Here is a 576,716-nt window from a genome sequence, read left to right on the forward strand (position 1 = left end):
ATGGGTTGCAGATAGAACAGTTTTGATCCATAGGATTTTAATTAGCTGATCTTTGGAAGCAGGTCTCCAGGCCTTTCTTCCTCGTCTGTCTTAGTCTGGAATCTCCACCAAAACCTATTCAGCATCATAACAACATGCAAGGCTCCACTGACAGACAAGTGATGGCTGCGCATGAGGTGCATTGGCCGGGAATCATATCTGGGCTTCCTGCATGGAAGGCAAGAATTCTAACACTGAACCACCAATGTTGTCGTTATTGGTTGCTGTCGAGTCCTTTCCGACTCATCGCTACCCCATGTACAACAGAATGAAACACTGCCCAGTCCTATACCGTCCTCACAGTCATTGCTGTGCTTGTGCCCATCATTTGCAGCCACTGTTTCAATCCAACCTGATGAGAGCCTTCCTCTTTTCCACTGACCCTCTACACTACCAAGCATGATATACTTCTCTAGGCAATGGTCCCTCCCAACAACAAGTGCAATGTATGTGAGACGAAGCTCCCCATTCTTGCTTCTAAGTGGCATTCCAAATCTACTTCTTCCAAGACAGGTTTGTTTGTTCTTCTGGCAGCCCATGGCATATTCAATATTCTTCACCAACACCATAGTTCAAAAGCATCAATTCTTCTTCAGTTTTCCTTTCACGTGCATATGAGGTGATTGAAAATACCACGGCATGGGTCAGGCTCACCTTAGTCCTCAAAGTGACATCTTTGCTTTTTAACAACAGGTCTTTTGCAGCATTTTCCCAATGCAATATGTCACTTGATTCCTTGACTGCTGCATCTATGGACTTTGATTGTGGATGCAAGGAAAATGAAATCCTTGACAACTTCAGTCTTCTCTGTTTATCATAATATTGCTTATTGGTTCAGTTGTGAGGGCTTTTGCTTTCTTTATGTTGAGGTGTAATCCATACTGAAGGCTGTGGTCTTTGATCTTATCAGTAAGTACTTCAAGTCCTCTTCACTTTCAGGAAGCAAGGTTGTGTCATCTGCATAACGCAAGTTGTAAATGAGTCTTTCTCCAATCCTGATACCACATTCTTCTTCATATAGTCCAGTTTCTTGGGTTATTTGCTCAGCATGCAGATTGAATAAATATGGTGAAAGGATACAACCCTGACACACACCTTTCCTGAGGTTAAACCACGTAGTATCCCCTTGGAAACCCTGGTAGTGTATTGGTTAAGAGCTACGTCTGCTAACCAAAAGGTCACCAGTTCAAATCTACCAGGTGCTCCTTGGAAACCCTATAGGGCAATTCTACCCTGCCCTTTAGGTTTGCTATGAATCAGAATTAACTCGATGGCAACGGGTTTGGTTTTGGTTTCAGTATCCCCTTGTTCTGTTTGAACAATTGTTTCTTTGTCTATGTACAGGTTCTGCATAAGCACAATTAAGTGTTCTAGAATTCCCATTCTTTGCAATGTTATCCATAATTTGTCATGATTCACGCAGTCGAATGCCTTTGCATAGACAGTAAAACATAGGTGAATATCTTTCTGGTATTCCCTGCTTTCAGCCAAGATGCATTGGACATCAGCAATAATATCCCTCATTCCACAACCAATGTCCCCTAAAATCCTACTCCTTCTTAAAAACACAGTGTAAATCTCTTTCTTGGTGAAGGTTTTGTTAATACCCAGCTGAAATTATTTTTTTCTCTTTTCCAAATTTCTAGAGCATTCTCTGTTTACAAAAGAGTTTTCTCAATCAGAGAACTGTTAATATTTGGGAAGGGAAAACTCTTCCTTTTACCACTGCCCTGCACAATAGAGGACATTTAGCCTCATCAGCCTCTGCCCACTAATTCTAGCAGCACCTCCCAGTCAAGATGACAACCCAAAACATCTCAGAATATTTTCAAATGCTCTCTAGGAAGGCAATACTGCCTGTCCTTGGGACCCACTGGCCTATACCACTCATTTATCAATCAGCACACACAACTGGGCTATAAGTCTGTAAAGGACAAGGATTACACATTTACATTACATACTACATACATACATATTCCTTACTACACACATATCCTAAACTATGACTAACACAGAGCAACAGAAATTAAAAGCTGAATGAATTATAATATCCCAATATGAGTCAGTGAAAAAAGCACTGGGTTTGTAGCATTAAGAACGTTACTTGGCCTTTTCGAGTGACTGGTCCATCATCTGTAAAATGGGAGTATAATGTGACAACACTTGCACAGAACTTTTCACAGTTCCTGGTACAAACTGTGTGCAAAGTACATGCTAAGTTTCTTCCCTTCCTTCCTTCCCTCATTCCCTTTCTCCCATTTCCTGTTTTCCTTTCTGTTCTTTCTCATCATACAAACAAATACTCTTTTGTAATCATTAAGCTGGAGAAGAGAGGAAATGGGCCACCCAGGATCATCTATCATCCACAAGACCCAAATAGTGGATTCTGAATTAGGTTACATAGTACGGGGCATTTACTGCAAGACGATGCTCCAGGAGAATTTCTTTCCCCTAAACCAAATTAGTTACTTAACTTGCTTCTATTCATAAAGCTAAACTCCTTACACCATTGGGTTGGGCAAAGCATAACTGAAGATTGTGAATAAGCATTAGTTCTCATGAGAGAAATGTATGTTTTATTTATATGAGTCACAGACACCATGGGGAATCTGACGAGAAAGAGAAAGAAAACCACACTTTTATGATAACTGCTGGGGGGTGGGAAACACAGTAGCTTGGGATGAATGATGCCTATGACCAGAAATTACCCAAGAACACTCACTCCAGACAAAGACTTCCATCTGGTACATTCAATGACCACATCTTCTGATCCAGCTTCCACAGAAAGTCAAGGAAAGTGGCCTGGGACACAATCCTCATGTCCTGAAATCTCAGGTTTCTGGAAGTAGTGGATGTGGTTGAGGGGACTCTAGATGGGGGCATAGAGGATCTACTTTACACTCACATGAGTGTCAGTGTGATGGGAAGCTTACAATCTTACATCCCTTTGTCCCAGTGGGGACAGTTCCATATTTTCTGATATGACGTACATACTGGAAGAAGTGCACATAAATCATTATCATAACTCAGAGAGGAAACGATTATCATCTCCATTTTACAGATGAGGAAAACTGTAGTTTAAAGAGGTCAAGTAACTTGCCCAAGTTCATAATGCTGATTTATTGAAATAGCCTTGTTTGTGGTGTTATGCCCTTTCTACATCCTGTAAAAGGTAACAGTTATTCCTAAGGCAATCCTTGCAAAATTTGCAATTAGATTATGAATTAGGATACAGAAATGAAAAGGAAGAACCAGGATTTTTTTTTTTTTTTTTTGGCATAAATGGATTATGCTAGAATATTTCCAGAATTTAGTAAGAGTTGCTTCAAGTTCTACTTTGACACAAAATATTCATTTTAGTTTAATTTCAAAATCTCATCAGAGGCGTCTTGCTGCTGAAAATCAGTTACCCAGTGTACTAAGTGATAAATAAATATTCGCCTAGTTCTGGTGTGCATGGAGAAAATGTGACAATCATAGAAAAAAATTGAACCCAGAACTTCTAAAAAACTCCCCAAGACCATGGTTTCAGGGGACATATAAGTTAATTGGCATAATAAAATCTATTAAGAAATCATTCTGCATCCCACTTTGGAGAGTGGCATCTGGAGTCTTAAAAGTTAGCGAACAGCCATCTAAGATGCATCAATTGGTCTCAACACACCTGGAGCAAAGGAGAATGAAGAACACCAAAGACACAAGGTAACTATGAGCCCAAGAGACAGAAAGAGCCACATACACCAGAGACTACATCAGTCTGAGACCGGAAGAACTAGATGGTGCCCGGCTACAATCGATGACTGCCCTGACAGGGAACACAACAGAGAACCCCTGAGGGAGCAGGAGATCAGTGGGATGCAGACCCCAAATTCTCATAAAAAGACCAGACTTAATGGTCTGACTGAGACTAGAAGGACCCCAGAGGTCATGGTCCCCAGACCTTCTGTTAGCCCAAGACAGGAGTCATTCCCAAAGCCAACTCTCCAGACACAGAATGGACTGGACAATGGGATAGAAAATGAAACTGGTGAAGAATTAGCTTCTTGGATCAAGTAGACACATGAGACTATGTTGGCTTCTCCTGTTTAGAGGGGAAATCAGAGGGCAGAGGGGGTTAGAAGCTGGCTCAATGGACACAAAAAGGAGAGAGTAGAAGAAAGGAGTGTGCTGTCTCATTAGGGGAAGAGCAATTAGGAGTATATAAAAATATATAGCAAGGTGTATATAAATTTTATATGAGAGACTGACTTGATTTGTAAACTTTCGCTTAAAGCACAAAAAAAAAAAAAAAACTCCCCCAAGAATGTATTTGCCCTCTTTAATGGGATTTTCATTGTGTAAGGACTCCTCATCTGAGAGTTAGGAAACATGGATTCTACCTCTAAAATGAATGAAGACATCTGTCTTGGAAGAAGTACAACTAGAATGCTCCTGAAAAGCAAGGATGGCAAGACTATGTCTCACATACTAAGGAAGTGTTAACAGGAGGGATCAGTCCCTGGAAAAGGACATCACGCTTGGTAAAGTAGAGGGCCAGTGAAAAAGAGGAAGACCGTCAATGAGATGGATTCACACAGTGGCTGAAACAATGGGCTTAAGTACAACGACGATTGTGAGGATGAAACAGGACCAGCAGTGTTTCATTCGGTTGTACGTAGGGTCACTATGAGTTGGAACCAACTCCATGGCACCTAACAACAACAACGACCACCTCTAAAATAGCATTCCAGTTCTTTTCTACATAACACTCCTTTTAATTAAATTCACTTCTTTCTGAAGTATATTCAATAAGTCTGTGAGTAGTACATACTTCAGTTTTTGTCCAAAAATGTCTTTATTTCATCTTTACCATTAAATTATATTATCACACCGAAGCAAACAAACAATAAAAACCTATTGCAGTCAAGTCGATTCTGACTCATAGACACCCTATAGGACAGGTAGAATTGCCCCATAAGGTTTCCAAGAAGTGGCTGGTGGGTTCAAACTGCCAACCTCCATTAACCACTACACTACCAGGCTCCAATATTATCATAGTGTGTGGAATTCTAACATGACTGTTATTTTCTCTCCACAGTTTGAAGATATTTTCCCATTATTCTGTTCCATTGTGGTAATAAGAAGTCTCTGTTAGTCTAGTGTTTTTACATTTCTAGATAATTTGTCTTTTCCCTCTAATTATTGTTAGGATTCTTCTCTTTGGTAGTCCTACAGTTTCATTACAATGTGTGTGTGTGTGAGCACGTGTTGTTATTTACCTTGAATTACATTCTTTAAGCTGTAGTTCTTCAATCTCAGGATTTATGAGTACCTTTAATTATGGAAAATAATCAAACATAATGTCTTTAAATTTTCCTCTTTCTGATTCTCTATGTGGTCTCCTTTGAGAATTCCTACTTGACAAATGTTGACGCTTCTGTCTTCCATACTTCTTAACATCTCCATTTTTCTTGTATTTTCTTCTCTTCGTGGTGCTTTCTAGGTGATTTCCTCTGCTCCATCTTTCAATTTGCTAATTCTCTTATCATCAATATCTGTTGTTTCACCTATCTATTGAGGGCTTAATTTCCATGACCATCTATCTCTTTCATTTCGGGTAGTATAAACACCAAACCAAACCAAACCCAATGCCATTGAGTTGATTCCAACTCATAATGACCCTATAGGGCAGGGTAGAACTGCCCCATAGAGTTTCCAAGGAGTGCCTGGCGGATTCGAACTGCTGACCCTTTGGTTAGTAGCTGTAGCACTTAATCATTACGCCACCAGGGTTTCCAGTATAAACACAACTGTCTATTGTTTTAAGGTCCAGTTTTTTCATTATATTTATGTCCTTTCCTTGATTCCTTTAATTAATACTAGCTCGTGTACAGTCTTGTATATAAGCTATTTTCCTTTGCCAGGATTGGTGGGAGTGTAGACTGGCTGTGTGAGGGGTACTGTGTGAGATGTATTTGGAAATGATGTAGCTGGAAAGGTAATTTAGGCCAGGTTATGATTGGCTCTAAAAGTCAAAGTAAGCTATTTTAAGTGGGGTGTTATTAACAAGATTTCTGTAAGAGACTGATATGACCAACTTTGCCTGTTAGATAAAGTTCTCTCACAATAGTAGGTCACTTGGCTCTGAGAAAGTAGAGACAGGATTCCAGGAGGCTCTTCAGGTTCCAAAAAAGATTTGTTTCTGGTAGTGTCACTGAGGAAAGAATGTGAAAGACATTGTATAATTTTCTCAGTTTTGATCTTCCTCAGAGAAAAAGAACGATTCATCACCCAGATTAAAAAAAAAGAAGAGTTAAAATATATTTGAAATATTTCCTAAGCCATTATTTTTTTATTTCTCCAAGTTATACATATCCCCAAATCTGTTTATTTTTTCCTTAAACTCATTTTACGTTCGTGTTTGTCTCATTTTTACAAAACCATTTTAAAGGCACTGTGTTGACTGAACAAAAAGAATTGAACCTCAGGTTTTACATAAAATTGCTCCAGTTGTTAATAAACAGGGAGTTTCCATTTCTAGAATTCTGTCTCCTCTCTTTTCCTCCAGATCAGCTCAAGATAAAACTTGAGGTAAGGACCAAGTCCTAATTTTACTTAAAAAAGAAAAGAGTATTTCCCATCCCTGTGTCAAGGGGAGTTTTTGACCTCAGCTGGCTACTGGGGATCATTTGCCATATGTAAATCCTAAGGCATTTCCCAGCTCTACCTTCCCACTCAGTCCCTCTGGCTGTCCCCAGTCCTCTCTGACTCAGGACGGGGAGGGATGGGGAGGAAGTGCTGGTGCTCTGTCTGGCTACTTAGGTAGGAGGCAAATTAAATGTGTACATGCTACATGACAGGAAGTATTGGCCAAGATTAGACCCAAAATGAACTCTGTGAGTTAAAGATTCCTTTTCAGAAACAGCCCTTTGTGATGATTGGAATAATTTGTTTTTGGCAAAACTCTTTTTTTTTTTTTAAGAGGGTGAGAAGAAATAGGGTGTGGGAAAAGCTTTGGGAATCTTGCAAGACCTCTTGGACACGGACTATGTGTTACAAAACACATTTTTGATGAGTTAAGTGTCAACCAATCAAAAAAAAAAAAAAAAAAACAGATTGTCTTTCCCATGTTGGTTTCAAAACGCACCAGGAGAAGTGCCATTGCTGAATATGGCTTGCTAAACTCAGTCATTTTAAAAAGAATGTCAAAGAGTCAACATAGAGGACAGAGCTGAGTTTGCTGGTTCCTTTTTAGCAGGGTATCACTGTAACCTCCTGGGAGGAAAAAAAATGAACAAGACCAAATCAAAGGTAGCTTCAACTGTCAGTGAAAGGTGGTCCAGAATAAAAATTTAAAAGGAGAGAGACATTAGTTTTAAGCCAAAATTTATTCTCTTTGTCATTGAAAAGTCATTCAAAGAAACATTTCGTACAACTTTTGACAGGCAATGATCTGGATGCTGGATATCCCAGACGTAGTCATTCCTTGCCCTCAAATACCACTAAAAGTCTCTCTGGAGGCGTAGCCTTTCAAGCAGATAATTACAATACATTGTGATTTTGTACAATTCATGGGAGCAAAAAAGGAATGCTAATTCTGGTGAAACTGGGGAACGTCTCACAGAATCATTGGCTATGTTGGCTTTGCAGTACATTACGAAAGATGCTCAGGTATTCCAGGAAAAAGAAACAGCATATGCAAAGACTTGAAGTCATGAAGGAACACGGTGATCACCATTAAGGAAGGCAAAGTTTGTGCAAGCTGAAGAAGAGGCTAGAGACAAAGGTTAGGTCAAATTGGAATAGTTCCTACATGGCATGCTAAACAGTTACTTGACCCCATGATGAAATGCAATATTTACTTAAATAGGGGATTCCACTTCTAGCTTAAATCTCTAGTTGTTCAACAGAGATATATGCTTTATTTTCATGTAAACAACAACCATGGTATTAGGATGCTGTTGCTATATCTATAAGGGAAAAAGAGCACTGCCCTCTACGTCTAACAGGATTAAAACTAGAGCACACCATAGAAGGACAGAAAGATTGAAAAAAAAAAGGGGGGGGGAGGGGGAGTCCAGCTCAGAAACGTGGAGGATAATATAAATACTTGACAGATGCCTCAAAGGATTTCCATAAAAAATAATAAAAGAAATGGTAGGAAAGAAGCAATTTTAAAGAGAATTTTACAGAAATGAGGAATAACAAAGTCCTTAGCTTGAAACCCCAGTGTTTAGCTTGAAAGTAGATTGCAAATACTCAGAAGGATAATAAAGATGAATTTATACCCAGAAGTAGCAATATCATTATAGCATATTAGATAAAAATAAAATAAAAAGAAAATTTTTAAAAGCTGAAGGCTGATAAAAAGAAATTACTTAGAAAGGGAGAGAAATTAGGCAGCAGGCTTCTTAGAGATATCTTCAAAAAGAAAGGGGAAAACAACTATCAAACTCAGAATTCATACCCAGCTAAACTACAGTTTGAGAGTGGGGATGGGAGAAATAATGGCACCTTCAGTCTTGTAAAGACTGTGAAAGTTTACCACCCATGGAGTTTCCCAAAAGAACTACTGGGCAATGTTCAGAAAGAAGAAAAGAGATGTAGAAAGAAATTTAACAAAAAATGGCAATAACAGAAATGATGTATTTTCTTTTCACATTTTTTTTTGTTTTTTATTTTGGGTTTTTTTGTTTATTTTGTTATTGATGTTAATTTATTATGGCTACCCTGGCGGCATAGTGGTTAAGAGCTACATCTGCTAATAAAACAGGTCATCCGTTCTAATCCACCAGGCGCTCCTTGGAAACTCTATGGGGCAGTACTACTCTGTCCTATAGGGTTGCTATGAGTCAGAATCGACTCGACGGCAATGGATTTGGGTTTTTTTTTTTTTTTTTGTAATATATTTTAATTGAAAAATTCTAACAATTTAAATGACAAAATTAAACTCTAAACAATGAGACTGGAATACAGGAGGTCAATGTGTATGAAGGTACTTGTAGTAGTACTAAGAGCGTACTAGGGTACTACTTGTAGTAGTACTAGGGGGGAGAACAATAATATTGAAAAACTTTAGAGTTTGTTAGAAAAAATGTATAGTTACATGTTTACATTAGAATTTTAAAGTAAGCCCTAGAAAGAATAAAAAATATAATCTACATATCTTAAACAGAAAGAGTGGAAAAAAATTTTTTTTGGTTCCTCAGAACTAACCCATTATGGAGTTATAGTGATCATAAATTTGTTTCTAACCAAAAATCCTCAAACTAGAATTAGAAATTTAGAAATCCCAAATTGATAAAAGTAGGAGATACTGACAAGTCAACAAAGAATTTAATACAACTAAATCAGAAAATTGATAGTTCATGCTCAAATCACTAGTAAGGAGAGAGAAACCTTGAGCGATTATATTTAATGAATTTCAGAAATCTAATAGCCTTTATTAATCTAATATAGAACCCTATATTCAACAAATATAGAATGTGTTTTTTCAACGCTTGGAACCAGGTGCTCCTTGGAAACTCTGTGGGGCAGTACTACTCTGTCCTATAGGGTCGCTATGAGTCCTTCATGACTTCATGCCTCAGGACATTCCTTTTTCTATACATATGTTTTCTCCTATTCTTCACTCAAATATACTCTCTATGACTTATGTGTTCCTTGTTATCTATTGAAGAGTCATTGAACCACTCAGATGGTGTCTGCTGTGTCTATGATTTGAGACTGATGTGGCTCCTGGGAGCGGCCCAACTTGACCAATGTCTTCCTTTAAATTCTTTGAACAGTCATTAGTAGAAGATTGAGTCACACTGAAGTGAAGTGAAGTTTGTGGCCTTGAGTTCAGAGGTACTCACGTTAGTTTCCTAAACAGGAAAGTGTCTGTCTGAATCCCTGCCTGCCTTTGGAATAAGACTTACAGCCTAAGAGTTATTTGTGCTATTTAGAAGTCTTCCTGAAAGATAATGTAAGGAATGCAGTGAAATAAACCCAAAAATGATGGACATTCACCAGTGCCCTTTAATGTCATCACTACTTCTGAGAACCTTAGCCTTTTATGGTCTTTCCCAAAGGGAATATAATTAAGTTATCGTAATAGGTCAGGGTAAATGTGTCCTTTGACCCAAGTCCATCACTCTAGGCTTCCATTACTGGGCTGGGATGCTTCCTGTTTTTACTTTCCCAGTGACGTGGAAAAATTAATATGCTGCCCTTCAAAAGTGACAATGAGACTACAGTCTTACTATAGGCTGCCATGGTAAGAGGTTTTCATGGTGTCAAAACACCCACTTACATCCCTACATTCCTTCACAATCTACCAATCCCTTTCCCAAACTCCTTTCATCTGATATTACCCAAAATCTTACAATGCAGGCAAGAGGGGTACTAGTACCTCTATTTAAAAAATTTGAGACTAAGGGAATTAAAAGTGACATACAGAATTTCACATGATATTGAGGAGACCAAAGGACTAAAACTGACATCTTCTAACTCAAATTTTACTGGCTATCACTCTCTTCTTGGTCTCTGACATAACTTGTAAGAAGGGTCAACAGGGGTAGAAACGTAATGTGCACTATTGCTCAGCAACATAAATTTAATTATGCCAAGTTGGCCTAATGACAATTAAATATACCTAAAGTATACTTTCATCTAACAGTATAAACTGCGGAGCAAGACAGCTTGGGCTCAAATTGTCTCCAGCACAGTTAACCCCTTGGTTGCTAACTGAAAATTTGGCAGTTCAAGCCTGCCCAGCAGCTATGCAGGAAAAAGACCTGGCGATCTTTCCTGTAAAGATTACATCCTAGGAAATCCTATGGGACAGTTCTACTCTGTCACTTGGGGTTGCTATGGGTCAGAATCAACTCGAAGGCAATCAACAACACACAGTTTAAGCTGTGTGCCTTTGAGCAAGTTACTTTACTTCTGTGTACCTCTGTTGTAGCTGTAAAATGGGGAACTTTATGTACATCATAAGGTTGTAGTGCGGTTCACCAAGTGACTAACACATCTAAAGTGCATAGAATAGTGCCTGGCATGTAATAAATGCTCTGTAAGAGTTTCCCATTGTTGGTGTTATTACAGCACTAGGGCTGTTTGGCTCAGGGAAGGGGCTTAGTATTTAACTGTTGTAATCTAAACACTCCAAAAATGCCATGATATAAAGTTAGCTTAAAGAGAAATACTTCCTTCCTTGATGAGGTTGAGAAGATTGTTTAGTTGTAACAATAAAGGCCAGATGGATTTGCAGAGACTAAAGGAGTAGAGAGACACACAGAGTGTTCTAATAGTTGTATTCCCAGAAGTGGAAAAATAGCCGCCGCTGTCCTTATTAGGTCTTTCTCCCATCTCTGTAGCCTACTCACTAATATCGGCCCTCCTTGACTCCATGTGGAGTCCTGGTGGTGCAGTGATTAAGAGCTTGGCTGCTAACCAGAAGGTTAGCAGTTCAAATCCTCCTTGGAAACTCTATGGGGCAGTTCTGCTTGATTCCATAGGGTCACTATGAGTCAGAATTGACTTGATAGCAACAGGTTTGGGTTTTTTTGGTTTCACCTTCACATGCATTACTACCACATGCATGGATTGGTAATGAAAAAGAATGAACTTGAGTCCATGAAGTGCTGAGAGTCCAATTCTGATGATGACAGAAGTCAACAATCACGCCACCGTGGCACAGATTTTCTCACTCTTTTCTTTTCTATCGCCTGATTCACTTCAGCCCAGGATATTTGCTGGTTCAAAGGCAAAACTCAAGTGCTCACAATGCACAAAAATGTTAGGGACAAGCCAAATACAGCCAATAGGAAACTGGATAGTTTGAACTTTCTCCATTGGCTGGGAACGATTTAAAATACCAAACATCTCTTTCTGATCTTTCATTGTCTTTGCTCCTCTTTTTAGGTTGAACTCCTTCCCACAGGCCCCTGACTTCACCACTGCTCTGATGGTCAACCTGCTCCTCCAGCTGAAACCACTTCTTGCCATTGGCTTGCAATTAGGCTTTGAGGGAGCTGGACGGGCCCTTTGTTCCTTGGGCACTGTGAACAATTCTTGTGATTTCTGATCAGAGAACTTCCTGCCCTCCAGCCACCTCCTACCTTAACTTTATGCTGTTCCTCTCCTAGGAAATGTGCTGTTTGGTGTCATTAACAGGCTCTGGACATTGGGTTTCTATACCTGACTTTCTCTGCCCTTCCTTTAAGAGCTCATTTCTTTGGTCTGGGACTCTAACCATTCACATTGTATTCACTCTACATTTCTCATTTGTACAATCCTCTCCTGGTCCATGCTGGAGATCACACATCTATCTAGCCTTATGTCAGCAAGGCCTAGTTCATCATCAAATCCTCTAGAAACACGTCATCCTGACCAAGTCAGCCAGCTTCTACTGTAAAAAGTTACCATTGCTTTTCTCCATGATAGGCAAAATAATAAGATGCCATGTTTACACAAGAAGCCCTGGTGACACAACGGTTAAGCACTCAGATGCTAACTGAAAGGTCTGTAGTTTGAACCCACCAGCTGCTCTGCAGGGGAATATACCTGGCTGTCTGTTCCTGTAAAGACTGTAGCCTAGGAAACACTGTGGGGTAGTTCTACTCTGCCCTATAGGGTCGTTATGAGTTCGAATGGATGGCACACAACAATGACAACATATTTACATAATTAAAGAAAAATTAGTCAGTGGTCAAGGGATTGTTTTCCCCTCGCTTTGTAGCCTAGTTTTGAGTAAGGCATCATCACTGGCTGCCCGTGGAGTACGGAGAAGTGGCTAGTAACTTGCACTTCTTTCCTCATCCAAGGTATGTACCATTTGGGGATATAAATAACATTTCTAATGTCTCTGGAGCCCTGGTGGCACAGTGGTTAAGAGCCCGGCTGCTAACCTAAAGGTCTACAGTTCAAATCACCAGCTGCTCCTTGGAAACCCTACCGTGCAGTTCTATTCTGTGCTATAGGGTCAATGTGCATCAGAATAGACTCAATGGCAACAGGTTTAATGTCTCTGAGAACTATAACCATACATTTTTAAGCCTCATTTTCTAAGTAAAATATAATCTATGGCAGGCAAATTAAAGTATATTTGAATTAAACATCAAATTTCAGGCTGGTACTTCCTTAAAGTAGATATATTGAGGAAAAATGGAAGCTCCATCATACTTATAAATAGGTACCATATTTTCTCTGATTAATCTTATATTTAGTTAGATCTCTTGTTCAGAGTCTGTGAGTGGTGCAAATGGTTAATATGTTGACTACTAACAGAAAGATTGGTGGTTCGGGCCCATTCGGAGGCTCTTCACAAGAAATGCCTGGTGATTTGCTTCTGAAAAATCAGGCATTGAAAACACTGTGGAGCACAGTTCTACTTTGACACTCATGGGGTCGCCATGAGTTCAAGTCAACTCGACAGCAACTGGGTTTGTTGTTTTGATTTTCTTTTTCAAACCAGGAACTAAACTTTACGGAGAGTCTAGTCTCACTCTCTGTTACAAATGCATCAAAATTTGCTTCTCTTTTAGCCCATTGCCCACTCTAGATTTGCCTTACCTCTGCTTGGGAAACATCTCCCCGACTTTCCCAGTCTGGTCATAAGTGTCGTTGTTGTTGTTGTTGTTGTTGTTGTTGTTGTTGTTGTTGTTAGCTGCCATTGAGTCAGTCCCCTACTCATGGCAACTCCATTCACAGTGGGATCTGACCAGTGAGATCCAAAGGGTTTTCACTGGTTGATTTTTTTTAGATCACCAGGTCTTTCTTCCTTAGTCTGGAAGCTCTTTTGCAACCTGTTCAGCATCATAACAACACACAAGTTTTGACTGACAGATGGGTGGTGGTTGTGCCTGAGGAGCACTGGCCAGGAATTGTACCTAGGCCTCTCATACAGAGGGCAAAAATTCTACTGCTGGACCACCACTACCACCCATAATGAAGGTATTCACCTTTTCTCTGTATTTCCACATCAGCCTATACATATATATATATATAGTTTGTTTTCTTCCAAGCCTTCTAACCCCAAGAGGCTTCTTTCCGGGGCACCTGCACCCACATTCTGATTCCCCAGTCCCTTCACCCCAGTATTAATTTCACAGGACTTCAGACCCAAGTCTTGGTCCACTGGGATTTTCGCATTGCGATATATTCAGCTGTCAGTGTTATCGTGTTTGACAGGTTTATTAACAACAGCTTTTAGATGCTGAGTTAAAGTTTACATAACTGAAACACTCAACAGATTAAAAGCTAGAATGGAAAACTCATTGGAACAATAACCATCCTCATCCCACTTGCACAGAGACATAATACACAGAACTAGAACAGGGTAACAGGATGTGAGGCACTGTGAGGGTGTGTACGTCAGGATCCCTGACGGAGATAACTTCTCCCAATCACTGGTGCCTGGAATCCTGCTGGGAGAGACAGACATCTATGAATTAGGTTTAGTTTACCCAGAATGAGTAACAGAGTCAGCTAATATGCTTTATTTAATATAAATTATTTTATCAGATCCTTTCTGGTTTAATAACAACTGAGAATATTTCCACAAACAAGGTCAAATAATAGGAAGACTTGCAAAGGAACGGAGAAATGGGTGAGGCCCAGTGGAACCCCAAACAGTGGGGAGAGCCCAAAGAGTCTGGAGCACCCATGGCTTCCTAACCATTGGTTTGAGACCAGTTCTGGATAACTGGAGGTTCTGCGCTCCAGCAGGTGATTCTGACCTTCACTGAATACTTTGGGCTTTAAATGTTATACATCCATGAGTTAAACTTCGAATACAGCCCCAACACCTAAGCCTGCCATGAGAACAATCATCTCCCAGATCCTTAAAAGCGCCCTGTTCAGGTCATGGATCATACCCTTTGCCTATCCAGCCACAGGTCAATGGTGATTGGGGGAGTAGGAGGCTATAAAAAAAACCAAGCTATATACTTGACCAAGTACACCCATCCCAGCTACAAGAATTACTTTGAGTCTCTGATATTTGCCACAAGGACTCGTCCTTGTCAGAAGTGTTCTGCTAACGAGAAGTAAGAGATAGATAGATCCCAAAGCATAATAGCTACCTCTTTGTTAGAGCTTTAGCTGTGTAACTTTGGGCAAGCTATGCCTCATTTTTCATCAATAAAATGTAAATAATAGTAGTTTTTACTGACTAGATAATAATAGAAAATTTAAAGTAACAATACTTTTATAGAATGGAGTTATACAATATTTACGGAATAGATAATAATAGCTGCCATCGAGTCAGCCCCCAACTCACAATGGAATCAGACTCTTGTGATCCATAGCATTTTCTTTGGCTGATTTTTGGATGTAAGTCTCCAGGCCTTTCTTCCTGATCCATCTTAGTCTGGAAGCTCCACTGAAACCTGTTCAGCGTCATAGCAACACTCAGGCCTCTGCAGACAGACAAGTGGTAGCTGTATTTGAGGTGCATTGGCTGGAAATCAAACCAAAGACTTCTGCACGAAGGCGAGAGTTCAACCACTGAATCCCCACTGTCCTCAATAATGGTAGTACTTATGGTTAAATTATGACAGCCTCAGTTTCTCATCTGCAAAACAGGAATAATAGCACTTATCGTATAGGGTTGTGAGGATTAAATGAGACACTGTGTATAAAGTACTGAGCACAGTGCCTGGAAAGCAGCAAGTTTTCAGTAAATGTTAGCTATTACTAGGACTATATCTACAGAATCTTTCTAATATTTTGGGTTTAAGAAGAACTAAATTGGGCAGCAAGTAAAAGAACCCACCCAGAATCTGGGTCTTTAGTCATGATCAGAGCCCCGAGTTCATTCAGAAATATTCTGAATGCAGTCACAAGAGCACAAAGGCCCTCACTCAGTAGCCATGTGGAGTGGCTGCAGGCAGAAGCAGAGTCGCGTGAGCAGCGAGGAGGAATGGGAGAGATCGTTGTATTTCGGGGAAACTCATCTCTGACATTTTTCAGCTCAAGCAGAGCTGTGAGCAAATCCTTCCTAGCGGAAGGGAGGGAAAACCTGCATCAGCTGGAGACTCAGGGCTAAGAGGTGCGCAACTTTCTGTTTCCCTGGTGAGTGCCTCAGAAAACATTCTGTTGGGAACTAAAAAATTTCCCAATCATTGTCACCCTCCAAACTCTGAGAGCTGGATGGGGTGAGTCAGGGAGCTGGGCTGGAGATGGCAGACTGGCAGAGGCACACAGGCTTCTCCTAACTTTCTCAGTAACTTAAGGAGACCAGTGACCTTCACATCCTGACTCTGCCTCTGTGAGTAAGGAGTTGTGGCACCTTACGCTCAGAGACTCAAAGCATCCTAAAACCATAAGGTATTTCATGAGGGTCAATGACTAAACCATTCAGGGGAAACGAATTTCTCTTTTCTTGGCAAAAACTCTCCTGGAATAGCATCCCACTCTGATGATTCATCCCAAGATGTAACTACTTAGTTAACTCAAATAGTTTAGTTTTGACCTCTCTGTTGCCCTTGACAACACAGGCATGGACTCCATCTGGGAAACCCTCTTCATCTGGCCTCTAAGGAGTCCCTGCATGGTGCAAAGGGCTACTGTTATGGATTGAATCATGTCCCCCCAAAATATGTGTTGTAAATTCTAACCTCTATGCCTGTGGTTATAATCCCATTAGAAATGGGTGGTCTTTTTATGTTAATGAGGCATGATTAGCATACAGTGTGTTTTTAGTCAATCTCTTTTGAGATATAAAGAGATTAAACAAATGAGCAGGGAGAAATGGGGTAAGATAGATGCCAAGACACATGGAGATCTCCAAGGAATCAGGAAGCAGAAGCTGAAGAGACTGCTATAGCAGCAATACCACAAGTACATGGCTTTAACAAAGAGAAGTTTTCCTCTCACAGTCCAGTAGGCCAGAAGTCCGAATTCAGCTCAGCATGCTGGCTCCAGGGGAAGGTTTCCCTCTCTGTCAGCTCTGGAGGGAGGTCCTTGTCATCAGTCTTCCCTTCATCTGGGAGCATCTCAGTGCAGGAACCTCAGGTCCAAAGAACGTGCTCTGCTCCCAGCACTGCTTTCTTGGTGGTATGAAGTCCCCATGTCTCTCAGCTCACTTCTTTCTTTTATATCTCAAAAGAGATTGGCTTAAGATACTATCTAATCTTGTAGATCTCATCAACATAACTGCTGCTAATCCATCTTATTACATCATAGTGATAGGATTTACAACACATAGGGAAATCACATCAGATGACAAAATGGTAGACAATTATACAAGGGAATCATGACCTAGCCAAGCTGACAGATATTTTGGGGGGACACAATTCAATCCATGACAATTTTCCTCCAAAGCCAACAGAGAGAGAAAGGCTTCCCTTCAAGCTGGTGCTCTGAATTCAGACTTCCAGCCTCCTAAACTGTGAGAAAATAAATTTCTGTTTGTTAAAGCTATCCACTCGTGATATTTCTGCTATAATAGCACTAGATAACTAAGACAGCTACTAACCAAAAGATTGGAGGTGGAGTCCACCTAGAGGCACCTTACAAGAAAAGTCTAGTGATCTATCCCCAAAATCGGCTACTGAAAACTCTATGGAGCACACTTCTACTCTGACACACATGGGGTCACTGTAAGTCTGAGTCAACTCAATGACAACTGGTTCCTGGCACTATTCTTTTGTGATTTGCTTTCTCTTTCTCTCACTCCACAGCCCCTAGTGGATCCCCTTCTCTACTTCTAAAACATTTGGAGTTTCAGAATTTCACAGTTGATCTTTTCTACTTTTGAATTTTGACTGGGAACTTTGAATTTGTCTTGAAAGAAGTACAGCCAGAATGCTCCTTAGAAGCAAGAATGGCGAGACTATGTCCCACATAACTTGGACATGTTATTAGGAGGAATCCATCCCTAGAGAAGGACATCATGCTTGGTAAAGTAGAGGGTAAGTGAAAAAGAGGAAGACTCTCAATGAGATGGATTGACACAGTGGCTGCAACAATGGGCTCAAGCGTAATGATTATGAGGATGGTGCAGGACCGGGCAGTGTTTCGTTCTGTTGTGCATAGAGTTGTTATGAGTCAGAACCGACTCAAGGGCACCTAACAACAACAACGACAAGCAACCACTAACCTACTTTCTCTCTCTACATATTGGCCCATTTTGGACATTTCCTGTAAATGAAATCTTATAGTATGCAACTAGCTTCTTTCACTTAGCATATGTTTTCAAAGATCATCCATGTTATACCACCTACCGGTATTTCATTTTTTTTAATCACCAAATAATATTCCATTTTGTGAATACACTGCATTTTGTTTATCAGTTGATGGACATTTGGGTTACCCCCACTTCTGACAATATCAAATCTAAAGTAAACTCCTGCTTCTTTAGACCCTCTCCTAAATCACCCAACTAAAGTCCAAATACTGTAATAGGTTCTTTATAACATTTTCTGACTGAGACATCCCACAGTTCTCCACAGAATATGTTCTTCCTAGCAGAAATGAGTAATAAACCCAACTTCTTGGTGGTCTTTCACTAGAGGATATTGACATATGAATGCCAGGTTAAGGATCTATGCTCCAGAATCTACATTCATGGCCTGAATTTTGTCACTTACGTTCTTGGTTTCAACAATCAACAAAAAGTTGTTAGCTCCTAAATGAGTATACTCAGGCCTCATACTTCTCACTACTTACTAGGCACATCTACCATGATGACCTGTAGGCACTTCAAATTCACATAAAGTCTTTACCCTAAATTTCATTCTCCTATAACTCTTATTTTGATTAAGGACACCACAATCAAGCATACTTAATAAACAAAAAATCAGGTGGTCACACCACGCATCTAATCACTCAGCTCCTGAATCTACTCATGTCATCATTTGCACGGAAGTTGCCTTAATTCAGGCCAAGCTTTTAACTAACCACTGTAACACCAGGTTTCCTCAGAAGCAAAGTCAGTTCAATCATTATAATGAACAGTGAGATGGATACAGAGATGGATACTGGAGGATGACAGTGGACTACCAAAAACTCAACCAATTGTAGCTGCAGTGGCAGATGTGATATCTTTACTAGACCAGATTAATACAATCTCAGGTACTCATTTACAACTGTTGATCTAGGCACAAACAGGGATGAGGGCACAAGTAAATTACATAGGCAGGTGGCCCAGGCTCTCAGGTCTTCCAGTGCTGTTGTACCTGAATCTCTTCCTCAGCCTTTATGACTGATAGAGGAGGTAACAGGCCAAGTTTAGTTCACTAATGGGTTGGCTAAGTATGTCAGTACAAGCTGACAGAGAGCTGTTCTGAAATACAGCCTGACTCAGGTGATGGTCCTGAAGGTCAATAGTGAAGAGGAATCCTCCCAATGGACAGTGTCTGGGTAGGGCATCTGGTCATTGACATTGTGTGGAAAACAAAGTGGTCTGAGGTAAGAATATATATGGACTCATGGGAAGCAGTGAACGACTTCGCTGTTGTTCATGGCTCTGGAAGTAAAAAGATTGTAAGATTGGTAATAAGGAAGAGGCATGTGGAAGAAGTATGTGGATAAGCCTGTAGTGTGGGCACAAAATATGAAGACCTTTTTATCATATTTTAATGTCTACCATAAAGAAACCACCACAGCAAATAACAAAAGTAAACAGAATGTCCAAAAGAATTAACATCAGGTAGCCCAGATCTGGTGCAATGGGCTCATGAAATGTGTGTTCATAGCAGCAGAGAAGGAGGCTATGCATGGGTCCCACAGCTATGTTTCCATTCACCAAGGCTGATTAGCTACTGCTGATGCTATACATCCAATCTGCCAGCAATAGACACCAATCCTGAACCATTGCATATGGCACTATCTTTCAAGGTGATCTATTCCCTAACTGATGGAAAGTTGATTACACTAGACCATTTCCACCCGTGAAGGGGAAGAGATTTATCATGATTGGAAGCAACATATATTACGGATACAAGTTTGCCTTTCCTGACTGCAGGGTCTCACCCAGCACCACTACGCAATGGCTTACAGAATATTTCATCTCCAAACATGGGATACTACATAATGCTGGTTCAGATCAAGGAGGTGTGACAAACAAGGTGTGTTGGAGGGGGTTAGGTCATAGGTCCATAGGATACACTGGTCCTATGACATATACCCCAGAAGCTGCCAACATCATACAGCAATAGAATGACCTGTGGAAACCTCAGCTATGGTGTCATCTTGGAGATGATGCCCTGTGAGGATGGGACATGATTAACTAGGTGCAGCGTACATGCTAAATCATATATAGTGTGCTATTCCCAATAAACATAATACGTGAATCCAAGAACCAATAGGTGGAAATAAGCATGATCCTGCTTACCATCATTCCCATTCATCCATTTGGGGAATATGTGCTTCTCATTCCTGAAATTATAGGCTGGGTGGCACAAATTGTTAAGTACTCAGCTACTAACTGAAAGATTGCTGACTGAGTCCACTCAAAAAATAAAATAAAATAAAAAATTTTTTTTTCCGCTCAAGGCCACCTTAATTCACTATTTAAAGGCATTCAACTGTGTGGATCACAACAAATTATGGATAACATTGCAAAGAATAGGAATTCCGAAACAGTTAATTGTTCTCAGGAGGGAACTCTACATTCTACAAGAGGCAGTCCTTTGAACAGAACAAGGGGCTACTTTGTCATGGTTTAAAGTCAGGAAAGATTTGCATCAGGGCTGTATCCTTTCACCACACTGGTGGCACAATGGCTAAAGCTTGGCTGCTAACTAAAAGGTCAGTAGTTCAAATCCACCAGTTGCTCCTTGGAAACCCTAAGGGGCAGTTCTATTCTGTTTTGTAGAGTCTCTATGAGTCAGAATCAACTCAATGGCAACGGGTTTGGGTTTGGTTTTATGCTGAACAAATAATCAGAGAAGCTGGACTATATGAAGAAGAATGCAACATCAAGATTGGAGGAAGACTCCTCGACAACCTGCGATATGCATGTGACACAACCTTGCTTGCTGAAAGTGAAGAGGACTTGAAGAACTTACTGATGAAGATCAAAATCGGCACCCTTCAGTATGGATTACACCTCAACATAAAGAAAACAAAGTCCTCACAACTGGACCAATAAGCAACACCATGTTAAACGGAGAAAATATTGAAGTTGTCGAAGATTTCATTTTACTTGAATCCACAATCAACACACATGGAAGCAGCAGTCAAGAAATCAAACAACATATTGCATTGGGCAAATCTGCTGCAAAAGACCTCTTTTAAGTGTTGAAAAGTAAAGATTTCACTTTGAGGACTAAGGTGTGGCTGACACAGACCATGATATTTTCAATTGCTTAATACGCATGTGAAAGCTGGGCAATGAATAAGGAAGATGAAAGAAGAATTGATGCCTTTGAATTATGGCGTCGGCAACAAATATTGAATATAACACTGGCTGCCAAAAGAATGAACAAATCTATCTTGGAAGAAGTACAGCCAGGAAGCTCCTTAGAAGCAAGGATGGCAAGACTATGCCCCACATACTTTGGACGTGTTATCAGGAAGGAGCAGTTCCTGAAGAAGGGCATCATGCTTGGTAAAGTATAGGGTCAGTGAAAAAGAGGAAGACCGTTGATGAGATTGAAACAACTGCCACAATGGACTCAACCATAGCACCGCTGGTGAGGATGGTGCAGGACCCGGCAGTGTTTTGTTCTGTTGTACATAAGGCTGCTGTGAGTCAGAACCTACTTGATGGCACCTAACAATAACAACAACAGGGCCACCTTAGAAGAAAAGCCTGGTGGTCCACTTCTGATAAATCGGCCATTGAAAACCTATAGAGTGCGGTTCTGCTCTGACACACATGGAGTCGCCATGAGCCAGAATCGAATCAACGGCAACTGGTACACATCTACAAGAGCGGGGTCATAAGGAATATTGCATGGGTCCCATTAAACTTTAAGCTATATCTGAAGCCAGGTAACTTTAGTCTCCTTGCATCAAGGGTACAGTGGTCAAGGAAAGAACTCATCATACTTGCAGGTGTAATTGACCCTGATCATCAGGAAGAGGTAGGACTGCTATTACCAAATGAGGCCAAGAAAGAGATTTGGCACCAAATGACCCATTGAGACATCTCTCAGAACTCTACAGCCTGATTTAATAAGAAACAGACAAGTTTAACAGCCATGCCTGAGAGTGTCGTGATAACTAGGGACTCAGATCTCTCAGGGGTGGGAGACTGTTTCACCCACCAGTAAGCCACAAGGCCAGCACAGGTGCTAGCAAGGAGGGGCATCATCTAGCATAGGTGGTGGAGGAAAGAAATGATGGGTATAGTTGCAGCCTCAAGACTGAAGTGTTGGGGGATATAGCTACATCCACTAACGTTCTTCCTTTTGTAAGTTTCCTCAGGAAAGAGGACAAATCACGAACCAGGAACATCTGTTTGTAGGTGGCACGAACTCACTGTATGAATGGACCTGAGCAGCACAAGGGAAAGACAGTAATAGATGCTGTGCTGCGCTTACAGAATTCTGCTTCTAGTCTAAAGCACTCAATCTCCCTCTCTGGGAGTGTTGGGGAGTGGAGATTCAGGTCCCTTTCCTAAATTGTCCTTAGCCAAAGGAAACTACCTCTCCAAAGGCTAGGCCCTCTCCCTGTGGGCAGCCTCCATCCAATGACTAGCCTTTGTGGGAGTACAAGGACCCAGCTCCGTTGCCTCAACTGGGACAACTCCCAGGGGCCATCCCAGCTCCAGAGCTCCCTGTAGGCCTCTGTTGCAACTGTATTGCAGCCCACCGTCTCCCTCTGCCCAATCCTGCTTCTCTCATCCTTTACCAGAGTTCATCCCAGAGAATTCCCCACTAAAACGTTTGCATGAAAAACTCAGGGTCTTGGAGTCTGTTTTCTGGGGAACTCAACCTTGCCAGCAAATGGGTAAATAAATATTAAAAAAAAAAAAAAAAACAACAGATAATGAAGGCCACCTAGCTGAACTGCCTCATTTTCAAGGAAGGAAACTGAGGTTCAGAGAAACTAAAACGTTAAAGGTAAGTCACATGGTTAGTGATTTCAAAAGGAGGAGGACTAGAACCCTAATTTCATGACTCTCAGTTCATTGCTTCTACTCTTTTTCTGCAATTCTTTTTTTCTCCCTCTGTGGGGTTGTCTGAGGAATAAATTTGCAAATAGGGTCGGAAAACACCAAAACTAGTCATTGGCACTGACTATTGGAGAAGAACACTTGTGAAAAAACCCAAAGACCCCTGGGAAGGAGGTTTCTAAGGCTAGACTGAAAAACATCTGCCCTGCAGCATGCAAGTCATGGGAGAGGTTCCCGGAAGGTAACTCTGACTCCTCCTGGACCTTCTGAGGCAGCAAAGTGCAATGAAAGCTTGTGGACACCAGGTGGCAGTGTGTGACCACATTTCCCATTCTGCTCCTCTCTTCGAAATCTCAAAGCAGTTTTTTCCAAGAAAGCAGGTCTCCACTTACTGCATCGGTTCTATGTCACAAGTCTTTGCCACTTCTCTAGAAAGAGCTTCATTTGAGTAATGAAACTGAACTTAGTGACATAAGCGCCTACAACAGCTGTAGTCTGAAGCAATTCTTAGTGGCGGGAAAAAGCTTTCATTTGCTGCCCAGACTTACTCTAGAGGTGTAAAATCAGAGTCACAGATATTTATCTAACCGTCCACGGGTGGAGGGACGCCTGGCTTCTGTCAGCAGTGGCACCGAGTCCTCATCCTGTGTCCTGTCCAGGACAGCTATCAAGTTCCTGTTACATCTTTCTCTTTCCTTTTACCTCATGTTGTTGTCGTTAGTTGCTGTGGACAAGGCTCTAACTCACGGTGACCTTACATATAACAGAATGAAACCTTGCCCAGTCCTGCGCTATCTCCTAAAAAAAAAACCCCTACAAGCAAATAATTTTGTTGTAGGAAATCAACCAAGGCAATGAGATATTAATTCTGAGTTTAAATGCCCAGTCACAGGGTTCAAATCCCCAAATTCCAGCAAATCTGGGATGTTTTCATTTATGTTCTCCTCTCCTCATCCTCAGCATCCGTCTCACTCAAGCTTATTATCCTCATTGTTGAGACAAGGTCTAAGGTTTCCAAGAAAGATATGACTCAACACAGGTACTGGTTGGAATAACGCTTTAGTCACGCAGAGAAGAGACAGACAATGATCAGGTCCATGTACGGGTGTCAGTGTGTCTCGTTCTGTAGCCAACGCAGGGGTGAAGGTCTGCATGTCCCCTTCTTCCACTCTGAAGGTGGAGGGCCCAGCTCCCTCCCCACAGGGAACAGATACAGCAGTGGGTTTGACCATGTACCATATGATGCGCACGATTAAGCAGTACAAAGGAGCTTGACTGCTCATCCAGAACAAGAAAGGCATTTCCCTGACAGAGAAAAAGAAGAAAACTGAGCAGAGGGAGGCTCAGTATCCAGCCTGCCTTATCAGGGAATGCTCTAGATCCCAGGCTCTGATTATGAGGTCCGGGAGAGGGTCAGAAAGTGGTGTGATAGAGGGCTCTCCCAACACCCATCCTCCTGGGTTTGGTAGCCTTCCTCTCTCAGACTTTGCCCCAAGCTTGATATGCTCACTCTCCTCTCCTGTCCTTGGCCTTTACTGTTTCACCTCATCTGCCTCTCACCCACAGATCCAGATCCTCCTGCACCAGCAGCTCAGTTGAAGAGACTCTCCCCAGGCTGAGTGTGTAACTCCCTGCATGGGCTCTGCTCCCAGACCACAGTTTGCATCCACCTTAGCTCTGTCACCTACCAGGTGGATAACCTTGGTCACTTGCCTTAATCCCTCTTGCCTTCTGCTTTTTGAATCTTTAACATCCTCACCCCTGGGCTTCCTCCGATGCATGTATGGGACAAGCCCTGGGTATGTGGTCATCACCAGGACCTGCCCATGTTCTTACTTTTGGTAGGGCAGGGTTATGTGCTCAGGCCATACTGACCTTAGGTGTCACCTACATCAATCTTAGAAAAGACGGCCTGGACATGAATTTAGGAATCACAGCCCAAATGCTTTAAGTAGTCACATGGAATAAGGGGAAAGAGGACTTTGTTAAGGAGTCTGGAGTGGACAGTGGAAGAAACAGCAAATATCTCATTTGATCCTTACAACCCCTTGGCAAGGTATATATCACCCCATTTTACAGTTGAGGAAACAGGGGCTCACACAAGGTTAAATAACATGGGCAAAGCCACTTGTGACACGAGGGCTGGTGATTCGAACACACGTGTGTGGTTTCAAAGGTCATGCTCATCCCATGGAGTCCCCACACAACTCCTCACACCCCTGCTCTCACAGAGGGGCACCTGAGCATTTTGTGCCTTCCAAAACAAAGGGAACCAGAGTTTTTTTTAAAAAAAGAAAAAAAAAAACAAATCACAAGTACGCGACCCATCTGTCAGTGTGTCGTACCGTGGTAGTTTGTGTGCCGGAAGCCATGCCACTGCTGTGTCAAATACCAGCAGAGTCACCCATGGTGGAAAGGTTTCCCCAGAGCTTCCAGACTAAGACAGACTAGGAATAAAGGCCTGGTGATCTACTTCCTAAAATCAGCCAAGGAAAACTCTATGGATCATAACAGAAAATATACTTGGGCACTCTAGGAAATACTGGATTTGTTCCCTTCAGCCACGCGGGCAGCCAGGGGCAGAAGGAACAGAAAAGAGTGTGACAGCTGTCTTGCCTAAAGTAACTGGATGGCAGAATAAGGTTTTTCTGCTTCTGACCTGGGTGCAGTCAGGGGTAGGGCTGATGTCTCCTACACAACCACCTCTCCACCCCAAGGAAACCTGGGGATCCCCACCGCGTTCATATTCAGTGAAAGCACAAAGACATTGTCCTTGGTTCGGATAAAAGAAAGCCACAACGGTAGCAACACAGAAGTTCCTTTCCTCTTTAACAGTTTCATATTGATTCTAAAATATAGAATTCCAAGCATATTTGGAACTGTTTAAGCCTTTTGTTTGTTTGTTTTCTGGGTTTAAGCTCCATCTCCAAAGATATTATTATAGCCCAGAATCCAATTCCTACATTACACTTTTTAAAAGGGAAATGTTTCCCATGACTTACTTCTGAATTGGATCCACTTGGTTCTTTCCCCATCAGCCAAGACAGCAGCAGTGAAGGCTGGTTTGAACAGGCATGGAGCGAACCAGGCAGAGTTGGAGTAGGTGGGAACTGGGCTTTGGTAATTTACTGCCTCTACCACAGGGTGGCAGTAGCAGCACATTTTCAGTTATACCCTCAGAAAAGGCTATTAAATGCAATGCAAGCTGGCTGTCCATGGGCCTGGGGTGAACGACATAGTTTAGAGGGTGAGAAGAGCATGTACTGGAGGGAAAGTAGTCACAGTCAGACCCTGTAAATTGTGTGTGATGGCTGAGGGTTCTGGAATAGGCCTAGCCCTCCTTTCCCTCACAGACATGGGGAACTGAGAAAGAAGTGGAGGATCAAGAATTTGTCTCTTTGGTGAAGGGTAAGACATTACATAACGCTGGGGAAGCCAGCACAGCTTGACCAAGGCAAGGTCATGGAAGCTCCATTAAAAAAAAATAGATACATCCAAACTTCCTGAGGAACGAAATTGCTGGGCTGAGGCTTGGGACCATGGTCTCGGGGGACATCTAGCTCAACTGGTATAACATAGTTTATAAAGAAAATGTTCTACATCCTACTTTGGTGAGTAAAGTCTGGGATCTTAAAAGCTTGTGAGCAGCCATCTAAGATACTCCACTGGTCTCACCCTATCTGGAACAAGGGAGAACAAAGAAAACCAAAGACACAAGGGAAAGATTAGTACAAAGGACTAATGGACCATAATTACCACAACCTAGATTGAGTCCAGCACAATTAGATGGTTCCCAGCCACCACCACTGACTGCTCTGACAGGGATCACAATAGAGGGTCCTGGACAGAGCTGGAGATAAATATAGGACAAAATTCTAACTCACACACACACACATATATACACACACACAAACAGACTTACTGTTCTGACAGAAACTGGAGAAACCCTGAAAGCATGGCCCGCGGATGCCCTTTTAATTCAGTAGTGAAGTCACTCCTGAGGTTCACCCTTCAGACAAAAAATAGGCAAGTCCATAAAACAAAACAAGACTAAATGGCACACCAGCCCAGGGGCAAGGATAAGAAGGCAGGAGGGAACAGAAAAGCTGGTAATGGGGAACCCAAGGTCGAGAAGGGGAGAGTGTTGACATGTCGTGGGGTTGGTAACCAATGTCACTAAACGATGTATATTAATTGTTTAATGAGAAAACAGTTTACTGTGTAAACCTTCATCTAAAACACAATTAAAAAAAAAAAAGAGAGAGGGATTGGGAATTTGTCTCTTACAAACACTTTGCAACTGACCCTGCATTTGGACTGAGAACTCCACATGATCAGATCTGTTCTCACGGTATGCGGGACTTCCTTGCTCACAGAAGCTATAACTTCTAGACTGGGCATTGCTGACTTCCTCTGCCTTTCTCCATCTCCTTCTAAAATACTCTCCAAAACACACACTCCCTTGCTTACCTGCTATCTCCCTCCAGTTCTGGTAGTCCAGGATAAAGCCCAAATTTCTTCATTGGATGTTTGAGAAAGTCAACCAGAAATGACCAAAACCAGTTTGGAGCAGCCCCAAGTACTTCCACCTGTAAACCTTACTTAACTGGTATTTTCCAAACCCATACTGTCTTGAGACGTCATCATGGTAAAGCCAAGAACACTTGTACTTATTATAAATGAAAAAAAAGACACATGGCCCAATCACAAACTTGCCACACTTTAACAGGGCCGGCTTTTGCTTAAATGACAACTTTCCAGAACTGGTCCCTTTTTTCCAACTAACTTCTGCAAAGATTCTATAAAAAGAGATTGCTATCTGTCTTGAATTAAAGTCCTTGGTATCTATTTTTGAGTGCCAGGCATCCTTGCTTCATCAATTTGGTTTACTCCCAAATAAAATCTTTGTTAAAATTTTTTACAACTCGACTGCAGAATCTGTCATTTAACAGAGGCCTGTACATGTACCTGGAGGCCTGGTGGCAGAGTGGTTAATTGCTCCCCTACTAACCAAAAGGTTGGGAGTTTGAATCCTACCAGCTGCTCCTTGAAAATCCCATGGGGCAGTTCTACTCTGTCCTACAGGGTTGCTGTAAGTCTGGAATCAACTAGATAGCAACAGGTTTGGTTTTTTGGTTTTGGCACACATTACCACTTGAGTCTTCGCTCCTACCCTTCCCTTCTATACACTCCTTCTCCAGCCAAATTTGCCTCTTTCCTACCCCTACCCACTATGGTCCACTTGTGCATCTCACACCATTTCCTTTGTCTTCCTGCCCGTCCTCTGGAAGGGCACCACCCAGCACCATATGGGACTCATATCCTTGGACCCCTTCCCTGAGGTCTGAAGCACCTGGTGCACACTAACACAGTACAGGTGTTAATTGATCGCTTTCTCACAATGACTCAGCAAGTTCCGCACCACGGTCATTCATTTTACAGATGACAACACTGAGGCAAAAAACGTTAACTTGTCCAAGGTCCTACAGCTAAACCCATACATTTGCTGCCTCTGTGTAAACTCAGAGAGTGACTTTGCCAATCAGCGACACATTAAGACCACCTCGATTCCCTAAAAAGGAAACATGAAGATGTAGACCCACCCAGAGGAGGATTGAAATTCTAGCTTTGCCGCTTGCTGGTGACGTGATCAGGTGAATTTATCTCTCTCTGTTTCTTCATTTTTAAAATGGTGGAACAGCAACAATAACAGGGGTGTTGTGGGCATTAGACAGAAAATATACAAAACGTCTGATTTGTAACAGATTCCATGGACACTCTACCTCACTGAATCCCCTGTAGCCAGGAAATCAGTATCACTCAGTCTGTAAACACAGATAAAGGCAGCCAAATCCCTACAGTTTCATGAGCTTTCTAAATAAACAGCTGTTACTCAGAACCATGTGGCTAGAGACATTCAAACCATGGAGACTTGTGGGACGAAAACTTACAAAAAAATATTAGATAGGGCCCTTCTTTGGCAATAAAGCCTGAGTGCATTATTGCCCTCTCCGGACCAGAGAGCACCTTCTTTCTGAGAGGTCCCACTTCCCCTCAGCCTGTCAGTGGGTGGCCTGATTTTAGGGTGTGTCCCAGCTCACAGTGACCCCTGACTCCCAACTTGACCCCCCTCCTATCCCAGGCATAAGGAAGGACTTCCAGGATCCCTGTTGGCATGATGTGGCCCCAAGATGATTGGAACATCTGACCTGGATGAGCCATTGCAAGAGAACCCTTCCCCAGGAATTTTGGAAACAGGCTGACCCCATGCACAAAGGAACGCAACTCCTCCCAGGCCAGCGTCAACCCAGGGTCAGTTGCATCAGAACCGCTGTGATCCATGGGGGTTTTGTTGGCTGGTTTTTCAGAAGTAGATCACCAGGCCTTTCTTCCTAGTCCATCTTAACCTGAAAGCTCCACTGAAGCCTGTTCATCATCACAGCAACACGCCAGCCTCCACAGACAGAAGGGTGGAGGCTGTACTTGAGGTGCACTGACCAGGAAAACCTGGCTCTCCCACATGGGAGGTGAGATTTCTACCACTGAACCACCAAATGCCCTCTCTTTTCTGTTATTTGCCACCAAAGAAGTCCTAGCTACTACATCGATCTACCTGAGATCTGGAGGCTAAACACGCTGTGACCAAAATTGCTGATGCTGGTGACCTCGTCGACAGCCTCACAGTGTGCTCCAACCTCTGCAAATTCACCTTTAGGAGAAAAGAGAACTCCTCCCGCCATTGGTCCACGTGAAGACAGGTAGAGAATGGAATAGCACTGGTGATACACCTCTGACAAAAAAGAAGTCCCCTACACATCCCATCCGTTGATGAGCCAAGCTTCTCTCTGAGCAAGCTAAAACCTGCTGACTCATGGGAGCACCACTATCTGGATGAATCGGGTCACCTCAAGCTACCCAAAACTCATGCTGGATCTACAACTGAGACCTTACAAAACTGCAGGCTCCCAGGGCCTCAGGCAGCTTCTCCAGGCCCCTGCAGCCTCCTCTGAAGTCTGGGAAGACCCTTGCCCTCCAGCCTCTTCTGGCAACTGGCTCTCAGCACGTAGCTCAGGACTCACTTCTTCAGGCCATCTTCCTAGGTATCGCCACCCTTCAGCTGGGAAAAGCGCCCATCTCCAGCACCCTGTGCGTTCTGCTCCCACAATACTCCTCATCCTCTCCTGGAATCATGGCATGATTTCTGTCTTTCCACCTAGACTGTGTGATCTTTAAGACAGGGTTATGCCTTCTTTCCTTTTAGACACAGTATGTCAATAAGTACTCAAAAAGTATCTGCCAAACTCTTTCCTCTTTAAAATGGCAACCAGCAGCCCATTTCTTAGCATTTCTGTTCGTCCAGGTCCTTCTGTTCCTTCAGGGTAGACATAACGTCTCTAACTTCCTTTTTCCTCACTGTCTCATGCATCCACTTTAGTTTTTTTTTTTTAATAAATTCTCTTGGTTTTACAAGTTTAGAGTAAATCTCTTCTGGAACCTATACAGCAAACAAACTCATTGCCGTTGAGTCAATTCCGACTCATAGCGACCCTATAGGACAGAGTAGAACTGCCCCATAGGTTTCCAAAGAGCAGCTGGTGGATTGGAACTGACCTTTTGATTAGCAGCCAAGCTCTTAACCACTGTGCCACCAAAGCCCCAAAAAGGAAAATGGAAATCATGGATATCTCTGTTGTTTAATTAACCTCACAGAATTCTCACAGAGAGCTCTCAATCTTTTTGGAATAAGTTCAAGATTGAAGAAGGAAACAACATTTTCAAAATCATGGTCCGGCTTCTAGTTCTTGATTCTCTTGCTTGATGGTCCCTGGCATCCCCAAGGCATACAATACAGCATAAAGCAAACTCAAACAGGACATTTCAACAGGCCAGTGTGATCCTGTGGTTTCAGTATAAGGGACAAGGGCCATTTTCAGGCAGCTGATTAGACAAAGCAACGCTGACATGTAGACTTTGTTGTAACATCAAGAAAGCACTAGGGAGGCAGGGGGTTCCTGGATGGGGTGCAATGAAGGATGGCTGAGGGTGGTGGTGAGTCCAACATGTACAGTGAGACTCAGATGAACGGTAGGATATGGGTGAGGCAGGATGGACAAGGATATCTATTGTACCTATCGATCCCTCACTTTAAAGTTTGAAAGTATGTTTTTAGGCCATTTCAAACTATCTCCATTACAAAGTGGCCTGTGAAAATACCCCACGCCCCACCAAGGCTCCTCAGACCGCCCCTTCTACTCAGTCTCCTAAATCCCTTTGACCTTCTGCAACAAGGCTTACAGCTACAATTAGAGGGTGATATTGGGGGGAACCAGGGATCACTCCAATACACCATTCTAGGTGATTTATATTTCAAGGAGCCCTCCAGCCATAATTACCCCCATAGCATTGACCTCAAACTGCCTGGTCCTTACATCCCCTTTCCTCCCGATAGGGACAAGACCCAGCGGCGCACACCTGGTGGAGCCAAGAAATAGACCGAGACCAACCAAAAAGCATCCGCTGCGGACTAGGTGACTTCCGGTTGTCTCAGGAAGTTGATCTCAGAAAATGGGCCGACGGACGCTTCCGCCAGTACCACTTTTAACAGGATGGAAAACCTCATCCCCTTCTCTCTCCCTGCCACTGTGATTGTGAACCAAGGGACAGATGGCGCTTGTCAGTCTGGCTATGATGGCAGAGCACCTTAATACTGCATAACCCAGCCTCTCCTGCTGATACTATCCCTAACACTTACTAAACCTCTTTCATTTTGCAGTTGTGTTTTCACGCATCAACACATGACCTGCTGCAAGGAGATGAGGTTCAGAAAGGTTAGGCAGCTGTGGCAGGATTATACTTGCTCAGCAGTAAACACTAACATTCGTTAATGCTTCTCAAGCCCTTGTGCACTTGAGGAACTGGGATACATGCTTTATGTGGATTATTCATTTTATCTTCACAAGAAGCCCATGGCATAAGTTTATTTGTCATCTGAACTCATCCCTGTCTTCTGGGAACTCAGGGACCAAACAACTTGTATTGGTTTCCTAGAGCTAATGTAACAAATTACCACAAAATGGTGGCTTAAAACAACAGAAATTTATTTTGTCACAGTTCTGGAGGTTAGGAGCCAAATTCAGGGTATGGGCCATGTTGATTCCTTCTGAGGGTTCTGAGGGAGAATCTTCCTAGCTTCTGGTGATGGTCAGCAATCCATGGCATTCCTTGGCTCATAGATGCATCTTCACATGGCCCTCCCTTCTCTGGCTCTCTGAGTCCTCTTTTATAAGGACACCACTCAGATGGTGGACCACCCTAATCCAGTATGACTTCCTGTTCATCTAAACTGATAACATTTTCAAAGACCCTATTTCCAAACAGGTCACACTCACAAATATCTGGGATCAGGACTTCAGAATGAGCTCTCTGGGGAACAAAATTCAACTCACAATAGCACTGTAACAGGCTGGAGAGTTCAACCTGGTCTCCAGGTTCAAAGCTGTGCTCCTTCAACTCCACCCTTAATTCATGTGCCTCTTTTTTTTTAATTGTGCTTTGAGTGAAGGTTTACAATTCAAGTCAGTTTCTCATACAAAACCTTATACACACATTGTTATGTGACCCTAGTTGTTCTCCCTACAAGGTGACAGCACACTGTTCCTCTTCACCCTGTATTTCCCATGTCCATTCAACCAGCTCCTGTCCCCCTCTACCTTCTCATCTCACCTCAGGACAGGAGCTGCCCACGTAGTCTCGTGTCTACTTGAGCTAAGACGTACACTCCTCACCAGTGTCATTTTATGTCTCACAGTCCAGTCTAATCTTTGTCTGAAGAGTTGGCTTTGGGAATGGTTTTTGTTTTGGGCTAACAAAGAGTCTGGAGGCTATGACTGCCGGAGTCTCTCCAGTCTCGGTCAGACCATTAAGTCTGGTTTTTTACTAGAATTTGAGGTCTGCATCCCACTTTTCTCCTGCTCCCTCAGGATTTCTCTGTTGTGTTCCCTGGCAGGGCAGTCGCTGGTGATAGCTGGGTACCATCTAGCTCTTCTGGTCTCGGGCTGATGGAGTCTCTCGTTTATGTGGCCCTTTCTGTCTCTTGGGCTCGTATTTTCTTTCTGGTTTTGGTCACACATTTTAGTTATCCCACATTTTACCAGTAGCCACCATGCACTTAACTGCTTTTGCCTTCCTCTTTTGTATCATTTACTGTGTGTGAAAATGGTTACTATTTTATGTTAAACACACTCAAGGAAAGAAATAGCATGGCCAGCCCACAGCCAGGAGGTAGGAAGATCTTGGCACAGAAGTAAGGCTCCAATGCTGTGATTCCCTGTCACCGTTGCCCAAATCCACCTGTTTTAAAGGCATGGAAAAATATTCATCATTAAATGTTACAGACACAGTGTTACCAGTAGTTATTTCTGGGTGATTGGGCAACAGGTGGCTTCTGTTTTCTTCTGTTATTTTCCTTTATTTTCTACAAAGACTGTATACTAATTTTATAGTGAGAAAATAAATGTTATTTGGTGGGATAAAGCACTTAAGCAAAAAGCCTCAGAGGAAATACACCAAACTATGAAGAGTGGCTGTCTTTGCATAGTAGGACTGTGACATGTTTCTAATCACCAGACTTGCCACTGGCTCATAGCCTTGAATTCTGTATAAGATGATTTATTTTGAACTCTAAACACACGAAAGCATCTCAACAACACAATTTGTGATAAAATAATTGTTTAAAAAAAAATGATCACCTGTTTTCAAAACCACTCCACTGAAATATTTGCAGAATAATTTGCTGTGGTATTCTGTGTGGCTAAAAATGGGCTGTCTTTGCAGCTCAGTCCTCACAGCAGCGAGAGGTGGAGTGGGTCCTGAGGAACTGCGCAGCAGGAAGCAAACACTGAACCAGCTGCACAATATGCATTGTACACATGTATTTGTATGTATTAAGTCAAAATTGCTGTCAAGTCAATTCTGACTCATGGCAACTCCATGTGTTTCAGAGTAGAAGTGACTCCATAGAGTTTTCAAGGCTGTGCTCATTTGAAGATAAACCACCAGGCCTTTCTCCCTGAGTAGATTCAAACCACCAACCTTTGGGTTAGCAGCCAAGCATATTTACCATTTATACCACCTAGGGATTCTGTGTATGTGTATATATGATTCTAAAATGTCTTAAAAAAAAAAAAAAGATCACTGTACTCTTTTGCATCTTTGGGATTAAGCAAACTAAATTCTAGAACTACTCTTTATCAAGAATAGATAAGATCTTGGATGTATAGGTAAAATACCAGCTACGGAATTTACTCCTTTGGATTCCCATCTGTAGGTCCGAGCAAAGACATCTTTGTAGTGTTCAGTCCCACCTCTTAGAACGCTGACCCAGGGGCAGCATGTCTGTCTGCCTTGTGCCTCAGGAGGACGAACACACAAGCAGGCAGACTGGCTGGTGAGGAGGGCCCTAAATGTATCCTGTTGTAAGGGCCGGTGCTCAGTGCTTGTGGAAGCCCTCTGTCTCCTGCTACTGCGGGTCTCTCTCCGGCACCTCAGTCATGTGGAATCACTGCCAGGGCAAGAGAAAAGAAGTTAACAACAATAAAATCTTTCATGGAGCACTTACTGCCTGGCTCTCATGCAGGTCTTTTTTACAGCAGCTCTGGTGGGGGTAGGTACTACCATTAAGCTCATTTTTGCAGATGGGAATACTGAGGGGCAGAAGAGTATGTGAATTGCATCACCAGTGAGTGGGGAAGGGGCTGGCACTCCCACCAGAAGGACCAGCTCTTAATCCCAGGCTCATCTTGCTCCTATCAATTCTCCTTTCTCAGTTCTGGCCACGATTTAAAGGTGAAGCCCCCTTTGCTTTATCCTCTTTGCATCCCTCCTTGAAGGGGAAGCCCTGTGACCAAGTAAACCTTGAATTCTAGTGCACATGACTGGTAAGGATGGATTAAAAGAGCTTGTTTTCAAAAACCTTCCTTTTGGCTGAATGTGGAATCCACTTGATTTATGAGAGCCTCAAAGTGTATTTCAAACAAGTTGGACTCATCACCATGTTGGAAGCTGCTGGGTGTTCAGTTGGAACATTAGGAAGTGATATTAAATCATCTAAAACTGCACAGCAAGTAAAAAAAGCCTGGGTCAAGGCAACCTAAGGAAAGGTTATTTCTTGACCTTATGTCTTATAGGTCAGTGAAATGTTCTGTTCTTTTCCCACCTACCTTGAAGGCTTATGCTAGAGTGTTGTTTGTTATTGTCCTGAAGATGGGGCAGAGGAGGTGAGAATGGGTCACAGATGTCACCTCAATCTAAGTGACATATTTTTCTAAGCTTGGTGGACCAGGGCAGAGCTTGAATGGATTCTTGAGTTCTTGTCCTTTGCGTGTACTTCAAAGGGAATATTTGTCATGTTTTGTGACTTCATCTTTGGAAGGCCATGGGTCAAACGGGAGGTGTTTGTGGGGCCTGGGCTCACTAAGCAGTATGTTTTTTAAGAGTAGCAAGAATAAGCATGGCTGCCCAATGATCTGTGGCTTATCACCACACTGGGGAGCCCCAGATGACCAAGGTCTCTTATTCAAAGGAGACTACTTATTCAGCTACAACACACACACACACTGGGCTTTTTGTTTTGTTTGTCCAAGTTACTCTTCCTTGCCTACCAAGTTTGCTGCCTATTCAAACTTTATCTAATTATCTGGACAATGTATCTGGGTATATTTCAGATAAATGTTTGGGGCATCCTCAAGGGAAGATGCATGCATTTCCTGCCCTGACTTAACAGGGGTACAAGCCATAGACCTCTCATCTCGGTAGTAAGTGAAACAGCCCAGCTCCTTTTCTTCTTCCCCCAGAGCCCTGGCTTGCCTCCAGCTCCATGCCTCAGCAGGGGAGGAGGACAAGGGAGGTAGCTGGCTGCTCGTCTACGTCCAAACAGCAACGGAATTCCTTGGCCTGGCTGTTCCAGTAATCCCCTGCCAGCTGGCTGCCTCCCTTTCCTCTGGGAACTCAGTGAATCACACCTCCGCAGCACTTGGCTTTTGCAAGCCCTGAAGGGCTGGAAGCTGGTGTCTGCCAGCTCCGTGGAGCTGCAGCCCAACTCCTGAGCATGGATCATATCGGGACCCTGGAATTTCTGAGCGCATGAGTCCTCCCAGCTGCAAGGGAAGAACACTCATGCGTCTGGAGGCACGGCAGTATTCACAAAACGGGCTGGGCCGCAGGCACTGCAAGCTCCTTCTCTTCCACTGGCTAATCAGGGGGCCCTCGCAGGAACCCCTGGGTGGTACATTCAATGCACTTGACTGCTAACTGAGAGGTTGAAGGTTCTAGACCACCCAGAGGCGCCTTGGAAAAATCAGCCATTGAAAACCCTTTGGAGCACAGTTCTGTTCTGACGCCCACGGAATCACCATGAGTCGGAACGGACGAAATGGCAACTGGTTAATTTGAGTGACTAGAGAGTCTTTTCTTTAGATATGGCATGACCAGTGGTGTCACTAAGGGGGTGCCGAGAGTGCGGACCGCACCCCCTGACACTGTCCGAGATGCTGACACCAAAATGACCTCAGGGCTCGCGGTGGTGGCAGTAGCAGCAGCGGTGGCAGGAGGTGAGCCGGTGGTGCTGGGGGCAGGGGCCGCCAAGGCAGTGGTGTCACTACGGATGGTGTCACCCATCACCCAGTGGGGTGACTTGTCACCGACTCCTCCCCCCATCACCCATCCATCCTTCCCCATCACCCACCAGTCACGGTGCTGCAGCTTAGGGCAGAGAGGAGGGTCTCCGCCTTGGCCAATGGCAGAAGAGCTGCTGGGAGCTGTGGGGACGGGGCTGGGAGGCGCGGTGCTCGGCCCAGCCAGGGAGCAGGGCGGGGCTGGCCGCTCAGCCCGCCGGGTGGGGGAGATTCTCTGGCTGGCCCCACCCACCCCAGCCGCGGCGGGGTGGGAGGGGAGTGGCCCGGTGAGTTACTGCACTGGGCAACACTCGCCCGAGTGACACCACTGGGCGTGAGGGAGAAGCCCCATAAGACAGACCCAGCACAGGAGGGGTAAGATCAGTCCACGCGCTTGCCCGGACCCCAGCTTGGGAAAGGCTTCACCCAGTCATCGTCCGGCCTCTATTCCAAGGAGAGGGGGCCCTTCTGAGCCTTTGCTGCTGCTATTTACCAGCTTGTTAGCCAGCTAGTCAGGCCACCCTTCAATGCAGTCACTCACTCTCAAGCTGGAAGGCTCCGGTAGGAGAAGGGAAGCTGAAGGTGAGAGGAAGGTGTGAACTGAGACATGCAGAGTGAGGCAGGTGGGAATAGACGTAAGAGTGAGCAAGTTAGTCTATTACTTTATTAAAATGTCCCTGCGTGACACAAATGGTTAATACGCTTGGCTGCTAACTGAAAGGTTAGTGGTTCCAGTGCACTCCGAGGCACCTCAGAAGAAAGGTCTGGTGACCTATTTTTGAAAAATCAGCCAGTGAAAACCCCATGGAGCACATTTCTACTCTGATACAGGTGGGGTCGTCATGAACCAGAGCTGACTCCAAGGCAGCTGGCTTGGTTTTTTTTTGTATTAAAATATTCTTGTAACCTCAAGAGTATGGCCTTGGACACCCTTTTAACTCAGTACTGAAGTCACTCCACGGAAACCATGGTGGCATCGTGGTTAAGAGCTATGGCTGCTAACCAAAAGGTCAGCAGTTTGAATCCACCAGGTGCTCCTTGGAAACCCTATGGGGCAGTTCTACTCTGACGTATAGGGTCGCTATGAGTCAGAATCTACTTGACGGTAATGGGTTGGTTTGGTTTTGGGTTTTGAAGTCACTCCTGAGGTTCACCCTTCAGCCAAAGATTAGACAGGCCCATAAAGCAAAACAAGACTAAATGGGCATACCAGCCTAATAGCAAGGACAAGAAGCCAGGAGAGGACAGGAAAGCTGGTAATGGGGAACCCAAGATGGAGAAGGGGTGAGTGTTGACATGTCGTGGGGTTGGCAACCAACGTCACAAAACAATGTGTATTGTTTAATGAGAAACTAATTTGCTCTGTAAACCTTCATCTAAATACATACATATATGTGTGTGTGTGTATATATATATATATATATATATATATATATATATATATATATATATATACACTCAGTGCTGTTGAGTAGATTCCGACTCACAGCGACCCTATAGGACAGAGTAGAACTGCACCATAGAGTTTCCAAGAAGCACCTGGTGGATTTGAACTGCCGACCCTTTGGTTAGCAGTCATAGCACTTAATCACTATGCCAGAGTTAAGTTTCCATATATATATATATATTCTTTTAATAGGAACAAAAAGAACCCATGTACACTGCTAATCAGGAATTCCACACAAAACAGCATGCTTGCTTGGTGAAGAGCCCATGAAGACAGGTGGTATCTATCAGTCCAAGTTTTCCCCGATGTCCCCAATACCGTGGTCCTGCTCTGCCTTTGCAGCATCTGGGCTAGAACCCCACCTCCTGGAAGCTGGGAAGAAACTGGGTAAGGAGGAATGGAGTGTTTCTTTGTCCACTGCGGCCCCACTCTTATGCTCCCCTTGTACAGAGAGGCAGGGCTGTTGCAGAAGCAGGAAGAGATGGTGCTTGGGAGGGCACAGGAGCAGACCAGCTTTGGCCCTCATCTGCCCCTTCCTGTCAGGCTATTCCTCAGCATTCCCCGTCCACGTGGCACCCACCATCACTAACAAAAATACTTGTAAAAATGATTTTCCCTGGTAAGGATGAAAATAATCTCCCACCTAAGTCTTGACCCCAGCAAATTCGAATCCACATCCTGGTAAAACTTGGTGTTGTTGTGTGCCATTGAGTCGTTCTGACTCATAATCAGTAAGAACTTAGCAGCGAGTATTTCCTCGTGTTCTCTTCCTGCTTTGGGGTGTGCCCATATCTTTCAATCCCTTCCTCACTTTCTGCTCATTCTAAAGGCCTGGTTCAAGTTCAGTGACTTTCCTGACACATTGCCACACTATTCTGTCTTCACAGGTCTAACACAGCTTTGAATTCCCTCCGTTTCTTGACCTCCTGTGCCCGTTCCCAACATATCTGTCTAAACCTGCACTCATCCCTCCTGCCTTTCTCAGGAAAGGTGTCCAGTCTCATGTACCATTTAGTTCTGACGCACTTGACGCACTTTCTATCTTCCGCCTTTTTCCTGTTGGCTAATCAATGCTGCCAAGCCTCTTGCGTTAGGAATGAAGGAAGGAAGGAAAGGAGGAATGGAAGAAATGGAGCGACCACAAGAAAACAATCCAACCTTTCCACTTCTCCTTGCACTATCTCTTCCCTTTCCTTTGGAAATAATGCATTTCATCCATTCCAAGATGTAAATTTTTTCCATTCTGGTAAAACCACTGAAATTGTAATGTGTTTTACAGGGAATATAAGAGTCCTAGTGGGAACAGAGAGTCACATGTGTCTTACTCTTGATGGCATCTTGGATATGACGAACTGTGGCATGCTACTGGACAAGGGCCACTAAATTCCCCTTTGTATTATGTATCATTTAATCCCCCACCATTGCCGTCTGGTTCCTGTCCCCAGCCGCATCACTGAAGAATGTTTCTCTGAGGTCACCAGAACCTCTTCACTATCAAAACAGGTATTTTCCATCCATGTCTTACTCCATGTTGTTTTTGGCAATACTGTACTTCTGAAGTTCACCTACCTGTTTCTAGAACATTCTTCTGCTTTTCCTACCTCCCTGTCCTCTCCTGTGCTCTTCCTCAGGCATGCCCTCGCAGCCTTGGGGCCTTAAGATCCAGTGTCCCTCAGGCTTTGTTTCTCAGTTCTCTTCTCATTCTACACTCCTGCCAGGTGATCACACGTGTACCCTTTGCTTCAACTGTCACCTGTATGCCAAAGGCTCCCGGGACTGAGTCTGTAGCTTGAATCTCTCTTCAGGACACCTCTACTTGCATTTTCATTTCATAACCTGGGGGTTCTCAGTTGGAAGTGATTTTGCCACTCAGGGGACATTTGACAATGTCTGGAGACATTCCTGGTTGTCATAACTGGAGGGGGCTGTCATACAATGAGTATCAACCAGAAATGTTGCTAAACGTCCTTCAATGCATAGGACAACCGCACAACAAAGAATTATCAATAGCACCAAAGCTGTGAAACCCTGTCATAGGCCCTTCAAATGGATAACACTCCAAACTGAACTTTCTCTTGAACATCTTCTATTAGATAGCATTGTGTTCTGTGTTTATATGCCTGTCCCTCCTATTGCATTGGAAGCTTATAGACACACTGGACTTCAGTCATCTTCTCATCTTCAGTGCCTGTATAGGAATCTGAATGAAGTATTAGATGTCTGGGCAGCGTTTGTTGGGTTAAAGCAGTATGGAATTCTTGTGCCCAACCTATTTCCCCATTTTAAGTTCTCTGACGGCAGGGCCCATCATAGTCTGCCATTGGGCTTTGAGGAAGGATGGAAGCAGTGTGAGGAGTGGAAGATTCAGACAGGTTAGAACATTTCTAGAACCCAAGATCCATGCCTCTTCTGGGTGGGTATGGAATAATGCCTGTGGCTGTGCAGTGTTGTGGGTAATAAAAAAAAAATCCTAAAAAAAATTTAGATTCTATTACTAACTCTAAAAATTCCAAGAGGTACAACTAGGTAGAGAGGGCATAAACAGGGTCTATGTTGATAAAATAATATTTTTTTAAAAAAGCTAATATTAAAGGAAAGATGAACCCAGATTGTGTTTGGAATAGTAAATATATTATACAGTCAAACCAAAGGTGGAAAACAGCCAAGAAAACAAATAGAAAACCCCTGGAGTCAAAAAGGATGAATAAGACATTTTAGCAGTGGGTTTATTTTTCCATCAAATCTCTAGCCTTCTCTTATTATATTATTGTTTGGGTAATACGGAGTGTCTTTGAACTCCCAAAATTATTTAAAATAAATGTTGATGAAATACCAAATAGATTGCAGCCCTGCCATTTTACCTCAAGCCCTGCTTCTGGTTCCTTCATGGGAGGCATTTTATTTTAAAGTGAGATGTGAAACATCTCCTTGAAGGCGCCCACAGCCTGTGCTTGGTATATAGCCTCCTCCCTGGGGCCATCTTGTTTCCTACTTTTCCTACTAGCCTCGCTACTTTTGTTTATTTTGACTTGCTACATGGCATGCATCTTGGTAAGATGACACCTTTTAAAGCAAGAAAATGTATAAATACTTATTTTTCCTTATTTTTTTCTGACTAATTTTGAACACCTTGTGTAAGGGATCTAGTTATGAGAGCAAAGATGTTTGGATTTATGGGAGGAAATTCTCCCCTGTGAATCAGGAAAGCATGGAACATTCCTGTGAGGGGGTGTTATGGATTAAGTTGTGTCCCCCTAAATTACGTGTTGGAATACTAAACCCTCACCCTGTGGACGTAAATAAGTTTTCTTTGGTATGTCAATGAGGATATAACAGTGTAGAGTGTCTTAAACCTAAGGACTTTCAAGACATAAAAAGAGCAGACTGGAAGCAGAGAGAAGCACAGAACGGGGGAAGGATAGATGCCATGTGGAGATTACCAAGAAATCCTGGAATGCTGGGGCCAGAGAAGTGGGGACAAGTATCTTCCTCCAGAACTAAGTGAAAGAGCTGATGCCCTAAATTTGGGCATCTGGCCTCCTCAACTATGAGAAAACAAATTTCTGTTCAGTAAAGCCACCCACTTGCAGTATTTCTGTTACAGCAGCAGTAGGAAACTAATACAATTGGGGAAGCCCTGCCAGAGGCAGGCGAGGAGACACTACCCGCAGGGTGCAAGGCCTCCTGGGGACCTGAGGTACCTGTTTTTTTTTTTTGCGGGGGGTGTCCATCCTTGTATCCCCAAGATACTGCAGCCAGGACCCACCTGACCTCCCCAGCAACAACCACTACCCTCAGCTGGTGACTCAAAAGCTACCTGCTGCTACTCAGACATAGAAAAGGGAAACTTTTTTTTTTCTTTTTTTTATGATGGTCTGGAGAATAATACTGCAAACTGAGAATCAAAAACACAGAAGGGATGCCTGAAGCTATCAAAAACCACATAAACATAGGCTTCTATCACGGCAGATTTTTTGTTAGCTTGTGTTAAAGTGGTGGTGCAGTGGTTAAAGCGATTGACTGCTAACCAAAAGGTCAGTGTGAACCACCAGCGGCTCTGTGGGAGAAAGATGCAGCGGTCTGCTTCCAGAGAGATTTACAGCCTTGGACACCCTATGGGGACACTATGAGTGGGAACTGGCTTGTCAGCAGCAGGTTTGGGATTTTAGCGTTAAAGCAGGAGGCCTGGTGGTACAGTGGTTAAGCGCTCAGCTGCGAACTGGAAGGTCAGTGGTTCAAACCCATCAGCCACTCCGTGGGAAAAAGATGTGGCAGTCTGCTTCCCTAAAGGTTTACAGCCTTGGAAACCCTATGGAGTTGTTCTACTCTGTCACGTAGGCTCGCCACGAGTCAGAATTCAACTTGACGGCAGTGGGTCTGGTTTTGGTATTTTGGTGTTAAGGTGAGGAGCCCTGGTGGCATAATGGCTAACTGCTCAGTCGCTAACTGAAAGATTGGGGTTAGTGCCCACCAGTGGCTCCACAGGAGAAAAGACCCGTGATCTCCTGTAAAGATTACAGCCTAGGAAATCTTATGGAGCAGTTCTACTCTGCCATATAGGGTCACTATGAGTCGGGATCGACTCAATGGCACACAACATTGGCAGTGTTACAGTACCTTTGAAATTATCTTGGAAATAATATGTAAAAAAGGAATCCCTGGGTAGTGCAAATAGTTGATGCGCTTGGCTGCTAATCATAATGTTAGAGGTTCAAGTCCACACAGAGTCACCTCAGAAGAAAGGCTTTGGGATCTACTTCTAAAAAATCAGCCACTAAAATCCCTACAAGCACAGCTGTGCTCTGACACAAATGGGGTCGTCATGAGTTGGAATCCACTTGAAGGCAACTGGTAAACTATTAGTCATTAAACTGTTTTTATGTCCTCCCTCGTAAAAGTTTGGCGAAGGGATGAAATATGTAAAACAACAGTGGCTGCAATTTTCCTGCCTACTGTCTGTATATCCTCCCAGTGCCACTGGTGGTATCTATCTGATTTTCCACTCTACCCATGAGGAACCTTTGTCTTGGAGCAGAAGTCCATTCAGCTTGTATGTGGAGGGTTCCTTTCCATTCATCTATGAATTAAATAAGGTCCCTGGAGAGAGCAAATGGGTCAGACTTGACTACTAACCTAAAGGTTGGTGGTTCGAACCCACCCAGTGGCATCACATAGGAAACACCTGGTGATCTGCTTCTCTTAAGATAACAGCCAGCAGAGCCCTATGGAGAAGCTCTACTCTGTAACACATGGGGCTGCCACGGATTTGGCTCGGTGGCAACTGGTTTGTTTTTTCTTGATGAATTAAATGAGAGACAATAAAATTTTCAGTACAAAGAGTTTTCTTTTATTGACATTGTAAGAAACATTTTTTTTTTTTCTTTGTTACAAAAGGACTAAGTGGTTTTGAAAGCAAAAGTCGAGTTCATCTGTTGGCTGGGCTGCGCCCCTAGGCTTGAGGCAGGTGCCAAAGCCTCCTAGCAAGCTGCAGGCTGATCCAAGGAGGCCCCGGGGCCCGTTATGTCCGAACGCTACTCCTATAATACTTAAATGTATTTACATGTGTTTCTTTTAAAAAAGGATTACACATTTTATTTTTTAAAAATCTAAAAAAGGTGAAAAAAATGAACTTGTATTTTATCTTACATGTTTTCAGGATACACAACAGTCACTTTTCAGAAGAGAACATCCTCCCATCAGTTCAAAACAACACAGGAACACCAGAAGGTTACAAGACAGCTCAGACTCAATGGCAATCGTGTGCTCTCTGACCAGTGAGCCGCCACGGTATTGGAGCTCGGGTTTGGCAACATCAATTGGTCCCTCGCATTGACAAGATAAACATAAAATAAGGCACATACATCGCAAGAATCGAAACACTGTGGCTCGAGAGGACACGCTGATGTGTGAGGAACAGTGGTCAGTCTAATTAGTCTTTTTAAAAAAGCAAACAAAAATGGTTTTCAAAAATAACACATATGATGCAGACGCTGACCAGGAGCGCCATGTGTGAGCCTGCATTAAAGAGTGAGATGGTGACACCAATGAGCTGGCGCCATCTTCTTGAACACGTAGGTCTGAGAAGGACAGAGAAGGTAGAGAGAGGCTGGGGGTGGGTCCATGATATTAGATGCCAAGTACCAAGGTTCAAGTCCACCCAGACGTGCCTCAGAAGAAAGGCCTGGTGATCTAGTCCCCCAAAAATAGCAATTGAAAACTCCATGGAACACAGTTCTACTTTGAGACACAAGGGATCACCATGAGTCAGGGCAGACTGGAAGACAGTTGGTGGTGGTGGAACAGAGCTCCAATGTCCAGACAGGATACTTCGAAGTGGCCTCAAAAGACCTGCCTCCCACTGAACTCCATCACAACAGATCATTGGAATCCTGGAAAAGTACACTTTCTTCTCCCCTTCCTCCTCTCCTCCATCCTTGTGAAATTACCATATTGGGAAATGCCAAATACTGAGCTAACGCATATGTGCCTCCTGTAAACGTACAGGCAGTAGCAAGGAAAACAAGTATGCAGAGAGACAGCAAAGAACAGGGGCCACCCAGAGAACAGCCTGAAACTAAGTTCGCCACGCAGAAGCACAACTGACCGAGGGGCTAGTTGGAATTTGGTGTCCATCCTTCTCTAAGGAACGAAAGGTGACACGGGAGATTATGGTCACTAGGGAATGCAGGACATGTCCAAATGCAGGAAAGGGGTTGGGCTAAACCATAAGAGTATGTGAAATATAACAAGGCATCTGGAGAAGGAGATTCCTGCAACTAAACATGAGAAAAATGGGCTGGACCTAACATTCTATTATCTATCACTTTATTTCACTTGATTCTGTCTCCCTAATACTAATTTAAAATGGGAGGAATAAAGGGGAAAAGCCATACATAGAATTATGAATTACTTTGGATCAATCCAAGTCTAGGCGTTAATGGGACAGAATACATACAGCAGGTGATCTGAGGTGTTAATATCTTATTTCAATAGTTTACATACTTGAAAAAATAATAGGCTGGATAATCCATGTACTTTTTGTACACACATAGTATGTCTTTTATGTGTATCAACTGCACATGGGGAATAGCTGTGTTTTTCTTTTTAATCTTAAATGTTTTAATCCAAAACAAAAATACAGATACCAGTCCACATTATGGATGAACTGCATATAACTTTTAACTTCTTAAACAGATGCCGTATTTAACAGACAGGATATTAAAAAAGGCATCCACGCAGCTGCTAAACACCCTCCCTTGTGCTTTCAAATGCTCAAAATGGTTGAAGCAATTTATTCCAAATGTCACTGTATATGAGCTTTTTCTTTCATAACTAAGTTTTTACAAATCCCTTAAAACAAACCAAAATCAAAAACCATTGCCATCGAGTCGATTTCAACTCATAGTGACCCTATAGGACAGAGTAGAACTACCCCATAGAGTTTCCAAAGGAGTGCCTGGGGGCTTAAGATAGAAATATTCCTTCACTATCATGGAAATGAACATGTTAAAGATACAGCTGGTTATGGGGTTGTTTAAATACCTATATACTTAGAACTACATACAACCAATTCTCAGTTATCTATGATAACGGGAAAAAGATGGGCCTAATCAACGAATTCAGCAAACCCACAAGAAGCCCTCAAACTAATTCTACCCGATAGCTTCAGTCTACATTCTCCTAACTTCTTATCAGAAGAGAAAAAAGCAGCAATGTATTTGAGTATCGCCAACAGTAACTTCCTCTCACTGCAGCACTAAATGCCGTTGGAGGACATTCAAGAAGACTGAGGGAGGAGAGGCATACTAGATAACTGAGAACTGACTGTAACTGACACACCCCTCCCCCGCAAAGCACACTTATGGACACGCAGAATTTAAAACCCAAACTGGGAGGAAACGATTTCATTTGCAAGAGTTCCAAATTTCCATGTGGGAGCCACAGTGGAAAGCATGCCCTGAACTGAATTAGGGGTAGGGAGCATGTTAAAAATCTGTCATCTAGGCTACGGTGTACCCACAAAGGATCTTAACTCACTAGCCATATTCTTGTGCCCAATGTGGGGTGGGGGTGGAAGAGTTGAGCGTATGTAAAAGAAAATTTTAAAAGCTGGACATGAAGCCCCATGGTCACAAGCGCCCCAACTCCTATTTCCTTTGAGTGACAGAAAAGCTTGTCAAATCCTTTCATTTGACCTCTCTTCTAAAAGAAAGAAGACCATGCGTGTGACACGTTTACACTGGTTTACTAAAAACGGGGGCAGGCTTACAGCTGGAAAAAAAAGGGGGTGGTTCGAGAGTATAACAATACTGATTCAAAACTGAAATGGAAGACAGTTTCTCCCTAGAATACTTTAGGGTTTTTCAGAGTCCTTTTCCATAAAAGGAATATACTTGAAACACATCCCAATTAGGTGAGATGAGATTGCTAAAACACAGAAAACCAAACCCGTGGCCGTCGAGTCGATTCGGACTCATAGCGACCCTATAGGACAGAGTGGAACTGCCCCACAGGGTTTCCAAGGCTGTAATCTTTATGGAAGCAGACTGCCATGTCTTTCTCCCTCAAAGCGGCTGGTGGGTTCGAACCGCTGACCTTTTGGTTAGCAGCCAAGCACTTTAAACACTGCGCCACCAGGGCTCCTTCTAAAACACATACAGAACTAAAAAAAAAAAAAAAAAAAGCCAACAACAAAAAAAACGAAGTCCATTTCATCTTTTAACCTCCTACAGTTTTACACATGTGTGCTGTCCTTTTCCTAATGCCTACTGCATAACTGCAAGGAATTTGCTTTCTTCCGCGAGGGATGTCAGCAAAGAGCTCATGTCCCCGATGGCCATGTTGGTGGTGCTCACGGACAGCGCGGGGAAGGGGTGGGCCGCTCGCGGAGTCGTGAGGCGGGAGGAGCTATGGGAAAGGTTCTGAAGGATGCTTGGGCTCAGGGCTCCTGACAGCAGGCTGGCATGGTCTCCGTCATCAATGATGGCATCAAAATCAATCTGTACCCCCTCCAGGTCATGGCTGTCGAGGCTGTCCACTGTGCTTGTCACCTGGTTAGCACCTGGGGAAAGTAACTCGGAGTTTTCAGCACTGGCCCCCTGCAGCAGGCAGGTGGCTTCCGACATGAAGGAGCCAGCTTTCGCGTCTTGCTGACTGAAGCCCATGGTTTGGTCATAGAACTGACCAGAGTAATTCTGTATATTCGCACAGAGCTGCTGGGGCGGCCCCTGCACTTCCATCTTGATGCCGTTCACCCTGCAGGTCTGACTTGGGTCACTGAGCTGTCCCTGCTGCAGAGCAAGGCTCCCCCTGGGCCCTGCCTGGCGCCGGATGCCCCCATAGCTGGTGCACTGCTGGTAGCCCCTGCTCACTGCCATGCTGGGGGGCTGCATGCCAAGACTGTGGGGCCCCGGCAGACAATTCTCTGGCCCTGGATAGATGCTGATTTGTGAGGTAGCACTTACCTGCCCCAGCATCCCCTGGCTGGGGCGGCCCCCCGCTTGGTGGTGCATGCTGTCACCGAGGAGCGCAGCAGTGAGGTACCCCTGTGCCACCAGCTCTTGGTTCTGCATGCCAGTCACTGTGCTGCCAGCTGACTCACTGGGTGCCATGGACATGCCAAAATCCACCTGGCTCCCGTTCCCTTGCACAGTGTCGCTTTTCAGCTTTGATCCTTGAATCCCAGCACCGCAGGCACCATCGAGTGCGCTGGGGGTGACCGGCTGTCTGTTGAGACAGCTCCCGTACTGCGGGGCCTTGTAGGGCTGTTCATGGAAGGCGTTTCCATTGGTGCCGGTGCTGCCACTGCCATGGAGGACCAAGTGCTCCAGGCCACCGTAGGAGCTGCCATTCTCCCCGAGGGTCGCGTATCCCCCAGCTGGGCTAGCCCCATTCCTGAACGGATTCTGCTGGTGGACGACCATACTGTTGTATAATCCAAAGGCTCGAGCCTGCTGCAGGGTGGCACGCTGGCCACATTTCAGCTTCGAGGAGGTCAGGTCGGCGCTTCCAGAGCTGACTTCGTTCCACTGGATGGGCAGGTCTGTTTTGCTGGCATCTGCACAGGGCTGCTCGAGAGCCCGGTACGGCTGGCCCATGTGGCTGTCCGGCAGCGCAGGTGGGTCGAATTCGCTGTGCCCGCTTCCCAGGCCGGACCCGTTGGGCACTTTGCTGTCATCCAGGATGCTGCTCTGGAAGTGCTGCTCATACCCTGCTTGGTTTTGAGAATTCAAATACTGCACCACATCGTCCGGCAGGAGGTCCTCGTCATTCAAGTTTGCATCTGCTTCCACGGTCAGGGACTCCAGGGTGACGTTCTCACTGATGCTCGGAGGACAGGGAGACGAGCAGAAGTTACGGAACTGGCCGCCCTCAGGCCGTGTATAATTCTGAAGCACTAAGTTACGCTTTTCCACCGATGGAGGCAACACAGGATTGAAGCTGTTGAGGCTGTTGAAACGCTGAACTCTGGGCAGAGAAAGGTTCTCTGAGACTGTCCTCACGGGGTCACTTGCTCTTCTAGCACTGTTTCCCAGTGCCTCTCGCGGCAGCAGATGGCGCCGGCCATAATTGTGAGTGCCCCCATCGCTGCATCTTCGGGGAGGGTTGACAGGGGGCAGGGACACCCCAGACTCTCTGCCGTCCCCGAGCAGGGCCATCCTTGTCTTCAGGCTCATCCTCTCCATGTTGGGCAGGGGCGTGGGCGGGGGGCCCCCGGTGGCCGCGGCGTACTTGGCTTTCAGGCGGTACTGCTGGGCAGGGGTGAGGCTGAGCAGGCTGGGCAGCCCATCGCACTGGCTGGCCTCGCTGGACCTGCGCGAGGCGTCCGTGGAGATGGGGTCATAGGAATCAGCCACACTCACATTCTGCGGTCGCCCCTCAGCCTGGGATGCCTCACTGGATCTCCGGCTGGAAAAGCAGGGCGAGATGCCCGAGGACCGACGGCTGCTCAGGTAGGCGGAGCTGATGGTGCTGGTGCTGCTGTCCCTCCTATTGAGCATGTTCAGCATGGTGATGTCCACCCCAGACAGGTCGCTTCTGTTTGGGAGAAGAGTCAGGGACCCACTCAAGTTGCAGCTGTTATTGGACTGTGTGCCTGGAGAGACAGAGAAGAACATGGTAAAGATGAAATCATTTCAAGGACAACTTAAACCAGTGGTCTGCAAACTTTTACTCCAAAGACCAGGCAGTAAATATTTTCGGTTTCGTGGGCCACATAGTCTCTAACACAACAAATGGCTCCACTCTGCAGTGTAGCAGGAAAACTGCCATAGAAAATATATAAATTAACAGGCATGGCTGGGTTCTAATAAAACTTTATTTACAAAATAGGCGACAAGCCATATTTGGCCCGTGGCCTTAGTTTGTCAACCCCTGGCTTCAATAAAACAGTAACAAGTCCTTCAGTTCAGTTACGCTAATCTATAGTCACAGTACCAGGACAAAATGAAGACTCTCAGGATGCATACACAATGCTCCATTTGCACCCAACTCCACAGACCAAAGGTATTCCAGGAGTTTCATATCTACACTCAGGGCTTCCTATTTATTCCACATCCTATGAACACATCAGAGTTGGTGGGGCAGGATGGTTCACTCTTAAGATATGTTCCAAGTACTCACTATCATCTCAGAAGAAAAACTGACTTGGGGGCTGACAACAGGAAAGGACACTTGTCTTTGCTTGAACTGGGCAAACATCAGTCAAAGTGGCTGCAGACCTCCTGGTTTTAGATAGGAAACCCAAGACAGAGTGCTAACCACAGGCGCCTCTGCTGCTGGGATTATCTGACCCTGCTCTATTATTTATGGTTTCACAATCTGAATAGGAGTCACAGTCTTATTTTTTGTTTCCATATTATCCCAGCACTACCTGTTTTTAAAATACAGACCCTTCAGAAAGACAACTTGAATGGGTTCAACCCATTAGCATGTTACAGTTACGGCTGAATCCTAGGGCTAGTAGAGAAACGAGCAAACATAAAACCAATGGCCCAGTTCCTGTCCTACTGCTAGGGCCATATTGGAAAGAACAGAAACAAAACAAAGCAAAACCCATGGGTGTGGTCAGCTGTGGAACTCACCGTTTCCTATGAGAGGAGAGACCGCAGGGGCTTTGGGGGGTAGAATGGGGTTCAGTCGTGGAAGCATCCCATTAACTTGTTTTAGCCTTTCCAATTTCACGTGCTCCATCCATTTGGTCCCTGTGGCATTTCTCCTGGCTTGCAAAGCGAGGGCTGTGGTTGCGGTGGAAATGGTCGAGTCCATGACTGGGGTTTCATCGACAGCACCGAGGTCTGCTACACTACCTCCATCGGTCAGATGAAGCTCGAGCCCACTGTTGGAATAGTTGCTGATGGGGGACTGTTGGCTGCTGCATGAAGACTGACCACCAGGGCTTGGCTGAGATGTCTGCTGGGGTCAAGAGGAAAGGAAAGCAATGTCACCAGGACGAGTAAGGAAAAGGGAGGTGAGAATGCAGGCTCATGCATTATCAAGACCTTCAGGATTATCTCTCAGCTGAATAAGAGGGAAAACTATGTCGGAGTGAATGGAGGTGGCTCCTCTTGACCAAAAGGATGGACGGGCCACCAAGCTGACATGTAGTAGAAGCCAATGACCAGTAGAGGATGCTAGATGAAGTTGGACAGGCATGATATCAGCAATGGAATCCTGACAAAAATGCCAACTCTGCAAATAGACTTTGTAGGTTCAAATCCCACCTCCACAACTTTATTCTTTGGCCAAATTAGCCGCTCTAAACCTCAGTTTCCTTATTGATAAAATGGGAACGACTTACAGGGATTATTGTGGGGATTACAGGAGAAGCCCTGAGAACACACAAAGTATAAAATGACCCAGGTTAATAATAACTGGCTCTGAGGGCATCAGCAGTTGTTATCATCCTAGGTCGTTTTATTCTTTGGGTTCATTTCACTCAGCTAAAACATAAACGTAAGATATGCTCCATGACTCTGCATATTACCTCCTCTCCAAAGAGGGCCCCTCCAAACTACTCAGGGCTCATTATCCAAATTCTTTGTAACTGTATTTTTCTGCTGTTTAGAACCTCACCGAGGTTGCGGGTGAAGGCAGGGCATAAAGGTAAAACTTCAACTGCTTAGCTTCTGCTAAAGCCAGATGGGAAAAAAGGCTACAAATCTCAGCTATCATGAGTCTGTGGGGTGATCTTACCACTCCCCCTTACTCTGTCCCCTCTTATTTCACGAGGACAATTGGGAAATGCCCCCTCCTCCACACCCCTCAAGCAAGTGGATTCTATAAGACAATCCTGCAATTAAATGGGAGCTTAATTAGTCCTGTGATTCTCAATCGGGAGCAGTACTCCCCAACAAAGGGCTTGGAAACAGGGAGGAGTTAGAGGGACTGGCTGTCCCAGTGTATGGAGAATACAACTGACTTTTAGTGGGACGGAGTCAATATGAAATGGCCTGCAATGAACAGGACGGCCCACGCAACATACTCATTCTTCCTAAAATTCCAGTAATGAACAGTCCAATCTTTTTCATTCAGACAAGAAAAGTGATGTTCAGAGAAGTTCAGTGTTGCCCAAAGTCATAAAGTGCAACCAGCGTAGACCCTAACCAGCCTAACTGCCCAGTGCTACTTCCGCTCCTCTGTAACACCTTCTCCAGTGTTGCCGTAAAAACTGGGGCCACTGACAGCAGTCAGAGGAGAAAATTTTCCTGGGAGAGAGAAATGCACACACCCAATCAGACCACTGCAGTCTAAAGTGGCATGCGAAGTGCTGTCAGGATCAGGGGTTTGGAGACAGAGCCCCTCAGTGGAGCCCATGGCGTTATTTCTGCTAATGCAGTACCCACGCCTAAGCACATGAACAAGGAGAGCACCGTCTCTCTGCTAGGTGAGTGCCACATGACACAGTAAGTTCGTCCTGGGCAACCAAGCAGAGCAGAATATAGAAACTGATCATGATGACATAAAGCATTGCTCAATTGTTGGCCTCAGCAGAGTCCTGGGGTGCCAGACCGTTTACACCTTCCTGAAGTTCTTGGAGCACTAAGGCTTTGGTTGACGTCTACCCTGCATATGAAGCTGTGTGTATGTATACACACACACTTCCATACATTTAAGAAGGCACACAGACACACTTACAAAATTGCTTCAATGAGCTTGGACGTTTAAATATACGTTAATCATTAATAACTTATATATTCAGGAAGCCTTGTGTGGCATAGTGGTTAAGAGCTCGGCTGCTAATCAAAAGGTCGGCAGTTTAGATCCGCCAGCCACTCCTTGGAAACCCTATGGGGCAGTTCTTCTATGTCCTATAGGGTTGCTATGAGTCAGAATCGACTGATGGCACGTAACAACAATATATTCAGATTCTCCTCAAAGAAGGTGGTGCAAGTCCAGTCTGAGAATGAATTTGCACTAGTAAACACGATGATGAAACAGTCTTTGAGAACATCTGCTTGGTTGGCCACAGTGCGATGTATTATGGAAACCTAGACACATAGAACAATGACTTTCACCTTCTAACATTTTCCACATGCAGAATGTTCAAAAACATTGCTTTTATGTTTGAGACGTATCTGAGGAATGTGCACCACCAAAGTGATCACAAAGCCACAAAAACTCAAGAAAGATGAGAGAAAACAAAATGAAATGTTCAAGAGAAAACAAAAAAGGCAGAGAAGCCAAAATTCCCTCACCTTATTACCCACTGTCCTTAGGAAGTGAGAACAAGACATTTAGGAGCATTAGACAGAAGAGACATTGGGTTAACAAGAAAAAAAGAAGAAAAAATTTAATTTACAGCATGATGATCAAAGCAAGACAAGTTTTTAAAAAAGACAAATGTAAATCTGATGTGCACTTTAGTAAACGTCTATAAAGATATAATTATATTCATACCTGTCTGTTTATACACATGTAATAGCCTATTATGGAAATTTGATTAATTTATTAACTCCACTAGGTCTCAATTTCCTCACTTGTAAAATATGGGACCTAACCTTGATCTCTACAATCTCTTCCAGCCCTAAGTTTCTATGATTTTATTATTTTATAAAATATTTCTCATCTTGGTTCATCTCCAATGTCACTAAACTGAATATATATTTCTATTTCTACCAATTATCTTTTTAAAAAATAGTTGTTTCTATATTAACTCAATTGGAGAGCAATGACAAAGTTTCCTGAACCAGGGATGTACATTAAAGTATGAAAAGACTCTAGGTTATTTAAAAAAAAAAAAAAGGTTATTAGGATGCCTTAAAAAAATAATTCATTCTCTTTTGTTGACATCATCCAAAAAAGAAAAAAAACCCACTGCCATAGAGTCAATTCTGACTTATAGCAACCCTATAGGACAGAGCACAACTGCCCCATAAGGTTTCCAAAGAGCAGCTGGTGGATTTGAACTGCCGACCTTCTGGTTAGCAGTCATGCTCTTAACTACTGTGCCACCAGGGCTTCAACAATCTAGGACACCACAAATTCACTTAAACACTTGAGGATAAACTTTTGAACGTTCTGCACAATTATTACACGGGTGGACTTTATTGTAGGAAATGGATATATGCTCCCCTCAAAAACTGTGTATAAAACACAGTTTGTTAACTCATTTCTTTAAAAGTCCAGGGAATAATCTCACACACACACACAACACACACACACATATATGGAGCCCTGGTGGTGCACTAGTTAATGGCTTAGCTGCTAACCAAAAGGTCAGCAGTTCGAATCTACCAGTTGCTCCTTGGAAACCTTATACGGTCACTACAAGTTGGAATCGACTCAACAACTTCCGTAAAGATTCACAGCCTTGGGAACCCTATGCAGTAGTATTTTCTAAGAAGTCATCTTGCCATTTCCTCCCCGCTTCAAATGCTGCCCATCACTGGCATATCTTACTCTTTTTACCCTCCCTCATCCCTCTGTACTACTGTGCGTCCCACCTGTGCCTAAGGACTCTGGCTAAGCTGCACCAGGACCTGGCATGCTTCCCTGGGTAATGCTCCTTCCTGTCTATGTGCGGAACTTCTGTGCTCCGTGACCTCCTCCGCCTCCCCCCTCACTCCCGCTGTGTGTACGCAGTTACTTTGCTCTTTTGAATGTTCTTTACACACACTTGCGTTCAAGCCCTTATCAGGCTGAGTTGTAATTACTTGTTTTGGGGTCTGTCTATCCCCCTAGACTGTGACATCCCAAAGAACAGAGGCCATGTGTCATTATCTTGGGGCCACCAGAACAAAGAAGACAAAAAACATATTAATGGAAAGACTAAACAATTTTTCTATGTGACAGGCGCTCTGAAAATATGGACGGATGTGTCTTTCTTCCTACCACTAAGTGGTACGGTTCCAGGTAGACTTTAAAAATCAGAGGAAATGCTGAAACTCTTTTCTGAGCTGACTTATTCTATGAAGATCAGCTTAGAGAAAGCAATCCAAGTTACTGAGCTCATGGCCTCCTTAAGTCAGATACAGCCTGATGCAGTAAGGATGCAGGAAGTCTAGGCCCCGAAAGTGTGACCCCTCTTCTAAATTCCCCTAGGATAGCTTCAGGAAAACCAGAAGGAAAGCGAATGGCATACCATGGGCTTCTCAGCCTTGACTGTCTTCACTTGGAGGCATTCTTCTCGCTTTGAGGTAGTGTTGCTGAGGTCCTTCTGCTCACCAAGGGCTCCCTGAGTCGGCCGGCTGGGTGACCTGGCCTGGGAATGGCTGCCAAAGTCTCGTGGTGGTGGGGGCCGAGGGTGTATGTCTCCACGCTGCTTCTTGGTGACGTGAGCCTCTGGGCCATGCACTGTCTTCACGTGTTTCCGGAGGGAGCTCGGGTCTGTGTAGCGCTTAGTGCAGCCTGGGATCTTGCACACGTAAGGTTTCTGCCGAATGCCCCCGAAGGAAATAACAGACTGTTACTGAAATGATTATGCCCCAACCCAACAGCCCTTTGTGGTGGCTCACTGTATTTTTAATTCTTTCAAAGCTACTTCCCAAAGCTTAGAGGTGTTGAAATACCTCCAGGAACTAAGAGTCTCATAAAGCCCATTTGAACATTGGTCAGCGTTCACAGAAACTAATATTAATAGATGATTATTTTAGAGAGAACTCAGAGTGAGCTAAAAACATATAAACTGCCTTTATGTCCATGGAAACACTGCTCCTTTCAGAAGCAGGTAGTATCACGGCGCCATGGTAGATGTGCAACAGATATTTGATGATGATGTTGATAATGGTGATGATAATGACAGAAGAAGGCTTAACAGGTACCCATAATCTAATCAGAAGAATGCTGTATACATTTCAGGAGAGATGGCAGAAAGACATTTCACATGGATGTCCTGGCTCTCCAATCTAGTATCACTCTGCCCCTTTGAAAGTGTGCTCTTCACATGCAGATGTCATAAAGACGGCCCATATGCTCTCTCCTCTTAGATATCACTAAAATATGAGCCTTGGGGAGCATTAGTGCGTGGGGATGCTCAAATATCTAGCGCCCTCCTGGTCACCACAGTTGTAGAGCCCTACTTATACCACCCATGACTGGAGACAAAGATTTCTGGTTTGTATTTTTTTCCTAATGCCATAAATTATTGCATGATAATTTCATTTCCTATGTAGGTCAAGGGCAAGTCTATAGACAGACTTATAAAAAAGTCTGTGGATACTCATAGTTGAGTATTTATTAAATTCACAGAATTGCTGGCATTTATTCATGACCAGCATCATAATTGTGACCTCATTTACTCACCTTGAAATATACCCACAGATACCTGTATGAGTACATATTTATACCTATGTATACCCGAAGACGAGCTATTAGGTAAGCAACAGTCACAAAAAGCATGATTAGTATAATGTCTCTATTATATCAAAAAAGATGCCCAGCCTTTCAGAATGTATGTGTCTAAAAGATGCTTTTTTCACTAAAAGCCCAAGAATGGACTGAGTGCTTCCTAAAATGATGAAAGGCCATAATGCATTGAGGCAAAGATTCCTAAATTATCCTGAGAGACTGCACCTCCAAACTTGAGATTCCTTCGGGTAGAATTGATTCCCATTAACTATGAATTACTTCTATTCAGGAGCTCCTGTGATTTGAGGCATATATATTTAGTGAAATGAGCACATCAAATTCTATGCATTAGGGACAGAAGAATGGTTCTGGCGATTAGCGCTATTACCTTATAGTGTTCTGATACTGGCCTTACACTTGTTCACTGCATGGCAGTGACAGGGTGCTCCATCAGCTCCATCACATGTGCAGATGGGGAAGAGACGGAGCAAGGAGCTAGGCCAGCATTCCATGCTTGAAGGGCTACTCTGTCTATAAACGCACGCACGTGTACATTACGGGGCAGCCTAGAAAGTCTACAAATATTTGCCAGTGCCTATGTTTCCAGGAAAAACAACACATGTAAGTACATGCGTGCCCATATGCCCCTATGAATAAGTAGATACATTAATACATCATCTACCTACAGAATTTCACAAGAACAGTTAGGTTCTAGAAATTTATGCTTAACAACCCATTAACTCAATTACATAGCTTGGCTCTCACATTTTGCTGCCATCAATGAATGAAATGAAATATAATTGTAGGATAAGGTAAATACTGTCAGATGTACTGAGTCACCCACTTTTCATGCTCTGGATATTCAACTTCCCACTACCCATCTTTCAGTTTGTTTTACTGCAGGGGCTTGTACATTGCTATGATGCCGGAAGCTATGACAACCAGTATTTCAAATCATAGCAGGGTCACCCATGGTGAACAAGTTTCAGCAGAGCTTCCAGACTAAGACAGACTAGGGAGAAGGGCCTAGCCACCTACTTCTGAAAATGGGCCAATGACAACACAATGGATCACAACAGAATACTGTCTAGTATAATGCTGGAGGATGAGCTTCGAAATACAGTGGCTGGAACAATGGACTCAAGCATACCAATGATCATGAAGATGGCGCAGGGCTGGGCAACATTTCATTCTGCTGTCCATGGGGTTGCCATGAGTCAGAGCTAACTTGACCCGACCTAACAACAACATACTCGGCTTTTGGTATTAATACCGCTTTGACTCACTGTACCGAGAGGTACTTTGTGAAACTTTTTCTACTGACTTTGTAGAGTGTATCAAAATAAGTTGTTCAATAAACCTTTCATGACACCTACAATGTGCAACACTCTGTGAACACAAAGCTGCGTATGATAGGGTTTAACCTCAAGAAATACAAATCTGGTAAGAAAAATAAGGCACTCATGTAATTACAATATGAAGCATAGATGCTATGTAATAATGTGGACACGGGGATTGTTTTCAGTGAAGGTGATCATGGGAGGCTAGTGTTTTCAAGATTCTGTGTCTGTAAAATAAGCACAATGTCGAGCTCACCGGGTTATGGTAAATGCTAAATAAGACAATGTTCTTAAAGCGCTTACCACGGCACAGGGCACATGGCAAGCACTCATCAAATGGTGCTTTTATTGGGAGGGAGCATTTCAATTGGGTCTTGAAAGAAGGATAAGATTCTGAGAGGTGAAACTGAGGGCAAGAGTATGCTAAAAATAAGAAGTGCAACTATGGCAAAATAAAAGAATCAGACACAAAAAATGGAGTGTGGCATCTTTCAAAAAATGTCTCCGAAACAGTGATCAATGCTAGGAGACTCTAGGTAACTTTGAGTTTCTTTATTCCACAATGCCTTTTTCAAAAGAGTTTGTATGTGTGAATTGGGGTGTGAGTTTATGTGTGCACATGCTTTTTAGAGGGTGGGCCTAATCCAGTTAGAGGTAGTTTTGCTCGATCAGCGTAAACGAAAGGAAACACAGTGTAAGCCATCTTTGCCACTTTAAAGCCAAATGGCCATTGAACTGAAGGGCTCACTTTATTTTTACCAGACGCCTTCACCCCACTATCGATCTGAAGATCACAAGCAGGCTTTGCCTGCATCTGGCACAGTCAGACAACAGCCATTCCAAAATCTTGCACATGCAAAATTTTTCCTCCCTAGCTGAAGCAAAGTGATGACATTTTGTAGGGCAAAACTAGACCTCTTGTTAAGAAATTGCTGGTTACCCTATTTCTACCCAAAAGGTGGAGAGCCTTTTTGCTAATTACCCTGATTTGCTCAAGAGAAGGCTTCACAGAGGTATCAGAATTTGAGCAAGACCTTCAAGAAGAAGCTCACATTCTGCAAGCATTCAGGCACTGAAATGTAAGGAAATTAAATTTGAAATCATTTTCATTCTTATGCTTCCCTGCAATTTGGCATAACGACATAAAAAACAGCAACATGGCAGGAACCATCCATGACCACGAAGCTTTACTCAATATATTATTTTAAATAATTGCCTAGAAACCATTCTGGGTTCCTGAGACTGTCTTCCAAGATTCTTTGGAATTTAGGATGTCTGGAAATCATATTTAGCCAAAGCTAGCTGCTCCATGAAGGTCTTTTTTGATATAGTGCATTTGAAGATACCACACCTGGAGAAAGTTAATAAAAGTGGCTATCTTAGCAGTGAGCTGTCAGCTGTCAACACTTTGCTTCTGAATCCATCTGTAGTGCTTAAAGGGTCATCCTTTGCACGCAGTCATGCTATTCAGGGCAGAGCAACTGGATTGGATTCTGAATTAAAGCACTCCTCCTGTTTGACCAGTAGGTGGCAGTTCCCAACAAAGGGAAACTAAGTTCACCAGGGGTTTTTGGAAGTTCCCTTTACATCCGCATTACTTTCCAGACCAGCCTCATTTTTGGCCTTACCCCTGAAACACAGAGCCCTCACCTGCAGTTTCAGGATTTATTCATGCTGGAAAAGGCCAAGAGAAAATCAAACCAAACATGTCCCCGCCTACCTGTCTATATTCCCCGTGAGGGTCCTTTGTTCCCACCCAAGAGCTCTTTCACGGCGGAGCCTTACCTCGTTGGAATGTGTTCTGTTTTGGTGCTTGGCGCGATCTGAGGCGTTGGAGAACGCTTTGTTGCAGCCCTCGTGCTCACAGACGTATGGTTTCTCTCCAGTGTGCGATCTCAAGTGGGTTTTCAAGTTTTCTAGTCTCGAGTAGGCCTTTGTACAACCTTCAAACTGAGGACAACAGGTAAATTGGGGTTACTCCACACAATAACAGATTATGCTTAACACCCCTGGAAAGATGATGAAAAACTGACGTTCTGAGGGTCGGCAGCTTTTCAAAGCCAAATAACACAAGTCCACTGAAGTCTGCATTTATTGGGATTCAGATGTGGCTCAATGCAGTTCAAGATAAAGCACTTTCAGCGCTGGTAGAAGTCCTGAAGTTTTGTTTTTTGTTTTTTTTTTAAATAGACCGCTCACCGCGGACAATGGGTTTCATTATCTGCTCATTGATCTCCTCGAATTCCCAGATTTCAGATTCAGCATGAAGTTCATTAATATGGCTTTGTGTCTATACAAAGACATGGAATTTGATCATGTTTGTAAAGAGCCTTTAAGATGTAAAGTACCAGGGCTAAGCAATGCCCAGTGTACCTCTGTAGGCACTTCCGTGGAGGACAGCTTAACTTTGCAGAAACCCCAGTCTGCAATAAGCAGTCTATAATATTCCATGGGGACCAGAGAGAAAAAAAGCAAGAGGGAAATGCTAAAACCACCTACAGAGATGGCCTTTTTAAAAAGACAACTCAAACTTTTTAAGTAGGAAGCTGGCACTTGTTGTGCCTTCCGAGTTCTTCGGTTCCATCAGCAATGTGCAGGGTGGCTGTGTCCTCATTTCTGGTGCCAGCAGGTGAGTCCTAGCTGCTGCCTGCCTGCTGTCCCCTCCTCAAAACTGTGCTGTCCAATTCGGTAGCTACTAGCCACATGGGGCTATTTACATTTAAATTGAAACTAATTAAAATTAAATTAAATGTAAGAAATTAGTTCCTTGGTTGTACTAGCCATATTTCAAGTACTCAAGAGTCACACGTGGCCAGTAGCTACCAGGTTGGGTGGCGCAGATATAAAGACTTCTATCATCCCCGAAAGTTATTCTGATAGCATTCTCCAGAAGGCCTACCACTCTTCGGCTCCTGTCCCCTCCATTTCTGAAACCTTTCTTAAAACTCAGACGACGTTCCAGCCCTCCCCCTCCACCCTCTACCATTTAACCATACCTGCCCTGAGCTGGAGTCATCAGCATGGACAACCCTTAAAGATGTTGAAGGACTGACCCACAGTGTGAATCCTGATGCCCACTTGGGTGAGCTGACACCCTGAATCTGCTACCTACTGCCCACTTGGGTACTCACAGTGCATTTGTGAGGCTTCTCCCCCGTGTGTCTTCTCATATGCACTACCAACATATACTGGGCTTTGAAGGGCTTCTGCTCCCTTGAGCAATCCAGCCACCGGCACACGAATTCCTTCTTCTCACCATGGATATGGTCATTATTTATATGCTGGGGTTTGGAAAAACAGAAAGACAAAGTAGAAATGCATTACTCCTTTCTGAAGGCAAGAGAAGGAAGTGCAAAAAATGCCTGATCTTAAGCTCGAAAAACTACATGTTAAATTTACCATATTATATAGATTTTTCATTTTAGGTAGTATGTTTCAAAGGCAACATTGATGGTTCAGTGGTAAAGTTCTCGCTTTCCATGTGGGAAACCTGGGTTCAATTCCTGGCTAACGCACTTCACGCACAGCCACCATCCGTCTGTCAGGGGAGGCTTTCTATGATGTTAGGATGCTGAACGAGTTTCAGCAAAGCTTCCAGACTAAGACGGACTTGCAAGAAAGGCTTGGCAATCTACTTCTAAAAATCAGCCAATGAAAACCCTATGGATCATAAAGGTTTAATCCACAACAGTTGATCATGGGCATGGTGAAGGGCCAGGCGGCATTTCATTCCGTTGTACATGGGGTTCCTGTAAATTGGGGGTCAACTGCAAGGCAGCTAACAACAACTAATATGGGTGGCACTATTTGGAGGAACCTTGAAAATGTATTGCATCGGGCATCTGAAGAGCAATAATTCAACACGCTTGAGTTATTTTACTAGCCAGTTGTGAAATGCCGTAAGCCACTTTTATCCTTTCTGGGCCTCCACTGTCTCCATCTGCCGAGTGGTGGTCAAGGCTAAAAGCCTGCAGAGGTGCTCTTCAGTTTTAAAGGTGTTTAGGTACTGGGTTAGCGCCTAGGTTCAGACTTACACAGACAAAACACACATGCATGAACATGCATGCATACAATTCTATAAGAAGCAAGAAAAACCAGCGGAGACACTTTTTCAAACCTAACTTTAGCTCATGGTAGTGGGAGCTCTTCTTGAATGAAAGTCACAGAGAAAAGAACTAGGTACAGAATAAAAGGACTACGTGATCTTCAGCAAATTCTTTAGTCTCACAGCATTTAGTTTTCTTCGTGTATAAAATAAAGAGTATGGATTAGCTAGATTCTAAGGTCCTTCTGACTCTAAAATTCTATTAATTCCGTTTTTTAATGAAGATGAGTGTCCCAAAATTGCTCATCAATGCAAACTTCTGGAATCATTTTTATATAATTCCTTGGATTAACATTAATACACCAAGTGCCCTAAAGTTAGGGGACACGAAAAACCTATAGGAGTTCCAGAGGAAATGATGCTTCTTTGCTGGGATCAAAATTAAGGTTAATTTCTATAAATGGCACATATGACTTAAGTGTCTTATTATGGATCACTGATGAAATTTGTGACCTAGGCTGATCCTGTTGTTTTTCATTCCCTGCTCACTCACAGTTTATTAGCCTTGATTTACGGCTTGGAGCCAGGATGGTGCAAATAGTTTACACACTCACTGCTAACCTAAAGGCTGGAGGTACGAGTCCATCCAGAGGCACCTTGGAAGAAAGGCCTGGCGATCTACTTCTGAAAAATCAGCCACGGAAAACCCTAAGGGAGCACATTCCTACTCTGACGCACATGGGGTCGCCATGCGTCCGAGTCAACTCGACAGCAACTAATAGGTAGTAATTTAAGGCTTACACAAGTATTTTCTCAAATACCAACAGAAATACATCATTAAAAAATATGTGCAATAAGAAAGCTATGCTTCAGTCCCATGCGGTCTCTCAGGGGCCGAGAGTGACACTCCACCACCACCATCAGCAGTTCCCAATTACTCCACTAGGTGGCTTACTACTTTAGGGGAAAAACTAAACTTTTTTTTCACGCTGTTTCTAGAGTTTAAAACTGAATGAGAGCAGAGAAAGGAAATCATTATCCTTATTCACTCCCCTTCCCTTGAGCAGTTTCCGGAAAGCTTGAAGAGCAGAAAATAGAGTCAGTGGTAAGTCCTAGTGCACAAGAAGACAACCATGATCCTCTCAGAAATCCTGAAAACAAGGAAACCAAAAGGAGCTCTGGTGGCACAGTGGTTAAGTGTCTGGCTGTTAACCAAAATGTTGGCAGTCGGAATCCACCAGCTGCTCCTTGGAACCCCTATGATGCAGTTCTACTCTGTGCTGTAGGGTCACCCTGGGTTGGAATCGACTTGATGGCAACAGCTTTGGTTGGATTTTAGAGTCACAAGGGTAGAGGGAGGGAGGGAGGGAGAGGAGGAAGCGGAGAAGAGGAAGGACAAGTTAAAATTGGGAAACCAAATTACCATTTGTGGTGAACTGGTTCCTTGAGGCCAGTAACCACATCTCTTTAGTCTCATATTCTCAGCAACTAACGGTGTTGCTGGTACACTGCAGGCCCTTGGTAAAGAACTGAATTGATTTGACTAATGTGGCAAACCACACTACTGCAGGCAAAAGAAATTCTACTTTATGCTTTTGCTTATCTTAACTTCATTTTACTTAGCAACCCATACAACGTGAACTCAACGTAAAGGCATTTGATTCCTTTAAAATAATGTACTATCAAGAATTCAAAAGGGTTTGAAGATATCCAGACACAAACCCTAGCTTGCTGGTGAAATAAAAGGTCTACACTGCCATCGCGACACTTCATTCTCTCCCTCGTATTTACAAGTACGAGCTGAGTGCTGCTCCACGCCAGGCCTTGTGCCGGGGAATAAGACAGACATGATTGCTGCCCTAAGGAAATTAAAGCCTACTGGGGGGAAATAGGTAATTACATAAATTACTATACAATTATAGTTGTGATAAGTGTTATGAAGGAAAATAACAGGGTTTTATGAAAACCTGTAACAAGGGGTCCTAAATCAACGCGGAGCATCAGAGATCAGGTTAATAGCCTCAAATGAAATGCACTGAAAGGAGGACCTGAAGGATGAGTGGGGCCCCACCATGTGTGTCTAGGTGTGCATGGGTGGAGGTGAGGGTCGGGGGTAGAGGGATACATTGCAGAGAGATGAAACAGGAGGGCCTGTGGCAGGACAAAAATTGGGGCCTTGGAGGCACAGGGCAAGGATCAGGAGTGGCAGGAGGAAAATGGTCAGGCAGACACAGGTGTCACTGTCACCACTACTGTTTGACATGGTAAGGCCTGGGTTTTCTATGGATCCAGTGGGCACCACTGAAGCAGCTGAGCTAAGCCTAGCTTGCCAGGACCGCCTAAAAAAACTGAAATCGAACCAGTTGCCAGTGAGTCAGTTCCTTCTCATGGTGCCCCATGTGTGTCGGAGTAGAACTGTGCTCCACAGGATTTTCAATGGCGGCTGTGATCTTTCAAAAGTAGATCTCCAGGCCTTTCTCGTGAGGCATCTATGGGTGGATTCAAACCTCCAACCTTTTGGTTAGTAGCCAACTGCTTCAATGTTTGCACCACCCAGGGACTCCCCCCTAAAATGCAGTCATGGGGTCTGGTCTCAGCAGTAGGGACGTGGGGTGTGCCCCTAGAGAGAACTCTCATACACGCCAGGAGAGACCCTGCCCCTAGGAAGAGGGCATCAGGGCCAATCGGTGTTAGTCAGGGAAGCAAACAGGGACAGCCAATGAGGAAAGTCTCCAACGGAAGCTCTAACTGAAACCAGAGATGCTTGTCTCTCCTTTCCCTGCTTCCCCTTCCGACCCACTGCAGGAGCTACACCCAAGAAGGGTGCAGAGGGCTCCCTGAAGTGAGGATGACAAAGGAAGAGTTAAGAGACCACACAGGGCTCCTGTCTCAGCCCTGCCAGCTCCCTTCAGCTGTGTGCCTAGCTGGTGAAGTGGAGGGGAAGGCTTTGGATTGGATATAAGATCAGTGGCTGAAGCTAGATGGACTTTAGTAACCCACAGTGACTAGGGGTTATGGAATCTGCTTATGATTATGTTGGGTGATCTGCTACTTAGCAGAGAAGGGAGAATTGGCAAAGAGTTGATAAGGGCAGGGACTGGAAAAATCAAAGTCACTTCGTTTTTATACCTTGCCATGTTCATCTAGCTTTGCCTCTGGGATGATGTCTGAAAGTTCAAGCAGAGGATATCCAGAGCAGATCAGCCAGCACCACCACCCTAGTACAGCCTCCACGTGGGGAGAGAGGGGAAGGCACTTGCGCTCACCAGCTAAAGCAACTTCAGTTACAGAAAGGATAGCATCTTGGGAATCTCTTCTTTCTGCCCCATCAGAGTGAACCTGGGTCCCATCTACTACGCTTTTTTAATTTCCTGAGTTCCAACTTGGATTGAGACCATAAGTTACATTTCTTTCACAGGAGATTCTACAACCTAGGTGGGCAGGGACCTGTTCTACCTTATCTTTACAGGCCAGCTGCTGAGCACAAGGCATAATCAGTAACCATAAAGAAATACGGAGACAATGAAATTTAAATTTCCTATAATTTTTATGTGTAATGAAACATTATTCTTTAAAATATGTATTTTTTTCAACCATTTAACACTGTCAAAACCATTCCTAGCTCATGGGCTGTACAAAAACAAGTGGCGGGGCTGACTTGGCCCGTGGGCTGTAGTTTGCTAACCCTGAACTTTCTCTGTCAGGTTAACTCTCAAGCCTGAGAACGTAAAATTAGAAGCAGGTGCCAGAGAAAATAAAAGGCATAGGAAGGGATAGAAATCAGGCCCCTGGACTAAAATGGGGGCCCAAAAGCGGACAGAGTCAGGCAAGACAAACTTTACCGCTGGCATGACTTTCCAGGCCTGGGTTGAGGAAGCAGACATTCTTTTCTCATCAAAACCCAGAGCAGCTAAGAGTAACGCACAATGAATTCCTAACACTCAACGGCAGATCCATGTGAAGTTGGCCTGAGAGTCAATAGGCGTGTGTTTATTTGTGGTTTCAGTAAAAACTTGACATTGTAGCAGTAAAAACGTTCATCAAATACATAAATAATTTAATTGGACGGAAAATAATGCATGATTAAATTCCAAACTAATCCAACACAAAGACATGCAATTTGCCAGAGGCCCAAGCACCAGAAAGAGATAGATGGTGTAAATTAAGACATCGTATGCCAACTCTCCCAGGGCAGCCATGCGAATTTTCCTTGTTTGGATAGACAGGGATTCTGGGACCAATCTCTCCAAAAGGCTGAGTCCACCCACTCAGCTTCCCAAGGAGTCCATTTGTTCCGTTTTCCAGTAGGGATTGTAAGTCTTTGCATCAGGGAACTAATAGCCAACAAAACAAACCTCTCAGAAGCCCATGGCAGAGCTACAAAGTTGATAGTTCACAACTGTAATCATGTCTGTAGCAAAATGAACCTGGACACAATGTTCCTAACTCTTCCACTTTCCATGGAGTTCTGGGAACTCAGAGAAGGCGGGAGAAGTCACTCTACTTAGCTTCCAAATGGAGGAGGGGGAAAGCGCTTATTTCTTTTAAGGGGTTCTCTTTTTGGAAGGCCAGCACTTAATGCCAACCAAGGACGTATGAGTGCTGCAGGAACAAAAGACAGAAAGGAAAATAGGGGTAAAGAAGCTCTTCTCTAATTAGCAGCAAAATGGAAGTCCACAATGGACTTCACAGAGCTAATCAGGGCCCTTTCTTTTTAAAAAATTTTTTTATTGTGCTTTAGGTGAAAGGAAACCCTGGTGGCATAGTGGTTAAGAGCTATGGCTGCTAACCAAAAGGTCGGCAGTTCGAATCCACCAGGTTGCTCCTTGGAAACTCTATGGGGCAGTTTTACTCTGTCATATAGGCTCGCTATGAGTTGGAATCCACTCGATGGCAGGTTTGTTTTTTGGTTTAAGTGAAAGTTGACAGAGCAAATTAGTTTCCTATTTGTGGGACATAAAGTGCTCCATGACATTGGTTGCATTCCCTATAGTGTGTCAGCACTCGCCCCATTTCCACCCTGACTTCCCCTTTTCCTTTCATCTGGTTTTTCTACCCTTTGTTATAGACTGAACTGTGTTCCCCAAAGGTGTGTTATCAATTTGGTTAGGTCATGATTCCCAGTATTATGTGATTGTCCACCATTTTGTCGTCTGATGTGATTTTCCTGTGTGTTGTCAGTGCTACCTACCTCTATGCTGTTAACGAGGCAGGATTACAGGCACTTACACTAAGGAGTCCGGACTCAGTCTATCAGATTAGGTTGTATTTCGCGTCAATCTCTTTTGAGATATAAAAAGACAGCAGCAAGCAGAGAGACAGGGTGACCTACTACCACAAGAATGAAGAACCAGGAGGCGAGTATGTCCTTCAGACATGGGGTCCCTGTGCTGAGAAGCTCCCAGACCAGGGGAAGACTGTTGGCAAGGACCTTCCCCCAGAGCCAAAAGAGAGACAAAGCCTTCCCCTGGAGCTGGCACCCTGAATTCAGACTTCTAGCCTCCTAGGCTGAGAACAAATTTTTTTGTCAAAGTCATCCACTTGTGGTATTTCTGTCACGGCAGCCCTAGATAACCGAGACACCCTTCCTGCCTTCTCATCTTTGCTTTTGGGCAAATGTTGCCCTTTTCGTCTTGTATAATTTACTGTTCTAAGGAACACGGTCCTCTCAGGTTTTAGTATTATTTTATTGGCCTGTCTATTGTTTGGCTGAAAGATGGTCTTCAGGAATGGCTTCATTTTCAGGTCAGAAGGGTGTCCTTAGGGCCATAGTCTCGGCGGTTCCCCCAGACACTGTCAGACCCGTAAGTCTAGTCTTTTTTCTGAATGTGATTTTTTTGTTCTACATTTTTCTCCTGCTCTGTCAGGGACCCTCTGTCGTGATCTCAGTCAGAGTGGTCCATAGTGATAGCCTGGCACCACCTAGTTCTTCCGGTCTTAAGGTCGTGTTCAGGGCCCTTTCTTTTGCTTCATTATTTCACTATGACTTGAGATCAGAAAGCTCTTCCTGGGTCTCTCCCACACACTTCAGATGAAACTCACGCATGCGGTTAATCAAACCTGAGCGCTCACAGTTTTCCAAATAAACCTACTATTCAAGCGTTTCATAAACCTTGGAAGCTCACTCCTGCTGTCTTCCATCAGCCTCTCGTTCAGCCAGATTCTCCACCGGTTCCCACCCAGAAATCACAGGAGTTCTCCAGATGGGTAAGTATCCCCATGCTGAGTGACTTCCTCAGAGGAGGTGCTGAGGCACCGTTCCAATGCGAGGCCACGGAAAATCTGTGTATCCCTGCTCAAACTCTGGCTTGGTGATACATTCACCAATAGACAAACACCTTGCTGATTCACAAGTCTGTTCACTCTTTAAATTAGCCAACTCCATAACATCAAGAAGGGAAATGCCTCCCACTGTTGTAATGAAAATGTTACCGCTACGCACACCTAAAAACAATGAAGGCAGGAAATGTAACACTTCAGACTCTCCAAAATTTCATATTGCTCCCCTGTGCGTATACATTACACGCTAGTCTTTCTGTCATTATCTACTATTTCTCAAATAACAAAGGGACTTTTTCACCAACTTAAAAGGCTTCTACAAAGTATGTTGCCAAGTTTTTCACAGTACAAGGTATACGGAAAAGCAGGATGGTCTTCAATATAATAGTGTAAAGTATAAATGATCTCTCTCTCACACACAAAAATCCACAGATACACACATACATGTTATTATCGCCTTAATGGAAAAGCTGGGGCCCCTGGGTGGGGAGCCCAGAGTTAGCATGCTCAGCTACTAGCCAAAAGGTTGGTGGTTCAAGTCCTCCCAGAGGCACCTCAAAAGAAAGGCCTGGCAATCTACTCCTAAAATGTCACAGCCATCGGAAATCCTACGGAGCAGATCTAACTCTGACACATGTGATTGCCATGGATGGGCGTTGATTTGATGCAGCTTGTTTTTCAATAGAAAAGCCAACAAGGGTTTGGAAAGTACCACATATCATATGTGAATATGCAAGAAAGTGGAACTAACTGCTTTATGATGCTTGAACTTCACTTAGTTCACTGGGGAGTCCCTGGCTGAAGGCTGGAGGTCCTTATTCTACTCTCACTTTACTTCTGATTCACCCCTTTGCTACATTTCTCTGCAGCCTGGCCCACTAACTTGGTACTCTTTGATAACACGATGGTATTAGGAAAAGCAAGGAATAAGACCGAAACATTTCCTTCTCGGAATTTCAAACTGGAAATCTGATATTTTCTGAATCTTTTCACATTGCTTCTAGGTTAGCTCAGAAATAATGCTTGAGTTAATTAATACGTTTAACAGAATTAATCTGAAACTTCTAAAGATCTGCTGAGGAAAATACTAAGAAAACTTTATACTTCAGCATAAGATGGGATATAAAAAATAATGAATAATTATTAATCCAAATTTTAAGACAGCTCAATTTTCAATTTGCTTCTTGAATTTCTGTTTATAAATGCGATTTTCTGTTGACTTTGTAGTCCAGAGATATTTCTGAAAGGGAGAGCGTGGGAAAATGACTTAGAATCTTGTAAAAATGACATTATATTATAACTGATTTGGATACGAAAAAGACAGAAGTAGAAATCCCAATAGCAATTCCACTCCTAGGAATATATTCTAGAGAAATAAGAGCTGTCACACGAACAGACATATGCACACTGATGTTCACTGCAGCACTATTCACAATAGCAAAAAGATGGAAACAACCTAAGTGCCCATCAACAGATGAATGGATAAACAAATTATGGTTCATACACACAATGGAATACTATGCAATGATAAAGAACAATGATGAATCTGCCAAACATCTCACCATATGGATGAATCTGGAGGGCATTATGCTGAGTGAAGTAGGTCAATCACAAAAGGATAAATAATGTGTAAGACCACTATTATAAGAATTCAAGAAAACATTTACACACAGGAAAAAATTCTTTGATGGTTACGAGGGTGGGAAGAGAGGGGGAGGGGAAATCATTAACTAGATAGTAGACAAGTGTCAACTCTGATGAAGGGAAAGACGACGCACAATACAGAGGAAGTCAGAACAACTTGACCAAGGCAAAGGATAGAAGTTTCCTAAACACATCCAACAATTTGACAGACCAAGTTGCTGGGGCTGAGGGCTGGGGACCACAGTCTCGAGGGACATCTAGGTCAACTGGCATAGCACAGCTCATAAAGAAAATGTTCTACATCTTACTTTGGTGAGTAGCGTCTGGGGCCTTAAAAGGTTGTGAGAGGCCATCTAAGATACATCTATTGGTTCCCATCCCGTCTGGAGCAAAGGAGAATGAAGAAAACCAACTATGCCAGAAAAGTACTAACCCCAAAGGACCACATCAACCAGAACCTCCACTAGCCTGAGCCCAAAAAACTAAATGGTGCCTGGCTACTATCACTGACCGCTCAAACAGGGATCGCAACAGAGAGTTCTGGACAGAGCGGGAGAAAAGTGTAGAACAAAACTCAAATTCATGAAAAAAGATCAGACTTATTGGCCTGACAGAGACTGGAGGGACCCTTGCGACTACGGTGCCCAGATATTATGCTAACTTAGAACTGAAACCACTGCCAAAGCCTACTCGTCAGGCAAAGATTAGACAGGCCTATAAAATAAATAATAACACGTGAGGAACATGCTTCTTAGGTCATTCAAGCATATGAGACCAAATGGGTAACTCCTGCTCAAAGGCCAGACAAAAAGGAAGGAAGGGACAGAAAAACTGGAGAAATGGACATGGGGAGCCCCTGGGTGGAAAGGGGGAGAGTGCTGTCAGGTTGTGGGGATTACAACCAATGTCACAAAACAATATGTGCACAAATTTTTCAATGAGAAACTAACTTGAGCTGTAAACTTTCACCTAAAGCACAATTTTAAAAAAGGGTATCTATAAATAATGGCTATAAACAACAGAAATAAGTTTAAGACTACTGAATACAGTAAAAGATATTGTCAGGTTAAAGAAAAAAAAAAAGGATTTCGGATAGACATGAAAATGCTTTGTTAGAAAAAAATTCTCTATCAAGAATCCCCCAAAACTTTCCACCTGAAATAAGACACCTAACTGTGTTTTGTGCATTATTTGATACATGCAACATTTTTGAAAGGTTTTATAACTGTCACACTGTGAATTATATTAAAGACACTTTGTGATTAGATTCCTAAAGCCTTTTCTAGCAGATAGAAAAGAGCATGAACCACGGACTATCACAGCTGAAAGGGGCCTTATATATCAAAATGCATTTTAATTTTAGATAAATAAAATAATTTGTTTTGCTGGCACCCATCAATCTTCCCAACAGAGTATTTAAAAAGCTGTAACAGCTTGCTGGTGAAGGGATTCTCCTGGAGACTTCACAAAATGACTCTTTTCATTCCCGCTGGTTAATAAATATATCAAAGTATCTTTCAGTATTCTGATATAACTATAAATATACAAAGAAAAACATCAAAAGGACTTAAGACACTGGGTACAAAACAGTATTCTCTTCATAAAAATAAACATTTTCCTGTTTCCAATTTGTGAATTTTAAAAATTAAGGGTAAGATGAAACAAAAATACCCTTCTTAGTTAAAAATAAATAAGTGGATTCCATCAGTTTTTCAAATTGTTTGTAAATGCCAATATGTTACATAACTGTTTTCTTTTATATGCAAGAAAGACAAAGTTCTCTAAGAAAGTAAGTGTCTTGTCTGGATAAAAGGTTTCACAATACTGGGTTTAGAGAAAGGAAATTAACTTAAATTCCACTGTTGTGGCCACTGTGGATGTTGAATGCCTTCCAACCTAGGGGGCTCATCTTGCAGCACCGTACTGGACAATATCCTTTTGTGATCCATAGGTTTTCACTGGCTGGTTTTCTAGAGTGGATCATTAGCTCTTTCTTCCTAGTCTGTCTTAGTCTGGAAACCTGTCCGCTCTGGGTGGCCCTGCTGGTACTTGTAGCATTCAAGCCACCACATTAAGCAAACTGACAGACGGGTGGTAGATTTTAGAGTTAGACATTGTGAATTTATAACTGCTAATTCATCGGAATGCTGCTGACAACAGATGTGGAGGCCTGGACTGTCTCCTCCTCTTGGACCTCTACTTTTCACTAGTCGGAGAAGAACACTAGAACATTTTTTTCTGTTGCTGTCTCTCTCTCCTTCCCTCTTCCTTCTTTTCTCCCTTTTTTCTCTTCCTCCTTTCTCTCTCCTTCTCTCCTCCCCCCTTCCTTCCTTTTAGCCTGTCTTTCTTGGCCTTCTTATCCTTTCTCATTCCCTTGTCCCCATCACACCACACCATCTCATATTCATCACCCACTGAGAATTCTCAAGGACAAAGACGACTGCAGCTATTTTAGATGAAAATTTAAAGAAGCAAACTCAATACTACTAGAATGGACATAGAAGAAAACCTCTCTAAGCCTTTTTTCACTTATGGAATGATAAACTGTGTGTACCCAAAAGCCAAACAAATATGTGAAAAGAGAAAGATACAATTACATAGATATTTCCAGCATCTCAAGTTCCCATATCTCCTCCAGATATTTCTTCATCCAGATACAGAAGATAAACGGAATTCTGTCATACCAGACTGTGTAAGGATTATTAAGGTATGTTACTCTATTAGCAGCTCCTCATGGAGGTTTGCATTCTAAAAGTTGTTCTTGAGACTTGAATATCATATAGGAATTAATTTGGTTTTGCTTTCTTTGGAATGAAGTACTGATACATGCTACATGGATTAACCCTGAAAGCATTATGCTAAGTGAAAGAAGCCAGTCATAAAAGACCACATATTCTATGATTCCACTTTTTTCCAGAAGAGGAAATCTATAGACAGAAAGTAGATTAGTGGTTGCCTAGAAACCCTGGTGGGGTAGCGGTCAAGTACTATGACTGCTAACAAAGGGTCGGCAGTTTGAATCCACCAGGAGCTCTTTGGAAACTGTATGGGACAGTTCTACTCTGTCCTAGAGGGTTGCTATGAGTCAGAATCAACTCAACGCCACTGGGTTTGATTTTTGGTTTTTTAGGGATTGGAGTGGGAGGGTGATAAACTGGGATGTGATGGCTATTAAGTATGGGATTTTTTTAATGGGGTTCACCCCATAAAATGTTCTAAAATTAGACTGCAATGATGATTGTACAACTCCATGAGTATACTGAAAACCACTGAACTGTACACTTTAAATGGTGAATTGTATGGTTTTACTGGGTTTGGGTATGGTATGTGAATTATATCTCAATAAAGCGGTTCCCAAAACAAAAGAAAAACTTAAACTATACTGGTAGCTGGACTCTAGAACAGAGGAGAGAGAGAGAGACACTGTGTGTGTGTGTGTGTGTGTGTGTGTGTATCCTTAGACAGAGGAGGCGTGGGACCTAGGCAAATGATTTTTCATAGGGTTTCTGATTTTAGCTCTAGCCTTCTTCAAAGAGGGAGATGCGGTAAAAGCCCCACCTGCCTTTTCCTCATAGGCTTCTAGACTGAGAAGATTGGCAAGTCCAGGGGTTCCAGGAAAGGTGGCGATAAATTGCAACCTCTCCAAAGATCAAACGAATTAGTCACTCAAATGTATGGACCATTCCCATGAATCCAATGTATCTGGAAAGACTTGTCTTCCATAAGGACTGCGTATATCTCCACATAAGAGATTTCAAAAGCTAAATTGTGTCCCAGAGTATTAAAATCCTTCCACCATCTGATTGTGGATTTCTGCCACAAACAGGAAGGAGAGTTAACGGGTAGTTTCTCTGTATAGTAATAACACTAACTAGTATCAGCAGTTACACTCTTCAATTTCTTTTCAAAATTCTTTCTTTTGTTATAAAATTTTAAAATGAAGGCTTCACTTTTAATTTTAAAGTACTTAATACTTAGACACACACACACAATGCTTAGTCCTGAGACCACTAAACCAGTAGCCTTCGAGTTGATCTGACTCATGGTGACCTCACGTGTGCCAGAGTAGAACCATGCACCATAGGGTTTTCAAAGGCTGATTTTTGGGAAGTAGATTGCCAGGACTTTCTTCCCAGGTGCCTCTGGGTGGTCTCAAACTTCCAATGTTTTTTGGTTAGCAGCCAAGCACACTCATCATTTGACTCCAGCCCCAAAAAGGGAAGACTTATTTTTTCAAAGTTTGCATGAATACAAAGGTAGATACAATTTTTTCCTGTTTGAAATACAAGGTATTAAGCAATCCATTGTCAAGAAGTACACAAAATATTAGCATTTAATTACATCTTAATTTTTATGATCGTGACAACCCACATGGTCTAAGCATATGATACTGTTCTTTGTAAGGGACTGAACATACAGTCTGATTATAAGAAAATTCAAATTTTAAGAATAAGATGCATTTGAATTAACAGTGAGACTCCACTTTTAATAGGTGGTCTCTGTCCCCACTGCCCGTTTTAAAATGATCATGCTCCCTCCACGTTGCATGTTGTTTTATAATTTTGACCATCATGCCAGTGATGATCACGTACTTGTTAAAATAATAACAGGCACAATAAAATATATTTAGATTTCAATTGATAATCTATTTTTTAATATTTGAAGAAGAGTCAAGAGTTTTTTAGATGGCATCTTTTGAAGATGTAGGGTGGAAAAGGGATTCTGGTACCAGCCATGGTCCTAATCACATCCCTGGTCATGACTCCCCAAAGGTCTCCTGCCTATCGCATTGCTAAGGGAGGGTGCTGCATGAAAAGCGAAGGGAGAGCCTTCCTCTCGCCGTGGAAAAGAGGTAAGGTGCAAGTGTACCTGTGCATACGGGTGTGTGGGGGGGTGGTGGTGACTGCTGATAACAAACACAGGCAAATCTCAAGAACTACTGGAAGAAAAGAAAGAGGCAGGCAAGCAGGCAAAATTATCCACTTGGAAATCTGCCCACAATCCCCACTGAGCTGACTCATTCATTCACTATTAACTCAATGCTTAGTTATGAATTGACAGTTACTGTGCTAAACACCACAGGAGAAACTGAATAGACATGTCCATTGGAGCTTATCCAGGATTGGCTGGAGGTATGCAGAAAGGAATACTGTTTAAAAGCTTGCATCCACACCATGATCACCTCTGCAATAAAAAAGTGAGATATTCAGAAGAACGCTCAACTCTCCCCTCCCTACCCACAACCCCCCCGCCACCCGTCCCAGGACACGTCCCCACATCATAGAAAACTAGCAGCCCCATTACCCCGAGCTTTTTCAGGTTTGTCTTTCTAAACCAGGATGGAGACTTGGACATCTCTGCTTTAGCAAGGTTTTCAACATTGAAAAGCATTATCTCTACCATTTCTTCAATCAACTCTTATTCACCATCCTGGAGTACAGTGTGCCTTTTAAACATCTTAATCTCCTATTTCTGGTACCTCTAAATAAAAGTATTATTTCCTACATATGATATGGGCATATGCTAACTATTCCTGTATCTAGATTATAATTTTCTTTATTAAAATGTTAGAAGAAGGCATAGAGCTTATGGAAAGAACACAGGCCCAGATATTAGGATACAGAGATCCATTCATTTGTATAATGTGAGCAAAAAGAGTATAAGCAAGAAACGGACCCTGTCTCTGAGAAGATGACAGTCTAAATGGGGCAAACAGGAAACAAGTAGTTAAGACAAAATGGGACATGTACTAACAAAAGTGAAGACAAGGAAGGCTTCACAGGCAGGGTGACAGCTGAATCCAGAAGGACAGACGAGGGGAGCTAGGCACAGACCGAAGTACATCCTCGAGGGAGGGAATGGAGCTACAGAGGCCCAGGGCCATGAAAGAGCATGCATTGTTGGGAAACGATGCCTGGCTGAGTGTAAGGTGCGAGAGTGTGTGTATGCGCTGGGACGGGTGAGGGGTTGAGGCGAGGGGAAACAGTGTAACAGCATGGGTGTTACAGAGATGGGCTGGGGCAAAACTATGAGGGGAACAGAATGTTCTAGGGCACCTAGACCACAGAGAACCAAGAACAGGGCAGTGATCAGCTTTGTGACAATAAAGGTAACCCTCATAGAGTCATGAGGGGTCTCTGGTTGGTGCAAATGGTTATGCACTTGACTACCTGCCAAAAGGTTAGCAGTTCAAACCAACCAGGGGTGCCTCGGAAGACAGGCCTGGTGATCTAATTCTAAAACATCACAGCCTTGAAAACCCTACGGAGCAGTTCTATTCTGCACACATGGGGTTGTCATGAGTAGGAATTCACTCGACGGCAACTAACAACAGCAGTAGAGTCATGGATAAAGTGGGGAACTACTGGGCAGCGAGCTCACTGAGGGGGCGGCTGCAGACAATCAACAGAGAGCTGTGGCCCTGAACAAAGGCAGGAGCCTGGGGATGAAGAGAAGGAGCTCGATCTGAGAGACATTCTGGAGTAATTTGTGAACAGTGAATGAGAGACAGGAGTAATAGTTGATAAGGAAGTTTCCAGCCGGAGAGCTGCGAAACAATGACAACACTGGAGGTCAAGCAGACACAGGGGTGAAGATTGTGTTTCTGTTTGGGACAAGACATATCGGAGGTGATTAGAGGGCATCTCTGTAGAGAGGTCTACAGAGAGACAAGGTTAGACATAAAGATTTAAGAATCAAAGAAAGATTAAAGATAAAAGGGAGAGGTGGGCCCCTTCCTTACCCCTTATTACCTTTGGTAACCCCAAACACAGCTCCATAGACCTTTAAGGATTTCATAAAACTCAATCTGAAAACTCCTGACCCGTGGAGATAATGCAGAGCATATAGAAGGGCCACAACCAAGAACTGTGGGAGACCAGCTTCCAAGAGGTAGGGAAGGAAAAAAGAAGGAGAGAACAAAGGAGATGGAAAAAATAGGGGGACACTGGGACATATTATCATGTTGGGTGTATTTGGAGGACCCTTAGGTGGACTGTCAGCAGAAGAAGATAAGACAATGCAGAGTTAAGTTCTCTGCCAGTGGTAGTTCCCTTATTCTGACAGGTTTTGGGCATCAGATAGGAAAGAGAGAAAATGTCTCGCAACATGACAGAGTGTAAGATTAAGAAGGGAATCCAGCCGATTTGTAACTTCCATGCTGAGAGCAGCTAAGGAACTGAAGACAAAAATCAACAGTACTCAAGTTTTAAGTTGTTGGCTGTTTTGGAACCCCATTCGTTTCCCTGAAGCCAGTACCAGTTGCCTTTGAGTCAACTCTGAGTCGCAGCAACCCCTTGTGTCGGGGTAGAACTGTTCTCCACGGGGTTTTCAATGGCTGACTCTTCGGAAGTGGCTCACCAAGCCTTTCTTCCAGGTCATCTCTGGGTAGACTCAAATCTTCAACCTTTTGGTTAGTGGCCGAGCATATTAACCCCTTGCACCATCCAAGGACTCCTTATTTTCCCTTAGGCTGTCTGTAAAATGTAGTTATGAGTAGCAGCCTTGCTTGTGGAGATCTGAAAGGCTGGAGAAGTAAAGACCACAGCCGTATTTTATAGAGTGGAGGAAGCAGAGTCTTCCCCAGAACTGAGAGAAGAGTGTGATGGACCGCTCAGCGAGAAAGGAGGAGGGAACAGAGGTGATCCGAGGAACTTAGGCCTGGGAATCCATGGAGATCCTGGAGGGCTCCTCACTTCCGAAAGCACACACATCAGGAGGATGAATAATCAGGAGGATGAGTAGAGTCAGTGCCTTGAAAGCATACTAAAGGAAAATGTCATTCCAGAGGATGGAAAACTTAAGAGCACTCAGGTGATAGGGAGACACCTGAGTGACATCTAGGATGGCATCACTTAGGCAAAGATTATTTCACCTCCTCTAGGTCCTTGTTCAAATGTCACCTCCTTAATGAGACCTACCCTGATCGCCCCACTTTCCAGGTTATCTCCCTGTCCCTGAACTCTCTCTCCCCCTACTTCATCCCCACCCCATGACCTTTGTTAGTTTAACACACAAGCTAATTTACTCATTATTGTTGTTAGCTGCCATCCAGTTGGCCCTGATTCATGGTGACCCCATGCACAACAGAAAGAAATGCTGCCCGGTCCTGTACCAACCCCTCGGTTGGTTACGGATTGGACTGTTTTGGGTTTTCATGGGCTGATTTTTGGAAGACCACCAGGTTTTTCTTCCTAGTCTCAGTGTGGAAGGTCTGCTGAAATCTGTTTAGCATCATAGCAACATGCAAGCCTCCACTGACAGATGGGTGGTGGCTGTGCATGAGGCTCACCGGCTGGGAATCAAATCTGGGTCTCCTGCACGGAGGCAAGAATTCTACCACTGAACCATAGGTTATTGATTTACTGTCTGCCTTCCCCCAGTAGAATATAAGTTCCACACAGATGGGATTTTTATAGGTTTTGTTCCATGATGTATTCCAAGTGCCTAGAGCAGTAGCCAGCATACAGGAGAAGCTCAATAAGTACTTGTTGGAGAAATGAAGGCTCCGTTCCACGTGTAATTGGAAATACCAAGTTTAAAGCTGATGTGGTCCCAGGTCTCAGAGTGCTCACAATCTGCTGCCTGCAGTAGATTTGTGTTTTGAGAACCAGAAGCCACAGGAAAGGAAGCAATTTCCTGCGATTGCTCTGCTTCCAAGAATCTGATAAACCTCAGCATCCCATATGCCTTTAGGGTCCACCGAGGAGGCCCCCTTTTACATTTCAATTGCAGATTGAAGTTCTGAGTTAGTAATAGTTCGAGGACGTTATCTTAGTTGGTTTCCATAATTTACTAAAGGAATTCTAAAATTTATTTTTGCTCACCCTGTCAATTTTGACAGAACTTTAGAGTAAGGGCTCTGGCTTTTAAATAGTTATCCTAACTTTCAGTATTATGTTCTACGGGCCGTGGAAAGCATGTAATCTTATGTTTTATGATTGATTTCTCTTGAAATCAGTCAGGAATGGTTCTGATGAAGGAAAGAAAATAAGCTACGTTACCTCTGTGATTAAGCTACATTCTGTCTCCCAGGAATTCTGCCCCTTGGCCATTTTTGTTGTTGTTGTTGCTAGTTTAAACCCAGATTTCTTCCCAGTGCAATGCTGTTTCCTCTTTAATCTGCTTGTGGAAATCTCATTAATGTAATGGAAATTTTGCCTACTACCATGACTAAAGAACAGGGAAGTAAGGTTGGTCATATAGAGTTTCAACTGGAGAATTGGAGAAGTAGATAATCAAAGGAACTTTACACAGAGATACAGGTTTAAACTTGGCAATTAAAAGGAGAAAAAAAGAAAAAAAGGTGTGTGAGGAATGATCTGTGGACCTTCCAAAACAGAGCTGAGAAGACAGCCCTTTTTGCACAGAGTATCACCCTATATGTGGCAAAGGCACTCCTGGGGGAGGGTGACTTTTTTTTTAAATTTGAGCCATTTCTGCATTTCTCTCTCTCTCTCTCTTTTTTTTACTTTGCCTTTTACCTCCCCACCAAAATAATAATCTAATTGTTCAAGAAGTGCTAATCGATTCCTGAAAAATATGTTTTAAATTTGGGCCTTGAGCCCATAAAACATATTTTTATAAGCACATTTTCCTAGGAAAATTTGGCCAGTATATATTTAAAAAGTCTCATTTATGTCTTTCATTTGACCCTTCAAGCACATGTCTTTAACATATATGTGGCTTTCATAATAGTCTCCACATTGCATACGAACAGAATTATTAAAATAGCGTGATTATAATACCACAGCAACTGGTTAAAAGTTTATGCATTTTAACACTCTACAGGGAAAAAATAGTGAAGGCACTTGAAAAACAAACCAGAGACTGAAGCTAATTGAAACTCAATGTTTGGTCCAAATTTTGTCACCTGAGTATTTAAAGTACAAGAATACTATTAGTTATTTTATTTAAATTAACTACAAAATGACTTGTATGTGTCTCATTTTTCAGATAACACAACCACAACACAAGCATCAAGAGAATATTTGTTTAAGAAAGAGTCAAGATGGACACTCCGGTTCCCTCAGGCTTTATCTAGGTCCTTCCTCCCCTTGAATGGATGTGAATCAGTCATACGGGGCCACGGCAGCGTCCGGCCACTGTTATAATAATTCCTGCTTTGCCTTTTCTCTCATTCGTTTCCAGGGGTCTGGCTTGTAGGCTGTAAGCATTGTGATTTTGCTCACGCCAGCTCCTCTGCCTGGCCTCTCCAATTGGCTAATTCCTCATAATTTACCTCCCGTGGGATGGTTTCCCTGATATTCAGAAACTTAGCCAATAGTGCACCACGAGTCTGCGGCACAGATAGGAACAGAATCTAGAGCTAAGCTATCTACCTACCACATGGATGCAACTGAGGAAACAAAAAGTGGTGTTCGAGATCAAGAAAAAATCTGCTTATTTGCCAGAGATACAGAGCCAAAGCTCTTCCCCACCTTGAAAAAAAAAGAAGGAAAGAAAATACATGCATTTATGCGTGCACTGACAGACACAGACACACACATAGACACACACACACACACACAATGTGTTGCTTGTACTTCCAAAGTATTCCAAGACCCTAGACTCTGGGGCACTATCAAAGCCAATAACCAATAATATTAAAAGGGTTAAATAATTATCTTTGGTTGGCAATGGTCTTGACCTCTGGTAATTGGTAGTCTGAAAAGAGATATCACACCGAGGGAAAATTCCTTTAGTTCAAATGGTAAATTTGCTGTTTTTGGATTCCAGGGCCTGTAGTAAAGCTCCCAGGAGGGATGGGCTATGAGTAACGTGTGTTAACACTTCATGCATCTGACAGACAGAACACTGCTGTTTTTAGAAAATTTCTCTTCAGTAGCTACAGCAAAAAAAAAAAAAAAAAAAAACTGCCATTGAGTCCACTGCGACTCATAGTGACCCTATAGAACAGAGTAGAACTGCCCCACAGGGTTTCCAAGGAGCACCTGGTAGAATCAAACTGCTGACCTTTTGGTCAGCAGCCACAGCGTAGCTAAGCACTCGAATTACATATACACACATTCACACCAACTGTAATTACTTTTTATTTCTGTCTTGGACTGGTATTTTAACAATAATCTGGGTAACTTTCCTAACTTATTATTTAAAATCATCAGTCAGAAAAATGATTTTTTTTTTTTTTTGCCCTCCAAAACCATATGTGAGAGAAAGCCTCTCTTCTGGGAGCCTTGACCAATTCACTTTTCCAGTAGACTTCAGTGAGCAACAGTTTAAACATAACTAACCTGTACCTTTAAAATGCTCGACACAGAGAATTCCCCATGGGTTAGTCAACTGCTGGCTCATATACAAAGAAAATACTGTTTTTTGCTCTGAAGAGCTTTCTGTATCAATTTAAACACAGTGAGACAGACACAATATCCCAGAGAGAGGAAAACCTACCTTATTACATTCCTGACCCAAGAGAAGGGATTTGCCCTTAGGATGTAAAAAGAATCCATGGGGGAGTAGGAGGGAAAGTTATCTAATCCCAAACATAAAAACAGTTCATAACACAGCATGGCAATGCTTTTAATCGCTGACATAATTGTAATATGTATATATAATATGATTCAAGGGAGGTAAATGCAGCTTGCTTTTCAGCCTTCAAGGGTTTCTCCCGTATTCTACTTTTGGTCTTCTGGCTTTTATACATGCTTTGGGAGTTTTCAGGGGGCGGTAAGGCAATATTATAAGGATTCTTGCTCAGTAAGATCACATCTTGTTCTGATTTGATTTGATGCGTCTGTATGTGGCAAGTGTGGTAACCGAAACTTTTAGCTCTGTAAATGCAGTGTTTTACAGCTCTTCCTTGATTTCCTGTGCAAGTCCGTGCGGCCGTAAAACGATGGGTAGAAGAATTGGAATTTTTATTTCTTCATATTGGAAGCTGCTAGGAAGGCCACTCCTGTCATCTCGGCTGTGAGTGGTGTGTGGATGGACGTTACCATTTTCTGTCACAGCTACATATAAAAAAAAAAAAAATTTTTTTTTTTTTTTAAAATAACAGGGTTCTAAGTCTTGTTTTGTTTTGTTTTCCTCTAATATTTCTATATACAATATAATCTAAGTCTGAAGTGCCATCTCCCAGGAAAGAGTTGGATCTTGCCTTACTGGTTGATAAGGAAATTTGATATTTTGAGTTCAGCTTTTTTTTTCTTTTTACATTATTTATGGCAAGAATTTTACAACATCCTTAAAAGCTGCTATGTGGTGCTGGACTTGGCCAGCTTTGTAGCCTGACATTTTTACACTAGGCTTGCCCGTGTCCAAGGACGTCGTCAACTTTCACATTTTATGAAAGGAAATGCTATTGACCATTACTGGCAGAACCAAAAAACGTGCTAGATCTCAGAGCATCTGAGCCGCTATTTCTGTTTGCATTCATGTGACTGGATGAGCAAAAGAGATGGCAGTGTAAAACGTAACAAAAATTTTAAAAAGAAAGGCTAAAAGAGCGAAAGAAGGAAAAAGCTGGTGTTCTTACTGAACGTAACATTCAAATCCCTCCGATGGTACTGCCTCCTTTGCCTTCTGGTTGGGTTTATTTTGCATGGACGTGACTTTTACCCTGTCTAGACTCTGCTTCCAGAGTAGCGGGCAGTATCTCATTCATCTTGGTACCCCACAGCCTTCTCTGTGACTGCATACAGCAGGTGCTTAGGATACGGGTGCTTGGAGGAAAAATGCAGATACATGAAGTCATCCAATCATCTCTGTCCACTCAAATTTCACTGTAGCTGGAGTGAGGCTGTTCATCCACCAAGATACACTAAAGAGATTTTTAAAATCTAACTTTAAATCTGACGACTGTCTTGCTATACTTTATAGGAGGGAAGCTGATGTTTTAAGGGAGAGGCCATTTCCTACACAGAGTCCTTTTTTTTTTTTTTTTTTTTTTAAAGAGGGGAAAGGTCTAGGAATTTCTTTTTCTTTCAGATGTTGTCATTAAGCGGGCTCCACCAGGTGACTCTAGGGTAATGCTTGGAAAGAGGATGTAAATGATAGAAGTGGTCATTAGGGATGTAGAGGGGCCAAGGGCTGACTTCATTTATTTTATAAGTAAATGGTGACGGCTGAAATAATCAATATATGGCACCTCTTCTAAGTTAGCCACACCACAGGCTCAAATCTCAAGCGTGTGACAGGGAACACTATGTTTTCTTTATGCGTATTTAAGAAAATACTCTTTTAGTCTGCTGCTTATCTGAACTGTCCAGAAAGCCTGTAAAAACTACTCAGAAGGTGCCCGAGACTAGCAAAACCAAGGGCTTCTCACTCTAGCAGGACGTGAGTTATGTCAAACAAACTGGTAATGAAGCATTACTGGGTCTTTATTTCATTGCACTAAGTTACAGAATTTTCCCTTCTTTAATGCCTTGAAAATAAATTTCATTTCTGACTTACAACACCTCTCATCAGACCATGAGGTACAAAAAGCATTACTCTTAGCAAGAAAGTAGAATAACGAATGAATTACAGCATTTCAATAAAGCACTTAATTTTATTGGCAGAGCCTCTGTATGGGGTTAACATAATACCGGCTCCATACAAATTATACTCACATAGCTGACGTAATGGTCAAACTCCATTACATTACTCACCAAATTAACCACCAACTTTGGACATCAACAGCCAAATCAGTACCCTTCTGTGAAATAAAGCTTTGAAATGAATATTAACATCTTCAATTATTTTCTTTCTTTCTCTTCTGCCAAAAAGTATTATTTTTCACAACAATCTACATGAATGTTGTCCCATTTCCTTTCTTGTATTTCTTCCCACAGAGTTTCAGCTTCTGGGGTACAACGGGCACATGGGTTTAAATCTTGTTTGAGAATATCCAAGGTTTCTACATTTAGCATTGGATTACTTGAAAAATTTGAAGTTTACTTAGTATGTGCCATGGGTTGAATTGTGTCCACCAAAAATATGTGTCAACTTGGCTAGGGCATGATTCCCAGCATTGTGTGGTTGTCTTCCATTTTTGTGATCTGTTGTAATTATCCTCCATTTTGTGAAGTGTTATAAATCCTAACCTTTATGTGTTAATGAAACAGGATCAGTATGGAGTGTATCTTGAGTCTCAGGCTCATAAGAGTTACACCCTATCTTAATTCACACCCTTTTTCAAGTTAAACCCTTTCTTAAGTCACACCTTTTATCTCATAAGAGATAAAAAGAGAGAGAAGCAAGCAGAAAGGACAGGGACCTCACTTCCACCAAGAAAGAAGAGCCAGGAGCAGAGTGCCTCCTTTGGATCCAAGATCCCTGCTTTTGGAACCTCACAGACCCGGGGAAAATCGATGCCAAGACACATGGAGATCTTCAAGGAATGCTAGGCCCACAGACGCTGAAAGGAGACAAGGATCTTCCCCCCAGAACTGACAGAGAGAGAAAGCCTTCCCCTAGAACTGGTACCCTGAATTCAGATTTCTAGCCTCCTCAACTGTGAGAGAATAAATTTCTGTTTGTTAAAGACATCCACTTGAAGTGTTTCTGTTATAACAGCACTAGATAACTAAGAATTTAAAATGTTATTCAGATAAATGGAGTTTCTTGTTAAGAGAGAGTAGCATACAATTTTTTTTACTTTTCATTGGACATAATTGCATGATAGGAAGTTACTCTACTCTCAATAAATGTCTGACTTCAAATGGTGAAAACTATTAAGAAACAAACAGAACCAACTGGGTTAACATGGGAATATAAGAAAATGACCAGAACACCTGCTTCCATCTTGTATGCAAAACAACAAATTACTTGCAAAGCACTGATAACTCAGACCATAGCCTAATGTCACTAAACAAAGCATCATAATCTTGAATTAAGTATGCTACCCTTTAGACATATCTTCTGAACCAGACCACACAAGTGCCTGTAAATGTAGTGAAAAGTTTTGATTGATCTTATTGGGTTCCATTGACTCTGGGTTACTGAGGCTGCGCTGAGCACAGTATTAGGCAAATGCCTCCCACAGCTGACTTAAAGCCATTCGGCGTGGTTCTTCCTGCCCTCATCAACTGCTCTCTTTTAGGTTCTTTAAACATTATATCTCCAAGCAATCAGCATCAATGGTTCTCAGACTACCTGTGGTAGACCATTCTGCCTCTCTCCTCCCCATCTCTTGCCGACTCATGTGGCCCTACTGCAGGTGATGAGTGCACAGCTGGGACTTCGTGTCACTCTCCCTGTGAATTTGACACCACCCAAACTGGTCTATACTCTGTTCAAGGAGATGAGTCCACAGATCACACCCTTGGATGTCGTGGCAATGCCAACTTTATAGTATAAACATTTCTAAACACTTACTTTCTAGTCTGAGTCCATGGGCCACACTCTGAGTCACACAGCTCTGCAGAACCAGAAGAAAGGGGGTGTCAGCAACACACTGGGTAGATCACAAAGTGCCTCATTTCAGAGCCAGCTGTGGAAACGAGGCAAAGAACTTTGAAAGCCATGAATCCAGGGGGTACACCCCATGGCACCCTAAATGAGACCAGGGGAGAACTAAAGATGGTGTCTCACCTAGACAGGTAGAAGGAACATTCCACCACAGTCCCACAGAGCTAGCTGTAAGTCTGCCGAATGCAAAAATTATTAGGACTGAGCCAAGCACACTTCTCTGTTCTCACTGTTAAATAAAGAAAGCACTGTGCAGAACAGCAGGTAATCAAGCTACCTTTGATGTAAGAAAAAAAAGGTGAGGATATAAAAATTTGGATATTGTTACGATGCTAGAAGCTCTGCCCTTGGTATTTCAAATACCAGCAGGGTCACCCATAGTAGACAGGTTTCAGTGAAGTTTGCAGACTAAGATAGACTAAGAAGAAAGGCCTGCCAATCTATTTCCAAAAATCAACCAATGAAAACCCTGTGGATCACAACAGAATACTGTCCGATGTACTTGCTTTGGACACATCATCAGGAGAGACCAGTCGCTAGAAGAGGACATCCTATTCATTGACGTATAAGACCGGCGTGGGTGAGGGAGACCCTTAGTGAGATGGACTGGTACAGCAGCTGCATGCTGGCAATCATGGGGATGACACGGGACTGAACAATGTTCAGAGATGATTCAACGACAGATAACAACAGAAATGTATACTTGTTTACATACACATAAAGAAGCCCAGAAAGATACAGAAATTAAGAAACTAAGTAGTTATTTGTAGAGGGAGGTGAGAACTGGGCAGAGGGGGACATAGAAAAGATAAGACTTTTCAACAAATAACTTTTACCACTTTCTGGCTTTTTTTAGCCATATGAATGTATCCCAACTCAAAAATATAGAAACAGTATAAAATAAATCAGAAAATTAATAAACTGATTAAAAAAAAACTAAAAAATTCACTCGTGTGCTGAAATGAAAAATCTGCTATCATCAAATGGACTAATAGCACAACTTACAGACAGTTGCCAAAAACAAGCACCACCACGAGGGGCCCCTGAACATTTTTCTCTTGCTGACCAAAAGGGAACGTACTGCTTAAGGCTCACAGTAAAAGCAGAGCTTCAAAAATAATGTGTTGAAAAACAAATACCTGTTTGCTGTCTCTAAATAAAATACAAGAAGTCACCATGTCCGCAAAAAAAGAGTACTCAAGTGGAGAACAGGAGGTAGAAGCTGAGAAGAACAGGAAGGTGGTTTACACATATACCAACATATCTACAGTCTACACTGGGGGCGGCAGGGAGCTGAATGGAAACTGGAAAAATCGAACTGAAGGTGTGTGGTATGAACATATACATGCCCTGAAAGAAGAAAGTAGAATAAAGATAGCAGTGATAAAAGATCAGCATTAAACTTTCTTAGGCTCAAAAAGAAACCTAGATATATTTCAGCACTCTTAAGTGGAAGTATCCATCCAAAGGGACAAATCAAAGTTAATATAATTTTACCACACACTAATTAGAAATAAAGGAGCCCTGATTAAGCACTTGGCTGTCAACCAACGGGTGGGCCATTTGTACTGACCAGTCACTCCTCAGGAGAAAAGAGCTGGCGATCTGCTCCCCAAAAGATTACAGCCTAGAAAACTCTATGAGGGCAATTCCACTCTATCTCGTAGGGTCACTATAAGATGTAATCAGCTTGACAGCACCCAAGAGCAACAACAATAACAAATAAATCCTAATTAAACTGAAGACGTTTGGCAAGAAGAGAAAGAGCAGGGAAAGAAACAAGAAAATGCTAAGTTACTTGTCTGGCAAAATAATGTGGGTGGGTGTTTTTGGTATTTGTTCTTCAGCAACTAGAAATTATGTATTTAGCTGTGTGTTTGTAAACGTATAGGCAAACACACTAATATTTAAACACTATGTTTACTTTCAAATTGACCATGATAAAAATAAAGAAAATATGGCAAGACACACACACACAGAAGAATTAAGAGAGCATCAAACAACTCACAGGGAGTAAATGTGACTCAACCTACCCACTACAGAGTCTCTCGGGGGATGATCAACAAACACAACTATAAACTTCACAAGGGAGCAACTGAAAAATTATAGAGAATTCTAAAGGAATAAACAGGTAGGAATGGTATCAGTGATAGCAATTTTGATATTAGACAAATTAGAATTTAGGACAATAAGATTAAGGGGAATAAAACCAAAAAAACCAAACCTTTGCCATCAGGTTGATTCTGACTCATAGAGACCCTATAGGACAGAGTAGAGCTACTTCACAGGGTTTCCAAGGAGTGGCCGGTGGATTCAAACTGCCCACTTTTGGTTGGTGGCTAAGCTCTTAACCACTATGCCACCAGGGCTCATTAAGTGTAATTAATGTCACTTAAAAATGGCAATTTGTTGGTTATATAGATAAATGTATTACTATGATAAAAAAATTTTTAAAGTATATCAATAAAGGAAAGCAACACTTCTCCATACTAAGTAACAAAGGATCAAAATACATAAAGCAACACTGTTACAATCATGAAAATGTACTAGAAATATAATAACATGATATCTAATATACTAGTACTTCTTTATGGTAGAATAAGTAGACAAAGAAATAAAGAGTATTTAAATAACATAATTAGAAACGTTGAATTACTAGATAAAAAAAAAATTTTGTATTTATTTCCTTAGACTCTCTATTTACTAGATAAAAAAAAATTTTGTATTTATTTCCTGAGATTCTCTATTTTTACTTGTCCATAGAATATTTAAAGAAATAGATATCGCACCATGAAAATAACCTCAATAAAGTATTACAAAGATATTGTACACACCAAACTCTCTCTATTGACAAAATAAAATTATAAAGTAATAACTGCTGTTATAGCTATTGAATAAACTATAAAAATATAACTGCACACAATTTTCAAATACAAAAAGAAGACTCAATTTATTACAGTGTCAAAGCTGAGCTAACATCTCTAAGAGCATTTATTATTGAAAAAAAGGAAAATTAAGCATTTTACTCTAGAAGTTACCAAAAGAGAGCAAAAACAAGCCCAAGGGAAGCTTAATAGAGGAAAAAAAAGACATAGATTAAAACTTAAACACAGTAGAAAAGGTAACTAATTCCAGGAACTAATTATTGGAAAAAATAAAATAAGAAACAAGTGACATACCTAAATGCAAAAAACGGTGAGAAACAAAAATGACAGAAAAAATAAGGTGATACAATAAAGCATACAGGGGACATTTACAGCAGAGTGTAATAACTATAGCTTGATAACAGTAAAGCTGAAAATCTTAATAAAACGGATAATTTTCTGGGAAAATAAAAATAACTCAAATTAACTCAAGAAGTAAAACCCAAATATGTTCTAAATGATAAAACAAATAAAAAAGTTGTTAAAAAAAAGTTTACTTTGAAAAGACTCTAGACCCAAATAACTTTATGGGTGTGGTATTTCAAATATCCAGGGATGATGACTATGTCAAGCACTCTGGAAACCAAAAAGATGGAAATGACTTAAAACATTAAAAAAAGAAGAAGAAAAAAAAAATCTAGCATGACTCTGATACCAAACCAGCACGCACACACAAACACACACGGGAGATAAATCTGTCAGAAAAAAAAGTGGAAATTATCAATAAAATAGGACAAATTAAATCTAGCAACATATCAAAAACAAGTAAATAAATAACCCACCCGGCATATTCTAGGAATACAGGGATGGTTTAATACAAAGAAATAATATTATACTACTTGGTAATCTCTTTAGGTGACAAAAAGTTAATAAATTATAGCCATTTGAGATAAAATTCTTAGAAATCTAGAAATAGAAGGGTATTTCTTTCACATGCCAATTATCCATCTTAAATCAACAGTCAACATAATATATAAAAGTTAAACATCAGACATTCCCATTTAAACCAGGTACAAGACATTGAAATGGCTACCAAAAGAATTATCTAACACTATTCCAGTGTAATGAGACAGATATAAAATATGTATCTATAGAAAGAAAATAAAATTATTATAGCAGATAAAAACAAACCCACTGCCGTTGATTCCAATGCATAGCTATACTTGCAGATATGAGTGTATTATCCAAATACCCAATATAATAAAATATAGAACCATATAAACATCAAGCGGATTCTGGAGGTTGATTGCACAAAAATAAAAACAAGATGGGGGAGGCATCTAGGTCAATTGGCATAACACATTTCAGAGAGAAAATGTTCTACACCCTACTTTGGTCTAGGGTCTTAAAAGCTTTTGAGCAGCCACCTAAGACACATCTATTGATCCCATCATGTTCGGAGCAAAGGAGAATGAAGAAAACCAAGGATAATGAGGAAAATATTAGTTCAAAGGGCTAAAGGACCACATGAACCACAGCCTCCACCAGCCTGAACCCAGAAAAACTAGCTGGTGCCTGACTACCACCACAGACCACTCTGACAGGGATCACAACAGAGAGTCCCAGACAGAGCATGAGAAGAACATAGAACAAAATTGAAATTCACAAAAAAGACCAGACTTACTGTCTGACAGAGACTGGAGGAGCCCCTGAGACTATGGCCCCCAGCCACCCTGCTAACTCAGAACTGAAGCCATTCCCAAAGCCCACTTTTCAGCCAAAGATTAGACAGGCCTATAAAACAAACAATAACACACATGAGGAATGTGCTTCTTAGTTCAATCAAGTATACAACACCAAAGGGGTAACTCCTGCCCAAAAGCAAGACGAGAAGGCAGGGAAGGACAGGAAAACTGGACAAATGGACATGGGGATCCTGGAGTGGAAAGGAGAGTGTTGTCACATTGCAGGGACTGCAATCAATGTCACAAAATAAATTGTGCATAAATTTTTGAATGAGAAACTAACTTGCTCTGTAAGCTCTCACCTAAAGCACAATAAAAATTATAAATAACAATAAAATAGACAAAAACAAGAAAAAAACAATACCTTTCAATTAATAGCAACAACCAGTTGAGGGAAAATACATAGGGAAAACAATGGCATGCATAGGAATAAGCATAAAAAGAATCTGACACAGTCATAAGAAGAGAAATATCACACATGAAAGCTGAAAAATGAAAAATTATACTCCACTGCTACAAGGGAAAACTGAATTTTGAGAGGATGTGGATTCTTTTCAAGTCAAGCATTCAACATAATTCCAAGTGAAATCCCAATGGTATACTCTTCTTAACTGAGTCAAAAATCATTCTAAAGTTAAACTGTTGAAGTTGTTTTGCTTTAAAGATTATATCTGAAGGAAACAATCCAAATTAGGAACAAAGAATCTTACAAAAAATTATTGGTTATTTATGATAGTGAGAAAACGTTGAGGGAAGACATAAATGTCAAACAATGATTAAGCAAACTAGGGTATATCCACATAATGAAAGCAAAATACAAAATATAAATTCACATACCAACACCCTCAGTGTATTTGTAACTGCTTAAAAAGACATTAAGAAGGGAGAAAATATGGCAAAGTTTTCATAAAAGCTGCCTCTGGGTTTTGCTGATTTTGAAGGCATTATGGATTATTTCTGTTTGGTTCTTTACAGTTATCTCAACTTTAATGTAGCCCCCGTTGTTTCAGAAATGCTCATTAAAGATGAGCTGCTATCTAGTCAATTCCGACTCATGGCGACCCTATGTGTGTCAGAGTAGAACTCTCCTCCGTAGGGTTTTCAAGGGCTGATTTTTCGGAAGGAGCTCACCAGAGCGTTCTTCCCTGGTGCTCCTGAGTGGACTCGAACCATCAACCTTTTGGTTAGCAGCCAATCGAGTTAACCGTTTGTACTAACGAAGGGCTTCCCATTATGCAATGCTTTAGTGAGTGTGATTCTTCCTGTAGGAACTTTAAAGTCAATTTTAAGAAAGAACAGATGGATGAATCAATGAATGAACAGATAACAAAGTGCTTAACTGATAAAACAGTAACGTGATGAATGCAATTAATGTCACTGATATGTACATATAAAAGTATTGAAAGGCAATTTTTTTTTTTTTTAATATATATAAAAACCCACTGCCGTCGAGTTGATTCTGACTCATAGTGACCCTATAGGACAGAGGAGAACTGCCCCATAGGGTTTCCAAAGAGCAGCTGGTGGATTCCAGCTCCCAATGTTTTGGTTAGCAGCCGTAGCTCTTAACCACTGCACCACAATTAGACATAAAGTATTCTTTACCCTGAATTCGAAGATAAACATACACTTTTGTAGCCACTGTTAAGGAGAAAATTAAGAATCAGTTATTCATTCATCAGTCATCAATATATACAGAACATCTACTACCTGTATATGTTAATGCTTGTCCTGGTCCTCGCAATACAGCAATGAATAGATAAACTTTTTAATATTATGGCACTTACAGCCTTGTGGTGGAAGACAGTCAATACATACAAAGATTAAAAAAAAAAAAAAGTAATTTTTTAGACTGTGAGATATGTAAAAAAGTTACCAAGCAGGATGGAGAGAGGTGATGGGGGGCATATGTATCAGACTGGCTGGGGGAGGCCTCTCACATATGATGAGAACTTCAGAGGAGGAGACCTGGAGGAAGGCGCGTGGGTTTTGCAAGAAGACTGTAACCTTGGTGTCTGAGTAACAGGAAAGAGGCCCACAGGGCAAGAAAGGATATGCAAGGAAAACAGTATTTGGTTTGTCAAAATTAACAGGAAAGGCCATTATATGCTACATTAATTGTGTATGTTTAATTACCCCCCCAAAACCCTCTTAAATTTTACGCTGCATGGCAATTAAAAAGTTTGGAAAAAAACTACCAGCATGTTAGAACCAATAGACTCTTTCGAGTTTAAATGCAGCTATACAGGCCAACAGCAGTGTATAGCATTTTATGAGTACAGACAAAGCACTTAATCCCAAGAGCCAAATTATACGTCTGAAAAAATCACAAGTATGATAGAATAAAGATTTCAACACAGGTAGGGTGCTTGGAAAACAAAATAAATGTTGAAGACCTAAACCCCTGGCACCTCTGTAATGTACTGTATTCCCTGCGTTCACAAGCCCCTAACTGGACAAACGATCACCTGCCTGCACTGCACTGGTTATTTCTGTCTCACACACACACACACACACACACACACACACACACACACACACCCCAGCAGACTCCCAGGAGAAGAGTATAAATTCCACAAGAGCCCTGGGCTGGCGCGCCAAGAGTGACCAATGGCTCCCGGAGTGCTGAACTCTATGTTCACTCAGAACCATGTCTGGGATTGGCCGTCTCTAAGTCCTGATGGACTCTGCAGGCAGTGAGGTGGGTGCCACCTTTTGTACACCTGGCAAGGAGCTGACACCTGTCCCCCTAAAGAGAAAACGGAATGCTCACCACTGGAGGTCTCCATTAGCCTGTTGTCAGACACCGTCCAACTTGGTTCTGTCACAACATAACCAAACCACTGCTTAAGGTGGGAAGGAAAGGGGATGGAGGGAAAGAACATTTATTTTACTAACCCCTCATCTTCCTGTTTAATTTCTCCTTCCTTCTTTTACTCATCTCTGCCTCTCCAATGTCCAAAGATAGAGCCCAGTCAATGTGAAGAGCTGAGGAAGGGAGGGGGGATTAGACAGTTCTTCGGGGCTCTGGAAGAAAGGGCTGGTGATCTATTTCTGAAAAATCAGCCTCTGAAAATTCTGTGGGACGCACTTCTACTCTGATACTCTGACACACATGAGGTCACCGTAAGTCAGAGTCCATTCAATGTCTACTGGCTTACATGGCAGGGCAGGGGTGTGTGTGAAAGGAACTCAAATTACTTGTCCTCTTCTCAAAGGCCTGAGGTCAACATGGCTTCCACAGCTGACGTAAAGACCTAATTCTTAGAACCAAACCAAATGTATGTTTCTACCACCAAAAAATCTAGTTGTTTTACCACTTATCCCTAATCTGAATGTACAGTCTACCAATGATAATAAAATGAGCTTATTTAGAAGATTACGGAGGGGGTGGATCCTAAATTAGAGTACATATCCCCCCGTACTTACAGAAGCATATAAGGAAAACCACAGCACTATGTAAAACACTGCCCCGAACAAATCTCTCCCAGGTTGGTTATGCTTTGACCTTGGAAGGGGCACCCTGCTACCAGTGATTCTCACACCATAGAGATCTATCAGGTCAGTTGTTCTCAGGATTTTGTATGCACAGGAATCAACCAGGGAGCTTGTTAGAAATGGAGATTCCCAAACCTCTCTCCCCCACCACACGCACCCCCCAGGTAGGGCTCAGGAAGGGCAGTGATTCTGACACAGGTGGTCTTCAGGCCACATTTAGATTACCCGTTGCCGTCGAGTTGATTCCGACTCATAGCGACCCTATAGGACAGAGGAAAGCTGCCCCATAGAGTTTCCAAGGGGCAACTGGTGGATTCAAGCTGCCAACCTTTTGGTTAGCAGCCATAGGTCTTAACCACTGTAACACCAGGGTTTCCACATTTAGATTACACCTGGTCTAACCACTATGGAGTGAGGCAGTAGTGGTTCAGTAGTAGAATTCTTGCCTTCTGCGAGAGAGACCCAGGTTCCGTTCCTGGCTGATACATCTTGTGTGGAACCTTGAGCATTGCTGTAATCCTGAACAGGTTTCAATGGAGTTTCCAGACTAAGATGAGCTATGAAGCAAAGCCTGGTGATCAACTTCCGAAAATCAGCCAGTGAAAACCCAATGGATCACAGTGGTCTGACCTGTAATCGATCATGGGAATGGTGTAGGACTGGACAATTTTATTCTGTTTCAGGGGGCCAACTCAACGGTAGCTAAAAACAACCATCACTAAGCAGCAAATGAGCTCCACCCATGAAGAAGAGGACCCCGGAAAGACTCAGAGGGGAGAAAAAGTCTACCTATTTACAAGGTTTTACCAGGGAAGAAGGAAAGATGTAACCCATCCAGCAAGATGAAAACACAGGATAGATCACAGACTTTGTCCTAGAAAGGACCTGAGGGAACCAGTGGAACCCAGGATTCTCTGAGCAGCTCTGCCATTATATTTGAGCAAGAAAGGCCCCTGCCTGGACCCACTGCTTTATGGAGGCTTTTCTCAAGTGGCAGTCACTGACAAATAGAGCTTACATGTGATGGTAAACTAACTCAGTACACTATTCCAAAGGAAATGATTACTTCAAGTACACTACACAGACGAGCCCCAAGATCTCAGGGAGACTTTACTGACAGATAGGTAAAGGGATACGACCAAGTAAGCAACTCTAAGTACATTTTATAAAGTACTTTATTAGTACTTAAAGAACCACCACTTGTCTGTTTGTGTACTGTGGCGGCTTGCTTGCTACTGTGATGCTGGAAGGTATGCCATCAGTATTTCAAATACCAATGACCAAATACCAGTGGGCCAGCAACTAAAAACAAGAACAAAGTAAAGGATCATTCGTTTTTATTTGGTTCCTCCTTTTTATTAATTTCTCAGTTCCCACATTTCTTATCATGCTCAGGAATTGCTGGTGACAAAGGGACCCCGAAGGTAGACATAATAATGCTGTCAGGTCTTTCCTCAGCATACGAAGGGTTGATGTGCTCGGGGGGTATCAGATAAGGACCCCCCAAATGCTTTTAGTTCAGCTTTGGCTCTCTCAGAATGAAACGTTGGTTCTTATCCCATGATTCACAAATGAAAGGAGGAAAGTGAAGAGCCAGTGAGCTATGAGCAAGTACTACACAGGTGTTTGAGCTCGCCCAGAATGTGAGGCAATAAAGTGAAATGAAGTACCAAGGTGATGAGGCTTTGTAAGAGAAAGAGTGAGAAAGAGATAGAGAAGGAGAGAAAAGGAGATGAGCTCAACAACAGCCACATGTTGCTACTCAACAGAGACAATGAGAAAGAGTTCAACAAAGTCAAAACTTTATTACGTATTCTCTTACTGTGTTTGAAATAAATACAAAAACTCTAAGAAGGATTGCAGTCTGGGGAAAAAATAGTGATGCTTAAACTCTGAATAACTTCAAGTTGTGGAAGACTCAGGCCACATATTCACAGTCCAAATCAAACAGAGAATTAGGACATTTGCTGAGGAAAAATTTCTTGTCTGAGATTGAAAAAGCATTGTACTAAGAGCCACGGCTACTAACCAAAAGGTCTGCAGGTTGAATCCACCGGGCGCACCTTGGAAACTCTATGGGGTAGTTCTACTCTGCTCTGTAGGGTCACTGTGAGTCGGAACTGACTCAACAGCAGCAGGTTCTGGGTTTTTATTGAACTCTGAAGGATACTGCACTAACGCTTTTATCTGGCAGTATCTCAGAAAAACAAGTTGATGATTTACAAAAAAAAAAAAACCATCCAGAGACAGCACACAAAACATTGATTTGTAAAGAAAATTCGAAGGGAAATTTCCATATATAATAATTACAGTAGGATTGTTAATTTGCTGTCAAATCAACCCCAACTCCTGGCAGCCTTATGTGTAACAGAAACGTTGGTGGATCCTGCGCCATCTGCAGCAGGATTGTTGTTACTGTCATTGTGTTAAGTATCGTCCAGTTGGTTCCGACTCATAGAGACCCTACAGGAGAGAGAACTGCCCCACAGGGTTCCTAAGGATCAACCGGTGGGTTTTAACTGCCGACCTTTTGATTAGCAGCCAAGCTCTTAATCACTATGCCACCAGGGCCCTGTGCAGTAGGACTAAACCAAACCAAAACCCGTTACCGTCAGGTCGATTCTGGCTCATAGCGACCCTACAGGACAAAGTAGAACCGCCCCATACGGTTTCCAAGGAGCATCTGGTGGATTCGAACAGCCAATCTTTTGGTCAGCAGCTGTAGCTCTTAACCACTATGCCAACAGGGTTTCCGCAGTAGGACTAGTCACATCAAACAAAATGAGAAAATACCAAACATCCAGAAAGTTTCTTCTGGATTAGAGGTGACGCTGGCATATAAGGGAAAGCACTAGCCTCACAGCACCCAAATTGTATGCCCAAATTTGTTACCCGAGGAACGCAGAAGTTCTGCTTTTCACATGGTATGTCTATCTAATTCACTTTACTAATTAGTAATATGCTACATAATCAACAATTCGAAAATAAGAAAGGAAAAGCTTGAACTGGATAGAGAGGAGTCACTATTAAAACTGTCCCTGAGTGGCAACAATGGTTTACACTTGACTACTAACATAAAGGTTGGTGGTTCAAATCCACCCAGCAGTGCCACAGGAAAGAGGCCTGGTGATCTGTTTTGATAAAGATTACAGGCAAGAAAACCCTACTACTGTAACACACAGGATCTAAAACTGGGATATTTCATTAATCTTCCTAGGAACAAATGTCAACTTAATGCTGCTCTGAACACAGATACATAACTCATTTGTAAGAAACATCTGCAGTAAGAAAGAATTTCAAATTGAGACTGTCAGGTTTGCGGGAGACTGAGAGTTCATCTCATCCAGCAACTCAACTGATGCACTGAATTACCTCTATGATACCTCAACCCAGTAGTGTCCAATTTAAGCACCTGACGGTCCAGCCTGGGAGCTCCCTCTTCCCTGGGGAGAGTATTCTCATCAGCTGTCATTGTTAAATCAGTTTTCTTTATATCAAGTCTAAATCTCTCCCTATGGTTTCCACATATCGCGGTCATCCAGAACAAGTCAAACCAGTCATCCACAAGACAGCCAACATACCCTCAAATATTTGAAGGCAGTCATTATGCCTTCCAGCCCTCTCTGCCCATCCCTAGCCCCCAAATCCTCTCTTTTGTTTCTATCAACTACTCCTAACAAGGCACATTTGGACCTTTTTCTATCTGATTCAATGACTCCAAGTCAGTGTATCTTTAGACTATGAAGTGCTATGCTCAGCACGTGGTTCTAGTAGTGGTGGTCTGGTTCTGGTTCTGTAGTTGAGGATCCACATTAGCTAGTTTTGGTAGCAAATTTCGGTAGGCCTAGTAATTGTGAACTCATTGATAATGAAAGGCCCAAGGTTATTATCATAATTTCCAATTTCCTTGGAGCTATTTCAGGCTTTTTGGTTTGTCAGGATCTTTGATGACCCTGATTCACTCATTACCTGGATGTGAAAAGTCCTCATAAACAACTTTGACGAAAACTGTACTCCATAACTTCATCCTGAAAACAAAAAACTATTAAGCAAAACAGGGCTGGGGGCCAAACCCAGAAGCATGCTTCTAGAAGGAGCTCTCTTGGCAGATGTCAAGCCATTAAGCCACACCCTTATCATCCACCCAACTACTCCATCTCCTAACTGCCATTTAACACAACCATGCTTCTCAGTCTTGGCCAGAGCTGCTTATTAAATGTTTTGCTTAAGTCCCAACACATCCTATTTACTGCATTTTCCTGACCAACCAGTTCAATGATATTGTCAAAGAAAATGTCAGCCTGGACTAGCATGATGTTTTACTTGGGTCCCAGAAGGTCCTAGAGAGTATCATTTGATCTTGCAGTAGAAAATAACCTGTGAACAATAAAAACATGTTTTTCCCCAAAAGTGACTCAAAACCCTCCACCTGTAATTTCCAGAATTCACCTTCTTCCTGCCCCCTTTGACAATAGGGGTCACTCACCACCTTCAATTTCCCAGCACCTTACTCATATTTTATGGTTCCTCAAACACCAATGATAGTGGCTCAGGGTTACATTTGTAAGGAATCTCTGCCCTTTGGGATAGGAGAATCTCAAGAGATTTTGCCAGTCAACTGGCTTCTAACGCCCTTTACCAATCAATGATCCTAGTCCCCTTTCTTTTGGAAAGGCATTCTTCTTTGTTTGCCTGCTGCACTCTGTTCTAGATGCGAAGACCCAGAAGACAGTTTCAGAAGCTCTGTCTTCTCCAAGTGTTGCTTCCAGCTTGAAGTTTAATATTATCAACAATACACATCCTCTCAAAAGCAAAAGTCAAGTGGATGTTTTGGATGGGTTCATGACTTGTGGCTTAAGTCAAGATGTGTAGCTCTAGATGGGTGTCTGATTTCTACCTGTGTTTTGATAAAAAGTCTTAAGTTTTAATGGACAGTTACAGTCAATGGTATGCAACTTGCAATAAATACATGGGGGAAAATTCTGTCTGAAAAGGGTATATACTACGTGATTCCAACTACATGGCATTTTGGAAAAGGGGAAACTATAGAGACAATAAAAAAATAGTTGTCAGGCACTGGGGGGTGGTGTTAGAAGGGAGGGATGAATACGTGGAGCACAGGGCATTTTTAGGGCAGTGAAAGTATTCTGTAGTATACTGTAATGGTGGGCACATGAATTCTACATGTGTTAAAACCCATAGAACTATACAAACCAAAGAATGAACCCTAATGTAAACTATGTAACTTTCCACAATAATGATGGATCAATACTCACTCATCAGTTTTAACAAATGCACCCCATTAATACAAGATGTCAACAAAGACAGGAGGGGGTATATGGGAGCTTCCTGTACTTTCTACTCAATTATTCAAGTCTATTAATTAACAAACAAACAAACAAGCTTTACCTTACAAGAGTGAAAGGAAGAGACAGACAGTAAGTGTGTGGCGTGGGGGGGAGGTGCAGAATGCATACAATTACTAGCTAAGAAAGTCAAAAGGCCAAACCTTCATTATGTGCACCAAGCAGCCATTTAAAACATGATCTGTGTATGAGTGAACTCATTAATCAGTAACAAAGCCATTCACTGAAGAGTTAATGGCCTTATAGAAGTCTCTTAACCTTTCTGCACTTCAACTAGTGGTTAAAGAAAAAAAACAAAAAGACAGACAGTGGATTAGGTAATTTTTAAGAGTTCACAATTAGAAGCGATCACAGCAGGAACGGCCAGCTAGGGACTCACAGCCCAGCTGCTGTGAGATTATGTTCATTCCTACTGCACGGAGCATTAACTGCTGTGTCCTTAATCATCGGAATCACTGCTTAGAAATAAAATCTGGTCAACCTGTCAGTCCAATTGGTGTATTTTTCTAAGCCCACCTGACCTAATGCTTTCAATGTTGTCTATGCCTTGGTACGAACCAGCCCTGCCCTGTCTGGAGGAATGTGGTTAACTGTGGGTATACGGAGCGAGATGCAGAATGATGCCTGTGTGTGACGCCAGGAAGCCCTGGGGAGAGAAGCAGGCGGAGTGCCAGCCTGAGCCTTGGCCAGGGGAGGAGGGCATGTGGCATCAACAGAAGCCAGGAGGGGACGTTCTAGAGAGGGCAGAATCATGAGGACCTCTAGGAGGTTAGCAAGGTTGAGGTAGACCCCTGAGAAGGCAGAGCCTGTACTAGACAGCATAAAACCTGCTCTAACTTCGGTGGATCCTCAATAAGCCAGATATAAAATTACCATATGACCTTAGCAATTCTACTCTTAGGGATATACCCAAAAGAATTGAAAACGGTGTTCAAACAAAAATTTACACACAAATGTTCACAACAACACTAGTCACAACAGCCAGAAGATGGACACAACCCAAATGCTCATCAATGCATGAAAGGATGAACAAAACGTGATATGTGTACAAAATGGAACATTATTCAGCCATAAAAGGGAATGAGATTCTGTTACAACATAATGAACCTTGAAAACATCATGCTGAGTGAAAAAAGCCAGTTGTATGGTTCCATTTATATGAAATATCCAGAATAGGCAAATTCATAGAGACAGAAAACAGATTAGAGGTTGCCTTGGGCTGGGGGAAATGAGACCTGGTTGCACAATGATTGAGTGCTCAGTTGTTAACCAAAAGGTTAGCGGTTCGAACCTACTGATCACTCTACAGGAGAAAGAAATGGCAGTCTGCTTCTGTGAAGGTTACAAACTTGGAAACCGTATGGGGCAGTTCTACTATCTCTTACAGAGTTGCTATGAGTCAGAATCAACTTGATGGCAACTTTTTTTTTTTTAAGGGTTGTGGAGTAGGGAACGGGGAGAGACTGTTTAATGAGTACAAGGTCTTCTTTTGGGGTGATTAAAATGTTCTGGAAGTAGATTGAGGAGGCAGTTGCCCAACACTGTGAATGTATTATATGCCACTAAAGTGTGCACTTGACAAGGGTTAAAATGACAACATCAAATGCTGGTGAGGATGTGGAGCAACAGGAACTCTTATTCATTGCTGGTGGGAATGCAAGATGGTACAGTCACTCTGGCAGTTTCTTACAAAGCTAAACGTAGGCTTATCATTCATTCAATTCAGCACTGAGCTCCTAAATTTTTCCTCTAATGAGCCGGAACATATGTCCACACAAAAACCTGCACACAAATGTTTATGAGAGCTTTATCCGTAATTGCTAAAAATCAGAAACAACCAAGATGTCCCTCAACTGGTGAATGTTTAAACCGTGTTGCATTCATACAATGAAGTATTATTCAGCAATAAAAAGAAATGAGCTATCAAGCGATGAAAAGACATGGAGAAATCTTAAATGCGTATTACTAAGTGAAAGATGCCAGTCCGAAAAAGCTACACGTGGTATGGTTCCAACTATACTGACGTTCTGGAAAAGGTAAAACTATAGGGGCAGTAAAAAGATCAGTGGTTGCCAGGGGCCCAGGGGGATGGGAAAGGGATGAGTAGGTAGACAGGATACTCTAAGGGCAGGGAAGCTATTCTGTAAGACCCTGTAATGCTGGATACATGACATTAGGTATCTGTCAAACCCATAGGCCTGTACAACGCAAAAAGTGAATCCTAATGTAAACTATGTTGTTTTTAGGTGCTGTTGAGTTGATTCCAACTCATAGTGATGCTACAGAACAGAGTAGAACTACCCCACAGGGTTTCTAAGGAGTAGCTGGTGGATTCAAACTGCCAGCCTTTTGGCTAGCAGCCAAGCTCTTAATCACTGGGCCACCAGGGCACCAAAGGTAAACTATAGACTTGAGTTGATAGTAACATATGAATAATGGTTTGACAACTGCAACAAGTGTACCACCTTAATGCAAGAGGTTCATAATAAGAGACAGAGCACACAGAAGGGAGAGAGTGTATATGGAAACTCTCTGTACTATCTGCTCAACTGTTGTATAAACCTAGAACTGCTCTAAAAAAATAAAGTGCATCAAAATGGTTAAAATGGTAAATTTTATGTGTATCTCTCTCTCTCTCTCTCTCTCTCTCACACACACACACACACATACACAGTAAAAAAAAAAAAAAAAACCTCCTGGTCATTGGATAAGCTGTCCAGGGCCCAGACCAGGGCTGTCCCTTCCTCCTTCGTCTAGCCGGGTGTACACACTCAGCTCGCCTGTGCCTTCCTGCCTCTAAGCAGAAAGGATAAACCTAATGAGCCCAAGTGTCAGCACAATATAAATTACAGCGAGGAAAAAAAAAGAAACAACTTGATGCATGGCTGAGGATCTAAAAGAGGAATGTCCACCATTGTTTGTGATTATGGATCACATCACAATCTAATACCAATTTTTATTTAATCAATAATTTCCATGCTGAACAGACAGCCCTGTTACAGAGAATCGACAAGCAGGTACTGATAGCGACAAGCCTCATTATTAATCTTTCCTCTCTTGGCTTATCAGCCAAACTACTGTAAAAGGGACCGCCAAGATGGATTTTAGAAGCCACCTTTCTCCTTTTTCCCCCCTCCCTTTTCTTTTTTCCTCTCCCGTAACGGTTCATGTACTGTGCACTCTGCGTTTATTTGCATAACCTGGGGTTTGAGTGGCACGAAAAGGCAGTTTGCATTAAGCAATTTCACAAATCAGTGGGACCTGAACCATTGCTCAGCGTTAGCCATTACAGGCTAATAAATCATACTTTCTCTTTGAGTTGTCAATTGCTAAAAAGCTTTGTACAAATGTTGGCATCTGTAATTCCACAAGGGCTTTTCATCTTGAAATAAGATGCTCTGCACTGATAACAAGAATAATCCCCCTCTTGATCAAAAAACAGAAGAAGAAAAAAAGAAATCTGCATTTTACCAATTAAAGCTGCTGCCAGAAGCCAAATGGCTCTGCACTGAGGCCGCAGTAAAGTTTATCTCTGTGGAACACAAGGAGGAGTGCGGTGAGGGCTCTGTTTCATTTTCAGCTTGACTACTTTATCTTGCGGTAGGAACTGTGCCATCTCTTGCCACGTCATACAGGAGAGGAAGGTGCGAGAACTTTCGCGACCTCCAGGAAAAGTCACCAGAAAGAACTCCCCAGGAACCAGGGCTCTCCCGGCTGTCCTGGAGAGTCCTCTTGGTAATGTGGGAAACAATTTTTAAACATTCGTCTGGTGGTGCACCATTTAAGCTTGGCTGCTAACCAGAAGGTCAGCAGTTCGAGCCCACCTACCAGCCCTGTGGGAGAAGACCTGGAGATCTGCTACCGTAAAGATTACAGCCTTGGGAACCCCAAAGGGCAGTTCTACTCTGCTCTATAGGGTCACTAGGAGTCAGAATTGACTCAATAGCACACAGCAACAGGTTCTTAGCCAACAACTCCGGAAACTTCTGACTTGTCTTTTAACTCCATCCAGAACATCCACATTAGCTGCCCAAACTGTGACTCTGAAACATTTTCAAAATATCCTCCAACTTTTTAAAAAAATAATTTTCACTGCACAGCCTCACTTCTGGCCCTGCCTCACCCCACAGACTGCCCTCTTCAATACATCATACCCATGGCTTCTGCAGCTTCCTAAAGCTCAGCCCGACCTTTCTACAAGTCAGGCTGGTTCAAGCCATCCCTCTCATCTTTGCTCCACACGGAAGAGAAGGCAAACGCCTAGTCTAGCAATCATACCACTCTGATGTGGTGCTTCTGGACTCTGTAATCTTACCATCCATGACTCTTTTGCCTTCCAGACACGTTTCCAGACATACTTCCACGCACAGTGTAGCCCAAAAGCATAAAATGCATCCCTTTGTAATTATATTTCTAATCCAAAGACATGTCAAAACCCTAGGCTTTTACTGTATTAGCCACTATCATAGGTAAAATTCCTCCATACATCCTGCATCCTCCATGTTAACTTCTTGCTGATGTCTCCACAGAGTCTACACTGCATTCCCAACACCTTCCTGCACTGGTCTTCACCTGCCTAAATTCACCTGTCCATGCAAGACCCTGTTCAAATCCAGTCTCCAAGTGGCCTTCTCTCACTCCTTCATCAGCACCTTCACCTTGCCTTGGCTTCCCACTGCCCTGCTTGCACATTTATTGTCTTCCTAGCCGCCTGCTCGGTATCTTCATGACAGCCTGCCCTTCATGGTCCCCTCATACAAAGGCATAGGCAGAAAAGATGTATATCAGGTCTTTTCTCCCCACTGCCCCATCCCTAACCCCAAAGCCACAGGTCTGACATGCATGATTCCGATGAGCTTCTAGGCACTATGCCTGCAATCTGGGTGGTGACCAGTAGGTGGTGATGATGTATTATATCTGGGCGATTCAGACTAGACTGGGGGTTATGGCGACATAGGTAAGAGCTCACAGCCATACAAACAAATTAGTGCTATGCTCACTTTTCTGTTCTGGTAATGAAAAGTTTCTTTAATCTCTCCATTCTTCAATGAATTGAGTGTATTAGTGTTACTTCACCCTGGATTCTATACATGTGAATGTTTCAGAGTTTACAAAGCACTTCCAATTCGTATAAGCACACAAACAAAAACTAAATTACAAAACTCTTTGAGGAAAATGGGATGGGTATTATTACCTCCATTTTACAGATGATAAGCCAAGGATCAAAGGAGTGGAGTGACTTACTCAAAGTCACAAAGGCGGCTTTTGACAGATCCAAGAAAAAGACAGATCCACACACACCGTCAACGCTTCTTCCACATTGCTGTTCACTGGTCAGTGGTTGGGGGGCACTAATTTTAAGGACCTGAACTACGGAGTCTTTTGAGGATATGCCATTCACACATCTCTTCTCTTGCTAATACGAACCGTTGTAGAAAACAAAAAAACAAATTCATTCACGTCAGTACTTGGCTAATCCCAGAATGTGAATGTCCCTAAAGCCTCTAAAAGTGCTTGCATTAGAAAACTCCCTTGCGTTCCTGGATACGTCAAAGCAGCAGCTTGATCTTGAAGCCTGCCTGCCACAATCTCAGAAGTCTTCTGTTGTTCACTATAGTGCCCTTGGTGTGACTTCCCTAGGGCTGCATCGCACGCGCGGCACGCACACACACACACCCCTGAAACAGTCAAACCGTGATGGAGTCTTTCCACCAAGAAAAAGGGATTAGTTGGAGAAAAATTTCCTTTAACAAAAATATACTTCTGTTTTTATTTTATTTTTTTCCCTCACACTGCAAAAGGAAAGATTTAGGGTACCAGTTATGAACTGGGGCAATTCTGCCCGCAGGGACATTTGGCAATGTCTAGAAACATTTTTGTTATCACAGCTGGAGGGGAGGCTGCTACTGGTATTTAGTAGGTAGAGCCCAGAGATGCTGCTAAACATCTGACAATGCACAGGACAGCTGCCTGTAACGAAGAACTATTTGTCCCAATAGCTTTCAGAAGAACGTCAGAACACCAAAACACATTAACAGGGGGAGACTGAATCTCAACATATCACAAGTGAGGAGGGACCTAGAATCAAAGGAATGGACTCAGTGACCTTTCTAGTCCTTCTCTCTTAGGGTTTCAGACTGGGTGATAGGGTACATCTTCATTTAAGGATCAATTTTATGCTGACACTCCAACCCAAACACTGCCTGAGTACTCACCGAACCCACGTTTTTAAAGGTGACATGCATGGACATAAACCAGCTGCCGTCAAGTCAACACTGACTTGGGGAGACCACGTGTGCGTCAGAGTAGGACTGTTCCATAGGGTTTTCAGTGGCCGTGATCTTTTGGAATTAGATTGCCAGGTCTTTCTTCCAAGGCACCTCTGTGTAGATTCAAACTGCCAACCTTTCAGTTATCAGCCAAGCACTTAAGCATTTGTGCCACCTAGGGACTCCTATGTGTGGACACAGCAGCCTAGAAATACCTTTACGTTTTTTCACTGCTTTTTTTCACAATTGTTAACTACCATACTGAGTATAATTTTTCTTACTTAATTCCCCCAAATGTTTTGCAAGGTAAATACTATTATCATCCTTATTTCATAGATGTAGAAAACAAAGCTCAGAGAGGAGATGTGACGTGTTCAAAATGGAGAACCAGGTCTTGAACCCAGGTCTGTCGGCTTTAAAACACAGCTCTTTGCCACCACATCGTACAGCTACATGACAACGGCAGGGAGCAAAGGTTTTCTTTCAGCGCTCTTTTTCTTACTGCCTCCTGCTCCCCCGCCCCAAATCATACTTCAAAATTTGACGGGCATGATTGTCTTTCAGCATTCTTCACACACCCCCCAGTCTTCTGGGCCCCTGCAATCTCAACCAGTTAGGACTTCATTATTTTCTTAAGAGCTCGACTGCTAACCAAAAGGTCAGCTGTTAGAATCGACCAGCCATTCTACTCTGTCCTACAGGGTCTCTATGCGTCGGAATTGACTCGACAGCAATGGTGTTTTTATTGTTCACTATAGATCCCTGGGTGCGGAAACCCTGACGGTGTAGTGGTTAAGTGTTTGGCTGCTAAGCAAAAGGTCAGCAGTTCGAATTCACCAGGCACTCTATGGAAACCCTATGGGGCAGTCCTACTCTGTCCTATAGGGTCACTATCAGTAGGAATTGACTTGATGGCAACAGGTTTGGTTTCTTGGTTTTATAGGTCCCTGAGTGGCACAAACGGTTCGTGCTCAGCTAGTAACTGAAAGGTTGAACCAACCTAGTGGTGCCGTGGAAGAAAAATCTTGGTGATCTGCTTCCATAAAGATTACAGTCAAGAAAACTCTTTACTTTGTAACACATGGGGTTGCCAGGAGTCGGAATCAACTCAACTACATTGAACAAAAACAACTGTTCACTATGCTTCTATGTCTACTTGTCACCACTTCCAATTAGAATGAATACTCCTGGAGGGTCTAAGTCAGGCTTTAAGGTCAGCACTGAGACTCCCCCTTGGCTTGGAGGGCACCTGCCAGGGCTCAGCATGTGCCTGTTGGTAAACAGTTGTGAAGTCGATGGGTGATTTGCCAATGCCAGTGCGTATTTATTTTCATGAATGAGAGGAGATATGAGGTCAGCAATGTCTGAAACAGGCAAGTATATTTAAATTGTGCATTTTTGCCCAAAGCGACCATCACTTCTCTGTATAACATCAATCCATACAGAATATTCCAGAGGATTTGTTATTGGCAGAACCCAGAATCTCACAAAAAGAATCAGTAGAGCCAATTGAAAAGCTTTTGATGGGTAAATTCTCTCCAAATGGGAGACTCAGTTACCCTGAGGAGAAGTCTGATGAAATATTTCCGGGGCACAATGGCTAAACAAATCTGAGACAGTAACTACTGTATTCTCTGTACCAGTATTCGAAATACTGACTTGTCATTTTTCATTCAATGGCTCAGGCACGTTAATAAAGTGGAAAGTTTAACAATTATTCAAATAATTAGTATGTTGGCATTTTAGTTGCTATTGAGTTTATCCTGACTCATGGAGACCCCATACGTGCAGGGTACAATTGCTCCACAGAGTTTTCAAGGCTGTGACCTTTTGGAAGCAGATCGCCAGGCCTGTCTTCTGAGGCGCCTCTGGATAGGTTCAAACTGCCAATCTTTAAGCTAGTAGTTGAGCGCTTAATTGTTTGTACCACCCAGGGATGCCATAATTAGCACCCCCTAAAAAAAATAATTATTATCCTTGATGGCATCTGAGCTACAGGGTTGGAAAACACGCTAGGAAAGAGACGGAATATACGGGTCTCCACCTAAACTGTACCTGGGCAGCCACTGGACTCCTACACCCATCCCCTAGCCCCCTCCCTGGGGCTGAAACGGGAGGATGAGCTCAGCACAACATCCATGACAGCTATCAGCCAATATGTTGTTTCCGGTGATGAAACCTATTTGCCATCCCTATCCTTAAAACCTAAAATACCAAACTCGTTGCTGTCGAGTCAATTCCGACTCATTTAGCAACCCGATAGGACATAGCAGAACTGCCCCATAGAGCTTCCAAGGAGCGCCTGGTAGATTTGAACTGCCGACCTTTTGGTTAGCAGATGTGGCTCTTAACCACTACAACACCAGGGTTTCCTAAAAAATCCTAAGGACTATTCAATTCAAACCTTCACTTCTTTTTAATAAACCTGAGGTACAAGGAGGTGATACAGACCCACACTGGGGAAAAGAATGGGGTCTCCTAGCTTCAGCCAAGTGTACTTCCCAGTTGAGCAACAATTAATAGAAATAGGCCTCAGAGAAAACAGGACTGAAGGCTAAGGACCACAGTCTTGGGAGGCATTTAGGTCAACTGGTGTAACATAGTTCATTCTACTGTGGTAGATAGCATCTGGGGACTCAGAAGCTTTCGAGTGGCCATCTAAGATACAACTATTGGTCTCTTCCCGTCTGAAGCAAAGGAGAGTGAAGAAAACCAAAGACGCAAGGAAACAATTAGTCTAGTGGACTAATGGCCCACACGGACCACAGCCTCCACTAGACTGAAACCCGAAGAACTAAATGGTGCTCGGCTACCACTACCGACGGCTCTGACCAGGAACACGATAAAAGGTCCCAGTTAGAGTGGGTGAAAAATGTAGAACAAAATGCAAACTCATAAGAAAGGCCAAACTTACTGGTCTGATAGAGACTGGAGGAACCCCTAAGACTATGGCCCTAAGCCATCCTTCAAACATGGAACTGAACCTACTCCCAGAGGTCAACTTTCAGCCTATAAAACAAACAATAACAACCATGAGGCATGTGCTCCTTAGAACAGCCAACGATACAAGACCCAGTGGGCAACATTTGCCCAAAAGCAACAATGAGAAGGCAGGGAGGGGCAGGGAAACTGGACGAATGGACATGGGGAGACCAGGGTGGAAATGGGGAGAGTGCTGACACAGTGTGGGGATTACAACAATATGTGTACGAATTATGGTATAGGAAACTAATTTACCATGGAAACTTTCACCTAAAGCACAATAAAATGCTTTAAAAAAAAAAAAAGCAACAAGCCTCAGACACACAGAAGCTACCATAAACCAACAGGCCATTCCCCTCTCCTCCCCCACTCAGCCCTGAGAAACACAAATCCACAAAACAAAGAGAGGCAAAATAACCTACTTGGACCTTCCTCTGTTTCTCATTAGGTCCACCAGGCCGACCACATGGGATCTCTGTTTGGCCTTGGACACCAGGGACAGCATTTATTTTCACGGCTGTTTCACAGTATGATAAGTGAGAAAATAACGTTTTGAAGGGTCAAATGGTTCCAAGGAGGTCTTCCCAAGTGTCAGGGCAGAGACAGGGCTGCCACTCAGAACCCCGGCTGCCCCTGGAGGGCTCTAACTGTTGGACCACACAGCCGTACAGGCCACACATTCTGTGTCTAATCTCCTGAGCCTCTCTTTATGGGAACAATTTCTTTAGGTGCAATTTAGTCGGCAAGTCTCAAAAGAATGTGACCCCTCTGGCAGATTGTCAGAGGCTGGCTTTGAAGTCTGTAGTTCTTCGTCTAAATTTTACACGCAATATTTCCAAATAATTAAAGTAACTAAATTAACCAGCAACTCCACGTAGGGAAAATAAGATCAGAATCTCTACTCATTCGTTTTTGGGATTATGTGCCCACAAACCTAATTTTTGCCTCATATCTGACACCCCTATCACATCTTAAACTCAGTGTTCTCTTAGGTAACGTTATACAATGCAACTTTAGCATGGGGATCAAAATTAGATAGGAAACATTTAAAATGCAAATGTAGGATCATAGTATTAATATGAAAATAACATCTGCACATCCTAACTCTGCCTTGTGCTCCTAGGGCTACATCAATTCTTCACAAATTAGACGTGCTTTCTTTCTATGTCTCCGTGATATTAAAAAGAAAGCCCTTCATTTTCATGCTGCCAGTGACAGCAAAGGTGATTATAACTGTATTCTTCTGATAAAGGAAACTTCAGCATAATTTTAGAGATCAAAATTTGCAGCATATGAAAGCATTTTAAATCCAAGTAGGTGGTTAATTACTGTATAAAAAGGTGCGTTTTTGACACCATGCTTAAGAGACACAAATTCAGGATTATAAAGACTTAAATGCTTCCCCTGTCCCCGAACCTGGGTGCTAATATGAACATATCTCAACTGCTATGTCCCCAATTCAAGCCCACTTGTAGGAGACACTGTATCCTTCCTTCAATCTAATTACCAAGGCATGTCTGTGGGGCCATTCTGCTGGGGTAGGAGTGAGCAATAAAACTGTTTAAAAAGTCGTTTGACTTTTTAAAGACTTTTGGCAAGAGTAGTATACATGTTATTTCTTAAATAGCCCGTGCTTAGATTGGTAAAATAGAGGCTAAGGAGTTGGCAGCCATACAGCAAATAGGAGCTCATTACATATGGCGATTACACTATTTTTATTCTTTTGCCTCCCAGTAGTGAGGTTTTAAGGAGCCCTGGTGGTATACAAAGGGTCTGCAGTTCGAATCCACCAGGCGCTCCTTGGAAACTCTATGGGGCAGTTCTACTCTGTCCTATAGGGTTGCTATGAGTCGGAATCAACTTGATGGCACTGGGTTTTGGGTGGTACAGTGGTTAAAGCGCTTGGCTGCTAACTGAAAGGTCAGCAATTCCAGCCCACCAGCCACTCCATAGGAGAAAGATGTGGCAGTCTGCTTCCATAAAGGTTACAGCCTTGGAAACCCTATGAGGCAGTTCTACTTGGTCTATAGGGTCGTTATGAGTCGGAATCAACTGGAAGGCAGTGGGCTTGGTTTTGGGTGAGTAATGAGGTTTTGAAGCACAACTAGCTACTCAGTAGTGGTGACTCCACACTGAAACACACAGGAATAACAAAGATAGTTCATTCTTCGCATGTATTTCTTTTCGTCTTTTCAAAAAGCCTCTCAAAACATAGGTGGTAGACACATTATCATTTAGAAATGAGGAGTGCAGTTTACAGAGAACCTGAGACTAACTTGTGTTGCATATTGTGCGTATCCCAGAAGTCTCCATTAGAAGAGAATCAAAGATGAACTTAATTCTAGCACAAAATAAATGTAGGAGGGAACACAACCTCAGAAAGGATTGGGAGAATCTCCTACGTGGGAAGCCAGGCTACTAGAAAGAATTTGAATTGTTTTATATAATAACAAAAGCTAACTCTCTCCCCACCCCCAAAAAACCAAAACTTTGAGAAACAAGTTTGAATTTATGATTCACATCTCTATATAATAAAACACACAGCAAAAAGGGTCTAATTCATTAAGAATTGAAGGAAAAACATGGACTTCTCAACTTATTTTGAGATGCTAGAACACATGTATTCCAGATGGCAAGAGAAGGAGAAAACGAGTGCATCTTGGCAAATCAATAATACATTCAGTCAATCGAATGGACTTTAGTTTTTATACTACAGAACCCTCTTACCTCTCCTGTTCCCTTCTATTTTAACTGATAACAGAGAAAATGACAAACTACAAAAAATAAAACTGGTTAACAAAAATATACATTTATCTTCTTTGCTTCTGGGCATCGAAGTAAATCTATGACAAGTTTAATACTAACTTGAGAGTGACTAAGCCCAATTATAATTATCTTGCTGGGAAGAGAAATTAATTAAATACCCCAGTGACAAAGACCTCGAGAGCCAAGCTAGAATAAACACACCATTGGAGAAGGACAGAGGCTTGAAATAAATAAAGGAGAAGAGAAGGAAAAGGCAGTATTTAGTCCATCTGTTCAGACAGTAATGGGACAAGGTAATCTTTTCAAGAGTACATGGAGTGCATTACGCTGGAAATGAGACTACCTGGCGGGCAAATTCAGCCAAGTTCCTAATTCTCTTCTTTAACTTTGTGATTTGCTAATGTGAAACACATGTCTCCCTTTTGCACCAAGTTCAAATAACTCTAGAATTCCAACTGTGCAGCTTCGGCGACTGAACCAGAACAAGGGGAGAAGTTGTCAGGATTTAAGAGCTTTCAGCAAAGCCCTTCAGTTGCAGCCAGCACCCTATTCCACAGAAGGATATCAATTATAGATAGTGACTTGCTTTAGCAGGCAGTCGGGACTGTCAGACACTAGATAGACAACCATGAAGAATCATGAATCTTTCTATTAACTGTAAGAAGAGGAAAGAGAATGGGACATGGCTATAAATAAGGCCGAGTATCAGCATGGTTTAACGCCTTGCCTCTTGGTTGTATGTAGCATGAAAATTGAACTAATTCACAGAACGTCCTCTCTCCAGGGGGAGTCCCAGGAACCAAAACTGTCAGTGCTTCCCTCTGAACCCAAAAACTCGGTTTTTGCCACTGATATTTTTTTCCTATTGCCATCAAACTAATTAAGTGGATGTGCAAGTAGTTATTCCTCCGATAGACAAAAAAAATAAAGCACTGATTCTATACCAGGCCACTAGTAATGCTACTGGATACGTCCATGAGCGTGAAGGTACCTGTATGTCAGGCAAAGCTCAATCAATTTAAATGCATGAGTTTGGAATTCCCACACTTCAGACACTGAGTAAAAATGTAAGAAATAAGTTGTGTAAGCTACTCATAAAACCCACTGCCACTGAATTGATTCTGACCCATAGTGACCCTAAAGGACAGAAAAGAACAGCCCCATGGGATTTTTAATCTTTAAGGAAGCCGACTGCCACATCTTTCTCCCTCAGAGCGGCTGGTGTGCTGTAACAACCACTCTCTGGTTAGTAGCTGAGCACTTCACCACCACGCCACCAGGGCTCCAATGTAAACTAGGTTATTTATGCTGGCGTAAGTTACAATTTTTAATTCGCTTAATTAAGTTTACTTACTCATGTGATTTATCTCAAGTTAAAGTTAATACCATAAAGGTAATATATTAGATTTTCTCATAATTCCGAAAGGAATTTTTTCTAGCTGATTTTGAATAATAATAAAAAAAAGATTCCACTGTACATATCTGTGAATTTACATTTTCTAAAGACAGTTTTAATAAAACGGAGTGTAGATTGTTCAGTTTAAGCAGCTTTACTTTAAACTTACACAGCTCTATCAACAAATCGTCACTACCTAAAATCTTTTTGTCACTGAGGCAAATACTTGCATTATTCACTGTCTTTTACAAGCTTCCGTATCACTTAGGCAAGGAAAGGGTTAGGTTTCCACCACACCTCCAAAAACATGTTACCTCAAACCTGGCCTCTACCCAGGAACACAGCTCGTTTTAAACACTGACTTAGCTCTTATTTCCGTTCCTTCACGTCTGATAATGGCTAACCCATAATCACAGCACTTTTTGGAAACTGCAATGACTTATCCACTGAAAACTATTTCCAGTGGAAATAATTCATGCCCAGCTTACTATTACTCAAAAAGGAATTCACGAGCTTGCATCATCTCTCAGAAGGACACTTTTAAAAGCAAGCAGGCAGCCAACATCCTTCTCCTTGGTGGCAGCTTTTATATAAGCACGTCTCTTCATTTACGTCACTCACTCATTACGTCGCTGAGGATATTCCCAGTATGCTTCACTCTTTGGGAATATTTCCCCATATAAAAAGAAGAATTCCAAATCCTCCTCCCTTAGTATAGTAATGTCTTTGTGGTTTCCGTTAAAAGTCAGCAAGAATAAAGAGCCATTAAGTCAGTCTTGGCTTAAAAGTAACACTTGTATCAAATTAAAGAGAAAGAATCAAATTAAGTTCATGGAAAAAATCTGGAAATATACCTTAATTAAAAGCATTTGCCTGCCTCATTTCTTGTTATGCAGAGCAATCTATAATTCTTCCTATACAATTACAAGGAGACATGATTAAAAAAGAAATTGGGGTGGGGGCGGGGTGGAAGCCCTGCTAATGTCATGTTATATCCTCCAAACATTCTGTATATATTGGGTTTCAAAACCTGGCCAACAGTATATTTAACACTACACTGAAACTACAGTGTGTGGAACACATTACATAGGATGGGCCAAGGTGCAGAAGACACACTTCAAAAAGCTCATGCTTGTGGTTGCCAGGGGGAAAGGGGAAGGATGAACAGGTGACACCCAGGACATTTTTAGGGCAGTGAAGCTATTCTGTATGACACTGTAAGGGTGGACACAGCAACCTTATGTTTGTCAAAACTCACAGGCCTGCATTGTTGGTTAGTAATAATGCATCAGAATTGGTTCATCACCTGTAACAAATATACCACAGAAATGCTAAAAGATGTTAAAAGGAGGAACTGTGTGCAGGGGGCAGAGGGGACACATGGGAGCCCTCTTTACCTTCTGTAAGGAAAAGAGAACGGATTGTGTGTATGTGTCTGAGAGAGAGAGAGAGGCAAATCACAGTAGGCCCTGCTCTGTCAGATTTGCTGTCATATTAAAAGCTTCTGAAACTGCTCCGCTTTGTGGACCAATCTTAATGCATTCACAGGACCCAGTGCTTCTGCAGAGAGGATGAAGGAGCCCTGTATCTTTTTATTCTTGATTATTTCAATGCCCTTCCCTCTCAGTTACTCCTGGTCGTATTTGCCAGGGATGGAGACTCCACGAGCCACCAAAGACGGCCAAGTGCCAGGAAGCACTGAGGAAGGACACAATGCTAATCAGTACAGAGGTGTGCTGCACCTTCAGTTACTGTGCTATGTTATTTGAAACAATACGCATACGAACCTGGGATCGTAAGAGAAGGTGTAGTTCTCAATCGGACCCCAGTGCCGTTTTCAAAAACACAGCATTAACCACATGTGAAAATACACATAACTTTTTTCCATGAAGCTATTAGCCTCACAATGGTTGGCCTCAAGTCAAGAAATTGTGCTTAATGGTTCACCCCAAACACCCATCTCTCATCACACACAGTACTAATTGCTGCAGAAAATAATGGGCGATTCTTCGGCTTTGAGGATTTGGGAGAGGAAGGCACAATGAAAAAGAGGAATTCCCCAAGCCTACGTTTTTTTCTACTGCTACTGGGCCTTGGAAGGAGGAATCAAACTTGGTTAGAAGGTTAATAATAATTCATGTCCAGCTTACTATTACTCAATAACCATCAAAGTCGCTAACTCAAAATAGTGTTTTCGAGCTTACAGGATCAGAGTCATTACACCCTCTATTGAAGAGTTTATTGAATTTTACACTTAGCTTTAGCTGACTGAACAGGTCAAGCACTGTGGCTCGGAGTTTTCTTTATTCTCAGAAAGTCATAAAGCGCTCTCCCGTTTGCGACGCTGCTGGCAAAGGAACTTGACTCAGCACAGGGTCAGGGAAGCCGACCTCCCTGGAAAAGATCACAGAGTTGAAAGCCCAGGCCGTGAACAGCATTCACTTACGTGCACCAGCTGCTCTTGGGTGTCAAACTCCCTGGTGCAGCCTTCCCAGTGGCAGTTGGTCTCATAGATTACTTCAGGCTCCTGCTTGCTTTCATCTTTGTCCCCTTCCTCCTTCACTAGGGTTGTTCCTTCTGGCTGTTCCTAAGAGGCAGGGCGTCAGGGAAAAGGAGGAGAGAGGGAAGAAAATCAGACACAGGGGACCAAAGGTGATGACTTCTGGTAGCAAAGGCGAGAGGAGTAAGCAAAAACATGATTTAGAATAGTCTTCCTCTCAGTGCAATTTACCAGCAAAAATAAAACAGAGCCCACGTCTACCTACTGGGTTTTCTGAATCAAAAAAGCAAAACACATGGAATCATTTGTGTGCATTTTTTTTTCAGAGACTGCCCAAACACCCCTTCTGAGATGTCTAACTTGTCATATAAAACAATGCTCCAAATACCATAACAATGATTAAAAAGCTCAAGCCACAGGCTAAAACAGAGACATGTACACCCATGTTCACTGCAGCGCTATTCACTATAGCCAAAAGGTGACAACAACCTAAATACCCATCAAGAGATGAATGGATAAACAAGATGTGGTATATACATACAATGGAATACCACTTAGTAGGAGAAACGAAGTCTTGATACATGCTACAATATGCAATGGAGCTAGAAGACACTATGTTGAGTGAAAGAAATCAGTCACAGAAGGATGACTATTGTGTGAACTCACTTTATATAAAGACAAGAAAAGGTAAATATATAGAGATCAAAATTTATTAGTGGTTCAACAGGTAACGGGTACCACTGGTGGGAGAGAAAGGGGGTTAAAGGCAATGGAAATACCATGTTGATTAAGGGTAGGGTTGCACAGCCAATTATTGTAGTTACTGTCAATAAGTTGTACACCTGTAAAAGGTTGAACTGGCAAAAGTTGTGTGGTAGATATATTTGTGATAATGAGAAACAAAAAAAGAGCTGCTAAGGGTGATTATACATAATAACCAAACATCTCACAGGATTTTGCTTCTTGGTTTGGAGGTTTAGGGTCATGATTTCATGGGGCATCCTCATTAATTAGCCTAATAACATGTTTAGTTCCTCTGTTCTACCTCCTAGTTCAATGCATAATGCCTGGTGTCTTAAAAACTTGCAAGCGGCCATCCAAGGCACAACAATTGGTCTCTATTCGCCTGGAGCAAAGAGGAAGGAGAGGAGTCAGGAATAGGAGGAGATATGGAATATGTGGCTAATTGCGTCCGTGAACAACTACCTCCTTTGCATGAGACCAGAAGAACTGGGTGGTGCTTGGCTACCATTATGGAACATTTTGATCAAAGATTCCATAGAAGAATCCTAATCAAAAGGGGGGAAACACAGAACAGAATTTCAAATTCTCATGGACTCCAGACTTGTAGTCATGAAGGTTGGATGAACCCCTGAAATTACTGCCCTGAGATAATCTTTAAACTTTAAATCAAAAATATCCCCTGAAGTCTTTGTAAAACCAAACAACAGTCTAGCTTAACTAGTAAAAAATGTCTGTCTTGAGCACTACGCTCTTTTAAGAACTATCTGTATGGGATCAAACTAACAGCAAATTGAAAGATTAGATAGGAACCTTAGGGGGCAGTTAATTTATGTAAAGGGGGAAGAACAACTTAGAAAAGGAAGGTGAGAATGGTTGCATAACTTGAAGAATGTAATCAGTGTCACTAAATGGTGCATGTAGAAACTGTTGAATTGGTGTATGTTTTGCTGTGAATATTCCCAACAACAACAAAATAAAATCATACTTTAAAAACAGAAAAGTTGAGGCACAACTTTGTTGCCCTAAATACAAACCTTAGAATAAACTAAAATTTTATCCAAAGACAAACAAAAAATACGTAAGAAAAGCAATGGTATTAGATTATGTAGTCTTTACCCAAAGTTCTCTAGATAGTTCAAATGGTTTGTGTTCAACTGCTAACCCCAAGGATGGTGGTTCAAACCCACCTAGCGGCATAGTGGAATAAAAGGCCTGGTGATATGCCTCTGTAAAGATTACAGCCAAGAAAATCCCATGGAGCATTTCTACTCTGTAATACACAGGGGGGCCACGAGTCAGGATCCATTCAGTGGAAACTAACAACAATCTTTACCCAAAGTATAGTCAGGTACCTCTATTTTGGTTGGTAGTTTTATTCTTTTCAGTACATTAATTTGTTTATCCTCATATTTGGTAACCTAGGGAACTGGTTTACCAGCACTTCTAATTCTGCTTTCCCTGTTGTTGGAGGCTATGAGGGGCACCTTGCAGATTTTACAGGGATATGCTTTCAAGTTCAACTCTGATCTCCAAGGGTATGCTTGCCCAAGGCCTGAGAAATCACAGTGTCTAAAACTCAGTCCTTTCTAGTCCTCTATGGGTCAGAATTGACTCAATGGCAAAGGGTTTGGGGTTTTGTTTGGTTTGTTTATGGCAACTTCACAGGAATGAAAATATGAAAATTTCCGGAATTTTTGAAGATAATCTGATGTGTAGATTGAGGTCTTAATCCTGGGCTAGACGATAAAACCGCAGACAAGCATTTAGGTGTAATCAGCAAGGTAGCTGACTAGCAAAATACAAGAGGAATGAAGGATCTCAGAACCCACGACACCTGTTTATTCCATCCTCCAAGTCCTTGCTAAAAAGGGAATTTGAGTTGAAGCAGCCTGGCGATAGCAAAGTCCAGGCTCTGTGGGCATCCAGAATTTTGTCCAACTTCCCTTTCTGTGAATTAACATTTATGGAGCTACTTCCTGTATCCAGTTACAACCCTAAAGATGGTATTTGGGGCACAATCTACCGATGTTTAAACTGAGAGTTGAGTGACTAAAAGAATCCAAACGAAATTTCAAATATCTTTCATTCATATTTTGGGTATGGAACCAGAATTTAACGTAGCCTTAAAAAAAAAAAAAATTTTTTTTTTTTTTTTTTTTACAGTTACGTGAGTTGTACCTTGATCCTTCCTGGCTCTTCTGGAGAGTGGACAATGGCAAGGTAAGAACATGATCACTGGAGGAACATCACTAGTTCAGAACCAGATCTGGCTTGGGGCCAGGAGCTTAGTAATTCACCCCAAAATCAGGGATAAGGACTGAAATAGCTTGATCACATCAACAGTCAGTCACAAACTAACCCAACCATTTATTTACTCTTTTTTTTTTTTTTTATGAGCTACAGTTGCCTTTCCCCCTTAGCTGCCTAAACTGTTGACGACGTAGAACTCACATTAACAGTTGCCATGGAGTCAATTTCGACTCATAGTGACCCCATGTTTGTCAAGAGTAGAACTGTGCTGCAGAGGGTTTTCAGTGGGTAATTTTTTGGAAGCAGATCACCAGGCCTTTCTTCCAAGGACTCTCCAGGTGGACTCGAACTTCCAGCCTTCCAGTTAGCAACCAAGTATGTCAGCTGTATGCACAATCCAGGGACTCCAATGCATCACACACCTTCCCGCGTTTTTGTATTTGTTTCTGAGCTAGAGAAGCAAATTAAGTGAGGCTCTATAACTGGCCTTTTGTCAATTGCCAAGGTCAAGGCCACCAACACAATGCAACAGGAAATGGTGTAATGAGAAGGCAGCAGGTCCGGGAGGGAGCAGGCCCTACCTGGTGCCCTACCTGCTGACTCCGCGCACCCGGGCTGGGGAGTGCTTCATCGGGTTTGATCTTGGACCTCTTGTTGTGCATAGGGTCACCAGTGCTGCTCACGGCCGACTCACTTGTGGGCTTGTGCTGCTGGTCACAGTTCCAGGGCCAGAGAGAAAAATTAAGCTCTGATCAATGAGTGGTACCATAATTAAAACATGCAACTCAGGACAAGCAGCCTCATTTGGCAGTAGAGAGATGACTCTGATAAGACTCCAAGGCCACAGCTGTGGAATTCAAAAAATGTGTTCAAGGCCAGCAAATACATGAGGTAGCTCCTTGTTTTTAACTCATGAGTATTAACTTCCCGTACCTTTTAAAGGTGAGAAGAACAATGCTGGGGACCTAAGCTTTAATAAGTTCCAACAGTGTTTTTCAAAGGAATGAAGTTGGCAAAGGGGTACAAAACCAACATGCACTGTTTGCCAAGTTCTTTAATTAGAGCATCCGGGGTCTTCCCTCAGCATTATCAGTGTGGTGGTCAGAACAGAGGGCACAGCACAATTTTATTCCTACACTCTTGTATTACAGGAGCCCAAGCATCCCCTTGGATCTAGCAGAGGGAGTGCAGGGTGGCAAGATGAGAGCGATCTGAGTATTTCCTGTCCACTACACTGTATTTAGACTGAATGTGGGTCACAGTCAGCACCTGGTCAGAAGTGGCGTCCCATTGGGGAGCCATAATAAAATGACTCTGATGGGAGAAGCTACTGTTTAATAAGGACCATATACACAAAGTGTTCATCACAACTAAAGAATACACCCGTGGGTTAGAAAACAGGCTCCCACTCTGGATGCTGTGAGAGTACTCAGGTACTGTAGTTATTAATGGGTAGCTATTTTTTTTTTTTTTTTTATGGTGGTATGGCTCTCCCCTATGATCACCAATATCACGCTATTTTGTTTCTTCCTCCTTCCTGGAAAGTGATGTGATGCCTTGTGCAGAGGCAGCCACCTTGTGAATAAGAGGTAGAAAGACAGAAAGAGCCTGAGTCCCTGGAGGCATCTTTGGACAACTTAACAAACGCTAGCAACTGCCTCTAGCCAAACTTCTTCCTATGTGATGAAAATAAGCCTCTATTTGTTTCAGCCACTATTAGTCTAAATTGAGCTGTCTCTCTCACCTGTGAGGACTCTGAAGGGCCAGAGCTGACCTGGACAGGGTTCAGAACAGTAGGGATCCCTGGAATAGGCCTCTGTGTTGGAAAAGTTGGGGCAGGGTGGATGAGCGGAGGGCTATGTCCAAAGGCTGAGCCCAAGGTTTGCTGTCGACTTAGAATTTGTTGATGCATATGGAGAGACACAGGTGCAGAAGGGTAGGTGAAGCTCAAGGCAGGGCTACAAGTGGGGAGATAAAAAAAAAAAAAAAGACCATCATTCACACTGTACCCAAGATCATATCAAGTCTGTTTGTTTAAATGAGAAGCTCAAAATGATTACTGTCAAACCTCTTGAAAACTTCCAAGAGAAAGATGAGATGCACACACATAGACCTGAGAAATGACTCTGCAAAACTGGAATAAAAGGCAACCGTTCAATAACAACTATTTATTGCAATAACAAACTTTATGAAAAAAAAAGAGACCAGGGACCTGATGCTTTATAGGACTTTTATTGGCTCTGCAGTTCCACATGCTCCTGTGCATGGAGCGGTTCCTTTAATCTCGGCTCGCACCGCGCGTGCTCATATGTCTCCAGATCTTATTACAAGAGGAAAGAAAATCAATTGGTTAAATGTGTTTTGAACACCATGCTTGTCATATCACTCATTTGTTTGTAAAGATGGAAAGCTTGGTTCATCCAGAATGCCACCTAAAGAATTTCCATCAGTGCCGTCTGGTTACAGAAGCTGATGGATTAACCTCTCCCCGCTGAAATCGGTGATCAATGTGCTTCGATGGCAGAATATTCCAATGGGAGGGCACAGCTCCCTCTTCCAGTTAAACGGCATTAAATGTCTATTACAGCCCATTATGCATGCTAATGTCTGTCACCACTTCATTACGCCACAGAAGTTCCCAGGCTACACTAAGTTCTGAGGAAGTGGCGATATTACTGAAAAGCTGCCCGGCTAGTAGGCAGCGCCAATTGTTCTTTGTGCCAACATAGTTTAGGAATCAAATCCTCTTAGAAGAACGAAGGGCTCTTGAGGAATTTGCCAATGGCTTAAAAATGCATGAAGAACTATGACTGCGTTCATGGAAATTTCTTAAAAAATAATCAGCAAGAAAAAAATACATTAAAAGAATTAGTTTCTTGTAATGTCAAAGGTAGACCGCGTGCAAATTTCCAATCTGATGTGTTAATTACTATTGCTGTTAAGCACATTAACTGAGAATATTATCATTACAGTAACAAAATTCGAGCCATTTCAACAATTTTAAGTAATAATTACAAGGATATGCTCCATTCATTAACGTGACTCCACATTTTGCCTATCGGACCACAATCCACAAAAGGCGGCTTCCATGGGATTACATTACAATTATTCCTACAGAGAAACTTGCATTACAATAGCTTGCCCATTTAAGACTGAATGATATTAAGAATACCAAGGAGAATTTCTCGGGCTTGGAGGACCTCTCCTTTCATTTTGCATTGTATTTCTTTAATAAAGGAAAGCAGAAACAGGGTGAAAACAGTCACTGTTCACAGTAAGTTAGGGAGAATCAGTAATAATATTCCGTTTCTGCAGCGCTCTAGTTTCTGCCAGTGTTCCTGTAAGCAACCATGAATGATTACAGCAAGACTTAGTACCTAGCCAGTTTGGATGATTGATAGGGCATTAATCAAAAGATGCATATCTGCCTCAGAATTTGTTCACAAGCTTTCTTCTAATAGCTGATTTCATGTTCACTGAGCTCTATGCCAGTTTGTCCAATTTATTTTTCAGTGTACAAGCCATTCATCAAAAAACACAATGATTTAACAACCTCTCCCCTTCCTTTTGGTGAATGAGTATTAGTAAGTGTAACTACCTTATTCTATTCATTAAAACAAAACAAAACCCACTACACGTATAATTACCATGTCACGGAGACTTTGCGGGAACCTCCATGCCCCCTTCTGGAGTCCCATGAACCCACACTCATCTGTAGGGCTTGGGAAGGGGGCTGCTGAGGTCATTTACACTTCTAATGGGGAGATACAACATTTGAGGGTTCAAAGACTCAGAACGTAATTAAGAATTAAGACCATCAAGGAAAACTTTTCAGAAAGCAGTAGAGTGTCCTGGGTTTTATATATAAGCAATTTACAAGTGTTAATAGCCAGAGGATAGGTACATTCTGTCTTTTTAAAAAAGACGTAGAAAAGAAGGCAAAAGGAGGATCAGGGGAGGGATGAACAGGGGGAGCACAGGGGCATTTTTAGGGCAATGCAGCATTAACTGTAGGATACTGTACTGATGGACGCATGATACTAGGCATTTGTCAAAACTTACAAGACTGCACAGAGAGAACCCTAACGTACTATGCACGCTAGTTAATAACCATGCATCAGCATTCGTTCATCAACTGTACCAAACACAAGGTGGTAACAGAAGGAGAAACTGTCTGCAGGCAGGTTAAAAGGTATTTATGACCTCTCTGTACTTTCTGTGCAATTTTTCCACAAACCTAAAGCGGCTCTAAAGAGTAACATCTACTTTTCAAAACGAGGTTTAGCATTCCTCACAGCAGTTCCTCAGTACATAATTTTCCTTATTCTCAAAGGTGCATTCTCCCTGAATTTAGCTAGCACACGAAAGGTTGTGAAGGCTTTCAACACATTTTCGTAACTTCCCCTTTCGGTGCTGTTTTTTTCACTGGTTAAACCAGGTGATGGGAATAAACATTCTCTAAAATCTACATTGACTACTAGGCTCCAGGGGACAAGAGAGGATACAGGGTGGGAGAGTGATTTTCAGCGTTCACTGCTTACTAGTAAGGAGCCAGTCACAGAAATGCCTTCTTCTCTGCATGCAAAGACTTGGGAGAGGATGTGGTCCCCTATGGGCCTTGTCTCAGCCCAGAAGAGCTGGCCTTGGCCCTTTTGCTTCAGTTGGCTTTTGCAGGGTGCTGCAGGAAGGAGGGCTGCTCAGCTCTGGTTTACAAAGCCGACTCTGATATGTGATGACGCAAGCAGAACGTTCTTGGTTCTGCCAGGCTTCAGCGACCCGACTGAGCAGCCAGGGCTTCTCCTGCTCTCAGGAAACCACCTGAGAGTGCTTGGACCAATTTTTCTAAGGATGCAGCAGGTGGTGGGTGATGACTACGCATTAGACATCAAGAACAATAGAAACCATGCCCTCTCTATGAAGACTATGCCTCCCGTGTGCAATCTCACACTCTTTGGGCAAGATAAATGTATAAAGAGAACCTCCTAAGAAGTCCCTAGATGGTGCAAATGGTTAACGTGCTTGGCTGTTAAACAAAAGGCTGGAAGTTGGAATTCACTTAGACATGCCTCAAAAGAAAGGCCTGATGATCTACTTCCAAAAAAAAAAAAATCAACCATTGAAAACCCTATGGAGCACAGATCTACCCTGATACACATGGGGTGACTATGAGTAGAAACAGACTGATGGCAACTGGTTAAGGGATTTTTGGTGAGAAATGAGAGAACAGAGCCACCACTTCCTATTCACTAAACCTAAGTGGAGATGGGCCAGGCATCCTAAAACACTCTTGCCTCTCAGGGCAGCACAAGTCACTCTGTGTCTGTGGACCTGGCTCCACCCTCTTCCTGGAGCTTCTGCTTCCAGAGCTCAGCATGCTGGCTGCCTCTCATCATTCAGGTCCCCAATTAAATGTCACTTTCTCAGAGAGGTCTTCTCACACCAATGCTCCCATCTCAGTGAGCCCCCCACATCTCCTCTCTCAACCATTCTCTCTGAGATTATATTCTCTCTCCCTCCAGAATGTGAGCTCCCGGTGAGGTAAGCACTGGTCTGTCTTTTTCACTACTAACCCCCGGGTACCCAGAACCTGGCCTAGCACATAGTAAGTACTCAACATTGAATCCTTCCTCAACTTATCAGTTACCTATGGCTTCTGTAACAAGTTACCACAAACTTAGTGACATGACATCATACACATTTATTAGCTTACAGCTCTGGAGGTCAGAGGTATAAAATGGGTTAGCAGAGCCGGATCCTTCTGGAGACTCCAGGATAGAATCTGTTTCTTGCCTCTTCTAGCTGCTAGAGGCTGCCCACATTCCTTGGCTGGTGGCCCCATATTACTCCATTCTCTGCTTCTGTTGTCACATTTCCTTCTCTGGCTCTAACTCTGAATTCCTTGCCTCCCTTCTGATAATATAGGACCCACTTCATAATCTAGGATAATCTCCCCATTTCAAGTCAAGATCCTTAACCTAATCACATCTGTAAAGTCTCTCTTGCCATGTAAGGTAACATATTTCCAGGTTCCAGGGATTAGGATGTGGACATCTTTGGGGGTCAGTAATCTGCCTAAACCCAAAACCAAACCCATTGTCATTGAGTTGAATACAACCCAAAGCAACCCAAGAGGACAGAGTAGAACTACCCCATAGGGTTTCCAAGTCTGTAAATTTTTATGAAAACAGAGTGCCACATCTTTCTCCTAAGGAGTGGCTGTGGATTTGAACCTCCGACCTTTTGATGAGCAGCCAAGCACTTAACCACTGTGCCACCAGGGCTCCCTCTATACCACTCTCAAAACAGTCACTTCAAAGAAAAATGTTTTCCTCTGGAAACTATAATTTAAAGGTGTTTCTATAAAACAGTATTCCTTAAGCAAAGTTAGTATCATATCTTCCCACAGAACTTTAGCAGCTGAGGACTTGGCTGTTTACAGATATCAGAAAATTCTACCTTTAGAGGTCCTGGAAAAAAAAAAAAAAGAACTTAAATGGTTCCATTCCTCATGTATTCACTCCATAATTTACTAGCAAAAAAAAAAAAAAAACAACACCAAACCCACTGCCGTCGAGTTGATTCCAACTCAGAGCAACCCTACAGGACAGAGTAGAACTGCTCCCTAGGGTTTCCGAGGAGCTACTGGTGGATTCCAACTGCCGACGTTTTTGCTTAGAAGCCGAACTCTTAATCTCTGACCCACCAGGGCTCCTAATTTCCTAGAAATATGAAATATTAATACCATTGAACATCTTTATAAATCTCTGTATCTCTTCTGAAGAACTACACAGTCTATAGTCTGAAACTGGGACATTTACGCTTACCTGAGCTTTCTTGGGTGGTGCAAATGGTTAAGCACTCAACTACTAACAAAAAGGTTGTAGGTTCGAACCTACCCAGAGGCACATTGGAAGAAAGGCCTGACAGTCTGCTTCCAAAAGGTCACAACCTTGAAAACCCTACAGAGTACAGTTCTACTCTGCACACATGAGATTGCCATGAGTCAGTATTGAATGAACAGCAACTAGTTTGGTCTTTGGTTTGAGCTTTCTTAGCTTGAGTATGGCCTACACATTTCTGTTCATCCTTTTCTTTCTTATGGGTGATCTAAAAAGAGGTTAACTTGCATTACTGAAGAAGAACAAAGTGGGAGGCCTCACACTAGCTGATTTTAGAACCTATTATATATACCCCCACGGTAGTCAAAACAGCCTGGGACTGGTACAACAACAGATATGTAGACCAACATAGAGCAAAACTGAGAATCCAGATGTAAATTCATCCACCTATGAGCAGCTCATATTTGACAAAGGCCCACAGTCCGTTAATGGGGAAAACACAGTCTCTTTAACAAATGGTGCTGGCATAACTGGATACCCATATGCACAAAAATGAAACAAGATCTGTACCCACACCATGCACAAAAACTAACTCAAAATGGATCAAAGGCCTAAATATAAAATCTAAAATGATAAAGATCATGGAAGAAAAAATAGCAACAATGCTAAGAGCCCTAATACATAGTATAAACAGAATACAAAACATTACTAACAATGCAGAAGAGAAACTAGTTAACTGAGAGCTCCTAAAAATCAAAAACTTAGGCTCATCAAAAGACTTCATCAAAAGAATAAAAAGACAACCTACAGATTGGGAAAAAAATTTTGGCTATGACAAATCAGATCTGCGTCTAATCTCTAAAACCTCAACAACAAAAAAGACAAATAACCCAATTAAAAAATGGGCAAAGGATATGAAAAGACACTTCACCAAAGAAGACATTCAGGCAGCTACCAGATATGAGGAAACGCTTATGATCATTAGCCATTAGAGAAATACAAACGAAAACTACAATGAGATACCATCTCACCCCAACAAGGCTAGCACTAACCCAAAAAACACAAAATAATAAGCTTTGGAGAGGTTGTAGAGAGACTGGAACACTTATACACTGCTGGTGGGAATATAAAATGGTACAACCACTTTGGAAATTTGTTTTGCACTTCCTTAAAAAGCTAGAAAAAGAAGTACCATATGATCCAGCAATCCCACTTCTTAGAATATATCCTAGAGAAATAAGAGCCAATCACACAAATAGATACATGCATACCCACATTCATTGCAGCACTGTTCACGATAGCTAAAAGATGGCAACAAACAAGGTGTCCATCATCGGATGGATGTATAATTCACACAATGGAAGACTAGCAACGATAAAGAACAACGATGAATCTGTGAAACATCTTATAACATGGATGAATCTGGAAGGCATTATGCTGAATGAAATTAGTCACAAAAGGGTAAATATTGCATGAGACCACTATTATAACAACTCAAGAAAAGTTTTAAACAGAAGAAAACATTCTTTGATGGTTATGAGGGTGGAAAGGAAGGGAGAAGCGGTATTCACCACTTAGACAGTAAATGAGAATTATCTTAGGTGAAGGGAAGAACAATACACAATACCGGTGAAGTCAGCACAATTGGACTAAACCAAAAGCTAAGAAGTTTCCTGAATACAAATAAACACTTCGAGGGATGGAGTAGCAGGGGCAGCGGTCTAGGGACCATGGTTTCAAGGGACATCTAGGTCAACCAGCATAACAAAGTTTATTAAGAAAATGTTCTGTATCCCACTTCAGTGAACGACATCTGGGGTCTTAAAAACTAGCGAGTGGTCATCTAAGATGCATCAATTGCTCCCAAACCATCTGGAGCAAAGGAGAATGAAGAACACCAAAGACACAAGGAAAATAATAACCCAAGGGACAGAAAGGGCCACATAAACCAGAGACTCCATCAGCCTGAGACCAGAAGAACTAGATGGTGCCTGGCTACCACCAACGACTGCCCTGACAGGGAACACAACAGAGAGTCCCTGATGGAGCAGGAGAAAATTTGGGTGCAGAACTCAAATTCTAGTAAAAAGACCAGACTTAATGGTCTCACTGAGACTGGAGGGACCCCAGAAGGCATGGCCCCCAGACTCTCTCTTAGCCCAGAAATGAAACCTTTCCCAAAGCCAACTCTTCAGACAAAGATTAGACTGGACCATATGGCGTAGCGGTTAAGTGCTACGGCTGCTAACCAAAGGGTTGGCAGTTCAAATCCGCCAGGTGCTCCTTGGAAACTCTATGGTGCAGTTCTACTCTGTCCTGTAGGGTCGCTATGAGTCGGAATCGACTCGACGGCACTGGGTTACTGGGTTGGTTATGAGACATAAGATGATACTTGTAAAAAGACTGCTTCTAAGTTCAAGCAGATACATGAGACTAAATAGGCAGCTCCAATCTGGAGGCGAGATGAGAAGGCATAAAGGGACAGGAGCTGGTTGAATGGACAAGGGAAATCCGAGATGGAAAGGAGGAGTGTGCACTCACGTTACAGGGAGAGCAACTAGGGTCACGTAACAATGTGTGTATAAATTTCTGTATGAGAAACTAACTTGAACTGTAAACTTTCACTTAAAGCACAATAAAAATTTATAAAATAAATAAAAAGAGGTTAACTTTACTTTCAGATTTTTTAATTCTCTTCATTCAACATTTAATAAACTGCAATTTAAAAAACTGTTTTTATTGCTTTCATTTCCTTTCATGACTACATAAAACAAAAAAACTAAACCAATTAATTGCCATCAAGTCAATTATAATTCATAGTGACCCTACAGGACAGGGTAGAACTGCCCCACAGGGTTTTCAAGGGTATAAATCTACGGAAGCAGACTGCCACATCTTTCTCCTGTGGGACAGCTGGTGGGTTCAAATCGCTGACCTTTAACCTAGCAACCGAGTGTTTAACCACTGTCCCACCAGGCCTCCTTGACTACATAAAAAATGGGGTAATTTTTAAAAAACCAAACATTGGTAAGAGTAAGACGCACAACTGTTAATCTATACTGAAGTCAATATGGTGAGTAAGGAAGATCTTCCCAAGTCGTGTGCTAATGGGGTCATAAGCTTCCAGAGATAATGATCCTCCCTCCTTGGACAGCCAGAGGTCCAAGGAAGGTAAGTGTTATGGGGGAAAAGAAAAAGGTATGCAAGTCTGAGGAATATGGGGTGAAACAATCACAGAACTTTCCAGAACTCTCATTATGCACATATGCATTCTGAAAGTTCGCCCCAGGACACAGTTGGGAGCAGTGCTGGGTAGAGCTTCTTGAGAGTGGTGAGTGGACTGAGGAACACCCTTCTAGGACAACAGTTATAAAGCCAGAATAAATTAATGTAAACATCAATTTGCCCTTTATTTTTCTAAACAGCAGAAAATGAAAAAAGATGTGGGTTTTAGATACCTGACCATAACATTTGTGGCGTCTTCACCCACCAAATATAATTTCTATCCATCACGCTAGATTTGTGCCTACTGTACTTTCTGTTTTATGGAATACCTCTGTTAGAGTGGCAGTTCACCGCATGCGGTAAGTCACGCGCAGAATTCTGAGCAGGTCAAAACGAAGATAACTCTTCCCGCTCAGCTCCACCTTGATGTTCAGCTCTGAGCTGAGCTGAAAGTGATCAGCAAGCTGCTGTCCAAGTGGGAAGCAGTTCTGTTTCTCAAAGATTTTAAAACACACTTTGCAAAGCCTGAGTCTCTAAAAAGGTTTGGATGTATTTATTGCCTATTAAAAATCAGAGGTAAAATTCTGTCAATATTCGTACAAAGTGTGACCGAATTTGGCAATTCCAGCAGGGCTTCTTTCTTCATAGCGCAGCAAATAGCATCCCACTTACCCCAAAGTTCTCTGCCTGGGAATCTTAAAATTATCCCCAATTCAGCTACAAACTGGGGTATAAGTAGATAGGAAGGATTTTAATCAACTAAGGCAAACGTCAGAAAACCGGCATGCTACAACTCTACTTTCTGCGCATCCCATTTGTATTTCCAAAGAATAAAATAATTATTTGTAACCAGGAAGTTACACATTAATTATAGCCAGTGCATTTTAATACATCAATACATTCATATAATAATTATCTAATTAGAATAAATCTTCGAAATTCATAATCATGTTTGATTTTCACAACAAACATTACTTTTTCACACCCGGAAGTGCTGGGAATCAGTATTTGCACAGAGACCCTTGTGATCAATCTGTAAATCAAATTCATATTTAATTCCTGGAATGATATATCAGAGGGGCCACTGAAAGTTCACATTCTAGAAAATCATTCATTAAACATTCATTCAACCCTACTGTACATATGGGCATTTCAAATTCATTAATATTCAAGTCAAATGGAGAAAACCCAATTAAAATAGCACGAGAAAAACCCGTAATATGTTTTAAAAATGCTTCAGGAATTCTGTATCTGGTGGGGGTAAGAAGGTGGGGATATGCTGGGTTTACTCAAGAATGGTGGTACAAGAAAAGAAAGCTGCATCACTCGGCTTGCTGCAGTCCTTTACACTGAGAAGAGAACTATTTACAAACAAAAAAGGGGGGGGGGGATGGAGAAAAATTGAAGAATAATAAGATGGGAAGTGGCTGGATAATTCAGCACGGCACACTAACAGGAAAAGCTTCTGTTTTGTTTGTTTAGTGACTTTAATCCACATGGCATTTTGACCCTTTCCTAAAATAACAGTGTTTCCTAAGAATTGCCATGGAATATCTCCCCCTGGGCTAAGCAGAGCACTGGGTCCCTCTGTGCCAGCGTACAACATATATGAGGGAAGGGCCAGGTACAATGCATGTAGCTGAGCAGCACTCTACTCATCATATCTGCCTCCACAGAAAGATTCATCGACTTCCAGAGTCATCTATGGAATGCCCCCAGGGTCTGGAATGCTCTGTGATTATCACAGGACTAAACCACACCAGGCCCTGGTGTGGGTGGCAATGGGGAAGGCCTCAATCACAAAGACGCCAGCTCTTGAGCGTTCCATGGAATCACATGTAGAGTAAAGAACATGAGCCATCTGAGAATTCTTCGGAAAGGTCCTGTTTTAAATATGAAATCAATTCCAGCTATCTACTGGCCACCTATAAACACTTATTTTTTCAATTGCCCTGGTGTTAAATGTTGTTAAGACTTTCATATTCAGACGCTTGCATGATGCTATGATGATGTGTTATTTCAGGTAAGGGCAATGGATTAAGAAACTGAACGCTGACATAAATCCAGTTTTCCATGCTGAAGAACCAGATGACAATATTTACTTTCCAGTATCCCTTGTCCCTTTCTTCTCCCAGGAAACTGGAATTGGAGGTAAAATAGGTCAATGCTGAGTTGGAGGTAACAACATGTTGAGTTGACTCACCATCTGAGAAACTGGTTTCAAGAGAGGACAAAGAGGAATGGGGAGAAAGGCATTCTAATCAAAACCAAACTTTGTGGCTACTTTGTGGCTGATTTACTAATAAGGTCACCCAATTTCTGGTTATAGCTGTGGAATTTACCACACAACAGCTGTGATTCAAAGTTAAGAGCAATTATCTTCTAGTTTTGCATAGAATGGGCCAACAGCTATCATTATTTGCATGTGTGTGGATACAGGGATATATGTGTCTGTGCTTGTTTCTACTTGAGAGTAAAAAATAAACTTTCCACTTCCATCCATAACAGCTCCCAGGGCAAGTCTACTGGAGAAGCCAGCCCAGCCTCAGAAGAGAGGGCACCCAAATAAATGAAGACTCACACAGTCACAAAGCGAATAAATACTGTAACATTTGCATAAATAATGCATTAGACAAAAATATATTAAGCCTTGTATTATGAACGTGTTCTAAAAGCTAAAAAAAAAAAAAAACTACTTGCCATTAAGCATCCAAGCAGATAAAGGCTTTCATGAACACAAATACAGTGCCAAACTCTCCAGTGAAATGTGGCTTGAAGTACCCACACTGTGTAATCAGTCAATGATGTAGACATGGTTAGACAAATCAATTAATATAAGCACAATTTTTAAAGCATCATCAGGTATTATTACCATTTCTCCATTATAAATAGCATTTCCTGCCAATTCTTTTAGTCATGCCTTCATTTGAGAATTTGTGGGAGAGAAGGAGTGCGGTCTGGTGGACAAAAATAGGAATTTTGGAAGTAGGCCCACCAGGCTGAATTTGTGGTTCTGCCACTTTACTAGTTGAGTGCCTCTGATTCAGTCCACTAACCTTTCTAAGCAGTAGGTTCCTCATCTGTAAAATGATACAACCTCACTGGGAACCTCCAAGGCTTCTGCTATCAGATTACTGGTCCACCATACTCACGCACAATCTAGCCCTTGCCTGTCTCCAACTTTCTGCCTTGCTAAGCTTCCCTTTATTCACTGTTACCTGGTGCCCTGGTTGGCTGACAGTTCCTCAAACACCTCTACTCTTTCCATCTCATGGCCTTTGTCTGCTCATTATATTTCTTAGAAAGTTGTCGAAAGCTCCCCCATAGTGGCTTGTCATCTTCCTCTGGATCTCAGCTTCCTGATCAGCCAGTCCGAATTAGGCCATCTCTCTGCTATTGTTTCATAGCACTGACTGGAATCCTGACCTACCCATTTGTTCATTCATTCATTCATTTATTGATACTGGTTGAGATTTTTCATTCCATGAGCAAGTCAGTTCCATAAAAGCCAGGGTCATGTCTGTCTCATTCATTATTGTAGGCCCCATGCCCAGCACGCTGACAAGTAGATAGTTCAATATTTAGCTAAATATTTTGGGGAATGAATGAATAATAGATTAAATGAAGCACTATGTTAAACCTACTACCACATCTGGGAGCAAACAAGAACTACCCACCTTTTTGAATTAGTAATAGTTTCACTGATAGTGGGGGAAGAGAAGGTCATCTAATAATTTTTCGAAGATAGAACTGGAGAACTATAAAGACACTGTGAATGTGGCACTGTATTCATCTACTCTCCAATGTCTCCCAACTCAAGTTTGCCTTGTTTCTCCAACATAAACAAGATCTTTACACACGGCAACAGCGCAGTGCCAAGGCGTTGTGGAGGCCAAGCTGGTTTCTACCTGGCCTCCGGCAGCCTCAATAGGCTTACCAGATCCATCTTACTCTGGGGTCTTACTGTGGCAGAGGGTGACACTGAACATAGCAGAAAACACAGGCTGCTCTCGGTACCAGACTGAGTCTGTCAGTGATGGCAATGGAAAAACCCACACTGACTTGTGAAGTTACAGCTCACTCCACCCAACTCCCAGGGTGATATGGAAGGTGAAATGTCATTTTCATTGAGATTTTTTTCCTGGCCACACCAGGCCTAAAACTACTAAGAATATGAAAACTTCTTTATTTTAGCCATGAAATGGAAGTGAGAAAGCTATAATGGGTGGGTTAGAAATGAGTGGGTTACTCATTTATTTAGATTTTCCTAAAGACTACAAAAAGATGAGGGTCATATTAAATACCTTTTCTTCCAGTGGTTCAATGGTTAAGAAGATGGTATCAGTAAAGGTATTTTTCATCCAATGCTGTTAATCTGGTATTCATAACATTAGCTTTAATTATAGAGAGTAGGGGTTACAGGCTGTATTGGATAAATGTGAATCATCTAATCTTAGATGGACGTCTTTGGGTAATGGAGAAGTTAAAATTTCTTGAGAAATTTAGTATTATTGCACAACATACTTCCATGAGTAAGTTATTTACTTTCTTGAATTATAAATATTAGTTATGAGATTAAAAAAGACTTCTAATGAACATCTGAACAGTCTGTTCAAAAAAGTTTGACACTCTCAAGTACTATGTTTTAATGTCAGTGGAGTTTTGTGAGTAAACATTTGTCTTATATGGTATTATTAAAGCAGCCTGGTCTAATAAACAAACACATAAACACAAGAACTATACACAAACTTAAGACTGGCACTTGCTATTTTCAGTCCCTTTATTTTGTATCCATATTTCTGTCTGTGTGCATCTAACATACTATCTGTACAGATCGTAACTTTCTGAAAGCCAGAATTATTCATCTACCACAATTCTAATTACTCATCAAAAGGATCCTTAATTTATTTGTCCAAGAAACATTTGTTGAGTGATATCACTCACCACAGGTGTTCTAGGGATGGGCAATGCAGTGGAGAACACAGAGCACACAGCCCTTGACCTTCTGGAGCTGGCTTTATAGTGGAGGGAAATGGAGATAGCAAACTACGAAAGTGACAATAAGGGAATTTCAAATAGTGTAAAATGCTATTATCAGCCTCTTTGAAAATAACATTTTGATCAGGACTGTGGTGAAATGAATTCCTTTATGTGGCCTTTTGCCTTGGTTCCTCGGAAAAACAGCTTGAGAAATTTTTCCCTAAGCCTAAGGAGTTACCTTTACCCTCAGTTTTCTACCCTAGAGTGTTTGTTGCTTTTGTCCAGGTTGATGTACATTTACTGGGTAAGTTGTAAACAATTTGGTTTTGATATTCTCTGCCTGACCCCAGGCTGCAGCCTGATCTATGATAGGTATGTATCTTGCAGGGAGTCTTTAACCAAAAGACTATGCAAATGAGGTGAGTTATAGCCCAGCTGCGCCTACTATCCAAATGAATTGTCTGTAGCCTATCAAGAGGGGAATGGTCAGTTCGTGACCTCAGTGGGAGGGCCATGTCTTGAAATTGACAACGAGGAATTGACAAGATATAAATACCCAGCCACACATAGGTTTTTCAGACAGAAAGAAGCAAAAGGAGCAGCAGGAAAAAGCAGAGAGAAAGAAGAGGCAAGAAACCTGCTAAAGAGCTATAATGCTGATCAAGGCCTGTAAGGAGCCCAGAGGCCAAGCCGGCAGCAACAGGCCTGGGACAGACCCAGCAGCAGCCCTGGCAGTGACAGACAGCAGGGCCAAGAGGAGCTGAGAGAGCTGTTCTGCACTAAGAAGGAAGACTTTGCTACATGCTTTCTGGTCCTGGTCCTGAGTTGTACCCTGCTCCTTAATAAACCACTTAATTTTAAGTATGGTCTGTGAGTTCTGTATAGCCATTGTAACGGATTATTGAACGTAGAAAAGAAGGGAGCCATGGGAGAGAGAGCTGTTGTCAGAACTGGTAAAAAAAGGTCGGAGAGTGGGGATATGTTTGGCCTCCAACTCAAAGGGATCAGCCTTGGGCAGATCTTGATTCGCATCATCCTCCCTGAAGTTAGACATGTTCAGGTGAAGCTATTACTACCACTCCCACCATTTTACAGGACATCACTGTAAAGGAGATAGCAATGGCATTTTTTAGGAAACTGAACAAACGTCTTTAAACACTGAATGACATCTTTACAAACTTAAACATCATAGTTACTTTATGCACTGCCAATGTTTTTTTGTTGTTAGCTGCTGTCGAATGGGCCCCATGGACAACTGAAAGAAACACTGCAAACCACGTCCATGTTGGGTTGCAGACTCGGCCACTGTGATCCATAGGGTTGTCACTGGCTCATTTTCAGAAGTAGATCACCAGACCCTTCTTCCCAGTTCATCTCAGTCTGGAAGCTCCACTGGAACCTGTTCAGCACCCCAGCAACACCCAAGCCCCCCTGGTGGATGGGTGGTGGATGTGCTTGAAGCTCACTGGCCAGGAATGGAACGTGGGTCTCCTGCACGGAAAGGGAGGATTCTACCACTGAACAACCGATGCTTGGCATGCAGTGGAATTTAAAGACACCTCAAGTCCACACTCTCCCTTGTATCTTCCACCCTTTTCAGACATCGTCCCGCTTCTTTCCTTTCCTCGTTCATATACTGGTTCTATCACTTACTGATTATTCCTGAGGTTAGTTTTCAGATGGCATAAAATGAAACTCAGAACACAGGAAAGCAAAGCAGTTAACGTTTGTCCAGCGAAAGGACTGGCAAATGACACCTGTGATAATAATTAGTATTATATGGCAAGCTGATCTAATCTCGGGCTATCTGTATTACCTTCTACGCATTAACAACTACCTGTGAGTTGGAATCGACAGCAGTGGTTTGGTTTTGGTTTTGGTTCCTATCCTAACATACAGCAAGTGTGTATTAAGGAACAGAAGACCACACCGTAAGAGGGAAGATGTCATGGAAAGGAGCCAAAGGCAAGAAAGAAAATAAATCATGGACCTGGGTCATGGGATTGTAACAGGGTTTCCTCAGACCTCACTTGTCTTTAAAGTGACTCTCTTCTGATTCTAATGAGAATGAAGGGGTGTGTCATATCTCCTTGGAAGCAAGGGGTAAAAGATCATTTCAAGTCACGATATATACAGCTTCGCAAGTAGCAGAGAAGATGATTAGCTTAGATTACCTGGGTAAAGGTGAGAAATTAAGAAGTCCTCAGTGAAAATGCTGAGGTAATAATACGTAAAGACGGCATGGTGACCATTTTGTGTACCATATTCTAATCTAAGCCCTTTAGATGCTGTAGAATATCAAGGCAGCTGGAAAGGCAGCAAGACTGAAGAAAAATTGAGAGGCAACAGAAATGGTGTTCACAAAAGATTGTGTGTTCTCAACCACATTTCTACTACTTAGATGTTACAACTTCTAGTCAAGCTACATAATAGTTCAATAATTTCAGCAAAACGAGATACAGTAAATGGCAGTCCATGACCCCAGGAATATTTATCAGAAAGAGTGTGGGGACAGCCAGGCCAGGGTTCTGTGACTGGCACACTTCCTCCAAGCCAGATTTGGGTGACAATGGCTTAGTATGGCCATGCCCCTGGGATCTCTTCACCTGAATGGACTCTCCGGGGTTATTTCTTCTGAAACTTCACCCACAGTTTGGGATTGTCATCTTGCTATTACAGATTCATGCCAATTTAATAAAAAACGACCTTTGCCTATACAGTGAGTATCTTATTACCTGTATTTTACAAATGTCAAGACTGAACTTCAGAGAGCCTAAGGGTAAGTTAAGACTTGCACAGCTGGTTGGTGGCAAAGCTGGAATCTGACTATAGTCCTGTCCAACTCCAAACCTATTTGTAACTGCTATTGTCTTGTGCCATCACATTGATTCCAACTCATGGAGACAACATGTGTCACAGAGTAGAACTTTTTCTTGGTTGTAATCTTTACAGAAGCAGATTGTTAGGCCTTTCCTTCCGTGGTGCTGCCAGGTGGGTCTGAACTGCCTACCTTTTGGTTACCAGCTGAGCGCAAACCATTAGCACCACCAGGGACCTTACTACAGTGGCTAATTTTTAAGCATACCCCAACACCCCTCTCTATGTATGACTGCTATCATGCAAGCAGTTATTTGCTTTATCGCGGGAGCGAAGAAGCATGGCAGGAAATGGCATCATATTGAAAATGGTATGTAAAATATTTAAAGACTAACTTGGCTGCCAAGGAACATCACTGATAGCTGAACAAGAAAAGAATTAAAACTTTAATGGAAAGTCTTAAGAAAAATGCAATGGTATTTATTGTTTCTAGTAAATCTGGGTATGTTACCACTGCTTATACTTTTATTTTCTGGACTGTTGGTGTTTTCATTAATATGAATATCCATCAGGAAGACCCATCAACTAGTAACTAAAGCCACCGCCCACTCAGAGAAACAAGCAAACGAATAATAACTCTCAGTTATTAAAAACAAGGGTAGTGAAAACAGCCTTAGTATTTCGTTTTCAGGAAGCCACCAGTGATTTGTAAACTACAGTTCAAAAAGATTGCTAGTTACTGAATTCTTAAATTATTGGTGAAAAACTTAGGGACAATGAGAGCTACAGTTTATAATAAAAGTTGTTTAATTAATCAATTAGAATTACTACCTAAATCTATGTCTAAAATAATCATTTAAAGTCTGTTCAAAAACATAAATGATTAGAAGATAAATGTGTAAAAATACCTAAAACTCATAAATTGACTTACTTTTATTCCCTACTTATTGACATCAGCTCATGTTTGATGGTTAACAGTGAGAAATATTTTATATCAAGCATACTGACAAAAGTCTGTTTGCACCTTCACAGGCAAGTACAGCCTTCATTTAAGGAAGTGTCAAAATGCTTGCACTGTACAGCAAAGGAGTGTGGTCAAGAGATCTTTCACTGCCCTGGCAGGGAAGACAATAGAAAATCCCCAGTGGAGCAGGCAGGAGAACAGTGGGACGCAGACCTCAAACTCTCATAAAAAGATCAGACTTAATGGTCTGACTGAGACTAGAAAGACCCCGGAGGTCATGGTCCCCAGACCTTCTGTTAGCCAAAGACTGGAACCATTCTCGAGGCCAACTCTCCAGACAGGGATTGGACTGGACTACAAGACAGAAAATAATACTGGTGAGGAGCGGGCTTCTTGGATCAAGTAGACACATGAGACTATCTGGGAGGCTCCATCTGGAGGGGAGATGAGAAGGCAGAGGGGGACAGAAGCTAGCTGAATGGACACGGGAAATACAGGGTGGAGAGGAAGAGTGTGCCATCTCTAGGGGGAGAGCAGCTAGGAGTACAAATCAAGGAGTGTATAAGTTTTTGAACGAGAGACTGACTTCATTTGTAAACTTTCACTCAAAGCACAATAAATTAAAACAGAAATAGAGATCCTTCAAATTAAGCTAAAAAGATTTAATAGGAAAACAAAGGAAGTAGTCTTTTGCCAGATTTCCTCTGATAACTATGCCTACAAATGTCACCTGCATTTATTTTCCATTAGGAAAACGCTCTGCTATCAGTCTTTTACATATTCCCTGCCAATGCACTCCTTTCTGCTGGAAGTAGCAGTTGCGGGACAAGACGTAAGGTGTAACTGGTCTTTTTATTTCTGCTCCTGTTCTGTGCATGTGCTATGTGTCACACCACCAGGTATGGAGTCAGTTTTCCTTTCCAGAGAGCTATTATTAGGGAGAGAAGGATAAAAAGATTTGCCATACTCACTTTCTCTAAGAAGTGGACTTCAGCATAAAGGAATAACTGCTATTTCTGTATATGGGCTACCAACTAAAGCCTGCTCCCCGACCCCCCCCCCCCCACAAAAAAATCTGGTTTTTTTTTGCACAGTAATGGGCTTTGCAATTGCCATAATGATACTGGACTTGCATCCCAGTTCAGGAACGTGTCAGGTTGTTTTATTCTTCCTTATAGTCAATCCTGCAAATACACGCCTGAACAGGTACAGATGAACGCTGACATTTTATTAGAGAAACACATCATGGACTCAGGAGGATACATACCTGATTGCGCTTGCAGATAAGTGACCATAGGAGCCACTGGCTGAAGAGCTGCTACGGGAATTATTGAGAATCGTGACCAAGGAGTTGGGAGATGTCCTTATCATGGTCTGAAGGTCAAAGCTATGATCGGACAGTGGTGATATGGACAGGGTACGCTTCCGGCTCGGCCTGGCTGACAGCCTGGGGCTGGGGAATCTCGCGCCTGTTATATAAACACAACAGAACCTCATTACCTCCAGTTGTACTCGCCACCCGTTATTTATTGCTCCTCGCCTGTGCGGAAGAAGTGAAGGATAAGAAGCCAGCAAGTTGCCGTGACGAGCACCTCTCTTCCTATTTGTGATCTGCTCGCGATAATTGAGGAAATTAGGGAGAAATATTTATCTTCCAGGGGCTCACCTCGGGGAGCTCTGTTTATTAATGTGCAGGCAAAATGATAAATTGCTAAACAAAAGGGAAAGACTTTTATGTGTTATCCCTCTCATTGCTAGTGATTTATGAATCTGACGGCTGCTTAGATATTCCCATCATTAATTCACCACAAGCGACAAAGACAGTGGTTCCCACAGTTACACAACAACCCCCACTCCCCACCCCCAACAACGTGCACCATTTTAAGGCAATGAGCCAAAGGAATAAAAATGAAGTATTCTAAAATGGAAAATTCACCTTATTTATGCCCTCATTTCCCCATGATTTGTGTAGTTATCCAATCCACAGTATACTGAAAGCTTTACTAAAACAACTTACAAGTAATTACTTTAAATCAGTAGTTCTCAATCAGGGATGACTCGCCCCCCCACTGCCCCACCCCCCAGTATTTGACATCTGGAGGCATTTTTGGTTGTCACAACTCAGGAGGTGCTACAGGCATCTAGTGGGGAGAGCCAGGGATGCTGCCAAACATCCTACAAGGTAGAAGACAGACCTTCCCTCTCTACCCCCACGTGCCACACAACAAATACATATCTGGGCCAAAAAGTGCTGAGACTGAGAAACCCTGCCCTAAATTTCCGATAATCTAAAAGCATAAATTCCAAAAAACATTTAAAATCTTGAACATTACTTTCAGATTTTCCAAGATGGGAGCAAAAGTCCCGCAAGCTTGGTGATGAGATTCAATGCGCCTCTAAGGCATTTTATTCTCCTCTGGAGTTTGCTTCTCCAGTCAGAACTAGTGGCGGATAATGCTTTTGTGAGAATTTTTAGCCTCCAGTAAAGCTTCACTAATGGAGCTCTAATCTGGAGGTTAGAAATTCGCACTCAGGCGTGTGACGGACAACAGGCTGCCATCGTTTTTTACCTGAAGCGTTAGAAATTAAATGTCCATTTGCATGTGATTTGGGAGATATTAGAGACTTTAAGTTGAGGTGTAGGGATGAATGTGGCCCACAGGTCTGATCCTGCCTTTTCTAAGGTCACATTTACATTACAGAGTCATCAAGCTAAAGTTTAATGAAAGAATTAGAACCAAATTCTACCAGGTAAGAAGAAAATGGAGGCTTTCTACTTCATAGCAGGGGTACACCTGCTCACAGGGCCAGGGCGATTTCATGGCACCCAGAAAACTGAAAGAAAAGGTAAGCCTTCTGGACAGAGAAAAGATCAGGCATTTGGTCTCTAGAAAATTCACAGGGAATACTTCTCTTAAGAAGAAATGGGCTTTAATCCAAGATAACCACTCAGCATGCTTTGGTAATTTAGGAAAATGGAATAGAAGAGTGTGGTATATTATCATGGTTAACAAAAAATAAACCACAAATTGGAACTTGCTTAGTACCCTCCAGTGCAAAACCAATGTGAACGACAGGTGTGGTACCTACTCAGATTTTTCTTTCAGGCATCTTCACAATGGTCTCCTTCATTTAGAAGTTGCACTACCACTTGATTTAGGGAGTATTAGTACAAAAATACCAGGCCCTACTACGTGCATATCATTTAGTGTTTAAATCAGTATTTACCTGTATGACACCTGCCTTATAAACATTCATATTTCACATTTACTTGCTACGAGAGCTTGATCTCCTCAAAGAGGTTTTTCAGTCAAGAAATACATTCTACTTCCAAACAATCCAGAAACAAACCATATTTATTGTCGACGTCCACAGAATCCCAGGCGGTAAACTTTTTCAATGAGACTCGGTGACCACTGCAGAGTTCTAAATAACAGGACGCTCAAGGCAGAGCTGACCCCCTGGAACATCTATTTTTAAATCACTAACTAACAGTGACTCAGGACATAAGGAGGCCATTTGATGCTACAAAACACTTTAGACCCCACATCATCCAAAGACAGAGTCCAATGGCCTCCAAGACTTTGCTGGTGTTTAAGTCAGTTTCCACCAACACAGACAGTGTGGCTTCCAGGGCCCCCATCCCTAGGATGCTCCTTATAGGCATCACTTGCTCTTATGTCCTTTAAGGTCACTATAGACCCAAACGGTACAATCAGAGCAATAAATCAGCCTTTTTCATTCTAATATGCTATCTGTAAACACTCTCCCTCACAGCTGACTGAAATCCATATACGCCCACTGATGACATATTTAAAAGTCTTATGTTCATCTGAATCTAGTTAATCTCAGTTTCTACCATTACCGAACCCTGAAGACCTGTAACAATGGATCCGAGTGATCACCTCATCCCATCTCGGAACTGCCACTGCAGGTGTGAATCCAAAACGTTAGTGTTGTTAGCTGCCATCAAGGCAGCCTCCAAATTGTGGTGGCTCCATGCACAATGGGACAAAATGCTACCCAGTCCTGCACTGTTCCCACGGTCAGTTGCAGATCGAACCACTGTGCTCCATAGGCTTTTCACTGGCTGACTTTTGGGGGTAGATTATAGGGCCTTTCTTCTCAGTCAACCTTAGCCTTGGAGCTCCGCTAAAACCTGTTCACCGTCACGAAACACCCAATCTTCCACTGACAGTCAGACATGGACTGTGCATGAGGGGCACTGGCTGGGAATCATCTCCTATGATTTAAATTCTGAGTAATCATCCCTTATGTTCTAACTCTATGTTATTTCAATTATTTAGAGGGAAGGAATATAATACTTTCAACAATTTCCAACTTCGAAAACGCTCATTCTAGCCCCCTAATAATCAAGGAGATTTCACGGAAGGCAGCATTTTAGGACAGTGATTTGGGATCCTCTTTGAAAGCAGTTGCTGAGCATAAGCTGAGCATTTTCAAAACAGCTGGAATAGAAGTGGCTCAACCAAGAGAAAGCAAGGTCCACATAAACCAGAGGCTCCATCAGCCTGAGACTGGAAGAACTAGATGGTGCCCGGCTACCACCAATGACTGCCCTGACAGGGAACACAACGGAGAATCCCTGACAGAGCAGGAGGAAAGTGGGATGCAGACCTCAAATGCTCCTAATAAGACCAGACTTAATGGTCTGACTGAGACTAAAGGGACCCCAGAGTTCATGGCCCCTGGACTCCCTGGTAGCCCAAAACGAAAACTATTCCCAAAGCCAACTTTTCAGACAAAGATTAGACTGACCATAAGACATAAAATGATGCTGGTGAGGAGTGAGCTTCTTAGCTCCAGTAGACACATGAGACTATGTACGCAGCCCCTGTCTGGAGGTGAGATGAGAAGGCAGAGGGGGATAGAAGCTGACTGAATAGACACAGGAAATACAGGGTGGAGAGAAGGAGTGTGCTGTCACATTATAGGGAGAGAAACTAGGGTCACATAACAATGTGTATGTAAGTTTTTATATGAGAAACTGACTTGAATTATAAACTTTCACTTAAAGCACAATAAAAATAATGAGAGAAGACCACAAAATATAGAGTTGCAGAATAAATACTGTTTGTGTTGATTTGTCAAAAAAAAAAAAAAAAAAAAAAGCTGCTCAATTCTTTACTGATCAGACTGCTTCATTCTTAAATATGAACCAGAGCACTCTTCTTGCTCCAAAAGAGATGCCTCCAATCTGGCTTTCTGCTAATCGTTTTGTTTCCCTATTCTAATAAAAAATTCTGACAAAGAAAAAGGAGGTTTCTTTTTTATGTGATGAATGATAGGACATCTACATTCCTACTTAATGACTATCAATTCACCATATACTCAGGCAAATTAAAATGCCTTTAATTAGTTTTTACAAAGTAAAAGGGTAGCTTCATCCTTTATTTAGATAAAAACCGCCACTGCCTGACTAGATGCATTTTCATCAAACAGTGAAGGTAACGTGGGCTGACCTTCCAAGGATTCTCTCTTATTTGAATTCTGTTATTCCCAGATTTTTAAATAACTAATCTGCATAATAACACCTCAACAATCCCTAATTGAAATGTGGTTATGATGAATCTGAAATGTAAGCTTTCTACTCTACAAAGCCAAACAACAACCTCCTGAAGAAGATGTTACACATTTCTTTACTGGGTGTGTGGTAACCATCTCCCCAGTGACAACAAATACAGGCCTATGGCCCCATACACTGAGGCAAAGACAGTTAGTCCATGGTAGTAAAGAGACTGAAACTAGCGGGGTGGAGTCAATTCTGACTCATGGTGATTATCATGGATTGAACTATGTTCCCCCTAAAATGTGTGTATCAACTTGCTTAGGCTATGATTCCCAGTATTGTGTGGCTGTCCTCCATTTTGTGATTGTAATTTTATGCTGAGAGGATTAGGGTGGGATTGTAACACCACCCTTACTCAGGTCACCTCCCTCATCCAAGGTAAAGGGAGTTTCCCTGGAGTGTGCCCTGCACCACCTTTTATTTCTCAAGAGATAAAAGGAAAGGGAAACAAGCAGAGTTGGGGACCTCATACTACCAGGAAAGAAGCACCAGGAGCAGCGTGTCTTTTAGACCCAGGGTTCCTGAGCAGAAAAGCTCCTGGTGCTGGGGAAGACTGATGAGAAAGACCTTTCTCCAGAGCCAGCAGACGGAGAAAGCCTTCCCCTGGAGCCAATGCTCTGAATTTGGACTTGTAACCAACTAGACTGTAAGAAAATTAATTTCCCTTTGTTAAAGCCATCCACTTGTGGTATTTCTGTTATAGCAGCACTAGGTGACCAAGAAACTGATCCCATGTGTGTCAGAGTAGAGCTATGTTCTGTAGGGTTTTCAGTGACTGATTTTTCAGAAGGAAACTATCAGGTATTTCTTCTGAGGCTTGAACCTCTAACCCTTTGGCTAACAGCTGAGTATGTGAAAGGTTTATACCACTTAGGGACTCCAATGAGACTAAGGCTGTAGATTTACTAACCACTGGCAAAGAGCTGGAGCCCTGGTGGTGCACTGGTTAAGAACTCAGCTACTAACCAAAAGGTCAGCAGTTCGAATCTACCAGTCACTCCCTGAAAACCCTATGGGGCAGTTCTACTTTGTCCTGTAGGGTCGCTATGAGTTGGAATAGACTCAATGGCAAAGGGTACGGGCCAGAGATAGAGCCACTGGGTAGTGCAAACAGTTAATATGCTCAAATCCACCCAAAGGCGCCTCAGAAAAAAAAGGCCTGGTGGTCTACTTCCAAAAAAATCGGTCACTGAAAACCCTAAGGAGCACAGTTTTCTTCTGACACACGTGGGTCATCATGAGTTGGGACTGACTTAACGTCAAGAGGTGGTGGTAGCCAGAGAACTCACAAATGCATATCCTTTGTCACAAGAGGAATCCCAACAGAATGCAGATGGAAAAGCGTAAGTTCGTAGCCGCTACTAGAAAGCACAAACAAAACTGAAGGCATAAGCCCTACTCATGTTGTTAGAACAGTCTAACAGCAGTGGGCTTTCACTGCGCCATGGCGTGGATGATGCTTTCAACTCACTTCCTGGCACCTTGTAAACAGATGTCTACTTAAAGAATCTGAGCAAATGAGGACTCTTGCATGCTCTGGGAAGTGATAACCATAGGCTAAATTGTCTCTATGTCTAGATAAGTGACCCAAAGGAACCACCATAATCCTTGCTGTTGGCAGCTGCCATGGAGTCAGTCCCTGATTCAGGGTGACCCCATGCACGATGTAACAGAACACTGCTTGGTCCTGCACCATCTCCATGATCAGTTGCAGATTAGGTCATTGAGATCCACGGGATTTTCACTGGCTGATTTTCTCAAGCAGATTTCCAGACTTTTCTTCCTAGCTCATCTTAGTCTAGAAGCATCATAGCAACACACAAGCTTCCACTGACAGAGGGGTGGTGGCTGTGCATAAAGTGCATTGACCGGGAATGAACCTGGGTCTCTGGCATGGAAAGCAGGAATTCTATCCACTGAATGTAAGCCTTGAGGGACCCAAAACGAAGTGATAGTGCCTCAAATAACTCCATTTTCTGTCACTGCTACATACTAAGATGAAAGTAGACCTTTCTGATTTGGAAACTTTCATTTTGTTTTGCTCTTTACCCCTGGATGTAATTATTGACTCTCTCATGTACTCAGCAGCCATAAAAGGTCTTAGTGAAAATACCATTTTTTATATAAAGAAAACATGTGAGGCAAAATATATCATTTAACGTAAATAATATTAAAACCAAGTATAGGCCTTTTTTAAAAATTAATTTTAAACTAATTAATAGTAAATCAACATATCAAATCCATTCCCTTCTTTTGTTATTAAGACAATAGGGCAGGACAGTTGTTTCACCAATTCATTTATAGCTGCCAAATGACAATCACCTATACCTTCTAGCTCACCAGCAGTAACCTTGAGCTAAACAGGGACTCCCAGGATGGACAAACCTGTGGCAACTTCAGAGAAAGCGAAGGGGACTTTACCAGAGCACCAAGTATCGGTGGTTCGTTCTCTGGTTTATAGACAATCACCTCATTGCTGGATCTTCCTTCGGTTTTGTGAAATAGCATCTGGCACCCCCACAGACTGGAGAAAACCACCCCTCACTTACTATCCATTGCATGGAGATACTCCATGTGGATGGCCCCGGCCCCGGCGGTGGCGGCTGATGGAATGATGTCTGCGTAGGGGCTGCGCTGGCCCGTCAGCAGAGCCATCTGGTGATAGTATTCCGCTGGGCTGACTCCAGCATGGGGGGCTGGAAAAGGAGACAAAACGGGTACAGTTACTAGTTGGAGCAAGGTCAAGGGGAAGTTTTTTTTGAGATACTCAAAGTCCACTTGTTGTACAGCCACATTTGCACTTTCTTTTACGGCTCATCAGAGCAAAGAACCTTTAATTCTGATTGTGCTTTCACTGAAGCCTACTGGATAGCTTTTAGCTGAAAACAGAAGTAGAGGAAAGCGATGGAAAAAAAAATAGAATACATTACAAGATTTTTCATGTTCGCTTAAAGAAACCATTGAGAATTCAAAATGATTAACGTGTATACAGGTACATAAGTCATTCCTATATTTGCCCCTCTCTTCCAGTAAAATTTTTTTTTTCCAGTAAAATACTTTATCAAGTCACTGTATGCTCACATTTCTTACAAAAGTAGACAACTTGAACAACTCTGGTATCTTTCCAGACATACTGAAGATACTTCCCTAAGCTTCCTGAAAACAGTCTCTGAGTTAACTCTCAATGACATGAGGGGCCTGGCTTAGAACCAGGGCTTCATCAGGTTTATTTCGGTTTGAACTCCAGCTGAGAAGCTTCATTTCCACCCCAGATACACTGAATCAGAATCTACATTTTAACATGATTCCCAGGTGATTCTTACATATAATTTCCTGGGAACTTGTCAGAAATGCAAATTCTTAGCAGGGGTTCAAACTCAAACTAACAGGTTCCAAGCCCTATTTAGAACTGGAAAAAGGCAGCAAAGCTTTAATAACATGCAGCTGAATGATAAGCTGCAACTGGGTGTTCTGTAATTTAAGAGCTGCTTTTTTCTTTGATTCCCATTACAAAATCAAAAAGAAAATATACTTAGTAATCGGAGCAATTTATTGGCAAGAGTCAGTTTATAAAAGTGAGATAATAATTGGTTTCCACCTGCCAATGTGTACACAGAAGCAGGCAACATATTATAGCAATTCTGAGGGTGGCCTCCAGAATCAGGAAGATCTAGGTTCAAATCCCAGTTCTACCACTTACCAGCTTCATAAAGTTGTTGGGAGAAATAAATGACATAATGCACATAAAGTGCTTGTTGTTTCTGTTGTGTGCCACTGAGTTGATTCTGACTCCCAGTGGCCCTACAGGAAAGAGAACTGCCCCCTAGGGTTTCCTAGGCTACAAATCTTTTCCAGAGTAGATCACCTGGTCTTCCCTCCTGCAGAGCTGCTGGTGGGTTCAAAGTGCTGATCTTTTGCTTCGCAGCCAAGTGCTTAACCACTGCGCCACCAGGGCTCCTTCATAAAGTGCTTAGCACATAATATACAATCAGTAGAAGTTCACCTTATGCAGAAACGTAGACATTTTAGCAATTGGGCTATGTATGTTTTACATTAATGCCATATACTTTTTAACAAGCATATGGGATAACAATACAGAAAAAGAAATCTTAGACTCAAAGAAATATTAGTGACATTAACTTTATTTGATTAGGTATTAATTGTAAGGCAGGAAAGGGAAGCCAGATAATCAGAGAATGTTTTATTCAGTTATCTTCCAAAGCTATTGAAGGGAGATGACCAGCAGGCTTTTCGGTAGAAAGGTACCACTTTCCACCGGCCCAACTGTCAGCCAGGCGTAATTCCAAGCCATTACTACTAGCCTCCCCATCCCTCTCTCCCTGCCTGTTCATCGTTGCCTCTCTGTTAACCACCTTCATGTACTCCCAATCCCTCCTTGATACAGCACTCCATTTCCCCCATCGCAAAGTCAAAGCAGAAGAATCTAGCTTAGTTTTAGTTTTAAAAGGTGAATCTTGTCCAAATGACAAAACTTATTCTTTAGGTACAAGTATATTCACTGCTCCGAATTGGAAGACAAAAATGAGCCAGCAGCTGTTGCTTGGGGGCAGCTATTCCTGGAAACTCCATTCAGTCGCTGCTTACTGAGACACTTCACACAGCTTCCCACCACACCAACTAGCTGTAGAAGGATTTATGTGGAGAACATGGACAGTGCACCAAGCTCACATCAAACGCACTGCCCAGTGAAACAAAGTGCTTTGAAACAAGCAGCAGTCATATGCCATCTGTTGCACAGAACTCACAACCCACTATCTACAATTAATAAGGCTTATGCAATAAAAAATACTGAACTTCAATTCAGGTTCCGGCAGTTTGAGAAAATGAATTTCTGTATGTGCCGGAGATGGGAAATAAGGTATTTCCTGAATCAAAAGAATGGTTTATAACCTGACAGTCTGGGAATACACAGCTCCACGTAGGAAGAGCCATGTGAAAAGGAATTAAGTGGGAGCCTGATAGAACCGACTGGAATTTGATCGTTGAGATCCTAAAATGAGTATCTCATACTATAGAATTAAAGTCTAGGTTCGCTTCCTTTTCCTACCACATCCCACTCCTAGCCTGCATCTGGCACAAGTCTGACCCTCCGTATTTTCTAAGACCTTGCTACTTAGGGTGGGGCTCAGCACTGGTATTTCCTAGAGCTTCTCAGATGTGGGAAATCTTGGGTCCCACCTAGACCCAGCAGAGGCAGAATCACATTTTGACAGGACCCAGGCGATTCATATGCACAGTATGTCTGAGAAGCACTGCTCTTATTTGAAAAAACCAAACTCACTGCAATCAAGTCATTTTCGACTCATAGCATCCCTATAGGCAGAGCAGAACTGCACCATAGAGGTTCCAAGGAGCACCTGGTGGATTCGAACTGCCGACCTTCTGGTTAGCAGCTGTAGCTCTTAACTACTATGCCACCAGGGTTTCCACTACTCTACCAGACACATAAAACGTGCATAAAGAAAGAACGCAATCCTAAATTTGTCTGGTCTGGAAGTCTGACCATTCACGTGGCAGAGCTTTCCACAAATAAGGAAGGAGACTAATTGCATACATATATATGCACATATATATATATATATATATATATATAAATAAATGTGCATCACATACAGAGAAGAGTATTCATCAGAAGTCGAACAAAATACTAGGCTTACACATGCACACTGTGTGAACGGTGACAGGACAAGTCCAAATACACGTGGAGCAGCAGAATAGAAGAGCAAGGATGGTGGAGACAATGAGATCTGGCCAAGTCCCCTCCTCTAGCCATGGGACAACCAGTTTGCAAGTTACTTGGCTCCTCTACACATTGTTATCCACATCTGAAAATGGAGGTAATAACACTAACCTTATCCAACTAACCAACCATTGCTGTTGAGTTGACTCTGACTCATGGTGACCCCATGTGTGTCAGATTAGATGCTACATACAGTTTTCAATGGCTGGTTTTTCGGAAGTAGATCACCAGATCTCTGGGTGGACTCGAACTTCTAACCTTTCGGTTAGCAGTTCAGCACATTAACCATTTGCACCACCCAGGGACTCCCACCAACCTCATGTTGTTTTTAGCTTCGGTCAAGTTGGCCCCTGACTCATGAAGAACCAATGTGTTATAGAGCAGAACTGCTTCATAGGATTGCCTTGGCTGTAATCTTCATGGAAGCAGATCACCAGATCTTTTCTTCTGCAGTGCCACTGGGTGGGTGTGAACTGCCAACCTTTCAGTTGGCAGCTGAGTGCGTTAACGGTTTGTACTACCCAGGGACTTCACCAACCTCACAGAGAAGCTGCAGTGCTGAAATGAAATAATGCATTTACAGCACACAGAGTATGTGGCAGACACTCATTACACACTAGATCAACTTTATACAATGTCCCAGGTGAGGTGGGCAGTGCAAGAGGAGGCGATACAATCTCTGGAAATAGAACTGGCCTGAGACTTACCGTCAGTGGGGCTCAGCCCCCGGGCTGCTGAGATCACAGACAGGGACGGGCTGCTGTGCAGGGACCGGATGTAGTCCATGTAAGGGTTAATGTAGGGATGTGGTGGAGTGAAGGGGGACTCAGAGGCTGCAGTGGGGTTCCGGTGCGGGGAGATCCTGATGAAGGGGAGGTCCGAGTACGTTGGGCTACTAGATAAGGCAGAAGGCCTGGGTAAAAAGAAAACCAGACACGAAAGGTATGCATGAGACAGATATCATCATAAGCAGAGGCTCTCTGAAAGAAAATAAGGTTTTAAAGAAACCCAAGATACCTTGGGAGAAAAAAACAAAAATCAGGCATATCCATTTCCAGTATTATTATGTTAAAATCATGGTGACATAATGCAGGTAGAATGCTACTATGCAATTACTCGGGCAAAGAGAATTGACCATGCAACTATGAATATAGGAAAATGAAGGTCAGCCTTCGGCTTCCCTCATGAGAAAAGATTCCAAAAAAACAGGCATTTGGGCTTAAGGTGGTTGCTGCCATTATATTTTCCATTTGGCACTGATATTTAATGAGTCACCATTTAAAGCTTACCTCTTACTATCATGGCGCTGTACTTAATAAGAAAGAAAGAATGGAATCCGAAATTTGTCTGGTCTGGAAGTTTGATCGTTTACATGGCAGAGCTTTCCACAAATAAGGAAGCAGAGTAATGGCAAAGGTCTGTAAGAAACGTGAAGACAGACACTACCCATTCACGTGCTTTAATGCCGAGGGTCTGGCGGTTGTGAGTAAAACCAGTTTTACAGATCTCAGTGTCACTGTTTGGAAGGTGGCTGCTTCTCTCTGTGAGGCAGCACGTGGAATCAGCTTTCTGCTCGCTCTAGCTTTTCATGTGGCATCCTGATTAGCCAGGTTCAGTGAGCAATCAGTAGTTAAGTACTCTGGGGTTAGAAAGTCAGAAAAGACTGCAGTTTTGATCAAGCTAATGCCTTGGTTATAATGAGCTAAGGCTAGAATGTAATCTTTGGGCTAATGAAAAATAGTCTTAAAAAACACCTTGCTACGACACTCTGATCTGCTCTTGGGGATTTCTTCCTAACCCAAAATCCCCGGGGACAGCCAATTCTAGAATGGTCAGTCCGTGTAGCCACCTCAGCGCCTTGTGTGATTTGTGTGGCTAATCCAGTGAACTGGCTGGGACGGGCGAGCTACTTGTGCTCTCCATTTTCCTCATTCACGGAGGGAACGGCCATAAAAAGGAGCAGCCCTGATAGAGACAGATCTACAGAGAGAAGCAAATTCCTCTTATGCCACTGGCTTAGGAGAGGAATGAAAAGGCAGGAGAACACATTTTCTTCCGCTGCCCCTCCCAGAGCAAACTGGCGCTGACGGCCAGGCCTCTGGCCCCCATCACCCTGTCAGAATTTAATCTTGGTAGAAGCCAGCTCCACTAAGTGCACAGCTCAGGCCCTGAAATAAATGAAACCAAAGATGAGATAATGAATTTTCTCTCAGTAGAAAATAAAAGAGGTTGAAATATAGGGGTAGAGGATTTTCTCACTTGCTCCTTTCTTGTCTTCAATTCTGAACTAAAAAAAGAGAAAAAAAAAAGTCTTTTTTTATTTTTAATTCAAATGCTACTTCCGGTCAAGTAAAAATAAAAATCCAGAGTTTTCTAAATTGCCATGTGGGAAGAGTAAGAAGTTGCCAATAGAAAATAGCTGTTTTCTTTTCAAAACAACCTGAGGCTTTCATATCCCTCCAAAAGTAATAAAATTGCTTATATTTAAATAGAAATCAGCCTAGCCTATTAATTTATCCAATTTCAGCTCTTTACACAAACAAGTGAGCTCTGTGCTGACGGTGAAATCATTGCTATGATCCATTTAAACATGTCTGTTACATTAGAGGGCACAGAGGATGTTTGAATTCATTAATCCATTTTCTACCAGAAAGGAAAATCAATCTTTCCAATAGGATTCAAAAGTAATTATTACAAAACACAAACTTATCATGCAGATACGCTTAGAGACCAGCACAACAGAAATGAAGAGAAGTAGACATTTCAAGAAATCTCAGCAATGACACCTCTTAGAAAAGCTTCTGGGGCCAGAGACCCAGGTTTGATTCCTGGCCGATGCACCTCATGTCCAGCCCCCACCTCTCTGTTACTGGGGGTCTGCTCGTTGCTATGATGCTGAACAGGTTCCAGCAGAGCTTCCAGGCTAAGATAAACTTAGGAAGAAAGGCCTGGCGATCTACTTTCAAACATCTTCCAACGAGAGCCCTATGGATCACAACAGTCTGATCTTACTGTGCATGGGGTCACCATGAGTCCAGGGCCGACTCAACAGCAGTTAATAACAGGACGACAAACTTCCAGGGTCCATGAGAAACTGAGATTGAAAAATATGAATGAAAAAGCACTGAAAACAATGTCACTTCTTGTTGATTTTGTCCCTTTCAGGAAATATCCAAGCCTATTATTTTTCAAAAGTCCAGAGTTGAGAAGAGTAGTAAGAATATTCCTAGAGGCCCAGATTCTATTTTAAAGAGTCATGCATGTGAAAAACTAACAAGCACCTAGAAAAACATGAAAATTATAGAGCTGGGCTTGGATGGCCTCCAGTTCCAAAAAAGCCAAGGAAGCTAGATCAGGCCGACACTCTTGCAGAAACAGTTTAAGTCTGATGTCAGCATCCGCGCTTTAACTTTAATCTGAACTATTCCTCCAAAGGAATCCCTGGCTGCTGTAAACAGTTCATGCACTGAAAGGTTGGTGGTTCAAGTCCGCCCAGGGGTGTCTCGGAAAAAAGGCCTGGCGATCTACTTCTGAAAAATTAAACATCGAAAACCCTGTGGAGCACAGTTCTACTCTGACACACATGCGGTTACCATGAATCAGAGGATTTTTTTGTTTGTTTGTTTTATTTTTAATTTCCCTTAAAAGAAATATGATAACTATTAAGAGTGCTTTTACTGATGAAAAAAGCAAGACCTGTTCATATCTTCTCTGACAGGACACTAAGGCTCGATTTCTCTTCTACACGCTAGTAAGAAGCAACATCAGAAAAGGAGGTTCCTCCAGGATTTGAAGACAAAGTCAGGAAAATTCACCGCCTTGGAGCCCTGGTGTCGCAATGGTTAAAAGCTCGGCTGCTAAGCAAAAGGTCACTAGTTCGAATCCACCAGGCAGCTCCTTGGAAACCCTAAGAGGCAGTTCTACTCTGTCCTATAGAGTCGCTATGAGTCAGAATCAACTTGACAGCAACGGATTTTTTATCATTAACGTGATCAGTCATACTTGTGCTTATCCCTTCTAGAGAGATGATGCCAAGGAAATACAGGAAGACTTATTTTCAAACAGAGAAGCTGGGACATATAGTCTGTAGATCTGAATGCAAATGAGAAAATCTCTAATTAACTGGCCTGAAGAAACAAACCATGTAGTAATCAAGGCCACCCACCCCAGTATGTGAATAGGAAAATGTTTACCAAGAGGTGAAGCACACCATCACGGCAGCGATACAAGGAACAGGCATGGGTCTGGCAGGGGACCCATGTAGCCTGAGTCCAGCTGTATGACCTCAGCCACTGCACCCACACTCTCCTTTTCCTTAAAGGTCCAGTGGGGAAAATACCTCCCTCCCAGGGTGTCTTGAGGAGTTAATGTTAGTAAATCCTTGTGCACAGAACCTTCATTGTTGTTAGCTGCTCTCAGGAGTGCGCTCCTGACTCATGGTGACCCCGTGCACATCGGAATGATACATTACTGGGTCTTGCGCCATCCCCGTGGTTAGCTGAGGATTGGATCATTGTGATGCATAGGGTTTTCACTAGCTAATTTTCAGAAGTAGATAGCCAGGCCTTTCTTTCTAGTCCATCTTAGTCCAGAAGCTCTGCTAAAATCTGTTTAGTATCATAGCAATACGCCACCCTTCACTGACAGCCCACGGGCATGAGGTACATCGGCTAGAAATCGAATCCAGGTCTCCTACAAGGAAGGTGAGAATTTATATAAATACACACACACAATTACATAGACATATAAAATCACGTGATATATATCAGACTCTGCGAATATATTCTACCATTATACATACATATCTAAGGATATGCACATATTTGTTCTTGTTGTTGTTAGGTGCCATCGAGTTGGTTCTGACTCATAGCAACCCTATGCACAGCAGAACGAAACACTACCCTGTCCTGAGCCATCCTTACAATCATTATTACGCTTGAGCTCATTGTTGCAGTCACTGTGTCAATCCACCTTATTGAGGTTCTTCCTCTTCCACTGACCCTGTACTCTGCCAAGCTTGATGTCCTTCTCCAGGGACTGATCCCTCCTGACAACATGTCCAAAGTATGTAAGACACAGTTTTGCCATCCTTGACTCTAAGGAGCATTCTGGCTGTACAGATTTGTTCATTCTTTTGGCAGTCCATGGTATATTCAATATTCTTTGCCAATACCACAATTCAAAGGCATCAATTCTTCTTCAGTCTTCCTTATTCATTGTCCAGCTTTCACATGCATATGATGCGACTGAAAATACCATGGCTTGGGTCCGGTGCACCTTAAGTCTTCAGGGTGACATCTTTGCTCTTCAACACTTTGAAGAGGTCCTTTGCAGCAGATTTACCCAATGCAATGCGTCCTTTGATTTCCTGACTGTGCTTCCATGGGTGTTGATTGTGGATCCAAGTACAATGAAATCCTTGACAATTTCAATCTTTTCTCCTCTTATCATGATATTGCTCACTGGTCCAGTTGTGAGGATTTTTGTTTTCTTTATGTTGAGGTACAATCCATACTGAAGGCTGTGGTCTTTGATCTTCATTAGTAAGTGCTTCAAGTTCTCTTCACTTTCAGCAAGCAAGGTTGTGTCATCTGTGTAATGCAGGTTGTTAATGAGTCTTCCTCCAATCCTGATGCCCCATTCTTCTTCATATAGTCCAGCTTCTCGGATTATTTGCTCAGCATATGGATTGAATAGGTATGGTGACCCTGACGCACACCTTTCCTGACTTTAAACCAATCAGTATCCCCTTGTTCTGTCCGAACAACTGCCTCTTGATCTATGTAAAGGTTCCTCATGAGCACAATTAAGTGTTCTGGAATTCCCATTCTTCGCAATGTTATCCATAGTTTGTTATGACCCACACAGTCGAATGTCTTTGCATAGTCAGTAAAACACAGGTAAACATCCTTCTGGTATCCTCTGCTTTCAGCCAGGATCCATCTGACATCAGCAATGATATCCCTGGTTCCATGTCCTCTTCTGAAACCGGCTTGAATTTCTGGCAGTTCCCTGTCGATATACTGCTGCAGCCATTTGTGAATGATCTTCAGCAAAATTTTGCTTGCATGTGATATTAATGATATTGTTCTATAATTTCCGCACTTGGTTGGATCACCTTTCTTGGGAATAGGCATAAATATGGATCTCTTCCAGTTAGTTGGCCAGGAAGCTGCCTTCCATATTTCTTGGCAAAGACGAGTGAGCACCTCCAGCGCTGCTGCATCTATTTGTTGAAACATCTCAAAGGTGATATTCCATCAATTCCCGGAGCCTTGTTTTTCGCCATTGCCTTCAGAGCAGCTGAGACTTCTTCCTTCAGTACCATCGGTTCCTGATGCACATATTAGGAGTAGCAAGTTCAGCACAGTATGTGATTTCCAGACATTGAAATATCAGGAACTTCTCATCCAAACAAATCTTACGGCTTTGTGCCCCTACCCTGACGGTGCCTCCAACATACGTTCTTGATTTCCCAAAACCACCCTTAGTAAAATCATTAAACCACATGAGGTAGTTAAGAACATGAACTCAGTAATTAAATGCAAGGACTTTGAAGGAATGAGGTGTGAACTCAGGCTCTGTCAGTTACTCTGCCACTTAAGCATCAGTTTCCTTCCACATAAAATTAGAATGATAACAGGTCCCCCCAGGGCTGCTGTGGGGGCTGGGAGGCACATGAGTCAAGGGACAACTGGTGCCTGAGCACACTGAGAACTCAGGAAACTGTGGTGGTGGCTGATGTTCTTGTCAGAATCAGCCAACAAAACATCTTTCTATCTGATTTGAAACTCAGCAAACAAGCATTGGAATGGCAATTTAGCCTTCTGGCAGATACTGGTGTTTCAGTTTCTCTCTCAAAGTTGATTAAGTTATTAATTCTGTTTCCACATCAGGCTCTTGTGAGCTGGACTAACCCGAGTCATTTCTCTAGTGCTGAAGCCTAACAAAATTGAGTTTCTAAACCAACAAAGGTGAGCATTCAACCTTGAACTACAATGACTCCAGCAGGTACCTGACCTGAATAGAAATACACACAAACCACAGTCTTTATATAAAGTTGCTTTTAACATTACCTAAGAAAGAGGCTTAAATTATTGGCAGCCAAATCATATCAGATATTTTGTTTTTAGCCATAAAGCAACTCTGAGAGGGAAGGTTAAGCTCCTTAGATTTAATAGGCAGATGAGTTTTCACTTCTGTATTGAAGAGCCACTCAAGATTAGGACCAGAGGGATGAAATCAATTAAAGGGGGTATAAAGTGTGGGGAAGGCAGCCACAAAATTTGCCACATAAATGATATATGCTATTTTACAATCTGTCACAAACTTGACCTGATAAATATTTGTTAAGTCTATTAAAAATGTTTACTTTCATTGGAGGATTAAAGCAACAGGAAAAAAATCATCGGTGTCTCTTTCATGGTTTACATTTTTAGTAAATGTGCACAAAAAATGAATTGAAGATTACTGTTGGCCTCCCATCCTTTTCTCTGTCTTTGTGGCTCTCTGTTCTCCCCAGGCCTCTTCCGGGACTGTATGTATCTGCCTCAATCATTGAAGGTGAGCGCCAACCATGGAGAGGAAAATTAAAACAACAAACAAACATTCCGGGAAGATCATTGAAACTTACAGCTGGTCCAAGAACAGCAATTTCATGCTATTTATGTTGCAGGAAAAGAATATAGAGATATGACTGTGACTCTCACAACTACAGTCAGTTGTCTGGGCTGCCAGGGCTCCATTTAACATCTGCATCTTGCTCATGTACTCAAGGAGCCCTAGTGGCACAGTGGTTACGTGTTTGGCTGCTAACCAAAAGGCTGGCAGTTTGAATCCACCAACCACTCCTTGGAAATCCTATGGAACAGTTCTACTCTGTCCTATAGGGTTACTATGGTTCCAGCATTCCCACCCCAGAATAATGTCCCCTCTATTGCATCCCACCATTTGTCTCTCCAAGGTCATGATAATCTAAAGTCATTTTGTTTTCCATATTACTCATTGGATAAAGTACAATTTCAGATGAGAAAAAAAGTAGGGGTTACTTTGATGTTCTCCCTAAAAGACAATAAAGCAACATAAAGGTTTTTGTTGCTGCTGTTGTTGTTTGTGAAAACAATTTGAATTCAGATTAATTTTTTTATAAGGTCATGAATAGAGTAGAGGAGTCTTATTAGAGCACTTTTTAACAGCATACTATAATAAACTTAAAAACAAAAACACATATTGCAGAGAATAACTGGACTTCTTAGCCCGAATGAAATATTATTATATCATCTAATTTGTTACTGCCTTTTCATCTATCTTATTGGGTTACTAAAATGCCAAGATAAAAATCGCAGTGTTTAATCACTTGCATTACCCATTAATTTACCCATTACGAGACCATTAAACAAGGTTTATATGCCGGATTATTGCAATTCGATTTCACATTGCTCCGAACACTGGAAATACCACTTGCATCTCTGCAAGACTGCTCCAACTACCAGAAGACTGAAGTATGTTGATCTCTGGAACAACAAGTTTATTTTTTGTTTTCTTTTTTACATAGCAAGCAAATACTCTTCCTGATATTCAAGCAATGGCCTAATAGAGAGCAAAGACCAGCTACCCCTTATAATACATTTTTAACCAATAAATTAGTTATTCAATAAGCACAAAGTTTGAATGAATCAAAATCTGTAACAAAAATTTTGCTTTCCATATAGCAAAGGAAACAAATAATATGGCCAGGACAAACATACTAGATGCTATCTGGAATTCGCACATTTTAAGACTTGCCTGTCTGTCTGTTTTACGTCAGCTTCCAGAAAACCTCCTTCCCAGAATCATCATGTGACCCTGAAAAGCACAGGTGGTTGGGCTGGTTACTTTCCATTGGCCACGCCCCCTCCATCAGCCTGCACCCTCTCTCTGCATGGCCTCCCCTGGCTGTGTGTCTTTAAGGTCTGAATCAGCCGGCTCTCCCTTCCACAGTGTTCTGCTAATGGGAAGCACTGGTGGAGCTGGCAGGGACTTCCCCTCTGCTAGCTGTGGTTCCCTAATGACTGTGTTCCTCCACTCAAGCAAGCTGCTCCTGATGTGAGACCCCTATTCTTAGGCTCTAGCCCTCACCGGATTACTTTTCCCTGTGTTTGCACTTTCAGGTTAGGAGTGAAAGACCCTTCCAACATTTGCTAGTCCCTGGGGGCTTTATGAGGACCCCTGATGGCACAGAGGTTAAATGCACTTAGCTGCTAACTGAAAGGTCAACAGTTCGAACCCACCAGCTATTTCCTGGGAGAAAGATGTAACCATCTGCTCCAGTAAAGATTTACATCCTTGGAAACCCTATGGGCAGTTCTACTCTGTCCTACAGGGTCGCTGTGAGTCAGAAGCGACTTCAAGGTGGGGGGTTTTGTTTTGTTTTATTTTTTAGTTTTGAGGGCTTTACTGGGTGGTGCAAAGGGTTAAGTGCTTGGCTACTAACCTAAAGGTAGGAAGTACAGGTTTACCCAGTAGCGAGCGTCAAAGAGTATATTTTATTGAGAAACCATTTACTAAGAACCCACTCTAATTCTAGGCACTTAGGGAAATTTCAAGAAACAATACATGGTCAGTCATATAGCCTGCGTTCTCTAAGAGTTGAGAGTCAAACAGAGTGAAAGGCACATACACAAAGATAAGCAAAAATACAAGAAGTATATCAATGAGTGTTACAGATGAAGTAGTATAGCCAAAATGCAGAACAGGAGGCTTCTGAGAAGAGTTTGGTCATGAAAAATATGGAACATGAACCAGACTACAAAAAGTAGAAATGATGTGGATAAAAGCAGCCACTGAAGGTGGAGGTTAGAATATTGCTTAATTATATATTAATGCTAAAGTTATGGATATTTTCTTATACAAAAAATTTAAGGGCTAAGACTGATTTCTTTAGGACCAAAAAAAGAGAATTGTTTTAATGGTGAAATCATTTTGGGAGATTCTTGAAAACGGCTTTCTTAATTTTATTTTCTTAAAACACTTATTTATGTCTGAGTGTAAAAGGAGTTTATATCCACTAATGGAAAATTTCAGGAGCCCAGAGGTTAAGAGCTCGGCTGCTAACCAAAAGGTCAGCAGTTCGACTACTTTAGGTGAAGGGAAAGACAACACACAATACAGGGGAGGTCAGCACAACTGAACTAAACCAAAAGCAGTTTCCTAATATGCTTTGAAGGCCAGCGTAGCAGGGGCAGGGGTCTGGGGACCATGGTTTCAGGGGACATCTAAGTCAATTGCCATAATAAAATCTATTAAGAAAACATTCTGCATCCCACTTTGAAGAGTGGCATCTGGGGTCTTAAACGCTAGCAAGCAGCCATCTAAGATGCATCAATGAGTCTCAACCCACCTGGATCAAAGCAGAATAAAGAACACCAAGGTCACAAGGTAATTATGAGCCCAAGAGACAGAAAGGGCGACATGAACCAGAGACTACATCATCCTGAGACCAGAAGGACTAGATGGTGCCCAGCTACAACCAATGACTGCCCTGACAGGGAACACAACAGAGAATGCCTGAGGGAGCAGGAGAGCAGGGGGATGCAGACCCCAAATTCTCATAAAAAGACCAGACTTAATGGTCTGACTGAGACTAAAGGGACCCCAGTGGTCGTGGCCCCCAGACCTTCTGTTGGCCCAGGACAGGAAACATTCCCGAAGCCAACTCTTCAGACATGGATTAGACTGGACAATGGGTTGGAGGTGGATGCTGGTGAGGAGAGAGCTTCTTGGTTCAGGTGGACACTTGAGACTATGCTGGTTATCTCCTGCCTGGAGGGGAGATGAGAGGGTAGAGGGGGTTAGAAGCTGGCGAAATGGATATGAAAAGAGAGAGTGGAGGGAGGAAGTGGGCTGTCTCGTTGGGGGGACAGTAATTGGGTATATGTAGCAGGGTGTATATAAGTTTTTGTGTGAGAGACTGATTTGATTTGTAAACTTTCACTACAAAAATTATTAAAAAAAAAAAAAAAGGTTAGCACTTCGAATCTATCAACTGTTCCTTGAAAACCCTAATGGGCAGTTCTACTCTGCCTTATAGGGTCGCTATGAGTTGGAACCAACTTGAGGGCACCCAACAACAACAACAGCAAAGGAAAATTTAAGAGATTACAAAAAAAAATATCTATTCCCATATCCAAGTTATCTAGATCTAACCAATGCCAAAATTTTAACATATTTAGTCCCATAGCTTTTTCAAGCACTATTCACTTCTTACACAGTCAAAATGAAAATAATATATTTTGAATTATATTTTCACCCTCAATATTATAAGGTGTTTCTAATATACTTCAACAGTTTATAAACATTGTATATAATTACAGTACAAATTTGAACCATAATGAGTTACCATTAAACATCCACTAGAATTCAAAAGGTTCCAAGTGCCAAGTGTTGACAGGGATTTGGAGCATGGGAAGCTCTCCAACAACGTGAACATAAGCTGGGGCAGCCACTGTGGAAAACAACTGGATATTACCTACTTGAATAGGTACATACCCTATGATCCAGCAATTCCTTTCCTTGGTATATACTCCTCAATCATACGTGTACCTGTGCCATACTGTACTGGACTATTTGTAGCAGTACTATTCATTCAGTTTAAAATGGGAAATCAAACGTCTATCTACAGCAGAATGGAAAAAGAATTCATACAATGGAATACTGAACAGCCATGAAAATGAACTAAACTATATTCAGTAATATGAATAATCTCACAAACATAATACTGAGTAAAAGAAGCCCAGCACAAGAGAATATAATACACTGTGTGATCCCATTTATATAAAGTTCAATAACAAACACAAGTAAAGCTTAGTGTTGGGAGAGTCAGGGTTAATGTTTACCTTTGGGCAGGTGGGGGAATGAATAAAGAGGGCTTCTGGGTTCCAGCAATGTTCTAGGTGTATAGTTAGTGGTTGGATGTTTTCAATCTGCAAAAATTCATCATAATTCATTGAGATGTATGTGTACGCTTTCTGTACTTTTCTGTATTATTACCAATTTTTAAAAGGACACGCACATGTTATGTCCACAAAATGTAGCAGCATTTTCCATAGTGATTTCAAACATTTCTATTAAATTTAGAAGATCAAGTAGATGTACACTTGTATTTTGGAAAATTAACAACATACTGATGCTTAAAAAATACCATAAATAATAAACAAAAAGTCTAGTGGACACAGTGGCCTAATTCAAAGTAAACTATGGAAGGAAGTTTCTGTACATCAATTTGGGGAGGTGGAAGAGGTACTGCTAAGCCAATGCGAGGATCTTCCTGTGCAGAGGTCAAGAAAATTCACAATACCATGGCCTCCCAACAGTAGAACAAAGTTACATAAATACTAATGAGAGCAACTGTCTACAGCCAAAATTGATTTTATTCCTTCCTGAGAACACTGCTAAGAATATTCTGCCAAACTGTGTCTCTATTCTGTACTATAAATAAATATAACTCTAGATTAATCGCTCCTTGGAAACCCTATGGGGCAGTTCTACTCTGTCCTATAGGGTCGTTAGGAGTCGGAATTGACTCGACGGCACTGGGTTTGGTTTTTTTGCTTTAGATTAATAGATTAAGATTTCAAAAAAAGCCAAAAGGCTTCAACCCATAATATGGGTCTTCCTCTGCCACGAATAATCTTTATTTATTAAAGAAAGCAAATTCGAGTCTCTAACACTTTAGAGACACAATCGGGAAGACAATATTTCTGATCTCAATGGCAGTTAATAAACCACTTCCTAAGTGAGTTTTCAATGTTTTAGCTCCATAAATGCAGATTATCTTCAAAATCATTATTTCTAGCAACCTCTTGTATTGTCCAAATGGAATACAAATACTCCACACAAAGGTACCCTTCTTTTTGCAAAGTGTAATTCATAAAAGAGAAGTTTTCTTTTTCCTCTTACCCCACTTTTATAGAAAAATAAAACAATTAAAAAAAATAGTTGTACGTACTTCGTTAGAATATGTTACACTCTCCTTTACAAAGTTCATAAAGATAAGAAAAGAGCTGTTATCCAGTTGTGATTTTTTTTTACCTACCCGCAATGTCTTGAGGATAAAGGGACAGAGCACTGCTCTCTGATGGGTCAGATTCTGGGGCCATGTCTTCTAGAGTGTTTCCAAACAAGACTGCACAACAAAGCACACAGACCTTGTTCTTTGCTTTCTTCCTTCCATGAGATTCCCTTTCAACAGCCACCTTTTGTCTTTGGATCCAACAGAGGAACAATATAGCCTCTCCTTCTGATTCTCCTGCTCCATTTTTTTTCCCTTTGCCTGGGAGTGTGCATTTAGTTGGCTCTTCTATATACATCGGAAACCCTGGTGGCGTAGCAGTTGAGTGCTGTGGCTGCTAACCAGAAGTCAGCAGTTCAAATCTGCCAGGCGCTCCTTGGAAACAGTCTACGGGGTAGTTCTACTCTGTCCTATAGGGTCGCTATGAGTCAGAATCGACTCGATGGCACTGGGTTTGGTTTGGTTTTATATACATCAGAATTGGAGGATCTTGTACTTAGATCTGAGTGTTCAGTGAACTAGGCCTTCCAAAGCCTGCTTTGCTCTAAGACTATTTAGGCCCAGCTCGGGAAAGATGCAGCACCATACTATTTAACTTTTAACAAGAACGTGCACATGAAACATTTAACCTGGTGCCTGCCACATGGTGAGTTCTCAGTAAATACTGGCCCCTTGAGCGACACCCTCATCACTGCTGCTGCTAGCACTCTGAGGTTGCTTAAGATCAAAGTCACCTTGCCTTCTTTGCTTCCTCCTGTATTTATTTACCTCGAGGACCCCATAGGCAGTGAGCTGCCAGAGAACCAGGGTATGTTCTGCTATTTTGACACCCATGGTGTCATCTAGAACCACTCCCATCTCACCTCTTCTAACAAAACAAACAGATTAAGTGACTTCATTTGACCTTAGTAAAACTGATGGGATATTTTCCCACATAGTAAATTCAGTGGCATGGTTATTCTGTAGTTTTAGCTCAACAACTTCAACGCCAGGACAAAAGAGAGAGAGAGAAAGCGAGGGAGAGAGAAACAAAAATTTTAAACGAGTCTGATTTCTCTGACATTCCTATCAATTTTGCACTCATTCTACAGATTCTACTTTCTAAAATTTGATGAACTGCCAATTCCACCCCAAAAGCAGCACTGAAATTTGCAGAATAACATCCTTTTTCAAAAAAAAAAAAAAAAGCACATAGCAAAGTAGAAAGCTGTTGAAACACAACAGTGTGGAAAGAGTGACTCATCAAATGACTACTAGGTCCCATCTAAAATGAACCAAGTATATCTAGAAAACTCCAGTATTAGTGTAAAAGTGCTATATTTTCTAATAAGGTAGAATTTTATCAACCATGACTTGCTTTTGTAAGAACTTTTGAGTGTGGGCTGTGATAACCACCACCTGTAAGGAAAAATGACCCTAAAGAACATACAAGAGATTCAATTAGACTTATTGATTTAATAAGCTAAACAAACAAGTCTGTGCCTGTACCATTTATCTGAATATTCCAACAATGTAAGGTAAATAGATATTAAAAATCTCAGGAGTCCCCAAGCCAGGATCTGTTATTTAAATGAGAAGGCTCGCAGCAAGCAGCTTCAGAGATTGAGTGGAAATAATTAATTAGAAACATGCAGTTGGATTCCAACAGTTTAATCTCTGCTTCCTGTTGAGTCAGCTTGCAGGTGTGCCATGGAGGATACTTATACCAAATTCGGGGTGTGTTTGGAGTTCTGAGCCAAGCAGAGTGCAGGACCTCTGCTCTGTTTTAATTTATATTTTCTAAATGTTACTTCATTTTTTTTTTTTTTTTTTAATGTTACTTCAGGAACCAGACAGAATAAATCCTTTATCAACAGAAGTCTGAAAGGCTGAGCTTACGCTTGTCTTCTGAAAGGTAGCGTGGACTTTTTCTATACTACAATCATCATCATAATCCTTATTTTTGTTATTATGTATCATCTACTGAGTAGAGTGTTTTCTAGAAGTGCCTGGCCATGGCCACTTAGCTGCTAGCCAAAAAGTCAGAGGTTGTCGTCCATACGAAGATGCTTTGGAAGAAAGGCCTGGAGATCTTTCTCCAAACACCAGTTACTGCAAACCCTGTGGAGCACAGTCCTACTCTGACACACATGGGGTCACCACAACTCAGAACTGACTCAATGGCAACAGGTAAAGAGGGTTTTCTTTGTTGTTCCTTCTTACGATGATTCTTGGTAAGACAGAGCTTACTTAAACTTTTCCTCATTCTTTAATCATCTTTAAGTGATAATAGGGATTTCTGACAAGGGATTATTATTAATTATATAAATAGCCCTCCTACAGAATATTGAAGATACCATGGATTGCAAAAAAAGCAAACAAATCTGTCTTAGAAGAAGTACAACCAGAATGCTCCTTAGAAACAAGGATGGCGAGACTGTCTCACATACTTAGGACATGTTGTCAGGAGGGCCTAGTCCCTGGAAAAGGATATCATGCTTGGTAAAGTGGAGGGTCAGAGAAAAAGAGGAAGACCCTCAATGAGATGGATTGACACAGTGGCTGCAACAATGGGCTCAGGCATAACAGTGATTGTGAGGATGGCGCCGGACCAGGCGGTGTTTCATTCTGTTGTACATAGGGTTGCTAGGAGTTGGAACCCAAGTGACAGCACCTAACAACAACAGAATAAAATCCTCAAGATTTGCTAGAGGCTTCTGACCCAACAGAGGCCCTTTTTGAAGCAGTTTTCCTTTGTGTGTAACTGGAAGTAGATCTTGTAGCACCCTACTACATGATGTTGACTTGGATTTCATATACTAGTCACAGTTCTTAATATTCCAGAATTTTCTCTCCTTCGAGGGTGTCAAACATTTAAAAATAAATTAAATACAGGAACAATGTGCATCTAATGCCCCAGGGAACAACCTGTCTGTATTCTTCAATAGAAATATTAACTTCCACATACAGAGATAATTTTCCTAGGGTTCTTGCTGCCATGGCTTCAGAGAGCTTTACCCACGACATTGAGAATATCATCTCAGAAGGTTGAAAATAAGTCCGGCCGCTTGAAAAGTAGCCACGAAGTCAGCTACTGTGGTCCCTCCTACTACAAATGCAGGGCAGAGTTAACTGATTGGAAGTGTCTATATCATATGTAGGAATTGTTCTTTCACATGACCTTCGGAAAACATGTGCATGGGACCACGGATTTACTGGAAACAGCTTTGGGGGCTTTACTTTTCTCATTTGTAAATGGAGAAGATTTGGACTCGATGATCTCCGTTCCCCTCACCAGGCTCAAGGTCCCTTTTGCTCCCCAAATCCATAACTTTGATGATTGAACTCATCTGTTCCTTGTCCGCCATTGACTTGCTTTTGCAATTAATGTTATGAAGTCTGTTCCTTGAATAAACTTTTGTTTAAAATTCAGTGGAACTTCACTTGAGTATCATAAACATGAGATCTCTTTTTCTTCCCCCTATGCCCCTCCACTCTCCCAAGTGGCCCTGGCCATCAGCATGGCGACTGATGTCCTCTCTGGGCCACTTTGGTCTTTAACTTGACAGTACTCCCAGGAGAAATGATAGGGTCTAGATTTATACCGATTGGATTTGGATGGTGATGGATTACAAGAAAGCGGGACCACATAGCCAAGCGAAGGTTCAGGACTGAGCCACAAGCTTAAACACGAAATGAGCTTTTACTGGTGAGTTCACAGCTAGTAGATGTTTTCATACTAACAACATTTTTCCCCTCCAGGTTTGTGCATTTTATCTTTATTCTTTCAAATCCTGAAATTGCCTGGATAAGAGAGAGGGTTTATACACACACACACACACACACACACACATACACACACACACATTTCTAAGAGCAGCCTGAACTTTTAGGGGAAATTGAAGAGGCTTTGTGTCAAGTACAGCTAAATCCAGCCTTTCCATATCAAACCTCTGCTAGAAAATTACTGTGCAGATGATAAGGGAGGAAGATATAATAAAAAGTGACTCTACTCAATTTACACTGCAATATTGGTATGACTGAATATTTTTCATTCAGGTGCCTGATAAAATCGCTAAACTGTATTGCAGATAAATAAAGGAGGCTTCTGTCAAGAATAAACACCATTAATCATGAAGTCTTACCCTCTGAGAGCCTGTGCTACGCGTCTGCACCAACACACCAGCACAGCCGGCGTGGAACACATGCTTCCTTCTTTATACTGTTTCAGGCTGAAGTTGCCCTGATTTTTTATTTTGCATAATTTAGGCAGCAATAGTGTTTTGAAAACACTCTCTTTACATTTTTAACTTTATAGTCCTGCAACTAGATTCATTATTGTAACACTTATGAAAAACTCTCTGGGCCCCTTGGGGGAAAAAACTTGACAATGAAAGATTTTTTTTTTTTTTTGGCTTCTTACATACACAGACACACACATAAGGCATATTATAGATGCTGTATTTCATCAAACCTAAGGTGATGTGATCAAAAGATGCAACATTATTTTATATACTACTAAGAAAATACTTCCCTATAACTTTCAATTTTTATTTTATAATTATCAGAAGAGCTCTTTTAGAACTTACTTAAACCTAGGTTTTTTTTCTTTTTAATAATTTATTATATTTGGTGAACGTTTACACAGGAATTTAGGTTCTCATTTAACTATTTCTATACATATTGTTCAGTGACTTTGGTTACATTCTTCACAATGTATCAGCATTCTCATTATTTCCATTCTGGTTGTTCTGTTTCCATTCATCTAGCTTCTCTGTCCCCACTAGCCTTCTCATCTTTGGTCTAGAGCAAATGTGAACCATTTGGTTTCACCTAGGTGATTATTTTGAGGAGCACAGTACTCACAGGTGGTATTATTTATTTTATGGGTCAATCTGAAAGGTGACCTCCGGGAGGGGTTTGAGTTCCAAGTTTAAACAGTATCTAAGGGCAACAGTCTAGAGGGCTCATATAGTCTCTACTGGTCCATAGACCTAGTTTTTTTTAAAATCATATATCACTCCAATACATGCACAAAAAGGGAAGTATAAGCAAAACAATTTTTTAAAAAGATAACTGGCACTTCCTCATGATTGCTACCTTCACTAACAATGACTATAAAATGCTGCAGACTGTAAGATTCTTCCCAATTTCAGAGACATTAAAGTAAAAAATGGATGTGCAACTTAAAATCAATAATTTAAATAAAGAAATATAATAGGTTAATTATTAGGCAACGTTGCCAATTTTCAAATACCTCTTATGTGGGCATTTGACACTGCATTAAGGGCTATACATACATATATATGTAGTCTGTCATTGAATCCTTGATATTATTAATCCCATTTTATATCTGATCAAACTGAATCTTAGGCAGATTAAGTAATCTGATAGTACATATCTGAGCTGGATTCAAACCCAGCCTATGCTCCAAAGCCTACGCTTTTAAACACAAAGGAATACTACCAGTAACCAGCTGCTGATGAGTCAGTTCCAACTCATGATGACCCCATGTGTGTCCGAGAAGAATCGTGCTCCATTGGGTTTTCAATGGCTGCGCTCTTTCAAAAGCAGATCACCAGGCCTTTTTCCTGAGGTACCTCTAGTGTATTAAAACTGTCAACCTTACGGTTAGTAGCCAAGTACTTAACTGTTTGCACTACCCAGGGACTCCCAAAGGAATACCACCCCAACCCAAATGTACGCATATGCTTAAGTATACTTATATTTTTAAATGATTGTGGTTTAATAGAATAGGATGGCATGGGATGGTTTTCCAATTACCTTTTCACTCCAAATGGAACCTACCTGAATATACATTCAAATTGTCCCTGGAGCGCCACAGCTGCGCCATGGACTGATGGCTACGGGACACTCAAAGTGTCACTTAGCACAAGGAAGACTGACAGAAGTATGAACAGCACTTGGGCAAGGCTCTCTCAGTAGGTTTTCACATAAGAAAAGAACCAGCAAGAAACCTTTTGGCACAGGAGAAGGAAAAAAAAGGTATGAGGCATGTATGTGTTAGAGCCACAATGTTTTCACAGAATCCACTTCTAGGTGTCCACAGACAAGGAAGGAACAACAAAAAAGTCTGAACTTTTCTATAATCACGGGATGTCAAGAACTAGAAGGGACCTTACAAAAAAACCAACCTGCATCACCATCAAGTCGATTCCAACTCATGGTGATCCTGTGGGTTACAAAGTAGAACTGAACTACACAGGATTTTCTTGGCTGTAATCTTTATGGAAGCAGACTGTTAAGTTTTTTCCAAGGCACCCCTGGGTGACTTTGAACCACCAACCTTTAAGTTAGTAGTCAACCACACACCAATTGGGCCACTCAGGGACCTTATAGATCATTTAACCCAATGACTTTATTTCACAGATAAAAATAATGAGGCCCAGAGAGGTCAGGGAAAGTATTCAAGGATATAGTTAACTTGTGGCAGAGCCAAGGATGAAACTCGACTGAGGTCCACATTTACTATGAAAACAGCTGATTAACAGGCTTTAAGAAGAGGATCACTCGAAGCCATGTGCCAACAGAGCTATGTCTCAGTTTTCTTGAACAGCACTTTGAAACTCGAGACGAAAACACTATCATGGGCTAATGTGACCAACATTATCCTGGGTAAAGAGGGGTTGTGCTCAGAGGCGATTATTCAGCAAAGCCGTAATCCAGTCCTGTTTGTGAGGGATGCTTAACTGTGTTACACAGGAAGTATTATGGCAGCTGTGTGTCAGCTCACTGGGGGATCTGTTTCCAGAGCCCACTTGAAAGAGGAAGTGCCTCTTCTAGCCAAAAGAGCTTTAACTCCCATCTTCCTGACAAATCCTCCCCGTGTGAAGAACCACCTCGATCCTGCAGAGTGACTATGTTTATTTGCCAAAGAGGAGAGGCCCTCATAGAAAATCCGTGACCCAGCAGGACAAGGCCACTCTGGACACTTACAGGATCAGATACCAGTGGCCCAGTCCAAACTAGGATCTACAAGAAAAAAGGAGCCCAAGGAAGCCCTATGCAATGTCCAAGTGTCACACCGTTTGGGGCTTTCCCCAGGTACTTCAGGAAGAGCTTCTTGTGTATAAATTGACATTTACAGCGCATATCATTTTCACCACAGATTTCATGTTCAATCATTGCTGATAAACTACTTTCAGGGGCACGATGATTAAATGTGGGCTCCTAGCTAGGTATAGTACAATTTGCCTGCTTTGAAGAGTCACAATTCTATTGCACAAAAAGATGGGTAAAAACAGGTCAACAGCTACCTTACAGAATTGTGCTCTTAAGACAGCTGACTTTTGTCTAGCTGTATCACAATGTTTTACCAATACCTCTAATGAAGGCATAATTTATGAAATAATCAGATATCTACCCTTCATTAATCGAGGTTAAAAAAAGAAGCATAATTCCTAAGTTTGTTATTTGCTCATCTGTGTCTCAGTCAAAACCATACTTGAGAAAATAACATACATGCACACGAAAATGTAATGCCTATGATTGAGATATCAGGATAATTTTTATTATTCGTGTTCATTATGTCTACAGATGGCAGTGCATATTGTAGAAATGATTATGAAATTCCTTAGAAATGTAAATTTAAAATGGAGCTAACAGGTTCCCCTCCCACCCCACCCAGGACCATTTATATTATTAAACTGGGCGTGAGTATAATAACCTGAACCTCACTCCTCAATAGCCTTACTCACATTGAAAGGAAACCGAATGACTTAGCACCCTCCTCAACTGATTTTAATGCCAGTGATGATTCAAGAGTAGCCATGTTATTAAACTGGAATGAGGCACTACTCTGTGCACTAATGAGGTTAAAAAATGTCTTTAGGTCTCCACGTTACAGGCACTTAGCAAGCACTTTGCTTGGCAAAGACCAATGGCAGGTCAGAGCTATGGACTAATCACACAGGCCGGAATCAAATGGACTGGAAGAATTAGGAGACTTGTGGCTCCAAGGAACGTAATTCATGCAGAAAAGCGTTGTCAGAGCAAGGCCAGGGAACCTCGTGGGAAGAAAGCAAAAATAAACAGTTCAACAAAGAAAACAAAGAAGGGCCAATCGCCTTTTCTAAAGCTTGAGTACACTGAGACTTCAGTGGGTGCCTAGGACAAAGACCTCATCAAAGCACACCCTTGCAAAGCAAACAGACCAAAGAATGATGATTCTTTCCAATACACTTGGGGGGAAGGGGTGGGGGTGGACTCTACTTCTCATTCCATCCAATTCAACTTCCCCAGCAAGCACAGAAATGACAAACAATAATAACCTCAATAACCAGAAAGTCTTGGCATTTGCCTGGGTTAAAAGCTGTTGAATGGTGGGGGAAGAGAGGACAAATTTAACACGGTGTGTATGCTCTATGTCCTTGGGATTTATCCTTTGATTGTTTTTCAGATAATGGTAAGGCCTTTTTAAGTGCATGAAGCACCTAAGTCAGAGGAGGCATCCATGTATGACACCACCCGCTATTCACATTCCAGAGAATGAAGAGAGATTCACAAATGCTCAAGGACCTCTGCTTTGGAAATGGCCTCTCACAAATCCTGTATGATACCCATGGCCCTGTAACTCTTCAATTGAAAAGAACTCCTCCAGAGGGCTTCCTCAGCTTCCCAAAGGGGGATGAGTTCTTCTTTCAGCCCTACCTCTACGGCCCCCCATATCCGTTTTAGCTGTTCTTTGCTCATGTATTCTACATGTATCACTGCAGTCCTGAAGCAAGGCAAATCTAAAGTCTGAGTTGACCAGATTTTGATCTTTAAAACTAGCTTACAGTACTCTAGGCTGACCTTCTCTTCCCTCTCTTGACTGTCTCCACTAACAGTGAAGATCATGCTGTCTTTTATTGACTAATCCTGACGAGAATCTGAGATTACCACAAGAGAAAGAAGGCAGAAACTGACCTGTGCGCACGAGTGTGTGAGTGTGTACGCATACAAAAAAAAAAAAAAACCTCATACCAACTCTACAGGACAGAGTAGAACTACCCCATAGGATTTCCAAGGAGCAGCTGGTGGATTCGAACTGCCGGCCTTTAGGTTAGCAGCCGAACTCTTAACCACTGCACAACCAGGGGTGTACATATATGCATATATAATAATAATATAAATAACATACTTTAAACAAGCAAATCTAACATGTTAGGTAGTATATTTACATATTAGTATCATCAAATATAATTCTAATAGTAATCTATTACATCCCTGACAAATAAGATATGAAAAGCCTTCTAATAGCTGAGATCTGACTATGATATGAATTGTTACTAATTCACAGTTTTAAACTTTCACTGGTGTGCATAATTTATGTTGAAAACAATGGGATCTAGGAATCAGGGAGTTTTTCCACGGTGGGGAGAGACAGAGGGAGTGAGGAGAGAGAGCAATACTTTGAACAGAGGCAAGGAGCATTTCGGTAAGCTTAAAATACTTTCTTTGAACTTTGTCTTGAAAATGTAAATCATATTCAAGCAATATCCGATGCCATCCAGTCGATTCTGACTCATAGCAACCCTACAGGATAGAGCAGAACTGTCCCCACAGGGTTCCCAAGGCTGTGAATCTCTATGGAAGCATACTGCCACATCTTTCTCCTGAGGAGGGGCATACAGCCTGGTGATTTGTTTCCCAAATAACGCAAATCATTTAATTGCCAGTGCCTTCTTTCCCACCACCTTGCCCCCCTACCCCCTGTAATAAAAATACTGTTCACTTATGATGACCTTGGCAATACCTTGGAAACACTATGGGGCGGTTCTACTCTGTCCTATAGGGTCGCTATGAGTCGGCCTCGACGGCACTGGGTTTGGCTTTTGGTTTTGCCCAGTGGGCAGGAATGCCTTCACAGGTGATCCTTTAAAAGAAGGTATACTCAATTCATTCTGATATTAGTTCACACTTGGAGCTAACCTTGCTCCCTGTAAGAGTCCCAACTGAGAACTTCTTTGTAATGAAGCTCTAATCTCTCTGTAGTTGCAGGGAAAGTTTCATATACCTATTACTCTCTTAAACAACAGGAGATGCTGCATAACCCATATTAGATGTTTGGGTTTTAGGAATGGCTTTTGGCTACAGATGCTCTTTTTCTTTTTTCTTGTTTTTCTTTACTGGAAATGCACTTTCCCCTGCCCTAAAGCAGTTCCTGCCATTTCTTACCTTTCTCCCTGCACTCTATTCTCCCCATCTATGTGTATGTATGTGTGTGTTCACACCTGTCGGCAAGCATGTGCAGGATGAGAGAGACAGACAGGGACAGAGACAGCCAGAGGCACAGAGGACAGACCTACCATTGCACTTAGTATTTTTCAACACTGGAGTTAAAAGCTGATGCAATGTCACCAATCAGCTAGATGAGGGCAGGGGTGAAACCTAGGACTGATAAGCCATTTAATTTGTTAATTTTTGTCAAATATCAAGGTAAGGAAAGATACCTTTACAAAAATCACATCAGAACTAAAAGTGGCCAAGGTTTTTTTTGTTTGTTTTTTTATTTCAAATTTCTTATCAATGCACTTATCTAATAAATGTTCTGCAAAATCACCCCTATGTTACTTAGGACTCAGTAGATTGTCAAAACCGACCTTTCTTCCGCTTCTTGCTTTTAATACACTTAATTGACTTGAATCACCAAATATGCAAAAATCTAGCTAACTTGTTATTTAGGATTGAAAAAGATGGCAAACAGGTTCCTGCAAATATTTTATGTTCTCGTGCATGAAGCTTGCTAGCAGCAGGGGTGGGGGTGTAAGAGTGGCAGAAAGAATGAATGACAGGCAGTCTTTGTTCCCCCAGGAGAGGTCTGCAATGAACTCAGCTTGCTAGGCAGCTATAGGAAATGGCATGTCTTTGTTTAGGTGAAAAAAAGTGGGTTCTGTTACCTAAGTGAGAGAGAGAGGGCCACGTCTGAAGAGTTGCAGGGAGTATGGATTTGGGCAGTCTTCATCTGATAAAACTAACCTGAAAGTGTCTACCCTTTGGGACAAATTTGGTTCAAGTTTAATTTTTCACAAACGTTTATTTTGAAAAATAAATGAAACGATGGCAGTAAATTTCTGTTTTCTTTGAAGCCCAGCTTAACATGAGTGGACGCATTGTACTCGAAGAAAAAAGTCTGTTACAGTCCAGTACCTCCCAGGCCCCAGCAACAGGTTTGACAGCAGCCTCTATAGAGTCAGCGGCTTCCGGTTCAATGAACGTGAATACCGCAGTCAATATCTGCTCCCCGGACGAGTACTGCTGAGCGTCACACAAAGAACGCAGGAATTTTATCCAAGAAGCTGGCGCTAACACTTTGAACGTGCACTATAATTAGGGCTTGCTCTCTCTCTCTGTAGCTGATGACCGAATTCAATATTTCAGTCATTAGAAATACTGCAGAACAGGAATAAGCACTATGGCCTTTGAGTACAAGCTATCTGATTGGTGTTCATTTCTCACCTGCAAAGTAAAGTGTGACTTGGTTGACCTAGACTTATGCTGTCAGCTCATTCCAATTTAAAAAGTTTAGGACCTAAAACTCACCCAGATTTTTTGTATCTGTACGGGAAACAATATGGAGGTAGTCTAACGTAGTTCTTAAAAATTAGGCAAGCTTTCTACTACCGGTGATCCCCCTGACAGGGAACACAACAGAGAGTCCCTGACAGAGTAGGAGAAAAGTGGGGTGCAGAGCTCAAATTCTAGTAATACGACCAGACTTAATGGTCTGACTAAGACTGGACAGAACTAGGAAGACATGGCCCCTGGACTTTCTGTTAGCCCAAAACTAAAACCATTCCCAAAGCCAACTCTTCAAAGGTTAGACTGATCTATATGACATGAAATGATACCCGTGAATAGTGTGCTTCTCAGCTCAAGCAGATACATGAAAGTAAATGGGCAGCTTCTATCCAGAAGCGAGAGGAGAAGGCAAAAAGGGACAGGAGTTGGTTGAATGAACAAGGGAAATCCAGGGTAGAAAGGAGGAGTGTGCTGTCATATTACACGGAGAACAACTAGGGTCACGTAACAATGTGTGGATCAAGTTTTGTATGAGAAACTAACTTGAACCGTAAACTTTCACTTAAAGCACACACACAAAAAAAAAAAATAGGCAAGCTTTGTAATTCTCTCAGTTACTCGTGAGAAAAGTTATTTTCTATTTTGAACTGATACAATACGCAATGAAAAATGTTGGGAACAGCAGTAGGAAAGTCTGAAGTTAGAAAGTAGGATGATGCATGGTACTGGTTATAAAAAAGAAAGAAAAATAAAGCTGAGAAGGAGGGGCAAAGAGTGAGGTTGGAGAGATGGTGTTATTTTACATCATGGATTGACAAACTTTTTCTGTAAAGGGCCAGAGAGTAAATATTTAGGTTTTGTAAGCCATACTGTCTCTGTCACAGCCACTCAACTCTGACCTTGTTGAGCTAAAGCTGCCATAAAAAAAGAAAAAGAAGAAAAAAAAATCGTTGCTGTCAAGTTCATTCCAACTCGTGGTGACCACATGTGTGTCAGCGTAGAACTATGCTTCACAGGGTCTTCAATGGTTAATTTTTTTCAGAAGTAGATCACCAAGCTTTTCTTACAAGGTGCCTCTGGGTGACTCAAACCTCCAATCTTTTGGTTAGCAGTCGATGCTGACCACCTTTAGACAATAGAAAACAAGTTTGGCTGTGTTCCAATAAAACTTTATTTACCAAAACAGGATGTAGACTAGACTTGGCCCAGGGGTGATGGTTCGCCAGCCTCTGTTTAGGTGATTTTCGTGGAAGATCTCTCTGACAAGGATTTTCTGAGCAGCAAGGTCTATGAAGTGGGGAAGCAAGCAATGGGTATGGAAGGGAAGAAGGTTCCAGGCAGGTGCATAGTGAGATCTAGTCCAACATGGCTTAATTCTGTTTGTTATAATTCTATAATCACTGATACAGTTTTCCCAAGTGTGATTATTAAGTGTTGCTCAGTATTCTACCAAGTTCATGTATCACAATTTACTAAACCACTTCCTACGGCTGGATAGGTAAACTGTCTGGTTTTTGGTGTCATAAATTCTACAGCAGCAAACACTGATGTGCACCTAACTTTCTGGCTACAGGTAGAAGTTTCTTAAGTCAAAAATCCTGAGCATGGTTCTTTACGGCTCTCTCACACTCTGTCATATTCCTCCCCTTATGAATTCACAGAGAATGATGGAGCTTGGTGACACCGAAAACTTCCTATCAGGTACTGTTAGAATTATCTGTGCTCACCCAGAAGTATTTAACTAGAGTTGCAACATCTACAGTGTTCATTTTCACCAGCAAAGCATGGAGGTCATGAGCAAGGAATGTGGAGTCGAATGGTGGAGTTTAAATAATGGCACTACCCTTTTCCAGCTATATAACTTCCCTGTCAAGCTCTCCGTATCTTTAAATTAAGGTTAATCATATTAACTCCATCACAGCATTGTTCTAAGTATTTCACAAGAAAATTCATGTAAAGCCTTTAAAATTGTGCCTAACCCATCGTAAAACCAGTTGCCGTAGAGTTGCCTCCATTTCACGGGGACCTCGTGTGTGCCTGAGTGGAACTGTGTCCCATAGCATTTTCAATGGCTGATTTTTTGAAAGTAGATCACCAGGTCTTTCTTCCGAGGTATCTATGGGTGGACTGGGACCTCTTACTTTTCAGTTAGCAATTGGGCACATTACCCATTTGCCCCACCCAGGGACTCTATTCCATAGTAAATATTCAAAAAATATTAGTTACTGTCACAATTATATATTTTTTATGTGACTTGTCTATTCATTTCCCCCCCTTGTCTCTGAAATGTCTTTATTCTTCTTAGATCGTCCTTTTAAGGTCGCTGATTTTGTTAATTTTACTTCCATGTGAAGGGCCTGGGAAGCAGCAATAGATATACATTAAGTGGTATCTGGTCACATCAGGGAGCCTGGGGACCTCTAGACCCATGGACTGATTTAATATCAAGGAATCAATTTGGCAGTGGAGAGAATCTGGAATTTTAATAGGCACTTCTAATGTAATCTTAGCTCAAAATCGAGCTTTTGATTTGAGTCCTAAGTGTGCTAATTTTGTTGGCACGAGGTGACACACTCTAACAAAAGACAACAAAGAGAAACAATGGCAAAAGCAGTGGCCTAAGAAACAATGGCCCATAATTACGACTGAAAATAGTACTTACTGAGATGCTACTGTGTATACGGCAAGGGCTTAGCCTAGAAAATGCAAAGACATATACAGATGGTCTTTGCCCTCAAGAAAGATAATAACAATCTAGGATTTTGCTTTTGTTTTAAATAAATTCAATCTTTATTTGTATTTGGGCACTGGAAAATTACACATGAATTTAGTTATATTTTAATATACACATACATACATAAAAAAATTCACAAATCATAAAAATTTATGCTGACAAGAGTTGGATGACACTGGAATTTTATCAGATGCAGTAGTAAGTCCATTTATGGCAAGCTCTGGATTATGTGGACTATCCCTGGAAATGGGGATGGTATTTCTAGTCAGAAAATTAGTGACAGTTGTCCACATGGCGCTTTTTTTTTTCCCCTCATATATTTGCAGTATCATCTCACTGCTTCCCAAATCTGCAAAGTGACCAGCATTTGGGTCCATATTTTCAACAATTAAAGCCCCTGATATAGTTTAGAACTTCAGCTAATCCTTTCACTGTAAAATTTTCTAACAACTTCTTCCTCCTCTCATTCTTTCTTTTTCAGCATTTCTTTCTTCTTCAAAATCCGTTAAGTCCTGATCTGTCAATTCCCCGTTTTGATCTATGAACCGTTCCACACTGGCCAATATCAACGTCTAAATTCAGTGATCTTGCTGTATGGATGACTTTTCCAACGATTCCCTTCCACCATATTATCCTGATCCAACCTTGGAGCATGTTCACATAGCTCGGCAATTTTCTCCATATCCCCTGCACACATTTTTCCATAACTTCTTCCCAGGAAGATGTACTAACAATAAGATGTAAAAACAAACAAACACCAAAAAACAGATGGTAGTAAGTGTAGTTCATCGTAACTCAAATACATTATAAGCTGGGGACTGCCGGTACTACTAATTCTGGGCTTTAGAAAATGTGATTCGAATGTATTCTAGGGTTTTTTGTTTGGTTGGTTGGTTTTCGTGGGTTGCGGGAGGCATACACAGTGTTAGCTACAGTATTTAATGTAATCCGATACGTCATTACATTTTACCAGTCTCAATAATGTTTATGGTTGAGCACAAGCAGGAGGGAAAAAATGACTTTCCTTTGTTTATTTTAAATGATACTATTAAAATAGCCTAATCTAGTGATGTCCTCAAATACAATTACTATGTTTTGTTCAATCTGTATTTTACTGAAGGCTTCTCTGGGAATGAAATAAAAGAAATCACTATGACTGTTTATGGGCCCAATTTTCTGTGGAGCCCTGGTGGTGCAGTGGTTAAGAGCCTTGGCTGCTAACCAAAAGGTCGGCATTTCAAATCCACCAGCCACTCCTTGGAAACCCTATGGGACGGTTCTACTCTGTTCTATAAGGTCACTATGAGTCAGAATCAACTCAACGGCAACGGGATTTTTTTTTGCGGGGGGGGGGGGTCAGTTTTAAGTAAGTGTCTATATTGAAGGCTGCTTCTGAATAAATAATATATGCACTCCGAAAAAGCACAGTACCTAGCACAAGAAAGTTAATTTCAGGGAAGGAAGGAGGGAGGAAAACCAAGTATTAGCTGTAGTCATCTACCCGCTATTTCCTTCTCTAAGCTTTTACTATAATGGTATTTCTCTTCTTAGCATTTTCTCTCTATGGGAGGAAATGTAGTCATTCATGTTCCAAACTTGTTGCTCATCTCCCCACACTCATCCCTAAAAAGTGGTCACGATCACGGGGGCAAAGCCCTTCTTATTTCCAGGGGTGGCATAAATGGTTAAGTGCTTGGCTACTAAGCCAAAGGTCAGGAGTTCAAATCCATCCAGTAGCTCCACGGGAGAAAAAGATCTGGCAATATGCTCCTGTAAAGATCACAGCCTAGGAAAACCCTATGGGGGAGTTCTAGTCTGTAACACGGTACCAATATGAGTTGAAAATGACTCAACAGTTCCTAACAACAGTTACTTCACAACAAACATTAAGAATTCACCATGTACTGAGGGCTTTCCTGGAGGCAAAAGGAGCTGGACTACTTTTAGTGGAAGAGACAGACAGCTCTTCTTACTCAGAGTGAATGAGGCCGACGTGGGACGAGTCACATTTATCCAAATAAAGAGAAAAAGGAGCTGCCGAGTAGAACGAAATATGAGTGCTCATTTCCCCGCAGAGACAATCAGTAAAGTAGATGGTCATGCCTCCAAGAGGCTGGCGTGGGACACAGTGCTCTTCACTTTCATGTATTAGGGCAAGCAAGGCTCTCGGGACAACTGGCAAAAAGATCTGAGAGGCGGAGTGTGTTTTAACGGATTAGTGACTAAGGGCCTTCTTAGGAAAATGAATTACATCACTCCATATGAAGCAAATGGGCAGTACGAAACACAATTCAGGTTGGTTCATAAATTAGAAAACCTTGGCTCAGAAAGGTTGTATATAAAAGACATTTTTCCTAAGTGAAATCCCAGAATGAATGAAACCATATCAGAATTTAAAACTACTTTATAATTTGTAATTCTACGTAGAAACCATATCTACTTTTAAAAAGGAAGCATGCTTAAATGAGTTCTGACACACACACAAAAAAAAGATTACCAAAAGCACATGCTCGATATGCAGGAGAAAAAGTACTTTCTTCCTTAATATGGAAAGTAGTCACTAGAAAATACAGATGTATTCTGTAACAAAGCAATGGTGGGGGAGAGGGGAGTGTCATAGTCCAACTGTCTAAGTTTCCAAGGGAAAATTCAAAAACAAGAAGCAACTTAACTTAGGGGACCATCATTCACTCCCAGAGAATACACTAAACATAGAAACAACCAAGAAGTAAAAAGATACACATAAAAATACTGCCTTAACTATGTGTATACGAATCGAGGCTCTGTCATTAACAACCCATATAATCTCAGTAATATAATAGAATGGACCACACTGATATTTTTTTTATAACATTTTGTACTTTTCGCTACATGGCTTAACTAAACAGAGAATCTGTGGTCACAGCAAATGATTTGAGAAAAAGAGACAGGCATAGAGATGGAGACAGAAAGAGAGGGAGAGAGTGAGAAACTCGAATTTTCTATTAGGCATAAATCCTCGTGGACTCGGTAAAGACTACCTTTTAGAAAAAAAAAAGGGAAACATCTTCACGTTTAACGTTCTTTAATTTTCAAACTACTGGTATTAAATAAACACAGTGCAGGAACAGTACATTTTACAGGACAACCTTTATGTGACAGCTCAGGGCAAGGCCATACCCTCATTCCTAGTCCGGCTTGTAAGTGCTAAACCTAAGTTCATGATTTCAATTTAAAAAAGGCAATTCTAATAAACTTTAATATTATTTCCAATATTATGTTTGAAACAATCTAAGTTTCTACCTTGTCTAACCAAAAACTGCAGATAACACCATGAAGATAAGTAAACTAAACACATCCTATTTAACAAATTGGTTTCTTTAATACACAGGGACGTATTTCCGTACATATTTATAAGGCTTGGTGGTTATTATTAGGCTGTAATTGCAGTTGTTCTAATACCTAATAAGCCATGGTTGGAAAAACAAAGGCAGGTTAATTTGTGATTTCCTCTACTCATTCAGAGGCAAATTAAGTGTCAAACAGCTAATACAGAACATATTTCATTTTATGAGATTTTAATTTAATTCTGCACCATATCGCTGATGCCTTAATATAGGGTGGTTTATCTAAAAAGAGGAGCAATTTATAAACTTCTTTCAACAGAATCTTTAATGATAGGATATGATGGTATAATTATCACAGCGCCTGCCCTCCTAGACAGAGATCTGTCAGCATTTCCATCACCAACACAAATCCATGTTTTTAAGAGACTTATATAGTTTAATTTTTAAAGTCGGCACCCGAGGAACAATTTTGTGTACAAAATAATAAGAATATCCCTGAATTTTTCTTTCTTATAATTAATATTTATTCTAAAAACTTAGTAAGCTCGCTTGAGCTCATTTTCTATCCATGAAATTAAAGACAATTATTTACCAAGCACTGTGGACCTCAAGTTCTAGATGAAGTCATTTTGCTTCCCCAGGTTACTGCTTTACCCCTCAGCAAAGATGTACTTTTAAGATTTCAGTAACCAAGTCATATTCTCCAGATTACCCTCAGCTTCCAAGATGATCACAGGCACCAATTTGGCAATACCTCAAAAGGTACAAAAGCAACCCAGAGGCCCATACTTGAGCTAGGCTAGAATTATAAACTCTCAGTATTTGTCATGTCACAGTTGCCTAAACGGTAACCCTCAGCATTCATTTGAAGTTCTGTGCTCACGTTCACATTTATCTATAGGCAAACTCTAACGAACCCAGAGAAAATACTTCAGTCTAGCTTATAAGACTCAGTTTTTGAAAATTTTCTATAATCTGATTTTTGAAAGAAGGAAGGTTAGAACTCAAAAATTCCACAGGAAGATCTGATTTAAATTACTTCATCGTACAGACTTGAGTCTGGGAGGAATTAGCCATTCATGTTCCAAGGAGACTCTAGTTCTTGCCTGCTCCAAATCATGGGAAAGATTCCCATTCGAGACCCATGTGGTCCCATCTGTACCATAAAACCTCTGTATAATGGGGTGAGTTACATGCCATGTTTCAGCCTTAATCTGGAATTTCCTTTCCTTTGTATACAGAGTTTTAAATTGGCCTCTGAGTTTTATGTGAGAGTATTTTTAGCAAAATACTTACTTGTGTTCCAGTAAAATGTCGAAGTCACAAGTTTCTGTCTTCTGTCTCTATAAATACCTACTTTTCCTTTAATTCTTACAGAAGTCTGTAGCACAGATTTATTACTTACCTCCAGGCAAATGTGCTCTGAAATTACAATTCGGTAATGGGAGATGGATCCAAAAAACTGTTGGTAAAATATTATATGTGTACTTGGGTATGTAGTCAGGATAGTTAATATCAATTAATTCTGTTCACAGAGGAGGACTTGTTTTAAAACAACTTCATTTTTCTTTGGCATATATATAATTACACAGCTGTAACTAATAGCCATGGAGATGCAATCTACCATCTAAATAACCAGCATTATTCTTCAAAGTATTATTCGTGCTTTTCTAACTTGACTGCCTCAGCATGAAGGGTGATTATTAGATATGACCAGAAGTATATATCAGGGCCCTTAGCGAGGGACAGCTCCACCTCGGCAGTGGCCCTGGTTTTCATAGTATATGACAGTTTTTTGGACAGGACAACAAAAGAATATCGTTTGAGTTTGCAAGTCTACAATTCTCCCCCTGCCACCAATCCAAGTAAGATAATATTGATTTCCACAGGATTTTCTTCTTGCTTTTCCAACATACGTTATCACCACCATTCTTTCCTTCTTCTGTCTTTGTGTAAGCCGTGTGCTCAACCACATTTGCCATTTTGTTGGGGTGACATTCCCATCAATCAAGTAATTGTTGTTGTACACACCACGGGGGCTATGAAAATTTGCCATAAAAATTTCATTACGATTTATTGTGATCCCTGAGATGGGATTTTCATGTACCAGAAATTTTAGCATGAAAAACTTCACATCTAATCTCCACCAAATACAGATCCTGAGTGGTGGCCTTCCATTAGGTCTCTGCTTTTTAATTCGGTAATTACAGCCCACAGAACACACATCAGTAAAGTACAGAAGACGTATTTGCCAGCCACCTAGTGTAAAGGGCATTCCTTGGGGAGCAGCAAGGATTTGCTTCCGTGAATCCAGAAACAGACAGGCTTGCTGAATTCCAAAAGTAAATCTTATACTTCTAGCACATCTTCAAAGCCCACCCAACTTGCCATTAAAAACAAGCAAACAAACAAATCTTGCAGTCAAAGTTGGCATTTGGTTCCATTTCATTGATGGGTAAAGTTTTAATACTTACACATGCAAGGGAGGAATAGGAGACGGGTCATAATGGTAACGCCCCTCATGATGTCTTGCATCAATTGGTACAGGTGGATGGAATGCAGGAAAAAGATGAGGAGGGTCTGAAAAACAAATACATTCCAACCTATATAAAATGAAGACTTTAAACACCATTGGATTCAAGAAACAACACTGTTATACTATCTCTACTACTTACATTGAGTCTAGTTTAAGGATTTGTGGAAGAAGTCTTTAAAGTTAATTGTGAGGCTACACGAAGCCCTGCAGAAGTATGACTAAGTTAATACCTCCACCTGAGAAAGGACAGCCTAGAAATGCAACTAAAACTCAGGCTGGAAAACAAGAAAAAGAACCACATATGTTCCCTGGCCTGGAAGAAAGGCTGGCCAGAGCGGAAGGGCTGACAAGAGGAGTCACAAAATCAAATGGAGCAATAATTACAAGACACTTATTTGAAGAATTAAAAACTGTCAAGTGACTTTTAGACAAAGACATTGTAATATAAATATCAGCTTCATTTCTCCCACATCCATGACACTTTTTAAGGGACAGTGTCCTTTGTATAGTTCCAGCTAGAAGAATCCAGGGCAGATGTATACACACACACACACACACACACACACACACACTTTAAGTGCATGCTCCACGCCCTGGTGGCGCAGTGGTTAAGAGCTCAGCTGCTAACCAAAAGGTCAGCAGTTTGAATTCACCATCTGCTCCTTGGAAACCCTATGGTCCAGTTCTACTTTGTCCTATAGGATCACTATGAGTCAGAATCTACTTGAGGGCAATGAGTTTGTTTGTTTGTCTTGAAGTCCTAACACAACAGCATCAATTTATAGGTTGGCCAGAGAAACATGTGGCCTAAAAGAGATGAGCTGACCACTCAGACTCACAGAATGGAGGCTGAAAGCCAAACTCAAGGAATTCCTGGGCATGCAGACCCGGGTGCTGGATGCTGCATGGGGTCCTGCGTATGTGCACTTACTTAAAACAGCTTCTCTCTTCCAGGTACTCAAAGTAACTTATACTGATTGTGTCTTCTGCACACAAAAATGTCTAACTAAAATCTAAAAATCAACTTTTTTTTTTAATAATAGTGATTCACTGTAAAACTTGAAGAGAGTTTTAACAGATTTTATAACTTGAAGCATGATGAAAACTTACAAATGATACTCAAGTTTTTTCCAAGCTCAAAAAGCAAAATAAAGGAGTCCAAAACCTGGAGCATTGATCCATGGCTAGGGGACTGATACTACAGCCAACATGCCAGGCTCGTGATTCAAACACTACCTTCCACGTGGTTCTTCTGGGAGCCTGGACACGCCCATCATGCCGCTATTACTCAAAACATTGCCAGGGGTTGATATTTACACAGAAGTTGCCTGAGAATGACTTCTAGCTTCTTTCTACAAGTCTGAAGATTTTGCCCTAACCTCGAGGGTTTGTTGTGGTTAGCTGGAGCTGAGTCAGCCCCCCGCTCATGGTGACCCCATGCACAATGAAACAAAAAGTCCTGTACCATCCCTACTGGGGATCAAACCATCGTGATCCATAGGATTTTCACTGGCTGATTTTCAAAAGTAGATTGCCAAGCCTTTCTTCCTAGTCCATCTTAGTCTGGATCTCCACTAAAATCTATTCAGCAACACACAAGTCTCCACTGATGGGCAGGTGGTAGCTGCTCATGAGGTGTACTGGCCAGGAATCGAACCTCGGTCTCCTGCATGGAAGGCAAGAATTCTATCACTGAACCACCAAACCAAGCCCCGAGGGTGGCAGGGTCTAAAGGCAATTCCAAACGAGGCACTGCAAACATATTTTGAGCAACCACTAGCAGTGGACACTGAACGGCTACAGGGGGCCCGGAGGCCGTGCCCTGGGCATCGCCAGGGGCACCAAGTACACAGACTAGAATGTGAATGGCATCCAGTGAGATCAGATCAAAATGCACCTCAACTGTGTATTTTCTGAAGTTGAAGGTGATGATTAATATGTTCGTGGGTGCTGGATTCAAGTGGTTTTAAACCTTCTCCCTACGCATTTCTCTGTTTTCTGAACTGTCTCCAACAAGCACCTTTTAGAATGTACACATTGCAAACTTTTTTTTTTTTTAATTATAATACTTTACTTCCTTCCCTTTGAACTTTGCCCTGGCTGCCTTTCTCGGAGGATCTAAGAGTACAGTTGTGGGGCGGGGGACGGGGCGGGGGGCACTATGGACACAGCATTTGAGAAGCCGTGTGGTCCACCAGGGCGGGGTACCCAAAGTCGAAATTCGAACAGTTTACTATCACATCTAGAGCCCAGAAAACCTGTGTGACTAGAAGAGGACTACTGTACTAAAAAAGTGCATCGCTCACTGTATTTGTGCATACTGTAAGAGAAGAATCAAGTTCCCAAATATAACTCACCATAGTGGGAGGTTAGGGGGGTACAGAGTTAAGGAAAGAATCCTCTTGGTATTGTCATACCACTGTCACTGTGACAACATAACACACAGCAATGCTGAGAGCTCAGCAGGTCAGGGATCCATTACCCACCTGATCATTTCTCACACTTTATATGTTTTACAAAGTCCATATACAAACATCAATTGCATTTCAAGTGCCCCACTTAGGACCTGGCATGAGACAGTGTGGACATTAATGCTTCTGCAATGCAAATCACCTCATGACATACAGTTTGCTATGTTTGTTTCAAAGTTTATATTGAAAGCTTATTTAACAACGTTGGCAAATGCAGTGTCCTGCATAACCCAGTAATCCCAACAATTAAAAGTCACCTCCTAAAGAGCCTATTTTATTTAACCTTATTTGATAAAAATTATTCTAAACTATATGTTCTTAAAACAAACATGAAATCAAGTGGAAAATCTTTTTCACTAGTCTGCAAGCCTGACACATACTCAGTGGCCATCTCCCAACTGTAAATTTGAAACAACCCTAAGTGGGTTAAAATCAAAGCTGGGGTAAGGTTAATGGCCCACAAATACAAGGTTGGCATCTCTTTCCACTTTTATCGACTGTCCCTATCGGAAGTGTTCGGCAGACACCATCCACTCCTGCAGACTCCCGGCTTACCATGTGTCATCCGCTCTTGCTCTTGGGCATGGAGAAATAAATTTACTAGACCTGTGTGTAAATTAAGCATTCATAAAGTCTGACCCAACTCCTAAAGGCTTTTCCCACACACCATTTTATATGGCCGTTTTGAGGGACTCTGTGACAACTTTTTTTTTTTTTTTAATTGTTTTCTTCTTGGCGCTGGGCTGTGTTCTGCATGATTAAATTCTCTCTACCAGAAAGTGGGTGTTAACTGTATCTGATTTTCTCTATGTGGGTGCAACTATGAAGTATGACTAAGTACAAAATGCACGTGTTTCATAAACAGAGAGCTCAAAATGTGTGAATTTATTCTACATTTAACTCATGCCTTATTTATGGGGGAAATAACAAGCCATTATCTTTTATTTGTGTCTTTATAATGAAGTTGCATTGATTATGTGTACAGAAAAAAGACTAACCAGTAAAAACGCAACATTATCACTGACACTGAAAAGCCATTGCCACCTTTTTACTTTCCAGAAATTATTCTGACAGGATTTTCATATTTCTCTTCCTTCTCTCTCACTCTCCGTCCCCCCTTTTCTTTCAGAATGGAAGACAAAATGACCAAGCTCTGTGAATACCTTGGGGAGGACAATATAAAATGTAATTACTGGGGCGTTTGGTAATCATTTCTTAAAACCTTTGAAGCTATAGATGTTTTGGGAGCTTCAAAGTTAATGCTGACTAAAAGTACTGATACTTTCAGTAACATTTTTTTGTACAAAGTATTTATTTTTGTCCCCCAGAAGGGCTGTAGTATGGAATTGGGTTTCAATAAAGAACTGAAAATTAATGGATATGATGTGATTTCACCAAAGACATCTGGTTTTAGTTTTAAGTGTTTTACTGTCTCTACTTGTTTCCCTCTTGATTTAGTTTAAAATAACTTTTCCTGGACTGCTGAGGTCTGTATGACCAACTATACCTCGTGTCAGTTATTGGTGGAATCACACCTTTGAAACCACTTTCAGGGAAAAAGCAATGAAACACCCCTCTTCCAATTTAGGACAGGGTTGGTCATGTCTTAGGGTATAAATGAAGACTAAAAAGTAGTATGGGCATGTCCTTTAACACACGTGGCATCACATGACATTAATCCTAACATGTTTCTCCAAAAAAAAAAAAAGTCCCCCTGAACCCTCCAACACTGAGTGCTTCCCTGCCACCCTGGTCTGCTGTTTCAATGTGGAAGATCAGCAGCACATTCCATCACGGTCCCAGGAAGCTGTCCAAAAGAACCCACATGACAAGAACAGCCCCAGTCGCCAGCAGCCACCATAATTATCCACCTCACGGCTTATTATTTACACATGAGCAGCGCAGCTGTGGCGCATCATAACTCAAGTGTATGGGTAATAAGTTACCGCACCGCAGCCATCTCCTGTTCTGGCCCTTGACAAAATACCACATGATGACTTTTCCAAAGTCAGGCTAAAACTGCTGAAGCAGAAGGAAGTGCCACTAAACCTAGCTACCTCCTATTTATCATACAATTTCCTGACTGATGGTTCCACAAACCAGCTGCTAAGTGCTGTGTACTCTACTGTCAGCAAACTAACGGGCTAAATGGAAGACAGGGAGAATAATGTGCACAACTGGTGGAATCAATTTTACTGAGGGAATTAAAATTCTACCAGGTAGGGTGAGTCGGAGGAGCAGTGGTAAGCAGTCAAGTGTACCTGCTTACGGTTGCAAAGGTGATTTATTACAGACGTGCAAGAGGTTTGACTATTGTACCAAATTCCTCTTAAAAAAAAAAAAGTGAGATTTAGAGAGGGTGTAATATCTAAGGCTGGAGCAGAACAGTCCTTAAACCAACCCTATAAATATGTAATTGGCTTGACACATGTTTAAGTTGAAATGCAGAGTAAAAATATTTGTGCTGGGTATAGTTGTCAGTATTCAATTTCCATGCTGAGCCCTAAGGGTCTCATTAGCAATGATAGGCATTGATTTTTAGATCCCTTATAATTTTTTTTTTTTTTTTCACAACAGCCTGGGTTGACCATAAAACCTGCAGCCAGAGAATAACCAAGAAAGACACTTGGAGACTTATTTATCATCAGTTGCATCCTTCTTCCAAGAAATAGTTTTTAGTATCCTCAGGCTGCAAGATCTCTTGGATGTCATCCTGGGAAACTGTCTTTTAAGGTTTAAAATTTACATACAAGAATTGTAGATTAAAAAAGAGAGATCAAAATGGTCTCCATGAGTGCCCTGGAGGAGTAATTTACCAAATGACAATTGAGTGAGTAGCCTCGAAGTGCCCAGGAAACAGCACAAGAGGGATCCAAGAGAGTAAACCACCAAGCCCAAATGTTCTCATGGCTGGTTTACATTCTGAGGTCAATTGAATATTGACTTGGCCTTTACTCTAGAACAGAAGTAGAGTTGCTTTTCCTGTCAGATGGGTCTGCCATGCCCATGGGCATGTCCAGTCCCCACCTCAAGCTCACTAAATCACCTGTCATCAGTAGAAACATCCTGAGGCAACATCCACTATGTTAAAACCCAAACAATTATCCGGCATCTAGAAAATGAGAGGTCTCCAGTGGAAGTGCAGAGAAGGGAGAGGTAGAGAGCAGAGGAGGAAGGGACCCCACTGCCCAGGAACTCACTCCAAGGAGATGGTGGAGGCAGCCTCACCTCACCTGTGGCACCTGCAATCCTCACCACGGCACCTGCAGGACACTCCCCAGGGCTCAGTAGCCTAAGGTAGACACTACCATTTGGACTGACTCCAAGACCCAGACTGACTCAGACCCTTGTTATTCCAGCCTATAGACAACATGGCTCCAGGATGGAGCTCTTCTGGCTCCTCTGGCAACACCCCAGGATGTCTACAGCATCAAGTCTAGAGCAAGGCGGTCTGTGGCTTCCGTGGTTTGCCACGAGAGGCATCTATGGAGTGCCCCCCACCACAGGAACCAGCTGTGGGCTTGCTGGGCATCCCCTGGGCATCCCCCCACAGAGCACCACAATGAATATTAGGAATCTCCTTTTTTGTCTTATCTGCATGTTGTGTGGCATTGGAAATGTCTCCAGAGTCATTAGTAAGGATCACTGACCCTCCATAACATGATGCATGTGTTAAAGACAGTGCAGTTCTTATATACTCTGGGAATCTTGTAGGTAACCTGCTTAAGAAAATTACTTATTACTTTCTCACTTGCTTCTGCGGCAAGAGCCTGAACTTGGAGACTGTATGCTATGGCCAAACCCAGTTCTGTTGAATTGATTCCGACTTATAGCGACCCTACAGGACAGAGTAGAACTGCCCCATAGTTTCCAAGGAGCACCTAGCAGATTCATACTGCCAACCCTCTAGTTAGCAGCTGTAGCACTTAACCACTACACCGGCAGCTTTTCCTATGGCAGGGGTTAGCAAACTACCACCTGCAGGGCAGGTTTTTTTGTAAATAAAGTTTAATTAAAACACAGCCACACTCAACTGTTTGTGGCTGCTTTTGTACCACAAAGGCAAAAGACAGAGAATGCATGGTCCACAAAGCCTAAAATAGTAACTATCTAGTTAAAAGCTTGGCTGCTAACAGAAAGGTCGGCAGTTCTAATCCACCAGCCACTCCTTGGAAACCCTATGGGGCAGCTCTACTTTGTCTTATAGGGCCGCTATGAGTCAGAACTGATTGAACAGCAACAGGTCTGTTTTTTATTTTTTTTCTGCGGGGGAGGGGAGGCAGGAGGTTGATCCTTTACAGAAAATGTTTGTGGACCACAGGGCTAGAGTATTATAATTTTCAAAAGTTTTTACAACCCAGAAAAACTACAGAGATTTTTTTTTTCTACATGAAGATACATATGTATATATTTTATATATATATATGTATATATTTGAGTGCTAACACTACATACGTAAAATATTGATATGACAACTCTTCTTAAAAATGCTCGTTTGACTTAAAAATATCTTAATACTAAAAGTGCCCTTTCTAGTAATTTTTCTGAAAAGAGATTCATCCTCTGATTTTAATAAAAGCTATATGAAGTAAGTAACGGCAATAATCACTTACATTCACAAATTTAAGTTACGTTATATGTTAAATAAGACATAAGCCAAATTACAAGGAAAGGTTTATCCTGACATTCCTGACTTTTCTCACATAAATTTTTGTGGACATTCGTCGTTCCTCAAACAGCACGCTTTCTATCATTTCTTCTGTGTAATTGTGTAGCCCATTAAATTAATTTAACTAATATTTTGAACCTAAATGTCACCTAGCACCATACTGTGATCCTATCACAATTTGTTCTTTTTACAACAGTTCGATCCATGCCACACTCTAAAAAAAAAAAAAAAAAACTTAAGTATAGCTTCCCACAAGAAAATGATAAATGGCCCTCTGCAATTGGATTGATAAAAAGAAATCCCTGCCTTTACTACCTCAAATGTGTCCTGAAGTGAAATAACAATTGATCCTTCCCTTTCTGGTACCTTCTAACTTCTTCTGTCTGCAAGTCCTTGCACGTTTCCAGTTAAATATCATATCCATAGGATTCCCAATGGTGGAAAGAGAACCACAATTACCTGCGGGCCAACCAATCAAATCCTTCCACCCAGTGTCTCTGGACTGTGTGTTGTCTATGAACCATATGGCTGCTAGCCAAAAGGTCGGCAGTTCAAATCCACCAGCTGCTCCTTGGAAACTCTAAGGGGCAGTTAGTTCTACTCTGTCCTACAGGGTTGCTATGAGCTGGAATCAACTCGATGGCAACCGGTTTATATACACATCCACGAAATTTGGTTACTAAACTGTGAGAGAATAAATTTCTGTTTGTTTAAGCCAACCATTTGCAGTATTTCTGTTACAGCAGCACTAGGTGACCAAGACACTACCTAACTGGGCAAAATGAGGGGAGAGCAAAGGTGGGGGCTCCCTGACTTCTCCCTGGAATCCTCCCTGTAAAGGTTTCCACCTGCTCCCCTTGCTCAGAACACACATGGGGCCTACCTCCAGAAGGTGCTTTATCGCCTGAGCTAAATCTCAGTGCTCTTTCATCCTCTAGCCCAACAGAGGACACCTACTTTCTGCTATGCTGCTAGTAACTACATGTACGTCTGAAAAGTCAGGTGGCTCCGCGCACCCACCCCGCCACCCTGAAGACAGAGCAGACAATGGTGGGCACTCAGCAACATCCCCACGCTGGGACTTTTCCAAAACTTTGAAAAGTCCCTTCCCACCAAGGAAATGTTGGATGCTCCATTGAATTCAGGAGACTTGAGCAGGCTGCTCACACCCATATGGAAAAAAGCTCTTTGACACAAAAGGTTGAAGGTCAAAAGTTTAAAAGCTCAAGACAGAAATGACAGGGGCCCCTTCACCCCCCACTTCATTTTTTTTTTTTTGTCAGTAACATCAAAGGCCCTGGCCTGTTCTTAATACTATGACTGTCACGCCTTTGGCATCCATTGACATTCCAGCATGTTTATTGCACACTGGGCGCATGAATAGGCTCCACTTTCTTGTCCCTTAAACTCTGAATGCTCACTGTCTAAGAAGCATCCTGGCTTGCAGGAACACACAAAGCTTTTAAGCAAAGAGTTTATTTTAAGTGGTTCTTTCACCAGGATTGTAAAATAATAAAGCAAACACAGCGGTCCACTTCCAAGGATAAGCAAGGAAATCAGGGAAAAGCAGAAGAATTCCCCATTGCTTGGGGAAAAAAGCCCCTCCACATTTCTTGGCTGGCAAGAATGCAAGTACCCACACTTTCCCCCATTTTTCTCTTGTTATTTTTCCTTTCCTTGCAATCCTACATTACCTACAGGCACAGCTGTTACGCATACCCGGAAAGACACCAGCTATGTGAGCATGTAACAAACAGCGTTATTGGAGGGGTCCTGAAAGAGCTTTCTGCTTACAAATGGTGCTCTATCAGCCAGCTAGGGCATTCACTCACACCTGCGGCGATGGAAACTCTCAGCGCCTGAGACTTCCCCTTAGACCAATAATAAACTTCAGCTTATCAAATTATTCGATTGTTAGCATGGACCCAGGAAAATGAAAACCAAAGAAAGAAAATTAACAACCATTTGAATTCATTGTAATACCACACCTACACTATCACTCCACCTTGTTTGGACTATAAGGACTATCTGCTGTGCCACCTGACAGCCCTCTGATGATAGAGTTCCCTTGGCTTATGTGACCACCTCCCTCCAGAAGAAACACTTTCTCCAGCCCGTGGTCCAGCCTCCTGCCACCCCATATGCATCCTGGAAGTGCAGATAAGAAGCCCGCACAGTCTCCTGCATTGGCTCAGAGCTACCCTAAGCTCTGCTCCCCAAGGTACAGGTCTCCAGCTTCGCCTCATCGTGAGTGACTACCCTTCCTCTCTGTCTCATCCGAACTCATAGCCTAATTCCTTTTGCAGTGCAGAATAAATTTCACAACATGTATCATCGGCCACTCCCTAAGACACCTGCTGCCAAGGTAAATGCCCTGGGATGTTTAAACTACTCTGCAGGCAAGAGGCAACTAGTTCTGGACTCCAGTTCTGGTGCAACCTGGCATGCTACAGGGGACAGAGGACATTCGCTTCCCATGCCACCACCCCCCAAGTATCCAAGAGGAAGTCAAACTGTCAGTGGCAACAAAGCTTCTAGTCTACTCAGCTGGGCCGAGAACACTCTTCCTGAAGAAGCCATGGCTCTGAAACTGTTCTTAACAGGAGAGGGGCTTTTGCTTGTCCACTGCCTGTGCTTTCCGTATGGTCTTGAGCCCTCCTGCCCACCAGCCCTACTGCTGCCAGGACCACCTATGCTCTACCCATTCCCATGCAAACTCCATGTCTCTGCAGGGATCCTCAACAAGCATACTGCCTCAGAAGGTGGCCTAGCTGACCGCTTTCCTGAGACCCTCCGTGACCTACACCAGAGTCCTACAGCTTCTCCCCTCCTGGAAAAGCCCCAGGCTCTTCATACATAAGAACAGGGAGGTCTACATGGTGCCATGTGCTCTTCATCTGGGGTCTCTCCTCCCTCTCCCCAAAAAGCCCCTCGGTTTCCAAACCAACTCCATGGGGTCACAAACTAGACTTGGTGGGTGTCTAACCTCTGCGATATCCATGTGTTCCTACAGGCCCGAGGACAGAGAACATGTGTGGTGTCCATACCCATACTGGGGTCCATACCTTGGCCCTAAAGTCTACAGCCTCAATACACAGACAGGTATCTACCCTGGCCAAGAGGGGACACACCGTCACAATGATGACCCCATCATCCATTCTCTCAATGAGCTTCCCTGTGTCAGACACATTTCTAGGAAGCGAGGCTGTCTCTCGTACTTCTTTGCTGTTACTCTTACCACAGTGGTAACAAAGACTTGTTGAGCAGCAACAGTATGAGGTCCTCACTACATTTGTAACAACCAAACCAAAAAACCAAGCCCACTGCCGCTGAGTTGATTCCGACTCATGGCGACCCCATGTGTTACAGACTAGAACTGCTCAGTAGGGTCTTCTTGGCTGTAATCTTTATGGTAGCAGTTCGCCAGGCCTTTTTTCCATAGTTCTGCTGGTTGGGCTTGAACTGCCAACCTAATTTAGGTTAGTAGTTGAGCTCAAACTATTCAATTCATGCCATCTATGGTCCCTTTTAAAGCAAAGCATGGGTTTATTAACTGATACTTTCAACAGACCAAATTGATAAGGACAACTGGACACCATGGCACCATTTGCACAAAATTTTATCACCTTCTCAGTATAAAATCTTAGAATAGCATCCTGCCCACTCAGTTTCCCCTTCTCCAAAACCAGGACAATGTCAAACATTCTGCACCTACTGCAGGTGCGTGCTGCAGCCATTAGACAACATCTTCCAGGTACACCTCTCCCACAGCAAGGCACTGATTCTCCTTTCCATCAATGGTAATTGAAAATGCCATGATTTATAGATTTATATATATTTGTAGATTTAGATATAAACAAATGAAAATAACAACCATGATAACAATAATATAGACTTTTTTTTTTTTATCCATAAAATAAGATTCACCCCGCCAACACACTTGGCTGCTAACTAAAAGGCTGGAGATTTGAGTCTACCCAGAGGTGTGAACTACTTCGGAAAAATCAGAAAACCCTATGAGCACTGTTCTACTCTGAAACACATGGGGTCGCCATAAGTTGGAACTGACTCCATGGCAACTGGTTCTGTTTAGCCCACAAATTGTGCTAAGGGGTCAAGTAGCACAGGCGACAATGTGTTGTAAAAACAGTATGGGGCTAAACTCCTCCAACCCCACAAGGCGGAAGGAGAACCAAGATCAACAGGGCAAGGCTGATGTCCAGGAGGTGGAGGCCAGACAAGCCTCCTCTCTCCACCATCTTTATTAATTCTGACACCAACCGTCCCTCCCACAGCACTCCCACTCTACTTCTCTGCTGGGTTCGATAATTCATTGTAACAGCCACACAGAACTCACAGACCTTATTCACAATTATGGGGTTCATTAGGGAAGTAACAGTTACAGTTCAGGCTCAGGAAAGCAGTTCTTCCATCAGGACAGCCTCTTCCCAACCTTGCTCGCAGGCATGCCTCTCCCTGGCCCTAGGCCTCTCCCCAAAGGCACTCAGCTTTCTCTCTCTGTGGGCCAGGAAGCCCAATGCACTGTCTCCTGCTGCCGGATCTCTCCTGTCACTGCTTCTAACCATCTTCAGCGATATAGCTCTCTCTCTCTGTCTCCTGCTTCCAGGGGCTTCTGAGAGCAGGGATCCCTGTCCAAAGGACGCGCTCTCCACTCCTGGTTATTCTTCCTTGGTGGTGGTATGCCTCTCTGCTCTGGATTTGGCTCTCTTTTAAGGCAAAACTGACCAATCCCCTTGGATTACCCTATCGCACAGTCTCGCCCAATCACCTGGCTGGGAGTTACAAGACCATGGCTAGAAATGCCACACAAAAGTAATCTATCACACCACACAGTGGTTCATACACTCAGCAGTACTCACATTAAGATGCTATTGTTATCTTCTAATCCCTTCCCCTCAAATCAGACATCCAAGTTTACAACGATAGTCAACATCTTCACTTGGGTATATTTTCAGCTTTGTAACTAATCTGATTGCTCAACCCACATTTTCCCCTTGCTCTCCAGCCTTCACTGAAGGGTTCTCTGTATCTCTGTCACTAAGTAAATTCTGCAGCAAAGACCTCTGTTCCCTGAATTTCAGGATCACCATCCACTGTCCTCAGCTCAACTCTGGGGAGGAAATAAAATTACAGCCACAGATACACTTGCTATGTGGTAAGGACAATCCTAAATATTTTTCATATATTTTCTGATTTTGTACCACATGACAACTCAGTGAGGTAGGTATTAATATTCCTATTTTGCAAATGAAAAATGAGGGCACAGGCAAAGACAAAGTCACTCAGGAACTGACAAAGCTCGGCCTCAGACACAGATATCCCTCACTGCAGGAAGCTGCTGCCAGGGTCGGTGGGCTGGCTTCAGGACCTGGGACCTATACTCAGAAGCGCCCCATGCTTGGCTTAATGCTCTGCGGTTGCAGTCTTGAAACTCTTAATAATTTTACAACAAGGAGCCCTGAATTTTCACTTTGCACTGGTTCCCATGAATGACAGCACTGCCATACCTCTCCTTCCTGGTAGTCCTACTTCCAGCTGTCCTGCTTTACCTTGGCCAACAACAAATGCTAGAAGCAGCTAAAAGGCTTCCCACTGATGCACCCATTTATCATTCACACTTGATCCGGATCCGGAGGCAGGAATGGGGCAGTCTACCACCTGAGGGGCAGGAAGGCTGGTAGAATATTCTTGCTCTCCTTGTAGAGACAGCAGCTAGCAACAACAAAAAACTCCATAGGGGTCCTAGGGGGAGGCCTACCAAAGGCAGATTATCCAATAGGCAAGGGAAGCAAGGTGTTTACTTTGCTTACCAGATCATCTGCAGTGAACAATTTCACATTTTCTTCACACAAAGATTCTACTTCTAGGTATAACTGGCATCTATCTCTCTCCTAACCCCACAGCATCATCCTATAGAATCAAAGCCTCTTTTCAAATTTACAATCCCTGACAGGGGCAGATGACCTAGTAAGCAAAATAAGCACGGGTTTACTTGTGCTTCCTTACTAATCTGTAGTGAACAATTTCACATGGGGTGAAACCTACATGAAACTGTTCACTACTGATGATCTGGTAAGCAAGGTAAGCATCGTTCTTAACTTGCCTATTCGACAATACTCAGTCCTGAGACCCACCATCATTCATTCTGTGGTCTAGTCATCCCAGCAGCTCAGGCCCTTCTCCGAGGCCCAAGGATGCTCAGCTCTGCAGGCAGCAGGCCCCAGTTGAGGCTCCCAGCCATGCTGGCTATGGAGGACAAGGCCATAACACTGCTGACACCCCCTTCCCTGCGAGTGAGGGCTTCCCCATGCTGACCGAGTCACTCTGCCATCAGCCCATCGGCCTGCTATCCCGAGGACTAATTGCGCTTGTTTTAATCAAGAGTGAATGAAGCAGAAGTCCTTCTACACAGAAATAAATTACAATTACTAACTGTAAGAATTGAGCTGGTCTCTCCTCCCCTCGTGGCGGCTGCGGAGGAATTCCCAGGCCAGCCAAGGCGCGCACAAAAGCTTCAGACTGGGGCTGCAGCAATATCCGCTCCCTGGGTTGGGTTTATTATTTAAACAGTTCCTTAACGACTCTTCCCGGAGGTGAGCAAGGCCAAACTGTTTTCCTTCCCTTCACAAAGCAGATATGCATGGCTTATTTGAATGTCTCCAGCGTTTACTTTAGTCCTTGGTTAAATACCTTCTACCACAGAGTCAAACAAACAGTTCACTTCATTAGAAAGGCAAACAATTTAGCAAGAGAATACCAGCACTTGAGGGGGACCAGGCTGGACAGGGAAACCCTCCACCCCCGGTAAACAAGGCCTTGTCCTCAACCCCAGGCGGCAGCCGGGTGGAACTCCACTTCAAAAGCCTTTCACAAATACTTCACACATTCACTTGTAATTAACAGATAACCCTGAAGAGATTATCTGCCCTGCTGAAGGCCCCAGAGAATTATCCACATTGTCCACTCTGGAGAGAAGGCAGACTACGAAGGCACTTCTTGGGTTGTTTTTTCCCCCCCAAAAGTGCCAGTTGATAAAGTCAGCTGGGAAAATGCGAAAGCGAGCAGCTACCCGAGTTTAAAAGAAGGACGCGACATTGCATTGAAATCATATTCACGTTAGCAACAGCTGCAAGTTGTGCCTGGGAAAAATCCATGGACCAGAGCAGCAAATGGATGCATGAAAAGGAAGTTCCAGACAAGGGCCAGGTGGCAGTGGGGATCCAGTATCTGGAAGTCACCAAGGCAGGAGGACAAAACCTGTGGCAGCTCAGAGCTGGAGTCAGAGCTTTTCCCCAGCAAAGACTCAGAGCACACAAGATATACGTGGGGGTGTGCGGGCTAGTCCATGCTTCTCCAGCAATGGAAAGAGAACCAGGGTCAGGGGTCAGCAGCCCCCTGAAGCCTGAAGCCAACTGTCCGGCAGCAGGCAAGCTCTGACTTTCAGATACAGCCACGCAAGGCCGCTCACATGGCCCAGCCCGAAACCCCTTTGGAGATGGAGACAAAACCCCACACCTGTCACCAGCTCCCTGCATGCCACTGCATCCCAGGACCTGTGGGGATTAACAGGGGCAAACTTCTCAGGCGATCAGAGAGGGGACTCCATGTCACATCCATTCATCCAGGGTACAGGAAACTATTTTGAGCTCATATTTTTAAAAAAGGGTTCTATTCTTTTCAGAACACGCATATACTCACCACTGCCTCACTATACTCACATACACGTATCACAATAGGCAGACAGTTTTCCGGTTGCTGTCCAGTCAGTTCCAACTCACAGCAAGCCCAAGGGCGTCAGGGTGGACCTGTGCTCCACAGGATTTCCAATGGCTGGTTTTTCGGAAGTAGATCACCACGCCTTGCTTCCGAGGCATCTCTGGATGGAGTTGAACTGCCAACCTTTCAGTTAGCAGCCCATTGCATTAACCAACTGTACCACCAGGGACTCCTAGGGACTCCTACACCCAGCAGCATCCAACAAAAATGGAATGAGCATCCCAATTATAGCTGAGTTTTAGGGTTCACCGTTGTCGCAGTTGTGCTGATTCCAGTACTCATGCACTTAAGAATCTGGTAACTTCAAATGCCAAATGCAATAAATCATGCAAGCCTCTATTAAAGCTATAAATCACTCATGAAATTTAATACTGTCACGAAGAGTAATTAAGTGCTAATGTAATAAATCTCCAAAAGGAAAACAAACAAACAATAATGAGGGATCTTAAGAGTAAGAGAGCTCTCATCTACCGGAGCTGTACGGATGAATCTTTGCGCCCGAAGGATAAAGCTGGTCTGTTTTCCTATCCCAAGCCACTGGCCCTTGGGAAGTAAAAATCATTAAAGGTCCATAAATAAACTCTGCACTGAAAGCCAAAGACATAACGCTCTGTTCGCTGCAGAAAAAGACAAAAGTTTTCCTCTTCAGAGGAAAGAGGAAAAGTAAAACAGGAGACAAGGAAGACAGACAAGTGTCCAAGAAGTATCCTGGGGTTTAAAGGAAGTTTTATGAAGGAGTTACAGTAGTTCTTATCATGTCACTCCTTCATCTGTTCTGCCCTTCCTTGAAAAACAATTGTTCTCAGTTCTCCAACTGCTCTGAACTTTAGATGGGATAATTAGAAACAGGAATTATTTAGATAGGATAATTAGAACTAGGAATTATTTTCTCAGCTGCTTCAGTTATATCATCTCAAACATAATAAAGAGTGTTAAATAAATAAGTAAAAATCAATTCACTCTACAAACCTGCCCGGCACTGCCAGGTCGCAGGCACTGCGCGGGAGTCCTAGCTCCAGGGAGCTCACAGCCTAAGAGATAAAAAGCAGCACGTGGCCCATGTGTCACAAAGCCACTAGCAAGTACACCAGCTGGAACGTGGATGGGGCCAAGAGATGGCAAACAGGTGAGTAGTGGGTAGGAAAGCAGAGAAACGAGCGAAGAGGGTCAGAGGACAGTCCTCTCCTAGTTCTGAAAGATGGACGGAGCATGGAGAAAGGGAGCTACAGACAGAAGACACAGAATGTACAAGACAAAAGGCACGAAGCAGCAAAGTGTGCTAAATGATCCATCAACGGTTCATTTGAGTCCCTGGATAGCGCTAACCGAAATACTGGTAGTTAGAGTCCATCAAGAGATGCCTCTAAAAAAAGGCCTGGCAATCTACTTCCCCCCAAAATCAGCCATTGAAAACCCTGTGGAGCACAGTTCTACTCTGACACACATGGGGTCACCATGAGTCAGAGCTGACTCCATGGCAATGGGGGGAGGGAGAATAGTTCAGTATTGTTCTAGAGAGATGCTTCTCACACTTCAGTGTGTCACCATCACCTGGGGAGCTCCTTAATAGGCAGATTGCCAGGCCTCACCCCTGGAGATTCTGACTCAGGAGGCCTGGGGTGGGCCTGAGAACCTGCGTTTCCCCCAAGTTACCACGTGATGTGAATGCTACTGGTTTGGGGGCCGCCCTTGGAAAACTGTTGCTCTAGAAAAGCGTGGAAGAAAATGAGGCCAGATCACGGAGGGTCTTGTATGCAATACCAAAGAACTTGGAGGATTTTAGAGGCAGGAGATGAAAACAATCAAACAAGCACTTTAGAAATATCCCTTTGGTGATAACGTGGAAAATGGACTGGAGTGGGATGAAATTAAGGTGGGGATGAGAAACGTAAGGAGTCCCTTGGTGGCGCAAACAGTATGACTACTAACTGAAAGGCTGGGGGTTCAAACCCACCCAGAAGTGCCTCACAAGAGAGGCCTGGAGATCTACTTCTGAAAAGTCACAGCCTTGAAAACTATGAAGTGCAGTTCTAATCTGAAACACATGAGCTTGCCATGAGTCATAATCAACTGGGTTGGGTTTTTGGTTTAAGAATTCTAAATGGTCAAAAATCAAGGCAGCAGCCATGGAAATGGCAAGGAAGTAAAGCCTCTGCCGAGACGTCCCCCCCGCTCCGCCGAGGTTCCCCCCCCCCCCCCCCCACCGCAGCCCGCCAAGCCACAGCTTCTAACTGCGGTTTGGCTCGACCACACTGCGGCCATAACCACAATTTGAATTTGATGCCAAAATCCTGCACATGCGCAAACGAAGATTTGGCGCATGCTCAGGACCTGAAGAGCTGTGTCCTCAGTCTGTCCTTGGACCTGAACATCGCTGACATGATTCAATATCCAGACCTCCAAATGCGGACATGGGAGGACCAAGGGCAGAGTTCCCAGCACCAAACCCAACCCCAGACGCCACGGGAAATAAAAAGCTCCCCAACCCCCTCAGACAGCGAGCACGTGGCCTTATGGTCCCTAGACCTCACGTTGCTCCTCGTCTGTGCAGACAAAAAACTTCCACTTTCTGTTTCCCTTAGAACTGATGCTATGGCGTCCTTCTTATTTCGATCAGCTACTAATGACAGGACAAGAACTCTGATTCGGTCACAGAAGGGGTGGACGAGAGGCTCTGGGTGAATAAAAAGATACTTTGCGAAGAGAGAGAGAAGACCAGGCTGACTCTGGGGTTTCTGGCCGAGGTGAGTGTTCATGGCAGTACTATGACCAAGGGGCAGAAACAGAAGACAAGGCAGAAGGGGGCATGGGAGAAGGGCCCAGCAACGGCTCAGTCGATATGTGGAGTTTCAGCAGACCACGGGCATCCAGGCACCTGGCAGATGTTTGCAGAGAGGCAGAAATTCAAGGGTGAATTCTGGCTTACAAAGGTGGGCGACGGACTCACAAGAGGGCAGCTGACGCCATGGGAGGTAAGTGAAATCAGACAGGGGAGGAGATGGAGGAGACCGACAGTTATGAGGTGGGCAGAGGAAGAGGACAAAGCAATGCTGGGTGAGAAGAAAACGTCAGAGACCCAGTGGACCAGCAAAAAGTGGCTCTGGTGAAGCCAGCCAGGAAAGGAGGCCGTTTCCTAAAAAATGCTGAGAGACCTCTGTGCAGTGCCTGGCAGCTACCGGAGGAAATGGCAGGGAATGCAATGAAGGCTGTGAGATACTCAGCTGAGAAGAGAAGGCAAGAGGCAGCCAGAAAAGAAGGGTCAAGGGGAAGTCTGTTGGGTGTTTTTATTCTGTTGATGTAAGAGAGGCAACCTGTGGGCATGTATTAACTGGCAAGGATGGCACTGGCCACAGCTGCAGTGTGAAGACAAAAGTCAGAGAGGAGAGTACTGATGGAGTCAGCGTTCCTAAAACCCAGAACAAGGAGAACAGTGAGCCCTGATCCATTTTCTCCAGAAGTAAGAGGGGAGAGTGGAAGGAGCTGGTTTCAAGAACGTCAGACATTATGACCCTTAAATGGCAGGACAACACGAGAAATATCAAATCTGGTGGCACTGCTGAGTGGGGGGAGGCTCTTTCAAAATTGGGGCTGTAGTTAAAAAATATAAAGAAAATTTTAAAAAGGTGTGGGAGAAGGTCATTCCTTTTAGGACTTTTGGATTGAAGGATACACTCATAATACTTCATAATACTTCCCACCACCAGTTGCCATCGAGTCAATTACAGCTCATGTGTGTCAGAGTGGAACTATGCTCCCCAGGATTTTCAGTGCCTGATTTTTCAGAAATACATCACTAGGCCTTTCTTCTGAGACACATCTGGGTGAACTCGAACCTCCAACCTTTCAGTTAGCAGCCAAGGTTGTTAAACATTTGCACCACCCAGGGACTCCTGGTTCCCACTGGCCTGTAGAAATGCTAAGATAGCAAAGAGTTTGTGCTCCTGGGTCCCTCAAGGCCCCTTACCCACCATTCCGTCTCCTTTCACCCCCAGAATACTCACTATGGGACCAAGTGCCTCTCTGTTTAGAAAGAAAAAGGAAGAAATTCCAGAGATCCAGGTCAAAGAAGGGGTAAGAAGCAGGAAAACAAACCAAAGAACCAAACCCACTGCCACCAAGTTGATTCTGACTTGTAACAACTTTATAGGATAGAGAACTTCCTCATAGGTTTTCCAAGTCTGTAAATCTTCATGGAAGCAGATTGCCACATCCTTCTCCCACAAAGCATCTGGTGGGTTTGAACCAACAACCTTTTGGTTAGCAGGGTGCTGTTAATCACTGTACCACCGGGGCTCCTGCAAAGCAAGAAGTTGCTGCTGTTTTTAGGTGCTGTTGAGTCAGTTCCAACTCATAGCTCTCCTCTGTATAACAGAACAAAACACTGCCCTCCCGGTCCTGAGCCATCCTCAAAATCACTGCTATATTTGAGTCCATTGTTGCAGCCACTGTGTCAATCTATCTCGTCAAGGGTTTTCCTCTTTTTTGCTGACCCTCTACTTTATCAAGCATAGTGTCCTTCTCCAGGGACTGGACCCTCCTCATAACATGTCCAAAGGACATGAGACGAAGTCTCACAATTCTCACTTCCAAGAAGCATTCTGGCTGTACTTCTTCCAACGCAGACATGTTCGCTTTCCTGGCAGTCCATATATCCAATAATCTTAGCCAACACCATAATTCAAAGGCATCAATTCTTCTTCGATCTCATTCACTGTTCAGCGTTCACATGCATAGGACGCAACTGAAAATACCACGGCTTGGGTCAGGCACACCTTAGTCCTCAAAGCAACATCCTTGCTTTTTAACACTTTAAAGAGGTCTTTTGCAGCAGATTTGCCCGGTGAAATACATCATTTGATTTCTTGACTGCTGCTTCCATGGGTGCTGACTGTCGATCCAAATAAAAAGAAATCTTTGACAATGTCAATATTTTCTCCATTTATCCTGATGTTGTTTACTGGTCCAGTTCTGAGGATTTCTGTTTTCTTTATGTTGAGGTGCAATCCATACTGAAGGCTACAGCCTTTGAACTTCATCAGCAAGTGCTTCAAATCCTCTTCGCTTTCAGCAGGCAAGGTTGTGTCATCTGCATATTACAGGTTATTAATGAGTCTTCCTCCAATCTTGATGCCACTTTCTTCTTCATATAGTCCAGCTTCTGGGATTATCTGCTCAGCATACAGATTGAACAAGACTGAATAAGCAGAAGGGGGACTCAGAGATCTACCACTGGACCCAGCTATCAAACCACATTCCAACTAGAAGGAAGAACAAAGCACCAGCTGCCTCCAAAGCATGGGTTATTTCAGAACATTGCAGCCTAACAGGTGAATATTATGGAACGGTGGGCAAAGGTGTGGCTCAGATTTGCACTCCAGGATAGGAGGTGGAGATGGAGGCTGACCGGGTGGCACGGGGGGCTGGCTGGAGCCAGGAGGTCATTTTATGAGGTCCATGGCAGCTGCCGCAGCTGTACTGAGGACAGCCAAAGAGCCACTTTGTCAAAGCTGTGGTCATGCCACCGCTTTGCGGCCCTGGACCTAGTGTCTATATTTAGGGCCCTGTGCTCAGCACGCTGTGGGAGATCAGGGACACGGAAAAGTAGCAGGAAGGGAGACAGACAAAAACAGAAAGAGTTAACAGACAACAGCTTTTAAAGGCTAAATTTTCAGAAACAGCGAATTCACTGGCACTCCCTGCTGCTTTTATTGCTTTCGCTCAACAGCTGGAGAAAATGTTTGATCAAAATATTTGTATTATTGTGTTTAAGTGAAATGACATATGACAGCTCATTATCCCAAACTCAGAATTCCCACAGCATCTGTCACAGCCACCCTATTAGAGACCGTCACTCCCCCTGGAAGACAGAGAGGCATGGGGTAGAAGATGAGAGACATAACGCAGCAGGCAGCAGACCCCAGACATTTGCAGCTTCACAAACCCTTCCCCAGGCTCCAATCACACAGGAGGGGCCCTGCTGCAGGGAGAAGCAATGATGCCTAGAACTGTACCCTGAGAGTGCCCTTCCCAGGTACCACAGCCATCCCTGCCCTCCTCTATCAGGTCCAGGAGCCCACCAGCTCCATTTCTAAGGAAATGGCCAGGCATTCCCCTCTAAGACATTCTTTGCCAAGATTATTTGGCAAGTTATACTTACTGATCTCCACGAACTGGTAGTTTGTCATAGTGTGGTGGTTTGGATGTTGCTATGGATGCAAGCTATGCCACGGGTTTTTCAAATACCACCAAGGTCACCCATGGTGGACAGGTTACAGCGGAGCTTCTAAACTAAGACAGAAGGGCCTGGAGATCTACTGCCAGAAGTTAGCCAATGAAAATACTATGGATAAGAACAGAATATTGTCCAATACAATGCTAGAAGATAATGCTCTTACATGGGAAGGCACTCAAACTACAAAGTGGCCACAACAATGGACTCAAGCATACCAACGATAGTGAAGATGGCACAGGACCAGGAGATCTTTCATTCTGTTGTATATGGGGTCACTATGAATTGGACCGGATGACAACTAACAACAACATTTATTAATCTAAATTTTAATCAAATATTTTTCCCAAGCCTTCTGCCTCCAGGTAGATTCCAGAGAAGAAAAACTAACTTTGTAAACATTATCATGCCATTGTCTCTATAGTGAAGTGAGTAATGACACGATGTCTTAGAACTTTATGACCTTAATTTCCTTTCCTCAGCAGCCTTTAACTGAAGGGTCTCTGTTCTATTCCTGCTGTGTGTTTACACAATACAATGATACAACCCCTAGTGGAACCCTACAGAACAGACATATGATATGTTCTATATTAGGCATACAACAGACTCGGAAAACATCTATTTAGTGCTTACTGTGTACCTAGAACAGTTCTGAAAACTTTATTTACTTCATACAATCCCATGACCCCATAAAGCACATATTATTTCCTTTTTAGAGATAAGGAAGTTCATGTTCAGAGGGGTTAAAGTAACATGCTAAAATCTCACAGCTGATAGCCGGAAGAATAAAAATATGCAGATCAAAATTTTCAAACATGGAGGCACTCATCTCAGGACAGGAATGGCAGGATCAACATGCATTCCCAGGAAGTAACGGATCAGGATGTAAACCATTTGTTTCTGGGAAGGATGTGTCAGCATGTAAACAGTTTGTTCCTGTATAATGTGTGTAACCTAATTGGCTGGTGCCACTCATCTAGGGAGTAAAACTCATCCCCTCTAGCCAAACGGCTGACCTTTCATTTCAAAGGACTCCAAAGCTGAAATTGAATCATTAACCCCTTATCTTTCCTTTGTTGTCTATGAATAAAAACCTCTAGCTCGGTAGAGACAGCGAAGTGCCTTGTATTTTTACTTAGCACTGCCTAGCTTGAGCTATGTTATTCCTCAATAAAACTCCTTTTCTTTCACTCCTAACACAGTACAAGGTTTTCTTCTTTGACATTTCTGGTGTCGGAAGCGGGATTTAAAAAGTGCATTATCTTTGATGATCCACAAGGCATCCAGATACAGACATGCATGGTACCTGCTGAGCCACTTTGGGCTCTCCGCTGCCACAAATTCTCAGGAATTGTTTAAAGTAAAAAACCTCTCCAATCCAAGCTCCAATCCCTTGCATTGAAAGCTCTTTAAGTTTTATTGTGGATTTGTTTTGGTTCTTGCAAGTAAAATTTTGTTTGTTGTAAATGTCATTATAAAATGGGGAATGCCATGACTAAAGGAGATTTGGGGCCACCTTCTGGGACTCCCGATCACTAAATAAAAAGCATTATGGTCCCTTATCGTGCATCTACCTTGGAAACCCAATCAACTTGATGACAATGGCTTTGGTTTTTCGCACTTGGATTGTGCATGTTATTGTCTGTCTGGCATAACCTCACTCAAGACATTTTGGAAAATCAGTGACCACTTTAGGGTTCTTAGATCTCACTAAGTTAACTTTTCTGTACAGTATGTTAGACATCTGAGGATCCCAGATTGAAGAGACCCAGTGTGATGTCTATTTTGATCGGTATATTGAGGCATCTAAGAAATATCAAGACAGTAAAATTGCTTCCCTGCAGGACACTGTCTCTAAATTAACTAAGCAGATAAAGAATTACAATGTCAAATTTCAGCTCCCACTCTTTCTGCTCCCCTGCCAGCTGCTGCCTCTTGATACCCTTCTTTGTCTTCTTACTCCTCTGATTACACTTTATCTGAACCTCCCTTTTCTGCTAAAAAAAAAAAAAAAAAGTAAATAAATCCTTGCTTGAAATTTCCTTTAAAATTCACCAACAGTAATGTTGAAGATTCCCCTCATATCACTTCTGCCCCATGGATGTGCTCAGAATTACATAGCATTGTGGAAGATTTTTCTAAATGCCATGAGGACCCCTACAAATTTTATGAAGAGTTTAAAATTCTTGTTGAAGCCTACCAGCCTGGAATCCCCAACTTACATCAGCTTATTCACATGATTACTGGCCCAAAGGATGCCCAATTATAGATACAACAGGCAAAATGAAAAGACCCCAAGGACAGTTTGCTCTTAAATATTGATAAAACAGCCACTGAGCTGTTGGAAGACTCTCTGGCCATGAGTGAAAAATTGCTATAAGCTATTCTTAAGGTTTTCCCAATGATGGCTCTTGATTTGCAAGGGGAAATTCTTTGTTAATGGAGAAACTTGCTAATTTTTAATTGACACTGGATTAATCCTGTCTGCTATTAACCCCACCTGTTTACAAAAGCCCCTGCTCCAAAGTATGACAACCTCAAAAGCTGGGCTTCAAACTGGTTCATTCTGGTTAGAACCTCTGCTGATAATTTTTATTTCTAACAAGTTCCCTGCTGAGAATTTGCATTTCCACCCTATATACCGAATCAGAATCTACATTTCAACAAAATCCCCAAGTGATTCTTACGTAAAACTTTCTGTGAACTTGTTAGAAATGCTAATTCTCAACGGTGTTTTGATCCAGAACAAACCAGTTTAAAGCCCTCCATGCTCAAAAGTAGTAGGGGTCACCTGTCAGGTACAGACATGGATTCATGTCCAATCTGTTCCAGTATCTCTTGATCCTATTGAAGATTTATGCCCTTCTTTGCAAAATTCTGATACTTCTGTCAATCTATTGGGAAGAGATCTTTTATTCAAATGGAATTGCCATTTATAACTTAATGAAATACTATTGAGTCTGCTCATGTCCCTAAGTCAACAGAAACAAGCTCTGAATTAGACAATACTCAGGAATAAGAAGCCATTTGCTATATGCAAATGCTTGTCATGCCTCTCCAAAATTCAACTCAGCCTAGTCCTCTCTCCTGACAACTTTTCCTTAGTTCCTGAGACCTTAATGGCTACCACATCCACAGATATAAGATAAGTTTTGTCAGCTGAGCCTACTAAGAGTCAAATAGATTTATCTAAACCTCTGCCAAAAATTCACCAGTAGCCAGTCAAATGAGAAGCAAAAGAAGGACTAGCTACCATCATACAAAATTTCCTTTCTAAAGGTTTAATTGTACCTTGTACCAGCCCTTGTAATACTCCTGTTCTTGCAGTTAAAAAACAAATACGGCCATCTAAGGTACATCTCCTGGTCCCATCCCATCTGGAGCAAAGGAGAATGAGGAAAACCAAAGACAACAGAGGAAATATTAGTCCAAAGGACTAATGAACCACAAGTACCACAGCCTTCACCAGCTTGAGCCCAGAACAACTAGATGGTGCCCAGCTACCAACACCGATCACTCTGACAGGGATCACAACAGAGGGTCCCAGGCAGAGCAGGAGAAAAATGTAGAACAAAATCCAAATTCACAAAAATAAATAAATAAATAAGACCAGACTTACTGGTCTGATAGAGGCTGGAGGAGCCCTGAGAATGTGGCCACCAGATACCCTTTTAACTCAGAACTGAAGTCACTCCTGAAGTTCAGCCATTGATTAGACAGGTCTATAAAACAAACAATAACACACATGAGGAACGTGCTTCTTAGTTCAATCATGTTAACGAGAACAAATGGCCAACAATTACCCAAAAGCAAAGACAAGAAGTCAGGAAAACGGGACGAATGGAAACAGGGAACCCAAAGTGAAGAACTGGAAAGTGCTGACACATCATGGGTATTACAACCAATGTCACAAAAAGAATTTGTCTATAAACCGTTGAATGAGAAACTAATCTACTCTGTGAACTTGCACCTAAAGCACACACACAAAAGTAAAAAACAAATAATAGGTCTGGAGATTTGTTCAAGACTTGAGTGCAACCAACCGTACTGTTATTCCTAGATTTCCAGTGGTCTCTAATCCTCATTTATTACTTTCCAATATCTCTTCAGATGCAACTCATTTTATGTTTGTGCATCTTTGCAGCACCTTTTTCAATATTCCTGTGCATTCTGGACATCAATAGGTATTTGCTTCTACCTGGGAAAATTATTTTACCTGAACTGTAATGCCCCAAGGATCTCCCACCTATTTTTCTCCAATTCTGTATGTGGATCTGCAGTCTTTTCAGTTTACAAACAAAATCCACATTGCTACAATACACTGAAGATTTCCTAGTTTTTTCAACTTCTCAGCAGGCCTGCCTTAAAGACAGTGTAGCTTGATTACAACATCTGGCTGCTGGTGGACGTAAGGTTTCCAAAGACAAATTACAACTAGCTCAGCCTTCTTTAAATATTTGGGCCACTGATTTCTGCAGAAGGCATCTCTATTGATCCCAAATGTCAAGAAGCTATTCTTGTCTTTCCTGTATCCAAAACAAAGAAACAGCTACAGGGTTTTCTAGGACTCTGTGGGTATTGTCAAACCTGGTTTCCTAATTTTTTCCTTGTTGGATCAGCCTTTATAGAAATATTTAAAAGTTTCTGAGCTGGATTCATTCCAAATTTCACCAGAAGATTGAGAGGTCGTAGTTCAATTAAAATGAGCTTTAATGAACAGGTCCACTCTGGATTTTCCTAATCATCACCTATATTTTTACTTATTTATACATGAAATATCTGGAAATGCTTTCCGTGTACTAACTCAAAAACATGAAGGACAACAAAGACCTATAGGTTATTATAGCCTACAGCTTGACCCTGTAGTCAGGGTATACCCTCCCTGCTTTAGGGCTATGGCTGTTACTGTCAAACTAGTGGAAATCACAGCACGGGTAGTGCTGAGGAACTTTTTAGATGTCTATGTGCCCCGTGCTGCGTCTGCCTTACTTAAATCTGCCTTGACACATCATCTTTCTGCCAGCAGGTTCACCTCCTATGAAGTTCTCCTCCTGGCTGCATCTAACATCAGACTACATTCCAGAGCCTCTTCTCCCTGCAACTAATAAGAACAACTATCCTACACATGATTATCTAGACTTGACTGATCAACTTTTCACCCCTTAGAAAGACTTCAAAGACACCGCTTTAACTAATCCTGATTTAGCTTTGTTTGTGGATGGTTCCTATTGAAAACTTAGTAGTCCTTACTGTAAAGTTGGATATGCTGTTATGACTTCTACTGAAGTCCTTGAAAGTCAGGCTCTCCCTAAAGCCACTTCAGCCCAACAAGTCGAATTAACTGCCCTCACTAGAGCTTGTGGAATTGCTTCAGGAAAATCTAATATTTTTATGGGCAATAAATATTGTTTTGGGATTGTACATAATTCTGACATGTTATAGAAACAAAAAGGATTGTTAAACTCTTTTGGAAATGCCATAAAACATCAAGCTTTAGTAGCAGACCTTCTAGATGCTCTATTACTCCCCTCTGAAATTGCTGTGATAAAAATACAAGCTGACCAACCAAAAGAAGTACCACACACTGAAGAAATTAGAGGAAATAATCTTGCTAATACAGCAACCAAACAAGCTACCTCTCAAGTTATTTTTACACTTACGATAAATAAAGAAATGGACTCCCTAACTTTATTGATAACCCAAACCTTCATGAATTAACTTCAGGGAAAAAAAAAAAACCACAAATGATTAGCCCAAACAGATGAAATTACGGCATGGAAAAAGGTAGGCTATTACTAAGATCCTGCTACTACATTGTGGACTGGGCCTAATAAGAAAACTGTGTTAACCCAAATTCCTGCATGTTCCTATGATGCCAACCTTACATGAAGGTTTCCACATAGGATGAGATAAAACGATTGAGACCTTAAAAAAATATTGGTGGGGAAAATTTTTCGAGGCTGCTCACCATGTTGCCACCTACTGCCCTATTTGCCATTGTTACAATCCTGGAAAACACCTTAAAGTCCTACCTGGACAATACCCTTCACCTTCTGGGCTTATGCTTGAATAACAGCTAGATTTTATTCAGCTTCCACCCTCAAATGGTTATAAATATGTATTAGTAATGATTTGTTGTTTTTCACATTGGGTAGAAGCCCTTCCCTGCTGTCATGCTACTTCAGACTTGCAGCAAAGAACCTTCTTGAAAACATACCCACCTGGGGAGTACCAAAACCCATTGTAGTGATCAGGGAACTCATTTCATCAGTCAAGTTATCCAAGAACTGTGTTGGGTTTTTCCCATTTATCAAAGACTACATTGTCCTTATCATCCTCAGCCTTCAGGTCTAGTAGAGAGAACTAATGGAATAATAAAGAACCAAATAGCAAAGCTTTGAGAAACTTTGAATTTATCCTGGACAAGGTCTTTCCCTTAGTTTTTTTAAATCTGAGGTCTATACCATTTGAATTTCACAAACTTACCCACTATGAAATTTACTGAGAGACCCACAGTCCTTCCTTATGTTGGTTGCACCAACTCTAACATTGTTCAACCTGAATTACTGAAGTATTACCAGTCTTTAATTCAATATTCTAAAGAATATCTTTCACAAGTTCGAGAAGCCTTTGACGAATAGAAACTAGACTCCCAAAGTCTGCCTAACATCACCCCAGGGGATTAAAATGGAAGAGACATCAAATAAAAGACTCATTAGAACCTCACTGGAAGGGACCACACTTAGTCCTCCTCACCAATCCATGTACTGCCAAATTAGAGTGAATAAAACCTTGGATCTATTTGTCACAGTTTAAAAAAGGCTAAGACTCCTCTTTGGACTAGCCAACCCACTGCAGAATTGATGTTTACATAAGCCCTGGTGGCACAGTAGTTAAGAGCTGTGGCTGCTAACCAAAAGGTCCACAGTTCAAATCCACCGTACACTCCTTGGAAACGATACACAGCAGTTCTACTCTGTTCTGTAGGGTCACTATGAGTCAGAATTGACTCGAGGGCAATGGGTTTGGTTTTTATGGTTAGATGGTCAGCAGCACAGGACATGTGAGGCAGACTACCAGGCTCCAAAACACACCTCTTTATCATTTTTTCTTTTTACCTTTGTTATAGTCATGCCTCTACTAATGTTTTCCTAGATTGAGCAGATGCTTATGCTCACCATTTTAATAGGTTTAATTATTGGATATATGGTTCCCCCATCCTCAAGTCAGTCTGGCCTTCCCTGGTGTGCCTCTCTACCACAGGAATCTTATTGGGTTGCTCTTGATCTATGAATACATGAACAATGGAGAAACAGTTCATTACTACAGGAAATCACTATTATATCCATTCTTCACTTACTGACATGGTGAGGTTCCAAAGATCAGGTCATTATGCAAAAATCAGTGTTAGGCAAAAACAGAGGAAGACCACATCAGATTACAAAATGGAGGATAAACACATCATTACATATCTGCCAAACCACTGAGAATCATAGCCCAGCTAAACTGACACATAACCTTAACCATCACAGCTTTCATTACTCTAGCCTCATACCTCAACGTTCATAACTGCCAGACATTACATTGTTAATGTGCAAAATAGTCAGATAGTAGGTTTTTTACTGTTGTCATAAATGTGAAATGTTGGATAACAAGATAGTTGATAAGTAAGGAACAGGTATATTAGATTTTTCATTGATAAATGGCCTCTTTTGGGATCTGAATGAAGCCCAGGCTGTAACTTTTCCTTTAGTCTTAACACAACCCTTACTTCACTAAATAGTCACCCAAGAAGAGCTAGCTAAAGAATATTCCAAACCCACAAACAGTACTGTTCATATTTTAGGTCCATTATCAACAACCGTGGGACAGATTTATCCGGTTAACTCCCGAAATGGGAAGGCCAAGTCAGGTTGCTCCCCTTTGCTGGGAACAATTTAACCACACCCATATGAATAACCGAGCCATTATCAGACCTATGAGGTAGCTTCCAATGCCTGAATGTGCATCAGTTATAACCAGGAGTGGATCAGCCAGTAAGCAAAACAGGTATACGCTTACTTGTGCTTAGTTACTAATCTGTAATGAACAATTTCACATGGGTTTCACTTTGACGAGGTGTGGTGAGACCCACGTAAAATTGTTCACTACAGATTAGTAAGTAAGCACAAGTAAGCCCATACCTACCTTGCTTACTGAGTCACCCGCCTCTGTCAAGGACTGTAAATTTGAAAAGAGGCTTTGATTCTGTAGGAAGGTGCTGTGGGGTTGGAGGAGAGACAAATGCTGCCAGCCATACTTAGATAGAGAATCTTTGATGTGGTGAAAAAATGAGAAATTGTTCATTATAGATTAGTAAGTAGGCACAACAAGTAAGCCTGTGCTTACCTTGCTTATTGGATATTCATCCCTGGTTATAACCTTATAAGGTACTGAATGGTTCACTATTGACTGGCTACAAAGTTCAGGTATCTATTGGGTAGCCCCTAAAGGCACCTTTCAGCTACATGGAACCAGCCTTTCACCCTGGGTCCTGCCAGGCTGGATAGAGGGGATACTCTGGTGCTGAGATAGACTCAAGGATGTATTTTAACTGAACTTCCTTCATCAGATAATACATCCATATTAAGAGCTCCAATCTCCATCAGTATTTCACTGGCTTGATCATTTAGCAGCAGTATTTGTACTTCAGACAGAACTTGAAGATGTTATGACACCTGTAGAAATATTAACCAAATATACACAAACTTCCCTAAATGACAACACCCATGGGCTTGGAGAGATCAGTACCAAAGCAGCAATGATGAGAAAAGTAGTACTCCCAAATAGAATGGCCCTTGACATTCTCATTGCAGCCCAAGGAGGTACCTGTGCCGTAATAAGATCTGCTGTGTCTACATTCCTGACAATAGTGCTAACATTACACCCTATGTTAGTCACATGCAATATCTCGCCTTAACAATCCTGTTCTTTCCTTAACTGATATTATAAGTAATTGATTTTCCTCTTGGAGTACATAGTGGAAAAAAATCACAATTTTGTCTTGCAATCTTTATATTCCTCATCATTTCTATTGTAATTATAAAATGCTGTATTGCTTTGGCTCAATGCATTTTATCCCTGAAATGCTGTACTTCAAAACCATTTGACCCTTCGCATAAAATCATGCTGGTTTCACAGGCTTTCGCCAATGATCGTGTTATTTAATCATCTCCCTGTTGTCTCCCTGGGCATGTTTCACCTTAATTTCTATCATTCTGTCCTGACTGAGAAATGTTCCTCAAATGTGGCCTTGTCTGTTAAAATGTTCTCCATAAAACCTACTCACCCTGAAGATGAGGCCAATTAGCTCAGCAAGGTAGAGAAAATAATTTGTATTAACTCCTTGAGAAAACAGACAAAGTCCTTACAGAAGAAAGTCTACTCCATTGTGGGTGCTTAGCACCCCCCTAGCAGGAAATATGCAGATGGAAATATTCAACCATGGAGGCACTCATCTTAGGACAGGAATGGTGGGATCAATATGCATTCCCAGGAAGTAAAAGACCAGGATGTAAACAATTTGTTCCTGGGAAGGATGTGTCAGGATGTAAACATTTTTTTCCAGGGAAAAATATGTATAATCGAATAGGGTGGCGCCGCTCACCTAGGGAGTAAAACTCATTCCTCCCTAGGTAAATGGCCAACCTTTACATTTCAAAGGACTCCAAAGCTGAAGCTGAATCAACCATTAACCCCCTACCTTTCCTTTGTTCTCTTTGCTTCAAAACCTCTAACTCGATAGAGACAGCAGAATGCTTTGTATTTTTACTTAGCGCTGCCCAGCTCGAGCTGTATTATTCCTCAATAAAACTCCTTTTCTTTCACTCCTAATAAGTATGAGATTTTCATCTTTGACAACTCTAAACCCAGAGCTTCAAGGCTCTAAAGCATATGTTTTTTCCACTACATCCTGGTGCTGCCTACAGAGAGAAATGTAATACATGGTCTACGAGTGCCCATCAAAGGTAGCGTAAATTTAGATATATCCACATGTGCCCCTCTTCATTACACATTTCACCAAATCCAAATTCTTGGACCAAAAAAATTTCATTTGTACTACTTTCTCTGTGATATACTAAAGAGATCTGTACTTTTTTGTTACATATATTTTACCACAATAAATTTAAAAAGAGAGAGAGGGCTGTGCTACAAGGAAATAGGTGCTCTAGGCTTCAGCCCGTTTCAGCCATTTAGTGAGTAGGGCTGTTGGAACGCTCCCTTTTGAGATTTCTAGGTCTCAGTTTCCACACCTGTAGAATGGGAATAGAGAGGCATTCCTGCTTGACAGTGTACTAATGCAATGCACGACAAAGAGCTCTGAGGACATCCACAGGGATTGTACAAATTACTTCATTTCTCTGAACATCCATTTCCTCAAGTCATTTCAGGAGTCAAAACCAAAATGAGATAATGTATATAAAAGCACTCTATGAAGCAGAAAGTGCTATATCATTTTAGGATATATTCTAGCGTTATCCTTTGGAACTATCCGGCTGCCCAGTTTTTAGCAGTACTTTTTACTCGAAAATTAGAAATGTCTACAACTCCCTAATAGATCAGACTGTTCATCTAACCCAAGAAAAACCTGAAATTAACACTGAACATGAGAGCAGTCCAGGACAGGATTCTTTTTATCCTGCCTGGCTTGTGAGAGAATGGATCACAAATGTCACAACCACATTCTTACCCTTGTCATGTGCTTTGATGCTAGAACACTTTAGGTTGGGTGGATAGAAGGGTGTCATCTATAGGTGATCCTGAGACTCTAATACCAGGCCATCCATGAAACCAGTAAGCTGCAGCCACCTATCCAGAGTTACATTTGCCTTGAGACTGGCTCTGCCGCCTCCCCTCTCCCCTGTGCCAAGGAGAGAGCAGTAACACTAAGGGGCACTATCTTCAGAGGCTGGGACAGCTTTGCCCTCAGAGACTTCAGGCTCCATCCTCTTCTATATTATCCATATAGAGAATCCCTGGATATTAAATTTTTAGAGAAACCATTGCTATATCAATTAGAAAAAAACAAAAGTGAGCTAGACATGTTAGATTAGTTTAGCACCAAAGTTAGGGTTAAATAAACCAAAACCAAACCCACTGTTGTCAAGTCGATTCCAACTCATAGCGACCCTATAGGACAGAGAAGAACTGCCCCTTAGTGTTTCCAAGGAGTGCCTGGTGGATTCCAACGGTGACCTTTTGGTTAGTAGCTGTAGCACCTAACCACTACGTTACCAGGTTTTCCAAGTTAGGGTTAGGAATTGCAAATACGAGCAAAGAAGTACAAATACAAGCAAAGATCTCACAGTCTCTCCAGTGAGACTAATGTTACTTCCTTTGAATAAACAATCTCCCCTTTTGTTTTTACAACAGAAATCAATCAGTAAATCAGAGACTTGATCAGTTGGTACATAGGGTATACTTAGTTTTTTTTTAATAGCGCCATATTCATTACTTACTGTTTTTTTTTTCTTCTGTAACTTCGAAATATTCTACAATGAACATAAAACATTTTTAAGTTCAAAACAGAGTAACATTGTAGAAGCGTCTATGAAAGTCTGCTCATGCCAGAGTATTTTTTCTCCAGAGCATGAGATCCACTTGGGTGCTAATCTGCTTGCTTGCCTATCACCTGAATCAACAAGTCTTTATAATGAAGAACTTTTCCTTTGTGTGTGTTATAGAGTTTGTGTCTCCTTACCTACTATCCCATCAAGCTTAAACAGAGGCAGCTTTCTTAAGGCAAGTGCGTTGTTAGCATTTCAAGTCAATCAAAACCAGCAAATTCCACGAAGTATCTTCTCACTCAACTACAAGCAATGCTTTGGGAACTGTTCAGTGCAGCCAAAGCACAAAAACAGGTCCTTTATGATAGTGAAAACCCCGCAGGCATGTACCCACCTTCCACACTGAGGAATGAGAACATCACAGTCACCTGGGCTTCTTTCTTATGAAGGTTACGGTACAGTAGTAACTTTTGGCAAAAAGCCCACATTCTGTTTTTCTGTGGGTTGATGTTATGGTGAACATTTACAAGAAACAAAGAAAATAAAAATTCCCAGAAAATCTGAGACATGAAAAGCCTGTGCAATAGGCCTCTGTCATTTTGGGGGCTGTGAAGCATCTGTTCCCGCTTTCTAACGCACTCTGGTTTCCTCTGGGGCATTACTTCTCCCCTACAATAGGAGGGTAAATCAAAAAGCCATGAGCCTCACTGTCAGGGGCAGCCAGGGTGCCTGGCTCTGACAGTTGACAGTCTTTTCTGAGGATGTATCTTGGGTGAGGAGAGGAAGAAAACAAGAAAGTGTTCGTCATTCACCCCAGAAGACACTATCCTTTCTTCTGAGCCTATCCTATCACTCCTGCTTCCCAGGCTTCAGGAGTCACCTGCTCCTCTAGATTTTCCAAGCTCCCAATGTCATCTCTAAAAACCCCTTTTGGTGTAAGAGCCAGGATCAATTTCTGTTGCTTGTAATCAAATAGCCCTGGCTGGTGTGAGTAGAAAATCACATCAGAAGGCAAGAGGCTGGGGCTGGTGCAATCCAGCCACTGTTGAGCTACATAAATTTGGGTGGGTACTCCTGGATTTCAGGGCCTTATCAGTAAAACATGGAAACACCTTACCTGGCAAAGACAGGCTCCAGGTCAGATGATCTCAAATTCTCTTCCTGCTTTAGAATATCTATGGTTCGCAGATGGTGGTACTATGACTAAGTGGTGATCTCAACTGCAGGTATGTAGCAATTGCAGGCAGGGTTGTTTGAAACTTCTGCCCTAAAAAAACCACCTAAATACGTGTGTATGCTATCTCAGTGGACCAACTACGATACCAAAGAGATGCTAAACCGAGGCACATTACAATGCACATCAAATTCAAATATTAAAGGACCTCAAAGTCCATTCTACAGGTAAATCCTACATTTCTTATCTAATGCTGCATACCAAACTACCCTAAATCTAGCAGCTTAAAACAACACACGTTTATTATCTCACAATTTCTACGGGTTGGGAATTTAAGAGCAGCTTAGCTGGGTGGCTCTGCCTCAGGGTCCCTATGAGGTTGCAGCCAAGCTGTTGGCCAGGACTGTGGTCATCTCCAGGCCTGGCTGAGGGAGCATCTGCTTCCAAGCTCGCTCTCGGAGTTGATGGCAGGCCTTAGTTCCTCACCATGTGGGACTCTCCACAGGCTCCTAAGTGCTCTCATGACATGGTAGCTGCTTCCCTCAGAGCAAGCGATTCAAGAAAGGAAAAGACAGAGAGACAGAGCACACCGCCCAAGATGGAAGCCACAAGAATCTTATAACATAATCTCTGAAGTGACATCCCACCACCTCTGCCATATTCCATTCACTGGAAGTCACTCAAACCCCAACTCCTGAGGCAGGAGTTATAGAAGATATGTAGACACATCATTAAAACCATTGCAAAGCCATAAACTGCTGAAGAAGTGGGATTCACTTCTTATTTAATCTCCAACTTATCCAGTGAAATTATTCCAGAATCAAATGAATCCTCTTAAAAAGGAAGCTGGTCTAGGAGTGAGAAGACCACGGTTTTGGTCCAAGTTCTGAAAGCAGCTCAATATGACCCAAGATAATTGGTAAACCTCTCTGTGTCCCCATTTTTTCAGCTGTTGCATGTTGGCCAAGCACTGTTCTAAATGCTTACCATAATTAACCCGCCTGATCCTTTTAACATTTCAATGAGTAGTTATTTGAATCCTCATTTTTCAACTGCAGACACTGAAGCACAAAGAGATTAAACAATTTGTACAAGGTTACTTAGAAGACAATTGCTGGGCCAGTTTCAACCCTAAATTTGGCTCCCAAGCTTAAAGTTTAAAGTGAAAAGACTGAGAAGAAGTGCCATCCCTTTACTTTTCTTTATTGTTCACTGTAATATATATGAGGACTATGAGTTTTGTTTGGTGGTCTGCGTGCCTTGTGTATAAGGATATTACTCTACCTGAAGGGAATAAATGTATTACGTACTAAAATGGCGTCTGATGCTTTAGTCAATAATTGAGAATCTATTACACTCAGTACCATCTTGGACTTGACTTCTTTGACAGTCAACGTTACATCTAAATCAAAGACTGATGTCAGAAAAGGCTGTAATGGATCACACAAAACTTATCTAGTGATACTCAGCACCCGATATCGTTTACTATCCAACCAGTATGACCTCTTCTCTATAAAATCCTACCGTCTTCTCCACTCTCCAGCTTTGTTCACGCACAAATTCTAGCACTTTCTACTTCCCACTTTTATAACGGGTAAAAAGAGTCATAGGCAGGAGAAACACCTTACTAATATTTGAATCCCCTAAATTAAGTAGAGAATATAGCATTACTTTAATTAGCAATTACCATCTGAATTTATCCAAAAAAAAATACTGTGAAATTCTTTATTTAACAGGTACAGAAACTAAGGTTGGGACAGGTTAAATAAGTTGTCCTAGGATTTCCAGTTATTTAAGCTCCAAGACAGGCTGAAACTATGTTTTTGTTTTTTTTTTTAAACTCCTAGTCTGGCATATTTCCACCTTCTACTCAGGAGGGCACCCTGAATTTGATTTTACGTGGTTGATTACCAAAAAAAAAGTTGCTATCAAGTCAATCTCGACTCATAAGGAACCGTGTGTGTCAGAATCGAACTATATTCCATAGGGTTTTCAGTGACTGATTTTTCAGAAGTAGATTGTTAGGCCTTTCTTCCCAGATACCTCTGGGTAGATTTGAACCTTCAGCCTTTCAGTTAGCAACCAAGTACATAATGAGGTTTTATGCATTCATTCCTTTTTTCTGTTTCATATTTTACATATAGATATGGAACTGGATTACAACATTATCCCCCAAATATATTCTTCACAAAGAATCTTTGTAAAGCACAAATTCAGTCTCAATTATAAATTAAAAAAAAAAAAACTACACTAAATGAAAGCAAAATTCCGGAACAGAAATGTATTGGCAAAGAGAGAGAAAAATGAGGGGAGAAAAGGAGTAGGAATAAAATGAGAGGGGGGTGTGTGTGTGCGTGTGTGTGCGTGCGCGCGAGTGCTCACACGCGGGGGGCGGGGAGATGGGCAAGGAGAAAGAAATTCAGGGGAAGATTAAGAAAAGGATAGTAAAGTAAAGCAGTTAAGTAAATCACAGATGACAGAAAGCCTTTTCAGGAAGTGTTTGTCTGAGTTATAAAGCAGCATTCCTTTAGTTCCTCTTCACCAGGCAAAGAGAAGAATTTGCAAGCTCGGGAATCCTTGCACTTAGGGCTGGGCCTTAATAAATTGTGTCTGCCCAGTCTAGCCTCGGGAGGACACATCTAGCTCTCAGCACACATCTGTTGAATAGAAATGAATCTTTCTCAAGCAAAAAGGAAGCTCTGCCTCATCATATATGAGCACCTCCACCTCCGCAGTCACAGAAGAGTGATTTTTAATGAGTAAGATGGGAGTTCACGCCCACCTGCCATGAGCTAATCCAAGGGGCCCAGACGCCCCACCAGGAAATCAAACTCCCCAGTCCCCACCAAAACTTGGAGCCTTTCTTTTAGTCCTTAAAGATTTCTCTTACCCTTCTTATATTCGTTTTTCAGCCCAACAGACTGAAAAGCCAAATGAGCTTGGGTTGAGAGGTGGCTGGGCAAGGAGGCAAAAGCGCGGTTTTCCCGGGCCCCATCTTCGCAGCAGTTCTAATGTGTTCTGCAATGGAGCAGGCTTGCCGCACTGCCCAGCAAGCACCCTTCTCATGTGGCTAACTGTAGCTGCTGGATATCAGCATCTGCTCTCAGAGAGAAAAACGGCCAGAGGCTGAGCATTGCTCACAGGCCCTCGCAGCTGGGCCTCAGCACTGGACCCCCCAGAACATTCCTTCCCAGTTCAATCCCCTACCCATGCCTACTCAGGCAAAAATCCAGGCTGGACTGTACCCCTAAAGCTCACTGGGTCCCTCAAGCTGCCACCACGGAGGCCACACATGGCAGCCAGAGCAACAGGACCCCCAGACCAACAGGTCTCCTGAACAAGAAAGGTGGGCTTCCCAAGTGGATTTCATATTTATTGTGCTGCTGGAAAGAGGAGCCCATTCTTTCAGAATCAACTGCACCAACCTGTTGCCGTCGAGTTGATTCCAACTTAAAACTACTCTATAGGACAGAGTAGAACCTCCCCACAGGGTTTCCAAGGAGCAGCTGGTAGGTTCAACTGCTGATCTTATGGTTAGCAGCTGTAGCTCTTAACCACTACACCACCAGGGGTTCCTCAGCTGCGCCAAAAAAACCACCCAACCTATTGCCGTCGAACCTATTGCTGTCGAGTCAATTCCAACTCACAGCGGTACTACAGGACTGAGTAGAACTGTCCCACAGAGTTTCAAGGAGCACCTGGTGGGTTCGAACTGCTGACCTTTTGGTTAGCAGCAGTAGTACTTAACCACCACACCACCAGGGTTTCCTCAACTGCATCAGTGGTCTTCAAATACTGGCTGAAAATCTCTAATTACATTGGGTGAACAGGAGCAAAATGAGAAATATAAGGATCCAAACCCACAGCCGTCAAGTTAGTTAGTTCTGACTCATAGTGACCCTATAGGACAGAGAGGAACTGCCCCCATAGAGTCTTCAGGGCTGTAGTCTTTACATAAGCAGACTGCTACATCTCTCCCACGGAGCAGCTGGTGGGTTTGAACCACCAACCTTTCAGTTAGCAGCCGAATGCTTTAACCACTGCACCACCAGGGCTCCTCAAAATAAGGATAAAGTGATTCGTTTTAAAAGAGCATCCTCTGCTCAATAATCTATTCGTCCTTCCTTGTGGTGTAAAAATAGCCTTTTTATTTTGAAACAATGATAAAAGTAGGTAAGGTTTTTGTCATTGTTTTTTGTTTTCCAGCATCCCAACCCACCCCAGCCCTTATGTCCTTATTTGGACAAATAAATACTGGGTGTCTTTATACAGGTCTCCCTTACTGTATACATATATATTTAATCTTATTGCTAGGATATCCAAAAGTCCGGGAACTGCTAAGTTGTAGTAATTAAGGACAGTGAAGAGATCTAAAGAGAGAAATGAAACAGAAAAGAACAGGAGAGCTACCAAGAAATGGCACCTGCTCAGGTCTGAGTCTGCACCTGAGCACAGAGTGTATTAAATTGAGGACACTGGGGGTGTTTGGGCATAAGAAGTAGGTCACGGAAGAACACTCACAGCACTGGTGCAAAGGCATAGAAAAGGCCGAGCCCAGCGCTTGCTGCTGCCTGAGAAGGGCCCAAGCTCAGCACTGCTGCCTCGGGGAGACCAGAGAAGGTGGAGGGGGCAGATGCGGCATCAGGAGCGGCACGTTCCACCAGCAGAAGGGAAGAGTGGAGGGAAGTGGCTTTCTTCCAGGGTTTTTGTGAATGGCTGGGTGTGGAGCTCTCATTTCCTCTACATTCCAGAGGAGGGAGGAACACAAAACACACAACTGCTGAGGGTGGAGAAAGGTTGAAGGAATCATTCTCAGGGGAGGGCTTGCAAACGCACAGGGACCTTCTATCCCTGGATGCCTGTTCAAGGAACTGCAGCTCTTGATTAGCAACCCCAAGGGTGTTGTGTTTTCCTTTTGTTTTGTTGCTGTTGTGATTGTATAAAATAAGAAATTGAGCCCACAGTGCATTCACTTCTTCAATGCTCTTTAACGTTCTTCATCTCACTCACACACACACATACAAGTATCACGTATGGTTAGGGTAAGTCTGAGAGTCCAAAGTGGTTTTATGTACCTTGTTGTTGTTATTGTTGTTAGCTGCCTTCAAGTCAGCTCCCCCCCCCCGCCCCCCAGCCCATCTCCCATGGTGCCTGACCCTACGCACAAAGGCGTCAGGCCTTTGAGATCCACAGGGTTTTCACTGACCGTTTTTTTAAAGTTGACAACCAGGACTTTTTCTTAACCTTAGTCTGAAGGGTCCTCTGAAACTTGCTTAGCATCACAACAACACACAAGCCTCCAATGACAGAGGATGCCAGTTGCCATCGAGTCCATTCCAACTCGTAGCAACCCTAAAGGACAGAGTAGAACGTCCTCATAGGGCTTCCAAGGGGCTGCTGGTGGATTTAAACTGCCGACCTTCTGGTTAGCAGCTGAGCTTGTAACCACTGCGCCACCAAGGCTCCAGTGACAGAGGACGGTGGCTAAAAATGAGGTATGCAGGTTGGGAATCAAACCAGGGTGTCTCAAATGGAAGGCGAGGATTTGTACTACCACCCACCACTGCATTCATAAATCATCAACTGCTTTTCGGCCAAATTTATCGCCCCTAAGGGTGAGGAAAGACGCCCTGGTGGTGCAGTGGTTAAGCGCCTGGCTGCTAACCGGAAGAATGCACAAGCACTGTGTCTAAACAATGCCAAATATCTGGACGAAAAGCGAAAAATTCAGCAAATCCTTTAGATACTTCCAAGAACCCGAATGCTTAGTGAGTCAGCAAGAATATCCGGATGCTTGGTAGAACTTCTCCTGTTTAGCACTGTGTGTAGCACAGCTCACCCGTTTACGAAAATCCCAGGTGTGTCTAGGATTAACTGTCAGTCCTAATGAATCAAGAACAAAACGTTATTCTTCCCTCCAGAGCCATGACCAGCCGTACGGGCTGCACCCTCCCGTGATTAGGGAACTATTAGACCCAGCCCTTCTGGCACTCAGCTTGGCAAGCTGATGGTGTCTTTCTGCAAACGAGAAAATGGACCCTTCCTCTGGGTAGATGCAGACCTTAGCAAGCAGAAGGGGTACCTGAACTTGGCCCTCTGAGCTGGGTTCCCCGCTGCAGTGGAAGAGTCTACACAGCTGTACACAGCCTACGCAGCTGTATGCAGAGGCTGTACCTCCCTCTCCCGTGTCAACACACACTTCTGATAAACGTGTCCATTTCAAAGCAAGAAGAAAGGAAGTGGTCCATGATAAGACTTTTTCTTTAACTTGAGCCACAAAATAAATCCATAGTACCCACCCCCCGAGTCCCCAAGGTCTACCCTGAAGTGGCTACTTTGGTATAATAAAAGCATAGAATTTCAGAACGGGAAGGCACCTGAATAGTAATCTACTCATCTACTGCACCCCTGCCTTTTAAGAATCCCCTCCGCACTCCTCCCTCCCTACCCCAGCTTCGAAAGAGTCTTCTAGCCTAAAATGAAGCACCCACCTCCACTGTCTGAGAACCCAGTGTCCGAAGCCACTCAGCCCCTTTCACACCGCTCTATTTCCTAGACATCCTGTTTCCCCTATGCTGACAAATCTCTGTCTCTCTCTAACCTTGACCCTTCAGTCCAGCTCTGTACTCTGAAGCCACCCAGGCGAAGTATAACTGCTCTTCAACGTGGTGGCTCTTCAACTATTTGAAGACACATAATCATGGCACCCTTCCCACATCTTTTCTCTTCCAAGCTAAATAATACACCTTGCCTTAATCCAACTCAAATTCTACACAAAGAAGGTAACTGACGGCATCCGTGAACCTATCTGTGTTGCAACACACTAACAGCAGAGCAGTGAAGAGCCCCGAAGGAAGAGAATGGAGCTTTCATGGTGAGGCAAGTCCACGGTCTGGAAAGTAGAATTTCTCGAAGTCTGGCACCTCAGTATACTTAAGGACTAAGCAAACTCCACCAGCTTTAATGAGATGTAGCTTCATTGATCTAAGTCAGAGAGGCCACCTGAGGAGATCCCCTGGAGACTAATGGGTCACAGCAGAACGTGCTGCTATAGTGATGCCACACACTTAGGAGCCGAGATGACGGTAGGAAAACCAACTGGGCGCTGGCATTTTTCAGGTAAGCATCTGAGCTGGCGGTGAAAATAATTTAAAAACAAAAAAAGCACAGACGAGTGGAAATGGCTTTTATCCAAAGAAACACGTTTCCTGCAAGTGAAGCTAACGCTATTGGACAAGAGGTTTCAGAACAATCAAGAGTCGGCAAATAAGATGAAGAGATGCCTGTTGATGAAGACACAGGCTCCATATCCTAGAACTGAATGTCTTAGTGACAAAAAGAAAGAGAGAGCTCTAAATTACAGCAGTGATTACCAGCAACATTTTTTTCCACTTGGAAAAAGATTTTAACTTCACCTTGACATACAGGAACATTTACCAAGGAAAGAAATTATGGCCACTTTGTTACAGGATGCTGGCTAGTCCTAATTTTGGATATTCTATTAGTGGAAACCAAGTATTACCTTCCTGTCATAATTTAATTAAACGTAAGGAGTATGCATTATCCTATTTATACAAAGCCTTGTATTAGGACAGCAAGAATGATGTCTGGTGTTTGAAGATAGCTGCAGATATTGCCAAGGAAAAATAAAGTGGTACGTAGATTTTCACAGCAGATATATGTAATACAAACGCAGCCGAATCAGCCTCTGTCGTCTTTCTTCAAAAGTTTCCAAGCATACTGATATTTTTCTACATGAATACATTTTATGTTTTATCATATAATTTGATAGAAAATAATTTCCTTTTACGACCAACTTTTATGCAAATCCAGCATAAGATACCTGAACAATAAAGGTGCACCCTCACTCATTTATAGGGCCATTCATTTATTCAAACATCAACAAATACTGGTGGAATCCCTACTATGTGCCAGGCACTGTGCTAGGGCCTGAAGATTTAGCATCAGTAAAGCAGACATGGTCCTTGCCCTCTCATAGATACCGATAGAATGGTGCTACTCTTGCCAGTTGCCACCAGTAGGGACTCCAAGTGTGCAAAGTAGCACTGCCCCAATGGCTTTCAAGGCTGTGACCTTTCAGAAGCAGATCACCAGGACTTTCTAGGTGCCTCTGCGTGGGCCTGAACCACTAATTAGTAATCTAACACTCTACCATTTGCACCACCCAGGGATGACATAACCAAAAAGAACCCAAACCCATTGCCATCGAGTTGATTCCGACTCATAGCGACCCTACAGGACAAAGTAGAACCGCCCCATAGAGTTTCCAAGGAGCGCCTGGTGGATTCAAACTGTCGATCTTTTTGTTAGCAGCCGTAGCTCTTACCCACCATGCCAGTCAGGGATGACAGAGAATGAAAAAATAGAAATTAAATGATCACTTTAATAATCACACAATTATATAATTAAAAACTGTGCTGAGTCCAATAAAGAAATGGCCCAAGGTGTAAAGAGAAAGCCAGAGTAAACCACGTAACTAAAAGGGGACAGGAAATGGTCCCTGATAATACTTCTTTAACTTGAGCCCCAAAACGAATCCACACTGCTGCCCCCTGTGCCCACGTGGTGATTTGCCCCACAGGTGAAAATCTTCCCCTTATACCATTATCTTTGGTTTTGTGAATACTGTAGTGTTGCCAATTACCTCAAAATGTTTTTAAAACTGCTATCAAAATAAAATTATTTTTATTTAAAGATGAGTAACCCATAAACTAACTTTAAATACCAGAGAGAAGGAGGGAGGGGGCTTCCAATTAAATGAATAAATAACAGCACACAGCTTTTGTTCCTTGTAACAGATGGTTCCTGAAAAGCCATTCAAAACAGATCTGAGTTCTGGCTAGCAGCAAGTGAGACTGGGGGGTGGACTGAGAATGACAAGTCCAGAAGCTCTGAAGAACACCACCTCTGTAAATCAGTCAGACTTGGGTTCGTACTTCAGCTCTACCACTAACTGTGCAAGCTTTGGAAAAATGGTCACCTTCTCTGAGTCTCAATTTTCATCTCTAATTGCTACTAGTCGCAGTAGGAAAAGGAGTATAAAAGATTATACGCCTTACTACATAGTTGGCAGAAATAATAAGGAATAAGTAATAACTTGAGTGGTCTATTAAACGGTTAACACATTTGGCTACTAACTGAAAGGCTGGCAGTTCAAACTCACCCAGTGGTGCGTCAGAAGAAAGGCCTGGCAATTTGCTTCCAAAAGATCATAGTGTTGAAAACCCTAAGCAGCACAGTTCTACTCTGAAACATGTGGGGTGCCATGAGTCGGAATCGACTCTACTGTAACTGGTTTGTTTTTTGTTTGTTTGTTTGTTTGAGTGGTGTATCAACTATCATCCAAACTAGACTTTGTAGGAAAGGGTCCTTAAAGGAGTAAGATTGGAGTGAGGCCTAAAGCAATGGGCAGGACATCAATGCATAGTGGTAGATCAGGGAGCATTCCAGGAGTGGACAGTGGCAGACCTAAAGCATAAGACCCAGTCAGGTGATGGCAAGTGGTACAGTTTGATCAAAGCAGAGAGTTCCCATAGGTGCTAAACCACAAGGTAGTTAACAGTCAGATTAATGGGTTTAGGCCATGTAGTCACTGGGGAGCCATAGCCTTTGAGCAGGAGGGTAATATGCTCTTAGGGGCATCAACAGAAACACGAGGGACCCACTGGAGAATAGAAACACTGAAGGCTATTATACCAGTGCAGGCATGAATAGAACAACAGGAACAGAAAAGAAATTATGGCTTCAGGAAGCAATATCATTTACAGGAGGAGGGGATGCCTAAGGAAGGTAGAAAATGTTAGGAATAACTGATGTCAAGAGCATGAGACATGGTGTTTTAGTCATTTAGTGCTGCTATAACAGAAATACCACAGTGGATGGCTTTAACAAAGATACATTTATATTCTTACAATCCAGTAGGCTAGGAGTCCAAATTCAGGGCATCAGCTCTAGAGGAAGGCTTTCTCTCTTTGTGGGCTCTGGAGGAAGGTCCTTGTCATCCATCTTTCCTTCGTCTGGGGGTATCTCAGCACAGGAACCTCAGGTCCAAAGGACATGTTCTGCTCCTGGCACTGCTTTCTTGGTGGTATGAGGTCCTCCAACTCTGTGCTTTCTTCGCTTTCGTTTTATCTCTTGAGAGATAAAAGGTGGTGCAGGCCATACCCCAAGGAAACTCCCTTTACATTCGATCAGGGAGGTGACCTTAGTAAGGGTGTTACAGTCCTACCCTAAATCTTCTTTAACATAAAATTACAATCAGAAAATGGAGGACAACCACAGAATACTGGGAATCACGGCCTAATCAAGTTGATACATTGCTGGGGAGACATAATTCAATCCATGACACATGACAACAAGAAACATGGCTCTAGAACACCTCCAAGTATGCATGAACTGTTTCTCCTAGACCAGCACATCCGGTTCTCTTCTTTTCTCAGCTCACACTCTCAAGTCCAGGAAAAGGAACACAAAGAGCAGGAGGTGACAGTTTCAGGTTTGAGCGCAGTCTATACGATGTGGTCAAGAGCATCATGGGTAAACGGAGTAAATGCAAAGGGCAGCAAACCAATGCGCCAGCATCAGCAATGTAATGTAAGATCCAGGCTGTGGCATCCCAGTGCCAAGCTTCAGTGTGTAATACCTTGGACATCAAAGAAAGATGACCTTAGGTGCCTAAATGGAAAACCAAGTCACCAAGGATAATATCGAGCCTGTGATGGAAGAGAACAAATCCAGTTGCTGAAGGCACCTACAAACACGGACAGTGGACACTGTACCTTGTTATTAATGTGGGACAGTGAAATTTCATCTGGGGCCTATGACAACGTCATGAGCCTTTTCTGGAAAGCAAGACTTTATTTTCCAAGTAGATTATGCCTCAACATGTATACCTGGGCACCAGGAAGTTGCCCCCCTCTATTATTACAAGCAAGGGAGCCAGCTAGATTTGTGTTCACTTCCTTAATGACTTAGTTAGCTTTCTTTGATTGCATGGCCACAAAATACTTCTCTAATCCTGTGACCTTCTATCCACTAATTATAATAGGTAACTGACATTGCCTTAATGACAAAATAGTCTAAAGGTCAGAGATGTGCTAACCCTATGAAGGAGGTACTACTGTCATCCCCATTTTATAGGTAGGAGAACTGACACCATGCATCCAAGACTGGCCAGAAAAAAAGAGATAACCAGTGAAAAATGGAGCCCAAGGTAAAACAGGTGTGGCAGCTGATGAGTAAGCAAAACAGAAGCACTGTCTTAAGATTAAGTATGTATGAAGGGCTGAGTTGGTTATCAGGGCAAAGAGGTCTCAGAAAGAGCAAAAGTGTCCCTCAGACGGTAAAGGCCCAAGGGCAGTTCTGTTCTGGGTCCTTTGTCTGGACACATGTGTATTAATGCTTTCAGAAATCTATCGATGTAGATGTGTATGCGTAGGTGCTCATAGGAGCATGGGGGACAGGGTAGAGACTACAAAAAATAAACAAAAGACAGCATTTACCAAAATGGGGAAATATGCAGGAGAACAAGAAAGTAAGGAGACCAAAAAAAAAAAGGCGGGGGGGCAGGAAGAGATAAAAATGCAAGCCCTTCTCCTATGGGCCCAGAATCATTCTCCTATGTTTTTGTAAACTTCCAACCACGCCACATTTTAATTTCTCCAAGTGGGAGGCTATATAAATGCTTCCTCTTGTTTTCCTCCAGGCACTTGACAGTCCAGGTGGCAGGGATGCTGCATTAAGCCCGCCAGGCCTGCGGACTGCCACTGATCACTGGATGATACTGAGGTTCTACACCCAGCTCCCCACGAGACAGAGTTAAGGGCTCCCAGGGAGCCAACCTCATAAACAGCAGAAACACAGCAGAGCCAGATACGTTTACGTTGCTAGGGTAAGAGAAAAAAAATTTCTCCTCTAAGTGTGGTCCTTTTATGGTGGTCAAACATATTCATAATAAGGTTTATGTCCTGAACAGTATCTGAACCCACCTAAAGGCGTGAAGGACTTTGTAAATAGGTATTTACTTTCAGAGCCATTACATGATTTTGAGTTGGTGGCAAATGCTAACATCTGTCCTATCTGCCCCAACTATATCAAAAATAGGACTGGAATAGAGATTGTTCGGGACTGTCTTGGACTTCCACTCAAAAATCCTGAGGGAGAAAAGTGTTGCAAAAGAAACATCGAGAGTGACCTTCGGCTAAAACAATAGCCTCACCAACATGAACCACGGTACACAGATGACCACTATGGATGATCCCTCAACACCTAAGATGTATATTTGGAGCACTGGTGGCACACACCTCGGCTGCTAACCAAAAGGTCAGCAGTTCAAATCCTCCACCCGCTCCTTAGAAACACTATGGGGCAGTGCTACTCTGTCCTATAGGGCTTTGAGTTGGAATCGACTCCATGGCAATGGGATTGGTTTCAGACATACTTTGAAACCTTTGCAAAGTGGAAAAATGGAAACATTGAAAAATTCTTTCCATTAAATAGATTTCTTTAAAAACATCATGACTGAAACAATCGGATCCCGAACGTGTTACGCGTAAAAATGATAAAAATACAAATGACGAGAAGAGCGCTTTTTACATGACCTACTTAAAGGCGTAAGTCTATTTTGTGCTGAACGTAAACCCCACTGAAGTGCTTAATTGAAAAACCTAAAAAGTTTTGTTGAACAGCATCACAGAAGCTTAAAAAAAAAAGGCCATCCAGGCGATTCCAACTCATAAAGACCCCATGTGTGTCACAGTAGAACTGTGTTCCATAGAGTTTTCAAGGGATAATTTTTCAGAAATACATCCACCTTTGGGTTAGCAGCTGTTTAGCCATTTGCATTACCCTGCATCCCCCACAGGAGCTGATGTGTGTTAAACTAAAAAAAAAAAAAAATTCAGGTGTTCAATATACTCACGGGGAAATGGGAGGACTGAAATGAACGACTTTGAAACAACGCTTAAACTTAGTGCTAGCCAAAGCAGCTGTTATTGTTGTCAGGTGCTGTCCAGTAGGTTCCAACTCATAATGACCCTATGTAGAACAAAAAGAAACACTACGGCGTCCTGCGCCATCCTCACAACTGTTGCTATCTTGAGCCCATCACTGGAGCCACTGTGTCAATCTACTTCTTTGAGGGTCTTTCTCTCTTTCACGGACCCTCTACTTTACCAAGCATGATGTCCTTCTCCAGGGACTGATAACACGTCCAAAGTAGATGAGATGAAGTCTCCCCCACCCTTGCTTCTAAGGAGCATTCTGGTTACACTTCTTCCAAGACAGATTTGTTCATTCTTCTGGTAGTCCATGGTATGTTCAATATTTTTCACAACAAATAATTCAAAAGAATCAATTCTTTTTCTGTCTTCCATATTCATAGCCCAGCTTTCACAAGCATATGACAAAAACCAAAATCACACACACTGCTGTCTAGTAAATTGGGCAAATGAAAATACCATGGCGTTGGTAAGGTGCATCTTAGTCTTCAAAGTGGGATCTTTGCTTTTTAACACTTTAAAGAAGTCTTTTGCAGCAGATTTACCCAATGAAATATGTCCTTTGGTTTCTTGACTGCTGCTTCCGTGGATGTTGACTGTGGGTCCAAGTAAAATGAACTCCTGGGCAACTTCAATCTTTTCTCCATTTATCATGATATTGCTTATTGACCAGTTGTGAGGATTTTTGTTTTCTTTATGTTGAGGTGTAATCCATACTGAAGGCTGTAATCTTTGATCTTCCTCAGTTAAGGACTTCAAGTTCTCTTCGCTTTCTGAAACCAAGGTTGTGTCATCCGCATATCGCAAGTTGTTAATGAGTCTTTCTCCAAATCCGATGCCATGTTCTTCTTCATATAGTCCAGTTTTTTGGATTACTCGCTCAGCATACAGACTGAATTAAGTATGCTAAAAAGATACAACCCCAATGAACACCTTTCCTGATTTTAAACCACACAGTAACCCCTTGTTCTGTTTGAACAACTACCTCTTGGGTCTATGTGCAGATTCTTCATGAGCACAATTAAGTGTTCTGGAATTCCCACTCTTTACAATGTTATCCATAATTTGTTATAATCCACACAGCTGAATGCCTTTGCATAGTTGATAAAACAGAGATAAATATCTTTCTGGAATTCTCTGTTTTCAGCCAGAATCCTTCTGACATCAGCAATGATATCCCTTGTTCCATGTCCTCTTCTGAATCTGGCTTGAATTTCTGTTTCCTTTACATTTACTGCTGCGACTACTTTTAAATTATCCTCAGTAAAATTTTACTTGCATGGGGTATTAATAATATTGTTCAATATTTTCCCCCATTCTTTTGGATCATCTTTCTTTTGAATGGGCACAAATATGGATCTCTTCCAGTTGGGTGGCCAGGTAAGGGGTCTTTCAAATTTCTCGGCACAGACGAGTAAGCACCTCCAGTGCTGTATCTGTTTGTTGAAACATCTCAATTGGCATTCGCCCAATTTCTGGAGCCTTGTTTTTCACCAGGGCCTTCAGTGCAGCTTGGAATTCTTCCTTCAATATCATCAGTTCCTGATCATATGTTACCTCCTGAAATGGTTGAATGTTAACCAATATTTTTTGGTACAGTGATTCTGTGTATTCCTTCCATCTCCTTTCAATGCTTCCTGTGTCATTCAGTATTTTGCCCACAGAATCCTTCAATATTAAAACTCGATGCTTGAATTTTTTCTTCAGTTCTTTCAGTTTGGCAAATGACAAGAGTGCTCTTCCCTAGCCAGAGGGGCATGTGGATAAGTTAAACTGGATGAATAAACTAAACAAACTATAAGTCTTCATTAATACCCAGAGGACTGAGTCCAAGTTTGAGATTTGCAAACAACGGAATTAAGTGGAAACAGTTCTATCCCCTTTCTAAATACTGAGAATCCTTTTTTTTTCTTTTTTTTTTTTGTAGTTGAGGTAAATTTCACATAACATAAAATTAACCATTAACCTCTTTTTTTTTGTTTGTTTTAATTATACTTTAGATAAAAGTTTACAGAACAAGCTACCTTCTCATTAAACAGTTAGTACACATACTATGGAAACCCTGGTGGCATAGTGGTTAAGAACTACAGCTGCTAACTAGAAGGTCGGCAGTTCAAATCCACCAGGTTCCCCCTGGAAACCCTATGGGGCAGATCTACTCTGTCCTATAAGGTCACTATGAGTCAGCATCAACTCAATGGCAACGGGTTTTGTTTTGTTTTGTTTTTTACACATATTATTCCATGACACTGGTTAACAATCCCACGACATGTCAACACTCTCCCTTCTCAACCCTGGGTTCCCTATTACCAGCTGTACTGTCCCCTCCTGCCTTCTAGTCCTTGCCTGTGAGCTGGTGTGCCCCTTTAACCTCGTTTTATGAGCCTGTCTAATCTTTGGATGAATGGTGAACCTCAGGAATGACTTCATTCCTGAGCTAAAGGGGTGGCTGGGGGCCATACTCTCAGGGTTTCTCAAGTCTCTGTCAGGCCACTAAGTCTGGACTCTTTTTGTGAATTAGTATTTTGTTCTCTGTTTTTCTCCAGCTCTCTCCAGGACTCTCTATTGTGATCCCTGTCAGAGCAGTCAGGGGTGGTAGCCAGGCACCATCTAGATGTACAGGACTCAGTCTGGTAGAGGTCATGGTAGTTGTGGTCCATTAGTCCTTTGGAGTAATCTTTCCCTTCTGTCTTTAGTTTTCTTCATTCTCCCTTACTCCCGAAGTGGTGAGACCAGCGGAGAACCTTAGATGGCTGCTCACAGAATTTTAAGACCCCAGATGCTATTCACCAAAGTAGAATGTAGAACATCTTCTTTATAAACTACATTATGCCATTGAGCTAGATGTTCCCCAAGACCATGGTTCCCACAGCCCTCAGCCCAACAATTTGGTCCCTCAGAGAGTATGGATGTGTCTATGGAGCTTCCGTCACCTTGAAGAGTAAGGTGCACCTGACCCAAGCCATGGTATTTTCAGTCACATCATATCCATGTAAGAGCTGGACACTGTATAAGGAAGACAGAAGAAGAACTGACGCCTTTGAATTGCAGTGTTGGTGAAGAATATTGAATATACCATGGACTGCCAAAAGAACAAACGAATCTGTCTTAGAAGAAGTACAACAAGAATGCTCCTTAGAAGCAACGATGGCGAGACTGCATCTTACATACTTTGGACATATTGTCAGGAGGGATCAGTCCCTGGAGAAGGACATCATGATTGGCAGAGTACAGGGTCAGCGGAAAAGAGGAAGACCTTCAACGAGGTAGACTGACACAGTGGCTGCAACAATGAGCTCAAGCATAACAACAATTATGAGGATGGCTCAGGACCAGGCAGTGAATCATTCTGTTGTTGCTATGAGTCAGAACCGACTCGACAGCACCTAACAACAACAACAACAACATGGAGCTTCCATGATCTTGCCTTGTACAGGTTGTGCTGGCTTCCCCAGTATTGTGTACTGTCTTACTCTTCAGCAAAGTCACCACTTGTCTATTGCCTATTTAGTTTACCCTCCCTAGTAACCATCAAAGACTATTTCTTTTTTGTGTGTAAACCTTTTCATGAGTTTTTATAGTAGTGGCCTCATACAATATTTGTTCTTTTGTGATTGACTTATTTCACTCAGTATAATGCCCTCCAAATTCATCCATGTTGTGAGATGCTTCGCAGATTCACCACTGTTCTTTATCGTTGCATAGTAATCTACTGTGTTATGTACCATAGTCTATCCATTCATCTTTGATGGGCATCTAGGTTGTTTCCATCTTTTTGCTATTGTGAACAATGCTGCAATAAACATGAGCGTACATATGTCTGTCCTTGTGACAACTCTAATCTCTCTAGCACATATTCCTAGGAGTGGGATTGCTGGATCATATGGTATTTCTACGTCTAGCTCTCTAAGGAAGCGCCATGACGTTTTCCAAAATGGTTTTACCATTTTGCATTCCCACCAGCAGTGCATAAGAGTTTCAATTTCCCGGCAACCTCTCCAACATTCGTTATTCCGTTTTTTGGGGTTTTTTTTATTATTATTCATACCAGTAATTCCAGGGTGAGATGGTATCTCATTGGGGTTTTGAGTTGTATTTGCCTAATGGCTAATGATCAAGAGCATTTCCTCATGTGTCAGTTTAGCCGTTCTTCCTTGGTAATGTGTCTGCTCATTTCCTTGGCCCACTTTTTAACTGAATTATTTATCTTTTTGTTGTAGAGGTGTTGGATATTCCTGTACATTTTTGAGATTAGACCAATATCAGATTTGTAATAGCCATTTTTTTTTTTTCCAGTCTGTAGGTTCTCTTTTTACTCTTTTGGGGGAAGTCTTTTGATGAGCATAAGTGCTTAATTTTTAGAAGATCCCAGTCATCTAGCTTTTCTTCTGGAGTTTGTGTGCTTTAGTTATGGTTTCTATACTGTTAATGCTGTGTATTAGGGCCTCTAGCATTGATTCTATTTTTTCTTCTATGAACTTCATAGTTCTTGGCTTTATATTTAGGTCTTGGATCTATTTGAGTTAGTTTTTGTGTATGGTGTGACGTACGGGTCCTGTTTCATTTTTTTGCAGATGAACACCCAGTTTTGCCAGCACCATTTGTTAAAAACACTGTCTTCTCCCCATCTGATGGACTTTGGGTCCTTTTCGAAAATCAGGTGACCGAAGGTGGATGGATTTATATATCCACTGGTCAATGTATCTGTCATTATACCAGTACTAGACTATTCTGACTACCATAGCTGTATAGCAGGTTCTGAGGTCAAGTAGTGCTAGTCCTCCTACTTTATTCTTCTTCTTCAGTAGTACTTTACTTATCCGGGACCTCTTCCCTTTCCATATAATGATTAGTTTTTTCCTGTCTTTAAAGAACGTTGTTGGTATTTAGACTGAGATCGCATCGTATTTGTAAATCGCTTTCGGTAAAATTGTCATTTTCACAATGTTGAGTCTACCTATCCATGAGCATGGTATGTTTTTTTCATTTATGCAGATCTCTTTTGGTTTCTTGCAGTAGCGTTATGTAGTTTTCTTTGTATAGGTCTTTTACATCCCTGGTTAAACTCATTCCTAAGTATTGTATTTTTTTTAGGGACTATTATAAACGGCATTGTTTTCCTGATTTTCTTTCATCATTCTCTTTACTGGTGTATGGGAATCCAACTTGTTTTTGTATGTTTCTCTTGCTACTCTGCTGAATCTTTCTATTATTTCCAGTAGTTTTCTCGTGCAGTCTTTTGGGTTTTCTATGTATATATTATCATATCATCTGCAAATAGGAATAATTTTACTTCTTCATTGCAATTTGTAGGCTCTTTATTTCTTTTTCTTGCCTTACTACTCTAGCTAAGACTTCCTGCACACTGTTAAAAAGGAGTGGTGATAAAGGGCATCCTTGACCTGTTCTTATTCTCCAGGGGAATGTTCTCAGACTCTCTCCATTAAGAATGATGTTGCATGTTGGTTTTGTATACACGCCCTTTACTATGTTGAGAAATTTTCCTTTTACACCTATATTATTGAGAAGTTTTATCATGACTAGCTATTGGACTTTGTCAAATGTCTTTTCTGTGTTGACTGAGAGGATCTTGTGTTTCTTTTATTTATGTGATGGATTACGCTGATTGATTTTCTAATGTTGAACCATTCTTGCATACCTGGTATGTATCCTATTTGGTCATTTTTTTTTTATGATGCTGAATTCTATTGGCTAGAATTTTGTTGAGAATTTTTACATCTATATTCAGGAGAGATATCAGTCTGTAATTTTCTTTTCTTGTGGTGTCATTACCTGACTTTGGTATCAGGGTTATCTTATACTGGCTTCAGAAAATGAATTCGGAAGTATTCCTTCCTTTTCTATGTTCTGAAATAGTCTGAGTAGCGCTGGCATAAGCTCTTCTGTGAATGCTTGGTAGAATTCTCCAGTGAAGCCATCTGGGCCAGGGCATTTTTTTGTTGGGAGTTTTTTAAATTTATGTTTTCAATCTCTTGTCTTGTTATGGGTTTGTTCAGATTTTCAGCATCATTATGTTTTACTTCAGGGAGGTGGTGTGTTTCTAGAAATTTGTCCATTTCCTCTAGGTTTTCAAATTTGTTGGAGCATAATTTTCCATAATACTCTGTTATGATCCTGTTTATTTCAGTTGGGTCTGCTGTAATGTCCCCCATCTCATTTCTTATTCAGGTTATTGGCTTCCTCTCCTGTATTCGTCAATTTGGCCAGTAGTTTGGCGATCTTGTTGATTCTCTCAAAGAACGAACTTTTGGTTTTGTTGATTCTTTCTCTCGGTTTTCTATTCTCTACTTCATTTATTTCTGCTCTGATCTTTATTACTTCCTTTCTTCTGGTGGCTATGGGCTTCTTTTGCTTTTTTTCTATTTGTTCAAGTTGTGTAGCTAATGTTTTGATTTTGTCCCTTTCTTCTTTCTTGATGTGTGCAACTATTGCTATAAATTGACCTCTGAGCACTGCCTTTGCTGTGTCCCAAAGGTTTTGGTATGATATGTTTTCATTCTCCTTTGATTCTAGGAATTTCTTTATTTCATCTTTGATTTCTTCTATTACCCAGTGGTTTTTAAGCAAGGTGTTATTCAGTTTCCATGTAACTGTTTTTTTCCTTGCTTTTCCTGTTGTTAATTTCTACTTTGATGGCATTGTGATCAGACAAGATACTTTGTATTATCTCAGTGTTTTGGATTTAGCTGAAGGTTGTTTTGCGGCCTAAGATGTAGTCTATTCTCGAGAACATTCCATGGGCACTGGAAAAGAATGCGTACTTTGCAACTGCTGGGTAGAGTGTTCTATACATGTCTATGAGGTCAAGTTGGCTGACTGTGGCCTTTAGATCTTCTATATCTTTACTAAGTTTATTTCTAGATGTTCTGTCCTTTACCGAGAGTGGTGTGTTGAAGTCTCCTACTATTATTCTGGAACTGTCAGTTTCTCTTTTCAGTGCTGTTAGAGTATGTTTTACATATTTTGGAGCCCTGTCATTGGGTGCATACATATTTAGTACGCTTATGTCTTCATGAGTGGATCATCCCTTTAATCATTATATAGTGCCCTTCTTTGTCTTTTATGGTGGATATTATTTTCAAGTCTATTTTATCTGAGATTAGTATTGCCACTCCTGCTCTTTTTTGGTAGCTGTTTGCTTGACATATATATATATATATATATATATATATATATATATATATATATTTTATCCTTTAATTTTTAATAAATTTATGTCTTTGTTTCTAAGGTGTGTCTCTTGTAGATAGCATATTGATAGATCCTGTGTTTTTTGTTTTGTTTTTTATCCATTTTGTCCCTCTCTGTGTCTTTATGGGTGCATTTAGCCAATTTACATTCAGTGTAATCATTCACAGGTGTGAGTTTATTGCTGTCATTTTATAGTGCCTTTTTTTTTTTGTGTGATGCTGACATATTCTTTGTTCCTCTTATTCTCCTGTGCTGAATTCCCCTTGTTTGTGGATTTTTTTTTTCCATTTCTTTTATTTTTGTAGATTTTGTTTTTACTGAGACTTTATGTTTTTCTTCTTTATTTTGATGAGTAGGTTTGTTAACTTTCTTTGTGGTTACCCTGAAATTTACCCTTATCTTCTTAAGTCTGAACCTGTCTATTTTACTTGGTATCACCTTGCCTTCCTCTTCATTAGAAAGTTCTATACCTACACCATTTATTCCCTCTTTTATTGTTCTGACGTTTTTGTCAGTTACAGATTAACCTCTCTGGTTCCCTGTTGTAAATCTTCTGGCTTTCAATAGTCCTTGAGAGTTCATTTCATAGGTTAGTATCTGGTTGGTATGATCTTGCATCCTAGATTCAGGCTGTCATCTGATGTTGTTTGTTCTCAAACTGAAGGACTCCCTTTAATAATTCTTGTAAGTTTGGCTTGGTTTTTACATATTCCCTTAATTTCTGTTCATCTGGAAATGTCCTAATTTTGCCATCATATTTGAACAAGAGTTTTGCAGGATGTATTAATCTTGGTTGGCAACTTTTTTCTTTCAAAGTTTTATATATGTCATATACCATTGCTTTCTTGCCTGAATGGTTTCAGCCAAATAATCAGAGCTTAGTCTTATTGTTTCCCCTTCATATGTGACTTTTTGTTTTTCTCATGCTGCTTTCATGATTCTTTGTCTTTGGTTTTAGTGAGGATGATTCTGATATGCCTTGGTGATTTTCTTTTGGGGTCTATCCTATGTGGGGTTCGTTGAACTTCTTAGATGGTCAGCTCTTCATCTTTCTAGATATTAGGAAGTTTTCTGTCAGCAATTCAATTCTATAATCAACAAATGAAGAAAATAAACGTACCAAAGACAGCAGACAATATCAAAACATATTGAAAAACAGAACAGGATGGTTTCAGTAGATGTCCAACCCGATGACTTCCCAGTAGCAGAAAAGCCACTGGAACTACCTGATAGGAAATTCAAATCTCTAATATTCCAACAAAAATGAGGAAAAAGTAGATCCTCTCTGTGTTTTCCATTTTCTCCCCATTTTGGAGCTCTGGTCATTCACCAATTTTTGCTTTTGGTTGTATCTCACACAATTCTCAGGGTTTCTTCATTTTTCTTCATTCTTTTTTCTGATTTGTCTTCAAACAACATGGTATCCAAGTATTTTTCTTCAGTTTCACTGATCCTGTTTTCCATTGTTTCAAACCTATTCCTCAGACCTTCTATTACACTGTCCATTTCTTATATCTTGTTGTTTATCTTTTGGATTTCTAATTGTTGTTTTTGTATGATTTCTAGTTGTGCATTTATTTTTACATTTTGTTCCTGTATTATTTTCTTGAATTCTTCCACTGCTTTATCTGTATTTTGCATGTTATTTGTCTACTTTTTCCTCATTTTTGTCAGAATATTAGAGATTTGAATTTTCTATCAGGTAGTTCCAGTGGTTTTTCTTCTACTGGGAAGTCATCTGGTATTTTATGTTGGATGTCTACTGAAACCATCCTGTTCTGTTTTTCAATATGTTTTGATATTGTCTGCTGTCTTTGAGACATTCAGTAGTTATTTTCTTCATTTATTGATTGTAGATTTGTTTCGTCTTGCTTTTTTGTTGCATTTGGTTGTACCTGAGCAGGTGGACTGTGCCTTCTTTGTTGTTTGCTCATCTGTGGGCATGATACTTTTCACCTCCTTGTCCAGCACACAGGGCCAGTCACTCAACTTTGGTGCAGCAAGGCAGGTATAGTGGGTGCTCTGTCTCTTTCTGAGAGCTCTGTGAAGCTGCTTTCCCATACTCCCTGTCCACCAATCTCTGACAGGAGTCCAAGATGGCGTATCTGTGCTGCGTTAGCTGATAGGGGACCTCTGTTTGTATCTCTCCTTGATCTCTGTTTTCAGTCAGTTTCTTATTCTATTCGGTGCTTGGTTTAGCTCTTTATCTCTTCATTTGACACTTAGGGTTTAGGATTGGCATTTGTCTCTATGTTACTTAGCTTTTCAGATCTTTACTTTGGAGGGACGGCATGGTACTTCTGTCTGTAGCGCCATAATGGCTCTGCCTTAACAATTAATCATTTTAAAGTGTACAATTCAGTGGTATTTAGTACATTCATAAAGCTGTTCAACGACTATCTCTGTTTAGTTCCAAGGTGGATATTTTTTCTTATATGAACAATTTAAAAATTACCAGATGGATCACCTCTTGATAATTGAGCAAGGGGAGGCCAACATAGGCTACACAATTTGGACACAGTATTCACCAAACCAGATGAGATTTTTCATCTCAGTCACATGCCTTATCTCACCATATACCTTCAGGAATATTAGCAGGAAATATACTAAAACATTAACAGAATCCATAGACACTGACAGTTAAAATTATAACACTTTCAACATTCTTTAATTTATTACATGTCAAGTCCACCTGTTATGGATTGAATTGTGTCCCTCAGTAAGATATGTTGACGTCCTAAGCCCTCTGAATGTGACCTTGTTTGGAAATAGGGTCTTTGAAGATGTTATCAGTGAACTTAACATGAGATCATACTGGAATAGGATGGGTCTTAATCCAATTAGAGTGGTGTCCTTATAAAAGAGGAGGAGATACACACAGAAAGGTCAGCCATGTGAAGATGCACCTACAAGACAAGGAACACCTGAGGCTACCAAAACTGAGGAATACAAGGAAGGATCTTCCCCTAGAAATGTCAGAGGTAATACGGCCCAGTCAACACACTGATGTAGACTTGTATCCTCCAGAACTGTGAGATAATAAATTTCTGTTCTTATAAGCCACACAGTCTGTGTTACTTTATTTTGGCAGTCCTGGAAAACTAACACACCATGGTGAAAAGAAAATGTACCATTGAATGTGTCATTCTGAAATTCCTTCCACCTTAGCAATTTAAAGCAATTATGCCACTTTTCCCAATGTTAGAAACAGATATCATCTGTGAACTAAAACGTGTTTCTTCTCTAGGAAATGATGTAAAGGGTACAATGTGCTGACGCACACTTTAAATTATGGATAAATGCTCAACCTACCATCAGCAGGTCCCAGGTCTTTATACACTACTAGTTTTTGGTGTTGTGTTTAGAAATTACTGAATCATGGTAGATGAATTGCTCGGAATTCATTGAATGCAATGGTTAGAGAACAGGAGGGAAGAGTGAAGATCGACAACTAGCAGAAGAGGGTGAGAAGAATGACAGCAAGAAGAAGAAAGGGCTTTCTGATTCCACAAATGCCTTTTTAAGCAATGTTTTCATTCCCACCACCTAGCTGCATCCTTATATGGCTCGAGTCCTTTATTTATAATGCAGTCAGCTCTCTGACAGGTAGTTTTACACATTGCAGCACTGAGAACCAAACGCCCTTTAGTAACAGTTTTGAAGATGACAAGTCACTTAGACGCTAATTGCCACAGCACGGTTTTAAGAGAAATGACAAACAAACGAGTGTTCTGAATGGGGAAGCTTTCTCGTCTGATGAGCACCATTCTGACTCAATGAAATGGGTGCAGAAGAAGTGACATCTGAAATTGAAGCTTTACAAAAAAGACCAGGACTCATTACCGAAAACAGTTTTGACTTGGATGACGTCTGCTTTTGCTGGTGAAGGGAACAAATGATGTTTCAGGCGGGAGCTGCCAAGTGACATTAAAGTACTCCTGGTAAAATGTATGATCTCAGAGCCCGTACATGTTAATTTACAGTACAGTCTAGATTCAAGTGATGAACGTGTATCTGGCATACATTTAAATGACATTTTAAAAGAAAACCAAGTTGGGGTCTGCTACTCCACACGCCACTGCAGATTCTGTGAGCTGCAGAGGTATGCCTCAAGGAACCATGGCTGTCTCCACTGGTAAAGTTCATTATCTAATACTGTAAGTGCAGTTATAAGAATATACTTGACAGGCAAGAGCTGTCAGAAGGTCTTGTCAAACATCAAATAGAGGAAAAGATAAGATGAACCAAACTCATTGCAATCAAGTCAATTCCAAATCAGGGTGACCCTATGTGTGTCAGAGTAGAGCAACTCCATGGGGTTTTCTCAATTGTAATCTTTTCGGAAGCAGATTGTAGGTTAGCAGTCAAGCACAAACCACTTGTACCACCCAGGGACCTTTTGCCTTTAATACAAGGATTTAAAAAAAAAAAAAAAAAAAAAAAACTGGCACTCAAAATACCAACCTCAGGTTTGCAAATATTCTTTTTTCCTCTAAAGTTTAAAAAGTCTTAATAAGTCCCAGTGTTTTCTCATCTGTCCACCATCCTCTTCATTTTTTTAATGCCTAAATTAGCTCCAAAGCCCTGTTAAGTGATATGGCTGCTAATCAAAGGGTCAGCAGTTCAAATCCACCAGCTGCTCCTTGGAAGCCTATGGGGCAGCTCTACTCTGTCCTATAGGGTCACTATGGGTTGGAATCGACTCAACGGCAGTGGGTTTTAAATTAGCCTCCAGAATAGTTACCACTCATTACAGCTGTTCAGTTCATAGAGTCCTAACCATGGGCTAAGAGGTTTTAACATTTGTTATCTCACATGACTCCTCAGAACAGTTCTGGGAAGATGATACAGTTATCCCCAATTTCCAGGTGATGAACCTGAGAAGAAATTAAACTACCCAAAGTAATAGAGCTGGGAAGTGGCGGAGTCATGACTCAAACCTGGACCTTCTAACTCCACCAAACCTTAAGCAAGGCACTGGTTAGATATCTCTGAATTCATCCCATTCCAGCATCCCCAAAAGTCTTAACCCATTTCAGTGTCAACTTTAAGTCCAAAATATCATCTAAATCACCCCAGCTTTACCGAATGGATTCCAGACAGTTTTCTGATTTCCACAATTAAGCTCTGACCAGTTGAACTTGATCACTTGGCACTTTAAGTATAGAATCACAGACCGTCACTGCTGTATAAGAGCCTTCTAAGGCAAAGACCCACTACCCACCTGTCAGTTTGTCGTGTTGTGATGGCTTGCATGTTGGTATCATGTTAGAAGCTGTGCCACTGGTATTTCAAATGCCAACAGGGCCACCCATTGTAGACAGGCTTCAGGGGAGCTTCTAGACTAAGACAGACTAGGAAGAAAGACCTCACGGTCAACTTCCAAAAATAAGCCAATGAAAACCCTACAGATCACAACAGAACACTGTCCCATATACTACTGGAAGATGAGTCCCCTAGGTTGGAAGGTACTCAAAATACACAGTGCCTCAATAATGGATTCAAGCGTGCCAATGATCATGAAGATGACACAGAAGTAGGCAAGGTTTTATTCTGATATAAGTTTTGTTTTATTTTGTTCACCACGAGCTGGGGCCAAGTGGACAGCAGCTAACAATAACAACAAAGTAAGGATATGGGTCCAAACCAAACTGTTCATTGTTTTGAAACAAATAATGCAAAGCCAGCACTCTGATATCCCTAAACTCCAATAGGAAGAACACCAAATAACCTTTGCAGTTTAGCAAGGTCATTAAATCTCTCTCATAAAACCTCTCCATAACCTCTGAGAGAGGTAGGGCTGGTAATAATATCCCTCTTCTACAAGTGACAAGGCTGAGCTGCAGAAAAGTAAGGGGACCAACTTCAGAGCAAACCAACAAGGAAATAAAAGTCCTGGGTTTTGAACCAGGTCTGGGACTACGACAGAACATTTTTCTTTTACACATTTATGAGGAGAAGGTACCATGCCCATCAATTTTTTCCTATGCCTATGCTTCTACATAAACAAAACCACACCAGAAAGAACAGTTGAGCAAAGCAATCCTTAAATCTGAAAAAGTCTGAACTCAAAGTGCTTTTCTCAGACCCATGCTTAATGTGCATGGGGAATATCAGAGATTCCATGGGACCAATGGGGCTGTAGTTACCTTTCAGAAAAACAGAACTCACAACTCTTAACCATACTGAACCATACGTAATAGCACCCTCACTTGTTCCAGTACGCTAACCATGTGAGGCTAATTAGCACCACATGAGGTCACCAGGACCCAGGTAATGAATGTACACCCACTTCTTAATTCAGGACAGGGGCTTGGGTGCTTCATAACATGAGCATAAAGGCCATGTAGATTATAATTGAACATGAGCCTCTTTCCTGCATTAAAGCACAAAATCAAGCACAACAATAGAATGGATAAAGAATTCACCCAACTTCCATGATCCCCAGGTTTCCCCTCTAAAAACACTGAGGGACCATTTCTCCTAAAACGTCACCACGGCACTAGTTTGGCAGTGTCTCTTACAATCAGTAGAGATCTACTAAATATCTCTGAAAAGGCTGGTTTTAACAACCATCCCAGAGTGACACAGGGGCCCGAATTTGAATTCTCAATAATAGGAACAGAAGCATGTGAACTCACAGCAACATTAAGTGCAAATGACAGGAGGCAGTCCAAGATGGCAGCATACTCAGATGACTCATAACGTCCCTCTTACAACAAAGACCCAAGAAAACATGTGAATGGAATATAGATGACAACCTTGGAACCCTGAGCATCAAAGGCTAGGCTGAAGACTCAGACAGAAAGCCAAGTGGAAGGAGAGATTATACAGAAACAGCAGACATGGAGAATTATGGATTGCCTGCGCTCTGCCAGCCAAACCTGCACAGGGCGTGGCCATACTGAGACAAACAAGCAGAATTCTCAGCTGAAGCCCCCATCACCTGGTGTAGCCAAGCAGGATCAACTCTGCACCCATGACCAAAACCAGGCAGGACTGCTTCCTGCCCTGTGAACATCAAGTACACTCACCTCATCCACTGTGCTTCCCTCAGCCCCCCATGCCAGAGGCCCACAGACCTGAGGTGCCCCCCCACCCCTGTCATTCACTCTACCCCCACATGGATCGTGGTCTGGTGGCACCCACCACCACCCACCCATTTATCTGGAAGCCCACTGACCAGTGGCACCCAGCCCTTTGCTCAGCCACTCAAGCCAGAGACCCACTGAATGGCGCCCACTTCTCTACCTAGGCACCAGCACTGGGGGTGCCTGTGAACCAACAGTAACTTCTCTTTCACCAGTGATCTGGTGGTGCCCACTTCTCCACCCAGCCACCCACACCAGGAGCCTGTGGAAAGGCAGTGCCCCCTCTTCTGCCCACCAGCTCATGCTAGGAGTGCATGGTTTGGTAGCAACCCCTCCTCTAACAAGCCACCCACAACTCGGGCGTACGGATCAGTGGCACCCACTCCTAAGCCCAACCACCTGAGCCAGGAACCACAGGATGGCCGGATCTGATTCTCCACCTGGCCACCAGCACTGGACGCCCAGGGATCGGCGGCATCCGTTCTTCCACCCAGGCAACTGCACAGGGGCTCAAGGACTGGAAGCACCAGCTTTTAAGCCCAGCTACCCTCACCAGGGGGCCCACAGACTGGTGGCACCTGCTGCTCCACCCAGCCACTGGTGCCAGGAGCATATGAATAGGAGGCATCTGCTCCTATGCCTAACCACCCATGCCAGAGGCCCAGAGACAAGTGGTACCCCCTATTCTCTCCAGCCACCTGTGCCAGGGGCCCTAGGATCAGAGGCACACCCTCCCCCATGTTGCACTCTAGCGGGCAGGGGGACACCCTCATAGAGGATACCCGTGAACTGGCAGCATGCCCCGTCTTGCTCCCCACACAACAACTGTAGGCTTCTGCCTGCTCATAACACCCTCATGCAGCCCTGCCTGCCTGGGACCAACAGTGAGAGTTTCTGTACCACCCACCCAGTGACCGATGACTTGGGCACCCTTGCCCCAGCTATCCAAAAAATGGCAATGAACACACACAACACACAACCCAGGAACCAGTTGGGATGCTCCCTGCACCAACTCCCAGGTGATGGTCCAGAAAGACACACCACCTTACCAGCAACGCCAGCTACATCCTCGACCATCCCGCAAGACCAGTGAACAGAGACTTGCTCTCACATACCTGGAGACAGGTGTGAGAGCTCAAATGCAACCAGACTAGTGACAAGAATAACATGAATGCGCTGCCTACTCAAATACATCAAAACAAAATAAAACAAAAAATCAGAATGCAGCAAACATACAATAAATAAACATAATGACACCTTAATGACCTGGAGACAAAAGACAATATCAAATCACGTAAAGAAACAGAACAAAATGGCTCCAGCTAGTGACCAAAATAAAGAACCAGAAAACCTTCCAAAGGAAGAAATGGAAATGGAATTATCTGATAAGGAATGCAAAAGACTAATCTTTAGGGTTCTCCAAGAGATCAAGGAAAACAGACAAAACAAAGAAAACAGCCAAAGTGATAGAAGGATTCAGAAAACAAGAGGAAAAAATATACAATTTGAAACTATACATAAACAGCAATTAGAAATCCAAAAGATTAACAGTACAATTTCAGAAATATACAACTCAATAGAAGGAGAGAAGAGCAGAGTTAAATCAGTGGAAAACAGTATCACTGAAATAGAGGACATACCCCTTGACACCACTCTGTCTGGGGAAAAATCAGAAAAAAGAACGAAGAAAGCCTAAGAACTATGTGGGACAATATCAACAGGAAAAATTTGTGTGTGATTGGAATTCCAGAACAGGTGGAGGAAAAAAAAAAAACCAGAAAGAAGTGTTGCAGATTTGTTGGCAGAAAACTTACCTACTATTAATGAAAGAAGAGAAAATATCCATCCAAGAAGTTCAACAAACCCTATAAAGGACAGACCCCAAAAGAAAGCCACCAAGGCATACCATAATCAAACTTGCCAAAACCAAAGACAAAGAATCTTGAGAGCAGCTAGGGAAAAACAAAAGTCACCTAAAAAGGGGAACCAGTAAGACAAATCTCGGATTACTCAGCAGAAACCGTGCAGGCAAAAAAGCAATGGGATAACATATACAACCTTGAAAGGAAAAAAAACTACCAACCAAGAATTAAATACCTGGCAAAACCAGGACATTTCCACATAAACATAAATTAAGGGAGTTTGTAAAAAAGCAGACCAATCTTACAAGAAATATTAAAGGTTGTCTTTCAGACAGAAAACTACCAACATCAGAAAACAACCTGAGATTAGGACACTGGGCAGCATTAACCAGATAGCAACCCAGATAAAGACTTCTCATAAAATAAAGCTAAAAGACCAAAAACAGGGAACCGGAGACATCAATTTGTAAATGATGACAACGTCACAACAAAAGGAAGAATAAATGGTGTGGTTATAGAACCTTCATATGGAAAGGAAGTCAAGGTGATATCAAGATATAAAAGACTGCTTTAAACTTAGGAAGATAAAGGTAAATTTAAGGTAACCTAAAAGAAAGTTAATAAGCCTACATGTCAAAATGTAAAAGAAGAAAAACATAAAGACTCATGTTATGCATTGAATTGTGTCCCCCCAAAATATGTGTCCAACTCACTAGGCCATGATCCCAGGTATTGTGTGGCTGTCTTCCATTTTGTGATCTGATGTAATTGCTCTCTGTGTTGTAAATCTTAATCTCTGCTTGTGGTTAATGAGGTAAGATTAGGTTATACTTAAGATCAGGGCAGGATGCAAACCCTTACCCAGGTCATAACCCATATCCAGTGTAAGAGGAATTTCTGTGAGATGTGGCCTGCATCACCTTTTATATTACAAGAGATAAAAGGAGAGAAAAACAAGAAGGGGGGTGGGACCTCGTTACCAGCAGGAAAGAAGAGTCAGGAGCAGAGCACATCTTTGCATTGAGAGCTCCTACACTAAGGGAAGATTGATTACCAGGACCTTCCACCAGAGCTGACAGAGACAGAAAGCCTTCCATTTCAGCTAGCATCCTGAATTAGAACTTCCAGCCTCCTAAACTGTGAGAGAACAAATTTCTGTTTATTAGAGCCATCCACTTGCAGTATTTCTGTTGTAACAGCACTATACAACTAAGACAACTCAGTAAACACAAAATCAACGACAATGAAAGAAATGAAAAGAAAATCTACAAACAAAAAGAACTCAGCACAGAAACTTAAGCAAAACAAAGAAACCATCAACACCACACAAACACACACACACAAAAGCACAACGAAATGAAAAACAGTACACTCATACCTATCAATAATTACACTGAATGTAAAGGCTTAAAGGCACCAAAAAGAGACAGAGAGTGGACAAATGGATTTAAAAAAAAGCACAGACCATCAATATGTTGTCTATAGGAGACGTGCTTTACACAAAGACATAAATAAACTACTGAAAGGATGGAAAATAATATCAAGCAGACGATAACAAAAAAGGAGCATGAATGTCAATAACAATCTCTGATAAAATAGACTTTAAGGCAAAACCCACCATAAAAAGAAAAACGTTATATAACGATTAGAGTCAATTCACCAAGTGGACATAACCATAATAAATACATATGCACTCAATGACAGGGTTCCAAAATATGAAAAGCAAACTCTAACAGCAATGAAAAAAAGAAGGACAGTTCAAAATGATACTAAAAGACTTCACACATCACTTTTGGTGAAGGACAGAATGATGAGAAAGAAACTTAACCAAGATACAGAAGATCTAAATGCCCAAACAACAAGCTTGACCTTGTAGACATATACAGAACACTCCACCAAACAGCAGCAAAGTATACATTCTTTTCAACACACATTGATAATTCTCCAGAATAGACCATATTTTAGGCCACAAAGCAAGCCTCAATAAAATCCAAAATATCGAAAAATACAAAACATTTTCTCTGATCACAACACTATTAACGCAGAAATCAATAACAGAGCAAGAAAAAAAAATCAAATACATGGAAACTGAATAACACCTTTCTTAAAAACCATTTGGTAACAGAAGAAATCAAAGATGAAATTTTTAAAAATCCTATAATCAAATAAGAATGAAAACACAACACACCAAAATCTTTGGGACCAGCAAAACCAATGCTCAGAGTTCAATTTATATCAATGAACATACACATCAAAAAAAAAAAAAAGGGCCAAAATCAAAATAGTAACCTTACAACTCAAACAAATAAAAAGAGAGCAGCAGAAGAAGCCCAGTAATGAGAAGAAAGGAAATAGTAAAGATTAGAGCAGAAATAAATGAGACAGAGAACAAAAAACAAGACAAAGAATCAGCAAGACCAGACTGGCCAAACTGACAAAAGAAAACCCAAAGAAGAAGCAAATAACCCAAATAAGAAATGAAATAGGTGACATTATAACAGAACCTACTAAAACAAAAAGGATCATAACAGAAAACTATGAAAAATTGTACTCCAACCAATTTGAAAACATAGAGGAAAGGAACAAATTTCTAGAAACAAACTACCTACCTAAACTAATACAAACTGAGGTAGAAAAACTGAACAGACACATAAGAGGAGATTGAAAACAAGGCTCGAGAAATTGACAGAATACCAACTGAGATGTTTCAACAACTGAAGCACTCACTCATCATACCAAGAAGTCTGGAGGACAGTTACCTGGCCAACAAACTGGGAGAGATTTATAGTTGTGCCCATTCCAAAGAAAGGTAATCTAACAGAATGTGGAAATTATCAAACACTACTATTAATATCATATCCAAGTAAAATTTTACTGAAGCTAATTCCAAAAACAGTTGCAGCAGTACACCGACAAGGAACTGCCAGAAATTCAAGCCTGAGCCAGGTGAGGACATGGAATGAGGGATATCACTACTGATATCAGATGTGTCTTGGCTGAAAGCAGAGAATACCACAAAGATGTTCTTATTACAATGCAAAGACATTCGACTGTGTGGATCATAACAAAACAAAACTTCCACCAACAACAAAAAAAGACTTGGCCTGGACGGTTTCCCCTGAGAATTCTACTGCACATTAAGAGAAGAGTTCACACCAATACTACTATTTCAGAACATAGAAAAAGAAGGGATATTCCTGAATTCATTCTACGAAGCCAGCATAACGCTGACACCAAAACCAGGCAAAGACACCACAAAAAAAAGAAAATTATAGATCAATATCCCTCATGAATATAGTTGCAAAAGTAGTCAACACAATTCTAGCCAACAGAATTCAACAGCATATCGGAAAAAATGGGGGATTCATACCAGGTATGCAAGGATGATTCATTAGAAAATCAATCAATGTAATCTATCACATAAATAAAACAAAAGAATCACATTATCATCTCAATCGTCACAGAAAAGGCACCTGGTAAAGTGCAATGCCCATTCCTGATAAACACTCTCGGAAAAATAGGAATAGAAGGGAAATTCCTCAACATAAAAAAGTTTATTTATAATGACAGACAATATCATTATAACAGACAATATAATTTTACCAGACAATATCATTCTCAATGAAAGCATTCCCCTTGAGAATGGGAACCAGACAAGGATGCCCTATATCACCACTCTTCTTTAACATTGTACTGGAAGTACTAGCTAGAGCAATAAGGCAAGAAAAGGAAATAAAAGGACATTCAAATTGGTTAAGGGAAATCCTATACATGGAAAATCCCGAAGATTCTACAACAAAGCTAGTGGAACTAACAGAAATATTCAGCAAAGTAGCAGGATACAAGATCAATATACAAAAAGTAGTTGGATTCTTCTACACCAACAAACAGAACTTTAGAAAGGAAGTGAGGAAAACAAAATCATTTACAATAGTCCCCCCAAAGACAAAATACTCAGGAATGAATCTAACCAGGGATATAAAACACCTATACAAAGAAAACCATAAAACACTACTACAAGAAACCAGAAGAGAACTACATAAACGGAAAAACGTACCATGCTCACGGACAGGAAGGCTTCACATTGTGAAAATGTCAATACTATCCAAAGCAATCTTCAGAAATAATGCAATCCTGATCCACATTCCAACACCATTCTTTAACAAGATGGAAAAAGTAATCACCAACTTGATATAGAAAGGAAAGAGGGCCAGGATAAATAAAGTATTACTGAAGAAGAAGGACAAAGTAGGAGGCCTCACACTACCTGATCTCAGAACCTACTATACAGCCTTCACAGTCAAAACTGCCTGGTATTTGTACACCACCAGAAACGTAGACCAAAGGAACAGAATTGGGAACCCAGACATAAATCCATTCACCTATGGACAACTGATCTTTGACAAAGGGACAAAGTCCATTAAATGGAGAAGAGACAGTCTCTTTAACAAATGGTACTGGCAAAACTAGATGTCTATCTGTAGAAAATCAAAACAGGACCCATACCTCACAGCATACACAAAATTTAACTCAAAATGGATCAAGAAACTAAATATAAAATCTGTAACTATAAAAGATTATGGAGGAAAAAAAAGGGACAACACTAGAGGTCCTAACATATGGCATAAATAGAATACCAAATATGACTAAAAATGCATAAAGAGCAGAAGATGTATTAGATAAATGGGACCTCCTAAAAATTAAACGTTTATGCTCATCCAAAGTCTTCTCCAAAGAGTAAAAAGAAAACCTACAGACTGGGGCAAAAATTTGGGCTAAAACATAGCAGACAAGGATCTGATCTCTAAAATTTAGAGAAAACTTCAACACCTCAGCAATAAAAAGACAATCCAATTAAAAAACCAGCAAAGGACACGAACAGATACTTCACCAAAGAAGACATTCAGGCTACTAACAAACACATGAAGAAATGTTCACAATCCAATCAAAACTACAAAATGAGATACTATATCTCACCCCAACAATAACTGCACTAATCAAAAAAGAAAAAAAAAATGCTGGCAAGGTTGTGGGGAGACTGGAACTCTTACACACTGCTGGTGGGAATGTAAAATGGTACAACCACGATGGAAAATGGTATGGCACTTTCTCAGAAAGTTAGAAATAGATATAACGTATGATCCAGCAATCCCACTCCTAGATACATACCCTAAAAAAATAAGAGCCATGACATGAACTGACATGTGACCACCCATGTTTATTGCAGCATTATTCACAATAGCAAAAACAGGGAAACAAGCTAAGATGAATCAGTAAACAAACTGTGCTACAACCACACAATGGAACAGTACTAAATGATTAAAGAATTAATGATGACTCCACAAAACACATGGATGAATTTGAAGGACATTATGCTCAGTGAAATAAGGACAAATATTGTATGAGACCACTATTATAAAAAACAAGAAAAGGTTTACACACAGAGAACAAAACCATTATTTGATGGTTACCAGGGATGGGAGCAGAAGGGAGGGAAAATTACTAACTATATAGAAGACACATGTTAATGGAAGGCACTGAGAGGAACACAAGAATAAAGGGCAACTACAGTAATTACTATAGCACAGACAATCATACAACAATAGTATTCACAAACAATAATTTACAAGTGGATACCCAGGTAGAGAGGTATGCTAAAGAGGTGTGGGAGAGTGTAAGGGAGCACACCCACCTGCAGAGATAGGTTTGGTTGTGGATATTTCTACATACATAATTGTGGGTGCTTCGTGTATATTAATACAGACTATAGCGGCCCCCCCCTTTTTTTTTTTTTTATAGAGCAGGTAAGGGCACAGTCATGGAAACTTCTTAAACATAACCAAATACCTCGAGGTACTAAGTTGGTAGGCTTGAAGGTCAAAGACTATAGACTCGGGGGACATGTATATTACTTTGCACAACATAATTCCTAAAGACAATGTTCTGTAACCAACTTTGGTGAGTACCATCTAGGGTCCTTGCAAGTGGCCATCTAACTATGGTCTCTTCCCTTCCAGAGCAAAGGTGAGAAAAAGAAATCAAAGATTCAAGGGAGCAGTTAGTCCAAAGGACTAATGGACCACATGAACCACAGCCTACAAGACCCCAAGACCAGAATAACTAGGTGGTGCCCAGCTACCGCTACTGACTGCTCTTACTAGAGTCACTACAGTGGGGCCTGGACAGAATGGGACAAAAAAAAAAAAAAGAAGAAAAAATCACACTCACAAAAAACACCAGGCTTACTGGTCTAACAGAGACTGTAGGAAACCCCAAGACTACGGCCCTAAGACACCCTTCTGACTTGGAACTGGAGACACTCCACCTTTCAGCCAAACAATAGACAGGCCCATAAAACAAAAAATACCACCCGAGAGGAAAGTGTTCTTTAGAACAATCAATTATACCAGATCAAAAAGATACAATTTCCCCAAACCAAAGATGAGAAGGCAGGAAGAGGTAGAAAATCTAGATGAAAGGGAACAGGGAACCCAAGGCGGAAATGGGGAGAGCACTGACACATTGTGGGGAATGAAACCAACTTTATGGAACACTTTATGTACAAACTATCAAAAGGGAAACTAATGTGCTCTGTAAACTTCCACCTAAAGTACAATAAAACAATTTTTTTTAAATATTAAGCACAATAACTTTCCATCCTCTTTTTGGTTCCTAAAATGAACTTTGCTGAAATAAAAACTGACAGTCCCAAGCTCCCTGGGATGTCTTCCAGATGAATCGAGTCATCCACACACAGGCACACGCAGAGACATGCTTGCACAGGCTCCCTGGGACCCACACATGTGCAGGAGATGTTTCTGTGTCTGACAACCTATTACAATGGGCCTGTAAGCAGAGGACTGCTTATGAATGCAACTTTAAGTTTAATTTGGGGGGATGCTAATTGCAGAGCAGTGGGCAAACGCCGTCGACATTTTGACTTCAACAGCCACACTGCCCCGATTAAAAAATATCAGCTTTACATCTGCAAGACATTTCTAAGGTGGACGCTTTACAAATTGTTAAGGTGCAATTTGTGCACAGTTAGTTCTTTGTTTAATCGAGAAATCTGCCCAAACTCTGATTGGGCTGATTTCCCTAAGGCTGGGAGTGAAGGTTATTTCATTATGCCTTTTGGGAGCAGCAATCTATCTAATACGTTTTTGAATTATTCCAGACGGTGCTGAAGCTGAGCATGAGAACAAAGCCCTGGTCCACAGCAGAAAGACTAACCGAACTCCCAGCTGGGAAGGTTTAGGCAGAGATTTATAAGTACAAACACTGAAGAAATTTGCAAGTAATTGCTTGTAGTATTTGCTTTCTGTTGTGGGATGCAGGAAGCCAGTATTTATTAAAATGCATCGGCAAGGTGCTGCTTATTACCACCTCTTCTTGATGCCTGGTGCAGCGGAGTAAAGAGTTTGGCTCTTAGTCATTTCTTTAAACTAAGAGGCCAAAATAGTATTTCCAAGAATGTAAGGAGGAAGCTGAAATTAGGACACATACTCTGAAGGGCTAGGGCCTCTTATTTAAACTGGGGTCGAAGCGTCAACAGAACTCTGGATCTGCTGTTCCCTGATTTCATTTTGGAAAGCCTAACTTTTTTTTTTTTATTTTTTTAATCCATAAGTTTCCCTGAATCCATTATTTGGGTATCGAAAATTACTGTTTTTCCTATGTAATTTCTGTTATTGTTCTTGGAGAAGCCTGGTGGCGCAGTGGTGAAAGTGCTCAGCTGCTAATCAAAAGGTCGGTGGTTTGAATCCACAGGCAGCTCTGAGGGAGAAATATGTAGCAGTTTGCTTCCCTAAAGATTTACAGCCTTGGAAACCTTATGGGGTCGCTATGAGTCAGGATCAAGTCAACAGCCGCAGGTCTGGGTTTTTGCTCTTGCAGTGCAGGCTGCAAACTCAAGCGCTAAAGAAGTACATGTTCAAAGGATATGACAGGCTCAGAAGTTACAGGCTAAGATGGGAGCCACTTATACAAACAACAGAATAAGAGATACTATGTTCATAGGTTTCCATTTCTGAACCTCCCTGCCATGAATTACTCTGGATTCTAATTTGGCAGTGAGAGGTCAGTGGAAACCAGACAGGTAGCACTCCTTCCCTCTCCCGCCTTTGATCACAGCTCTTCATCTGTTTCCGAGTCCCCATTCTAGTGAAGGACCTAGACCATCTTTCACCAAACTCTAGCACAGTGCTTCTCAAACTTTAGCCACATCAGCCTCCCCTGGTTGTCGTTGTTAGGAACTGTGGAGTTGGTTCCGACTCACAGCAGCCCTATGCACAACAGAACGAAACACTGCCTGGTCCTGCACCATCCTCAAAATTGTTGTTATGCTTGAGCCCACTGTTGCAGCTACTGTGTCAATCCATCTCGTTGAGGGTCTTCCTCTTTTTTGCTCACCCTCTACCAAGTATGACGTCCTTCTCCAAGGACTGATCCCTCCTGATAACATGTCCCAAGTACGTATGACGAAGTCTTGCCCTCCTTGTTTCTAAGGGGCACTCTGGCTGTACTTCTTCCAAGTCAGGTTTGATTGTTCTTCTGGCAGTCCATGGTAGATTCCGTATTCTTCACTAACATCATAATTCAAAGGCATCAAGTCTTCTTCGGTCCTCTTTATTCATTGCCCAGCTTTTGCACGTGAATGAGGCAACTGGAAACACTATGGCTTGCGTCAGGTGTACCTTAGTTCTCAAACTGACATCTTTCCTTTTCAACAGTCTAAAGAGGGCTTGTTAAAATGCAGATTGCTGGCCCCCAATCTACAGTTTCTGATTCAATAAGCCTGGGTGGAGGCTGAGAATTTTGTCCAAGATTCCAGGTGATAGTCCAGGAACCACAGTTTGAGAGCTACTGGTCTAGCAGGTGGCTGGGTGAAACTTCAGAGTAGTGAAGGCAGAAGGTAAGAAAAAAGAGCAAATAATGACAACCAGATTGTACTTTTTCCTCTTTCCTCACACAGAAATGAAATCCCAGTATGTGTTATTTTAGCCAATAAATGTCAATTGCCACCCACTTAAACATGTGTTTGACAACACTAAGTCCATCCAGATAACCAAGCCACGTCCTCCGCATTGGTCCCTGCACTATTTTTCCTTTGGTCTGATGCAACCTAAACATTTAGATGGGAGGACTGAACTAGATAGAGAGTAAGAGTTTCCAGTTGGTCCCTTTGCTCTTTTAAGGACTGTACTATCCTCCCTGCCTTCCCCACTTCCTCCTTCACAACTAGATGGGTGTGAGCATTACACACACAGCACCCAGTGCACCTAGAACACAGCAGGCACTCACTCGATATCAGCTGCTCCTGTTCTAAAATTATAATCATGAGAGCCAAATCAGATGACAATGCTAGAGGCTGGTGAGTGCCTCTTCTTCTCCCTGAAGGCTGAAACTCAGCACGGCATCTCCGATTTATTAATTTTTGCATTTGTAATAAATAAGTCCCAGATCTAATGCACGGTTGCTGAGACCGGTAACAGAGATGGTGGCCAGTCCCACTGTCCCCTCTGCTCTTGGGCCTGCATCTTGCACCTGCATCTTCAGAACACAGAAGAGACCACCAAGTTATCTCCCAAGGTCTGCAACATGAAGACACATGAATTAGTGACCATGGAGGGATACTGAAAACATGCTATTAAATAAAAAGCAAACCCTGGTGGTATGGTGGTTAAGAGCTATGGCTCCTAACCAAAAGGCTGGCAGTTCGAATTCACCAGGCGCTCCTTGGAAACCACATGGGACAGTTCTACTCTGTCCTACAGTGTCACTGTGAGTCAGAATCGACTCCATGGCAACAGGTTTTTTTTTTTTTTTTTTTTTGGTTTATTAGATAAAAAATAAGCCAGGCAAGAAAATCAGAGAGGCTTTTCTCTTTTTCTTTTTTAACTTAGAACATTTTATGGAGAAAGTCCTGGGTTTTATGTAGTTTTTCCAATCATAAAACCATCACCTCCTGGTCACATAAAATCAGATTTTCTACATTTTTTTTTTTAATGGAAAAACCACGAGGTTTGTATGTATGACCACAAATTGGCCAAAAGTGATACTTCTAGGGCAGGAAACTAGATTTTTCTGTGCCTCCAGTACTCTAGATGCCAGAAATGGTTAAGCACTCTGCTGCTAACTGAAAGGCCGGTAGTTTGAACCCACCCAAGGGTGCGGCAGAAGAGGAGCCTACAGATCTGCTTCTAAAAAATTAGCCTGGAAAACCCTATGGAGCACAAGTCTACTCTGACACACATGGGGATGGCATAAATTGAAATCGACTTGATGGAAACTGGTAGACAGTAAGCACAGGACTCTAGGGGTCCCTATGTAGTGCAAAGGGTTGATGTGCTCAGCTGCTAACTTAAAGATTGGTGGTTCAAGTTCACCCAGAAGCACCTTGGAAGAAGGTGTGACAATCTACTTCCAAAAGATCAGCCATTGAAAAGCCTATAGAGCACGGTTCTACTCTGACATTCGTGGGGCCACAGTGGGTCGTAGTCGACTCCACAGTATCTGGTTCAGAATACTCTAACTTAAATCATTCAAGAGAGGTAGGTGCTTCAAACCACCATGGCTCTCATGACCAAGCTCCTACTGTGTGCCCTCCTCTTTGCCAAGTGCTTTACAGACCTGCTCTATTCCTCACAACAAGACTGCTGAAGCAGGCACCTGGTGGCAGTAAGGAAACCGACTTTACAAGATATCACAGCAAGCACATGGCTGAGATTCAAATCCTGTTCTTTCTGATTCCAAAAGTACACCCAATTATCTCTGAGGAACCAAGTCATCAGTCGCCATTTTTTCTTTATTATCAGCATGCATAAAACCGGTATATTGTAAAAGACCATCATCAGTTCAGCTGTAAAGAGAAATAACGTTCTGATGCACGGTATGACACAGACGAGCCTGGAACACATTATGCTAAGTGAAAGAAGGCAGACAGAAAAGGATAAATATTGTCTGATTTCACATATACAAAATATCTAGAACAGGTAAATGCATAAAGACCAAAGTTCACTGGCTGCCCAGGCTGGGGAAGGGGAGAATGGGGAGTTACTGCTTATGGGGTACAGAGCTTCTTTCTGTCTGGAACGATGGAAAGGTTTTGAAAATAGGCAATGCTGATGGTAGCACATGGTAAATGTAATTAACATCCCTGAATTGTGTTTAGAAATGGGTAAAATGGAAAATTTTATGGGCCATATATTTTGCAATAATAAAATTTAAAAAAAGAAAAGAAAAAAGGATGATTAGCTATTAAAATTGATTGAGAAGACCCTGGCTTACTAATCCTTTATATGCCTACTGACAACACTTGGAAGTCATCACACTTTTGGATGATCAGATTTTTCTAGAACCTGCAGCAGGATGGGAATATTTTTACTAAATAGAGTATCTCTTAAACCTTACATGCAAAATGAACAAAAAGATAAATTTCGATATAAATACTGACCTTGTACTACCCCAAACATTTTGTTTCATACCTCTACTGTTTTGGTCATCTCACAACTCATCTGTTTTTTGGTCATTAGTGTTCAATGCATCAAATCTGTTCTTAAAATGGTCTCTAAATTCAGGTGGGATATACTCAAAGAATATATCCCCGGAAGAAAGCAGATCATTAAAAAGACAGGATAGAAAGAAAAGACCAAAATGGATGTCAGAAGAGACTCTGAAACTTGCCCTTGAACCTAGAGTAGCTAAAGCAAACGGAAAAAATGATGGAGCAAGAGGGCCGAACAGAAGATTTCAAAGTGCAGCTCAAGCAGAATGACACGTGCGAAGACCTAGAGTTAGAAAAACAAAAGTGGAGAACATGCCTGTCAGTTCTCAAGCTCAAAGAACTGAAGAAAAAATTCAAGCCTTCAGTTTCAATACTGAAGGATTCTACGGGCAAAATATTGAATGCAGGAAGCATCAAAAGATGGAAGGAATACACAGTCACTGTACCAAAAAGAATGGGTTGACATTCAACCATTTCAGGAGGTGGCATACGATCGAGAACCGATAGTACTGAAGGAAGAAGTCCAAGCGGCACCGAAGGCACTGGCGAAAAACAAGGCTCCTGGAATTGACAGGATACCAACTGAGATGTTTCAACAAACAGATACAGTGCTGGAGCCCCTCATTTGTTTATGCCAATAAATTTAGAAGACAGCTACCTGGCCAACCAACCAGAAGCGACTGACATTTGTACCCATTTCAAATAAAAGTGATTCAACAGAATATGGAAATTATCAAACTATATCATTAATATCACACTCAAGTAAGATTTTGCTGAAGAAAATTCAAAAGCAGTTATAGTGGTACGTCAACAGCGAAATGCCAGAAATACAAGCCAAATTTAAAAGAGAACATGGAATGGGGGATATCACTGCTGACGCCAGATGAATCTTGGCTGAAAGCAGAGACAACCAGAAAGATGTTTACCTGTGTTTTACTGACTGTGCAAGGGCATTCAACTGTGTGGATCATAACAAATTATGGATAACATTTCAAAGAATGGAATTCCAGAACACTTAATTGTGCTCCTGAGGAACCTGCACATAGACCAAGAGGAGGTCATTTGAACAGAACAAGAGGATACTGCTTGGTTTAAAATCAGGAAAGGTGTGCATCCGTGCTGCATCCTTTCACCGTACTTATTCAATCTACATGCTGAGCGAATAATCGGAGAAGTTGGACTGTATGAGGAACTCGGCATCAGGATCGGAGAAAGACTCATTAACGTGTGATACGCAGGTGACACAACCGTGTTTTCAGAAAGTGAAAAGGGCTTGAAGCACTTACTGATGAGGATCAAAGACGATAGCCTTCAGTACGGATTAAATCTCAACATAAAGAACACAAAAATCCTCACAACTGGACCAATAACCAACATTATGATAAAGGGAGAAAAGACTGAAATTGTCGAGGGTTTCATTTTAGTTGGATTCACAGTGAACATTCATGGAAGCAGTAGTCAAGAAATCAAATGAAATATTGCACTGGGCAAATCCTCTTCAAGTATTAAAAGGCAAATGTGTCACTTTGAGGACTAAAATACACCTGACACATGCCATGGTACTTTCAATTGCCTCACGTGCACGTGAAAGCTGGAGAATGAATAATGAAGATTGAAAAAGAATTGATGCCTTTGAATTACGGTTTTGGCAAAGAATACTGAAAATCCATGGGCTGCTAGAAGAACAAACAAATCTGTCCTGGAAGTATAGCCAAAATGCTCCTTAGAAGCGAGGATGGGGAGACTTCATCTCACATACTTTGGACATGTTATCAGGAAGGCCCAGCTCCCAGAGAAGGACATTAAGCTTGGTAAAATAGAGGGTCTGCAAAAGAAAGGAAGACCCTCCTCAAGATGGACTGACACAGTGGCTACAGGGATGGGTTCAAACATAGCAATGACTGTGAGAATGGCACAGGGCCAGGCAGTGTTTCATTCTGTTGTATATAGGGTTGCTTTGAGTCGTAAGTGATTCGATGGCACCTAACAACAACACTTTTGTCATTAAGTGTTATTAGAAATGGTTATTATGTTATAAAACGTTAGCATTCATAGTAAGGAAAAACAATTGACAAAGCCATCATTGGCTTTTATTTTATATGTGTAGGTCTAAAGTTTGTGTTAATCGTCTCTTTAATTAAGAGCTTCCGCTTAGATAAGGTCATTGGACAAGCCAGGTCAAAACTTTTTTCACCAATCACGCCTATGGGAATCATACTCGATCAGCATTTCTATATCCTGAGTCTGCTAATTACAGCATTGGGACTTACTCTACAGTGGATATAGTCTTGGCAAAAGAAGTAACAGAAAAATAATTCATAAATTTTCTGATTGCTCTGGCAAATGGCAGCATTTTCATATCTAGTAAGGTCTACGTTTTTGATACGTTCTCATGTGGTGCAACAATTTGCAGTGGTCTACTGACCTAATGGTTGGCAGCTCAAACCCTCCCAGTGGTGCTACGGAAGAAAGGCCTGGCAATCTTCTTTTGTTAAGATTACAGCCTGAAAATCCAATGGAGCGATTTTATTTTATAACACATGGGATCTCCGTAAGTCAGAATCAACTTGATGACAACAGGTTTTTGGGTTTTTTGTTGACACCACACATCTAAAATACACATGCATTAAAATGCATGGATGTATGTATATTTCTGAGTCAGAATCAACTCGACAGCAACAGATTTGGTTTTGGTTTGGTTTAAACAGAAATCCAGACATACAAAAACATAATTGTACAAATGATCCTTGCTCCCTACCACAAATTCAGTTTAGGTACAATACTTGGGAAACAATAGAAACTCCCCATAGCATTACATGATTTGGTCTCCAGTCGTCATTACCAAGTAAGTAGGGAAAGTAAATAAATGTCATCAAATGTATTGAAATTTCTACTTAAGCAACTATCGAAGAAAAGTATAATTTAAATAGGAATATGTGGTATAGCTGGAGCCCTGGTGGCAATAGTGGTTAAGAGTTCGACTGCTAACCTAGAGGTCAGCAGTTCGAATCCACCAACTGCCCCTCGAAACACTATGGGGCAGTTCTGCTCTGTCCAACAGGGTTGCTATGAGTCAGAATCAACTTGACAGCAACAGGTTTGGTTTGGTTTTTTGGTTTTATGTTATGTAGCAATTATGTAAGCAAATTTACAAGATCATTTTAAGACAGAAAAATCTAAGTTTTTACCAAATAAGAATTTTAAACAGTTGAGACTGACATCTGACTTTTAACTCTTGAAGAGGTGGTTCTCAAACTCTATTGTATAAAAGCTTGTTTAAAAAAACAAAATCCCAAACCCTGTTTCCAGAAACTGTGATTCAGGAGGTCTGGAAGAAAGCCCAGGATTCAACGCTGTTACGCAACATTCCCAAGGCTGGTCAGATACTAATTTCAAGAGTCATCCTCAGAGTGAAGGCCCCTGAAGCCCACCAAATCATCATTCTGTTCCGTGTGACTCGCTGGCTGCCTCTCCCTACTGTCCTGTCTTCCAATAAACACTCACTTGTGGCGGGTGGGGAGTCACCTTCAGAGAAACGCTTTTTTAGAGGGTAATTTTCCTTCTGATAACTGGGTAAGTCAAACATGTATTTACTTTTAGAATGCCAAGTGGCCAATATGGCTACATCTTTTCCCTTCACTAAAATGACTGTTGGGGCTTAGCTTGCTTCTATTTCATTGCAAAGATTATTTCAAATTTGCAGAGCCTCACCTACACAACATTAACAGTTGGACAATACTTACTCTGGGAGCTGTAACAGTAATGGTGTTGGCTTCCAACATTAAGAGGCTCCCTTCCTAAAGACGAGTCCCTGGGTGGTACAAACAGTCTATGCACTCAGCTCTGCTAACCCAAAGATCAGAGGTTCAAATCCACCCAAAGGCATCTCAGATGAAAGGCCTGGCAATCTACTTCTGGAAAATCAACCAATGAAAACCTTATGGAGCACAGTTCTACTCTGAAACACATGCGGGTCAAGATGAGCTGGGAGTTGACTCGACAGCATCTGGTTTTGTTTTTTCTTGTAAAGAGCCAGGCTAAGACCAGAGAAGGTGGATAAAAAAGGTAGTTAGTTGAATGTTAATTACCTTCTGCTCACTGACATCTAAACTTCCTTGAAACTAGTTACTGAAGGATAAAGAGTCAGCAGGTCCCATTATTAATTCCTAGAACTATCCCTGTCGTCAGGCGCAGTACTGAGTGGGGTATCACTGAGCTGAAATGCACTCCTCCACTTGCTCCCATTCAAACACGTTTTAAAGTTCCCAATTTGCCTACCTTCAAGTGCCAGTCGAGGGCTTTCTAATGACAATGAAATGCATTGTTCAAGCAAGAGTCCAAAGTGTCAGGACAAAGCTGATTTCTGAAACTCAGGAGAGTATTTTGCTTTAGTTGCTGTCGTTGTTGTTCTCATGTGTGTCCAACAAACCAGAAAGATAACCTGCAGGTTCTCTTTGCGTATCTACAGGTATTATTCAAAATAGTAAATCTAATGAAGCGTGGTTCACTCATTAAAGGAAAGTATTTTTTTAATTAAGTGTGCCTCAAATATATACGCGATTAATGCAAATATGTTTTCCTTCGTGCACCTATAGAAACTGTCTAACAAGCAGCCTGTTTTAAAGGGCAAGGGGTCAAAAAAACTCAACAACCCATTCTAGAGCCAAGCCGAACGTCATTTCTTTCTGAAAAGGGATAGAGTAGATGGGAAAAGAGTGAAAATATATACATTAAAAATTCTAAAGTGTTTACATTTTGAATGAGAAACTGATTTGCACTATAAATTTTCATCTACAGCCTCAGAAAAAAATTAAAAAAAAAAATCCTAATGACAGAATGATGAGTGAGTAGAAGCTGACAGTTTAGAGCTGATGGCTCAGTGTTTCCAAAGAACTGCTGGTGAGGAGAACTCAGCAACTGCCAGAAAGGGAAGCAAAGGGCGCTGAGTGTTTCTGCCATTCCCGCTCTGTGAAGCGCTGTTAAGTATCAACGACTTGGAGAGGGCAGATGCAATGAAAAGGCTGCACGGGTGCCTTATACAGGTGGAGCCAACGTCCCCGGCTGGGCCTCTGGACAAAAACATCCTATGTAAACCTTAAAGAGGATTAATCCTCCAGGAACGCTGTAATGAGACCTTAAAAGACTGAACAACAGCAGCTGATCACGGAGGAAGGCAGTCGCCGGCTCCCCAAAGTCTTGCTAGCAGAGTTACATCAAAGCAAACGGGCACCAGATAGCAGGCTTCTGCAGGAATCCCTTATCTCAGTTCTGGCGGACGTCGCTGCTGTGATTGTCTTGAACTGCCACCTGTCCCAGGCATCTTTGAAGACAACACTAAGCCTCTGATGGATCTGACCTCCTTGAGCTGAGATCCTTTTATGTCTTTCTTCATTTTCTGCCCTGCTACATTCTTCCCCTGCCACGCACACGACGTGAAACAAAGGGAGTTCTCACTCCTGACTCACTGTCCCCAGCTATTTGAAAGCAAGGAAAAACAACGTTAAGGATTATACTCCACCCGTAATATGGAGCTGTCCTCAGGAGACAAGCCTCTTATTTTTGAGTCTAACTAGATGGCTTTTACGTGGAGGAGCTTCACAATGGGGTTCAATGAAGCTGGGAGCCAAGATACCAAAGCTGCATATTTGAGATAACTTGAAAACACCAGGCATGATAATACAGAACTCTATTAATAAATGTATTTTTTTAACAGTTGGAATCCAAATACTAAAATACTAAAACAAGCTTACTAATTCACTGCACACTGGGACTAGAAAGGAGGATGTGACAAGCAAATGTCCCTAGACCTGACTCAGTTTGAAAAGATTGAAAAAAAAGGGGGGGGTAGAAAGGTGCGGAAGGGAGAGAGAAATATTAAAAAGTGCATATATTGCAGGTGAGAAAGTTTAAAATCGGAAATAGTGCCCCCCGGGGCTTTTCTGAGAGACTGGAAGTATCTGACATTTTCAGATCAGAACAGGAGGAAGGGCAGTCGCTGTGTTTCTCTGAAATTTAAGGGGAGGGAAAACTGCTATTACAGCCCTGATTCATTCAACACAAGATTTTTCAACATCCTACTTATGCTGTCACAAAGTCTGTCCCCACATACTGTTCTAATAATACTATTAAATAATACTCACTATTTCTTACATATAGTGAAATTCTAACAATCCTTATTGACTAGGAGTGACATCATTTTAATACTTTGCCTCATTTCTCTAAAGATTTCAGGCAACAAACAAGAATTTATACAATATGGTAAAAATGCTAACTAAATAAAAGCCCAGACGGAGAGCAGTCTAGATGGTCAGAACCTAGAGAAAGTTAAACAGAAAATATGGAGGCCATAATCCCAATAGAGACTGAACAGCTAAACAGCAAATTAAAATCTGAGTTCCCTGGTAGCCAAAGGGAAAAGGGAAAAAAAATCAGTCATGTTATATGTGTGTGTGAGTGTGAGTGTATGTATATTTTACAGGATGTCATGTACCCTGTCATGTATCTGGTATTACATCATAGTTTTGTATTCTGCTCTGAACAACATTTAATAACTTCAGAAAAATGTGTCCCTTATTACAGCCTTCTGTTGGGATTGGCTCCTAAACCTACTCTTTCAGAATAGGATGATCAGCATGAAGGGCTAGGAACCCATGGCCTCCTTGGTTTTGGTATGTAAGACTGTCTCTAGCTCAAAAGAATGAGGATCCCACAGAAAAACCCAATGTCAGTGACAGACCTGGAGTCGACCCTCAACTTACCTACTGCCTTACACTGGCTGCACCTAGTTTGGCCTCACCAACTCAGGGCCTGTTCCCACTCTTTCAATTTGGATTTTTAGCTTTTCAATTTTTCACCAGCTTTCAACCAAATGGTGCTGCTCCCTGATTGACAGACTGTCTTCCCACTTCTGACATGGCTCTCAGCTGCAGGCAGCCCTTTAATAACCAGCCTTTTCAACTTGGGCCTGAGGGGCTTTGTAAGAGGTGGACTGCTGCTCTCCAGGCTCGGAGCAAACTGCCTTACGCTCTTCTGTCCAAGCTGGGGTAAAAGGATATTTTTTTGCTGACACTACAGCCTATTACACGTTCTTCAGGCACACATGATTGAAAAAAAAAAGGTAACACACTGACTTTTACTTCATGGGAGGTGCACTTAAACCTCATAAATCTACTTACCGCCTTCTTCTCAATGAGCTCTGACTTGTGAAACTGTTTGCAGACCCTGGTACTTTCTACAAAGCACAAATGCAGCCCTGCCTTGACTATGCCGGGCTCTTAAACACGGCCAGGTTCTACCAAGTAACAGCCTATTTTAACACTCATTGCTGTCCAGTAGCACAGTGGTTAAAGCTCTCGGCTACAAACTGAAAAGGTCAACAGTTTGAACCCACCAGCAGCTCCGCAGAAGAAAGATGTGGCAGTCTGCTTCCATAAAAATTACAGCCTTGGAAACCCTATGGGCCAGTTCTACTCTATTCGATAGGGTCACTATGAGTCAGAATTGACTTGAAGACAAGGGGTTATTTTCGCACAGCACCAACTTAAATCTTTAAACCCTAATAATATTTGGGACAGATGGAAAAGAACTTTTCCAAATAAAAAAGCAAAGTAAGTTTTATACAGTGAGGCTTACTGACTTTCCAAGTTTATGATTTTTTTTAACAGCATAGTGGGCATTAAAATGGATCATGCTAAAAAATAAATTTAAAAACGGGCATATTAGCTAACTGGAATCCCTGAGTAGTGCAAATGGTTAATACACTCGGGTGCTAACTGAAAGGCTGGAGGTTCAAGCCCACCCAGACGTACCTCGGAAGAAAGGGCTGGTGACCTACTTCTGAAAACTCAGCCACTGAAAACACTATGGAGTACAGTTCTACTCTGACACACATGCGGGTGCCATGAGGCAGAGTCGAAGCCAACTCAATAGCAACTGCTGCGTGGTGTGTATTAGCCAATTATCTTAAAATATACTAGATATACAAGAAAAGGAAGGAAGGGAGGGAGGGAGGGAAATTAAAGAAAACACATACATATATAGAACCAAGAAATGTTAAGAGCAAAACATTCCTATGCAGCAAATCTGTGGTAAATGAGCATTTAAGACATAATTTAACAGTATCATCCATTTTCACTGTTTGTTATGATGTTCAGCCAGAACTGAACTATTTAAATTTCTACTGAACCACCACATTAGTTATTTTTTCTAAAGTCTATTTGAGTATAAAATAAACAAGGGGACACTTTCCTCAGGAAATGAATGACGAGCCCTTCCATTGAGGAGAATTTATTTTAAAAGACTTTTTGGCTGGGATGGTAGCTGACTTGGGAAGCTGTCTGATTTAACCTCTGTAAATTATTCCATAAAAATATGACACAATTACCAGGCCTAGTTTTTACCAAGGTAGGGCTTTTTCCAGTTCTTAGGGCTCGGTTCTTTTTATTTTCAGGCCTCTCAAATTTGTAAAATCACAAAGTGAATAAAATACATTCTCAAAGCTTAAAGTAAAGAAAATTATAAAGAAGGATTTAATAGCATCAAAAGAGATCCTAAATGTACAGAAAGGACTCTCTAGTACATTCAACTGTCCGTGAGCCACATTACCTCGGCGTGTGACAGTGTCTTCCTTTGGGAGGTACCAGAAAGGTAAAAGTAACAGTGACCAGGGATGGAGTGTCCAGAGAGGAAGTCAACGTGCTGGTGTTTTAGCCATTACTTCTTTTAATCCCTATCACCACTCTATGAGGTAGCCATTGTTGTTGTTAGCTGCCAGCAAGTTGGCCCGACTCATGGGGACTCCCTGTGCAATGAGATTGTTGTGATCCACAGGGTTTTCACTGGCTAATGTTCAGAAAGAGATTGCCAGGCCTTTCTTCCTAGTCTTAGTCTAGAAGCTCCATGGAAACCTGTGCATCATCACAGCAACACGCACGCCTCCAGTGACAGATGGGTGTTGGTTGTGCATGAGGTGCACTGGCCAGGAATCGAACACGGGTCTCCTGCATGGATGATGAGAATTCTACCACTGAACCACCACTGCCCCTAGTTCAAGGTCATCATTACTGCTCCCATTTTAAAGTTGAGAAAGCCAGTATTTAAAAGCTTGTTCAAGGGCATATTGCCAGAGGGTAGCAGAATTGGGACTGGACCTTAAGAGCTGACAGACGTTAGATCTCTTTGCAATATACCAAAATGTAAAACACTCAGTTTATCATCTCCAGTTCAAGATGGCAGGCTAGTCAAACACATTTCTCTCCTGTCCCTCCTAAGATGTCTCTAAAATAAAAAGATGGATGTAGCTGTTGCAGTTAATAATAAAAAAAATACTAATAATAATTTACTGAGCATGTATTTTGTGCTTTATGTATAATAATTAAATCCTCAAAAACAAGCCTATGGAATAGGGGCTACTATTCTCCCCACTGTATAGATGAGAAAACAGAGGCTCAGAAAAGTTGAGTAATTTGTCCATGATCACAGTTAGAAGTGTCAGAACTGGGATTTGAACCCAGGCATTCTGGTTCTAGAACCAGATGCAAAGCGGGTGCAACTCAGATATAAATAAGAAATGCAGAGAAGCAACAACCTAAAATATTCTGTAGGAAGACAAAGCAATAAGGCTACAAGCAGTTCCCCCAAGAAGACCAGGACTTGGCAGGTCTTTCCATGGACACCTGTATCAGGCAGGGTGACCTGCCTCCTGCCCACAGCCCACACACTACAGGTAGCTGGCGTTTCCCCAGCAACAACTTTATGCCTCTTCTTCATAAAGTTGAATGAACCTTCAGTGTGGACTTTGGCACCTTTTCTCACTCCCACGTCTATCACTCAAGCATGCCCACCACAAGACAGAGCCACACACTCTTACCTCCGGGGTTGGCAGTCTGGAAAGCAGATGAGACTATCCGATTAGTGCCTGAGCCATACTGGTTCTAACTTCTCCCCCAGAATCAGGCTCTTCCTGCTAGTCCGAGAACAGCAGCCCACCCTATGCCCGAACACCAGGGCAACCCTCCCTCCACTTGATTGTAACATCAGTGAACACCCAAGGATCACTAGACTTACAATGAGAAGGAACAGCATAAGAATGACCAAGACAAAAAAGAAAAACTGACCCGGGAGGAAACTCGTGGCAGGCTTTGAGAAAATATTACATACAAAAGGCAAGTGCAGGAAACTAAGAAAAAGGAACAACAGTAAGAGAATTTTTAAAAAGCCTCTTAGAAATTATATATATAGATAGATAGACAGACAGACAGACAGACAGACAGATAGATAGATAGATAATTGCTGGAATTAAAAATTTCATTAAAAGCACTGAAAGATGAAATCAAGGAAATTCTTCAGAACACGGAACAAAACAGCAAACAGGTAAAGAATATGAGGGAAAAGAAAAGAAATGAGGAGAAGCAATTCAGGAGGTCCAACATTAATCTAAGCGGAGCCCCAGAAAGAAAGAACAGAAAAAATAGGGCAGGTAAAATTATCAATGAAAGAATTCAACTGTGTGGATCATAACCAATTATGAATAACATTGCTAAGCATGGGAATTCCAGAACACTTAATTGTTCTCCTGAGGAACCTGTACATAGACAAAGAGTCAGTTGTTCAAACAGAACAAGGGGAAACTGCATGGTTTAAAATCAGGAAGATTGTGCATCAGGGTTGTATCCTTTAGCCATATTTATTCAATGTGTATGCTGAGCAAATAATCCAAGAAACTGGACTATATGAAGAAGAACGGGGCATCAGGTTTGGAGGAAGACTCATTAACAACATGCGTTATGCAGATGACACAACCTTCCTTGCTGAAAGTGAAGAGGACTTGAAGCACTTACTGATGAAGATCAAAGACCACAGCCTTCAGTACTGATTACACCTCAACATAAAGAAAACAAAAGTCCTCACAACTGGACCAATAACCAACATCATGATAAAGGGAGAAAAGACTGAAGTTGTCAAGGATTTCGTTTTACTTGGATTCACAATCAACACTCATGGAAGCAGCAGTCAAGAAATCAGATGACGTACTGGATTGGGCAAATCTACTTCAAAAGACCTCTTTAAAGTATTAAAAGGACTAAAGTATGCCTAACCCATGCCATGGAATTTTCAATTGACTCCTGCGCATGAGAAAGCTGGAAAATGAATAAGGAAGACTGAAGAATTTATGCCTTTGAATTATGGTGTTGGTGAAGAATACTGAATATACCATAGACTGCCTGAAGAACACGTCTTGGAAGAAGTACAGCCAGAATGCTCCTTAGAAGCCAAGACTTCATCACACATACTTTGGACATGTTATCAGGAGGGATTAGTCCCTGGAGAAGGACATCATGCTTGGTAAATCAGAGGGTCAGCAAAAAAGATGAAGACCCTTGATGAGATGGATTGACACAGCAGGTACAACAATGGGCTCCAGCATAACAACGATTGTGAGGATGGCACAGGACACGGCAGGGTTTCGTTCTGTTGTATATAGGGTCACTATGAGTTGGAACTGACTCCATGGCACCTAATAACAACCACAAAATTATTAGAGATATAAGAGAAATCTCCAGAGATAAAGAATCTGTCTTCAGATTGAAATAATCCACTAAGTGATGAGTAGAATGAATAAAAACAAAAGACAAGACATACCTATAGGCACATGCTTTCAAATCACTAAGGATAAAAAGATCCCAGAGATCTTTCCAAGATTCTAAAGATTTTATCTTTTCCAGAGAGAAAAAAACCAGTCATCTACAAAGGAATGTCAGTCAAACAGGCATCAGACTTCTCATCCACAAGTACGGATGCTAACAGAAAATGTGGCAATACCTTCAAAGGTCTAAAGGGTAACGAATCTTCAGTTAGAAATCTAACTATTAAGCAAGAACTACTACAGAATAAAGATATTTTCACACACCAGCAAGAACTCAGAAAGTGTATCCCTCTTGGGAAGTCACTTAATGTACTCCAGAAAAACAAAGGAATAAAGTTAAGAAAGACAAAGTTGTAAAACCCAGGAAACAGTGGTTCCAACACAGAAGATCAGTGAAGGGATGTCCCCAAGACACCTGGTCCAGCTGGCTCAGAGAATGGAGAACCCCAGAAAAGCAGGGTGTTTTCCCTTAAATGCAAAAAATATATATATAAAGAAGGGTTGGGGGATGGAAAAGCAAATATAAGGATATTAAAAAGGCAAATAATTAAGGAAAAACTAAAGCAACTACAAAAAAGCAATGCAACGGGTCTGTAAGGGATTAACAGACGGTAAGAATAGATAAAACCCTTGTTCTTAATAATAGGCATGTCTCTGTCGGGTAATTTAGGGATTAGAATACCGAACCAACAAGAGAAGTGTGATCCAAAGTGGGAGAGAACTCCCACAGCCGTGAGGCTGTAGACGTTTTGATGATTTATAACTTTTAAAGTCAACGTATGGCCAAAAACACAGCAGGTGTGCTTAAGTTTGTAAAATACCATGGCGATATCAACAACCTTGACTGTCACAGAAAAGCATGGCTCCAGGAGACGGGATGTGGGTAGGGACAGGGGATCCTTACAGCCTCATCATTTGAGTTAGAAAATCAAAAGTTACTATGAAAAACTGATGGAAAAGAAAAGAAAGGGATGTTTAAGATAGTCTTTAAAGTCGTAAAAGTAACCAATAGGCAATAATAACAATACAATAATATCGAGAGGGGAAAACTGGATACAGCGTTAGAAATTTAAAGATTGACTTTCATACTGCAGAGTCGATAAATAGCAGTAAGCAAATATCATCTAGAGCTGATATGTGGAAATAAAGGTATAAGTAACTTCTGCAGTTGCAACAGTTGCCCACCTAAAGAACTAAAATGAAACAGTGGGAAATGGTTGTCCCCTTTGGGACAGGGGCTGGATCAGGAAGAGGGGGGTGGCTGCAGCTTTCCATCCTAAACTCCTCTATCCTTTATGATCTATTAAACTGTCACTTATAAATATAACTTTAACAATAATGCAATAAAAAGCTAAATTATAAAGAGAACTTCAAGGTATCTTTGTGGATCTTTCCTGAGGAAAACAAATTATTATCAGAGTAATCAAATATTTACCATATTTGCAGGAAAAAAAAAAAAAAGGTCAGTTTTTCCAGAACAGTAACAGCACTTCTACCTTACTCAGTACTCCCATTTTTGAGTATCACCCTGAGGGGAATCCTAGGAAAACCCCTCTACAACTCCTAAGGGGGACTGATTGGAGACTCAGCCTCTCAAGTCTCATTCCACTTTGGTATCCTCAGAATATTAGCACTAATTGTTCAGTTGCCTGTGACATCACCTGAGTGTGATGAGCAATCACGAAGCATGTTGGTTTTGTGAAGCACTGAGCAGAGTTTGCTCGTGAGAAGCATTTATTCATGACTGGAAAAAGAACCTAAAAGGCATTTAAATATTAGTCCAGCACTAAGAACACAAGTAATTGATCAAGAACACTTATCAAGAATCAGCTGCTTTCATGCTCTGCCTATAAGCAAACACCACTGTTACTAAATCTATCATCCGGGTGCAATCATCTTTCCTACAGTTTCAGAACACACGAAAAGCAGTCACTTTCAATGCTAATTTCTAACAGAGAAGCTCCTTTTAAAAATACTTACTTTAAAGAATGAAATTTTTAAAAGGCACAAATACAACTTAAACAAAACCATATTACCTACTGTCATCAGACTGTTAGTGTTTTTGTGTGCCGCTGAGTTGATTCCAACTCATAAGGACCCAATATGACAGAGCAGAACTGCCCCATAGGGTTTCCTAGGCTGTAACCTTTACGGGAACAGATTGCCAGGTCTTTTCCTCCCTCAGAGCCACTAGTGGGTTCAAACCGCCGACTTTTCAGCTAGCAGTGGAGTGCTTAACCACTGTGCAACCAGGGCTCCTTGTCATCAGACCTGCTGACAGGGAAAAAATAGTTCTAACTCCTCAGAAAGTTTTGATTTCCACCTTGGCTCTCTGCAAAACTAGGTTTGAACCCAAATGAACAAATAACTCTGAAATAAATACTTCACCTTGGTCACAACTATTACTAACTAACTAAAGAGAAGCAAGGGTATTACACATAGAATCATTAGTATTGCTGAGGCCTCCAAGTTCACCAACTCCAAAAGTGAATCATATAATACAGACTTTGAGCTTTTCACCCAGTTTGATTCAGGGCCTCTTTCTTAACTCCTTTCCCTGGATCCCCTCCACACGCCCATGTTGGGGAATTCAAGTGACAGGGCTCATGCTTTGACACTACATGGTCACCCTGTAGGATCTCAAATCTTCCCGAAAGAGGGGCCAGTCACAGCGTTCAGAGCAACCATCTGCCTGACAGAGCTCTTAATCGGGATCTTCATACTCTAGAGAAAGCAACAGAAAAAAAATGAGCGCCCACGTAGTAGGAACTCTGAAGATTAATAGCAGAAGAGTGGTGTCAGAGAAACAAGGCTATACTGTTACCAAAAATGAAGAATTTTTTCTCATTTAGAGTATCCTAGGTAGATTTCCAAAAAGGACCTATCAGGCGGGTCTCTAAACTCTTCCTGTGGGGGATGGGGCAGGTAATCCCAAGTACGGACACTTGCCTCATCATCACCGTGTGCTGTAGTCATGCACCTGGACAGTAAGGACACTTGGTCAGCAACATGAAATGCTGTGTTCAAATAACCAAAGTTTGAAAATGATTCTTGTTTAAGAAAAATCTCCACCAAAAACAGCACCTGAATCATGCCCCAGAGTCGGTGCCTTGAGTCTGTGAAACATCTGGAGGTGTATACTGTTGCTAGCTGCCGTCGAGTCCATTCCAACTCATGGCAACCCCACGCGTGCAGAGTAGGACTGCTCAATAGGGTTTTCAAGACTGTGGCCCTTTGAAAGTAGATCGCCAGGCCTGTCTTCCAAGACATCTCCGGGTGAGTTCAAACTGCCAACCACTGTCTACTAGTTGAGCGCTTCACCATTTGCGCCACTCAGGGACTCCTAGGAGGTGTTTAAGAGAGGAAAAGAGCATTTTCAGCAGCTTTGATGTTAAAAAGGGAATGCCACATAAAACTCTGATCCACCCTAGATCAGAGGGCCTGCCTATAAATCCCAGGAAACCTGCTACTTAAGAGCTTACTAGATTTTGGGCGGCAGGAAACACATGACAAACTAAGTATGCTGAGGACACTTGGGTCTGATCAATCAGGTGCCAGGCGTGGTAAGATCCGCACTGATAATGACTAACTCTGTGCCGCCCTCAGGACATAACTGAATATGCACAGTCTGAAAAGCCCTCCAAAGGTTATTACAGAAAAAAAAAAAAAAAAAACCACACACAGACCTGTTGCCGTGGAGTCGATTCAGACTCATAAAGACCCTGTAAGACAGAGTAGAACTGCCCCATAGAGTCTCCAAGGAGCGGCTGATGAATTTGGTTAGCAGTGGAAGCTCTTAAACGCTGCGCCACCAGGGCACCCCAAAGGTTATTAGACAACCATAAACTAACATGCTCGGCTGAAATATTAGCAAAGGTCAGGGTGAACTAATGTGTGATTTGCCCCCACAAAGTCTCACATTCAGGGGAGCATTCTAGATTGCAGCTCCGAACTCCTCATAAATTAATGAAAGTCAGACATTAAAGTTAATAACAGCTGGAACGGATCAATCAGGAAGAAAACGCAGCATCGGCATATGTGTTCTGTGAATTTCTTCGAGTCCATAAATTTGATATTTGGGAGGATGGAAGGAAATGTTAATTAGGAGAAATTTCACACTGGATTTAAATTTGCTGTGGAGTCAAACCGCTATTGTGAAACCCTCTTGGAATCAGAAATCACTCTCAGCAGACTGGGGTTGTGCCTTTCATCTTGCTATTTTAGATTGTTGATATGTTACTTAATTGTTTTCACGTGGTACTTCTTGCTTTCGCTCCCCAAAATACAAAATCAAGAGCCAGGGTCATAGCTTTTATTTTGACAGTGTGTGTAGCTCAATGAAAGTGGGGGAACCAATAAATACACAAAAGAAGTCACTCACTCCTTTGCCTTCTCTGAAAGCCTGATAACAATTTCCCACAATTTTTAGACTACTCTAGTTAGAGGGGAAACCCCTGGTGGCGTAGTGGTTAAGTGCTACAGCTGCTAACCAAGGGGTCGGCAGTTCAAATCTGCCAGGTGCTCCTTGGAAACTCTATGGGGCAGTTCTACTCTGTCCTATAGGGTCGCTATGAGTCGGAATCAACTCGATGGCAGTGGTTTCTTTTCTAGTTAGAGGTGAAGAAAGTTCCTGGGTGGCAAAAATGGTTTGAGTTTGACTACTAACCTATAGGTTGGAGGTTCAAACCCACTCAGCAGAGCCATAGAAGAAAAAGGCCTGGTGATCTTCCATAAAGATTGCTGTTCTTGTTAGCTGCTGTGGAGCCGATTCCGACTCATGGCGACTCCATCTGTTACAGAGTAGAACTGCTCCATAGGGTTTTCTTGGCTGTAATCTTAGCAGAAGCAGATCTCCAGGCCTTTTCTTCTTCGGTGACATGGGTGGGTTCAAACCATCAACCATTTGATTAGCAGCTGAGCGCAAACAGAAAACCTGATCAAGCAGTTCAACTCTGTAACATAGGGAGTTGCCGTGAGTTGGAATTGGCTGGACAGCAACAGGTTTGGTTTTCTGGTGCAGTGAAGAAGTACCTCACCGGATAGCAGTCTCTCTTCAAAGTCTCACCCTCCCCTGTCCCGTGCCCCCCCATACAGTGGAAGCATTGGTACAACATGCATCTTTATTACCTGGATCCAGATAGATCTCAGGTCAAATAAAGTCTCCTGAAAAACATAACTTTATCCTGACAGGGTCTGATACAGTCTTTAAAGCCAGCATTCGTCTCCCTCAAGGTTCCAAGACATAAAGGAATTCCACGGGTCTTCTCTGTGTCTGTCTTCCCAGATTTCCTACCACGGCTCCTCACACCCGTCTTGGCCTGCCTTAACACCTATTTCTTTATTCGTTGGGCATTGTCATTTCTTCCTTTAGCTTGCACTGGCCACGTTATCCATATTCAGTCCTTTTCATCTTTCCTCATAAATCATTTCCTCCAGCCCCTTCATCATTCTTCACTGCTTCTCTGAGATTCTTCCAGTTTATCTGAGACATGAAAGTCAGGGGACAAAGAACTATCCATGTTAGTGGGACTGTGATGTCTTTGTGCAAAAAGGTTTCCTCTCCCTCCTTGTATCTTTCCCTCCCTCCCTCTCACTTTGTCCCTTCTCACTCCTTCTCTCCCTGCCCCCCAACTTTTCCCTACCTTTCTCTTCCTCCCTTTCTTTCTCTCCGCCCCCTCTCCATATCTTTCTCACCCAATTTCTCTCCCTCTCCCTCACTCCTACACCCAAGCCACTTCCCCTCAGTGGCTGTCTTTCCCCTGGGTGGGGTGAAGGTGGCTGGCTGCCCTGCGTAAGGGCCTGCACACAGGGACAGGAAAAGGATGCAGGGTGGCTTCTGCACAGCTGGTGGGACTGGCCCCAGAAAAGGCCAGGGTAGGGCCAGATACTGCATTATTCTGCCGACATGTGAAAGCTCCCATCATTCATATAGGCTGTTCTTTCATACTGAGAGTTCAAAAAACGAATCAATGCTTGATTCTGTGCAGACAGCCTGTGTTCCAAAAGCCACCCCTCCATCAAAAGGACCTGGTACCGGGGAAACAGAAACACAGTGGGGAAGAGAAAGTGTAACAAGATAGGGGAAAGGGGCAAGCCCAGGCCTCCCTGTTCTCTCTCTCAGACCCACGGCCTGGGAGGCCGGACTCAAAACAGGCAAGTCACATACTTGCTCCAAAGCTCCGTTAACTCTGCACTAAATGGGTTTGTGTGAGAACTGAATGAGATAATGCAATAGGGCCTTTAGCCCACCTCCTGGAACACAGCAAATACCCCGCAGATGGGCTGCTATTGGAACTGCTACTGCCTGATCCCCCAAAGCAGAGGGTCACAGAGAAGAACAAGGTGCCTCCTCGTAATTCAGCTATAAAACCAAACCAAACCAGTTGCTGTTGAGTCGATTCCAACTCAGGGCAACCCCATGTGTGTCAGAGTAGAGCTGTGCTCCATAGAGTTTTCAGTGACTGATTTTTCAGTAACAGATCACCAGGTCTTTCTTGCAAAGTGTCTCTGGGTGGAGTCAAACCTCTAGCCTTTGGGTTACTAGTCAATTGCTTAACCGTTTGGGCCACCCAGGAAATCTAATTCAGCTGTAAACAAACAAACAAAATTGACATCAGGTCAATTCTGACTTATGGTGGCCCTATAAAAAAAACGAAAAACTAAACCCATTGCCATTGAGTCAATTCAACTCATAGCAACCCTATGGGACAGAGTAGAACTGTCCCATAGGGTCTCCAAGGACCAGCTGGTAGATTCGAACTGCCAACCTCTTGGTTAGCAGCTGTGCTCTTAAAATCACTGCACCACCAAGGCTCCCAGTGACCCTATAGGACAAAGTAATACTGCCGCATAGGGTTTTCAAGGGTGTAGTCTTTACGGAAGCAGACTGCCACAGCTTTCTCCCGTGGAGTGGCTGGTGGGTTGGAACTATCGACTCTTTGGTTAGCACCTGAGCTCTTAACCACTGCACCACCAGGGCTCCGATGCAGCTATTAAAAAAAAAAAAAAAAAACTCACTGCCATCCAGTAGATTCCGACTCATAGCAACCCTACAGGACAGGGTAGAGCTAGTGGCTGGTAAACTGGAACCACCAACCTTTTGGTTAGCAGCCAAGCTCTTAACCAAAATTCTTTAGGGAAGTGTAAATTAAAGATACGTTTCTCATTCTCTGCCACAGAGGCACATGTAGAGCACAGCGAATGCAAAACGGCAATGACCAGCACCAGCCTTTGCTCTCTCACGCCAGGCAAAGCCTGGAGGGCGAGCATGATGGTCAGAACTGCCCTCCACTCCATGCTTCTCCCTCCAATCCCCTGCCTCATTACAATGGCCTGCTGCCACTAGTACTCCCTAACCGACTAGGCCAAACTATTGTCCACCTAGCCTGGCCCTGGCACAGGTCTGGAGGCCAGGACTGATGCTCAAAGGTCCTGCCGGTTCCCGGAGACCAAACGCCATTTCTAAGAGCGCACCCATTTGGTGTGGGGTGCTGGCTAAGAATTTGAGCTCTGGAGCCAAACTTGCTGGGTCCAAACCTGGGTTCTACCACTTTTTCACTACTTACACCCTTATTGTTACAACTAACTTACCCTTATTGTGCCACAGCTTCCTCAACTATAAATGGGAAAATCCCAACTCCTACCTCATCGGGCTGCTATGGGGATGAAATGAGTTCAAGAGCAAAGCCTGGGGCATAACACACGGCTACAGTTTGAAGAGAGAGGGCTCCGTTCTCGACTGGTCCACTGCAGCAGTCTGCTAAGTCACTTCCCTAATTCCACATTCCAACAGCCAGGGATTTCTAAAATATAAATCAAATCACGTTACTCCCTCAGGGGCTTTCCGTTGACCTGTAGGGTCTGGCCTCACCTCCCCAGAACCTCATCTGCCCCCATTGCTTCATGCCCTCACCAGCCCGGCCTACTAGCCTTGTCCCTGCTCCTGGACCTGTGCCCAGCAGACCTCTGTAAGTGGAATGGTTTCCCCTTAGATCTCCCCAGGAGGTGTCAGCTGGGAAGGCACCTCCTAAGTGTGGTCTCCCCTGCACCTGACCACGCAGTCTAAGCGACATTTACCCCCACCTGAGTCCCTCTCCAGCACATCCCCGTTTTATCTTCCTCAGAGCTCCACCTGCCGAGGTGTTTGGTGTGTGTCTCCTTCCATTGGGAGGCTGGCTTCCTGAGAGCAAGGCTCTGATCTCTCTTGGTAAAGCTGTATCCTCAGGGCCAGAACAGTGTCTGACTCATAGCAGGCTCTCAAACAATGCGTGGAATTTTTCTACTGAGTATAAACACCATGAATCTTGTACCCAGGGGAGTAAGACGTGAAAGAGGGCACATCAGGAGTGTGATCAGAAGTGTTTAAAACATCTTATTCCTCTGAGTATTATTATCATTAATGGGGGCAGTGGTGGTTCAGTGATAGAATTCTCACCTCCCATGTGTGAGACCCAGGTTCAATATCTAACCAATGCATTTCATTCGCAGCCCCCACCCATCTATCAGTGGACATTTACAAGTTGCTATGACGCTGAACAGGTTTTAGCAGAGCTTCCACACTAAGACAGATTAGGAAGAAAGGTCTGCTGATTTACTTCTGAAAATCAGCTAACAACAACAAGAAAAGAGAATCTGTTGCTGTTGAGTTGATTTCAACTCACAGCAATCCTGTAGGACAGAGTAGAACTGAACCATACGGTTTCCAAGGAGCAGCTGGTGGATCTGAACTGCTGACTTTTTGGTTAGCAGACATAGCTCTCAACCCCTGCGCCACCAGGGCTCCTATAAAAGATAGAGACTACATAAATAAAAATGCATCCCACAGACATATACACATTAGACAGGAAAGTAAAGTGCACGTTTCAGCAAAAGAGTCAACTCATTTGGTCCTGTTCTTTGAGTCAGCCCGGGATCACAGTCTCCACGTGTCAGATGGAGTCACAGATCTCCAGGCAGGGAGCCAGGTCACAGGAAAACTATACCAAATTCTGTTATGTTCCCGGTGGGAACATGACATTCCTTACTTAAAAATTAGGAACAGGGAAAAGAAATGCAAAATCTTGCCAAATGTGAGAGCAGCCTTATTCAATGAAAGCAAACTGAGAGAAGATGAGGTGTTTCTTAGAGCACACACGACCCCCACTCCCCACACCTCTGGGCTACTCTCTAAATTACCTAGGAAACACGCAGGGCCTCCTTCTATTATTCCACTCACTAGCTCAATCAGGATGCAGACTGGGGTCCCCCAGTGCTCGAGGTAAACACCCCACTTCCTAGAGAGGGCTCCCAGTGATCTGCACAATGCCATTGATTAGCCCTGCAGCTCCCCACGGGGAGGATGCAAGCTTCCTCCCCCTGGTCCCGCCATCTCCTCAGATTCTTCCAGTCCAGGCCGGCCTGGGGGCTTACTCCACCAATGGAAGGCTTTGTTCTTATTTCTCCCTGGTGGTATCAGCTACTGGATTTCCCAGCGGAATTCCACTTTGTTATTTCTGGCCCCTATCTCCAACCTCACCGTGGGCCCCTTTGTACAATTTCTCGAGCTTGACTGATACTAGGGGATTTGGGAGTTTTCCAAAAAAATGAAACTCAAGGATTTTTCCCCCCACTGCGAATATTATCTTTACAAATTAAAATGCGTCTTAAAACAGGATACTCTTAATTCATTTGAAATTAAACTAAATGTATTTCCTGATGTTTGGGATTTATAGTTTGAGATCTAGATACTGTGTTACCTAATACAAAAAAGTTCTGCCCTCTGAGAAAAAATAGAAATGGATTTCGTTGTCTTTGGGGAAAACGTGACTGCTTACGCGAGGAGAGCAGCAGCACATACTTGATGACCAATGAACCAGCAGCTGGAGAGTGCTCAGTGAAGGGGCCATGATGGTAACTGCACGCCAGCAAATCCCAAGGAGAACTGGGAACCACACTCTCTGTGGCAAAGAATATCCCCGTTAGTAAAGGGGAACGTGGTTACCCAAAGGTCTATTACAAAATCTAAACAGCCAGGAAACAAGTCTTGGCTAGCACTGAATGTATCAGAGGAATAACTCCCCGCTGCTCCCAATAGGGAATCCCTGGGCTGCGCGAATGGTTAAGGCACTAGGCTAATGGAAAGGTTAGATGTTCCAGTTCCCCCAGAGGTGCCTGGGAGAAGAAAGGCCTGGCGACCTACTTCTGAAAAACTTCAGCCATTGAAACCGTATTGTTGTACTCTGACACACACACGGGGTCCCCATGAGTCAGAATCAACTAGATCACAGCTGGCTGTGGCTCTCAAATTACAAGAAGCCCTTCTGCCTGGACCCCTTCTTGAAACCTGCCCTTCAACCACAGAGCTTTTTCTCAATTCCTTAGAAGTGTGAGGTTCTCCTACAAGCTCCAGGCCTTTCCAAATGTTCCCCTCAGCCTAGATTACTCTTCCCTCACTTCTCTGAAATAAGTCTTAGTTAGATGTCACTTCTTCCAGGAAGCCTTCTGGCCCCTCTAAGTCTGGGTCAGATATTGTTTGGTCTCTTCAGAGGCTGACTTTGTACTGACCTTTTGGATTGACTTAAACAAACAAACTCATTGCCATCCAGTTGATTCTGACTCCTTGCAACCCTGTAGAACAGAGCAGAACTGCTCATGGGGTTTCCAAGGAGCAGCTGGTTGACTGGAACTGCAGACCTTTTGGTTAACAGCTGAGCTCTTAGCCACTCTAAGTCCCACTAGCCTGAAGCTCAAGAGAGGTAGGACCACACCCATCGTGTTCAACATTGCCTACCACTTAGGAGACGCACAATAAGCACATATTAACAAATGAAAGAATTGACAGAAAAAAAAAATTGAATAACTGAATGAATCCAACGGAATCATTATTAGTTTTATTCTAACAAGAAGAAACTCATCAAAAACTAAGGTTAATGGAAAGCCTAAAAAAAACCCAGTGCCGTTGAGTCGATACCGACTCTAGACCCCCCCAAAAGAAAGAAGACATGAGGAAAAGGAGAATTCATTTCAAGGGAGACCCAAAGGCCACCAAATGTAAAAGCTAAAAGAATCAAGGAAGATGGATACTTTTCAAAGACTTCTACGAGAACCCAAACTATTTCAGAACATAGGAAAGACAGGGCAATAAAATGCCAGATTGGTTACCCTACATTACACCAGACTATGAAAGGCACAAAGAGAGAAAATCAAGCCCTTTCACTAAGGAGAATGAAGACGCAGCACAAATTTATAGGTACAAGATCAAGAAAGCTAAAGCAGGATAGGAGATGCAGCTTTCAAGAGACATCAAAGGTAACATTCTTTAATTATACAAGAAAAAGGAGAAGGGCCAAGGATAACGTTGCCTCTAATAGCAAATGGGACAGAAAGCTGTTAGCTGATGGCTGTGGAATGGTAGGGGTTGCTGGGTTTCTCATGCTTTACTCCAGGGAGGAAAGAAAGAAGAAAGGAAAAACGGAAAGAAGGGGGTGGAGGGGGGAGGGAATAAGCAATTAAAAAATAAGTGCCACTTTTGTTGGCTTGGTGCCAAATTAGAAAAGGAAAATAAGTAAGTGGAATCTAAACAACTGGATTCATGATCCCATACTGAGGTGTAGGTCGGGAATTCCCATTAACATGGGCTATACTAGAGCACTAAAGTTGGGATGTCACCAGAATCATGAATTGCCTGGAGGTTACTGAAGATAAGACGAATCACTGAAATTTGGAAAAGGGCAAACAAATACTAACACACTCACCTCATCTGCAAGAAAAATACCTGCCTGCTGGATTTTAAATGGGTGTCAAAACATGTGAAGAGGTGGATCACCTGTGGTAATCCCACTGTATCTAAACCCAGTATCCTCATCTAATTCTATGAATAAATACATCACCCACTTCTTCCAAAGTACCCCAAGCCATCTCTTACAAGAATCTAGCAATTTTAAAAATGCTGTATGTGAAAGCAAACATTGTGATGTTTCAAAAATATACTACATAAAAATGTCTCCTGTTCCATAAAGACCTTAGAACTTGCCTATTTTCAGAAAGGACTGGGTGGCGAGGTTTGGATCAGAGGTGGCATACAATAAGTAAATGGTAAAATGGAAGCAGACAAATCAAAGTCTCGTCAAATTGCCAAGTAGCCACCCATGATGGAGAGGCTCTGGACAACGGCTGCCTGGAACTTCGTCTCAGGTGTGACTGTAAGCTACCAGCCTACCAGCTCCCTCCTTCTCTGTTCTACCATGGAATCAATGAGCACCCCCACTCCTGCCCCAGGAATTCTGGTGGCAGCTAATTACCTGCCCTGGACAAATTATATTATTCTTAAAAAACCAAACCTGTTGCCACTGGGTCGATTTTGACTCGTAGCGACCCTACAGGACAGAGTAGAACTGCCCCATAGGGTTTCCAAGAAGCACTTGGTGAATTCAAACTGCTGACCTTTTGGTTAGCAGCCGTAGCTCTTAACCACTACACCACCAGGGTTTCCAATTTATTTATTCTAAAGGAGATTGAAAAAAAACAAAAGCCAGTTGCCATCAAGTTGACTGACTCATGGCGACCCCATGTGTGTCAGAATAGAACTTTAGCTCCATAGGGTTTCAATGGTTGACTTTTCAGATGTAGATCCACCAGGCCTTCCTTCCAAGGTGACTCTGGGTGGGCTTGAACCTCCAAACTTAGAGCTAGCAGCTGAGTACATTAACCACAATTTAGGCCAGTAGATACGGATAATACAAGGAAACAGCTGTGACTTGTTTAATAAAGGTGAGAATTATGTGTCTACTGGATATCCAGGGTAGGAAAAGAACCTTTTAAGAAGACTTTCAAAGGAGGTGCCTCTTAGATATGAAGAATAAGCTAAAACTAAAGGCAAGGAGGAAAGCAAAGAACTGTTTCAGGAGGAACGACATTATGAGCAAGGGCCACAAGGGAATGGACACAGCAGCCTGAGCAGGGGGCCAAGGGGAGCCTGACCTGCCTGGAGAAGAGGACTGGGCTGGACAGAAGTGGGAGGAAGGGCCGGGCCGGGGATAGGGCATGCAGAGTGCCAGACAGGCTCATTGATTTTCTCTAGAAAATATGGCCTCCTTTAGCATTTCTATTCCTCACCTCGGTAGTCTTCAAGCTTCAACCTGGTCCCCCTTAAGGAAAATACCCCCAAAATCAAATGGTAAGATCAATAACTAATTTTTCCAAAGACAACAGTGTTTCTCCCACCTTTGGTTCCCAGTTTCACTCGCTGTCCCCCAAAACCAACATGGAGAACCACACGTAGTCACGTCAGATGCCAGGGCAGTCAAGATTCACTGCCAAGAGTCAACTCTGAAACAGTAAGAATTATTCATCCCTAAATTCCTACTGAGGCATTTGTGGTTCAGGGGTAGAATTCTTGCTTTCCATGTGAAAGACCAGGATTTGGTTCCTGGCCAATGCATCTCCCGTACATCCACCACTCCTCTATCAGTGGAGGCCCGGTTGTTGCTACAATGCTGAACAGGTTTCAGCGGAGCTTCCAGACTAAGACGGACTAGGATGAAAGACCTGGTGACCTATTCCTGAAAATTAGCCAGTGAAAACTCTGGGGATCACAAAGGTCTGACCCACAACTGATCACAGGGATGGCGAGTGACCAGGCAGCGTTTGTTCTGTTGTGCGGAGAGTCGCAATTCGATGGCAGCTAACGACAACAAATTTCTACTGCCTTTTTTTTTTTTCCAGTTACCTTGCAATGTAGCTCCTTAAAAGTCTACAAAAGCGGCTCATCGTTTCTGGACTTAAAACATTACCTCTGGATTGCAAAAAAAAAAAACATTTTGCAAAGGTTCAGGGATTGGTTTGGATTCCCTCATTTCAGCTCCCCTTGCCATTCAAGACTTACAGCCAAGGAAGCAAGATACCCAGCCAAGCCCCGTAAGTATAACACAACATCAGCCTTTCTGGTTAAATAACCTAATTTCCTAGCGGGACCAAAAAAAAAATTTTTTTTTTTTTTTATTGGCTCATCAGTTGTCCTCCAAGGCGGTGAAAGACATGCAGGCTGAGGATGGAACTATGTATGCAGGGAACTGTCACTGCCTCTGCGGCTGCGGCTTGGTCAACTCTAAACCACTCATCTGTGCCTCACAGGCATTTTTTTGTCTCTCACAGTCTCAAAATGACACTCCCGCAGTAAGAGAAATATGAGCAGGTGCAACTATTAAATATGTAAAATACTTGTCTTCTTTTCCACCAGCTTAGAAGACGTATTTCCAAGGGGTGCAGAAGTCACCTAATATAAAGACAGACAGGTAAGGAAAAAAAACCTTCCACGCATTCTTTTAGCACACAAGGATGTAAGTGAACTCAGCATAACAGCTTCCCCCAGAAAATAGATGCAAGCCAATTAAAAATTCAGTTTCTTTTCTTTAAGCTAATTCCTCAGGTTTTTGCTAATTAGCAACTAATAGCTCTGTCATCTGAGCTGGGAAACATAAGGAAGAATACCAGTGGTATGTTTTCAATCAAAACATTTGCATGGAGCAATGAATCATATTTTCCATGAGGAATCACTGCCTGGGAGCTGCTGGGGGCAGAAGGAAAGCAGTCTGTACACAACTGCAAAGGAAGCCTAAATTTCAGAAAACGAGGCATCTTTTTAGGCCTTTATAAAGCCAGCAGGGGCTCTGACACAACTAGTAAATCTAGCAACTCCACACAAAAATCCCTGTAGAAATAGTTACGAAAACGAGCCTCTTCACAGAAAGACGGGAGACCACGAAACACATGTTTTGTGTAACAGGGAAGAGAATAAAAGTTAAGTGTCGGCCAGGGTACAGGAATGCTTTAACTATTATGTCACCTGCCTTTGTGACCTTATAAAAGAAGAAATGCAGGACAGTAAATGAAGGTAGGGGTGGGGTGATGGTGGTTTGAAATCACTGCCTACAGATGGAACGGGCAGAATAAAATGGCTGAGAAAGCTTTGGGCAGGAGACACAGGGTTCTTATCCTGACTTGGGTACAACCAGATTAGGCCCCTCAAATCCTGCCCCTCCCACGCTCTGCCAAATTATAAAGTGCTAGTGATCCCATAGCAGCGACCCTGTCAGCACCGCAGCACGTCTGAGCCATGCTGCTCGAACAGCTTCTTTCTTGCCTGGATGTACAACCCATCCACAGCTACCCTCCCTAAGAGAATACCCCCCAGCACCTCCCATGGGGATTGGTTTCCAAACATATGTTGCACATGTTTGAAGTGCCCGCTGCCCCTAGATTTTCTTTTCTTTTTTTTTTTTTAAGTCAAACCCACAAAACCTAAAACACTTGGAATCTTGCCTAACTAAAATTCGTGAAGATGCAACACTGCCTACCTCGGTATCATAAAATCTTCTGCAATAAAAATTTTACAGATGTCCTTCGGAGAGAAAAAAGAACAATTTTCCCCTTTCCAGACTTACTTACAGGAAGCCTGCCCACACTTTTGAAATACAAAGTTAGCATATATAGAAGCACAAATTAGGCACCTTGAAAAGTCAACATTTTCCAACCACAGAGAAACAAAGGGACTGCTGTGTTTCCACACCCAGTGACACTGGATTAGCAGAGTCTTCATTTTTCTCCAGTAGAGCCAGCAAACATCTCAAGGGAAAGGGCCTGCCTACTGAGATGTTTCTAAACCTTGAGCTACTAAAGGCTGGCCGTGAACCTGTGTTATTGGGAGTGTTGCAGGACTTACACAAGCTCGACCCTCAAGGAACAAGTCGGATCAAAATGTTCTATCTCATTTTTTTAAAAAGGGTATTTCTTTTATACACTAAATATTTTTTTTGATCATTTATCAGCTTCAGCATTGAAATCACCATTAGCTTTATCTGGATGATTACATCCACATAAGACAGACAGACTGGATGACAAAGTACCTAAAAAGTACTTGCTATGGGGAACATAATTAATGTCACTGAATTGTACACATAAAAAATGGCAAAACGGTGAATGTTTTGTTATGCATATTTTTACCACAATACATTAAAAAAAAATACTCTCTATAGTGATAGAAAATTAAATAATCTAACAGGGCTCTAAAAAAGGTACAGCCATATTCTATCTGACTCTTTGAAGGTTAGTTTAAAACATCTTTAAATTATTTAATATGAATGAATAATCCTGTGCCTTTTGTTATTAAGCATGTATTAAGCTTGTATTTGAGTTACATAAGATACTTTGTAATAAGAATTTATAATGTTAAGACTACTCAAACTTATTTAAAAGCTTTAAAACTGCTTCACTTACAGAACAGAAAAATTAGTCGATCTACCTCGGTTCAGAGAGAAAGGATTATGTTCAGAAGGTCACAGGACACAGTTCTAACCATGCCAATCCTTTTCCTAAGGTTTACAACCTTCTCATCTCTCATCGGTGTTTACAGATGACAAGGAATGAAGAGGTGAGTGAGTATGGCAGAGAAAAGCCAGTCTACATTGAACCAAACAGCAACAGGCACAAATCTGACTTGGTTTGAACAGTGAACTAATCAGAGACTTTGATGATGATGATGATGATGATGATGATGATGATGATGATGATGGGAGGGAAGGAACAGAAAGATAAGGAGGAACTGGAGGAATACGAGGAGGAGGAGGAAGAGAAAGAAAAAGTAAAAGAAAGGTGGTGGAAGGTGAGGCAAAGAGAAGAACCACCTTAATAATTTTGAGGAGCTTAATTACATGCCAAAGATTTTATTAAATATTTTATTTGCATTGCCTCATTTAACTTTCACTAGAACGTCAGAATCGACTCGAAGGCGCTGGGTTTGGTTTTTTTTGGTTATAACACCATGGAGTAAAAAAAAAAAAAAAAGAGTAGGCAGTAATATTATGACTCCCATTAAACCATTAGGAAATAATTCTCAGAGAGGTCAACATATTAGGCCAAGGTCACACCGCCAGTAAGTGGCAAAGCCACAACTTAAACCCAAATCCTCTGAGACCTAAGCCAATAACCTCTAGGCCTCCCTGTCCATATTATATACATAATGATATCATTTATTTATGACCAATTTAGAGAGTAAGATGGGATGGTGGGTCAAAATGGCATCTGCCATTTCAATATATAGGTTATAAGTTATCACGCAACATTTATGTGATAACATATTATGTGATTTTGAATTTTTACATCAAATAATTTTTATGTGATAACTTTTTATGTGGCTTGAACAACACAGTGAAAAAATCTGCAGGATGACCATCTTATTGGTGATATGTCCCCAAAAACTGAGTGACAGTGAATGAATCCAAGTCCCACTAAGGGCTCTGCAGTGTCCAAGGTTGTTAATACTTCCACTGAGCGTCCAGGAGATGGGTCACACACACGTGGAGGAGAGAAGATGAATGTCCCAGGTGTTGAGAAGCCCAGCCCCTCAAACGGCAGGCAAAGGATTCAATGGGAAAACCGTTAGAAACAAACAAACCAAGAGAACAAGCTGCAAGTTGAATGGCGCAGAGAGAAAGTTAACGGTTAGCTGCCTACTTTCTTCAGCCAAAAAAAAAGTACTCATCAGCTGTCCTGACTAATTAAATACCTCACTAATTGGTGGGCATCTGGGGAAGGAAACAAAACAGAAATATGAGGTGGGACAACTTTGTCTTCACACACAAGGACAAAACAATACAGGGAGTTTATGGCTAATAGTCTAGTTTTTTTGTTTGTTTGTTTTTAAGTAAGCATAGTATTAGGGAGTATAAAGACAGGTAAGAAATACGTAGGATTTCCTCACATTTTCTACACAGATCTTAAATGGAGACCCACAAACAACACAAGGTAGAACACTTGGAAACGTTCTCAGAGAAAAATCCTACCAATACTATTTTAAACCTTCATGCCTAAAAGAAAATAAAACTAAAATGAAATAAACCTTTAACAGGGAAGGAACAGAACGTGCAACTATGTCTCTTCTCCCTTCCTGCATCTGTGACAACAGGACTTTTTAAACAGAGCAATACCCCTTTTCAAAGAGAAGTTGTGGCCTGTTAAAAAAAAAAGCTCAGAAGAATTCATAAAACCTTTTCCTCCATGCTTCTGACCACTTTAAAAAAATGCTCTCTCCCCTTAAACAAATAATGTATGTTCCATCTTTTTCAACAATATAATCTGGCCGGGGAAAAAAGCAGTTGCAGAGACTTAAGGTTGTGTGAGGCTCTTTGATCTGCACCCTGATGAGTGAACATTCCCCCTTGCTGCAAGCCAACTAACGAAGGGACGAAATTAGCTTTTATCCTGGGCACTTTCTTGAGCAAAAAAACATGCGCTAATCAGCTGTCCTCACTAATCAGTCATCTGACTAATGACCTTTTGCCTTCACACACTAAAATTTCTGAATGATGTGGAAAAAGGAAAACACAAACCAGTCCCCCTTTCTGGAGCTCCATGGATCATCTGGAACTGAAGCCTTGAAGGTTAAATGGCAAATCTGTATCCTGGCTAGGTGATAAATCTGTAATCAGGGACTGCAAGCTTCCAGACCTCAGGATGAGCTTCATTACTCCACCACCGAATTATAGTTCTTAAGTAGAAACAGACCAGAGATAAACTCAAATCTTTTATTTTTCTTTCTATTCTGCTTTTGTGGAAAAAAATCATCGTATACTTGAGTTCAGGAGTCCTAGTTAATTTCTTAAGCTGTACTGATGCTGGAGAAAGAGCTTCAGAAGTTTCTTGGATGCTGGTTAGAGACCAGCAGTGCCGAGGAAAATCATCCGCATTGAAGAGTTTAGCACTGATTTGTTCAAAGAGGTTTGTTCCTCCTCAACAATTATGAGAAAGTCGTAATTGGGAATAGCTGCTGTTAAAGACCTCTCTTAGTGCAGCCCACTTGAATAACTCCCCGCCATCAACTGGTTTACCTCCTTCAGCATCTACGTGGGTAGAACAAATCCACCTCTACTTCCCAGGAAAAGTCCGTGTAGAATAGCCACAAATGGACCCCCTTCCCATAGGCTACTCCACTGAGGCCCGACACTGTTTAAGGATTTAAAAAAAGGTCAGGAAGTAGAAAAGTGGAAAGCAAATGAAACCTTTTTATAGATTGTTCTTGTTTAATACAGACCACATAATTCACAAAGCACGTAAGCATGCGCGCGTGTGCACGCAGGCACGCACACACCGTTCCCCGCTGACTAGCGTTGAGCACTTACGGTAGTGAGGCTCCATGTACCCATTCCGGGGGTCCATGGCAAACAGTGTCCCACGGTAAGGTACAGACGGCTCAGCCAGGTGTGGGATGGACCCATGGATCTCCTTCTTGATCAGCGAGGCCCTCTCGTCGCTGGATGTGGAAGGCTCCTCGCTGATTTTGCCGAGCCCCTGGACACTCTGTGGCTGCATGGTGATTGCGTTTCTTCTCTCTCTGTGATAGGTCTGTCCAGGACTTTCATCCTCTAGAGAATGAAGGACAAGACACTGTGATCCACTTTAAGGAGCAACTGAAAACTAGTAATAAATTAGGTCTTCCTCTGTAACACCCCCACCTCCACCACCACCTTAAAAGAAGCCTGTTCTCATTCATGGCAACTTCAAAAACTACACCGTGAAGGGATATTTGTAAGAAAAATTGCTTATGAATAAGGGTCCAAAATACAAATGGGTGGACGAAGGGGAGCAGGAAATGGGACTATTAAGTTGAGATGTAGGGGATGAACAAATTACCATCACCAGCTTCCAGCTGAATTTGCTAGTGAGGCTTTTAACCATGGACTTGCCAGAGTCCCTGCAGGTCCCACGCAGACCTGAACGTTTCTCCAGCCTGAGGCCTGGGAAGGGACGGTCTGGCTTCCCTTTCTGTGCTGGAGGAAAAGGCCTCTGGGTGATGACAAGTCCAGCCACCCGCTGATGCGCTGGGTGGCTCTAGGTGGTGCAGCTTCTTTGTTCCTCAGAGGATGACGTGTTAGATGCGGATTCAGAAGTTAGTGTTTTTGTTAAGTCAGATTTGGTAACCCACTGAGAAATTTCAGAGAGTAAGAAATGGGGCAGAAAACCCACTGGGTACAGGGATAAAGGTGCCAATCATGAAAACCTACAGTCCCCAGTGGAGATGGTTCCTGCTTCTGACCATACCCCAGAGCTGATGCCAAAGGTGAAAAACGTGTGTGGCTGGAAGTCCCAAGTGTGAGAAGGCTCGGTGGGTGAAGAATGTGGCCAGTTATCTTGATATACGGGTATGCTTTGGTAGGACCCAGATTTCTTCAAGTAAGTAAGGAAAAGCACGTCAAAATTCCACCTATATTTGATATTCCAGCTCTCTAGTACTTCAGCTCCTTTTGATCTCTAAGATCTTTCCATCTATCCACTATGATTGTCTGCAACTGTGATTGGATGACCTTTCTGTAATAACAGATCAAAGAACTAATGCATACAATTAAGCCAAACTGGCTATCTGAATCTGCAACAAGTGGATGATTCATTGTTAGTACGGCGCACACGCTAAGCTACGGACTCCCAAACAAGCTCTGCGTGTCATCAACACATTGTGCCCTGGCCGGTAAGTACTGACAGAAACAAAGCTATTTGGTCACTTCTTACACACCTGATTTAAGAACTGCATTCCACTCCTTAGTGGAAAAAAACCATTTGGACCTAAGTAATATTTTAGACAGACAGATTTTGAACACATCATATCCCAAAATATAAACTGATAGCAGATATGTCTAGCTGAAAGACCCATAACCAGGAAAATTATGCTTTAGTAGCTTCATACGTCTTTGTATAAATTCAACAGAAAGTACAGCTATAAACACAAACATGAAAAATATAAACTGAAGTAACAGCTACCGCTTTGTGTTGACCGATGTTTTGAACAACCTAATGCCAGCAGCAACTTTAGTCTTTCTGCCTATGTCTGGAACTTGAAGAAAAAAGCAATGTATTTTTTTTTCAGCCTACCAAATGACTTGCAAAACAGAATAGACAATGAGACATATTTCATCTGAATTTGCTGACTACTACACCAAGTAACTGTGAAACATTATTTTAATATTGTTTTGTGTAGATCCTCACCCCCAAACCTTATAATTAAGGGATAAATTATGAGTTTAATCTATCAAGTAACTACTAAAAAAAAAACTCAGGTGTAACCTTCCATTTTCGCACATGTTGGTCTTTATAAGATCAAGTCAAACCATGCTTTTGGTAATTTAAAAACAAACTACAAAAAAATTTTTTTAAAGCCTGCATTACTTTCCCTTCTGACTAATACTTTTAGGCACTAGTCCATCCTTGGATTTCATTAACAGTGAAGTTGCAGGCTATAGACTAAGGGGTTTTCTGTTATGTAACAGCAAAAACACGTCAAAAACACTAAAACTTATAGTAGCTTTTATAAAAATTCCTATAACCTACAAATGGCTCAAGTCATATTTTCCACTAATTTGCTCTCTGGAGAAAACCCTTCTTTCAAATTTCAACTTCAAGTGAATTCCCAGCACTGAGGTGCAAATTCTGTAGAATGGGACTTTCTATTTGGAAGGCCAAGAAAACCCTTACTGAGAAGAGGGGCTGCCTCTCCCGGCTGTGGCACGTAATTAGCATTCGGTGGGAAAGATGAATACAGTAACCCAAGCTCAACTAATCGGCTCCAGGTTTAAAACAGGATTTCCTTCACTTAATCTTCCTAAAAGAAATTAACTTTTCTTCTCTTAAAACTGTATCCCTATAATAAACTTAGTTTCTTGGAAACTGTGTCTTTATGATGAGCATCCGAATCCAAAATTAGGAATAATTCAATAATTGGCAGGTCTGGCCAGAGAGTTCACCCACACCCTCAGCCTCCTAAGAGAAGGAAGCGTAGTGGGTGGGGGACAAAAGGGGAAGACGAATGGAATGAGGGTGCCTTCTCAGCTATGTGATTTTCCTAATCAGAGTGGACCCAACATGTGTGAATATTAAAGTTACAACAAGAAACAACCAAAGTTCAAATATTTAATATAGAACAAATTAAGCCATTCCCCTAGTAAAGTTAAATGCTGGCAAGAATTTTTTTTTTTTTTAATGTGGAAATTCTCATCCAAGAGACTTATTTTTACTAAAATCGATGCTACCACATTTTTACCTCTCCTCCCCTCAAAACATTCCAGCAGAAAACTAGTTCATGAAGTTTACCTCGTGTGCTGAGTTGCTTTTGATGGGCATTCAGATGAAAACTTGACAGAATACACGCTCCCGAATACAAACAGCTACCAGCTTGAAAGCACTCTCTATGCAGTGAAAGGGAAAACTTTTCCATGCAATATTCCTGCCTGCTCTTATAAATTTAGCAACCCCTTCAGCAAGCCAAAAGACGAAAGCTGTCTAATCTTGTTCAGTTGAGCCGAATGGTTCAATAAAGTTTGAGAGTCAGTGCAGACAGGCTATGCCAGGCCAAATTATTGACAGAAACATACTGTCCACCATGGCAACAAGTAGAAGTCGGCTGCAAAAATGTAAGCAAACAGCCCACTGCTTCAAGAGTATCTGCCAATAGACTTTAACAGCCAAACACAAGACCACTGTTAGAGCTTCTCTATGTTTAACAGCTGCAGGCTCTGGGGTCAAGCTGAAATATCCAATTCACTAAAAAGTTTTGGGGGGAGAATGATTTTAAATACTCTCATAATCCCACTCGGTAGCTCTTTCCTCCTTTATATATGTGCTCAAGTGGAAGTTACAAATTCCTGCCCCCCAACAGAGAGCCCCCCAAAGCATCGTGTTTTAGAAACTGTCCCAGATTTTCCAAACTCATCCAAAAGCAACCGACATGAACTTGGCCGCTCTTAGTGTCATAAGCTCTGAAAAAATCAAACAGTTGCGTCACTGCAAAAACTGCTTAGCAAGTTTACCATAAAGGTTTAAAGAAAGGAATCGTGGTGGTTGACGCAGGACTCAAGGAAACGCTGTCCTGAGCATCTGCTCGCAGACCGGACATCTCGCCTTACCGCAGGGGAAGCACTCCTTTCTCGCCCAGGACTTGAGATAAAAGTTTCACGGGATTCTTCCAATGTACAAAAACGAAACTTTTTTGGCAAGTCATCACTAACTAGGGACACCTCCTGTCACCCTAACAAAATGAGCCGTTCAGGAGCTCACAGTACACGTGTCAAACTCCCCCCTTAACACCCATTTTTAAACTGTTCCCCCTAAATTCCCTTTAAATTCCATTACTGCTCTCTTCCCCCAAGATGTAGAAGACACAGAGCATAAGAGAACCGACAATACTCACAACTCAGTCCCCAGGCTTTGGCTAGCTACTTTCTGCAAACTTCTTCTTGGTGAGCTTTCTCTAGCTGTGTAGACCCTCTAGGAACATTCCTGGTGCCTCTCTGCCTCCCTCTTCCTTTCCCTCTCCTCTCCTCCCTCTCCTCTGCCCTCTCTCCCTCTTCGAGGCAGCGCTGCTCCCATTAGAGGAATTAAAAGTGGTTGGAGCCATGCTAAATTTAACAAGCTCATTAGTATTCTTTCTGTGTGCTTCCTAGGGAACTCTCCCTATTCAAGCCCCTTTCTCCAGCAGAAGGGTCAGGCGGCTAATCATTAAATCAAACTAATGTCACCCTATCACAATCAGCCTGAGAGAAGGAGGGTTTATTATTTCAGTTTATGCTAAATAAACGGTTTTACAAATGGTCTCCAAGCAAGGTCAACAGCAGCTTCAATTACAAGACAAACTTAACAAGAGTTGCTATAAACCAAGTACTCCGTGTTGACTTAAGAACAGGCTCAGCTCCACATATTGCCACTAGCGGGATTGTACAGGAATGCATATTGTAAAATAAAGGAAGGAGTGAGCTTTTTTTTTTTTTCTTTGCCAGAATTTGCCACTGCACAGCGACTCCTCATTCACCTCTCCCCAACCAGCTAGCCGCTCAGCTCAATTCACCCCACACAAAGGCTGGAGCCCAGACCTCAATGGACCGAGTGAAACATGTTCAAAACTAGGCTCTCTATTGTGACTGAATTTCTTAACATCTTTTCAAAAAGCGGAGAATGCCTTGAGGCTAAAGGAAGAAACAGGCTAATGGTGAATTGGGAATTCTGAGCAAATTTCAGAGCCCTTTCCTCCTAGCTTTTGAGGTTGAAAGCAAGCTCTTTCCTTTCAAGTTTCAAAGTCCTTTTTCCTCCCGCAGTGTCACAGAAGGATTTGAAAAGAAGGTAATTGTGCTCGCAGTCTCCCTGATCAGAGCTTACGTCCTATTTCTGGTATTTCGGAATACTTCTTGCAATAATAGTGCATATAGCTCAATCCCTTAACCGGCCTGCACTCTGCAATTGCTCATTAAATGAACAATTGCGGGTATAAAATGCCTTTTATGTTCAAGGTCTGGATATAAGATAAGCATTCTAGGACTCTAAATTTGGTTTACTAAGGAAACTCTCCATCATTAAATTACAAAACTGAAGTCAGAATATCAGGCTTTCCCAGAAAAGTAGCACTCAGGTTGTGGTGAGCCAAAATGAAGGGGGGATGGGGCGGGGGGCAGGACACAATATGTTAAAGGGGGGAAAAAAAGACTGGATGTACGAATTTCTAGCAGAATGGAATTCTAACAAGAAAATAATATTTCCATACTTAAGAAGGTCTGAGTATGCGAAACCTCATCATTTCTGTATTGAATGACATAATAAAGTCATCTTCAAATGAATTAAAACACAGGATTGAGTCTCAATAAATATGTAGATCGCTACTGCTAACTCCTTAGCAGCAAACATCTCCCCCTGCCTTAAGAAAAAAAAATAATCCTTTACCTTGACAGGATGCTTTATAATTTATACCATCTCATTTGATCCTCACAGCAATCCAATCATGGACATAGAACAAGGCATGATGCCCAGCGCCCTGATCAGAAAGAGGCCCCGTGCCCCACAGCGAGTAAGTGATGGAGTGAGAACTCCAGCTCCTCTTTGCTGAATCCACATTGCCCTATAAGCAGGTCCAGAGGTCTATTACTAGGTAAGTTTTTATTATGATACCTGGAGTCTGTATCACCCTCCCATGCCAACAGAAAGGCAGAAAAAGTAATTAAATTTCTCTGCACCAAAATTTTCAGAACTCAGATACCCTCCTATGGAGTTTTTGTCCACACAAACCGATTCTTGGAAAACACTGAAAAGGGCATCAACGTCCATTATAGGGTGCTCTCTAGGGGAACTCAGGCGAGACATTAGTGGTTCACCGGTAGAATTCTCACCTTCCATGCTAGAGACCCAGGTTGGATTCCTGGCCAATGCACCTCAAGTATTACCACTTATCTGTCAATAGAGGCTTGCATGTTGCTATGATGCTGAATAGGTTTCAACAGAGTTTCCTGACTGAGTGGAAACAGAGGCCTGGGGATCTACTTCTGAAAATCAGCCAATGAAAACCCTGTGGATCACAATACTTTGATCAGCAACCAATCACAGCCATGGTGCAGGACCAAGTAGTATTTCGTTTCATCATACATGGGACCGCCCCAAGTCACGGGCAAACTCTAAAGCAACTAACATTGGGACTCAGCATATTAGCCCCACGGACTACCCATAAAACCTTGATTCTTTCCGTCGCAGGCTTGAAGATACGTGCATTCCTTATAGAGCACTGCCGATCCAGCCCATCGTATTCTCAGGCTCAGCCAATGGCTTTGTGCCTTACTGGATGTTTTAATATGCTTCCAGAAGCCTGAGGTCCCACCTTACTCTTCCAACCAAGAAACAGAGCATCGTTTTATGCTTGCCTCCCTACGTTTGGAAAGGGCCTTATTTGATTTTTTCCTATTATGCGTGTGTTACATCTTGTCAGCTTTTATTTCTTGGACTTATTTACATTTTGATGTTCTTTGAACGAAAAACAATGGAACCCAAGTCCTCGCCTCCCTGTTTCAGAATTCATCCCAAGACCTGGACCAAAGGGAGATCAGAAATGAAAAAGAGAAGCAGGTAAGTATATTCAGGAGCATTGTCGAATTATGCTAGGCAGAGAAAATAAAGTTCCCATCGCTTCTAAGAGCTGAATATTCCCTCTCTCCATCTAGACTGCAGTTATGCCTAGGCTCCCTTAGAATGTCTAGAACTGGGCTTCAAAAGGGAGTGAGCAAACAATGCCTTCTCTAAGAACACTGCCAATACCCCTGGGGTCAGCCACTGCCCTTATGCAGCTACACATACATCTCCCAGTGACAATGACTGATGACAGAAGGAGTGCCCAGATGGATCAGGAGCGAGTGCTCCGCTTTGTGTGCAACCTTTAAATGGCGCTGCCAGGCCTGCAACACGAGAGGGCTACAACAGAAGTGGAAGCTATGGAGAAATCCAAGTGACAACCCTCCCTCATCTGCGCAGCTCTCTCTTCCTGAAATGCAATCATCAACCAGAAGGTTGCAGGGTGAAATAAGCCAACACAGTAAATATCCTCCATGGGAGTCGTGAGTATCTTAATTATTTTAACATTTCTAGTGTTCTTTTTGCCAAAGAAGAAAACGCAGACTGGACTGACAACATGCCCCTGGTCCTTCACTGGAACCTCTTGGCTCCAAAGGGCAACAGGGCAGCAATGGACGAGTGCTTAATCCAAGGTGAAATACTTGCCAGACTCCCCAACTGCTCAGTTTAGAGAGCTCCATTCAACTTCAAAAGAGGTTCCAGGGAGAGAAGAGAGTGGGCAGAAAAGGCAAGATGGGAATTTAGATAAACTAAAATGCAAAACCTGAAATGGCTGTCTCGCCCTCTGCAGCAGAGAAGGCGATGATGATGGTATGCAGAGCAAGCAGCCTCCTGCCTTTTTTAAAGATAATAACGAGGATGAGGCACTGCCTATCTGGTGAATCAGGCCTGATAACACTATCAGCCTGTCTGAGGCCTGCCAAGGATGCCTGGGGCCTGCAGGGTTTCCATTCATTCTCCTTCATGCCTGCCTCTAAGCCATCACAAATAAGGAGTCTACCACTCTAGCTCTGCACCTGAGAGGTTGCTTCTGAGTGTTGATGACAGGGACTTGGTTGAGGACCTGGGACTTTGTGGACTATTACCCTAAGCATGCTGGGGCATTTATGTCCAAGCATAAATCAACTGGACTAACTAACTTTCAAAATTCTAGACAGAAAGCCCTAGCCAAACCCTGCATGCACCTGGGAAGAGGGGGGAAAAAAACAAGCAGGTCCCTGAGTGACTCAAACAGTTTGTGCCCAATTACTAACCTAAAGATTGGCAGTTCGAATCTACTGAGCAGTGCCACAAAATGAAGGCCTGGTGATCTGCGTCCATAAAGATTTTTTTAAAAAACTGCCATCAAGTCGACTCTAACTCGTGGCAACCCTACGTGTTACACGGTTGAACTGCTACATCGAGTTTTCTTGGCTATAATCTTTATGGAAGAAGTTCACCAGCCCTTTCTTCGGCAGTACCGATGGGTGGGTTCAAACTACCAATCTTTAGGTTAGGGGCTGATCGAAAACCACATGTGCCACCCAGGCTCCTTATTCCATAAAGATTACAGCCAAGAAAACTTTATGGAGCAGTTCTACTCTGTAGCACGTGGGATGCCGCATCTATTTGATGCCAACAGGTTTTTTGTTTTACCCTTGAGAACCCCTGTGAGCTCTCATTTAAAAGAAAGGAAGAAATCCTCATTTTCTGTGAGTGTGCCAGAACCCTTCCTTGAATTAAGAATTCTGAAATTTCATGAAGCTTCTTCTATTAGGCTGCTATTAGTTGCTAGTTGCTGCTTACACTGAGTGAGTTAATTAGTTACATCAAAGGCAGTACAATAAATTCCCAGGAGGGCCACGTTTTTTGTTTTTTTTTTTTTCCCTTCTGCTTAATAGTGCGTTTATGCCTATCTGTGATTAACAGTCTCATGAACATTTATGTATTAGGGATTTCTTTGAGAACTTGGTTTTTAGTCTTTTATAAGCAACAAATTAAGAGCCTTTCTTTCTTACTTTGCACATCCAGACCTGAGCAGTTAAGATTCAATAATTGGATCCACAGCCAACACTTTAGCAGAAACAATGAAACGCCTGTTTGCAAGGCCGGAGTGTCCAGGCTGCTGCCACTTCAGCCCGCATCCTCCCAAAAGAACGATCCTATCACTCTGGAGATCTACCCCAGCCCCCATTTGGCGGGAGGGCTCAGAGCCTGGTTTTCTTATAAAGGCACAGAGGAATAAACCACTCTGTAACAGCTTCCTCTGGCTGCACTTTGAAATTGTGGTTCCCGGGTCGGTTCCCCTCCACCCCCCAGCAGAAAGGTTCCGTTTCCTAACCTTTCTACTATCTTTTACGCTGCAGGAGTGAACGCAGATTTCTCTGCTTTCATCTGGTGTGGTGTGTGGATGCTGCATGTTTCTGTTTTTAGAAAACCATGTAATGAGAAAGCTTGAGCATATGGCAGTATTGTATTTTTAATAAAATTTACGGACCATGCTTACTCCTGTGCAGAAATCAGCCCCTCCTGGAGAGCACATTTAAATATCAAGATAATACTATTATTAACTGAAATGAGCTGGAGGCTCTGCCTCCAGCATGACACCAAGGAGGGGCTATATAGCAAAGGCCACGTACCCCCTCCCCCGTAAGATTTCTGCAACAGAAATTCCCCCAAGCTATCGCTAACTTTGACGTCATGAAATGTGCATAGCTGAGTCAGTCAATAAAATAGCTAACTTAAAACTCCTCAACCCTGCCTTTGTAGAGCGAAAGCAGCCATAAATCCGTTGCCTTCAAGTCTATTCCAACTCATAGCGACCCTACAGCACAGAGTAGAACTGCCCCACAGGGTTTCCGAGGAGCAGCTGGTGGATTCAAACCACTGACGTTTTCGTTAGCAGCCAACCTCTTAGCCACTACACCACCAGCAGCCACAGGCAGTACTTAACTAATGAGTTAACCAGCGAGTGCTGTTATTTGCCCTTGACTTGATTACCATCCACAGAAACCCTATATGACAGAGTAAAACTGCCCCATACAGTTTCCTAGACTGTAATCTTTATGGGAGCTGATTTCCAGGTCTTTTCTCCCACGGAGCCACTGGTGGTTTTGAACCTCCGACCTTTCAGTTAGCAGCAGAGTGCTTAACCATTGCGCAACCAGGGCTCCGTAACCAATGAGTAACCAATGAGAAGTAAAAATGCCATCTTTTGATTCCTGACAGCTTTACCACAGGTAAGGCCTGAATTTGCCTAGGCACCTGCATCTGGTTATTTAGCCAAAAAGACTGCAACTATTCACTGGTGGGAATGCAAAATGGTACAGCCATTCTGGAAAACTATCAAAAAACTAGACGTAGAGCTGCCGTATGACCCAGCAATTCCACTCCTACATATATACCCCAGAGACCTAAGAGAAGCGACACAGACAGCCATATGCACACCAATGTTCACTGCAGCACTATTCACGATGACAAGAAGATGGAAACAACCTAAGTGCCCACCAAGAGATGAATGGATAAGTAAAATGGAGTACATACATACAATTAAAAACTACTCAGCAATAAAGAAAAATAAGCTCCTGAAACATCTTGGATGAACCTGGAGGACACACGTTGAGTGAAATAAGTCAATCACAAAAAATAAATATTTTATGTCTCATGTTTATAAAATGACACAAATGAGTAAATATACAGAAACTAGTGTTCAGGAGTGGTTACCAGAGATGGGGGGAGGGGGCTCACTCACTAAATAGTAGACACTTCTTATTTTCGGTGATGGGAAAGGTAACACTGAATGAAGGTGAATTCTACATAGCTTGAGAAAGGCAAAAGATATCGCTAAAAAGTACACAAGAAAAATGACCTGTTAGTAATTGCTATAGCATATATAATTTTGAAACAATGGCAGAAACAACCAAAAAAATGTATGTGCAGGTATATATGTATATATGTAAGCATATCTGTGTTTAAGTATGTATATATTTATGTGTGTGTGCATATATGTGTATGCATATGTATATGCATCTATGTGACTATGCACATATATTCATATATATAATAAAACACATAAGGGACACAGTTACACATATTTCTTAGACATAACCAAACACTTGGCAGGATTAGACTTCTGGGTTTGAAGGTTTAGGACTATAGTCTCATGGGGCATCTCGGTCAACTGGCATGATATAGTTCATGAAGTTATGTTCTACATTCTAGTTTGGTGAGTAGCGTCTGGGGTCTTAAAAGCTTACGAGCAGCACCTAAGATAGAACTATTGTTCTCTACGGTAGAAGAGAAAGAAGGAAGCCAAAGACTCCAAGAAGAAACTGGTCCACTGGACTAATAGTCTACACAAACTATAGCCTCTTCTACCCCGAGACCAGAAGGACTAAATGGTACCCAGCTACCACTGCCGACCGTTCTAATCAAGGTCACAACAGATGGACCCTAATAAAACAAGAGAAGAATGTGGAACAGAATCTCAAATACCTAAGAAAAAAAAAAAAAAGCAGACCATTGGACTAGTTGTGACTGGAGGAGTCCCTAAGACTATTACCCTGAGACACTCTTCAAATCTTGAACTAAAACTAACCCTTAAGGTCACCTCGTACCTAATAACAAATTGGATCAAAAAATAATGTACCTAAGTACCATGCTCCTTTAAAAAAGTCGCCTATATGAAACAAAAGGTTTAAAAATTACTTTAAAACAAAGATGAGAATGTAAGGGGGTAAGGAAACCAGATTAATGGAAATGGAACAACCAGAATGGAAATAATGAGAATGTTCACACATTGTGAAGAACATACCAATGTCACTGAACAACTTGTATGGGAATTATTGAACATGAACCTAAACTGCTGTGTAAACCTTCACCAAAAAAACAATGATATTTGTTTCAAAAAACAAAAAGAAGTCTGCAACTTTGTAAACACTTTGAGATAATGGCTCAGATACTGTCTTTGAGTGAAGAAGGAAGAGCCACAAAATCTAATCTCCCCTTAAACACATCCTCATGGCCACAAGCCAAGACAGGTGGCTTTGGTACCCCAGCAGGTCTCTGGTCCTCAGGCAACTGGGCCAGGTGACACCAGCCCATAGCCTCCCCTCCATTGTGACAGGTAGGTATGACACAGGCCAGATCTTTCTTTTGGTCTCATTTCAACTTCCCAGACACATTCAGGAAAACTTAATGTTCCAATGCCAGGGGGAATGTATTTTTATTTTAAAGTACCAGTAAGAGTGATTAAGGAAATACATAGAAGACCAAATTCATGGACCTTTCTAAAATACAAATAATTTTAGCCTGACTCATTCTTCCTATCCTTTTCTTTAAAAGCCTACCAACTAAAATCTATTAACCATGCACCAATTAATAATGACAGCTAACATCTACTTAGGAGTCCCTGAGTGACAAAACGGCTAAGCGCTTGGCTACTAACTGAAAGACTGGTGGTTTGAATCTACCCAGAGGTGCCTCTGAGAAAGGCCTGGTGATCTACGTCCAAAAGTTCACAGCCACTGAAAACCCTAAGGAACACAGTTCCACTCTAAAACACATGAGATCTGGATGAGTCAGAATTGACTTGATGCCAATTGGTTTGGAGTCCCTGGGTGGTGCAAATGGCTAAGCGTTCAGCTACTAACCAAACAGTTGGTTTAAATCCACCCAGAGGTACTTTGGAAAAAAGTCCTGGTGATATAATTTTGAAAGATCAAAGCCAGTGAAAACCCTATGGAGTACACTTCTACTCTGAAACACTTGGGGTCGCCATGACTCTGAATTGACTCGATGGCAACAAGTTTGTTTGATTTTTTAAACGCCTACTTACTATGGGGCCTGGTGGCACAGTAGTTGAGAGCTATGGCGTACTACGGCTGCTAACCAAAAGGTCAGCAGTTCAAATCCACCAGCCACTCCTTGAAAACCCTGTGGAGCAGTTCTGCTGTCCTGTAGCGTCACTATGAGTCGGAATTGACTCGACAGCAATGGTTTGTTTTGTTTGTTTGTTTTGGTACTCACTATGAGGTAGGAAGGGCCTCCTGGCTTAGTTTTCACTGAAACTTTATCAGGAAGGTGCTGTCACTATGCTCATTTGACAGTTGAGAAAACTATGGTACAGGAAGGAAAATTATCTTCCCAGGTCACACCGCTAGTTAGCAGGCCAGGCTGGGAACGCGGCGGTCGATTCTAAAGCCGATGTTCTGAAGTTAGGCTATCCAACCTCCCTACTCAGTGCTAAGAAATATAAAATAACTTCCATCTCAATTTTGGTCAATGCCTTAAAGGATAAGTCTGAAAACGTTTTCCGCCAAGGACCTACTAGTAAAATATTTCTGCTTAGTAGGCCAAATGATCTGTCATAACTCTGTAGTGCAAAAGCAGCCATAGACGGTACGTAATCAGTGAGTGTGGCCACATTTCAATAAGATGTTATTTATGGAAAATGATATATGAATTTCATATCATTTGCACATTTCATGAGATAGTACTCTTTTTAATGATTTTTGTTAACAATTGAGAAGTCTAGGAGACATTCTCAGCTTGTGGGCTATATAAAAACAGGCGGTGGGCTGGACTTGGCCCACACTTGAGACTGTAGTTTGCCTGTCCTACCCTAAAGGAACATACGCATTTTAGATATAAAGCTAGCCCGCAGAAAGCAATTACGAGCAATACAATAAAACTGAAAAAATAATAACACTGAGTGTTAGGGAGGATGTAGTGAGATGGGTCCTTTCATACACCATTAAGAGTATAACTGGCCAAGTATATCACTTCTAGGATGTATCTTAAGTATGAAAAGCAGGCAGTGTTTTATATTCAGAAATGTTCATCACAGTGTTATTTATAATAGTGAAAGTAAGTTAACAAAGTAAATGTCCATTACATTATAATATGATGGAATATTATGTCATTATAGTGCTTTCAAGGATTTTAATGAACGCAGAAAAGTGATATTGTCTTTAGTTGCCACCAAGTCAATTCCTACTCATGGTGACCCCACGTGTGCAGAGTAGAACTGTTCCATAGGGTTTTCAAGGCCGTGGTCTTTCAGAAGCAGATCTTCCAAGGCACCTCTGCATGAGTTTGAACCTCCAACCTGTTGGCTAGTGTTCAAGCTCTTAACCATCTGCACCATCCAGGGACTCCAGGAAGTAATGGCTAACATTTACTATACACAGCTTTACTATGTGCCAGGTACTGTCATAAATACCTTACATGGCAACCTTATGTGCTAAGTACAATTATGATCCCCATTACACAGATATGAAAACTGAGCCATCTGTCCAAGAAAACACAGCCACAAAGTGACAGACCCTGCAAGAGAATTTGATCTACTAGTTTATCCACCAGGCTACAATGCCTCTTAAGTTTTTTAAAGACCCAAGTTTTGGGAAGAAAGTAAGGTGGGATGAAGAGAAATATGTAATTACTTCTATATCATAAAAACCCGTTGCTGTCGAGTCAATTCCAATTCACAGCAGCCCTAGAGTTTCCAAGGAGCGCCTGGTGGATTCGAACTACCGACCTTTTGGTTAGCAGCTGTAGCACTTAACCACTATACCACCAGAGTTTCCTATTTCTATACAGGATTCCTAAACTAAAAAAAAAAAAAAAAAGGTTTAAGGGATAGCATGAACATATTTATATAGATTACTTTTTCTTTGTGTTTCTATTTTGCCCAATCTTTTTAGAGTACAAAAAAAATTTTTTTTTTTTAGAGTACAGAAAAAGCTGATTTGTTTGACTTTTATTTTAACTCTATTGTAAGTATAACCTTTACAATAATTCTCAAGAGAAGTCCAAATTAAGCACACATAAATCAAGAAAATTACCCCACAAATACATCTTCTAAAGAGTTGTGTTAAACTATTTATTCCATCTATTAAAACTACAAGTGCCCTGTAGGCTATTTCTACACATAATAATAGCACCTTATAATGGTACAGGGCTTTATAGAGAGCTCAATAAATTAGCTGATTTAAAATTATGTGATCATTTTAATTATTTTGTAGCTATGCACAGGCACCTCCTATACAAGCACCAAAAAATGCCTAACCTCCCCCATCCAAAAATCTGTTAACCCAACTTTCACCTGGCTACCCCCTTAAAAGGTATTTAAAAAGGGAAAGAAAATGCATCAGAAACCATAATTACTACCATACTGTTGCTCACATTTATTGACCACTTACTAGGCGCCAGGCCGAGTACTAAATGCTACCTGTGCTTTAATCCCATTTAATCCTCACAGGCCTGTCAGGTATGTAGTATCATCACCCTAGTCATTCAAGGGAAAATCCTGAGGCTTAAGCCACCTGCTTCAAATCATCCTTCTGGTAAGTGACCAGATCTGTCTAACTTTCGCATGTATTGCAAATTGCTATTAACCCCTACAAAGTGTCTTTGAAACCATGCGGAGCATTGATTTGCCTGCCATTTTTCTATCTGTATACATGGAAATAATTTTCATTATTAAAATTATTCTACCTCTTCCTGGTAGAGCTATCAGGAAAACGTACAGCAGACATTCATCAAACCAACCTAACTGTAAACTTCAAGCCAGAGTCCTGAAACATAGTTCTCTTCTTCAGCTTTGGTGGCTCTCGTTGTTGCTGTGATCACTACTACTGCCAAGTTTGTGTCTTGGCACGTTTAGTATCTTGCAGTGGGAAGCACACCTCTCATGCTCGGGTTGAATAAGTTCCTCGTCACCGCATTTCTCCCCACCCTTCCCGTACACCCTTCTCTGGTGCAACCCGTTATCTTTAGATAGTGTTTGTAGGTTCTGAACAACTATTTTACAAGGGCATATTTAACACTGTCTTCTGGGGCATTGCGTTGCAGGCTTAGACTCAAGGAGCAGTCTGAGTATTTGGTTTGTGTTTAACTTAACAATAGCTCCAACAGTTCAGGCTGCACATCGCGTCTTGAAAGGGGCATATGTCCAATAGTTAAAGAAGCATATGGTTTATAGAGAAAGGGTGACAACTTGCACTTGGAAGCAGCTTTGCTTGGATTATTTACCAACAAATGAAAGGCCCTGCATGCTACCCAAGAGTATAATCCACTCCCACAGACTGAAAAGGAATGTGGAATGAGTCAATAAAAATCAGAGTCGTTCTCAGCAAAGACATTCCCCCCAACGAAAAGATGATTATCGAATTATAGCAAATTTAAGAAAGCTTTCTCTTTTTATAATCAAGAACCGAACCAGACTACTTCTTAAAATGCACTATTAGGAATTGTAACTGTTCCTTAAAGTGCCAGATACACTTCCATCCATGCAATATGAAAACTAACAAGCGTCTTCACAATTTCTTTTGATGATGGGGCACACCATAAAAATACAGCAGTGCCTCATTTAACCCAAGGAGCTGAAGCAGAAAGAAGCAAAATAAATAAATAAAAAACTTACACGGGCCACTTACCAAAAAATAAAATCATCTCATTCAACCTTTTACAGGAGGTGCATGCAGCATTTTGAAAGCAAAAATTTTCATAACAGGAGCCTCCATTTAAAACTCACTGCCAGGGACTGGAACCACGCAGGATGTTATTTCTTTTTCAGTATATTTTTTAATGTTTGGGTATTAATGACATCAGCTTCCATACAGTATAATAAGGCAGCATGGTATAATAAACGGAGTAAGAAAACCCAGGCCCCAGACGTGCCTCTAGCACTTCATCAGTGTGCGACCCAGAGTAAATTAAAATGTATCAGGTTGTCAGCTGCCTCATCTGTAAATAAGTACCAGATAATAAAACTTGTCCCTCTTACTTCACGGGGTTTGCTGAGGCCTTAATGAAATACCCTATGAAAAGCATCTCTATAAAAGGTAACATTTATGAATGCCAGGTGCTAGCACTAATCTCATTAATACTGTCTGATAATATGGAAACCCTGGCGGTGTAGTGGTTAAGTGCTACGGCTGCTAACCAAAAGGTCGGCAGTTCGAATCTGCTAGGCGCTCCTTGGAAACTCTGTGGGACAGCTCTACTCTGTCCTATAGGGTCGCTATGAGTCGGAATCGACTCAACGGCACTGGGTTTGGTTTTTTGGTTTGATAATAAAGCAGGATGGTGCTGTGGGAAGTGTCCTGGGCCAGGAGTTAGGAAACTGAGCTTCCAGGCCAGATTCCACGGCTGAGCTGGTTTAACCTCAGGCAAGTCACAGAGTTTATCTGGGTTGCTCCTTCGTGCTACATAAAATGGGGACATCACTGATCTGTTCCATTTAACTTCTCTGGAAGTCCTACGAAAAAAATGGGATGATGTATCCAAGTGTTCCATAACTTCCAAGGGACTAACCCAGTATAAGCCTTCACCAAGGACCAGGCCAGACAGCTTGGCAGAGAATAATCGCTGTTTCATAATCAGAAAAAGATCCAAGTTGATGATTTATAATTACAACTGGTCATCCCTTTCATCTGTTTCTTTGGCAGCTCTTGGATCAGGCTCATCATCAACATTTACCAGGCACATACACCTAGCTTCTTCGAATCTTTATTGAAAAAATATCAATTGTTTCTCCACTTGGTTTTCTACCGTGACTCAAGACACTCGACTTTTCCTGAGACGATCATTTTATGTGTCTCCATAAACCATATTTACTAAAAACAGATCCCGCCAATTCTCTCAGGGAGGGTGATGGCAACCCACAGCCCACTGCTTGTTTTTGAACGGCCCACGTGCTAAGAATGGTTTTTACATTCTTAAATGCTGGGGGGAAAAAAATCAAAAGGAGAATAATTTGTGACATATGAAAATTAAATGAAATTCAAATTTCAGTGTTCATAAATAAAGTTTTACTGGACACACCCAGGCTTGTTCGTTCAGGTATAGTCCTGTGGCTGTTTTCTCCCTACAACGGCAGAGATGAGTAGTTGTGAGAAAGACAGAATGGCCCATGGAGCCAGAAGTATTTACTAACTGCCCTTTACAGAAAAGAAGTGCCGACCCCTGATCTACCCATCTCAGAACATGCTAAGAGCAGCTATTAGTAAAACTATCAAGCACACCTGGGAAATATATACCAAAAACAAGGCAACTACCATTTTCTAAGTACTTGCTTGATAAGTACTAGAGCCGTGGTGGCGCAGTAGTTAAGAGCTACAGCTGCTAACCAAAAGGTCATTCCTTGGAAATGAATTCGAATCCACCAGCCATTCCTTGGAAACCCTACAGGCAGTTCTACTCTGTCCTATGGGGATGCTTTGAGTAGGAATCCACTCAAAGGCAAAAGGGTTTGGGTAGGTGGTACTTGATGAATTACTAGTTGGTGTAGCTGAACCTCAAAATAACTGAGGTAGATACTAACTTTACCCCACTTCACAGATAAGGGAAACAGGCTTATAAGTAGAGGCAGGGGCCTAACTACTGAATATAACGCTGTGTTAAATTACTGAATGATCTCTCACAGCTGATCACGGAAACTGTGACGGGCAATAGAAACTGCTAATTGGCATCCCGCTTCAAGTGACACCCAGGGCACAGTACCCTACCTACCCTCCCTCCAGTTAGGCCTCTGAGTAGAGGGTTCAAATCAATTCCCTGCTGTCTTAGTTATCTTAGTGCTGCTGTAACAGAAATACCACAAGTGGATGGCTTTAACAAACGGAAATTTATTTCCTCACAATTCAGGAGGCCAGAAGTCTGAATTCAGGGTGCTAGCTCCAGGGGACGGCTTTCTCTTTCTGATGGCTTGGAGCGAGGTCCTTGTCTTTTTGAGTTTCTGCTCCTGAGTGATCTTCATGTAGCTTGGCATCTCTCTTGCCCCATCTCTGCTTCTCTTGCTTGCTTGTTTAATCTCTTTTATATCTCGGAAGAGACTGACTCAAGATACACCCTACAGTAATTCTGCCTCATTAACATAACAAAGACGACTGATTCCTAAATGTGATTATAACCACAGGTGTAGAGGCTAGGGGTTAAAACATATTTAGCGTATTTTGGTAGGAGGAACATAATTCAATCCCTAACACCTGTGGTTCTAAACCTGCTTAGTTTATGGTGGGGAGGGGAGGGTTCCAACTTTCCTCATAAACCTGAGAGTAGAAAACATTTCCTGACCATTTCCTCTCTGGATATTCTAAGCACTGGGACAAATCAATAAATTTTCAACATATAATCTGTGTTGTGTGTAATCAAAGGTCTGTTTTATAATTCAGTTTAGGATGTGTTTGTAGATGTTTTCTATTTGTTTAAGAATAGCCACAAAATAAGTTTATATTTATGTCAAAGGCACCACATTCACCTTACAAGTTGAAGTTGATACGGGACATACCACAGATCAAGCGATTCACTGTACCTTCTTTTTAAGTACGGTTAAGTCCCCGGATTACAATCATCTGATTTACAGAGTACCTGTCCTTTAATATTATGTAAATTTGTCCTCATTTTGAAACAACTGAACCAATCCCTCCAATCCACCAAACCCACTGCCACGGAGTTAATTCCAACTCATAGAGACCCACTAGGGTTTCCAAGGCTGTAAATCTCTCTGAAAGCTGCCTGCCACATCTTTCTCCCGGGGAGCCGCTGGTGGTTTCGAACCACCAACCTTTGGTTAGCAGGGAATCATTTTAACCACCGTGCCACTAGGGCTCCTTAAACCAATCCCTACTCACAACGAATACTTCATTACAATCACCTTCGCTTGTTGCACATGCAGCTTTCAAATCACTGAAAAGGCTTTGAGCCTTTTCTTGCACTAAAAAGTAAGGCTAAACAAGAACCGCATGCACCCGGTCAAACCTACCCACAAATTCCATTTAAAAGGCACACTTAGACGCCGATCTTGTTCATAACCCGAGGACTGCCTGTACAAGGGAGGGTGCCCTCTATTAAGCCAGATGCATGTCCTAATGATCTCATTTGAAGGCAGGCTGACCCAGATTGGCATGCATTTTTGTTAATAGGGATGGGGGAAGCACATGCCATGATAGGGTTTTGAGACTTCCTGTTCCCACTAAAAGGAGCCCTGGTGGCATAGTGGTAAAAGTGCTTGGCTGCTAACCAAAAGGTCAGCAGTTCGAACTCACCAGCCGCTTTGTGGGAGAATGATGTGGCAGTCTGCTTCCACGGAGATTACAGCCTTGAAAACCTATGGGGCAGTTATACTCTGTCCTATAGGGTCACTATGCATTGGAATTGACTCGAAGGCAATGGGCTTGGCTTGGTTTTGATTGGTTCCCAATAAAATGAGAATTTCCTGACCAAACGCAGAAGCAAAATGTTCTAACAGAGTTCCGAAACAGTGTTTCTGCAAAGTGTGTGAAAAATTGGGCCCCTTGGGCTTAGGGCAGGCTGAGTCAACACACATCATACAAACCGGCTCCTGCTGGGGCTTATGACTACCACTTGGAAGCCTTTCTCCACCCTCACAAAGACCACGTACCTGCATTCACTGCCGCAAGCACTCAGTATGGGTATGTCTCAGCATGAAAACTGACCTTCTAGAGAAGTAAAAATAAAATGGCAGCTGCCCTTGATGCCCTTGTGACTGCGATTTCTCTAGACATGAAACCACCAGAGAAAAGAAGCACAGGTTGCAGAGTTAGTGCAGTGAAGGGGTTAGACAGTAAAGCAAGAGTCAGGAAAAGACGATAAGAAAGGCAACAGACACTTGTGATGCTACGTGTGGGAGTGGAGACCAGGTGGACCTTCTTAGGCCAAATTCTGAGAAGATCTGGTTTGGGCAAGTGTTAGGTGTGTCTCTTCTAATTCAGATTTTCAATGAGGCTGACCAATCTCAACCTAACCCTCAGAGATACATTCACTGAACCACACAGTATTAATAATTACTGATACTAATATTACAACTTTGAGCAACTGTAATTTTTTTTTATTCTTTTATTCTCATTTTGCTGACACAAGTGGAAATGCACATTTCTTGGCAGAAAAGCTTTAAGTGTGGAGGAACCATAATACACATACGTATTTCACACCATGCTGCCAAGCCATTCAGATAAGAATTCTTTCATCCTAATCTCATCGTCTTGTCTAGTTCTACCAAAGTCCTCAAGAAGAGCTGACGAAGACAGCAACCAAAACACATATACCCCGGGCTGTTTTATTATGCTTGACGATTTCTCGATTCTACTGGTTCCCGCTATTCAATAGTATGACTTGTAGACTAAAAAACAAAAACCCTAGCATGGTTCTGCTAACAAATGTGACAGCCCCTCCCTATAAAATAAATGCATTGTGCAGTTCATTCCGCAGAATATTAGCAACCCACGCAACCTCAATCCCTGCTCTGTCAGAGGAAAGCTGCCTCTCCTTGGCACTGAAGTAGCTCAGCTCCTGCCCTCCCAGTAAGCAGTGAGTAAAGGCAGCTCATTTTTATTTGTTTTCCTTCCTGTGCACATTGGCTCTGGAGTCCTGGGGGAGAAGTGGTCCAGGAGAGGAAGAAGGAAAACACTTTTAGATATATTTTCAACCTAATCTTCACATCTACACTATAAAACCTGTCTTTCCCTGTCAAGTGACAACTGTATTCACAAATTACAGATCTGCCATGCAAACACTGATCCTCTGCAATACTGACCTCTTTCTGTAACATTCGGGCCATAGTCCTCCTTGTCAAGGGCCTCATAAATTACTCAGAATAAAACCAAGACAGTCATTTATCTCTATGCACCTGCCTTTCCTTTCATTCTTCTCCTCCTCTGCCCTGACATTAAAGACAGCTCTTCAAGCTCACCTTCCACCATCACGCCCCTCAAACACCGTCAAAGGCTCACCCCCAACACCAACTCGCCTTTGCCGTGTAGCCCCCCTCTCTGATTTGTCTTTTCTCCAACTGCAGTTGTCTCTACCTCTTCATTCTAAGTCTCTGTTGGACCCAACACAGCCTCCATCCAATACACCATCTTTCTTCTTTCTACATCAGAATCACTGAGCAGATCATAAGAGCGCATGCCCCCCTGTCTCTTCTTACCTTCAGGGCTTGCACTTGGCCTCTGAAGTTGTCCTATAATGTTTCTAGATCATTGTTTGGTCAATTTCACAGTCTCCTGACTGTGCTGATACTTCAAAATAACCTTCCACCCACTCCATTCAAGTAATCTCTTGTTTACTCATCTTCTTCTAGCATTTAAATGTGAATAACCGTAAAACGTAAATATCCAGGTCTTTGTAAATTCTTGTTTTACCTTTGGCGGCGCAGTGGTTAAGAGCTTTAGCTGCTCACCAAAAGGTTGACAGTTTGAATCCAACGGCCACTCCTTGGAAACCCTATGGGGCAGTTCTACTCTGTCCTACAGCGTCACTATAAGTTAGAATCGACTTGATGGCATCGGGTTTAGGTTTTTTTTTAATGTATTTTTGAAATTCATCGTGGGATTAAAAAAACAAACAACAAAGTGTGTGCAAAAAAATGTAAGTTCTAACTTAATGGTATGAACAGAAAAAGCAAACAAACAAAAAACACTGAAAACACCATATATAGCCCTATACCACACACTTAAGTTTTGAATGTGGTGTTTTAATATGGCTGTATATTCCCATATTTTAATCAATTTAAAGAATCTAAAAAGAGCTTTAGATGCTACGTAATGAAGCTCTTCATTCTAAGAACAGTTGCATTATTACGAGACAAAGCTACAAGAGAAAGATGAAGGAAACGAGGCTTTTAAAGCACTATCCAATAGGTTGCAATCCCTGGCAGGTATAGCAAATCTACTGATAATCTTTGCCTTGAAAGTATCCCTATTAAGGCAACCACAGACCTTCGAAAGTGTTGGTAAAATATTTCCCCATCCAACTGGGACAGTCTCACTATTCTCCTACTTGAAGGTTTGAAGAGCTTAACTGTTCAAAAGCTAGCATTTTCATGGAGACTGGGGAATTTTTTTTTTTTTTTTTTTTTTTCGGAATAGACTCGGCGGCACTGGGTCTGGTTTTTTTTTTAGGGAATTTTTATTTAATTACATTTTTAAACATTCTCCTCAGAAATATGTATTACAGAAGCCCAAATATGGAGCCACTTTTCCATGTGAACACTGAAAAATGAGAAAACAGAAGTACCAAATTATCTTAAATTCACTGATCAGGCCCTGAAGGTATGAATGTACCGTAAAATTTATCATGTCATTCAATCAAAATGTAGTGCTGGTGCATACTGGGGTCTCATTCCCTACTGTTTTCATTCCTAGGCCTTGTCATATTGAAACCTAGTTGCTGGTGACATCAGGTCTTGACCTTCTTTTTTGTCCTGCTGGGCTGACCACAGAAAAAAAAAATGGAACACCTAAAAGGCCCTTAAGAGCAAACAAGTGGATTCTGTAAAATCACTGAGCACGCTAAAACATACCGAAAAATCCAATACAAAATATACAGCCCAATCTTGCAAAGAAGGTTGAAACCACTGAAGAAAATCCAGAACACTAGAAAAAGATACCTTGAGAATCCTAAAATTAAACACTTATTCAATCTTACTTTCCAAAGTGCAAAAGCATACTCTCCACAGAGCACTGAAAACGGAAGCAGTGTTAAAAATTATGGTGTTGCTTACACTCATTGCCAACGAATCTTCTAGAAACACATGTCACTTCTCTGCTCAAAACCTTCAATGCAGCCCCTGAGTCTACAAGACAAAGTCCAAACTCCTTAACCTGAAGGAAGGCTCTGAGTGAGAGGGTCCATCTCCCTTTCTGCCATCCTCTTGCTGCTCCGTTCCTCACCCAGTCCCTAACAAAGCATTTCTCACTCGGTTTGGTAATGAACTGTTTACTTGTACGTCTCCACCACTAGAATCTAGGCTCCTTGAGGGCAGGGGCTAGATCTTGTTAGCTGCGGTATTTCTCCTGCCTAGCACAGGCACTAGGTAATTACTCTGTGGATGAATAAATAATGGTATGAAGACAGCAGGACTTCCCTGGGGTTACAAACGAGATCCATTCCTGAGTGTGTCTTTAAGAATGTGTAATTAAGTTGAAACAGGTGCTTACAGTTCTTATTTAGCCCTACTTTAGAGCAAGAGAGGAGCCTTGGTGGCACAGTGGTTAAAGTGTTCGGCTGCTAAACCCAAAGGTTGGGGGTTTGAATCCACCAGTCACTCCATGGGAGAAAGATACGGCAGTCTGCTTCCGTCAGGATTTATAGACTTGGTAACCCTATGGGGCAGTTCTACCCTGTCCTGTAGGGTCGCTATGAGTCAGAATCAACTCGACCGCAATGGGTTTTTTGGTTTTAGCACAAGAAAAGGCTAGAAGCCTTTTCAGTGATTTAAAAGCTTCATATGCAGCAAGTGAAGGTGATTGCGATGAAGAATACATTGCGAGTAGGGGTTGGTTCAATCACTTCTGAGTGAGGGCAGATTTACACAGCATTAAAGGACACGTACAAGTTGTCAATAAGCCTGATGTTCCTAACTGGAGACTGTCTATACTGACAGTGACTGGGCAAATCTGTTGTTGCTATTTTCCAGTGGTAGCTACTAACCAAAAGGTTAGCAATTCAAATCCACCAAGAAGCACCTCTGAAGAAAAGTCCGTAGATCTACTTCTGAAAAATCAGCTACTGAAAACCCTTTGGAGCACAGGTCTACTCTGACACAGTTAGGGTCTCCGTAAGTTGGAAACCGACTTGATAATCAACCGATTAAAAGCGGCAGCAACAAACAGGGTCTGATCAGGATCAGGCCCCAGCAGAAAAGAAAATGGGATGTCCGTGTAAGCCCTGGCCATGGGGGGTCCAAGGAACAAGACGCCAAAATTAAGAGCACAGCTCCTAAAGGGCAGAGACAGCAAACACGGGAGGCAAGTACACAGGGAAGTCTCCTGTAGGAGCATTTTGCCAGGGATTGATGTCCCAGTGAACTGTTGTCACGTATTTCTTTCAAGAGTTGTCCGTGTCATAGCATGTATCAGAATTTCATTTTTCTTTATCTCCACTGTATGTATGTACCATACTTTACCTGTCCACTCCTCTGTTGATGGATACTTGGTTGTTATTCTGAGCAAAATAAGTCAGACACAAAAGGACAAACACTGCATGATCCCACTTATACGAAATATCTAGAACAAGCAAGTGCACAGAGACCAAAGTTTATTAGTGGTTACAAGGCAGGTGGGAGGGGAAAGGGGGGTTTTGCTTATGGGATACTAAGTTTCTGGCAAGTGTGATGGAAAAATTTGGAAACGGACAGTGGTAATAGTTGTACAACATGGTGAATGTAATTAATGTCACCGAACTGCAACATAAAAATGGTTGAAGTGGAAAATGTTTTGTTATATCTATATTTCACAACAACAAAATTTTTTTTAATTTTATTGTTATTCATCAACTTAAGGCTAGTGTCCTTCAATGGCAGATGAAATATCAAGGACATTAAAGCCACGAAAATGAAAATGAACAGATAAAGGGCAAGAAACATGGGCAGGAACTACTTACTATCCTCACTCTTGGCAGCAATTTCTCATCTGTTCAGCAGGTAGAGCAATACTTAACTCAAAGAAGTTGCCGTGGAGATTAATATTTAGCCTATGTATATAAGAGAAGTACAAAATGATTCATAGTTTACAAAGATACCCATAAAATTGGAAATACGCCAGCAAATATTTCGCCCTTCTTGAATCATTAAATCAGCTTAGATGTGTCTGGGGGAGGCACTGATGACCTTTAAAGAGATGCACACACACTTGATGAATTGAAGAACAGAAATTTAAGAATTCCACCTTTTCCTAATGCAGGGAAGGAGAGAGAAATAAAGGTAACCCTGGCAATTCCTTAAAAGGGTAGGGCATTTTTATGTAGCACATGGATTTTTCTTTTTTTTTTTTTTTAAACTATAAGCCTTTCATCTTAACCCTGGTGAGGACTGCATTTGCCAGAGGCTGATAAGTGAATATGGCAGGACTTCAAAACTCATGTCAGCCAAAGAATCTAGAGAGAGAGAGAAAAAAAAAAAAAACACAGATATAAAGCTGGTAAAAGGCAGCTGTAAATTTTTTCATGCCTTTTATTTAATTCTACCAAAAGATCACACAGTAGTGTGATACAGAGTGGGTACATCACCCAACCTCAAGTCATGCATGCACATGGCCCATGTCCAACTTCTTACCCCAAAGATGTGTTTTTCGTTAAACTAGTAAACCTAGGAAGTTGCCTGTGAGACCTGTAAGTTAATAAACTCCTTCCTCTTAGACAACTGGAACCTTCAGTTGACTAGGGTGAATCAAGAAGAAGTGATGAAGAAGGAAACAACAGGAAATTCTTCAGTGAGAGATGAGAGCCCAGCTTAAAGCCAACAGTCATTATCTACAATTTAAATCAGAACTTAGTACCTTGTTAAGAGATCGTCATTACTCTCACTCCTCCTAAAAGCAATGCCAAGCAAGGAGTGACCAAACAAAAACACTGTGCTGTGCAAGTCTGTGCTGTTCTTTACTTTGCTCAAGAGGTTCTGGCGGAGAGGAGAGAAGAAGGATATAGGGGTTCATGAAAGTTTGTTAAAATGTCAGTTCTGCTCCCTAAACCACAAAAAAAAACAAAAAAGTTGCTGTCAAGTGGATTCTGTCTCATGTGACCCCATGTGTGTCAAAGTAGAACTGTGCTCCATAGGGTTTTCAACGGTTTAGATCTTTTGGAAGTACATCTCCAGTCGTTTCTTCCGAGGCACTAAGTTTGTTATCAAAAGATCTGTACAAGGACATTCATAGCAGCACTAATTGTAACCAAAAATTTGAAACAAGCTGAATGCCTATCAACAATGGAACGGACTGAAAATTGCAGTGTATTCGCACAACGGAATACTATACAGCAAGCAGATGGAACATCTGCGACTACACACAATGTGGTCGAATCTCGTAAACGTAACAGCGCAAAAGAGAAGAAGCCAGATACAGAGAACAGATTCTCAAAATACAAAAACAGACACAACTAATCTATGCTGTCAGAAGTCCGGGATCAAGGGAGGGTCTGGGCTTCTAGTGATACTCTGTGTTTTGAGCTTCCAGCTGGTTTCACGAATGTGTTTGGTTTGTAAAAATTCATCTAACTGTACAATCGTGATGTGTGTACTTTCCTACATGTATACTTCCTTCAATAAAAAGTCTTACGTGTCAGTTCTAAAACCTTTAAGACAGCTCCTAAATGTCCGTTTCTTCAGATTTATCCATTGTACTTTTGTACTTCCTTTCACGAGTGCCATTATCTGTCTTAAATATGAAACTTATAGCTATGTATTTTAGATAGCCCAGTAAAAGTTATCTTTAAGTGTCTGTGACAAATAATAACATGTTACTCCATACCAAAAAGAACCCCAGAGAAGAAAACGGGAGCAGGACACATGAACTGGCAATTTACTGAAGAAAAAAATGAAATGTCCAATAACAAAATGTAAACTATTTTACTTCATTATATAATAATTATATATAATAAGAAATAAAAATTGAACAATACTATTGTTTTTGGCCTTAATATCAAATTAAGATAAATAATTCTTTATCAAATAAAGATTGAGTAAAGGAGCATGCATTCTTCCTAGCAGGGTAAAACTATACATTTTGTATATTTATGTATTTATATACCAATGTAGTGATATGTACAAGAAGTCTTAAATTTATAGACTAGTTACTCAGTACTCCCCTTGCTGGGTACTTACCCAAAGGAGTAATTTAAGCTCTATACAAAGATTTAGCTACAAGAATGTTCACTGAATCATTTTTAATAGAGGGGATAAAAACAGCCAACAACAGGAAATTAATAATATCCACAAAGTAGGTTAACAAAACACTGTACTAGCCATGGTCTTGTAACTCCCACCAAATGATTAGATGGGACTATGCAAATAATGTGCTTATGGCTCACCAAGAGGATTGGACAGCTTGCTAATAATACAAATAAGGTACGTGGCATCCTTGTGGGGATGGGACCATGCAAATAAGGTATACAGAACCCTAACGAGGGGAGGGGTTAGTTTTGCCATCCACTAAGCTTAAAACAGAGCCAATCCTAGAGTAGAAGGGGAACTTCACTACCACTAAGAAGGAGGTGAGAGCAGACAGCATCCTTTAAACCCAGGGTCCCTGCGCTGAGAACCTCCTAGACTCAAGAGACAGAGAGAAAGAGCTGTAAAACCAGAGATGCTGAGAGTCAGCGAGAAGCAGCAGCAGAGGCAGCAGAACCAGGAGAAGGAACAGTGGGCTTCCTGGCCCACGGAGTGAAAAAGCTGAGAACCCTTGGACGGGAGGCTTGCTGGTGCACTGGGGTGCCTCCCTGGCACTTGTCAATGAAGCTAGGCTCATCAACCCACAGAGCAACAGAGCTGAGCACCTTTGGGCCGAGGCTTACTGGTGGAGAAAAAGCCTTGTAACACTTGCCCGAGCAGGGCAGAGGCAAGGTCAAGGGGCTGAGGGCCAGAAAGCGGCATGCTTGCGGGCATGGCTGAGAAGAAGCCGCCTTGATCAAAGAACTGTATCCTGAGTCATTTCTGACCCTGAATTGTAACCTGTTACTTCCCTAATAAAACCCATAATCGTTGAGTATCGTCTGTGAGTTCTGTGTGGTCATTGCAATGAACTACCAGACTCAGCAGAGAAGTAGAGAGTGCCATGGGAGGGACAGCTGGTGTCAGAACTGGTGAAAAGTTTGGAGGTGGAGGTATGTCTGACCTCTGCCACATGGGAATCAAGCTTGCACTGTTGATGCTGAAAATGATCCCCCCCCTTCGTGAAGGTGGAGGTCAGATGCCCCGTCACGCCATTTTTACAACTGTGTAAAGTGTGGTGTAATTACTGAAAAGAGAGAAGAAGAGAAGGGAAAAGAGAAAGAAAAGGGAAAGTGAAGAGGGGAGGGGAAGGACAAGAGAAAGAAGAGAGAGGGAAGGATGGGAGGCGTGGGGAGGGGAGAGGAAAGCCAGGAGAGAAAAGGACAGGAAGCACATAGCAACGTGTTCACAGTGGTGATTACCTCTGAGAGGGTGATTGTTTTTTAATGTCTTATCCTTGCTGCATTTTCTAATATTTTTCTAAAATTAAAAAAATGCTTAATTCAGAAATAACTGTTTTTTTCAGAGCTATTTCAGGCTTAAATACAGCAGTTCTGATAGATAACTGATTGACTTTTTAAGGAAGCTCTTGGCCTTTTTCAGAAATATGAGTTAATGGCAAATAAAACAGATGCTGGCACTCTTACCGCAATTGCCCTGATCAAGTATTTGCTTGAGCAATTTTTTGTCTTTGCTAAATCCTCTGCAGGGGTGGGAAGGAGGCATTAGACACTCTGTGAGCTCATGCCCAGTTTAACCCTAATTCCCCAGACAACATACAGCCCATGAGGATTCATTTGTTTCTCTTCCCTGCAGCAACAACCCAGTTGACTCAGTACACAGTTATTTATTAATCATTCCATGTGCAATTACATGGCGCTATAAAAATTGCGCAATGTCTTCCATTGCAAACTCATCCCATTTTCCAGCTCTTCTGGCCTCTGTTGCTCCAGGAATTGTATTATCAGTTCACCCTGTCCTGCTTCTCGCCTTGACTTCTAGTAAGTGTTAGATTCAAAAGCGGCCTTGATTGCAAAATTTTCGAGGTTGTTCAGAAGTCTGGATGAGGAGTGATTTCACAGCCTTTTCTATCAGATAAGTCATTGTATCTCAGGTTTCACTAAATGGCACATTTTTGCCTCCTGTAAGGGGCAGAACCTTCTTGCTAAGTGAAAACTCCAAGATTCTGAAAAACTTTTGCCCATGAAAAGAACTGAGAAGGAGATAATGAATGTAAGTGTATAGAGAAGAAGGAAAAGGAGAATTTCCAATTCCAATGTCACTGTGTTTAGGCAATATGAATACATACATGTGTAGAAAAAAGACTAGAAGGAAATGCACTGAAGTATTAACAATTTCATCCATGCATGAGAAGTGGAATAAAGGTGATTTTTATTTTCTTTTGCTGTGTTTTTCAATATTTTTCAAATTTTCTACATTGACTTGTTTTTTATCAAAAAACCATAATCAAATGCTACAGACATAGAAAGTATGGCAAGGCGGAGGTGGATGAGGAATCCAGTTTGGGTTTCCCACAACCTGCTCAAGTTTATACAGGTTCCACAACTTCCTTCCAAATGTCTATTAAAGCTAAGGCACTTGAGTCTCCTAAGAATTCTCTTTGTCACTACAGAAAGCCATTTGGCATTTGTTGTCCATAATGGAGGAAAGAAGAAAGACTAAAGGAAGGACCCAAGATTGAGACAAGATCTGTTTTTCTTCCTTACATTTTAATGTTTTTGTTTTTTGGGGCGGGGGGCTACCCTCAAAAGCTGAACAGAGCTGTTAGATTACACTGACTCTAAAAATAAAACAGTGTTAAGGGGAGGGGAGTAGAATCTTAGGATTTACACATTCACATGTTACTCAAGTTCAAGGTCAAATGTCTCATTTGTTTTCCAGCTAGATACCTTACTAGTAGTTTTGCATAGAAAAAGGAAATTCTACATGTCTTAAGTGCCCAACCCCAAACCTAAGGTGGCAGAATTGAAGAAGAATCGTGGTTGGTCACCATGAAATATTTCCAGAGTTGGACGGTTTCAGCAATTGGCATTCCCACCAACCAGCAGAATGAGGCTGTAAAATGATAAAGTATGAACATTTAATGGGCTAAATGGATGAAATGGTCTCAAAATTATCCAAAAGAATGGTCAATGTATGGGTTTGTACATATTATTTGGTGCTGTCCTTCCTTCATCATAGCCTGTCTGTTATGGGTTGATTTTTTTTCCCAAAAAATATCTGCTGAAGTCCTAAACCTTGGTCCCTATTAACTTGACCTTGTTTGGAAATAGGGTCTTTGAATATGTTATCAGTTAACAAGAGGTCATTCAGGAGTAGGGTGGGTCTTGATCCAATCTGAGTGTTGTCCTTATAAAAGAGAAGAGACACAGAGAAATATAGACACAGAGGGAAGACCTCCGCCATGTGACTACGGAGTTAAGCTTCAGCTGCAAGCACAGGAACGCCTGGGGCTACTAGAAGCTGGGAGAGACAAGGAAAGCTCTTCCCCCAGTGCCTTCTAAGAGATCATGGCCCTCCCAACTCGCACCACCCTGAATTGGGACTTCCAGTCTCCAGAACTGTGAGACAAATTTCTGTTGTTTGAAGCCCCCCACTTTGTGGCACTCATTGCAGCAGTCCTAGAAAAAAAACACAGCCCCTAATAGGCTGTGTGGCTCAGTGTGTGTGTGCAACAGGGGTGATGGGCAGGTCTGAGGCATCTCAACTCTCTTGGTCTGCCCTCTGACCTGTGCCTCCAAAAGGGCTTTCTCAGAGTAGAGGAAGAGTCTTCCACAGTGGACTTAGTTGGGATTTTTCCTTGAGTAAAGTTAACGCAACTGACCATTTACTGTGGCACAAAGGTTAAGAGATCGGCTGCTAACCAAAAGGTCAGCAGTTCAAACCCACCAGCGCTCCTTGGAAACCTTATGAGGCAATTCCACTCTGTCCTATTGGGTCGCTATGAGTCAGAATCGACTGGTTGGCAACGGGTTTTTTTGTTTTTGATCTTATATTTAATGGGGAACTTAACTAGCTAATTTCCAAAGAGTTTAGCATTCACCTACTATACTATCTAATTTAATTCTTTTTAATTGACAGTTGTGGAAGCTGGGCTCAGAGAGATGAAGCATCTTACTGTAAGTCCCATCACAGGGAGCAGCCATCGGAACTAGACAGACAACTAGTCAATAAGCAGCATCTCCAGCCCTCTTGCCCAGACAGGCTCACCCACAACATGACACTGCTGTAAAGATGGTTCTATCTTTGCTCTACATCCTGCTGCAGGCAGAAGCACTCTAACTGCTCAGGAAATATTTGAGTCCAGTTAGTTTGGAGAGATGGGGCTTTCATCTGCTAACACCAAGCTGGGTTTGCAGATACATGGGCAAGAATGCCGAACGCATGCTGAGATCTCTTCTCTTTGTCTTCGCTCACATCCCAAGCAACTTAAATTTACTTATAAGGCCCAAGTCTGGCCCTAATTTCTAAAAAGGGATTTCAGAAATTGCATTAATATTATTTCCCCAGCCTCTGCAAAAAATCTCCCTAACAGCATGAATCGGTGAGTGTCCTGCATGGGGCTGGGTAATGAGTCTGCCATCTATTTTCACTGCTGTAGAAAGCTGCCTATTTATTCTGATTGAGAAGCAAATAGATATCAAAGATAGTCTCCAGCCATTATTTTCTGTACCTTCCTACTCTCCCTGCCTTTCCTCACTTGCACCCAAAACAGACCCGCCAGAAGAGTGACTAGAACATTCCAAACCAGGCTCCTTTCATAAGCAGAAACAGTTTTCTGAATCACTAATTCCCCCAAAGCAGAAAAAAACTCAGATAATACTTTAGAAATGTTATCAGTAGAAATATAACCATTGGCCCTCAGGAAGGGTCCATGTTCCTCCAATAGGGAAGTGACTAAAGGGAAGAAAAGGAAAAAAGCAAAAGTGCTCCATATGGTTTTCAAGATCTGATTTTTTGGAAGTAGATTGCCAGGCTTTCCTTCTGAGGCACCTGTGGGCAGATTTGAACCTCCAACCTTTCAGTTACCCATTTGCACCACCCAGAGACTCCTTATTTTACTTTATATTTTCAGTCATTACATCCTGGGCACACACTTCACAGCTGCCACATGGCTTCTGGCGTTGAGAAGTTGCTGAGAGATTATAAGACTCTTAGCCCACTATGTTAATTCTACAAAAATATTCTAATTTTGTATTTCTTCCGAAGTACCAAAAAGGCAACGAAAAGCAGATTCCTAATGGTAAGCATTTATTTGACGGGGGAAAAAAAAAATGCAGTATGGTTTTACATATTCTGTGGAATAAAACATGCACAAATATGCACAAGGCATTAGCAGTTAAAATATAAAATATAAACGTTCTAATTTTTTGAAAATTCAAGTCAATTTCATAAAACTTAAAACCAATTAAGGATGCTTAGCACCTATTTATATCTAGGCAACTGATTCCTCTTTTCCACATGACTTATCCAACTTAAATAAGGAGTTGTGGTGGTGCAGTGGTTAAGCACTCGGCTGCTAACTGAAAGGTCAGCAGTTTGAACTCACCAGCTGCTCCCTGGGAGAAAGATGTGGCAGTCTGCTTCTGTAAACAGCCTTGAAGACCACATGGGGCAGTTCCACTCTGTCCTATGAGGTCGCTATGAGTCGGATTCAACTCCGTGGCAACAGGTATTCAACCTAAACCAGGTAAATTTCTCCTCCCAATAATATAAATAAAGATGTCTCTTGACAATCCTTATCTACATGAAATGGGACACTAACCTTCAAATTTTCATTTCCTGACTCTTCTTCACTGGGAACACCAGTTCAAAGCTGGGTGTCTGCACTGTATGTCAAAACTTCTTTCAACTGATTTCACCTGTTAGCCGGTCCCTTGAACTTGGCCTGCCTCATCCCAAACGCCTGTTTATTCATTTCCGCCCTCGGAATGTTAAAAGCTCTGTGTCGTTCATCAGCTGGTTAGCGCTCAGCAAATCCTCATAAATCAGCCCTTTGCCAGACGAGCTGGGAGTTCACAGTGGCTCTTCCCTGACACACAGAGAAAACAACTGAAGCACGTTTCGGTTCACAAAAGAACAGTCACATGTTCACAGACCTCTTCTTTCATCTGTCTGATCACAGCTCGTTTTTGATGAACTCTGCTCCTCAGCCATCCCCCAGGGCCGCACAGAGGGTGACGCCACAGGCTCAGAGGCTGGCTGCCAGGGTTCAGGCCCCAGCCCCATCACCACACTCAGCACAGGCACTTACTGACTAAGCTCCTCTCCCCCCCGCCACCCGCCATCTGTAAAAGGTGGGAAATAGCAGTGGGTCTGCCGTGGGATGAAATGAGGACACACAAGAGAAGCCTTCTATCGAGGTTCGGTCTCGGGAAAACTTCTGAATCCTCGCTGACAGAATGGATAACTAGAAAGCTATGGGATTCTCTTTCCTACCATAACTGACATGATGATAAATGTTTTTGTTTAATTACTATTTTGGTGTTATATATATATATATACAAAGATTTTCAAATTCAACATGTTTACATGTACAATCCAGCGACCCTGTTTATGTTCATCACATGCTGCTGCCACCACCACTATCCACTTCTCAATTATTCCATCACCATTAACAGAAACCCAGCAGCCTCAAGCAATGATTCTCCCTTCTCCCCTCCCTTCCACCCCTAAAAACAAAACCAAAGCAAACCCGTTGCCATCGAGTCGATTCCAACTCATAGCGACCCAACAGGACAGCATAGAACTGCCCCCATAGTTTCCAAGGAGCACCTGGTGGATTCGAACTGCTGACCTTTTGGTTAGCAGCAATAGCACAGCCCATAGCACACAAGCATGACACCACCAAGGTCTCCCTTCTACCACTAGTAACCATTAATAAACTTTATTCTTCATGTATTTATTTATCCTTTTATGACTGACTTATTTCTCAGCGTGTTTTCAAGGTTCATCCACACTGTAGCCTGTCTCAGGACTTCATTTCTCTTTCTGGCTAAGTAATACTCCATTGTATACACGTACCACATCTTGTTTATCCATTCATCTGCTGATGGACATTTAGGCTGTTTCCACCTTTTGGCTGTTGTAAATAGTGCTGCAACAAATAAATGGCACCTACTTGTGTTCCTGCTTTCAATCCTTTGGGGTATAAACCTAGAAGTGGAATGGCTGGGTCATACACTAACTCTATGTTGAACTTCTGCGAAGCTCCAAACTTTTTTCCACAGCAGCTGTACCATTTTACAATCCCACCATCAAAGAATGAGGGTTGCCATTTCTCCAAATCCTGCCAACACTTACCGTTTTTCATTTTGTTGATCACAGCCATCCTAATGGGGATAAAGGGTACCTCATTGTGGTTTCAACATGCATCACCCTAGTGATTAATGACATTGGGCATCTTTTGATAAATACTTTTTTAAATGTTGCCATTTACCAGCGATGCAGTCATGAATAAAGTGCACTGGACCAATTACCCCAAACTGCTCGGTTTGCACATTTCAGTCCAGTTGTGTGAGCTGAGGAAAGAATTTTCACCCTCAGAATCTTTGCGGGGAGAAATTAGTTTTATTAGACAACCTTACATAGAAAAGCATAAACCTCTTTTCAAGAGTAATCACATTCCAATTTGCATGCTACTGTGTATACTACAGAAACCCTGGTGGCATAGCGGTTAAGTGCTACATCTGCTAACCAAAAGATAGGCAGTTCAAATCCACCTGGTGCTCCCTGGAAACTCTATGACTCAGTTCTACTCTGCCCTATAAGGTCGGAAGTGACTTGACAGCAACGAGTCTGATTTTGGTTTATGTATACTACTATTACTACTGACAACAGTAACAAGTATTAAATGTCAGAAACGGTTCTAAAGCTCTTTTATATCTTTGATTTCCTTAAATCCTCACCACAATCTTATGGTTCCCATCTTACCAATGGGAACACCAAAGCACAGTGAGGATAAGCAACCTCCCCAAGGTCACACTCAAAAACCAAAACCAAACCCGCTACCGTCAAGTCAATTCCAACTCACACCAACCCTACAGGGCAGAGTAAAAGTGCCCCATAGGGCTTCCAAGGAGTAGCTAGTGGATTTGAACTGCCAACCTTTTAATTAGCAGCCAAGCTCTTAACCACTGCACTACCAAGGTCAGAAATTAAACCTGGTTCTACCTGATCCCACAGCACATGCATTTAACCCTGGGCAGTATGGGCCCCAGAACCTCACTTGTGGCAAGACTGAACTTGTCAACTAAGCTCCAGGTCGCAGACAGAAAGATGGAGGTGGACCTAGCCAGCTAGATAGTCCAATCAGATGTAGTGACCAACAAGGGGACTGATGTACCACCAGTCTGTCTTCCAATCCTATTTCAATCTGATTTAACATTTACTCACAACCCATTATTTGTACCCTACCTACATGATGCAGACACAGAGGTATCATCAACAATCTAACCACCAAGGTGCCAGGGGGAAACTGGGTTCCATGCAAAGGCAAAGAGAACACTCTCCCCCCAGTTCTGCGTGGTACTTCCTCCCCAGATCCTGGCAAATCCTGTTTAGGCCCATGTTGTTGTTAGCTGCCATTGAGTCAGCTCCAACGTATGGCAACCTTATGTACAACAGAACGAGACGCTGACCATTCTTGCATCATCCTCACAACTACCAGCATGTTGTAGTCCATCGTTGCCACTATCTACAAGGTTTTCATTGGCTAATTTTTGGAAGTAGATAGCCAGGCCTTTATTCCTAGTCTGTTTAGTCTGGAAGCTCCACTGAAACCTGTCCACAATGGGTGACCATGCTGGTATTTGAAATGCCAGTGATACAGCTTCCAAGATCATAGTAACACACAAGTCACCATAGACAACGAACCGACAGGTGGTGGCTGAAGGCTCATAGGTCATAACAAAATCCTTCATAAAAACAGATCCTCAACACTGGTTTCTAAACCTTCTCCACCACTCCCCTAGGCTCAAAACCAGTCTATGAGGCCAAGAGTACTGAGGGCATGGTTTCTCCCCCTGCTCCCCCAAACACATATATACTTGACGATCTCATTCCTCTCTCTCCCTCTGACACACTCTCCCTTTCGCTCCAGGTGCCAGGCCCAGAAAAACTCCTGGCTCCATCAGAAGAAATAGAACAAGACATGAATGCATCCAAACAGGTGCCTGGTGCGACACAAGCCCATCTGTTGTACAAATAGCCAGACTCCCAGCCCCCACCTGAACTCAGCTGGGACAATCTGCTTCCTCACCTTTTTTCCATCTAAGACGATCTGCTTCTTCAGCCCTAGGCTATTCAGAAAAAACAAAAGGTCCAAAACTTAATTCAGTGAGCATTTCTTCAAAGGAACTTCTTCCTGATTCATCAACTAGTTTTGCTGCTCTCTTTTGGACTAAAGTTGAAGGTTGAATATTGATCTCTGGATTCTGTGAACCAGCCCCTCCACCCACCACCCCCCAAAACTCCACCCATTCACCTGCACACCACACCTTCAGTAGGTCAGAGGCTACTGGGAAAGCAGGGGTCTTAGTCATGTAGTGCTGCTACAACAGAAATACCACAGTTGGATGGCTTTAACAAACAGAAATTTATTCTCTCACAGTGTAGGAGGCTAGAAGTCCAAATTCAGGGTGCCAGCTCCAGGGAAAGGCATTCTCTCTCTGTCGACTCTGGAGGAAGGTCTTTGTATTAATCTTCCCTGGTCTAGGAGCTTCTCAGCACAGACACCCCGGATCCAAAGGACGTGTTCTACTTCCGGCGTTGCTTTCTTGGTGGTATGAGGTCCCCCTGTCTCTCTGCTTGCTTCTCTCTTTTATATCTCAAAAAAAAAATTGACTTAAAACACAACCTAATCTTATAGATTGAGTCCTGCCTCATTAAAATAACTGCCTCCAATTCTGCCTCATTAACATCATACAGGTAGGATTTACGACACATGGGAAAATCATATCCAATGACAAAATGTTAGACAACCACACTATACTGGGAATTATGGCCTAGCCAATTTGACACACATTTTGGGGGGACACAATTCAATCCATGACAGCAGGCAATGCCTGGGACCCCAGGAAGAGCTCCCACACCTCCTGGACTTGGTTCGCCCCGTAAGATAATACTAGAGCGTCAAATCTAGGAGGGTGCTGTATTAGGCTCTTAGGAATGCTATAACAAAACACCACAAAGTATTGGACTTTAAACAATGGAAATTTATTATATCAGTTCCGGAGACTAATAGTCTGAATTCAGGGTGTCAACAGGGCTGTGCTCTATCTGAAGGCTCTAGGGGAACATCCTTTCTTGTTTCTGCCAGCTTCTGGTAGCCCCAGGAGCTCCCTGGCCTGTACATGCAGCTTCACGTGGCCATCTTCCCACTTGTTTCTCTATATGTCTCTTTTCTTCTTTTGCAAGGACACTACCCAGGTTGGATCAGGATCCACCCTACTTCAGTACAAACTCTGTTAACTCATAACGTCTTCAAAGGCCCTACTTCCAAACAAGGTGATATCCATAGGTAGTAGGGGTTAGGATTTCAACACATCTTTTTGGGGACACAATTCAATCAGTAACAGATCCTAATGGATAACTTCTGATGACGTTTGCTTCAGGCTATATCCTTGACTCGAGAACAACAAAAAAGGTTGCTGTGGAGTCAATTCTGACTCATAGCAACTCTATAGGATAGAGCAGAACTGGTTCCCAAGGAGCAGCTGGTAGATTCAAACTGCTGACCTTTTGGTTAGCAGTTGAGCTCTTAACCACTGCACCACCAGGGCTCCTATCCTTCACTACTCCATAAATACTTCTTAAACTCCACTATGTACCAGGACTGGGCTGGCTGCCCACACTCCAAGGCAATAGGACATATCTCTGCCTTCAATGGGCTTAGAAACTACTAGCAGAAACAGTTGTCAACATGTGCTATCAAGTCAATTCCGACTTACAGCAACCCTATATGACAAAGAAGAACTGCCCTCTAGGGTTTCCTAGGCTGTACTCTTTACAGGAGTAGATCACCTGGTCTTTTCTCCCACAGAGCAGTTGGTGGGTTCGAATCGCTGACCTTTCAGTTAGCAGCCAAGAACTTAGCCACTGCACCATCAGGGCTCCTTAGCAGAACCAGACACATAAGCAAATAAGTGCTAAAAGAGATTTCAGGTGCTGCACAATTGAGAAACCAAGTGGACAGCGGATGCCCCACCTCTGGGGCCACAGCAACAAGAGCCCAGCTATCTCCCAGCTGAGGGGATGCTGCCCAAAGGCAGTATGCAACTGTCACCATGGAGCAGACACCACCCACACAACTTCTACCCTCAGGACATACAGTTCTGGGAGAAGACAATCAGGGCAAGAATGTGCACTGCCCAAAAAAGCTCTGACAGAGTTTAAAAAATTAACTCTGTGGTTCTGGAATACAGCTTCTGCTGGGATCCTAATATACTCCCCTGTTGATAACTATAAACTGCAGGTCACCAAGATGCTTAATTCCACTGTCACTTCTAAAAGTCCCTTCGCCACTCCCAAGACTGCAGAAGCCACAGTGGTGGCCACACTGAAATATGTGCCTTTGAACAGATAGCCCAGCCATCATGCAAGGAAAAGCAAAATAAAACAAAAAGACCTTGCCCTTGATCTTTAGGGTGCTTATCACCCCTTCTCAAGAAGGAAGGAGACAAGAGTACATGGAACGGCTCGATCAAATTGAATCAGGGCCCCTTCATTCATTCAACAAATGCCTCTTCAGCTCCTACTACGTAAGGAGTCTAGTAACTACATACACCCTGTTCCAGGCACTTGGGCTAAATCAGAAAACAAAATATGACACGGATCTCCACCCTCAGAACTTAAGAGTTTAGCAGGGGGACACAGGCAGTATTTGTTTGAGGTTGGCGAATGCTGCAGAAAAATAACGAGTAGAGTGGTAGCACAACAGAGAGTCCCTGAGAGAGCAGGAGAGCAGTGGGATGCAGGCTTCAAATTCTCATAAAAAGACCAGACTTAATGGTCTGACTGAGACTAGAAGGACCCTGGATGTCATGGTCCCCAGATCTTCTGTTAGCTCAAGGCTGGAACGATTCCCAAAGCCAACTCTTCAGACAGAGATTGGACTGGACTACAAGATAGAAAATGCAACTGGTGAGGAGTGAGCTTCTTGGCTCAAGTAGACACATGAGACTATGTGGGCAGCTCCTGTCTGGAGGGGAGATGAGAAGGCAGACAGGGACAGGAGCTGGCTGAATGGACACGGGGAATACAGGGTGGAGAGAGGGAATGTGCTGTCTCATTACGGGGAGAGCATCTAGGAGTACATAGCAAGATGTGTATAAGTTTCTGTACAAGAGACTGACTTGATTTGTAAATCTTTCGTTTAAAGCACAATAAATATTAAAAAAAAAAAAAAAGTTCTTGGCAAGTACCAAGCACTCAGTTAAGGCTTGTTGAATAAATGTGTGTTAAGGTCCTAAAAAAAAAAAAGAATAGAGCGGTGGAAGCAGATCAGGCAATCTGGGCAGGAGGGGCCAGAGGGGGGTGGGAGGCAAGCAGGAGACAAGAAGGTGATCCTGGTGGCCTCGCTGAGAAATCTGCATTTCAGCAAAGGCCTGAAGGAGATGACAGAGTAGGCAGAATGGATATCCAGGGGAGGAGCATTCTAGAAAGAAGGAACAGCTAGCACAAGAGGCCCTATGAGAAAAGCTTTCCTGGTATGTTTAAAGAAACAGCTAGAAGGCAGCAACAAGGAGTAGGGCCACCAGTGAGTTTTGAGTGGAAGAGTGACATGATTGACTTTTATTTTTAAAGGCTCATTCTGTGTTGACAAGAGACTGTGGGGAAGCAAGCATGAAGTGGGAGACAGGAGACTCTTGGTGTAACCTAGAGAGAGCATATGGTTGCTCACAGGAAGTGGTGAGCAGGGGTCAGATTCTGGGGGCTTATGAAGGTAGAGCTGACAATTTTCTAATGAATTGGATTTGGTGTGTATGTGTGTGTGTGTCTCTGAGAGAAAGAAGATGGACGGACATACAGACGGATGGATGAACTGATCAGTCAAGTGAGAGATGGGTAGCTAGACAGACAGGCAGAAAGGGCTGCAACACTTTGGGCTTCAGTAACTGGAAGGATGGCCTTGCCATCAACTGGGGGAGAAAAGGTGGAGGAGCAGACTGGACAGCTGAGAACCCTTCAGTTCCGTAAGGTCATGTTTAAGATTTCTATTAGATACTGTCTGAATTTCCTAGCACTACCGTAACAGACATACCACAAGTGTGTGGCATTAAAGAACAGAAATTTGTTTTCTCACAGTTCAGGACACTAAAACACAAATCAAGGATTCCTTCTGTGAGCCCCTCTTCTAGTTTCTGGTGTCAGCAGGCAATCCTTGGTGTTCCTTGGCATCTGTTCTCCCCCATGTGTGTCTTCGTGTCTATTCTGCTCTTTATATAACTGAGAAGTGATTAGGTTTAGGGCCCGCCCTACTTGGGTCCTGTCTTAACATAATAAAGACAGACCTATTTCCAAACAAGATCATATCCAGAGGTATGGGGAGAGAACTTCAATACATATTTTTGGGAAACACAAATCAATCCATAACAGATATCGGGCAGCAGAATGTGTGAGTCTAGAGTTTTGGGGAGTGAAGTCTGGGCTGGAAGAATAAATTTGGGAGTTATGAACAAATCAGTAGTATTTCAATCCATAAGGCTACTTGATATCACCCAAGGAATGAGTATTGATAGAGAAAAGAACCCAGGTCTGAACTCTGGGGTACTTGAACATTAAGAGATTGGGAAAAAGAGAAGCCAGGAAAGGAGACTGACAAACAGTGGAAGGAAAGCAGGAGGGAAACCAGGGGAGAGAGATGACTGGAAGTCAAGTAAAGAAGGTATGCTGAGGAGGAAGAACAGCCTGGTCAAATGCTGCTGATGGGTCAGGTACGGTGATCACTGAAAACTAACCATTGGGGTTAGCAATGTGGGGCGGTCACTGGTGGCCTTGACAAAGTAGTTTCCCTGGAGTAAATGGTTAGGGCAAAAGCAAGAGTGGGATTAAGGGAAAAGCTGAGAGAAGACGGAAGACAGTGAATATAAATGACTCTTGGAAGGAGATTTGCTGCAAAGAGGAGCAAAGATAACCAAAAAAACCAAACCCATTGCCATTAAGTTGATTCAGGCTCATAGCAACCCTACAGGAAAGAGGAGACCTGCCTCACAAGGTTTCCAAGGATGTCATCTTTACAGAAGTAGACTGCCACATTTTCCTCCCATGGAGTGGCTGGTGAATTGGAACCATTGACCTTTCAGTTAGCAGCCAAGCACTTAACCCCTGTGCCACCAAGGCTCCTTGAAGCAAAGTTAAGGGGTAGTTATTGGTGGGGATGAGCAGAGCAAAGGAATGTTGTTTGTCTCTTTTTAAGAAGACAGAATGTTCATATGCTGACACCAGAAAGACAAAAAAAAAGACAGTGTAGATAAAAGTCAGAGAGGGAAATCGCTAGAGTAATGACCCGGAAAAGGTGAGGGAATGGGATCCAGGATACATATGGAGAAACTAGCTTTAAATGGGAGCCTGGCTAGTTACAGGTAACAGGTGGGACAGCAGACTCTGTGGCATGTATACTGGAAGGTGAAGGGGAGATGTAGCACTGGGAGTTTGTGTGATTCTCTTCTGTTGGCTTTGATTTGCTTAGTAAATTAGAAAGAGATTATCAGCTGAGAAATGAGGAGGAAGAAAGAAAAGATACAAGATCCAAAACAGTCTTTTAAGAAGAATGCGAAAATGAGAGAACTGAGGAAGTATATGGCTAGGAAGCTACACTGTATCTTCAAGATCCAAAATAGTCCCATTGTACTGGGGTCTGGGACTTAGTCTCCCTAGTAATCTTAAACTGCCAAACATTATAAAGGAGTCAAATTATATGTGTGTAAAAGATGATCTTACAATGAGTAAAGACCCACTATTTTATATGGATCTGTGAATATTTAGGACAACCGTCAATGCTATTGTTGTTAGTTGCCATCAAGCTGATTCGGACTCACAGCAACCTAATGCACACAGAGAAGTGCAGTGTGTAGAGTTTTCAAGGCTGTGACCTTTCAGAAGCAGTTCACCAGGCCTTACTTCTGAGGTGCCTCTGGGTGGGTTTGAACTACCAACCTTTCGGTTAGTAGTTGAGCACTTAATGATGCAGCACCCTGCAACTCTTCTGGCAAGAATTCAGGTACATAAGTTAGGCTCAAAACGAAGGGAGATATGTGTTCTCTTCATAACACAGTGGCTTCCATCTTAATATCTAGTTTCCCTTGAAATTTAGGGTTGCTTGGTACAAAAAGTAAGAAATCGTTCAGAAAAATCCCAGCTCAAAATTCTACATCCTCAAAAAAATTTCAGAAACCTGGGAAAATCCCATGCCTATGCAAAAAGTCTGCAAAACCATGCAGATGTTTCCTTACTGGAAAGGTATTCCAATCATTCGTCCATCATCTAGACCAGGGGCCCGCAGACTTTTCTGTAAAGGGTGTGATAGTTCACAGTTTCGGCTTTACAGGCCATATGGTCTCTGTGCCACCTACTCAATTTAGCTGTTGTAGCGTGCTAAAGCAGTCACAGATAAGAGAAAATGAATGGACGTGGATGTGTTCCCAAAAACTTTATTTACAAAAACTGGTGGTGGGGCTGAATTTGGCCCTGAGGCCACAGTTCGCTGACTCCTGTGATCTAGAAAACAGGCATCTAAGGATGATGTTAGAGTATCATAACTTCTCAGTGACACTAAACATATTACTACTTAGCCAAAGAAAGTCCAAATATGATACAAATCATAATAGGCAACATAATGACTTCAACTCAAGTTGATGCAAAGCTCCCAAACACTATTTCTAGTTTATGTGGTTCCTTTAGGATAACTGTACAAATACCTTTCATTCATGATTTCAAAGTGTAATAACTATATTCTATTAACCCACACAACATTCCACTGAGATTATTATACCCATTTGCAGATAATGGCTTAGGTTGAGATTCACCATTAAAGTACTTACAGAAAAGGAAAAGGTTCCCTTCATCCTGATAAACAAAGTTAAGCACTAACTAGCTACAAAAATTAGCACATATTCAACTTTCCAGTATCTGAGTATCTGATATATATACTGACTGGATCAGAAAAATAAAACTCCTATCTTCAGATTACAGGACTTCAGAGTTATCCTTTTAGATGGGTAGCTTTATCCCCCCATGTTTAGATCCGTCTGTAAGTCTTTCTGTAAGAACTCTTTCTCTCTTAGGCTCCTGGGGCACCACAATTTACAATGTGACTCCAAGATTCCAGATAGATGTCAGATTCTAAGGCTTGGAGCAGCACTGTCCAAGGGAACTTTCGGTGATCACAGGCCATGTTCTATATCTGCTGTGTCTGACATGGTGGCCAGTCGCCTCATGTAGCTGTTGTTGTTAGCTGCCGTCAAGTTGGCTTCCAACTCATGGTGACCCCATGCACAATGGAGCGAAACGTTGCCCAGTCCTGCACCATCCCCATGATCAGTTGTGGATCAGACCACTATGATCCATGGCTTTTCCACTGGCTAGTTTTCAGAAATAGATGACTAGGCCCTTCTTCTTAGTCCATCTTAGCCTGGAAGCTCCACTGAAACCTGTTCAGCATCACAGCAACACATAAGCCTTCACGGACAGATGGGTGGTGGCTGCATACAAAGCGCATCGGCCAGAAATGGAACTCAGGTCTCCCCCATGGAAGGCAAGAATTCTACCACCAAACTACCAATGCCCACGTGGCTACTAACATTTGAAATTTGGCTAGTGTGACTGAGGAATCAAGTATTTAATTTTATTCACTTTTAATTTATTTAAGTTAAAATATAAATAGCCGCATGTGGCTAGTGGCTACCATGTTAGACAGCCCAGCTTTGGAGGAAAAAAAAAGAAAAAAAGCATACCAGGCATTTTCTTCTTTTTCTGTCTAGCCTCCACTCCAAATAGTCCTCCTAAACACCCTACTTCATAATCTTTGGTTTTTTGTTTGTTTGTTTGTTTTTAATTAATTCCTGTAAAGATACCCAGTAAGGACACCCAAACAGGCCAACTTTCTCCTTAAACATAGTTTCTCAAAAGGAACTCACATTTCACTTTCCACCAGCCAAGTTATTACCAAATTTCTTACTTTCAGTGGAACACAGGGTGTTCCACAGAATGAAAAACATATTCTCTCCCTGTACAAGAATTATTTTTTTGGCAAACAGAGTCCCAAACGAACCCCTATTATTAAACACTAGCTTTATCATCCTTCCAGGATATAAACACCACCATATTGGTGGTGCCAATCCCTGTAATTGCCTTTCATTGCATGTTGGCAAACAGCATTGATGACAGGCGGCAACAGGCTAGATGCTAATTAGCTTACATGTACCAGACTGTTCTTTGAGGGGGATAAGTGGGGAAGGGGCCCGAGGCACCTCATCATTACCTTATCTTGCCCCAACCGGTCCCAAACCAAGGGCTTAGGGCTATAAAGCTTTGAAAAAGTGAGCAATGTCTGGCGACTGCAGGGAGAGATGGGATTCCTGGTCAGAACTTCATGTCCCTTATAAATGAGTGTGTTTAGCTTTCCTTCCAGGTCACTAAAGGACTTCCAACACCCCAAATAAAGAACATGGAGACCTCATGGGTGTCAAAGTAGAACTGTGCTCCACAGAGTTTTCAATGGCTCATTTTTTTCTTTCTTTCTTTCTTTTTCCAGAAGCAGATCACTAGGCCTTTCTTCCAAGGTGTCCCACGGTGAGGTCAAGCCAACCTTTAGTTTAGCAGCCAAGCGTTTAACTGTATCACCCAGGGACTCCAAACATCGTATCATATCATACTATAAACAGCTGTATATATATATATATATATATATATATATATATATATATATATATATATATATGCTCAAGTCAAAAGCTTAGGAAATCACCTTGATTTCTCTCTTCTGTCCTTCTTTTTCCTCCCACATCCAACCCACCACACAGGCTGAATCCAGTCACCTCTCTCCATCTCAGTAGCCAAACCACCACCCTCTCTCACTCGGACTACTGCCCTAGGCTCCTAAATGTCCAGCTAATTCTACTCCTGCCCCACATATTAACCAAGTGATGATCTTTTGAGAACGAAGATCAGTAGCACAGGGGTGAGGAGCAAAGACTTATAAACCTGACCTCTTCGGTTTGCAGCCCCCAGCTCTGCCACTTACTAGCCATGTCGCCTTAGGCATGGCATTTAACCTCTATGTCTTAGCTTCCTCATCTATAAAGCAGCAGTACCTCTGTGATGGGGCTGTTGTGAGAAATAAACGAGTCACCTCCCGAAAAACATTACTGTCCTGAGCATTCTAGTAAGTATCCTCTCTAGAAAAGCCTTCTGCTGCTTTTAAGTCCTCTATTAGTTCCCCACCACACTTAAGACTAAAATCTAAACTCCATGCCTTGACTTCATCTCCTTCTACTCCTGCCTCCTCTTCCCACTCTCTGTTTCCGTTCCTGGAACTCACCGCACCGTGTTCCCTCAAGGCCTCTATCTTGCTGTCCCCTCAGCCTGCAACTCTCTTCCCCGACATCTTCCCATGGCTTCAGCACCTTCTGGAGCTTCATGGCCTCCGCAGTCATTCCCCAACTCAGCAGCTCTTTTAGGATCATCCAGGCCCATTTGATCTAGTGCCTTCATGTTCAGTGACTGGCTTATTGGCTATCTCCCTACTACTAGAAGTCAGGCCTGCTCCTCAAGTATAGGAACCTGTCTGTTTCATTCAATGTTCTATCTCCAGAACCTAGAACAGTGCGTGGTGTTAGCAAGTGCACAATGAGTATGTGTGGTTGACAGATGTTTCCATGAAAGAAAGAATGAATGTAGCCATATGATATATTCTGTGTGGACTATGTGTTGCCCAGCTGCTGTCGGCAGACGCCTGCAGCTCTCAGCCCCTTCACAGATAACCAGAGCTGCAGAGGGCCGCCCTGCTCAAGGTCACACCTGCACCCGGGCAGCGCTCACCAGTACCGGCTCTATGCGAGAGCATGAAGGCCAGGCCATCTCAGCAGACTCAGAGTCCACTTAGCTCCAGAGCTCCCGGTGGGCTTGGCTGAGGCTGGCACTGGCCTGTGCTGCATCTCAGCTTCCCCAGCGCCCACTCCTGCTCCACCTCCTCTCACCCACAGGTGTTAATTTCAAGGACTCAGCTGAATAAACATCCTGCTGGCTAAACTCCATCCCAGAAAATGCAACCCGCAACATACAGTATGCCTATTAAGATGAACCTAAGGTGGCACAAATGGTTTGCATTTGACTACTGACATAAAGGTTGGTGGTTCAAACTCACCCAACAGCACCATGAAAGAAAGGCCTGGCAATCTGCTTCCACAAAGATTACAGCCAAGAAAACCCTAGAGAGCTCAGTTCTGCTTTCTAACACATGGGGTTGCTATGAGTCAAAATTAACTCCATGGCAATGGTTTTTTTGTTTTGTTTTGTTTTGAAGTTGAACACTGTCCCTCCCAACTCACCTAGGCATGTAGGTGGGCTGGCTGGTGAGGTCTGCACACCTGACAGCTTCCTGCCATGAGCTCTGGATTCCCTCTTCTGCCTTGTCTGACAGCTTTTGTAACTATGGCACTCAGGGGCTCAGCAGGGCCCACCCTGCTGTGGGTGTGCTGAACCTTGAGACATTTCAGGCCATGTTTTCCTGAGTCCATCAGAATCCACATATATTCAAACCTACAAGTGGTATTCTCGCTGTATTTTACTGTGTGTACGTGTGTGTGTGTGCGTGTGCATGTGTGTGTGTTTTGTTTTTCCTGAATCATGGGAAGGGGTTCAGGAACCACCTAAAAGACTGTTACCACGCCCTGGCTGCTTTCTTATTGCCTATTGCTCACCTGTGCTCTCTGCTGCCTTTACCAGCACCCATTCAAAGAGGATTTAAAAAAGAAAAAACCCTTTAGAAGCCTTTAAAGTGCCAGTTGGAACCCCTTACTCTTAAGCCATATTCTTCTAACAATTATGGCAGGACCCTCACAGATTTTTTTTGTGCAGTTCTCATATGCTAACAGATGAGCCTTAGCTTCTGTCCCACAGCTCTAAGGAAGTACAAATATTGCTGTATGCGTGCCATACTAGAGCCGTCCAGATGTGCGACAGCTTCCCGTAGGCGATCCTATGCAGTACAGATGTGCCACTCCCAGGCACATGTGCTCGGCCCTCTTGGGCAATCTGTGCTTCTCCAGCCAGCAATGGGTGCCATTAGTACCGAGGATCAAAAATTCGTTTTAAAAAAAAATGCCGCACACTGGTAGCTGTATTCAGGACATGCCTTTGGAGTTGATCATCTATATAAACATTGGCCTCCTAAAGCGTAGGGGATTATACCTGTCCCCACAGTCTTGGGGCACTGTGCCTTGGCTCCCTTCCTGGCAAACAGCAGCCACTGAAGCCACAGCTGTCTGGTGTGCGGACTGGGCCCAACCAAAGCAGAGGGGAGAATTTAGCCTCGCTGCCACCATGCATTAAGCAGATGATCAAACAAGCCCAAGCATATCAACGGCAATCACATGGTAGAAACTCAACCTTAAAATGTGACTCAGCACATAAGAACCAAACAGCCGTCCTGACAAACCACTGGCTTTATGCTACAGTATTTGAAACAAAACTTCGTCAAGTATTAGCTCCACTCAGCAACTTTTCCTGACAACCCTCATACAAAATAACTGATTGATCCCTCCTGTGGCTTCCCATAGCACTCTAAGTTTCACAACCATAGTATCTGTTGCATGGTATTATAACTGAATCTTGGGGCGATCTGTTTCTCCCAACCCAAGCCTGAATTCCTTAAAACCAGACCTCTCCATCTTGGTTAGCATCCCTAGTCTGGGTCCACCACAATGCCTGGTGCGCTGCCGTTGTTACTCAAGAAAGATTTACAGAAAAGATCATGAAGTTCTTGATTTTGCTAGAAAATAGTACCTTAAATGCCCTTTGCCATTCTCAAGGCAACATCACATGCTAGAAGGAGGCACTGAAGGAGTGACTTGGAAAGTAGATGCCTTCCCACGCAACTGCCCAGGAAACAGCCCGAGTCAGGGACACCACCCCAGCCCAACAAGGCAACTGCACTACGGACGGTGAAATCAAAGCCCTTCATCTCAGTGGTCCAAGAGAAGGTCTGCAACCTTTACAACAAATAAACTCAGGAGGCCTAGCGATTCTAGGCAAACGCCATCTTTCAAAATAATATATCCTAGGTCTAAGTACCTGAATTTTCAGTTAATTAAAACAAAACTTCACTTCTGGTTTTACATCACACCAGCTGCTAAAAATCGTTGCTGTGTTTCGCTGGCATTGAGTCAGCCCCCAACTCACGGTGACCCCATGCACAATGGAACTAAACACTGCCTGGTCCTGCGTCATCCCATGATTGGTTGCTGACTGGGCTGTTGTGATCCACAGGGTTTTCACTGGCTGATTTAAAAAATTACCTCTCACTTTCATGATGTCTACATTTTGGTGTTAAATAAAAGAGCTAAATAAAACTTTTACATGTATTTGTGCTATCTCAAATAAAAATGACTGAGAAGCATTAAATATTATTACCAAGAACAACACTAGCCATAAAATTAGAAGGAAAGCTCTTTGCTTTATATCTAAATATACTCACTTCTCACTTATTGACATGGTTAAGTTCCGAAGACCAGGTTGTTACACAAAAATTGGTATTATGCAAAAATGGACGATGACCACATCAGATCACAAAATGGAAGATGACTACATTACTACATAACAGCCAAATTACATCATTATTCAACTGCCAAATTACATCATTGCGTTTAAGTACCAAACTACTGAGAATCATGGTCCAGTCAAGTTGACACATAACCTTAACCATCACAGGCAGCGTTACTCTTGCCTCATACCGTTCATTACTGCCAGACATACATCGTTAATGTGCAAAATAGTTGGATAGTAGATTTTTTACTATTGTCGTAAATGCAGAATGTCAGATAACGAGATAGTTGACAAGTGAGGAATGGGTGTAAATCCACAATAAACTTTACTAAAATGTTAGAGTGAAGTTTGAGACCTAGTATATGGCTATTTAAGATCTTTATTAATAAAGAAAAACAAATAAAGGAGAAGCTTATCAAGTTTATTATTTAAGATGATGCCAACATACTGTTGGCGTTGTTGGGTGCCATGAAGTCGGTTCTGACTCATAGCGACCTATAGGACAGAGTAGAACTGTCCCATAGGATTTCCAAGGAGTGGGTGGTGGATTCAAACTGCCGACCTTTTGGTTAGCAGCCAAGCTCTTAACCACTGTGCCACCGGGGTTCTGCCAATGCCAACATAGTAAGAGGAAAAGATAATAGTTCATTAATTGATTATTTCTCCTGCTTGGTATTTTTACATTTCTAATAAGGATCCCTGGTGGAGCAACGGTTAAGCACTTGGTTGCTAAGCAAAAAGGTGGCGGTTCCAACCCACCCAGTGGATCTGTAGGGTAAAGACCTGGCAATCTGCTCCCGTAAAGACTACAGCCTAGAGAACCCTCTGGAGTAGTTCCACCCTGTCACATGGGGTCAGTGTGTCTGAATCAACTCGACAGCACCTAACAACAACAATCAGATTTACCTCATTAAAAGTCTCAAAAAAACTGAATAATCAAAAAAATAAAATTTAAGGCAGCCAAGGGACAGTTTCATCTATTTTACTGGAAAAGATTAAAAATATTACTACCTATATTGCTGGTGGAAGGGTTTGTTGGTTTACCTTTCTGAGTACGTATCAAAGCCTAAAAAAAGGTGAATATTCCTTGGTCCACCAATTCTACTTTGGGAATTTATACAAATAATCAGGGTAAGAACAAAAAATCAGCCATAAAGATAATCACATCACTGCCATTTATATTAGTAAAAACAAAACTAAACACAAACACTCTAAACGAAAATAAAGGACTGATAAAATAAATTTTGTCCCAACCAACAAATGGGATGGTTGAAAGGACGACAAATTTAAAACGATCATCAAACCAAAGAGAATATGCAATATATAGAAATCCTAAGCAATCATACAATAGATTAAAAAAAAACCAAACCCATTGCTGTCAAGTCAATTCCAGCTCATAGCGACCCCACAGGACAGAGCAGAATGGCCCCATAGGGTTTCCAAGGAGCAGCTGATGGATTCGAACCGATAACCTTTTGGTTAGTAGCCAAGCTCTTAACCACTGTACCACCAGGGCTCCATACAATAGATACTTGGTGAAAGAAGTCAATCTGTGTACAAACAAGGTAGAAAAAAGGCTTAAAATCACTAATGAGCTAATCAGTAGTTAGCATTTCAGAGCTACTGTCCTGGGCAATTTCTTCTCTATTTTTAAAAAGTTATCAGGAAAAGCAGCACTGGGCCAAAAACAAAATAAATGGATCAGTGTTGGAAATAAAATGCAGGAGGTTCAGATAATCTAACACATATCTTCAAGCATGTAGAAGATTACTAAGAACATTCACTCTGCACCCCAATGGCTTTGAAAAAGAAAGAAGAGGAAATAGGTACCAAACACAGCAAGTAAGACATGATGACACAGAAGTGAGAATGTTCTTACCCAAATCTTACACAGTTCTGGAGTAAATCAGCAAGAACATCAGGGTTCTCTCTTCCTCCCTGCTGATTCTAAACAGGATGAACCACTTCCTTTCTTGGGTTCTAAGATGCAATTTATCTTCTGAAGTCTTTTCTAGAGCTTCAGTATAATCTCACATCTTGACAGATTCAGGTATATCCAGATGAACATGGATACATACACACAAGCAACACATGCCTACATACACATGCAGAACTTCACGTTTTATAAATTTATAGAGAAAATGACCAAATCCATTTACATTTACAAATAATATTACCTACTGTCATTTTAGGTAGTAACAAGATCAGTGGCATAAAGACCATCCATCCCACTGTTACAAAATCAGGCACTACATTTTTAGAAGTTAAAAAAAAAAAAACAGGGCAGAAAGAAGTGAATGAAAATGATAATGGCAAAAAGTATTATGAATTTGCAAACTGAAAATCACTGAAATTTATAAATGTTTCCCAAAGCAGGTTTTTTGGGGATAGAGGACACAATAAATTAAAACACCACTGACAAGTCAAAACAAGATTAAAAGGAAAGAAAATGCAGGCACAAGCTGAGAAAGGGAAAATACACACAGATAAGGAAGAGTTGTTTGCTGCTTCTTTTAAATGAAACTACTAAAATTCTATGCCATTAAATTTTAAAATCTTGATTACATTAAGTGGTCAAAATTCAAAAAATGGAAAATATGAAAGCTCCAACCACCATGGAAGAAACTGAAAGAGCTGTCAAAAATTATTTCCAGTTAAGGCTCCAGGTCTAGACTCGGGTAGTTTTATGTGAGTTTATTTAAACTCCAAGGGACAGATGATGTCATATTATGAAAACTTTTCTAGATTAAAAAATTGGGGAAAAACTTCCAACTCATTTTATAAACAAACATAACCCCAATGACAGAATCTAATATCATGAGGTCAAAAAGAAAAGCTAAAAATCAAAACTATGTATGGTCAAATGAAAAAAATACTAAGATCTTAAATATTAGCCTGTAAGTCACACCAAAATGTCTAGACTCAAATAGATTTTATACTAAAGACATGATTAGAAATCATCTGAGAAAATATATAAAGATCATCAATAGATCAAAGGAGAAAATTATATAACATAAAAACAAAAGACAATGAAAAGGCAGTTTTGATAGAATTCAACACTCATTCTTTTTTAAAAAAATACTTGATTGTATTTTTTGTGAAAGTATATACTCAACATTCATTCTTGATTAAAAAAAAAAAAAAAAATGCAGCAAACCAAAACTAGAAGGACACTTCCTTAACAGGATTTTAAAAAATAACAATATTAAACTAACAGCCAAGATTAATAGTTACCATCACTATTAATCACTATTATCCAGGCTATTGAAGCCAGTTCAACATGATATAGAACAAAAAGTCAGATAGACAGCAATTGGAAGGGAAACAAAAATATTATTATTGGCAGATGGTATTACAGTCTAATCTAGTAAACCAGAAATTTTATCAGAAACATCACTAGAATAAATAAAAGATATTTAATAGAGTCATAAATAAAAAGCCAATGTCCAGAAAGTGGTATCTTTTCAATTTACCAGCAATTACTTATATTTAACAAAAACAAAGACTATTTTTTGAATACTAAGTACCAGAAACAGTGTAAAACCCTTGCCGTATTAACTCATTTAATTCTCACAAAGACCCTGTGAAGTAGATAGTATTATTATCCACATCTCACAGGTGAGAAAGTGGACCCTTAGAAGAATTAAGTATCTCACCCAAAGTCACACTGATAGCAAATGGCAGAGCCAGGCAGTCTGAATGCAAAGTCCAGATGATAAATCAATGCACAGCACTGCCTTCCAATTAAACGAAAAGGCCACAACTCAAGCCAAAATGTTAAGAACAAACACGGCACGACATACACACGGGACCCACAGGAAGACTTTCAAAACTTTACCGGCAATCACAAAAGAAACCTTGAGTAGAGGCGTACCATACTTCATAATTAGTTCCAAAATAATAAGTATGGTTAATACAATTCTGATCATAGTATATGGAGATAACATTACTTTGATTGATGTTTCTTGCTTGGCAAGGGTTGCAGAGTTTAATAATATGATTCTAAGTTAAGTCTTGAGGCCTTGCTGGTTCAGTGGTAGGATTCTCACCTTCCATGCGGAAGACCTAGGTTTGATTACCAGCCAATGCAAGTCATGCCCAGCCACCACCCGTGTGTCAGTAGAGACGTGCGTGTTGCCCGTGTGTCAGTAGAGACGTGCGTGTTGCCCGTGTGTCAGTAGAGACGTGCGTGTTGCCCGTGTGTCAGTAGAGACGTGCGTGTTGCCCGTGTGTCAGTAGAGACGTGCGTGTTGCTGTCATACTGAACCAGTTTCACCTAGTCCACACTAAGACAAACTAGGAAGCAAGGCCTGGGAATCAACTTCTGGAAACTCAGCCAACGAAAACCGTATGGATCACAATGGTCATATGCACAAATGATCCCGGAGATGGCCCAGAACTGGGCAGCATTTCAACTGTTGTGCAGGGGGTCGCTATCAATCAGGACCAGCCTCATGGCAGATAACAATGACAAAAGTTTGTCTAGAAGGAAAATAAATGAACACCTGGCCACGAAATCTTCATCAAGGCAATAAAAATACCGCCTGAGATACTGGTCATTCTAATCTCCAGGCTCCAGTCTGTGCTGTTCCTCTTCCCATGACCAGATTCCCATTAGAGTTATAAAACTCCACTGGCAGCCCCTGAGTTTTACGGAACATAAAGGAAATACAAAAGATCCAGTAATGCCTAATAAGGATGGATAGGTGAAAATTTAACGCTTTCGTTACCGCTGGCATAAGTGGTATGCCGGCCACTTCCTATCCCTCTGGACCTCAGAGGTGAGGTGTTCTGCCGGTTCTAATGCATTTGGTGTCAAGGGGGGGTCCCTTCTGAAATGCATAAAGCTCAGCAGATCAGGGTTGGAGCCTCACTGTTGTAGAGGCTGCACATTCTATTAGGTGATGCTTCCTGAACGTGTTAGTTTTATAAATTTTCGCCTTTTTTCCTTTATTTCTGTGCAATAAGGCTGCAAGCATAAATATGGCTTCGTGTGTTCTAGTTAAGGAGCCCTGGTAAATTTGCTTTGGTTTTTCTGTCGTATTTGGAAAATCAGAGGTTCCCCATGTAACCTAATGAGAAGTCGCCCGCAATAAATTACTTAACCAGCTCTCATTGGTATACTGTCCTGCCACAGTCTGGTGTCACCAAAGTGCCACTCGCCTCATTGGTGGACTGTATTACCAGATCATATTTCTCAAAATTCATATTACCAACCAAAAATGTAAACACACTCAATTAGTAAGTATGCATTCCAATACCGAAAACACATAGCATCAAAAAAAAAAAAAGACAGAAAAAACATAGTCATGAAACAAAAGATGATGAAATTAAAACATCTAATGTGTTAAGGGAGTCCCTTGGTGATGCAAAGAGTTAACATGCTAGATCGCTAACCTAAAGGCTGGAGTTTCGAGTCTAGCCAGAGCTGCCTCAGGAGAAAGGCCAGATGGATCTACTCCTGAAAAGTCAGCACTGAAAATCCGATGGCGCACAGTTCTATCTAACATACGTGGGGGTCCCTAGGAGTCAGAGTCCACTGGATGGCAACTGGCTACTGTGTTAAAATGATGACACTATGTTTCGCATCTTCCCTTGGGTCTTCCAACTTTGTTTATAAAGTCTTTATCATTAAAAGTTACGAGAAAAAAGGGCAGGATGGCAAATACTTAAACATTGTATTGAAAAAGAAAACTTATTAAAAAGTTTGCATATATTCAGGATGTTTAATCTGGAAAACTAAGTCTCAAGAATAATTCAACAGCAGTATTAAAATACAAAGGGATGCCAATTCCCATTCATGGTCATCTGTCATCAATTCACATAACTACACCCACTTCAGGGCCACCTCCTAAGTCAGGCTTTCACCCACAATCCAAGTACCACCTCAAGCTAACTCTTTTTGCGGTCCCTTCTCAAACAGTTAAGCTCCAGTCCACCCAGAGGAAACTCAGAAAACAGGCCTGTTGATCTGCTTCTGAAAGGTCACACCCTTGAAAACCCTATGGAGCAGTTCTACTCTGCACACATGGGGTCGCCATAAGCAGACCATGCACATCCCAGAACACAGCAAGACGCCTGGGGAACACTTGTTGATTAAGAGACTGCAATTCAGCTTTCTTGGGTCTCAGCAAGTTTAAGGTTTCAAAAGAGGGGGAAAACAGCCACATCAAAAAGGTGATGATTTTTTGACTCAGCTCCAGCTTTTTAAAATATTACGTCTCTAAATAAAGTAAATGGATACCCTAAAGAAATAGCTAACGGAAGGTCACAGAGCAGAGCAACTACTTGAGACTTGATAAATCAAATAAACAATGAGGCTAAGCAAAGAGAAGCAGAGAGCACTTTACAGACCCTCTTGGCTTTTTGTTTTTCCATTAAGGAGCTGTTCTTATAAACAATGAGCCCATTCAAAAGGGGCTTAAAAAAATCCCTCTAGGAAGCTTCTATCTCCTCACCCTCTTCTCCTACAGTTGAACACTGGCCTCCAGGAAAGCCATTCTGACTTCATTGGGATGGAAACACCTTTGATCAGGAGTTCCAAGAAAAGAAGTCCTGGCTCAAATTACTCAGGAATTCTATAAGTAGCAAAAGGGGAAAGAAAATTAAAGACCTACACCTAGCATGAATATATTTGCTCTTGAGTAGAACTTCTCTCCTGTGTAAAACAAAGGGCAAAGTTTGGGGGATTTTTTTTTTGTTTGGGGTAACTCTGATGCAGATATGAATATCTGAATTCACCAAAGGCCAGGTTTCTAAATATAAAAATGTGTTGAGATGACGCTCCTTTATAATGGATTTCTAGAGTTAAACTAAATAGGGAGTCGGCATACACTGTCCCATTTTATTTTGGTTTCTTTATACATTTTTAATTATGAAATATTTCAAACATACAAAAAGTACTAAAAATAATATAATTACCCTTGTTAACTACAACCCAGGCCCCTACTGGCACAGTGGTGAAGACCTTGGCTGCTAACCAAAAGGTTGGCAGTTCAAATCCATCAGCTGCTCTATGGGGCAGTTCTACTCTGTCCTATGGGGTCCTGTGAGTTGGAACTGACTTGATGGTAAGAGGTTTGGTTTGATTTTTTTAACTACAACCCAGACTTAAGAAATGTTAACATGCTCCCTATTTGCTCCAGATGGTTTAAGGGAATAAAACAGATACAGCAACCTCCTCCCACCCCTAGCTTTATGGCCTTCCCTCCAATTCCACAAACAGCTCATGAATTTATCTTTCCTGTGGGTATCTTTTACTTTTTTACCCATGGCAATAGTTTTCTTTTTCGTATTTGAAAAATGTACAGAAAACAGCACCTTGACATATTCCCAACCATATCGATTCTGCAGAGCCAACTGTTTTCAGAATCCTCTTCCCTCTCACACCAGTTCTATTTGTGCCAATATGGATCAACCTTATCCCAGGTACATTCTTGCCTATACAGTATCAAAACGAGGGTAACAAACGGAGAAAAGGATTAATAAAAGAGTCTCATAAATATTTACGAGAAAGGATAGGCCCCAACTGTAAGGCTGACTTTCTAGGAGACCCACCGCATTCTCATTTAGCGAGTTCCTGGGCTACAAGGACAGTGATTCTTCCTCTATCTAAACATTACATACTGATGTCCTACAGTGTTCACGTCTACATTCAGCTCTTCTTGCTCTGCATCTCTGACCTCATCCCTTCCTAATCACCATCATTTCCAACCCAGGGCACTTTTCTAAGTTTCCAAGCTTTATATTCAGCCACTTGCTTGGTCTCTCCCTTGGAGACCCTCAAAGTTAACCTGTCAAACTGGGATCCTCATCACCTCATTTCCGCTTTTGTCTCAGTGAATGGCACCACCATCTCCCCAAGGAGCCCAAGCTGGAAAACCGGTACCAGCCTCGGCTGACCTTTTCACCCCTACAGTCATATCAAGCCCTGTCAAATTCAAGTCATACACCTCTAATGCACTCCATTTCCCTTATGCCCACTGCCACCAATCGTGTCCAAGCCACCACCATTTGCATTTGAGTTAATGCCGAAGTCTCCCAGGAGGTCTCTCTGTCTTCTCATTTGCTCCCATCCAACCTACTATATGGAAACCCTGGTGGTGTAGTGGTTAAGAGCAAGAGATGCTAACCAAAAGGCTGGCAGTTTGAATCCACCAGGCACCCCTTAGAAACCCTATGGGGCAGTTCTACCCTGTCCTATAGGGTCACAATGAGTTGGAATCAACTCAACAGCAATGAGTTTTTTGGTTTAACCTACTATATATACTACAGCTAGAGTGATACTTCTAAAGCCCAAATAGCATCTTATCTCCCATTCTTGAACACTTACATATCTGCCCTTAAGATAAAATCCAAACTCTTTAACAAGGCTTCTTGGATCTTCATAACCTTGATGTTGTTACTGTTAGTTGCCATCAAGTCAGCTCTGACTCATGGTGACCCCATGTACAATAGAACAAAACGCTGCCTGATCCTCCACCAACTTCGTGACTGTTGGTATGCTCAAGTCCATTGTTGCAGCCACTGTGTGTTCTGAATGTCTTCCAGCTTAGGGGGCTCATCTTCCAGCACTGTATCAGTGCTGTGATCCATAGGGTTTTCACTGGCTAATTTTTGGAAGTAGATCACTAGGCCTTACTTCCTAGTCTGTCTTAGTCTGGAAGCTCCCCTGAAACTGCTCACCATGGGTGACCTTGCTGGTATTTAAAATACCAGTGGCATAGCTTCCAGCATCACAGTAACACGCAAGCTACTACAGTATGACAAACTGATAGCTAGGTGGCGACTTCATTACTGAAAGAAACCCTATTTTTTACGGAGCTCACCACCTCTCACTCCCTTATTGGGGTTATTATACTGGAGTTAAATAGGCCTATTAAGGTTATTTTAGTTGCTTGAATATACAAAAATCCCCTTCCCATCTGGGAATTCTCACCTACCATTCAATTTGGAACAAAACTTCCCTGTGTACCCACCTCCTGACCCGTTTTTACCTTGCTTTTGCTAATTCTTTTGTTTTATAGATTTCACTTCTTCCAGGAAGTCTTCCCTGATGCCAGGTTCCAATCCTAATACTGTCAGTGCCCTTGCTATGTGTTCCTATATCCCTCTGGGGTTCTTCTATCATAGTAATTATTATCATGACTTATTACCACCATTTATTTAATAATTAATCTTCACCACCAGATTATACATTCCCTGAGAGCAGGAACTATTTCTGTTTTGTTCACTCACGGCACTTAGCACAGTGTTTGGCACATAAGGTGTGCCTGAAAAATATTTACTGAAGAAATGGATAGATGGATAGATGGTTGGACGGTGGGTGGGGTGGGTGGATGGACGGACGGATAGATGGGAAGGCATTTAATAAATCTGGTTTGCTGTGTTCCTCTCCCAGGACAGATGGGCCAATTGAACAGACACACCATATCAGTTTCTATGTATCTGGGCTCTAGCTAAAATGCTATTATTTACTTCTTTCTTTAATCATTTTTCATAAACAGCTTTGTTGCCCGTTGTCCAGGTGGAGTGTCTCTAGTAAACTAAACAAAGTGAAACAAAAGGTAAGAAAAGAAAAATGACCTCTCTTATCCTCACTAATGTAAATAAAAACAATAGATGTCCAAGATGCTGCATAAAACAAGATGTTGGCTCCATTCATTTAGTTATGATTAAAGATATTACCATGGTCCTTAAAAAACATAATATTTTTTAACAGGATCTACACCTAAATGTAGACACAGTGTGTAAGTCTCTCTTACGCAGATGTGATAAAGAAACATAAGCTAGACAATGTCAACTGGCTTTTCCAACATTAACTGAAAATTCTCACTAGTGTTAAATGAAAACTTCGGAAAATGTAGGGGTCCGTATACAAGAGGCTAAACATTTTACTTTCCTACAAAGGAACACTAATTTTTCCTTGCAGAAGATGTACCTCCCAAGAAAGACCTTGCAAAAAATCTACATTTAAATTGAAAAATAAAAAAAGTATTATACAAAAGCATCCTCGAGCATCCACTGTTAAAACCATTAAAGGTTTGATTCCCACTCCACATTTAACACTATAGTTTCATCTTTGCTCAGATTTATGAACCTGATGAAGACAATACTGTTTCTGGCATGAAGATTCCAATTCTTCTCTAAAATCTCCAGTGGTAAAGTTGAAGAGATCATCTTCTAAGCAGCTTCCTGTCTCATTTGAGATGCTAGGGAATTTTTTTTTTTCCATCAAGAGGGAATAAAAGACAACAAAAAGGAAGGGAAGGAAAGTAGAGAAAAAGAACCACCTTTGCCACTACAATTCCCCATCATCTGTGTCACTCTTAATGTCATAAAGTTGAGTTGACCTTTCCTGGGGTCCCCAGAAGAATCAGCAGCCATCCAACAGCTGTGCAGCTAAGGAAGTAACCATATAAGAATTATGCCACTTTTAGGCTTTATCTAATGCACCAGTACTAGGCAACAGGCTCCCTCTCACAGACACCAAAGGAAGGTGAAGACAAGTAAGGAAGACGCCTCACCTCAGTAAACCCCTAAAACAATGGTCTTCTCCTAAGGAATGGAGGGATCTTAAATTGGAGGCCTGTTTTCTTATTTTAATACTCTAAGACCATCAAAGTTAAAACTACTTGCTCCTACAGAGCAGAGGTATTTAACTACTGGACAACACTGAAACCACGTATTCAAACACCCACTGAGTGACTCTTGATTGTCTATCTTCAAAGCACCTACTCAGGACACAGAAGAAAGATGTGGGCAAAGCTCTAAAACATACCACATTGCTGTGTTCCCCTTAGCAAGGGGAACAGTCCCCCAGGCATAGCCTAACAGTGATCGCAGGCTTGGCTATCCCAGCCATGGAAGGAAGCACCTGCCTGTGTGTTCTGGACTAAAATAGCTACCTGCTCAGGTGTCAGAGAAGCTGAGAATCCCTCTTCAGACTCATTCCATATTTACAGAGGGCTCTTGCTGCACATAACCTTCTTGAAGCCTGTTGCTATTGAGTCGATACCGACTTACAGCAACCTACAGGACAGAGCAGAACTGCCCCATAGGTTTTCCAAGGTGCAGCTGGTGGATTCGAACTGCCAACCTTTTGGTAAGCAGCTGAGCTTTTAACCACTGTCCCGAATATACTGTAGCTGTCCTAAATATACAGCACAAACATCCACTCTGCAAATCAATTCAAACTTATCTTAACCCAAGGATAATCTGTAGCATTTTATCCTCTAAAGGGACTGAAAATTTCCCTAAATCTTCCCAGGTGTGATTTAGTGTCAATGTCAGACCCACCCATTCACTCAACCAATATATAGTGAGCCTTCGCACCGCGCCAGGCTCTGTTCCCAGCCACGAGGAACAGTGAGAAGGATACAGAGGCTCATGGTTCTGACATCCTGGTGCAGACACAGAAAGTCAACCAGTAATCATGTAAAAAACTGAATTACTTCACAGAGCCAACAGTTTTTTAAAGAAAAAAATAAACAGAAAAGTGATAATAGGAAGTGCGTGGCTAGGGCGAGGGGCGGGACAGCTTTAGAGAGCATAGCCAGGGAGTTGAGCTAGAATGCTGAGAGGGAACTGGGCCTGTGAAGAACTGGAACAGTGTTCATTCTGCTGGTTTTTTTCCAAGCCCACCACCAGGCTGAGGAGCTGCTCTGAGATCTCAGTTGCAAAGCCACTGCTGAAGACGCTGACCTCAGGGATGTGGGAGGATTGCATTACTGCACTCACAGGTCAGGACAAGTGTGGATTCGCTCTCCCAAGATCCTCTACCTCAGCTCATGGTGCTCTGGCAAGACCTGGAAGCAGGGCCTGCGAGGCAAATGGCTATGGCCCCTTTAAAGATAACAAGAACATACAGTTTCCTCAAGGGGTTGATTTAATACCTAAAATCTTAAAAATTAGTGTGTTCTTCTGGGGTCTGAATCCAATATCGCCTTGAGACACACCACACACACAAACACACCCTACACACACACACGTCCCCATACACAAACATATACATGCAACATACATGTGCATACACACCAGACATACCACACACATACATCATACACATATACACACACAGACAACCCCCACACACACATCACACACATACCCCCACACACACACCCCATATACAAATACATACACACACATTAATTCTTCTACAGAAAACATGGTAGATGGTTTCAGTTTAGAAACAATCATATCAAACACACTGATGCCAAAAATGCACAGCTTATAATTCTCAAATCTCTTTCAGAAAGTTTTTTTTTTCAAAACTACAAAAAGACCAGGGACAATCTCACTGCCAGCTAGAATGACAAAGCATTTTTTTCCCTAAACTTACTATGATGATAGATAACAAATGGCAAGTCAGTCAATAATCAGAAACAAAAGAGGAATACACTGGAAATGCTAGGAACAGAGCTAGAAAAAGGCCCGTTAGACACGCGAGAGACGGTGGTGCTTTGAAAACGTACAAAGTTTGATCCAAATGTTAGATGTGGTTTTTGCTCCTCACCACAAAGTTGGGTTACTAACATTTCTAAAATTTCTGAAAATGATTTTCAGGCCTCTAGCCTGCTTGGGAGCAGATGAAAATTTCCATTGTTGATACACAGACATCAGTATGCAAGGTAAACAACAGGCAAGATAGCTGCTCCTAATATGTGTACAGAGAGCACATTAGAAGCACATGAGAACTCCGATTTGCCTCCATACACCTGGGCAGAGTACACCCAGACAACTACTAGGCTCCCCGCTTCCACTCCCAGTGTGTCAGCCAGAGGGCACAGGGCTCGCCAGCCGGGGAATATAGGTCCTGTCAACCCTTCTCCGACTCAAATGTCAATCCATTTTCTTGTTTTCACAGTCACAACAACTTACAGTGAATTCTGATTTGTGATGGCTGTCAGGCAAGAGCAGAATTAAGGTGAGTCAGTGTGTGTCTGTGCGTGTGCGTGTGCGTGTATGCGCGCTTCTCCTCCTTCCACCTTGGCAAACCTACTGATGCAACAGAATGATCCAGCCCTTTGAGGGCAAGAACCATGTTCATATCAGACGATGGGCTGAGGCCAAGAAGAAGAAATCTAACAAGGACCAATCTAAAGGCCTAAATGTAGGGCCAAACAATTAATACTCAAGTTATTTTCAGCAAAGTGGCAGGAACGTGAGTTAGCAGCAGATGTGAGCAAATACCCAGGGATAATGTCATGAATTATAAATCAATGATGAAATATGGTGGCCTCAAATTCTAATTCAATCGTATGCATCAAAGGGCTATCTCACTCTACAGCCACCATGCCCTCCCGACTCACTGAGCAGTCTTGAAAGTGACGTACTATAAGGAAGCATACGCAGGCCGAGGTGGACAGACAGTGAACGCTCAAAACCATCCCATGTAAGAAAAATGGTAAAAGGATGGAGGCAAGGAGGCCTTCTTGAGCCTTATACTTCAAATATCTGCAAATTTCTGTAAAAGAAGAGTTAGCAGTGACATGTGTGGATCCAGAAGGCCAGAGAATCAACCAGCCCTACCTGTGTCATATTTTAAAGTGCTTTTGAGGGCAAAATGGTTAAGAGCTGTGGCGAGCTACGGCTGCTAACCAAGAGGCTAGCAGTTCGAATCCACCAGCCACTCCTTGGAAGCCCTACGGAGCAGTTCTACTTTGTTCTACAGGGTCGCTATGAGTCAGAATCAACTCAACGGCAACAAGTTTGAAGGCAAAGTGGGGACAAAGTAAAAAATATTGAAGTTTTATTTTACCAGCTACAGTCAAGTCGATTCCAACTCATGGCAGCTCCACGTGTATCAGAGTAGAACTGTGCTCCATGGGATTTTCAATGACTGACTTTCAATTCCAACTCATGGCAGCTCCACGTGCATCAGAGTAGAACTGTGCTCCATGGGATTTTCAATGACTGACTTTTCAGAAGTAGAACACCAGGTCTTTCTTCTGAGACAGCACCTCTGGGAGGGCTCAAACCGCCAACATTTTGTTTAGTAGCAAACATGTTAACAGTTTTCACCATTCAGGGAATGATTTGAAGTTATGGGGAGGTAGATATTTATTCTACAGAAGAAGAATGTTGTAACGATTAGAACTGAAGATGGGATGGGCCGCACTGTGAAGTGATTTGTTCCCTTCTCAAGAGTGGCTGTAATGGTATTTTTCAGGATTCGCACATCATACAAGGGTTGAACTCCAAGATCGATCTCCAAGAAGTTACGATTATAAAAAGAAATTTTCCAACTTGGATATGTATGTCAGTATATTAGGGCTCTTAACAACTAAGAAAAATTCCCTTCATATTAAAAAAAAAAAAAAAAAACCCTTTTTTAATGCTGGCAACAGCATGGGTGTGATGGTAATTATCATGTGTCAACTTGGCTAGGCTATGGTTCCTCATCGTTTGGCCAACCACTAGCCTAAGTTGCTGTTCCATAATGTAATTGTCATGGATTGAATTGTGTCCCTCAAAAATATGTATCAACTTGGTTAGGCCATGATTCCCAGTATTGTGTGGTTGTCTTACATTTTGTGATTTTCCTACGTGTTATAAATCATAACCTCTGCCTGTGGTTAAAGAGGACTAGGGTGGGATATAAAACTCTTGCTCAGGTCACATCCCTGATCCAATGCAAAGGAAGTCTCCCTGGGGTGTGGCCTGTACCACTTTTCATCTTACAAGAGATAAAAGAAAAGGGAAACAAGTAGAGAGTGGGGGACTTCATACTAGCAAGAAAGATGCACCGGGAGCAGAGCGTATTCTTTGGACCCAGCGTTCCCGCCTGGAGAAGCTCCTAGTCCAGGGGAAGAGTGATGAGAAGAACCTTCCTCCAGAGCCTACAGAGACAGAAAGCCTCTCCCTGGAACTGACACAGTGAATTTGGACTTCTAGTCTACTAAAACAAATTTCTCTTTGTTAAAACCACCCACTTGTGGTATTTCTGTTACAGCAGCACTAGATGACTAAGACAGTAATATAATGAAATAGAATGTTTTATAATGTAATCACCTTCCATAAGGTAGTGTAATGTAATCAATCAATCTGTTCAAAGTGCAGTTTCTAAGGGTGTGTTCTGCCTCTGGACTTTAAATAGATATTTTGGTGGAATTTGTTCTCTCCTCTCTCTTCACTCTGACCTACAGGTTTGGACTTGCCAGCTCCCCACAATCACATGAGCCATCCCTTGAAGTAGATCTCTCTCTATTTCTCTATCTACTATCTATCTCACTGGTTCTGTTTCTCTAGAGAAACAGGTATACAGGTATACAGCAATTCTCATTAAAAGGGTTGTTCTCCAATGACACATTTCCCATTTTGAAGCATCTTATTAGTAGTGTATTTGCTCCCCTTCTCATCTCAATGGGGCACTGACCTACCTGGGAAAGTTGTGGAAGTAGGGGAGGCATGTGGCAAGAACAGTGGCTCCCTGGTGCATCTAGGCATTTCCCCATTAGGGAAGCAGACAGTACACATGGCCACAGCCTAGCAAGGGTCCACGCAATGCCTGTCTGTGCCACTGACTCCTCAACTCCAGCAAGACCCAGGTTTGTACCTATGAGGTGGTATCACTTCAGCGTCCTCCTGCCTCTTCTGGGAGGGCCACCAGCTTAGAATGGAAGGAAAGGAACAGGTTGGAAAACGTCCCTTAACTTTCTCAACGTCAACTGTATCCCCAAGCAGTTTTGTTCTCAAGAGATTTTTAAGTCAGCATTTCACTATCTTTTTCACCTCCAAAATCTGTACTGAAAAATTGCTAGTCAATTAAAAACTATTATTAGCTACATATATATATTTGAAAATTGTCTCTATTAAGGAGGGGTGGTATACATAACAAGTGATATTAAGAAATGGGTGAATTAGACAAGTTTAATATAAAGCTGGCAGGAACAATACAGGACAATCTGGTCTAGTGGTTAAGGCTGTGGAGAAAGGTCAGGCCTCAAGCCTTACCTGACTCCCTGTGACTTCCGGTGCTCTGAGGGAAAAGGAGACAGAAGAGTCTCCTTCAATTGGGACTTTGCAGGAAAGAAAAAGACATTTATATCTGCATGGACGCAAGGTGAGTCTGTCTGAAGACATAAGGAGAGACTACAATGCACAAACACAGGAGCTATTTCTAGGCAAATGGACGGGGGCCTATTACACAGGGGCAGAGGTGGTCAGCGGCAGAATCCTTGTCTTCCATGCAAGAGGTCCACATTCAATTCCCAGCCAGTACGCCTCATGTGCAGCCACCACCCTCTGTGAGTGAGGATTATGTGCTGCTATGATGCTGAACAGGTTTCAGCGGAGCTTCTAGGCTAAGATAGACCACAAAGAAGTGGCTGGCGATCTACTTCCAATTAGAATCCTATGGATCCCAACGGTCCGATCTGAAACTGATCATGGAGGATGGCGCAGTATCTGGTAGTGTTTAGTTCCATTGTGCGCAGAGTCACCAGGAGTCAGCGGCTGACTTAAAGGTGGCTAACAACAACTCGATTTACACAGTCCAGAATTTGAACAAGATACTGTTGATGTTTGTAATAACTACTATTAACGAGTAAATCATAAGTGTTCAGAACAGTGCTAGGCAATTAACAGAAAGAAACCATTATTAGCCCAGCTAAGACACAGGTTAAGTGTCTCATTCGAAGACCCAGAGCTAGTAGGTGGCAAAGCTGGCCACTAAGCCAGAACTTCCTGATGCCAAATCCTGAGCTTTGCCTCCCCGCCCTTAAGGATGCTCCTGTAGGCCTGGAAGCAGGCCAGCCCAGCCACACAGGTGCATTCACTGAACGGCACCACACTTGCTTATGCCAGGTTCAGGAGCACAGTTTTGATTCAGGAAATGAACATAAACAAGTAACCCCCACAGGATCAAACCTCTAACTCTTCCCAGCTTAGCACTACGTTCTAATCAAGACCACTCACTCACACCAGCTCCCACCCGAATGCCATTGACACGTGGCCAGGCAGGGAGGGCGCTTCTGGGCACTACCCATCCCATTCTATTTCCTGGACTTTCATTGCATCCCTTCATCCTTGCACCATGAAGCAGGAAACATCCAGAACAACCAAATAAAACAGACTAAAGGACACCACATGCACAGCTCCTTGGGAATTGATCTTAAAGGAAAGCTCTGGCCAAGCGCAGTGAAGGCAGTGAGAACTGAGCATACCAGTAACAAAATGAAAGCACCAGCTTACACTGAGAGAGTGTTTTCAGTGCCTTTTAAACGGTTTCCAGGTACACTGTCATTTGTATTTCAAACTAGTCCTTTCTCGGCTTGTTTCAGTGAGATCAGACCACACGTTTCAGTTTTCCAACCAATGACCAAAAAAAAAGACACAGATTTTAGAGGGAGAAAATATTTATGATGTTTGCTGATACAAAAACATACTTACCTTTCACATATTCATTAATGGGCACTTCATAGAGTTTGGCAACTCAGTTTTACCAAACAAAATTACATTTCTCACATACTGGGGAAGCTGCTGGAGTCTGTGGGTAGTGCACACAGTTAAACGTTCAGCTGCTAACCAGAAGGCTGGAGGTTCAGGTCTACCCAGAGGCACCTCAGAAGAAAGACCTGGCAATCTACTTTAAAAAACATCAACCATTAAAAACCTTAGGGAGCACCATTTTACTCCGACATACATGGGGCCACCATGAATCAGAGATGACTAGACAGAAACTAGTTTTTGTTCTTTTGTGGCAGCTACCAATTTTGGGGCTTTGATCCAGACATAAAAATTTAATGCCATCACTTTTGCGTACCTCACCCCCTCCCACCACTGAGTGTCTAGGAGAGGAGAGACAAGATCAAGAAGAGTCTAGCCTACCACCTGGAAGTCTGGGGTCATCCTGTTTCTGAGACTGACCAGCTTTACAGCCTTAGGAAGAACCAATCTTTGAGCCTTGGTTTCCTTATCTACAATAGGCATATTTAGCTTAGACAATACCATTCAGCCCTGCCAGTTCATGATTTGTGGTGAACGGAACAGCCTCTCAGGATAAACACAGTGAAATTCTCAAAACAGATCAATTTAGGGCATGGCAAGAGGCACAGGTTGGTGGCGTATATTAACCAGAACGCAAACTATTTGTCCGTTTCTTTCTCTCACTCCCTCCCTCCCTCCCTTCTCAGACATCCAAGGTATCCACAAGAAGCTCGTTATTTGGTTCAGTAAGGTAGGTGCAGTAAAATAGGTTTCTCTTCATATATGGCCTTTCTGGCCCTGGATTTGTAGTTCTGCCAAAATGATTTGCTAGGCCACAATCTTTCAAGGGGATTGGACAGTTCACTATGCAAATAAGGTACATACAACCCTTGCAGGGATTGGTTGACTATAATGTAAACTGGATCACTGTGGCCTCTTGAAGGGATTGGTCAGTCTGTGGTCTTGGTGGGAGGAGGAGGCTTATAAAAGGGCTAATCCCCCAGAGGCTGAAGAGGACCTCACTACCATCAAGAAAAACAGCCAGGAGCTGAGTGTGTCCTTTGGACACAGGGTCCCTGTGCCGAGAACTTCCCACATCCAGGAGTTAGAGTTCTAACACTGGAGATGACAGGAGACAGTCAGTGCAAGATGGCATGAGATGGTGGTAGCAGTATGAGTGGAAAACCAGGAGACCAGTTAGAGATGGCTACGGTGGGGTTCCCGGCCCATGGAACAAGGCAGCTGCTGTGGGCTTGTCAACCCACAGAGTGAGAGGGTTATAGGTCGAGGGGGATTCCTGTAGGCATAGCCTACAGTGCACACCACACTGGCCTTCTCCCCCCAGGAACTCTATGGGCTGATCTCCAGGTTCATTATAGAGTTCGTTATAGAGGGCTCTCCCATGGAAATAAACTGCTTGCTCTAAAAAGGGCAGCCAGCAGAGAGAACACTAGGTTGAGTCCTTTGTCGTTTTCTACTAGCCCTGCTGCCTCTCCATCACTTCTACACAATCAGAAACACTTAATCAACTCCCAGGAGGTCAGATTTCCTTGCCCAGGTGCCAAGACAGTTGGCATGAGGTCCAACCCATGCTTCTCCTCGCAGAGAGCACCAGGCCTTAGTCAGTGCTCCATGATGGTCCTCTTCTATTAGTGTCCATGCCTATAGAAGCATCAAACAGGAATGAGGAGGAATGTGTGTGTGTAAGTGAGTCTGTGTATGTGTGTAAAACTCATCTTAGTACTTCTCTAATGTCATTTCTGGAGCCCTGGTGGCACAGTGGTTAAGAGTTCAAGCTGCTAACCAAAAGGTCTGCAGTTCTAATGCACCAGCCACTCCACAGAAACCCTAGGGGGCAGCTGTACTCTGTCCTACAGGGTGGTTATAAGTTGGAATTGACTAGAAGGCAACAGGTTTAATGTCATCTCTAGGCTGAGATAAATTTCAAATCCTAGCCATTCCTTTTAAGAAACGCTAAGCAATATATGAAGAGAAGAACCAAAACTACTGATATTTTAATGAATTTTCCATATAAAACTAAGATTTTAAGAGGTCAAAACTGCATACACACATACCAAGATTAGTGAAAAGGAATCAGAAGTGGCTTTGGAACTGTATATGCATTTAATTTTTTAATATTTAAAACACGCAACAAAGCATATTACAAGAGAACTCCAAAGGAAGAGGCATTGGCCTGTCTTTGGTCAACAGTCTTGGCAAAATCTCACCTCATTCTGAAATACGTACAATCACAAGCACACAGAAAACAAAGCAGTTCACTCCACGATCTTGCCAAATATCCCCTTCTTAGTTCTGAAACCATGAGACAGCAACCAAAGTAATTTACATCAGAGCAGTGGTCGGTATTAATTTTATTTACTTTATGTCAATGACCAGTTAGCTCGCCATCCGACGAATGAGACAAAGTTATCGGTCTAGTGTCTACAAGGGCTGTGTATGTAACTTTCATTTTGCAGAAATGAACAAGTGAAGTTTGTGAACCCTCCTCACAACTGTGGTATTGCCAAGGTGCCAGGGTGAGAGAGTGGATCATCTTGGCAAGTGCCTTAGTGATAGTGGATCGGCCAAGTTCCCCCCAAACCCTGCCCTGCCAAGCCGGAGCCCTGAGCCAGTCGCCTGACCTCTCTGCTCTACTAGGGACTGCAGCAAATGGGTGGGATTTTACTGACGGGATCACAAAGTGATCACTTTTGACCTCGGCTGGGCCCCCAAGGCTACTGGGCTATTTCTCTCCTCAAACGTAATTGGAGCTTTTGCCCATTCCTCACAAGGAAAGTTCAAAATGGCTGCCATTCCTAAACCCACTCCTGCTACTCTCAAACCGTCCTTTACGGTTTCACAGAGGAGACAAAGGGATGTGCTTTCCCCCCACCTCTAATTTTAATCTACAGATTCCCCAGAACTTCCCCTGCTTCCCTCCTTTCTTAGATAAAAGCTCCCCTTTCCAGGGAAGCTAATCCTTCTCTATGTTGGTTTTTGTTTTATATTTCAAATTTTTTATTGTTGTAAAAATACATAGAATGCAACATTTGCCAATACAACATTTCCAGGTGTACAACTCAGTGGCATCAATTACATTAATCATGCTTTTCCATGCGTTCTGAACTCTCGTCCCTACAGCCAAGGCTCACAATCTGAACATGCCTGGAACAGCCCCGGAGCCTTCATTACACCAGCCTGAAAGCCAGAGACACAGATTCCAACGTCCTGATGTGTAGTAGTCTTAGCACCTGGGAAACCTCTTTGTTTTCACACCTCTGCTATCTTTTCCTCCACTACCCTCTACCCATATCCAGGCTCGTAAGTGGACATCCTAAAAGCACTTTCCCTCAACTCTGCCTACTTTTCCAAGTCAAGCTCTCTCTCTCCCCTTCACCTCTGAATTCCTCTGAAGAGTCATCTACACACAGTACCTCCACTGCCCTCTGCTCACCCAAGTTGTACGCTTACACCCACTGGGTCTCTTACACCCACTGGGTCTCGCTCCTGAGCCCATCCTGCTACCGACAATTGCACGTTTCTGAGGCCTCAGTAGCCTAATATGGTCCTCAGCCTTCCCGAGCCCTCTATCACATCAGAAACCACTGCCATCTTCCATCGTCCTAAACTCTCATCCTCTCTTGGTCCTATATTTCCACTTTTTCTTACCCATCAAATATGCCTTCTGAGTACCATTCACTGATTTTATCCTTTCTCCTGCCCATATACACTGTTCTCTAGTAACAGTCTCCACGCTATTTCATTCATTCTCATTGTCTTTACTACCTATATACTTCCAAGATGAATCTCAAATCTTTACCTTTAGCCCTTACCTTTCTCCTAAGCTTGATCTACATTTCAAATACATGTTGGAAATCACGATGTTTAAAACCGTATTACTTCCTCCCACTCCCAAAACTTCTTTTCCTCTCATGACTTCCCCATATACGACAGTCTTCCAGGTCACACTCATTTCCGTATCTAGAATCTTTTCTCCTTTCGTCTTCTACTGACATAGATCTCCTTTTGCCTTCCATTTTTCCCACTAGGTCCACCACAGCCACCTCCCTGATTGCCTCAATGCTTCCAATGTTCCCACTCCAATCCATCCTTCTCACTACAGCCAAAGATATTTTTTTTAAAACAGATAATACCCTATCACTCCCTCTTCTCATTCATCCCAAAGATGAAGCCCAAACTCTTCAGGTTCATATTCAAGGACCTCCACCCCATGGTCCCAGTATGCCTTTCCAGTCACGTTTCAATTACCACCCTCCCTTATCCCCACCCCATCCCCATCCAACAAGCAACCTACATTTATTAGTATCATTTCTCCAAGTCACCAAGTCTTCCCAACTTCCAAACCTTTGCTTCTGAGGCTCCCTCTACACGGAATGCCTTTCTTTTGTTTATCGTATTCTTCAGCCCCTAGTTCCCACTCCCATCCTCCCTACCCTAGCCCACTTAAATTTTAAAAGATCCAACGCAGACATCACCTCTTCTGTGAAACCTTTCTTGATACTCTGTAGATATCATTTATATTGCACTTAATAGGTACACTGTAATTTGGTTGTTTACTCAGCCAACGATAAGTGCCTTGAGATCAGGCCCCATGTTTTATTAATCTTCAAATCCCTCAAATCAAACATGGTGCCTGGCACTTAGTAAGGCCTCAATAATGTTTGTCGACTATGGGCAGCACATTAAAAAAATAATGAAAATAAACCTTACATTTATAATTACATGGATTTGGGAGCAAAGGAATTAGGAAAATATGGATAGTCTTGAGTTTTCTACCCCCCCACCCCGCCACATGCTGTCCCTAGCCTCTTCCTGAGCTTTGTTCCATTTGAGTATACTTGAGAAAAAAGAAAATGTTCTTATTAGACAGAAATCCCCTGGGCAGGGCCTAGACAAGAAAAGTTCTATTGTATGCACGATTTCCCTGAGACACTCCTGTGGGGAAAGAAAAAAAATAAAGAAGTTCAAATTTCTCTGTGGGCTGGCAATTTTTCTGTACTTATTGGCATGACTCTGGTCCTATCTCCCCAGACAAAAGGCCAACAAAATGCTGGATAATCTGAAATTTGGAGAATAAACAAAAGTCATGTCTCTCAATTATTTCCAAAAGCTTTAGGCAGCAGGGTGTGGGCATGCTTTCAAGTGTATGAAGTTGAGACTTAAGAAACTACTGGAATTACACATTTGATGGCAACACTTCCTATCTTCAAAGGGATGTATATTCTGCTACTTGGCATTCTTAAAGGTGTTTGTGATTCATCTCTTTTTATAATAGTTCTGCTTCATACACCCCCATCACAGGTGTACGAAGTCATGAAGTCATCGTATAGACTCAGTTCTTCTGTGTGAAATGCACTGCTATGATCATAGCAACATATCTCACACAGAAGAACTGAGTCTATACCCTTCACATAACCTCTCCCTCCATTTAGCCATGGCCAGCATCATCTTAAATCTAATACAGCCAAGTCCTTAAGTTAACTAAGGTTACCCCAAGGTTAGGGCAAGAAGTTTAAAAATAAGAACTTCAATATTCCTCTAACCTTTTCTGTTGATGTCCATGCGACCCTCCTAACAACAAGTAAGTAAACAAATAACCAAGAGCCTCTATCTCATCCTTGACCCTGGCATTAACTGATTTCAGAGGAAAGGGCCATTAGGAAACAGATACCACTCTCAAAAATACAGAGGGCAGCTGCCCAGACTTGATAAAAAAAAATGTAGCCTGATGTAGAGAAGCTGGAGAATTGTACTTTCCCTGAAAGAACAGAAAGGCGTTTATATTAACCAAAGTACTTATCATTGTACCTGCAACTTTCAATTCAAGACAGATGAAACCAAAGTAAAACTAGATTGCTTCCAGAACGTGTTAAAAGAAAAAAGGTGAAAATAGAGCAAACACCTGTTAAAAAAATAGGCCTTGCCAATTGTTATTTCCTACATATTTTCTTGTAAGTGACAAATTTTTTCAAAACCCCTCTGAAGATGAATGTAGAATGTGGATACCAAAACGTGCGGGTATTTCCGTGAGCTTTGTCTGATGTGCGCCTGTGAGAATGTGGCAGAAAAACAAGCAAGACTATTTCTTACACTCAACATAATGACGATAGAGTCTGAATACGTGTGTTTAATATAAGTCCAAACAAAATTCCAATGGGATATCTTTTAATTACGAAAAATGTCAGAGAGTAACACAAGCAACATACAGGTACCCAACACCCAGATTTAACATATTATCATTTGGCATATGTCCCTGGGTGGTGGAAACGGTTAAGCACTTGGCTAGCTAACCGAAAGGTCAGTGGTTCAAATCCACCCAGCAGCACTGCAGGAGAAAGGTCTGGCAATCTACTTCTGTAAGATTACAGCCACTGAAAACCTTGTGGAGCACGGTTCTACTCTGACACACATGGGGGTCGCCATGAGTCAGAATCTACTTGACAGCAATAGGTTTGGGTTTTTTTTTTTTTTTTTTCTTAAATCATTTTGCCATATTTGCTTTAAAAAAAAAAATTAAGATGGTAAAGATAGATACAGTTGAACACTCCCAACCTCATTTCCTTTCCTCTCTCCCCAGAGGTGAACACTACTGCCAAAACTGATTATATTCATCCATGCCATTGTATGGAGCCCTGGTGGCACAGTGGTTAACAGCTCAGCTGCTAACCAGAAGGTCAGCAGTTTGAATCCACCAGCTGCTCCTTGGAAACCCCATGGGGCAGTTCTACTCTGTCCTAGAGGGTTGCTGTGAGTCAGAATCAACTCGACAGCATGGGGTTTGGTTTTTTGGTTTGTGTTGTTACACTTTTACTACATACATTATGCCTCTATAAACAATTTGATTCCTAAAGTTCATCTAGAAGGAAAAAACTGAGTAGGATCCAAGAAGCATTTGAAAAGGAAGAATTATAAAATAGAACATCACTTTCAGATAAAATGTCTTACCTGCTGTAACATCTGAGAGAGTATGATACTGGCAAAAGAATAACCAGACAGATCAATATAATAAAACAGCTCAGAAACAGATGCTAAAATATATATTAAAGCCATATCTGATAAAGACGTCATTTCAAATCACTGACAGAGCAGTTGGTAAACAATTATCTACCCCGAAGGAATACAAGTTAAAAAAAAAAAAACTTCCACAGACACGTAACGAAAGTGGATATCCAAAATGCCAACTGATGAGGGAGCCTCCTTCAACTCAGGAGTGTCTTGGGCCTCGGACTTTCCATCCTTCTCTCTGTTGCATCTCAACAGTCTCCTGCTCCCTAACTTTCCACAACAATGCTCCTCAGCTTCCGCCTATAAATTCCATTCTCAGAACATAAATTAAAAATATGAGTTACTTGAGAGGTTCAGTGTTTAGGGGTCTGGCAATCAAGGTTTATTATATTCTTGGTTTTGTTCCTTTTTTCCACTCCAAAGAGTTTAAAGCAACCAAATTAGCATCAAAGAAATTTGTAAAAGCTCTAAGTGAAGCCATAATGAAATATAACTGCATAAAACCAGATGCCAAATAGAAAACTAAGCAAAACCCTCTCAGAGGATGCTCAAGAAGTTCAAAAGAGGGCCATGGTCTGGGAAGAGTTAGTCACACAAAAGTCGAAATGCTCTTCAGAGCAGTCACCAGCCAGAGCATGCCCTACTCCCAGGAAGATGAGTGCCGGAAGTCTGGGTCTAAATCAAGAAAACACACATCTCAAAGATCAGAGGACCAACTGCCTTTGTGGCAACTATCTGTAATTATCAGCAATTCAGCAACATTGGGCAAAAATCTCCCTGGACTAGCACCTGAAACTGATGTCTGCAGACCCCCCTTGCAAATATCTGGAATTGTTTTGACTCAACAACGTGATGGCACGTTTTAGCCTGAACAAAAATCTTCAGTGGTTCTTAACCCAAGATGGACACATACATGTGATTTATATCATTTAATTTCAAAATAATTGTGAGTTTCCATGTCTCAGTTTAGATTAGCTCGTTGCTTTCAACGCCCTCTTATTTATGAGACATCTCTCCCATCATTTTACACTCTTCTAAATTCCAATGGATCTTGAAGTGAATGTCACCAAGACAGAGTATTCAAGGTTGGAGAGCTCTTTCAATCCTATGACGTGAGTCCCTCATTTTCAGAGCAAAAGTTCTGTCTCTCCAAATAAAATATTTTGAATTCTTAATGAATAGCCCCTACAAAGTAAGCTGAGTCCCAACTATGGTTTCCCATGGGAAAGATTCAGGTTCCTGTACCATAACTGTTGGGAGGTTCTCTTCTCATAGATAATCATGCCTTTAAAGAGCATTCTAATCATTCAACGAATATCTTCCCACATACATTCATGGCTTCAAAACCTACCTAGAGAAGAGCAGCTATGGAAACTGCTGGGTCAGGAATCCCTTCAGGAACCTAAGAGGGCATAGTCCATGCCCGTAAACTGTTGCATGTAATAGTGTCATGGGCTCATTCACTCTCTGAAGCCTATTCACGGACCTCAAGGATTCCTGGATTTCTAATTAAGCCCCCCTGCTGTAAGAAATGGTTCATTTCTCTTAGATGCCATATTAGTTTTGAGGTAGCTGCACTGTAGTCAATGGTACTTGTTTATGGCTACAGAGAGGCAGGGGCGAGGCTTTCTTGGGGCTTGGAAAATTGATAGTACCTTCATGACACAAACTTTCTAAAAAATTTTAACTCTTTTTTTAAGCACATGTAATTTTTAATCTCTCACTTCTCTTTAAAAATGACAAATAGCCCAAGTAAAAACAAGGTTCAGAATTATACTAGAATTTATATGTAAGATATGTACTAATACCATTAGTAAACTCAAGTATCATGAAGTCTCCATATTTGAATGCTGACTTTCTCACAGTCCCCAATCCACCCACCAATAGTTTGAAAACCACTTATCTAGTCCGGGGTGGTGACTAAGCAACATTTTGTAGAGTGGTCCCAGCTAATATAACCACTTCTTTCTTAAGGTAAGAGTTTTCCAATTCTACATCAGTTCCCAACCCTGAACCTTTTGAAAGAGTAGTAAACAAAAGGAACTTATTTTTAAATAAAATTATAGTTTTTTTCTTCAAAAAAAAATAAGAGAGGGATAAGAGTCATGAAAACTGCCTTCTTATCTCTCTCTTTCGTTATCATCTATTGCTGTTGGAAAGGGAATCAAGGAATCTGATTCAGCTAGCCAGACGAAGGTCCAGCAACAGGTACCTACGAAACCACGCCCCCGTTTCAGTCTAAAAAGTAAACCAAACAGGAGTAACTCGTGCTATACCGACACTCCTCACCAAACAAGAACAATCAACAATAGAGCTTTTTCTGCTGCACAACTACACAGTGCCCTCCCATACCACTCAGCCCCTTTGGATTCCCCAACATTCAGCCAACAAAACCCAAAACGAAACCCACTGCCATCAAGTCAATTCTGATTAACAGAAACCCCATAGGGTTTCCAAGGCTGTAAATCTCCACAGAAGCAGACTGCCACATCTCTCTATTCAACCAACGGATATAATCAAATTATATGCATATATATTTACACACACACATATGCATACACACATAGGTATATGTGTGGGTGTGTGCGTGCGTTTGTAAGCCTTTTTTCAATTCACCAAGTTTTTGGGGTCAAACTGATGGATGAAAATATCCTGAATTTGTGTGAAGCTGATCAAAGAAAGTCCTTTGAATTTATGTGAAAAGGTTTCCCATTAAGATGGCAGTTATGTTTTTTTCAAGCACGATCCTTTTTAATTGCGGAAAAGAGCCCAAAGGCTTTGTCAAGGGGCACATGTTTTCTATAAATCAAAACATAAATAAATGTGAGATTATTTCACTGGGCATACATATGGTTTTTGCTAAGTAAACTCTATTTATAAAACATTGTTAGCCTACACCGGAACCACTGTCAACATTTATAGTAAAGGAACTTTCCTACTGCTCTGAAACTTACCAGGATTTGAAAACAAGCCTAGAAACATCACTTTCTTAAGACAAGTTTGATTTAAACTTCAAGTGAAATGGGCCACTGTGTGTTTTCTAGTTTTTAAAGGCTTGGAAGAAATCTTCAATTGAGTATTAGGGTCATAATCTACCAGGAAATATTTACAGTGCTGGAAGTTCCAGGATTTTAATCATCCCATTGTTCTATTCTTTCGAGTTCTCTTTTGGTTTTAGGCAAAGGTCTTGGATTATTTTTCTTATCACTGGCAGTAAAACAAAAAATAATCCGTGAGACGGGGGGGGTCTCCAAAACCCACTAAAGCTTAGTATTCATAATTGCCTGGCCATCTTCTCCAAAAGGCTCATTTGCATGATCTCTTTCCTTTGCCTACTCCCCCTAGACTATAAACACATTTACCAGTCCTGCTCAGAGCTCAGTCCCCAAAATGAACTTCTCTATGAAAGGAATTAGCCATAAACAAGCATGAAGCAATAGTCCTTGACAAACCATAGAGGGTGACAGTAACTTTAATAATAATTTACGTTCTCCATTTTCCATTCAACTTTTCTTTCTTGGGCTGCAGTGCAGTGCCTTCCAACAGAATTTTTTCCGAAGCTTTAATTTTTCATCCAAGGTGCAATCAATCCCTACTCTAGATGGACTTAAGCCAATAGTTAAGTACAGTCGTGAGCAGAGTTCTCGCTCTAGAAAGAGGCCTGTTTCTCTCACTCTCTTTTATTTTTTCTTTTCAAGCTGCATCTGCCCCAGTCATAAGACTCGTCACCTCTCAGCATGAAATGCATTTGTTTTTATTTTTTAAAGATAACTACACAGGCAGAAATGAATCATCCTCTTTAAAGGCCAGGGAAAAATGTTCTACGACTCTGTAAAAAATAAAAAGTTTTAGAAAAATCTGCATATGAAACACCTAAATTTCTAAGGTAAGAAAATATGTAAATGTATTTAATGATTATCTAACATAATTAACCTGTTTAAAAAAAAAAAACTGTATATGATTAAATTGCTTTGGAAACAATGTACATGTCTTCACTCCCAAATGCTTGTCGCAATTTACATATAGAGCTCCAAAATACTTATCCCAGCTCAAATGAAGTGTATAGGGTCACCATAAGTGGAGGCAGGGGAGGACAAACTCCAAGGCAGCTAACAACAACAACATATTTAAAGGGGAAGGTTGCTTATAGACTGCACTTATGTTTTCAATAAACTTAAAGATAGACACGATCGATAGATCATCCAACAGACAGACAGATGGGCCCAATCCAGAAGAAAATATATTTGCGTATAATTCACTTATGTAATTTTGCTGATTAACAACTAGCTACCCTAATGGCAGACACTAATGAATTTGAAATTATAAGGAAAGGGCAGACAGGCAGAATTCTCCAGAACTTCTGTTCCTAATCAATCACCAGGGATCAGTGACATCATTAGAGCCTTTGATCACAGCTCCTCTTTCAAGCTCAGATGGGACCAGATTGATTTTTTTTAGCACAGAGAATAGAGAAACACCTACGAAGACAATTCGCCATGAAACATGAGAAGTCATCAGCATCTCTTCCCCTCCGGAAAGCCTAACCCCTTCAAGAGGAACAGACAGCGCATTCCAGAGCAGCCAAACACCAAACAACACAGCCACCTCTTTAAATCCAAACCTAATTCCCATCTCACTAGGATTCCCAAAGTGCTTGAGAGGGAAAGGGATGATAAACTACTTTTCTTTCAAAGAAGCTGGGTTATGAACCCTATAGTTTGGTCTTCCTTATCCAATATATACACCCAGGACAAGGACCAAATCCCTTGATCATGGGAGTGGGGGTAGGGAGGGAAGCAAGTGGACATTTTTCCATTCTCTCCATTACAAAGCACTGAGCAATTCAGAACTCCCCCTTCTACTTCTGAATTGTACTGAGTCTTCACTAAACATGCTCGTTACTCTACGTTGAACCTTGGCCAAAAAGAAAGTCCTTCAATATAATTTTGGCTTCTATAATTTCAAATACTTGGATTGCAATCACTCTGAATGTTATGTATGATCTGAAACGGCCACACTGGGAATGAAAAGTTTTAATTGACCTTTACTACTTTAGTTCCATCGTTGTTTTTTTCCCTCCTCCTTATTTGTAACCCGAATCTAATTGAGCTTCGGGGACAGTCGCGGAATGTAGTTTATTATCTCCCTCATCAGGTGATCAATGATTTCATTAATAAGACAGATAACAAAACTGTCATACCATCGACAGTGTTATGAAAGATGATCCTAGCTTCCCGCTCCATTTTCCAAGGTCCGGGGTTCTCTGTGGCAGCTCTGAGTCCATTCAATATTTTCCACAGACAGAGAAAAGTGAAAATCCATTTTGAAACCAATTTCAATTAGGATCCAGAAGCTGTTATCACAGGTGTCGCAGAATGGGTCCGTAAGTGGAAATGTCGCCTATCCATTCTGAAATGAAACCTTATCAGGGGCTACAAAGATGGCTGGGGACAGCCTATCTGTAAATTACTTTTCGTCCTGTGTTAACTCAACCTTAGTTCTGTCATATGGAATTCTTTCCATCCACTAGTAATAATCTAATGACTAACTAGACACAGCACCCGAACAGCTTTCAGCTGGACAGGGCTGTCCCCTTCAACATGGGTACAAATGCAAATGTACCAGGGACCTCGGGCAAGCAAAGGTAAAGGCAGGCTTTAAATGACAGAACTAAAAGTTTTATTATGGGAAATAAAAGAAGCCCGTCTCCACCCATTGCATTCCTGGTGATTTTTCAATTGCAAACTCCAAGGCCCCGTTATTTCATTAAGGCAGCACCCAAGTAGTGAGGCTTTTCTCTCACATCTTTCAGTCTCCTTTTAGCAAATTATCCCATGACGGCGGATTTATTCAGTCAAAGACCTCGGACTTTGAGAGGCAACAAAAGAATCAAGAGACTTTCTGGTCCACCTGCCTGGCGAATGATGAGGCAGGGAAAAGTCTCCCCCAGAGAAACCAATCAAACCATTGTGTGGCACAGTCAGACCTTTTCAACTGTCAAGCCAGAGAGCAGGGAAAGAGATGAAAGAACGCGGGATGAAACCACCATTTAGGGAACCATGTGGGAATGGTCTCCTAAGATTTAATAATTGGGATGGAACTCAACTTTCTACAACTAAAGGAAGGGGGGAAAAAAAAAAACAACAAGAAAGAGGCTGAGAGGAAGAAAGAGTCAAAGAAAGAAAAGAAAGAGCAGAAAAAGAAAAACCAGCAGCCTAAGTCAGACTAGGAATAACTTTTATATAAAAACTTCCCCTACCTGATATGAACTCCTATTTATAAAAGTAAAAGGGAAAGAAGGAAGATGTAAAAGGAAAAAAAAAAAATTTAACAAAGCCTTTAATTTTCTTCCTCTAGGTTACAGCTGCGTTAAGTATTCTGATTTAACATTAATTCAAAGTAACAAAAACAACAACAAAAAAAGCCCTTTATTAATAGGGCTGCCTTGTAGTTTAAAATATAAATTGTCAGTTTTAAATTGGCCTAGAAGGAAATAATACATTGATTTGACTCAAGAAAAGAAAGACTCAAACTGGCAGAGACACTAGGTTGTAATTTCTGGGCAGTTTTCAAGAACATTTTAGTTTATATTACAAGTTCAACATTAGATATTTAAATAAGGAGGGGGGACTCTCAGTAAGTATTACTAAAAGGGCGTTAAAAAAAAAATCATGATTTTTTTAGCACGAAAAAAACGTAACGCCAAGCAGCTACTGCAGTTCAAATACTTTTTATTACTGGTGACTTGCACAGTATGTATTACTAAGCCGAGTTTAATGCATATGAAATTTGGGGGGGTGATGGAACTGTTCTGTGTCTTGATTGTGGTGGTGGTTACATGATTTTATGGATTTACCAAAACTCATAGCACTGTACATCAAAAAGCAAATTTCACTGCTATAATTTAAAATAGATAAACACAAATTAAACCACGTGGAATCTGGAAACATTTCCATATAAACCAGATAACTGGAGGATTTTTTTTCCTCTCACCATCATCACCCTGCCTCCTTTCCTGCCTGGGATCCCTGGAGCCCCCCGTGCTCAGCCTGAAATCCACTGGCATCCCATGCTGCAAGCTGCCCAGAAAAGCAAGCCCTCCCCCATGTCGGGTCAGATTGGTATGTGATAAAAGGCCACGGAGCTCTCTCTCCAGAGGGAGGCTTTCCTCCTACAACCACCATTTTGTCCCTTGAACAGCCACTGTTTGGTTACTTTTTTCTGATTCTGACCAGTTTGTTTCTGGAAATTGGAAATACCCACACCACTTGATTACAAGTAATAAAGGCAACCCGGAAACGTCCCATAAGCAGAACACAGCATACTGTGTCTCCTTTTTACTCCCAAGTTTGGAAAACTGTGGCAAAATGTGAGTTATACTTATTCCTGACTTATCTGAGCACCCAAGACATGTTATTTTAGAGAAGAAACTCAATGCTATTTAAAAAGAAAAAAAAAAAAAGGAAGCTTTGGCCCTTTGGGAAGCACCTTAACACAAAATCACTAATTTCATCTAATAATCTCAATGAGTATTTATGAATGAGAAGCAGACCTTAAAAGCATTTGATTCATTAAATCGAATTCAGGACCAGTGATGTGAAATACTGCTTCCTGATCCCAAATCCTTTCACCTACCAGGCTTTTAAGCTAAGGCCAGATGATCACGGTGGTTGTAAGGATTTTCTATTAACAACACCTTCTAATTCTCTCAATCTGATTAAAGTATAGCAGTTCTCAGGTTATTAACAAATGATTTTGTATTGAGAAGAGCGCTGTAAAATGTGTCAATGAATTAATTGCTGCCAAATATATCCAGAATTACCTATTTCTATTAGTTACAACGTAAACCCTCGTGGAGCAGTGGTTAAGAGCTACTGCTGCTAACCAAAAGGTCGGCAGTTAGAATCCACCAGGTGCTCCTTGGAAACTCCATGGGGCAGTCCTAGTCTGTCCGATAGGGTCACTGTGAGTCGGAATCTACTTGACAGCGACAGATATTAGTAATATGAGTTAATCATATTGGTTACTCACTATATCAGGTTCAGAAATGTTAAATAATTAGCCCAAGTCACACAGCAATTAAGGGGCAGACCTAGGATTCAAAACCTGGCATCTAACTGCCCCTACCCACACATTAAAGCTGTTATACATGCCCTCTCCCCCACTATTCTGAAGAAAATTCTGGCAGCCCTGTGTACTCTGCAAGTTCACTGAATATCTACTGAGATGCTCTCAGCAACAAAACACTGAATTAAAGGCAGAAAAAAAAGACAAACCAGATGTTACGCTCAAAAAGTTTAACTAAAATATGAAAGTGTTATTAGATAGTTTCCAAAAGGACACAAGACCATAAGGAGAAAGAAAGAGACTGAAAAGAACGTACTCATGTTTGAGAAGAATTCAATACATTCAGTGTTGTTAGAAAAACCACGCATATATAGTATAGAGGAGCACGTGAACAAGACGAAGAGCCCTTCAATTCAGCTAGAGCATAGGTTATAGGGTGGGATGGTACAGTTGTAGCACATCAAATGGGAATGTCAGACTGGGTCAAATTTTGAGATATCTAAATACTAAGTGAAGACGTCTGAACTTTATAGGTAGCTGGGAGCCATGGAAGGTTCTAGAGTAGGTGAGTGGCATGAACAGAGCTACACTAAGATTAATGGGACAGGCACAAGTCTGAAGGATGAGAAGAGAGGAGACCAAAGGCATGGTGACTGGTTAGAAGGCTATTTCAACTGTCTAGGTATGAGGGAGAGATGTGTTAACTAGCGCAGTGGCAGCAGGCATGACATGAAGGGACATGGGTAAACAATCACTGAAGAAGGCCAAACAGGCCCTCCCACTGGCCAGGCCCAGGAAGTATGGCGGAGGGGGGTTCAAAGGTGATGGTACAGTTTCAAGCCTGGGTGACTGCATGAATGCTGATACACTTAGCAGAAATAGAGAATTCAGTGGTTGCCAGAGTTTAGGAAGGGACCTGCCTTGCATTTATGTGAAGCTGAAGAGTAGGAGCCAGAAATAGGAGTTTGAAGATCCAGGGAACAGGGCTCTTACTAAAATCAGATTATTCATCATCAGTTAGTTTAAAAACTTGAAAGCTCTTTAAAAAGAATGAAATCTAACTCTTAACATAGCACAAACCATCGTACAAATGGGTATGGCTAGCAAAGGAAACAGATGAACCCAAAAAAAGATTTAGCAAAAGGGATATACATATATGGTGTTACTAAAGTTGAGGCATAATAGGTACATTCGTTTTCAAGGTGAAAGAAATTAAAATAAATTTTCTTAAAATAGTCCTCCCCATTGTCTGGCTTAAGAAGGCATTTAGAAGGAAGGTACAAAACGTTCGGGTTTTTTATCCATCTTTCCTTCCTTAAGATGCACAAACTTGGTCACTTTTGGGATTTGTGAAACATCTTGAACTATTTTTCAGACATCTGAATCCAGCAAATTTAAAATTACTTTAGCCAAACATTTTTCCCTTAATTTCAAAACCCATGTGTACTTTCAAGAAAACACAATCCTTTTGTTTTGGATTCATAACATTTTAACTCATCAACAAGCTCTGTCCTAATAACAATGGCTGAACGTTTACTAAGCCCTTACTATGAGGTACTTAGGTTCAGCACCTACAGGAATTGCCTCATTTAATTCTCCCGGAGACCTTGAGAAGTGTGTTTAATTATTATCTTACGAAAGAGATGAGGAAGCTGAGACTTTGAGAAGTGAATTTGCCCAGGGTCACATAGCTAGTCTTTGTTATTGCTAGAACTCAACCCAAGCTTTCAGATTCCAAAACCTGAGAGTACTCCCAACCAACAACCTATAATTTCAAGTTCATTTTATCTGAAAATGACCTTTCTGTCCATCTATCATGTGCCAGGAAATGGGATGTGGCCAAGAAAAGAGATTAGACATCTAAAGGGTCAAGAAACCTATATAGCCTAAGGTCTACCTGGCGGGAACTGTCTGCTCTTTTCTGAGCAGAATTAGTACACAGACACTTAAATAATGTCAAGGAAACAACAGCTAATAACGGTAGGGAACACTCGCTGAATTCCCAACTCTCCACAAATTTGTCCATCACACTTCCGGCCAGGTGACTATAGGTATTAACACCTATTTAATGGACAGTTTGAAAGCAAATCACAAGGCCAGGAAGTAACTAAAAGTTAAAGCTAAAAAAAGGAAAAGAGGATTGCCTTAAATATTTGCAGACCCTAACACTTTGCTCTTACAAACCTCAAAGATTTTTTTTTAAAACAGAGGAAAACTAAGCCCTTTTTTCTGTTTTTTTTAAAGATTCAAAGTGAACCAGGGAACTTCCTCTCCATTATTAATCTATTGACTTTGGAGCCATACTGCATCATCATTAGGATAATGACCTCTGCTTTCTATCACATTAAGGTATGTTCCCAATAACTATCAGATCCAATCAAAGCTCTCCAAGACCACAGCCTGCATAAGTTTATTATCAGTTCCTTTCTTTTTTAAAGTAGCATCGTAGGTTAATAAGAAATATCAAATTACTCCTTTAAAAAACAAACAAAATCATGGGCCAAAAATGAGACAGAACATTAAAATTAAAAAGTCAGTACTGGCAAGTCACTGAAGGAAGTTTTATAGGATAATGAAAATTTCAAAAGTATTGGAAGATCTATATTAGAAAATTGTTTTTTAAAAATCACAACATGTAACTTAGAAAGTAACAATTTCATACCATCAGGAAGCAGACCCGCTGTAACCAATTATGAAGACATTTTAGCTCTATATTAGCATATTAACAGACTAGCACATTTTAAGTCAACGATGAGTCCTAATATCTGAGTGCACTCTTTGTATATGAAAGACACCCTGTTAGGTACCAAAAACAATCACTTAAATCCTAACTGCGCTTAAGAAACATTCAGAAAACTAAACATCATCTCCTTTGCCATTGAAGTTTACTAAGTAACACTAAAGCTTAAAATTAAACTATAGACACATGAGACACCCATTGTGGTTCCCAGGTAAAGACTATTGAAGAGCTTATGGTGATCTAGGTTTGTAAATGTTAAACAAAACAAATATGACTTGTGTTTTTCCTATACAAGATCTAGAACAAAGTTCTTCCCTTGTGTTATTTCAAATCTCAGTGTTTTAACTGGCAAATGCTTATTTAAAATTCTGTTCAAGGTTTTTTAGCCGTACGTCTTGGTTCTGTGCATGCGTGTGTTTAAACAAAACTCTCTGTGCGAGTTATTTCAGGAGCAGAAACTCAGCTGAGCAAAGTAAGAAAACAGATCTGTAAGGACTTGCAGTGGAATGTGCGTGGTTTGGCTGGAAGGCTCACAATCAAGAACAAATTGCAGCATACAATGGCCTGGAAAAGTTAATTACGTTAACCAACACCAGGGCCAATAACAAAACTTGTTTGTTTGTTTGTTTGATTTTAATCACGGAGCTGCAGACGGAGAGACAAAATGTATATTTTACATTCACTTGGTTCTTGAAGCTACACTCATTTTTAACCGTTCAGTTACAAATCACTGAATTTCAGAGCTCTGCAAAGAAAGCGCAAGAAGGCTCTGGAAACAGACACAATCATTACTAGTCTATCATCGGCATCCAAGTGATTTTATGTTCCTTTTAGTGAATAACCTTTCAGGGATGACCTTTCAGTAATAACCTGGGTGGTCCAAACAGTTAATATACTCAGCCTCTAACCTAAAGGTTGGAGGTCCCACTGCATCCAGAGATGCCTCAGAAGAACGTCTTGGTGATCTTCCAAAAACTCAGCCACTGAAAGCCCTAGGATGCATAGTTCTACTCCGACACACATGGGGTCGCCACGAATCAGAGTCGACTAGAAGGCAACTGGTAGCTGTTAGGTATCTACACTTCCTAAGTGTTTACCGAGAAAAGACATGAGATAGAAATCAAGACAGACGAATGGAAAGACCTTGGCAATGGCAGCTACCAGACAGCATACACACTAGCCATCGAAAACCTGGAGCCAACAGAACCCTAAAGTCCAAACAGGACCATGGATATCAAAGCCCACACGCTATATTCTGTGCGGCCAGTGCTAAGTGCTGCAGGGAGGTGTGGGACCAGGTAGGGGAGCTTGCTGTACAAAGAAAAAACTCTGCAATTCCAGCAAATGCACACTCCCTTGGTTAGCATGGTCCTGGAATTGTTAGGATACTCTGGACCAGTCAGATGAAAACCCCTTCGTAAGCTTTACAGTGCTGTGTAAAAAGATCATTACAATTATTAGCACGGCTTACATACAACAATCATAAAGTAAAGAGTTCATTTTCCTTTGCTTCACTTTCTCTCCGTGTTTACATCTGTTTGTTTCTTTTCCTGGAATCTTCCAGGAGAGTTGCAATCCATGTCTAAAACTACCACTTCCATTTTTCTTTTATTTTGTTGGTCTTTACGTTGTCTCAAAATAAAAAGTAACAAATCACTTAGAAGAAACAGGAGCAGAGGGAAAAAATGGTCAGCGCGCCCAGAATTTCTAGGACAGCTATCGTTCAGGCTTGTACCCTGCAAGCTTGATTAATGATTTTTTGTCCCAAGTGGCAGATTTTACACATGTTCAGGCAGGGATGTGTGTGCTTGAAAGTCCTGGTGGCAGAGTAGTCAAAGCGCTCAGCTGCTAACCCAAAGGTCGGCAGTTCGAGCCCAGTAGCCGCCCTTCAGGAGAAAGATGTGGCAGTCTACTTCCGAAAAGACTTACAGCCTTGGAAACCCTATGGGGCAGCTCTACTCTGTCCTATACGGTCACTGATGACCTAGTTCTAGTCTGGGTTGTTGTTCTGTTGTTGTCGTATAGGGTCGCTATGAGTTGCAATTAACTCATTGGGTTTGGTTTTGGTTTGGTGTGCTTGAATGGCACAGACAGGGGCAGGGGTGGCTAAGGAAGTCTTGTTTAATCAACAGAAAATCTGTGATTACTTCAAAGTGTAAGACCAACTTTGTCTCTGGCTAGCCTTCTCTGGTGGCTTCCTGGCTACCACTGGGCTTGTCAATTCTAAGTCTGTTCCTAGTCACCTTGAACGGGTTCATAAGGCAGACGTGTGGTCAACGAGTGGCTCAAACGCTGCAGCACCAGAAAACCTCCTGAGCATGTGCCCTGGTGCAAGGTGGCAAAAGCAACAGCATCTTCACATGAACAGAACGCTGCTGTGTTACACTGCTGAAAGTCATAAAATGGGCTGTCGCTTGCGTAGGCTCCACATAGCACAGCACCATCTTCTACCAACTTCCAGGTGTTCTTGCCTCTCTCTCTCTCTGACACACACACACACACTGTAAAGATAAAAGGTGATGCTTCACAAAGCATAATATGCAGTGTTTATCCCTACAAAGCTCCTAGAACAATTACCAAAACCAAAAGCCAACCCCACTGCCGTCGAGTCAATTCCAACTCATAGCAACCCTATAGGACAGAGTAGAACTGCCCCATAGTTTCCAAGGAGCGCCTGGTGGATTCTAACTGTTGACCTTCTGGTTAGCAGCCACAGCTCTTAACCACTGCACCACCAGGGTTTCCAGAACAATAACCAAAATTGCACGTACTAATCCCATTTCTAAAATAATACATCTGTCTAATTTTTACAAATTTCAGAAAAAAGGGCAACATGTTCTTTAAGAAGAAAACAAGCCTTCTCTAACCACACTGGAAGAATAATGCAAGAGTCTTGTTCAATTAAAATAAGCTCCAGCCCTGACCTTAAATACCACACATAAAGGGGAAAAATAGACATATTTTCATGTATCTGTAAAGTAAATTCATTATTTTAACTGACAAAAGGAAAGAACTCTCGGATGTAAATATATCTCCCTAAGGATCAATTCAAAATAGACTCATTAGCCAGTAGGTTTAACAGCCAGGCCCTCCTTTCCCCCAGAAAAGCCAGCTATGCACATTCATTAAATTAGGCAAAGGAGTGCAGATGACAGGCACATATTCTCCACAGACAAGGACGGGGCACAGAGGAGCACTGTCCAGGCTCCTGAGAGGTGTCAGATCAAGCCACAGCCATATTTAGAACTGGAAGGTACAGGCTCTGTTACTAATTGTCCTCACTCTAAAAAGTTCTAGGCTGAAGTTACCTTCCAAAGCAGAGTCCGGCAATCCAATGATAAAAAAAAAAAAAAAAAAGAAAAAAAATTTTTTAAATCGATCCTAGTAAATTCTCTCTTGGAATAAATAAAATACAAGCCCAACAGGAGGGAGACAGCAGGTTGGCTAACGCAAATGAGTATGCCCAGACACACAGAGCCCAGGACCTAGGAGAGCTGGCCCACTCATTCTTCCTAAGACACATGGAAAAGCCGAGGGAAATTCAGGGAGGCCAGAAATGTCTATGACATCTACAAAAGGCAAACCCATCAGTGGTCTACAACACTGGAAAAGTGAACAAAAAAAAGGAAACGAAGGGAGCCATTAACCTATTTCGTCTGTTCTTACCAGAGGGGGCTCTGGAATTTATTTTCAATGCTCCCTGCTTGAACTGAAATGCCTCTCAACACTTTGCTGAAAATTTTAAAATGCAGGATGTAGAAATAGTGGCTCTATGTTATCTCTGAACACAACTAATTTTTTTTTTTTTTAGCAACAAGGAAACTTACCTATCAGATAGTGGAGTTACCTTGAGAATCAACTGTTCGTAAATTCTGAAATCCTATAAAGTTGGACTGCTTAAAATCGGGGGCGGGGGGGGGATATCCTGACACTAATTTTGACAAGGCAACTTTTGTGTCTTTTGTAATAACTAATCATTCTGACTAGCGTAGATTTTCCACGGTGAAATGCAAAGCACGTTGAACTCCTGCCAGACTAATCAAGATGATTTCCAAAATGCCAAAACAGGAACTTCCTATAATAAATAACCTATCACGTTTACATCTCAAATTAGAAAATTTGGAAGAAAACGAGTACTTCAGGGATTACTAAAGCCTACTCATCCCATACACCCCACCCTCCACTCCCATTGGCTTTCTTCAGCCTCTCACAGAACAAACACTGGTCCAGGTGCAAAAGCTCAATTCACAAGGAATGCAGGGAACATAAAAAACGACTAGAGGCTTGGCTGCTGGGAACTCCCGGGGCTGCTCACCATTGGAAGTGGTGCTGGAGGCAACCGCTTTCTCACTGACATCTGTGCGAGTAGAGCATTTCACGATGGAATTCTCAACTTTCTTCTTCTCAGTGGTCGTGGAGCTGTGGAACTGGGCCTCCATGATGTCTTCTCATTACTTCAGCTCTCTTCTCCTGGTAACGCCTAAATAAAACAAGAGCACCATTATCTTCAAACCACACTGGACCAAAACAAACTCGTACTCAAAAGTCCACTACACCTGCCAACTGAAGAGCAGCCTAGAGCCTTGGCAATTCATAATCTGAAAAACTCTTCTTCTAGAAGTTGCTTGCAAAAACGTTTGAAGGTCTTATAACGACCTAATCTATTTCTGTCTTCCCTCAACGACACAAATGATTTGTGCTTGGCTGCTAACCTAAAGGTTAGCAGTTCAAACCCATCCAATCCGTTAAGATTACAGCCAAGAAAACTCTATGATGCAGTTCCACACTGTAACAGCTGGGGTCACCATGAGTAAGAATCGACTGGACAGCAATGGGTTGGGCTTTTTTTTGTTTGTCTTTTTTTTTGGTCCACTTCTGACTACACATACAAAATGGAAAAAAAAAAAACAGGGAAGTGTCCATTATACAGGACTTTCCCTAAATACCTACTGGGCATCTGTGATCAAATAGTCTTAATATTTCAATTTTCGACTGTGTCTATAGTGTGACATCTAAGTGTGACATATCTCTTCTAAGACACATCCATATATGTCTCTTCAGGTGGCTGATTTTACAGGGTGGGCGTTAGGAAAACTTTGCAAAGCAGGAAAAGGTTTTAATTGGATGTTTGAAAGAACACCTGATAATTTCTCATCTCCAAGTTCTACTCCAAGTTCTGAATCAGAGGATAATTTAAGCAAAGCAGCCACTCATCTCTGCTTCCTTCACTAAAACATCTGAATTGCAAATATGCTTTTTAACCCTAATTTGCTCGGGTAAAGCCATACCTTTTAAGCTGTCTTAAAACATAAAAATATTTCAATTCATTTGAGTTACACTTTGAAAACAAAGCTGATAGAACAACAGGCTCCTGGTCCCACCAAGAAAAGTCACAAGGCTGCCCGCAGCAAAGACTAGGATCACTCTGGAAATTTTAAAACTCAGCTAAAGACAAGTTCAGCTAGTCTCTTTCACTAATTTCATTCAGGTGATAATTGCCCTAACTCATCATTCACCAATTTTTACTCTGTTTGGTTCCTGTTCTTTTTCGCAGTCATAAGCTATACCTACCATGAATACCAGACAAGATGAAAAGCAGCCTCTCTGGCATGTTTTCTTCAAGCTATCTAGATTGCAACACTCATGTTAGGCATTTCTTCAGCCTAGTCATCTGCTTATTTTCTACATTTGGCAACCACCCCCATGTTCAATCAAAACAACGATCAGTAAAATAAAATAAGCAACTGCTTAAGTGACGCAACAAGTTAAAATAGTGGGTATAATATTTTAGACATCCTTAACTAATAACAGTTTGCAAGGGAACCGAAAAATGACAAGCTCTTTCTTCATTGTTCAATAAAACCCCCCGGATGTGGAATTCAACTAGAAAGCTTAAGGACCAGAGCCACATGGCACTGTAAGACCAGCTCCTCCACTAGCTTTCCTCTTTGGCCTTGATTATCCAGTGTCATTCATGGTAAAACACACAAGTTATTTACGAACAGCTTTTCTAGAATGAAAAAGGAAAAAGCAGCTCTAAGTTAAATTTACATATCAATTGTAAGATCCACTCCAAATTCAGAAGCATCCCTCAAAGAGCACAAAAGACAACAGTGAACAAGCTGCCTGACTTCTTCAAGAGGGCTCCTCCCCTGCACAAATCCAGAGGACACCAGCCTCCTCACTGCCACCTGAACAGCGCCTCCTCAAGCTTTTCAGGGCACAATGTGGCAAACCTGCTGTCTGTATTCTCATATGTAAAATTACTTGACAAAGTCAGACAGGGAAACTTAACCTTTTTTGGGGGGGAGAGGGGGCTCAGTTGTCTTTAAAAAAATGTGTTAAAAGTATGGATCCTTTCCCTGAAAAAATACCCTTACACACTGAAATGGGCATTTCATTTCCAAATGATTACAGACACCCAAGCTTTTCCCTGAATCCAGATGAACAATTACTGAAGGAGAAAATTTCAGTGGTCCCGTCTAGCTCTAACCACCTCAAAATCATTCTTTAATTTTCTGACTGCCCCAGAAAAAAAAATGATTTAACTGTTACCTTTAAGGTATCCCAAGAGAACAATTCAATCTACTTCCTGTTTCTCAGAATGGTACACAGACCACCTGCATCAATGTTGCTACAGTACTCATAACAAATTCAGATTCCTGGGTCCAATCCCTGATGCAATTTATCAGTTGTTTTGAGGGTGGCACCCAGGAACCTTCATTTTCACAAGCACTATTCATTATTGGTCTCACTGAGGCTTGAGGAGGAGCCCCGGTGGCAGAGTGGGCTATGGGCTAAGCGCTTAGCTGCTAACCAAAAGGTCAGTAGTTCGAACCCACCAGCGGCTATGCAGGACAAAGATGTAGCAGTCGGCCTTGGAAATCTAGGGGCCAGTTCTAGTGTATCCTCTGGAGTCTCTACGAGTCGAATTTGACTTGATGGCGTCGGTTTTGGATTTTGGTTGGGAAGGCTTGAGAAGAACTGATGCATTCGGACTGTGGTGTTGGCAGAGAATATTGAATATATCTTGGACCGTCAGTAGGACATACAAATCACCTTAGAAGAAATACAACCAGAATGCTCCTTAGAAGCAAGGATGCCGACTTTGGCTTGCTTTCTTTGGACTAGTCATAAGGAAAGACCAATCACTAGAAAGGACATCATCATGGTTGAGAAGGCAGGAGGGTTGGTAAAGGCAAGGGAGGCCCTCAATGAGATGGACTGACACTGTGGCCGATGGACTCAAACATAGCAATGACTGTGAAGCTAGCACAGGACCAGACATTTCATTCTGTTCTACATTAAGGTTGCCATAAGTTGGAGGCAACTAACAATAACAAGGCTCAAGAACAACTACTCAGCATATTTACTTTTGTTCACAGCTATAGACCCAGTGCCTAAAACTGTAGGTACTCAATTAGGTATCTGCTGATTGGATGAACCAATGCACCCCTAGGTTACTCAACTCCAACAGCCTACATCGACCCATCCCAGCACTGATCGCAGTTATAATAAAGTCTTCTTCGGGACAATTATTTGCTGAATGACCATCTTCCCCTCCAGACTGTAAGCTCCATGAAGCCAAGACCTGTGTCTGTCTTCCACCATCTAGTACAAGCAACACAGGTACAAATGTTCACTCAGTGAATAAATGATCACAGTGATGGCCCTGCGACCCGTAAGATTCTGCCATGCCTTGAATTTTAATCACCATTAGTTGAGCTGCATATATTTTTTCCCCAAGGTTTCTTCGAAAACTGGCAAATAATATTAAAAAAAACAAAAACTTTAACAGAAATATTTAATTAATCAAAACACTCCATTCGTAGCCATTTTGGAGAAACAGACATTTACTATACTGCAGTTGTTTCCTTCAAAACACACATACTGTTTTATTGGTTGAACTTGGGTTAAAATCTACTAAGTTAAAATTGCACAGGGAAACAAGCAAGTGGACCAAAAAAAAAAAAAAATTAAGGGATGGGACTCCTGGATAAGAACTAAGCCTCTTCCTTTCGTAGAAAGACCTAATTAACAATAGTCATGAGACAAGTCACCAAAGTTCCTTGACAAACTTGGTTTTTGCGGAGTTGCTGGTTTCCCTCCAAGCAAAGGACTTCATTTTAACAAAGCAATAAAACCCTCCAAATACTCATCACCATAGAGAGAGGCTCACGTGAGAAGAGGTAAAGGCCCCAGGCATTGACTGAAACAGCACTAATTAATGGTCTTAGAGAATAATAATTCTACCCCTATTTGAAATGGATTTTTAAAAAATAGGTCCTTGGTCACTCAAGAGTCTACCCCCTTCTTCTATTTTGACAACTTATTTTTGGATCTCATTAGTTAGTAACTAATTATTCAAAAGTGTGGTTTATGCTTGGAATGGGGCCATAAAAATGGCAACTTGCCAAGGCAGACATCTGCTTCCTGTATATTCCTATAAATTATATCAGCTTATTTTACTGATAAAAACACAACTTTGTCCCTGTCAGTTATAGAGGAGAAAGTTTTAACATCCTAGACTCTTACACCACATCAAAACTATGCACAAAGAGCTAGTGAGCAGGAAAGAGTGTCTGCTTTTTGTTGTGATTTTCTTTTTTTTTTCCATAGATTTCTAAAGTTGGAAACTCAATTCCCAGTTGATACATTGAAAAATTAAATACTGAAGTAACCAAGTAACATTACTGGAGCAGTCGTTCCACGGTACTACTTTTAAAACTTGGAATTTCTTAACTAATAAAGTAAAATTTATTTAGAAGTATATCAAGGGAAATTTTTAAGTTCTGCTTCACTTCAAAGATTTTTCTCTGCGGAAAATATGCCACTGTTCTTTTCCATGTGAATGAAATGAGACTTTTTTTTTTTTTAATACCCCTGATATGGTTTCCTTTGCTTACAAGTCTATACTTTTCTCCTTCAATCCCTTTCACCACTGAAACATGACATGCAAGATTTGCTGGCATGCCCCTTGACTTTTTACGCTTAGGGGGTAAAAAAGTTTGTAGCTGATGGTTGAGTCCTAGCAGCTTGAATATATATACATATATATGGAAAAGAAAATGTGGGGGGACCCTCCTCCAAGGAGAACCACTCTAACAGTATATGTTTTCTAAAGCTGGAAGTTTCATAGGTAAATGGAGGGATAAACATTCTTTTCTGAAAGCAAACAGTCATACTTCTTCTCATTCAACTATGCCTGAACCTTTTGTAATTTCCCCAAGGCCTAAATCCAGGGCACAATTAATTCCAGACCCCATTTTAAATCTAATCCCTCTCCTACTAGCAACCTGCTTGTAGTGGGTCTTTTCTTTCCAAATTATAAATCTGAACCCACATCAGCCTCCTAGAAAACAAAGCATTTAAAGTTCCCTGTAACCACTGCCCAGATGATGCACATATATCCCTCCCCCCACACCCCAGGGTTCCTTTGAAAACTGGCAAACGATATAAAAAATTTGAAAGTTAACAAAAGAAAAGCCACAGTTACTAAATTTAAGAATTCTTATGGGGACCTACATTTTAAACGGCACTTCCACACAAACCACCTCAGGTCTTCCTATCCTTCCACCACTTACAGCTGCCATGAAAAAAAACCCAAAACTGCAACTTTCATCTTTACCAAGACGAGTTCCCATTTATAATAATTGTTTTTATTAGGCTATGTGGTTATGGTCAATTTTCTCTGAAATCTCTCCCGTCCTGCGCTTTCATGTCGGGTTACCCTCATGTTATTGTTTCCTCAGACGGTTTCAATTTTACGTTTTTTCACACCTTTAACCACTTTTCTCCGCGCCCCCAATCCCCAGCTTGCCCTTCCCCTGTCCCTGTGACTTAATTCCTTGCTCGATTTCACTCTCTGCTGTGGTAGTTGTAGTCAATTCATTAGCAAGTGCTCTGCATCCCCGCGCAGCGCCGTCTGGACCCGCGGTGTCGCCGCATCCATCATCATTACATCAGCGCGGGGAAGTCCACGCTGATTGCTCCCGGCACACGGCGCGCCCCAATCAGTGTGCAAGCAAACATAGCATGTTTAATTTTTCAGAAATGGCTCTGGGTATTTGGGGGCCGGCGGGGGCGCCTCCAGGCCCGCTTTGATCCACATTCCTGGAAGCAGTCTTTCGGGAGACAATACGTCTCAAACCGCGAGGCGGCGGGAAAGTAAAAAACACCAGGGGGGGCCCTCCGGAACAATCAGAACCTGGCAGTCGCTCTCAAGCGGAAAGCATCAGCCCTTAACAATTTTTCTCAAATTGGTTACCCTGCTCCTTGGGAATATTCACGGGCATTAGAAAACTATCTACAGTTGGCCCAGCAAAATTTCCAGGAGACAGTGGTAGGTGGCAACCGTTGTTTTCAGCCACACAGCTGTTTTGCCCGCTGAATTCGGGAAGATGCAAACTTTCCCAGGTATTTTGCAATGCAACACCTTGCGTGTTGCACACGAATAAAAAACTGCTTTCACAGGGGAACATCTGAAAAGTCTCCACGAACCCAATCAGGATATGCTTCACACGCACAACTTTTCATTCACTGTTAACCTTGCCAAATGTTTTTTCTTCATTAGTTGCATAATAGCTTAAGGTGTTGGGAATGGATAAAGCACAGACACTTAGCCTCACTGTCTCTCAGAAAGGCCGTCAGTTGAGTTCCAGAGTTCAACCTTGACCACCAGAGGCTTTATGTAGTGAAGAGAAAGCATGAAAAATTATAATTCTGCGAACATGTGCCAAAATCAGCCTTTCGCCTGCAGGTCTCCACATTGAAACCACCGATACAGGCGGTAAGCAGGATGCCTTCATCATTTAAACACTTGAAATTTTAAAAAGAAAACACCGGGGCAAAAATCCACATTTAAAATGATGTCCAAACTATATAAAACAACTTTATAAGCCAGGGTGAAATGAAGCAGAAGTGCTAAACTGATAATGCCCCCTTTCTGAAACAACAGACTACTTATTTCCCTAATCCAGTTTTTTTTTTTTTAATTGTCTACACTCGGGCAATACTTTTTTTTTTTTTCTTAATGCATTTAAAGATTTGCTACCACCACTGAACGTTCTGATTGGGGTAACAATAGTCAGTTGCAGATAGAATGAGGGGAAAAAAGAAAGCAGAACTCAAATTCTTATTTAAAACAAACAAAAAAAAAGCCAGCCAAACTGGAAGAGTAGAGAGCAGAAGACTCCCTGAGCCTATCACCCTAGAACTGAGCCTATGCCGACATCAACTTTTAGCGGAAGAGTTGTTGTATGCCATCGAATAGATTCCGACTCAAAGAACCCTTATAGAACAGAGTAGAACTGCCCCATAGGGTTTCCAAGGCTGTAATCTTTATGGAAGCAGACTGCCATATCTTTCTCCCGCAGCACAGCTGGTGGGTTCAATCTGACGAACTTTCAGTTAACAGCTGAACGCTTAACCACTGAGCCACCAGGGCTCCGTCGAAACAGCAGAGTGGTACACAAAATAAAGGGTATTACCTGTAAGATCGGTGCCCTACTTAAAAACCATCAGTATAAGACCAAAAGGTCAACAATTACCCAAAAGCAAAGAAGAGAAGATCAAGAGGCAGAGAAACTTGAGTAGTACTAGAAAGAGAACAAACAGAACACAATTACAGAGACTGTTGACTCACTGTGATAAACGTAACTAATGTCACTGAACAATTTGTGCGGAAACTGTCAAATGGGAACCTAACTTGCTGTGTCAACTTTCCACCAAAAGCTCAATAAAATGTTATTTAAAAAAAAAAAAAAAGACTGAAAACTAACTTAAAAGCCTGATTACTGATGATCTGATCAGTTTCTGATAGGTTAAAACAGCTACTGGCAATAGGAGTGATCAGAAATACAGAAGACATTTCTTCCAGCAGTGCTCTTAACAGCATCATGATTAGGCCCTAAATGAGAAGTGATTCTGTGTGGCTTACAGAACAATTGATCAAATGCACTAATAAAGCTTGGCGACAGAAAAAATGCACTTATTTACACTTTGCTGTATATTTATAAACTGAATGATCTTCCTCGTGTGTTAATGTTTTAAAAGGCCAGATCCCACTGCCAGAAGAAGCCACCCTGTCAGGGTAAGGATTTGAGGCAGTATTCCTTATATCAGTGAAAACTGATACAAGTAGATTCATTACTACTTCGAGATGCTACTCTTGGAGCAACTGTGTAGGTAAAATTCCTACTAAGCACTTGTACTTTCCTAGAGCTTTTTAAAATTCAGCTTCAAAAGAAAATAAATTTTTTAGCAAGAGAAAATTAAAAAAAAAATTCAAGAGACACACACTTACACTGATTATAACTTTTTGATCAATTCTGGATGTGAGAAATCGTCTGAGCTTCAAAAAGCAAAATTTAAAGTATTTCAGTGGACTGTACATAAGTGTGCAGTATAGAAATACCTTAGGTTTATAGTAATCTGGTTGCCTTTGCCTTGTGTTCCAAACATCTTTCTGAACTTAGAATCAATTAGATATGCAGAACCTCTGTGACACTAGAAGAGTTCCTAAGATTTCCAAGCCCTCCTCCTCCTCCCTCCCTGTCTGCACTGCCTTTCTTTTTCTGAAAGAAAAGCCCAGCTTCCTAAGTTCTTCATGAAATCTTCAGGTACTTTTTAGTATTTTTAGTGTGTAATTGCTTTACCTTTAAAAAAATAACCTTTACACGTGATTTTTTCCTACAATTAGGAAAGCCTAAACCTCAACTGCTAATAAAGCATCTGCTTTCTGTCCAAGTGGCCATCAGCAGTCTTTGCAAGCCTAGAAGGTTCCCCAAATCTGCTGCCTTCTGTTTTTTCATCTTCCTTTCCTACATTTCTGATGCTGCTCAGTCTCAGATAAGCAGTGTCTGTGATACAGATTCCAGAATGGAATTACCCTAAGGAGAAATAATTGCCTGGCTATGGATTAAGTGAATTTGGTTTTAGTAAATGAACTAACTACACCTAAAATTTTAGGAAATCCACATATTTAATTTCTACCAGGGAAAAGCTGAATTGACATGAAGTCATCCCTGCTATTCCGGTTAAAATTACGAATGACATTTTTGCGCGCCAGTTTAACTCTTTGGCCATGTGCACTTAAAAGAAAAGATGATCTGCGCTTCTGACCTTCTCTGCTGCCAGCAGTATTTTAGTAGAAACATTTGAGAGGAGTATCCCACTGCCGTAGGGTCCATTATGACTCCTGGCGACCCTAAAGGACAGAGTATTTTATATTTGTTCACCATTTCTGAGTTTCCCAAAACTGTTAAACATTGAGTCTAGAGTACTTTCTAGTACTTTTCAGGAAGTGCCTTGCATTGCAGGTACCACTAAAAGAATGTGCAGTAATATGAAGCAAACTGGCATCCTCACTTTCTGCAGCTTTGTTGGATGTAGCCAATCCTTCTCAGACAGAAAACGAGATCTCTAAGGCAGTTATCAGTCTACAGATCAGCTAAACTCATGAAAATTGTATTCCCCTTAAATCCACATATATAGCAAAAACATCATGGCTGATCAAATATGCCCCTTGTGTAGCTTCACTAGGATTACAGGAATTAAAATTCTCATCACATTTTCAAGGAAAAAGAAAGCTAGATTTAAAAATTATTCTTAGAGAACTTACCTAACTTTGAGTTCTTAGAATTACACGTCTTTTTTTTTTGCACACAAAGCTTAAAGGGACAGAGTGCATGTTTCATCAACAGTTAAACCATCACGAACATTAGCCCAAAATCAGCTCTAGATAGCCCAAAGGAACTTAAAGGATTGTCTGTGATTTACAGTCCATCATACCTTAGCCTTCCAATTTTTAAACTCTGGATTCTTGGAACCTGAATTGTAATTTAAAAAAAAAAAAATCACAAACTTAAGGATTTTTACTTAAGACGTATTCAGTAAAAATTACCCATGGCCCACTCATCTTATAAACGTTGCTTATTCAGACAGAGCTGTTCAGCTGATTTTTATTCTCCATCTTGCCCCACCCCCACCCCCAAATCATGCAGTCCACGGGGCAAAAACTGTCCATCCAAAACACCCAAACTACGTACCCTCCCAGTGAAGCTCTCTGGTAATGGAATTTCATTTTAACATCCACAGTTCAAAACAGCAGACTCTGTACTGAGGTGACATGATCAGGTCCACACTTCCAGCCACTCCTTTTCAGGTATCCATACACCTTGGTTCTGAAGACTTCATTCTTAAACTATTGAATGAGGTTTCTCTACACATAGAAAACGTTCTTGAGACCGCATTATTCTTTTAAAAAATTTCACAAAGTGAAATCAATAATACGGTTTACCTGCCACATCCCTTCCTTGTTTCCATTTGAGACTTATCTTTCATCTAAATAGTGAGTTTCCCAGTTGCTTGTATAAAAATCAATCCTTTTTAAAGTAACACCCTCTGGAGTCTTGCTAGGTATTTTACATAATCTTCAAAAAGTCAAAGTAGAGAAAGCTAAAAATTTGCACAAGAACATATGCAAATAACATGCCTGCTGTATTCTGAAGTTACTCTAATAGAGATTTAAATAAAATTAGACTTTTCCCCATTATTTAGTCAGCCTAACTTCTGTAACATTAAAAATTACACAAATATGCCATCAAATGCTTATACTTAAAATATACCCCTGTGCCATCCCCCTCTACACCAAAAAAAAAAAAAAAGTAAAGAAAAGCCCCTCTGGTTGTTTCAGGCCAGCAATCAATTCAATTTGGTGCAGGTACAATTTATATGTGCAGTACATGCCACAACAAAACCACAGTATGACGCCAAGGAACAGCCCTTAAGAAAGTTTCCCCCTAAATCTCTGGAAAGGAGCTTTAAAAGAAAGCAAGGATTACAGTCTGCTGAAGGTAGGGAGGGGACTTACCTCAAAACCCAGCCAAGCGGAAATCAGAGCAGTAATTCTACAAGTCGACAGAGTACACTTTCAAAGCTATAATGGTGTGAAGAAGTGCTGGGCAGCATGGCCTGAAGGCAGCACTAATACACTGATGACTAATGGCTAGGCCGGGGCAGACAATGAATTTGGGGCTTGAAAACTAACAGAAACCATGCAGTACTTTGACAAATGGGCTTTCACAATTTCATTCATTGAATAACCTTTAAGCACAAAATTGGCTCGAGTTCTCTTGGGAATTATATGACATGTCGTTGGACAATGATGTAAGTATTTTTTTTAATTATGACTCTTATGCAAAATGCAAAAGCACAATATACGAGGCCACAACTATAGATACTACAGATGTAGATTTCAACACAATATTGCCTTTCAGGAGGTGGCTGAAATGTGCTACTGCCACCTTATTAACTAGGTAATGGCTTGTTCATTCAGCTTCTTTACAAAGCCATAGATTTTCTGGGACATTTTGTCGGGTTGAAATATATATGCACAGAACAAAACACACTTTCACATTAAAAAAAAAAAAGGGCACTAAAAGCGGTAATGAGTAGCTAAGAAATTTGGCACTGAAATACAGTGCATTTAGAATTACAAGTGGAAAAAGTCTAACTTTCAGGGGCTAGGTAAAGGAAAAGTACCATAAAAGAATTGAGACACCATGTAAAGTTCCCAGTCAAAGGCACTTACAAACACCTTTAACATCCAGTTCCTTTCAAACAGCTCCCCTCCCTCCTTTGCCGGTTAACTAGCCCTTTGACTTAAAAATAATAATTTTGGCAATTTTTTGCAGAGGTTGAAATATCGAAAGTGTCTCTAAATTAACCAGTACCACTTGCTTCAGACAGCATTGCCTTTAGCAGCTCCTAAAAACTTAAGAAAAGGATCTTAAAACAGGAAGCTTAGTGAGCTCATAAAACTGTTGTTGGAGCCAGGAACACATAGCATATTTAATCTGCAAACTGTGAGAGTCTACAGTGATTTCAAGCAAGATCTGAGGCATGCCCTCAAGGTTCGCTGGGATCTGGGATTAGGGGGTTGATAAGAACCTCTGCTGCCCACGGACATGTTTTTCTTCTGCAGTTAAACACAAATGCATAGAGACATTTGACTGCTGCTTGGCGTTACTGCTCAAGTTATATAAAAGCTTTGCAGCTCTTTTTGCTGTCAATATATCAAAGTTTAAAAAAAATCATCAAAGTGTGAAATTTCATTTAAAGTCTTCGCCAGTCTACAGCTCTATTTCACAGGCCCATCAAATAAAAGTAAAGATGAAAAATACACTGGGAAGTACTTGTAAAAGTTTGCAGCAGTACCCCTGCCCTGTTGTTGTTTATGCTGCCTGCCTTTATTTGCTTTGAAACTAGAACAAATCCTTTCTCATCTAGAAAAATGACAATGTGAAGTGAAGGCCAGTCTCTTCCACTAGCCCTTAATGAAAAGATAACCTGGAATCATTATTAGAGGGGAATCTTTTGTTTAACAAATACATTGATAGAGGCCCATATTCTTCCTCTATCGTCATTTCTGCATTTTAATTGCCTCTCAGGACATAAGCTGGCGAAAATTTCTTGAATCTTCCAAAACAAATCAGACTGACTACAGAATATGAATGCCAACCAAACTAAAACCTCCTTCAAAGAATTCTTTAGCTAGGGATTTACAACAATTGCATAAAGAAGAAAAGTCTGACTTTTAAGATAATCTACTATAGTCTAAAGGCATTAACATTCCATTACTAAGGTTTTCTTGAGGATTTCATGACTCACTGACTCACTTTTCCTTCAAAACTGGTTCTTCTTAGTACATTACCGTCTCCATATAACTGAGCACATGCAGCCTTGATGATTAAATTGTTTCCTTTCATGGGCTCCCCCAAAAAGGAGGAGGAATATCTCAGTAGGCAGGATATTTTACCTAGAAGGAAAACAGTGACCTCTAAATGGCTAACCCCAGAGGAAGTCGGAAACCCTTATTGCATGCAGGTAATTAAGGAAGAAACTTAACTGGCCAAGAAACAAAGGAAAGTTAAACTTTTAGGCTTGGGCATCAATTTGACAAATTAACAATTCCTTCATTAAATAAGTCATGAAATAACTCCACAGAGTCATTTTTCATGAGTAGTGAATTTTCTCATTTCTGTCTGTGGTCCTTTGCAAATTAGATATGCCACAAAAATATGTTCATATCAGGGTTCAGTTAAGAAATGCAAGCATGTCAAAGATACCTGGAATTGGTAGGTCTCTGAGTTGGATCCACCAGCCTCTGAACAATAAATAACCCAGTTTATACCTTTTAAAATGTTGCTGTGTGTGAGAAATTTCACTAGACCTCTCTCACGCTGGACTCCTTCAAGTCTCTTACACCAAAGCTTTCCTAGGCTGACTTTAAGAATTATATACACTAAAAGGATCGCCCCTTAGGCGGGGAGTTTCTAATTAAATAGCTTTTAGTATAAAATAAACTCTCTTTTCTCTATAAGTATGCTATCGCAACTAATTTAGATGCTATTTAATGTTTGTTTGGGGTTTGACTACAGTCTAACTAGCCAAAAGTACTTGTGTACCAGGCTGTTAACACCAATATTTCCTAACATAAACAAATTCTTTAGATACTTCACACAGTTTACATTGTTAAAACCAAATCACCAAGGCTTTAATATAGCTCCTCCTGAACTGAAACGCTGTTCTGTTTTAGAAAAATGAAGAAATTTTTAGGTTATTTTACTATTTTAAAACGTAGCATTTTCCTCCTTCAAAATAATCTTGACACATGTAATTAAGAAACTGTCAGACTATTATTAATTTTTAATTTAAAACCTAAATGAAATAATTATGGAAATCAATCAATAAGGCACCTATTCAAATTGCAGAGCAATTACATAAATACTCAAAATTAATACTTTAGGCAATTTTTTAAAGATTTCCACGTAGAATATACCAAGACATAAAACAACACAAAAAGCGTAACATGGTGAGGATTAATCGTGCTTTCCTTAAACAGACTTAAATGAGATCACTTCAGATGGTCCACCACTAGCCATGCCCAACTCACTCAAGCTGAACTCTTTTTAAAAGTTAATTTATTTCCACCAGACCCCGTATTTCAGGGATCTGAAAACTGCCTCACCCAAATTCTGTGCCAAATCACATGGGGGTTCGGGGGGGAGACCTAATGACTGTGAATTTTCCAGAAAGTGTATAACCGGGGAGGAGGAGGAGAGGAGAAGGATAGCGCGATGTGTTTCGGGGAGCTAATAACATCAGTTTGGTTAATGGCACTCACTGCCCCATGTATCTGCACAGCGGCCCTCCACTGGGCTTTTTTACTTGGAGATGCGGACAGTCCATCATTTCAAACTGAAGTGGCAGCTGGAAAATGCGGAACAGCTGGCAAAGAGCTGGGAGAAAATGTTTTACATAAATGTATGTACATAGAAACTGGCAGCGGGCCATGAACACGGGACCCAAGGCCAGCATCTACTCGCACTCCACATCAGAGATGAGATGTTGGGGTTAGGCGGAGCCGCAGAGCAGGATGCAGCCTTAATCCTCTCTTTCCACGCGGGGTCACCCAGGGAAGCCTGGGGCCCGGCCTCTCTGGGTGCATGCTGTCTTACAGTGAGAGGTAAACGTTAGCACCGAGTTCTGGGAAGGCTAAAAGGCCAGTATGAGGAGTGCAGCTTCAGTGTCCGGCAATCTGCTTAGAAGTCGCTTCACAAACTCACCAAGTTTGGGGTAAATATTGACTCCCTCTCCACCTCCTCCCGCCCTTTTTGCCGCTGAAACTCAAGAAAATAACTGCCCCCTGCAAGGGATTCATGCCCAACTCTGCCCTCTGGAAAAGCAGCCTCTTAAATGGTTACTCCAGGGGCCACGGTTTGCCCACATCCCCACGCCTCCACTCCCTGCAGCTTCTAACGCTTTCCTTTTCTACTTTTTTGTGTTTGGCGCTCCCCTGGAAAAGAAATAAAAGAGAATCCCAAATCATACACAGAAGGTACAACTTTCACTTTTCCTCTGTTAGGGCGGAGGCGCGCCTCTCTCCATCCGCTCACACACCACACCCCATCCTCCGAAGTTGAAACCCCGGCTGGAGGAAGCCCTCGCAGCCCCGGCTCCCCACGCACCCTCCTCGCCGCGACTCCTTCCGCCCCTCCCGGAGAAGGTGCGCGCCCGGTACCCCGGGGAGACGGTGCCAGAATGTGAAGGGCGGAACCGGGAGCTTTGAGGTGCAATATAGTTTTTTTTAACCCTTTGCGTGGGGGTAGGAGGCGAGGGGCGCCGCCACTGCGATTGCAAACTTCATGCCCTCCGAGATGTGAAATTCTCCGTCTCCGGAGAGCCGCGGAAACAGTTGGAAGGGGACCGTCAAGGAGGAGGGAGCGAATGAAAGACTTGCTCCGACGCCTCATGGGTTTCTTTCGAAATCTGGGGGCCTTCTGACAGCCATTTTCGCGTCCTCCCGATTCCCCCAGTGGGAGACCACCACTCGATCCGGGGGCTCCGGCGCGGCCAAAGAAGCTGACTGCCCGGTGCTGGGCACGCTAAACAAAGAACTTCAGGCGGGACGTACCTGCGGCGGCGGCGGCTGTCAAGTCTCCGAACTTCCCATAGACCCGCGTCGGGGGCGCGGCGGGCGGCTCCGGGCTCCCCGCGGCCGCCGGCGGCTCCGGCTACCGCGAGCAGCCGGGCCGGGGGATGCCCGCCGCGGGCATGGTGCGGCGCCAGCGGCTGCAGGAGACTGGCGGGCCGGGCGGGGAGAGACGCAGGCGAGTGGAGCGGTGAGGGTGCGCGAGGGCGAGTGCGAGCGAAGGAGCGAGCGCGCCGGCGGTGGTTCCCCAGCCCGCTCCCGCCCGCTCGTGCAGATCCGGCATCAGTTTCAGGGATCGTGTAATCCGATCCCTCCTGACTCACAGGCCCTGAGTGACAGTTCTGATTTGGTTCAACCGCGGGAGGGAGGAGAAAGAGAAAGAAAGAGAATCCCAACCCCAGTCCCCTCTTTGCAGCTAATCGACTTTCGGAAAGAAAGGTCCCATCCCGGCCTGGAAACCCTCGCCGGGTGGAGAGCCCACCCCCGCCCAGGGACCCCGCGCTGCCGGCGCTACTCACGGGGTGGAAAAGTTGTCCCTTCCCTCTGAGCTGCCCTCCTTCGCGCTCCCTCTTTCTCCTCCTTTTCCTCCTCCTTCGCGCGCTCCTCCTCCCCCAAGTTTTAACAGATGTTGCCGGACTCTCCTCGCTCCCTCCACCCCGCCCCTGCCCCGTCCCTTTTCTTTCTGCCACTCTCCAGCTCAGTGGGGACGCCTGCCGCCGCAGGGGGCGAAGTTGGGAAAACTTGGAGTGCGGCTCGCCTTACTTTTGCTTTCTCGCTCCTTCCTGGCCGCCCCGGGGCCCCGTGCTTCCCCCGCCCGCCGGGTCCCCGCGCCGGGAGCGGGTCCCAGCTGCGGCGCGGGCGATGCCGGCGGCGGCGGCGAGGAGGCGGCGCGCACCACCCCGCAGTGTCGCGCGGCGCGGGCCCGGGTCGGGGGCTGTGGTGGGGGAGCCCGGCTGCGCCCCGAGCCACGCGCGCGCTCCCTCCTCGCCCTCCGCCTCCTCCGCCCCTCCCGGGTCTTCACACAGACACATTCATGCCCGGCCTGCTCCTCCTCTTCCCCCTCCTTGACCCCGCGCCCGCTCGGCGCGCCGAGGCCCCACCCACCCGGCGTTGGGAAGGGGGCCCCGGCCTGATCTCACCGACGCCCTCCCCGACCCACCATCGCTTCAGCCGGGACAACTCCCGGCACAGCCGGGACGCCCCCGTCGCCTCCCAGCCCCGCGCCCGGGCGCCCCGGTTGCATCCTGCCTGCGCCCATCTTTTCCTACACCGCCTCCCAGCTCTCATTTCTCTCCCCCACGCTGGGCTCCCCTTTCCTCTTTTAAGGCCTCCCCGATCACCCCCTCCTTTGGCTCTCCCTCTTGTTTTACATTTCCCCAGGCCAAACCTGAAACTCCCTCTCTCGCGGGATGATGCTTTTGGAAGTTCATGGTTTTCCTCTCCACCAGACTCATCTGCCCTTTGGGGCCAAATCTGGGAAGTGGGAACTGCCACCACCCACACAGCCTGCTGCCCCCTTGGGCCACTTTAAATAGGACACAAAAACAAAGACCCCGGGCTTGGAGCCTGGACTCCAATGTGGTGCTTTTCCTTGAGCTACCAAGTGTCTGCCCTTGGTTTATTTTCAGCGGCCCACACTAGCAAAAATTATTTTACCTACCTCCTCAGCCTGCCAGCCTACCTTCATCTGCTTTAAATGTAGCCAACCTGGACCTATGACTTAAAAAAGAAGTCTGGGGCGGGGGACAAAGGAAGAAAAAGAAAGAAAAGAACACCCCTGAGACGTTCCAAAATTCATTCTTCCTTGGGGTAAGCTGAGAGCCTACCACCCACCCCAGGCAGCAGTGCCGTACAGCTCACGGCGCACTTGTGTTGACTCGCTGAGTGTCTTGACTAAGGAAGAGAGTGGGTGGATGAGTGATTAGCTATTATAATTTGAAGAGCATTTTGAGATTCAAATACTTCTCTGGAGATTTTTTTTTTACCGCAATTGATAGTGGCATTCACAATTTGTTTCCTAGGACTTGTTGCTCATCACAAAAAGATGAGTGAGGAAAGCAAAGACTGATTTCAGCATTTTTGGAGAGGCAGTGGAGATAAAGTAGGGCTGAAAGTCCTTTTTAGCCATTTAAGAATTCTCTTTCTACCTGGCCACTCTTTAAAAAAAAAAAATTTTTTTCACCACTTCTCAAGCAGTTTCTGAGTGGAGCTAACAGCTGCTAAGGGAAAGTTTGGCCATTCAAATCCATGTAGTAGTGCAGTGAAAGAAAGACCTGGTGACCTGCTTCCTTAAGCTTCAGTTATACTGTGAAGTACATGGGGTTGCCATTCATGGTAGCAGGTTTGGTGTTTTGGTTTTTTTACTCATCATACAGAACAAGAGTCTCAGAATTCAAGGGCTAGAATCCCAACTCCCCGTTTCACTAACTGCCTCAAGATCTAGGAGGATTCCCAGGGAAGCCTCCATTGGCTCTGAGCCTCATCTGAGTGATGGAGATTGGAAGACTAGAGTGCATACCTCCCAGGATGTTTAATGGGGTTCCAATGAGAGAAAGTATTTGAAAGTATGAAGTGACACACGTGTAAGAATTATTAGTGAACTTTTATAATTGCAGAGCATTGCAAGCTACTTTTCTCCATATACAGTCTCTTATTATCAGTCACAATATTTTTTAACATTGAAGTATGTGCTTCTGCCTCAATCACATGAAGGCAAATAACACACATCCTGATAGCCTCCTCTGTTCACCCAACGGCAAAAAATAAAGAAGAAGGACAGCCAAAAAATCAACATGGAATAAACTGGAAATTTTGACTTTTAATTCCGACAGTCTTCTAGCACAGTTTGGTCATGAAGATTTTCATTCTCAGTTGTAAAAAGACAAGAACAAAGGAAAAGCAGCTAACCTTCTCCCTAATGCCTATCAGAATAGCTGAAAGCAAAAGAAGAAGGAAAATGCTGTGTGTCTCTGGTGAGTCCCTATTATTCCGCCTTAGATTCTTGCTGGAGACTAACAACTCTGTATTAGTGGTAAACGTATATATTGGTGGGCACATTTTGCAGAAACTGTGGAGGGAAGAAGTACAGTTTGCCTTAGCGTGAGCTAAATAATGCCGTAATGCGTGGACTTTCAAGGAGCCCTGGTGGTACAGGGGTTAAAGTATTTGGCTGCTAACCAAAAGGTAAATGGTTCAAACACAGCCACTCCGTGGGAGAAGGATGTGGCAGTCTGCTTCTGTGAAGAGTACAACCTTGGAAACTCTATGGGGTAGTTCTACTCTGTCCTACAGGGTCACTGTGAGTCAAAATCTGCTCGATAGCAGTGGGTTTGGTTTTCTGCTTTGGTGCATGGACTTTCAACTTGCTTTTTACACAGGCACCCTTTTTTCCATGTGAAATACAATGTGGAATCTGAAAATATAAAAGAGAAGAAAGAGGTGCTCTGGTTGAGGCTGGAGTGGGGGGTCTCACAGCCTGGCTCCCTAGGCCTTGCTCTTGTGATCCATGCCCTTTTCTGCAGTGGCTTCCGAGACAACTTTAAAAGCCCCAAAGACACCCTGGACCCGAGCCTGTCTTCTGACGGTAAACAGTCGTTTACAGATTTTCAGAACTGAGGTTGCCATTCGTTGATGTCTAAAATTCTGCCATTGTAGATTAACTTATAGCCATTTCACCCCAGTTCTCTTTTCAAATGCAAATATTATGGAAATTTTAATATCGTAAGTCATCAGAATGATTAAATTTATAAAACAGATTTTTTTTTTTTAAATGAGTTAAACTAAGAGACTCAAAAATACTGAAAGAGCCAGTGGGAAGAGAATGAAGAATCTGTGGATAAGAGGACAAAGGATGAGCCTGAGAGCACACTTCACACACTGCCCTGCATTATCCCCTATGTCACATGTGATATGTTATAAATACTGCTCTTTCCTTCCCCTGCACCTGCAGGTCTTCCATCTCTGTGCACATTAGCCAGTAACCAGTATTGATTCCAAATCAACCACTAGCCAAAAGGATGGGCAGTTTGAAACCACTCAGAGGGGCCTCGGAAGAAAGGCCTGGCGATCTGCTTCCAAAAATGTTAGAGCCCTGAAAACCTTGTGGAGTACAGGTCTCCTCTGCAACACGTGGGGTCACCCTGCATACCCAGACACCCTGCATAGTACCTCTAATTACTGGGTGATATTTCAGACATGCTGTTAAATTTCCAGTTGCAAGTGACAAACTTCCAACTCAAACTGGCTTAAGCTAAATATAAAAAGAGCAGAGAGGTGTTACATTGGCTTATATTACTGAAAAGTTTAGAGGTACATAGGTTTAAGGCCAGGCAGAATCCAGGGTCTCAAACACTGTCTTAAGGGTTCCTTTTCCATCTTTCAGCCTCGTTCACTTCCACTGTAAACTTTCTTCAAGCAATCAAGGAAAGGGGCTGGAGGCAGTTGCAGTCTACATCATCAGTCTTACAGACTTTGCATTCTCAGAGAACAGGAGTATCTTTCTTGATATCTCTGCCAAAATTTTCTTTAACAAGTGTCACTTTCCATAACTAATCACCTGCTCCAAGGGAATGCAATATTGTGCTTGGTCAGGTAAGAGAGATGGTTCCCAAAGAAGGCATCAGGCAAACAGCACATGTCCTCTCTCTAAAGCCCAACATGATGGCCACCAGTTTCTTCCTGTTTGGCCCCCTGCTATATGCTACCAAAGCGCCAGTTGCCTATAAGTATATGACTGTCACCTTTGCTTAAGTGGATCCCACCCTAGAACCGCCAGCTGGGAGCTGATGCCACCACTCCCTTGAAACCCCACCCCCAATGCTCTCAGATGCCCAGCACTGGGTCCTCTGACATCGTTGGTACACTGAAGTCCTAGTGTTTATCCCACATCTGTGTTAGGAGAAAGCCTCTCTAGTCTTTGGAGTTAGACTTATCACGAGGATCTTAATACTTTGGTCCTTATGTTTGAATATCTCACCAATTTTCTTCTGAAGATAGTTCAGATTTGTTTGAAAGACGTCTCTACTAAAGTACTAATAACCCTTCTTTGTTGGCATACTGGAGCTAGTGGGAGCTCAAGTTCAAAACCCAGTGAAGGGTATCCCAGTGTAACAAGCCTTCCCACCTATCAGTAAGCTTTGGCTATTGGACCAAGCCTATCTGTTGCACTGTCTTCGCCCTTAGGGTGAGTTATTCCCCGGGAGACTCCTCCACCTGGCATGGAAATAGACTCTTTGCAGACGACACAAACAGCTCACCCAACATTTCCAAACTTCTGAACTACAGCAGAGAACACAATTTATGCTGAAACTAGGACTTTTAATGTTCTTCTGTCTGTCTGTTTGTATATCAGAAGTTTGTAGGTGCCAGTTAAGACACTCCCCAAAGATTCTCTTCAATGTGAAATATGATCAGAATTGAAATATTATCTTGGCTGCGTTTGAGGAGATGGCTTGCACCAGAGTCCAAAACAAGAACAAGCTTTCTCAATTCCTCTCAACTGACCTGCCCACTCAGTGGGGGGTGGGGGGGTGGGGGGGTGGGGAGAAGTGGGGAGGCTACTTTCTCTCCCAGCCAGGCAGCCCTGCCTTGATGGGCTGTCCCACTGATTTCAGTACAGGGAGAGGAGAACTTGGCCCCTGGAGGTGAACAGGAGAGAAAAAAAGAGCAAGAGCGAAGCCTCCATACCCCAGTGGGGCAGACACCATTCTTTCTCTGAAGGAGAACAAGAGAGGGATGGGAAGTGACCCTTCAATCCCACCCACAGAAGTGGTACTGAAACCCTCCCTACACATCCCTCCACTAGAATAAGAGAAGTGGGCTGATTAGCATCTGCCCGGTGTTACCTATCCCACCAACTCTATCTGTCCATCTATCTGTCTCTCAACACTCTGGCCCCTCTTCCCGTAAAAAGGGAGGCAAAAGTGGGAGAAAGTTGTGGGAGCCGGGAGGAGGAAAGTCGTCTGTCCTCCCAGTCTAGCAGCCAGCGATCCGGATTGCCTGTAGACCTAATGTACCTGTGGGGCAAATGTTCAAGCATCAAACCCCAGGAAACTGAGGGTACAGGAGTGATTTTAGCCCCTTAACAGGCACAGATGTGCCCACACGTAAAGGTACCCAGAAAAATTCCACTTGGATTCAACGAGGCAAGGCTTGGACTCTCCCACACCTCTGGCCTCCTAATTTCCTCAACGGCACTTTTCAGGATTCACCTCCAGGGCCTGACAACCCATTCCTAGACTGAGCTGGCTATACTTCCTGAGGACACCTCTGGGCTTCACCCATTCCTGATCTGATCTTTGGCTTTCTGCTGCCCAGTTCAGCTTCCTGGACCTTGAGGACCCTTGCCCACTGTGCCAGTCAGTGTGCATGTAGGGAAGGTATTAGGGGACGTAGGAGAATTCCTGGCCACCCAAATCTCTGTGGAATGCCCCAGGGAAGGAAACGCTCCTGAGATGGTGGAGAGGAAAGTGGCTTGATCTTTCCCAGGGTGACCGACCAGGAGCCAGAGAGGAGGGGTGCTTTTAAGTGCATCGCACGCCGCGACCCTCCGAGGCTCTCACTCAGCACCAGCGTAACTTATTCTTGCGTCTTCCTGGAACAGTGGGATTATAAATGTAACCCAGATGTCGGCTATGTCCCTTTTCACCTTGGAGATGTAGCTATAATTGGCTTGGACCTCCGCCAACCCCACAACTTGGAAAGACCTAAAACCCTCCCTTTGGGTTTCTGCAAATTTCAGGGCCACTGAGCATGCTGAATTGTGACAACCCAGACCTATCCTTGGATCCTTGTCTGCTCCATAGGAACCCCACTCACAGTGAGCATGTGCTGAGCTCAGGAGAATGTACTGATCATACGGTGGCCCAGGAGAGGTCACACCACAGTCCAGCGACCTTTGTTATGTCCTGGACTTCCTGCCTCTTTCCGCCATCCTTCTCTTTCAGAAATAAAACAGATCTCTTTCTTAAACACAGCAGTTCAGTGGCAACTGTTTGTCTCTTGGGGTTGTACCTTCCTTCCCTGGGCGCTTAGAGACTATGTACGGCCATTCAGAGAAAGCAAAGACCAAAGGTCCCTGACCCTTAGCCGCTCTAGGTGTTTTTTTATCCTGACCCATCAACAGATGTGGCTTGCAGGAATGAAGGTGTGCCAGCAAAGCACTGGGAAGAGACAGGAGGTTCCTTCCCACAACCGGAGTGACTCTGGACTGATTTGCCATTCACTTCATTTATTGATTCAACAAACGCGGATTGAGCAGGTACTATGTGATAGTCTGCGCAAGCCACTGGGTACACAATAGTGAACCTACAGTGACGTTCCTTGCCTTCATTAGGCTTAGAATCTAGAGGGGAAGACAAGCATTAAGACACACTGATATTATGAGGAGCACTATGTTGTTGTTGTTAGGTGCTGTGGAGTCGGTTCCAACTCATAGGGACCCTGTGCACAACAGAACGAAACACTACACGGTCCTGAGCCATCCTTACAATCGTCGTTATGCTTGAGCTTATTGTTGCAGCCACTGTGTCAGTCCACCTCGTCTAGGGTCTTCCTCTTTTCCTCTGACCCTGTACTCTGCCAAGCATGATGTCCTTCTCCAGGAACTGATCCCTCCTGACAACATGCCCAAAGCATGCAAGACGCAGTCTCGCCATCCTTGCCTCTAAGGAGCATTCTGGTTGTACTTCTTCTAAGATAGATTTGTTAGTTCTTTTGGCAGTCCATGGTATATTCAATATTCTTCGCCAACACCACAATTCAAAGGCGTCAATTCTTCTTCGGTCTTCCTTATTCATTGTCCAGCTTTCACATGCATATGATGCACTTGAAAATACCATGGCTTGGGTCGGGCGCACCTTTGCTCTTCAACACTTTGAAGAGGTCCTTTGCAGCAGATTTACCCAATGCAATGCGTCTTTTGATTTCTTGACTGCTGCTTGCGTGGCTGTTGATTGTGGATCCAAGGAAAATGAAATCCCGGACAACTTCAATCTTTTCTCCGTTTATCATGATGTTGCTCATTGGTCCAATTGTGAGGATTTTTGTTTTCTTTATGATGAGGTGCAATCCATACTCAAGGCTGTGGTCTTTGATCTTCATCAGTAAGTGCTTCAAGTCCTCTTCACTTTCAGCAAGCAAGGTTGTGTCATGTGCATAACGCAGGTTGTTAATGAGTCTTCCTTCAATCCTGATGCCCCATTCTTCTTCATATAGTCCAGCTTCTCGGATTATTTGCTCAGCATACAGATCGAATAGGTATGGTGAAAGAATACAACCCTGACACACACCTTTCCTGACTTTAAACCAATCAGTATCCCCTTGTTCTGTCCGAACAACTGCCTCTCGATCTATGTAAAGTTTCGTCATGAGCACAATTAAGTGTTCCGGAATTCCCGTTCTTCGCAGTGTTATCCATAGTTTGTTATGATCCACACAGTCGAATGCTTTTGCATAGTCAATAAAATACAGGTAAACGTCCTTCTGGTTTTCCCTGCTTTCAGCCAGGGTCCATCTGGCATCAGCAATGATATCCCTGGTTCCACATCCTCTACGGAAAGTGGCCTGAATTTCTGGCAGTTCCCTGTGGATATACTGCTGCAGCCATTTTTGAATGATCTTCAGCAAAATTTTGCTTGCATGTGGTATTAATGATATTGTTCTATAATTTCCACATTCATTTGGATCATCTTTCTTGGGAATAGGCATAAATATGGATCTCTTCCAGTCAGTTGGCCAGGAAGCTGTCTTCCATATTTCGTGGCAGAGATGAGTGAGCACCTCCAGTGCTACATCTGTTTGTTGAAACATCTCAGTTTGATATTCCACCAATTCCTGGAGCCATGTTTTTTGCCAATGCCTTCAGAGCAGCTTGGACTTCTTCCTTCACTACCATTCGTTCCTGATCATATGTCACCTCTTGAAATGGTTGAACATCGACTAATTCTTTTTGGTATAATGACTCTGCGTATTCCTTCCATCTTCTTTTGATGCTTCCTGCTTCGTTTAATATTTTCCCCCATAGAATCCTTCACTATTGCAACTCAAGGCTTCAATTTTTTCTTCAGTTCTTTCAGCTTGAGAAATGCCAAGCATGTTCTTCCCTTTTGGTTTTCCATCTCCAGCTCTTTGCACGTCATTATAATACTTTAGTTTGTCTTCTCGAGACGCCCTTTGAAATCTTCTGTTCAGTTCTTTTATTTCATCAATTCTTCCTTTTGCTTTAGCTTCTCGATGTTCGAAAGCAAGTTCCAGAGTGTCCTCTGACATCCGTCTTGGTCTTTTCTTTCTTTCCTGTCTTTTCAGTGACCTCTTGCTTTCTTTATGTATGATGTCCTTGGTGTCATTTCACAACTCGTCTGGTCTTCTGTCATTAGTGTTCAATGCATCAAATCTATTCTTCAGACGGTCTCTAAATTCAGGTGGGATGTAGTCAAGGTCATATTTTGGCTCTTGTGGACTTGCTCTGATTTTCTTCAGTTTCCGCTTGAACTTGCATATGAGCAATTGATGGCCTGTTCCACAGTCGGCCCCTGGCCTTGTTCTGACTGATGATATTGAACTTTTCTATCGTCTCTTTCCACAGGTGTAGTCAATTTGATTTCTGTGTGTTCCATCACGCGAGGTCCATGTGTATATTCGTCGTTTATGTTGATGAAAGAAGGTATTTGCAAGGAAGAAGTCATTGGTCTTGCAAAATTCTATCATTCGATCTCCAGCATTGTTTCTATCACGAAGGCCATATTTTCCAGCTACTGAGCCTTCTTCTTTGTTTCCAACTTTTGCATTGCAATCACCAGTAATTATCAATGCATCCTGATTGCATGTTCGATCAGTTTCAGACTGCAGCAGCTGATAAAAATCTTCTATTTCTTCATCTTTGGCCCTAGTGGGTGCTGGGTATATTTGAATAATAGTCGTATTAACTGGTCTTTTTTGTAGGCCTATGGATATTATCCTATTACTGACAGCGTTGTGCTTCAGGATAGATCTCGAAACATTCTTTTTGATGCTGAATGCAACACCATTCCTCTTCAAGTTGTCATTCCCAGCATAGTAGACTGTATGATTGTCCGATTCAAAATGGCCAACACCAGTCCATTTCAGCTCACTAATACCTAGAATATCAATGTTTATGCGTTCCATTTCATTTTTGAAGGTTTCTAATTTTCCTAGATTCATACTTTGTACATTCCAGGTTTCAATTATTAATGGATGTTTGCAGCTGTTTCTTCTCATTTAGAGTCATGCCACATCAGCAAATGAAGGTCCTGAATGCTTTACTTCATCCACACCATTAAGGCCCACTCTACTTTGAGGAGGCAGCTCTTCCCCAGTCATCTTTTGAGTGTCTTCCAACCTGGGGTGCTCATCTTCCAGCACTATAGCAGACAATGTTCTGCTGCTATTCATAAGGTTTTCACTGGCTAATGCTTTTCAGAAGTAGACCGCCGGGTCATTCTTCCTAGTCTGTCTTAGTGTGGAAGCTCAGCTGAAACCTGTCCTCCATGGGTGACCCTACTGGTATCTGAATACCGGTGGCATAGCTTCCAGCATCACAGCAACACACAAGCCCCCACAGTATGACAAACTGACAGACACGTGGGGGATGATGAGCACTATAAGGGAAAAGAATTGGGCAGTGAGTGACAGATAACAGGGTGGGAACCTGCCATAGACGGGGTGGTCAGGGAAGGCCTCTCTGAGGAGGTAGATAAGAGGATAAGTGGAGGCTGACGGTGGGGGGAAGAACAGTCAAGGCAAACAATGAACCATGGCTGAAGGCTCTGGGCTAGGAGAAGCTGACCACATTCCAGGAACAAAAGGTTGGGTTTGGCTTTGCTTATTCCACCACAAAAATAAAATTAATCACACAGCCTTACCAAAAAAAAAAAAACAACCCCGAATGCATTGCCATCAAGTCAATTACGACTCATAGCAACCCTATAGGACAAAGTAGAACTGCCCCATAGGGTTTCCAGGGAGCTCCTGGTGGATTCGAATTGCTGACCTTTTGGTTAGCAGCCATGGCTCTTAACTACTACACCACCAAGGTTTCCCCATGCAGCCTTAGGTAATGCCAAAATGGGTTTTGTGATCCTTGTTTAAAAGACATTGGTTATTACAGAAAAACCTTCAAAAGCCAGAACCTGTGTTAAGGCAGAAACCTGTCAGAGAAGGAAAGCTCAAATATTTTCCGCTAATGGAGAGTGACAGAAGAGTGGTAAGCTGCACCCTGTCAAAAGCAGAAAACTTACAAGACCCAGAAAAACAAAGCAATCTCATCAAGTTCCAACTCTCACAGGTTCTGCTATATAACAAAGTGCCAGTGTATGCTTAGTTCATATTTTTATTTCCATCTGAAATAAGAACCACAAATTACGTTTATTTTTCTCTCCTTAAAAATTCAATTCATATTTGAAAGTATTGATTCTATGTGTTGCTTCAGTTCCCAGGATACCACCTAAAGGAAGGTATGTTCCATGTATTTGCATATTTGAAATACAAATACAAATATTTATTCTGCCCACTTAGTTCTGGCAATATTAGATATTTTTATAGCATAAATGTACAAGGTTACACATGGTGGCTGCAGAGCACATTTCAAAGAGAGGCAGACAACAAGCACATCTGTATGAAAGGTGTAAGTAAAATCAAGGTTGAGCCTGAAATACAAATTTATCGCAGAGTCTTAGTTGCTTGTTAGCTTGGATTAATAGCACATGAGCAACTACAGTCAGACTTCATCTTAAATATGCAATATGAAGTGGAGAACTGAGAAAATTATCTTTGTGTGGGCCAGACAATTAAGGCAAAAAGCAAGTAGTTAGCCTGGATTATCCAGATTCTGGCCTTATCAGAAGGCTGCATCAGAAAGCCAGAATAAAATAAGGTTCTTGCCAAAGATGTTAAGTGATCACGGTGTTGATTGTCAAGGTGTTAGGGAGACAGCCCTCAAAGTTCTCCCAAAGAAGGAGCCCAGCCATGGAGAATCCACTCATGATTGCCCAGTGGGAACGACTTGGTCAGTAATTAAATTCCTGCATATTTCTCACATCCAAAGAGAAGGCAGCTCCTAAGTGTTCAGCTTGGACAAACCATCTTTCACAATAGGTCTATTAAGGACAAGATTGTAGGGTTTTGGAGACTAATTTTTTTTTTTGGTATTGTCAATTATACATGCAGGAATGGGCACAGACACCTTTGTTTCCCAAGTGAAATAATCTACATCTAGAATCATAAGGCTTAACTCCAACTTGCTTTCTAAGAACCTTCACAAAGGCGCCGCTTGTTCAAGCTGGTTTAGGCTTTTCTATTCTTTTTTTTTTTTCTTTAAACTTTATTGTGGTGAAATACGTATAACAAAAAGTTTACCATCTTAACTGTTTATAAGTGGAAAATTCAGTGACGTGAATTACATTCACTATGTTGTGCTACCATCATCACAATCCATTTTTTCCCATTCTTATCCCATTTCCAGAAGATCCCAGTTATGAAAGAATTCGAAGGAAATAATTTAGGCCATTGTCTTAAGCTGGGTTCTCTAGAGAAGCAAAACCAGGAAAGCATATAAATATATGTAGAGAGACATTTCTATCAAGGAATGGCTCTTGCAGTTGCAGAGGTCAGAATGTCCCAAGTCCATGAATCAGCCTGGAGGCTTCTCCTGATTCACGTAGCCGCCGGGGCTGGCAAACCCAAGATCGGCAGGACAGAGAGCAGGGCTCTTGCTCAGAGGCTGCAAAGACCAATGAGCTGTGAGCTCAAGTCCCAACAACCAGAGGTCAGACGAACAGGAGCCAGCTATAGGATCCAGAGCAAGCAGAAACCTGAGAGCCTTGCCAGAAACCCCACTTACATTAGATGCAGGCCACATCTCTGAGGAAACTCCCTTTCAACTGATTGGCTACTCACAGCAGATCCCACCATGGAGGTGATCACATTATATCAAATCTCATCATGGAAGAGCTTACCTTATCATATGACTGCCAAACTACGTCAAAACTGCCAAACCACTGAGAATCATGGCCCAGCCAAGTTGACACACAACCTTAATGATCACAGCCATCTACTTGCTATCAAGTCAATATGGATACACCTTACCCTTAAGATTCAACTTAGTGTTGGTGGAACAGCCTGAGCCCAGAGAACTAGATCGTATTTCCATGCTGCCCCTTTAGGTCATATATTGTCCAGCAAGCTACTTGACCACTTTGACCTTCAGCTTCCTCATAGGTGAAATGGAACCCTAAGGCCTACTTTATAAACTGATTTAGATAATTAAATAATATTTGTTACGTGCCTGGCACGTAGGCATTCAACTTGTTTTCCCTCCACCTTATTTTAAATATACTTAGCATCGAGCCAGGGTAAGAATAGTTGCTGTTAAGCCGATTCACATTCATAGTGATTCCATATGCTTCCACAGGGTTTTCAATGCTGATTTTTTGGAAATAGATCACCAGGCCTTTCTTCCAAGGTGCCTCTGAGTGGACTTGAAATTCCAACGTTTTGCAAATGGACCTGTTAACTGTTAGCTCCACCCAGGGAATCCAGAGTCAGGATAGGATCTGCATAAACATTTGTTATATCAATAATATAGAAGAACGAATGATTGGATGTTACGACAGGAGATAGATCATAAGAAAATGAAGCTGGATATCATTCTGCCCCCCAAATAGGAGCGGGAGGTCTTTTGTGGCATAATGGTAACTCCAGAGAACTAGAACATGCACTCTCAGCTTCAGCTTGGGTGGAATGGTATTGGGAAGAGGCCCACTCGAAGAAACTCTGACAGACTGCATTCTCTGGTGCTGTTCCCTTCCCCTTCTTCTCTACTCCTCCCTCCAGAATTCCACATAGCGCCCCTCTACATTTGCTCACCGTCTTAGTCATCTAGTGCTGCCATAACAGATATACCACAAGTGGATGGCTTTAACAAAGAGAAATTTATTTTCTCACAGTCTGGTAGGTTACAAGTCCAAATTCAGGGCGCCGGCTCCAGGGGGAAGGCGTTCTCTCTCTGTCGGCTCTTGAAGAAGGTCCTTGTCCTTAATCTTCCCATGGTCGAGGAGCTTCTCAGGTCCAGGGACCCCATATCCAAAGGACACGCTCTGCTCCTTGAGCTGCTTTTTTGGTGGTATGAGGTCCCCAACTCTCTGCTGGCTTCCTTTTCCTTTTATCTCTTGAGAGATAAAAGGTGGTGCAGGCCACACCCCAGGGAAACTTCCTTTACCTTGGATCAGAGAGGTGACCTGAGTGAGGGTGGTGTTACAATTCCACCCTAATCCTCTCAATACAAAATTAAAATCACAAGATGGAGGACAGCCACACAATACTGGGAATCATGGCCTAACCAAGTTGATACTCACATTTTTGGGGGGCCATAATTCAATCCATGATGCTCCCACAAAGGCATCTAAAAAATCCTAGATCCCTGGATCCTTATTTCCACCCTTGGCTGGAGTAGAGGGAACAGAGACAGGGGAATGGACAGTCATGCTGGTCCCAAATATCAGTCCATGTCTGACACTGTCACAGGGTTGAACCAAATCAAGTCCTGGTCCCAAACACCACTTCTGAGTCTCCCCAATGCCATCTCTCTCTCTGTGTCCCATACATATTCCTATATGTAGGAACGGCCTAGCAGGAATCAACTCACATATGAAAGTATGTGTGTGTGTTTCTTTATCCAGTTACTTATTTATTAATTATACATTTTCTCTCTACTGGACAAGGCTGCATATGGCCTCCTGAAAGGGAAAGAGGAATGACTGAGCCTTATCAGAGAGTTATCCAATTTTAAGATAACAGAACTGTAGATATGGTGAAAAATAGAGTTGCATTGGACATCAGCTCCTGCACCCAAGGGAATCCCCAATGCTACATTATTCTTTTGAAATAGTATCTTTATGAAGGTCTCCAAACTCACCATTATCTTCAACAGTTGATAAATTTTTGGTCATTTGGGAGTTAAAGGAATGTTGGATGATAAGAATCTTTTTTTTTTTTCTTTTTTCTTTTTTAATAGAGACATTATCCTTTTTGTTGGGACTATCTGGAAAAATTTTGTGGACTCACACCTTCTGAGAATGGTTGACGTGCAGTCTAGCATCTCAGACTGGCCAGTGTGTGATCATCAGCCTTTTTGACATGGTGGTTCCTGCTCCAGCCTCTCAGATCTCTGAAGTTTATGGAACTCTATTTGCAGGTAGCAGAAATCCAACCTGAACTTACTTGTGTTATTGTTGTTGGTAGTTGCCATTTATACACAACAGAATGAAACATTGTCTGGCGCTGTTCCATCTTCATGGTGCTTGTTCCATTGTTCTGCCACTGTGTATTTTGAGTGCCTTCCAAACTAAGGAGCCCATCTGTCAGCACTATATCAGACAATGTTCTGTTGTGATCCGCAGAGTTCATTGGCTAATCTTCAGAAGTAGACCAACAGGCCTTTCTTCCTAGTCTGTCTTAGTATGGCAACTCCACTGAAACGTGTCTACCATGGGGGACCCTGCTGGTATTTAAAATATTAGTGGTGTAGCTTTCAACATCTTAGCAGCACAAAGTCACCACTGTATGACAAACTGACAGACAGGTGATGGTTTACATCATTAGAAGGCTAAAAATAAGAGCAAGCTTGAGGGAGGCAGAATACATATGACTTTAACGGGCCTCTGCATGGACTTTCCATCTCTTATCTGTAATTTTCTCCAGGTCTCGGCTAGAGTGTCTTGCTGAGGAGTGGTTCTCTCCAACCACATGGTAGAAAACCTGGCCTCAGACAGCAAGAAAGGCGACGGCTTTTGCCTTCAGATCCTGGAGCGAGACTGACGCTTTGCCTCAGACTCATTTCAAGCTTTCCGGGGGACAAATCTGATTGGCCCAGAAGCAGGAATGAGGACTTGGTGATTGATTTGATTTGCTGGGAGTGAGAGAGAGTCTAGGATAACCCTGTTTTCTCATGTTAGTGATAAGATGGTGGCACCAACTTAATGTGGAGCACGAGCTTGGAGTGTGTGATGGTAGGGGTGACGGAGGGCTGGGAGGCTGGGCAGGGGTAACATGCTGCAATTTGATATTTTGAGTTTAAAGCCTGTGTAGTAGTAAGTAAGAGCTCAGAACGGTCTTAGGATATTAGACATACAAATGTGGAGTTTGGGCATTAATTTGAGCTAATGGGGAAGGCTTAGGAATTCTAAGTACATACGAGTGAAAAGTATGGGAAATGATGGGCTTAAAACAAAAAGTAAGGGAAGAAGAAGACAAGGGGACACCACCCTGGGCAATAACAATGGCTAAGCTGTAGGCTAACAAAGAAGATCCACCAAAGAACCCTGAGAAGGTGAAGCTGGAGCAGGGGGAAGGAAACCAAAAGAAGGGTGTTAAAGGACAAAGTGGTCGCCTTTAAAATACTACAGAGAAGTTAAGTGAGGTGAGAATTTAAAAGTCTCAATCAGAGTTGCAACTGGCTCCCTGAAAAAAAAAAAAAAAAAAAAAACATCTAATATGTGCCATGCACCGCTCCAGATGCTGGGAAGAGGGTGAGGAAGGCAGAGGCCAGCATGGAGGCTCTCAAAGTTTAAAAACAAAACAAACAAAAAACCCCAACAGGTGTCCAAGTTGATTTTGACTCATAGCGACCTTATATTACAGAGTGGAACTGCCCCAGATAGAGTTTCCAAGGAGCAGCTGGTGGATTCGAACTGCCAACCTTTTAGTTAGCAGCCATAGCTCTCAACCACTGTGCCACCAGGGCACCTCAGACTTTAAGGTACATCTGAATTCCCTAGGGCTCTTGTTACCATGTATGATCTGATTTAGTCGACTGGAAGGGGACTGAGGCTCTGCATTTTTAACCAGCTCTAGGAGGCTGGAGTTGTGAGTCCCCCTAGAGACACCCTGGAAACCCTAGTGGTGTAGTGGTTAAGTGCTACAGCTGCTAACCAGAGGTTGGCAGTTCGAATCCACCAGAGGCCCCTTGGAAACTCTATGGGGCGGTTCTACTCTGTCCTATAGGGTTGCTATGAGTTGGAATCATAGCAATTCTATGAGTCGGAATAGACTCAATAGCAGTGGGCTTTTTTTTAGAGGCACCGTGGAAGAAAGGCCTGGCAATCTACTTCTGAAAAATAAGCCATTGAAAACCTTATGGAGCAGTTCTACTCTGACACACATGGGGTTGCTATGAGCCAGAATCCACTTGATGACAACTGCTGGTGGCGGGCAGCCCAGATGATGTGGATACTGTTTACCTAAAGGGCTCACGTTGAGCAGCAAGGGGTTAGACAACATAGGACATTGTAGATCATGACATGGAGTTGGCTTTTACTCTAGTGGGACCTTATTGGTGCCTTCACAGAGTTCCTGGGTGGCACTAACTGTGAAGTGTTCTACTACTAGCTGAAAGGTTGGTGATGCGAACTCACCCAGAGGTGCCTCAGAAGAGGCCTGGCGATCTGCTTCTGAAAGATCACAGCCTTGAAAACCCTACTGAGCAGTTCTACTCTGCACACACTGGGTCACCACGAGTCGGAGCCAACTCAACAGCAACTAGCAACAACAACAATGTTGGTGCCTTTGGAAATCAGTTTTAGGGGTGTCAGGAGACATGGGGTAAAATATAACTGGGAGGTCAGAGAGTGAAGATGAATCGCTTTACGGAAGGAGGGTTTGGGCTGGGAGCAAAGCAATGGAATGAGAACTTCTGGCTGTGGGTGCATCACCCTAGTCAGTCCACCATGACAACTGGGAAGACTTCCCAGACAATGTCTTCTGTCTCTCAGCCCTGCCTTTCTTCTTCTTCTTTTTTTTAACACAGCACATGCTATTTTGAGGGCCTCTCTAGTGCTGATCAGTATATATTGCTCAGAATTTGGTCTATCGCAGGCATATATTTATATATATATACATATATATTTAAAAATAAGATTGGTCTTGGAATACTAATGAGAGACTCATTTGGAAATTGGGAATGTTGGTTTATTGTTCCAGTGGCCTATGTGTTAATGTTTTGGTTAATATAGTACAAAATTATTTGCACCATAAATTTTAACTGAGTCCACTAATCTGGTTGTACAGGGCCAGGCCTAACGTCTGCCTCTTAAAAGTTTGGAGGTAGATGCTGTTGCTAATATTGTTTTAGGGATGTGTGCTGGCAAGTTACTTCTAGGTGGGAGGAAGAGAGAAAAGGATTAACATTTTAAACTGCCTTTTGGTACGGCACAGTGGTTAAGAGCTCAGGTAATAACAAAAAGGTCAGCAGTTCGAATCCACTAGCCTCTCCTTGGAAACCCTGTGCGGCAGTTCTATTCTGTCCTATAGGGTAGCTGTGAGTTGGAATCAACTCGATGGCAACAGACTTTTTTGGTTGTACTACCACTGAACTAAAATGATGTCCTTCCTCTAGCCCCCAACTTCAGAGGACTGGGGGTGATCCAGCTGGCAACCAATATCTCACAGTAAGAAGAGGTGTCACCTTCCTGGCTACCTCCTAATTAAGAACTCCTGACCATGACACTGGAGCCCTGGTGGTGCAGTGGTTAAAAGCTACAGTGAGCTATGGCTGCTAACCAAAAGGTCAGCAGTTTGAATCCACTAGCCACTCCTTGGAAACCCTATGGGGCAGTTCTACTCTGTTCTTTAGGGTTGCTATGAGTTGGAATCAACTAGATGGTAAGGGGTTTGGTTTTTTGGTTTAACCATGACACTTAGGAGCCCTGGCAGCACAGTTGTTAACGCACTTGACTGCTAACCGAAGGGTCATCAGTTTCAAACAACCAGCAGCTCCTCTGAGAAGGCTGTGGCAGTCTGGTTCTGTAGAGATTCACAGCCTTGGAAACCCTATGGGGTCTCTATGACTCGGAATCAAGTTAATGGCAATGGAGCCATGACCCTATACAGTCAGCTTAAAACTAGTTATCTGCCACTCTCTGGCTCATTCTTTTTCTTTTCTTTTTATGCCATTGAGTCAGTTCCGACTCATGGCAACCTCACGTGTGTGCAGAAGAATGGGTCCATATGGTTTTCAGTGGCTGGTTTTTCAGAAGTAGATCAGCAGGCCTTTCTTCTGAGGCACCTCGGGGGACAGTCAAACCTCCAACCTTTTGGTTGAGCGCCTTAAGCATGTGCACCACCCCAGGACCTAGCTGTAAATATCCTGAGACCTCAGTGGGAACCAACTTAAAAAAGTTACAGAAAGAAAGGATGCAAAACATTCCATTCCTTTGGGGCCCACCACCAGGTTGTTCCCTGGTCTCCTTCTGTTTAAGCTATGGTACATGGTTCACTGCTTATTTTTATGACTGGTTGACATGAAACCCAAAGTATTGGAAAGGGATAAGAAATGATTGACGCTGAATTGGAAGGAGGCTACAGAACACTCAGTTGCTTCCCATGAAAGACACAGCATCTCCTGGCCTGGAGCCCAGCTCTGAGCCATTTCCCTGCATAGGAGCTTCTCTTTACAGAACGTTGCTACAGTCACAACCACTCAGGCTGAAGGCAGTGAGCAATACAGTGGCGATGCAAACTGAAATGTGAACTTCCCCGAGGTAGAACTGTGCTTCTAAGCCTTCCTATCTAATCTGCCAGTCAGGATGGAACATTAGTTCTGATAGAAATACACACTACTAAGAAACACAGTCAGTATTTGTTTTAGTGTCTGGATCCATACGGTGGTGGAGGGAACATTCTGGAAAAGGGATTCAATATTTTATTGTCAATTACTAGAAGTTCAATATTTAACTAAAAAAGATAAAATAACAAGTGCCCATTTAAAACTTGTATCAGTGTTCTTTGTAGTCTTTTCCTAAAGATCCCTAAATCTCAAATTGGTAGTAAACCACAGAACTCTCAAAGTTTATACAGTTTTTACCTCAGTGCATCTGTGGAAATCTTTTTGAGAAGCAAATCATCATAAAGTTGCTCATATTTTCCTAGAGGGACAGTGTCATAATTGGGAGTCGAGATACAGACTAAACATTTGGAGTAAAATAAATCATAAATATGGCCACCAATCTACTGTAAATGCGAAGCTGTAACTGCTATAAACCTTGGCGATCACTTAACATTTGAAAATTATGTTCTAAGTCACAGAGGCCTACAATTTTATTACTGTAAAGGACCTTAGAGATTATCTTGTCCAACCCACAACTGGGAGATAAGAAAATTTAAATCACGGAAGATTAAGTGATTTGCTTAATTTAGTTAGGACCTAAGCCAGCACTGTATCTCCATCTTCCCTCCTCTCCTAAGTTCTTTGCTCTGCAATACCCTGCAAATTAAAGATGAAAATACGGATTAAAAAAGAGTGAAAAGATAGATATAAAAAACCTGTTGCCATCCAGTCGATTCCGACTCATAGTGACCCTACAGGACAGAGTAGAGCTGCCCCACGGGGTTTCCAAGGAGCACCTGGTAGATTCGAACAGCCAACCTTTTGATTAGCAGCCGTAGCTCTTAACCATGATGCCACCAGGGTTTCCAAGATGGATGTAGGAGTTGGAAAAGTCACTTTATTATCAATGTGACCAAATACTAATATTTTTATTATATTAAGATGTTAACTTGACATCCATTTAATAATTCCACTATCCTGCTTGGAATTTAGGAGAACATTTTAGGAGATGAAATGATTCCTTTTCTCCTTCTTAATAAATGTTCCTAAGCAACTATGTTGTTGGTGGTGCTAGCTGCCATTGAGTTGGCTCCTGGCTTCCAACGACTCCATGCATAATGGAATGAAGCACTGCCAAGTACTGCACCGTCCCCATGACTGGCTGTGGATAGGACAATGCTCCATTGTGATACATAGAGTTTTCACTAACTGATATTTGGAAGTAGATAGCCAGGCCTTTCTTCCTAGTCTGTCTTAGTCTGGAAGCTCTACAGAATCTGTTTAGCATCACAGCAACACACAAGCCACCACTGACAGACAGATGGTGGCTACTCATGAGTGCACTGGCTGAGTTTCCAGCAAGGAAGGCAAGAATCCTACCACTGAACCACCAATGCCCCTTTAAGCCACTATAGACTTTCAAAATCAAACAAGTGCAAACAAATGAGTGGGGCTGCATTCCAGTCAAACCTTATGGACACTGAAATTTGAGTTTCGTGTAATTTTGAAAATGTTCTCTTATCACAAAATATTATTCCTCTTCTGATTTTTTTCTCAACCATTGTTCTTAGCTCACAGGTTGTACAGGTGGAAGATCAGATTTGCCCTGTGGACTTGCCAACCCCTGTCTTAGTGGAAACAAAAAGGAGTGGACCTTTCAAGGTAGAAGACGTACTTTGAAAATTCATTCATGCCTTGAGGTTATTACTTAACTTTTCTGTGTCTTAGTTTGACCACGTGTAAATGCAGGTGGGTCTATCTATTTAGCAGGGTGATTGTGAGGAGTAGGTGGGTTAACATGTAAAGAGGGTCCAGTTTGGAGCCTGAGCATGTTGTGGTTATTGTTAGGTGCTGTCGGGTCAGATCCAACTCATAGTGATCCTATGTACAACAGAAAGAAACACTGCTCAGTCCTGCACCATCCTCAAACTCATTGCTCTGTTTGAGCCCATCGTTGCAGCCACTGTGTCAACCCATCTCATTGAGAGTCTTCCTCTCTTTTGTGGACCCTCTACTTTACCAAGCATAATGTCCTTTTGCAGGTTCTGTTCCCTCCCGATAATATGTCCAAAATACTTGAGACAAAGTCTTGCCATCCTTGCTTAAGGACTACTCTGGCTGTACTTCTTCCAAGATAGGCTTGTTTGTTCTTCTCGCAGTCTGTGGTATACTCAATATTCTTCGCCAACACCATAATTCAAAGGCATCAATACTTCTTCAATCTTTTTAATTTACTGTACAGCTTTCACATGCATGTGATGTGAATGAAAACACCATGGCTTGGGTCAGGCACATCGTAGTCCTCAAAGTGGCATCTTTACTTTTTTAACACTTTAAAGAGGTCTTTGGCAGCAGATTTGCTCAATGCTATATGTCATTTGATTTCTTAACTGCTGCTTCCATGGGTGTTGATTGTGGAGCCAAGTAAAATGAAATCCTTGACAAGTTCAATCTTTTCTCCATTTATCACGATATTGCTCATTGGTCCAGTTGTGAGGGTTTTTGTTTTTTTTAAGTTGAGGCGTAATCCATACTGAAAACTGTAGTCTTTTATCTTCATCAAAGCCTGAACATACCACATGCTTAATAAATGTTTGCCTGCTTTCCTGCTTTTTTCTCTTTCTAACCACCATAAAGCACACACACGGTCTCTTTCCTTCCTATTTCCTTCCTTCTTCCCTTTTCAAGTTACCCACTCTGATGTCAAAGTATGTGAAGATTTATATGAGACTCTAGTTGTGGTGATTGGAAAACCAGTATTCTTTGTAATATGAACTGTTTGTTCATCTATTTTTTTTCCTTCTATTATTTTCACTCTTAAAAGAAAAATAATAACAACAAACCTCAAACCAAAAAACAGCATCTTCAAGAGTCCAAATGCAGAAAACTTTGGAAAGAATGAGAGAGCTTTGATAAACTCATATTACTTCAAGGTAGATTGACTTCAATTAGCCGATAGGATTGGGACCCGTAAAAATGGCGTGGGAGGAGTGTCTGGCCTCCTCTAACTTCACAAAGGGGAAGGAAATCAAAATCAACAGGCCAAGGCTAAGTTCTGTGAGATGCAGATTAGACATATCTCCTCTCTCCGCCATCTTTACCAACTCTGACAGCAACCATGCCTCCCACAGCACACTCTACTTCTCTACTGAGTTCGATAATTCATTGCACTGGCCACACAGAACTCACAGATCATACTGACAATTTGGGGGTTCATTAGGGAAGTAACAGTTACTATTCAGGCTCAGGAACACTCAGAAATACCTTTCTTCCATCAGGGCAACCTCTTCCCAGCTGTGCTCACAGGCACGCCTCTCCTTGGCCCTAGGCCTCTCCCCAAAGGCACTCAGCTTTCTCTCTCCGTGGGCTGGAAAGTCCACCACACCATCTCCTGCTGCCGAGTCTCTGCTGCTGGGTCTCACTGCCTGTACTGTTACAGCTCACTCTCTCTCTGCCTCCTGGTTCCAGGAGCTTCTCAGTGCAGGGATACCGGGTCTAAAAGACATGCTAGCTACTGGCTGTTTTTCCTTGGTGGTGGTGGGATTCTTTCTTTCCTGCCTCTGGGGTGGCTCATTTCAAGCCAAGCAGGATGGCAAAATTGACCAATCCCTTTGGTGGGCCACAATTACCCTATCACACAGTCCCGCCCAATCGCTTGGGTGGGAGTTCCAAGACCATGGCTAGAAGGGCCACACAAAAGCGATCCCTCACACCATAGGCCCAAAATCTTCCCCAGCTGTCGTTGTGGTTGTTACCTTGTTTATATGTATAGTCCAGCACTTGCTGCCCTTTCTCAGGCCTTGGCTCAAGGCTCAACCCAACTGTCCAGCAGGCAGCCATAGTCATCTTCCTCATGACTTGCCTAATTGAGAAATTCCCCCAACATACAGCCTATCATGTGCCTGCTGTCAAAGTGCTTCATGCCTTTCTCTGACCCCATGGACAACTCTGAAGTGGAAATAAAGTCACAAAATGACAGCTGGATGAATTTGTTTGGAAAAGAGGGATACCATTTTGCTTGACATAAAGGCCTATTCAGAGTTAGAATGGGGGAGGGTGAGTAGGAAAATATTATGGGATTCATAGGTCTACACTCAGACTTTAAAATACCTGTTAGGAATCTGCTTCCCTTCTTCCTATCTTCCTGAGTCATTGCTACGGAATCAGGGGACAGAGGGGGTTCCTTCATTCAGGCATTCATTCATTGGCTATTGAGTCACGGGCTCCATGGCAGGTACTGGGAATCCTTGAGCTATTAGAACAGCTACTTCTCTGAAAGACCTTGGTCAAGTGGGGGAAAGAGGTAGACAATAGACAAGAAAAATGAAAATTGAATGGCACTGTGATAAGTGCCATGACAGGGTCAGAACTGTGAGCTCAGTGACATGCTAAGAGCATCTGCTAGCCAGCATAGACTAGCAGGGGAAGGCTGGTCAGAGGAAATGGCACAGAAGCGAGGTCATATGGTTGGGTATGACTTAGAAATGAGGGGCATAGAGAGAAGAAAGAGGAAAAGAGAAACAAAAACAAATGACAGTTTCTGGATGCTTACTATATGCCAGTCATTACTCTAAGAAGTTTCAGTGTATTAGTTCAGTTATGAGGTGGTTGCTATGATGATCCCCTTTTAAATGATAAAACAGAGAGGTTAGGCTACCTGCTCTGGGTTACACAGCTAAGAAGTGGCAAAGTTGGGATTCAAGTCAGACATTCTGGCTCAAAAGCCTTCACTCTTAAATATTATACACAAAAAACAACAAAAGAATATGGTAAGTTCAGAAGAAACTGCAAGTTATCTAGTATGGTTGAATAGAGCCACATCTATGAAATAAAAGCATCAAACATTAACACTATCCACATAGAGAACAGTGCAGAGAGGGACTTCTCAGCCTTATTCTCAGTACCCCCAGAAAATTATAAACTGGGGTAAACTGGATGGAATTTGAGGACATCTATATGATGTTAACCAGAGGAGCTCTGGTGGCACAGTGGTTAAGAACTCAGCTGCTAACCAAAAGGTCAGCAGTTAGAATTCACCAGCCTTTCCTTGGAAACCCTATATGGGGCAGTTCTACTCTGTCCTATAGGGTTGCTATGAGTTGACATTGACTTAGTGGCAACAGGTTTTTTTTTGTTTTTGTTTTTTTTGTTTTTTAAAGTCTGAGAGGTGCCATGTTGACCTCTGCCTTCCTTATCCTCTCCCCAGCATCTGGAGCAGTGCATGGCACATATTAGATGTTTTTTTTTCAGGGAACCAAGTTGCAAACCTGATTGAGACTTTTAAATTCTCACCTCACTTAACCTCTCTGTAGTATTTCAGAAGCTCAAGTTTTTCACAGTTCTACTCTGTCCTCTAGGGTTGCTATGAGTTGGAATCAACTCGATGGCAATGGGTATACGATCCTAAATGAAAGGTTGGCAATTTGAACCCACCAGATGCTCCATGGGAGAAAGACAATGCAGTCTCCTTCTATAAAGATTTACAGGTTTGGAGGCCCTATGGGGCAATTTTACTTTGGCCTGCAGTGCCACTATGAGTTGGAATTGACTGCACCGCAATGGGTTTGGTTTTTTATATGATGTTTGGTGAAAAAATTAGTTTCATTATCTTCCTAGTACATAATTATGACAAGGAAAAAGTATTAAGGAAGATACTAAATATAAAATTTATATTAAAGTTTTAAATAATATCTTTTCTACATTTTTGCTGAAAAATGAGCTTGTGTCAATGAACATAACTTTCTTATAACAGGTTTTATGTTTCAAATGGCTACAAGAATTGTCTAAGCAAGAATTTTGAATGCTCATCTCTTCAAAATCTGAACAGTCACCACTAATGAGAAACTTTGTTCACACAGGTAACAAGACGTTTAAAACTTTATTTTACAACCATTCAAAACTGCACAAAAGCTGAAATTATATTAAAATATCTAACAGCTCTCCTTTTTCTTTCATTGACAAAATTGGGAATGAGAGTGAATTTCCAAAGCCTTCAAACAGTTTTTGATAAAGCATTTCAAAATAATGAGGAAGCTTTCATTGACAGAATGTGCCTGTATTGTTAGGGTGCTTTAGGGCGCTTGCCATGCAGCTAATTTAGACGTGACTAAAAGGACGTACCAGTTGCAAATGGACAGATGTGTCCAATTATATGAAGACAGAGTTTCCTGTCTGGCCTCCTGTACCCCCCTTTCCCAGGGGCACAGATTTCTCTGGCAGCATAATGTACACCTTGGCCACCGTGTATGCAGCAGATCACTCAGTGGATACTGCTAAAGTAGACACGCAAGTTCAGGCTGCTTCCTTCCTGAGCTCATACTCCCTGCTTGTGGCACCTGGGTATGCTATCAGACCTGTTCTGTCACCCTTGAAGGAGCTCTGGACAAGGCTGCTCACAGCCTACGGCTATCAGCCTGGCTGCCCCAGGGCTGAACGAATCAATTTCTGGTGGCACATCTGTAACTCATTCATGGCACACCAATTGGGAAGTTCTGAATTAAATAGTGCTTAAGCATGAAGGCCCTGGAGCCAGCCTGCCTGGGTTTGAATCCCAGTTTCTCTTCTTCCTGGAGGAACCCTGGTGGAACAATTGTTAAAGCGCTTGGCTGCTTACCAAAAGGTAGGCAATTCCAGTCCACCAGTCAGTTCACAGGAGAAAGGTTTGGCAGGCTGCTTCCATAAAGATTATGCCTTGGAAACCCTATGGGGCAGATCTCCTCTGTCCTATAGAGTCGCTATGAGTCAGGATTGACTAGATGGCAATGTGTTTGGTTTCATTCGGGTTTTCTCCTCTTTCTAGTTCTGTGTCTTTTGGATAAGTTAATTAAAATTTAACAGGTTTCTCAACTGAAAGCTAATGAGTGAAGTGACTTAATACTTGAAGTGCTTCAAACTTGTGTTGGACCGGTAGGAGGTACCCCATAAATGTGAGCCATGTGTTACTCTTAGTTCCTTGGGTTGAGCATCACTTACTCTATTAGTTTCTTAAGGCTGCCATAACAAAATTCCACAGAGTGTTGTAAGAATGGAAATTTATTTTCTTTCACAGTTCTGGAAGTCAGAAGTTTGGATTCAGCATACTGCCAAGTCCATGCTGTGTCCAAAGACTAGGGGAACAACCTCCCTTGTCTCTCTCAGCATCACATGACATTCTTCCCTCTGCATCTCTTCTCTTTTTTTATAAAGACACTGTACCCATTGCTACTGAATCAATTCCAACTCATAGAGACCCTATAAGGCAGAGTAGAACTGCCCCATAGAGTTTCTGAGGAGCAGCTGGTAGATTTGAATGGCTGGCCTTTTGGTTAGCAGCCAAGCTCTTAACTACTAAGCTACCAGGGCTCCTATAAAGGCAATAGTCTTATTGAATTAGGACCATCCAACTCCAATATGGCCTCATCTCAACTGATAACATCTTCAGAGACCCTATTTCCAATGTCACCTTCTGAACAGGGTCACATTCACAGACACCAGGATTTAGGACTTGAGCATATCTTTTTGGGGGACACAATTCAAACCACAACAGTTATTTAGTGACAGAATTTAGGTGTAGGTTTGTTTAAAGTCTCTAGGCATCAAAGCTTTTGTGCTTTTATTCCCAAATAGTCACTTACTTATTATTATCATGCATTATTTATTATCTATTTATTTAACTGGTATTTATTATGGCACCAGTACAGACTTATAACAATAGGGATTAGAGATGAGATGTGGTTTCTGCATTCATGGAGCTTACGGCCTGGTAGAGAAGAAAGGTGCCAAATAAATAAACATAAATGTAGAGAATAACTGCGATTTAGTGTATGAACGAAAACATGGGACACCAAAAAGAGAGCTTAAATATTATTCAGCCATAAATAGAAATGAAGTTAAAAACAATTTTTTTTTTTTTTACTTTTTATTTCTTTATTGTGCTTTAGATTAAGATTTACAGAGCAAGTTATTTTCTCATTAAAAAATTAATACACGGAAGTGGGGCCAAGATGGCGGAGTAGTCAGACACTTCCAGTGAACCCTCTTACAACAAAGACCCCCCAAAACAAGTGAAACAAATACATTTATGACAAGCTAGGAGCCCTGAACATCAAAGGCAAAGTTAGAAAACAGACTGAGCAGCACGGGGAGGGAGAGATGGTTCAGAAGTGGAAAGGAGTTGCAGGACCTGAGTTGCCCAGAACCCTCAGGCTGTGGTGTGCTGCTGGTAGCATTTGGCTGCAGTTTCCTCAGAGAGAAACAGCCAGCCACAAAGCCTACTCACACCTTTGGAACCAGAGAAGAACAGTGCTCTCAGGAAAAACTAAGTACTTGTGTATATTTTACCATGCCCTCAGCCCAAGCCGGCTTCAGTGACTGATTTTCCTGGGCCTGAGATAGGTCCTGCTGCTCATTCTGAGCCATTCTCCCAGCCTTGGAGAAGGAATAAATTCTCAACTGGGGAACAGGTAATCTGCCAGCTCCACTAACCTGGGGAGCTCAGGACAGAAGTGGCTTCCATCCAGGCATAAACAGTTAGTGAACTTTGAAAACCTTTCCCCTCTGCAAGGACCTGTATGGGTCTATTTCAGGAGAATAGACCCTTGTTGGCAGACTACAACTGTTTCAGCTGTAGGGTGGAGAGGTGGGTGTTCGGTTTTTGACACCACTTTGCCTATCAATAGGGTCCTCACAGACCCTCATCAGGGGCCTAAGGACTGGTGGCTCCACTCAGGTCACCCAGCCACCTGTGACAGGGGTCCAAGGATAACTGGTAGGCCTCTAAGTCCTTACAAGTAAAAGCATTGGGTGGCCATGGTCCATCTGCAGAACCTGCCTACCTGTGTGCTCTAGGTAACAGGGATGCACTCTTCCTCACAGACACTTGGGGGATGGTTGTAAGCCCTCTGCCCTGTTCAGAGTGTGACCCCCTGGTAAAACCAGATACCAGTACCTACACTAATCACCCCTGCCCCCCTAAGACTGTAGGACAGAGCCTGTACCACATACTTAATCACCAACTACCTTGGACACCTGAGCTGAATCCATACAAAAAAAGTGAATGGACTCCTAGGCTCATATACCTGGTAACAGCTATAGCCATCTGGTGACAGGATGTTAGAGCTTCAAAGGTGAAAATAATCAAGTTAGCTCACTCAAGCAACCTATTTGGACATATCAGTACAAAACAAAGCAAGAAGCTAGGATATAGTAAACAAAAGTAAAATGAACTAATACAATAATTTATAAATGGCTCAGAGACAAGAGTCAATATCAAATCACATAAAGTAGCAGACCATGATCACTTCAACAAGCTCTACAAAACAAAGAATCAAGGGGTCTTCTGGATGAAGGTGTATTCCTGGAATTACCAGACACAGAATGCAAAAGATTAATACACAGAACTCTTCAAGACATCAGGAACGAGATCAGGAAGGAGGTCAGGCAATACACAGAACAAGCCAAAGAACACACAGACAAAGCAGTTGAAGAAATTAAAAAGGTTATTCAAGAACATATTGAAGAATTTGATAAGCTGCAAGAATCCATAGAGAGACAGAAATTGGAAATGCAGAAGATTAACAATAAAATTACAGAATTAGACAACTCAATAGAAAGTCAGAGGAGCAGAACTAAGCAAGTAGAAGGCAGAATTGGTGAGACTGAAGATAAAGCACTTGGCACCAATATATTTGAAGAAAAATCAGATAAAAGAATTTTAAAAAATGAAGAAACCCTGAGAATCATGTGGGACTCTATCAAGAGAAATAAGCTCTGAGTGATTGGAGTACCAGAACAGGGAGGGATAACAGAAAATACAAAGAGAATTGTTGAAGGTTTGTTGGCAGAAAACTCCCCTGATATCGGAAAGATGAGAAGATATCTATCCAAGATGCATATCAAACTCCACATAAGATAGATTTTAAAAGAAAGTCACCAAGACATATTATAATTGAACTTGCCAAAAGCAAAGATAAAGAGAGAATTTTAAGAGCAGTTAGGCTGGGTATTGAAATCGACTCCACGGCAGTGGGTTTTTAGGGATAAATGAAAAGTCACCTACAAATGAGAGTCAATAAGAATAAGCTCGGACTACTCAGCAGAAACCATGCAGGCAAGATGGCACTGGGATGACATATAAAGCGTTGAAGGAAAAAAATTGCCATTCAAGAATCATGTATCCAGCAAAACTGTCTCTCAAATATGAAGGCAAAATTGGGGCATTTCCAGATAAACAGGAGTTTAGGGAATTCATAAAAACCAAACCAAAACTACAAGAAATACTAAAGGGAGTTCTCTGGTTAGAAAATCAATAATATCAGATTATCAATCCAAGACTAGAACACTGGGCAGAGCAATCAGATGTCAGCTGAGATAAGGAAATCACAAAAATAAATCAAGATTAAAAAAAGCTCAAAACAGGGAAACAGCAATGTCACTATGTAAAATAAGACAAGATTAAACCTATAAAGAGGGACTAAGAAATGTAGTCATAGATCTTTCATATGGAGAGGAAAATAAGGAGCTATAAAGAAATAAAACTTAGGTTTAAACTTGGAAAAATAGGGGTAAATATTAAGGTAACCACAAAGGAGACTAACAATCCTACTCATCAAAATAAAACACAAGAAAAAGAATAGAGACTCAGCACAAACAAAATCAGCAACGATTAAGAGGAAAAGACAATATATAAAGATAAACTACTCAGCACAAAAAAATTAAGTGGGAAAAAGAAACTGTCAACAACACACAAAAAAAGACATCAAAATAATAGCACTAAATTCATACCTATCCATAATTATGCTGAATGTAAATGGACTAAATGCACCAATAAAGAGACAGAGAGTGGCAGAATGGATTAAAAAACAGGATCCGTCTCCATGCTGCCTACAAGAGACATACCTTAGACTTAGAGACACAAATAAACTAAAACTCAAAAGATGGAAAAAACATATCAAGCAAACAACAATCAAAAAAGAGCAGAAGTGGCAATATTAATTTCTGACAAAAAGTCTTTAAAGTTAAATCCACCACAAAGGATAAGGAGGGCCACTATATAATGATTAAAGGGACTATATACCAGGAGGATATAACCATATTAAATATCTATGCACCCAATGACAATGTTGCAAGATACATTGAACAAACTCTATCAGCATTGAAAAGTGAGCTAGACAGCACCACAATAATAGTAGGAGACTTCAATACACCACTTTCAGTGAAGGAAAGGACATCCACTAAGAAGCTTAATAAAGACACAGAAGAGCTAAACACCACAATCAACCAACTTGACCTCAAAGACATATACAGAACACTCCACCCAACAGCAACCAAGTATACTTTCTTTTCCAGTGCACATGGAACATTCTCTAGAATAGACCATATATTAGGTCATAAAGCAAGCCTTAGCAGAATCCTAAACCTGGAAATATTACAAAGCATCTTCTCTGACATTAAGGCTATAAAAGTAGAAATAAATAACAGAAAAAGCAGGAAAAAGAAATCGGACACTTGGAAACTGAACAATACCCTGCTCAAAAATGACTGGGTTATAGAAGACATCAAGGATGGAATAAAGAAATTCATAAAATCCTATGAGAATGAAAACACTTCCTATCAGAACTTTTGGTACACAGCTGAAGCAGTGCTCACAGGTCAATTTATGTTAATAAATGCACACATACAAAAAAGAGAAAGGGCCAAAATCAAAGAATTATCCCTACAACTTGAACAAATAGAAAAAGAGTAACAAAAGAAACCCTCAGTCACCAGAAGAAAGCAAATAATAAAAATTAGAGCAGAATTAAATGAAACAGAGAACAGAAAAACAAATGAAAGAGTTAACAAGACCAAAAGCTGGTGCTTTGAAAAAATTAACAAAATTGATAAACCATTGGCCAAACTGACAAAAGAAAAACAGGAGAGGAAGCAAATAACCTGAACAAGAAATGAGATGGGTGATATTGTAACAGACCCAACTGAAATTGAAAGCATCATATGAGATTACTAAAAAAAATTGCACTCTAGCAAATTTGAAAACCTGGAAGAAATGGATGAATTCCTAGAAACACGCTACCTACCTATACTAACACAAACAGAGGTAGAACAACTAAATAAACCTATAACAAAGGAAGAGATTGAAAAAGTAATTTAAAAACTCCCAACAGAAAAAAGCCCTGGCCTGGACAGCTTCACTGCACAGTAGTACCAAACTTTCAGAGAAGAGTTAACACCACTACTACTAAATGTCTTTCAGAGCATAGAAAAGGACAGAATACTCCCAAACTCATTCTGTGACGCCAGTATATCCCTGGCCAAAACCAGGTAAAGACACCACACACACACACAAAAATTACAGACCTATATCCCTTATGAACTTAGATGCAAAAATCCTCAACAAAATTATAGCCAATAGAATTCAGCAACATATCAAAAAAATAATTCACCAAGACAAAGTGGGATTCATAGCAGGTATTCAGGGATGGTTCAACATTAGAAAATCAATGTTATCCATCATATAAATAAAACAAAAGACAACAAGCCCATAGTCTTGTCAACTGATGCAGAAAAGGCATTCGACAAAGTTCAACACCCATTCATGATAAAAACTCTCAGCAAAATAGGAACAGAAGGAAAATTTCTCAACATAATAAAAGACATTTATACAAAGCCAACAGCCCACATCATCCTAAATGGAGAGAGTCCGAAAGCATTCCACTTCAGTTAGGGAACCAGACAAGGATGCCCTTTATCACCACTCTTATTCAACATTGTGCTGGAGGTCCTAGCCAGAGCAATTAGGCTAGATAAAGAAATAGAGGGCATCCAGATTGGTAAGGAAGAAGTCAAAGTATCTCTATTTGCAGAAGACATGATCTTATACACAGAAAACCCTAAAGAATCCTCAAGAAAACTACTGAAACTAGTAGAAGAGTTCAGCAGAGTGTCAGGTACAAGATAAACATACAAAAATGAGTTGGATCCCTCTACACCAACAAAAAGAACATTAAAGAGGAAATCAACAAATCAATACCATTTACAGTAGTCCCCAAGAAGATAAAATACTTAGAAATAAATCCTACCAGAGATGTAAAAGACCTATACAAAGAAAACTACAAGACACTATTGCAAGAAACGAAAAGAGATCTACATAAGTGGAAAAACATACCTTTCTCATGGATAGGAAGACTTAACATTGTAAAAATGTCTATTCTACCAAAATCGATCTATAGATACAACACAATTCCAATCCAAATTCCAATGACATTTTTTAATGAGATGGAGAAACAGATCACCAACGGATAAGTAAAGCACTACTGAAAAAGAAGAACAAAGTGGGAGGCCTCACTCTACCTGATTTTAGAACCTATTATACCACCACCATAGTCAAAACAGCCTGGTACTGACACATAGACCAATAGAACAGAACTGAGAATCCAGACATAAATCCATCCAGATATGACCAGCTGATATTTCACAAAGGCCCGAAGTCAGTTAAATGGGGAAAAGACAGTCTCTTTAACAAATGGTGCTGGCATAGCTGGCTATCCCTCTGCAAAAAAATGAAACAAGACTCATACCTCACACCACGCACAAAAACGAACTCAAAATGGATCAAAGACCTAAATCTAAAATCTAAAATGATAAAGATCATGGAAGAAAAAATAGGGACAACACTGGGAATCCTAATACATGGCATAAACATTGTACAAAACAGTACTAACAGTGCAGAAGGAAAACTAGATGATTGGGAGCTCCTAGAAATCAAACACCTATGCTCATCCAAAGACTTCACCAAAAGAGTAAAAAGACTACCTACAGACTGGGAAAAAGTTTTTAGATGTGATATTTCTAATCAGCGCCTGATCTCTAAAATCTACATGATACTGCAAAAAGTCAAATAACCCAGTTGAAAAATGGGCAAAGGAAATGAACAGGCACTTCACTAAAGAAGACATTCAGATAGCTAACAGACACATGAGGAAATGCTCACGATATTAGCCTTTAGAGAAATGGAAATCAAAACTACAATGAGATTCCATCTCACTCCAACAAGGCTGGCATGAATCCAAAAAACACAAAACAGTAAATGTTGGACAGGTTGTGGAGAGACTGGAACACTTATACACTGCTGGTGGGAATGCAAAATGGTACAACCACTTTGGAAATGGATTTGGCCCTTCCTTAAAAAGCTAGAAATAGAACTACTATACGCTCCAGCAATCCTACTCCTTTGAATATATCCTGGAGAAATAAGAGCCTTTACACAAACAAATATATGCACACCCATGTTCAGTGCAACATTGTTTACAGTAGCAAAAAAGATGGAGGCACCCCAGGTGCCCATCAATGGATGAATGGATAAATTATGGTATAATCATACAGTGGAATACTACACATCGATAAAAAACAATGATGAATCCGTGAAACATTTCATAACATGGAGGAATCTGGAAAGCGTTATGCTGAGGGAAATTAGTCAGTTGCAAAAGGACAAATATTGTATGAGACCACTATTATTAGAACTCAAGAAAAGGTTTAAACAGAGAAGAAAATATTCTTTGATGGTTATGAGGGTGAGGAGGGAGGGAGAGAGGTATTCATCAAGTAGATAGTAGATAAGAACTATTTTAGGTGAAGGGAAAGACAACACACAATACCTGAGAGGTCAACACAACTGGACTAAACCAAAAGCAAAGAAGTTTCCGGAATAAACTGAACACTTCAAAAGCCAGCGTAGCAGGGGAGGGGGTTTGGGGACCATGGTTTCAGGGGACATCTAAGTCAATTGGCATAACAAACTCTATTGAGAAAACATTCTGCACCCCACTTTGGAGAGTGGTGTCTGGGGTCTTAAACACTAGCAAGTGGCCATCTGAGAAGCATCGTTTGGCCTCAACCCACCTGGAGCAAAGGAGAATAAAGAACGCCAAAGACACAAGGTAATTATGAGCCCAGGAGACAGAAAGGGCCACATAAACCAGAGACTACATCAGCCTGAGACCAGAAGAACTGGATGGTGCCCAGCTACAAGCAGTGACTGCTCTGATGGGGAACACAACAGAGAACCCCTTGAGGGAGCAGGAGAGCAGTGGGATGCAGACCTCAAAGTCTTGTAAACAGACCAGACTTAATGGTCTTACTGAGACTAGAAGGACCCCAGAAGTCGTGGTCCCCAGATCTACTGTTAACCCAGGACAGGAACCATTCCCAAAGCCACCTCTTCATACAGGGATTGGACTGGACAATGGATTGGAGTGGGATGCTGGTGAGGAGTGAGCTGCTTCTTAGACGGCCGCTCATAAGCTTTTAAGATCTCACCGAAGTAGGATATAGAACATTTTCTTTATAAACCTAATTATGCCAGTTGAGCTAGTTGTCCCCCAAGACCACGGTTCCCAGAGAAATGAAGTTTTTCTACATGCTACAACATGGGTGATCCCTGAAAACATTAGGCCGAATGAAATAATGCAGACACAAAATGACGAATATTTTATGATGCCACCTATATAAAATATCTAGAACAGGGAAATGTATAAAGATAAAGGAAACCCTGGTTGCATAGTGGTTAAGTGCTAGGGCTGCTAACCAAAGGGTGGGCAGTTTGAATCCTCCAGGTGCTCCTTGGAAACTCAATGGGGCAGTTCTACTCTGTCCTATAGGGTCGCTGTGAGTCGGAATCGACTTGACGGCACTGGGTTATAGAGATAAAAGTTATTTAATTAGTGGTTACCAGAGGCTGAGAGATGGGCGGAGAAGGAAATGGAGGTTATGGTTGAAGGGGTCCTGAGTTTCTCTTTGTCAATGTAAAATTTTTGGAAATGGATAGTGGTAATGGTAACACGACATGGTAAAGTAATAATGTCACTGAATTGTACACTTAAAAAAGTGGTTAAAATGGCAAGCTTTTTGTTATATATGTTTTGCCACAATAAAATTAAAATTAAAAAAAAGAGAGAATTTTACAGAGGGACTGGAGTTACTTGATTCTGTTAGAAAGGTGGCAGGGAATTTTTCTTTAAGCACGGGACATTTAAGCCGAGGCATAAATGGGAAATCGTAGTTGGTAAAGGATTGGACAGGACCTCTAGGCTAAGGAAACCACATCCAGAAAGCCTTCAGGCAGTAAGGAGCTTAGCATATATGAGAAACAAATGGGCTGAACATCATGTGCGTGTGTGTACAAGACAGACCTGTGGAGATGGTGCGGGGGGCGGTGCGCGGTGGGGCCGGAGAAATAAGCAGTGGTTGGATCCTGTAAAGCATTTACCGGTACAGGCCATCTCAGGGAATTTCATTTCTAGCCTAAGATCTTGAAGGGTTTCAAGTAGAGTAAAAATATGCTCCATACTGTGGTGTGTAGACTGGATTGGAAGGCAATGGAAACTGGGGGTCCATTAGGTGTCATTTGGAGTAATCCCAGGGAAGAGATGATAATGGTTTAAACCAACTGGTGGCAGTGAAGGTGGAGAGAAGTAGATGGGATGGTGATTTTTTTTTTTTTTTTAAAGTGGAATTGACTGAGCTTGTTAAAAACTGGATGTAGAGACAAGGCAAGGAAAAGAAAAGAAAGCTGTCTGTATCAGCTTTCTTGCTTGACCAACTGGGTGGATGGTGGTACCATTTTATTGGGATTTGAGAAGAAAGTTATAGAATGTAGTTTTGAACATGCATTGATGTATTTGTTAGATAGTTATATGAAGAAGTCAAGATATGTAGTTGGCAATATGGTTTTGAAAATAAAGAACTGGAATATTTTTTAAGAAGGGAGTTATTGATATATATTTAAAGCCATTGGAACGTGGCAAGAATGTAGGATAAAAGACAAATTAGCCCATCTAAAAGTCCTAAACTCCAATATGAAAAATGTCTTTTTATTTATGGCCGTTTTTGAGTGTGTGTGTGTGTGTGTGTGTGTGTGTAACGGTATCTCATTGTGGTTTTCATTTAAGTTTCCCTAGTGACTATTTTGAGCATCTTTTCGTGTGCTTGTTAACCACTTACGTATCTTCTTTAGTGAAATGTCTATTAAAATCTTTTGCTCATTTTTTTTTCATTAAAATGTTTGTCTTCTTATGGAGTTCTACCAGTTCTTTACGTATTTTGGATATAAGTATTTCATCAGATAGACATATAATTTACAAATATTTTCTCCCAGTCTGTAGCTTGTTTTCCCCTTTTCATTTTTTAATGGCATCTAATGAAGCTTTTTTTTAATGAAGCACAAAAGTTTTTCATTTTGGTTAAGTCCAGTTTATCAATTTTTTCTTTTATGAATCACGTTTTGGTACCTTATCTAAGAACTCTTTGCTCATCCCAAAGATTTTCTTCTAGAAGGTTTATAATTTGAACTCTTAGATTTAGGTTTATTATCCACTTTGAGTTAATTTTTTGTGTATAGTGTGAGGTAAGGATCTAAGTCTCTATTCTATATGTGGATATCTAATCATTGAAGCACCACATATTGAAAAGATGATCCTTTTCCCTTTGATTTGTCTTGGCACCTTAGTTGAGAAACAATTGGCTATAAATGTAAGCATATGCCTAACCTTGCACCAAAACCACACTGTCTTGATTACTGTGGCTTTGTACTTAAGACTTAAAATTTGGTAGTATAATACCTCCAAAAATGTTTTTCTTTTTCAAAATCATTTTGGCTGTTGTAGGTCCATTGTCTTTCATATAAATTTAGAATCAACCTGTCAATTTCCACAAAAAAATATCTGTGAGGATTTTGCTAGGGATTGCTGTGACTTTATAGATCAATTTTGGGAACCTTACCCATCAGAATTAAAAAAAACCTACTCATCAGAATTAAAAAAAACCTACTCATCAGAATAAAAAAGAAGAAAAACATAGTCTCAGTAAACACAAAATCTACAGTAATGAAAGAAAAGAAAATCCATAGACAAAAGAAACTCAGCACAAGAAAGTAAGAGGAACAAAGAAAACATCAGTACCACACAAAAAAAGCACAACAATATGACAGCAATAAACTCATACCTAGAGATAATCTCACTGAATGAAAATGGCTTAAATGTACCTGTAAAGAGACAGAGAGTGACAGAATGGATAAAGAAGTGTGGTTCATCAATATGCTGTCTACAAGGCACACTGTAGACCCAAAGACATAAATACATTAAAAACCAAAGGATGGAAACAAATATATCAAGCAAACATTAACCAAAAAAGGGCAGGAATGGCAATACTAATCTCAGATAGAATAGACTTTTAGGCAAAATCAACCATAAAAGACAAGGAAGGGCATTACATAATGATTAAAGAATGTCTGCCAAGAAAATATAACCTTAACAAATATCTACATATCCAAGACAAGGTTCCAAAATACGTAAAACAAACTAACAGAGCTGAAAAGAGGAATAGACAGTTTCACAATAATAGCAGACTTCAACACACCACTCTTGGCAAAAGACAGAACATCTAGAAAGAAACTCAATAAAGCCACAGAAGATCTAAAGGCCAAAAATCAACCAGCTTGACCTCATAGACATATACAGAACATTCCACTTAATAGCAATAAAGTACACATTCTTTTCTAATGCACAGGGAACGTTCTGCAGAATAGACCACATTTTAGGCCACAAAGCAACCTGCAATAAAATCCAAAACACTGAAGTAATACAAAGCAGTCTCTCTGATCACAGCACCATAAAAGCAGAAATCAATAACAGGAAGAGCAAAAAAAAAAAAAATTAGGTACACGGACACCGATTAACACCTGGCTTAAAAACAACTGGGTAATGTTCTTATTAGGTGCTGTGAAGTTGGTTCCAACACATAGTGACCGTATGTACAACAAAATGAAACACCGCATAATCCTGCACCATCCTCACAATCACTGTTATGCTTGAGCCCATTGTTGCAGTCACTGTGTTAATCCATCTTGTTGAGGGTTTCCTCTTTTTTGCTGACTTTCTACCAAGCATGATGTCCTTCTCCAAGGACTGAACCTTCCTGATAACATGTCCAAAGTATGTGAAACAAAGTCTTGCCATCTTTGCTTCTAAGGAGCATTCTGGCTGTACTTCTTCCAAGACAATTTTTTTGTTCTTTTGGCAGTCCATGATATGTTTGATATTCTTCATCAACACTATAAATCACAGGCATCAGTTCTTCTTTGGCCTAGCTTTCACGTGCTTATTAGGCAATTGAAAACACCATGGCCTGAGTCAGGCACACCTTAGTCTTCAAGGTGACATCTTTGCTTTTTAATGGTTTAAAGAGATCTTCTGCAGCAGGTTTGTCCAATGGAAAAAAAAAGCATTGTGTTATTTTCTTTATTGCTGCTTTCACGGGTGTTGATTGTGGATCCAAGTAAAATGAAATTCTTGACAACTTCAATCTTTTATCTGTTTAACTGGGTAATAAAAGAAATCAAAGAAGAAATAAAAACATTGCTAGAGTTAAATGAGAATGAAAACACATCATGCCAAACAGCAAAGGCAGTGTCAGAGGTCAATTTATAGCAATAAACACACCCATCAAAAAAGAAGAGCCGAAATCAAAAGTTAGCCCTACAACTTGAACAAGTAGAAAGAGAACAGCAAAAGAAGCCCACAGCCACCTGAAGAAAGGAAATAATAAAGATTAGAGCAGAAATAAATGAAACAGAGAACAGAAAAAACAATACAATCAATAAGACCAAAAGATGATTCTTTGAAAAGATCAATAAAATGGACAAACCATTGGTTAAACTGACAAAAGAAAAACAGGAGAGGAAGCCAATAACCCAAATAAGAAATAAGATGGGGGACTTTATAATAGACCCAGCTGCAATAAAAAGAATACTGTGAAAAATTGTATTCCCATGAATTTGAGAAACTAGAGGAAATGGACAAGTTTCCAGAAACACACTACCTACATAAACTAACTTAAGCTGAGATTAAAAAATTAAAAAAAAAAAAAAAAAAAAAGCTGAACAGACCAATAATAAGAGAAGAGATTTAAAAAAAAAAAAAAAAAACTCCCAACAAAAAAAAGCCCTGGCCCAGAAAGCTTTACTGCAGAATTCTACCAAACATTCAGAGAAGAGCTCATACCAGTACTACTGAAACTATTTCAGAACATAGAAAAGGACGGGCTACTCCCAAATTCATTCTATGAAGCCAGCATAACCTTGATACCAAAGCCAGGCAAAGACACCACACAAAAAAGAAAGTTACCAATATCTGTCAGGAATATGTTGTTGTTAGATTCCAACTCATAGCAACCCTGTGTACAACTGCCGGGACATCCTCACAGTTTTTGCTACTCTTGAGCCCATTGTTGCAGCCGCTGTGTCAAGCCATTTCATTGAGGGTCTTCCTCTTTTTCGCTGACCCTCTGCTTTACCAAGCATGATGTCCTTCTCCAGGGACTGATCCCTCCTGACAGCATGTCCACAGTATGTGAGACATAGTCTTGCCATCCTTGCTTCTAAGGATTCTGGTTGTACTTCTTCCAAGACAGGTTTGTTTGTTCTCTTGGCACTCCATGGTATGTTCAGTGTTCTTCTCCAACACCAACATTCAAAGGTGTCAATTCTTCTTTGGTCTTCCTTTATTCATCCTCCACCTTTCACATGCATATGAGGCGACTGAAAACACCATGACTTGGGTCAAGTACACCTTAGTCCTGAAGGTGATGTCTTTGCTTTTCAATACTTTAAAGAGGTCTTTTGCAGCACATTTGCCCAATGCAATGTGTTTTTTGATTTCTTGACTGCTGCTTCCATGGGTGTCGATTGTGGATCCAAGTAAGTGAGATCCTTGGCCACTTCAATCTTTTCCCTATTTATCATGATGCTGCTTATTGGTCCAGTTGTGAGGATTTCTGTTTTCTTCATTTTGAGGTGCAATCCATACTGAAGGCTGTGATCTTTGATCTTCATCAGTAAAGGCTTGAAGTCCTTTTCACTTTCAGTGAACAAGGTTGTGTCATCTGCAGGTTGTTAATGAGTCTTCCTCCAATCCTAATACCCCTTTCTTCTTCATATAGTCCATCTTCTCAGATTATTTGCTCAGCATACGGATAGAATAGATACAGTGAAAGAATACAACCCCAATGCACACCTTTCCTGACTTTAAGCCACGCAGTATCCTCTTGTTCTGTTTGAACGACTGCCTCTTGATCTATATACTCGTTCCTCATGAGCACAGTTGAGTGCTCTGTAGTTCCCATTCTTCACACTGTTACCCATAATTTGTTATAATCCACACAGTCAAATGCCTTTGCATAGTCAATAAAACACCGAAAACCAAAACAAACCCATTGCCTTCAAGTCCTATAGGACACAGTAGAACTGCCCCACACAGTTTCCAAGGAGCACCTGGTGGATTTGAACTGTGGACCTTTTGGTTAGCAGCCTTAGCCCTTAACCACTATGCCACCAGCGTTTCTCAATAAAACACAGGTAAACACTTTTTGTGGTATTCTCTGCTTTCAGCCAAGATACATCTGACATAAGCAATGATATCCCTGGTTTGGCATCATCTTCTGAATCCAGCTTGAATTTCTGGCAGTTCCCTGTTGATACACTGCTGCAGCCGCTTTTGAACAATCTTCAACAAAATTTTTACTTGCATGTGATATTAATGATATTGTTTGATAAATTCCACATTCAGTGACATCACCTTTCTTGGGGATAGGCGTAAATATAGATCTCTTCCTGTCGTTTGGCCAGGTAGCTGTTTTCCAAATTTCTTGGCATAGATGAGTGAGTACTTCCAGCACTGCATCCGTTTGTTGAACAATTCCTTGAGCCTCATTTTTTGCCAATGCCTTCAGTGCAGCTTAGACTTCTTCCTTCAGTATCATTGGGTCCTGCTCATATGGTACTTCCTGAAATGGTTGAACGTTGACCAATTCTGATTGGTATAGTGACTCTGTGTATTCCTTCCATCTTCTCTGGATGCTTCATGAGTCATTTAATATTTTCCCCATAGCATTCTTCAATATCGCAACTCGAGGCTTGATTTTTTTCTTCAGTTCTTTCGGCTTGAGAAATGCAGAGTGTGTTCTTCCTTTTTGGTTTTCCATCTCCAGATCTTTGCACATGTCATTCTAATATTTTAGTCTTCTCAATCCACCCTTTGAAATATTCTGTTCAACTCTTTTACTTCATCGTTTCTTCCTTCCCCCTTAGCTACTGGACATTTAAGAGCAAGTTTCAGAGTCTCTCCTGACATCCGTTTTGGTCTTTTCTTTCTTTCCTGCCTTTTTAATGAGCTCTTGCCTTCTTCATGTATGATGTCCTTGATGTTATTCCACAACTCGTCTGGTCTTTTGTCATTAGTGTTCAATGCATCAAATCTATTCTTGAGATGGTCTCTAAATTCAGGTGGGATACACTCAGGGTCATACTTTGGTTCTTGTCAACTTGTTCTAATTTTCTTCAGTTTCAACTTGAATTTGCGTATGAGCAATTGATGGTCTGTTCCGCAGTCAGCCCCTGGCCTTGTTCTGACTGATGATATTGAGCTTTTCCATTGTCTCTTCCCAGAGATGCAGTCAATTTGATTCCTGTGTATTCCATGTGGTGAGGTTCACTTGTGTAGTCACTGCTTATGTTGGTGAAAAAAGATATTTGCAATGAAGAAGTCGTTGGTCTTGCAAAATTTGATCATGTGATCTCCAGCACAGTTTCTATCACAAAGGCCATATTTTCTAACTGCGGATCCTTCTTTGTTTCCAACTTTTGCATTCCAATCACCAGTAATTATCAATGCATCATGAATATAGATGAAAAAATTCTCAATAAAATTCTAGCCGAAAGAATTCTGCATCGTATAAAAAAAAATGCATCATGACCAAGTAGGGTACATACTAGGTATGCAAGGATGGTTCAACATTAGAAAATCAATCAATGTAGCCCACTACATAAATAGAACAAGAGAAAGAATCTCATGATCATCTCATTTGATGCAGAAAAAGCATTTAACAAAGTCCAACACCCATTCCTGATAAAAACTATCAATCAAATAGGTATACAAGGGGAATTCCTCAACATAATAAAGGGCATCTATGCAAGACCAACAGCCAACATCATTCTCAATGGAGAGAGGCTGGAAGTATTCCTTCTGAGAATGGGAACAAGACAAGGATGACCTATATCACCACTTCTATTTAACACTGTGCTGGAAGTTCTAGTTAGAGCAATAAGGCAAGAAAAAGAAATGAAGAGCATCCAAATTGGAAAGGAAGAAGTAAAACTATCTCTATTTGCAAATGATATGACCCTATACATTGCTTGTTAGTTTGTTAGGTGGCGTCTAGTCAGTTCTAACTCATAGTGACCCTGTGTATGAACGAAACACTCCTCAGTCCCGTACCAGCCTTAGGATTGTTATGCTTGAGCCCATTGTTGCAGCCACTGTCAGTCCATCTTGTCAAGGGTCTTCCTCTTTTTTGCCGACCCTCTACCAAGTATGACGTCCTTCTCCAGGGACTGGTCCCTCCTGGTAGCACATCCAAAGTATATGAGATGAAGTCTCCCCATCCTTGCTTCTAAGGAACACGCTGGCTGTACTTCTTTCAAGACAGATTTTTTGGTAGTCCATGGTGTATTAAATATTCTTCACCAATAACAATTTAAAGGCTTCAATTCTTTGATCTTCCTTATCCATTGTCCAGCTTTTGCATGCACATATGAGGCAATTCAAATATCATGGCTTGGGTTGGGGTACCTTAGTCCCCAAAGTGATATCTTTGCTTTTTAACATTTTAAAGAGGTCTTTTGCAGCAGATCTGCTCAATTCAATATGTCATTTGATTTCTTAACTGCTGCTTCCATGGTGTTGATTGTGGATCCAAATAAAATGAAATCCTTGACAACTTCAATCTTTTCTCCATTTATCATGATGTTGTTCATTGGTCCAGTTGTGAGGATTTTAGTTTTCCTTATGCTGAGGTGCAATCCATACTGAAGGATGTAGTCTTTGGTCTTTATCAGTAAGTGCTTCAAGTCCTCTTCACTTTCAGCAAGGAAGGTTGTGTCATCTGCATATCGTAGATTGTTAATGAGTATTCGTCCAATCCTGTTGCTGTGTTCTTCTTTATATAGTCCATCTTCTTGGGTTATTTGCTAAGCATACAGATTGAATAAGTATGGTGAAATTATACAGTCTTCACACACACCTTGCCTAGCTTTAAACCACACAGTATCCTTTTGTTCTGTTCCAATGACTGGCTCTTGGACTATGCACACTTTCTTCATGATCACAATTAAGTGTTCTGGAATTCCCATTCTTGGCAATGTTGTCCATAATTTTTTATTATCCACATAGTCGAATGCCTTTGCATAGTCAAACACAGATAAACATCCTTCTGGTATTCTCTGGTTTCAGCCAAGATCCATGTGGCATCAGCAATGATATCCCTTGTTTCACAACCTCTTCTGAATCTGGCTTGAAATTCTGGCAGTTCCCTGTTGATGTATTGCTGCAACTGCTTTTGAATGATCTTCAGCAAAATTTTACTTGTATGTGATATTAATGATATTTTTGGTAATTTCTACATTCTGTTAGACCTTTCCTTGAAATAGGCACAAATATATATCTCTTCAAGTTGGTTGGCTGCTAAGCTGTCTTCCAAATTTCTTGACATAGATAAGTGAGTACCTCCAGTGCTGCATCCATTTGTTAAGATGATCCTATACATTGAAAACCCTAAATACTAAACCTAAAATGATAACGATCATGGAAGAAAAAGTAGAGACAACACTAGGGGCCCTAATGCATGGCATAAATACAGTACAAACAATAGCTAACAATGCACAAATTCTGGAAGATAAACTAGATAAGTGGAAGCTCCTAAAAAGTAAACACTTATGCTCATCAAAAGACTTTACCAAAACAGTAAAAGAGAAGCTACAGACTGGGAAAAAATTTTTGTTTACAACATATCCAACAAGGGTTTAATCTCTGAAATTCATAGATTTCTTCAACACCTCAACAACAAAAAGACAAATACTCCAATTAAAAAATGGGCAAAGGATGTAAACAGACACTTCACCAAAGAAGACATTCAGGCAACTAAAAGGCACATGAGGAAATGCTTGTGATCATTAACCATAGAGAAATGCAAATCAAAACTACAATGAGGTACCATCTCACCCTGACAATACTGTCACTAATCAAAAAACAAACCACCACCAACAAAAAAAATCCCAGAAAATAACAAATGTCAGAGAGGTTTCAGGGAGATTGGAATTCTTATTCATTCCTGGTGGGAATGTAAAATGATACAACCACTATGCAAAACTATATGGTGGCGCTTTAAAAAGCTAGAAACAGAATTACTATACGATTCAGCAATCCCACTCCTAGGAATATGTCTTAGAGAAACAAGAGCTGTCACATGAATAGACATATACACACACACGTTCACTGTAGCATTATCTACAATAGCAAAAAGACAGAAACAATCTAAGTGCGCATCAACAAATGAATGGATAAACAAATCATGGTACACACAATGGAATACTATGCAACGGCAAAGAATAATGATGAATCTGTGAAGCATCTCACAACGTGGATGAATCTGGAGGGCATTATGTTGAATGAAATAACTCAATCACAAATGGGCAAATACTGTATGAGACTACTATTACAAAAACCCAAGAAAATATTTACACACAGAAAAAAAGACAACAATTTTCGATGGTTATGATGGAGGGGAGGTGTGAGAGGGGAAATCACTAAATAGTACACAAGTTAACTTTGGTGAAGGGAAAGACAATACATAATGTATGGGAAGGCACCACAGCATGACAAGGGCAAAGTCATAGAAGATTCCTAGACAGATCCAAATATCTTGAGGGATGGAGTTATTGGGGCTGAGGGTTGGGGACCATGGTCTCAGGGGAACATCTTGCTCAACTACCATAACATCATTTATAAAGAAAATGTTCTATGTCCTACCTTAGTGAGTAGTGTCTGAGGTCTCAAAAGCTTGTGAGCAGCCATCTAAGATGTATCTATCGGTCCCATCTCATCTTGAGAAAATGAGAATGTAGAAAACCGAAGACACAAGGGAAAGATTAATCCAAAGGACTAATGGACCACAAGTTCCACAGCCTCCACCAGCCTGAGCCCAGAAGAACTAGATGGTGTCCACGTACCACCACCAACTGCTCTGACAGGGATCACAATACAGGGCCCCAAACAGAGCACAAGAAAAAAGTACGACAAAATTCAAATTCACAAAAAAAGACCAGATTTACTGGTCTGAACTGGAAGAACTCCAGAGACTATGGCCCACCAGTGCCCTGCTAACTCAGAACTGAAGCCACTCCCGAAGTCTACCTTTCAGCCAAAGATTAGACAGGCCTATAAAACAAACAATAACACATGTGATGAACATGCTTCTTACTTCAATCAAGTACAAGAGAACAAATGAGCAATATCTGCCCCAAAACAAAGACAAGCAGGCAGAAAGGGACAGAAAAACTGGACGAGTGGACATGGAGAAACCAGGGTGGGAAGGGAAAGGGGAAGAGTGCTGACAGATTGTGGAGACTGCAACCAATGACACAAAACAATTTGTGTACAAATTTTTGAATGAAAAACTAATTTGCGCTGTAAACATTCACCTAAAAATGATAAAATAAAATTAAAAATTTTGTGAAGAGAACTACCATTTTGATAATACTGATCCTTCCCGTCCATGAACATGGAATGCCTTTCCATTTACTTAGATTTCTTTTTCTCAGCAATGTTTTGTGGTATTCAGTGTACACGGCTTGTATTCCCTTTGCTAAATTTATCTCTAAGTATTTTATTGTTTTTGATGTTATTATGAATTTAATTTTCTCATTTTTATTTTCAGGATTTTTGTTACTAGTAAATAGAAATACAGTCGGTTTTTATATATTGATCTTGTAGCCCGCAATCTTGTTAAACTAGTATATTAATTCTAGTAGTTTGGGGATTTTCTACAGACAGGATTGTGTCATCTGTGAATAAAGACAATTTAATTGACTTCTCCATTCTGGATGCCTTTAATTTCCTTTCCTTCCTTCCTTCCTTCCTGCCTTCCTTCTTTCTTTCTTTCCTCCCTCTTTCTCTTCTTCCCTTCCTCCCTCCCTCATTCTTTTTATCTCTCTTCTCTCTTTCTCCATTTCCCCCTTATTGCACTGGCTAGAATCTCCAGTACAATGTTTAATAGAAGTGGCAAAAGCAGGCCCTGATCTTAGGAGGAACTTATTTAATCTTTCACCATTAATAATGATGTTAACTCAAAAAAACAAAAAACAACAAAAAACACTGCTATTGAGTCAATTTCAACTCACAGTGACCCTATAGGACAGGGTAGAACTGCCCAGTGGGGTTTCCAAGGCTGTAATCTTTACCGAAACAGATTACCATGTCTTTTTCCCATGGAGCAGCTTGTGTGCTCAAACCACTGATCCTTCAGTTACCAGCTGAGTGCTTAACCAATGCACCACCAGGGCTTCTAAAGAATATTAGCTATGGTATTTCATAGATGCCCTTTATCAAGCTGAGGAATTCTCATTCTATTCTTAGTTTGTTGAGTTTTTTTTTTTTTAAGAACAGGTGTTGATTTTGTCAAATGCTTTATCTACATCTTTTGAGATGTTTACAGTTGCATTTCTTATTTATTCTATTATTATGGTGTATTACGTTCATTGCTTTTTGGATTTTAAGCCAACCTCATATTCTATGGTTATTTGATTAAGTTTTGTCTCCTCAACTGACTGAGAATTCCAGGAGGTCAAGACTGTGTCTGTCTTGTACACATCAGCGTATAAGACACACTCAAATCAATTGTTGAATGTATAAAAATGCATATGATATACAGGGTGCCATTGTTTTATATCTTTATTTGAATATGATACACATCAACTCTGTTCATATTTAGCTCTGGTCAATATACTGTGGTCAAGTTCAATTTTGCCTTTTTGCTATTGTTGTTTAAGTGTTAATGCAAGAGTGTACATGTAGATCTGTTAAGGCCTTTTAGTATTGACCCTTAATGCCATACTCTCAAGAGGATTTTGAATCTGGAATTTGTTGCTGCCCATGTGTTATCTGTATTATCTTCAAGTTAGATTAGTGCCTTTTCTGTTTTCCTTCATATGATTGGGACATCACCATAACGCTCTCCCTTCTTATAGATGCATGGACATTGTGTTCATTTGTTTTTGTCTGTTTCATGGCTCAGAATGCAGCTGAACCTGCCTGAACCAGTTTGCTCTTTACTCTTTAATATCTCTGCACAGGACATCTGTGCCCAGCAGGAGATCTCCACCATTTCGGTCATCTGTTAACCTTAAAATTTCTCCACATAGTCAGATCATCTCCAACTTGTTCATCATCTTGGTCCAAACTTGACAAAAAGGACCCTTTCGTTGTTTTTAGCATGGTCTCACATTTTCAACTCACTGTGGGCTTTGACCTTTGCAACATTATTCTTATAAATAAACGCCACTATTTTTGTGTCTGGAGTAAAGAGAGTAATTCATTGACCTGTCTACCTCACTCTGACATTCAACAAATATTTACTAAACATCCAAGGGTACTTTCCTTCATAAATAAATGGTAGCACTATCTTTAGGGCTTAGAACAATAACTTTGTGTTTAAATGGTATTTTATAGAGTAGTAGTTAAGAACATGGCTTGTCTTGGTTAGACTCCAGCCCTGAGTCTCAGTTTTCTAATCTGTAAAATAAAGATGATAATAATAGTAACTTATATTTGGATCATAATTAAGAGTAAACGATATATGTATATGTATTTCATATCTATATATAACATATGCCTAAGTAGCATAGACTAACACACAGGAAGCTCACAATATATGATTATTATCACTATCACTGAACACGGTATAAACATGCTGTGTGTATTTGTAGGGATAGCCACAGGATAGAAAACTATTTGTGGCTCTTTGTGCAAGTAGTAAAGGGTTGTGATGATACATTTTTCAAAAAACATGAATGACCTTGTCTTTTGCTCTCTTCAGGCATCTCTGATAATTACATTAAATCCCAAAGGAAGACATTCAGAATCTAACTCAATAACATATATGTTACTTTCCAGACGACTGTTGACTCAAAATAGCTTGGATCCAACTAACAAGACTTTAACTTTTGTTAAATAATCCATAGTTCCTGATCTTTTACTCATCATTTTATCCCTAAATTAAGGCAAAGCAACTTGGTATGTGTTATGAACATAGTACGGGTCTGCTTTGTAGCTTTTTGGGACTGTGGTTTGGCTCTGTATACTTACAAAATAACCTGGAAATTTATCATGAAAGAATGCTGACTCAGAATACCTACAGCCTCTAAACAAAATTATTTATCAGGAAGAGCGTTGAAGGCACTGGGATAGCAGTAAGAAAAATCATAGAACTCAATTTTGTAGGGAATCATACAGGCCAGAATATCTGTAGAGATATTTCTAGAGAATATGGTAGTTTCTACAGTGTGAAGAATGGCATATAGAGTGAACACCTACCTACTTTCTGATATGGTCTGCAAATAATCCCACCAGCAGAATCAAGTTGCATTTCCACAAATATTCACTTATTTGTTGTTATATCCAGTGCTCCATACAAATTGTACATTTCTGAACAACAGTAACTTATGAAAGCATTCATTGTTTTATTCATTCAACTGTCAAAATGTTGAATAGCTATTACACTTACCTGGAAAGATGTCCATAATATGTATGAAGAGTATAATACTTTAAAAAAGCATATGTACATATTTTTTTACATAGTATGTGTGTATATACAAGTACGTGATGTTATTGTTAGTGGCCATCGAGTTTTCTTCAACTCATCATGACTTTAACAGAATGAAACATTGCCTGGCCCTGTGTCATCCTAGCAATTGTTGGTATGTTTGAGTGCACTGTTCCAGCTACTGTACCAATCCATCACATGGAGTGTTTCCCTTTTTTTTTCACTGACTGTCCACTTTACCAAACATTAAAAATAGGTCAAGTTAGGAAGAATACATACTGGATACCTACTTCTGGTAGATGGCCTTTTGATGAGCAAAATAGTGAGAATGCTCACTTTTTTATGATGTAGTTAAAAAGAAAACTGGTGATATATCCAATTTACATTTTAAAAAGATCACTTCAACTATAGTGTGGAGAATGGGAGACAGGGGACAAGAATGAAAGAAGATAAAGATCAAAAAGTGGTATCTCAATGAAAGATTATGTTGGCTTCCACCAAACTAAAATGGAGTGGAAATGGAGGCAAAAATAGAGCCAATACGACTTACTGACAGAGAAGGGACAGACTGAAAGGGAAATAGTAGAATCAGGGGTGACTCTTGGTGTTTTGGCTTGAGAAACTGGATTTACGAGGCAAACCAGAATGCCTGCACCTATTTTTTACGACGAAACAAAAGATGTGGTCTTTGCTGAGAGCTATGGAACTGGACCAAAAGTGTTCCTGAGATTTCTGGGCCTGTAATTACCGGGTGTAATTGTCAGATGGATCTTGGCTGAAAGCAGACAATACCAGAAGGGTGTTTACCTGTGTTTTATTGACCATGCAAAGGCATTTGACTGTGTGGAGCATAACAAATTATGGATAACACTGCAAAGAATGGGAATTCCAGAACGCTTAATCATGCTCATGAGGAAACTTTACATAGACCAAGAGGCAGTTGTTCAAACAGAACAAGAAGATAGTGCATGGTTTAAAATCAAGAAAGGTGCGTGTCAGGGTTGTATCCTTTCACTGTACTTATTCAATCTGTATGCTGAGCAAATAATCTGAGAAGCTGGCTTATATGAAGAAGGATGTGGTATCAAGATTGGAGGAAGACTCATTAACAACTTGTAGTAGTCACATGACACAACCTTGCTTGCGAAACTGGAAGATGAAGATCAAAAATCACAGCCTTAAGTATGGATTACGCCTTAACATCAAGAAAACAAAAATCTTCACAACTGGGCCAATAAGCAACATCATGATAAATGGAGAAAAGATTGAAGTTGTCAAGGATTTCATTATACCTGGATCCACAAGCAACACCCGTGGAAACAGCAGTCAAGAAAACAAATGAAGCATAACAATGGGCATATCTGCTGCAAAAAAACTTCTTTAAAGCATTAAAAAACAAAGATGTTACTTTGAGGACTAAGGTGTACCTGACCCAAGCCATGATGTTTTCAATTGCCTCATATGGATGTGAAAGCTGGACAGTGAATAAGGAAGCCTGAAGAAGAATTGATGCCTTTGGACTATGATGTTGGCAAAGAATATGGAATATACCGTGGACTGCCAGAAGAACGAAAAAATCTGTCTTGGAAGAAGCATAGCCAAAATGCTCCTTAGAAACAAGGATGGGGAGACTTTGTCTCATGTACTTTGGACATGTTATTAGGAGAGACCAGTCCCTGGAGAAGGACATCATGCTTGGTAAAGTAGAGAGTCAGAGAAAAAGAGGAAGACCCTCAACAAGATAGACTGACACAGCGGCTGCAACAATGCATTCAATCAAATTTGACGATGGTGCAGGACCAGGCAGTGTTTCCTTTTACTGTACATAGGGTTGCTATGAGTTGGAACCAACTTGATGACACCTCACAACAACACACCCATTATCTAATGGAGGGCATTCATTGGTTGTTCAGTTGTAGAATGGTTGCCTTTCATATGGGAGACCCAGCTTCAATTCTAGGCCAATGTACTTCATGCATAGCCACCACCCATCTGTCAGTGGAGGCTTGAGTGCTGCTAAAAGGCTGAATTCTTTTCAGCAGAGCTTCCAGATTAAGATGGACTAGGAAGAAAAGCCTGGCAATCTACTGCTGAAAACCAGCAATGAAAGCCCTATGGATCACAACAGTCAGATCTGTAAACAATCACGGGAATGGCAAAGGACCAAGCAGTATCTTGTTCTGTTTTACATGGGGTCGCCATGAGACCATGAATGCAGGCTGACTCAATGGCAATTTACAACAATTACCAAAGGCATATATGGCAGACAGACCCCTTGCCATGGCCATGGTAATCTGCGGCAAAGGCATTTCTCTTCCAGCGGCTTGAGAACAGCAAATCCAGTATCTGGTGTGGTCTACACCTTCTAGGGATTCACTAGAGCTACAGAATGAAAGAAGCGAAGGCCCTTTTCTGACCATGACAAGAGCTCAAAGGGAGTTCCTGGCATTCCCATGACTACTAATATAAAAAGGAATTGCCTTCCCCTCCTGATGGCCAGATTATGTTACCCAGAGGTGACAACTCTTGTGTTTGCCTGGGGGAGGGAAAGACACTGTGGCTCAGTGTGTCTGTTTTGGCTCCTCTGGACTTTTTGAGGAGCCATAAAAGTTTTGGTGCCTTTTGAAATTCCTCTGGCTGTATGCTGCTGATGCTGCAAGGTATCTGGTGGGGTTAGTGCGGAGTAATTTGTGTCCTATGTATCAGGATTTTTTTTGCTGTGCACACACACACACACACTCACACATACACACTCCACACCACACCATACCACAACAGCATCAATAACAACAACAAAACAGAGTGACTGACAGACAAATGGTTATTTTTACTATACCTAACTAGAAATCTGGAGATAAAAATTGGTTAATTCAGCAGCTCCACAAAGCCAGGGTTTTGGATCAGTTTCACTCTGGTTGTTTGGCTTTTTCCTCATGTTCACAAGATGGGCTGCTGAAGCTTTTAAGCATTATTTTCTTACCCAAAAATGTCCCAAAACAGCAAAGAAGGCAGGAAGGGTCACGTCTGGGAAGACTATCAGCAGACTTTTTTGTCTGTTAATGAGTCAGCCATGAATCACATGACTAGCCCTAAGCCCATCTACTGGCAAAGGGCGATGGGGTTACCATGAATGCCAGTTATAGTTCTACCCTGGGACAGGAGAGGGGTCCACTTTCCTGAGAACACTGATACCGCAAACCCAAATTAAAGCTGAGTTCATTTGGCCAGGAAGACAGGGTAATAACTGTTGGGAAGGCATTTACTAGTGTCTGTTGGCCCCTAAGAAAGGACCGCTACTGAAGGTTTGTCCTTTGCTTGTTTCTTGCTGCCCTTGGCAGCAGGTAGTGCATCTCACAGGATCCTATTAATTTATCCATTTTCCCCAAAATCCTAAATCCAGATATTCTCAGATCACCTGTATTTTTTCCCCTAATTTCTCACACATAAGCCAATAAGAACACACACACATAAAAATCCGAGCGCCCCCCAAAATCATCAGGGATAGTGTCAAACAGCTATTTCTAGAACATGGAGTTGTGTGCATTTAAAGATGTAAGTAGTTATTAATGCCCACGAATTCATTTATTCAAGCACTCATTTATTAAGAAAATATTATAACCCTTATATTCATTTCCCAGGGTTGCTGTAACAAAGGACCACAAGCTGGGTGGCTTCAAACAGCAGAAATTTATTCTCTGACAGTTGTGGAGGCCAGAGGTCTGACACCAACCGTAAGGTCAGCAGGGCCATGCTCCCTCTAAAGGCTTCATGGAAGAAGCTTTGCTTGCCTCTTTCAGCTTCTGGAGGCCCCAGGTATCTGTTCCTTTCCTGGTGGGAGCGTCACTCCACATGTCCTCCATCTGCTTAACTCCAATTTCTGCCTTTGACTCTGCAAATGGAGAGGACACAGACAGAGAGACACAGAGGGAAAACGGCCATGTGGGCTCATTTTGTGCATGTGATGTCTTCTTGTCAGAACACCTGTCATTGGATTTAAGGCCCATTCTAATCCAGTATGATCACATCTGGATCCTTAGCTAATTATATCCGCAAAGACCTTCTTTCCAAATAAGGTCACATTCTGAGGTTCTGGGTGGACTTGAATTTTGGAGGAACGCTATTCAACTCACTACACTTCTACCATGTGTTGGGCATACGGCACACAGTCCAACGAGATGTACCGTAACTGTGTGCCTGCAGGGCAGTTTTCTTCCATGTAATTTCAGGTGTTATAAAATCAAATTTCACCACATCAAATTCTAGTCAGGCAAATGAAAGGACCCCCCACTGAAAAGAAGTGAGTTTAAATAAGGAACTTGGCATCTAAGGTGAGAGAGAGAACGCGAGTGAAAGTAAGAGACAAAGAAAAGAAGGGATAAGGAGTCTTTAAAATTTTCATTTCATAAGAGCCTTTACATGAACAGATATATGCACACCCATGTTCGTTGCAGCATTGTTTACAATAGCAAACAGATGGAAGCAACCAAGATGCCCATCAATGGATGAATGGATAAATGAATTATGGTATATTCACACAATGGAATACTGTGCATCGATAAAGAACAGTGATGAATCTGTGAAACATTTCATAACATGGAGGAATCTGGAAGGTATTATGCTGAGTGAAATTAGTCAGCTGCAAAAGGACAAATATTGTATGAGACCACTATTATAAGAACTCAAGAAATAGTTTAAACAGAAAAGAAAATATTCTTTGATGGTTACGAGAGGGGGGAGGGAGGGAGGGTGGGAGAGGGGTATTCACTAATTAGATAGTAGATAAGAACTACTTTAGGTGACGGGAAAGACAACACACAATACAGGTGAGGTCAGCACAATTGGACTAAACCAAAAGCAAAGAAGTTTCCTGAATAAATCGAATGCTTTGAAGGCCAGAGTAGCAGGGGTGAGGGTTTGGGGACCATGGTTTCAGGGAACATCTAAGTCAATTGGCATAATAAAACCTATTAAGAAAACATTCTGTGTCCCACCTTGGAGAGTGATGTCTGGGGTCTTAAATGCCAACAAGCGGCCATCTAAGATGCATCAATTGGTCTCAACCCACCTGGATCAATGGAGAATGAAGAACACCAAAGACACAAGGTAATTATGAGCCCAGGAGACAGAAAGGGCCACATGAACCAGCGACTACATCATCCTGAGACCAGAAGAGCTAGAAGGTGCCCAGCTACAACCAATGACTGCCCTGACAGGGAACACAACAGTGAACCCCTGAGGGAGCAGGAGAGCAGGGGGATGCAGACCCCAAATTCTCATAAGACCAGGCTTAATGGTCTGACTGAGACTAGAAGGACCCCAGTGGTCATGGCCCCCAGATCTCCTGTTGGTCCAGGACTGGAACCATTCCCAAAGCCAACTCTTCAGACAGGGATTGGACCAGAAAATGGGCTGGAGTGGGATGCTGGTGAGGAGTGAGCTTCTTGGATCAGGTGGACACTTGAGACTATGTTGGCATCTCCTCCCTGGAGGGGAGATGAGAGGGTAGAGGAGGTTAGAAGCTGGCAAAATTGATACGAAAATAGAGAGTGGAGGGAGGGAGTGGGCTGCCTCATTAGGGGGAGAGCAATTGGGCGTATGTAGCAAGGCGTATAAAAGTTTTTGTGTGAGAGACTGACTTGCTTTGTAAACTTTCACTTAAAGCACGATAAAGATTAAAAAAAAAAAATTCATTTCAGATGGCAAAGGATCATTTCCCTGAATCACTGGATTTGAGGATTTCTGTGTTTAACTAAAATTAGAGCAATACAGTTATATGTTCTACATGTTCTCTTTTTAGGAAATTCAGGTTCATTTTGCCAGGGATTAAGCTTTTGATTTTCTGCAGAGAGTGGGGTTGGGAGTCAGGACGGTCTCCTGGCCATGATTAGCTGGGGAAGGCCTGAGGCACTGACCACTAAATGTGCAGACTCTTTACCCAGCGTGTATTTTCAGCTCCACCGTAAGTCCCTCTCGGAATTTGCAGAGCAAATGGCTTCATGCCAAGTTAATATCCTGAGAACTGTCCCACTTAGGTTTTTTTTTTTGTCTCTGATGTCTTTTCCTGCTCCATTTACATTTGTGGATTAATAGCTTTAAATAATTTCTTTCTTCACATTTTAGTGGAATGAGAATTTCAGAACACTTAATTGTGCTTATGAGGAAACTTTACATAGATTAAGAGGCAGTAGTTGGAATAGAACAAGGGAATACTTCATGGTTTAAAGTCAAGAAAGGGGTGCATCAGGGTTGTATCCTTTCACCATACCTATTTAATCTGTATGCTGAGCAAATAATCCAGGAAGCTGGACTACATGAAGAAGAACGGGGCATCAGGATTGGAGGAAGATTCATTAGCAACCTGCATTACGCAGATGACACAACCTTGCTTGCCGAAAGTGAAGAGGCCTTGAAGCACTTATTGCTGAAGATCGAAGACCACAGCCTTCAGTACAGATAACATCTCAGCATAAAGAAAACAAAAATCCTTGCAACCGGACCAATAAGCAACATCATGATAAATGGAGAAAAGGTTGAAGTTGTCTAGGATTTCATTTAACTTGAATCCACGATCAACACCCATGAAAGCAGGAGTCAAGAAATCAAAAGATGCATTGCATTGGGCAAATCTGCCGCAAAAGACATCTTTAAAGTGTTGAAAAGCAAAGATGTCATCTTGAAGTCTAAGGTGCACCTGACCCAAGCCATGGTGTTTTCAATCACCTCATGTGAATGTGAAAGCTGGACGATGCATAAGGAAGACCAAAGAATTGACACTTTGAATTGTGGTGTTGGTCCAAGAATATTGAATATACCATGGACTGCCAAAAGAACGAACAGATCTGTTTTGGAAGATGTACAACCAGAATGCTCCTTAGATGCAAAGATGGCGAGACTATGTCTCACATACTTAGGACATGTTATTAGGAGGGATCAGTCCCTGGAGAAGGACATCATGCTTGATAAAGTAGAGGATCAGCAAAAAAGAGGAAGACCCTCAACAAGACGGAGTGACACAGTGGCTGCAACAATGAGCTCAAGCACAATAAGAATTGTGAGGATGGTACCAGACTGGGCAGTGTTTTGTTCTGTTGTACGTAAGGTTGCTATGAGTCAGCATCGACTTGACGGCACCTAGTAACAACAACATGATTTATAACGTATAGAATAGTCACATCAGATCACAAAGTGGAGAACAACCACACAAGACTGGGAAACATAGCCTAGTCAAATTGACACACATTTTGGGGGGACACAATTCAATTAGCATTTCACCCTTTGGCCATCAAAAATGCAAGTCCTTCCCACATGTAAAACACTTTCACCCCAGCACATCATCCCAGAAGTCTTAAATCAATTCCAAGTCAAAATTCCATCTTCTGAAAAATTCCTCTTCATTTGTGAAATCTAGAATACAAGTCATCTTCTTGCAAAGTAAAATGGTGGAACAAGCATAAGGTAGACATTTCCATTGCAAATGGAAGAAATTGGAGGGAAAGAAGAGATAATGGGCATCAAACAAGTCCAGATCCCATTAGAACAATTCACCTTAGCTCTCAAGGCTTGAAAATAATCTGTTTTCTGAGACTATTTAGGCAATGGCCCCACCCTCCAGACTGGGTGTTGGCCACATGCTCTATATTCTGGGTGGAGGTCCCTCAGCCCTGGGCTTCAGCTCTGCCTTCCAGGCCCACTGGGACATCAAGCTTCTCCCTTGGATTTGGGCAGCAACATTCTAGTCCATCCGAATGGAGATCCCATCCCTTCAGCTCCAGCAGGCCCTGTTCTTCTGCCCCTTGTGCATGGCAGCCCAACCCCCTCAGCTTTGGGCAGCAGATCTGGCCCCATCCCCCTGGCACTTAAGAATGGCAGCCCCACACTCCAGAATCGATCTGGTGAAGATCTGACTCTTTGAAATCTAGGAGGCTGTGGCCCCACCCTTTGAAACCCCAGAGGTTTTGGCCCTACCTTTTGAGACCAAGGCAGCTTCCTGTGCTCCTTGTCTCTTGAGCTTCTGCTTCCGGATTCCTTGACATCTTGGCCTCTCTGGCCCCTCAGGCCTCTTGGGGAGCCCTAGTATCTGCCCTGCTTGGGCAAGTGTTCCAAAGCTCTTTAGCTCCACCAATAAGTGCTCAGAGGCACCCCACTTCATCAGGAAGCCTCCTGCTCAAAGGCACTCAGCACTCTTCCTTAGTGGGTTGGCTAATGTGCTGTCTTGTTCTGGTCTCTTGGTTCTGCTGCTGCCATTTCTTTGTTGCTGCTTCTTGCTGTCTGAGCTGTCTCTGGTGTTATAGCTCTCTCTTCACTTCCTTCTGAGCCCTCACCAGAATTGTCTTTGATGTTCATCATTCCACCAACAGTCTCTTCAAGGCAATCTAGGCTTTTACTATTAGGCACTTTAAAACTCGTCCAGCATCTACCCATTCACAGTTTCAAAACTGCCTCCACATTGTAGGTATCTGTGAGAACAGCACCGCACTCTCCTGATACCAAATTTTGTCTTAGTTATCTAGGGCTATGCTTTTTGGCAGAATGGTGAGGATTTTGCTTCCATGATTTTTATCTCTTTTATTCTTAATTTTTTTGGTAACTTCTTTCTTTTTTCTTTATACTTTTTTCCTAGTTATTTCATTAGCCATTTCAAAGAACTGACTTTTTTCGCTGATTGAACCACATTTAATGTTTTTGTTTGTTTGTTTTCTATATTACAAATTTTTACTGTTTAATTGTTTCTTCCTTTTTACTTTCTTTATTCTTACTTTGCTCTTTTTATAGCTTTCTGACTTGAACACATCTCATTTATTTCCAGTTTTTCTTCTTTTTTAGAACACATACATGTAAGGATAGGATTTGCCCTCTAAATATTGCTTTAGAACATTTTCCAAGATATGATTTGTAGCTCTTGGATTGAAGTTAGTTTATATATCTTGTAATTTCCACTGTGATTTTCTCTGTAAGTCATGGCTTATTTAAAAATTAATTTTTACCTTCCAAAACATTTTTTCTCCCTTTTAATTGCTGATATCTATTTGAATTGCATTTTGGTTAAAAAAAAAAGTCATGTGCATGTACACGGATTCCTTGGAATTCATGAGGCTTTCTTTGTGGCTTAATAACTGGTCAATTTTTGTGCATGGTAAGTGTGCTCCTAAAAGAAATGTATGTTCTCATTCTGTAGGTCACAATTTCTAATCACATTTTTCAAATTTATTGCAATCTTGCTAATTTTTTATCTTCTTGAGCTGTCCCCCTTTAAAAGACATATCTTAAAATCTTCCACTATGATTGTGGATTATTAGCTTTTTTTGTAGTTCTTCTTCGTATACTTTGAGACTCTCTTTTAAGTGCATTCAAGTTCACGATTCCTAGGTGTTCACTGAGAATTGTTTCTCTTATTTTATAGCATGTCTCTTTATCTGTCTTAGAGTTTCTCATCTTAATTCAACAAATTTTTTTTCTTAGTCTTCTTTAGATAACTATTTTCCTGGTAATCATTTACCATCTAACGGTTTTTTGATTTTTGTTTGTTTGTTTTCGGTGTTTTTCATGTAAGCAACACAGAAACGTACATCTGAATCTTGTTTTGTTTTTTTCTAATGCAGCTGAGAAGTGTAAGTCTTTTAGTGGATAAGTTTAATTCATTTATATTCATTATGATTATTGGTATATTGAAGAAGAAATTGAAGTTGTCAGTGATTTCATTTTACTTGGATCAACAATCAGCATCCGTGGAAGCAGCAGGCAGGTAATCAAACGACATATTGCATTGGGCAAATCTGCTGCAAAAGACCTATTTAAAGATGACTGAGGTGTATCTGACCCAAGCCATGGTCTTTTCAATTGCTTCATGTTGGACAATAAAAAAGGAAGACAGAAGAAGAATTGATGCATTCGAACTGTGGTGTTGTCAAAGAATATGAAACATATTGTGGACTACCAGAAAACATACAGTCTTAGAAGAAATACAACCAGAATATTCCCTAAAAGCAACGATGGTGAGACTTCAACTTACTTTGGACACATCATCAGGAAAGACAAATTGCTAGAAAAGGACATCATGTTTGTGAAGAAGAGGGTTAATGAAAATGAGGAAAACCTTCCATGAGATGGATTGACACAGCAGCTGCAGCGATAGACTCAAACGTATGAATGATTATGAAGACGGTGCAAGACGGGGCCATTGTTCTATCATATGTGATAAGGAGCTGACCTGATGGTAACTAACAACAACAGCAACAGCATTGATACATTCACACTTATTTCTGCCATCTTATCTTGTGCTTTCTCTTTGTTTTCTTTTTCCTTGCTTCTGTTATTGTCCTTTTCTACTTTTTACGATTAATACGATTTGCTTACTTTTCTCACTTGCTAATTACAGAGGTATAGTTTGTATCTTCTATTTTTAATTGTTTTCTTTTTATTTTTAACAGAAACATTTAACTTTATATTCTAATAAAATATAGGGTAATTCATTATCTGTATTTTCACCTGAGGAAAAACAAATATTTTAGTAAAGTACCATTACTTTTCAAGCTCCTTCTCTTTTGTCTTTAATATTATTATCCTGAGTTTTAGTTCTGTGTTTTTTATTAATACAAAAATTAGGTCTTATTCCTACTGTTATGTTTTATGCAGAATTAATTGAATTTACCTTTGTATTCTACTGGCAACTCTGCCTCTCATTTCTTCTTGCATTATACTTTTTCAGTTTATTTTTTACTTGCTAAATTGCATTATTTTGGTACTTCTTTCAGTGAGGGGTCATAGTCTGATGTTTTAGTTTTTGAGTCACTGAAAATGACTTTATTTTGTTCTCACTCATGTATGGTAGTGAGATACAGAATTCCAACAGTTAAGTTTCTTCTCCTTTTCTACATTTTAAAGATATTACTTCCTAAACTGTTGGCCTCAGTTGTTGCTGCTGAGAACTCTGCTGTGTCGTAAGTGCCATTTTTAATGAGTAACCTGGAGTGCTGGCGGCATAATCAATTAAGCGCTCAGCTGCTAACAGAAAGGTTAGGGGTTTGAACCTACCCAGCAGCTCCATGAAGAAAGATCTGGCAATCTGCTCCCTTAAAGATAGCAGCCAAGAAAATCCTATGGGGTAGTTCTGCTCTTTCACATGGGGTCACTGTGAGTCGAAAACAACTGGACCACACCCAACAACAACAATCAGCCTCTTCTGGTAGCTTTTAAAATTTTCTTTTTATCTTTTAAGTTTTGTGGTTTCACCAAGATAAATTTAATTGTAGGTATTCTTGACACCCAATGCATACTTTCTAGATGAGGACTCATGTCTTACTTTAATGCTGGTAAATTTTAAGCTGACATATTTTTTCCATTAAATCTTGCCTCACTGCCATTTCTGTTAATACATATTTCTGGAATATCTCTCAAGTATTGGAGTCTTTCAAGGCCAAACTTCAGTGGACTCACATGTTAGCCCATCTTCCCCAATCTGATCTATTATGGATTTGTGGTGTGATTAATTACTTTTGTGTGTGGCCTTTCTAGCCATGGTCTTATAACTCCCACCCAGGTGATTGTATGATAGGGTAATTGTGGCCTACCAAAGGGATTGGTCAGTTTTGCCTTAAAAGAGAGCCAATTCCAGGGCAGAGAAAAGGAACCCACCACCAAAGAAGGAGGAGCCTGCAGCAGAGACCTGACAGCAGGAGACAGCGTGATGGGCTTCCTGGCCCACGGAGAGAGAAAGCTGAGCACCTTCGGGCAGAGACTGAAGGGCAGGGAGAGGCGTGCCTGGGAGCACTGCTGGGAAGAGGCTATCCTGATGGAAGAACCATATCTCAAGTGTTCTTGAACCTGAATTGTAACTGTTACTTCCCTAATAAACCACATAACTGGGAATATGATCTGTGAGTTCTGTATGGCCATTACAATGAATTATCGAATCTAGCAGAGGAATAGAGAGTGCTGTGCGAGGGACAGTGGGTGTCAGACTTAGTAAAGATGGGGACAGAGAAGGCATGTCTGACCTCCGTCTCAGGGGAATCATCCTTGGGCTGTTGATTTTGGTTCTCCTTCCCCGTTTGTGGGCTTGAAGGAGGTCAGACACCTCCCCCACACCATTTTTACAGGATTGAGTTGAGTCCTCCCCTCCCAAATATGTGTTGTAAACCTTAATCTCTATGCCTGTGGTTATAATCCCATTTGGTAATGGGTTTTCTTTGTTATGTTAATGAGGCAGGATTAGTGTAGGGTATATTTTGTGTCAATCTCTTTTGAGATATAAAATAGATTAAACAAGAAAGCAAGAGAAGCAGACATGGGGGAAGAGTGATGCCAAGCCATATGAAGATCACCCCAGGAGCAGAAACTCAGAGACAAGGACCTTCCTCCAAGCCAAGAGAGAGAGAAACCCTTCTTCTAGAGCTGGTGCCCTAAATTCAGACTTCTAGCCTCCTAAACTGTGAGAAAATAAGTTTCTGTTCATTAAAGCCATCCTCTTGTGGCATTTCTGTTATAGCAGCACTAGATAACTAAGACAGAATTAGGTACCAGAAGAGTGGGGTACTGCTCTAACCAAACCAAAAAACCTAAAATGTGGAAGCAGTTTTGGAATTGGGTACTGGATAGAGGCTCAAAGAGTTTTAAAGTGCTGAATAAAAAAGCTGAGATTGCCTTGAAGAGACTTTTGATAAAATTATGGACGAAAAAGATGGTTCTGACGAGAGCTCAGAAGAAAGTGAGGAGAGCTACTGAGAATGTGGTATTTCTGTTATAGCAGCACCAGATAACTGAGACACTCTCCTATCCTGCTTCCTTCACTCCCTACAGGTCCTTACCCGAGAATAATCCCTCCATAAACTGCTTCATAATATTGTTGGATATAGTGCTGGACAATGAGCACCCTAAGTTGAAAGGCACTACTCATTTTAACTGCAATAATGAACTCAAACATACCACCGATCATGAAGATGGTGCAAGACGTGGCAATGTTTCGTTTTATTATACATAAGGTCCCCATGAGTTGTGGCAGATTGAACAGCAACTAACGACAGCAACAACATAATTGCTTCTACAAGCTCTGCTTCTAAGAGGAAGTGAAGTAACTTGCTTATGCACTGTGGCACGGTAGGGACAGGATTGGAATCCAGGGAGTCAGGTCCAGGGGCCACTCTTATCTGTTATTCTGCTACGCCTACTGTAAAGAAGGTGTTAAAATGAGACAAGTAGAATGGAGCTCAGTAACGTCCCAGCTATTGACCATCCTAACACCGCGTTCCAGCAGTCCTCAGAGGAAGGTTCTCACCGACTTCCCACGCCCCTTGCACTGCTGAGTAACCATGGTGTGTGGGTACTTGGCTCAGCCTGCAGGTCTGGTCAACTTCCTGGGCCCCATTCAGCTTCTCCAGTCGAATGTTCCAGCCTTCCAGCCTGGTTGAACTGTACCTACCCTGTCTGCCTTGGGGCTGGGGAGGAGCGTGGGAGTCTGGTCTTTCTCCATCTCCTTTTCAACCCCTTGTCTGGCACCAATACTCTGCCCTCTTTCCTTCAAGGCCTTCTCTTTTAGGTTCTTAACAGCCTTTTCTTCTCTTAAAAACCTTCCTCTGCATATCAAAAACTTTGGGTTTCAAACGTATTGTTTCTGATCTGGGATCAAGAGCTTATTTTGGAAGTTAAAAAGCCCGAACACTTGACTATTTCTTTTTCTCTGTAGGACAACTATTCACAATCCTTATCCTCCTTCAGGTCCTGTGAGTCCTGTGCAAGGAAGAGAAGAAGAGCACAGACACTTGTGGTTCAAGATGCTTTCCTGCCACAGTGTTTAAAATACATTGGCACAGAGCTGGGTGTAGAGTGTGTATGCAGTAAAGTTTATCAGTGTATGCTCTGTAATTACTGAGTCCTTTTCATCTTCAGCACCTGCCGGTGCAGGTTTTATTGACAGATATCTCCTTTGTCTCTGTGAGCTCCACAGCCTCATACCAGGCCCTGCGTGGTCCGAGGCCATGTTTCACTGTATAGTTTCTCCCAAGGACTCTGGTGGAATTTGTAGTAATGTCACTCCTGGGGACCCACATTTCTGGACCACTGCATATTTATCCTTCCCTATACAGTTTTATTGAGTCACATTTAAATAACCACAGATTTCCTTCCCATTTGGTTGTCTATTGCCCTTGCTTTGCTTCTTTCCTTTTCTTTCTCCTAAATTCAAATAATGATACTATTTGCATTTCTGTTTTCAAACCCCAAAATGAAAACGCATAATTCAAACCAAAAATTTACCCAAATATATCAGTTTGAAGACCACCATTTTGTCTTTGTGTTCACGGGGATGTGAAGACTTGTCGAATAAAAATAAGAGTACGCACAGAATTACATATATTAAGATGCTTCAAGTAATATTAGGGATTTTACTGGCACTAGACTACTGTTGAGTACAAAAAAAAAAAAAGGAAATGTAAATTACTTGGTTTGTTTCCTGCAGAAAATTCTATTTTTCATGGGAAATAGCTACACAAAGTTATCACTGAATAATATTTGATTCACTGACAATCTGTGGCCACTCCATTACCCTCACTACCCCAAAAGCCAGTAATATAGCTAAGTTTAGCGAGCACTTACTATGCACCAGTTACTATTCTAAGCCCTTTGTACTTTTTAACTCATTTAATTGCATAATAACTACATATTAGGTAGACATTGTTATTATTATGACCACTTTGTTGTTGTTAGGTGCCGTCTAGTCAGTTCCCATACAAAAAGACCCTATGTACAACAGAAGGAAATACTGACCGGTTCCACACCATTCTCATAATTGTTGCTATGTTTGAGCCCATTGCTGTAGCCACTGTGTCAATCTATCTCCCTGAGGGTCTTCCTCTTTTTTGCTGACCCTCTACTTTACCAAGCATGATGGTCTTCTCTAGGGACTGGTCCCTCCTGATAACAAGTGCAAAATACATGAGACAAAGTCTCCCCATCCTCGTTTCTAAGAAGCATTCTGGCTGTACTTCTTCCAAGACAGATTTGTTCATTCTTCTGGCAGTCCATGGTATATTCAATATTTTTCACCATAATTCAAAGGCAACAATTCTCCTTTGGTCTTCCTTATTCATTGTCCAGGTTTGCATGCATACGGGGCGATTGAAAATACCATGGCTCGGGTCAGGTGCACCTTAGTCCTCAGAGTGACATCTTTGCTTTTTAACACTTTAAAGGGTTCTTTTGCAGCAGATTTGTCCAATGCAATACGTCATTTGATTTCTTGACTGCCGATTCCATGGGTGTTGATCGTAGATTCAAGTAAAATGACATATCTGACAACTTCAATCTTTTCTCCATTTATCAAGATGTTGCTTACTGGTCCAGCTGTGGGGATTTTTGTTTTCTTTATGTTGAGATGTAATCCATTTTACATATGAGAAAACTGAAGAGCATTCTTATCTCTGGTACCGAATTCTGCTCCCTTTGTACTTTTTTTACTAAAACCATCATGTGCTGCAAAATGTTGTTGTGATTTGATAGCTCTCATTTTTGCATTGCCTTCTGTGTTCATTTCAGAGGAAGTGCTCAAAAAACATAGGTGTTCAGAAAACTTGAAAAAAATTCTCAAACCTCTTTGGGTTTGCCACTGGCCCCTGGAGTTCTAACTTCTTCTAACCTTTGGATGCTACTTATTCTACCAGATACTTCCCACCCATGTGTCCTGGCTTCCATGCTAAGAAAGTCAGAGACCAAAGGCTTGTTTTAGGCTGAGCAATTGGTAACAGGACTCTGTGTGGGGGTAGGTATAGGTATTGCATGAGGGAAAGGGTGAGGGGTGCGTGTGGGAAGATGTAAAGACCTGAAACATCAAGTTCAAGGATGCACTCAGAAAGGAAAAACTGGATCCAAAGCCACTTGTCAACAATATGGAATTTATAAGGTAGTCAGGGGGCTTGGGAGGCAGAGCCTGCAGTGCCTGTGTGTGGGTGTGGAGATGTGACAGGTGCTGAGAGCATGCCCCTGCCTAGTCTGTGACTCAGGTGTAAAACCTTGTGCTTTGTGGGGGCCCTGCCATACTCAGCCTCCCCCTCTTCGGCCTTCTATGCACCCACCCATGCCACACCTTCCATCTTCCTGCACAGCAGAGTTTCATGGGAGGATTTTGATGGGCCAGGAGGGGAGTCCAAATGGATAAGGCAGGTATAGAATGAATAAGGAAGCCCTGGTGGTGTAGTGGTTAAGAGCTACGGCTGCTAACCAAAAGGTCAGCAGTTCCAATCCACCAGGTGCTCCTTGGAAACCTATGGGGCAGTTCTACTCTGTCCTGTAGGGTTGCTATGAGTTGGAATCGCCTCGACAGCAAAGAGTTTGGTTCTTTTTTTTAGAGTAAATGAGGAGTCCCTGGGTGGTGCAGTTAATGGGCTTGGGTGCTAACCAAAAACTTGGTGGTGGTTCGAGTCCTCCCAGAGGCACCTTGGAAGAAAGACCTAGAGATCTACTACCAAAAAAGTAGCCATTAAAAACTCTGTGGAGCACAGTTCTACTCTGACACACATGGGTTTGCCCTGTGTTGGAATTGACTCCATGGCAACTGATCTTTTATTTTTTTAATTAATTGGGTCTATTTTGAGACATGTCCCCAAGACAAAATGTAGAAGTTTCTCATTCTAATGGCAAATACAAGCTGGCCACCTAATGGCTATGTTGTTTTACAACCAGGAATCCAGCATTTTGGAATAAAATATGTATTTTGCAATCTGGATATTATATAAATACATGGGGAGTTTACTTTATTCCTTATTCTCTTAGAATTCATTTTGGTAATTGCTTACATATTGTCTCTCCTTTTCCTCCCCTGGGAACATGGACAACTTTTATATAAAGCAATCTGAGAGGCTGGGAAGGGTTGTTATGATTATTGTTATTTTGAAATCTGCAGTTTAAAGTCATGGCTTTTATGCCAAAACCTCTGTTCATTTAATTGCCAGAATTTCTTTTTCAGGAAGCCTCGAAGAGGCTACTTAGTCTACAACATTAAATCTAGAATATTGTATCCAGATAGCATATCCAAACCCACTGCTGTTGAGTCGATTCCAACTGATGGAGACCGTATAGGACAGAGTAAAACTGCCCCACAGGAATTCCAAGGCTGTTAATCTTTATGGAAGCAGACTGCCACATTTTTCTTCTGCAGAGCTGCTGGTGGGTTTGAATCACTGACTTTTCTGTTAGCAGATGAACACTCAACCACTGCACCACCGGAGCTTCTACAGGGAATATAAAAAAAAAACCAAACCAAACCCAGTGCTGTCAAGTCAATTCCGACTCATAGCGACCCTATAGGACAGAGTAGAACTGCCCCATAGAGTTTCCTAGGAGCGCCTGGCGGATTTGAACTGCCAACCCTTTGGTTAGCAGCTGTAGCACTTAGCCACTACACCACCAGGGTTTATATAGGTTACTTTTAAAGCATTAATTTTATCCTTGCAAGAATTTTAGTTCAAATTCTTTTGGTTTTTGCTTTGAGTTTTTGTTTTAAAAGATCCTGCAATGAGCCTGCAATCTGATAAGTAGTAATGAGTCTAATGATTCATTATTTACAAGATATTGCTCTGTTTTTAGACAGTTGTTGGAATGAGTTTTGTCCCCCAAAATATGTGTTGGAATCTTAACCCCTAAACACGTGGATGTAATCCCATTTGGCAATAGGGTTTTCTTTGTTTTGTTAATGGGGCCATAGCAGTGTAGGGTGTGTCCTAAACCTAATCATTTCTGAGCTCTAATGAGAGCAGATTAGAAAAAGAAGAGACAGATGGCAGATGCATCTCCAAGCCCAGGTACTCCACACATTGCCAGTGGCTAGAAGCTGAGATAGACAATGAAGGACCTGCCCCTAGAGCCACAAGCTGAATTTTAGCCTCCTGAACTGTAAGAAAATAAATTCCTGTTCTTTGAAGCCACTGACTTGGGGTATTTCTTTTACTGAGGTGCTAGGAAATGAAAACAGTCCTCTTAAAAAAAAAAAAAAAAACAGTCCTCTTAAAAAAAAAAAAAATTTTTTTTTTGCCTCTTAGTTTAGTGACCTTAATATTCAGCAAAGAAAGTAGTGCCGTTATGTTCCGTGCTGAGATCAGGGAAAAAAAATTTTTTTTGTCTTCTTGTTAAATCAGTAAAAATGGAACATAATACCCAATTGCTAGTAAGGGTACCATAAAATGGGAACTCTTAGGCATGGCTATCGGTGATGTTAATCTGTGAAGAACCATGTTTGGAAAGTAATTTACGGCAGTATGAATTGGCTCTGCAGACTGCCTGGTTTGAAGGTAGCTCTACAAACGTTAACTGTAAGACTCTGGGCTAGTTACTTAATTTTTCTACGGTCGAATTTCCACTTCTGTAAAATGAAGATGATAATAACACCTAGCTTAGAAGAGCTACTGTTAGGATTTAATGAAAATAATTACTACTACAGGGAAATCCAAATTAAATAATCTAATCTAAAAGAATTCAAAGATTACATATGCGAAGGTGTTTATTTTGCTATCATTCATAATTTAAAGGAAACCATGGGGGCATACTGGTTAAGTGCTAGGGCTGCTAACCGAAGGGTGGGCAGTTCAAATCCGCCAGGCACTCCTTGGAAACTCTATGGGGCAGTTCTACTCTGTCTTATAGGGTCGCTATGAGTTGGAATCGACTGGAGGGCGCTGGGTTTGGTTGTTTTTGGTTCATAATTTAAAAACGTGTAAGTCAGTTAAAGGTCCATCAATAAAAGAATCATCAAGCATAACATTGAGTAGCCGTGATGGTTAATACCTTGTGTCAACTTGTCTAAGCTGTGATTCTCAGTGGTTTGGCACACAATATGTAATCATTCTCCATTTTATGATCTGAGGTGAGCAGCCAATCAGTTGGAGGGGGAGTTTTTTTGGGGGTGTGGCGTGCATCCAATATAAATGGCTGTTCTGGCAAAGCTCGTTCTTTCTGGATCCTGTATTCGTCTTGTCATCCTCTGACCCCCAGTTCTTGGGATGTGAGAAGCCTTTAGCCTGCTGTCTGACCTAGGCATTTTGGATTTGCCAGCTCCTGTAACCCCATGAGCTAGTAGCCTGCTGCCTGAACTGCAGGTTTTGGGTTTGCCAGCGCCTGCAACCCTGTGAGCCAACAGTTTGCTGTTTGACCTGCAGATTTTGAGCTTGTCAGCCCCTGCAGCCACATGAGTCAGGAGAAGCCTCTAGCCTGCTGCCTGACCCATGGATTTGGGGCTTGCCAGCCTCCACAACTGTGTGAGCCATTTCCTTAAAATAAATCTCCCTCTATATATAAAAAAAAAAAAATTTTTTTTATATATTTATATATACACTTCACTAGTTTTGCTCCTCTAGAGAACCCAGTCTAAGACAGTAGCTTTTTGGTGGGAAGTTTTACAGCCATTACATAAGCACGTAGGAAGATTATGTAGTAAAATAAAATCAGCAAAGTCCTTAAATAACATAAAGTAAAAACATAAGAAACTAAAGTTACATATAAAAAAAAATACCCATTGCCACGGAGTAGATTCCGACTCATAGTGACCCTACAGATAACAAGTTATGTATAGTATTATGAAACTATGTAAAACACAAATATGAAAGAAGTGAGGAAGAGAGTTCACCAAATGATAATAGGGTGGTTGAGTTATATATTTCTCCTATTAAAATTTTCCATTACATTATTATATTGCTTTTGTAATTAAAACAGTAGCATTATTAATTACTTTTATTTTTCATATTTATGAAAAAATGCTTCCTTTAGAAAATGTAATTAATGCAAAAAACCAGGAAGGATAAAACTCAAATTATCCAGTTTCACCACAGTTAGCATTTTAACTTCTATTGTTCCATTCTTATTTATATATGATATATATATATAATTTATAAATGTATATATACGTTTGCTTTTTCAAAATTGAAATGCTGTATTTTTAATTTACTTCTCAGTCTGCAAGCAGGCTTAGATTGCTGAGTTGCTTTTGTGCTTCATCGCTATCTTTGATCTTTCCATTTCAGGCTACTCTCCTTTCCCAGGGGCTGTACATTCCTATGTCTTATTGTGAACACCAGACTTTTTTTTGAAATATTCTTTGTGTTTCTTGACAAAAATAATTTTCTTGTGAACTCTGACTCCAAAACTTCTAGATAATCCTTTTTTCCTTGTGGTTCAATACATATTTCCCCCACGGATACCATGCCATCTGAGTTGTTTTCTCTTTACCCTTTAATGGAGATTCGTCCAGACCCTCTGTCCCACGTACTTGCACTTGAGTTGACAAAGACTTCTGCCAGACAGAAACCAGTAGGATAGGTCAATGGACTTGGTTTCAATTTCAAACAAGCATTCATCTCGTTCTGTTCCGGACTCAAGTGGAATATTCACCTGTTCTCTGCCCACTTCCCTCAGCGTTAGGGATACATTCATATTTTATACAAATGGAGGCTGTCTTCAGATTCAACACGTGTTAAACTTTCAGCTTGCCAGAGCTGAACTAGAGATTATGCCTCCTACGAGGGGACTGGAAGCTCTGTACATGAAACAAGTCTTCCTCCTCAGGGAGCTGGAACCTCCGGAAAAATGCAGAACGAGAATGCTAATGAGGAACAGGGGATAATGAAGCTGAATACATTGACCTATCCTATTGCTTTCTATCTGGGAGAAGCCTTTGTCAACTCAAGAGCAAGTGCATGGGGCTCAGGGTCTGGGTGAATGTCACTTTATTAAAGGATAATTGAAGAGAAAACAACAACACAAGTGGCATGATATCTATGGGGAAACTATATACTGAACCGTCAGAAAAAGAGAATAATGGGTCTGGTGAGCATAAATATTTGTGTTATAAATCAGTATCTAGGCAGTGATGTGAGCCCTGGTGCTTGGCTGCTAATCAAAAGGTCGGTGGTTCAAACTCACCAGCTGCTCCATGAGAGAAAGATGTGGCAGTCTGCTCTCTTAAAGATTTACAGCCTTGAAAACCCTACGGGGCAGCTCTACTCCGTTCTGTAGAGTTGCCATGAGTTGGAATCAACTCGATGGCAGTGAGTTTAGGCAGTGATAGCTCTTTTGATTTTCTTTTTTCCCTTCGCTTGTAGACCATGGATGTCCCAACAAGGAGTAGATAGTGGAAGAATATTGAATTTTTTTTTCCAGCTACTTTGTGAAAGGTAATCTTCAAAGGTATTACAAAGGTAAAACATGTAGAAGCCAGTTCTGTGTTGCAACCCAGTTTCAACTAAATATGCTTGAGAGTAAGTTTTAGGACTACCTCCAAGGATTTTCCAAACTTTGCCTGTGATTCTTGGTTGTCAGAACTGCTTTAATTTCCCCCCCCCCCTCCCCGCCACTGGTCATTGTAATGGGAAGGTGATAGAAGACAATCAAAGATGTCTTTTTAAATTGGAGGTCCCTGCCTCCGATTTAAATTCTTTAAGTACACTAAAAAAGGAATGATGTCTGACCTTTCCTGATTCATCACTAAAATTCCTAAAATAATGATACAGGAACACGCAAAAAACTTCAGATAATTAGCTTGACAGAAACTTTTAGGAAATCACACAAACTATAAGGTCAGCGGAGATGGATTTGAGAATGAGAGTTGGTAGCTCACCATCACCATGTGAAAGAAAACACAGCATCCCTGCTCATAAAATTGGTGGAGTTAAGGAGGCAAGCCATGTCAGCTCTTCCCCTCCTGCCCTCCCCATGTTCCCTGATTCAGAGCCAGGATGTGACCCACCCACAAATTTAGGTGGTCCTCGCTTTACTGCCAGATATTTCCACTTCCTGAAGTCCAACAGCAATAGAGGGCAGGCTAGCAGTGGTACATTGCATCCTGGGAGATGAGTTGTGGGCCTAGGACAGAGACAGAAAGAGTTCCACTTAACAGAAGAGGTTTCTAGCTATGCCTGTGATTCATGTTATCAGAGAATCTGCCCAAAGATTAGGTGACTGTCCAGCTTAGTGCCAGAGCTGAACTAGAAATTATGTCCCTGACAATGGACAGGAAGCTCTGCACATGAAGCAAGTCTTCTGTTGTAGGTGTGAAGGATGGATTACAATGCCCCCTCAATGATTATCTGGGGAAAAATCTTGAAGGTAGTATACAGGATGAAGATCATGAATCTGCGAGAAAGGTGTTTTGTTTATAACATCAAAGAAAAGAAGTTAGGCTGAGAGACAAAACCTAGGCAGAAAGCAACATGCTGCAACTGAAGGCAGAAAGAAGGAGCAAGTGTAGCAGCCCAGCTGGAGAGGATGCCTGAGACCCTGTCTGAAACACGAACAAGAAATTAAAATAGGGCCCCTGCAGTGGGAGTGGATGGGAGCAGGAGCCGTCACAGGCTCTCCAAAGTCATGCAGAGCATCACGTGCTGAGGATGGAACAGTGTGTGTTGGAGAATATAAATTTCTACACCCTTTTGATCATAAGAGAATCTCGGTCTGATTAAAATGATCCAGATGTAAACTCTCCTCTGCCTACTCAGGGTGACAGAAGCACACATGTTTTTTGATAGCTTGTCTATCAAGCTCTTGGGCAAAACTATTTGGATGGGTCCCCACGTACATCAGTGCCTTAGTGCTTTAGTTGTTTGGGATCTGCACAGCATGACTCATTCTGGAGAGCACCATGGCTTTGGCAATTTAGAGGACTACCCTTCTAACGTAGTGACTCCTTTTTTTCTTTTCCCCAACTTGAACTCTCTAAAGTGGGCAGAAGCCCCCAAGGCCCTACCAAACCTCCATTCTCACTTTTTAGGAGAAAGCACTTTGGGATAACAAAGAATTAGAGGGGAATAAAATGCACAAGTAAACCTGCTAGAAGCATATATGAATTGCTTATTATTTACTTTATAGGAGAAAATTATGAGCTTCTATGCCTGGTTTTATACCATGAAATTAAGCTCTATAAAGTTAAAAAATAGCCCAGTAATTGTATTACAGTTACCTTAATAGTATAAACAGTGCAAATGCATAGACTTTATATAAGACAAAATACGGGAGGATTTTATATATGTGGGTTAGTAATAGAGAATGAGCTCTGTTGTTGGAAGTTTTATGTTGAAAATATTGTTGATGCAAACATGTCTCCCCACCCTCTAGGATTAACCCAACAACCCACCAAGCAGTGAATGAATAACAGAGATTATATAAACAGTAATTTATATTTTAAAAAGGAAACATAGCATTAATTAAAAATATCAACCAACTCGAGACAGCAAAAATGATGAACTAATAACCAGGCACGCTTCCCCCTCCCCTCCTGGACGTTTTAGAATCTGTATGCGCATGCACAGCGGGAACTTGGCAAAATTAGAGCTTTTTGTAACATTTGCCACATTTTTAGAAGAATGTTTATTGAGATTCTTCAATAAACTTAATACCCTGCTAATTTTAGTCCATGAATAGCAAATTTTAGTAATCTTTAATATTTCAATTAGTAAGTTACAAATACTCCAATCTAAGTAGTCAGGTCTGTGGGATTATGAGTCACCTACCCATAAGCACCCATGAATGGACTTGGACTTGGGGCCCGGTTAGGAGGACCCTTAAAGACTATACTTTGATAACGCTTGAGCTGGAAACAAAGGCAGTGGGCTGTCCAAAGAATGTCCTCAACCTATGAAGGAAGACAAAACCTTTGGGGTTATTAGACTTACTACTACCCCTTGCCGTTGAGTCAACTCTGACTTATAACAACCCTATAGGACACAGTAGAACTACCCCACAGGGTTTTCAAGGAGCAGCTGGTGGATTTGAACTACCAACCTTTTGGTTGGCAAATGTAGCTCTTAACAATTGTGCCTCTAGGGCTCTGACATATCATTAAAAAACAAAACCAAAAAAACCCTGTTGCTTTTGAGTTGATTCAGACTCATAGTGACCCTATAGGACAGAGTAGAACTGCCCCATAGGGTTTCCAAGAATCGACTGATGGATTTGAACTGCTGACCATAAATTAGGTGGGCCTCATCCAATCAGTTGAAAGCCTTACGAGCAAAAACTGAGGTTTCTGAGAGAAGAAGTTCTACCTCAAGACTGTAACACAGAAATCCTGCTGGAGTTTCTAACCTGCTGCCTGCCCTGTGGATTTCAGACTTGTGAGCCCCACAATTGCAGGAGCCAATTCCATAAAAAAAAAATCAGCACCTCTACCTATATCCTGTTGGTTCTGTTTCTCTGGAGTACCCTGACTAATACAGATATGTACTAATTATTTCTTTGCCTTTTAACCAGAGTATACTCATACCCCTTAAGTTGTCTCTGTCATCATTGTTAATATCAGCTGTTGCAAAACCCTGTAATAAAATGACACCCACAGGGTCTTCTAAGAGTGGGATATTTGCACCTACATTATATGACCATACTTTCCTCCTTGAGTTCAGAAATTTTAATAGTTTTTCCCAGTGCTTTCTTTTGCTGTCAGCTTGTCAGTTCTCTTCTTTCACTTCTCCTGTGGTCCACCTTGCCCAGTCTTCTATCTTGCTTCTTCTGATCTGAATTAAAAACTATTATCTTGAAAAGAACTATTATGCTTGAAAAATATATTTTATGTGTGTTGTGATTTTATGTAAGTAAAAAGTTTAAAACTTGTGATTCTTCTATGAATGTAATATATGAAACCAAGTGCTTGGGCTTTGTGTCATTGCTCTGGTTGCACAAAAAAGACCTTTCTTCTGCTTGCTTACTTTATCAGTTTTAGGTTACTATTATTAATATTGTTTGGAGCCCTGTGGCTGCTAACCAAAAGGCTGGCAGTTCAAATCTACCAGCCACTCCTTGGAAACCCTATGGGGGAGCTCTACCCTGTCCTATGGGGTTGCTGTATGTCAGGATTGACTTGGTGACAATGGTTTTTATTATTAGGAGCCCTGGTGGTACAATGGTTAAGCACTTGGCTGCTAACTGAAAGGTTGGCAGTTTGAACCCACCAGCTGCTCCATGGGAGAAAAGACTTGGCAATCTGCTCCCATAAAGATTTCAGCCTAGGAAACCCTCTGGTGCAATGAAATGCTACTCTGTCCTACAGGGTCGCTATGAGTCAGAATCGACTCGGTGGCACACAACAGCAACATTTATTATTCTTAATTACGGTAATAACAATATGTTACATTTTTTACAATACTCTTCAGTTTGTAAAAATTTTGGCTCACCTTTTCTCAAATGCCAAACCAAAACCATTCATAGTCATTCATGTGATTAACTCATACTCATTGATGGTCTGTGTTCCAGACACTTGAGGAAACTGACTCTGAGAGCTTACATATATGGAAATAGCAAATGCCCAGTAAGTAAAAAAGCCGGTATCTGATTTTAGGGCTTCTGACTCTTTTCAGTGATCTTTGCCTTATGATAACATGGTGTCCAAATGGTTGCATTCTCTGAGGTTGAGGGGTAACTGTATTATTTAATCATCTTTATTCATTTTCTGGATTAAATACTTCTATACATATTTTTTTTACTGGTTTGTGTGTGTTTATGTATATATAGCAACTAAAGCATACACAAGCTAAGAGCCTTGACTAACTGTAAAATCAAAGCCAAGACAGTCAGCCCATCAGGTTATTGGTGGGGATTGGCCAGGATATTATCACTGTCCAATACTTCTTGCCTCTTAAATACATTTGAAAAATCTTTGACATTTTTAGCTCTGAAAACCCCAAGTAGGCAGACATATCCCTTCCCTGTCACTTTTCTGGAAGGCAATGGAAGCCTTTTATCTGGTAAGGTGGGTGGGCGGCTCCTTTTTAATGTGCAAAACCCAAAGGTCTCCATGACCTTTTCATCTCCTGTTCTGTAAAACTGTGGATCCTCTGAACCTGTCTTCCCTGCTGTGCTTCCCTGGACACAGATATTTTTAGAAGTCCTCAGGTTTCTAAGTATTGTCAACTTTTCTCCAGAAAAGTGATTTTTCTTTAAAGGTATAGATGCCCAAGTCCTTGCCCGAATGTGACTATGTTAAAACTTTGGAATAAATAAGGGTCTACAATATGCTCCTTTCTGCAATGATGAAGTTGGGAACTCCTGGTTAAAAAGGAAAAGAACAATTTTCACTTTAATTCATGGAGCGGTAGAGCTTTAAGCACTTTGGGAATGGATTATTGAGAGTAGTAGTTCTTACTGGTGTTGCACGGTAGAATCGCCCAGGGAACTGAAAAATGTTCTCCCCTCCAAAGACTGGTTTAATTGTTCCTACTTACTCTGAGAAGGTGGGCAGGGTTGGATCTGGCAGAGCCTGACACAGAGGACACATTTTTTTTGATCAGTACAGCGAGCGTGGTGGTATCATAGCTTCAAGTGCAGTGTGTTTATTACGAGCTGCCAGAAAACTCCCAGATTATATGGCATAAGGATATTTCTGGGAGCAGAGAAAGAAAGATCTGGAACAAACTTTGTGTTTAGAAGAAAGAAATCAGACTTTGAGCTGCTACCCTCTTCCTTCATATCATGAATACTGAAAGCAAATGAAATCTTAAAAAAAATCACGGCCTCTCCAAATTTCCAGAAAATTCGGGACTTGAATAATTTGTCTTATGATTTGATTGGAAATGTACTCTTAAATTTAACAATTATCAACCTAATTTTTTTCCAATTTAACAGTTATTACTTACTTTTTCTCCCCCATGAGCCAGCTAGTTCTAAGTGGTACAGTATTAACCCATTCAATCCCACAATGACACCATGAGGTATTATTATTTTCCTCCGCTACAGTACGAAGTGGACTCCCTGGGTGGCACAAACAGTTAAGCGCTCCACTACTAACTGAAAGGTTGTTGGTTCAAACTTATCCAGAGATGCCTTGGAAGACAGGCCTGGAGATCTTCTTCCAATGTAGGTGAGAGCCTTGAAAGCCCTATGGAGCAGTTCTACTCAGCATACATGGGGTCATTATGACTTGGAATTGACTCCACAGTAACTATCAACTGCAACAAGTTTCAAAGCTGTCATGGATTGAATTGGTTCCCCCCAAATTATGTGTCTACTCGGCCAGGTCATGATTCCCAGTATTGTGTGGTTGTCCTCCATTTTGTAATCTGATGTAGTTATACTCCATCTTGTGATGTGTTCTAAACCCTAAAGTCTGCCTGTGATTATAACCCCATTTGTGAATGGCCTGGGTTTGTTATCTTAATGAGGCAGGATTAGGTTATGCTAATAAGGATTAGGTTATGTTTGTTATGTTAATGAGGCAGGATCAGGGTGTATCTTAGTTAATCTCTTTTGAGATATAAAAGAGATTAAACAAACAAGTGAGAGAAGCAGAGATGGGGGAAGAAAGATATGAACCCACATGAAGATCTCCCAGGAGCAGAAACCCAAAGAGACAAGGACCTTCCTCTGAGCAAATGGAGACAGAAAGGCTTCCTCTAGAGCTGGCACCCTGAATTTGGACTTCTAGCCCCCTAAACTGTGGGGAAATAAATTTCTCCTTGTTAAAGCCATCCACTTGAAGTATTTCTGATATAGCATCACTAGATAACTAAGACAGAATTTGGTATGGGAAGAGTAGGGTGCTACTTTAACAGATACCTAAAATATGGAAGCAGTTTTGGAATCAAGTAATAGGTTAAGGCTGGTTAAGACCTATGGCTACTAACAAAAAGGTTGGCAGTTTGAATCCACCAGTCACTCCTTGGAAATCCTATGGGGCAGTTCTACTCTGTCCTATAGGGTCACTATGAGTCGGAACTGATGAGATGGCAAAAGGTTTGGTTTGGTTTGGAATAGTAAAAGCCTAGATTAGCCTGAAGAGCATGTTGGTAGAATTATGGATGTCAAAGATGATTCTAATGAGGGCACAGAAGGAAGTGAGAAGACCTATTGAGAAGGTCTTTATCATCTTAGAGAAATATATGGTGCCAGCAACAGAATGTTGCTAGAAATGTGGATGTTAAATGTGCTTCTGGTGAGGTTTTAAAAGAAAATGACAAACATGTGATTGGACAATGGAAGAAGGGTGGTTCTTTTTTTGCAGTGGCAAAGAACTTGTCTGAATTACGTTCAAATGTTTGGTGGAAGGTACAGCTTATAAGTGATGAACGTATATATCTGGCTGATGAGATTTCTAAGCAAGACCTGTGTAGTTTCTCCTTGCCACTTATAGTAAAATGTGAGAGCAAAGAGATGGACTTAATAATGATCTGTGCAAAATGAAAACAGAACTTAAGGATTTGGAAAATTCTGTTGTACAAACTAAGGACATGTGTCCTGGAATTTTTATGAAGGACCTGGCTACACAAAATTTTCTTAAAGAGATTAAGTCTGTAACTGGATCTAACCAACTACACAGCAGTAACCCCAACAGCTTAGACTGAAGAGGATGGAGAAAGAACAAAATGAGAGAACACTTTCTCATTTATGTCTGCCCGTTGGAATTCTACAGTCAGGAAAAAGGCCAAAGGAGCTACATCTGTTGTCCTCCAAGAAAAGAAAAGAACCATCCCTGGAACAGCTCAGAGATCACCAGAACAGTTGGAGAAAGCGAGGGAAACAGGGCTACCTTGGTCTCAAAGGGTGGGGCCATGGCCTCTGGGGTTTCAAAGGGTGGGGTCATGGTCTCCTGGATCTCAAAGGGTGAGGCCATAGACTTATAGGTTGCAAAGGGTTGGATCTTCACCAGCTTGATTCTAGAGTGTGTGGCTGCCATTAAGGTGTACCGGGGGATGGGGCCACCACCCAAAGCAGAGGGGGCAGGGCTGCCATGCCTAAGGGGTAGGAGAATAGGGCCTGCTGGGGCTGAAGGGGTGGGGTTGCCATTCAGCAGAACTTGGAGAATGGGGCACCCAAAGCCAAGGGAGCAATGTTGCTGTCCCAATGGGCAAAAATCAGGAACAGCCCAGGTATCTTCCACTAGGTGAATTTTTTAAAATAATACTATATTTTTTATTGTGGTAAATATATGTAACAAAACATTTGCCATTTCAATAACTGTCATATGTACAGTTTAGTGAAATTAACTGAGGTCATTGTGCTGTTCAACCATCACCCTTGTCCATTCTCAAATTTTTCCGTCATACCAGGTGAGTATTTAAACAAACAGTGGTACATCCATGCCATAGAATACTACAAGTACCAGCAGCTGTTGAGTCAATTCTGACCCATGGTGACCTCATGTGTGTCTGAGTAGTACTGTGCTCCATAGGTTTTTCAGTGGTTGATTTTTCAGAAGTACATCACCAGGCCTTTCTTCTGAGGTGCCTCTCAGTGAACTCAATGTTCTAACTTCTAACCAAACTCATTAATCATTTGTGCCACCCAGGGTCTCCTGCATGGAATACTTCTCAGAAATAACACAGAGTAAACTATTGATGCATGGAACAACTTGGAAAAATCTCCAGAGAATTATGCTGAATGAAAAAAAGTGAGTTCCAAAAGGTAACATGTTGTAGGGGCAGAAGGGGAAGGGAAGGGGGGAAGTGTGGTTATAAAAGGGCAACATGAGAGATACTTACAGTGATGGGACTACTCTGTATTTTGAGTGTGGTGGTAGATACATGGAAATTGTATAGAATTAAACACACATACAGAGACACACACAAATAAGTTCCACTAAAAAACTGATAAAATCTGCCTAAGATCTGTAGATTCTATCAATGTCAGTATCCTGGTTGTGATATTGGACTCCAGTTCTGCAAGTATTGTATTATTGGAGGAAACTGGGCAAAAGGGATGTGGATTTTTTTCTGTATTATTTCTTAAAATGGCATGTGAATCTATAATTATTTCAATAAAAGTTTCCAAAATGTTTGTGAAATATGTGCTCTCTTATGAAAGAATTATGAAAATTAAGATTTCAAGGATGACATAGTTTGATAGAAAGAATGCGTATCATTGGAAAATCTAATTCTAATGTAAGAAATGTTTCTGAAAAGGATTCTTTAAAATGAAAAAAAATATTAATAACAATGATCTAGTTTCAAAACCTCATTTATAGAATATCTTGTATCTTTTTTTTATATATAGTATATAAAGATCTTTTCATTCTTTGCCTATATAAATATAACAGACAATTGTAATTATTTTCTATATTATATATTACATTTATACATAAATATAATATAGATAATATTTATCTATGTATAAATATGTATAAATAAATATAATATATAATATAGACAATGATGTTTTCTATATTATATTTATATTAGCAAAGAATGAGAAGTGAAGGAACTAAAGCTGGAATAAATTTCTCGTTTCAAGCAATGAGGAGTCAAAAGACACCTTTTTATTTGAATAGAGAAATACTTTTTTTTTTTTAAACTTAAAGATAACAAGAAATAGAAGTGAAACATGATGTATACCTTTCAAATCATTTGGTATGGATAAACAAATATACAGCAGAAAACAGAAAAGAAGGGGAAAAAAGCAAGTACAGAAGAGGAAAACAAGGACAATTATTAGTCATGACAATATATTTAAATCAATACATTCTCCAAGTAAAATCAAGGACTGTCAGATTAGCTTAAAAACAAAATTGAACTATATGCTGTTTTTAAATCATACACCTAAGCTGTAATTACATAGAAAGTTTAAAATAAAAGGTTGAGTAAATATTTATTCAGCAAACAAAAACCAAAAGAAAATACGTGGTGGCACCATCAATTTAAGAAAAACAAGTCCACCTCTAACATTTGCAGGATCTAGGACAAGAGTACAAATGGAAGCTGTTATGGATTGAATTGAGTCTCCCCAAAATATGAGTTGAAATCCTAACCCCTGTACCTGTAGATATGACTCTACATGGGTTTTTTGTTGTTGTTGTTGTTCTGTTAATAGGTCAGACCAGTGTTGGTGGATCATAAGCCTAATCACTTTTCAGTTATAAAAAGACCAAAATAGACACAGAGACAATGCAGGGGGAAGCAGATGCCCAGGAATGCTAAAGATCACCCATAGTTAGACACCAGAAAGCAAGAAAGATACTTACAGAAGGAGTTGATATACCTGAGACCCTGAATTTGGACTTCTAACCTCCTGAACTATAAGAAAATAAATTTCTGTTCTTTAAAGCCATTCACTTGCAGTATTTCTATTAGGGCAGCACTAAGCAACTAAGACATAGGCCCATGTACTGTAGGTCTCAATAGTCAAAAGTTAGGACGTGGGGCCAAGATGGCAGAATAGTCAGATGCTTCCTGTGGTCCCTCTTACAACAAAGACCCCAAAAACAAGTGAATCTATTACATATGACAATCTAGGAGCCCTGAACATCAAAGGCAAAGTTGAGGAATAGGACTCAACAGCAGGGGGAGGGAGATATAGTTCAGAAGCAGTGAGGAGTTGCTAAGCCTGATCCAGTGGGAACCGGAACTGTGCAGGCTGAGATTGGCTGGTGCCAGTGGTGAGGTAAGCAGTGGTGTTCGGGATGTGTTTTCCACATCAAGAGATACTGAGCTGTGGAGAGTCTACTTATGCCTCCAGAATCAGTGAAAAGTGGCCCTCAATCAGCAAAAGATAAGTACATGCATCTAACCTACCACACAAATCAAAAAACACCCCTTTGGGAAAAACCTCTCTCCCATTTACCTGACCCTTCACTTCTCTGCACTGGGTCCTGAGCCAGCTTCAGTGAAGGCTGCATTCCTTTGATTGAAAGTAGGACCCGTTGCATGCTCTGAGCCATTCTTCCAGCCTTGGAGAGGGCGCAAATTAACAAATGGAAAAAATAATCTGCTGGCTCCCCTAAGCCAGGAACCCAGGTCAGAAACAGCTCCTTTGCCTCAGCATAGACATAAGGGGGTCCATGGACTTTGAATCCCTTTCACCCCTGCATAGACCAGCGTGAGCCCATTTTAACAGTGTAGGCCCTCATTAGCACAGTACAACAGGGTATATACCTGAAGTCTAACTTCAACTGTTTCTGCTATTTAGTGGAGAGGTAGATTTGTAAAGTTTGACACCGCTCTGCCGATCAAGCAGGGTCCTTATCTACCCACATCAGTGGCCTAATGACTGGCGGTTACACCCATGCCTCCTAGTCACTTGCGACAGGGGTCCAAGAATTAGTGATGCCTCCCAGTCCTTAAAGCCAACAGCACTGGATGTCCACAGTCCAGCTGCAAAACACATCCACATGAGCGCTCTGTGGAACAGGGACATGCTTTCCTCCCAGACAGTCAGGGACAGTTGTCAGCCCCCTGCCTTGCTCAGTGTATGACCCCCTACTGTGGCCAGATACCTGTGTCTACACCAGTCACCCCTGCCAGTCTAAGACTGTAGGCAAGAGCCTGTACACCAGTCTAAGACTGTAGGCAAGAGTCAGTCACTCGGTGACTGACTACCTGGACACCTGAGCTGAATCCGTACAAGAAAAGTAAATGGACTCCTGGACTCACATACCTAGTAACAGCTCTAACCACCTCAGGACAGAGCATTAGAGCTTCAAAGGTACAAATAATTAAACTAGCTCACCCAAGTAGCCTATTTGGGTGTGTCAAAAAAACAAAAAACAAAACAAACAAAAAAAACCCATGAAGCTAGGACACAGTAAGCAAACATAAAATAAATAAATACAATAACTTATTGATTGCTCGGAGACAACAGTCAATATCAAATCACATAAAGAGTCAGACCAAGATGGCTTCAGTAAGCTCCCAAAACAAAGAATCAAGAAATCTTCTGGATGAAGAGAATTTCCTGGAATTACCAGAGGTAGAATACAAAAGATTAATATACAGAACTCTTCAAGAAATCAGGAAGGCTATCAGGCAAAACACAGAACAAGCCAAGCAGCACACAGTCAAAGCAATAGAAGAACTTAAGAAGATTAGAGAAGAGTATAATGACAAATTTAATAGACTGCAAGAATCCACAGAGAGACAGCAAACAGAAATTGAGAAGATTAACAATAAAATTTCAGAATTAGACAACTCAATAGAAAGTCAGAGGAGCAGAATTGAGGCAATGGAAGTCAGAATTAGTGAGATTGAAGATAAAGCACTTGACATCAACATATTTGAGGAAAAATCAGATAAAAGAACTAAAAAAAATAAAGAAACCCTAAGAATTATGAGGGACTCTATCAAGAGGTATAACCTACGAGTGATTGGAGTATCAGAATGGGGGGTATAACAGAATATACAGAGAGAATTCTTGAAGATTTGTTGGCATAAAACTTTCCTGATATCATGAAAGATGAAAAGATATCTAGCTAAGATGCTCATTGAACCCCACACAAGGTAGATCCCAAAAGAAAGTCACCAAGACACATTATAATCAAACTTGCCAAAACCAGAGTATTTTAAGAGCAGCTAGGGATAAATGAAAAGTCACCTACAAAGAAGAGTCAATAAGACTTAGCTCAGACTACTCAGCAGAAACCAATACAGGCAAGATGGCAATGGGATGACATATATAAAGCCTTGAAGGAAAAAAAAAATGCCAGCCAAAAATTATATATCTAGCAAACCTGTCTTTCAAATACGATGGTGAAATTAGGACATTTCCAGATAAACAGAAGTTTAAGGAATTTGTAAAAAACAAACCAAAATTACAAGAAATACTAAAGGGAGTCATCTGGTTAGAAAATCGGTAACATCAGACAGCAACCCAGGACTGGAACACAAGATGGAGCAACCAACTATCAACCCAGATAGGGAAATCACAAAAATAAATCAAAGCTAAAGTGCTCGAAACAGGGAAACAGAGAAGTCATTATGTAAAAGATGACAACATTAAAACCAAAAAAGGGGACTAAATAATGTAGTCATAGATCTTTCATATGGAGAGGAAGTCTCAGCTATATAAAGAAATAAAAGTTTGGCTAAAAATTAGAAAAATATGGGTAAATATTAAGGTAACCACAAAGGAAAGTAACAATCCTACACATCAAGATAAAAAGCAAGAAAAACATAAGGACTCAACAAACACAAAATCAACAAAAATGAAAAAGAAAAAACGTAAAGAAAAACAACTCAGCACAGAAAATTATGTGGAACAAAGAAACTGAACAACACACACACAAAGAGAGATCAAAATAACACTAAATTCATACCTATCAATAATTACGATGAATGTAAATGGACTAAATGCACCAACAAAGAAAAAGAGAGTGGCAGAATGGATTTAAAAACACAATCTGTCTATATGTTGCTTATAAAAGACATGCCTTAGACTGAAAGACACAACAAACTAAAACTCAAAGGATGGAAAAAATATTTCAAGGAAACAATAATCGAGAAAGAGCAGGAGTGACAATATTAATTTCTCACAAAATAGACTTTAAAGTTAAATCCACCACAAAGGATAAGGAAGGGTATTATATAATGATTAAAGGGTCAATACAGGAGGACATAACCATAATAACAAATTACCCACCCAATGACAGGGCTCCAAAAATACATAAAACAAACTCTTAACAGCATTGAAAAGGGAGATAGCCAGCTTCACAATAATAGTAGGAGAATTTAACACACCACTTTTGGTGAAGGACAGAACATATAAAGAGAAGCTTAATAAAGACACAGAAGATCCAAATGCCACAATCAACCAACTTGACCTCTTAGACTTATACAGAACACTCCACCCAAGAGCAGCCAAGTATACTTTCTTTTCCAGTCCACGTGGAACATTCTCCAGAATAGACCACATTATTAGGCCATAAAGCAAGCCTTAACAGAAACCAAGCATCGAAATACTACAAAGCATCTTTTCTGACCATAAAGTCATAAAAGTAGAAATCCGTAACAGAAAAAGCACAGAAAAAAAAATTGACATCATCCTAAACGGAGAGAGTCTGAAAGCTTTCCCCTTGAGATGGGGAACCAGACAAGGATGCCCTTTATCACCAATCTTATTCAACATTGTGCTGGAGGTCCCAGCCAGGGCAATTAGAAAAAGAAATAAAAGACACCCAAATTGGTAAGAAAGTAGTAAAAGTATCCTTATTTGCAGATAATATGATCTTATACACAGAAAACCCTAAAAAATCCACAAGAAAACTACTGGAACTAGTAGAAGAGTTCAGCAATGTATCAGGATACAAGCTAAACATACAAAATCAGTTGGATTCCTCTACACCAACAAAAAGAACATTGAAGAGGAAACCACCAAATCAATACCATTTACAGTAGCCCCCAAGAAGATAAAATACTTAGGAATAAATCTTACCAGAGATGTAAACGACCCATACAAAGAAAAACCACAAGACACGACTGCAAGAAACCAAAAGAGACCTACATAAGTGGAAAAACATAACCTTGCTCACGGATAGGAAGATTTAACACTGTAAAAATGTCTATTCTACCAAAAGCCATGTATAGATACAATGCAATTTCGATCCAAATTCCAATGACATTTTTAATGAGATGGAGAAATAAATCACCAATTTCATATGGAAGGGCAAGAGACCCTGGATAAGTAAAGCACTACTGAAAAAGAAGAACAAAGTGGGAGACCTCACTCTACCTGATTTTAGAACCAATTATACTGCCGCAGTACTCAAAACAGCCTGGTACTGGTACAACAACAGATACATAGACCAATGGAACAGAATTGAGAATCCAGACATAAATCCATCCACCTATGAGCAGTTGATATTTGACAAAGGCCCCAAAACAGTTAAATGGGGAAAAGACAGTGTTTTTAACAAATGGTGCTGGCATAACTGGATATCCATCTGCAAAAAAATGAAATAAGACTCATACCTCACACCATGCACAAAAACTAACTCAAAATGGACCAAAGACCTAAATATAAAATCTAAGGTGATAAAGATTATGGAAGAAAAAATAGAGACAACATTAGGAGCCCTAATACATGGCATAAACAGTATACAAAACATTATTAAGAATGCAGAAGAAAAACTGGATAACTGGGAGCTCCTAAAAATCAAACACCTATGCTCATCCAAAGACTTCACCAAAAGAGTAAAAAGACTGCCTACAGACTGGGAAAAAGTTTTTAGCTATGACATTTCTGATCAGCACCTGATCTGTAAAATCTACATGATACTGCAAAAACTCAACTACAAAAAGTCAAATAACCCAATTAAAAAATGGGCAAAGGATATGAACAAGCACTTCACTAAAGAAGATATTCAGGCTGCTAACAGATACATGAGAAAATGCTCACGATCATTAGCCATCAGAGAAATGCAAATCAAAACTACAATGAGATTCCATCTCACTCCAACAAGGCTGGCATTAATCCAAAAAACACAAAATAATCAATGTTGGGCAGGTTGTGGAGAGACTGGAACACTTATATACTGCTGGTGGGAATGTAAAATGGTACAACCACTTTGGAAATCAATTTGGCACTTCCTTAAAAAACTAGAAATAAAACTACCATACCATCCAGGAATCCCACACCTTGGAATATATCTTAGAGAAATAAGAGCCTTTACAGGAACAGGTATATGCACACCGATGTTCATTACAGCACTGTTTACGATAGCAAAAAGATGGAAGCAACCAACGTGCCCATTAGCGGGTGAATGGATAAATACATTATGGTATATTCACACAACGGAATAGTATGCATTGATAAAGAACAATGAGGAATCCATGAAACATTTCATAACATGGAGAAATCTGGAAGATATTATGCTGAGTGAAATTAGTCAGTTGCAAAAAGACATATATTGTATAAGACCACTACTAAAAGAACTCGAGAAATAGTTTAAACAGAGAAGAAAATATTCTTTGATGGTAATAAGATGGGGGAGGGAGGGAGGGAGAGAAAGGGGTATTCACTAACTAGATAGTAGATAAGAACCATTTTAGGAGAAAGGAAAGACAACACACAGTACAGGAGAGGTCAACACAACTGGACTAAACCAAAAGCAAAGAAGTTCCTGGAATAAACTGAACACTTCGAAGGCCAGCGTAGCAGGGGAGGGTGTTTGGGGACCATAGTTTCAGAGGATATCTAAATCAAGTGGCATAATAAAATCTATTAAGAAAACATTCTGCACCCCACTTTGGAGAGTGGTGTCTGGGGTCTCAAATGCTAGCAAGCGGCCATCTAAGATGCATCAGTTGGTCTCACCCCACCTGGAGCAAGGAAGAATGAAGTACAACAAAGACACAACGTAATTATGAGCTTAAGAGACAGAAAAAAACACATAAACCAGAGACCAGAAGACCTAGATGGTGCCACAACCGATGACTGCCCTACAACAAAGAACACCTGAGGGAGCAGGAGAGCAGTGGGATGCAGACCCCAAATTCCTGTAAAAAAGACCAGACTTAGAGGTCAGACTGGTACCAGAAGGACCCTGGAGACCATGGCCCCCAGACCTGTTAGCCCAAAACAGGAACCATTCCCAAAGCCAACTCTTCAGGCAGGGATTGGACTGGAATATGGGATGGAAAATTATACTGGTGAAGAACGAGCTTCTTGGTCAAGTAGACACATCAGACTATGTTGGCATCTCTTGTCTGGATGGGAGATGAGAGGGAAGAGGGGACCAGAAGCTGCCTGAATGGACATGAGGAGAGAAAGTGGAGGCAAGGGGTGTGCTGTCTCATTATGGGGAGAGCAATTAGGAGTGTATAGCAAGGTATACATAAATTTTTGTATGAGAGACTGACTTGATTTGTAAACTTTCACTTAATGCACAATAAATATTAATAATAATAAAAAAAAAGTCAAGCTAAAAAAAAAAAAGCTAATAGACAGCTAAATAAAACATGTCCTCTCCTCCCACCCTGACAAATAAACCTTTAAAACAACCTGGAAACCCAGGGTGGAAAATAGAATTCTTGGACTCTTCTAAGTCCCATGATGGAAGAAGCAGCATAGAAAGCCAGCAGTGGTTGCCAGCCCCCCATGGGTGCCTGCTGGGCACTTCTGTGAATAGCCTAGGAAGCATAAAAAAAAAAAAAAAAATACCTCCCCCAAAACCCATGTATCTGCCTTGTGTCCACGCACCAGCCTTAGGGATCTGTACATCCCCAGAAGATGACCTTAGAAAGATGACCTGCCCAGGATTCTAGTCTGCTTCTTTCAGTTAAGAGCAAAATGTGATGATTTTTTTCATATTGTTCCATTTTCTCTAGCTGCTGATGTTTTCCCATTGCCACGTAACCTGAGGTTGTCCAGAATCCCCAAAGCGTGTGCCGCAAGAAATAGGAGAGGAGTTTAGGGCCTGCCGCCTTGAGTTTAGGCACTGCAACTTTGCTGTTAGCTGCTTTTTATGTTGGGCGTCCGCTTAATATTTTTTTTAAAGACAGGAAAGGTCCATAACTTTCAAAACAAAAAAGAGGTTTCCAAATTTCAATTTGAATGACTTAATCAGCTGCTGACTATTGGGCATTTAGGTTGGTCCCAATTTTTCTTGATTATAAATACTTCCTCCCTTTTTGTCTATGTGGCCAATTCTTATTCTCCTATTAAAATGTTACCTCTTTTTTTTTTTTTCTTACTCCCTCTCAACCCAGTCTGGGATTTCCTTTGCAGGTACTTGAACTGAAGCACGTGCATAGCTCTATCATGCCAATTACCACTGCCTATTGCACAGGATATTTCCCTTCCATTTGGGAGGTCCAGGTCCCATCCCCGGACAGTACACTTCACTCGCAGCCACCACCTGTCTGTCAGTGGAGGCTTGCATGTTGCTGAGATACTGAACAGGTTTAGCAGTGCTTACAGACTAATACAGGCTAGGAAGAAAGGTCTGCTGATCTGCTTCCGAAAATCAAACCTTATGGATCACAATGGTGCAGTTTGCAAGGGATTATGAGGATGGTGCAGGACCGGATAGCAAGGGATCGTGGGCATGGTGCAGGACTGGAGAGCATTTTGTTCCGTTATACATGAGTTTACCATCAGTTGGGGGCTGACTTGACAGCAGCTAACAACTACCTTCCATTTAAAATTTCTAGCCAATACTGTCTGCTAAAAGAATCATGAGTTCCTTTGGGAAAAGGACTTTTTATTTCTGGCTTCCAGCAGAAGAGGTTCTCACTAACGTTTGTTGCGTGAATAGATCTTCTGTGCAGCCCTTCTTGTTCAAGTTCCCTGCTCATGAAACCAGTGGGTCCTCAACACTAGCATGCGTTAGAATCCCCACAAAGAGTTTGTAGAATTCTAGCTTCCTGGGCAGTGCCCCCCGAGAGTCAGACAAGCTTCCCCATGGTGCTGAAGCTTCCTGGCTGTGGACACAGTTCCAAGTGGCACTGCATTAGACAACCTTTTATAACTCGTCTCCATGAGAGGACTCCCTTAAGAGGAGAGAATGTTCTGACAGCTACCAGAAACATGTAAGTCTACTTGGATAGTCCCCTTTACCCTAAATGAGCAGAAATTCTGGTTTTACATAAGTTTGGGTGAGTTTGGTTAGTCTGAGTTATTTTCCCTGAGATTAATATACTGCGGTTAAGTGACAAAATCCACTTCCCATTCCTCATTGCTGCTGTCCAGCTCTTGGAATATGTGGACCCAATTAGGTTCTTTCTGGGCAGCTGGCTTCAGGGCCTTCCTACCAGGTCCTTCTATCTTCTGCTTCATTGCCACTCAACAAATTAAATACCTTTTTCCTTATAATTACATCCCCAAAATAACTACAGATTTCTATTATTAGCATGTATGTTTAGAAGCAGATGGCTATCCCTCAACGATTGGCACTTGGGGGACTATTTGACAAAGATAGAGTTAAGTCACAACTATTATAGACAAAAAAAGAAATTTTGAAATGTTAGGGTTTCTCAGGGATGGAGGGGGTGACTGGTGGAAGTTCGATGCTTCCTGGAGGGTAATATAAGTTAGGGGTGATGTAAGGGAGGAAGTCTTTCTGAGAAAGAGGCTAATTACCCCCAGATCTGGCTTGTAATGAAGGGCTGATTATAGCTGGGAAATTGCCTTCTTTTGATTCTCACACATTTAATGGTGCTGCAGAGAAAGGCTTGGGTGCCTTGGCTCCTGTCCAGGACAATATTATTTAATGATAATAGGTGTTCAGTTCTCACCTGGTAGAATTTGTTGGGTGGGAGATAGGTTCACTAATGCCCCTTTATGTTCTTTTAGCACCTTCCATCCCAGTGACTCCATCACATGCTATTTATCTTCAGAACCTGCTTTGGGGGTATGTGTGGGGTGGGGGGCGTGGGGAGCAGTAGCAAATGTTAATGCCACCACTTTACAACTGGGGCAGAAGAGGCATTTAGGGAGCATGTGATTTGCTGAAGTTCACCCCAATGGCTGTTGGTTAGCTGCTCTCCTTGGCAGCCCACAGAAGTTCAGATGCCCCGTGGTTGCCAGCAGCTTCAGATTCTTGTCATGGGAACGATTCATTTAAATACAACACAGGCAACAAATACGAGCTGGCTGCTACTTCGGAGAATGATTGTGCCTTTAGCAAATGGCTCGGGTTATAACCAGTCTTAAAATTGTCATGTACATTTTTAGAAGTTCTTCTTGGGAAAATCGGCCAAGTTGAAATAAAAGAAAACATTTCAAATTTTCTACCAGAATGATAAGTAAAATGGAGATTTAGAGCTAATATGAACCCCACGTCCTGAGACCAATACTGATTTGTTTCATCAGGTACTTGTCCCAGGAAGGCCTGTGTAGTGACCACTTCACTTGCCCTCTCAAACCCTTCCGGCCATCATCATCCATCCTGGTGACATTTTTCTTCAGGTGCTGGGGGCTAGGGATGGAGAGTAAGAACAGGTCTGGTCTTCCCTTTTTCAGGGATTTCCCTATCTCCCTTTCCTTTGGGGAGAAAAAAAGTTGCCCTCAAGTCAATTCTGACTCCATGTGTGCTCCAAAGGGTTTTCAATGGCGGAGTTTTCTGAAGTAGATTGCCAGCCCTTGCTTTTGAGGCACCTCTAGGTGAACTTGAACCTCCAACCTTTTGGTTAGTGGCCAAGCAGGGTAACCATTTGCAACACACAGGGACCCGTTTTCCTTTAGGAACCGAGGGAAAATTAAACCTAATCAATCTTGTAAGGCTATAGTGATATCTTTGAGTGTTGTGGTTGTGAGGGAGATTTGCATTTGAATTGAAGGATGATAATGTCTTTATGCCAGAGATGGAGTCATTTTGGTAAATATTTGGGGCTTAAATTTTGGGGCTTGATGGGATAGACCTCAAGGGATTGGGATAGGTATTCAGCAGGTGTCCCAGAAGATACCTTTCAGAACCCAGCTCTGTACCACACCTTCAGGCAGTGAGTGGTTGGGTGACACCAGCTTCCTATCACTGGAGATTGAGAGACTCGTAGTTTCTCAGTAATAAAGATAATTTATAGGAAGGTATGAGGAGTTCTTACTTCATTCCAAATAGTCCCTTAGATCACCGGTGAAGGTGCCAACAGCTCTCACTATGGCATCCACACTCACATTTCAAAGATAATCAAATGTTGGGTGACTGGAAATAAATCTACTCCCCCACTGTAAACCAGCCTGTGAATCTACCAACCAACCAATCATCCTCATTCTTTGATTCCAAATGTAATATTTCTCCTACCTGATGCCTAAAAGCCTGAAGCTTGAGGGATGAGCTTTGCTCAAACATCAAATTTGAATGGCATACAAGCTACCTTTATTAAACCTCTCCTGAGGTCCTTTGACTCTCTGGATTAAGATGGCAGCAATGTCATTCGCTATGGCAAATTCAGGGCAAAGCTGGAAATATGTGAACCTTCAGGCAGGCTAATAATTATAATATTTTAAAAGTGAGTATTTGACATCCATTTGTGGAAGAGGCTGAGAGTGCCTGGAGGTGAGTGCTAAGAAGAAATCACAGCCTCTTGTGCATTTCCCTCCCAGGGGAATTAACAAACTCCATATTGTCACCCATCACTAGAAAAGGATATCATGATTGGTGTCTTAGTTATCTAGTATCGCTATAACAGAAATACCACAAGTGGGTGGCTTTAACAAACAGATATTTATTCTCTCACAATTTAGGAGGCTAGAAGTCCAAATTCAAGAAGCCAGCTCTGGGGGAAGGATTTCTTTCCCTGTCGGCTCTGGAGGAAGGTCCTTGTCATCAATCTTCCCCTGGATCTAGGAGGTTCTCAGTATGTGGACCCGTGGTCCAAAGGACATGCTCCACTCCTGGCTCTTCTTGCATGGTGGTAATGAAGTCCTTCTCCTCTCTGTTCTACTCTCTTTTATATCTCAAATGATATAAACTCAAGATACAACCTGATCCTGTAGATTGGGCCCTGCCTCATTCACATAACTGCCTCTAATCCTGCCTTATTAACATCATAAACCAAAACCAAACCTATTGCCTTTGAGTAGATTCTGACTCATAGCAACCCTGTGGGATGAGTAGAACTGTCCCCTAGGGTTTCCAAGGCTATAAATCTTTACAGAAGCAGATTGCCCCATCTTCCTTCCATGGAGTGGCTGGTGGGTTCAAAATGCTGACCTTTGGGTTAGCAGCTGAGTGATTAACCACTGTACCACCAGGGCTCCTTCCTGGTTAAGATTTAAAGCGCATAGACTAAGCACATCAGATTACAAAATGATAGACAACCATACAGTACTAGAAATCATGGCCTAGCCAAGTTGACATACTTTTTTGGGGGGCACAATTCAATCCATAATAGTTGGTAAAGTAGATAGCGAACACTAGTGAGACCCTCAATAAGAGGAACTGACACAATAATCGAAACAATGATCTCAAACATACCAACAATCATGAAGATGGCACAGGACCAGGCATCACTTTGGTTACATAAGTTCACCATGAGTCAGAGCCATTGAATGGCAACGAGCAACAACGTTGTCACTGGACCTTTTTTCTTGGGAGATTTAGCCCCAGCACATGCTCTAAGTGGGTCATCCGAGTTCTCCTTCCAATCACATATAGTTATCTCCATGAGAAGACCTCTGCTAAATAAGTTTTTCTCCATTTCCTTCTATTTCCTGTATGGTCCAAGGTCGGAGCAATGTTTTTCTATCCATTATAGACTGAAACCCTAACTACCTCTTGACCTGCCCCTTAATCTAGCTCTGCTAATGGCTACGTTAATTAAAAGCCTTTGAAACATCCAGTTCAATAAACTCAGCCATATGTTTTAGACAGTCTTCAACTGTAAATACTGGTCCAAATACAACACACACCACTGTAGCCTGCGGGTCAAATATCACCACATCTAGTTGGAAGCACTTAGTTTCCTCTTGTAAAAAAGAAAAACCTCAGATGTTATTGTTGACTTATACAAACAAACCCATTGCTGCTATCTGCTCTGCTATCTAGCTTTGGTGGTGAGAATTATTTCTCAAAATATACACCAATTTGGGTTATAAAGCCAATGACCAGCAGCCCTTTTAATTAATGTATCACCAGGGCTAAGAGCTTCGGGTTAAAGGAAGAAACCACACTGGATTTTTGTGGGGAACGTTAGGCTTTTAATTTTAATTACCAATAATTTATCAGGGAATAGCATGGAGACATACAAAAGATAAACTTGCCGCTGGAGTGTAACTCTGAAGTCGGAGGTTAAACAGAGAGAAACTAGAGTCATCCTGTGCTGAGGATCATCCTGGGATATTTTCACAGGAATCTTTAAAAAATAAGCTCACGATAAAGGTAGGCTCGCTGATTATTTACTTTGGATAAATAATGGAATGTTTCAGGAATCCAATCATCTGCTGCTTTAGAATTTTTAAAAAGTATTTCTACAAACTATCTGGGGAATCTGGCCATAATATTATCTCTTCCACATTGATCTGCTTGCAGAAAGTTTGGAGAGGAGAAACTTCCTTCTTTAGTTTTTAGGTAAAATTACTGGGACTGAGAATACAAGTTAACTACATTTTAGGCTGTAGTTAAAAACCTACTATCAGGCGCCATAATCAAAAATAAACTCAAGATGCATCCTAGATTGAAACGTAAAACCCAAAACTATAAAACATCTCGACAAAAACAGGAAAAAAGTCTTTGTAAGTTTGGGTTAAGACAATTTTGAAGCCAAAAATACATGGGTATAAATCCATACTCAAGTAAACATTAGCTCTCTGAATGCTGGTCTCATAGCTCTGGAGGGTAGGAGTCCAAATCAAGGTACTGGCCATGTTAATTCCTTCTGGGGGCTCTCAGGGAAAATCTGTTCCATGCCCCTCTCCTAGCTTCAGGTAGCTCCCAGCCATCCTTAGCATTCTTTGGCTTGCAGCCAGGGCATCCTTCCTCTGTCTCTGTGTATCCTTTTTCATAAGGACACCAGTCATATAGGATTAGGACCCACCCTACTTCAGTATGGAAACCCTGGTGATGTAGTGGTTAAGAGCTACAGCTGCTAACCAAAAGCCTGGCAGTTCGAATCCACCAGGCACTCCTTGGAAACTCTATGGGGCAGTTCTACTCTGTCCTATAGGGTCGCTATGAATTGGAATTGACTCGATGGCAAAGGGTTTTTTTTGTACTTTGGTATAACCTCATGTTAACCTGAGGACATCTCCAAAAACTATTTCTTAATAGGGTCACACTAGCAAGTAAAGAGGTTAGGACTTCAACATATCTTTTTGAGGGGCACAATTTGATCCATAACAGGTAGAAAAGCATTTTCAGTCAGATGGGGACTTTATGCAGAGGCTTTTAGGTCAGAAACTCAAAGCAAGCCAGAGAGGCTCAGAAACTGTTGCATGTAGAGGGCAAGAGGAGACCTGGCTGGAGAGGCAAATAGGTGCCAGGTATTTCAGGGCCCTGTAAGGTATTTGGGAAACCCTGGTTGTGTAGTGGTTAAGTGCTATGGCTGCTAACTAAAGGGTTGGCAGTTCAAATCCGCCAAGCACTCCTTGGAAACTCTATGGGGTGGTTCTACTCCATCTTATAGGGTCGCTATGAGTCGGAATCGACTCAACGGCACTGGGTTTGGTTTTTTGGTTTGGGTAAGGTATTTGAAGTTTTATTCGGAAGCAGTGGGGCTTTTAAGCCAGGAAATAACTTGGCCTGATTTACATTTTTGAAAGCCAGCTCTGTCTGATCTATGGAGAAAAGCTGTCCTGTGTATTGTCAGATGTTAAACAGCATCCCTGGACTCTACCCACTAGATGCCAGCAACACTCCCCGATTGGGACAATTTTGCATTCCTCCTCCTGTTTGAGAACCACTGGTGTAGGGTAAGTATGGGAGGGGTAATTCCTGTTCAGCACTGACGTATACGATGTGATTACTTGCAAAATCCAATTATAGTTTGTCCTTAGTTTGTGCTGTATGCCATGTGTCTGTGTCATTGATGGCCCTCTGTATTCTCTTTGGTTGATTGCATTAGCCTCATAGGTGGATTCCTGGTCCCTTGTTCCTCACATTGCCATCCATCCCAGCCTAAGGTCTGGCTGGTTTTCCAAACTCTTTAGCAGTGTGAGACTCACATAACCTCCTCTCCTTCGCCTTCTCCTCCTCAACCCATGCACCCATTCTTAAGTTGCAGCGATCTGTAAGTCTTCCCTGGAGACGTGATGCCCAGATACGACTTTGCATTTACACACCTGTTGTCCTCCCTGCCTGGAATGCCTTTCCTATTGCCTAGGAAACTCCTACGACTCCCCTTTTATGACCCAGCCCAAATGTCATTTCCTCTGGGAAGCTTCTCCTGACAGCTTTGGGCAGAATTGGTAGATCCTTCCTCTACACTTCTAAAGCACTTGGTTAATATTTTTATTGCAGAACTTTGGTACTGTTTTAATTATCTGCTTTAATTCTCTCTTACCCATGATAGATTGGCTCCCTTGAGGGTGAGGACTGTGCCTCCTGTGCCTTTTTCGTTTGTTGTGTTCCCAGCTCCTAGCACTTTGCGGGGAACATAGTACGTGCTTAATACTGATCAATGTATGAAGAATGCGGGCGTGAACTAACTTAAAGGCAGTGCCATGGAGGCATTCATATTGTGACAGGATTGTCAGCTTGGATATTCTGACTCATAATGACCCTATAAAACAGGGTAGAGCTGCCCCATAGGGTTTTCAAGGAGTGCCTGGTGGATTTGAACTGCCAACCTTTTGGTCAGCAGCCAAACTCTTAACCACTATGCCGTCAGGGTTTCTGGATAACTAGGATACGAGTTTTCCTTTTCAGATAACTGGTGAAGTTCTTTGATTACGAGTGTTGAAAAACAAGGAAAGGAGTTAGATGAACAGAACCAAACAATCCTTTGGGTGAGGTACTTAAATATTCCGCCTTCCAATGAATTTAAGTAAGGATACAGCTAATTAGACTATGCAGAATGCAGGTAAGATCTTGTTTAAGCACTAATCCCTACTCCTTAACCACCAGTGCCTAGAGGCTACGTTACCATTGGAAATCCTGGTGTGAGACTAAGCCTCACCTTCAGTGCCTGACTCATGTCGTGTGTTCTGGAATCTTGTGCTGCTCTGCATTTCATTGGTGCCAAGTCCTGTACCCTTCCTGCCATAGGTTTCACGCTTCGCTGGCTTTTATTGCTGCTGGTGCACTGGGTACCCTCAGCCTCTGCAGGTTTGGCATAACATCACACTGCGACCTGGCAGAGGACTGACAGCTGTCTTCACTGGCCATAATTCTGCTTCTGATTTGCAGCTGCCCTGGCTGTGCTAGCTCCATTGCTCAGTTGCCACACACTCCCTTGTCTGGTCTTGGGGTGGCCGTTCTCCATGCCTTTGCTGTTTAGGAGCCCATGTCTGTGCTATGCCCACTCAGGCTGCTCAGATCAATGGTGTACATCTGTTTCTTGCTTTCCTTGGCACTGTGGGAGTGGCTGTTTATCCGGCCCTGTGGTTTCTGGTGGGAAGAAATAGCTTCAGGACAAGGCCCTATGAAAAACACTTCTTAGAAGCAGATCTCTTCCAGAACTTACACAGCCCAGTGACATATTCTAAAGTGAGCGATCATATAACCACCACTTAGGGGAAAAAATAGAACCCTGCCAGCACTCTGGACCACCACCCATCTATTTGTCAAGCTGTGGTGGCTTTCATGTTGGTTTGATGCTGGAAGCTATTCCACAGGTATTTCAAATCCTGTCGGGGTAACCCATGGTGAACAGGATTCAGCAGAGCTTCCAGACTAAGACAAAGGAAAAAGGCCTGACGACCTAATTCCAAAAATTAGCCAATAAAAAAAAATCACAACAGAATATTGTTTTAGAGAGTGCTGGAAGATGAGCCCCCTAGGATGGAAGGCACTCAAAATACAGTGGCTGCAACAATGGACTCAAGCAGACCAATGCTCATGAAGATGGCACAGGACCGGGCAACGTTTCACTCTGTTGTATGTGGGGTTGCCATGAGTTGGACCAAACTTGATAGCAACTAACAACAGCACTCTGGAAGTCCCTCTTTGCACTCATTCCATCACTATCCCTCTCTCTTCCCAGAGATAACCACAATCTCGATTAATATGGAAATCATTTCTGCGCTTCCTTTGCCATCAAAGCATTGCAGTGTAGTTATGCATGGATTTTGAACTCCTTATAAACGGACTAATGCAGTACGTACCCTTGTGTCTGCCTTCTGTTGGTCATCGTTACGTTTGAGAAACTCATCAGCATTGCTGCATGTAGCTATAGTTTGTTCATATTCCTTACCATAGAAAATTCCAACATGCAGATATGCCATAACTGACAGATCTACTGTTAAAGGATATTTAAGTTGTTGACAGGCTGGGACCGTTATAAGCAATGCCACCATAGACATTCTTGTACACGTCTCTCGGAGCAACATTTCTGTTGACTATATAACCAATATACTAAAATTTTCAATTTTAGTAATTGATATCAAACAGTTTTCCAAAATAGTTGGTGGGTTTTGCAGACTTCCCGAGAAATGTCTGAGGGTTTCTGTTGTTCCACACTCACGCTATCACTTTGTCTTTTTCCATTTTAGCCATTCCATGAGTGCACAGCAGCATATTGTTGTGGTCTTAATTTTCGTTTTTCTGATGGTTAGTGAGAATGACCATTGTACATGTTTATTGGCTACTTGAGTTTTCTATTTTTGTGAAGTGTCTGTTTAAAGTTTTGTTCAGTTTTCTCTTGGATAGTCTATCTTACCTAGTTGTAGGGGTTCCTTATACGTTTTGCATAAAAGCCTCCTGTATTGTAAATATCTTCTCTCATTCTGTGGCTTGCCTTTTTGCTTTCTTTCAGATATCTTTTGATGAGCAGAACCTTTTTTAATTTTAAGAAGGTTTTCGTTTTATTATTCTTTTCCTTTTTGGTTAGTGTTTCACTACTCCAGAATTATGATGATAATATACTATATAATTTTTAATCTTTTCCGTATGATGGTCCTATTTTTTTTTTTTTTTCAGTTTAAGAACCCCTTATCAGAAACACATTTTGAAGACAAAATGCACAGGATTAAAAAAGAAGCCTATATTATTGAAATACATTTATCGAAGTTTAAAAATAACAAATTCGTGATATAATAATTTATGTGCTTTTTATTAACACACTAACTACCAGGCTGTAGCAGTGAGTATAATAACTACAATAATTTTGAAGTAGGGATGAGCATAGATGATGTATCAAGCTACTTACCACATCTGTAATGTGATAGAAAATATCTACTGGTGCCAATTTGACAGGTAGTGCTAATACTACTGTGGCTTGATGCCTATATTTATAATTGAAGGAAATGCTAAATTTGAGTTGTTTTTGTTAGTTGCCGTTGAGTCAGCTCTGACTCATGGGAACCATATATAAAACAAAACAAAAAGCTGCCTGGCCCTACATCATCTTCTGATCATTGGTATGTTTGAGTCCATTGCTGTGGCTGTTGGGTCAATCCATCTCACTGAGGGTTTTGCACATCTCTGTCAGCCCTCTACTTTACCAAACATGATGTCTTTTTCTGGCAAAAATTTGAGTCAGAGTTTAGGAAAAATAAAGAGGCATTTTTTCCCCACTCATGTTTATGAACTTCCTGAATTCTAGCTGCTCACTCTTTGGAGGCCCGTAGATGCCAAGCTAAGGACCAGTGTTCTAGAAGCTCCCTTGCTTTGCTTTTGACATGGAGTGCCACAGTTCGTCTGGAACTGGTGTTTGTTATGATATGAGGTAGGAATTCAGTTTCATTTTTTTTTTTTTCACATGGGCCTGCAATTTTCTCAGCACTACTGACTGCAAAGAACCTCTTTCTTCTACTGCAGGATTTTTAACTTTCTCGGTGCTACTCACTGAAAAGAACATCTTTCTTCTACTTATCTGCTGTGCCATCTTTGTTGTCAAGCAAGTATATGTGGGTCTATTTGTTTTGGCATTAATTCCATATTGTCTTAGTTACTACAGGTTTAACTTGCTCTCTTTCTTGAAAATTGTCTTAGCTACTTGTAGAAGACAATTTGTACAAGTTTTAGAACTAGATTATCAAGTACTGCAATAAACAAAGCAAGTAAAACAATAAAAACTAAAAAAACAGTAACTATTGGGTTTTGATTGGCATTCCATTGAATCTATAGATCAGTCTTAATTCACAAATATGGTATAAAAAATATGGTATATTCCTCCATTTATTTAGGTCTTTATTTCTCTCTCAATATTTTTTTAACTAATAGATTTTATTTTTAGAACAGTTTTACATTTATAGAAAAATTATGTTGATAACACAGAGAGCCCCCATGCACAATTTCCCCTGCTGTTAATATCTTGCATTAGTGTGAACATGTGTTAGAATTAATAAAACAATATTGATACATAATTACTTGGTACCTCCATAGTTTATGGTAAAGGTCACTCTTTGTTTTGTACAGTTCTGTGGCTTTTGACAAATGCATAATGTTACGTATCCACCATTACAGGATCTTCAAGAATAGTTTCACTGTCCTAAAAATCCCCTGTGCTTTACCTGTTCATCCCTTTCTCCCTCTCCCTATGACCCTGGTAACCACTGATCTTCTCATCGTCTCTACAGTTTTGCCTTTTGCAGAAGGTCATATAGTGGGAACCACACAGTAAGCACCTTTTCAGATTGACTTCTTTTACTTAGCAATATGCATTAAGTTTCCTCCATGTTTTTTTTTTTTTTTTTTTTTTGTGACCTGATAGCTTATTTCTTTTTGTTGCTGATTAATATTCTATTGTATGGATATACGAAGCTTATTTATCCGTTTACCTATTGAAGGACATCTTGGTTTCCAGTTTTTGGTAATTATGAATACAGCTCCTATAAACATTCATGTACACATTTTTGTGTGAACGTGTTTTCAACTTATTTGGGTAAATAAATGACTGCTGGCTCCTATGATAAGACTATGCTTAGCTTTGCAAGAAACTGTTAAATAGTCTTCCAAAGTGGCTGTACCATTTTGCATTCCCATCAGCAATGAATAAGGGTTCCTGTTCCTCTGTATCCTCACTAACATCTGGTGCTGTTTTCTGGCCTTGAGCCATTCTGATAGGATTGTGAGAGTCTGTGGGTGCTGCAAATGGTTAAGCGCTCAACTACTATCTGAAAGGCTGGCAGTTTGAACCCACCCAGAGGCACCTCAAACAACAGGCTTGGTGATCTGCTTCCAAAAGATCGCTGTCTTAAAAACCCTATGGAGCAGTTCTACTCTGCACACACGGGGTCACCAGGAGTCAGAATCGGCAGCTAGCAACAACTTGTGTGTAGTGGTATCTCATTGTTGTGTAGTGGTATCTAGTTTTAATTTCGATTTACCGATGACATATGAGAAGACAAAGTATTAGTATGATGTGTGGAGTTAGAAAACCAAAAGGAAAGAACACGCTAGGCATTTCTCAAGCTGAAAGAACTGAAGAAAAAATTTAAGCATCATGTTTTAATATTTAAGGATTCTATGGGCAAAATACTGAATGACACAGGAAGCATCAAAAGAAGATGGAAGGAACACACAGAATCACTATACCAAAAAGAATTGTTCGATGTTCAGACATTTCAGGTGGTAGTATATGATCAGGAACCAGTGGTACTGAAGGAAGAAGTCCAAGCTGCACTGAAGACATTGGTGAAGAATAAAGCTTCAGCAACTGATGGAATATCAATTGAGCTGTTTCAACAAACGCTTACGGTGCTCAAGTGCTCACTTGTCTATGACAAGAAATTTGGGAGACAGCTTCATGGCCAACCGACTGGAAGAGATCCATATTTATGCCTATTCCAAGGAAAGGTGATCCAGCCAAATGCAGAAATTATCAAACAATATCACTAGTAAGACAGTATGTAATACCGGGGAAGCCAGCACAACTTGACCAAGGCAAAGTTATAGAAGCATCATTATTCTTTTCGATGCTCAAATTGTCCTGCATTTGGCCAGGGAGAGTCCCTTCAAACCTGTGTCCATTTGGCTTGTCATCATCATTCTTTAAAAACTTCCTTGGTTTGTGCTACAACAAAATCTTCTAGGCTTACGTTGAACTGTACCTGCCCCAGCCTTGCAAATCAGACATTCCTCTAACTAGCTGTGGGGTACCTTTTAGTGTAAAATGATGTCTGGAAGCTGTATTAGCTTCCTATTGCTGTTGTGACAAATTAAGACAAAGTCAGCGGCTGAAAACAATATAAAGTTATTATCTTACACTTCTGGAGGTCAGAAGTCTGAAATGGGTCTCACTGAGACAATACCAAGGTGTTGGCAGGGTTGCTTTCCTTTCTAGAGGTTCTTGGGGGAGAATCTGTTTTCTTGCCTTTTCCAGCTTCTAGAAACTGCACATGTTCCTGGGTTCACGGCCCCCTTTCATCTTCAAAGCCAGCAATGATTGGGCGAGTCTTTCTCATATTGCATCACTCTGACACTAACTCTTCTGCCTTCGTCTTCCATCTTTTAAGGACGTTTGTAGTTACATTAGTCACACCTGGACAATCCAGCATAATTGCCCTATTTTTAGGTCAGCTGATAAGCAACTTTAAATCCATCTGCAACCTTAATTCCCCCTTGCCATGTAACAGAACATAACTCAGGGTTTGAACTATAAGATTTGGGCTTTTTTGGGGAGAGGGGCATTATTCTGCTTACCATAGAAACCAAGATCTGGCTCCAGATGTGCTCATTGCTACTTGGATATCATTATTTCCTGGCTCTTAAAGTAGAGAGAGCTACGACATACACACACACACACACATATGTGTATATATATATTTTTTCCAAATTTTATTTATTTTGTTATTATTGAGAATACACACAGCAAAACATATACCAATGCAACAGTTTCTACATGTGCAATTTAGCGACATTGATTACATTCTTTGAGTTGTATAACCATTCTCATCCTCCTGTTCTGAGTTTTTCTTCCTCATTAACATAAACTCATTGCCTCCTAAGGTTCCTATCTCGTCTTTTTTTTTTTTTAATTTTTATTGTACTTTAAGTGTAAGTTTACAAATCAAGTCAGTTCCTTATACAAAAATTTATACACACCTTGCTATATACTCCTAATTGCAGAAAGCGCACTCCTTCCCTCTACTCTCCTTGTGTCCATTCTGCCAGCTTCTAACCTCCTCTGCCCTCTCATCTCTCCTCCAGACAGAAGATGTCAACATAGTCCCATGTGCCTACTTGATCCAAGAAGCTTATTCTTCACCAGCATCATTTTCTATCCCATTGTCCAGTCCAATCCCTGTCTGAAGAGTTGGCTTTGGAAATGGTTCCAGTCTTGGGCTAACAGAAAGTCTGGGGACCATGGCCACCAGGGTGCTCCTAGTCTCAGTCAGACCACTAAGTCTGGTCTTTTTACGAGAATTTGGGGTGTGCAACCAACTGCTTTCCTGCTCCCTTGGGGGTTTTCTGTTGTGTTCCCTGTCAGGGCAGTCATCAGTTGTAGCCAGACACCATCTAGTTCTTCTGGTCTCAGGCTGATGTAGTCACTGGTTTACGTGGCCCTTTCTGTCTCTTAGGCTCATAATTACCTTGTGTCTTTGGTGTTCTTCATTCTTCGTTGATCCAGGTGGGTTGAGACCAATTGACGCATCTTAGATGGCTGCTTGCTAGCGTTTAAGACCCCAGACACCGCTCTCCAAAGTGGGATGCAGAATGTTTTAGTAGATTTTATTATGCCAATTGACTTAGATGTCCCCTGAGACCATGGACCCCAAATCCCCGCCCCTGATGCACTAGCCTTCGAAGCATTCAGTTTATTCAAGAAACTTCTTTGCTTTTGGTTTAGTCCAGTTGTGCTGACCTCTCCTGTATTGTGTGTTGTCTTTCCCTTCACCTAAAGTAGTTCTTATCTACTTTCTAGTTAGTGAATGCCCCTCTCTTTTCCTCCCTCCCTCCCCTCTCTAGTAACCATCAAAGAATATATCCTTCTCCGTTTAAACTATTTCTCGAGTTCTTTTTTTTTTTTTTATGATAGTGGTTTATACAATATTTGTCCTTTTGCAACTGACTACTCATCATAATGGCTTCCAGATTCCTCCATGTTGTGAAATGTTTCACAGATTCCTCACTGTTCTTTACTGATGTGTAGTATTCCACTGTGTGATTATACCATAATTTATCCATTCATCCATTGATGGGCACCTTGGTTGCGTCCATCTTTTTGCTGTTGTAAACAGTGCTGCAATGAACATGAGTGTGCATATATCTGTTCGTGTAAAGGCTCTCATTTTTCTAGGATATATTTCAAGGAGTGGGATTGCTGGATTGTATGGTAGTTCTATTTCTAGCTTTTTAAGGAAGTGCCAAGTCGATTTCCAAAGTGGTTGCACCATTTTACATTCCCACCAGCAGTGTATAAGTGTTTCAGTCTCTTCACAGCCTCTCCAACATTTATTATTCTGTGTTTTTGGATTCATGCCAGCATTGTTGGAGTGAGATGGAATCTCATTGTAGTTTTGAGTTACTTTTCTCTTATGGCTAATGATGGTGAGCATTTCCTTATATACCTGTTAGCTACCTGAATGTCTTCTTTAGTGAAGTGCCTGTTCATAACTTTTACCCATTTTTTAATTAGGTTATTTGTCTTTTTGTAGTTGAGTTTTTGCAGTGTCATGTAGATTTTAGAGATCAGGCGCTGATCGAATATGTCATAGCTAAAATCCTTTTCCCAGTCTATAGGTAATCTTTTCACTCTTTTGGTGAAGTCTTTGGATGAGCATAGGTGTTTGATTTTTAGGAGCTCCCAGTTATCTAGTTTCTCTTCTGCATTGTTAGTAATGTTTTTTATACTGTTTTTTTTTTTTTTCAATGCCATGTAATAGGGTTCCTAATGTTCTCTCTATTTTTTCTTCCATAATCTTTATCACCTTAGATTTTATATTTAGGTCTTTGATCCATTTTGAGTTAGTTTTTGTGCATGGTGTGAGGTATGGGTCTTGTTTCATTTTTTTGCAGATGGATATCCAGTTATGCCAGCACCATTTGTTAAAAACACTGTCTTTTCCCCATTTAACTGTTTTGGGGTCTTTGTCAAATATCAACTGCTCATAGGTGGATGGATTTATGTTTGGATTCTCAATTCTGTTCCATTGGTCTATGTATCTGTTGTTGTACCAGTACCAGGCGGTTTTGAGTACTGTGGTTGTATAATAGGTTCTAAAATCAGGTAGAGTGAGGTCTCCTACTTTGTTCTTCCTTTTCAGTAATGCTTTACTCATCCAGGGTCTCTCTCTCCCTTCCATATGAAGTTGGTGATTTATTTCTCCATCTCATTAAAAATGTCACTGGAATTTGGATCGAAATTGCATTAAACCTACAGATGGCTTTTGGTAGAACAGACGTTTTTACAATGTTAAATCTTCCTATCCATGAGCAAGGTATGTTTTTCCACTTATGTAGGTCTCTTTTGGTTTCTTGCAGAAGTGTTTTGTAGTTTTCTTTGTATGTGTCTTTTACATCTCTGATAAGATTTATTCCTAAGTATTTTATCTTTTGGTGGGCTACTGTAAATGGTATTGATTTGGCAATTTCCTCTTCAGCATTCTTTTTGTTGGTATAGAGGGATCCAACTGATTTTTGTATGTTTATCTTGTGTCCTGATACAGTGCTGAACTCTTCTATTAGTTTCAGTAGTTTTCGAGGATTCCTCAGGGTTTTCTGTGTATAAGATCATGTCATCTGCAAACAGAGATACTTTTACTTCTTCTTTGCCAATCTAGATGCCCTTTATTTCTTTGTCTAGCCTAATTGCTCTGGCTAGGACTTCCAGCACAATGTTGAATAACACTGGTGATAAAGGGCATCCTTGTCTGGTTCCCAGTCTCAAGGGGAATGCTTTCAGACTCCCTCCATTTAGGATGATGTTGGCTATTGGCTTTGTATAAATGCCCTTTATTATGTTGAGGAATTTTCCTTCTATTCCTATTTCCTGAGAGTTTTTATCATGAATGGGTGTTGGACTTTGTCAAATGACTTTTCTGCATCAGTTAATAAAATCATGTGCTTCTTGTCATTTGTTTTATTTATATCATGGATTACTTTAATTGTTTTTCTAATGTTGAATCATCCCTGCATACCTGGTATGAATCCCACTTGGTCATGGTGACTTTTTTTTTTTTTAATATGTTGTTGAATTCTATTGGCTAGAATTTTGTTGAGGATTTTTGCATCTAAGTTATAAGGGATACAGGTCTGTAATTTGCTTTTTTTGTGGTGTCTTTACCTGGTTTTGGTATCAGGGCTATGGTGGCTTCATAGAATGAGTTTGGGAATATTCTGTCCTTTTCTACGCTCTGAAAAGACGTTTAGTAGTAGTGGTGTTAACTCTTCCCTGAAAGTTTGGTAGAACTCTGCAGTGAAGCCGTCCGGGCCAGGGTTTTTTTTGTGGGGAGTTTTTTGATTCCCTTTTCAACCTCTTCTTTTGTTATGGGTCTATTTAGTTGTTCTACCTCTGTTTGTGTTAATTTAGGTAGGTAGTGTGTTTCTAGGAATTCATCCATTTTTTCTAGGTTTTCAAATTTGTTAGAGTACAATTTTTCATAGTAACCTGATATGATTCTTTTAATTTCAGTTGGGTCTGTTGTAATATTGTTCATCTCATTTCTTATTTGGGTTATTTGCTTCTTCTCCTGTTTTTCTTTTGTCAGTTTGGCCAATGGTTTATCAATTTTGTGATTTTTTCAAAGAACCAGCTTTTGGTCTTGTTAATTCTTTCAATTGCTTTTCTGTTTTCTATTTCATTTAGTTCTGCTCTAATTTTTATTATTTGCTTTCTTTTGGTGTTTGAGGATTCCTTTGATTGTTCTCTTTCTATTTGTTCAAGTTGTAGGGATAATTCTTTGATTTTGGTTCTTTCTTCTTTCTGTATGGGTGGTTTTATCGATATAAACTGACCTGTGAGCACTGCTTTCGCTGTGTCCCAAAGGTTCTGACAGGAAGTGTTTTCATTCTCATTGGGTTCTATGAATTTCTTTATTACATCCTTGATATCTTCTATAACCCAGTCTTTTTTTGAGCAGGGTGTTGTTCAGTTTCCAAGCGTTTGATTTCTTTTCCCTGCTTTTTCTGTTATTGATTTCCACTTTTATGACCTTATGGTCAGAGAAGATGCTTTGTAATATTTCAATGTTTTGGATTCTGCTAAGGCTTGCTTTATGACCTAATATGTGGTCTATTGTAGAGAATGTTCCATGTGTACTAGAAAAGAAAGTATACTTGGGTGTTGTATTGGGTGGAGTGTTCTGTATATGTCTATGAGGTCAAGTTGGTTGATTGTGGCATTTAGCTTTTCCATGTCTTTATTGAGCTTCTTTCTGGATGTTCTGTCTTTCACTGAAAGTGGTGTGAAGTCTCCTACTATTATTGTGGAGCTGTCTATCTCACTTTTCAATGCTGTTAGAGTTTGTTTAATGTATCTTGCAGCCCTGTCACTGGGTGCATAAATATTTAAGATGGTTATATCCTCCTGGTATATTGTCCCTTTAATCATTATATAGTGTCCTTCCTCATCCTTTGTGGTGGATTTAACTTTAAAGGTATTTTGTCAGAAATTAATATTGCCACTCCTGCTCTTTTTTCATTGTTGTTTGCTCGATATATTTTTTTCTATCCTTTGAGTTTTAGTTTGTTTGTGTCTCTAAGTCTAAGGTGTGTCTCTTGTAGGCAGCACATAGATGGATCGTGTTTTTTAATCCATTTTGCCACTGTGTCTCTTTATTGGTGCATTTAGTCCATTTACATTCAGTGTACTTATGGATAAGTATGAATTTAGTGCTGCCATTTTAGTGTCTTTTTGTGTGTGTTGTTGACAGTTTCTTTTTCCCACTTATTTTTTTGTGCTGAGTAGTTTATCTTTTTATATTGTCTTTTCTTCATATTCATTGTAATTGATTTTTTTTTCTGCTGAGTCTCTATTTTTTTCTTGTATTTTATTTTGATGTGTAGGATAGTTTTTCTCCTTTGTGGTTACCTTATTCTTTACCCCTATTTTTCTAAATTTAAACTTAACTTTTATTTCTTTGTATCACCTTGTCTTCCTCTCCATATGATAGATCTCTGACTATGTTTCTTAGTCTCTCGTTATCTTTTTAATGTTGTCTTCTTTTACATAATAACATCACCGTTTCCCTGTTTTGAGCTTTTTTTTATCTTGATTTATTTTTGTGATTTTCCTGTCTGGATTGACATCTGATTGCTCTGTCCAGTGTTCTAGTCTTGGGTTGATACCTGATATTATTGATTTTCTAACCAAAGAACTCCCTTTAGTTTTTCTCGTAGTTTTGGTTTGGTTTTTATGAATTCCCTAAACTTCTGTTTATCTGGAAATGCTCTAATTTCACCTTCATATTTGAGAGTCAGTTTTGCTGATATATGATTCTTGGTTGCCAATTTTTTTCCTTCAGTTTTTTAAATATGTCATCCCATTGCCTTGTTTCCTGCATGGTTTCTGCCAAGTAGCTGGAGCTTATTGTTATTGACTATCCTTTGTAGGTGACTTTTCATTTATCCCTGGCTGTTGTTAAAATTCTCTTTTCCTTTGGTTTTGGCAAGTTTGATTATAATATGTCTTGGTGACTTTCTTTTACAATCTACCTTATGTGGAGTTCGATGAGCATCTTGGATAGATATCTTCTCATCTTTCACAATATTCAGGGAAGTTTTCTGCCAACAATCTTCAACAATTCTCTCTGTATTTTCTGTTATCCCTCCCTGTTGTGGTACTCCAATCACTCATAGGTTATTTCTCTTGATAGAGTCCCACATGATTCTTAAGGTTTCTTCATTTTTTAAAAATTCTTTTATCTGATTTTTCTTCAAATATATTTGTGCCAAGTGCTTTATCTTCAATCTCATCAGTTCTGCCTTCCACTTGTTCAATTCTACTGAGTCGTTTAACTCTGTAATTTTGTTGTTAATCTTCTGAATTTCTGATTACACTCTCTCTCTATGGATTCTTGCAGCTTATTAAATTTTTCATCATATTCTAGAGGAATCTTTTCGATTTCTTCAACTGTTTTATCTGTGGGTACCTTGGCTTGTTCTGCATATTGCCTGATCTCCTTTCTGATGTCTTGAAAAAAAAAAAATGTCTTGAAGGGCTCTGTATATTAATCTTTTGAATTCTTCCAGTAATTCCAGGAAGGCACCTTCATCCAGAAGATCCTTTGATTCTCTGTTGTGAGAGCTTGTTGAGATGATCATGGTTTGTTTCTTTATGTGGCTTGATATTGACTGTTGTCTCCAAGCCATGTATAAGTTACTGTTTTAGTTTATTTTTTGTTTGCTTACTATATCCCAGTTTCTTGCTTTGTTTTGTTTTGATATGCCCAAATGGGTTGCTTGAGTGAGCCAGCCTGATTATTTTTGCCTTTGGAGCTCTGATGTCCTGTCACCAGATGGCTAAAGCTGTTATCAGGTATCTTAGTCTAGAAGTCCATTCACTTTTCTTGTATGAATTCAGCTCAGGTGTCCAGGTAGCTGATCATCAAGTGTGTGGTACAGGCTCTGTCCTACAGTCTTAGAGGGGCAGGGGTGATTAGTGTAGGTACTGGTATCTGGTTGCCACAGGGGGTCATGCTCTGAACAAGGCAGGGGGCTGAGAATCGTCCCCCAAGTGTCTCTGAGGAAAGCGCTTCCCTCTTCTCTAGAGCTTACAGTTGGGTGGGTTCTGCAGATGGACCATGGGCACCCAATGTTTTTGATTGTAACAACTGGGAGGTTATCCTTTGAACCCCTGTCACAGGTGGCTGGGTGACCTGATGTGTGTAGATGAGGACCCTGTTTAATAGCCAAAGTGGTGTCAAACATTGAACACTCATCTCTCCACTGTAGAGCTTAAACAGTTGTAGTCTGCCAACAAGGGCCTATTCTCCTGAAATAGGCCCACAAGTCCATGCAGTGGGGAAAGGTATTCAAAGTCCATGCACCATTTATGCCTGGACAGGAGCCACTTCTATCCTGAGCTCCTTCAGTTAGTGGAGTTGGCAAGTTATCTTTTCCCCCAACTGCAAATTTATTCCTTTCCAAGGCTGGGAGGATGGCTCAAGGAGCTCAACAGGACCTATCTTGGGCCCAGAGAAATCAACAGACACTGAAGTCAGCTAGGGGGCGAGGGGCATGGTAAAATATACACAAGTACTTAGTTTTTGCCGAGAGCACTGTTCCTCCCTGGTTCTGGAGGTGTGAGTAGGCTGTGTGGCTGGCTGCTTCTTCCTGAGGAAACTGCGGCCGAATGCTACTAATAGCCCACCACAGCTGTTCCCAGGAATGGTGCCTGAGGGATCCCAGTGATTCAGGTCCGGCAACTCCTCTCCACTTCTGAACCACCTTTCTCTCCCCCTGCTGCTCCGTCTGTTTTCTAACTTTGCCTTTGATGTTCAGGGCTCCTAGGTCGTCATAAATATAATCATTTCACTTGTTTTTTCAGGTCTTCATTGCAAGAGTGTTCGTAGGAAGCATCCAGCTATTCCGCCATCTTGGCCCCACCTCTCCATCTCATCTTTTGAGTTGCTGTTGTCAATTTGATTTCTTATAGATAGTCCTCAAAAGAACATTTTTTTACTAATTAGACTTTTTTTTTTTTTTTTTTTACTAATTAAGCTAAAGGGTTGTTGAGTTTTAAGATAACTTCAGGGGATATTTTTGGTTTAAGGTTTAAAGACAATCTCAGGGCAATTGTTTCAGGGGTTCACCCACCCTCCATGGCTCCAGAAAGCCTAGAGGCCATGAGAATTTTAAATTCTCTTCTGCATTTTCCACCTTTTGATGAGGGTTCTTCTATAGAATCTTTGATCAAAATGTTCAGTAACGGTAGCTGGGTACCATCCAGTTCTTCTGGTCTCATGTCAAAGGAGGCAGTTGTTCATGGGGGCAATTAGCCACACATTCTATATCCTCCTCCTATTCCTGACTTTCCTTCTTTCTCTGTTGCTCCAGGTGAATAGACATCAATTACTGTGTCTTGGATGGCCGCTTGTAAGGTTGCAATCCCTGCAATGTGTCAGCACCCTCCCCCTTTACCTTCCACCCTGGATTCTCTGTGCCCATTTGTCCAGTTTTCCTGTCCCTTCCTGTCTTCTCATCTTTGCTTTTGGGTAGGTGTTGCCCATTTGGTCCCTTATACTTGATTGAACTAAGAAGCATGTTCCTCATGTGTGTTATTGTTTGTTTTATAGGCCTGCCTAATGTTTGGCTGAGAAGTGGACTTTGGGAGTGGCTTCAGTTCTGAGTTAGCAGGGTGTCCAGGGCCCATAGTCTCAGGGGTTTCTCCTGTCTCTGTCAGAACAGTAAGTCTGATCTTTTTTTATGAGTTTGAATTTTGTTCTACATTTTTTCTCCTCCTCTGTCTGGGGCCCTCTGTTTTGATCCCTGTCAGAGCAGTTGGTGGTTGTAGCCAGGCACCATCTAGTTCTTCTGGGCTCGGGCTGGTGGAGGCTGTGGTTCATGTGGTCCATTAGTCCTTTGGACTAATATTTTTCTTGTGTCTTTGTTTTTCTTCATTGTCCTTTGCTCTGAACATGATGGGACCAACAGGTGTATTTTAGAGGGCTGCTAGCAAGGTTTTAAGACCCCAGATAATACTCACCAAAGTAGGATGTGTCTAGGAAGCTTCTATGACTTTGCCTAGGTCAAGTTGTGCTGTCTTCCCCTATATTGTGTATTGTCTTTCTCTTCACCTAAGTTAACTTGTCTACTATCTAGTTAGTGATTTCCCCTCCCTACCCTTTCCCTCCCTTGTAACAATCAAAATTTTCTTTTTCTGTGTGCAAATCTTTTTTTGGGTTTTTATAATAGTGGTTTCATACAGTGTTTGTTCTTTTGTGATTGACTTATTTCACTCCTCATGATGCCCTCCAGGTTCATCCATGTTGTGAGATGTTTCATGGATTCATCATTGTTCTTTACTGTTGCATGGTGTTCCATTGTGTATATGCACTAAATATTGATTTTTATCCATTTTCTCTTTTGGGCCTCAAAGTGCATGAATTTTAAGCATTCATTCTGTCCCCTATATTTTCTATACTCTATTTTTAAATTTTTCTTTCTATGGATGTTTCCTTCCTGCTGGATATTGTCTTCTGATCTATCTTTCAATTTACTATTTCACTCTCAAGTGTGTCTAATGTGCAAACCTATTTATTAAGTTATTTATTTCAGTTATTATATCTTTCCTTTGTATTTTTATCTGTAGAATTTCCATGTTTTTATAGTTTCCTTTGTTTTTTCCCTGAAATTCACGTTTTGTTTTTTCTAGGGTGATCAACCTTCTTGATTTGCCCAGGAGTGAGAGATTTCTTGGGATATGGGGCTTTTTAATGCTAAAACTGCAAAGGTCCTTGGCAAACTGAGATGAGTTCTGTACCCTACTTTATTTCATGAAACATAGTGTATAGTTTTAAGGTGTGATTTGCATAACTCCAACATATGGAATCTGTTTCTGTCACTTATTTTTTTCTGCTGATTTTTTTTTAATGATATCTTAGCTGTTTGTATGCTTGGTTTCTTTCTTTTCTTCTTCTTTTTTTTTAGTGTATAGTATTTTTTTTCTATTGTAGCAAAAGATACAAAATATTTATTGTTTTAATTATTTTTAAGCCTATAATTCAGTGGCATTAAAGACATTCATGTTGAGTAACCATAACTACTATGTATTTCCAGAATTTTTTCATCATCCCAAATAGACACTCTGTACCATTAAGCAATAACTACCTATTTCTCCTTCCTCACAGGCCCTGGTGACTTCTAATATACTTTCTATCCCTATGAATTTTCCTTTCCTAATTGTTTCACATCAGTGGATTCATATAGCATTTGTTCTTTTGTGTCTGGCTTATTTCAGTCAGCATAATGCTTTCGAGGTCCTCAGTATTGTCACATTAATCAGAACTTCATTCCTTTTTATGGCTGAGTAGTATTTCATTGTATGTATATACCACATTTTGTTTATCTGTTATGGAGACTTGGGCTATTTTCACCTTTTAGCTACTGTGAATAACGTTGCAATAAACATTGGTGTACCTATATTCCTTTGAGTCCTTCTCAGCCATTCTCTCCATTTTTAGCAAATATTCCTAAGGCGAAAATAGCCCCAAATGCTGGGCTTACTTCCTTGGGTCTTCATCCTTCCTTAAATCCTGGTATGGTATTTAAAGCTCTCTGATGCTTTAAAAAAAAAAAAAAATATATATATATATATATATATATATAATATTCTGAAGTGCTTTTCTAATTATTTTCAGTAAGAGGGTTAGTTCAAATTACCCAGTATTATTAATTGTAATATTTATGTATTATTACTTATGTATTATGTATATAGTTATGTTACTTTAAAAATATAAAACAAGATAATTAAAAAAATCCTTAGTTCCCATTCTCACTTTTAGTGTTACATAAGCAAAAGAGAAAGGTGGATGGAGATTGTAGAGGGAATCATCTAGTCTATAGTTCTAGAAACAAATTACAAAATCTATCCTTTTCTTGGGTCCTGGTTTTCTGTCACCAGAGGAATCTCCACCTCTCAGAGCCATCTCGTTTTTCCCTAGCCAATCTGCAAAGCTGCAGAGAAATACGTACAGGCAAAGAGAAAGAAGGGAAATCTGATCATTGCTTTTCTTAGGACAGCTTTTGCTTTCCTTTGAGTTTCCACTGCCATAGTTTTTGGGGCAGCTTTTTTTTTTTTTTTTTTTTTATGAAGAGCTTAGCCCTCTCCTTGGAAATGCTTCATCTCCCAGCTTCTAGTTGGTCACGTTTTCTGTGTATTCCCCTACTGCCTAGCTTCTGAAAGTTACACTTCCTTAAGGTGAAAGAGGCAGGCTGTGATAGCAGGTTGGTCTGGGTCTTACTGGTGTCCTGTGCTAAAGAAACCAATGAGTCAACAAAGATTAATCCAATAATTAGAACATGTTGAAGAAGCTTTGCCTTTCAGCCAGAGCTTGAGAAACAGCCAAGGGTTTGGCAAGATTAGGATAATGGATGTCCCTTAAGGCAGCCAAGGATTTCTAAAATCTGTAAGAAAGTTGCTCCCTCCTCAGAGGTATTCTTCCTGTAATCTTCTTCTCTGCAGAAGGAAAGAGGTGTGCTTCACATGGCCGAAGATACTTCAAAGCACTTCCTCCGACTCGGAAGAATGTGGTGTTTGTTTCTGTAACCGCCTGGGTTCTAGTTATGAGTTAGAGAGGCGGGAAGCACACATTGTTCCCTAAGCCATAAAAGCCTCCCTTGCCACATCAGCCCGCTCAGCACAGGACGATCTTTGCCATGTATATAGACAGCCACGTAAGTAGATTACTTAAATTTGAAGAACAGGATTTTGTTTCTTGCACCAGCTTCCTTCCCAGATTTCTATTGCTGGGTGTTGTCATAATTAAAATAAAAATTGTGTTTGAAATCTCTTTCTTAAGGCCTCTGGTTTTGCCTTTCATTTGGTTTAGTTACATTTCTCCCTTTTCCCTCTGCTGTTTAAAAATTAAGTTTATTTAAATGCAAAGACTGTACTGTTTATTCAACCAAATGGTATCTTTACACAGAAGAGAGGAAAAAAAGAAAAGAAAAACCCCAAACAAAACGTCCAGACTGGTTTCATTGCTACTCTGCTCTCTCAGCTTAATAGCTCCATGGTTTGTTTTTTCTCTTTTGTGTGCATTTTTACTTCCAGCTGCTCTGCACACATAAAACTGCTCTGTGGTGAGGCTCTTCGGTCAAGTACGCTACTTAAACGCCCGTCGAACAAACAATTGTTCATCGTCTCCCTGCCTTAAGGAAATAATATGGCAATGACTTCTTCAAAACAAAAACAAAAATTTTTCAGAACTTATTTTTCCATCCACATAAATATGTCTTGTGTGTGTGTTTGTGGGAATTTTGTTTTTTTTTTTGCGGGGGAGGGAAGAGAGTATAAGAAGAGGGAAGAAAATATTTCCTTTGATTGTGATATTTTTAATTTTTCTGTAAAGATGGCATGTTGAAACTTTCAGAATCTTCAGGCTTCTTGTGGCTCTTTGTTGTTCTGTACTCTATGATTTCTATACCCACCATAGAAAGAGGAAAAGGCTATATTTTCTTTTTTCTCTCCGTGTAATAAGTAATCTTTCTTAACTTTACCGTAGAGAAATTTGAGGGTAGGGAGAAGGAAGAGGGAGCAAAAGAATTATCCGACTTCTAATGGTCTATTCCACCCAATATTTTTTTTTCATAAAACTAACATGGAGGAAAGATTTTGTGGGGGATTGGGATTGTCTCTTTGGAAAGCTGAACTTCCAAGGATTATAAGTATCTCACAAGTAGCCTTAATTTCCTGAATAACACACACTATATATATATATATATGTATATATACCATCTGTCATCTCATTGTGTTTAGACTTAACCACGTGTCTGGACTCTATCTCCTCTTGGGGGGAAAAGAATTCCATAAATGTATAACATAGTCCTTCCTTTACTGTGTTTAAAAAAAAGCAGCTTTATTGAGGTATAATTCATATACCATAAAATTTACCCATTTGAAGTGCTCATTTTAATGTATTTTAGTATATCCACAGAGTTGTAGACAATCTAATTTTAGAACATTTTCATCACCCCAAAAAGAAAATCTATATCCATTAGCAGTCAGTCCCCATTCTTCCTTCTCCCCATCCCTAGGCAACCTACTAACTGACTTTCTGTCTGTATGGATTTGCCTATTCATGGGATCATACACTATACAGTCTCTTGTGTCTGACTTCTTACTTAGCATGATGTTTTCAAGGTTCATCTAGGTAGCATATATTAGTACTTCATCCCTTTTTATGGCTGAATAATATTCCATTGTAAAGGTTTTACCTCATTTTGTTTATCCATTTATCAGTTGATGGACATTCGGGTTGTTTTCACTTTTTTGACTGTTATGAATAATGCTGCTTTGAATATTTGTGTACAAGTTTTTGTGTGGACATATTTCATTTCACTTTGGTATATATCTGAACGTGGAATTGCTGGGTCATACGGTAACTCTATGTTTAAATTTTGAGAAATTGCTAAAGTGTTCTCCAGTGTCTAAGGGAACCTATTTCTCTAGATCCTTGACAATACTTTTTATTGTCTTTTTTTCTTTAAATTATAGTTGTCCTCATGGGTTGTTTTGATCTGCATTTTCCTAATAACTAATGATGTGCTTATTAGTCTTTGTATAGCTTTTCTGGAGAAATTTTTATTGAAATAGTTTGCTCATCTTAAAATTGGGTTATTTATCTTTACTTACTTGTTTCTAAAGTTTCTTTTCTGAAAACCTTTTTGAAATGACTACTTCATTTAATATTCTGGCAGGATTAAGAATGTCCTTGTCTATATAGTCATAATGATTTTCTATATATGAATAATTTCACAATCCTTTTAGTCCATCTTCACATAGCAACCTATCTAACCCTTTGGTTATTCTAATTGTTTTTTCATGGACAATCTCTGGTTTTGCGATGTTTTTCCTGAGACGCATGGATAAGAACTGTAGACATTTTATTGTTTTGTGCAAAGCAAGGGAAATATTTCCTTTCCTGAGGATACTCCAGCATGAGCCAACTACAGGACTTCAGGTGTGTAGAGAAGTGTCTGGGCTGGCTCTTGAGCCGTTCCTCAGTCATAATTGATGCCTCCCATAGGCTGAGTTAGGAGTAAACTTCCCTCATACAGGTGGAATGGAGAAGAGAAAGCCCAAACTTCATGATAAGCAGATCTGATTGAGAAGGCTGATTCTGCTACTTGCTGTTTTGTGACCTGGGGCAAGATACTTAATCTCTTCATAAGTAAATCTGGGATAATCATAACCATCCAATAATACCGTTGTGAGGATTAAACTTGACAATGACTGATAAATCATCTCACAGAGTGAGTAAAAAGAAGGCCTAAGTAGGCACCCAATGTTTACTCTTTTCCCATGTATCTACAGGGAAATCCTCATTAGCTTTCCTTCCTTCTCGTTGCTTTAGTGTGCTGTGATGCCATTTCATGGTTCGAACACTTTAACTCATTTTTAAACTGCAGATTTTACACATCTTTTTTTTTTTATAGGATATTATAAAAATTGGAGATTATTCCAGTCCCAGCACTGATCTCCATATCGCTTTTATGTATTTCCATGCTATTCTGAGATATATTCCCTGCTGTGAATGGTGACTTGTTAAAAATGGCCCTTTTGTATAGAACTCCCTATCACTTTGATCTCCCAGCATCTTAATCAATGGTTGAGCGAATCCACTTTCTTCTTGAAGTCATTCTTTCAGAGATTTTAGACTTCACTTCCAGTTTGGACTGATTAACAGTTTTCAACCTGAGATATTTCAACTCTGGCTTAGGTCTGCTCTTTCTTGGATCCGATGCCTTTTGTTTCTTAAATCTCATTTTCATTTTTTCCCCAGCACATCCTCAGTAATATTTTTCAGAAAAGATGTATAGAAACAAAAGCTGACAGTTTTCCTGACCATAGAAATTTAGGTTCAAAGCTCGTATCCTTCAGCCATCTTAGAAACATTGCTTTATTTCCATCTAGTACTCGCATAAGGACTCTACTATTCTAATTCCTGTTCATTTGTAAGTAAACACTAACACTCTCCCCAGTTTCTGAAAATTTTAAGATCTTCCTTCATTCCTGTTGCTCTAAGATGTGTATGACTGGAATTTGCTTTCAATTTAAAGACCAGTATCTTTCTTAAAGAATTTCTCCTTTTCAGCTGCTTCTTCTCCTCTTTCTCCCTTTCCTCCTCCTTGACAGTTCCTTTACTCTTTTTTTGGTTTCTGAATTCCTATTGGACAGCTTTTGAACTTCTGGTTTCATCCCTAATGTTTCTTAATTCTTCTTTCATATTTTCTGTTTCTGATTTTTGTTTTGTTTTGTTTTTTGGTTCTAGTTTCAGGTTACTTCCTTTGAGTTCACTGTTTAGAGCTTAAATTAAGCTGTCTGTAATATTTTGGGAGGGAAGAAGCAGAGGGATCATACTTTTATTTCCATAAACTTTTTCTTATTCCTTGATGTTCATTTTAAAAAATAAATTCTCTATTTTACTGATTCATTATTTTCCAAATTCTCTGAAGATATTAAGTATATTCTTGGAAATTTTTCTTCCTGTGTCTGAAGAATACCTGTTTCTCCTAAGGTCACTTATTCCACTTGAATGTCTGTCTTTCTACTTCGTGCTATTTTATTTTCTTCAAGCACCTGGTGATCTTGGTTGCCCACTCATACTTGTGAAGAAAGGTTTTTTTCTGCAGTTGTGATTTTTTCCTCCGTAACAGGCATCTCCTCTCAATTCCCAACTTCCAGTTAAGTGTATGCGGACAGGCTTATCTTTAGACTTCACTCTCAGGCAGTTGTTGCAAACAGGAACAATTTTGTTCCCTAAAGGACATTTGGCAATATCTGGAGACATTTCTGGTTGTTACTAGTAAGATATATTACTGACATCTAGTAGCTCAAGGGCAGAGATGCTGCTAAACATCCTACTGTACACAGGACAGCCTCCACAACAAGGAAATTTCTGGCCCCAAATGTCAATAGTGCTGTTGTTGAGAAACCCTGCTCTAGGGTTATGGGCATGAAGAACAGGCAAGCTGAACATTCCACCCAGTGCAAAATATGGGGTTGCTTTCTTGGGGTGCCAAATTTTGAGTCCCAGACTTTGCAGACCCAGATGCACAGAAGACCAAAAGTTAGGCTTAGAGCATGCTGTCTCTGGGGACCGGGTTTGCTTAGGAGATAAAGGAGGTATTGGGGGTGATTTTAGATGTGTGTCCCAATTTTACTATCAAATCAGGATTGATAGGCAAATACAAGAAATATTTGAGAAGATATGCTAAACTGGAGGACTAAAGAGAGCTTGTTGAGTGGTGAGGGAGCCTCTGGATGGTGCGAATGGTTAACACACTCAGCTGATAACAGAAAGGTTGGAGGTTCAAGTCTACCCAGAGGTACCTTAAAAGAAAGTCTTGGTGATCTACTTCTGAAAACCAGCCATTGAAAACCCTACAGGGCACAGTTCTAGTCTTACACACTTGGAGTCACAGTGAGTCAGAGCTGACTTGATGGCAACTGGTTTAGATGAGTGTCAAAAAGAGCTTGGAGGCTAGATTAGATAGATGTAAAAGAGAGACGCTCTTAGGAACTCAAACAAATCTCATGGTGGAAGAAAGGCAAGATCCCAAAGAGCAGCTCAGATTGATTCCCCCAGAAGGATCCAGGATCCAGAAAAAAATTGCATGGAATTTGCTTTAAACTGAAGATGAATTTGGGAAGGGTCCTTTGAAAATTGGGAACACTGTATCAGGTTGTAACTAACGAGAAGAAAAGACAGGGAGATCAGCATAGAACACTTCAGTCACTTGAACTGAGCTTTATGGGGACACTTTTATAGAAATTGGGCAATGTGCCCAAGAAATCTTTGGAAATAATGACCCTAGGGGCTGGCAAGAGGAAGACAAAGTGTAATAAAAAGGCAAGAAAATAATAGTTTGTCCAGTCCTGGGGTAGACTTTTGACCTAATAGAAAAATACTTTCTAGGAATATTCTCTTATTCAGGGAAGTGAAGAAGAACAAGATTTGCCTAAACAATGTTGGATTTGACAGATCTCGACTTCCTTGGAAGCCCCTGGGTTGTGCAAAATGTTAACGCATTCAGCTGCTAACCAAAAAGTTGGAAGTTCAAGTCTACCAGAGGCACCTAAAAAGAAAGGCCTGACAATCTACTTCCAAAAAATCAGCCACTGAAAACACTATAGAGCACAGTTCTACTCTGATACACATGGGGTCGTCATGTATTAGAGTCTACTCCACAGTGACTGGTTAGACTTTCTTGACTCCATCTCTTTCATACTGAGAGATCTCTTAAACCAAAATCTAAAGAAACATGTTAGAGAAACTATTGTGTCAGTTGAATAGAAAAGGTAGACTAAAAAGAGAAAACAAAAAGTCACTCATATTCATTAAATATTAGTAACCATACATGTATCAGAAGGGAGGGAAAAAACCCAAATTCAACTTTCAAATAAAGCTCATGCTAAAAAGTATTGGGGAAATTCACATTTATGCATAGGACTCCACTATAGAAAAAAAAAATTATAACAAATAAATGTTATTTAGTTGCTGCAACATTAAAAACTGAGCTGCAATGCAGAGATCTTGGTCTACACTAGGTCTGTTGAGGGACATTCCTCAAAACACCAGTAGCAGCTTCAGTTTAAGAATCTGCTGTGGTGATTGACAGCTAAAGCAAATGTGGGGACGAGAGCAAAATTATGATAGAAAGCAGGTTTTACGGGTCTAAGCAAATCCAGAGCGTAGTAAGGAGGGTCACTAGATAGAGCCTACACTGAGGACCAGAAACACAGAACTGACAATGGAACAGGCATTCATGGATAAGTAAGAAAGAAAGACACCTAAACTGTGCAAGAAAGCAAGAATATCTCAGCTGCCACTCTCTGGGAGAGGAGCATAGATGAACTCCCTCCTTCCCCCAGAGATGTGGTAAACACAATTCTACAAATAATGCTATGACTGTCCACAGACTCCTGGACAATTGGCATTGACTGGGTTCTGGATGAGGCTGAAAGTCTACCCTCCTTTCCCCAGATAATCCCGATGGTCTTCAGCAGAATAAATGGGGCCAGGAATGTACTCAGATCAGGATGGTGCTATTAGATTGCTCTTCTCACCTAGGAGGGATAGTCACATCCCTGGTTTAAAATTCTATCCCATACATTTAAAGGTTAAGTCAAATCATTTAAGAGAGTAGAGATTCTGGGGATTTTTATAGGTGACACTTATTCCCCCATTCCTCAGGCTTCCATGTCTAGTGACTTCTGTTAAAATAAAATTCTGGTCTCTCTATACTCCTCAATCCTATCTTGATGGTGAATTTTCTAGAAGAATGTGATCTCAGCTCCTTCTCTTTTCCTCTTTTAGAACTTCCCAGCTGTAAGAGGCATACATTCTGGTCTGCCCTCTGCCACCTAGTAAAGGACCTGACCTCCATGGCCTGAGGTTATCTGACTATATCAGTAGTTAGGTAGGAATGTCTAATTCAGGAATGAGGCATTAGCAAGCCCATTGAGCCGTGGATCTAAACCCATGGTCTTTAGTCTGCTCTATCAGGAATATACATTTTACTCTTGATCTAACTGATTTCTGTGTCTGTCTCTCATTTGACTCTGAACTTGGAAGAAGAGAGGGAATATTGTTTATTGGATCCCCCGAAAGCCAGTAAGGAAACCCTGGTGGTGTAGTGGTTAAGAGCTACCACTGCTAACCAAGAGGTCAACAGTTCAAATCCACCAGGCTCTCCTTGGAAACTCTATGGGGCAGTTCTACTCTGTCCCTATAAGGTTGCTATGAGTCAGATTCAACTCAGTGGCAATGGGTTTGGTTTTTTGGTTTTAAAGCCAATAAGAGGGAAGTGGTGGTTCAGTGGTGGAATTCCTGCCTTCCATGTAGGAGACTCAGGTTCTATTCTCAGCCAGTGCACCTCATGCATAGCCACCACCTGTCAGTGAAGGCTTGTGTGTTGCTATGATGCTGGACTGGTTTCACTGCAGTTTCCAGACTAAGACAGGCTAGGAAGAAAGGCCTGGTGATCTACTTTCAAAAACCAGCCAGTGGAAATCCTATGAATCACAATGGTATACCATCTGCCACTAATTATGGGGATGGTGAAGACCTAGGTAGCGTTTTGTTTTGTTGTGCATGGGATCACCATGAGTTGGGGGCCAACTTGATGACAGCTAACAACAACAACAAAATCCTAAAAGGTACATATGAATTCATTTCTAGAAGCTTCTAGGCCTCATGCTCTTTTACTTTCCTAGCTTCTATTTAGGCATGGCAAAGAATAGGTTCACAGTAGTTAGTTTCTGACTTTTGTTACAACTTTTAACCTTTACCTTTAAAATGACACACCAAAATGATTTACCAACATGGGCCTAATAAATAAATATGGTGAGAAGAACCATATCATAACATATCATATCATTACAACCTGAAACAGAATGTGATCTCAAACATTTCAGCCATAATTATACATTACCAAAGTTACATCATTCAAAACTGAGTGCTTTGTAAGCCATTTCTAACAGTTAATTTGCTTTTATGCAAAGAAATGTGGACTCAAATGACCAAGGGTCTTGAGTTCTCCAGTCACAGAAGTTAATATAAAGCCCTGGAAAGTAATCAACAGAACCAATTAACAGGTGTTGAGCCTGTACCTGATTCCTGTAGTAAGGAAGGATGTGAGCTGAATAAAATTGTCAGAGGGGACTATATGAGTGGGAATACATGAGTCCTCAGAGGTTAAGACAAATGAACAGGACTTATTAGCAAAGATTTCTGGAAAAAAAGGTGTTATTGGACCAGCCTTTGATGGACATATGGGCTAAGGCCACTGTAAAATTGTTGAAACGATTGGGGAAACCCTTCAGGGAAGAAGTCTCAACTACAAAGACACAAGGTGGGAGGAACAAGTGATTTTCAGAGCTTGGGGACCAGAGAACTCAAGGCAGCGTAGATGGGAATACAAACTAGAATAGATCAATTGAAGAAAATCCTGTCCTGGAATTCCAGAGGGAATTTTGTGTGTAAAGGCACCATTCTGGGGGTACAAGCAGTTATCATGCATGGCTGCAAAATAAAAGGCTGAAGGTTCAAGTCTACCCAGAGGTCCCTTGGAAGAAAGGTCTGGCGATCTACTTCTGAAAAATCAGCCATTGAAAACCCTATGGAGTACAGTTCTACTCTGATACACAGGGGGTCGACAGTAGTTGGTTGTTTTTGTATTGGTGTGGGGAATCATAGGTAGCTCATTAGGAATGGAGAAAAGAGTACATGTAGATGGCAGAGATCAGGCCAGAGAGATAAGCAAGGACTAGATTTTGAAGGGCCAGTCTCCATCCTGTGTTGATTCCTCCCCTTTCTTCACTCAGCTGTTGTTAGCTGCCATGGAGTCAGCTTCCGACTCAGGGTGACCCAATGCACAGTGAACAAAAGGCTGCTAGGTCCTGTGCCATTTCCACGCTCAGTTATTGACTGGACCATTGTGACCCATAGGGTTTTCATCGTCTGAGTTTTGGAAGTAGGTCTCCAGGCCTTTCTTCCTAGTGTATCTTAGTCTGGAAGGTCTGCTGAAACCTGTTCAGCATCATAGCAACATGCAAGCTTCTACCGACAGATGGGTGGTGGCTGTGCCCGAGGTGCGTTGACTGGAAATCAAACGCAGGCCTCCTGCATGGAAAGCAAGGATTTTACCATTGAACCACCAGTGCCTCTTCACTGTTCTATCCTATATTTTTACTTTTTGAAAATCACTACATCTCCAAAATCAGTTGTTTTAAATTCTAACATTGACCTCCAGATTGATCTTGTAGGTAAATCCAGTGACTGTACTTTTTCATTCATCATTCATTTCCTGGAGATTAGGGGAGGGGAATTGAAGGCAGATAACTAGTAATTGTTGAAGCATTTGTAAAAGTGGCATTCAGCATTGACCTTGGCCCACTCATTAAACAAGTTTGAGTAAGTGCCTCTAACATAGAGAGCACAGGCTTTAGACGCGCCAATTAAATAGTCAAGAATGTTATTTGCTTCCATCAATGACAACTATCAATTCCATCAATGAAGAACCCTATAAAATACTGTGCCTTTTTATTTACCTTTCATTTCCTCATGGCCATGAAAATAAAGTCTCCTTCAATCCAAAAGGAAACCCTGATGGCTTAGTGGTTAACAGTTCAGCTGCTAACCAAAAGGTTGGCAGTTCAAATCCACCAGGTGCTCCTTGGAAACCCTATATGGAAGTTCTACTCTGTCCTATTGGGTCGCCGTGAGTTGGAATCAACTCGATGGCAACAGACAAGAGGTTTGATCCAAAAGAGTTGTGGGATGAACTTTTGAAGTTCTTTTTCCATCTTATCGGAGTCTCTAATCTTTCGCAATCGTGAAAGTAGAAATGATTGTGGTGCAATTATCTGTTGAATTTAGGACTAACAGGAGAGTGGGTGTTTTGCAGATGTGAAGCACACGCTTTGCCTTCCACTGGCCCTACCTGACCTTGTGTGGTTTTTCAGACCCTTATCCCAGGCTTTTGCACTAGGCATTGAGATATCCTTTCATTATCTTTTTCCCCTATCAAAGTAAAGATTTGATCCTTTCAGGGTCTGGCTTTCTAAAATGCAAACAAACAAAATTGTTGATGAGGAATTAGTTATATTGTCATATGCTGATGTGCTAACTGGGGAGGCAAATGGTGTGACAAAAGGAGAAATGGACAGTCCATCAGAACTAGGTCCAGCATCTGCTACTTTTATTTATCTCTTTAATAAATAATTACTGAACATTTTGTTTGTGTCAGACATTTACATGAAGTGCCATTTTAAGGAAATTATTTAACTTCTCTGTATTTTGTATTCCTCAGAATGTTGTTGGAAAGATATAATGAAATAACATATATAAAGCATTGAATAATATGTGGCATGATAAACCAAACCAAACACACTGCTGTTGAGTCAACTTTGACTCATTGTGACCCTAAGGACAGACTAGAACTGCCCCATAGAGTTTCCAAGGCTGTAAGTCTTTATGGAAGCATACAGCCACATCTTTCTCCCATGGAGCGGCTGGTAGGTTTGAACTGCCAACCTTTTGGTTGGCACCTGAGTGCTTAACCACTGTGCCACCAGGGCTCCTTACTGCATGATGGAACTTCGATGATGTAGATACTTCTTTCTCCTTGTCACTGAATTTCAAAGATTAACACTTAAATGGGTATAGTGTCCTAGAAGAGTACAAAGTAAAAAATTAATGGTTCTAATCTTATATTCACTATTTACCAAACTTGTGCAATTTTACATAGCTTCTTTGAACATCAGTTTTCTAATTTAAAAACAGAATCAATAACATCAACCTAGAAAGTCTACTTGCGAGTTTTTAGTGGGGTTATAAAAGTACAGGCCTGACAGAAAGCCTGGCCTGAGGAAGGCAATAGATATTATCACTCTTCTCTTCCCATAGTGGCTTATCCCTAAGTTTATCATCATGCCTTAACCCTAAAGACCCTAAACTGCAATATGTATAAGAAATTCAAGGCCCGGGTAAGAATGAAAGAAGAGGGCCTTTTAGATAGGAAAGCTGTTGGATAAGCAGTTCATATACATTTCCAAAGGAAATGATAATTCTCCTTTAAAAGATATTATATTTTTAAATTAGTAATTTTAAAAGTTTATCTTATTTGTTAGTGTTTAGCATAAGAATAAAGGGTGAAATATGTTTTCATGGAATTAAAGTAAAAACATCCTAGAGAATTTTGGATGGGTAAGGAGGAAATGTCGAATCAACAAACCAAACCAGTGTAAGTGTTATGAAGTGAGAAACTTGATGAGAGGTCAGGGTCACATTCTTAATTATATATCTTTATATAACAGATTTTGTATCATTAAGAAAAGGAAAACTACAACAAAAGCCAGCTGGGTTCTGGAATTTAGAGGTGGCAAATAAAATAAAATAGGCAAAACTGCTTCTATTTTCAGGCATTACTTTTTAAAAAATTTACCTTTTTATTTGGTTTTCAAAATTCCCTAATAATAATCTAATCTTGAGACTGGATTACCAGATTCCTGAAGCATCATAGCTATTTCATGTTTTCATTTATTGCCATTAATCCCACAAAATATTTGAATAATTTTAATAAATGGAAAATTCATTTTAAAATTATGATAGAGCCTTGCTCTCTTAACTCAAAGGAGACTACAGGAATACCTACCACATCTAAAGTCCATTTAAAATCATTTAAAACTACAAGCATAAAAGTGTGGGTGTATATAATTGAAGGTAAATGCTTCATAAGGCTGTGAAGAAAATATTGCATCGTTAAAAGAAATGCTCCCAAATGCCTTCATGATGTAAGAACGACCTTGAACATGTCATCAGGAATGGCAGAGTAAGGACCTCTGAAAATCCCCTCCTTTATAAAATTAATGAGAATACTGGCTTGTGTTCTCAGCCACTGGAGGAGTAAGGATGGGGTTGGGGTTCTTCAAAGTCCCGTTCTCAGAGAACTGTCATTACTTGACCAATATAGAAGTTCCCTGGAAAACTTGCTTGCAAAGCTTGTTTTTGTTTCACTTGACTCAGAGTTCATCCACTGCAAACAGCCTTTTCCCAGCAGAATTTGTTGAAAACAATCAGTGGCAATTGTTTAACATTGCAGTGACCTGAGGAGACAACAACAGTTTGGGAAAATAACAAGTTTACCAAAGGACTTAAAAGAAAAATCTGGGCATTGAAATGTTCACAGAGGGCTTTGAAAAGCTCTGACATATTCATGTGCATACCCAAGGCTGTGAGCATGCTCTGGAAAAATCTGATAATACCCTAAGCTGTCCCTTGTGTCTGGCCTTGAAGCTCTGTACAAGCAGAAAGTGAAGGTTAAGACAGAATTCTAAACTGCCTGGCTAAGTGCTAAAGGCATGTCTCAACACACATAGAGAGTCCCTTGGCAAAGACTACTGGTTCCAGGCATTTAAGGAAATTCTTATCCAATCATTAGTTAACCAATAGGCAGAACCTTCATTTGTCACACATAACAAAGAATACAGACTTTATAGAATTAATTCAGGAAAGTCACCAAACTAACAACAGCAGCAAGAACAATAGCAACAACAAAGAATACCAACAACAGATCCTGGAGAGGGAGAAAAATCTTATTTCCTAAGTTGCCACATTATATTATTTAAAATGTCCACTTTTTCAGAATGAAGAAAACCAAAGACACAAGGGAAAGATTAGTTCAAAGGGCTAATGGACCACAGATACCACAGCCTACAGCAGACTGAGTTCAGCACAACTAAACAGTGCCCAGCTACCACCACTAACTGCTCTGACAGAGATCACAATAGAAGGCCCCGGCCAGAGCTGGAGAAAAAAGTAGAACAAAATTCTAACTCACAAAAAAAGGCCAGACTTGCTGGCCTGGTGGAGACTGGAGAAACCTCGAGAGTATGGCCCCCAGATACGCTTTTAGCTCAGTGATGAAGTCACTCCTGAGGTTCACCCTTCAGCCAAAGATTAGACAGGCCCATAAAACAAGACTAAAGGGGCACACCAGCCCAGGGTCAAGGACAAGAAGGCAGGAGGGGTTAGGAAAGCCAGTAATAGGGGACCCAAGCTTAAAAAGGGAGAGTGTTGACATGTTGTGGGGTTGGTTACCAACATTACAAAAAAATATGTGAATTAATTGTTTAATGAGAAGCCAGTTTGTTTTGTAAACCTTCATCTAAAGTACAATAAATAAATAACCCAGTTTTTCAACAAAAAATATGAGACATGCAAACAAACTGGAATGTATGGCCCATACTAGGAAAAAAGGAGTCAATATAATCTGTACCTGAAGAATCTCAGATTTTGGATTTACTGGAAAAAGACTAAATCAACTACTTAAAATATGTTCAAAGAACTAAAGAAAATCTTGTTTAAATGACTAAAAGGAAGTATGAAAATGTCTCCTCAAAAGAGAATATAAATAGAGAAATTATAAAAAAGAACCAAAAAAAAAAAAAAAAAGGGAATTAAAAAGTGCAATGATGGAAATGAAAAACTCATTAGAGGAGATCAGTAGCAGGTATGAGTGGGCAGAATAAAGGACAAACAAACTGAAAGATCGGTCAACTGCCAGTCTGAGGAAGAAAATTAAGAAGAATCAAGAAAAATGAACAGTGTTTCAGAGACCTGTGGACATCCTCAAGATCCATACCTAGGCACATCATAATGAAACTGTCAAAGTCAGAGACAAAGGGATTCTTGAAGGAAGCAATAAAGAAATAATTCATCATATACAAATGATCCTTCATAATATTAATTGCTTATTTCTCATCGAATTTCATGGAGACAAGAAGGCCATGTAATGGTATAGTCAAAGTGATGAAAGAAAAAGACTGTCAGCTGAGAATCTTATATCCAGCAAAACTATCTTTAAAAAAATAAAGGAGAGGAACAAGAAAAGGATGTCTGCTCTTGCCATTTCTATGCAATATTGCACTGGAGGTTTTAACTGGCATGACTAAGCAAGAAAGAGAAATTAAAGGAAAGGCACCTAGATTGGAAAAGAAGTAAAACTATATTATTAGATGACATGTTCTTTTGTATAAAAAATACTAAGGAATCTACAAAAAATCCTATTAGAGCTAATAAACAAGTTCAGCAAGGATTCAAGATATAAGATCTATATACAAAAATAAATTGCATTTATGCACTATCGATGAACAATCTAAAAATGAAATAAAATCAATTTCATTTAAGATAACATAAAGAAAATACTGAGGAATATATTTAACAAAAGAAGTACAAAACTTGTATGCTGAAAACTACAAAACATCCTTAAAAGATAGTAATCAAGGCCTAATGGAGCAACGTACCATGTTCATGGATTGGAAGACTTAATATTAAGATTGCAATATTCCCCAAATTGATTTACAGATCCAGGGCAAAATCTATCAAAAACTCAGCTGGTCTTTTTGCAGAAATTGACAAGCCTATCCTAAAATTTATATAGAAATATAAGAGATCTAGAATAACCAAAGCAATCTTGAAAAAGAAGAAAGTTGGAGGACACACACTTCCCAATTTCAAAACTTACTACAAAGCTATGGTAGTGAAAACAGTGTGGTACTGACGTAAGAATAGATATATACATCAGTGAATAGAATAGAATTAAGAGCACAGAAACAAACCTTTACCTTTATGGTCAATTGGTTTTTAACAAGGATACTAAGACAATTCAATGAGGGAAAGAATAATCTTTTCAACAAATGGTGGTGGGACAACAGGATATTTTCCTGCAAAAGAATGAAGTTGGATCTCTAACTCACACCAACTACAAAAATTAACTCAAAATGGATCAAAGTCCTAAATGTAATAGCTAAAACTATAAAACTCTCAGGAGAAAACAAAGGAGTAAATCCCTGTAACTTTGGATTTGGCCATTGTTTCTTGGACATGACACCAAAAGCACAAACAACCAAAGAAAAAAGAAACTGTATTGCATCACAATTAAAAACTTTCGTGCTTCATTATCAAGATAGTGAAAAGGTGACCCACAGATTGTGAGGAAATATTTCCAAATCATGTATTTGATAAGAATCTTGCATCCAGAATATATAAAGAATTCCTACAATTCAACAATAAAAGGACAAAAAGTTCAATTAAAAAAATGGGCAAAGGATTTGAATAGACGTTTCTCCAAAGAGGATAAACAAATGGCCAATAAGCCTATGAAAAGATGCTCAAAGCCATTAGTCATGAGGGAATGTATCAGTATTTCATTCCTTTTATGGCTTCAAAGATTCCTCAAAGACAGGATATATAAATTTGATTCATAATATAGCTCCCCCCCACTTGTTTCTCTTCTAGTTTCCTATATGGAGAAGAACATGGCAACAGGATTGGAGGAAGACTCATTAACAACTTATGGTATGCAGATGACACAGCCTTGCTTGTCAAAAATGAAGATGATTTAAAGTACTTATTGATGAAAATAAAAGACTACGGCCTCCATTAAGGAGTATGTGAATGTGAAGGAAACAAAAATCCTTACAACTGGGCTGATAAACAACATCATGGTAACCGGAGAAAAAATTGAAGTCATCAATGATTTGATTCTATTCAGATCAATAATCAATGTCCATGGTAACAGCAATAAAGAAATCAAATGATGTATAAAACCAAACCAAAACCAAGTCTGTTGCAGTTAGGTTGATTCCATGACCCACAGCAACCCTAGAGGAGAGAACAGAACTACCCCACAGGGTTTTGAAGGAGCGGCTGGTGGATTTGAACTGCTGACCTTTTGATTAGCAGCTGTATCACTTAACCACCACACCACCAGGACTCCAAACAACTTATAACCACCCCCCCCCAAAAAAAAACCAAACCCACTGCCATTGAGTCAATTACGACTCATAGCGACCCTACAGGGCAGAGTAGAACTGCCCCATAGTTTCCAAGGAGTGCCTGGTGGATTTGAACTGCTGGCCTTTCGGTTAGTAGCCGTAGCATTTAACCACTATGCCACCAGGGTTTCCTAAATAGCATTGGGCAAATCTGTTGCAAAAGACTTCTTTAAATTTTTAAAAAGCAAAGATGTCATTTTGATAACACGCCCAAGCCATGGTCTTTTTAATCACCTCATATGCATGCCAACCCCCACGTGTCTGTCAGTTTGTCGCACTGTGGGGGCTTGTGTGTTGCTGTGATGCTGGAAGCTATTCCACCGGTATTGAGATACCAGCAGGGTCACCCATGGAGGACAGGTTTCAGCTGAGCTTCCAGACTAAGACAGACTAGGAAGAAGGACCCGGCAGTCTACTTCTAAAAAGCATTAGCCAGTGAAAACCTTATGAATAGCAGCAGACCATTGTCTGATATAGTGCTGGAAGATGAGCCAGCCAGGTTGGGAGGCACTCAAAAGATGACTGGGGAAGAGCTGCCTCCTCAAAGTAGAGTTGACCTTAATGATGTGGATGGAATAAGGCTTTCGGGACATTCATTTGCTGATGTGGCACGACTCAAAATGAGAAGAAACAGCTGCAAACATCCATTAATAATTGGAACCTGGAATGTACAAAGTATGAATCTAGGAAAATTGGAAATCATCAAAAATGAAATGGAATGCATAAACATCGATATCCTAGGCATTAGTGAGCTGAAATGGACTGGCATTAGCCATTTTGAATCAGACAATCATATAGTCTACTATGCTGGGAATGACAACTCGAAGAGGAATGGTGTTGCATTCATCGTCAAAAAGAATGTTTCAATATCTATCTTGAAGTACAACACTGTCAGTGATAGGATAATATCCATACGCCTACAAGGAAGACCAGTTAATACGACTATTATTCAAATTTACGCACCAACCACTAGGGCCAAAGATGAAGAAACAGAAGATTTTTATCAGCTGCTACAGTCTGAAATTGCATTGATAGTTACTGGCGACTGGAATGGGAAAGGTGGAAACAAAGAAGAAAGATCAGTAGTTGGAAAATATGGCCTTGGTGATAGAAAAAATGCCGGAGATCGAATGATAGAATTTTGCAAGACCAATGACTTCTTCATTGCAAATACTTTCTTTCACCAACATAAACAGCGACTATACACATGGACCTCGCCAGACGGAACACACAGAAATCAAATTGACGACATCTGTGGAAAGAGACGATGCAACAGCTCAATATCATCAGTCAGAACAAGTCCAGGGGTCGACTGTGGAACAGACCATCAATTGCTCATATGCAAGTTTAAGCTGAAACTGAAGAAAATCAGAGCAAGTCCACGAGAGCCAAAACATGACCTTGGGTATATCCCGCCTGAATTTAGAGACCATCTCAAGAATAGATTTGATGCATTGAACACTAGTGACCGCAGACCAGAAGAGTTGTGGAATGACATCAAGGACATCATCCATGAAGAAAGCAAGAGGTCATTGAAAAGACAGGGAAGAAAGAAAGGACCAAGATGGATGTCAGAGGAGACTCTGAAACTTGCTCTTGAGCGTCGAGCAGCTAAAGCAAAAGGAAGAATTGATGAAGTAAAAGAATTGAACAGAAGATTCCAAAGGGCCTCTCGAGAAGACAAAGTAAAGTATTATAATGACACGTGCAAAGAGCTGGAGATGGAAAACCAAAAGGGAAGAACACGCTTGGCGTTTCTTAAGCTGAAAGAACTGAAGCAAAAATTCAAGCCTCGAGTTGCAATAGTGAAGGATTCCATGGGGAAAATATTAAACGATTCAGGAAGCATCAAAAGAAGATGGAAGGAATATACAGAGTCATTATACCAAAAAGAATTAGTTGATCTTCAACCATTTCAAGAGGTGGCATATGATCAGGAACCGATGGTACTGAAGGAAGAAGTCCAAGCTGCTCTGAAGGCATTGGGGAAAAACAAGGCTCCGGGAATTGATGGAATATCAATTGAGTTGTTTCAACAAACAGATGCAGTGCTGGAGGTGCTCACTCGTCTATGCCAAGAAATATGGAAGACAGCTTCCTGGCCAACTGACTGGAAGAGATCCATATTTATGCCTATTCCCAAGAAAGGTGATCCAACCGAATGTGGAAATTATAGAACAATATCGTTAATATCACATGCAAGCAAAATTTTGCTGAAGATCATTCAAAAATGGCTGCAGCAGTATATCAACAGGGAACTGCCAGAAATTCAAGCTGGTTTCAGAAGAGGACGTGGAACCAGGGATATCATTGCTGAGGTCAGATGGATCCTGGCTGAAATCAGAGAATACCAGAAGGACGTTTACCTGTTTTATTGACTATGCAAAAGCATTTGACTGTGTGGATCATAACAAACTATGGATAACACTGCGAAGAATGGGAATTCCAGAACACTTAATTGTGCTCATGAGGAACCTTTACATAGATCAAGAGGCAGTTGTTCGGACAGAGCAAGGGGATACTGATTGGTTTAAAGTCAAGAAAGGTGTGCGTCAGGGTTGTATTCTTTCACCATACCTATTCAATCTGTATGCTGAGCAAATAATACGAGAAGCTGGACTATATGAAGGAGAACGGGGCATCAGGATTGGAGAAAGAAGCATTAACAACCTGTGTTATGCAGATGATACAACCTTCCTTGCTGAAAGTGAAGAGGACTTGAAGCACTTACTAATGAAGATCAAAGATCACAGCCTTCAGTATGGATTACACCTCAACATAAAGAAAACAAAAATCCTCACAAGTGGAGCAACGAGCAACATCATGATAAATGGAGAAAAGATTGAAGTTGTCAAGGATTTCATTTTACTTGGATCCACAATCAACAACTATGGAAGCAGCAGTTAAGAAATCAAAAGACACATTGCATTGGGTAAATCTGCTGCAAAGGACCTCTTCAAAGTATTGAAGAGCAAAGATGTCACCCTGAAGACTAAGGTGCACCTGACCCAAGCAATGGTATTTTCAATCACATCATACGCATGTGAAAGCTGGACAATGAATAAGGAAGACCAAAGAAGAGCTGATGCCTTTGAATTGTGGTGTTGGCGAAGAATATTGAATATACCATGGACTGCCAAAAGAACGAACAAATCTGTCTTGGAAGAAGTGCGGCCAGAATGTTCCTTAGAGGCAAGGATGGCGAGACTGTGTCTTACATATTTTGGACATGTTGTCAGGAGGGATCAGTTCCTGGAGAAGGACATCATGCTTGGCAGAGTACAGGGTCAGCAGAAAAGAAGAAGACCCTCAACCAGGTGGATTGATACAGTGGCTGCAGCAATGAGCTCAAGCATAAGAACGATTGTAAGGATGGTGCAGGACCGGGCAGTGTTTCTTTCTGTTATGCATAGGGTCGCTATGAGTCAGAACCGACTCGACGGCACCTAACAACAACAACATCCATGCCAAAGCTCGACAATGAAAAAAGAAGTGTGGAGAATTGATGCATTCGAATTGTGGTGAGGGAAGGATGTTGAATATATCGGACTGCCAGAAGAACAAAGAAATCAGTCTTAAAGGAAATGCAGCCAGAAAGCTCCTGGTCCCTTTCTGCTTATTCAGCCTCATTTCACACTTGATTCGTACATTTTCTAAAATAAAATCAACAAATGTTATAACCAGATGGCAAAACATTTACTAATCAGATTACGTGTTTCAGTGTCTTTTAGATATATCTACTCATGAAACACAACAAAATTCAAGGTTTTACAAATAGGTAGGCAATTGAGATTTATTTAAAATTGATTTGTCAATAACAATGCTTGATAGTCTTCTTGTAACTTCTTTGGTTATAAATTCATACTTTGATCAAGGAGATAGAAGTTTATGTTTTCTTGTTTCATTTTTCCCCGTTTTCATAAGGAGGGGAAACCTCTCTTCGAATGGATTCTTATTAGAAAGCCCAGTGTGAGAGGAGGAAAATTACTTGCCCCAATGAAGAGGGAGTCAGACTTGGGCTTGTGTCTGCTTGATCCCCTTTTTATCTTCTAACCTGGAATCTGTATCACCTGGGAACACAGTTTGAAATCTACTGGTTTAACCTACCAAACTTTGTGACTTGGATTTTTTCCATTTGCATTATTTTTTGATCTGAAACACTTATTTTTTGGACTCACCCATGTACCTATTTTTTTTTTTATCATCGATATTATCTCCATTCCTCTTATAGTACCTTCCTGTTGATTTATGTTAATTTCCATTCCTTTTCTGGTCACCTGTACTGTGTTCATTTCTCCTGTGAGAATCACCTCGAGGGTTCTCTGTGACAGTTTACAGAAAAATGCATCATTTGAGATGCACTTTTTCACTTGGTAAGATGAATGGTCCTTTCAGAAGCACTGACTGTTTGCCCTTTCTCTGACCCCGTAAATGCTGTTGATTCACCCGTGGAGCTGCTGAGATGAGCACGTGACTGCCAGTCCTCACATAAAGTCTCCTTCTACTCTTCCACCCACATGACACCTCCTCAAATGTCTGGGCTCCACTCCCTCAACACTTTCCCCACCTCCAAGTAGTACTCTCTCCAGAGGTGTTCTGGTAAATGTTTAATAACTGGGTCTCTGGGAGGGGGAAACAGCCCTGATTTATAGTGTTTGCCAATTCCAGTGGCCTTTACACCTTGAAATATTTCAAGCTACGAATGTTGTCACTTTATTGGGAAAGAGGCAAAGTGGCACTGCATTTATAGTATGTGCACTGTACTGATACAATTGTTGTTATTAGCTGTCATTGAGTCAGGTCCTGATCCATGGCGACCTCATGCAAATGGGATTGGACCATTGTGATCCGTAGGGTTTTCTTTGTCTGATTTTTAGAGGTAGATCACTAGGCCTTTCTTCCTAGTCCATCAGAGTCTAGAAGCTCCACTGAAACCTGTTCAACATCATAGCGACATGCAAGCCTTCATTGACAGACAGGTAGTGGCTGCACTTGAGGTGCACTGGGCAGGACTTGAACCCAGGTCTTCTTCATGGAAATACAGAATTCTACCACTGAACCACCACTGTCCTCTACAGATACAACAGATGTAAATAACCTCAAGAACATAGATACTAGCAAAATAATTAGGGAGTGATGAGGTTTGAGTAGTTACTTGTTTTTTAATATAATTTTTTAAGTTGTAAGTTTATATAATTTAACTTCCAATAATGGCTATGTTTAACAACTGGGTTGCAAGATTCCTGACAATTTTAACATTTGGCTCTTGTGAGCTGGAATGAGCTGGCTCTGGTACAATGCTGACTATCCTGCTAGCATCCTGCCAGTAATTGGAAGTGGTAAAGATCAAGAGCTATGTTCCCACATATCAAAGAACAGTATGAAGCAGAGATGGCCAGTAGGTTTAACATAGGTGCCAACTCCTATCAATTGCTGGTAACTTAGAAGGCTGTGTTAAACACAATTCTGTAACTTGGGTGTGCAAAAAAGTTCTACAGTATATTAGCAATGTCCACTACAGGCTAAGACAGATGGCATGTTAGATTTATTCTACATATTTTCATCCCTTTTAAAGCATAGATTACCCTGGGTAACACAGTTAAGCACTCACCTACAAACTGAGTTAGTGGTTTGAAAATACCTAGAGGCCCTTCACAAGAAAGACCTGGCGATCCACTTCCGAAAGATCGCAGCCATTGAAAACCCTAGAATGCTGTTCTACTTTGGAACACATGGAATCACCATCATTTAGAGTAGACTTGATGGCAACTGTTTTTTTTTTTTTTAAAAGCATATTTTTCCACCTAAGCAGTAAGGGAGTGTCTTAGTTACTTAGTGTTTCTGTAACACAAATACCATAAATAGATGGCTTTAAAGAAGAGAAATTTATTTTCTCACAGTTCTGGAGGCTAAAAGTTCAAACCAGGGTCTTGAGCATCTCTATTTCTTCCTTGTTGGTAGCTCCAGTCATTCCTTGGCTCCTCACATGTCTTCTGTCTTCTGTGTGTGCCTGCCTCTGCCTAATTTGCTGTTTTTATAACTCTGAAGTGATTAGGTTTAGGACCCACTCCACACTGGTATGACCTCAACTGACTGAATGGTTATGTTACAATAGATTGAATTATGGAAAGTGATTACATTACATTACATTGCATTATGGAAGGCAATGCCCTCTACCCAAGGCCAACAGATTTAATTATATATGGCCAGCATTTTAATACATATATTTTGAGGACACAACTCAATCTATAACAGGGAGTACGTGGGGGTAGGAGGTACATATTTATCTCTTCTTTCACATCTACACACATAGGCCATGCCTGAGATATGCTTCCTGGGGTAGTTCTGGGTACCAGTGGTTATCAGCCTCTTTGCCTCTACCTCCCCCACACACTTTCAGCGTTTGCTATTCCATCCCAGACTCCGCCTTCCACACCTTGTCCTGACACTCTACCCTGGTGGCGATGAGGATAGTCTGGAGGATGTCACCAAGGAAGCTCTCGTTCAGAACCCTGGATAATATTCTGTGGACCTCTGGCACTGGATTCTATGATCTTGTCTCCCTGACCTTCTTCTAAAAAAATATCTTACTGTATGTTTGGTAAAAGTATATACAGAAAAACAGGTTCCCATTCAACAATTTCTACACATAATGTTCACTTACATTGGTTATGTTCTTCACATTGTGTCAACATTCTCATTATTTCTGTCCTAGTTGTTCCATGCCCATTAACTTAGGCTCACTGCCCTCCAGCCTTCTCATATGTGGTTAGAGTAACTGTTGTCCATTTGGTCCCATATAGATGCTTTTTTTAAAAGAGTACAGTATTCAAGGGTGACATTCTTCACTTTTTGAGCTAACCTGCTACTTAGTTGGGGGATAGTTTCACTTCAAGGTTTAAAGAGCATCCCAGAGCAAGAGTCTTGGGAAATCTTCCAGTCTTAATGGGTCCAGTAAGTCTGGATTCATTGAGAATTTGAAGTTTTGTTACACATTTTTCTCCCTTTCTATCAGGACTCATCTACTGTGATTTTGATCAGAACTTTCGGTAGTGGTAGTCCAGCACCATCTAGTTCTAGGCTCAAGTGGTTCATGGAGACAGTTAGTCCCGTAGTCCAGTTCCTCTTCTGACTCTTAGGCTTCCTTCTTTCTCCGTTGCTCCAGATGCATAGATACCAATAGTTATGTCTTCAATGGCCACTCACAAGCTTTTAAGACCCCAGACACTACTCACCAAACTAGGATGTTGAACATAAACTGTATGGGCTATATTACGCCAGTTGGCTAAATTGTTCCATAAGGCTATGTCCCTGGCCTTCTTGTCTTTGGTTCCATATTCCACGTTGTGACATCTCCTCTGACACCTGCATTTGGTGGCCCATTCAGAGTCCCTTCTGTGCTTTACAGACTTCAATGACTTGTTTTTCTCTAAGCTCGGCATGTGTCAGGCTCCTTCTGCCATGGACGAGAGACATTCTCTCACCTAACCTAAGGATCGAAGAAGCTTTCCCCTCCAGGTGCTCCCTCTTGCTGCTCTCTCTGCTTTCACGATTCTTTCTCTCTTCCTAGCCAAAGGAAAGGATTTAGTAGTTATTTACAGTTCCAGTGAGATATTCTGAGATTACCTGCACCAAAAACCAAACCAAACCAAACTGAACAAAACAAAAAACAAAACAAACCTGTTGCCAATTCATAGCGACCCTATAGGACAGAGTAGAACTGCCCCATATGGTTTCCAAGGAGCATCTGGTGGATTTGAACAGCTAACTTTTGGTTAGCAGCCATAGCTCTTAACCACTATGCCACCAGGGTTTCCATTACCTGCACAGTACCAGATAAACAGCTTGTGACCAAGTGTTAGTTCTGGCATATTCTTTTTAACTTATATATGCTCTCCCTAAGAAGGTTAAGACTTGAGGGTAGAAAATAAATCAATTGTGTTGTTGTTGTTAAACCACAAAATATCGCCCTGTCCTGAGCCGTCCTCACAATAGTAGGTATGTTTGAGCCCATTATTGCAGCCAACATGTCATCTCATTGAGAGTCTTCCTCTTTTTTTGCTGACTCTGTATCAAGCATGATATCCTTCTCCAGAGACTCATCCCTTCTGATAACATGCCCAAAGTGTGTGAGACAAAGTCTTGCCACCCTCTCTTCTAAGGAACATTCTAATTGTATTTCCTTCAAGATAACTATATTTTATATAATTCCCCCGACCCTTAGATAATAGAAGCCCTGAAAGCATAGTGGTTAAGAGCTTGGCTGCTAACCAAAGGCTCAGTAGTTCGAATCTACCAGTGGCTTTTTGGAAACTTTATGGGGCAGTTCTGCTGTGTCCTATAGGGTCGCTTTTAGTTGGAACCAACTCGACAGCAACAGGTTTAGATAATATGCTTTTTTATTGCTAGAAAATGGTGAGTAGGAATATTAGAACCCAAGGCGACCTTCCTTTGGATTTTAAAGGTTAAATATATTTGAGAGAAGCTTGTTGGCATTTTCATAACAACTAGAGACTCAATGATTTCCCTTTATTATACTATCTGTTGGCTTTGAAAAATAACTAGACCTTGTCTGTATTCACCACTTAAATGACAAACTACCCTTCATCCTGAAATGAGGCTGAAATGTGGTTAACATGCTTCTAACATAAAATTTTTGTACTTTCAGAAAGAGGTTAAGCAAACACAGAAACAAAAAGAAAAAGCAGCTGCTAGAGCTGTTGCATGGAGGCTCAGGTAGTGCGTTTGGCTTCTAACTGAAAGGTTGGTGATTCGAGTCCACTCTGAGGTGCCTGGGAAGAAAGGCCTGGCAATCTACTACTGAAAAAAAATCAGCCATTGAAACCTTAATGAGCACAGTTCTGCCCTGAACCACACGTGGTCACTATGAGTCAGAGTCAACGCCACAGCAACCAGTATAATGGATGGAACTATTGCTGCTTGACTGGAGGAAGAGCTGTACATTTTAGCTTTTGCGCTTTTTAATTTTGAAAACATCATTGAATTTGTCAGGTCTTTGGCTCCAAACACCAACCCTTGAATGGCGACCTCCCTTATCACTGAAGAAGGGCCTGTCATAGTGTTCACAAGAAGTGGACCCTCTGGGGCCAGAGGTAAGATGAGACGAGCAGGCAGCAGAAGTCATAAAAGGAAACATAGCCGAAGTGATACCTGAAAAATAATTTCATAAAATCACACCAAGTGAAGAGGTCTTTAGAATGCATATCTGACCAGCACCCCAACACCCATTTTCTGGAGTCTGTGGAAAGGAGGGTCGGTGATTTCCACAGCGACATTTACAAGCTCACTTTTAACTAAGATCTAAGTCCTTAGCCTTTGAATGCTGGGAGAAAAAAGTAGGAGATATAAAGTTTCCTAAAGAAATGAGAACAAAGGTAGAGAAGATGGAATCTGACTGCTTTACAAACACGGCATGCAGGAAATGCCTTGAACTGAGGCAGAATGGAAGGAACTCTGCTTCTCATGTGCTATTTACTTGAAGCATATTTTATCTTAAACATATCCGTGTGTGTACCGGTTTCATTATCCTCATTAGGAGATTATGAGAACACTTACTTAGTTTAAAATTCTGGTCTTTCATTCCCTCAAGACTCATCAAATGCTGGATTAATGTAGGAGGGGGTAAATAATATTGTAAAAGAATTTTCTCTTTCTTGAATCACGGGGAACATTTAAAAAATGTTCTTCCGAGAGAAGAGGTCTTTTCACAGTGGTAACGCTTCATATTTTAGATGAAAATGTGCATTTCATTAAAATTCCATATGACAATCAGAGTATATTATTTAAATACCAAATGATTATTAAAGTCACATTTAATTGTGGTCGACCAATATAACAGAGATATACCCATGAAACAGCTGTTAAACATCACCAAAATTTCCTTGATCAGGTTTTTTTCTTAAGCATTTCCCAGTGGCAATCAGCCTGGCTTTAAGAAATATTTCTTTTACACACACACACACACACCCCATTAATGTTATGACAAGAAATTTTGTTGAAGTGAACAGCAATTTTTTGAGGGTGTGCAATGACTGAAAATAATGCTGTTAGTTGCCATCGAGTTGATTCTGACTCACGGCGACCCCAGTGTGTTAAAGTAGAACTGTGCTCCATAGACTTTTCCGTAGCTGATTTTTTGGAACTAGATAGCCAGGTCTTTCTTCCAAAGTGCCTCTGAGTGGACTCAAATCGTCTATCTTTTAGTTAGCAGCTAAGTGTTTTAACTATTTGCAATACCCAGGGACTCCAAACAAAATAAACTTTTGGGCTTTCCCTTTCTGCCTGGGTATCTTTACTGTGAGGCACCATATACTGGACCAAAGACCACCAAGAGAAGATAAAATATGTGCCACATTGAAGGTGGAAAAGAGGAGAGGTCTACGGACCTCAGATGGATATTCCTAGACATGGAAACTACAATTGCAAGCTTCAGATTGTTCAAAGGGGCTTTGTGAGACTGATCCTGCCTCTGTGAAACAATGCGTGTATTCTGTCCTATCAATACCTTATTTTGAAAGCATTTGATACCAAATACTCACTTTCAAATCAGATGATGAAATAAATATTCTAGGAAAAAGTGGTTGTTGGGTAGACAAACGTCTCAAGGCAATTCATCTGGTGAGCCATCCAGTGAGGAACTCTCAGTGAGGCCATTGCCACCACGAGCTTCAGAGGCAAGAATGCAAAGGGGACACTATTAGACTTTTTCGCCCTCCCTTCTTCTTTTTGGTGCACATCACTCACTTTGTGGTCCTTAGGGAAACCTCCCCCCACTGTAGTATCCTGTCCCCCAGAAGTCTGCTTTCTACACTTACTTTGCTTCCTGCTTCTAATCCCCTCTCCGACAAATCCCCATTCCTTATCATCTAGACAAATGGCAAACTATTTAAAACAACTCACACGAATAGAGAAACCTCCAGGGAGCTTTATACGGTTATGACGCGGAGTCACACAAATGGATGGCTTGCCCTCCCTCTCCCTCCCCTGCCCTCCCCCTCCCTCCTTTCTTTCTCTCTGCCTCTGATTTTCTTTTATTTCAGAAAAGCAACACTGGGTTTCTGGGTAAGAACATGATGTCAGCACAAGTGTCTAACTTCTCTCCTTCCAGATTCCCATTAAAATGACCGATAGATATAAAAACAAGCGAAAAAAACCATATCGGCGCTGACGCTTGGGAAGGCTCAAATGTGCACACCAAAATCTCAAGAATTTCTGTTAGATGAGAGTGAATTGGGGGGGGGGGGTGGTGAGGGGGTGAGGGGTGGGAAAGGCCAAGTCATGACTCACCCGAAGTGAAAGAGGAGCCCTGTACAGACAAAGTCCGTGGAAGAGACACAGGCAGAAACCTGCCAACAGCCCGCAGGTTAGAGGCACCCAGGCCAGACTGCAGGATCGAGCAGCGGGAGGCCGGGAGCCTGTCTGGATTCCTTCAGTGTGTATGAAAAGTGTGGGCAGCTTCACAGGCAGGAAACAGGGCCAAAGGAGCCTCAACTGCATCTCGACCGATTTCCCAAGAATACATTCGTGGGTGACTGAGCGTTTTTATGCTGACTGGTTAAAACACTAGTCCACAAAATGATGGCGCCCCTTCACACCTCCACTAAGCAACAAACTACCGCTGGACACTCGGAATTATTCACAGATTCATCAGTTTGAAAGATTGGATGGCAACTCATGGTTGTTTCATTTGTATTTGAGAATCGATGAAGCTAAATTCCTCTTTATTTTAATGCACCTTGGACATTTGTATGTATTCTTCTTTGTGAATTGCCTTTGCCCCCCTTTTTTTTTCTTCCCATTTTGGGGCTTATGCATTTCACATTGATTTATGACATCCTTACCTATTTTTTTTTTTTACCTGTAGGAGGAGACAACCCCTTCAGAGGTATTTGTGATTACAGTACTTTATTTCCATGTCATAAGGCAGAGAGCGTGGTTTCCAGGAGTAGAAACGTACTGTTATAATTTACTGCCTTGTTTCTTGCCCTTTTCCTGATTCTTTTAGGAGATGCCCTGATTTCACGCCATTCTGCATGTAGGATTTTTGTTGTTATTTATTTATTTATTTTGTAGGGGAATCTGGGTATAGTGCAGTGAATGTATTTCAAGAACCTCTATAGGGTTGCTGGAAACCCTGGAGGCGTAGTGGTTAAGAACTATGGCTGCTAACGAAAAGGTCGGCAGTTCGAAACCACCAGGCACTCCTTGGAAACCCTATGGGGCACTTCTACTCTGTCCTTTTGGGTCGCTATGAGCCGGAATTGACTCAACGGCAATGGGTTTTTCTATAGGGTTGCTAGGCATCGGAAGGGACTCGATGACAGCAGGTTTGGATTTTGTTTGGCTATCTGATAAACTGAGAGAACAGGACCCATTTCTTCGTGGAGTGTCTCAGAAACAGTAGGATGGGTACTTGTCATAGGTATATACCTTCTCTGTCTAACAGTATTAAAATATCCTGGGAACAAAGGCTGTAGTTTGCTTGCCTTTAATTGCCCTCCATGGCCTAGCAAGGTGTCACAAGGTAGGTGCTGGATATATTAGACATTGCTAGGTGAGTTTTCAGAGGTGGGGGAGCATGACCCTAAACAATGAGGACAAATGAGTGGGGAGCTGAGGACTCCCCAAAGGTGAGTATTCTGGCAGTAAGAAACGAAGGATAAACATTACCTGTTTTGTAGCTTTGCTACAGGAGACTTCAGTTCCACAAGAGGCAGACCAAATTCCACCCTTAAACATTCTACATGGTTCACAAGGAGCTTTGCAGTCGTCTTTTGTCACTGAACACTACTAAATTTCATCAGAACAAAAACCAAAACTAAGCTCGTTGCTGTCAAGTGAATTCTGACTCGTGGCGACCCCATGTGTTACAGAGTAGAACTGTCCCCTAAGGTTTTCTTAGCTATAGGCTTTACGGAAGCAGATCATCGGGTCTTTTTTTGTGGCCTCACTGGGTGGCTTCAGATCGTCAGTCTTCAAGCTAGTGTTGTTAGGTGTCATCGTGTCGGTTCCGACTCGTAGCGACCCTATGTACAATAGAACGAAACACTGCCTGGTCCTGCACCATGCCCGCCATTGTTGTTATGCTTGAGCCCATTGTTGCAGCCACTGTGCCAATCCATCTCGTTGAGGGTCTTCCTCTTTTTCATTGACCCTGTACTTTACCAAGCATGATGTCCTTCTCTAGGGACTGATCTCTCCTGACAACATGTCCAAAGTATGTAAGACATAGTCTCTCCATCCTTGCTTCTAAGGAGCATTCTGGCTCTACTTCTAAGACAGTCAAGCACAAACTGCTTGTACCACCCGGGGGCTTTTCCATACGAATAAAACAAACAAAACAAAAACCAAACCTGGTGCCGTCGAGTCAATTCTGCCTTATAGAGACCCTCTACAGAGTAGAACTGCCCCATAAAGTTTCCAAGGAGCAGCTGGTGGATATGAACTGTGGACATTTTGGGTTAGCAGCCAAGCTCTTAGCGACTGCACCGCCAGGGCTCCTTCATATGAATAGTCGTGCTCAAAACGGTCATGTGACTCATCCCCTGGAGCCTGTGACTTCAAAATATCTGGTCCTGGCTGAGCAAACTGTGATTCCTAAACAAACAAACAAACGAGTAAAAACAAGTTGCTGTCAGGTCGATTCTGACTGGTGGCAATCTCATCTGTATCAGAGTGAAACTACGCTCCAGTATTCTACGGCTGATTATTTCCAGAAGTAGGTCACCAAGCCTTTCTTCTGTGGCACTTCTAATTGCACTGGAACCTCCAACCTTTTGGTTAGCAGCTGAGCGCATTAACTGTTTGTACCACCCAGGATTCCATGTGTCTCCTACTTGGAGTGGAATCTTTGCAGCCCTTTAAGTTTGACTGGCTTTTAAAGAAGACAATTGTTTCTGTGATTTCATTCTGAGAAATGAAAAGAACCAAAAAACATAACTTGTGCGGGATACCTGAATATCTTATTCTTTGCTTGCTACTCCTGCAAATGCTTTACAGACTGTCACAGTGAGGCTGCAGAGGAGGGGAAAGTCACACCCTGGGGGCATTTCTCTCATCCCATTTGAAGACCCTAATGAAAAGGGCTGCCTTCCGAGCTGTAGCAGCTTGCAGTTCTCCACAATTGAATTCCACGCTCTAATGAGGTCCCCTAAATCTGCCATCAGATGGCTTTATTGACTTTCAGATCATAATTAACCAACACTCACTTTGTACAGTTATTTTGACTTTTTTTTTTCCCCTCATTCTGTGAATTTGAACGTCTGGACTCAACCTAAGTCATGGATTCTGACAGATATTTAGTGACCAGACACCGACAAGGGACACTGTGTCTCACTTTAATTTCTGAAAGAAATATGACTTGGGGATGAGGGGTGGGAGGATGGGGAGGGAAAGCAGACTAGAGTGTTTCCCAGAACTGTTTGTTGTCTTAAAAGCTAAGAGGAAAGCAACCCATCAATGAGTAATTGACACTGTTTGTGATGTTTTTATTACTTTTCAATTAGAGGAAGGTGATAGAACATTCGGTAACCATCTAGACCAGTAAATTCCCCAGCACAGAAAGGCTTGGCTTCATTAGAAGCACATGCTGGTTAAGGTCGTAGATGAACAGGGCAAAATCAGTTGCCACCTTTTCCTTCTTACTTGATGGCCGTCTGAGATAAAATCCTGTGATAAATGAGCAATTAGACAAAGACTCCATTGTTTTTTCTGAAGTTCTCTTCAGCTTCCCCATCATTTAAATTTGATTTCCAGAGTGTCCAACACACGGCCTGAGTTGATGAAGTCTCATTAAATAGATATTGCATTTTAACCCCCGTGCCTGTGTGCACGCACACACACTGGCATATGCACCACACACACACACCCCACGGCTGGCACGTGCTTTGTAAATGGGTCTTTGTAATAGGGAGCAGATAGATTTACGTGTTCTACTATTAAGAGTTGGGACCTTGCACCTAGGGGGATATAGATGAGTCAATTAATTAGTGAAATGGTCTTTATTGGGTAGACCCATGAGTCCCATTTTCCTGATGGGAGATTTGTGGCCCAGAGGAAATTAAGATCAGTGTAGCTGAGGGGTAATCACACAGTATCATTTAAAGGCAATTAACATCCTTGCCTCTAAACCAAGGTTTCTGCTCTCCTGCCCTTATTTTCTAATAATAACAGTGTGTCCTTATTCATCCCTATCCCATCACTGACTGCTGTGTTTTCTGGGGAAGTTTGTTTAACTTCTCTGAGCCTTAGTTTCCTAATTTGAACAAGGGAGATGATGGTATCTTTCTTGCAAGGTTTTTGTGAAAGTTAAATGAGGTGCTGATGGAGTCCCTGTGTGGTGCAAAAGGAGACCTGGTGGCGCAGTGGTTAAAATACTTGGCTGCTAACCAAAAGGTCGGTGGTTTGACCCCACCAGCCACTTCACGGGAGGAAGCTGTGGCAGTCTGCTTCCGTAAAGACTGCAGCCTTGGAGACCCTCTGGGATAGTGCTACTCTGTCCTACAGGGTCGCTATGAGCTGGAGTTGACTTGATGTCAGTGAGTTCGGTTTGGTTGGTTGGTGCAAAGGGTTTATGCGCTCGGTTGCCAGCTGGAGGGCTGACAGGGTTTCAGTCCACCCGGAGGTGCCTCAGAACAAAGGCCTGGTGATCTACTTCTGAAAAATCAGCCACTGAAAGCCCGATGGGAAGAGCTCTACTTGGACACACGTGGGGTCATCGTGAATCAGGGTCAGCTCAGCTGCAGCTGGCTTATCGGTAAATAGTACAAGGATAACTCAGAGTATTTGTTTAGTATATAAACGCAAATAATAAGCAATAAAATTAAGAATGATAATCACAATTTCATGCTTGCAGATAAGAAATCCAGTGGGTTTGGGTTCTCAGAAGTAGGTTGGTTACAATTTCATGCTTGCTGTTAAGAAATCTGCTGGGTTTGGGGTCTCAGAAGTAGGTTGGTTACAATTTCATGCTTGCTGATAAGAAATCCGCTGGGTTTGGGGTCCCAGAAGTAGGTTGGCCCCAAAGGGCACCCAGCTGGAGTGACCACCTCACTCTCCCCCTCTCCCCACGCTACCAGAGTTACAGGGCGAACCTCAGGGTAGGGGCAGATCTCCTCAAGCTTGCCCCCAGACCCGGCGTGATGCCCGCGTCCAGCAAGGCAGGGCTCCAGGCCAATCTGGTTCTGATTATCTCAGCCTGCTTCTCCTGGCCCTTTCTACTCTCACCTTGAGGGGACTCATGTTGAAGTTCAAAGGAGTCTGGTAACTGATTAAAAATGTTTAAGTTTGGGACTCCCTCTGCTCTCTGTCTAAACAAGAAACTGGCCAGAGGCAGAGGGCCTCAGAGAGGTGACGGCAAAGGGCAGCTCAGGAGGGGTGGGTGGGCAGTGTGTGTTTTCTGGCTCAACCTTAGACTTAGGGGGCTGTAGATCTCATAGCCCAGAGCCTGTCAGCTCCCTGGTGCGGCCGCCACCAGGCCTGGGTCGGCGCCTGCAACTGGGGAATGGGGGGTTTGAAGAAGTGCTTGAGTTGGCTGCTAGGGAGTGGAGAAACTGCTTACAGTTATCATTCAAATTATCATTATTTCAATTATTCGTTGATCAGAAGGTTTTTCAGGAATTTTTACATGTACATGTCAGTGACATTAACTACATTTATCATGCTGTGATCACCATCTCCACTATTCATTTCCAAAATATTCCATCACCCTTAACTGAAACTGAGCACCCCTTAAGCAGTAACTCGCCATTTCTCCCTCTTCCCCAGCCCTGGTAACCACTGATACAATTTTGTCTCTATGCTTTGGCCCTAGTCTAGATGTTTCATTTATATGGAATCATACAATATTGTCTTTTTGTGACTGATTTTTCCCTCAGCCTAATGTTTTAGATTCATCTGTGTCATATCATGCATCAGGACTTTATTTCTCTTTATGGTGGAGTAACGTTTCATTGTACGTGTGTGCCACATTTTGTTTAACCACTCATTTATTGATGGACGCTTGTGCTGTTTCCACCTTTTGGCCACCGAGATTAATGTTGCAATAACCATCGGTGTACAAGTATCTGTTTGAATTCCTGCTTTCAGTTATTTTGGGTATGTATCTAAGAGGAAGATTATTGGGTCATATGGTTATTCTAGGAAACTCTAGTAGCATCGTGGTTAAGAGCTACAGCTGCTAACCAAAAGGTCAGCAGTTCAAACCCACCAGGTGCTCCTTGGAAACCGTACGGGGCAGTTCTACTCTGTCCTATAGGGTTGCTATGAGTTGAAATCAACTTGATGGCAACCGGTTTGGTTTGGTTTTATGGTTATTCTATGTTTAACTTCTCGAGGAACTGCCAAACCATTTTCCACAGTGACTGCACCATTTTACAGTCCCACCAGCAATGGATGAGGGTTCCAATCTCTCCACATTCTCACCAACATTTGTTTTCTTTTTTCATTACCACCCTAGTGGAAGTGAAGTGCCTTAATCAGAATTTTAAGGGCTGGAATATAAGGTCTTCAGCTACCTAGAGCCCCTGGAGGCTGGAACTGTGTGTCTGGAAATCTTCCTTGGCTTGCTTAGGCACAGATGCCTTGGGCAAAACCGCCCTTTGGAATTAAAAAAGAATAAAGCCATGCAGGCATAGGAGCCTGAGAAAAGCACTGTGCTCTTTCAGAACAAAGTCCCGTGCACAATCTGGCAGCAGACTGAAATGGCGAGTGATAACTTTTTGTTGTTCAAATTGTCTCCAAAAACTCTTCTAAAAAGTGGATCAACTGCTACATCAAAAAGCCTCTCAGTGACTCTATTTGGAGAAGCACATCACTCGGCGAGTACAGAGGTTAACACACAGTCCCTGGTTCCAATTCCGAGGCTTCCGTCTGGGTTGGGATGTTAGGAAGTTACTTCACCATTTCAAGCCTCAATGACAAAACTGCTCCTCGGTATCACAAACAAGCCTCAGTTGTCCTATATCAGGACATTTAGGAAACGTCCCAAATGTCTATGAAATGGGAAAAATGATACTATTTCAGAGGTTTGCTAGAAGGATGGGAACAAGCACAGTGGTTGCCCTCAGCACAGGGCCTACGGAGCACAGTAAGTGCTAAATAAAAACCAACCAACCAACCAACCAACCAACCAACCAACCAACCAACCAACCAACCAACCAACCAACCAACCAACCAACCAACCAACCAACCAACCAACCAACCAACCAACCAACCAACCAACCAACCAACCAACCAACCAACCAACCAACCAACCAACCAACCAACCAACCAACCAACCAACCAACCAACCAACCAACCAACCAACCAACCAACCAACCAACCAACCAACCAACCAACCAACCAACCAACCAACCAACCAACCAACCAACCAACCAACCAACCAACCAACCAACCAACCTGTTACAGTTCAGTCAATTCCGACTCACAGGGACCCAATTAACGTATGCAGAGTGGAACTGCTTCATGGGGTTTTCTTGGCTGTAATCTTTATATAAACAGGTAGCCAGGTCTTTTTTTTTGTGGCACCACTGGGTGGGTTCTAACAGCCAACCTTTAGGTTAGTAGCCAAGCATAAACGGTGCCACCCATCAATAAGGTTGATGTTATTATTATTCTACCTCTTCAGTGAGCCACAGGAATGAAACATTTTATCAGATGATACCACTGGGATAAAGAACCAAAGAGAGAGAACGTCAGTAGGGCATCAAGGCCAGCAGTGTGCTAGCCTTTACCTACCTTATTTCATCATCACTCCATCCTGTCAGTGGGGTATCAACAGGCATTTTGCAGAGGGAGAAAGGGAGCCCGTAGGCAGGTGGATTACCACGTCCAACTACCTAGGAAGCAAAGAAGCCAGGATTCAGACGCAGGGCTGTTTGACTCCACAGCTCAGACTATTTCCATGGAGAATGCAGCTTCCATCTCTTCCCCCAGTTACATATAGCACAAGTCCTTCAGCTAGGAGTGGCTTGTCCCAATTGGGCCACCTTGCTTGGGGATGGCACAGCTTCTCTGCTGTTTTAAACCCCTGCCTGAGCTCGTTACTCTCCAGGCATGGCATTCTACCCTTCCCACCGTCCCTTCTTCATCTGAATCTTATTAAAGTGAATTGAACTCCACCTTTTCTGATTTTCAGGGCTGTGCCTCCTTGGATTCCCCAATCCAGCACTGTACACACCTCCTTCCCATCCGCCCTTCCTCTTTGGAATGATCCGTTCATAGATCTGTCTGCCAACTAGGCTGTAAGCTCATTGAGAGTCATATTCATCCTTATACTCCTTACTCAACAGAAGGTCTGGCCACAGTAAAAGTTCAGTGAATTGATCTGTAAATCGAGCTCAACTTAACTTATAGGTCTAGCTTCCAAGCTCATGGCCCTCAATTCCTTTATCTATAAAGTAGGCACGGGAAATACAAATGAGAATGATTCTGCTCTCTGATCATGGAACAGTGCTCACGTGGATATGCGCCATACCTACTTAATCATAGCTTCATTCCCAAATGCACACACATCCACACGCAAAATAGGACATGCAGACCAAATGTGGCCCTAAAACACATTTAATTAAAAGTTGAATTTCTAGTCAACACTTAAAAAAAAGGGAAAATAAGTGCATCATATTCTCTGAAGAAATGTAAGTAAGCCCTGGCAGTGCAGTGGTTAAGCTTTTGGTTGCTAACCAAAAGGCCGGCAGTGCGAATCCACCAGCCACTCCTTGGAAACCCTAGGGGGAGGTTCTACTTTGCCTTATAGGGTTGCTATGAGTCAGAATCAACTCGATAGCAATGGGTTTGGTTTTTTATTTTGTTTGTTTGTTTTCTTATCTCAATTTGGAGAGGTGAGTACTATTAATAACCTGGTGTGTGTATCCTTTCAGACCAATGCTGTCCAACAAAATTTTCTGATGGAACGTCCTATATTAGTGCAGTCTAATTGTAGCGAGAGTTACTAGCCATAAGTAACTATTGAGCACTTGAAGTGTGGCTAGTACTATTGAGGAATTGCATTTTTAATATTATTTAATTTTAATTACATTTGATTTATATGCAAATATTTACACGCGGCTGGTGGTTGCCAAATTGGGCAGCACAAGTCTGTATATTTTTCTTTGAATATGTAAACCTATATGTTCAATACAAGCATGTAGAATTTTTAAAACACACTATTACATTTTTAGAGGAGTTTTAGGAAAACTTGTGCAGAAACTAAAGAGACTTCCCATATGTTCCCTTTCCCCCACGCACACTGCTTCTCCTACCATTAGCATCTTGCATTCCTGTGGTACCTTTGTTACAATGGGTGAACCGCTACAGATACTTGATTACTAATTAAAGTTTATAGCTTGCATTAGGGTACACTCTTTGTATTGTACAATTCTATGGGCCTTGACAAAAGTGGAATGCCATGTGTCCATCATTACAGTATCACATTGACCATTGTATTGGTACAAAGAAATGCCTGGAATGTGTTAGTACCAAGAAATTGGTGGCTTTGCTTTGTTTGTGGTACTGAGGAGTGGTTTTGTCGTTTTGTTCTGGAACCCGTAAGAAAGATGTGCACTTAGAAGTTTGGTATTAGAAGTGGAGTTCAGAGTGGTTGGGTTGTGGCCTTTTGTTTCCTTTTCTGTTTTAAAAATCTCAGTACAAAGAAGTATATAATCAGGTGGTGGAAGGATTTCCTTTCTGTGAGTTCTCTTCACCGTGAGTGACATCCTTTAAGAAGGTTAGAGAATTCTTTTCTCTAATGCTTATATAATAAAAATAGGACAAAAAGTCATAATAATATTGGGCGCTTAAGTATTAATTGGAGCCCTGGTGGTGTAGTGGTTAAGAGCTCCACTCTTAACCAAAACGTCTTCAGTTCGAAACCACCAGCAGTTTCTTGGAAACCCTATGGGGCAGTTCTATGCTGTCCTGTAGGGTTGATACGAGTCCAAATTGACTCGACGGCAAAGAGTGTTTTTTGTTTTTTTTTTTTGCAATTATTAGTCATGCCTTGTAGCAGGGGGAAGGGCTACATGGTAAGTTCTACCAGCTAGATTCTGATAAATCCTGTATTCTGGTCATAAATCCTAGGAAGGTTTTTTGGTAATTATTTTTCCTCTTAATGATTACTGTGAAAAAGTTGGTAAGCAAATAAGTATTAAATTTTATTTTAAAAAAATACCAGAGAAAGAAGGATAACGTGGTATGAGTTTTGGGGGCAGGAGAAAGAGAAGGCCCGGATCAGAATATAAAACCGGCAGGCATGATTCCACCCTTTAAGGAATGGGTCGAGCAATTGTGTGTTATATCTGGGCAGTGTTAAACACCACATGTTTAGCCCTGGGATTTGAGAGCCTGCCGTAACTGAATTGGCTCTCCCTGTTAGTCACATTCATTGCTCGGTTGCTCAGTTGCTTTACCATGGCTAGTCTAATAAGCCTTGGTCATGGGTCCAAGCCCCAAGTGAGTCCAGAGCCCATGCAGCGGTCCTAACCTCAGGCAGCTGTCTGGAAAACCACACTCCCATCGTCACACAGAGACCTGGGTGACAGAACATGGTGGAGGCATCGAGCTTAATACTCACTCACCCGGTTTCTGCTAAAATGTGGAAAAGGTGACAGTGACGATGTCGTTGAGTCCAAACTTACTCCCTGGGGGTTGAGATTGGGGTGGGCGCCACCTCCTTGGTTTCAGAGGGTAGACTGCTATGGATTGAACTGTGGTCTCCCAAAGGATATATTGATGTCCCTGAATTCAGATGTCTAGTCTCCAGAATGGTGACAGAATAGATTTCTGTTTTCCTAAACCACCCAGTTTGTGAGACTTTTTTTTAACGGCAGTTCTAGGAAACCAATATACCCTCTCCCCATGTAATCAATTGAGAGTCTAAAAGACGGACTTAAGTTTTACTCCAAATTTGAATCCTCTTAACCTCATTCTCACTTGATTACAACTACAAAACACTCTGGAGTCTACATCAGAGGTTCTCCATGGCGCTCATCAGAGAGTACGAGAACAGTGGAGAGAGCAAGAGCGAAGGGGAGAGGATATAACATTATTTGCCTCCCCAGGATAAGGAGGTCAGTACCCCCTTGGATACCCTGATGTAGATCAAGGTCCCCTTTGGCTTTAAGGTCACTGTGGCCTTTGGTGCAAAGAACCACCAGTGCCTCTAATCTGTCTACTGAACTTGACTCAGTTGGCCTGTGACATCATAGGGCCTTGCTACTCAAAACTCGGCCCAGTGTCAGCATTATCTGGGGCGCTTTTGGAAACGCAGCATCTCAGGCCCCACAACTGAACCAGAATGTGCATTTTAATAAGATCCCCGGTGATCTGAATGCTCATTAAGATCTGAGGAGCACTGTGTTCAAGTGTCTGAAGTTTATCTTCTGAGGGGATCCTGATGTGTGCGTCCCGCTTGGCCTCCAAGCTCCTTGACTGTAGAAGGTATCTTGCAATCTTTCTGATTGAAATCAATTTTTCTTTCTGTTTGCACCTACAATGACTGGCATTTATGAAGCGTTCCATTTCTCTGCTTTTCTCAAAGTTTTCTACCCAGAGATTTGCTGAAAGCTGCCGGTTTTGCCCTGGGAAGCCAGGTGGCTGTATTTGAGACAAAGATTTGTTGTAAGTTGATTATCATCTATGACTCTGAAAAATTAAGTGGAAACATCTGTTGTAAGGTCAAGATGAATTTCATTGACACTCAGGCTAGATCCCTGAAATTCACACACAGCACAGGGCCAGAGGCTCCTTGTTTCGGGCCGCTGTTAAGGAGTGTCTCTGCCAAGCCAGTGATGGCTATTACACACATCACAGTTTCTGGGTTTGCAAACACCAAGGGGAACAGCTGAGAGCGCATGCTGTAGTGTGGAGGTCTCCACAATCTTACAGAGAGAACATAATACAGTGGGAAAGACATATGGTGTCTGGATTCGAATTCTCTTCATTGTTTCATGGGCAAAAGCATTTGTTGTTGGAATGCTTAGAAATCTTTTTTATTCCTAAAGGGCTGTCATCTGGAATTTGACTGATTTCATTCCTGCTTGTGTTCATAAGAATCCTGATACCCAGATACCACCTCATATCTATAGAATCAAATCTCCATAGTGGGGCCAGATACCTATGTTTGTCACCAGATTGTTGTACTGTGGTGGCTTGCATGTTGCTGTGATGCTGGAAGCTATGCCACCAGTATTTCAAGTACCAGCAGGGTTACCCATGGCGGAAAGGTTTCAGTGCAGCTTCCAGACTAACTAGAAAGACCTGGTGGTTTACTTCTGAAAACTAGCCAACGAAAACCCTCTGGATCACAATAGAATATTTTTACTTTGGACAGACAGGGCATCAGGAAAGATCAATTACTGGAAGGGGACATCATGTTTGATAAAGTGAAGGGCCAACGACGGTGAGGGAGACTCTCAGTGAGATGGGTTGACACAGTGGCCCCAACAATGGACTCAACATGCTAACTCTCGAGGGCATGGTGTGGGACCAGGCAGCTTTTTGTTCTGTTCTGCGTGGGTCACCACGAGTTTGAGCAGACTGGATGGCAACTACCAACAATAACGGTCCTGACACACCCAGCACAATCGATGGTTGAGACCACACGGGAGTGACTCACTGGAGCTCCGTAAAGTTCTGTGGGAGACAACAATGTCGGTGGAAATTGTTACTAGTGGTTAACTCTAATGGGAGCCCTGTGTTTTTCCTAACTTCTTGAGGCTCAGAGTTTTTGCCTGTAAAACAACTGCTCAATCCACTGGTGCATGAAACAGACCCTACTTCTGGAAAAAGAAGCTGGGATCAAAAATGTTTGTGTAAGTGCTCTAGAGCCAGAAAAAACCTATACTGAGTAGAATTCAAGAATATCCTCAGGCCAAAATGGTGTTTTCTGCACTGATTTGCATCTGTCAGTTTGTAGTACTGTGGTGGCTTGAGTATTGCTGTGATGATGGAAGCCATGCCGCCAGTATTCAAATATCAGCAGGGTCACTCATGGTTTCAGCTGAGCTTCCAGACTAAAACACACCAGGAAGAAAGACCTGGCAGTCTACTGCCTCTTTTTTTTTTTTCAAATTTTTTATGGTGCTTTAAGTGAAAGTTTACAAACCAAGTCAGTATCTCATATGAAAACTTATATACACCTTGCTATATACTTCTAGTTGCTCTCCCTCCAAGAAGACAGCACACTCCTTCCCTCCACTCTGTATTTTCAAGTCCATTTGGCCAGCTTCTGACCCCCTCTGCCCTCTCATTTTTTCTCCAGAGAGGAGCTGTTCACATAGTCTCATGTGTCTACTTGATCCAAGAAGCTCACTCCTCATCTGTATCATTTTCTATCCTATAGTCCAGTCCAATCCCTGTCTGAAGAGTTGGCTTTGGGTATAGTTTCTGTCTTGGTCTAACAGAAGGTCTGGGGACCATGACTTCTGGGGTCCTTCTAGGCTCAGTCAGGCCATAAGCCTGGTTTTCTTACGAGAATTTGAGGTCTGCATCCCACTGCTCTCCTGCTCCCTCAGGGGTTCTCTGTTGTGTTCCCTGTCAGGGCAGTCATTGGTTGTAGCCGGGCACCATCTTCTGGTCTCAGGCTAATGTCGTCTCTGGTTTATGTGGCCCTTTCTGTCTCCTGGGCTCATAATTACCTTGTGTCTTTGGTGTTCTTCTTTCTCCTTTGGTCCAGGTGGGTTGAGACCAACTGATGCATCTTAGATGGCCTCTTGTTAGCATTTAAGACCCCAGATGCCACTCTCCAAAGTGGGATGCAGAATGTTTTCTTAATAGATTTCATTATGCCAATTAACTTAGATGACCCCTGAAACCATGAACCCCAGACCCGTGCCCCTTACGCCGGTGTTCGAAGCATTCAGTTTATTCAGAAAACTTCCTTGCTTTTGGTTTAGTCCAATTGTGCTGACCTCCGCTGTATTGTATGTTGTCTCTCCCTTCACCTAAAATAGTTCTTATCTACTATCTAATTAGCGAAAACCCCTCTCCCCTCTCGTAACCATCAAAGAATATTTTCTTCTCTGTTTAAACTATTTTTCCAGTTCTTATAATTGTGGTCTTATACAATATTTGTCGTTTTGCAACTGACTAATTTCACTGAGCATAATGCCTTCCAGATTCCTCCATGTTATGAAATTTTTCACAGATTCCTCACTGTTCTTTATTGATGCGTAATATTCCATTATGTGGATATACCATAATTTATTTATCCGTTCATCCAATGATGGGCACCTGGGTTGCTTCCATCTTTTTGCTCTTGTAAACAGTGCTGCAATGAACATGGGTGCGCATATATCTGTTCATGTAAGGGCTCTTATTTCTCTAGGATATATTCCAAGGTGTGGGATTGGTGGATCCTATGGTAGTTCTACTTCTAGCTTTTTAAGGAAGCACCAAATCAATTTCCAAAGTGGTTGTACCATTTTACATTCCCACCAGCAGTGTGTAAGTGTTGCAGTCTCTCCACAACCTGTCCAGCATTTATTATTTTGTGTTTTTTGGATTAATGCCAGCCTTCTTGGAGTGAGATGTTTTGATTTGAAATTCTCTAATGGCTTTTTTTTTTAATGGCTAATGATCATGAGCATTTCCTCAGCTATCTGTTAGCTACCTGAATGCCTTCTTTAGTGAAGTGCCTGTTCATATTCTTTGCCCATTTTTTAATTGGGTTATTTGTCTTTTTGTAGTTGAGTTTTTGCGGTGTCATGTAGATTTTAGAGATCAGGTGCTGATCAGAAATGTCATAGCTAAAAACTTTTTCCCAGTCTGTAGGTAGTCTTTTTACTCTTTTGGTGAAGTCTCTGGATGAGCATGGGTGTTTGATTTTTAGGAGCTCCCTGTTATCCAGTGTCTCTTCTGCAGTGTTAGTAATGTTTTTTATACTGTTTATGCCATGCATTAGGGCTCCTAACATTGTCCCTATTTTTTTCTTCCATGATCTTTATCATTTTAGAATTTATATTTAGGTTTTTGATCCGTTTTGAGTTAGTTTTTGTGAATGGTGTGAGGTATGGGTCTTATTTCATTGTTTTTCCAGTTAGATATCCAGTTATGCCAGCACCATTTGTTAAAAACACTGTCTTTTCCCCATTCAACTGTTCTGGGGCCTTTGTCAAATATCAACTGCTCATATGTGGATGGATTTATGTCTGGATTCTCAATTCTGTTCCATTGGTCTATGTATCTGTTGTTGTACCAGTACCAGGCTGTTTAGAGTACTGTGGCGGTATAATAGGTTCTAAAATCAGGTAGAGTGAGGCCTCTCACTTTGTTCTTCTTTTTCAGTAATGCTTTACTTATCCGGGGCCTCTTTCCCTTCTGTATGAAGTTGGTGATTTGTTTCTCCATCTCATTAAAAAATGTCATTGGAATTTGGATCAGAATTGGCTTGTATCTATAGATGGCTTTTGGTAGAATAGACATTTTTACAATGTTAAGCTTGCTGTCCATGAGCAAGGTATGTTTTTCCACTTATGTAGGTCTCTTTTGGTTTCTTGTAGTAGTGTCTTGTAGTTTTCTTTATGTAGGTCTTCTACATCTCTGGTAAGATTTATTCCTAAGTATTTTATCTTCTTGGGGGCTACTGTAAATGGTATTGATTTGGTGATTTCCTCTTCGAAGTTCTCTTTGTTGGTGTAGAGGAAGCCAACTGATTTTTGTATGTTTATCTTGTATCCTGATTCTCTGCTGAACTCTTCTATTAGTTTCAGTAGTTTCCTTGAGGATTCCTCAGGGTTTTCTGTGTATAAGATCATGTCATCTGCAAATAGAGATACTTTTACTTCTTCCTTGCCAATCTGGATGCCCTCTATTTCTTCATCTAGCCTAATTGCTCTGACTAGGACCTCCAGCACAATGTTGAATAAGAGTGGTGATAAAGGGCTTCCTTCTCTGGTTCCCGATCTCAAGGCGAATCCTTTCAGACTCTCTCCATTTAGGATGATGTTGGCTGTTAGCTTTGTGTAAATGCCTTTTATTATGTTGAGGAATTTTCCTTCTATTCCTATTTTGCTGAGAGTTTTTATCATGAATGGGTGTTGAACTTTGTCAAATGCCTTTTCTGCATCAATTGATAAGATCATGTGTTTCTTGTCTTTTTTTTATATGATGGATTGCATTAATTGTTTTTCTAATGTTGAATCATCCCTGCATACTTGGTATGAATCCCACTTGGTCATGATGAGTTATTTTTTTGATATGTTGTTGAATTCTATCAGCTAGAATTTTGTTGAGGATTTTTGCATCTAAGTTCACGAGGAATAATGAGCCGTAATTTTCTTTTCTTTCTTTCTTTTTTTTTTTTGTGGTGTCTTTACCTGGTTTTGGTATCAGAGATATGCTGGTTTCATGGAATGAGTTTGGGATTATTCCGTCCTTTTCTATGCTCTGAAATCCTTTAATAGTAGTGGTGTTAACTCTTCTCTGAAAGTTTAGTAGAACTCTGCAATGAAGCCATCCGGGCCAGGGCTTTTTTTTTGTTGTTGTTGTTGGGAGTATTTTGATTACCTTTTCGATCTCTTCTTTTTTTATGGGTTTATTTAGTTGTTCTACCTCTGTTTGTGTTAGTTTAGGTAGGTACTGTGTTTCTAGAAATTCATCCACTTCTTCTAGGTTTTCAAATTTGTTACAATTTTCTGTAGTAATCTGATATGATTCCTTTAATTTCAGTTGGGTTTGCTGTAATATCACCCGTGTCATTTCTTATTTGGGTTATTTGCTTCCTCTCCTGTTTTTCTTTTGTCAGTTTGGCCAATGGTTTATCAACTTTGTTAATTTTTTCAAAGAACAGACTTTTGGCCTTGTTAACTGTTTAAATTGTTTTTCTCTTCTCCATTTAAGTCTGCTCTAATTTTTATTATTTGCTTTTTCCTGGTGCCTGAGGGTTTCTTTTATGGCTCTCTTTCTATTTGTTCAAGTTGTAGGGATAATTCTTTGATTTTGGTCCTTTCTTCATTGTGTATGTGTGTGTTTATTGATACAAATTGACCTCTGAGCGCTGCTTTTGCCGTATCCCAAAATTTCTGAAAGGAAGTGTGTTCATTCTCATTGGATTCTATGAATTTCTTTATTCCATCCTTGATGTCTTCTATAATCCAGTCTTTTTTGGGCAGGGTATTGTTCAGTTACAAATTGTTTGATTTCTTTCACCAGTTTTTCTGTTATTGATTTCTACTTTTATGGCCTTATGGTCAGAGAAGATGCTTTGTAATATTTCGATGTTTTGGATTCTGCCAAGGGTTGCTTTATATTCTAATATGTGGTCTATTCTAGAGAATATTCCATGTGCATGTAAAAGAAAGTATACTTTGCAGCTGTTGGTCGGAGTGTTTTGTATATGTCCATGAGGTTAAGTTGGTTGATTGTGGCAGTTAGATCTTCCGTGTCTTTATTGAACTTCTTTCTGGATGTTCTGTCCTTCACCGAATGTGGTGTGTTGAAGTCTCCTACTGTAATTGTGGCACTGTCTATTTCACTTCTCAATGCTGTTAGAGTTTGTTTTATGTATCTTGCAGTCCTGTCACTGAGTGCATAAATATTTAATATGGTTATATCCTCTTGGTATATTGTCCCTTTAATCATTATATAGTGTCCTTCCTTATCCTTTGTGATGGATTTAACTTTAAAGTCTTTTTTGTCAGAAATAAATATTGCCACTCCTGCTTTTTTTTGATTGTTGTTTCCTTGGTATATTTTTTCCATCCTTTGAGTTTTAGTTTATTTGTGTCTCAAAGTCTAAGGTGTGTCTCTTGTAAGCAGCATATAGATGTATCCTGCTTTTTTTCCCCATTTTGCCACTCTCTGTCTCTTTATTGGTGCATTTAGTCCATTTACATTCAGCATAATTATGGATAGGGATGAGTTTAGTGCTGTCATTTTTGTGTCTTTTTTTTGTGTGTTGTTGACTGTTTCTTTTCCCGACCTAATTTTTTGTGCTGAGTAGATTATATATTGTCTTTTCCTCTTATTCGTTATTGTTGATTTTGTTCCTGCTGAGTCTCTATTTTTTCCTTATATTGCATTTTGATGAGTAGGACTTATAGTCTGCTTTGTAGTTACCTTAATATTTGCCCCTATTTTTCCAAGTTTAAACCTAAGTTTTATTTCTTTGTATCACCTTGTTTTCCTCTCCATATGAAAGATCTGTGACTACACTTCTTAGTCTCTCTTTATTGTTTAATGTCATCTTCTTTTACATAATGACATCGCTGTTTCCTGTTTTGAGCATTTTTTTAAATCTTGATTTATTTTGTGATTTCCCTTTCTCAGTTGACATCTGATTGCTCTGTCCAATGTTCTAGTCTTGGGCTGATATCTGATATTATTCATTTCCTAACCAGAGAACTCCCTATAGTATTTCTTGTAGTTTTGGTTTGGTTTTTATGAATTCCCTAAACTTCTGTTTATCTGGAAATGTCCTAAGTTCACCTTTATATTTGAAAGTCAGTTTTGCTGGGTATATGATTCTTGGCTGGCAATTTTTTTTCCTTCAATGCTTTATATAGGTCATCTCACCACCTTCTTACCTGCATGGTTTCTGCTGAGTAGTCCAAGCTTATTTTTATTGACTCTCCTTTGTAGGTGACTTTTTGTTTATTCCTAGCTGCTCTTAAAATTCTCTATTTATCTTTGGTTTTGGCAAGTTTCACTATAATATGTCTTGGTGACTTTCTTTTAAAATCTACCTTGTGTGGAGTTCAATGAACATCTTGGATATGTATCTTCTTATCTTTCATGATGTCACGGAAGTTTTCTGCCAACAAATTTTCAACAATTCTCTCTATGTTTTCTGTTATCCCTCCCTGTTCTGGTACTCCAATTACTCGTAGGTCATTTCTCTTGATAGTGTCCCACATGATTCTTAGGGTTTCTTAGTATTTTAAATTCTTTTATCTGATTTTTCTTCAAATATATTGGTGCCAAGTGCTTTATCTTCAATCTTGTCATTTTTGCCTTCCACTTGCTCAATTCTGCTCCTCTGACTTTCTATTGAGTTGCCTAATTCTGTAATTGTATTGTTAACCTTCTGAATTTCTGGTTGCTGTCTCTCTATGGATTCTAGCAGCTTATTAATTTTTTCATTACGTTCTTGAATATCCTTTTCAATTTCTTCAACTGCTTTACCTGTGTGTCCCTTGGCATGTTCTGTATATTGCCTAATCTCCTTCTTGATCTCATTCTTGATGTCTTGAAGAGTTCTGTAGATTAAACTTTTGTATTCTGCATCTGGTAATTCCATGAATGTACCTTCATCCAGAAGATCCCCTGATTCTTTTTTTGAGAGCTTGTTGAAGTGATCATGGTCTGCTTCTTTATCTGATTTGACATTGACTGTTGTCCCTGAGCCATCTATAAGTTATTGTATTAGTTTATTTTATGTTTGCTTACTATATCCTTGCTTCTTGCTTTGTTTTGTTTTGATATGTCCAAATAGGTTGCTTGAGTGAGCTAGTTTGATTATATTTGTCTTTGAAGCTCTAAAGCCCAGTCACCAGATGGCTAGAGCTGTTACCAGATATATGAGCCTAGGAGTCCATTCACTTTTCTTGTATTGGATTCAGCTCAAGAGTCCAGGCAGTTGGTCATCGAGTGTGTTGTATAGCTCTGTTCTACAGTCTTAGAGGGGCAGGGTTGATTGGTGTAGGTTCTGGTATCTGGTTGCAGCAGGGGGTCATGCTCTGAACAAGGTAGGGGGCTGACAACCATCCCCCAAGTGTCTGTGAGGAAAGCATGTCCCTATCCCCTAGAGTGCACAGGTAGGTGGGTTCTGCAGGTGGACCTTGGGCACCCAATGCTTTTGGTTGTAAGGACTGGGAGAGACAGTTATCCTTGGACCCCTGTCACGGGTGGCTGGGTGACGTGATGTGCGTAGCCCCCTGATGTGGGTAGATGAGGACCGTGTTTAATAGGCAAAGCAGTATCAAACATCAAACGCCCACCTCTCCACCGCACAGGTGAAACAGTCGCAGCCTGCCAACAAAGTCCTATTCTCCTGAATTAGGCCCACACAGGTCCATGCAGGGGGGAGAGGTACTCAAAGTCCATGGACCATTTATGCCTAGACAGGAGCCACTTCTGTCCTGAGCTCCCCAGGTTAGTAGAGCTGGCAGATTATCTTTTCCCTCAATTGTGAATTTATTCCTCCTCCAATGTTGGGAGAATGGCTCAGTACATGCAACAGGACCTATCTCAGGCCCAGGAAAATCCACAGCCACTGAAGCTGGCTTAGAGGCTGGGGGCATAATAAAATATATACAAGTACTTAGCTCTTGCTGAGAGCGCCATTATTCTCTGGTTCCAGAGGTGTGAGTAGGCTGTGCAGCTGGCTGTTTCTCCCTGAGGGAACTGTGGCTGAATGGTACCTCCAGACCACCACAGCCTGAGGGTTCCTGGTGATTCAGGTCTGGCAACTCCACTCTGCTTCTGAACCATCTCTCCTTCCCCCTGCTGCTTGTCCATTTTCTAGCTTTGCCTTTGATGTTCAGGGCTTCCAGGTTGTCATAAATGTAATCATTTCACTTGTTTTTCTGGGTCTTTGTTGTAAGAGTGTTCACCAGAAGCATCTGACTACTCCACCATCTTGGCCCCACCTCCTGGGGGTCCATATCTGAAAATATTAGCTAGTGAAAACCTTATGAATAGCAGCAGAACACTGTCTGATATAGTGCTGGAAGACGAGCCCCTCAGGTTGGAAGGCACTCAAAATACAACTGGGAAAAAGCTGCCTCCTCAAAGCAGAGTTGACTTTAATGATGTGGATGGAGTCAAGCTTTTGGGAACTTCATTTGCTGATGTCGCATGACTCAAAATGAAAAGAAACAGCTGCAAATATCCATTAATAATTCGAAAGTGGAATGTTACAAAGTTTGAATCTAGGAAAGTTGGAAATCACCAAAAATGAAATGGAACGCATGAACATCAATATCCTAGGTATAGTGATCTGGTATTGGCCATTTTTAATCACACAATAATAGGGTCTACTATGCTGGGAATAACAAGATGAAGAGGAATAGTGTCACATTCACTATCAAAAAGGACATTTTAAGATCTATGTTGAAGTACAATGCTGTTAGTGATAGGATAATATCCACATGCCTATAAGGAAGACAAGTTAATACGACTATTATTAAAATTTGCACACCAACTACTGAAGCCAAAGATGAAGAAAGTGAAGATTTTTACCAACCTGCAGTCTGAAATTGATCAAACATGCAATCAGGATGCATTGATAATTACTGGTAGTTGGAATACAAAACTTGGAAACAAAGAAGGATCAGTAGTTGGAACATATGGCCTTAGTAATAGAAATAATGCCAGAGATCTCATGACAGAATTTTGCAAGACCAACGACTTCTTCATTGCAAATACCTTTTTTTCAACAACATAAACAGTGACGATATACGTGGACATGGCCAAATGGAATACACAGGAATCAAATCGACTACATCTGTGGAAAGAGACAATGGAAAAGGTCAATATCATCATTCAGAACAAGGCCAGAGCTGACTGTGGAACAGACCATCAAGTGCTCTTATGCAAGTTCAATTTGAAGTAGAAGAAAATTAAAACAAGTCCATGAGAACCAAAATATGACCTTGAGTATATCTCACCTGAATTTGGAGGCCATCTCAAGAACAGATTTGACACACTGAACATTAAGACTGAAGACCAGACACGTTTGTGGGATGACATCAAGGACATCGTGCATGAAGAAAGCAAAAGGTCATTAAAAAGACAGGAAAGAAAGAAAACACCAAAACGGATGTCAGAAGAGATTCTGAAACTTGCTCTTGAATGTAGAATAGCTAAAGTGAATGGAAGAAATGATGAAGTAAAAGAGCTGAACAGAAGATTTCAAAGAGTGGCTTGAGAAGACAAAGTATAGTATTATAATGAAATGTGCAAAGACCTGGAGTTAGAAAACCAAAAGAGAAGAACATGCTTGGCATTTCTCAAGCTGAAAGAACTGAAGAAAAAATTCAAGCCTCAATTTGCAATAGTGAAGAATTCTATGGGGAAATATTAAATGATGAAGGAAGCATCAGAAGAAGATGCAAGGAATTCACGGAGTCACTGTACCAAAAAGAATTTGTTGATGTTCAATCATTTCAGGACGTAGCATAAGATCAAGAACTGATGGTACTGAAAGAAGCCCAAGCTGCACTGAAGGCACTGGCACAAAACAAGGCTCCAGGAATTGAGATGTTTCAACAAATGGATGCAGTGGGGGAGGTACTCACTCATCTATACCAAGAAATTTATTTTTTTTCTTTTTTAATTGAACTTTAGATGAGGGGTTTACAGAACAAACTAGTTTCTCATCAAACAGTACACATATTGTTGTATGATATTGGTTAACAACCCCACGACATGTCAACACTCTCCCTTCTCAGCCCTGGGTTCCCTATTACCAGTTGTCCAGTTCCTTCCTACCTTCCAGTCCCTGCCCCAGGGCTGGTGCGCCCCTTTAGTCTTGTTTTGTTCCATGGGACTGTTCAATATTTGGCTGAAGGGTGAACCTCAGGAGTAATCTCATTACTGAGCTGAAAGGGTGTCTGGGGGCCATACACTCAGGGTTTCTCTAGTCTCTCTCAGGTCAGCAAGTCTGATCTTTCTTTTTCAGTTGGAATTTTGTTCTACATTTTTCTCCAGCTCTGTCTGGGACCCTGTCTTTTGATCCTTGTCAGAACAGTCAGTGTTGGTAGCTGGGCACCATCTAGTTGTACTGGAGTCAGTCTGGAGGAGGGCATATATACCAAGAAATTTAGAAGACAGCTACCTGGTCAACCTACAGGAAGAGATCCATATTTGTGCCCATTCCAAAGAAAAGTGAGCCAACAGAATGTGGAAATTATTGAACAATATCATCAATATCACATGCAAATAAAATTTTGCTGAAGATGATTCAAAAACGGTTGCAGCTGTACACCAGCAGGGAACTGCCAGAAATTCAAGTTGGATTCAGAAGAGGACACGGAATGAGGGATGTCATTGCTGATATCAGATGGATCTTGGCTGAAAGCAAAGAGTACCAGAAAAATGTTTATCTGTGTTTTTTTTGACTATGCAAAGGCATTGGACTGTATGGGTTATAACAAATTATGGATAACATTGCAAAGAATGGGAATTCCAGAGCACTTAATTGCACTGATGCAAAACCTGAATGTAGATCAAGAGGCAGTCATTTGAACAAAACAAGGGAATACTGTGTGATTTAAAATAAGGAAAGATGTGTGTCAGAGTTGTGTCCTTTCACCATACATACTCAGTCTCTGTGCTGAGCTGATAATCTGAGAAACTGGACTATATGAAGAGGAACGTGGCATCAAGATCAGTGAAAGACTCATTAGCAACCTGTGATATGCAGATAACACAACCTTGCTTGCTGAAACTGAAGAACACTTGAAGCACTTACCAATGAAGATCAAAGACTATAGCCTTCATTGTGGATTATGTAAAGAAACATAAAGAAAACAAAATCCTCACAGTTGGACAAATAAGCAACATCATGATAAACAGAGAAAATATTGAAGTTGTCAAGGATTTCATTTAATTGGATCCACAATCAACGCCCATGTAAGCAGCAGTCAAGAAATCAAATGATGTGTTGCACTGGACAAATCTGCTTCAAAAGACTGCTTTAAAGTGTTGAAAAGCAAAGATGTAGGAAGGTGCACCTGACCCAAGCCATGATACTTTCAGTTGCCTCATCTGTGTGGGAAAGCTGGACAATGAATAAAGAAGACAGAAGAAAAATTGATGCCTTTGAGTTACGGTGTTGGTGTAGAATATTGAATATACCGCGGACTGTGAGAAGGAATAAATCTGTCTTGGAAGAAGTACAGCCAGGTGGTCCTCAGAAGTGAGAATGGTGTGACTTTATCTCATGTGTTTTGGACATGTTATCAGGAGGGACTGTTCCCTGGAGGACATCATGCTTGGTAAGGTAGAAGGTCAGTGAAAAAGAGGAAGACCCTCAACAAGATGGATTGACACAATGGGCTCAAACATACCAACAACTGTGAGGGTGGCGCAGGACTGGGTAGTGTTTCATTCTCTTGTACATAGGGTCGCTGTGAGTCAGAACCAACTTGATGGCACTTACAACAACAAATCCATTGATTACTGCAAAGTGTTAAAAGGAGAAGGTTGATATGATATATTAATGGTTGCAAAGTGTTTTGAGTGCATTATTCTGTTCAAGCATCTAAATTCAGATAGTTACTGATTGTTTACTATAGGGATGGTGCCATGGCTCAGGAAATACTGCAAAGATGAAAATTCTAGAAGACTTTGGTTTGCATTGTACAAGCTGGTGAAAAGGGCCATATAGGAGGGAACTTCAGAAACAAAGGGTATGCATTAGGATGGGCCTTTTAGAACCATCTGGTTCTTGGCTGAGCTGACTTGGCTGAGCTGACTTAGCTGAGATGGTAACCCCGATCGTGTTGCCTGTTTGTCTGCCCTGATTTTTGGACTTCAATTCTGATGGCTAGTTTTGCTGCAATAGTTGTTGGTGTCTGCAGGTAGCTTGTGTGTGAGTGTGTGTATGTATATGTGTATATGAATGTATAGGACTCTAGCCCCTTTTATTTCATTATTACTATATTCTATGGTACGAAAAAACTTTACCAGTCTTATGCAAATTTCTCTGAAAATATAACTTGAAGCTTTCCATTTCAACCAGGTTATCTTCCCTAAATACCTCTTTTATAGAAATTCTGGAGTCACTGTTGATTTGGGGCTGCTCCCCCATGCCTTAGTTTTTATCCATAGATTTCCTACCTCTTATCCCAGCCTTAACAGAGTACAGATCCTGACTTGCAATTACTCTAGTCTTTCTTGAGTAAAAATCTGAACTTGAGTCCCACAGTATTATCCACAGCCCTTGCTGAGAGACACCCACTGTGGCTCTTCACCTGCTTGGACATCTGTTTATCCACCATTTGTAAGCTCTTGGTTGTCCCCTTCTACTTCATGAGGATACTTCTTGCTAGACCCTCTGAAACCGACTGTTGGCCTGCTCTCTTGCCTCTCTCTTGGATACTAAACTATCCCCGTTGAGCTGGACTTCCTCCAAGCACCAGCAGCTGGGTCAAGCCGCTTGCCACCTGTCCTACCCCAGGAGGGAAGGACTAGTTTTAGGTCCTGGCCTTTCCTCAGTCCCACTGTCTTCAGTCCTTTCAGTCCACTCAATTAATTGAGTCATGCCTGGCTGTGTTCCAAGATATAACCCAGACGGCCAGGGCGTCTAAGCAGTAGGGAGAAGTTGCATTTAGTTTGCAAGAGGATGGATGGCTCCATGATTGCATTACAAGGACCCTTGTAGGGATCCAGCCATCATCCCAAGAATCTTATCTGATACCACAAAAGAATGAATTCATAAATTACTGCCATTACACCCTCCCCCAGGCTTGAAAACATAACAATTATCAGAATTCTCATCTTGTAGGTAGGGAAATCATCTCGAGTTTTTCCACTGTTAAGAACCACTGAACGTTTATTTTACTACAATTCAGTTCTCAGATTAATCTTGTCCCTGCAAAGGCATGGTCATTTTTACCAGTGGGAGACACTCATGTGGAGATCTTTTGCCAACCCTGGGCACACATCGTGTAATTAAATAACAAACTCTTTGGGTATGCACAGTTCTTTTCATTCCAAAGATTCCCAGAGCACTTTTACAAGCTTAACTTGGGCTAAATATCCCCATTACCTCATCCAGCTCTGAAATGTAGCAACCTCTGGGGGACATTGTGGCAGCTGCTTAACAATGCGCAGACGTACTGCTTGCAGGAGGAGCCCAGGGGCCACTGGGCTCAACACTGTTCTGTTTTGCATGGCAAAAGACTCGGTCAGGAGAACAGAATCGGAGAGTTACCTGGGAGCACTCTCACACCCCATGCCAATGTGCTCTTCCTGGAACCTTAGAAGAAAGTATACATCCCAGCCAAGCAACCCTTCTGGAACTGGTAGGTCAGGAAGAAAAAGGATGGGGTTAACAGATGATTCTGGGAGGTGGCCTATAAGAGTGTCACTTCGTGAAATTTGCCTGGTTGTTGAGAATTTAAACTCACTCAATTGGCTTGTGTGACACAATGCTGGGCATTTTCCATGATCCTCCCAGATCTATTCCACACCTCTTCACTCTGCTCTGTTCCCTGAAAGGCTGACCGTACGGATTGTTTCCCTGGAGCTTTCCTGCCCTCAGTCAATGGCTGAACAACCATAATGCTGGGGGATTTATTTCCCCTTCTGTGTTCACCTACCAAACCCTGCAGCTCCTGTAAGACAGCCCTCTCCTCCAGCTATAGCTTCTCTCTCTGCGTTCCTTAACTGCTGCCTCCCTTATCCCTCAGGCCTAGAAGTGACGACTTACTAATGTTGTTAGCCTCAGGGGCATCTCCTTCCTTTGTTAGTTTCCCTTTTTCTCCCTTCTCCTCCTTCCAATCAACTTTTGTAAAGACTCCTTGTATACCAGTCCAGTTGTCACTGAGTTGATTCTGACTCATGGAGACCCCATGTATGTCAGAGTTGAACTGTGCTCCACGGGGTTTTCAATGGCTGATTTTTCAGAAGTAGATCACCAGGCCTTTCATCTGAGGCACTTCTAGGTAGACTCAACCCTCCAACCCTTCTTTTGGCAGCTGAGCACGTTAACAGTTTGTACCACCCGGGGACTCCATCTGTGTATTACTCTTTCAAATGGCCTGTTTGAGTGTGCCATCTGTTTTTGCCTGGAACCTGACAATTCTTGATAGTTACGTGTATGAGAAAGCACAATAAAGACTAAACGTTTATGACATTAATAAAAAAACAAACAAAAAAAACCAGACCCATTGCCGTCGAGACAATTCTAATAGGTAATATTAATGAACACTTACCCTGTGCCAGACATGGTTTACATGAACAACCTCATTTAGTTTATTCTTCATTCCATATATATGTGTGATCATATCAGCATATCAGGCACAATTCTAGGCTTTGGGAAACTAGTACATAAAGTAGGAAAAGACTTTGAACGTGTGAAGATCAGAAAGTAAGCTGTGAGTTTGTACTATACCAAATTTGGTAAGTGTCTTGGAAAACACACAGAGTCAGGGAGTAAAGGGGAAGTGGGGGGGGGGGGTCGTGCTTTCACAGGGTGATGAGGGAAAGCTGCCGTGAGATGGGATATAACAGTAGAGAACAGAAAGTAGTGGGCAAGTGAGACTTGAGAGAATTTGGGGAAAGTGAAAGTAATTATTATTTTTGCTTGTTGGATTAAAAAAATAATGAGGCATTGGAGAGTTAAATGACTTGCCAAAGGTGACACAGCTAAAATCTAATAGAGCCAGGACTGTCTTATTAGAAAGCTAAACACAGGTCTTCTTAGCCACCTAATTCTGGAGAGTACTAGGTCTCAATAAACATTTGTTAAAGGAATGAATGAATGAACCCCAAAGCCTGTCCTTGCAACTAATCATAACTACTTATGTGTTCATAACTAATCTTAATTCTGTCTTCCTGGGAACCAAAGAGGACTTCTAGGTTAAACAAGAGGCCAGCAATCCCTGATACCCACGGTTGGTTCGACATAAGAAAACCATTGATAAAATTCACCATACCAACAGACTAAAGAAGAAAAGTCGTATGATCATCTCAATGAATGAACAAAAGACATTTGGCGGAGCTTAACATCCAGTCATGATGAAGTTCTCAGCAAATTAGGAATAGATACGAACTTCTGTAACCTGATAAAAGTTATGGAGGGAAAATTTACAGGTGATAATTTTAATGATTGATTTTGAATGAAAGATTCAGTGTTTTCACCCTAAGATTGGGAACAAAGCAAGTGTGTCTGCCCTCATCACTTCTAGTCAACTTTACTGGGGTTTCTATCCAATGTGATAAGGGAAGAATAAAAAATGACATACAAATTGGAAAGGAAGAAATAAAACTATCTTCATTTGCAGATTGAAATCTCTGACTGGTGCAAATGGTTAATATGCTTGGCTGCTAGCTAAAAAGTTGGAGGTTCGAGTCTACCCAGAATAAGTACCTTGAAAATAGGCCTGGTGATCTATTTATGAAAAATCAGCCATTGAAAGCCGTATGGAGCACCGTTCTACTCTAACACATGTGAGGTTGCCATGAGTCGGGGTTAACTCAATGGCAACTGGGGTACTTGTAGATCACATGATGGTCTATGTAGAAAATCCCCCAAAAAGCTCCTAGGACTAATAGGTAAATTTAGCAAGGTCATAGAATACAAGGTCAATATGAAAAAAATCAATTGGATTTTTATATACTAGCAATAAAAAATTGGATATTAAAAAATTTCAAATTACCATTTATAGTAACAAAACATGAAACACTTTAATAATTGCTACAAAATACTTCATATAAAATATATGTAAGATATGTATGCTGAAAATTATAAAACATTCATGAGAAAGCAAAGTAGCTTAAATAAATGTTCATCTATGTTCATAGATTGAAAGTCTCTATATTGTAAGATGTCAATTCCCTCCAAATTGTTCTGTAGATCCAACTTAATCTCAATCAATATCTTTTTTTTAATAGAAACTAATAAGCTTATTCTAAATAGAAAAGCAAAGGACCTAATAAAACAAACAAACAAAAAAAAGGAAAGAGAATAATCAAGTAGAGGCCTCACACTATGTGATTTCAAGATTTAATGTAAAATTACAGCAATCAAGAGAGTGTGGCACGGATGAAATAACAGACAAATAGATCAATGCAACAGAATATAGAGATCAGAAGCTGAGCCACGCGTGTATGGTCAATTGATTTTTGACAAAGCTTCTAAAGTAATTAAATAGAGAAGGGATAGTCTTCATAACAAATAGTGCTTAGGACAAAGGATATCCACAGGATACTGTACAACAATATCTTCCACCATGTAAAAATTTAATCAAATTAGATCAGAGACCTTGTATGAATCTAAGTCCAATCAGAAGAAAGAGCCCATATAGTAACTTGAAAGTTTACTAAAAGGAATTATTAACTATAACATGGGATTAAAGTAATGATGTACTGGCTCATAAGAAATAAAATCTCAAAAGAACATAGTAATAGCAGATGTAAAGAGCTTCTAGCTCCCCAAGGCCGAGATAGAGCACCCAAGTAAGAGGACCTCACAGACACTCTGAGATGCTCAGTGAATTCAGAGTGTCCTCAGACCACACTTTAAGCACAGCTGCTCTAGGTGACAGAGATGAAACAGGAGCAGCACTACGCGTATTGACATGGAAAGTTTTGCAATGAATTCTGGTTAAATGAGGAAAACGAGTTGGAGAACAACATGTACAGCGTATACAACATATAGCTCTCTAGGAAAAAAAAAACAACTAAAAACAGCCCTGATGTGTAGTGTTTTCCAATTTCTGTTGTGTAAATGCTCCTGCCATGTTTCCCACCATAACAGCTGTATTTAACAACCAGCTCACAGAAGTCCTGAAACTCCAACGCTGGCTCTCAGGAGCCAGTAGGGCTGTCTTCAGTGTACCAGGAGGGAGAACTGAGACCAAGAGAGTTCTGGTAAAAAGGAACATTTCCTACATCAGATCATTTGAATTCTACAATCTAAATTCATGTGTGCATTAACTGTGAACCATTAAAAATAAAATGGGAAAAATGCTGCAGAGGATTTATCTCCTACATTTATTGGTTTTCAAGATACCCAGAAGAATCAATTAGGCTTCATTTCAAGCAAGTGAATCAATTATAAAACAAAAATAAGTATGAGTTCTTATTGCAAGCAACAGAAACAAACTCTATTTTAAGGAGAAAGGAGTTTATCTCAGGAACATTTGGTGTTATAGGACTGACAAAAGGCTGAAGAGCCAGGCTTGAAAAATAAATGAATAAGTCCAGAAGCAGAAAGTACAAATGAAAAACATTCGAGCTAAGACAAATGAACAAATCAGTCTTAGAAGAAATACAACCTGAATGCTCCTTAGAAGCAAAGATGGTGAGACTTAGACTCCCTTACTTCAGACACCATCAGGAAAGACCAATTGCTAAAAAAGGACATCATTTTTGGTAGAGGGTCAGTGAATTGTTTCCTTGCCTAGAACAGTATGAGACATAGTCATATGTAGATAGTGAAAAGGGATTATCAGATGACCCTGCCCCAGATAATGACAGAAAGAGAATCCAAAGAAGTAGAGAAATTTCCTAAGCCACACTTGGCTAATGATTTCAACTGTACTTTGGTGGGAAAGGATTCCTGGTTAACACCAGAATCATTATGAGTTAATTATATATATATGCACACACACACACTGCATGTTGAATATTACATGAATATGACTCTTTCCAAACCAGATGTATCACAGATATATTAAGGATAAAAAGAAGTCATAAAAGTTTTTTTTGGGGGGAAGCAAAAAGTTAAACTTTTGGGGCATAACCTGAGCAATATTTTAAAATCCCTGTGATTTGGACTCTGCATTAACCAAAAACCAAGCCAAACCTGTTGCCATCAAGTTAATTCCAACTCATAGAGACCCTACAGGAAAGAGTAGAACTGCTCCATAGGGTTTCCAAGGAGCGTCTGGTGGATTTGACCTGCCGACCTTTTTGTTAGCAGCTCAGCTCTTAATCACTACACCACCAGGGTTTCTCTTAGTATTTATCTACAATTGGAAAAGGAAATTTTTCAACTGAGGTCCAGTTGCAGAGAAAGAATAAAACTACAACTTTTTATTTTGTCATGTGCCATTGAGTTGATTTTGACTCATAGTGACCCTATAGGGCCACATCTAAATACCAAATAATTTAGTGTTTAGGCTTTGTTGATATAAGTTTCAGTCCCTAACTCCCTCCCTCTCTCTTTCCTTCCTTTCTTCCTTCATCTAAGGTTGTTGTTCTTAGTTGCTATTAAGTGTCAACCCCTTGTACAACAAAATGCTGCCTGGTCCTGCGCCGTCTTCATGATCATTGGTATGTTTAAATCCATTGTTATGGCTCTTGTACCAGTCTATCTCATTGAGGGTTTCTCTTGTTTTCATTGGCACTCTACCAAACATACTGTCCTTTTCTAGCGATTGGTCTTTCCTGATGATATATCTAAGGTAAGGGAGCCTACATCTCGCCATCCTCGCTTCTATGGAACATTCTGCTTGTATTTTTTCTAAGACTGATTTATTCGTTCATTCTTTTGGCAGTCTATGGTATATTCACTATTCTTTGCCAAAGGTTGATAATATTACTTTCCTCAATAAATAAGCAAATCTTTTGTTAAATACTTCAGAGAAGAGAGAAAAATACAAAAGTAGGTAAAAATATGGGAAGATGCATAGGGAAGAGAGAGAAACGCATAGAGAAGGAGAAAGGAGAGAGCAAAATGGTAAGACTCAAATGGAATGGAGGTGTGTTCCCAAGTCTTTCAAGGGCATGGTGGGAGTGGTCTGGGAACCACACAGAAAAATCCCGTCAGAGCTCTGCTATTTATTTTGCACACTGTCTTTCAGAGCTGCCTTGTCTTAGAAACACCAGACGAAAAGAATGCCCTGAAACAGGCATCTTATACAGACCCAAATTTGCCAGGTTTTTTTTTTTTAGCTGGAAGCCTTGCCTGGAGAAAATGGTGTGCTTCCACCTGCGTTTCTTTCTTTCTCAAGGACTTCTTTGTGAGCAGAGGATTTGTGGTAATTGGTCAGGGAGGGCATTTCCTGACTTTCTTGGAACACAGTCCTACACCTGCCCTGAGCTCTCTTGCTCTGAATGGAAACTTCCCACAAAGTCTTTCCATAGCTCAATCTATAAATCACCCTGCGCAGCAATATTAAACCTAAACCAGCAGCTTCCCACCTGGGGAGTGCTTGGTGGGATGAACCTTGTCCATGTTCTTTCTTTAGCTGTGTATGAGGGGTACTTACTTCTCTCTTTGAAATGTTAATTCATAGTTAACTGATAGTGGCTCTTCAACTTCCTTTACTCCTAACCTCTGGGTTAGACGCTTCACTACCACCTTCAGACAAGGTTAGCACTTGCTATAAATATGTTCTTACAGAATCTTGTACTCCTTCATAGCTAGGGTTGCCAGATTAAACAAATAAAAATACAGGGTGCTCTGCTAAATTTGAATTTCAGATGAACAATGAATACTTTTTTAATTATGAATAAGTCACAAATATTTATTTGAAACTCAAATTTAACTGAGCGTCCTGTATTTTTTCTGCCAACGCCATTCATAGCACATATTTTAATTGTAATTAATCAAGTATTTGATTACTTATTGAAGACTTGTCATCTCCTGTAGCCACCACGTGGCTCAGCCTCTCTCTGTCTCAGTTACTGCACGGCAGGGCACATGGTGGAAGTTTCTAAGGTATTTCTTGAATGAAAGAATATCCACTTGAAGCCTTGGTCACCACCCGCCCCCCCGGAAAATATTCTCAACTGCACCATCAGGGGCCAGAGTAGTATTACCCCAAGAATCAAGGTAAGTGGCGGATTTGCCCAAAGCTCAATATTGCCCACCTCTGAAATAGTTATGCTATTGATACATAAAATATAAAGGAAAGATATGCTCTGTGTGTGTGTGTGTGTGTGTCTCCACACATGTGCAAATAGTATGCCCTAATTGCAATAAATAATCCATGTCTCCCTGTCTAATGGAGTGAGTAGAGACTATACACACTATCTAAAGCCCGGCGCCGGATGATGATAAACAGTGAGAGTAAAGGGTCCAGCAGAGTGTGTGCCTTTGGTTTGTCATAGGGTTTGGGCTTAGTGCCCCATGTGGAGAGCCTCTTTCCAACACTCCAGCGGTGAGAGTCCTGAGCTGCCCTGTGGGTGATGGGAGGAGACCAGCTCACCACACCTCTGTGTGGGAGGGGATGCCCAATACATACAGGAGATAATAGTCAAAGGCTTATTGACTCCTTCTCTCCAATCCATGCTCTTCTTTCAGAGACGTGAATGTCCGAGTAAGGAGAAGCATAAACTACTTAGATAGAGGCCACAGAAGGTAGCTCATACATTACATATCTTGCTTAGTTTCACACTGTCTCTTGGTTTAGCTAAGCAAAACCAGCCCTGGGGTAATAATACCTCACGTTCTCAGGGGCCCTCAGGGGGTTTCCTAATTGCCATCTACACAGGTGCATTACAGTTTCCAAAGCTCTTTTACATAGATCATCTCAATTAATTCCCCACAGCAAACCTGTGAGAAAGGTACTAATTCCTTTCAAAGACAAGACAAGCAAGTTTCATGGAAGTATTTGGAGCCCTGGTGATGCAGTGGTCAGGAGCTTGACTGCTAACCCAAAGGTCAGCAGTTTGAATCAACCAGTCACTCCTTCGAAACCCTATGGACCAGTTCTACTCTGTTCTAAAGGGTCGTTATGAGTTGGAATCGACTCAACTGCAATGGGTTTGGTTTTTTGGTTTTGGAATTTGGTATTTAAGAAGTACTACATTAGGACTCATGGGGGCAGTGGTGGTTCAGTGGTAGCGTTCTTGCCACCTTGCAAGAGACCCTCATGCACAGTCACCACCAGTCTGTCAGTGGAGGCTTACATCTTGCTATGATGCTGAACAGGTTTCAATGGAGCTTCCAGGCTAAGATGGACTAGGAAGACAGACCTGGCAATCTACTTCTGAAAATCAGCCAATAAAACCCTACAGATTACAATGGTCTGCTCTGCAACAGATCATGGAATGGTACAGGACCAGGCAGCAATTTTTTATGTTGTACATGGGGTCTTCATGAGTCAGGGTGGGGGGTCTGACTTGACAGCAGCTAACAGCAACAACAAGACCTCAGGACTCAAGCAACGGCCTCTAATTCCATGCTTCCATCACTATGAATGTCCCTCAGCTAATCTTGCTGCTTCTTTCATACCCCATGAGGCCTGGCCCAGTTCTCAAGACCCAGTTTCCTCAAGTTCCTGTTCCCGTCTCAAAATGACAAGCCTGCAGAATACTGGTAAGTACTTAGGAAGATGTATTAAATCCCGACTATTATCATTTGAGTATGAATTAGTTTATAGTTTCACCAGGGAAAAATAAATGGCAGAGTTATATCTCAATTTACCTGTTTGCTTTTTTTGTATTTCCCTCTCCTCTTTCATCTCCCAGCCCATAGCAGAATCAATCATAGACCTTCTCCTAAGGGCAGGACTTGCCGATTTCTCAGATGCATTCTTGCTTCCATTAACTATAAAAGCCTTTGTCATCAAGGAGGAAGGAAGAGACACAGGGATGAGAGCAAAAGATAGGGGCAGTCTTTAAAGTGGAAGAAAAACTAGGAGCTAATCTCAAAAGGACCAGGGAGCAGAGGGGAAGGAAGTTAGGGCCCAGCTATCTCAGGTATAAAACCCCCACTGACATATCACATTTGGGCGACATTGGAAAGAAGATGAAGGCCTTGGACAATGTGTTGGGAGGTGGATGTGGAGAGTAAAACCTCGCCCCCTGACCAAGATGTAGTTGAATAAAACCAGTAGGCTCACTACCTCTGACACACATAGGACCCCATCTCGGGTAAGAGTCAGGGCAGAACTGCATCTCCATCTACGTGCTTGTAACAAACGCTGTTTGTGAAATGAAGCCTCAAGAACAAAACTGCATGGGGGAGGCAAGAGCAGCTTGAGATGGTACTTGAAGATATAGAACCCAGGGCAGGAACTTACCTCTGGGCAATTGGTCTTTGCAAAGTACACGCAGGGGCCAATGGAGTACGAGGTTGAGGGAAAATCTCCTGTTAGTCCAGAATTGAGAATCAGGAATACAAGCTCTGGGGAAAGAGGCAACAAGGACCTCCCATTACAAGAAGGACTAGACACAATTGTGTGTACCTGGACCTCTCTCTCCAGAGGCAGGACCTAACTCTTTTTACCCTCAGTCATTCCTCAGCTTCCCTGAGAGTTGAGTAAATAGGAAACATGGAAGAAAGGGCAATCCTCCAAGTCCTGACTTAATCAGTTAGCAGAGGGTGATGTAACTTTTCTTTTCCTTCTCATGGGGGGAGCTGAAGGGTCATACTCACTACCATAAAACAAAAACAAAAACAATAATAACAAACAAATACAGATAATGGGTGATACAAGAGGGGAAAACCAGCATCTCATTCTTGGCAGGCTAGACCTTCACTTCTGCAGTGTACTTGCTGATCTGCCACTGTGCCTATTTGAAGCAGGGAGAAAGAGAAGAAAGAGAGCAGGGCAGAGGGACGGTGGCAATGAAAGCCCATGCTCCCACATATGGCATATATTCCCTGTGGATACTGTGGGGTTAACCACCAGGTGCAGTGGCTGAAGAGGCATCAGAGTCGTTGTTAGGTGCCATCGAGTCCTGTCAAACTCATAGTGACCCTGTGTACAATAGAATGAAATGCTGCCCAGTCCTGCACCATCCTCAACATCGTTGCTGTGTTTGAGCCCATTGTGCAGCCACTGCATCAATCCATTTCATTGAGGGTCTTCCTCTTTTTTGCTGACCCTCTGTCTTACCAAGCATGATGTCCTTCTCCAGGGACCAGTCCCTACTGATAACATCTTCAAAGTCCATGAGATGAAGTCTCATCATTCTCGCTTCCAAGGAGCATTTTGGCTGTACTTCTTTTTTTTTTTCCAAGTTAGAATTGTTTGTTCATCTGGCAGTCCATGGCATATTCAATATCCTTTGCCAACACCATAATTCAAAAGCATCAATTCTTCTTCAGTCTTCCTTATTCATTGTCCAGCTTTCACGTGTATATGTGCCAATTGAAAATACCATGACTTGAGTCAGGTGTACCTTAGACCTCAAGGTGACATCTTTGCTTTTTAACACTTTAAAGAGATCTTTTGTAGAAGATTTTCCCAATGCATTGCATGGTTTGATTTCTCGACAGCTGCTTCCATGGGCATTGATTGTAAAATGAAATCTTGGACAACTTTAATCTTTTCTCTATTTATCACGATGTTGCTTATTTGTCCAGTTGTGAGAATTTTTGTTTTCTTTTTGTCATGGTATAATCCATACTAAAGGCTGTAATCTTTGATCTTCATCAGTAAATGTTTTAAGTCCTCTTCACTTTCAGCAAGCAAGGTTGTGTCATCTGAGTATCACAGGTTGTTAATGAGTCTTCCTCCAATCCTGATGCCATGTTCATCTTCATACAGCCCAGCTTCACATAGTCAGAGAGGAGGACCCAAAAGGATAACTCCCATACAAAAGAACTGTGCAGTAGGGATGCCCCTCCAGGACTCCCCCTGCAATGACTCCTGTGCCCAAGAGAGCAAGTGGTTGGATACCTGCCACCCAGACGGCAGCACACTTGTCAGGGTTGGGCAGAGAAGTGGAAACTCAGGGGCAGAAATACCCAAGAGAACATGGGACACTTTTCCCCTTAATGTCTTTCCCTGCTCCAACAACAGAAGATCTAGAGATGCAGAAGGGAGGAGGAAGAAGTGAAGGAGCATTCCGAGGACTCACCTGCAGCCTACGCACAGAGGGCAGGACATACACGCAGATTTGAATAAGATTCTGAAGGATTTTTGTCCCCCACCAATAGTTTTATTATTATTATTTTTAATTTTACTTTAATATGCATATATAATTAAAGGGATACTTACAGAACATTTTTAAAACTTTTTATTAAAGAAACTTTCAAACATTCAAAAGTAGAATGTACCTAACACCCAGCTTCAACCATTATCAACACCTGTCATCTTGCTTCATTTAAACCCCTATCCAATTCTCTCCCATATCATTACTCTCATCAATACTTTTAATTTCATTTCAACTATAAATTGTTGTTTTAGTTGCCATTGAGTTGGCTCCAACTCATGGTGACCTAATGTGTAACAGAACAAACTGTTACCTGGTCCTGTTCCATCTTCATGATTGTTGGTATGTTTTGAGTCCATTGTTATTTCTATTGTGTCAATCCATTTCACTGAGGATTGCCCTCATTTTCATTGGCCCTGCATGTTACACCAAACATGATGTCCTTTTCTAGTGATTCATCTTTCCTGATGATGTGTTCAGAGTAAGTGAGTTGAAGTCTTGCCATTCTCTCTTCTAAGGAATATTCTGGTTGTTTTTCTTCTAAGACTGATGTGTTTATTCTTCTGGAAGTCCATGGTATATTCAATATCCTTCACCAACACCACAATATGAATGCACATTTGTATATAGTTTAGTATATATCTCAAAGGATAGAGACCCTAAGACTAAACATTTTACATTGTTCAGTACTGGACTGGACTCCAAGGGATTTGCCTGAGGTATACAACTAGAGATACATTTAAAGAGTGAGAAAGGGAATTTCTACAGATTATGATTGAAGGCCATGGCTGAAAAACAATAACAACATTTAATATTTACACCCAGTTGAGCTTTGGTGCAACGGTTAAGTGCTTGGCTGTTAATCGAATGTTTGGTGGTTCTAACCGACCAGTGGCTCCATGGGAGAAAAGACCTGGTGACCTGATCCCATAAAGATTATAGCCTAGGAAACCCTATGGAGCAGTTCTACTCTGTCCTGTAGGGTTGCTATAAGTCTGAATTGACTCGGTGGCACACAACAGTAACAGTAACAACTGAGCTTTAGGCTGTTCAATAGAATTATTACAACTTGAGTATCAACTAGCTTATAGGAGAAGCACATGGAATCTATTCAGGAACAAGAAGTTGGAAATCTGAGGCTGGAACTAGCAAAACATTGTCTTGCCTCAGTGAAGTGGTGCCTGTGTTGGAGAGAGCAGAGTTCCATAGAAAAGGGAAGGTGGCCAAGACACACATGGCATCCTTGTACTGCCAGACCATGCCTTTTGTGGGGAGAAACGGTGTGTCTGGTTTAGGTCTACTACTTTTTACTTTTGATTCAAAGTCGATATTCCAAATGTATAGACTTATCAGAGTAACATTGTTGTGTCAGGAAATACCATGTCACACCCAAAATCAAAAGTAGAAAAGAAAACATTTTCTTCCTTGTATGTAGTGACTTCTCAGGATGAAAAGTTTAAGGCATCTAAAGGACTTCATAAAAATTTTAGAATTCTAAGTTTATAATATTTTAATGGCTTTTAAATAGTGCTCATATAGACCCTCTCCCTCACCTCTATGAATTATTGTGTGTGGAAGAGGGGGTTTGGGATTGAAACAAAAATTCCTTCAGAATGGTAATTCCAAATCTCAGGGCCTTGGACCGCTGAAAATTCTGCAAGCTAGTGAGTAGGGCCCTCTGAGCCATATCACACAAACATCACTATTTTGCTTCCTATTTAAATCCAGTGAAACACAGTGCATGGATATTGGGGTTGTATGTAAAATAACACCATCTATTTCATGTATTAAAAAACTAGTTTAGTTAGTTTTTTAGTTATTTCATGTATTAGTATTAGTAAGCAATCATATGTTTTATAGACTGAATACATATTGTATCTTCCTACATAGTTCTATCAGCTTTAATGTATGTAGATATAGCTTTGATGAATTTACAAAATCATTTTAAAATCATTAGTGAACTCATAATACTTTCTTAATTAGAATTTACTTAAAAGGAGAGTTGCTGTATGTGAGGGCTGAGATTCTGATGTTTAAGGAGAACGCTTACACTCAAAAAACATAGGCAGCACAGTGCTTGTCACGGATTTTATGAATAAGTGAAGAGGAAAACTGTTTGCGCCTCAAAGTCCTCCTCCACCAGAAAGCTGAGAAGTAGAGGGAAAGTTGAAAATTGGTAAGTTTATACAGTTGTTCTCTGTTATTTGCAGATTCTGTTTTTGTGAATTTGCTTACTTGCTAAAGTTTATTTATAACCCCAAAATCAATACTTGTGGTGCATTTGCAGTCATTTGTGGACATGTGCGGAGCAGCAAAAAAATGTGACTTAGCTAATGCACATGTCCCCAGCTGAGGGTGAACGAGGTGACACTTTACCTTCTTGTTTCAGCTTGCATTCTGTAAAAAAAGTGTCCCTTTGGAAGTCAGCACAACTGGACTAAACCAAAAGCTAAGAAGTTTCCTGAATACAACCAAACACTCTGAGGGACTGAGTAGGAGGGGCAGGGGTCTGGGGACCATGGTTTTTCAGGGAACTTCTAGATCAATTGGCGTAACAAAGTTTATTAAGAAAGTGTTCTTCATCCCACTTTGGTGAGTGGCATCTGGGGTTGAGTGGCCATCTAAGCTGCATCAATTGGTCCCAACCCACCTGTAGGAAAGGAGAACGTATAACACCAAAGACACAAGGAAAATATTAGCACAAGAGACAGAAACGGCCACATACACCAGAGACTCCATCAGCCTGAGACCAGAAGATCAAAATGGTGCCCAGCTACCACCAATGACTGCCCTGATGGGGAACACAAAAGAGAGTCCCTGATGGAGCAGAAGAAAAGTGGGGTGTGGAACTCAAATTCTAGTAAAAAGACCACACTTAATGGTCTGACTGAGACTGGTGGAACCCCAGAAGACGTGGCTCCAGGACTCTCTGTTAGTCCAGAACTGAAACATTCCTGAAGCCAACTCTTCAGACAAAGATTAGACTGGACTATAAGACATAAAATGATACTCAGGAAGAGAGTGCTTCTTAGCTCAAGTAGATACATGAGACTAAATGGGCAGCTCCTGTCCAAAGGTGAGATGAGAAGGCAGAAAGGGATAGGAGCTGGTTGAATAGACACCGGAAATCTGGGATAGAAAGGAGGAGTGTGCTGTCACATTATAGGGAGAGAAACTAGGGTCACATAACAACGTGTGTATAAACCTTTGTGTGAGAAACTAACTTGAACTGTGTAAACTTTCACTTAAAGCACAATTAAAAAAAAAAGTTGTTCATTTCATGCCTATTGTGTGCCATGTTTGTCATATTTGTGTGCATTTTGTTAGTGTTCTTAAATACAAGAAGGCTGTGATGTACAGAAGAAACTCATGTATGATATGTAACCTGTGTTCAGGCTTAAGTTACAGGGCTGCTGGCCATGAGTTCAATGTTAATAAATCAACAATGTATGTTAAACAAGTTACCTTTAAACAGAAACGCACATAAAACAAAGTTATGTACCAGTTGGTTGAGGCAAATGTGACCGAAGGCTCACAGGAAGCTAAGCCTATATTCCCCATCGGGTAGTAGTTCAGTATTCTATAATTCAGTGTTCGCAGCAAATTTATAGAACACACAAATAATGTGAATAATAAGAATTGACTGTATATCTGTCTATAATCATATATATAGTCATACACAAACACTCACACACTCACACACACTCATACACATACATGGAGGGCCAGCGAAAACAAGAGAAACCCTAAATGAGATGGATTGACACAATGGCCACGACAGTGGACTTAAACATACCAAGATCCTGAAGACAGTGCAGGACTGGGCAATGTTTTTGTTCTGTTGTACATGGGGTTGCCATGAAACAGAGCTGACTCAACAACAACTAATAACAGCAAACATATATGTGTGTATACAAATATATATATATATATATATATATATATATATATAGTTCCATCTCTCACAGGTTTCACTCTATGTACATACATAGAGTGAAACCTGTGAGAGCTGGAACTCGAAAGGAATGCCTTGTCCTTCTGGGTCTTGCACGTTTTCTGCCTGCGACAGGGTGCACTCTTCTCACTCGTTTTAGTGGAAAACATTGGAGTTTTTCTTCTCTGATAGGTTTCTACCTTACACAGGTTCCAGCTTTCTAAGGTTTTACTGTACATGCATTATATATATGTGTGTACGTATATATATATGTGTACATGCAGTGGTGGTTTAGTGGTAGAATTCCTGCCTACCATACAGGAGACCTCGGTTCGATTCTTAGCCGTGCACATCATGTACAGCCACCACTCGTTTGTCATTGGAGGTTTGTGTGTTCCTATGACCCTGAACAAGTTTTGGCAGGGCTTCCAGACTAAGACAGACTAGGAAGAAAGGCCTGGTGATCTACTTCTAAAAATCAGCTGATGAAAACTCTGTGGATCACAGTCATGGAGATGGCGCAGGACTGGCAGCATTTTGTTCTGTTCTGCATGGGGTTGCCCTGAGCTGCAGCCAACAATAACAGACCCACCATAACTGATTCCAAGAGGAGCTCTAGTGGCACAGGGGTTAAGTGCTGGCCTGCTTAACTGAAAGGCTGGAGGTTCAAACCCACCAGCTACTCCGTGGGAGAAAGATGTGGCAGTCTACTTCTGTAAAGATTAACAGAGTTAACAGCCTTGGAAATCTTGTGGAACAGTTTTACTCTGTCCTATAGGGTTTTTTTTTTTTTTTTTTATAGGGTTGCTCTGAGTCAAAATTGACTCGACAGAAATGGGTTTGGTTTTTTGGTTTTTATAACTGATTCCACAGATTACCCACATTTTGATTACAAGCAAATTCCATTATTATTTCCAATGTGCAGTCCCTGGAAGTGACATGCAAATTAAACTCAATTCTCTATAGTCAATTAAAAAATAAAAATATGTTCTTTGGGGCTATCATCTTTTCAAGTCTTAACTCAAGTAATCACGGAGTGCCACTGAGTATGTATCATTGTCATCGTTAGGTGCCTGCCGTCAAGTTGGTTCTGACCCTATGTACAACAGAACTAGCCACTGCTCTGTCCTTCGCTATCCTCGCGATCATTGCTACGCTTGAGCCCATTGTTGCAACTACTGTGTCAATCCATCTCGCTGAGGGTCTTCCTCTTTTTCACTAGCCCTCTACTTTACCAAGCATGATGTCCTTTTCCAGGGAGTGGTCCCTCCTGATAACAAGTCCAAAGTATGTGAGATGAAATCTTGCCATACTTGGCTTCTAAGGAACATTCCGGTTGTACTTCTTTCAAGACAGATTTGTTCGGTCTCCTGGCAGTCCATGGTATATTCAATATTCTTTGCCAACACCATAATTCAAAGGCATCAATCCTTCTTCAGTCTTCCTTACTCTTTGTTCAGCTTTAGCTTCCATATGAAGCTATTGAAAATACCATGGCTTGGGTCGAGCACACCTTAGTTCTTAAAGTGACATCTTTGCTTTTCAACACGTTAAAGAGGTCTTTTGCAACAGATTTGCCAAATGCAATGTCATTCGATTTCTTGACTACTGCTTCCATGGGTGTTGACTGTGGATCCAAGTGAAATGAAATCCTTGACAACTTCAATGTTTTCTCCATTTATCATGGTGTTGCTTATTGGTCCAGTTGTGAGGGTTTTTCTTTTCTTTATGCTGTGGTATAATCCACACTGAAGGCTGTGGTCTTTGGTCTTCATCAGTAAGTGCTTCACGTCCTCTTCACTTTCAGCAAGCAGGGTTTTGTACGTATGGTCCCCTTCAAATCAACTCACTAACTTGGTCATTTCCCTGTGCCAGGTGTGGTACTACAGTTTTCACATACTCTTCGAGGGTAGGCTAGAATTGAAACTGAGTCCTTGTCACAGGTTTACTGAGGAATCAAAACTTGGCAACAGTCTGTTTCTTCAAACAACAGTCTCATTGCTTAACACCAAATCCCCATCCCTTGACTCTTTTAATGACAGTTTGGCCTAATCCCATGGGTTTTCTAACCACTTTCAATCACAGGAATAATACTCAATTTTTGATATTCTATGCTGTTCCCTTCCCCTTTCCTTAATGAAGGCTGGAGCTGTGGCTGGCATGGGGACAGGATCAGACTCTCCCTCAGTCCTCCTTGGCATCAGACCAAACCCAGAATTGAGTGGACTCTGACTCATGGCAACCCCAAGTGTTACAGAGTAGAACTGCTCCATAGGGTTTACTTGGCTGTAATATTTAGAGAAGCAAATTGCCGGACCTTTCTTACGTGGCCCCATGAGGTGGGTTTGAACCACCAACATTTAGGTTAGTAGCCAAGTGCAAACCATTTGCACCACCTGGGAACTCTTGTAATTCTGGGAAGTGGAAGAGGGAGAGGGATAAGGGCATATGTCCCCCACTTGTGCTCGAGAAAATCCATGGTAGCTCCAATGGGCCATGTACAAAGGGCTCCTTTCTGTGGACTGGCCGTCCCTGATGATACAGCTGCATTTTCCAGACAGGTATCGCACCAAACTGGGATATGTCCCTGATTCTACCATCCACTGCTCGTTTCATGAGGACCCAGCTTCTCTACCTTTCTGGATCAGTCTGACCTTCTCTGCATCTGGAAGTCTATCAGCATGACATCTCTCCTCAACTTCTTTTGCGTTCTCACAGCCTCAGTAGTCCAGGGGTAGGCTAGAAAGTATGCTAGGTAAGCAGAAATCCAGCTGGGGCTGAAAGTGCTGTCTCCCTACCTTGCAGGAACTCTGTCCTTCTGAGTGATTCTCCTTTTTTTTATCCCTCCTGGGCTTAGGGACGAGGACTTGGCTGCAACTGCTACCCAATTCCCAGTGCAAGGGCTGGGAGAAGAAAATAACTTCTCTTCACAGACTCAGCATTCCCCTAACAGCCCCCTTCCTCCAAGGCCTCCCCTGAGAATGATTGGTGGGTACAGTTGGTGGGAGGTCTACCTCTCCCTCCTGCCAGGTGTCTGGAAGCCTTCTGGTGGGGTGGCTGGCCAAAACTACTCATAGCTCTCTGAACTGAAAATTCTAGGAACTTAGTACCATTTGTCCACAATTTAGGCCATTAACTGCAGTGCCAGGCAGAGGGGGAAGATCCCACTCTACATTCTCTGATATGTTGTTGGTTTGGGATTTGTTTTGTTTTGCTTTGCCTTAGCAAGTAACAAGGTACTATTAAAAACAAAATGAAACAAACAAAATCTCACAGCCGTCAAGTGGATTCCAACTCATGGCAACCCTATAGGACAGAATAGAACTACCCTATAGTGTTTCCGAGGCTGTACATCTTTCTCCCTCAGAGCAGCTGGTGGATTTGAACTGCTGACCTTTTAGTTAGTGGCCGAGCATTTTAACCACTGTGCTACCAACAAAACAATCAAAAAAACTCTCTAGGAAAGCCCTGTCTCTTTTTCTAATCCTTAATCTAAGTAAGTTCCTTCAAATGCATTTAATAGCCGTGTTTACCACGCTTACCTTTGGGAAGAGAACATCATATTTGCATAGGTGATAGCCATCTTTCATTGCTTCTTATGTCATTATTGTTTTTAAACTTAAAATGGCGTACATGGCCATAAGACAATATTCTTTTCAGGTCTCACATCCTTTGAATTCTGCACTCGATAATCTGCTTCTGGAGTCGGCCATTGCAGGAAAGCAGGGACGTACAGTTTGGAATACAGTCCCTCATTACAGATTACATGTAAATATCTACTAAACACATGCATAGATTTGCATATATAGATTTGCACACACGACATCTCTGTACGTGTTCACACTGTTACACTAACCTGCACTTAGTAGGATTCGGGTGGAAGAGAGCCTTCAGCGGGACATTAACACATTATGAGTCAAAAGTTAGAATATGGAAACAGAGTTCAGCTGAGTTGCACTGGGCAGTTTTTTGAAGAAGGAATCTATAAGTTCAGATACACAAGATGCAAGCTGCACTTAGCATTCAGACAGGCTTTAAAAGAATTTAGAAATCCCTAGGTGGTACAAATGGTTGGACGTTTGAGTTCACCCAGAAGTGCCTTGGAAGAAAGGCCTGGCGATCTACATCGAGAAAATCAGCCACTGAAAACCCTATGAAGCACAGTTCTACTCTGACACACATGGAGTCACCATGAGTTGGATGTCAGAGTCAACTGGACGGCAGCTGGGTTTTTAAAAGAGCATTGAGGGAGGCGGAGCCAAGATGGCGGACTAGGCAGACGCTACCTCAGATCCCTCTTACAACAAAGACACGGAAAAACAAGTGAATCGATCACATACATAACAATCTACGAACCCTGAACAACAAACACAGATTTAGAGACGGAGAACGAACTAATACGGGGAAGCAGCGATTGTTTTCAGAGCCTGGAGCCAGCGTACCAGTCAGGTACGGCACAAGCACAGAGAGCTGCTCCACCCCCCTGAACTAACCCCAGGAGGGGGACCAGCCGGTTCCGCGGGCGGGGTGGGACGCAGCCGGTAGAAGAAGTCCCCGGGAGGCAGTGACTGGTCTTGGAATGGGGAGAGCAGCGTCCCAGCCGGGGAACCATCCCGCCGGGATTTGGACTGGACGCAGGTATGGCATAAACACGGAGAGCTGCTCCACCCCCCTGAACTAACCCCAGAAGGGGGCCCAGTTGGGTCACTCGGGCGGCGTGGGACGCAGCCGGTAGGAGAAGTCCCCGGGAGGCAGCGACTGGTATTGGAGCGGGGAGAACAGCGTCCCAGCCGGGACACTCGGTCATGGCACAAGCACGGGGAGCTGCTCCACCCACCTGAACTAACCCCGGGAGGCGGCCCAACTGGTTCGCGGGAGCGGCACGGCAACGCGGCTGGAGGGACTAGAAGTCCCTGGGAGGCAGCGACTGATTTTGGAGTCCAGAGTGCACCGTCCCAGTAGGGGAGCCTTGACGCTGGGCATGGGGCTGGAAGCGGAGGATCTGACCTTGACTCCAGCGGGCCAGACCCCCCGGGGGCAATCTCCACACAGCCAGCACACATAGGCGACGCGCCCCACGGGAATCTCAGATATAATAGTCATTCCAAGCAAGACAAGCAACTCTGGCTATATTCTGAGGTGCTACTCTCCTATCTCTCTGTTCCCTCCCCCACCCTCCCCAGGCGGCTTCATTAACATCCGAATAGCCTGAGCCAGAGGGAGAATTCTGATAGGGATCTGACTGCATTTTTTTTTTAGCGGATTTTCTGGAAAAACTAGTTTCCCAGTGATGGCTCAGAGACAACAATCCATATCAAACCACTTAAAGAAGCAGACCATGACAGCTTCTCCAACCCCCCAAACAAAAGAATCAAAATCTTTCCCAAATGAAGATACAATCCTGGAATTATCAGATACAGAATATAAAAAACTAATTTACAGAATGCTTCAAGACATCACAAATGAAATAAGGCAAACTGCAGAAAAAGCCAAGGAACATACTGATAAAACTGTTGAAGAACTCAAAAAGATTATTCAAGAACATAGTGGAAAAATTAATAAGTTGCAAGAATCCATAGAGAGACAGCATGTAGAAATCCAAAAGATTAACAATAAAATTACAGAATTAGATAACGCAATAGGAAGTCAGAGGAGCAGACTCGAGCAATTAGAATGCAGACTGGGACATCTGGAGGACCAGGGAATCAACACCAACATAGCTGGAAAAAAATCAGATAAGAGAATTAAAAAAAATGAAGAAACCCTAAGAATCATGTGGGACTCTATCAAGAAGGATAACCTGCAGGTGATTGGAGTCCCAGAACAGGGAGGGGGGACAGAAAACACAGAGAAAATAGTTGAAGAACTCCTGACAGAAAACTTCCCTGACATCATGAAAGACGAAAGGATATCTATCCAAGATGCTCATCGAACCCCATTTAAGATTGATCCAAAAAGAAAAACACCAAGACATATTATCATCAAACTCACCAAAACCAAAGATAAACAGAAAATTTTAAAAGCAGCCAGGGAGAAAAGAAAGGTTTCCTTCAAGGGAGAATCAATAAGAATAAGTTCAGACTACTCAGCAGAAACCATGCAGGCAAGAAGGGAATGGGACGATATATACAGAACACTGAAGGAGAAAAACTGCCAGCCAAGGATCATATATCCAGCAAAACTCTCTCTGAAATATGAAGGCGAAATTAAGATATTTACAGATAAACACAAGTTTAGAGAATTTGCAAAAAGCAAACCAAAGCTACAAGAAATACTAAAGGATATTGTTTGGTCAGAGAACCAATAATATCAGATATCAGCACAACACAAGGTCACAAAACAGAACGTCCTGATATCAACTCAAATAGGGAAATCACAAAAACAAACAAGTTAAGATTAATTAAAAAAAAAAAAAATACACGTAACAGGGAATCATGGAAGTCAATAGGTAAAAGATCACAATAATCAAAAAGAGGGACTAAATACAGGAGGCATTGAACTGCCATATGGAGAGTGATACAAGGCGATATAGAACAATACAAGTTAGGTTTTTACTTAGAAAAATAGGGGTAAATAATAAGGTAACCACAAAAAGGTATAACAACTCTATAACTCAAGATAAAAGCCAAGAAAAACGTAACGACTCAACTAACATAAAGTCAAACACTATGAAAATGAGGATCTCACAATTTACTAAGAAAAACGCCTCAGCACAAAAAAGTATGTGGAAAAATGAAATTGTCAACAACACACATAAAAAGGCATCAAAATGACAGCACTAAAAACTTATTTATCTATAATTACGCTGAATGTAAATGGACTAAATGCACCAATAAAGAGACAGAGAGTCACAGACTGGATAAAGAAACACGATCCATCTATATGCTGCCTACAAGAGACACACCTTAGACTTAGAGACACAAACAAACTAAAACTCAAAGGATGGAAAAAAATATATCAAGCAAACAATAAGCAAAAAAGAAGAGGAGTAGCAATACTCATTTCTGACAAAATAGACTTTAGACTTAAATCCACCACAAAGGATAAAGAAGGACACTATATAATGATAAAAGGGACAATTGATCAGGAAGACATAACCATATTAAATATTATGCACCCAATGACAGGGCTGCAAGATACATAAATCAAATTTTAACAGAATTGAAAAGTGAGATAGATACCTCCACAATTATAGTAGGAGACTTCAACACACCACTTTCGGAGAAGGACAGGACATCCAGTAAGAAGCTCAATAGAGACACGGAAGACCTGCTTACAACAATCA

The 576,716-nt window shown here is 41.6% G+C and overlaps 1 protein-coding gene across 1 annotated transcript; it reads right to left on the bottom strand.

Moving 5' to 3' along the window:
* Positions 1-46,877: 46,877 nt before the first annotated feature.
* On the bottom strand, positions 46,878-374,792 carry GLI3 (GLI family zinc finger 3). Its single transcript, XM_064290200.1, has 14 exons — positions 374,359-374,792; positions 285,768-286,010; positions 180,335-180,440; positions 147,958-148,163; positions 144,039-144,185; positions 137,167-137,368; positions 118,819-119,032; positions 117,668-117,781; positions 114,027-114,167; positions 60,447-60,596; positions 59,101-59,265; positions 54,771-55,061; positions 50,272-50,599; positions 46,878-49,283 (listed from the first exon to the last, which is right to left on the bottom strand). Exons 1-14 carry the CDS (start codon positions 374,480-374,482, stop codon positions 46,954-46,956), a joined length of 4,761 nt encoding a protein of 1,586 aa, XP_064146270.1. The 5' UTR covers positions 374,483-374,792; the 3' UTR covers positions 46,878-46,953.
* Between the last annotated feature and the right edge of the window lie 201,924 nt (positions 374,793-576,716).

This window comes from Loxodonta africana, chromosome 8 (assembly GCF_030014295.1).
Source record: "Loxodonta africana isolate mLoxAfr1 chromosome 8, mLoxAfr1.hap2, whole genome shotgun sequence".
Classification (NCBI taxonomy): domain Eukaryota; kingdom Metazoa; phylum Chordata; class Mammalia; order Proboscidea; family Elephantidae; genus Loxodonta; species Loxodonta africana.

Coding starts and splice junctions, on each gene's coding strand:
- GLI3 (XM_064290200.1), bottom strand. CDS start 374,482: ATGGAGGCCCAGTTCCACAGCTCCACGACCACTGAGAAGAAGAAAGTT. Junction 286,011..374,358: donor CTCCAGCACCACTTCCAATG/GTGAGCAGCCCC, acceptor TTCATTCTCTAG/AGGATGAAAGTCCTGGACAG. Junction 55,062..59,100: donor ACAGAACACATTCCAACGAG/GTAAGGCTCCGC, acceptor GGCATTCGGCAG/AAACCTTACGTGTGCAAGAT.